At 39.3% G+C, this 576,716-nt stretch overlaps 1 protein-coding gene, 1 non-coding gene and 2 pseudogenes across 2 annotated transcripts; 3 read left to right on the top strand and 1 right to left on the bottom strand.

Moving 5' to 3' along the window:
- The first annotated feature begins 74,542 nt into the window (after positions 1-74,542).
- LOC150041555 (calcyclin-binding protein-like) lies at positions 74,543-85,331 on the top strand (annotated as a pseudogene).
- A 71,177-nt stretch (positions 85,332-156,508) lies between these two features.
- Positions 156,509-562,739, top strand: Gpc3 (glypican 3). The gene is made up of 8 exons (XM_090326767.1): positions 156,509-156,841; positions 190,809-190,970; positions 383,680-384,374; positions 422,871-423,004; positions 432,798-432,923; positions 452,121-452,241; positions 509,950-510,109; positions 562,222-562,739. The coding sequence occupies exons 1-8, from the start codon at positions 156,667-156,669 to the stop codon at positions 562,386-562,388; spliced, it is 1,740 nt and encodes a 579-aa protein (XP_090182893.1). The 5' UTR covers positions 156,509-156,666; the 3' UTR covers positions 562,389-562,739.
- Positions 456,189-456,312, bottom strand: LOC150041554 (small nucleolar RNA SNORA1). The gene has a single exon (XR_016533944.1). It is a non-coding gene; the product is annotated as a small nucleolar RNA SNORA1 (small nucleolar RNA).
- LOC150041553 (U6 spliceosomal RNA) lies at positions 545,925-546,024 on the top strand (annotated as a pseudogene).
- Positions 562,740-576,716: the final 13,977 nt, after the last annotated feature.

The following is a 576,716-nucleotide window of genomic DNA, read 5'->3' as shown; positions in this document are numbered from 1 at the left end:
CCAGCCCAGGCACAAAAGGACCTGAGACTCTTATCTCCAAATAACTCATAGGAAGCAGGAAGTGGGGCTTGGCTCAAGGGTAGGGTGGTAGCCTTGAGCTAAAACGCTTAGGGACAACACCCAGTCCAAGTTCAAGCCCCATGACCCACAAAAAAAAGAAAAAAGAATCCTTTTAGAAACTAGCTGCAGAAACATATAGGAGTGTAGATTTTTAGCCTATTTTTTATGTGACAGAGAAACGATTGTACAGATTGTTCTACATCATGTTTTATTTGTTTCTTTTGCTCAAGGCTAGCACTCTATCACTTGAGCCACAGCACCACTTCTAGCCTTTTCTGTTTATGTGGTAATGAGGAATTGATCCCTGGGCTTCATGCATGCTAGGCAAGCAATCTACCACTAAGCCACATTTTCTGCCCAGAAGTATCTTATGAAGCAGCACTGTCTAATAGAACTTTCCATTACGATACACATGCTCTGTGTCTTCACTATGCAACACAAAGGCCACTAGCTGTATGTGGTTATTGAACACTTGAAATGTGGCCAGCAAGACTGAGCATAATTTAGTTCTTCATGAAATGCTCACTGGGCCTTATGCTTTCAACAAATGCAAGTATATATTGGCTGCATACCACCCTCTAAATCACAGATAAATATGGAAAGTCTTCAATGTCCATAATTTATGGATGAGCACTGTTGCTAGAGTCTGAGTGGGAGTTTCTTTTTTTCAAGTGTCTTCAAGGTGAACCACTCTGATTACGCCACACAGTGGAAATATGCCTTAAATTATTGTTCAAGTTCCTTTTGCAAACTTTTCTTTTGGCCAGTCCTGGGTCTTGAACTCAGGGCCTGAGTGCTGTCCCTAAGCTTCTTTTGTTTAAGGCTAGTGCTTTACCATTTGGTCTACAGTTCTGGCTTTTTGTTTTCTTTTGGTAGGTTGTGGGGCTTGGACTCTAGGCATGGGTGCAGTCCCTGAGCTCTTCATCTCAAGGCTACTTCCCTACCCCAGGGTCTGGACATTGTCCCCGAGCTCTTCAGCTCACAGCTACCACCTTACCCCTTGAGCCACAGCACCACTTTTGTTTTTCTAATGGTTAACTGGAGATAAGAGTCTCATGGTCTTTAGTGCCTGGGATGGCTTTGAACCGTGATCTTCAGATTTCAGTCTCCTGTGTATCTGGGATGGATTACAGGCGAGAGCCACTACACCCAACCTCACTTCTGGCTTTTTTTGGTAGTTTATTGGCGTTAAGAGTCTCACAGACATTTCAGCCTAGGCTGGCTTCGAACTGCAATCCTCAGATCTCAATCCTCAGACCTCTTGAATAGCTACGATTACAAGCATGAGCCATCAGTGCCTGACTTTTGCTGACTTCTTTCAAAAAAGGAAATTTCAGATTCATTATAACAAAAGGATGTACTTTGATTGACCTTGGGGGCTTATAACCATTGGAGATGAAAAGAGTAGGGACACTAAACAAACTATTACCCAGAAAAACAAGCCTTTACAAGTGACACCAGGAATCCACAATAAAATCCTTGTTTCCAAGAAAATCAAGGCATTTCCATTAAAAAAAAAGCCTAGAAAGATAAATAGAATGTCCTTATAAGCCACAGGTTTTTAATAATACAAAACGTCTAAGTCCAGGGTAAACAAACAGCTAAGAAAAACTAACATCTACTAATTTGAGTTTCTCAAGGCTTAGATTGTGACCCAAAGCCTGATGACAAGGAATTTTTTTTCAGAAGAACTGCTTTTCCTGTGCCTGTGATAAGTTTATTGTGTGGAACTTATTTGGCTATGAAGCTCTTAAGACTGTCTAGAATTTTAAGACCAGGTGAAACAGCATAACTGTTTCTTGTCACAATAGTGAGAATTGAGATTTGGAGGATAATTTAAAAAAGGATGTCAGTGTCCTCCATATTACAATCTTAACAAACCAGGCTGATTGGTTGAATTTGAAATGAACATTTATTTCCCTTAATTTATCATCCCAAGACATTTGTTTCTTTCTCACCTAATTTCCCCCTAAATGATAAATGAAGCTTTTCCAAATGGGATGGAGAATGCATCTTGGATGCTTTAGGAATCATCTTTTTACATATTGTTGGTAATTTCACCCCTATAAGAGGCAGAAGTCAACAGATCTCTCTTCCCCTTTTTGCACAAGCTATTTAAATTTGTTGCTGTCTACCATATCCTTTCTCTGACAGGCTGACTTCCAGGAACTAACTTGTGATTCTGAAAACAAAGTATTTTCCATAGCTGGTTGTATTAGTTATTTATTGACATACTCATGTATTCTGTACTTTTGCCTGCAGGCTCTTAGAATCAGCTACGGAAACAAGTCAAAGAGCAATAAACAAAAAAAAATGCACAAGAGTCTCTAGCTAGTACTGGTACTCATGTCTATAATTCTAGCTAAGATTCTAGGCTGGGAATTTGAAAATCACAATTCAAAGCCAGCCCGGGCAGAAAAATCCAAAAGAATCTTATCTCCAATTACCCAACAAAAAGAAGAATCTTATCTCCAATTAACCAACAAAAAGTTGGAAGTGGAGCTGTGGCTCAAGTGGTAGAGCACTAGCCTTGAGCAAAAAAGCTCAGTAGTTAGGCTCTAAGTTCAAGCCCTAAGATCAGCACAAAAATAAAACCAAGACTCTCAACCATCTAAAAGGCATTAACTTGTTTTTTTTTTCTGTTGTTGTTGTTGCCAGACCTGGGGCTTGAACTCAGGGCCTGGACACTGTCCCTCAGCTTCTTTTTGCTCAAGGCTAGCACTTTCACACTTGGGCCACAACACCACTTTTGGCATTTTCTGTCTATGTGATACAGAAGAATTGAACCCAGGGTTTCATGCATGCTAGGCAAGCATCCTATGGCTCAGCTACCTTCCCAGCCCATTTTTTTTTAACCGCACAAACTATTTACTTAGGGAAACTCTGAAAATGTTGAAAGTAAGAACAAAGAGAGTTTCCCATGCTCCCTAAGGTGTTTTCCTCCTGAGTTTATAAATTATTCAAAGATAATCTAATTTTTCCTTGGAAAGTTCTGTGAACAGTTCCTGAGAATTGAGCTGTCAATGAAGACTTACTTTGCTATACTGGGAACAGCTTTGTAAACTTTTCAATTTTTTTTTAATCCAACAAAGGGCAAGACTGTCTTCCTTTAACTTGGGATTTATTTAATATAAACTATTTTGATTTCTTTTAATGACTGAGAATACATTATATAGGCTGGCCAAATATTCTTACAGCAGCCTCTTGTCATGGTTATTAGAACAGTGTTCTGAGCACATTCGAGTAAGTCAGGTTGAGGTTCAGTGTCAGGGTTCAAGTTTCACAGCCATATCCACTTTGAAACATAATATATAAAGCCATGGGTTTCAGAGGACGAGGGGGGAAGAAATAAAGTGTGTTTTGTGCTTAATTGTAAAACATTTTAGCATTTAAACTTTAGTCAAGCTCTCCACTTTGAAATAGAAGGATCCAAAGAAAGAGCGGAAGCTAGTTTGTTGTTGACAGAAAGCATCTCTGTGAAATGCTACATCTGTCCCTGTGCCTGGAATGGCCATTAGCTAATGCTAAAGGTCACAATGATGACCGTACCTTGTTTTTTCATACATTTAAGCTTTATGTGTGTGTGTGTGTGTGTGTGTGTGTGTGTGTGTGTGTGTGTGTGTGTGCGCATGTGCGCATGCATGTTAGGCCTGGGGCTTGAATTCAGGTCCTGAGAGCTGACCCCTGCACTTTTGAGCTCAGGGATAGCAGTTTACCATTTGAGCCTCAGTTCTACTTCCATCTTTTTTTGTGGTAGTTAATTGGAAGAGTCTCAGGGACTTTCTTATGTGTCTACCATCAGACCATGATCTTTAGATGTCAGCCTCTCAAGTAGCTAGGTTTACAGGCATGAGCCATCAGTGACAAGCTCTTTTGAGTTTTCATTTTTGCCTCTCTTCTTCCTTCTTCCTTCTTCCTTCTCCTTCTTCTTCTTCATATTACTATTATGTTTTTTTTTGTTAGTCCTGGGGCTCAAGGCTAACACTCTACCATTTCAGCCACAGTGTCACTTATAGCTTTATCTGAGTAGTTTGTTGGAGATAAGTCTCATGGACTTTCCTACTTGGGCTGGCTTTGAACCACAATCTTCAGATCTCAGCCTTCTTAGTAGCTAGATAGACAGGTGTACGCTACCAGAGTTTGGCTTTTTGAGCATTATTATTATTTTTTTCTTTTTTTCCCCACCAGTCCTAGGCTTGAGCTCAGGGCCTGAGCACTGTCCTTGGACTTTCTCAAGGCTAGAGCTCTACCACTTGAGCCTCAGCACCACTTCCAGCTTTTTCTATGTATATGGTACCAAGGAATCGAACCCAAGTCTTTGTGCATGTTAAGCAAGCACTCTACCACTAGGCCAAACTCCCGGTCCTGAGCATTATTTTTTTTTTTTGCCAATCCTGGGCTTGAGCTCAGGGAATGAACCCTGTCCTTGGACTTTCTCAAGGCTAGAGCTCTACCACTTGAGCCTCAGCACTACTTCCAGCTTTTTCTATGTATGTGGTACTGAGGAATTGAACCCTAGTCTTCGTGCAGGCTAGGCAAGCGCTCTACCACTAGGCCAAACTCCCGGCCCCAATGAGCATTATTTTTAAAAGGCAATCTAGGCTAGGTGCAGTGGCTCACACTTATAATCCTAGTTATTCAGGAGGCTGAGATCTAAGGATCATGGTTCAAAGCCAGCTTGGGCACTAAAGAACCTAAAGAACAAGAGACTCTTTTCTGCAATCAATCACTAGAAAACAGGAAGTGGGGCTGTGACTCCAGGGGTATGGTGGTAGCCTTGAGCTGAAGAGCTGAGGGACAGTGCCCAGCCAGGCCCAGAGTTCAAGCCCTATGATCCACAAAAAAAAAAAACTTGACCTATAAAAAAAGTCAATCTGTGAAAAAGAAGTCCGGAGTGGATTTTAATTGTTTGCTACTGTCTTGACCCCCCAAAGAATTTAATATGGCCTTGGCCTGATGAAGGCAAGAGGAAGACAACATTTAGAAAACAACCTAAATGCCTAACTGAAAGTCATGGACTAGGTAAGGCAGGAGGAAGTCACTTTAACTATGAGTTTCCCAATTTTAAAATTGTAGAAGCCTGAGCCTCTTTGTGCTCAAGGCTAGTGCTCTACTATTTCAGCCACTAGTGCCTGATGACAAACATTTTTTAATAATACAGATACAACAAGAGTTCTTTTAGTAGGGAACATAGACATTTGATAAAGTCTATATTAGTAAGAGGGGCTAGGAATGAGCTCAGCCATAAAACCCTTTCCTAACATGAGCTAAATCACAGGTTCAATCCCTAGTATCCCATTTCAAGTAGGAAGCACAATGAATAAAAAGTATTGGGAGCAGGCATTGGTCGCTCATGCCTGACATCCTACCAAGAATCTGAGATCTGAGGATAAGGGTTCAAAGCCAGCTGAGGCAGGAAAGTCCATGAGAGTTCAATTAATCCTCAGAAATCTGATAGTGGAGCTATGGCTCAAGTCTTAGAGTGCTAGTCTTGCACAGTTGCTCAAAGACAGCACCAGGTGCTGAAAGATAAAAGAAAACAATGAGTTGGAGGCCATCCTGACAAAATGGATATTAATTTACTTGAAAGCAGATTTCAATCAGTTAAACTAATTTTATTTCAACTGTGTAACCTGGTGCAAGTCTCGTGAATAGGTGGCACTGTACTTTTTCTTTGATAAAATGGTCTTTGGCTGGAGGCATGGCTCAAATGGTAGAGTGTTAGTTGAACAAGCAAGCTGAATAAAGAGAGTTCAAAATCCACGTATAACATTCATTGAGGGGGGAGGAACTTTTTTGGCTTTGCAAATCTGTGATTGATGGTTTTCTGAATCATCCTGTAGTTTTTATTATTAATTACCTTTATTGTTATTATAGTGGTGATATATAGAGGAACTACAATTATAAGTAATGACTGCATTTCTTATAATGTTTTCTGTGCCCTCATTCTTTCCCAGTCCCTCCCTCCCATCTCCATTCACAAGTTATATAGTTCATTTTCATCCATGTCCAGTGAAATCCTATAGTTTTTTTTTGTTGTTGTTGTGGGGCTTGAACTCTGGGTCTGGGCACTGTCCCTGAGCTCTTCAGCTCAAGACTACCACCATACCTCTGGGCCTGGGTGTTGTCCCTGAGCCATTCAGCTCAAGGCTACTGAGCTACCATGAAATCTTGTTTTATATATATTGATATAATTTTATAGCTCCATGAGAGGGGCTCATGCCTATAATCCTAGCTACTCAGGAGGCTGAGATGCGAGGATCGAGGTTCAAAGCCAACCCTGGCACTGAAGTCCATGAGACTCCAATTAACCATGAGAAAACCAGAAGTAGTTTAGTTTGGTGCTGGTGGCTCAAGCTACTCAGGAGGCTGAGATCTGAGGATCACATTTCAAAGGCAGAAAGTCTGTGAGAATCTTTTTTAATATTTTTGTTAGTAGTGGGACTTGAACTCAGGGTCTGGGCACTGTCCCTGAGCTCTTCAGATCAAGACTACCACCATACCTCTGGGCCTGGGTGTTGTCCCTGAGCTCTGCAGCTCAAGGTTACAACCCTACCCCTTGGACCACAGCCCCACTTGTAGTCTTCTAGAGGTTAATTGGAGGTAAGAGTCTCATGGACTGACTTTGAACCATGATCCTCAGATCTCAGCCTCCTGAATAGCTAGGATTATAGTCATGAGACAACTGCTGTGAGACTTTTATCTCCAATCAACCACCAGAAAACCAGAGGTGGTGCTATGTTTCAACTGTAGATCATTAGTTTCTAACACAAACATGCTCAAGGACAGTGCCTAGGCCCTGAGTTCAATCCCTACGGCAAACAAAAGAAAAAATGAAAGAGAAAAAAACCCCTTTGCATGTGACTGTGTACTAAGTTTATTTTCCTCCTTTGAACACAATCATAGATGAAGACCTTCTCAGAATCTTTCTATTGACTTCTATGAAAGCAAAAATCTCATTCACGGTCTAGAAGATTTGATACAATGAAACCCAGACCTAGGGCTCCCATGATCCTTTTGGTGGGTTATTCCTCACCAGTTTCTGATTGACTGCACTTGCTTTGATCAAGTGTTAAATAATTATACTCACTAAAGAGCAACATTTCTATCTATTATTGAATGCTTACAGAAGCCCCTTAAATTTAGGAGAAATTCTTGAACTAATCAATTTAAAAAATGCAGGGTAATAAAGAAAAAAGTTTATGGTGCAGATAAACAGCCAAGTCACCATTAATTCTTCACACACCATCTCGATTCTTTCTTGCATTACTCAATTCTTTCTTCATTACTACCATATTGCTAGTTAAAAGGAAGCTGGGGAAGAAGGGGTAGAGGTGAGGGGGGAAGGAGGAACAACGAAAAAGGGAGGGGTGAAAGAGATAAAGAACAAAGATTTATGGAGTGGGAAGAGAGCTTCAAGGCAATCTAGTAAGTGATTAGCTTAAATGTCATTCAGCTAGTTAGTGACAGAGCACAGATTCAAGCTGAGAGCTCAGGATTCCAGGAGGAGAGGAAAAAAATCAGTGGGAAGGGAAAGGCCTAAATTCCCAGCCTTGGTCTTCTTCCATTCCCAACTCCTCCTCCTCCTCTTTGAGATGCAAAAACCTCTTTCTAACAAGCAATTTCAACTGGCTGCACTTAATTCCCCCTCTGGCCCCCCAGATCACCCCAAAAGATCTCCCCCCCCAGAACTCTAAGTCATGACAGAGTTATCTTTATTTACTAGAGGAACTTTGCTTGCTCTCTCAGTTACATAGTTTTAGACAAGGGTTAAAGAATCCCTAATGTTATCTAGTGCTTGCCTCATGGTTCCTGGTCTCTGTTAAACAGTGTTGGAATCAAATTCATAAAGGAGAGATGAGCTGGAATTTCTCATACCTCATATGTGTAACTTAATCAAGGAGTCAATGGGAATGACCACTGAAAGGCCTCTCATAAGACTACAAAGTTGAAGTTCTCTCCATCGTGGCACAATTTACAAGCTAGCTGAGCAAACAGACAAAGCTCAATTCTCCCTAGTGGCCTCAGCAAAGATATATTAATATCTCACCTCATTAGCATGTTGGCATATGCGATAAAGTATGATTATTTGCAACTCAGATGAACGATGTTTATTCTTTTTTTTCTCTATAAAAGGCTGGGGTGGGGGATTCAATTCATGACATTCCCAAATAACAATGAGGACACTGTTTTCACATTTCTCAGTTCAAAAGGCATTTCGGAAAGCTAGCCCGAGATGCCTTTTAGAAAGTAGACCACATTTTCTGGCACAATACTTAATTTATTCTCCTTTGATGACATGCCTAGTGGAATGAAGGAAATGGGGGGGGGTGGGGAGGAGGCATTCCATTCAACCTGACAAGGCAGAATTATAACACAAATGGTTTAATAGTACACACAATATTAGCAGCTTTTTAAAATGTCAAGTTAGTACATATAAAAGCAGGTGACTGAACCATGCCTTCTTTGATTTTTTTTGCTAGTGGTGGGGCTTGAATTCAGAACCTGGACACTGTCCCTAATCTGATTTTTTGCTCAACACTAGAGGTCTATCACTTTGAAGCACAGCTATACTTCCAGTTTTGGGGTGATTGATTGGAGATAAGAATCTCACTGACCATTGAAACAAAAGCCATATAATGAATGATTGTTGTCCTTAATGTACTGTGTTGTCTCTCATCTCCTTTGCTGTCCCTTGGGTATCTCATATTGTTACAGTATCTCACTTTTTTATCTGATATATTGAATTTATTTGTATTTGGTTATTTGAAATTTGATAGGGAAGGGGGGAAAACCAAGACAGGTGGGGGGTGAGGGGGAGGGTAATGGGTACCAAGACATGTGAAAGGATATCAACGTATGTGAATTAATACACCTTCTTTTTTTTTTGCCAGTCATGGGCTTGAGCTCAGGGCCTGAGCACTGTCCTTGGACTTTCTCAAGGTTAGAGCTCTACCACTTGAGCCTCAGCACCACTTCCAGCTTTTTTCTATGTATGTGGTACCGAGGAATCAAACCTGGGTCTTCATGCATGCTAAGCAAGCACTTTAACCACTAGGCCAAACTCCCGGCCCGAATTAATGCACCTTCTACCTGGCAAATATCATGTAACCCTTTTACTAATTACAAAAAAAAAAAAAGAATCTCACTGACCTTCTTCCTAATCAGGCCGGCTTTGGGCCATGATGGTCAGATCTCAGTGTCCTGACTAGATAAGATTACAGGTGGGAGCCACCAGTGTCTGCCACCCTCCCCACTTTTCCTTCTTTTTCTTTTTTTCCAGTACTGTGGTTTGGACTCAAGGACTGGGTACTGTCTCTGAGCTTCTTTTGCTCAAGGCTAGCACTTTATCACTTGAGCCACACAGTACTACTTCTGGCTTTTTTTTTTTCTGTGTATGTGGTACTAAGGAATTGAACCCATGGCTTCATGCATGCTAGGCAAGCACTCTACTATTAAGCAACATTCCCAGCCTGCTTTTCTTTTTGCCAGTCCTGGGTCTTGAACTCAGGGCCTGAGCAGTGAGTGTCTTGGGCTTTTTCCTCAACACTAGTGCTCTACAACTTGAGCCAAAGCACCACTTCTGTATGTGGTACTGAGGAATCGAACCTGGCTCTTGAAGCATGCTAGGCAAGCTGTCTACCATTAGGTCAAACTCCTGGCCCACCCCACCACTTTTCAATGGTGCCAGTCCTGGGGCTTGAATTCAGGTCCTGAATGCTATCTCTCAGCTTTATGTGCTCAATGCTAGTTCTGTACCATTTGAGCCACAGCGCTACTTCAAGCTTTTTGGTTATTTGGAGATAAGACTCTCATAGACTTTTCTGCCCTAGGCTGGCTTTGAACTATGATGCTCAGATCTCAGCCTCCTAAATAGCTAAGATTAACAGATATGAGCCACTGGCTTTCAGCTTGTACCTCCGTTTTTCAACTAGATACTTCAAGAAAAATCTGAGAAACAATTAATAGGTGAGGAAATTCTTCAAGTTGCAGGTTTTGAATTTGAACATGAAATTGTATTCTGATGTTCAAATGTTCACTTTCTGATATGATCTCAGATCCCTATTTAGAGTGGGAATTTGGAGAGTGATAAATTGTACATGTACTGATTTCTCTGTATAGCTACCAGATTTCCCAGAACACTTGAATGGAAAGTAGTTTATGTACCTTTTCAAGCTAGTACAAATGGATGAATTGTACTGAAATTGCAAAGTTGATCAGTTGTTAAAGTTTCTTCCTAACCCCCCTTTGCATGCCATTATTTTCACTACTGAAGCCCTGAAACCTTGGCAGTAAGAAGTTTTGCTTGTAACCCTAGCTACTCAAGAGGATGAGATCTGAGGATAATAGTTCAAAGTCAGCCCGGGGCAGAAAGTTCCATGAGACTATTATCTTCAATTGACCACCAGAAAACCAGAAATGGACCTGTGGCTCCAGTGGTAGAGCATTATCTTTGCGCACAAAGTATCTCAGGGATAGTACCTAAGATCTGAGTTCAAGCCTGGTGATCAGCACACACACACACACACACACACACACACACACACACACACACACACCCCTGCTAAATCATTTGTAACTTTAAAAAAAATTTTTTTTGCCAGTCTTGGGGCTTGAGCTCAGGGCCTGAGCCCTGTCCTTGGGGTTTCTCAAAGCTAGAGCTCTACCACTTGAGCCACAGCGCCATTTCTGATTTTTTCTATGTATGTGGAACCAAGGAATGGAACCTGGGTCTTCATGCATGCTAGGCAGGCACTCTACCACTAGGCCAAACTCCCAGCCCCCATTTCTAAGTTGTATGCCATTAGGTACAATATTACACCACAAAAATAGTGTGAAAAAACATGAGGAGCAGGGCACTGGTGGCTCATACGTGTAATCCTAGCTAATACACAGAAGCTGAGATCTGAGGATTGCTGTTCAAAGTCATCCCCGGTAGCAAAGTTCATGATACGCTTATTTCTGATTAACCATCTGAAACTGTATATGGATGTATAGCTGAAAGTGGTAGAGTGCTAGTCTTGAGCAAAAAAGAGACAGTGCCCCTGAGTTCAAGCCCCACAACTTTTTTTTTATTAAAGAATTTATTAACATTGATTTTTACATCATATTTCAAATGACAAGTTTAACAAACAAGTGTTCAAGAAGGGAATCTCTATATACAATCACTGGGACTTAGTTTTTAGAACTTAATCCAAATTAGGCTAAGGGTTTGTATGTCATAGAAACGTATTAATTTATGAAATAAAATATTATGTCTATAGAGTCATACATTTTTATGTCTATATAATTATGTTTATATTTCCATTACCATGTCCATAAGCCCCACAACTTTTTTTTAAAGATTTCCTTTTCTTTTTTTGTTTTTTTATTTTGTTTTGTTTTTTTGCCAGTCTTGGTTGGGCTTGAGCTCAGGGCCTGAGCACTGTCCTTGGATTTTCTCAAGGCTAGAGCTCTACCACTTCAGCCTCAGCACCACTTCTGGCTTTTTTTTTCTATGTATGTGTTACCAAACAATCGAACCCGGGTCTTCATGCATGCTAGGCAAACACTTTAACCACTAGGCCAAACTCCCGGCCCAAGCCCCAGAACTTTTAACAAAAAAAACATCAAAAGAAAAAACATGAAAGCTTGATCAGGAGTCGGGTAACTTAAAAGTCAAGTTTGAATTTGAAATTTGTTCCATACATTGTGCTGATCTGTCAAATGCTAGAAGTGTAGTTGCTAAAATGTGGTGGCATTAAAAGTCAGCCAAATTAATTTCAGAATTGACTTGTTAAAAGTTTGCAGTCTTAAATTTCAAAACTTTTAGGTATACTTGGCATGGTTACTGGAGTTTACTGGGACTGGGGAGTTTGAATTGTAAATGGAATAGTTGAAATTGCAGAAAACCAAGCAAGTATCCACCAACACGAGGCTAAATAGGACACTTTGTTTTGGAAACAAAATATAAAATGAGTTTTTAATTTTCATATTGAAATGTCTGATATAGAAGTAACAGGCAAGTAAATGTATTACTTCTCATCTCCTAGAAGATTTTAAGCATGTTATAAAATTACTGCTAAGAGTCAGACACCAGTGACTCACTCCTGTAATAATAGGAACTCAGAAGGCACTGATTTGAGCATCATAGTTTGAAGCCAGCCAAGGTAGGAAAAGTCCTTATCTCCAATTAATCACCAACCCCCCCAAACAAACAAACAAACAAGCAAAACAACTGGATCTAGAGTTGTAGCTCAAGTGTTTCAAGTGTTAGAGCTTTAGCCTTGAGCATAAAATCTTCGGGACAGCACCCAGGCCCCAGGACTGGCAAACAATTGAAAGTGTAGAGATGTAACTCAAGTGGTTTGTAGACAGCTCCCTAGGCCTTGAGTTCAAGATTTAAGACCAACAAAAATTAATAGAAAAAAAGAAAGAATAGTCTTTTGAAACTTAATGAAATGGGGCATTAGTTGAATGGATGGGACAATAAAGGCTTCAAATAATACAGCAAATGAAAATTGGTTCTTTTGATAGGTAATTAACCAAGCTGAGTCAATCCTTTTAATTTGCAGATCTTTGATTGTCTTCAGGTATTAAATTTTATTTTTTTGTTTTTAATTGTATTTTATTGTCAGGATAATGTATAGAGGGGTTACAGTTATATTCATAAGGTAATGGATACATAACCTCTGGAACCTTGATACCCCTTCTCCTGTCCCCCTTTTCCTTCCCATACCACCTCCCAAGCATCTTGTTTTCAGGTATTAAATTTTAGAACAGAATCTGCATTGAAAAAAAATGTAAGGTTATATAGATATATTAAATATACCTATCTAGGCATACTAAATAGCTGGGTATACTATCTTTTATTAGTTATTATAGGTATATACCAAACAGTACAATGTCAGAATACCAAGTATTTTTCTAACTGAAAAAAGTTGATTCAAATATACAAATGAAGAAAATAAATTTGATTTCAGGTCAAACTAGAGCCTAAAGTAAAAGTAGTATGATTAGTTTTGAAGGTATAGATCTTAACTCTACAGAAATGTTAGATCAAGATCTAACATATCCATGCTTTTGTTGCAAATTATCTTTGAAGCAAATGAAATAAGGATGAAAGTACTCACAAATGAGTTATGTATGATATCCTCAAAATGTAATTTAACTCTAGATATACACCAGGATTATTTGTCTTGCAAGTTCTCCAAAATCAACAAGTAGACTCTATCTTTAAAATGGCTTTGTTTATTAGCCTTGATATTCTCCAAGGAAATACTGAACTTTGATCTAGTTAATTAATTACAAAAAAGCATAAAAAGATTTAACATGCCATGCAGTATTTTTTTGCAATATATACTAACATATCATGGTTGCTACTTTAACCTTGTGTTTTTGAATACTTACACATAGCCTAGAATAATGTTATTTAATTCAGCCAGTTTATTAATCTGATATCGAAAAATTTTCACAAACATGTAACCCATACTTGAATCATTACAGGCACATTTTCCTGTTGCTTTTATCATGTCGCACATGAACTGCTTTAATTCTTAAAGATGCTTTAATAAGTAACAGCTATAGAAAGGGGGTCACTAAAAGCCGAAAAGGCACCATTTGTCTTAGGGATGTTAATCATTTAAAAAATGTAGCAGTAAAGTTTCAAGTAATAAAATTCATTAGGACTTAAAAAAGTGTGGGATGATATGGAGAGATCACTTCTGAAGGATGAAAAATCCATGCAGGACACCCGATAGGGTTATAAATTACATGCTTTTAAATAATTAAACTGTAGCTTTTTAGCTTTGATTTTTAAATCATTAGTCTTCCTGTTGACTTAGACATTCTTTCAAATTTTTTAGAAGTTAAGCTAGATTATAGATGTTTTAAGAAGTAGAGATTGTCCACAGGCGGTATTTGTTGAAAGATTCTCTTTACAGTAAGTGTTAGGACTGTTATTTAGATTGTTCCAAGCTTTCATTGCAGATATCTGGATAATCCAACACATTTCACTATGCCTTGCTCCTTGGAATGAAGAAGGCCAGAGAATAAGTAGTACTTCCTTTAGCAACCACAAGTCAGGACACAGTTAAAAGAGAATCTTTAAGCTTAGGATAAATACTTCCTCTGAGGTGAGGAAAGCGAAAGGGAGAGAGAAATTTTTATAAATGGCATTGTGTTCCTTTGTATATAGGTAATGGAAGATTCTCATGCTTTATTTCCATTAGATCAGAGAGAATATTAAATAACTTTAGTTCATCTAGAGTTCTTATTGCTTAATTATGACACTCTCAATGAGCAAACTTACTATGGCTAGATTATGAAATAATGATATACTTTTTAAGAGCATGATTTGCTTTCTTTGAAAGAGAAAATGTGATGTGGTTACTAAGTTTTTGGATATTGCATTTTGAATATAAAACTTGTCATTTATGTTCTTCTATACTGTGACTCCCCCCCCCACTTAGTAAATGTATAATGGTACAAAGATGGACAAACTTAATCAAAAAAGTGATTGAAAAAAGTGATGTGTGTACAGTATTTTGGTTTATAGCTTTTTCCTTGATTATAGTATTTCAGTCTGCTAGCAATTTTATGGTTTGTAATACCAGAAGTTTCAGTTCTCAGGTCACATAAACAGAAAAATCAAAGTGATTCAAACAGAGTGTAAAAATACCTTTACCACTATTTAATTTTTAATAGTGAATCACTTTATTATCCATTGAGTCTATTCTCAGAGTAGGAGAATTAATTAGAGCAACAGTTTTCTATGGATGGAAAGCAAATTATTCATGTATTTTTTTCAATATTTGGTGGAGTATTTTGACTTACAACATTCAACCTATAAAAATAGAGCTGCTAGTGCCAGGAATTTCCATTTTGATATACTATTGAAACAAGAAAAAAATCCATATCACAGTAAACTCAAAAGCATTACATTAACAAAATTAGTTCCATGTTATAAGTGCTAACATACCCCATCTGATTGAGATGTTGTTTATGTCTTACAAATTAATTATTCTCATTATTAAAAATAAGATGAATGCATTAATAAAACAAGTAATGCTTGTAAATAATGTAACACTAATTATTCTGAAAACTCAAACAGCACTGACCAGTTTATAAGAATAAAGTTTACTTACATGACATTTAATAAAATGTGTATCTTTAATTATTTTCTATACTTTTAAATCCAATTGTAGTAACTTTGTTTAATTAGCAAAATTGAATGCTTATCAAGATTGTAAATCTTCGATATTTAGAACACTGACACTATTATTTGAAAATGTACTGTTTATTTTATTTACACAATTTATGTTGCTCTGTGCTATTGCAAAGAAATAACATTTTTAATTCATTTTTTGTTTCCTGTGTTTGGGTCAGTCTTCATAAGCAAATGCAGGCATAGTAACCATAGAATTCAAAATACTTTTTCTTGTGGCTTTGCCTTAGTATTCCTGCCATTCAAAATGGGATTGATGCATTTAAAATTATGAAACACTTGTTAAAAGAAAAGGTAATTAAGACATAGTTATTGAAGACCAGTTTGCTAAGATTCAAATGCAATTACAGGTCCTGCTTTGGGATAAAATAGCAAAATAGCTATTTGTAAGATTTTCTCCTAGGGGCTGGCTCTTTCCACTCCTATTTTGTTCAGTGACTGTTCTGATTTGCTGACTTTGTTTTACGCCTCTCACACATGCATTTGAAACAAAACAAACACAGAACTCCACAATGTAGCAAAATAATTTTTAATGCCTACTTATTTCCATAGAACATTGAATTCTCGATCATGGGCAAAAAGAGTGTGAGAGATCTTAACTGCAAATAGAATCCAAAAAGTTAAAGTAGAAAATACACATAGAACAAATGTTGTATTCTAGTTGTGTGAGGAACATAATGCTATTAAATTTCTTTTTGGTTTCCATGGGGACCGTTTTGTTCTAAGATATGTCATTAGGATTAACAGAGCCGCTTAATATTGTTTTAAGTCAAATGAAATGATTTTTCAACAGGGTAAAATGCCAATTACTGATATATTTAAAGGTGTTAAAAATCCAAAACTCTTGACAATACTGCTTTACATGGCATAATTAAGCCTAAAAGTCCATACAGAAGAATTCTCTTTTGTCTTTTCAGAAAAGTAAAAAAAGTCTTTATAATTTGGTAGGAGGCTTTGTTGAGTATCTGTTTTTTTCTTCTTCTGATTAAATCCACCATCACTGAACATAGTGTCAGGAATTTAAAATTGGCATATGAATTGCCAGACTCATGAAAGATTTCTGATTCCTTCTTTTTCCCTTTCAATCATTTTCACACTTTTCTTGCATAGTGTCATAGAATATCTGGGCTTACATGTAGGCATATGTGCTACAGGATAAATACATGTATATACACATAGGTGTATGTGGACACACACGCGCCCCCCCCCACACATATGCACTCATACACACATTTGGCCAACTGAGAGTAAATGACAAGACTCCTAGAAGCTAGGAGTTGAGGCTCTTTCATTGTAGAGAATGCCCAAGTATTGTTTGTCTCACAATACTGGGAGGTAGTTGGAGCCTGGTGGGAGCCTGGAGTCTTAAAGCCCTAGGCTGTGGTCTGGGGGAGGGGTCAGGGTTGAGGGGTCACAAGCTCTTAGCTTTTAGCCTCAGCATGACCACAAGTTTTAAAGCATGTAGGGATCACGTGCTTTACTTTGAGCTGTTAGTTATTCTGACTTTCTGGGGGGAGGGAGGGGACATGTTTGTGAAATGCTTTTTTCTTTTTTTGGTTTTCTAGGTATTTTTGGCTGGTGATTTTCTTTCCCAGGAGAAAAAGACAAAAGTAAATCATGCTGTATATCAACATATCCTAGTTTCTTAACAGCTAGATCCTGTACATAGTTGATTTTGTTGTGCACTTGAGTTAGGCATTCTATACATTGTGAGTACTTACAAAATGAAGAATATGAAAATATCTCAAAATACTTCATTCAGGGTATTGTTCTGGCTTTTAAAGGAAGGAGGGGTGGTAATTTAAAGGAGGGTCTAGGGAGATTTGGGGAGGTTGTCTTGTTTGATGAACTGTTACAACTTTTGGAAAAATTTAAGCTAGTAAAAACTCTCCCCAGGGTAGTTCTATTTGAAAACGTCTACTAAAACATTTCATTGGGGAGGTGTAACTGCACTGTTCTTTTTTCATTGGTTGATTTCATCTTTTCCAACTTTTCTGTCCATCAATACACAAGGAGTCAAAATGACAAATTGAGACTTTTGGATACTAATTTTTTTTGAGAAGAGATTCTAAAATCGGGGTAATGGGTCTTTTTGTTCTAAAGATAAAAGAGGATGAGGATCTATTTACTCATTAACTAGGAGTTCTGGCCAGCAGCTGCAGGACACAATTAATTATGCTAATAGTCAGGAGCGGATGTAACTTCTAATTCCCCCCACCCCTTTTTTTCCGAGGCAAGGAAGTTTGGCAAAAGGGGAAGGAGACGCCCTGGGGGTTGGATCACATGATATTACCTTCGCGCCACTTTTTTTTTTTTTTTTGTTGCTTTTTTAAATGCCAGGATTGCTTGGAGCTCAGAGGTATCGTTGTTATCTTCCTTTAATATGCTATCTGGTAAAAGTTGGGTCTGCGATGTCTTTTGTCCTTGCCTTCTTCTTTCTATTGTTAAGTCATTGCCATGAAACGTCGCAACTGGCTTTGCAGCCCGTGCCAGGTCACGGGAGGGATCTGGTTGAGTATTAAACTTTGGATTACATAGTTTGTAGGTGCCATGAGGCTGTGGCTTTTGAGGGTTGCTTGCAAAGTTTGCTTATGGCAATTTCTGCAAAGGAACAGAAGGCTGTACGGAGTCAGCCATGGGGAGCCGGTCATTCACGTTGACTCCATAACCCGCCACGAGTGCAGGGGAGAGGCTAGTTAGTGGCTTGTAATGTGCTTGCAGTGCACAGTCCCAGTGCACTAGGTTGAGAATCACATGGTGCCCTTGTCTCCTTTTGAATTTTAAGCTTCCCTAGTCAGGCTTGGTAACAAAGAGTCTGCTTTCATTTGACACCCCGTACTCTTCATGATTTACCCCACTTGCCTTCTATTGCTTTTGCAAAGCTCTGACCCCCGCGTACTCAATGCTAAACACATTCATAATCTCCAGTTTGTTTCTTCCCAAAGACCATCCTGCTACTCTGTGTCCCCCATGCAAGCAGAATTGGTGGTATGGGCTGCTAATTTTTAATTTGGCAGTGTTGTGTCAAGATTGCTTCATCCCATGTTGATTATGCATCTTAGAGGAAGGTACGGGTTTATTTAATTTAATTTTTAGAGACTAGTCCGCTTTGGCCTTTACATAACCTATTCAAACTGGTTCTGTTTAGCTGTGGTAAGAGAATAGAAAACAAGCTAAATGAATCTTGCCAGCATTTCTGTATGGACTGCATGGGTTATTATCTTTAATGAAAGCTGGCAAGAAAGTTGGATTTCAGTCACTGAGAGAAGTACTGGACACGTGTGGAACTGTATCCACAGTAGTACTACGTGCCAGAGGTTCAAATTTTCACATGGGGCCATAGAGGAAATAAGCTATATGTATATATTTTTCCCCTCTTGGGCCTTAGGAACACTTTCAGTCTAAGCAACAGGGTGGTGCGCATGCGTGGGTGAGCTGGGTGGTAGGGAACACTCAGGTGTCAGTGCACTTGGTGTGTGGGGGGAGTGTTGCTTATCTCCGGTGGGGGATGGTGCCCGTGCCTCGGGAAGTAGATCAGGCAAAGTGGTAGTTTAATGCAGCTTGCTGGGTCTGGTGCCAGGTGGCAGCAGCTTTACTTATAGGACTTCATTAGAACCGGTGTCCCAGGAGGAGCTTGGATGAAGCATTTCTATTTTGGGGCAGGTAGAGGACTTAGAAGGGAAAAATGCCGCCTGCGTTGGGGATCGTGGGTAGTTGGGGCTCAGTGGGGTTTGCGCCTTGGCGGGGTGGGGGTTCCGTTTCGTAATTCCTGTGCGGGCTGGGTGGGCGGGGGCGGGCTTCTTTCCTGGGCTATTAAAGGCGGAGGGGCGGGCTTTTCCCAGGGACATAGCTATCGAGTCTGGCCCTGGGGACACAGCCCTGCTAAAGCGGTACCCCAGATGGCTCTTGGCCCAGTGTGCTCACCCAGGACCGGACAGGCGCCCTTTGGGTGAGGTGTGTACTTACCACCCAGCTCAATTTCCTGAGTGGTTTTTCTAGCTTTTCTTCTACCTCTTGGGGCTCGCTGCCGGGGCGGGACATCGGAGGATACTACCCTGGCGCATGGTCCCAGGTATGTGGGGGGAGGGGAAGGTGGAGATGTTTGAGGAGTATGTGACAGAAGGGGGGGATCGGTGCCTGATCGTGGTGTGCTCCACCTGTCAGGGGCGGGTCTGAGCTAGGTCCCAGGCTTGATTGTTTAGGTACGGGAATGCAGGAAGAAGCCAACTTGGGTTGGAGTAGTTGTGATCAAACAGGACAGAGTTGACCATTTAATGTGGAAGGGGACGGGGCAGAGTGCACTTGAGAGAAGCTAAGTGCTCAAAGTGCAATTGAGGGGGGAGGATACCCAGACACCCCTGGGAAATAACTTTCCTTTTCTCCACGAGCGCTGCTTTCAAGCGCCTGCAGATCTTTGGGTATGGGAGGGGGGAGGTAGTAGAATGAAGGGGTGCACGTGGAGGTTAAGAGACTCCAGTCTTCCTTGCCTTCTTTTCCACCAACCTAGGAATGGAGGGGGAGGAGGGAGGCGTGGGCTTGGCGCGGGTTTTTTTTTTTGATACTTTGAATGAAGAACTCTGTTTCCCATGATGCTTTGTTTCTGTCTGTTTAATCTCGCCGGTGACTGCTACACCACGAGGATCAGAGCGCGTGGTGTGAGCAGCTCCATTACATTTTCCGTGTCGGCTCCTGGATTTCAGGCAGGCCATAGGTAAGTATGTGAGAAGATTCCCCGCACACACAACCCACCAGCACAGAGGGATCCACACCACAAGGCACAAATACATTTTCCTCTCTCTCTCTCTCCCTCTCCCTCTCCCTCCCTCCCTCCCTCCCTCCCTCCCTCCCTCCCTCCCTCCCTCCCTCCCTCCCTCCCTCCCTCCCTCCCTCCCTCCCTCTCCTCTCTCTCTCTCTCTCTCTCTCTCTCTCTCTCTCTCTCTCTCTCTCTCTCTCTCCTCTCTCCATCTCTCTCCATCTCTCTCCCTCTCCCTTTCCCTCTCTCTCCTTGGAATTTTAATAGGTTGACGACTGAGTGCCCAGAAGAGTTCATTAAAAGTAATAATTACAAGACATACTCTGATGGGGATGGGATTAACTTTTGCTAGAACTACTTGGCAAAACACTGTGCATTTGAGTCCAACTGGGAATATATTTTTTTAGGACAGGTAAAAATCTTTACAGCTGTGGAAGACTAATTTAACAGGAAAAGTAGAATGCATTTCATAGACTAAATCTATTCTTCCATTATACAAAAAACATTACATATTTACATTTTTTTATCAGTTTACTGTTGTAACAGTCGTCACAGGATACCAGCTGAAAATTTGCACCTTTTAAAATTCCCTTACTTTGGGCCGAGAGTTTCGCCTAATGGTTAAAGTGCTTGCCTACCATGCATGAACACCCGGGTTGGATTCCTTGGTACCACATACATAGAAAAAAGCCAGAAGTGGTGCTGAGGCTCAAGTGGTACAGCTTTAGCCTTGAGAAAGCACAAGGACAGTGCTCAGGCCCTGAACTCAAGCCCAGGACTGGCAAAAAAAAAAATTCCCGGGCCGGGAGTTTGGCTTAGTGGTTAAAGTGCTTGCCTACCATGCACGAAGACCCGGGTTCGATTCCTTGGTACCACATACATAGAAAAAAGCTGGAAGTGGTGCTGAGGCTCAAGTGGTAGAGCTCTAGCCTTGAGAAAGTCCAAGGACAGCGCTCAGGCCCTGAGCTCAAACCCAGGAGTGGCAAAAAAAAAATTCCCTTACTTTAATAATACACTAGGAATAACATGACTCTGAATTCGTTTTTTTTATTTTTTATTATAATTAATAAAAGCGTTACATGATATTTGCCAGATAGAAGGTGCATTAATTCACATACATTGATACCCTTCCACATGTCTTGGAACCCTTTACCTTCCCCCCTGAATTAGTTTTTTTAACAAAACTTGGTCCCATGATGTGTGACGTATGTGCCTGTTTCCAATAGTGGCTCACTTGCTGGATGCATGTTCCTACATAAAATAAACTGGAATCGAGGTTTTCTTGTCAAACATAATGACATGAAGGCAGGAAGACTTCATATGCCTGATTTGCGATTAATGGAGAAAATAGGTCCATAAATGTTTAAACAGAAGTACAGCCCTTTGAAATAGATCAAAATGTGACATCTCTAGGCCATCTGTGCATTATGTGACATGAATAACACTCTTTTCTTAAACCAGCTCCAAAATTTCTGTCTTTCTTTATTGATTGGCTAGGGACAGGGAATATACATGTAACCTCATCATTTTCTGATGGAGCTATGGATGAGCTCAAGACCTGAAGATTCACCTTGTGTTTTACAAGCATTTTTTTCTTCATATGTCTTCTTCTAAAATCAAGGTGGATGTAACAGAACTACAAATTTTGTGAGATGCAGATACAAAGATTTCTTAGATGAGGAAGAGTTCCCAAATCCTCTTATACTTAAGAATCAGACTTTGCGAAGTTACCAGTATTATTTATGTCTGCTTTCTTGTAAATGATTCTAATGATTGTCAGGATTTACATGGAGCTATCGTTTACAGCTCTAACCCAATGGAAAGCTTGTAACTAGAAGCTTTGTTTTTTTTTGCCAGTTGGGACTTAGACTCAGGGCCTGAGCACTGTCCTTAGACTTCCTCAAGGCTAGAGCTCTACCACTTCAGCCTAAGCACCACTTCTTCTGTATATGGTACCGAGGAATTGAACCCGGGTCTTCGTGCATGGTAGGCAAGCACTCTACCACTAGGCCAAACTCCTGGCCCAGAAGGTAATTTTTTTAATGTGTTTATTTTCTTTATCCAGGTGAGTCTGCATAGATCGGTGAGAATGGGAAAGAGAGACTTCATAGAAAACTTGAAATGATGCTACAGGACCAGGCTGTGGCCGTGTAAAAGTGCTTACAGTGCAGGTAGCTTTTTAAGATCTACTGCACTGCAAGCACTTCTTACATTACCATGGTGATTTAATCAATGCCTGTTGCGAACTACAGTGTGTGCATAAATTAAGTTATTGATGCTTTTGCTCAACTCCTAATAATGTGTATCTTGTGTTAAGGTGCATCTAGTGCAGTTAGTGAAGCAACTTAGAATCTACTGCCCTAAATGCCCCTTCTGGCACAAGCTGCCCATATACAGCATTTAAAAGCATGCATGGAGTACTTCATTGGAATAAGACATGTTTCAAAGGGTGTGTGTGTGTGTGTGTGTGTGTGTGTGTGTGTGTTTTGTCATTGGTTGTCATGGTGAATAAATATACATATATATATATATTCATTTGTGTACAAAGATAAGACTGGATCCTAGTAGTACCAAAGTGCTCATAGTGCAGGTAGTTTTGACATTCCTCTACTGTAGTATGGACACTTCCAGTACTCTTGGATAACAAATCTCTTATTGACAGACAAAATAACTAACAAGAATATTACTTACGATTAGTTTTGCAGATTTGCATTTCAGCGTATATATGTATATATGGCTGTGCAAATCCATGCAAAACTGATTGTGATAATACATGCTTTCTACATCTTTGTGGACATAATCATACACACACACACACACACAACTTCAACAGTCACACCCATTCATCCATGGGTGGGGATTTGTTGCATTACTTGTGTTCTATATGAAGTATTGCACTTGTCCCGGCCTGTGGAAGAAAGGAGGATTTGATCGTCTTCTTAACTTTGACGTTTGCAAGTCCTGGTTCCGATATGTAGTCATTGTAAAATGACCTGTTTTGCTGTTGTCGGGTGGATCACGATGCAATTTTGATTAATATCTTAGGAGAAAAATTGCACGGTATCCATCTGTAAACCGCAGGACCTTTCTTGGCAACTTTTTTTTAGATCATAATACACTTTTAAATTTTAATTGTTTAATTTAAAGGCAATGTACAGAGATATTACAGTTACACAAGTCAGGTAAAGACTGCATTTCTTTTTGGACAGTGTCATGCCTTCCCTCCCTTTCTCCTAGTTCTCCCTCCCAGTTCTTCCCTCCCATCCCCACCCACAATTGTAGAGTTCATTTTCCACATTGTGTCTAGTGAGTACACTGCTGCATTTGTTCACTCTTTGTTTCTCCAATTCTGTGCCTACCCCCTGCCAAAGAATGAACAAACAAGACAAAAGAAAAAAATCATGTTTCAGTTTTCTGGAATTCATTTTGATAAATGTTACTTTATCCGATCAAGAGCACAGCGGGATTATACATTTCTGTTCCATCCCTGAGACTGTCCTTTAGTTTCACTGTGCATGAATGTCTTGGTGACATCTTTTTTTATCACTACTTAAAGTAAGAGGGTAAATTTTTTTTCACGAGTTACTGCTATTTCAATGTTTTGAAAAGCATTTGATTTGTTTTAATGATGATAAATATTGAGAAATAAAATGTACTTGAAATGATCAACTGTGTGTGTTGGTAAATGATCACGATTGTATTGGATGCAAATGGATCTCCAATTTATACTCTTTCCAAAATAATTAGCAATTCTAAGACAATTTTGAAAAAATTCCTATGGGAGGAGGTCCTAAGGGAAAACTTGAACCTAATAGTTTTTTTTTGCCATTCCTGGGCCTGAATTCAGGGCTTAAGCACTGTCCTTGGACTTTATCAAGGCTAGAGCTCTACCACTTGAACCTCAGCATCATTTCTGGCTTTTTTCTATGTATGTGGTACCTGGGAATCGAACCTAAGTCTTTGTGCATGTTAGGCAAGCATTCTACCACTAGGCCATGCTTCTAGCTCCTGAAACGTGGTTTCTAGATTTCTTGAGAAGATTGTGGAAGGGCTGCTGAGGGCTGGCAGATGGACATTTAGACATGAACTTACTGTGAGGATTTAAGATGTGGGGTGCTCTCGGATGACTCACTGTTGTGAGCATGCGAAGTAATTCACCAATAGGCAGATAACATGATGCAACATAGTTTATTGATTTAACATAGTTTAGGAGAATTGACACATTATATTCTAGTTCCTATCTTGTAATCCTAACTTGCCTAATCCTAATCTGCCTATCCAGCACACCCACTGGACTCACCTCTCCAACATCTCTTAGTCCCGAAGTTGAACAGGGCCTGCCCATCAGATGTTAGACACAGCTCCCAGTCCTGCTGTGGTGTGAGCTCCGGAGCAAGGAGCAGCTTCTGCATGACCAAAGACCCTCGAACCACAGTCTCTGTTAAGGCCAGCAGAGGTACTGTCCATTCTGAGTTCTTGGTTTCTATTGGTCCTTGGCTTGCTCCTCTCCAGCCCAAACTCCTTTGTGCCTGATTCAGATTGGTTATGCCTTGGCCCTTGCTTGGTCTGGTTTGGTTATGCCCTTGGTCAGTGGTGCCCAGAGATGAGCTGGTTACTTACACTAGCTGTTGCTCTATTTTGTCCAGGTGTCTGGGCTCCTATGATACTTCATCTTGTAAGCCGGGCTCCTGACCATTCCTATGGTTACCGTCATATGTTCTTTACATCAGAGTTTATCTCTCATGTCCAGAAGCCATTAGGTATAAGTTTGTATTGGCAATATATTTCTTAGTTTCATTTCATTACTGTCTTTCATTTAATTACTCTACGCTTCATATTATATCACTATTTTATATATTCATTTATATATTCATCATATGCCATTTTCATATGTTTATTATATCCATCATGTTAATATTTTTACCCTATTAAATGCTCACTACACTGCCCTAAAGCAGCAGTTATTCAAACCTTGCTAGGTAATTTGAGAAACCACAAAGTACACAAAGTGAATAATGACTGATGCCAAGTATGAAGATTCTACAGCCACTTTCCATCTAGCTAAAGCAGTTTGGATTCTCTAGTTGGCCTTAAACTTTATTGCCTATTCAAGCAGCTGAATTTATCTCCAGAGATTAGTTTAATAAGTAGGAGCCTGAAGATGTCATCTGATGAGCACTGGGGCTACTGGTCCAGAAACACTTGGTCAAAAACCCACCGGACTGGGGCCGGGAGTTTTACCTAGTTGTAGAATGCTTGCTTAGCATGCACGGAGTCCTGGATTCAATTCCTCTGTATCATATAGATAGAAAAAAAGCCGGAGTGGTGCTGAGGCTCAAGTGGTAGAGCTCTAGCCTTGAGAAAATCCAAGGACAGTGCTCAGGCCCTGAGCTGAAGCCTAGGACTGGCAAAAAAAAAAGCACCAAACTTAGCTTCCAGGACAAAGAATTAAAAAGGAGGTGTGGGCTAGTGGCTCATGCCTGTTATCCTCAGTAGACTGAGATCTGAGGATTACACTTCAAAGCAGCCATGGCAGGAATGTGTGAGACTCTTCGCTCCAATTAACCACCAGAAGTATAGCATCCAGAACCTGTGGCCAAGCCCCACTACTGACAAAAAATTCACTTTTGTGTCCATCCTGTGGCTTGAACTTTGGAATGGGCACTGTCCCTGAGTTTCTTTTGCTCAAGCCTAGTGCTCTGCCACTTAAGCCACACTCTACTTCCAGATTTTTTGGTGGTTTAGTGGCAGTAAGAATCTCACACTTTTCCTTCCTTTGCTGGCTTTGTGTGGTGATCCTCAGACCTCATCCTCCTGAGTAGTGAGACTGATAGGTGTGAGGCACTAGTGCTGTGCTCAAAGTTTGTCATATTTTAAGTTTCACATTCATTAAAAAAGTCACAAGAAGTCTTGGTTCACTTTCACATTGTAGTATCAGTGTTAATACTAACTTGTTTTTGGCAAATGGTGGAAGAACCTTGTATATGGTAATCTAACTGTCTTCAAAATGAGCACTTTAACAAAGAGGTGCTGGCAGACTAAGGATACTATGGGTAGATGCCATTATTTCTGATGCTATAGAATTTCCTAAAATTGGAATCCTTTAAATTTTTCCTCCCACCATAGGTCCAATTTAGTAATAAGAGCTCTTAACTGAATTATACTAACCTTGAGTTAGTTGCCTAAGGCTTCTGTTTCCTCATTAGGGAAACCAAGTGATAATGTTGACTTACTTCAAGGATGTGTGGGTTAGGTGCATTCCTTCATGGTGGTAGTTAGGTACATGACTTCTAATTGTTGGTGATGAAATATAATTTTAATGAAAGGAGACTGAAGGTAGTAAATTTCTGTCTTCCAGTACTAAGTATGTGCTTGTGATTTTTTTAGTGACTAATGCTTCAGGCAATTACACAAACATAAAGAACTCCACACATATTTCCTGTGCTGTCTAGTGCTTCCTATTTTGTTGGTACCTAATCATAGTTAAGTTTGATGTGGCAGCAAAGCAAAGGCTTACCTCCCCTCTAATAAAGTAGCACAGTAAAAGAGGGGGATTAAAGCATATTTGCTATAATCCTTAACACCACCAAACCTCCACTTCAATGCAACTTTATTGTCTCCAGTGGTTCACTGGTATTTTACCTTCAGCAGCTACTATGCAGACACTGATTCCAGTTTACACTTTTAATAGTCATGTGTCGAGGGGTTGTGTTCTTATGTAGTGCCCACTCTGCCCAATTCCCTTTCCTCTACAGAATAGCAAGGTTGAACTTGATCCCATGGCCTGTGCACACACAAAAAATCCGTTTTTCATCTAGGCACCAATGACTCATGCTTGTAACCCTAGCTGCTCAGGAGGCTGAGATCCGAGGATCATGGTTCAGACCTAGCCTAGGCAGGAAAGACTGGGAGACTCTTATCTCCAAAGAATCACCAGAAAACCGGAAGTGAAACAATGGCTCAAAGTGCTAGGAATCTAGCCTTGGGCAAAAGAAGCTCAAGGACAGTGCCCAGGCCTTGAGTTCAAGCCAAGGACCAGCAAAACAAATTCAAACTTTTGCCAGACAGGTGAGGTGCTATACGATTCCATCACATTTTACACGGGTGTGTGTGTGTGTGTGTGTGTGTGTGTGTGTGTGCTGGTTGAAATGGAGTCCCATATTTTTTGTTGTTGTTTAGGCTGGCCTTGAACTGAGATCCTCTCTGTCTTGTAGTAGCTACTATCATTAATACTTAGTTTTACCGTTTTTCTTTTTTCTTAAAGTTGATTGTATCAAGACTGGTGTACGTTCGTTGATAGAGTACTAGCCTAGTGTATGAGAGGCCTGGGATTTCATTTCATATGCCATAAACAAAAGGTTAGTTAGGAAAGGAGTAGACAAATGAAGAAAAATGCAGAGAAAAATCTACTGTATATCCCTATAAAATTAAGAAGAGGCAATAGATGGGTAAAGGAGGGATGTGTGACAACGTAAAAAGGATGACATAGATCAAGATATGTTATATTCATAAACTGCTTTGTTAAATGGAAACTTTTGTATAACTATTTTAAGATTAAACTTTTTTTTTCTTTTTTGCCAGTCCCAGGGCTTGAACTCAGGGCCTGAGCATTGTCCTTGAGCTTTCTCAAGGTTAAAGCTCTACCACTTAAACCACAGGACCCCTTTTGGCTTTTTCTATGTATATGGTACTTAGTCATAATCAATAGAAACCTTGGGCTCTCTTAGCAGAGATTTACAATAGAACAAAACTTAGATACATAAGGCCAGATAGAATGATGCTAAATGGAAGGACCCCCAGGTTATAGAAACAAAAGCCAAATAATAAAAAGTTTTTATAAGTTGGATATATCCAACAGTTCTAAAAGTTGTCTTGCATTTAGGCCATTTGTCTAGAATATTTGGTATTTGGTCATTTAATTACTTAGAGACAAAATTAAGATTACATATTCCCTATATAGATTAATCCTCCAAGAATTAAATGAAGTAGGGGGCTGGTGGCACACACCTGTAATCCTATCTACTAAGGAGGCTGAGATCTGAGGATCATGGTTCTAAGCCAGCCCAGGCTGGAAAGTCCATGCGAGATTTATTTCCGAATAATCACTAAAGAAGTCAGAAGTGGTGCTGTGGCTCAAGTGGTAGAGCACTAGCAAAAAGAAGCAGAAAAGGAATAAAGTAAGCAAGCTGGGTGACACCTAGGGAAACATGGAAAATCTGGTACTAGAATCACAAACTGAGATCTGATTCCAAGTGTGAGATTCCCCCCTCCCCCCCTGCAAGTGGATTGTTTCCTTTTTGTCAATCTTTTATTTTTTTATTTTTTTTTTGTGCCAGTCTTGGGCTTGAGCTCAGGGCCTGAGCACTGTCCTTGGACTTTCTCAAGGTTAGAGCTCTACCACTTGAGCCTCAGCACCACTTCTGGCTTTTTTCTATGTATGTGGTACCGAGGAATCGAACCCGGGTCTTCGTGCATGCTAGGCAAGCACTTTAACCACTAGGCCAAACTCCCGGCCCCTCTTTTATTTTTTTTAAATTAATTTTATTGTCAAGGTGATGTATTGAGGGGTCACAGTTACATTCCTAAGGTAATGAGTACATTACTGTTTTTTAATTGTGGGGCTTGGGCCTGGGCATTGTCCCTGAACTCTTCATGTCAAGGCTCCCGCCCTACCCTTTGAGCCACAGCTCCACTTCTCGTTTTTTTTTCTAGTGATTAGTTGGAGATCAGAGTCTCTAGGTCTTTACTACCCAGGCTGGCTTTGAACTGGGATCCTCTGATCTCAGCCTCCTGAGTAGCTAGGATTACAGGCGTGAGCCACTGTGCCTGGCTCATGAGTATATTACTTCTTGAACTTTTTTTTACCCCTTCCCATGTTTTTCTCCCACTTTTCTTATCCCCATCCCCATCTGTAAATCTTCTGAGAATTGTTTTTTACTGAGTTTCTGCTTTGGCCAGGTGGGGTAGCCCTTGATAATTACATTTTAGTTACAATTATTCTTTTTTAAGTCACCCTGTTAGAAGCTACTTGAAGTTTTAGGTACATCCTGTTCATTAAGCCATATCCTTTTGCAAAGTGTGAACCAGAAATCAACCAATGGGATCAGAGGGGTTGGGTTTGCTTCGTTTGGGATTAAAAGGGAACAGCTTGCCTGTTCTGTGTTGTCTGTTTGATTTTGGGCTGATGAAGCACTTCTCTGCAGAAGTAAGCTTTGCCTTTCTGCCTAAGTTGGTGTCCTTATTCCTACAAGACATCTCAACATCCCGAGCCATTTCTAACATAAGTGATCTTCAAGGCCTTGACAGTAAGAACAGAATACAGAGGAAAGATTGTCATTTGAAGAACTGACTAGTAAAAAATATTCGGCCAAGAATATGACAGAAGAAAAAGCAGAAGAATGTGAAGTCATAGGTCATATATTAACTATCTCAATTTCCATGTCTTTTTCCCGTAAGGAATATCTTCTTGAGTAGGAAGATACCAGCTGTACCTCCTGACTTCTGGTCATGGAATCATGAGTATGTTCAACAACACAAAACGAAACTGCCCAAACTATAGGAACTATGAAATTGTTTCTATTCCTGGTGAGAGAGGAGCACTCCTAGGTTATTCCAGAATTTCTCATCTTTTTTGTTTTTTTGCTAGTCCAGGGAATGAGCACTGTCCTTGGGCTTTCTCAAGGCTAGAGCTCTACCACTTGAGCCACAGCACCACTTCTGCCTTTTTTCTATGTATGTGGTACCAAAGAATGGAATCCAGGTCTCCGTACATGCTAGGCAAGCACGCGGTACTATTAGGCCAAACTCCCAGCCCCAGAATTTCTCTTTTAACCAGTTTTTATGTTCAGTCTTAGATTACTTTGACATATGGCAGGACTTATTTTATCTGCTGAAATAGTAATATTTCATTGTATTTATATCCTGCTATTGTTTTAACAGAAGGAAATTGCTAAACTGCCTCTGTTTCATTGTGACTCCTATTCTTTGCTGTTTTCAGTGTTTTATGAAGATGGTGTATTGGGACAGTCCTGCGTTGTGTGTATTGGAGATCTGGGATGTTTCTCAACTGACTTGTCAAAAGCAATAATTGCTATCTATAATATTGGTTTTGTAAATAGTGTTTTTTTTGTGGGTCATGGGGCTTGAACTCAGCCTGGGTGCTGTCCCTGAGCTCTTCAGCTCAAGGCTACTACCCTAACCCTGGGCTTCAGCATTGCCCCTGAGCTCTTCAGCTCAAGGCTACCACCCTACTCTTGAGCTAAGCCCCATTTCCCCTTTTCTAGAGGTTAATTGGAGATAAGGGTCTCAGGTCCTTTTGTGCCTGGGCTGGCTTTGAGCCTTGATCCTCAGATCTCAGCCTCCTGAGTAGCTAGGATTACAGTCATGAGCAACTAAGCCCAGCTTAATATTGGTTTTTTAAATGAAATGAAATTGATTTTAATACCATCATTTAAGCATCTATAATTCCTGTAATTGCTTTAGCCACTGAAGGAGGGATCTATTGCTGAGAACTGCTCAAAAATGTTAACTTGGAAAATGGCTCTTAAAACTGTTGCTTCTGCCTGGCAAGGAGACTCTCATCTCCAATTAACCTCTAGAAAATGGGATATGGGGGTTGGCTCAAAGGTAGGGTGGTAGCCTTGAATTGAAGAGCTCAGGGACAGTGCCCAGGCTGAGTTCAAGACAAAACTGTTCCTTCTAATTCATTTCAAGCATATTCTGATTTTTTTTGTAAGGGATAGCTTGAAAAATGCTCATAGTTTATTTGAATGTTGACAAAGCACTCAAATTTTAGGGTTAGAACTGATTGTAGTAAATGTAAACAGACATGGATATTCCTGCTTGAGGATAAAACCATCTTTTCGAGCATTTCTTTCTGCCGCTCCTGAGTGCTGTTGCTAAGGAATTTTGCTCAAGACTATGCACTCTACCACTTGAGCCACAGTTCTACTTCCAGATTTTGGATGTTTTGGACTTAAGAATATCACAGGGCTGGGAGTTTAGCCTAGTGCTTGCCTAGCATGCATGAAGACCAGGGTTTGATTCCTTAGTACCACATACATAGAAAAAAGCCGGAAGTGGTGCTGAGGCTCAAGTGGTAGAGCTCTAGCCTTGAGAAAGTCCAAGGACAGTGTTCAAGACCTGAGCTCAAGGCCAGGACTGGCAAAAAAAAAGAATATCACAGATTTTCCTTCCCTGGCTGGCTTTGAACAACAATCCTCAGATCTCAACCTCCTGAATGGCTAGGATTATAGGCACGAGCCATTGGCTCCTGGCATTTTCAAACATTTATATAGTGAAAAACTGTATAAAGGTTTTATGTGCTGATTTATAACTAAGGTCAATTTGGATAATTGTACTAATTTTTAATATTAATACTTAGAGGGATATTTGAATCAGTTGTGGTATTTTTCAAGGGTAGTAAGAGAACTCAGTGCCTTATACATGCTGGGCAAGTGCTCTGTCATTGAGTTACACCCCTAGTCCTGATTCTTCATTATGAAAAACATGTGAAATCCGAGCCGGTGTTGCATGTCTCGAGCTAGGTCATTTGTCTATAACAAGAAAGGTCCAGCACCACCTAATATGTAAATCAGAAGCCAGCACTTGTCTTTTTATGCTCTTTAAAACTAAAGCCATTTACCTTTCATTCGTTATATGGGCAGGGGTATTTCATGGTTTCTTTTTTTCTTGGTGCTAGTCCTGAGGCTAGAATTCAGGGCCTGGATGCTGTCTCTGAGCTGCTTTTCCTCAAGGCTGTGCTCTACCAATTGAACTACTCCACTTCGGATTTTTTTTTTGTAATTCAGTAGAGATAAGTGTCTCACAGCCTTTCCTACCCAGGCTGTCTTTGAACCATTATCTTTAAATCTCAGTTCCTGAGTAGTTGTGATTATAGGCATGAGCCATCAGTGTCCCCCTGGATTTCATTGTTACAGTTCAGTTTTACAATATATTCCAACTACTCTCACATGCTCTATTATTCTCTCTTTTCTCCTAATCCCCTTTCCTAAACTATTTCCACTGATTTCTTTGTTGTGTTTTCATAGTGACAAGCAATCATTTTTTTTTGCCAGTCCTGACCTTGAGCTCATTTCCTGAGCACTGTCCTTGGACTTTCTCAAGGCTAGAGCTCTACCACTTGAGCCACAACACCATTTCTGGCTTTTTTCTATGTATGTGGTACCGAGGAATCGAACCAAGATCTTTGTGCATGCTAGGCAAGCACTGTACCACTAGGCCAAATTCCAGGCCCGAAGCAATCAATTTTTATTTTTGCCAATCCTGGGGCTTGAACTCAGGACCTGGCACTGTCCCTGAACTTCTTTTGCTCAAGGCTAGCACCCTACCACTTGAGCCACAATGCCAATTTGGGCTTTTTCTGTTTATGTGGGACTAAGGAATTGAACCTAGGGCTTTGTGCATGCTAGGCAAGCACTGTACCATTAAGCTACATTCCCAAACCTAGCAATCAATTTCAGTGGTATTCATCTTTTTTCATCTTCCTTGTCAACTGGAACCCACCCACTAGTATCCACTTGATATTGTTACTCTTGCATTAACTGGAGCAGCTTGAATTTCTTTTTTCTTTACTCAACAACATGATCCTCTTTACTGCTGAAAGACAGCTTAAGCTTTTTGTTGTTAACAATAAGCACTAAAACGTTCTCTTAGTTCTGTGTGTGAGTGTGTGTGTGTGTGTGTGTGTGTGTGTGTGTGTGTGTGTGTGTGTGTGTATGTATGTGTGAGAGGGGGGAGGAGAGAGAGTGTGTGTGTGTGAGTGAGTAGGGGTTTTAGTTCTGCTGAGCTGATATTTTTAGTCACCATGGGTAACAACTGATCTAGGAAGTCAGATATTGACAAGCAACTGAATTCTAGTCTGAGCTTACCTTTGCTCTGTTACCTGAAATGTAAAGAGAATCACAGCATCCTTTCCTTGTCAAGAGCCTGTTTCTCTGTTACCCTCAAAGGAAGTATCCAGATGCTGTATCAGTGCAAATACAAGGATCTAGTAGTGGATATTTCCCATGATTCTTTGCTGAAGTTAGTATAATCTAGCTGGCACCAGTTTGGAACATCACAGCACATTCATTTGTTACTTTGAGAGCTGCTTATTTAGGGAAGGCTTAGCCAGATTTAATGACAGAGAAACCCTAGATGAAATGCATCTAGATGAAATGCTAAGTGTAAGTTTATACTATTTTTTTCCTTTGGTAATTTTGCACTGAATGAATATGTCTCTTAAGTTCCTTCCTAACCAAATGAGTTAGATAACTAGCAAACCAGACTGTATAACTATAGCTGTTTGGGGGATAGAGGATATTGACTGCTGGGGCTAAAAGGGGAAAAGGAATGTGTGTTTACAGAGTGCTGATGGTGGGCTGGAATCTCTCAGGTGGGAGCTGGATCCATCGAAACTCAGAGATGTAACCTAAGGTTGCTTTAAGAAATTTACCACAGCAGTGCACTGATGGCTAATACCTGGAATTCTACCTCCTCAGGAAGCTGAGATCTGAGGATTGCAGTTCAAAGCCAGACCAGGCAGGAATGTCTGTGAGACTTTCATCTCTAATTAACCACTATAAAAGCCAGAAGTGGAGTTGTAGTTTTTCCATACACAAATGAATTACTGTAACTTGACTAAATCACAAATCTAATGAAAATAATAAGTTGACTTAAATGAGAAGTTCTTTCATCATCCTAGTCCTAGAAACCCCCATTTCTTATATAATATTCATTATGTGGAATTATCCTAATTTATATCTGTCTGCTTGTCTGCCTCTCATGTGTTCCTTAATCAGAAAGTATGCTTCATAAGGGCAAAATGTACCCCAATATTAGCCTGTGAATCAGTGTCACTAGATAGCAACCAAGTGACTAATAAATAAGATACTACAGAAATGTTCCTTTGGACAATGAATGAATGACGGAACTTATCAAACACAAAATCATTCTTTTTTTCCTAGTCAACAAACAACACTGGCTCACAAAGTCTATAGATGCAAATTTCATGACATAGATACATTCAGGGACTAGCCCAGAAGAAGGCTTGGTATAGATTACATTACAAAGGCTAATTGCAGCATAATGACATGAAAGACTCTCCCAATGAGCCCAACTTGTTTGCACTTTGGTTTACTATAGAAATGTGTAAGCAGCACAAAGGGAAGTGGGATCTAAGATACAGATGGTGGAGTGGATACAGGTCCCAGTGACTCACTACCTCCTCCTAGAGGGCTGGTGCTCAAGGTAAGCCCCAGTGGCAAGAATCCCATTAAGTGGGAGGAACTCTGACTTAGTGTCTTCAATGATACTATGGATAGTGGCCACATACTTGGCAATAAGGTACTCACTTTCGGAAATTCCGTTACTTCAAACTGAGGCCTGCCTGCCTGCCTGCCTGCCTGCCTGCCTGCCTGCCTGCCTGCCTGCCTGCCTCCCTCCCTCCCTCCCTCCCTCCCTCCCTCCCTCCCTCCCTCCCTCCCTCCCTCCCTTCCTTCCTTCCTTCCTTCCTTCCTTCCTTCCTTCCTTCCTTCCTTCCTTGTTGCTTTCTTTGTTTGGTCTCAGGGCTTGAACTCAGAGCCTAGGTGCTGTCCTTGAGCTCTTTTGCTCAAGGCTAGTGCTCTACCACTTTGAGCCCTAGCACCACTTATGGTTTTTGGAGATGAGTCTCACAGACTTTCCTGTCTGGGCTGGCTTTAAACCTTGATCCTCAAATCTCAGCCTTCTTTATAGCTAGGATTATAGGCTTGAGCCACCCAGTGCTCAACCCTATTTTTTTTAGTAGGTTGCCAGGTTCTGCAAATGACCCAGTAGGTTAGTAGGAAAGAAAATTCAGTTTTCATGTCCAGAAGCTAACCTTATTTCACAGTGTGTACTCATCAATTTTGTTATCACTTCCCAACATAGTACGATATGAAGTAGTCATTATTTATACAGTGTTCCTATAAAAGAAAAAAAATAGGCCGGGAGTTTGGCCTAGTGGTTAAAGTGTTTGCCTAGCATGCATGAAGACCCGGGTTCGAATCCTCGGTACCACATATAGAAAAAAGCCGGAAGTGGTGCTGAGGCTCAAGTGGTAGAGTTCTAACCTTGAGAAAGTCCAAGGACAGGGCTCAGGCCCTGAACTCAAGCCCAGGACCGGCAAAAAAAATAAATAAATAAAAATAAATAAATAAAATATTAAAAAAAAAGAAAAAAAATAGAATCACGGTGTGGCAGTGCTGATGACGTTGTGGTACCAAAATGGCTCTCATGTAGGAAAGCATGTGAATGGACAATGTGATTCGCTCCTTATCTGTAAAATGAGAATAAGCAACATTTTTATGAGTATTAAATGAATTGTATCTGTAAAAATATCACTTAACAAAGTGACAAGTAGTAAGTGCCATATTAGGACTAGTTGAGTAATATAAGAAAAAATAAAAGTGTCAGTAAAGGAGTTTTAAATAATACAACATGACCTAGTTTAATGACCTCATCATTTGAAATCCGTCAACATTATTTTTTTTTCTCAGTGGCATCTCTAATGTGATTATTTTTCCCATAAGTCTCCAAAATACAAAACATGCTTTATAGCCAGCTGTATTAAAACAAAGTCTTTCCCCTTACTCTCATCTCAGAAAAGCTCAAAGAGATCCAGGGATCCAAGGGTTAAATACCAGAAGATTTTGACAGAGAGCAGAGGAAAGCTAGAATTATATGCTTCAACAGGTGTTTTATGATGGAAACTCATTAAAACATATGAGCATGTGAAAATAATACCTTGTGTTTGTATGGTAGTTTTCACGTTTCCTTCCAAAGTACTTTTCATGTCTAGTATTTCATTTGTTCTCATAATGTCTGTGTGTGGTAGGGGAAACAGTTATTCTCATTTGACATAGGAAGGAACTGAACCCAGACAGATTGAATTGATTCAACCAACATTTAATGAGCCCTTACAATGTGAAAGGGATTTGTGATACAGGAATGGGTAAAACATAGTACTTGCTTGTCCTGAAGCAATTATTGAACTAGAGTATGTTTAATGAGGAAGGGCTACGGCAGCAGTGTGCCTTGGTTTGGGCAACAAGCAGTGAAGTGCTAGTACAATATTTAATACTTGACTTTCCAGGAGAAATAGCACTGATGGGTGGTGTTTCCCAATTTCTTTGTTTGTTGGTTCATTGGTTGGTTGTGGGGCTTGAACTCAGGGCCTGGGCGCTGTCCCTGTGCTTTGTTGCTCAAAGCTAGTGCTCCATTACTTGAACCATGGCTCTCCTTCTGGCTCTTTTGGTGATTAGTTGGAGTTTAAGAGTCTCACAGACATTCTGGCCTGGCTTGACATTGAACTGCGATTTTCACATCTCAGACTTCTGAGTAGCAAGGAGTATCGTCATGAGCCACCAGTGCCTGACCAGAATTACATTTGTAATGATAGCGTTGAACAACTAGTTCACAGACTTTGTGTTTTAACAATGAGCTTTGCAAAACCTGTGAGCTGATGGTAGCATGTCACTGGCCAAAGCATGAATTACCAGGAGAATACTTTTGGAGGGATATTCTAAGAAGTGACAATTAAGGCAATACAGTATATGAGATAATATAGGTACACCAGGAAACTGCACTGTGATTTGACAAGAGTTTGTAGAAATATTTATAATTCTTAAGAATTTTATGATGCAGAGCTTCTCTCTTGCAGAGTCTCTTCTAGATAGCATCTTACCTAATTTTGTATTTATAATTTCATATTTATTTTTTAATTATTTTTATTTTTTATTTTTTTTTGCCAGTCCTGGGCTTGAGCTCAGGGCCTGAGCACTGTCCCTGGACTTTCTCAAGGCTAGAGCTCTACCACTTGAGCCTCAGCACCACTTCCGGCTTTTTTTTTGTATGTATGTGGTACCGAGGAATCGAACCCGGGTCTTTGTGCATGCTAGGCAAGCACTTTAACCACTAGGCCAAACTCCAGGCCCTATTTTTTAATTATTTTATGAAGGTGTTTTTTTGCCAGTCCTGGGGCTTGAACTCAGAGCCTGAGTACTCTCTTTGAGCTTCTTTTTGCTTAAGGCGAACACTCTACCACCTGAGTCACAGCACCAATTTCAGCTTTTTCTGTGTATGTGGTACTGAGGAACTGAAACCAGGGCTTCATGCATGCTAGGCAAGCACTCCACTACCAGGTCATGCTTCCTGCCCCTATATTGTTATTTTAAAGTTGGTGTATATAGCATTGACAGTTACATAAGTCAGGTAAAGAGTACATTTCTTCTTTTTTGTTGTTGGTTATGAGACTTGAACTCTGTGCCTGGATGTTGTCGCTGAGCTCTCCAGCTCAAGGCTGGCACTTTACCACTGGAGCCACAGTGCCACTTCTGGTTTTCTGGTCGGTTACCTGGAGATAAGCATCTCATAGACTTTTGTGCTCGGCTGGCTTTGAACTGTGATCCACAGATCTCAGCCTTCTGAGTAGTTAGGATTATAAGAGTGAGCCACCAGAGCCTGGCAAAGAGTACATTTCTTTTTTTTTCTTTTTGTGGGTCAGGGGGCTGTCCCTAAGCTCTTCGGCTCAAGGCTACCACCCTACCCCTGTGACAAGCTCCACTTCCCGTTTTCTAGAAATTACTTGAAGATAAGAATCTCTGGTTCTTTTGTGCCCAGGCTGGCTTTGAACCTTGATCCTCAGATCTGAGCCTCCTGAGTAGCTAGGATTACAGGCGTGAGCCACTGCGTTTAAGAGTACCTTTGTTTTTAGACAATGTCATCCCTTCACTCACTCTGTCTCTATAGCTTCCCTTTTTTCTCCTTAAAAAGGCCGCGTTCAATGATTTAAATTTCAGATGCCAAAAATCACTAAATCAATATCAGCATATCCTATTCAAGAAAGAGCATAGTAGAGGATCAGTTTGTTGAGGATAATGGAGAACCTTTCTATCCCACCATGATGCAGACTTTATTCAATAGATGATAAGTGAAGTGCTCTGATCAGATTTGTATTTGGCCAGCATCTCCTCAGGTATATGTGGAGAATGGGTGGTGAGGCTAGGGAAGTGAGATTATTCTGCTAAATTGCCCGGCCCAGATAGTATGAACCAGAGTAATGGTAGAGATGATGAGAAAGGAATGGATTCAAAGGAGAGTCCAAAATTGGGTGTGGTAGTTCATGGCTATAATCACAGTACTTCTTTGGGCAGTCAGTGCAGAAAGATTGTGACAAGTTCAAAGTTAGCCTGAGCTACTTACTGAGATCCTGTTGTTTTTTTTTAAAGGAATAATAAAGCAAGACATTTAGGAGGTAAAATGAGCCAAACTAGATGTTGGATTAAATGCTACTACATATGGAGAGATACCAAGGAAGAAGTGACAAGGCTAAGTGTCATGTTTCTGGCTTAGGTTAAAGGATGGATAGTGGTTTCACAGATGAGAGAGACTTGTGAGTAAAATATATAAAAGCTACAGAACACTTAAAAAGGATCCATGAAGGCCAGTAGCCTTGAGCTGAAGAGCTCAGGGACAATGCCCAGGCCGAGTCCAAGTCCCTGACTGACCAAAAAGAAAGGATCCACGAATGCACTAGGCACTGGTGGCTCATGCCTGTAATCCTAGCTAATCCAGAGGCCGAAGTGTAGAGGACTGTGGTTCAGAGCCAACCCAGGCAGGAAACTCCATGAGACTCTTATCTCCAGTTAACCACCAGAAAACTAGAAGTGGCACTGTGGCTCAAAAGTGGTAAAGTGCTAGTCCTGGGGCTTGATTTGGGGCCTGGATGCTATCTCTGAGATTTTGTGCTCAGGGTTAGCTAGAACTCTACAAATTGAGCTATAGCTCCACTTCCAGCTTTTTGGTGGTTAATTGGAGATAAGTCTTATGGACTTTTCTTTCCAGTCTGGCTTTGAACTATGATCCTCAGATGTTGGCTTCCTGGGTAGCTAAGGTTACAAGTATACAACAAATATTCGTAAGTATATGCAATCATACAACAAGTATTTATTAAATATTTAATATGTTCCAGCTGCTACAAATAGAGATCAACAAATTCCTCACCTCATGGAATTTACATTCTAGCAGAAGGAGACTGAATAAACAAGGAAATAGAGATCTGTTATAATGAATTTTTACTCTTGAGTTAGCATGGAAATAATAATTAGGTTGTGATTTCCTTTATGTTTTGTTCACTGATGTTCTCAAGGCATACTTTGATGATTTGATTATGCTCACTGAATGGAAAAAAATTAAGATTCTTTTTAGCACACTAGTGACACAACTTGATTTATATTTTTGGAAGGATGACTGTGTTGGGAATAGACATTTGGGGTCAACAGTTGAGACAATGACACCATTTATTGCTACCATAAAACTTCAAGAAAGAGTTGGTTGTGGTTTGGTACAGGGTTGCAGGGGTGGATATTTGTAAAACTTGGTCAGATTAGGAGTAAGTAGGAAAGTGGAACCAACAGATTTTGCTCATGCACTGTAGGATGTGAGTTTCTTTTGACTGGGAGAAGTAGGAGGGGAAGTGGAGGTTTTAGAAACCAAATATACAGAGCTGTCTCTGATCAGAAGTTCTATTTTGAACATGTTACAAGCTGAATTGTATTCCCTTAAGTTGTATATACTTGTGTTACAGTTCCCAATGGAACTGCAGTTTTGGAAATGGAGCATGTAAAGAGCTGAAGTTGAATGAAATCATAAGAATAGGCCGTTGTCCAATAGGACTCATATGAGGTAGGGGGAGGAGGAAGTGGGGGAGGAGAGGAGTGAGGAGGAGGCACCAGAAGTTCATTCCACCTTCACAAATGTGCACAGGAAAGATGGTGTTGAAAACCCAACTAGAAGGCAGCGATCTTCAAGCCTGTAAGGGAAGTCTCACCATACACCAATCCCGATGACATTTTGACTTTAGATTTCCACTCTTCTGAAAAATGGGGAAATAAATGTGTTACTGGGCGATAGTGGCTTAGCCTAGCTACTCAGGAGGGTAAGATCTGGGGATTTAGGTTTAAAGCCAGCCTGGGTAGGTAACTCTGTGAGACTAAACTCCACTAAACTACCAAAAGAAACCCAAGAGAGGTAGAGGTGTGACTCAAGTGGTAGAGCACTAACCTTGAGCAAAAGAAGCTCAGGGACAGTGCCTAGACTTTGAGTTTAAGCCCCAGAACTGGCACAAGGAAATAAAAAGTCTTGTTTAAGCAACCCAGGCTATGGAGCTATCTAACAGCAGACAATGAGTGTGGCATTCAAGATACATCTAGGCGGAAGATACATATTTGAGAGTTACAAGCACCTACATAGTAGCTGAAGGTATGCCTCTGAATGCAGTCATCAAAGGAGGAACAGAAAGTAGAGAAGAGAAGCAAGCAGACCTATGAGCTCACCAACATTGATGGCCAAGCACAGTAAGACATGCTTCTAATGCCAGCTATGCTGGAGGCAGAGGTAGGAGGTGGCTATTTGAGGCTTCTCCAAGGCAAAACTTGAGACTGTCTGAAAAATCAAACCAAAGAAGAAAGAGCTAGGGGTGTGGCTCAAGAACTCTTTGCAAGTAAGAACAAAGTTATTTATTTATTTATTTATTTTTACCAGTGCTGGGCTTGGACTCAGGGCCTGAGCACTGTCCTTGGGCTTTCTCAAAGCTAGAGTTCTACCACTTGAGCCACAGCACCATTTCTGCCTTTTTCTATATATGTGCTACCGAGAAATCAAACCCAGGTCTTCGTGTATACTAGGCAAGTACTCTACCACTAGGTCAAACTCTCAGCCCAGAACAAGGTTTTGAGTCCATTCTTCAGTACCAAAACAGGACAATCAATAAAGAACACAAAATAAACTTGGATTGATGATGAAGAACTAAACAATTTTGACTGAAGAACAGAATCTATTAAAAGAAGAGGAGGCCTGGCAGGTATAGCATCTTAGAAGCTGAAGGAAGACAGTGTACCAGGGAGAAGGACTGATTTTATCACATGTTGATAGGTTCATGATTTGATTTTGAGATGCTGGTTATTTTGCATCTGGTTACTTTGACATTTCCTTGTGAAATAGGACACTTGGTCTTCAGGAATGGAGAAGACAGAGTTACAGAGATGGTGTGGTGGGAAACTTAAGGAAAAGAAAGAAAACTTGAGGGGCCAGGAGTTTGGCCTAGTGGTAGAGTGCATGCCTAGCATGCATGAAGATCCGGATTCGATTCTTCTGTACCACAGTCACAGAAAAAGCTATAAGTGGTGCTGTGGCTCAGGTGGCAGAGCTCTAGACTTGAGAGAGCCCCAGGACAGTGCTCAGGCCCTGAGTTCAAGCCCCAAGACTGGCAAAAAAATTTAATTTGTTCAAAAAATGAAAGAAAATTTGAAAGAAAGCTCAGTTGACTAGAGAAAAGAGATCAGATTGCTGAGCAGGACAAAGGCCTGTTTGAAATGTACTGAAAACAGCTGGATTAACATCTATGGGAAGAGAAACAGGACTATGAAGAGATTAGTAAATTCTTTTTTTTAATGAAAATAATAGCTCTCAACTAAGATCTGCTGCATTGGTGACGGCTGATAGCCCAGGCTTGAGCTTGCAATAAAACTCTTGTTAAAAAAAGAAAATAACAGCAGATCCTTGTTTAGACCTTCAAAGACCATTCCAAGATAAAAACAAAACAAAACAAAACAAAACAAAACAGGATGCTGAGAGTCTGACAGTCCAGGAGAGGCCACATAGACCCCAGGGGAATGGCATGTAGTAATGTCCAGCTGTAAGCAATCATATAGCTACAGAATGCTGAACAAACTTCCCTCCTTATGCACAGAGCTTCCCCGGAAGTTGTTTGACACAGGTGACATTTGTTGTCTTGATGTTTCTTCCTGCAACATGGCTTGCCTAAAGGACCATGTACCTATGTGTCTAGGGTATTTCAAGGGAATATGAAATGACATCTAAATGATTATGCACTCACAGGATCACTAATACATTCCTTTTTGGGAGTCTATTGTGGGGTTTGAACTCAGGAGGTTGGCACTGCCCTTGAGCACTTTTGCTCAAAACCAAAGCGCTACCACTTTGAGCCATAGCACCAATTCCCATTTTGTAGACGTGAATTGGAGATAAGAGTCTCATGGACTTTCCTGCCCAGGCTGGCGTTGAATCATGTCCTCAGAGCTTCAAGAAACAGATACACACACACACACACACACACACTCACACAAATGCACATGCGTAGCTAAGGGTAAATAAAATAACTGAAGGAAGGTTCCCAGAGCAGGTGGTAAAACCCAAGAGGTAATGTCTGTAAAGACTTATCTCAAATAGGCTTTATTTATATCCAAGATCATTATGTTTCTGTTAATAACTTTTTTTGGGTGCTGGTCCTAGGGCTTGAACTAACACTCAAGGCACTGTCCCATATATATATATATATATATATATATATATATATATATATATATATATTTTTAAGACTAATGCTCCAACACTTGAACCACAGCTCCATTTGCAGCATTTTGGTGGTTATTTGGAGATATGAGTGTAACAGACATTCCTTCCTGGGCTAGCTTCAACCCTCAATCTTCAGATCTTGGTTTTCTGGATAGCTAGATTTATAAGCAGGAGCCACCAGTGCCCAGTTTTCGAACATTTAAATAGTCGTTTAGTTTATGGTTTATAAAACATGTCTCCGGATAAATATAGTACTGCCTGAATTCTCAGCACAGTATTTTGCTTTATTTTCTGATTAAAATCGTTTGGAAATTGAGATCTTTGCTAGCTTATCCAGTTAGAAATGTGGCTTGAACAATTTGTCAACCCTGTTTTTGTTGTACTCTCTTGATAGCTCACACAGAGAACCTATTCACCTTTTTTGTTCATGCTTCCCCAGCTTCCTACCGAGACAAACAAACTGCTAGCTGGCATCACATCCTTCTTTCCAGATGGCTGGTTTCCTGGAGCCTTTAGCTCCCAGGAACTCCCAAGATCTGAATTATAGCCGCTAGCATAATACTTGGTTCCTACCACATGAGGGCAGGCTTTTTACCAAAAAGGGGGAAACAACTGTTACCTCTATAGAACTGGAAACATAAAATGTTACCTGAAAGCCAGAGCTTGTGTGATTCCTAATTTGTTGATGAATCTACCACTCCCTCTCTGGCTTTCAATTATTCCTGTTCACTGATAGGTGAACTGGCTGTCTTTATTTCTTCTTTTCCTACCTCACTGCCATAAAAGTAGTCATGGAACATTTACTCTTGTGAGTGTTGCCAGGATAACAAGTTATGTAAACTTCATATAAACAACAGTTTTTGAAAGTATAAGTATATCCCATGCATTTTCCTCAGGACATATGTATCCTAAAAACCTAGAATTCAAATTTTATTGAGTATCCTCTGTTTTATTTGTTAAATCTGGTTAGTTTAACCCTGGGTCAAGAGCTGGGCTAGGAACTGGAAAAGTAGGGCTGGTTACAGACTTGCCCGTCTCCCAGCGGAAGTAAGGTTAAATTGTTAGAGCTGGGGACAGAGATGTAAAGCTGCCCCAGCGTGATGATGGTGGTTAAGGAAGTGTGGTTCTGTAGTTATCTCTTCAATGCTGCCTCTCGCCTCTTGGCTTTACCTTACTCATTGCATTCTTTCAGCCTGTGACACTCAAGTGTCTCCCCTAGGAACCCTTCACTGACGTACCCAAGGAGTGTGGTCACTTTGACACTTCTTTTTTTTTGCCAGTCTTGGGGCTTGAACTCAGGGCCTGAACTCTGTTGTTGGGCTTTCTGAAGGCCAGCACCACTTCTGGTTTGTGCTGGCTTAACATAGCTTTTATCATGACTACCTTTTCACTTATCATTCAGTGACTTTCCAGGGTTTTGTCTAGAATATCATCTTCAAATTATTTCATGTTCTTCAGCCTTCTATCTTTTCAGTTCTCTTCCTTTTCTTAAACCAATTGCTACTAGGGTTTGAACTCAGGGACCCACCCTTGCTAGGTTGATATGATTCTGCTGAGGTATGGTCTCAGCTATTTTTCACTAGTTACTTTTTAGGATAGGATCTCACTTCTAGCCAGTAATTACCTCAGTCCACTTAATTTAAACTTGCCATAATTTGGGATGACGAGAGTATACTACTGCATCCAACTTCCTCTTTGCAAATGGAATCTTGCAAACTTTTTTTTTCAGGAAGGCCTGGTACTGTGATCCTCCTATTCTTTGCCTCCACATATAGCTTAGGATAACAGGCTCACACCACTGTGGAAGAAGGGCTGTCATAAGCTTTCTCTGTTCAGTGTGGCCCCAAACTACTGTCCTCCAATTCTCAAACTCCCAAGTGGCATGAGTTACTTCTACCCATCTTCCTCCTCCTTACTAGTTTCCTGCATGACTTTTACCCAATGCGTTTGTCCTCTTTTTCCTAAATATAGGCATACCTTTAAGATCCCGTGCTCAAAAAGCTTCTTCTTCTACATTCTCTCTCTTGGAAAGATTACTTTAGGCTCATTTCCAAATTTCTAAAAGTGTATCCCAGTTTTGCACTCCAGGCCTGATTTTGCACTCAACTAGCCATCTCACCTGGATGTCCCAAAGTTCTCACAGGCCTACTTTCTGTTAATATCATTGCAGGAGGAAAGGAATAACGTGTTCCATCGCATCCATGGCTGAGGTCTTTTTAACAAAAGACCGATTAATAAGAGAAAAACACAAATTGGAAAGAACATTTTACATGACACTGGAACCTTCCTGAGGAAATGAAGATCCAGAACCTGATAAACTTCTGTGTGTGTGTGTGTGTGTGTGTGTGTGTGTGTGTGTGTGTGTGTGTGTGTGTGTATTTTAGATCTGAGACGAGGACTCAAACTCAGTACCTAATGCTTTTGTTCATTGGCTGTTGGCTATCACCCTACCAACTGAGCCACACCTCTAGCCCCAAACCTGTATTTTTGTGCTAGGTTTGATGAAGAAGTTGATGGTGGTGGTGAAATATATAATAAACTATGACGAAGCTAGGGTTGGGAGTTTGGCCTAGTGGTAGAGTGCTTGCCTAGCATGCTCGATGCCCCAGGTTCAATTCTTTAGTACCACATGTACAGAAAAAGCCAGAAGTGGTGCTGTGGCTCAAATGCTAGAGTTCTAGCCATGATGACAATGCTCAGGCCCTGAGTTAAAGCCCCAGAACTGGCAAAAAAACAAAACCAACCCCCCCCCCCAAAATACTAGGAGAAGGGCCAGGAGTTTGGCCTAGTGGTAGAGTGCTTGCCTAGCATGCACAAAGACCCTACCCTGGTTTGATTCCTTGGTACCACATACATAGAAAAAAGCCGGAAGTGGTGCTGAGGCTCAAGTGGTAGAGCTCTAGCCTTGAGAAAGCCCAAGGACAGTTCTCAGACCCTGAGTTCAAACCACAGGACTGGCAAAAAATAAACAACCCCCCCAAAAAAAACTAGGAGGAAGCTAGCAAAGCCTGCTTGTTTAGATTCATCTCTATGTCTCTTCTATGGATCTCCAGCTTTATTTATTTAATGGAGAAAATGTGAAATACATACAGAAGTAGAGAATGATATAATTCACCAACAAAATTACCAATGATGGATATATAGCTAATCATGTTTATTCTCTACCTGTCATATCCCCTTCAGTTTATCAGAAAATAAATCCCAACCTCTTATCATTTCACAGGAAAGAAATGTTTTAGCATTGAATTACTATTAAAACAACATACTAAAATTCAAAAAAATGATAGGAAAATACAACCCAAGTACCATTATCCACTTAAAAATTGAACAAGGAAACCTTAATATCACATAGCCAAGTAATTGTAAAATTTTCTCCAGTGTCTTATACCTTTGATTTGTTTGAATCAGGATCAATAACAAATTTCATGCATATCATTGATGTGTTTCTTGTGTCCCTTTAATTGTTAAGCTTTCCTCTTTCCCTTCCTTTTTTTGTGGGTCATGGGGCTTGAACTCTGGGCCTGGGCGCTGTCCGTGAGCTCTTCAGCTCAAGGCTACTGCCCTACCCTTCAGCCAAGCCCCACTTCCCATTTTCTAGAGGTTAATTGGAGATAAGAGTCTCAGGTCCTTTTGTGCCTGGTCTGGCTTTGAACTTTGATCCTCAGATCTCAGCATCCTGAGTAGCTAGGATTAAAAGTGTGAGCCACCACACCAGCTCCCCCCCCCCTTTTTTAAAAATTTATTCATTTGTTGAAGAAATCCGGTCAGGCAAATCTCTTACATCCTGTATTTCCAAGCTCTTCCCCCCTACCATTTTCTATTCCATGTTTACAGTTTGTAGGGGAAAGAAGATAGATGAGAAAGGATGCTAGGGAGATGGCTGGATGGAGTTGAATCGGCTCCTGTACAGATCTAAGCCCAGGACTCCATACCCTGGACCAGTTACTGGCTTTACTTGTCTGTCTTCCTCCAGTCCTTTTCCTGAGGTATCAAAACTATAGCTTAATTTTACTCTCACTTAGAGCTTTACACATAGGAGGTGCTAATTGAATGAATTAATGATATTGCTCTCTTCATTTGCTTAAGTGTTAGGTCTACAAGGTTATGGGTCATCTGGTAGGAAGATTAAGAACTGATGAAACTTTGATTTCAACTTCCTAGAGTAATGTATTATGCTTCTTTTGGTAATTGTTTCTTATGAGTTTTTATAAATTTCATTGTGAGGACCAATTTATTTATTGTCTTTTCCTTTGTGGCCCATTGCCTGAGTCACAACAGTCTTGATAAGCTTGTGTGAATTTAAAAAGAAATAAAAATCCCTAGCCAGGTGGCTCACACCTGTAATCCTATCTAGTCACGAGGCTGAGATCTGAGGAGCAAGCTTCAAAGCCAGCCCAGGCACAAAAGGACCTGAGACGCTTACCTCCAACTAACCTCTAGAAAATGGGGCCTGGCTCAAGGATAGGAAACCCACAGAAAACTGTGGGTTAAGAAAATGTGTGTATATTGGTAACTGGAAAGATTTTTTTGGCCAGTCCTTGGGCTGTCTCTACCACTTTAGCCACAGCACTAATTCTGACTTTTTCTGTGTATGTGATGCTGAGGAATTGAACCCAGATCTTAGTGCATGCGTGGCAAGCACTCTACCACTAGGTCAAACTCCTGGCCCCTTTTTTTTAAATTAAAACTTTTTATTAACAGTGAGTTTTTATATCATATATCAAATGTCATGTTCTACAAACAAGTATTCAAGAAAAAAATCTCTATATGCAATTATTGGCACATAAATTTAAGAACATAATTAAAATTAAGCTGAGTCTTTGTCATAGATTCATATCAATCTATATAATATATGCCTATAGAATATATATCCCATTATAGATTTATATAGTTGTATTTATATCTCCAAGTTCATGTCAATGACCTTGAGTGCCCTAGTATTGGGTCCTGGCTCTTGTACTGTTTGGATCTAATAGCCACATATTAAGGATACCATGTGGCTTTTGTTCCTTTGGTCTTGACTTATCTCAACATGATTTGCTCTACTTTCACCCACTTCCTGGCGAATCTTGTCTGGTGGCTCTGTAGAATTCCATTGTATATAAGTACCACATTTTTAATATCCTTCATCTGTAGTGAGGCATCTGGGTTGTTTCCATCACTTAGCTATTGTAAACAGCCTTCTTTCAGATTTCCCCCTTCACTGTGTGAAGAAAAATGACATCACTGTGCAAGGTAGAAGCAACTTTCTTCTGTTCACGTACACCAGCATTTCCTCCTGATTCTTCACTGAGAGCCTCTATGTTGCTTCAGTGTACATGACTGAGAGGAAGATATTTCCCCCCTTAGCAATGGATTCTCAGGTTCTTATTGTATGTTTTACTTTGTCATAAACACAGTTACTGAGTTCACCGAATAGAAGGGTTTCCTATAAGCTATTGTATTGGCTCACATTGTACTCTTGTGCTTACCACTAATGTCCTTCAGGATTTTTTTTTTAAAAAAGAAACACTTCCTGTTTTTCTGATTCCAGGAAATGAAACTGACTCATGGGAGCCAAAATATTATTTTCATAGAATTGTTATGAACTGAACTCAAATCACTTAGAATTCAACCAAACTAATCTTGCTGTAACTCTGAATAGTGGCTATTGCTTAGAAAATTTTGTTTGAAATGGCAGGTAAGTCCCTTCCCTTGTTATTTTTTTAATGGAGCAGTTAGATAATAGTGAATTAAGATTTCCCGGAGAGCCAATTTTAAGCTATCAGCTGGTTGTGAAAGATGAACAAAGACTAGATGGAACATTGAAATTCTATGTAGTACATAAACTTATATCAAACACTTCTAATCTGGCAAACAATGCAGTGAGTGACAGCAAATGCAATAAAACAGAAACCCAGATCAATTATCTAAGAAAGATTTCAGTCAGCAGATAAAAATGGCACTGTGGAATCTTCTGAATTAACTAGCACTGAGAACACGAATCAGTCTTTCATCGTTTATTATTCCATCCTTTTCCTTTGAAGTAAGCTTAAAAATAAGCTTTTTTTGCCAGCTCCTCAAATTGAAATATTCACTATATCACGCTTACTCCTTATTAAAATTGAGTATTAGTGTGCGTCAGACATCAAAGAAATGATGAAGAATACTTGTATAAACAGAAGGGAGCTTGAAATATATTGCTTATTCTGTGAAATAAATGCAAAAATTGTGATACTTCATTGTGTATTTATCGACTTTGGCTGGGATTTTCTGAAAGAAATTTCCCTTTCTTTTTAGAGCCTGTCTGTTCTTGTTGACTGGGTGAAAGATATGGAAATTTGACTTGTAGCATTTGGAGATTAGTGGCACTTTTCATCAGTGATAATGCTCATCAAGTAAGCTATTACACAATTTCAGTTTTGCAACGTGTTCGGCTTTTACAGTTTTCCTCCACTGATAAGTATGTCTGTTTTGGTTTGTGTTGTCAGAAATGGGTCTTGAACTCTTGGCCTTTGACACTGTCCCTGAGCTCTTTTGCTCAAGACTAGTGCTCTACCACTTTGAGCCACAGCAACACTTTTAGTTTTTCGGTGGTTAATTGGAGACAAGTGTTTCTTGGTCTTTTTCTTTTTCTTTTTCCCCTTCCTTCCTTCCTTCCTTCCTTCCTTCCTTCCTTCCTTCCTTCCTTCCTTCCTTCCTTCCTTCCTTCTTTCCTTGCTGCTTTCCTTTTTTTTTTTTTTTTGCCAGTTCTGGGGTTTGAATTCATTCAGGGACTGATCACTGTCCTTCGACAGTTTTGCTCAAGGCTAGTCTCTGCCACTTGAGGCAAAGGGCCACTCCTGGCTTTCTCTGTATATATGGTACTGAGGAATCAAACCCAGGGCTTCATGCATGCTAGGCAAGCACACTACCAATAGGCTACGCTCCCAGCCCTCTTGGCGTTTCTTGTCCAGGCTGGGTTTGAACCATGATCCTCAGATTTCAGCTTCCTGAGTAGCTAGGATTACAGGTGTGAGCTGCTGGCGTCTGGCTAAGTAAGTCTGTTTATATAATTGTGAGGGCATATCTGTTTGTTATTATCTATTCATCTGTATTTTACAATGTTGGAACCTTTCTTGCTGTATGTTACTAATATTACTGATTGTAAACCATCATGTCTATTCCATGCTAGTAGAATCCCAATTTGTACTAACTAGTATGAGGTGCCAGGGGTTTTCATGCCTCTCTCAATTACAACCCTTAAAGAATCAAAGGCAGCCAATGCAATGTCATTCCTTCTGTTACTGTCTGGCCTAAGCCTAGCCATGAAAGACAATTGTGGTCAATGACATATGTGGAAAAGTCTCTAGAATCTTTCTCTGAAAGTTTTTTATTTTTTTTCTGAGAAAGGAGCCCTCAGAAGGATGTCACTTTGTAGGTTATTGTTTTCAGACATGGTCCCTTAAGCTGTTGCAGCCATGTTGTCCAATGAAGAGAGTAGCCAACTAACTGAGAACCCTTAGAGATTTCCTTTTAAGATACTGACTCCTTCAACACAGTTGTTGCACCAGTGAACTCCCAAAGCTGTCTATTACAGTGTTCCTCCTCATACCACTGAATAAAGGAACTTCATTGTGGAAGCCAGTGTGGAATAGGTTTTCGATTATTTGCGTCTAGGCCTATTAACTAATGTACTATGTAAAATAATGGCTCCAACAGGGCATTTGATGATTTTTTATTCATCAAAGTTTCCTAATATGACACCCACGTTCGATTCCTTGATAACACATACATAGAAAAAAAGCCAGAAGTGGCGCTGAGGCTCAAGTTGTAGAGCTCTAGCCTTGAGAAAGTCCAAGGACAGTGCTCAGGCCCTGAGCTCAAGCCCAGGATTGGCAAAAATGTAAATGTGTGTCCTTTCTTCAACAAAAGTTTATTTAACTTTTATCTCTCAACCACATATTGACAGCTAGTTAAAAGAAAGAAATCTGAATTTCATCTGATCTTAGCCTGAACTGTGGGTTCTTAGGCAAGTTACTTTATTTCTGTTGGCCTTATTTTTTACTTAATAAAAATAGGACTAATACTAATACATGGTAATTGAAAGAACCAAAATAAGGTAATATATGCGAAAGGCCTGGGGTAGTATTTAGTAGCAATAATTAAAGTTTGTGGGCTGTAGCTTTAAACCAAAGGTAGTAATTGTGTACAACGATTTGCTTTGGTGAAATTTGATCTTTGTATTACATTTTGAAGCATACCAAGAAAGAAAAGAATGAACAGGCAAACGCAAAATGACAATCTCTGGAAACAATATCCTATAATGAATCTTTCAGGAATTGGGCATTTGACCTGAACAGAAAAAGGTTTCATCTATTTTAAAGGCAGTCATATGTTTCAGGTAATAAATTCATTTTATGTTCTTCCGAAGAGAACCTAGAGTAAAGCAAAGAGAAACAGAATTGAGCTCAGTACACTGAAGACTTTTTAACAGTGTTTGCTATACAACAAACTGGTGTAATTGAAAAGGCAGGAACTCACTATCATTGTAACTACCTGTACAGACGTCACATGCACATCAGTTACAAATGATTCGGGGAATTCAGTGAGTATTGCATTTTTCTCTATTGTTATTTATTTGACTTGAGTTACTTTTATCAATAAGGTTCCGATTGAATTATTTTTTTGTCAGTCGTGGGGCTTGAACACAGAGTGTGGGTGCTGTCTCAGAGCTCTTTTTGCTCAAGGCTAATATTCTACCACTTTGGGCCACAGATTCACTTCTGTTTTTCTGGTAGAATTTTTTGGAAGAGCCTTACAGACTTTTGTGCCTGGGCTGGCTTTGAACTGTGATCCTTAGACCTCAGCCTCCTAAGTAGCAAGGATTATCAGCATGAGCCAATAATACCCTGCCTGATTGAATTTTATTTTTTTGGTCTGGCCATGGGGCTTTAAATCTGGCTCTGGGCTCTGTCCTGAGCTCTTCCACAGTACGACTTCCAGTTTTCTAGTGATGAGTGGAGATATGAGTCTCAGTTTGTTAATGCTCTGCTGGCTTTGAACCTCGATCCTCAGATCTCAGCCTCCTGAGTAGCTAGGATTACAGGTATGAGCCACCTCAGCTCTGGTTAAAATTTTAATCCATATTATTTTTCCCTGGAAGTTTTTTTTTAATTATAAGGAATGCTAGAATACAAAGAAGGAAATTCTACTGTTTGTGTTACAGCCAAAAAAAATCAGAATTGAAATGTTCTTTAGATACCAAATGGGTATATATATATATATACCCAAGGACAGGGCCTGAGCCCTTTCCTTGGACTTTCTCAAGGCTACAGCTCTACCACTTGAGCCTGAGCACCATTTCCGGCTTTTTCTATGTATGTGGTACCAAGGAATCTAACCTGGGTCTTCATGCATCATAGGCAAGCACTCTACCACTAGGCCAAACTCCTGGCCCAAATCAGTATATTTCTTAATTACTGCTACATAACTCATTTATAAATAAATTATCTTGTATAGGTATAGATAATGATTTTCCAAATTGAAACCTCAATAATTCAGGAAATAAGAACAAGAGTTGACAAATGGGACTATATCCAGTTGAAAGCTTTTGCATACCAAAGAAATAGTCCAAAGAAACAGCTCACAGAATGTGAGAAATATTTGCCAGATCTAGAATAAACAAAGAACTCAAAACGTTTAACAGCAGAACAAGTAATCCAATCAATAAAAAATAAACAGTCAGATGACCTAAATGGACACTGTTCTTTTGTTTCTGTCTCTCTGTCTGTCTGTCTCTCTCTGTCTCTGTCTGCCTGTCTATCTGTCTGTCTCTCTCTCTCCCCTTCTCTCCCCCTCTCTCCCTCTTCCCCCTCTCTAACGCCCCCCCTCATCTCTCTCAGTATTTAGAAAGCAGAGTAAGAAAGATCAAATGAGAGTTTTAGGCCACCTTGGATGACATAGCAAGATACTGTCTAGTGGTGGAAAAAAAGATAAAGAAGCTTGAGTATTATCCTCCCCCACTTTCTCTCTCCTTTTCCCTCTCTCGTTTTTTGTCAGTTGTGGGGTATGACTCAGGGCCTGGTGCTGTCCCTGAGTTCTTTTGCTCAAGGCTCCAGTGCTGCACTTTAAACCATACTCACTTCCAGTTTTCTGGTGGTTCATTGGAGATAAGAGTCTCACTGGGTCTTTTCTGCCCAGATTGGCTTTTAAACCATGATCTTAAGAGTCTCAGCCTACTAAGTATCTTTAATTATAGCCACGAGTCATCAACACCTTGGTATCATATTTCAACCTAGAATAAAAATTGATTTAGGAAAGAGTCACAAACTAAAAAAAAGGGAGACACAACGCTAACAGAAAGGGGGGAATTTCAATAAGAAGTAAAATATTTGCATTGTTCTTCAACGGTCTCTCCATAGACGGCTTGTACATTTCTAAGAGAAAAAAAAATTAAGTATAAAATAGAAAACAGAGAGCAATTTGATTGGGAAATCAAAAGTTTCATCCAACTATGGAGTCGCAAATAGACATCCTGTGTCACTCAATATCATGCTGTAAGAAGGACACAGCATCAATTATGTCATTGTCTAGCCAGGGATGCATAACATGAATGTCAACGTGAGGTGATAGCAGACAAACTCTCAATGAGGAACAGTCTATTAAAGCAAAAGGAAGGGGTGACAGTATTTTTCATTAATCTCAATGTTACAAAAGAAAGACTACATTGATATTCCAAACTAAAGGACACAGTGGAGACAGGACAAGAATGATACTATCTGGGCTTAGACAGGATGCTTTCCTAAATGGCAAAAAATGTTAGATGCTTGATTAGTCAGTTGATAAAGTTGGTATATAGACTTTAGATTAGATCAAAGCTTTGGATAAATGTGATTTTTTTGGTGCTGCTCCAGGGACCTGAATGCAGAGCCTAGGGTTATCACTGAGCCTTTTTGCTCAAGGCTAGCCCTCTACCACTTAAGCCAAACTTCACTTCTTACATACACTTCCTTGCTCAGAGTTTAGCCTCCTAAAAGGCTAGGATTATAGGCATGAGCTATTAGTTCCTGGATCAATGTAAATTTGAATGAAGTTAGGTACATTATAGTTATAAAGTGAATATTTTGATGGGTGTCAAAGGCTCACACCTATAATCTTAGCTAATCAAGAGGCTGAGATCTGAGGATCACAGTTTAAAGCCAGCCCAGTTAGGAAAGTCCTAGGTCCTAAGACTCCAATGTCCAATATTACTGAAAAAATCCAGAAGTGCTGCTGTGGCTCAAGTAGTAACAAAGAAGCTTAGAGACAATGTCTAGGTATACGAAGTTCAAGCTCTGGGACTGGCAAAAAAAATTCTTTGTCTTAGAAAATGCCCAGTGAGCCAGGAATGGTGGCTCATGCCTGTAATCCTAGCTACTTAGGAGGCTGAGATCTGAAGATCTCACAAAAGGACCTGAGACTCAACAAAAGAAGAACAGGGGCTTGGCTCAAGCGTAGGGTAGTAGCCTTGAGCTGAAGAGCTCAGGGACAGTGCCCAGGTTGAGTTCAAGCCCAATGACCCACAAAAACAGAAAGAAAGAAAAAAGAAAATGCCCAGTGAGGGCCAGGAACGCAGCTTAGTGGTAGAGTGCTCACCTAGCATGCATGAAGCTCTGGGTTTGATTCCTCAAAATCACATACACAGAAAAAGCCAGAAGTGGCACTGTGGTTTAAGTAGCAGAGTGCTAGCCTTGAGCAAAAAGTGTCCCAGGACAGTGGCCAGTCCCTTAGTTCAAGACCCAGGACCGGCAAATAAAATAAGACACGAATTTAAAAAGAGTATGCCCAGTAAAGTATTTGAAGGCATACAACTCTCAAAAAGTTCAGAAAAAATTCTATGAACATTTATTTTTTTGCCAGCCCTGGGCTTGAACTCAGGGCCTGAGCACTGTCCTTGGACTTTCTCAAGGCTAGAACTCTACCACTTGAGCCTCAGCACCACTTCCGGCTTTTTCTAGATATGTGATACCAAGGAATCAAACCCGGATCTACGTGCATGCTAGGCAAGCACTTTAACCACAAGGCCAAACTCCCGGCCCCTCTATGAACATTTGTATAAACATGCACATTTGCAGATACTTCATGTGCACACAAATTATAAAAGAATGAGATAAAATACAAATAATAGGTGGATTTAGCCATGTGAGATGTTTGCATGTCATTGTTGTATTTTTCAGTTTTCCACAATGTTTTTTGCGGGGTCATGATACTTGAACCCAGAGCTTGAGTGTTGTTCCTAAGCTTTTTCACTTAAGGGTAGCATTTTACCACTTTGAGCCACAGGACTACTTCCTACTTCTCAGTTGAATTAAAAGTTGTACCTTATACTCAAAGAAAACAACAAGCTATTTGGGTTTACCTCAACAATGTGTTTCAAGGACTTATTCAGCCATGTGGTCTTTTAGGGGTTATGTGAGCAAAAATTCCATCATCATTGTGAAAGCAATAATTATTATTTCGCATGTGGGGCTAATCTTTAATGCTCAAGGCTTAAGCTCTGCCACTTTGAGCCACAGCTCCTCTTCTGGTTTACTGGTGGTTCATTGGAGATAAGAGTCTCACAGACTTTCCTGCCTGGGCTGGCTTTGAACCATGATCTTTAGATCTTGGATTCCTCAGTAGCTAGGATTACAGACATGAGCCACCAGTACCCGGCTAACACCCAGGTTTTTAGTACATATAAATGCACACATTCCCCCAAGACTTGCAATATGTTAGGTAGTAAGTTTCCTTCCCTATGCACTGAAATATGCTAAGGTTTAATTTTGGTTACAAGTCCAAGAATGAGGGGTGAGGTGTGAAGAAAACTTGAGAAAGGGAATGTTCTTAGGCAAGGAGGAACATTTTATTCTTCTTTTACTTTAATTACAACTTTATAGACAGACACAATGTGTGTGCATGTGCATTGAAGCACACGGCATACCCGTGGTTAAAACCAGACACTCAGATATTGTTCTACATACATCTCTCATTTATCTGGAATCACAGGAACATATAACACACCTGACCAATTTGTTCATTTTGAGGGAGGAATTCTGGCTAATTTTTCCCCAATCTGGTGTCCAACTATTACCTCTAATCTCTGCTTCTTAATCAACCTGAATACTTTTCATAAAATCACTTTGAGCTCATAGTAAACACTGCCTGCTCTAACAGTAAGCTGATTTCTTTACAATCAGGTAATTTCAGCTACTATTTAAATGTTTTTTTTAAGTAAACCTCATTTACCACCCTTTGCGCTTTCTCAACTTCAAAGGTATGTATTAAGTATTGTCCACACTTCAGGTCCAGAGCACTTGGTTTATCCCAAACTCTAATTTGCCCCAGAGAGTAAAAGAGTGGGAGAGAGCCTGTGAGTTTGGTCTAGTGGTAGAGTGCTTGCCTAGCGTAAATGAAGGCCCAGGTTCAATTCCTTGGTACCACATACATAGAAAAAGACATAGTGGTGCTGTGGCTTAAATGGTAGTGTGATAGCCTTGAGAAAGGCCAAGGGCAGTGCTCAGGCCCTGAGTTCAAGCCCAAGGACTGGCAAAAAAAGTGGAGGAAGCAATGAATAGTATTATGATTATCACTAATGTATTCTGCATTTAAAAGTTACTTTCTCTAATCAATGCTTCTTCCCTTGTAAGGCTGATAGGGGAATGCATTGAACATGAGTTTTTCATTAGATAATGTAACTTTTCCATCCAGAATAACAACTGCTTGCTGTGTATGTTTTCACCAGCAAATGAGGGATAAAATTCCTTTGGGTTTTGCTCATCCTGGCCTTGAAAACCGGACTTGAGTGCTATCCCTTAACTTTTATTTTCTTGTTAGGGTGATGCAGTTATATTCATCAGGTAGTGGGTACATTACTTCCCATGTTTTTCTCCCACTTTCTCTTCCTGTTACAATGTGTTTTTATGGGCCAAGCCTTAGACAACTGTTTTAACTTGACTAGTCTGGAATTTCCCTAGAAAACCCCACTTCTAAGGCTATCTTTATTTTAACTGATTTGGAACTTATTCAGTGTGAAAGCCTGTTTTTTTCAGAGATGTTAATGTATACTATTTAACCCTGCAGCAGCAAAAATAGCTAGAGAAAGCCAGGTGCAGTGTCTCACACCTGTAATCCTAGCTGTTCAGGGGGCTGAGATCTGAGGATTACAGTTCAAATCCAGCCTGGGCACTAAAGTCTGTGAGACTCTTTTTTTTGCCAGTACTGGGCTTGAGCTGAGGGCCTGAGCATTGTCCTTAGATTTCTCAAGGATAGAGCTCTACCACTTGAGCCTGAGCACCACTTCTAGCGTTTTCTATGTATGTGGTACCAAGGAATTGAACCCTGGCCTTCATGCATGCTAGGCAAGTACTCTACCACTAGGCCAAACTTTCGACCCAACTCTGTGAGACTCTTATCTCCAATTGACAACCAGAAAACTGGAAGTTGTGCTTTGGCTCCAGGGGTAGGGTGGTAGCCTTGAATTGAAGAGCTCAGGCCTAGAGTTCAAGCCCCAGTACTGACAAAATAATTGCTAGAGAATTCTATCTGGTAAATATAATGTAACCCTTCTATGAATTACAATAAAAATATATGAAAAAATTGCTAGAGAAAATAAGAAGCAAACAACAACAACAAAAAGCTCAAAAGGAAAATAGAAGGAATGAGACACATTATAGTTGTAGATTTTCATTGCTATGAAAAAATGCCTGACACAAACAACTTAAGGGGAAGAAAGGGTCTTTGGTCTTTGCTTGAGAGGGTTTTTGTCCATGGCTACTCAGCCACATGCAATTGGACACAAAATCATAGTTGTGGAAGCATGTGGTGGAGATGCTTCTTCACTTCATAATGGACAGGAAGCAGAAATAAGAAGAGAAGAGGACCAGGGACTACATATGACCTTTAAATGCCCTCCCTTAAGGCTTACTTCCTCCAGCGAGGCCCCACTACTTTCAGAATAGAACCAGCAATTGATGATGAAGCCTTCAACACAGAAGCACCTGGGGTGCATCATAATAATAGCCAGCTTAAAAAAAACATCCAACAGGGGCCAGGAGTTTAGCCTAGTGGTAGAGTGCTTACCTAGCATGCACGAAGACCTGGGCTTGATTCCTCGGTACCACATACAGAGAAAAAGCCAGAAGTGGTGTTGTGGCTCAAATGGTTAGAGCTGTAGCCTTCAGAAAACCCAAGGACAGTGCTCAGGAGTTTAAGCCCTAGGACTGTCCAAAACATCTCCAATAGATTCATGGGTGTCCAAAGGCTATGCACATGCATAGAGCTTTGTGTATAAGTTAGAGCTATATAAATTCTCAAGACAGACAAGAAAAGAAACTAAGCTTTCACCTCAAACTGACCTTGAGGCTACAGTCAGGAAATAAAGTTGAGGTCAAGTTTTCAGTGACCTGAATCCTGAAGACTTGCCAAACACAAACACACAGGCTTTCAGAAAAGCCTGGAAAACTTACTAATACCACGAGTTTGAAGATAACTTTTTTCAGTCCTTAACAGACTACTAGGCTCACTGATCAGAGATTTTAGCAGTCATAAATGACAAAGAAAAAAAGCCACATTTGATGATTTCAAAATTTCCTACCGCACAAGACAATGTGATGCTAGTGACATAGAGACAGAGAAGAATGGAATAGAAAAGAATCTGTAAGTAAACCCATATATTGATGGTCAATTAATTCTCTACAAGACTGCCAAAACCATTGAAGAGGGGGAAAGAATAGTCTTTTCAACAAAAGGGACTGTCCCATCCAGTGGGACGTCAACTAGGGCCAAAAACCTAGAGGGAGGAATGAGAGAGACAGGCGACACGAGGTAGGCAGCAAGACAAGAGTTCTGATCAAGCTGCAAATTTTATTTTTCACACAGGGTTTATATACTTCTTCAGGAGAGGCAAGAGGGGGTAGGGTAAAGGAACTGCTCGGGGTAGGAGGTCAGGTGGTAGGATGTTTGCATATCAATGCAAGCAGGCATGCTTTGCTTAGTAACCTAATCACAAAACATTTCGGCCCTTAGGGCAAGGAACTATGCAGGCACATTCTTAAGCTAAGAATTCAGGGAGGGGGAGAATGTTCCCAAGAAGGGACAACTGGACATCCACATCTAAAAGAATAAAGTTATATTACATTACATGCAAAATTTAATCTGAAAATAAATGTGCAGAAACAAAAGAGGTATATGATGGCTGAACAGAGGTACCCTGACTTTCAACCAAGGATGAATTGCATTTCAAGGACAACCATTGAAGGGCTCTGGGTCTCAGTAAAGGACTAACAGGATAGGGATACAGAATGGCTGGCAATGTAGAGAGAAAAGGAGAAAACATACTACAAGAGCAATTCTACTTTTCTAGCCAACTAGAACTCTGTAGTGCTGGGAAGTGGTAATGAGGAAAGTACCAAGGTCTGGAGAAGAAGTGGAGACAAGGGCGAGATCAGCAAAAAAAAAAAAAAAGAGACCATTATCTTTACACATAAGTAAAACTGGACATGGTAGTGCATGCCTGTGATGCCAACTGCAAGGGAGATGTTAAGTAGGAAGATGACCACCCAAAGCCCTGAACTAAAAACATGAAACTCTACCTGAAAAATAACAAAAGGAAAGAAGGGTGAGAGTATAACTCAAGTGATAGAGCTCCTGTCTAATAAACACTCCTAGGTGTGTGTGTGTGTGTGTGTGTGTGTGTGTGTGTGTGTGTGTGTGTGTATATATATATATATATATATGAATGAATTGAAATTTTCAGTTCCACAAAAATTCATATGCATACATATTTCCTAGAGTTATTTAGGACAGCTAAAAAGTGGAAACAATTCAACATCTTTCAGTGGAAGGATAAATAAGTACAATAAAGTATAGCTATACCATAGAATAATATCTGGCAATGAAAAGTAATGAAGCAATAATCATCATTACAGCGATTCCTTTCATGTTGATAACAGGTAAATCTGTAAGGCAGAAAGTAGGTTGGTGGTTGCCAAAACAGATGGGATTTTTGTGTAATAGAGATATAGCCACAGCCTCACAAATATAGTGAAATATACTAACTTGCATACTTTCAAGTGATGAAATTTGGATTGTGTGAATTATTATCACAACAAAAAATCTCTATAATTTATTTTTTTCCAGTCCTGGGGCTTGAACTAGGGCCTGGGCACTGTCCTTGGGCTTTCTCAAGGCTAGTTTTCTACCACTTGCACCACAGAACCACTTTTGGCCTTTTCTGAGTATGCGGTACCAAGGAATCAAACCCAGGGCTTCATGCATGTTAGGCAAGCACTCTACCACTAGGCCACACTCCTGACCATAATCTGTAATTTTTTTTGTTTGGTCATAGGGTTTGAACTCAGGGCCTGAGTGCTATACTCACTCAAGGCTAGTGCTCTAACACTTTGAGCCACAGTGGTACTTCTGGTTTTCTAGTGGTTAAGTGGTGATAAGAATCTCACAGACTTCCAAACCCAGAGTTGGTTTGTTGGCTTTGAACCTCCATCCTAAGATCTCAGCCTCCTGAGTACCTAGGATCACAGGTGTGAGCCACCAGCATCTAGCTCTGATCTATGATTTTATTTGCTCTTTCTTTCTAAGCAAATTTCAACAAATATTCTAATGACTTCCAATGATTGAGTTTGGGGCTGAGATGTGAATATAAGTCACTTCTTTGGATTTCCAGCAGGAGGCAGAATGATAATATCTCCTAAAATAAATCATCCTTGTTCTTCCCAATAAAATTCAAGTGTTAGAGTACATGGTGATTGTATGTAAAAAATATGCTTCACTGTTGTTTACACGTTTGTTGTTCTTCTCAAGTAAAAAATGTGTTCAACTCTCTTCAAAACAATTGTATATGTTTAAGAAATACAGCATTTTAAAAATAGAAAAATCCACTTTAAACAGTTGCAATTGTTTAAAAATTACCAGTGCCTACATGCTTGTCACTGTGTGTTAAAGGTTGATTATTTGAAACAAGATGGGAACAGAAGAGTAAATCATACAAAAATGAGAGAACAGGAGCTTCCTACATGGAATCATGGTTACCCAGGTAACTGTATCTTATAAAAGCAGTTATATAATCTTACGTAATTGGAGTACATGGAGGACAGTATGAAATATTATCTACCCTTTTTCCCTTCCATGTTGTATCCATTTGGACAATACAATAAATAGAAAAGTAGACTAAAGTTATGGAGAAATGCAAATACCCTCTGGTGAATCTTACCTTTATCTTTTTTTTTTCTCAGTCATGGGGCTTGAACTACCAGCACAATCCAAGTGGCTCATAGGAAGAAGGTGGCAAAACACTATCGGTATTTCTTTTTTTTTCATATATTTTTTATTGTAATTAATGGAAGGGTTACATGATATTTGCCAGATAGATGGTGCATTAATTCCCATACATTGATACCCTTTCACATGTCTTGGTCCCCATTTCCCTCTCCCACTATCGGTATTTCTACACTGAGGGAAGGTCAGCAGTACACTGAGAACCACAGAAATGTCTATCAGGTAAGCCATTCCAATTATTTCCCTTCTGTTTACACAAAGCCAAAGCAAATATACCCCCAGAGCACCATTACAAGTTCTCATTTCTTCACTGTAAGAAGGACAGAATCAGAGCCGGGAGTGTGGTCTATTGCTAGAGTAGCTGCCTAGTATGCATAAAGCTCTGGGTTCGATTCCTCGGTACCACATACATAGAAAAAGTCAGAATTGGTGCTGTGGCACAAGTGGTAGAGCACTAGTCTTGAGAAAACTCAAGGATATTGCCCAAGCCCTGAGATCAAGCTCTAGGATTGACAAAAAAAAAAGACTTAAAAAGAGACTTCTCCGAAGAGGAAATAAAAAAATAAAAATGGCCTATAGACATATAAAGAAATGCTCAACATCTCTGGCCATAAAAGAAATGCAAATCAAAACAACTCTGGGATTCCACCTCACTCCAGTTAGAATGGCCAGGATCAAGAAAACTAATAACAGATGCTGGAGGGGATGTGGCCAGGAGGGATCACTACTACACTGTTGGTGGGAGTGCAAACTCCTTCAACCACTATGGAAAGCAGTATGGCAGTTCCTCAAAAGACTAATCATAGAGCTCACCTATGACCCAGCAATTCCACTACTTGGCATTTACCCAACCATCCAGAATCTAGGGCATACTAAATCTACCAGCACAACAATGTTCATTGCAGCACTATTTACTATAGCAAAGATATGGAACCAACCTAGATGTCCCTCAGTAGATTAGTGGATCAACAAGATGTGGTATTTATACACAATGGAATTCTATGCTGCTGTCAGAAAGAATGACATCGCCCCATTTGTTAGGAAATGGAAAGACTTAGAAAAAATCATATTAAGTGAAGTAAGCCAGACTCAAAGGAACTTAGGCTCAATGGTTTCCTTCATTTGTCCTAATCATTAGAAACCTTGGGCTCTCCTAGCAGAGATTTACAATAGAGCAAAACCTAGATACATAAGGCCATATAGGATGATGCCAAATGAAAGGACCTCCAGGATATAGAAAGAAAAGCTATATAATGAGTAATTGTTGTCCTTAATGTATTGTTATCTCTCATCTGTTTTGCTGTCTTTTGGTTATCTCATATTGTTACAGCATTTTACCTTGTTATCTGATGTATTGTATATATGTTAATCTGGTAATTTGAAATAGGATAGAGAAGGGGAGAAAACAAGATGAGGGGAGGGGGTAGGGGGAAGGAAATGGGGACCAAAACATGAGAAAGGGTATCAATGTTTGTAAAGTAATGCACCTTCTATCTGGCGAATACATTGTAGCCCTTCTATTAATTACAATAACAAATAGCTGAAAAAAGAAACCCAAATTTTATTCTATGTAGGTGAAGTTTATAATATGTGAACTATTATATTCAATAAAGGCATTTACAAAGGAAAAAGATACAAGAAAAAAGACATTCTATGTTCATGTGCAGGAAAACTTAATATTATTAAGATACTACCCACACTAATCTACTGAGATAATTCATGGTCAAATTCTCAATGGGAGTTTTTTTGGGGGGCCAGTCCTTGGGCTTGAGCTCAGGGCCTGAGCACTATCTTTGGCCTTTTTCCTTAAGGCTGGCACTCTGCCACTTGAGCCACAGCACCAATTCTGTTTCTTTTTCTATGTATATGGTAATGAGGAATTGAACCCGGATCTTGTTGCATGCTAGTCAAGCACTCTACCACTAGGCCAAACTCCCAGCCCCTCAATGGGAGTTTTTTTCCTGTAGAAAAAAATCCATCCTAAAAAAATCCATCTTAAAATTAATATGCGACCTCATAGTACTCTGAGTAGCCAAGATGATCTTGAAAAAGAAGAACCAAGCCAATGGTCTTGCACTTCCTGATTGCAAAATGTATCACAAAGCCAGAGTAATCAAATTAGTGTTATAATGGCATCAAATCAGGTATATAAACCAATGGAAAAGAATAGAAATCCCAGGGCCGCGAGTTTGGCCTAGTGGTTAAAGTGCTTGCCTAGCATGCACGAAGACCCGGGTTCGATTCCTTGGTACCACATACATACAAAAAAAAGCCAGAAGTGGTGCTGAGGCTCAAGTGGTAGAGCTCTAGCCTTGAGAAAGTCCAAGAACAGTGTTCAGGCCCTGAGCTCAAGCCCAGGACTGGCAAAAAAAAAAAAGGAATAGAAATCCCAGAAATAAATCCTGACATATGAGATCAAAGAATTTTCAACAAGGATGTCAAACTCATCCAATGGAGAATGGATATGCTTTTCAATGCTTTTCAATGATGTTGAAACTTTGGGTAATGACATACAAAAGAATGAAGTTAGCTATGCATGTTACACCTTATAGAAACGGTTACTCAAAATTGGTCAAGGACCTATATGTATGACTTACATATGAGAGTTTTAAAATTCTCACAAGAAAATAAAGAGGGATACCTTCCTGACATTGATTTTGGCAGTAATTTACTAGATATGACATCAAAAATGCAGATAATTAAAAAAAACAGATAAATTGGATCTCATCAGAATGACAGCCTTTTGTGTAAGAAAGGACAGGAAAAGAAATCAGCTCATGTAATGTGGGAAAATATTCTTTTGTTGTCGTTGGTTGTGGGACTTGAACTTGGAATCTGAGTGCTGTCTTTGAGCTCTTTTTTTGCTCATGGTTAGTGTTCTACCAGTTTGAACCATAATGCTACTTCCAGATATCTAATGGTTCATTGGAGATAAGAATCTCATTGACTTTTTTACCTGGGCTGGCTTTGATCCTCAGATCTCAGCTTCCAGAATAGATTGGACTATAGGCATTAGCCAGCAATACCCAGCTGGGAAAATTTTCCAAAAAGAGATCAATATCCACAAAATGTCACTTCTGCAGCCCAACAGCACTAAAAACAACCCAGGTATTTATTAGGCAGAAAATTGATATCTAGGATATATAAAGAACTCAAGAAATTAGCCATGAACAGAATTGGTAAGTTGTCAAATGATTTAAACATACATCTTCTCAAAACAAGTACAAATAATAAATACAATGAAGCCACACTGAGATTTCCATCACACTGAAATCAGAATGACCATTATCAAGAAAACAACAAATACTGGGGAGGATGTGAGAGAAAGGGAACCCTTAGAAATTGTCCTTGGGCTTTCTCAAGGCTAGTCCTTCTACCACTTGAACCATAGCACCACTTCCAGGTCTTTTTTATTAGTTCTGGGCTTGGGCTCAGGGCCTGAGCATTGTCCTTGGGCTTTCTTAAGGCTAGAGCTCTATCACTTGAGCTACAGCACCACTTCTGGCTTTCTTCTAAATGTATGTGGTACCAAGGAATTATACCCAGGTCTTCATCCATGCTAGACAAGCACTCTACCAGTAGGCCAAACTCCCAGCCCCAACCAGCATTTTTCTTTTTGTTGGTTGTGGGACTCGAACTCTGTGGTTGCGCTCTTCTCAAGGCTATTGCTCTACCACTTGCTTCACAGCACTGCCACTTCTGGTTTTCTGGTGGTTAATTGGAGATAAGAGTCTTATGAACTTGAGTGCCCAGGCCGGCTTTGAGCTGGAATCCTCAGATCTCAACTTTCTGAGTAGCTAGGATTACAGACGTGAGCCAATGAGCCCGGCTCTGGCTTTTTCTGTGTATATGATACAGAGTAATTGAACCCAGAGCTTTGTGCATGCTACGGAAAAGCTCTGCCATTAGGCCATGTACCTAGCCTTAGATGAAGACAATTTTATACATACAATTCTGTCTTAAAGGAGGATAACATTGTGTCAACTGCAAGAAAATGGATGGAACTAGAAATCATCAAGTTGAGCAAGAAAAGCCAAACTCGGAAATATCACTAGTTTTAACTGATATGTAGAATCTAGACCTAAAAATATTAACAACAAAAATAATATGATATTAAGGTAAAAGGGGACTGTTTAGGTAAGAACAAATGGGAGAGGGGATGTAAAAAGAAAGGTCAAGAAGGGAGGGGTAAATATGGTGAAAGTAGGCTAGGAGTTTGGCCTAGTGGTAGTGTGCACACCTCGCATGCACGAAGGCCCAGGTTTGATTCTTTGGCACCACATACACACAAAAAAGCCAGAAGTGGTACTGTGACAGAAGTGGTAGAGCTCTAGCCTTCAGAAAGCCCAAGGACAGTGCCCAGGCCCTGAGTTCAAGCCCCAGGGCTGGCAAAAAAATATGATGATGAAAGTACATTTCATACTTATGTATGAAAATAGCACAATGAAACCCACTAAAACCGTATAAAAATAGGGGAAGGATGGAGGAGAGATAAAAAAGTCATAGAAGCTTAGCTTGGTGGCTCATGCCTATAATCCTAGCTACACAGGAGGCTGACATTTGAGGATTGTGGTTCAAAGCCAGCCTGGGCACTAAAGTCCATGAGACTCTTATCTCCAATTAACCACTAGTAAACAGGAAGTGGCACTGTGGCTCAAGGGGTATGGTGGTAGCTTTGAGCTGAAGATTTTAGGGACAATACCCAGGACCAGAGTTCAAGTACCACAACTGACTAAAAAAAAAAAAAGAAAAAAACCAAAGTAATAGAGAAGTGAATATGATCAAACTGCACTAGATATTTAGAAATATCACTGTTAAATCCTTTTTACAATTAATATATACTAATAAGAGTAGACCAAAACTTTAATACCCATTTCTCCAAATGAAATACACCAATGACCAGTAAGCACATGAACAGATGTTCAACATCATTAATCATTAAGGAAACACAAATCAAAACCACAGTGATATGGGGTGCTAGTGGCTGATGCCTGTAATCATAGCTAGTCAGGAGGCTGAGATCTGAGGATTATAGTTCAAAGCCTGCCTGGACAGCAAAATCCGTGACTTTTTTTTGAAAAAAAATTATTTTCTATTTTGATTTTATTGTAAAAGGTGTTGTATAGAATGGTTACTGTTAAGTTAGTAAGGCAACAAGTACATGTCTTGTCAAACGTTGTTACCCCCTCTCTCATTTTTCTCCAATTTTCCCTCCCTCTTCCCCCATTTCCTGCCCCCCTCCCCACCAGTTGTAATGTTCATTTCCAACATAGTGTCCTGTGAGAGTCATTGTTGCATTGGTTTCCCCTTTGTCCTTTGTTTCACCATTTTGTTATTCCCTCTTCCCTTCCCCAAATCAGATAAACATATATACAAGACATGAGGTACCAAAATAAAAAAAAATAACATCAGTGGATAAACCAAAGGAAAAGGAAAAAAAATGAAAGAAAAAAGAAAAAGCTCTTGTTTTCATATCTTGGAGTTCATTTCAGTTAACATGATTTTATAAGTTCATTTGTACATTGTTATTGAGGTATTGTGATCCTCTACTATGACTGTCCTCAACATGTACTCTTATCTCCAATTAATCACTTAAAATTGTCAGGAATGGAGCTGCGGCTTAAGTAGTACAGCACTAGCCTTGAGCAAAAGAGCTCAGGGACAGTGGGCAGATCCTAACTTCAAGCCCCAGGAATGGCAAACAGACCACACACACACATCTACAATGATTATCATTCCACATTCATGGGCATGGAAATTGTTTCAAAAATACTCAGGAGATGGATATTAGTGGCTCACACTCTCCATGAGAGTCTCATTCTTAATTAACTACTAAAAAGTTGCAAGTGGAGCACTAGCATAAGTGGTAGAGTGCTAGCCTTGAACACAAATGCTTAGGGACAGTACCCAGGCCCTAAGTTCAAGCCCTAGGATTGGCACAAAGAAATACTCTGAAAAGTATACGTTTCAGTGCACATGTGGAAAACTATGAAACCTCATATACAGTTGGTAAGAATATAAAATAGTGCAGAAATTATACATTCCATGCTCATAGAAACATTCACAAGAGCTGTTCAGTGATATATGAGTTTATAAACTGCATGTATCTATTCAGTGGAATTCTATTTGATCATAGAATAGAGTGAAATAGTAACAACATGAACCAATCTTAACTTTATACTAATTGAAACAAACCAGCTATCAGACACTTAGATGAAATAATGAAAGCAGTAACATCTTAGAGGTCGCAAGTCGAATGCTAGCTGCCAAGGATGGAGAGAGGAGAAAATGGGGGATTTTTTTTAATGGGTATTAAGTTTCCATTTTGCAAGATGAGGGTCTTGGTACTCAGTTGCCCAACAATGTGAACATAGTTACTGTAGATAAACGGGAACACTTAGAAAGGGTTAGAGTGATAAGTTTGAAGTGTTTTTATAGCACAATAACGTGCTTTTCAGAGAAAGAGAAGCTAAGAGAGTCTATATTACCTATCACAATTCAAGATGTAGTATGGGTTCAAATTGTAAATAAATTCAAGAAAGTTCTCACAGCTATGAGTGACAGCATTGAAATAGATTTTGTAATCACTTCTGAAATATTTTGGTGACGTGTTCTTTGAGATGATCACCTAACAAGGAGAATCATTAGCCGGCAAAGAGACCTGTGGCCTGAAGGATTGCATAAAATTATGTCAAAATGACTATTATTATGTTCCAGTGAAAAGACAAGTCTATAGTATACTTATTTGAATATTTGATTGTCCAAGTAGCATCACTTTAATGGAAGTTTGTTGAAGCAAAGTGATATTTCATAGAGCTTTGTAAAATGACCAATCCTAAACCAATGCTAGATATTCTTTAAAAAAAAACGAGAACTGAAAAGACCCTCAAATCATTATTTTAAAGTTCCATATTTTCATGGCAGATGTTGACATTTTACTATTGTTCCAACATCGAATGTCAAGTTAGTCTTGTTCTGAATTTTCCATTTCCATTTTCAAAGAATTCCATGCGCAGCTGTATTTAGAGCAAACTTTGCTTGCAAAACTCCAGCATTTTTAAGCAGGTTGGTAAATAGGTTTGAAGGAGTACATGTGAGTACGTGGAGACCTGGCTGGGTTAATTAATTCTCTTTTCAGGCATTAGAATCTAAACAAATAGGCCAGCTGGAGGTGAACGTTTTCTTTGAAAGTGATAATTATAAGCTTTTATACCAATTGTTTGCTTTCCCATGTTTTCCTCAGTTATAACTCCCCAGAATTTGTAATCTAAGTATCAGAAGAGGTGTTTTGTTCCTCCTGGAAAAAAGAAAATGTAGATGAGCTGAGTTAATAATGGTGGATACTCCAGATGTTTTGAAGGTCTGGGTGAGGCACTACAAAGAGAAGATTGAGGCTTCTCTTAAATATAAGCATCTGGACCCTGCGATGGCATAATTAATGTGTTACTGTGCTTCAGTTCACATTTTCTTTCTTTTCTTACTTCTAGGATGCCTTGGTTTCACATTATTCTCTTTTCTTTCAGCAATGTAATGCAACAAATAGCTCTCTGTATCACCTGGCATGGGTAAAAGCAAGAGGCCAGTCCATGTGTATTCCAATGGTATGCCCATTGTCCCTGCACCAGTGGGAACAAATGAGACAGAGTGAGGACTAAGTTGGTGTTCAGTACACAATGGCCTTTATCCAATGTAGACCTCATCTAAAGAATGGTTTCCTAGTATAGTACTATTAGAAAGACTGCAGGCTTTCCATCTTCCTTCCTTCCTGGATGTGCAAATGCCTGGCACCCCTCAGAGGAAGTGGTCAGTTCCCAAGGAGGGAGTTGCTGCCTTCTGGGAGCTCAAAGTCTGCTAACCAGACAGTTTATGTGGACTGACAGCCCTCACGTAAGGATGGCTTTGCTGTGGATATGAAGTTAGTATGAAAGATTCCCAAATAAGCCTCTGTTGGTTAATTGAGATGGGCTGAGAAATCAGGACTCATTCCAGTCCTGAATTCATGAAGCACAGTAACAACTTCACAATGCCATGTAGTTTCTACATACTGTATTTTTCCTTTGCAATCATTTGTATTCCTCTCTCAGGCATTCAAACCATCTGTAGTATCCGCAGTTATTAGCTCAGTTCATATACATAATCTATTTTTCTTTTTTCTTTCCAGTATTTGGGTTTTTTTTTCAAGGTTAGGGTTCACCACTTGAGCCACAGCACCACTTCCAGCTTTTTTATGTATGTGGTACCGAGGAATTGAACCCGGGTCTTCGGGCATGTAAGGCAAGCAATCTACCACTAGGCCAAACTTCTGGCCTTCATGATATTTTTTTCATAATATTCTTTATTATTTCTAGTCTTAGTGTGAATGCATTGAAAATATAGTCTCTTAGTTTTCACCTTTCAAACAGACAAAGCCCAATGAATGTATAAACTGAATTGTCCCCATGTTCAATATATGTTTCAAAGGGCCAAGAATATGACTTGGGTTCCTTGGTTGAAAATTAGAAAGCTATAATTCTGTAGATTTATTTCTTTATTTTCCTTGTGTCCTAGATTGTATAACATTATTTCTTAGCTTTTTCTCTTGGTAATGGGATGAACCATTTTGTAGATTTCTCACACGCATGTTGAATGCACATCAGTATGCAGAGTTACATAATCTCAAAGATGAGTCTTTCTAAGATCCTGAAAAGGTTATATCATCACAAGGACCATGAATATGGAAGTGTGGTTGGGATAAAGTTGATAAAACTAGAATAACAAACTGCCAACATAGTTGAGTTAAACACCAGGGCAAGGGTGGCCTGTGAATCATATCCAGTCCATGATTGGTTTTCATATGGCTTGTAAGCTCAGCATGTATGTTTTTATATCCTTGCAAAAAAAAACCCCTGAAAACCAGGAGAGTATTTTACGATAAGTAAAAATGATACACAATTCAAATGCCAGTACTTATAGATGCCGCATTTCTGGAGCCTAGCCATGCTCACTTTTTCACACATTGCTTGTGATTGCTCGTGGCAGAGTTGAATCGCAGCAGCAAAGGTCATACACGGCCCTCTCATTGCTGTGTCCATTGCATAGTCATCTACAACTCCCAGTTGCACAATTAGAGGTTGATAATGTTCGGAGGACAAAGCGTACTTACTGGAATATGACATTTCCCCTGTCATTAGTATATACACATTCTGTCAAGTAAGAGAGTGGATTTGTAAAGTTGTACTTTTTTTGGTGCCTCTCCCCGAGTTTTTATGCTCAGTGCTAGCATTCTATCATTAGAGCCACTTCTGGCTTTTTTTTTTGGTAGTTAATTGGAGATAAGAGTGTCAAAGCGTTCACTGCTTGCGCTAGCATTGAATCATGATCCTCAGGTCTCAGCCTCCCGAGTAACTAGGATTAGAGGTGACAGCTTCATGGTGCACCTTTAAGTCGTAGTGAATTGTAGATTATTACGTTAATAAGCTAGGGACCAAAATGTTGTCTTTATTATACAAACCCATGTGATATCTCATGTTCAAAAGCCTATCACCACTGTCAGACTAAGCACTGGTACCAATATTCTCAACTCACTTGAAAGCAATGGTCAGAAAAATGAGAAAATTTAAAACAGAATATGTCATCCTTGAGGAACTTCCTCACAAATGCAAAGAAAAGTAAAAGAGACTTCAAGCCAAATAAGTTCCCAAGTGGCTCATTTGTTAGCCAAGCAAGGAAAGCTATTTACCAATGGGGAGTTTATTAAATTGTATTTGATTGCAGAAGCTCAAGAAATGGGTCTAGAGAAAATAAACTTGTTTAAGACTATTAGCCTCCTGGCAAGAAGGGTTGCTTGAAGAATTGACGCTATTAGGAACAACATTAATAGTCAGTTGAAAAACAAGGCAAGCAATATTGAGTGGTTTTGCTTGGCTCTGGATGAATTGAAAGATATCATTGATACCCTTCAGTTGTTATTGTTTATTTAAGAAGTCAATCCCTGAGCCAGGCGCAGTGGCTAATGCCTGTAATCCCAGCTACTCAGGAGGCTGAGATCTAAGGATCACCGTTCAAAGCCAGCCTTGGTACAAAAGGACCTCAGACTCTTATCTCCAACCAACCTCTAGAAAACGGGAAGTGGGGCTTGGCTCAAGGGTAGGGTGGTAGCCTTGAGCTGAAGAGCTCAGGGACAATGCCCAGTCCCAGAGTTTAAGTCCCACGACTGACCAAAAAAAAAGTCAATCCCAAATTTTAAGCGACTGTGGAATTAACATATATGAAGTGTCTATATTATATGGAAAGTTAAAGAAGGGAATGTTATCAAGAAGTTTAAAAAAGCATCAGTGCAAAACAACATGAAGTGGAATCAGTTATGATGTATAAAAACTGAGGATGGCAAAAAAATATTTGTGGAAAAAAGCCAGAAATGGTTTCTCTAGCTCAAGTGGTAGAGTTCTAGCCTTGGGAAAGCCCAAGGACAGTGTCCAGGCCCTGAGTTCAAGGGCCAGGACCGGCAAAAAATATTTGTGGAGAAGAGAAAGGGTAAGTTTGAATATTTATGTAACTTGTGAAAATGGGAGATGCTGAAAGACTTTGGTTTGGGTTGGATTATTATTCATCAGTGGATATTTGGAGGAAAATATTTTAATCTTTCACAGGTTATTGAACCAGTTAGGGTCAATGTACACTCTTATAGACTTAAATTTGACATTCCTACTGTCAGTGTGTGAGCGTTGGTGTCTTCACATTATTGTCACTATATGTAAGGGACTGGGCTTTTCTTTTTATAGCATTCATCTTGATGGGTGTGAGGTGATATTTCATTGTGGTTTTGATTTTTCATTCTCTTTTCTTTTCAATTACAGCTTAGGGATTTCTCATTTTGCAAGTGGGAAGTGTATCAACCTGTTTTGATGTCATGCATACATACCTACCCCAATCATGAATAACAACACCTAGCCAAACTTATAGAAACACGTGCCTATAACACATCATTACCACGCACACGTGCTCACTTGCCGGAGTGGACAGAGTGGAATACATGAACTGACATGGGAAGTGTTTTAAGATGACAGGCACTGAAAATAAGCAAGAAGAGCCTGGAGAGTAGAAATCCTTGTAGTGTTGGTTTTCTTCCTCAACCTTTTTTTTTTTTTTTCACATGTGTTTACAAATGATCTATTCAATGTATTTCTCTCTGGCTAGGCCTCCACATCTTGTTTCTTGTGTAGGGAAGTGATCGAGAATGTCCTTTTGTGTCCCTTAGGGGAGTAGGGGGGCTGGAAGAAGATTGTCTGGCAGCTCTCTGATTGGGTCACTGGGGAACCACCAGCTCCTGGGTAAAAGGAGAGTATGACTGCCCCGTTACCACTCATTGCTTCACAGGTCAGCACTGCTCTGGGCTTCTGGCAGAGTAGATGTCCTTTCTCATTTCATTGGCACTGCTGGGTTTGTAACTCTATAGAAACAGGGGGCTCATGGGATGGAAAGTCTATTTGCAGGGTGCCTTTCTTGGTTTTCAAGGAAAAGGGTGTTGTGCTTCATAAAAGAAGTGAAGGAAGGAACCTGGATTGCTTGTTGGGAATAAGAGGCCTGACATTTCTGATGATTTCCTTTGCCCTTTTTTTTTCTGTCCCCCCTTTCTCATGTTATGCACAAAGAAAAATCTATAGAAATGGAAATGGAAGGTGACTGAATCTGAAAAACTCACCGAGAGAGACTTGCTGGAACAGATGCTCAAGAAGGAGCCCTCTCTCTGTTGGTATGAGGCAAATAGGAACTGGGTTGTAAAGCTGTTCACACCAGTATCTGCTTCACAGGTCTAAGACCTTGAATCTGTAGGCTGTGGAGATCTTGGTGTCCTTTGAAAAGATGGAAAAAGAGACGCCATGTTTGCATTTTTTAAGAGAAAATAGGAACTAGAAATAGTGTCATAGTTTCCATTTTCCCAGAGCAGAATATATTTCCAAAAGAAATATTTATGAAGTGACTGCAGAGACCATCGTTCAGGATTGATACATACCTGGCTTCATATGCTGGAAGGTAGCCTGGGAGGAGAATAAGAGAGAGACTCTGATATGTGTCCAGAGAAAAGTGAGTGGTAGAAGAAATATTGCTACTCTGAAGTGTCATTTATGGACCTTTGCCTGTGGCCTTTTTTGGGGGTCAGTCATGGGGGTTGAACTCTGGATCTGGGTGCTGTCCTTGAGCTTTTGTGCTCAATGCTAGCACTCTACCACTTTGAGCCACGGCACCACTTCTGATTTTCTGGTGGTTCACTGGAGATAAGAGTCTCATAGACTTTCTTGTCTGGCCTGGCTTTGAACCACAAGCCTCCAATCTCAGCCTCCTGAATAGATAGGATTATAGGAATGTACCATCAACGCCTAGTTCTATCTTGATTTTTTTTTGGTCATGGGGTTTGAACTCTGGGCCTGGGCAGTGTCCCTGAGCTCTTCAGCTCAAGGCTACCACCCTACCACTTGAGGTACAGTCCCACTTCTAATTTTCTGGTGGTTAACTGGAGATAAGAATCTCATAGTCTTTAGTGCCCAGGCTGGCTTTGAACCACGATCCTCAGAGATCAGCCTCCTGAGTAGCTAGGATTATAGGCATGAGCTACCAGGCCCATTTTCTACCTTGATTTTGAAAAATAACATTGAAGAATTGTTTGGCAAGTACAGAAAGGTTGTGAAGAGAGTACAGAGGATTCTTGTATATGCTTTGTTCATATTTCATTTTTCCCCTGCCTCCATTCCTAGCATGATCCTCCTGTGTTATCCAGACTGCCCCATGTGTTATCTGCTAGCTGTCATAAGAAAATACTACGGACTGACTGTTTTAAACAACAGAACTTAATTTTTATACTTTCCAGGAGGATGGGCTGAAATCAATGTGTTGGGACATTTGCTTTTTCCTTGAAGATTCCTAGGCAAGCAAGTGACTGCTTTGTTTCCTCACATGTCCTTTTCTGTTTCTGTGGTGCTGAGGAATCACTGTGATTCTACCGCGAAGCCACATCCCCAGCCCTCACATGTCCCTTTCTCCACACATTCATTCCAGTAGTTTCTTATTCTGATAAGGATACTAGTCCTAATGGGTGTAGGGGCCTGGAATAATTTTTTCATGAACCTCATCCATGGGTGACACAAAATTTTCAGTATGGGTAAATGGCCACATCTAACAAGAAGCAGAAGAGAAACATGGATGTCTCAAGTCCCAAATGATTTTTCAGGTGTTATAGAAACTGAGTGTCAGTGGCTTACATCTGTAATCCCAGATACTCAGGAAGCTGAGAGCTGAGGATTGTGATTTGAAGCCAGCCCGGCAGAAGCATTTATGAGACTCTTCTCTCTATATTAAATCACACACACACACACAAAGTCTGAAGAGGAGCTGTAGCTCAGGTGGTAGAGAGTTAGTCTTGAGCAAAATAAGCACTCTACCACTTGAGCCACTGTAGCATTTCACACTTTTTCTGTTTGTGTGATAGTGAGGAAATGAAGGCAGGGCTTCATGCATGCTAGGCAAACACTCTACTACTCAGCCACATTCTCAACCCTAGTCCAAGTTTCTTCTAAATATTCTTTAAATCAGGTAAGAATGAGACTTGAGTTATGGTTCATATTAAAACAAAATTTCTTTCTGGTTATAAATCTGTAAAAACAGACAGAGTAGAGCTTCTAAAATACAGTGGTTGGGCAGACCTAAAACAGATTCCCCATTCTAAAAGTGATAAATTAGAGAGGAGAAAGGGGTTACAGGACATAAAGAAGTCCATTTTCTAACAAGGACCATTCCATTAGATGTTGAAGCTCAGGGACACTTCTTTTTGAAGATGTAACGACCTCTCACACTCATGAATTGGCAGGATTAATATAGTAAAAATGGCCACAGAAGAAAAAGCAGTCTACAGAGTCAAAGCAATAGTCATCAAAATCCAATGTCATTTTTCACAGAAATAGATTAATCTAAAAATTCATATGGAAATGTACTCACTACCATACTTCTGTAACTGTAACTTCTCTGTACATCAGCCTGATAATAAAATAAAAATTAAAACAAAATCCATGTGGAAACATGAAAGACCCTGTATAGCAAAAGTGAGCCCAATTTAAAATGCAATACTGAGAGTATTACAGCACTAGATTTCAATTATATTACAAAGTCATAGTAACAAAACCAGCTTGGTATTGGCATACAAAAAACTAAATGGAACAGAATATAAAACCCAGAAATAAATCTACATAGCTTCAGATTTTTGTTTTTCAACAAAGGAGCCAAAATCATATTTTTTATTAAAGATTTTATTAACATTGATTTTTACATCATCTTTCAAATGATGTATTTAACAAACAAGTATTCAAGAAGGGAATCTTTATATACAATCACTGGCACTTGGATTTTAGAACACAATTAAAATTAGGCTGAGAGTTTACATGTCACAGATACATAATCTATGTAATAAAACATTGTGTCTATACAGTCATAGATTTTTATGTCCATAGCATTGGGTACGCAAATATTGAGTCCTTGCTCTTGTACAGTTTGGATCTGATATCCACATATTAAGGATACCATGCGTCTTTTGTTCCTTAGGTCTTGACTTGTCTCACTCAACATGATTTGCTCTAGATTCATCCACCTCCCTGCAAATGCCATTATTTTATCTTTTCTGTTGGCTATGTAGAATTCCATTGTGTATATATACCACATTCTTTTTTGCATCCATCCCTCTGCAGTAGGGCATCTGGATTGTTTCTATCGCCTGGCTATTGTGACTAGTGCAGAGATGTACATAGCTGAGCAGGTGTCCTTATCATCTCCTGGGGTATAACATTCAGGATATTATTTTTTCTTGCCAGTCCTGGGGCATGAACTCAGGGTCTGGGTGCTAGCAACCTCTACTTTCAGTCAAAGTGCCACTTCTGGCATTTTCTGAGTAGTTCTATTGGAGATAAGAATCTCCTAGACTTTCCTGTCTGGGCTGAATTCAAGATGGGATCCTCAGATCTCAGTTTCCTGAGGAGCTAGAATTGTAGGCCTAAGTCAATCATATTCCTTCCTTTTGAAACTGAAGAGGAAATAACTTTGCCACCAAGGCCTGTGGTGGCAATAAGCAGTTTTCCCAGTCTATGGATTACACCCAGCCCCATCTTTCTCCTTCTTACAAAATAAATTATGTTCACAGACAAGTGATTCTATTTGCTGCTCATTTTATAGCATCCCTTACTGTTGTCCTGTTTTCATTCCCTTTAGTCCAAACTGGCAGTACTTTTGTTCTATCATTGGCTTCTGCTGAGATGTCATGAATATGACTCATGAATTTTAATCAGATATTTTTATCAAATGATTTTTCAGCCATATCCTTTGTGTTTTCTCTAGAATATGTTCTTTCCTCTTTCCTCCTCCTCCTCCTTCTCCTCCTCCTCCTCCTCCTCCTTCTTCTTCTTTTTCTCTCTTTTTGCTATGTTGATAAGCTAAAACATTTTTGAAATGTTCAAGTCCTAGTTTCTTCTTTGCCTAACAATTTCTTTCATTTACCTCTTATATGATACTGTAAGCAGTAAGAAATCAGACCACGCCTACAATACTTACAGTATTTCCCCAATAAAATATCTGAGTTCATGACTTTTAACTCCTATTTTCTATAAAACATAGGACTACAATGCAGCCAAGTTTTTTTTTCTTTCCTCTCATTCAAATACTATATTCTTTATTTCTGTGTGAGAACTCAGCATAATCACACTTTAAAGGGAGGAATTATTGCTTTTGGCTCATCAGTTTCATTGCATAGTCTTTGCGTACATTTATTCTGGGGTAAGTTAGCACAGCATAGTGGCAGGAACACGTAGCAGATACTGTTCACCTGGACAAGAAACAGACAGAGAAGAGAGGAGTAAGGGAGGGCAGGTCTAACCTTTGAAAGGCATGTCCCCTGTGACCTCCTTCCTCCAGCTAAGCCCCACACCCTACAGTTTCCATAGCATCATCAGTTGAGGCAACACCAGAGCCTATAGGGGACACTTGATATCTTAACCACAACATTCTGGCCCTAGGCCCCAAAGGCTCTGGCTATCTCATAAAGCAAAATACATTTAGTTCATTTCCCAGAGTTCCCAAAGCCTTAACATTTCCAACATTTGTTCAAAAGTCCAAGTCCAAAGTCCTTTCTGGAACTCAAGGCAAATTTTCAGCTGTCAGGCCCTGGAAAATCAAACAAGTTACATACTTCCAAGATACAAGGGCACAGAGTAAATATTACCATTCCAAAAGGGAGGCATAAGAGGACAGAAAGAAATGATAGGACCAAAACGAGAGTAAAATTAATCAGGGAAAACATTAAATTCTATAGATCCATATCTGTTATTTATGGCATTCTGTGTCATGATACAAGTGTCTCTCCTTACTGTTTTTTTTTTTCGGCCAGTCCTGGGCTTGAGCTCAGGGCCTGAGCACTGTCCTTGGACTTTCTCAGGGCTAGAGCTCTACCACTTGAGCCTCAGCACCACTTCCAGCTTTTTTCTATGTATATGGTACCAAGGAATCGAACCTGGGTCTTCATGCATGCTAGGCAAGTACTTTAACCACTAGGCCAAACTCCTGGCCCTTTTGGTTATTTATTTATTTTGCCAGTCGTGAGACTTGAACTCATGGACTGAGCACTGTCCTTAGACTTCTTTCAAGGGTAGAGCTCTACCACTTGAGCCACAGAACCACTTCTAGCTTCTACCACTAGGCCATCATTCCAGCCCTACCTAGAGCTTTCCTATTTTTACATCTCCAAGTCTTTTCAAATTTCTCCCACAAACCATCTCGAAAGTATTCTAAGCCACATGGTCAGGTGATTACAACAATGACCTCTATTTTTTACAAAATTAATTTCCAGGATTAATTACTTTGATATTACTGTGACCAAATATCCTAGAAAGAAATAATTGAAAGTGGCATTGCCATCCATAGTCTATGTTTCTATAGCATGAGGAGACAGAACACCATGGTAGTAAAAGAATGTGATAGAGGCTATTCACTTCATGATGGATAGGAAATACCATAATGTCTTTTATTATCTGTGTACCTACCCCAAATCTTTTCACAACAATTAATTTAGATTCTGGCTTCTGCAACAAAAAAATACCATAAACTAAGTTACTTAAAAATTTATTTTTATGAGAAATTTATTTCTCATAATTCTAGAAACTAGAAAGTTCAAGATCAGGGCAGATTTGATATTGGTGATGTGATATTTCTTGAGTGCTGGAAGACATTTTCTCATTATTTCCTCACATGGTGGAAGAGGTAAATAAATACTTGGGTTGCTTTCATAAGGGCACTATCTCATTGGGTACTATGGTTTTTTTGTTTGCTTTTTGATGAATCATGGGGCTTATAGATATTTGAATCTGTGGGCCAAATCACAGTACTTTTTTTTTGGTGGGTCTTGGGGCTTGAACTCAGCTTGGGCGCTGTCCCTGAGCTCTTCAGCTCAAGGCTACTGCCATACCCTCTAGCCAAACCCCACTTCCCGGTTTTCTAGACATTAGTTGGAGATAAGAGTCTCAGGTCCTTTTGTGCTTTAAACCTTGATCCTCAGATTTCAGCCTCTTGAGTAGCTAGGATTACAGGCATGAGCCATCATGCCGGCAGGTACTATGTTTTTTATCTCATTTTTTTCTTTTTCCTTTATTTGGTCAGTTGTGTGGCTGGAACTCAGGGCCTAGACATTGTCACTGAGCACTTTTGCTCAAAGCTAGCACTTTATCACTTTGAGATGAGTTTCATGGACTTTCTTGCCCAGGCTGCCTTTCAACTGTGATCCTCAGATCTCAGCCTCTTGATCAGCTCAGATTACAGGCATGAAACACCAGTGCCTTGCTCTCACATCCAATTTTCTTTTTTTTTATTGTCAGGGTAATGTATGGGTTACAGTTACATTTGCCAGGTAGTAAGTGCCTTACTTCTCACATATTGATACCCCTTCTCATGTATTTGTCCCCATTTCTCTCCCCCAACCCCTCCCAATCAACTTGTTTTCCCCCATTCCCTTTCCTATTTCAAACAAACAAATAAACATATATACAATATACTAGGCAACAAAGTTAGATACAGAAACAATATGAGATTAACCAAAGGGCAAGAAAAGAGAAGAGAAATAACATAGTACATTAAGATCAACAATCACACAAGATAAAGCTCTTGGTTCCATATCTTAGAGATCCTTTCATTTAGTCTCATCCTTTATAACCTTATGTACATAGGTTTTGAGCTGTTGTGATCTTCTGCTATGAAGATGTGTACTAATTATTACAAATGAGGGAAACCATTGAGCCTCTGTTCCTTTGGGTCTGGCTTACTTCACTTAATATGATTTTTTCCAAGTCTTTCCATTTCCTTATGAATGGGTCCACGTCATTTTTTTCTGACAGCAGCACAGAATTCCATTGTGTATAAATACCACATCTTGTTGATCCAATCATCTACTGAGGGGCATCTGGTTTGGTTCCATTTCTTTGCTATGGTAAATAGTGCTGCAATGAACATCGTTCTTATCAAATTTTCTATGTGTTTTTATCCTCCAAGTATATTATCCAAATATATTTTACTTTCAGGAAAATTTTATTGGATTAGAATCACACCTTTAGGATTTCACTTAATTTTATCTTTTAAGCCTGTCTGTCGAAAGTACACAATTATTGTTGGAGGTTATTGCTTCAAACACATAATTTGTGTATGAAGGGCACTTCAGTTTGTTATACTACTGGCTTTGTTTTTTTCTTGAAAGGTTGAAACTAAGAAATTATGTTTTTAATAGGTTAAGATTGAGACTGGAAATAATATTTGCATTTGCATTTTTACTAGAACTATTTTTCATGTCTAGAACTACTTTTTCATGTCTAAGGGAAAAAAATGACATCATGGTCAACTTAAATGAGTAGACCATAATACATCATTGCTTTGCTTCCTTCTGGAAGGTTGTTACAGTTCTGTTTGGGGAATAGACCAACGTAGACTTGAGGAAAATGAGTTTTCCTGTTCACACTAGCTATTTCACTGTTATTTCTACTCTGTATCAGCGCTATGTGTGGTAGTACAGTTTTGAGATCATTGCTAGTAACCCATTTATAAAACTAGAGGCCTCAAGTTCATAATGACCAGTGTATGGTATACTGAAGTAAAAGAATGTAGAGAAAGGGTATTTGCAGAATGAGGATCTCCAACATAATGAGAAAACTGTCACATGTGCCAGAATTCACTTTTTTCAGAACCTTGAAATGAGCTACTTGCCTTCAGCCATCTTGAAGGTTTTTATTTGAGACAAATGGCAGATCGGGTAAAAGCAATGACCATTGTGGCCTTCTCACTTGTCATATCCTCCTTCCATTAGACTGATTTCCTCACGGCCAGCAGAGGGAGCAGAGCAAGTCTGGAGTTCCTTCAAAGATTTGTTTTCAAAGAATTTTGTCATCATTGGACTAGCCTAGTATTTCTCTGAAAGAAGCCAGTTGCCAAGTATTATCTGTACTTGATCTAATTCACAGCTCATCCAAGGTGGAAACTTTTTCCCAAGGGACATTTGTCAATTTGGCAAATTCAGGCAATTGTCAAACATCCTGGATTTCTGGAAAGACAATAACATTTTGGGTAAAAAAAATAAAAGCTAATTAAAATACTTGAGGAGGGGGTGGAAAAAGGGAATGAAATGTCCACAGAAGCTTTGAAAAAAATCTCTGACATGTTGCAGGTGCTCCAGAAGGTCACAGACGTGCCCTTGATTGTGACTATGCTTTGGAAAGACTTTAAAAGTCTCCAAGAGTTCACCTCTGGCTGCTTTGAGTCTCTGCAAAGAGACTTGTGATGCAAATAGAGGATAAAAATCAATCCTAGGCCCTGCGCTGGTGGCTCTTGCCTATAATCATAGCTACTCAGGAGGCTGAGATCTGAGGAACATGGTTCAAAGCCAGCCCAGGCATGAAAATCTGTGAGACTCTTATCTCCAGTTAACCACTAGAAAACTGGAAGTGGTGTTATGGATCAAGAGTAGGGTCGTAGCCTTGAGGTGAAGAGCTCAGGGACAGCGCCCAGGCTGAGTTCAAGCTCCATGACCCACAAAAAAATAAAATAATGGAAAAGAAAAAACTCATTGCTAGGACCCAAAGGAATGATGGTTTATAGAAACTGGGTAGAGATACACTTTTCCACAGACTTACTATACATTTATATTTACTTTAATAACATTGTATTGTGTAGTTAACTTTCATTAAGACAGTAGTTCTCAAGTTAAAACTTCTTATAGAAACTTCTACAATGTAATTTTATTGTTCTTACTGTGTTGTACAGAGGAGTTCCCATTTTGTAAGTCAGGTAATGAGTACAATTCTTTTTTGGACAATGTCATCTCCTCCATTGATTTCCCCTAGTTTGCCTCTCTCTCTTGTACAGACTTTAAAGAGAAAGATAACACTTGAAAAACACATGATTTGTCAGATTGTTAGATGCAGAGGAATTTAGTCTTCTGCTGTTTTATTTTTCAGGTAAAATACAGTCAAAATAATTTTAGGTCAATTTCTCTGGTAAACTGGGAATAGTTCAATTTGAGTCAGAAAAATTATCTAATAGAGGGTGTAGGAAAAATCTTTGGGCTATTTTAGGTAGGTAGATATTGAAAAGTATAAAAGTAGGTGTTGTGTCATTTACTCCTTATTCATTTTTCATTGAAATCTATATAAATTTCTATCTCAACGTTTATTTACTAAAGATTCTTGTTATACCATTATAAGTAACTGTACTGCATATATGAAGAAATATGCTTACATACAACATATTGTATGGGTTAACTGATGTATACTTTAAAAATAAAATGATGAAGCTGGGCAGTGCTGCTCTTGGCTACTCAGGAGGCTGAGATCTGAGGGTCATGGTTAAAAGCCAGCCTAGGCAGAAAAGTGTGAGATTCTTTTTTTTTAATTGCCAGGATAATATATAGAGGAGTTACAGTGACATTCATCAGGTAGTAGGTGCATTACTTCTCACACATTGATACCCTTTCTCATGGTTTTGTCCCCACTTCCCTCCCTCCACCCCCTTCTAATCATCTTGTTTTCCCCCTTCCCTTTAAGTCGGTGAGATTCTTATCTTCAATTAGCCACCAGAAAACTGGAAGTGGCACTGTGGTTCAAAGTGGTAGAATGCTAGCCTTGAGCAAGAATTGCTCAGGGACAGTGCCCAGGCCCCAGATTCAAGATCCATGACCCACCAAAATAAAACTAAATAAATAAAAGGGATGATATTTGCAATAGTAGAAAAGAAAAACAATGAACAAATTTTCTCTGAGGAAGCTAGACATTAAACTCAGAAGATTAAAAACTCTAAATCAGGTGTTTTAAATATGTTTAAAGAATAGATTATTTTTTCTGAAAACAAAAGGCAAGAACAATGGTGGTATCTCTCAGCACAGAAAAAATTTATAGAGAGAAATTAGAAAAAGGACCATTTAGAAGTCTGACACTGAAAAGGAAATAATAAAGAAGAATTTTACTGAGATAAAGCTAGGATAAAGCATATACTAAGATAAAGCATGTTTGAACAATGGAGTCCAAAGCATATTTAAACAATGGATTTGTGTAAGGTTTATTGAGATGATCTACTCTGAGGAACAGAAAGAATACAAGAAGAAAAATGATAGCCTTGGAAAGGTGTTGCATGCATATTGCAGTCTGTGGTCTCAAGCACGGCTCAGCATACATAGACTTATAGGAAAGTCAACTTGTATTATGGGATCTATGCTTACTGACAGCTCTCTTTGTACAGTGGTTTCTGTCTCCTCCAATGGAGACCTGCAAGTCTACCTTTCAGCCAAACTTGCCAGACCATGGCTTTCTTTTTGAAGTTTCCACAGAAAGACCTAAAATAGGTAATGATGTTCCAGGAAAAAAGTACTAGGATAAAAGTATATGATGCCATTACAGCTGACAAATTCAAGCCTGAGACTGAGAGGACAAGATGCAGCAAAAATGTCAAAAGAAAACAGAGCTTACCTTAACTGGAGTTCATTCAGGTTTCCATTGAGAATGTGCAGCTGTATGTCATGAAGAGGTCACTGGATCTTTTGGTAAAGCATCTAAATGAGAAGGGTTGACTCCATGCCCTGGAACAATCTCTTAAAACCTATCTCTGTGAAAGGCAGTCCAAAACAGTTCTTTTCTTTCATATATTTTTCTTGTAATTATTAGAAGGGTTACATTACTTCACAAATATTGATACCCTTTCTTATGTCTTGGTCCCCATTTCCCACCCCAACCCCGCCCCTCATCTTGTTTTTCCCCCTTCCCTATCCTATTTCAAATTACCAAATAAGCATATATACAATATATCAGATAGCAAGGCAAAATACTGTAACAATATGAGATAACCAAGGGACAGGAAAAGAGATGAGACATAACATAGTACATTAAGGACAATAATCACTTGTTATATGGCTTTTGTTTCTATATCCTGGAGCTCCTTACATTTAGCGTCATACTATATGGCCTTAAGTATCCAGATTTTGTTCTGTTGTAAATCTCTGCTAGGAGAGCCCAAGGTTTCTACTGATTATAACAAATGAGGGAAACCACTGAGCCTATGTTTCTTTGAGTCTGGCTTACTTCACTTAATATGATTTTTTCTAAGTTTATCTATTTCCTTACAAATGGGGCAATGTCATTCTTTCTGACAGCAGCATCAATGGAGGGGCATCTGAGTTGGTTCCATATCTTCTCTATGGTAAATAGTGCTGCAATGAACATTGTTGTGCTAGTGGATTTAGTATGTCCTTGTTTCTGAACAATTGGGTAAATGCCAAGTAGTGGAATTGCTGGGTCATAGGGGAGCTCTATGTTTAGACTTTTGAGGAACTACCATACTGCTTTCCATAGTGGTTGACGAGTTCACACTCCCACCAACAGTGTAGTAGTGATCCCTCCTGGCCACATCCCCTCCAGCATCTGTTGTTATTTGTTTTCCTGATCCTGGCCATTCTAACTGGATTGAGGTGGAATCTTAAAGTTGTTTTGATTTGCATTTCTTTTATGGCCAGAGATGTCAAGCACTTCTTCATGTGTCTATAGGCTATTCTTATTCCTTCTTCAAATAACACTCTTTTTAAATCTTTGATCCATCTTTTAATGGGATGGTTGTTTCTTTGGAGATTAGTTTTGGAGAGATTCAATTTTTTGAGCTGTTGATATATTTTAGATATGAGGCCTTTGTCTGTCGTATGGTTAGTGAAGATCTTCTCCCACTCTGTAGGCTTTCTAGTTAGTTTACTAGCTATGTCCTTTGCCATACTGAAGCTCTGCAGTTTCATGCAGTCCCACTTATCCAGACTTTCCCTGATTTGTTGTGCTTCTGGGTCCTTATTAAGAAAGTTTTGACCTGTGCCAAGGAGATCTAGTGTATCTCCTATTCTTTCTTGTAAAGTTTTTAGTGTATCTGCTTTTACCTCGAGGTCTTTGATCCATTTGGAGTTAATCCTTGTGCAGTGTGACAAAGAAGGATCCAACTTTAGTTTTCTGAAGATTCTTAACCAGTTCTGCCAGCACCACTTGTTGAAGAGGCTATCTTTCTTCCACTCTATTTTTTTGGCTCCCTTATCAAAGATTAGGTGGCCATAGGTCTGTGGGTTAATATTTGGGTCCTCAGTTCTATTCCATTGGTCTTCAGGCATGTTATTTTGCCAGTACCAAGCTGTTTTGGTAACTATAGCTCTGTAATAGAGTCTAAAGTTTGGTATTGAAATTCCTCCTGCGCTGTTCTTTCTGCTAAGAATTGTTTTTGCTATACAGGGTCTTTTATTATTCCTTATGAAATTTTGGATTGTCTCTTGTATTTCTTTAAAGAATGACATTGGGATATTGATGGGTATTGCGTTGAATTTGTAGATAGCCCTTGGCACGATTGCCGTTATCACGATGTTTAATTCTTCCAATCCAGCAGCATGGGAGGTTTTTCCATTTCCTCAGTTCTTCTTTAATTTCCTTTTTCAGGGTTTCAAAGTTTTCATCAAAAAGGTCCTTTACATTCTTAAGTTAATTCCTAGGTACTTTATTTAATTTGAGGCTATTGCAAAAGGAGTTGCTTTCCTGATTGCTGCCTCATTCCTCTCATTGTTGGCATATAGGAAGGCACTTGATTTTTGAGGGTTAATTTTATACCCTGCTACCTTGCCAAAGTTTTGAATCAGCTCAAGGAGCTTGGGAGTGGAGTCTGTAGGGTTCTTTAAATACAGAATCATGTCATCTGCAAAGAGGGAAAGTTTCACTTCCTCTTTCCCTACTTGGATCCCCTTTATGCTTGCTTCTTGCCTTATTGCTCTGGCTAGGAATTCTAATACTATGTTAAAGAGGAGTGGAGAGAGTGACCATCCTTGTCTCATTCCTGATTCTAGAGGAAATGGCTTTAGCTTTTCGCCATTAAGTATAATGCTAGCTGTGCAAAATAGTTCTTATTGTGCAAAAAAAGAGCATGGAAAACACATGGTAGAACTGCTTGTCTTAAGTTGAAATAGAGTGCAACAAGAAAGAAAAACAGATTCCAGTGAGGGATTAGTGAAAATTTATGAACATGGAAATGATGGTCGCAACTGTTAATAATGCCTGGGTGGAATCAAGAGATAGACAAGCCAAAGGAGACACATAATTTTGAAAGCTGTTTCAGTTCTTTAGGGAACTTTGATGGTGAAATATAGATGTTTCCAAGAAGAGAATGCTGGTGAGCTGTACAGTTAATAACTATTTATACAGACTTTAAAGATTAATATAATTAAACATTTAAATTTTATTACAGATGTGACATATGGAGAGGGCACAGTTTCATAAGTCAGGTAGTAAGTACATATGTTTTGGGCAATATCACCGTCTCCCTCACTTTCTCCCAATTTTTCTCTCCTGTACCCACCCACAAGTTGTATCATTCATTTTCAACAAATGTCCAATATCACTGCTGCATTTGTTCACCTTTGTTCCTCCATTTCTATACAGCCTTTTTTTAAAAAAAAAGACAGTGAATTGTCTATTTAGTACAGAAGGATTTATTTGTATAAATTATCCTTATTAAATATCTCCATCAAGGATGACCTCATTAGTTGCTCTGATCATTTGGTGACATTGATCAAGATACATTGTTTTCAGGGGCCGGGAGTTTGGCCTAATGGTTAAAATGCTTGCCTAGCATGCACGAAGACCCAGGTTCGATTCCTCGGTACCACATATAGAAAAAGCCAGAAGTGGTGATGAGGCTCAAGTGGTAGAGCTCTAGCCCTGAGAAAGTCCAAGGACAGGGCTCAGGCCCTGAGCTCAAGCCCAGGACTGGCAAAAAAAAAAAAAGATACATTGTTTTCATAAACTGCGTTGTTAAATGACAATGCCTTTGTACCACTACTTAAAGATATGTAATAATAATAATAATAATAATAATAAAAATAAAGACATATGCTAGTGGCTCATACTTGTAATCCTAGCTACTCAGGAGCCTGAGATCTAAGGATCATGGTTCAAAGCCAGCCTGGGCAGGAAAGTCCATGAGATTCATATCTCAAATTAACCACCTGAAAATTGGAAGTTGTGCTGTGGCTCAAGGGGGTAGAGTGCTAGCCTTGAGCAAAAGAAATTAGGGACAATGTCCAGGCTCTGAATTCAAGCACCATGACCATAAACTAAAAAGATGTTAAAATTTTTTTCCTCTGGGTTATTGTATAACATTAAAAATTTATTATAGAGGGGTTATGGTTAAATTAATCAGGTAGTGGGTCTATTACTTCTTGCACATTGTTATATCTCCCATATTTTTCTCCCACATCCCCTCGCCCTCCCTGCTCCCAAGTTGTAAAGTTCATTTATTTATTTATTTTTGCCAGTCCTGGGCTTGAGCTCAGGTCCTGAGCACTGTCCTTGGACTTTCTCAAGGCTAGAGCTGTACCTCTTGAGCCTCAGCACTATTTCCGGCTTTTTTCTATGTATGTGGTACCAAGGAATTGAACCCAGGTCTTCATGCATGCTAGGCAAGCACTCTACCACTAGGCCAAACTCCTGGCCAAGTTAATTTATTTTAATTTTTAATTTTTTGCCAGTCCTGGGGACTTGAACTCAGCCTGGGCCCTGTCCTTGGGCTTTCTTAAGGCTATTGCTCTACCACTTGTGCCACAGTACCACTTCCAGCCTTTTCTGTGTATGTGATACTGACAAATCAAATCCAGTGCATGCTAGGCAAGCACTCGACCCCTAGGTCATGCTCACAGCATTAAAATCTGTAAGCTGGGTGTTGGTGTTTAACACCTGTAATCTTAGGTACTCAGGTGGCTGTGATTTGAGGATTGTGGCTCCAAGCAAGCTCAGGCAGAAAAGTCTGCAAGCTCAGGCAGAAAAGTTTATAATACTCTTGTTTCTAATAAACCACTCAGAGAAAGCTGGATTCGGTGGTGTGACTTCAGTGGTACAGCATGAGCCTTGAGCACAAAGAAGCTCAGGGACAGTGCCTAGGCCCTGAGTTCAAGGCCAGGACTGACCAAAACAAATGGTAACTACACTTGAAAGTTGGTAATAATTTAATAAAAATGTATGTCAGAAAATAATTTACCTATAAGTTACTAATACGAGACACCACAAATGTAGAATAAGTCAGAGTAGAACCAGAATTATTTTTTTGGTGTTCTTTGTTTTATTAATCTCTACAGAGTACAACTTAGGGATGAATACAGAATTGTTTACTAATATGTATCCCATAATCTTTCAAATATACGGAGGTTCAACTCACACTTAAGTCGAGGGGTAGATTTGAAACATAATTTTAATGTAATTATATTGCTAACGATAACCTTGAATAACAAGAAGGTAAATTTTGCAAGCAGGTCTTGTGTTTATGTATGTGTATGGGTGTGTATATGAGAATATAAATGTGTAATTCTTGAGGAATGTTTTGGATGATAATATGCTGTCAAGATCTGTATTATTTAATTTAGACCAGAATTTTTGTATAAAATTCTACCCAGGAGCTGATGATTCATGCTAGTAATGCTAGCTACTCAAGAAGCTGATTTGAGAATTGCAGTTCAAAAGCAGCCCACGCAGGAACGTATGTGAGAATCTTATTTCCACTTAACCAGCAAAAATGCTGCAATTGGAGTTGTAGTTCAAGTGGTAAACTGTTAATCTTGAACTGAAAAGCTCAGAGAGAGTGCCCATGTCCTGAGTTCAAGCCCCAGAACTAGCACAAAGCAAAACAAAATTTCAAAATTGTAATTGATAATAATAAATACTTCTCAACAACAGGGTTTGTTGAGTTTCCTTTTTCTCCACATCCTTACAGGCACTTGTCCTTGAGATAATAGACATTTTTAACAAAGCGAGGTAATACCTCATTGCAGTTTTTTTTAAATTTATTTTTTTCATATATTTTTTATTGTAATTAATAGAAGGGTTACATGATATTTGCCAGATAGAAGGTGCATTAATTCACGTACATTGATACCCTTTCTCATGTATTGGTCCCCATTTCCCTCCCCCCACCCCCACCCCTCATCTAGTTTTTCCCCCTTCCCTATCCAATTTCAAATAACCAAATACAAATATATCCAATATATCAGATAACAAAGTGAGATACTATAACAATATGAGATAACCAAGGGACAGCAAAAGAGATGAGAGATAGCATAGTACATTTTTTTTGCCAGCCCTAGGGCTTGAACTCACAGTCTGAACACTGACCTTGGGCTTTCTCAAGGCTAGAGCTCTACCACTTGAGTCACAGCACCACTTCCAGCTTTTTTTTCTATGTATGTATGTATGTGGTACCAAGGAATCGAACCTAGGTCTTCATACATGCTAGGCAAGCACTCTACCAACTAGACCATAATCCTGGCCCTCATGTCATTTCTTTACATTGTTTTAGATTCTTCATATGGCAGAGAACATGAGTCTGGCTATTTGGGTTTTTTTGTTTCTTTGTTGGGTTGGTTGGTTTTGTCAGTGGTGGGACTTGAACTCAGATCCTGGGCACTGTCACTGGGCTCTTTTGCTTAAGGCTAGTGTTCTACTATGTTGGGCCACAGTACCACTTCTGGTTCTTTGGGTTTTTTTTCCTTTTTAAAGATTTACTTTATCATTATTATAGAGGTGGTACATAGAGGGATTACAATGACAGGAGTCAGGTAATGAGTCCATTTCCTGTAGTACGGTGTCATCTCTGTCCTCCTTCTCTCCCAGTCCCTCCCTCCCATCTCCACCCACGAGTTGTATAATTCACTTTCCCTGATGTACCCTGAGCTCCATTGCTGTACTTTTCACTCTTTTTCCTTGGATTCTGTGCCTTTCCTTCAACTCTCCCATAAATATACCATATACAAGGTAAAGAATACAGGAAAAGTAAAAACATCAGCAAAAGTAAAAACAAATAAGACCATTGTTTCCATATCTTTGGAGTGCATTTCAGTATGTATTTTATTTCATGTACATATGATTAGGTACTTAGGCACTGTCTGTAATTCTCAAGAGTATCCTCTTTTGGTCTTACTGTACTTGAGTATCTAGAATCCTGTGTACATTGTCATACTCCAGTGCAGATTTAGAGCTAATTTCTGCATATCAGAGAGAACATGCATCATTTGTCTCTGTGATTTTGGCTTACCCTACTTAACATGATTTGTATTAGTTCCATCCATTTCCCTACAAATGTCATTATTTTTTCTAATGGCTGTGTAAAATTCCGTTGTATATAGGTACCACATTTTCTGGTACTCATCTATTGGAGGGCATCGGGGTTGTTTCCATATTTTGGCTATTGTGAATCATGTGACGGTGAATATGGATGTGCAGGTGTCCTTATCATACCCTGGTTCATGATGCTTTTTTAAAATTTACTTTTTTGCCAGTCTTGGGCTTGAGCTCAGGGCCTGAGCACTATCCTTGAATTTTCTCAAGGCTAGAACCCTATCATTTGAGCCACAGTAACACTTTCACCTTTTACTATGTATGTGGTAGCAAGGAATTGAACCTAGGTTTTTGGGCATGCTAGGCAAGCACTCTACTACTAGGCAAAACTCCCAGCCCTCACGATGCTTTTCATCATGAGTCTTTATCTTGTTAAATTTGATTGATGTAGGTCTGTTGAGATGAAATGTGTGCTGGGATCCTGAATCTCTATTTGGTCAGAGACACCTAGAGAGTTTACCTGTGATGATGCCGTCATCTTTCCCAAAGTCTCCATTTCTGATTATTGAGTGGTGAACTGGAGATAAGAGTGTTTTCTCTCTGGGATAGCTTTGAACTGCGATCTTCAGATCTCAGCTTCCTGAGTAGCTAGGATCACAGGTGTTGGCTACCAGCACCCAGCTTGAGTCAGGCTTATTTTACAGTAAGTAGTTGACATTTGTTGTAAACTATATGATTGTGTTCTTTATGGATGAATCAAATTCGATTGTGACAGATGTTACTTTCTTTTTATTTATTTATATACATTGATATGCAATTTCAAAGTTTGACTCTTGTGAATCAGTGCCATGATAAACAGGGACTTTCAGTACTTTGTGTGTTGAGGTTGACATCTTTGTGTATATATAATGGGATCATACAAAATGTCTGTTTGTAGATGTTTGAAGAACCACCATACTGATTTCCATAGACAATGACCTAATTTATATTCCCTCAAAAAAAGGTGTATAATGGCCCCTTTTCCCACACAAGGTTCCCAGCATTATTATTATTATTTGTATTCTTGCCTTCCTCCCTCCTTCCCTCCCATCATGTAGTTTATATTTACATTGGCTAGGAATGTTGAACATTTTTTTTCTATATGATCGCTGGCTAATTGTATTATTTTGAGAAGTATCTATTCAGTTCATTTGTCCATTTATTCATTGGATTGCTTCCAATTTTTCCAGTTTAATATTTTGAGTTTTTCTTACATATTCTGAATATTAATCTTGTCAAAAGAGTATCAGGCAGGCATAAAGTCCTATTCAGTTGGTTGTGTTTTTACCATGCTGTTTCCTTGGTTGTGTTGAAGATTTTTAATTTGATGCAAACTCCTTCATTGATTTTTGCTATCATTTCCTGGACAATTGGAGTTGTAATCAGAAAGTCATTGCTTATGCCTATATCTTGACGCATTTCTCCTATGTTTTCACATTTTGAATATTTCTTTTTTTTTATCTTGGTTCACTATTTGTTGGCATCCAATTTTCTCAGCACCATTTGTTAAGGACACTCTCATTTTTTTCAGTTTATATTTTTAGTGTTTATTGCATCAGGATTTTTTTTTTTTGATTGTGGGACTTGAACTTTGGGCCTGGGCTCTGTCTCTGTGCTCTTCAGCTCAAGGTTAACGCTCTATCACTTTGAGGCACAAAGCCACTTCCAGTTTTCTGGTTGTTAAAGTCCATGAGACTCATCTCATGGACTTTTGTGACCAGCCTGGCTTTGAACTGCGATCCTCAGATCTCAGACTCCTGAGTAGCTAGGATTACAGGCATGAGCTACTGGCACTGGCAGGATCTTTCTTCTATTCCATTGGTCTACATGTCAGTTTTTTTGCCAGTACTGACCTGATTTTGTGACTATGCCTGTGTAGGATTGTAGTATTTTAGTTTGAAGAAAGATATTGTAGTACTTTTGGCATTGCTATTTTTGTTCAGATGTCTTTGATTATTTGGAGGCTTTTGTGGTTCCATATAAATTTTAGGACTGTGTTTTTATCAGTATTAAATGTGAGATTTATCTATAGTATTGCAGTGTATGTTCTATTTTACTTTTTTGTGAGACTTGAACTCAGGTCCTGGGTGCTGTCTCTGAACACTTTTGCTTGAAGTTAGCACTCTACCACTTTGAGCCACAGCTCTACTTGTGGTTTGCTGGTTGTTAAAGGATTTCAGCCTCCCTCTGAGTAGCCAGGATTACAGGCATTACAGGCCTGAGCCACTATCACCCGGCTACATTTTTTTAAAAATTTATTTAATGAGTAGAATTTCATTGTATGGTATACCAAAGTTTATCTAATTATCTGTTGATTGACACTTCGACCATCCTTAGTTTTTTAGCTATGATCAATAAAACATGTAGAACATTGATATCCAACTCTTTTATGGCCATACATTTTCATTTCTTTTGGTTAAAAATCCCATGGGCAAAATTTGTAGCTGAGGAATAGGAATAAAATAAGGAGGGATCTTGGGGCTGGGAATTTGGCCTAGTGGTTAAAGTGCTTGCCTAGCATGCACGAAGACCCGGGTTCGATTCCTTGGTACCACATATATAGAAAAAAGCCAAAGTGGTGCTGAGGCTCAAGCAGTAGAGCTCTAGCCTTGATAAAGTCCAAGGACAGTGCTCAGGCCCTGAGCTCAAGCCCAGGACTGGCAAAAAAAAATAAGGAGGGATCTTAAAAAAAATCTGTACCCCATGTTAGCAGGCTGAAATTAAATCAGTGCAAGGGTGGATTTTCTGGAGATTATGCTCATAAACCTGTGTGCACTAACATTGAGCCTGTCCCTGGTATTGGATCCATGTCTTGGTTGTTGATAAGGTGATCTTCAGAGATTGGTATTAGACTCTTGTAAATGACAGAGTCAAGGTCAGGAATTGAATCTACTTGTCTTGGATTGTGACTATTCTGTCACTCCTTTCAATTTTAATGACCACTGTATGTAGTCACTGGAGCTCATGTATTTGAGTTTTTTTTTAAAGACTAACAATTTAACTATATGCACATATGCATGACATAAACTCTCTTTCTCGCTATAATATATATATATATATACATACACTCAAGATCCTAAAATAAATCATATTCTGGTTTCCAAATTTTATATTAATGGTACTAGTGTGGCCATGTTCTCAGAGAAGAAAGAAGCAGATGAAATTAAGCAGAATTGGAGAGTCTTATTCTCTTGGAAGCACTTCTTAGTATCATGTAGCCACATTGGAGTTGAGTGAGTGATCCCCTCAGACCATTTTGGATGGCTAGCCATGCAACTGGCTGGGGTCCAGTCATTTGATTGCGGCCAGCACTCGCAACAGACCACGTTTAGCTCATCTCTATGCCTCTGGGTAACATTCCTCTGACTTGATTCCTGGATTGAATCCAACCGGGTATCTCTTCTTCTTAATGAGTTCCAGGGGAGGAGATTCATTCCACAACCTCCTTTGACAGCTTATATTATAGTGTTTTATGATATTATCAAGAAATGCCTTTCTGTTTCGACTATAACTCATTTCCTCTTGTTTTGGAATTAGTGAAAATAGAGATGAAGAAGCCCTCACTGCCTTCTCCCATGATAGCTTCTCTGTCCTGTGAAGATAGTTCAGTGCAGCAGCCCTCAATCTTTCTCAGATCAGACAATGTGTCTTAGGCTTCCAGCCTGACATGCCGCTAAGGGGGAGCCAGTCAACTTTGACAGATTAAGTTATTCTGTTGGGTCCTTGTCCCAGCTGGACTATTAGCACACAAAGACTTCTTTCTTTCCCTGATCTGCATTGAATGTGTTAGGCAGCTAGCACCCTTCCAGGAGGACTAAATGAAGATCATCAATTTGGTACTAACTAGCCTTGCCCTGCTTAACGTGTAGTTCTCTGGTAGCTATGTGTGATTTTTACTTCTGAAACTCTGCCTGCTGTTTTTAACTTGGTCCACTGAATACTTGTGCCCTACATGAACAATGACCATTATCCTAACATTTGTGTGTGTGTGTGTGTGTGTGTGTGTGTGTGTGTGCTGTGCTAGTCCTGGAGCTTGAACTCAGGCCTGAGTCTTGTCGCTAAGCCTTTTTTAAACTTAAGGTTAGCCACCTACCACTCAAGCCACTCTCGTGGATTTTCCTGTGCGGGCTGGTTTCAGATTGCGTCCTCAGATCTCAAACTCCTGAGAAGCTCCTGAACCACTAGCACCCAGCCTAACTTAATTTTTTTTCTTTTTTTTGTGAAAGGATGTTGGTATTTATTTATTTATTCGTCAGTTATAGGGCTTGAAGTCAGGGCCTAGTGTCTGTACTTGAGCTTTTTCGCTCAAGACTAGTAGCACTTGAAGCGCTACCTACTTCTTGCTTTCTGGTGGTTAATTGAAGAAAAGAGTCGCACAAACTTTCCTGCTTGGGCTGTTTTTGAACCTTGATCCTCAGATCTCAGTCTCCTAGGTAGCTATGATTAAGACTGTGAGCCACTGGTGCCAACGTTGAAAGGCTCCTTTACCTTTAGGTTGTTAAGTGAGAAGGACCTCAAACTACTTAAGGACTAGACTATACCCAGAATTAATCATAGGCTCTCTCTGTGTGTGTGTCTGTGTGTGTGTATGTGTGAACACTTGTATATATTGATTAGACATGTGTGTTAGATATATGTTGGAGTTAGCACATATTTGCCAAAGAGTACAGTTAGGTATTATCAGTTTGGCAAACAGTGTAGCATAATGATGAACTCTTGTGTATCAATGTTTTTACTTTCTTGTCCATGATTTCAGAGAAGTAAATTCACTTTTCTCCATACTTCAGTTTCTCTCATTTCTTTTTTTTTTTGCCAGTCCTGGGCTTGAGCTCAGGTCTTGAGCACTGTCCTTGGACTTTCTCAAGGGTAGAGCTCTACCACCTGAGCCTCAGCACCACTTCTGGCTTTTTTCTATATATATGGTACCGAGGAATTGAACCTGGGTCATTGTGCATGCTAGGCAAGCACTCTACCACTAGGCCAAACTCCCAGTCCCAGTTTTTCTCATTTCTAAAATATAGATATATTATTGCATGTCAGAGTGAATAAACAATGTATGGTAGGTAGATCCATATAGTGGAATATGACCCATCAAAATAAGTGGATCAAAATTCTAAATTTCATATTGCATATGTTTTACCACAATTCAAAAATTGTACAGTATGACAATACTCAATATGCCAAAACATGAATTTGTATGTTTTAAATGGTTGGATTGAATGATATGTGAATTATCTCTCAATCAAACTGTTTTTAAAACTTCACTGTTTAAATACATCATTTGAAATATGATGTTTCACTGTTGAAACTCTCTCTCTCTCTCTCCCTCTCTCTCTCTCTCTCTTTCTCTCTCTCTCTCTCTCTCGCTCTTGGATAAATCCCTAAATAATTATATGAGTGAAAGAAACCAGACAACAAAGAGATGAAGATTGTGTGGCATATGATATCATTTATACAAAGCTCTAGGAAATACATACTAATCTTTAGTGATAGAAAGCAGATCCATAGTTGTTTTAGACAGAGTGGAAGGTAAGGGAGGATCAAGAAAAAATGATTATAATGAAGGGCAAGGAAACTTCTAGAGATGGTAGATATATGTTCATTATCTTGATTGTGGTAATAACTTCATAGGTGTATGTATGTCAAAGCTCATCAAATTTACACTTAAATATGGGTACTTCATTATATGTCAATGATGTCTTAAAACAGTTTTAAAAATAGAACCTTCGTAGATGGCTGATAAGAGATAAACATATGACAATGAATGAAAATGATTTGGATTAAGGCGAATGCTCAAGAATTGTTCATTTCAAGCCGGGGCACGGAGGTTCTCACCTGTAATCCAAGCTACTCAGGAGGCTGAGATCTCAAGATCAAAGTTTAAAGCCAGCTCGGGCACAAAAGGACCTGAGACTCATCTCCAATTAACCTCTAGAAAACGGGAAATCGGGCTTATCTCAAGGGGTAGGGCGGTAGCCCTGAGCTGAGGAACTCAGGGACAGCGCCCAGGCTTAGAGTTCAAGCCCCATGACTCCCACACATCAAAAAAAACCCAAAAACCAAACAACAGAATTGTTAATTTCAAAAAAAATCATTGAGGACCACCAGGCACTGATGGCTCAGAAAACTGGAAGTGAAGCTGTGGCTTAAAGTGGTGGAACTAGCCTTGAGCCAAAGAGCTCACACACTGTGCCCTGACCCTGAGTTCAAGCCCCATGACTGACAAAAAAATCAGTGGAAACAAAAGCTGTAGGAAGGAGGGTTCGTGGAAGTCATTAGGTTCTCATCTGGGATGTCTTGCATCATCTATCTTAACACTTGGTTTCCCCATTTCCCAGAGTGAGGATGGATTTTCCCTAATCTCAATTACTAACCAGTAAAAGGATCTTCTTTCTTTCTTTCTTTTTTTTTTTTGGTTGGTCTTGGGGCTTGAACTCTGAGCCTGGGCACTGTCCCTGAGCTCTTCTGCTTAAAGATAATAAAAAAAATAAGGGGCCGGGAGTTTGGCCTAGTGGTAGAGTGCTTGCCTAGCATGCATGAAGACCCTGGTTCAATTCCTCCATACCACATACATAGAAAAAAGCCGGAAGTGGTGCTGTGGCTCAAGTGGTAGAGTTCTAGCCTTGTCCAAGGACAGTGCTCAGGCCCTGAGATCAATCCCAAGACTGGCACAAAAAAATAAAATAAAATAACAACTATCTTCCCAAAGATTGGGCATGGGTTAGTTTTATTCTCTGCTTGCCAGCATTTATTATTGTTTGTATTCTAAGTGGTGGTATTTCTGACAGGAGTGAATTGAAATCTCAGAGTTGCTTTGATTTGCATTTCTTTTATTATGTGGGATATTGTGCCTTTCTTCATGTATTTATTGACTGGTTCTACTTTTTTCAACAATTGTTAGTTGAGTTAATTTGCCTATTTATTAATTGGGATGTTGATTCTATTTTTGGGGGGGGGGCAGTAATGGGGCATGAACTGTGGGCCTGAGCTCTGTCCCTATGCTCTTCAGCTCAAGGCTAATGTTCTACTACTTGAGCCACAGCACCACAGCTGGTTTTCTGGTGGTTAATTGGAAATAAGAGTCTGATAGACTTACTTCCATGCCTGGGCTGGCTTTGAACTGTGATCCTCAGATCTCAATCTCCTGAGTAGCTAGGATTACAGGCTACCAGTGCTCAGCTCTGTTGATTTTTGGGATTTTGAATTTCTTTGAGATTCTTGTAGATTCTGTTTAGTAATCCTTTGTCAGATATATAACTGGCAAGAATTTTCTTCTGTTCCATAGGCATACTTTATGCTGTGCGAAAAGTTTGATGCAATCTCATTTGTTAATCCTTGTTCTTAATTGCTCAGTTCTCTTTCTCGCCTCCCCCCCTCCTTTGCCAGTCCTGGGGCTTGAACTTAGGGATTGGGCAATGTCTTTGAGCTTTCTCAAGGCTAGTACCACTTCTGGCTTTATGGTGTTTATGGTACCAAGGACTCGAACCCAGGGCTTCGAGCATGCTATGCAAACACTCTACCACTAGGCTACACTCCGGGACCCTTATTTACTGATCCTAGCTAATCACGAGGGTGAGATCTGAGGATCGTGGTTCAAAGTCAGGTCTGGCAGGAAAGTCTGTGAGACTCTTATCGCCAATAAACCATCAGAAAACCTGAAGTGGTACTGTGGCTTAAAGTGGTAGAGTATTAACCTTGAGCAAAAAAGCTCAAGAACAGCACCTGGGTCCTGAGTTCAAACCTCGGGAACAACACACACACACACACTGAAAAAAATGAACAAACACAAAAGAATGGAAAAGAATGAGGAAAATAATAACTGCTTCTTTTTTTTTTTAAATCAAAGTAGGGGCCAAGAGTTTGGCCTAGTGGTAGAGTGCTTGCCTAGCATGCATGAAAACCCGGGTTTGATTCCTTGGTACCATATACATAGAAAAAAAAAAGCTGGAAGTGGTTCTCTGGCTCAAGCGGTGGAGCTTTAGCCTTGAGAAGCAGTCCAAGGACAGTGCTCAGGCCCTGAGTTCAAGCCCAGGACTGGCAAAAATAAATCAAAGCAAATGAGTGTCAGTATATTACCCACCCCCAACCAATCAACCAACAAGTGTTTGTTAATGAGCTTCTCTGTATTTGATAAGGGTAGTGCCCTAAAGTCAGTATCTAATAAGTAGTAATTTGAGTAGAGACTATTTCTATGAAAAGGAAATAATTTTAATTTTTATTAAATTACTGGCAGAGTAAAAGAAAGAATAGGCACTAAAGGGATGTTTGCTAGAAAATCGAATGCAGAATATAGCCTGGTAGCTTAACATCTTGCTATTCAAATTGCAGCCCAGCACCCTGAGCACCACCTGGGATTGATGGACGAGCAGAATCCCACAGGTCCAGGGAGACTGACTGAATCAGGAGCTCCATTTTAACAAGATTCCTGGGCGTTTTCTAGGCATGTTACTGTCTGAAAAGCACTAGCCTGCAGGTAAGCGAGGAGACTTCATGACACTTTAATTTGCCCTTTAATCAGTTTGCGAGTAAGGTGATGACAGTATATTTAATATTATGTTCAATATTCTTTATATAGCTTCATCATAGATGTAATTGTAGTCTTAACAAGTGAAATTGAGTCTATTTTAATATAATTTTTACACTTACTTTTAATCTATCATCTTTCATAGCCTTTAAAAAATCCTGTAGACATATCTCTTTTGTTTTAGAATTATTGAATTTTTTATTAGGTATAATTTTTTGTTTCCTTTAAATTTTCTTATTGATATTATAAGGGTGATGTAAAGAGTTTGTAGTTATGTCCTGTGACTAATAATAATATTTTAGAGATCATATGTTGTCTTGTGAATAGCATTTGTGTATTTCAAGAAGAGAATCTTTTTCAGTTTACATTTTTATGTGTACTGATGCTAGTACTTGAACTCAGAGCCTTTTTGCAGAAAAGTCTGTGAGACCCTTATCACCAAGTAACCACAAAGAAAAGGCAGAAATAGAGCTATGTCTCAAATGGTAGAGTGCTACCCTTGAGCATAAATGCTCAGGGACAGTGCGAAGGCTCTGAGTGGCTTTTAAAAAAATCATGTCTGTGTTTTCTACATGATTATTTTCTTCTTCTTGCTTGTGAGGCTTGAACTCTGAGCCTGAATGCTGTCCCCGAGCTCTTCAGCTCAAGGCTATCACTCCACTACTTTGAGCCCCAGTGCCATGAGAGTCTCATGGATTTTCTTCTCAAGCTGGATTTGAACTGTGATTTTCAGATCTCTGCCTGATGAGTAGATAGGATTACAGGCATGGGCCACTGGTACTGGGCTCTGTATGAGTTTTTTTATACCTCTGTCCTTCCAACTCCTTTTCCTTTCCTTTTTTTTTTTTGCCAGTCCTGGTGTTTGAACTGAGGGACTGACCTTTGTCCTTGGCTTTCCTCAAGGTTAATGCTCCACCACTTGAGCCACAGCACCACTTCTGGCTTCTCTATGTGCTGAGGAATTGAACCTGGGTCTTTGTGCATGCTAGGCAAGCACTCTACCACTAGGCCAAGCTCTTGGTCCCTACTTTTTCTTTTTTTTTATGAATAATTTTTTATTGTGATTAATAGAAGGGTTACATTATATTCACTGGATAGAAGGTGCACAACTTCACAAACATTGATACCCTTTCTCATGACATGGTCCCCATTTCCCTGCCACCCTCCCCCCGCTTATTGACTCCCCCCCACTTCCCATTCCAATTTCAAATAACCAATTAAGCACATATAAAATATATCAGATAACAAGGTGAAAAATTATAAAAATATGAGATAACCAAGGGATGGCAAAAGAGATGAGCAATAACATAGTACATTAAGGACAACAGTCACTCATTATATGTTTTTTATTTCCGTATCCTGGAGGTCCTTACATTTAGTGTCGTACTATTTGGCCTAATGTCTCTGGATTTTGTTTTATTGTGAATCTCTGCTAGAAGAGCCCAAGGTTTCAAAAATAATATTTTTATTTTATTAATATCTTTTAGTTATACAAAGGAGTTGCCATTTAACAATGTGTTTTGATCAATGTTACCCCTTTCAACCTTCCCTCCATCCCTTCCCTACCCATCCCTTCTCTCACTCTTCTTAATTTTTCAGGCTATACATTGGATTATGCTGTCCATAGTAAGACCTTCCATGTATACATATAATATACCTTGATCAGGTTTACTCCCTCAATTTCTATTCCCCTCTACTCTCCCTCTTTCCCATCCCTCATCCATTTCCCTAATATTCCCTTTTTACTTTCATGACTTTGTTTTGTTTTTCTCTAGCTTCCACAAATGGAGAAATTTTTTTTAAAAAAAACACATAACATTTTCAGCTGTGTTCTATTCTCTCCCTATCCCCAGGCATATAACATCTATTACATTAGTTTTGTACCTGGTTTACTTATTTCTAGGTTTAGGGTATGAGCTGTGGAAAATAAGTCTGGTGAAGTAGGTTACAGTTAAGTTATTGAAGGCCTTCAGGGTAGATTTCAAGAGACTGGCCTTTATTCTTTTCTTTTCTTTCTTTTTTTAAACTTTACTGTGGTTTGAATTAAGGATTTTATGCATGCTAGACACATATCCTCAGTCCTTTTGGGTTTACTTTTCTTTTTTTTTGCCAGTCCTGGGCTTGGGCTCAGGGCTTGAGCACTGTCCTTGGGCTTTCTCAAGGCTAGAGCTCTACCCCTTGAGCCTCAGCACCACTTCCGGCTTTTTGCTATGTATGTGAGGTACCGAGGAATTGAACCCGGGTCTTCGTGCATGCTAGGCAAGCACTCTACCACTAGGCCAAACTCCCGGCCCCCTGGGTTTACTTTTCAAATAGAGTCTTGGGATTGTGTGAGTGTGTTTGTGTGTGTGTGTGTGTGTGTGTGTGTGTGTGTGTGTGTACATATGTACAAATGTATGCTGGTTCTTGGGGCCTCAATATATGGATGCTCCAAGCCTGGCTCAGCTTGCTTGTTTACAACTCATGCTCTACCATGTGAGCCACACTCACAGCCATATTTTGCTTTAGTTCAAATAAAGTTTCACTTTTTTGCCTAGGACTAGTCTCAGATGATATTCCTCCTACCTACAGCTTCCAAGGAACGCAGAGTTTTTGATCATCAGAGTTGAGTTTATGATAACATTTTGCCTGAGCTAGCCTCAAACCAGAAACATCATGTCCATCTCCTGAGTAGCTTAAGTTACAGATGGAAGCTACTGTATCCAGCTATGTTTTCCTTTTACTTGAGTCTTTTATTTTGTGCTGGTCCTGGGGGCTTGAGCTCAAGGCTGGAACTCTACCACTTGAGCCACAACTCCTGCTCACTCTTTAGGTGCTTAATTAGAGATGAGACTCATGGGTCTTCCCACTCAGGCTGGCTTTGAACCATGATTCTCAGATCTCAGTCCCTGAGTAGCTAAGGATTACAGGCATGAGTCACCACAGATTTTAATTCCTGTTTTTTGCCAGTCCTAGGCTTTTTGTTATGTATGTGGGGTACCGAGGAATTGAACCTGGATCTTCGTGCATGCTAGGCAAGCACTCTACCACTAGGCCAACTCCCGACCCCATGGCTCTTAGATTCTTATTAAGAGCTGATAGATAGTAAGTAAAGAATAAGTCAGTAGTCGGTTTAATGGCATCAAGTAATCTAGTTCAAGAGGAATAACAATGAATTTACATGATTAAACAGTGCAAGGTCAAGAGGATGTTGACGGTGCATGTAGGTTGGTAGAGCTATTTAAACACATGGCTATCTTGGCAAAGGAAAAACCAGACCAGGGCAGGGAGTTTGGCCTAATGGTAGATTGCTTGCCTAGCATGCACGAAGACCAGGTTCAATTCCTCCGTTGCCACATACACAGAAAAAAGCCGGAAGTGGTGCTGTAGCTCAAGTGGTGACCTCTAGCCTTGAGAAAGGCTAAGGACAGACAGTGCTAAGGCCCTGAATTCCAGCCAGGACTGGCAGAGAAAGAGAGGGGGGGGGGAAGGGGGGAAGGGGGAGGAGGAAGGGGAGGGAGAGAGAGAGAAAGAGAGTGAGAGAGAGCGAGAGAGAGCATACCAAAAAGAATAGTAAGTGCAAAAGCCTAGCAACTCCATGTGTACGGTTTGCATGGAAGACCAAGGATGCCAGTGTGTATGGAGCCAGAAGAGAGGAAACCAAGAAGAAATTAGCAATCCAATAAGATAAACACCAGAAAGTGAGTTATTGAAAGGGAGGGAATGAAGAGGAGAAAAGCAAAAATTTCAATGTGTATTCTACAAAATTAAGAAAAGTGTGGGAAGAGGTGAATAAGGGAATGATGGGTGAGAATGTTGAAAGGGATGATATTTATCAAGTAGCATTATAGTCACAAACTGCTTTGCTAAATGGCAACTCCTTTCTACAACTACTTGAAAAAAGTAAAAATTAAAAGAAATTAGCAATGCAGATTACTATCCTAAATATTTCAATTTTATTGTACAGAGCGTCATTAGCTGAAGCAGTGTAATCGGAAGAATTTATAATATCCTTTTTCTTAGTTTGCCTGAGTGATATCTTTCCAAAGATATATAATGCTGTCTTCTAGTTTCTAGTCATTGTTAATTAACTCAATTTTCAACACCTAATATTTTAGTCCATCTAGAATATATCGTACATAATGAAGGTATGTATTCAAATAATTTTCTTCCAAAGTGATTGCAATTTATTCTTTTTTAATTTTAAATTCTTTTTTATTGTAATGAATAGAAGGGTTATGCAATTTATTCTAAAATTATTAAATAAATATTTTTCCTATTTATTTAATGATGGTTGCTTTATATCACATAATAAATTCTTGTACATAAATGATTCCTTCCTAATATTTCACTTTTCCTATCAGTGCTACCATATTTTGATCATTACTGTTTTGTAAGTTTGTTCTAGTATTGGGTAAGGTCGCTACTTTCTTCTTTTCTTTCATGTCATTAACTTGCAAATTTTTCTCAGTGAATTTTAGTCATGGCAAACATCAGAAATTGGGCTATAAATTTATCAAAGTTGATGGATTATAATTGAGTTATCGATTACAATGGAAAATATAACCAGATATATTAATATTTTTCACTGAATTCTTACTTCATCTACAGGATTTATTCAAATGATCTATGTTTTTTTTTTTCAGTCATGGAGCTTGAACTTGGGGCCTGGGTGCTGTCCCTAAGCTCTTCAGCTCAAGGCTAGTGCTCTACCACTTGAGCCACAACACCACTTCTTGATTTTGGTCTATGTGTGAACAAGAAAATATTGCTAAACTTTGCTGAAATTTGAGGCATTAAAGATTTACATTTTGTTATGTTTTTGCACTGGTCCTAGAGCTTGAAGTCACAGGCTTTCCTGCCTGGGCTTGCTTCAAACTGCAATTCTCAGATCTCAGCCTCCTGAGTAGCTACGATTACAGGCATAAGCCTGTACCTGGCTTTAAAATTGTGTTTTTTTTTTTGCCAATCCTGGGCTTGAGCTCAGGGCCTGAGCACTGTCCTTGGACTTTCTCAAGGCTAGAGCTCTACCACTTGAGCCTCAGCACCACTTCCGGCTTTTTTCTATGTATGTGGTACCGAGGAATTGAACCCGGGTCTTCATGCATGCTAGGCAAGCACTTTAACCACTAGGCCAAACTCCCGGCCCTAAAATTGTGTTTTTTTAAACAAGTAATAAATATTTTATCTTATTTTCTGTAGGAGTTAATGTCAGAGGAGAATAGAACACTTTCAAATACAAGAATGAGGATGCAGTCATTCATTCACTGAATAAACATATATAGATTGATTGCTGGGTGTTTCTGGCTCCTGGGAGTATAACTGAGAACAAGACACCTAAAGCTCCTGGTCTAATCAGGGAGTATGAGGTGCACTGCCTCTGCACCTGGGTGGTATCAGGCCCCATGGATTTTCATTCTTACAGGAATGAGTTTCTTGTTTGGCCTTAGGAAAGTTTTGTGAGCCCAGGCTTAGAGACCCAGGTAACATGATGAAAGTTGTATTTGACATACGGAACTTGTTTAACTTGAACTTCTTGGCATATTTTCCCTAACCACTTTTGATATTTGATTTACTTCTTTAGTGTGATCTTCATGATTGGCTGTCTATTATTTATCTGCTTAGGGACTTTATAGGAGTTGAAGACAAAAGACAAGAGGCAAATATTAAAAGTCCTCACGGAAGGAACTGGCAGTACAGATGGCATGAGTATATAATGGTAGCTGTTGCAAAGATATAAAGAAGCTGGGAGAAAATGGCAGAAAAGTATTCCGTAAGGTAAATAAAGGTTTTATAAACCTCTAGGTCACAGATGAAGTTGGAGTTGGCCCGAACTTTAATTACAGCATACTTGGTGGTCTGAATGAATTTATTTTGTCTTGGGTTATTTTGTCTGACCAGTTTGGCTTGCTCAAAAGCAGCAGTTGTGGTAGAACAGCTGTTATTTTACATCTGGGAATCTGGGAACAAAGCCGGTACCCTGGATCTGCCTATTGTTTATTAGCAAGACTGGAGCTCCTAGAAGAGATAGCAATCTTGGGGGTAGAGCATGGAGAAGAGGCCTGAGCATTGCCATGTGGTGGCTCTCACAGCAGCTTGCTAAAAGAGCACTTTGCAGGGACGAGGGCTTGGAAGACATTTCCCAAATAGTAAAGAAGGAAAGGGAAGGCCACTGCCTGTGACAAATAGGAAGTAATTGAATCTGTGTAGAAAAACAGAAGAAACAACCATGGTATTTTTGTAGAGAAGGTTGCATTTCATACATACAACAGAAATATTTGATCTAAAACCACTCAGCTAGAAAGTGGCCGAGCCAGGACTCAAGTTCCAGTGGTCTGAAGTTAAACTTATGCTGTTGGCCACATGGCTGCATGATCTTTCTCTAGCCATGCCCAAGAGATACGATGAAGAATGCAGTCCTCACCAGATGCTGCTGGATCACTCCTGGATACTCAGGAGGCTGAGATCTGGGGATTATGGTTCAAAGCCAGCCCAGGCAGGAAGGTCCATGGGATTCTTACCTCCAGTGAACCATCAGAAAACTGGAACTGGTACTGTGGCTAAAATTGGTAGAGCACAAGCCTTGAGCAAAAGAGCCCAGGGATAGCAGCCAGACTCGGAGTCCAAGCTCCATGACTGGCCAAAAAAAAAAAAAAAGGAATTAGCAGTCCTATTTTCCTTGGTCCAATGCATGGTATTGACATCCTGGAGTGCCTTCTACAAGAATTGAGGAAAATCTGCAACTCTGCACAAAGAATATTTGAAATTTGATAGGGAAGGGGGGAAAACCAAGATGGGTGAGGGGTGTGGGGGGGAGGGAAATGGGTACGAAGACATGTGAAAGGGTATCAATGTATGTGAATTAATGCACCTTCTATCTGGCAAATATTATGTAACCCTTTTACTAATTACAATTAAAAAAAAGAAAAAAAAAGAATATTCCAAAGACTGTGGAATAGCAGAAGACAAATAAGCACAGAGATATTATGAAAGTAGATAGGTGTGCTTTATAACCACTGATTGCTTTTCACAGTCTCATTTCCTGTTCAATTCCCACCTATTTCCACAAGGAGGCCTCCCAGGTGCTAAACAATTTCAGAGTTTTTTTTTTTTTGGTTGGTCACAGGGCTTGAGCTCTAGACCTGGGTGCTGTCCCTGAGCTCTTCAGCTCAAGTCTCGCGTTCCACAATGGATGAGCCATAGTGCCACTTCCAATTTCAGAGTTTTTAAATCTCTAAACCCACAGACGTAGATTTGGAGGTAAAACAACCTTGTTTGTTTTCACGCATACCTACAATCTTCCTTGTTTGCTTCACAGCCTATCATCCTAGACAGATGGCTGATAATCTTGAATAACCACTGATTTCTATTCACTTTTTTAAAAATTCCATAACTGTGGCCTCTCTCTACAGCCATAACTTGCCAATAATATTAGAAAATAGCGCAATAGTATCAAGAGTGATGCAAAGTGGGTCTGTTGGAATACAGCTCCAAAAGTTTGGTTGGTTTGTTTTTAGGTCCAAGACTAGAACTTGAACTCAGTACTTTACCCCTTCACTCACTGGCTGGTGCTCTACCAACTGAGCTACACCTCCAGTTTGAAAGGGTTGGATATTTCTTTTCGTTACTTTTTTATTCCCATAGTTTTAAAAGTTTCAGTTAAAAATACAATATACCTATATTCATTTATTATTCTCTCTGTCTCTGTCTCTTATCTCTCTCTCTCTCTCCCTCCCCTCCCTCTCTCTCTCCCTCCCTCCCCTCCCCCTCTCTCTCTCTCTCTCTCTCTCTCTCTCTCTCTCTCTCTCTCTCTCTCTCTCTCTCTCTCTCTCTCTCTCTCTCTCTCTGTTACTATGGCTTGAAGTCAGGGCCTTGTACTTTTACTTCACTTTTCCACTCTTGGCTGTCTCACTACCACCCGAGCCACACCTCCATTCCATTCCAACATTTTGCTGGTTAACTGGAGACAGAGACAAATTTGTTTGCCCAAATTGGCTTCAAACTGAGATTTACTGGTGTCAGCCTCTGGATAGGATTATAAGCATGAGCTACTGGTGCTTAGCTCACATATTTTGTTATCAATTTATTCATATTTTCTACTTGTAGCATGAATATTCTATATTTTGTTAAGTTTTTAACAATATTTTGGTATTTCTATGATAATTTAGCTACTATATGTAGTTCTTCAGTGTCCATACCGTATTAAAATTCTAAAGCAATCTTCAAAATGATAGAAGATTCCTTTTGTTTATATTTTAAGGAATACTTTTATAGTATAATATAGTTTAATATCAAAATTCCTGGAACAGCATGAAAGACATTAAATGTGTGTTCCCAAGAAAGCCAGAATTGGAGCTGTAGCTCAAGTGGTTAGCCTTGAGTACAAAAGTTCAGGGACAGGGGCCGGGAGTTTGGCCTAGTGGTAGAATACCTACCTAGCATGCATGAAGACCTGGGTTCAATTCCTCTGTACCACATACATAGGAAAAAAAAGCTGGTGCCGTAGCTCAAGTGGTAGAGCTCTAGCCTTGAGAAAGTCCAAAGTCCGTGCTCAAGCCCTGAGCTCAAGCCCAGGACTGGCAAAAATAAAAGTTCAGGGACAGCATTCAGCCCCTGTAGTCAAGCTCCATACCTGACACATACATAAAGCAGTTTGTGCTTTTCTGTAGGACACCCCCAAAAGTTCAGTGAATGGACAGAATGAACTGTCTGAATAAAATACTACAAATATCAGTTAGTGGTTCACAACTGTAATCTCAGCTACTTAAGAGGCTGAGGTTTGAGGATCGCAGTTCAAAGCCAGCGTAGGCAGGAAAGTCTGTGAGATTCTAGTCTCCAATAAATCGCTCACAAAAAGGTGGAAGTATTGCTGTGACTCAAGTGGTTGAGGGCTAGACTTGAGCAAAAGAAGCTCAGGAACAGTACCCAGACCCTGACTTCAAGCCCCAATACTAGCAAAAGAAAGACAGAAACAACGAAGAAAGAAAGAAAGAAAAGAAAGGAGGAGAGAGAGAGAAGAGGGAGAAAAGGAGGAAGGTTAGAAAGAAGGAAGGGCAGGAGAAAGAAAGAGGAAAGGAAGAAAGGCAGAAATTTACATTAAAATGCAAATGTTTGTATTGGCCAGAAAAACAGAACAGGCTCATTTATAACAGTTACAAAGTTGAAATGTCAAAAACTGTTCTATGAAATATTTTGATTTCCCTGAATGCTCGTGTCTGTATTTCAATTAAAAATTCACTTGATCTCTAACACAAAAAAATTTACCCACAAACGAAAATGGAAATCCTGCCAATAACTTTCCTTTCCCAGTCATAATGCTTAGATACATTTTGACCTTATGGGATAAAACATGTAAAATCAGAACTCCCAAGAACAGGGAAAGAGAAAACAATGTTAAGATTACAGTGTTTACTGTTAAAGTGTTCTTCAAATGTTTGGCTTGTGAGTTAGATGTCTTTCATCAAAATTATTGTGTAGAAAACTGGTGTTTTTATAAAGGCTGACCACATAGACCTCACTTGCCCACTGCAAAACACCAATAGCTGTATTCTAGAAAAACAATGTGTTGTAAAGTCTTGAGTAATTTGTCACACCAGACACTGGAAGGGAAGTTTACACATAAAAAGTTCAGTAGACTTGTAATAGTGTCCAATTTCCCAGTTCCTTTCAGTACTGGGCCTGGAATGGTGAAATTTCTTTACCCCTCCAGAAAAGGGTGCACTCTTTCCATCCACTTTTGTAACCATTTCATTTCCTCCTTAGGTCATTTCATCTGATCTGGGGCTGGAGTTTACAGAAGAAACCAGTTTACAGTTTACAGTTACAGAAGAAACCAGTGCTATGATAATTTTGCCTTGTGTTTGAAATTGACGTTCATTTTCATTTCTTCTTATTTTCTTGTGTATTCATGTTACATTTATGCTTCCATTACTAATTAAAAAAAATTACTTGACTGTTAAGATGTTGTACAGGGGAGTGCCATTTCACAATTTAGATAACACATACATTTCTCTTTTAGACAATGTCACCCCTTTCTTGACCTAATTTTACAGAATGCATAGTAAACATGGCTTCGAGGTAGGCCATTTAAAATAGTGAAGCATTTCCCCAGCTCACCACTAGTGCCCTAGGCACACAAAGTGCAACTTCATTGATCTAGAAGAGTTCCTAAATGTCTCTTTTCAGGCCTCTGCAGACTCTACCAACTAAGGTGCTAAAACCTGGGACATCAAGGGACTAACTTGATGCAGTGCTACTGCTTTCTTCATTACACATTCTGACTGGTGAACTCCTGTGCTTGTGAATATAGTGTGCTTGGTCATAGATGTGCCAATGCGTACATCACATGATGGGTTGCCACTGTGCTTAGGACTCCCACAATGCCTTTCTCTTTACTTCTAACTAGGATCGGCCTCATTTACACACCTCAGTGGCTCATACAATGGAAAGTGCTCTTCGATCCTATAGTATTATACTAATACGAGGTCTTTGGTTGAACCATTGTTGCTTTCTGAAAACCAGTCCAGATATGATGCTTCTTTGCTCCTTGATGTCAAGCTTTGTTGAATTAAGTTGGGTAGTGTTTTAATGAAATTGTTTGGATCAATAAACTGTTGTGTAGTGTAGTTTATATACATCTCTGCTTTTCCTGTTTTATTGTACCATTATCACATTTTGGAATCAGGATTATATTTGTTTCATGGAATGAAATAGGTATAGCCTAATCTTTCCTGTTTCCTTTTTTTTCGAAGGTTTGAAACTGTTTATTACTAGGTTTAGGAACCTTGGGTGACAAGTTCCTCAATTTATTGCTGTTATTAATGTATTCTGAAGTTATCAATTTATTCATATTTTCTACTTGTAGCATGAATATTCTATATTTTGAAAAATAAAGCATGTCTTGCAATGTAGTGTTAAATTTCTTATATAATTGTACATATCATTCCCTTACAATTAAAAATTATTATTTACACTGGTTGTTATATTTGCTTTCTCATTTTGAATTTTATGTATGTTTTTCTTTTATTGGTTTGCCAGAGTTTCTTCTACTTTATTAGCCCTTTCAAGCAACCAGCTTTTGAATGCACTTATTAATTCCACTGTTTTTACATCCTGTATTTTATTTATTTTTTGGTTTTATCTATTATTTCCTGCTTCTAATTTTCCTGTGCAAGTTGTTGGTCTTATTTGAAAATGCTAAGTTCAATGTGTAGTTTAGTTTATTAGCCTTTAATTTTAATAAGGCAAGGTAAAGATGACACCATTGTATGTCAAAAATTCCTTTCTCTTTCTCTCTCTCTTTTTTTCTTTTTTGCCAGTGCTGGGGCTTGAACTTAGATCCTGAACACTGTTCTTGGGCTTTCTCGAGTCTACCATTTGAGCCACAGCACCACTTCCAGCTTTTTTCTATGGATGTGGTGGCACTGAGGTATTGAACCTAGATCTTTTTGCATGGTAGGCAAAGCACTCTACCAGTAGGCCAGACTCCCCGCCTCAAAAATCCCTTTCTCTGGGCTACTTAGATGCTGGAGTAAATGGAAGTAGAGGACTGCTTATTTGAACATAGCAAAGAATGTTCCTGCACAGGTTTGCAGTGTGCTTCTCCACAGGGGGGCAGTAACGAGTAAGAAGTGGTGGAGCTTGCCTGTGGTAAAGCTACATGGCTGAGCTGTGAAACCCTTGCATGTTGTATTCTGCAAGTTCCTTCTTCATAAGCCTCTCTGCTGTACTGCTTTTGATTCTCCCACCCTGAAGTTGCTTCCCCATTCCCCTCTTGCTTCTTTCTCTGCTCACCATAGTTGAGGAAGTTCAACTTTCCAAACTGCTGTTTTAACTAAGCTAAACTTGCCTGGTTCCTTCTGGAAACCCAGTGAAAGATGACTTTTGAGTTCTGAGCTCAAACAGTGATGTTACTGTTGTCATTGTCACCACTGCTCCCTTCTCTTATCTAACTCAAAAGACTTTGGCATTAGAACCCCAACACATGGCTTGACTATTTCAGGGTACCAGGGGTCCATAGACAGGGTTTGCATGCTTAAACTGTTTTAGTGTTGGCTTGGCAAGGAAGGAGGAAGAGGCGGGAAGGAGGAAATGGAAGAGAGTAAGAGAAGGAAGGAGAAAACAAAGGTACACTTCAAAGGAAGGGAGTCCTCAGGGAATAGGAAGGAAATGGAGAGAGGACCAACCCATGCTTCCCTTCCCAAACCCAAGGCATCCTGCCTCTGAATGTCTCTCTTTAAAAATATATTTCTTGGGGCCGGGAGTTTGGCCTAGTGGTAGAGTGCTAGCCTAGCATGCACGAAGACCCGGGTTCCATTCTTCAGTACCACATACGTAGAAAAAGCCGGAAGAGGTGCTGTGGCTCAAATGGTAAACCTGTAGCCTTGAGAAAACCCAAGGACAGTGCCCAAGCCCTGAGTTCAAGCCCCAGGACTGGCAAAAAAACAAAAACAAAAAAAGTATTTATTCAACCCTGGATCCTGTTCAGAATCAGTAGGGGGCAGTAGTCCTAGTCCTAATGTAGGCACAATGGCTTGTGAGGCCCTACAGGCTCCAACACTTTTCTTTGTTCAGTCTTGGGGATTGAACTCTAGGCCTGGGCACTGTCCCTGAGCTCTTTTGCTCAAGGCTAGAGCTCTACCAGTCTGAGCCACAGCAACACGTCGGGTTTTCTGGGGGTTCATTGGCGATCACCATCTCATGGATTTTCCTGCTCAGGTTGGCTTGGCCCCAGGATCTTCGGATGTCAACCTCTTGAGTAGCTAGGATTACAGGTGTGAGCCACCAGTGCCTGGCTGCCCTAGCGCTTTTCACATTCCTTTTTTGCTCCCTGTGCTCTGGCACTATCTGTCCTTGTGATCTGTAAGCCTGCCAAGCCCTCTCTCACCTTTGTACTTTCCAGTCTGTCAGCCAGGAGGATATCTACTTTCAGATTTTTCCAGGCTTGGCTCTTTCTTGTTGTTTTTCCTTTTTTTTTTTTTGCCAGTCCTGGGCTTGACTTCAGGGCCTGAGCACTGTCCTTGGACTTTTTCAAGGCTAGAGCTCTACCACTTGAGCCTCAGCACCACTTCCAGCTTTTTTCTATGTATGTGGTACCGAGGAATCGAACCCGGGTCTTCGTGCATGCTAGGCAAGCACTTTACCACTAGGCCAAATTCCTGGCCCCATCTTGTTGTTTTTCCTTTTCAGCTTTTTCAACATTCAAGTCTCAGCTCACTGCATTGTTTACAAACACGAAAAGTCTTCCCTGATCACCTAAGCCTCACAAAATCCTGCCTCCAACAACCCCAGCCCCAAAGCTACTTTTTAATCTTTTATTCCCCTGCTTTATCTTTTTCATAGAAACCCCTGTTTGTTTACTTACCTCTCTTTTATTTGAATGTAAGCTATAGTAGACTGTAGATCTTAGTCCTCTGGTATGTCCAGGTGCCTAAAACGAGTGTTTCACACATACCATATATTTAATACATGTCTTCCCAAGAAGAAATAAATCAATATGACTATCATTGCTAGAGGATAAATAAATAAATATTAAATAATGGAAACCAAGTATTTTGTACTATTACAGGCTTTTGCCTCCCTATTTAGAAATGATGGGTTTTATTTTTTATGTTTTATTATTAATTTACTTTATTGTTGGTAAAGAGTTGATGTACAGAAGGATTACAATTATAGGAGTCAGGTAATGAGTCCATTTTCTTTCCTATAATGTTATCTGCTCCTTCATTCTCTCCCATTCCCTCCTGCCCACTACCACCCAGAAGTTGCAGAGTTCGTTTTCATCAGTGTCTGATACGCTCCACTGCTGCGCTTTTGTCACTGACTTTCCCTCCAGTTCTGTGCCCTTCCTCCCACCCTTCTGAAGATGGACACGTCCGTCCACCATGTGTAAGGTGAGAGAGAGAAAAAAAATCCCCCAAAACGAAAAACTAAACAGAGAAAAAGAGATCTCTTGTTTCCACATCTTGGTGCTTGTTTCAGTAGCCACCTGACCATTGTACCTTTGCGTTTCTCTGCTAAGAATATCCTCTTGATATCACTGTGTGTGAGTAAGTAGAATCCTGTATTATATATCCTATGAAAGAAAGGATTGGTTTTAAATCTTGGATTCAACCGTCTACTAGTTGCATGTGTGGCTCATTTTATTCATTTGTAAAAGAGATGATTTGTACTGTATATGAGATGATTTACACTGGGCATCACCAGTGAGAGTCCTTCTGGAATCCCCTCAGTAGTGTATACAGAGTATGAATGATCATGTTGTTTTTGCGCATGCTTGACTCTGCTATAATGGAGAGCCCTGAAGATCTTGGAGTTGCTGCAGTGCTGGTCCCTAACAGGAAGTCTTCTCACAATAGCTAGGATCTGGATGATGGAGCCAGAATGTGCTTCTTCGAGAACAAGTATGGCCTCCTGCTTCCTATTTCATCTTGCAAACCCAGGCTTGTATAGGCAGGTTAATTCGGGCCTCTAAATGCTGATAAGTGCACAGGCACTTACTGGGAATATTTCAATCAAGTATCAAGATAGAATTAATTAAAAGAGGATTCAGAAACTTCTTGTTGATGGAAGTTGTATTCCTTAGCCTTTCCTAATGTAAGGCATAATTTCAATTATTATTTTTTTGTTTATTTGACCCCAGTAAATGCCACCTTACTAATGGGTTAAGAAAAAAAAAGTACTATTTTGTACCATGCCATTTTCTGTTAATTTGAGAGAAATGTATTTTTAATGCATTTGTTATGCTTTTGGCTTGCCTTCATAATTATGGGACTAATTAAACATATACTTGTAAGCAATCAGTGTGAGAGCTGAAAGAAATTGGAGGGATTACTCAGGTGAACCCTTCATTTGGCAGAGAAGAAACAGACGTAGCATTTTACTTAAAGACATACAGCTTGAAGACAGAAGGATTTAGAAACTTTGGCCTTGTAGCACACAGAAAAACTCTGGCCTGCACCCAATTGAGTCTCTGCTTTTTTGCTTTGGACTAGCTCCTGAGTTCACATTTTATTTCTTCAATAAAGTAGTTGAGCACCTACTGGGTGCCATTTACCCATTAGGCTAGGTGGTAAATAAGTGCAGTGTGCAAACACCTGGCTCCAGGTATTGGCCAGGTGGGAGTATAAGAGACAACAGATAATCAATACATAAATAAGCAATAGATCCTAGTGCATGATGGGAAGTCTGAAAGTAGGCAAGCTGTAGGAAGGTAGGAATTGTAATTACTTTGTTTTTACATATGACAAACAGAGGCTAATTTTCTTTCTTTTTTTTTTCTTCTCTCTTTTTTTATTGTAATTAGTAAAAGGGTTACATGATATTTGCCAGATAGAAGGTGCATTAATTCACATACATTGATACCCTTTCACATGTCTTGGTTCCCATTACCCTCCCCCGAGGCTAATTTTCTTAAAGTTACACAGCCACTAATTGGTAAGAACTGGTATTTGAATCCAGCCAGTCTTGCTGGAGTGTAGTTATTACATTGTAATAGGAAAGCAAGATCTGATTCTGAAGGGCTTTGGAAATCATGTTAAGGGTTCTTTTTCTTTCCACTGTGAAGACCTTTTGAAGTATTTTAAGTAGAGGTGATAAGATCAGATCTGTGTTGGGAAAGATCAATTGCATTCTTTTCTGATGTGACCAAATGGATTGGTGGGAGGTAGGGAGATCAGAGGCAGCAAGTGTAGCAAGGAGTTGCTCTCAACCTGGGGACCTGAACTGATAGTGACAGTAGTAACAGGGATAAAGAACAGTGAATGAATTTCAAAACTCTCTGGGAGCCAGGCGCCAATGGCTCATATTTATAATCCTAGTTATTCAAGAGACTGAGATGTGAGCATTGTGGTTCTAAACCATCCCAGGCGGAAAGTCTGTGACACTCTTATCTTCCATTTAACTCACAAAAAGACTGGAGGGAAACTGTGGGTCAAGTGATTCATAGAGTGCCAGCCTTGACCAAAAAAAAAAAAGCTAAGAGACAACTTCCAGGCCCTGAGTTCCACACAAAACTTATCTTGGAGAATTAATTCATTGACAAAATCTGGTGATTAATTAGTTGACAATATCTGGTGATGTAGAGAGAGAAAACAAAAGGAGTTGAGGCAGTTGAGTTAGTAGTGGTGCTGTCTTCTGAGATGAAAACAATAAGGATGAATTCAGCTTCAGGTGTGTTGCGTGATTAAGTGCCCCTTGGGATATTCAAATAGAAAATGTTGAGTAGGAAGTTCAAAAGGACAATGTGCAAATCAAAAGAATTGGCCAGGCTTTATGGACTAGGAGTGAGGCTTAGTGGTAGAGTACATACCCAGCACATGTGAGACCGTAGATTCAAACTCCCAGATGCATAGAAGGCAGGGGGCATGTTATCAATACAAAGTTGGAAGGCTATGGATGACAGGTGAACCTGTGGAAGTAGGTAAGGGGAATCTGGATGTTGCTTCAAGGACACAGACCTGTAGAACATCACCAATTTAAGTTTTGTCAGCTATGAGGCTATTGAGCTGGAGACACCAAAGAGCTAAGAATAAAACCATGGCATTGCAGTGGCAAGTGAAGAATGTGGTCTGGGAAAGGGAGAAGGAGGGGAGGAAGAAGGGAGAAGGAGGGGAGGAAGAAGGGAGAGGGAGAAAGAAAGAAAGGAAAGGGAGGAGAGGAAGAAGGGAGGGGGAAGGGATAGGGAGGGGGAAGGAGAGAGGGAGTGAGAGGGGGAAAGAGGAGGGAGGGGGAGGAGGAGGAAAGGAGACAGGAGGAAGAGGGGGTGGGGAAGAGGCAGAAGGAGAGGAGAGGAAGAGGAGTACAGTGGATTCTTTGAGAGCTAAGGACTGAAAAATGAACATTGGTGCAATGGTGAGTGCAATTTTCCTGAGTGTGGGGAGAAAAGACTGATTATAGTCATTGAGAGAATGATTCAGAAGAAGCTTGCTTTTTCCTTTTCTTTTTTTTTTTTCTTCACTGATACCACTAGCTGATTTTTCTACTTTCTACCCAACCCTAATTTTCGTAGGTTCTATTGGAGACTCAGGCTCTTTTCTCTTTTTCCCTGTAAAGCTCTTCTTTGTTTCAAGGGATTTTTACCAGTGATGACTAGATGGAGACAGGCGGGAGATAATTTGAAGAAACAAAACCAGGGAAGTGATTTAAGGAATCTGATAATGTGAAATGGAGTAACTTTCTCATCATGGTTATTTCATAGACTAGCCTTTACTTAAATATTTTTGTAAGTAAATATGGTAGTTTCCATAATTAAACAGGTTTCTTTATTATTTAATGTTCCAAAGCCCTTTACTGAGCTAACGTACACTGTAAATCTGTGGGTCTAGTGGGTGTGCAGTTAATTATACAGTGTTTTGAAAACTGACGTGACCATGGCATCCTTTTATGTTTTTGTTTAAATTTATATATTTTTTGCCAGTCCTGGGGCTTGAAGGGCCTGACACTGTCCTTGAGTTCTTTTGCTCAAGGCTCGTGCTCAAGCCACAGCAACACTTCCAGCTTTTTCAGTGTGTGTGGTACCAAGGAATTGATCCCAGGGCTTTGTGCATGTTAGGCAGGCACTCTACCACTAGGCCACACTCTTAGCCCCCACAGTATCCTTTTATTGAGCAGAGTGTACCGATTAGCTTTCCATAAAGAAAAGAAAAAGATGGAATAATCTGTCATTTTGTGTTTTGGTGCCCATTCTGGATCTTGAACTCAGGACCTGGGTGTTACCCATGAGCTTCTTTTTCTCAAGGCTAGTGCTCTGCCATTTGAGCCACAGTGCTACTTTGGGCTTTTGCAGTAGTTAATTGAGATAAGAGTCTCAAAGGCTTTCCTGTCATGACTGGCTTTGAACTTTGAGCCTCAGATCTCAGCCTCCTGAATAGCTAGAATTACAGGCACAACCACAGGCACCTGGCTTATCCATGGGTTTTTTTTTGCCAGTCCTGGGCTTGAGCTCAGGGCCTGAGCACTGTCCTTGGACTTTCTCAAGGCTAGAGCTCTACCACTTGAGCCTCAGCACCAATTTCAGCTTTTTTTTTCTATGCATGTGGTACTGAGGAATCGAACCCGGGCCTTCGTGCATGCTAGGCAAGCACTCTACCAAACTCCTGGCCCCTATCCATGTTTATAATTTCCAATACACATTATTAGATGGTTCCAGATATTTTAATCCCTGTCACTCTGACTGTTCTACTCCTGTGAGAGAAGCTCATGCTCCTTTACTACCACTCATGTAAAGAGTGAAATGGAGATGTGTACACGACTGGAGACATGAAAGCCCAGCTAGGAATTTATTACAGATGTTCACTGATTCACTAATTTACTCATCCAGTCATTCATTCCAAGGTTTACTGTGTGCCTACTAGGTGTGTACAAAGTACTTAACTGTAAACACATGTATGGACATATACACACATATACGCATGTGCATGTGTGATTTTAAGGAGGTTTCATTTATAACCAGAATTCCAAACAGTAAATATGTCAACCAAAATATATCAGAGAGTAAATTGATGACTGAAGGGAGGAACTCCTAAGCCAAGCAAGGAAGAGGAAGTAAGAATCAAGTCACTAAATATCAGGGAATAGGAAGAGAAACAGATCTATAAAGCCGAAAGAGGAACCTAGTCCAGATTTCAGCACCTTCAGCTCTTTTTGTTTTTTTCCTTGCAGGCAGGCTTTAAATCCTCAGCGAAGCTTTGCACAGCTGTTTGTCTGCCTACTTAGAGGACGTGTTGAATGTCTTAGAATCTACTGCTGGTAAGGATGTCAGGGAAAGGCATATAACTATAACACTGTGAGGGAATCAAAGAGGTAGTTTCAGACTTCAAGTTGAATAGTCATAATTTGTCTAGTCTTTGTACTTTTCAAAATGCTGTCTCATTCAGGGCCTAATTTAGTTCCTCCATTACACGGGAAAGGATATTGAGGCTCTGGGTCTCACTCGCTAAAGATGGGATTGGTGCTCAGTGATGCGGCTGAGATTTGAATTCTAGTCTTTGGCCAAGGAAACTTCTCCATTGCCATATTATTGATGCTTTTTAAATTCTCTCACTCCCAGGATTATGTGTGTGGGGGGGGAGGGAGAGCACAGAAGAGGAGGTGTGTGGGGGATAATGATTAACTCTCTTTAGGGGGAAAAATGGTACCTGTTAATGTTTTGGGATTAAATAAAAGAGTTTTCAGGGCAAGGGCCAAGTAGTGATTTGATGTCATTCAAGGCTAGGTGAATTGGAATCCTGAAGGAGAGGCACCATGCAGCCACACACTCCTGCCGTCTCTCCAAACTTGTCAGACCCTGAATCCAAGATTTCGGATGGGAAAGTTTGCATTTTCAACATAAAGACACATGTCTGGAAGTTGTGGGATACTGAATGAAGATCATGTAAGGATAAGTAGACTCACTTGCATTCTAAAAAACGAATCCAAGGGGGCTGGGAGTGTGGCCTAGTGTTAGAATGCTTGCCTAGCATACATAAAGACCCAGGTTCCATTCCTCAGTACCACATACATAGAAAAAGCTGGAATCAGTGCTGTGACTCGAGTGGTAGAGTCCTAGCCTTGAGAATGCCCAAGGACAGTGCTCAGACCCTGAGTTCAAGCCCTAGGACTGGTAATACAAAAAAAATCCAAGGAATTGCAGTTGTTCCTTTTGGGACCCCCTTTATCTTGCATTTGGGTTTTTTTTTTTAGCATTTTTTAAACGCTTGTAACATTTTTACATTCCTCTTAACATTCTGAGACATTGCTTACCATCATGCTATCCTCTGTCCTCAGCACACCCAATCCCTACATGCTCATCTGAATTTATTGAGCTCCCACTTGTAGCTAGCACAATGTGAAATATTTTAAAGGTGGTAATTCATTTCATACCCAGTCCTATGCCTCAAATTAGATGTTGTTACCTTCATTTTTTTTAACCTATAAATGAACTGAGACTCTGAGATGTATGTTAACAGGTCCAAGGCTAGTGAAAGTCACCAGTTTTTGAACACAAATAGTCCTTACTGCAGAGCCTAGCTTCTAATACTCATCTAGGTCTTCTGTAATCCTAGCTACTCAAGAGGCAGCTGAGTTCTATAAGAATGTTGTTCAAAACCAGCCTGTACAAAAAAAAAGTTCATAAAATTCGATCTCCAAACTAGCAAAAATTTGGGCTGGAGGTATGGCTCAGGTGGTAGAACACTTGCCAGTGAATGTAAGCCCTAATACTACCAAAAAAGAAGGAAGCAAGGAAGGTAGGAAGGAAATGAGACCAAAGCCAGAGAAAGCTGAGAGAACTATGAGATTGACATATGAACCTGATCCCCCATGGAGAGGAAAAAAAAGGTGGGCTGAGGCTACCCTAAGCTGTCAGCACAGTCTCAGGAAGGTTTGCTAAGGCAACATCCCTGTGCCACTCTGTATACCTTCTTATGGTTGGACTGACTTAGTACTGAGACCTGCTGCTGGGCTGGTTAACCCATAAAAAGTGAATCCTTGCATAAACATGATGAATTTCAGAGCACACTATCTGGGGCTCCTTGGTCAGTGATGGTCCCTGAAGGTAACTGTTTTTCTTTTCTTTTCTTTTTTTTTTTTTGCCAGTCCTGGGCCTTGAACTCAGGGCGTGGGCACTGTCCTTGGGCTTTCTCAAAGCTAAAATCACTTGAACCACAGCACCATTTCTGGCTTTTATTTCTATGTATGTGTCATCGAGGAATCGAACCCAGGTCTTCATGCATGCTAGGCAAGCACTCTACCACAAGGCTAAACTCCGGGCCCCAGTAATTGTTTTTCAACTGCTGATTTGTGTCCATCCCCATGCCCCAGGGAATGTGGTTTACAGTATCCAGAGATGTTTCTTGGTTGTTTACAATAAAGTGCTGAGGTTGAGAGGTTGCTGTAGTTGAAGGCATGCAAGCTACATTGTCATGGCCACTATAGTTTTCCATCTCTCTTCTATTGCCCTTCACTAACTAGTAAGCTTTACCTGTCTTTCTCCATCACACTCATGTCCTCAATTCCTGTCTTCATAGCTCTCTATGTGCATACATTACAACACTTACCAAATGGTGTTACTGTCAGACCCAGTAGCTCACATCTGTAGTCCCAACTACTGAGGAGGTAAACAGGGAGCTTGTGAGGATCATAGTGCAAGTCTATCCCAGGCAAAGAGTTACAGACATTTTATCTCAACAAATAACCTTATAACAAATAACAAATGTGATATATGTGTCTGTTATCCCAGCTGCTGGGGGGTATCGACAGAGGGGAGTACAGACTAAGGTCTGAGGCTGGCTCCAGACAAAATCTGCGAGACCCTTACCTGAAAAATATCTAAAGCAAAAAAATAAATGACTGAGGGTATGGTCTAAGTGGTAGAGTGCCTTGCCTAGCAGTCAGGAGGCCCTGAGTTCAAACCCCAGTACTACCAACCCCCCCCAAACTTCTAAAACCAAAGCTGTATTGCTACTGCATGTCTCCTGCTTGAGGCAAAAGCTTTGTCTTCTGTACTCCTTGCACCTAATCTAGGAGATGGCACCTACTAAATAGTTATTCAGTGAATGCAAGTGAGAGAAGTCTGAGGCAGTTTAGTCAGAAATGTAAAGTATACACAGTCGGTTATCATATGGTTCCTTTCAGGAATCATGTGTGCTAGTGGCTCCCATAATTTTGGTTTAAAACAAGTCTATCCTGGATATTTGCCTTTAACTTTCCATAGTATTTTAAATGACATATCAGTCAATTAATTCAGTCTTCCCCAAATCTGAATGTCTTCCCATTGTCCTTATATCTCTGAGTGCTTTCTATTATTGAAACAAGAAACCTGGAAATCACATGCTTTTTCTCATCTTCCATCAGCATCCTTGAAAAACAAACTCACTCATTTCTAAATATTTGACTTTTCCTAATGTCTCTGAAACCTTCCTGTTCACCCCATTTTCATGGCTATTGCTCTGTTACTAGCTCTCCACTATTCTTCTAGGCCAGAGACTGCAAGTCTCTGCCGCCTTTATCACCCTTCTTCCAGTCTTGTCACACAGTCCCTTCAAATTTATATTCTGCACTGTTGTCAGAACAAAATTCCTAACACTCATCCAAGAATATTATCTTCTTGCTTGAAGTCTTTCAATGGCCCTTGTGATTTTCGGGATAAAGTTCAAACTTCTTATCACGGCATACATGACCTGGGCTTTGCCTGGCTTTCCCATCTCATTTCCAATCACTTACTCACACATACCTTTGACTCTAAAGTATTTCTCAACTGGAGGCAGGCCCCTCACCCCCCACCCTCACCTCTGGAGAACATCTGGTATTGTCTGCAGACATTTATGATTGAGAAAGTAAAGTCTTTGGCATTTAGTGAGTAGAGTTTAGGACTAGTGCTGCAAAACTTACTTCAATGCACAGGATAGGCAGTCACAACAAACAGCTACCCAGCCTAAAATTATTGCTAACAGTAACTGTATCATCTGTCTATCGTTCTTGAAAGCATTGTGCTAGTTTTACCTGTCTGTGGCCAAGACATTTTTCCTCTGGCTGACTCACACTTGCCCTTCAAAACTCCATTTGATTCTCATCTCTTCTGGGAGGCCTCCTCTGACCTCCCTGTCTAAATTACATACCCCCCTCTGTGCCCTCATTGCCTGTAAGGCCTCCCTTCTCCTAGCACTTATTAGATAGCATTGTAATTGTTTTACTGTCTGTTCCCTGGAGAGACTGATCTCCTTGACAGCAGGGATTACAGTTATTCAACCACTGAGTCTCCTGTACTTGGCACATGGTATGTATCTCAGCTAATGTTTATTACATGAATGAATATTCACCTGATCCATACAAATGGACTGATTGGATCCCAAAGAGATTGGATATTGATGCTTATTCTCATCACTGTTCTTTCTTTAGAGAGGTGGCTAAAATATTTATTGTGACATGGGGCCAGTCAATTAATTACAAGTTCATCTAGGAAGAATTTATTCAGCAATATTTTATTGGCTGCTGAATATGCACTATAAAGCAGGTGAGGTATTGCATGAAAGAACTTATGATACTAGCAGATTCTATACATTTGACTAAAATCTAGTTAGTTCAAGTAGATCACCGTCGGGGACTCAGTTAAGAGTCTGGAAAGAAAATCTATTGGAAAGTTAGAATGCTTTCTTGTCTGGTTTGACTTGTTTACAGTAAATTGACCGGCTTGCAAATCCTTGGTATAATAAGCATGTCTTTCCCTGGAGGAATACACTTGCTCTACTTACTCTGTTTCTGGCCCCTTGTCTCTAGCCATAGGAAAGATTGTAACTGCAAGGAAGAAAGGTTACTGATCTGAATAAGCTGCAAAATAAGTGGAGACCACTGAGTTTCTTCATTAACTTTGTATAAGGAAAATGAAAGCTCATTACCCAGCTTGTCAGTTGCTCCACATCTGCAGGACCAGGGCAGCAAGTGAATAATGAAAAGTTTACCAGTGCACAGTCAACATTTACAGACAGTTACCATCAGCTGTGTGCCAAGTGAGCCTGGACCTGTGAGCTCCTCCTTCCTAAAACTCAACTGCTGTACTAAAATATCCAAATGTTAGTGGATAAATCTCTGTATTTTCAAAACTGATCTTATCTTATTAATTCAATGAATCTGAGTAGCTTTAGACTGAATCAGTGCTAGATCACAACTGGAAAAATGCTGTGGGAATGTTAAATTTCTATGTTTCATTATAGGGAGAGAATGGAAGAGAAAAATCCTTCAGATGGCAAGAGAAAGCCCTGTATTTCATCTAGTGAAAGTTTATTCATGTAGTGAATAATATTCATGTAGTGAAAGTTTATTAATGAAGGATGCATATGATAGAGCTATACATGCATGGACTTTATATACATGTATGTAAATGAATTAATTACCCATTTAAAAATATAGCCAAAACACACTTAAAAGATAGTTGGGCACCAGTGGCTTATGCCTATAATCCTAACTACCCAGAGATCTGATGATCATAGTTCAAAACCAGCCTGGGCAGGAAATTCCATAAGACTCTTATCTCCAACTAATTGTCAAAAAACTTGAAAAGGAGATGTGGCTCAAGTAGTAGAGTGCTAACCTTGAACAGAAGGAGCTCAGGGACAATTCCCAGATCCTGGGTTCAAGCCCCAGGACCGACATGCACATGTGCGCATGTGTGGACACAGACATAGTGAGCATGCACACACACACACACACACACACACACACACACACACGAGTGAAAGAAGGAAAAATACCAAGAAAAGTTTCATGAGCACCTGATATGCACCAGTTCTCTGGATGCTAGTGTTAACTAGTGAACTTGGGAGCAGAAGAGAAATTCCCCAACCCAATGGCAATTACATCCTTTTGGACAAATATTTGGTGAAGAAAGGTAAATGGCTTTGCATATGTGTTAGCCTGCCTACTCTGCTTATATTCAGCTCTCTGACGAAGGTTTGGCAAGCATAAATGTTGAATTTCTTTACAGATTCTACAACTTTGGCAGGGGCGAATTAGATGGATATCTGAAATCATTAATGAAACTGCTTGGAACCTTAGGAGCAGTTTGAGATTTCCCCCTAAACACCCATCTTGCCTTTCAGGACTCTGAGACTATAAATAGAATCATTCTAGTTCTCAGGATCCATAATTAAGCTCCTCTGTTTGCGGGTTCCAATCTTGAGGGTGCCCCTTGGGCATTTGGAGAGCATTTAGCCCACTCAGCAGCCTCTGCAACAGAAGCTAAAATGGCATCAGGAGTACATTCCATAAAAGCAGCTCTCTTCCTAGAGCTCATAATTAGAATGTGTTAACTACATCCTCTTTGCATCTGGTACCGAGCAATTCAAGGGTGACGGAGGCAGAGTGGAAATGGGTCTTATAAAAATTTTGTGCTAGGCCTGGGAGTTTAGCCTAGTGGTAGAGTGCTTGCCTACCATGCACAAAGACCTGGGTTCAATTCCTCAGTACGACATACAAAAAAAGCCAAAAGTGGCACTGTGGCTCAAGTGGTAGAGCTCTAGACTTGAGAAAGCCCCAAAGAGAGTGCTCAGGCCCTGAGTTCAAGCCCCAGGACTGGGCAAAAAAATGTTCTGTTGTCTTTAAAGGTAACAAGTAGTGTTACTCTTTTCTTTTTTTCTCTCTTTCTTTCTTTCTTTCTTTCTTTTTTTCTTTCTTTCTTCCTTTTTTTCTTCTACTCGAGTGAGACATTGTATGTAAACATAATTTCTGGTATGACATGAGACTTTAAAAAATAAGAACTCATCTTCATTATCATCATCATTAACATCATCATCATCATCATCATCATCATGTTAGTATTTTATGGTACAGAGTATGAGGATATATAGAAACAAAAACCATATTGCAGAAGAGTTGTCTGTAATGTGATGATAAATGAAAGAGATGGGATGGGGAAAAGGTGGAAGAATCATGAATGGAGTTGAAGTGGGCTAGGAAAGCAAGGATTCTGTCATGTCATGTTCCAGGCTATTCGCATGTACTCTTCTTCCTGCTCGGGGTCACTGGAGGCTGAATGACATGTATTCCATCAATGAGTTCCCTTGCCTCTGGACTTATGGCTGTGTTCAACACCAATTGGACATTGAAGAGTAGGAGGGAAGCAAAATTGGAGTGTCCACTCATTTATTTATTATCTTTAAATAGTTGCACAAAGGGCTTTCAATTCTTTTTTTAAAAATATTTTTATTGTGATTAATGGAAGGGTTACATTATATCCACCAGATAGAAGGTGCAAACATTGATACCCTTTCTCATGACATGGTCCCCATTTCCCTCCCCCCCTCCCCCCCGCGCTTATCTTGATTTCCCCCCTTCCCTATCCAATTTCCAATAACCAATTAAGCACATATAAAATATATCCAATAACAAGGTGAAAATTGTAACAATATGAGATAACCAAGGGATGGCAAAAGAGATGAGAGATAACATAGTACATTAAGGACAACAGTCATTCATTATATGGCTTTTGTTTCCTTATCCTGGAGGTCCTTACATTTAGTGTCATACTATTTGGCCTAATGTCTCTAGATTTTGTTCTATTGTAAATCTCAGCTAGGAGAGCTCAGGGTTTCTACTGAATTTGACAAATGAGGGAGACTATTGGGCCTATGTTCCTTTGAGTCTGGCTTACTTCACTTAATATGATTTTTTTTAAGTCTTTCCATTTCCTTACAAATGGGGCGATGTCATTCTTTCTGACAGCAGCATAGAATTCCATTGTGTACAAATACCACCTCTTGTTGATCCACTCATCTACTGAGGGGCATCTGGGTTGGTTCCATATCTTTTCTGTAAATAGTGCTGCAATGAACATCGTTGTGCTAGTGAAGGGCTTTCAATTCTATTTGTCAGTTTACAAGTCACGATGCATATTGACCAATGTCACTGAAGGCTCTCCCTTAATGACAAGACTGTGCATATCTTATGAAGCTATACCCTAGCCTGGTACTAGTGGCTCATGCCTGTAATTCTAGCTACTCAAGAGTTTCAAAGCCAACTCTGGGCAGGAAAGTCTGTGAGACTCTTATTGCCAATGAACCACTTAAAAACTGGAAGGAGTGCTGTGGCTCAAACTGGTAGACCACTAGCCTTGAGCAAAAAGAACTCAGGGACAGTACCCAGGCCCTGAGTTCAAGCCCCAGTATCAACAACAACAACAACAACAATAACAAGAACAAAAAGACCCTAGCCACTTACTGGGGTTAAAGGTAGGGCCCAAAATATGGATATTTAAGGTCAGAACAAAAAGTAGCAATGCAGGGGCCGGGAGTTTGGCCTAGTGGTAGAGTGCTTGCCTAGCATGCATGAAGGCCCGGGTTCAATTCCTTGGTACCACATACATAGAAAAAAGCTGGAAGTGGTGCTGTGGCTCAAGTGGTAGGGCTCTACCCTTGAGAAAAGTCCAAGGACAGTGCTCAGGCCCGGAGTGCAAGTCCCATGACTGGCAAAAAAAAATTAACAAAAAGTAGCAATGCAGAATTTGTTGTAATCATTGTGAGAATGAGGGAGAAAGAGTATCGTAACCAGTCAAGCTAAAGTTCTGAGATCTACTGAGCAAGTGTGAAACAGACTAATTCTCTGGGCTAGCATAGTTTGAGTATTTTTAAGGCTTTGCCCATGTCTAGTTTTATTTATTTTTTGTTCTGATTTGACTACAAAATTTTGCTCAGTTTTCCATCATCTTCCTTCTTGAGGACAAAATTAATAGATTGGCCAAAAGCTCCAGTTTTCACTATAAAACAATGAGTGGCTCAGTATGAAAACCATGGAATTTCAAATCAAGGGATTTTTAGAGAAATCCTGATGTAACCAGCTTAGACAAGTTATAACCTTTCTAAGCATCTGTTTACTTATTTATAAAATAAAGATGGTGATGGTACTTTTCTCATCATGAAGTGTTTAATGACACAGTTTGAGGCAGTTAGGCCATTTTTTTGCATTATAATAAATACATAGTGAATCTAATTTAGTTTATCATTTACATTGGTATTTATCTTTTGGATGCATCATGAGTCAATCCCTTGGTGTCTAATTAGCCCTACAGCAACACATAAAATTAGGTTTCTAAACTTGCAAAATTGAGGAACTGTATACCATGTAAGAATATCTTCATAACACTGCCACAGGCCTGATCTGTCTTACTACTAGCTCATAAGTAGCACTGGAAAAAGGAAAATCATTCTCTCCGCTCTGGGCTCTTGCAATCCTCAGTTTCTGCACATCATTTTTTTTTTACTGGTCCTGAGGCTTGAACTCAGGGCCTGATCACTCTCCCTGATCCTCTTTGTGCTTAAAGCTACCACTTGAAAGCTCTACCACTTGAGCACCATTGTCACTTTTGGTTTTTTTTGAAGTAGTTTGTTGGAGATGAGTCTCACATAGACTTTTCTGCCTGAGCTGGCTTTGAACTGCGATCCTCATATCTCAGCCTCCTGAGTAGCTAGGATTACAGGCTAGAGCCACTGATGCTAGTCCTAGAGCTTCTTGTGCTTAAGGATAATGTTCTATCACTTGAATCACAGCTTCATCTTCAGCCTTTTGATGGTTATTGGAGAAAAGAGTCTAGGACTTTTCTGTCCGGGCTGTCTTAGAACCACAATTCTCAGTTCTCAACCTCCTGAGTAGCTAGATTACAGGAGTGAGCAACTGGTGTCTAGCTTGCACATCATTTCTTACATTTCTGTTTTCTCATGGGATAATACACCATGTTGAAAAGGGCTAGGGAGAAGAATAAGGTCTCAGGGATGCTGATTGAAAAACATTTTTCCCAATAAAATTTCATTTGCACATGTCTTCCTAGGACCTCAGCCTTTTCTGAAGAATAATTTGGGCATTTCATCCAGGAAGTTGAGACACCTGTTTTTTCTCCTCTTTTTCCATTGCCTATTCCTTCTAGTCCTGGGCACCTGCCTTCTTCTTGGAACAAGTGTTGCAAAGTAAATATGGCAGGAATAAATACCATTCAAGCAGTTCCTACACTACAGGGAGCCCGTAAAAGGAGAAGGCCCCTCTAAATTGGAGATCTGTTTATTTTGCAATTAACAAAAGGTCAGGAGGCTTGGCACCGAATTCAAGTATGACTGCTGTGTTAGCAAGAATTGTGAGGTTTGCAAGTTATTGCTTGGGATTTAGAATTTTTTTTAAACTATGACTTCCAGGAAGCCAATATTTTCTGGGTAATATGTGATTCACAGCAAAGTGTTCTGCCATCCTTTGACCCAGAGGTAGTTCCTTTTGGGTGATATAAGAAGGTCATTGGGTCATGGGAGCTCCAGCGGGTTACCTTGAAATGACCCCATTTGAGGATGTAACAGATTATTAATCAGGAGCTATATCAAGGAGCTATGGGTAGGGAGGAGTGAGCTTTCAACCTTTGATTTAGGAGCTGGGAATTTACACTGCTCTTTCTTCTGCAGGGCTCTAAATTGGCTTGACATCTGTTTAGCTGTTGCTTTTTTCACCACAGGGAATTATGGGATAGCCTGTATTCAAAACACCTGATTCGAGTACCTACTGTGTATCAGGTTCTGAGCTAGGATGATGGAGAGCCAAGAACAAGTGAGACTTTGTCCCCGAGGTTCTTAAGGGCTAGTGGCAGACACAGATATGCCAGAAGACAAATGCAATAAACTAGTATGTGGACATAATGGAGCATACACAGGGCACAGAGAGATCTTAAAGGAAGGAGTTAATCACAGTAGCCAGGGAAACAGTAGGGAGCAGCAAAGATTTCATAAAGGAGGTGCCCTGTTGCGACTGTATAAAGATAAACACATTTAAATAAGGAAAAGGCAGTGGTAACATTCATTGATGCTGCATTTTACTTCACATCTCTTAACTTGTATCAACTTGTACTTTCACATTTTGTTTTGAAAGTGTGTGTGTGTGTATGTGTGTGTACGTATGTGTGTATTTAGGGCCTGAGTACTCTCCTTTAGCTTTTATGCTCCTGGCTGGCACTCTACTACTTGGGCCCCAGCTCCACTTCTGTTTTTTTTTTTTTGCCAGTCCTGGGGTTTGGACTCAGGGCCTGAGCACTGTCCTTGGGCATTCCTCAAGGATAGCACTCTACCACTTGAGCCACAGCACCACTTCTGGCTTTTTCTGTGTATCTAGCACTGAGGAATTGAGCCCAGGTCTTCACGCATGCTAGGCATGCACTCTACCACTAGGCCACACAGGCCCCTGGACCCATAACTCCATTTCCGACTTTTTGGTGGTAAGTTGGAGATAAGTGTCTCATGGACTTTTCTACCCAGACCCACTTGAAACCGGGATCCTCAGATCTCAGCCTCCTGAGGAGCTAAGATTACAGGGGTGAGCCGCCAGCATCCGGCCTTGTTTTGGAATCTTAACTGAAAGATTATCTACCTCAGATTACTGAGTTAGCCTTTGAAGCTAAAATCTTTATTGTCTTTGTCCTCAGTTGGTGCATATATTTGGTTGCTTAATGATGCAACATTTCTGTTACTTGTGCTACCTGTGTCATCTCAGAATGGAAACCTTGTGTTGTTATAAATTACACAGTTAAACTGGACACTGGTGGCTCATGCCTATAATCCTACATATTCAGGAAGCCAACATAGTCATTCAAAGCCAGTTTGGGCAGGAAAAGTCCATGAGACCCTCTTATCTCCCATGAACCACCAAGCAAACCAGAAATAGTGCTGTGGCTCAAAGTGATAGAGCAGTAGCCTTGAACGAAAGAGTTCAGGGACAGTGTACAGGCCTTGAGTTGAAGGCCTGTGGCCAACAAAATCAATAAAAAAGTACTTTGTAATCTTTTTGTTGTTGTTGTTGCCAGTGCCTGAGCACTCTCCTTGGGCTTTCTCAAGGCTAGCAGTCTACAACGTGAGCCACAGCACCAGTTCTGGCCTTTGCTATGTATGTGGTACATAGAGGAATTGAATCTGAGACTTTGTGCATGCTAGGTAAGCATACTATCACTAGATCAAACTCCAAGCCCCAATAACTTTTTTTTTCAACTTGGCTGAGTGTTAGGGATGGAATCCAAGACCTTGTACATTCCAAGAAAGTACTCTTCCCCTAAACTACATCCCAGCCTCCTAGCAAGGTTTTGAAATTTACTTCATTGCCAGATGCAGGTAGCTCACACCTACTCAGGAGGCTGAGCTCTAAGGATCATAATAAACTACAAAAAGAGCCAGAAATTGATCTGTGGTAAAGTGCTAGAGCACTAACCTTGAAGGACCCCCCCCAAAGCTCAGAACCGTGTTCATGCCCTGAGTTTAGGCTCCAGGACAGGCACAATAACAACAACAACATGGAAAATTTCTTTCATGAAACTCATCTTAGGACAGGAGGGATGAGAAAGTATTTGGGCTACAAGCTCAGTTCAGAAATATCTTCCTCTCAGTACCGAACGTCCTCAGATCCCCACTCATATTTTCAGCTTGATATGAGTGGAATAAGGTCATACAACCTTGGCATCTGTCTCTATCAATGAGAATCAGAACCATATCATCACTATTCTGTCTCTTCTTCCTGGGGAATCTCAAGATGCTTTCCTAACAGCAAGTCTTATTACCTGCAATGAAGGAAGCAAACACAACTATGATATGTGAATATATATATATATATAGACCTATGTACGTATGTATACTAAGCCAAAGACCTCGTTATAGCTTGCCAACTTGTGATGCTGTCTTCCTGGAAAACTCAGTATTATATAGGGACCCTTGATAGGATTGGATTCCTCAGGCCTTTACAGCTCAAATGCTCTTTATCTGATTAGAGAAAATTAAAATGTTATTTAAACATTCTCAGTCCATTAGTCCCTCAAATAGCTTATAAATAACTTCTTTTGGAGCATATGGATAATAGCTTGACGATCTTGCAAAGTATTCTTCAAAAGGAGCACAGAAAAGGAGCAGGAGAGGTAGCTCAAGTGGTAGACTACCAGCTATAAAACCGAACACCTAAAATACTAGCTGTCACACACACACACACACACACACACACACACACACACACACACACACTCACACACACTGTAGCATATAACAAGCACTGGTAACTGAGAGAGGTTTCAAAGAAAGTGCACCAGGCACTTGTGGCTCACATCTGTAATCCTAGCTACTCAGGAGGCTGAGATTTGAGAATCTAGGTTCAAAACCAGCTTGGCCAAGAAAGACTGTGAGACTCTTATTTCCAGTTAACCACCTGAAAATCAGAAGTAGAGCTGTGGCTAAATGTGGAAAAGTACTAGCCTTGAGTAAGGGCTTCCTCAGGGATTATGTCTAAGGCCCTGAGTTCAAGCCCTAGGACTGACCAAGAAAAATTCTTTTGGGATGTTTCCCCCCCACACTTTTCGTGGGACAGGAATTAGAACTCAGGGCCTCATGTTTGCTGGGCAAGTGCCCTACCAGTTAAGTTATGCTCTAGTCCTTTTTGCTTTATTTATTTCTCTGATAGTCTCAGGCGTTTTGTCCAGTATACTCTCTGACCAAGATTCCTCTACCTATACTTCCTACATAGCTGAGATGACAGGCATATACCACCATGCCAGGCACAGACAGAGTCTTACTACCTTTTTCTGTGGCTGGCCTAGAAATGTAGTCTTTTATCTCTCTCAGTTAACTGGGATTACAACATAAGCACTACATCTAGCCCTTTTATTTTTTGAGAAACTCTTTAACTGAGAAATAAAATGGTATATGTTTTTGCAAATGGCAGGATATTCCTCTTTGTAGTTGAATATATTCCATTGTCTATATAGGCATTATATTTTATTTATCCATTTATAAGCAGTTGTTTCTGTATGTTGGCTGTTGTAATAGTACAATCAACATGGGGTACAGATACCTCTTTGAACACTGATTTGTAAGATACTTCTAAAGTATCCCATTGATGTATATTTGTGTTGCAAGTTTATAAATGAGTTTATAGTAATTAAACTTAACATTAGATTAAAAATGACTTTCATAAAACCAAGGGTCAGTCTATGAAATCCCCCAAATGTGAAATATGAAAGCCTTCCTTCCTTCCTTCCTTCCTTTCTTAATTTTTTTTGCTGATTCTGGGGCTTGACCTCTGGGCCTGGGTGTTGTCCCTGTCTTTTGCTCAAGGCTAAAACTCTACCACCTGAGCCACAGTCCTACTTCTGGCTTCTTCTGAGTGGTTTATTGGAGATAAAGGTCTCACAGAATTTCCTCCCTGCGTTAGCTTCGAACCTTGACCCTCAGATCTTAGCCTCCTGAGTAGCTAGGATTATAGGCCTGAGTCACCTGGCACCCAGCTCACTCTACATTCTTATGATGCAACTTCCTATGGAGAACCAAGTAACCAGATGGGAAAAGTTGTCACATGTTAACTTTAAAAGTATTGAAGAGGAAGTGAGTGAAGAGGAAGGAGTGGAGGGAGAGGGACAGAGGGGTAGAGCCAAAGAGACACAGAAAGAGACAAAGACTAAGAGGGGAATCCTCCCTTTATCTTTTTTATTTTTTTTCAAATTTTGGTGCTGGTTCTGGAGTTTGAACTCAGGGTTAGGGCACTGTCTCTGAGCTTTTGTACCCAAGGTTAGCACTCTACTACTTGAGCCACACTTAGTGTTTTAAGAGTCTCAGGGGCTTTCTTGCCTGGGTTTGTTTAGAACCGTGATCCTCAGATCTCAGCCTCCTGAGTAGCTAGGATTACAGGCATGGGCCACCAGCACCTTGGCCTCTGTCTTCACCCTTAGCAAAGTACTTGACAATCTGAATCAGAAAAATCTCATTTAGTTGGACTCATGGGGGTGGGGGTGGGGAGGGCAGGCAGACAACCAATCTGAATTAGTGACAAGTTGGAATTCTGGAATGTTTTAAAACATGCCCTTTTATTAGTTGAAGTCTATGTGTATCATAACTCAAACTAACTGCTCACAGAAGTTCCCAAGAGAGAGCCTCAGAGACTTGTTTTCATGAATAGATAAGACCCATTTGTTATTAGCAGTATCCATTGAGTCATAAACAATGTGCTGAAGTCCTTAGAAACTGTTTGTTTAACATGAAAATGCATATGTGAGGTGGTTTCAAGGATCCTCCCACGAAAACCATTTTTTCCCATGGAGAAGTCAAAGAGATCTCTCAGAATCTCACAGAAACTAGTTGGTGGTATGTGAGGACTAAGTGTATGGAGGAGCAAGGTAAGGGGCCATCACCCAGTTGTCTGGGTTAACAAGATGCCTAGAATATGGAAATAGGAGAAAATAACTGTCTCCAAGCTGACCTCTGGCAGTAGAAATAGAAAGGCTGGTCAGTGCTGATGTTTAGAAATGGTTGGCTTTGGGGCTGGGAACATAGCCTAGTGGTGGAGTGCTCGCCTCACATGCACAAAGCCCTAGGTTTGATTCTTCCGTACCATGTTTATAGTAAAAGCCTGAAGCATGGCTATGGCTCAAGTGGCAGACTGCTAGCCTTGAGCAAAATGTGTCCAAGCACAGAGGCCAGGCCCTGAGTTCAAGCCCCAGGACTGGCTAAAACAAAAAAGTAAAGAAATGATAGGCTTTTCAGATCCATGTTTTGACGGGTAGGCCTCTTCCTCCCAGCCTGTCTGCGGGTAGAGTTGCTTCTTAATACACTTTGCCTCTCTACGCTTGCTTGACTATCTCTCTCTTTTCCCTATTCCACTTCTCTGTCTTAGAGTCCCATGATGAAAAACATGGAAAAGAGACTGTTAGCCAGCCAGAAAACCATGACCTTGCCTGTTCGTGGATAATTTGTCTGTTCCCAAGGAAATATGGAAGGTCTTAATCCTTAAAGATTCCAAAGTAAACTAAAATTTTGGAATGTATGACAAGCAACAGAGTTGATGTATTTTTTTTTTGAGAAAGAGACCAGGAGCAGCACCCAGTCAAATTACATTCTGTAGACAGACAGCCTGTCTTCTGTCCACCCCAAAATGCACTCACCTTTGCTCTGTTAGGTAATGTAAATATTCAGCTGTCTCTCCATATCTAGGCTGAATGTTTGTGTTCTCTGTCTTTACAGCCTTGACATGCCTGACCACAGCATGAAGGCTCTGTATTACAATGTAAACTCTAGCAAATGGTTTGTGCTTGTTAATCTTTGTATCATTCACACACACACACACACACAAACACACACACACACAAAGAGTACTTTGTAAGCATTTAAAAATTTAATTGTGATGAAGTACAAAGCAAAATGGATCATCATAACCATTTTGAAGTGTATAGCACAGCAGTATTGAGTCTACAGAAACTATTATGCAAGAAATCAAAAACTTTTTCATTTTGCAAAAAAGGAAACTCTCTACCCATTAAATAGTTAATTCCCTATTTCTTCTTTGCCCCAGTACCTGGCAACATCCATTTACTTTCACTATGAATTTGATATGAGATACTAGAAATATCTCATATAAATGGGATTACACAGTATTTGCCTTTTTTTGTGATTGGCTTATTTCATTTAGCCTCATGTCCTCAAGGTTCATCCATACCAGTGAATGTCTCAGAATTTCCTTCCTTTCCTTTCATGCTAGTTCTAGGGCTAGAACTCAACATGGCACTATCCCTGAGCTTCATTTTTTGCGCAAGGCTAGCACTCTACCACATGAGCCACAGCACCTCTTCTGTTTTTTTTTTTTGTGTGTGTATAGGGGTGCGAGTTTATTGGTAATAAGAGTCTCACAAAGCCGGATGCTATTAGCTCATGCTTGTAATCCTACCTACTTAGGAGACAGAGATCTGAGGATTCAGTTCAAAGCCAGCTTGAACAGAAAAGTCTGATAGACTCCTTTGTCCAATTAACACCTAAAAATGGAAGGGGAGCTGTGGCACGAAGTAGTAGAGTGTTAGCCTTAAGCAAAACAGCTCAGAAACAATGCCCAGGCCCTGAGTTCAAGCCCTACAGGAAACCAAAAAATAAAGTCTCATAGAGTTTTCTGCCCAGTCTGGCTTCAAACAGCAATTCTCAGATCTCAGTCTCCTGAGTAGCTAGGATCACACGCATGAGCCACTACTACCTGGCTAGAATTGCTTTCCTTTTAAAGGCTGAATAATATTGCATTGCATATATGTATCACATTTTCTTTATCCAACCCTCTGCCAATAGATACCTAGGTTGCTTATAGTTTTTTGCTACCATGAATCACAGTACAATGAATAAATATTTGAGTTTCTGCTTTAAATTCTCTTGGGCATATTCTTAGTGTGGAATTATTGGGTCATGCTGATTTCAATTTTTTAAAACAATTTGAGTGTTTTCCCAATGAGTCTGAGAAGAAGAAACAGAAAACTAGATGTAGTGTCCTACTAGAACTGCCTGTTTTCCCACATATCTATTGAGTACCTCCACTGTGTTTAGAGAAATGTCTGAAAGGACATGGGACCTTACACATCCTTTTTTTCCTCTTGAAAGAATATGACTACTATGGAGGTGAGGACATTTTTGTGCATCCTTCCTTCCTTCCTTCCTTCCTTCCTTCCTTCCTTCCTTCCTTCCTTCCTTCCTTTCCTTTCCTTTCCCTTTCTTTCTCTCTTTCTTTCTCTCTTTCTTTCTCTCTTTCTTTCTCTCTCTCTTTCTCTCTCTCTTTCTCTCTCCCTCTCTCTCTCTTTCTCTCTCTCTTTCTTTCTCTTTCTCTCTTTCTCTCTTTCTCTCTCTCTCTCTCTTTCTTTCTTTCTTTCTTTCTTTCTTTCTTTCTTTCTTTCTTTCTTTCTTTCTTTCTTTCTTTCTTTCTTTTTCCTGTGGAATGTCCAGGACCTAGGAGACAATCTGGCATTCATCTATTCCTTTGTTCAGCAAATCGTTATCAAGTACCTAGTATGTACCAGCTATACAATGATTATTGAAAGTGATTAAGAAAATCAGGTAGGAAAGTAATGTTTTCTGTCTGCTTGGCTAATGAGCAGACTTGATGAAAGGAGGCCATAGAGGTCTTTTCCAATCACTTTGTGCCCTGGGAGCTAAACACTGGTGACCCCTTTACTTGCAGCGGGGCGGGGGGTGGGGAGGGGGAAGAAGCTGAGGTGAAGTTTGGGCTGGTAGAGATTGGTTTAGCTACAGGAGACGATCAATAGAGGCAGAATTTTTCTTTTCTTTCTTTTTTACCAAGGGTTTCTTGGTGGATAGCTCTCCATTCACTAATAATGAAGCTAGTTTCAATTATGAGGAGGGTAGAAAGGATTGTCTCATTACCCAATTTAACTGCTTAACAGGACACAATCAGATCTTGCCTGAAAAGAATTTTTTTTCCTTTTTTCAATTTTGCCTACAATGTGAGTGAGAAGGTGAAGAGTCACTTATTCTCCAAGCAATAGGGGACTCATAAAAGTAACCTAAATGGGACCTAGTCCATTCCACTGAATTCCACAAAATGACAGGTACACCATATTCTCTGAGCTCTCGGAGGTTCACAGAATTGTGCATTTCTTTCAGAATGCCAATTAAAGTCCCCTCTTTTCGATTAACGTGACTTGTGCTATTGGAGAAATTTCTCAGGTTAAAGGCCTGCGAGGGAATTATCTAGGGTTCCCATTTCCCTCGCCTTCTGGGAATGGAGACATTTCCCCTGTCTGTCTTTTACCTTTAAGATCTGCAGCACCTATCCCATTTCTCCAGATCCCTTTCACCTTCAGCCATTAGCCTGTGTGGTCGGATCTCATGTCTCATGTCTCTTGCTGTCATCCTAAAGTTGCAAACAAAGAAATAACAAAGTCACAAATATGGAGAACGGTTAGACACTGTCACCAAGTTCTTGTAATCAATGTCCTTGCTTCTTTTCCTTGAAGGTACCCAGAAGCCCCAGAGGTTTCCTGTTCTCTTTTATCTGTGAGGGTGGCACTCCTTATTGCTTATAGGATAAGGCTACACTAATTAGCCTAGCATTCAGGGCCCTCTATAAGCAGACTAAGGTCTACCGCTCCATTATTATCTCCCACTCGTTTTCCAGTCTACACAAACTGTCTGCTCCTGTCAAATTGTTCCCCCCCACCCACCCAAACTATTTTCATTCCTGTTTCCTGGTCTTTGTTCCCATTAATTTCCTCAGGCTCTCTGTCCTTTCTTTCTGAGCTTGAAGTCTTACCTTTTGTGACCACCCCTGGGCCCTTGGTGCAGAATTGCTCCCTCCTTGGAATTTCAGTAATCCTTCCATTCTGCAACCACTTCTCTGGGTTTAGCCCATGGGGGCACTCGTATGTGCCTAAAGACAGCCACTCCATCACCCTCTCTAGGGCTCACACAGTGCCATGCACTCAGTAGGTACTCAAGCAAGCATTTCTTTTTAATGATGTCATGTTCTTGAAGCTTCTTCTTTCTTTCCCTAGATATGTTTACTAATGTGAATGAAATGTTGCTGAGACTTGCTCATGGTTTTCAAAAGATGAGGATGGAAGTGACTCAGTGGTAAGATCTTTTGGCATTTTGAAAATACTTGTGCTATCCTAGCAACACACATTTAACAGAGAACAGGGGAAGTCGCCAGAAGAGTCTTAAGATTAAAGCAGGAAAGAATTTAGGGTTTTAGCACACAGGGCTCTATGTTTTTCTTTCTTATGCATTGTCTCTCTCTGTTTCTCTCTCTTCCTCCCTCTCTCCCTCCCTCTCCCTCTCTGTCCCTCCATTTCTCCCAGTCTGTCCTTTTTTTCCTTTTCCCCTGTAAGAGGAAGAATATTGAAGAATTTTTAGAAATGTGGACAATTTATGAATTCATTATGGGGAAAACTGAGAGGGAAAGGAAAGGAAAGGGGGAAGTTTCAGTATGAGAGGGATTTGGCATTTATCCATAGAAAACAGAGAAAGACAGATGAAAAATTGTTTTCATCCTTCTTTTCTTTTTTCCCCTCACTTTGTGGAGTCCTGGTTGTCTATGGCCTCCTGAGCAGGAGGAAGTGCCTGGTGGTGGGTGGGGCTCCTTCACTGTGTTGTAGAGCCATGAGGCAGGCCAATAAAAGAAAAAAAACACCAAGATTGCAAATGTTTTTCTCTGTGAGGAGGGATTGGAACAGTTACTAAGTAACTGTTTATCTGTTAATGTGGATATGTCTTCAGTCACAAAAGTCTTGGTAGACTTCATCCATACAAATGCTGGGGTGAAAGATGAGGAGGGGCCTGCTAGTTGATGGTTGTAGGGAAATGCTAGACTTATGCAAGTAGAAGGACAGAGGGTGAAAGGACAAAAACATAGCTTGAAAGGTCACTGCAGAGAAAACCAATACACAACTCAAAATGTGAGGGAGACACACTGAAAGTAGACATGGACATTTATCTATGATTAGATTCTTAAAGAGAAAATATAGATAATGTGGCATAAAATAATCCAGAGCCAAATCATCTCAGATTGCTCATTTATAAAAATAATTTTAGGAGATGAGGTTGATAGTGTGTGCCTATAGTCCCAGCTACAGAGGAGACTGAGGCAGGAAGATCAATGGATGTCAGCAGTTCAAGAGAAGCATGGACAATAGAGTAAATCCCTATCTCTAAAAAGTGTTCAGTGTTATAAAGAGATTGAAACACTTTTAGACATTTAACACTAAGAAATTGTATTTTTACTAGTGCTTCTTCTGACGTTTTCTATTGTACTAGTATTGCGGTTTAAAGTCAGACGCTGAGCTCTGTCTCTTGGCTTTTACATTTAAGGCTGGGGCTTTATCACTTGAGCTCCATCTCTATTTCTGGCTTTTTGGTGGTTTTAGAGAAGAGTCTCACAGACTTCCTGCCTGGGCTGACTTCAAATTAAGATCCTCACATCTCAGCTGCTTGAGTAGCTAGGATTTATAGGTGTGAGCCACCAGTGTCTGGTCTCAACATAGGTGCAGAAATAGCACCCAATGATTTTGCTTCATGCAAAAGAAGGAAGGAAAATTAAAGATCCAAAATTTGAATTTGAGAAGGAATAATTATATTTACTTTTTGCCCCAAATCATGTAAGGTAGCATACTTTGAAGATGAATGAGTAAAATACAATATCTATTGCCACCTTGGAGTTAAGTTTTTCACTCATTTAACACTGAAAAATCTCTCGAGTTAGGAACTCTGGTGGTTATAACCATTTTACAGATAAAGAAACTGAGACTCATAGTGACTAAGATAAGAAGGTAAAGAGTCAGATCCATGTGTAAGCCTCTGTGCTGGTTTCACTTATGTGTACTGGTTTCCCTGCTTACAAGCAGAGACCAAAACAAAGGAGCAACCTAGAAACAACAACAAAAACAAGGACATACTAAGGAAAGAAGCTTAGATGGTAGAATAATAAAGAAAGGAATGAAGAGGGATTGAGGTCCTGTGCATTGACTAGAAGTGGATCTCACTGCTTGTTTCAGCAACACATATACTAAAATATAAAAGATACAGAAAGGGGCAGGGGGTTTGGCCTAGTGGTTAAAGTGCTTGCCTAGCATGCATGAAGACCCGGGTTCGATTCCTCGGTACCACATACATAGAAAAAAGCTAGAAGTAGTGCTGAGGCTCAAGTGGTAGAGCTCTAGCCTTGAGAAAGTCCATGGACAGTGCTCAAGCCCTGAGCTCAAGCCCAGGACTGGCAAAAAAAAAAAAAAAGATACAGAAAGGACTGTTATGGCCTCTGTACTATGATAACATACAAATTTAGGAAGCATTCCATACTTTTTATTAAGTGAAATCAACTTTATGAATATGTTTTCATATATTCAGGAAGTGGGGGACTGGGACTGTAGCTCAGTATCAGACTCCTTGCCTAGCATGGAGTCTGTGCCTGTATCCCCAAAACTTATAAGAACTTTAACAATGCCTGAGCCATGTATTTGACTGAGCTTTCCAACAGCCAAAGCATAAAAGGAACTGTGTCTGGATTCAGAGTGTCTGTAAGATAGACTCAATCTCCTTTTTAAAAAGAAAAAAATCATAATTTCAGGTAGCATTTCCCTTCTAGATTCTCCTAAAGAGGAGACATTCTTATATGGAAAGGATTTTTTCCCAAAAGTTTAACTGTTTATTCTTTTTCTCTTCAATTAAGTAAAGCAAATGTTTCCAGAAGGAAATAACTGAAATAATGGATTCTAATATTATTTCCCTTGTAAATATGTTTTAGAGTTTTCATGTTTTGTTTTTTGTTATTAACAAGAAAATAACTAGATGTGGAGTTTCTGTCTTTGGGGACTATTAAAAGAGTGGCTATTCCTCTGGCTTGGATGCCTGGAGGCAAGAACCAGCTTAGGGGCCCCTTACAACTCTAGAGTTGCCATTCTATACTTCTGTAGCTGTGCAAACACTACCTGGGCCAGCTTAACTAGTCTTAAATGTAAAGACGCAGCCATAGCCTAAGCCATGAATACTTCCATTGTGGGAATCCTTTCTGATAAAAAAAATTTTGAAAAACACACACATGTACAATAAAACAACCCCCCCCAAAAAACTTGGGATTAAGACACACCCAAGTAAGATATTTGTCAGAAACAAAAGTTGCACTTAGTAAAATGCTTGTCACTGGGGATAGAGTCAGCACTTAGCCACACTCATTTAACTAGGCATCTGTGCTGAAGTCCTTTGTGTCTTAGATGTCAAAGAAATCTTTTCTAAGGGAACCATCATCACCATCTCAGGGGTGATGTTTTAAGCCTAATGTGAAAAAGAGAGCTTCCCTGAAACTTCTTACGTGATTAACATTAATGTGGCTGAATGGCCATTATGACAAAGCTCAGGGAGTGCAAATAAAATTCTCTTTAGAAGGTGATCCCCTGAATCTTTTTTTTTCCCTGAAAGAACTTTCACATTTTAGGGGTGAAACTGGAGGGGTGGGAGAGCTAAGGGAGCCATCGTTGTGCAGTTTCAATGGATCCAACTTGTTATGGATTGGTTCAAGTGGCTAGAGGAGGCTTCTTGGCTGTGTGCTTTAAAAGAAAGCATGAAATGAACTTTGTTGTATGCTGTGTTAGGAAATGTGAGGTGAACACAGTGAATACAGGCATCTTTCTTCCTCTCTCTCTCTCTTTCTCTTGTTTTTTTCTTTCTTTCAAGTTAGAGCTTGAATCTGTGGCCTTTGGGCTGATTTAGCATGTGTGTGTGTGGAGGCGGGGAGGCACATGAGGTTACTCTAAGAAAAGGACGGAGACGTTTGTCTCTTCAAAGCCAGGCATGCTTATGCCCCTGTCAACTGAAAAGCTTCAGCCTTACTACGGAAGTTCTCACACTTGGAGCTCTTGATGGACTGCTGCTCTAACAGGTTTTCCCTTTATAAACAGAGTCCAGCCGCTTTGGCCTTATCTACTTGATTCTAAAATAGCTCGTCAATTTAATAGCATTCAGGTTGTTTATGCACACACAAGGCCCTTTGAAAATAACCCTTTTCATGTCGCCAAACAGGCATTTTGAAATCAACTAATTGGATGGTTGTCTGAATTCAACTCGTTGTTTTAAAAATAACCAGTTGTTCCACTGAATTACATTTTTTTACCCCCAAGCCAATTGGTGTGTGTAGACAGAGTTTGAGTCAATCCAGATGGCTGGCTGCATTTTTGACTTGAACTGACTGGATGTTTTGTGGTCAGATATATACAGCTTTTGATAGCCACTGGGGAAATGGAGTGGAAGGGAAGGAAGGTGTAGGAAAGTTAGGAGAAATTATATCAACAAAAGTTTCCATCTCGAGTGCTGTGAATCCAGACGTTTTTCTGCAATCAAACTTCTCTCTCCCCTCAATACGCGTGCGCACACACACACACACACACACACACACACACACACACACACACGCTGGCACACGCGCACGTGCGCGTGCACACACATGCACACACACACACACACACACACATAGTTAAGAAAACAAAAATAAGTAATAACATCCCTCCCAGCTGGCTCTGCTCACGGCTGTGGGTCTTTCTTTCTTTCTCTCCATGAATTTCTTCACTGCTTGGGTGGCCTGTTGGAGGCATTCTGGCAACTCAGCTTCATCGCTTTAGCTCTCTCTTAGGCTAACTTTTCCTTCCTGTAGGGAGTTCTCCTTTGAGGGGCTCTGTGTTTCTCACAGAGCAAAGCAGGAAGAATAGGGCTTTGGTCAGACCCGTACCCCCTAATTCCAAGCATGAGGCCTGACTCTGACCCATGGACCCACTTTTCCTGAGGGAAGCTGGCAATTTCCTGTAATGAAATTGACCATTTTTCTCTACTGAGGCATTACCAAAGCTAGGTTTTAAGAAATTTGGGTGTTTTCTAGCCTCTGTAGTTCCTATAATTAACTGTCAGATTCCACTCATCTGAGGAACAGCAATTCAGATTCTTTCAAAGGTTATTTCTTACTGACTTATCATTTTGATTTCTTCATTTACCTCACTGATCACAAGAAGAAAATAGAATATAGACTCCCCCATAACACACCCCAAGCTACTTACGCTTAAGATTTTTTTTTTACTTCTGAGCAAGAAAATAAATTTGAAACCAAACAGCAAGGGTGATTTCCAAAATGTCTGCCATGTGTTTCAACTCCCACAATTTCGGAGTGAATTGTAGGACAGAAATCTGTTTCTTCTGTCCATATTTTACCTTCCCTATCTGCAGAGGCCATTGTTTGCAGTGAAAAGGCACAAGGAATCTTCTGAAACGTGGCCCTGTCTGTGTTGTCCCCAACTTTTCCCTCTCATCTAGTAAATTCCAAATTGGCATGTTTTTCATAACATGTCATTTTTCATGCCTGGCTGTTGAAGGTGAGTATTGATTCCCCAGAGCCTTCCAGAGACATCTGGATAACATTGCAAAGTTTTTGTCTATGACATTTAGGATTTAAAGCACTGCCACATGGCTTGTGGGTTTTTTTTTTTTTAGGCTTGAGATATATGTTGTCTTCATTGCTGTCCTACTATGCAAACTTCAGTTTTTTTGAATCTCAGAGGTTTTTTTCCCCATTACTAGGATTGGAGGAAATAATACTTGCTTGCTTAGATCACCATATGGGGTTAGGGAAAAAATTAAGAAGTTTATAAGGAAACTCTTCACGAGGAGTATGAAGCCTTAAACATTTATGAGAGATTCTCAAAGGAGATACTTTTTTTTTGCCAGTTCTGGGCTTGGGCTCAAGGCCTGAGCACTGTCCTTGGACTTTCTCAAGGCTAGAGCTCTACCACTTGAGCCTTAGCACCACTTCAGGCTTTTTCTAAGTATGTGGTACCAAGGAATCAAACCCGGGTCTTCATGCATGCTAGGCAAGCACTGTACCACTAGGCCAAACTCCTGGCCCCTCAAAGGAGATACTTTTAACAGGGATTTTTTTTTAAAGCAACCTTGGAAGCTCAGGTCAGATCTAAAGGTCCTCAAAGTGCACTGTGTATTGCCATTACTTTAATCCCTGGCTGGCTTTTCTTTTTGCTGGTCCTGGGGCTTAGGGTCTACCACTTGAACCACGGCACCACTTCTGGCTTTTTTCTGTGTATGTGGTACTGAGGAATCAAACCCAGGGCTTTGTGCATGCTAGGTGAGCACTCTACCACTAGGCCAAACTCTGAGCGTGGCTGCTTTCTAAAAATGCTCTCAAAGAGTAAATTCTACACAAATGTAGTAAGTGAATATATTGACTCCATTTTGAGAAGCAATCTTAGTACCGTACTAGGACAAGGAAAATAAAAATTTGGGAGGATTGAATTATTTTTAATACCAGGGACGCCATAAATGTGTTAAAGTATACCAATGTTATTTTAAGTTCTCTTGCTAGGAAAACTAAAGTGAGAAACTGAGATCTCAATGCATCTCAGAATCATGACTAGCTCATGGGTGGATCCAATACCTTGCTTGCATACAGTATATTCTGACTTAGGAGAGGGACACAAAGGTGCAATGCCTATGTGCCTCTGATCATATAAAATAATAGTTATTGAAAAAAAAAAGTATATTCCTCTGACCTTGTCATTTCAGGGTCAGGAACTGAACTGTGAAAATATACAAAAGGACAGTAGGCAATTCCATCTTTCATTCTTTGATCTTTCTCTTTAACTGACTCTGAGTTTCCCATCCTTGAGTGGTATAGGGGGTATTTGATAAACCCCAGATGGTTTAGAAGCACAGGGAATCCTGCTTTATGTTATCATCTTGTCTACCTTTCTTGCATCTGATTAAATGATGTTTTGCCATCGGAAGAGTTACACTAAGAAAGATGGACTTTCCCTTCCATATAGGGAATACACGTTTTCTTTACATAGGGTACCAGCTGAGGAACTGGCATTATTTCTAGTTGTGAAGAAGTCATTGGCCTTTTTCCACTGAAGAAGAGTTGCTGTACTGCCTAGCATTGAGGAGCGGCAGAAAAAGAAAGTAAATATGACATGCTATTTCCATAAGGCAATAAATTAGAAATGATATGAGTTTATGTGAATAAGACTGTGAAGTTTGTGACTGCTCAAGTCGGAAAAGTCTTTTTTTTTGTTGTTGTTGTTGTTCAGAAGTGAATTTGAGCTCCTGTAGTTACATCCAGGAAATACGAGCCATTACTAAGACTGGGAATTGAGGGGAAGGCCAAAAATAAGATCTGGAAATGTAATTGTAATTGGGGAGGCCAACCGACAGAATTAAGCCCTGGGAAATGGGAAGGCCAATCGGTGTCTGAGAATTCCTGGGTCTGTGGCAGGTCTTTTACTTGGCCCAGGCAGTCACTGAATATAGTTCAGCTGTCTACATGAGCTGGTTTTAAGGGGAGACTGAATGAAGAATGAGTCCATACCAAGACCCACTAAGTATGGCCCCTTCCAATATAAAATCTGAAAACCCTTGATAATTTGACACTTCCCAAAGCTTCCATCCTGACAGACCTAATGCTGACCCACAACTAAAAATGCAAGGTCTTAGTTGTGCCTGATTCTTGTGGTGGTTAGAAACAAATTTGGTTAAGGAACTGAAGGACAAGAATTTGGCCCTCACCCCTGTAGATGACCAGCACTTATAATACTCTGATTGCTCAAAAATTATGGGTAATGAGCAGATAATAAGTAAATAAGAGAAGAAAATAGTATTTCTTAAAATATACCAAAACAAATCTGGCTTTGATGACCTTAAAATATAGCCTTAGAGGTAACATAATAATGTGAATACATACAATGTGCTTCATACACATCGGTACTCCTCTCAAAAACCTTGGTAAGACTTGATCTCAGGGCCTAGGCACTGTCTCTGAGCATCTTTGCTCTAGGCTAGTGCTCTATCACTTTCAGCCACAGCTCAACTTTCAGTTTTTTGGATGATTAATTGGAGATAGGAGGTTCACAGAGACGTTCTTCCTGGGCTGGCTTTGAACTGGTGATCCACAGATCTCAGCCTCCTGAGTAGCTAGGATTATAGTTGTGAGCCACTGGTGCCTAGTAGGTTATAATTCCATAGCACATAGAGAAGCTAAAAAGACACTTGTATCCATGTCACTTATATTCTATAATTAGGGTTGTGCTCTAGTTGGGTTGTCTTTTAGATTATGATCTTATGGATCTTTTTATGTGTGCATTAATTGAGCAGGGTTAAGTTATAGGGGTGTGTGTGTTGGTCCTGGGGCTAACAGTCTACCACTTTATCCACAGCTTCCCTTCCAGCTTGTGTGTGTGTGTGTGTGTGTGTGTGTGTGTGTGTGTGTGTGTGTGTGTGTATGTGTATGTGTATGTGTGTGTGCTGATTCTGGGGCTTGACCTCAGGGCCTGGATGCTGCCCCTGAGTTTCTTTTGCTTAAGGCTAGTATTTAACACGTTGAGCCATAGTTCCACTTTCAGATTTCTGGTGGTTCATTGGAGATAAGTGTCTCACAGACTTTCTAACCAGGGCTGGCTTCAAACCAAGATCCTTAGATCTCAGCCTCCTTAGTAGCTAGGCTTATAAGCATGGGCCACCAGCACCCACCTTGTTTTTTCCCCATAGTTTTATTAACAAAAAATCTACTATCTTAACAAATTTCCATGCACATTATTGCTGACTATAAGTGCAATGAGGTATAACAAATCTGTATAGTATGCCCCATTTCTTACTCATCCTTGCCCCTGGTGACCACCATCCCTCTCCCTGCTTCTATGTGTGCGACCATTTTAGATGTCCCATGTAAGTAGAACGATGCAGTATTTGCCCTCTTTGTTTGCCTTATTTCACTTACCATAATGTCCTTGTTTTCATAAATGATATTTTCTTTTTTAGGCAAAAATACACATGTTTTATTTATATATATAACATATTTTTAAACACATATATTTGGCTAGTGATATATATATAACTACTCTAATTTGGGATCCCCCTGCTTCAGTCTCCTATGCACCACTTAGAAGTATGTACCACCATAGCCAATTTTTTTTGGATATATTCCCAGATGTGCAATGAAATTCAAATTGTTGTTGGAAGAACCTTTATACTGTTTTGCATAGCTGCTGCACCACTTTATATTTTTATTTCAATATATTTCTATTTGATATTTCTAGCAAGATTGTGCAAGCTTTCCAACTTCTCTATGTCCTGCTATCTTTAAAAGATTAGGGTTTTTTGTCCTTATTTTTCAGTGAAGGCTCAATCAGATGAATTTTTTGCCCAAAGTCATCCAGCTACTAAGTAACAGGGTTAGAATTTGAATCCAGGACTACTGCCTTTGGAATTGAAGCCCATTCCAGAGCATTGTTGATTCTTGTGATCTCTCTATTACACCTTAAATTAAAGCAAGTCAACTTGAGAATGAATTGAAATTAACTGATTAAAACAAAAGGAACTGGGCAAGAGTTTGGCCTACTGGTAGAGGGCTTGCCTAGCATGCATGAAGATCTGGGTTCAATTCTGTGGTAACACATACATACAAAAAGCTGGAAGTGGTGCTGTGGCTCAAGTAGAGCTCTAGCCTTGAGAAAGCCCAAGCACAGTGCTCAGACCCTAAGTTCAAGGCCCAGGATTGGCAAAAAACAAAACAAAACAAAACAAAAACAAAACAAAACAAAAAAACCAAAAAAACCCCTAAAACTAAAGGAACAATCTAGGAACAACTACTTTAGCCTTTGTATCTAGAATTATAATTGTAAAAGACAAATTAATGCATGAATCTATACATTCCACATCATATGTTAAAAAGAAGAGAAAAACATATATTTGTAGGATTTATTGCTGTTTTTAATTAAAGAATTTATTAACATTGATCTTACATCATATTTCAAATGTCATGTTTAACAAAGGGAATCTCTATATACAATCACTGGCACATAGGTTTTAGACCATAATTAAAATTAAGCTGAGGTTTGTACATCATAAATACAAATTAGTATATGTAATAAAACATTATGTCTATAGACTATATACCCCATCATAGATTTTTTTTGGCCAGTCCTGGGCTTCAGCTCAGGGCCTGAGCACTGTCCTTGGACTTTCTCAAGGCTAGAGCTCTACCACTTGAGCCTCAGAACCACTTCTGGCTTTTTTCTATGTATGTGGTACTGAGGAATCGAACTCGGGTCTTCATGCATGCAAGGCAAGCACTTTAACCACTAGGCCAAACTCCCAGCCCCCCATCATAGATTTTTATGTCTATGTAGTTATGTTTATATCTCCAAGACCATGTCCATAACCTTGGGTACACAAATATTGAGTCATCGCCATTGTACTGTTCGGATCTAACAGCCACATATTAAGGATATCATGTGCCTTTTGTTCCTTTGGTCTTGATTGTCTCATCCACTTCCCAGTGAATGCCATTATTTTATCTTGTCTGTTGGCTGTGTAGAATTCCATTGTGTGTGTGTGTGTGTGTGTGTGTGTGTGTGTATCACATTTTCTGTATCCATTCATCTGCAGTAGGGCATCTTGGTTGTTTCCATTGCTTGGCTATTGTGAATAGTGCAGTGATGAACATAGCTGAGCAGGTGTCCTTATCACATCCTAGGTTATGATGCTCAGGGTAGATGCCTAGGAGTGGTATGGTGGGATTGTAGTTAAGATCTATTTTCAGTTCTTTAAGAAATGTCCAAACTGCCTTCCAGAGTGGCTGAACTAGTTTACATTCCCACCAGCAATGCAGCAGGGTTTCTCTTTCTCCACAACCCCACCATATTGCTGTTTCAACTTGTATGATGCATAACAAGCCAGTATTCAATAAAAACAATACATATTCACTCAAATGTTTCCTCTCTATATATTCACAACATAATACAAAAAATGAATATGCTATAACAGACTGTTGTTAGCAGATTATATTAGATTTCATAAATTCAGAAAAATATGTACCACATTTGAGAAAGATTTCCATAGAAAGTACTGACATCAAGTTTTCAACAAGGAAAAATTAATAAACCTTCCTAAGAGTTGAGGATGATCATTTATTTAATTTGTATTTAAATATAGTATTTTTCCTTTAGTATTTTGTACTTTTTTGTGGGTCATGGGGCTTAAACTCTGGGCCCGGGTGCTGATTTTGAGCTCTTCAGCTCAAGGCTACAGTCCTACGCCTTGAGCCACAGCCCCACTTCCTGTTTTCTAGTGATTAATTACAGATAAAGAGTCTCAAGGTCTTTAGTGCCTGGGCTGGCTTTGAACCTCAATCCTTAGATCTCAGCCTTCTGAACAGCAAGGAATACAATTGTGAGCCACCGCGTCTGGCAGTATTTTATACTCTTGAAGAGTAAATATCAAAGTCTCAGTTTTTTCCATTTTTGTGGAAGTGCTAAAGCTTGAATTCAGGGTCTGGGGGCTTTCCCTGGACTTTTTTTTTGCTCAAGGCTAGCACTGCACAATTTGAGTTCCACGTCTTGCTTTTTAGTAGTCAATTGAACATAAGAGTCTCATGAACTTTCCTGCTCTGGCTGCTTTGATCTGTAATCCTCAGGTCTCAGACTCCTGAATAGCTAAGATTATAAGTGTGAGCCACCGGTGCCCAGCATGTTTAAATTTCTTTTTTTTAATGGGTCAAGGGGCTTGAACTCCACCTAGGTGTTGTCCCTGAGCGATTCAGCTCTAGGCTACCGCCCTACCCTTGAGCCAAGCCCCATTTCCTGTTTTCTAGAGGTTAATTGGAGATAAGAGTCTCAAGTCCTTTTTTACCTGGGCTGGCTTTGAACCTTGATCTTCAGATCTCAGCGTCCTGAGTAGCTAGGATTACAGGCGTGAACCACTGCACACAGCACAGTTTAAATTTCTTAATAAACTAAAAATATTTGATATCCTCCAAGCATTTTGCTACATGCATGTAGTGGGATTTACTCCTTAGAGTTAGCGAGGTGGAGGCAGGAGGATTTCTAGTTTGAAGCTAGCTTAAGCAACATAGTTAACTTGGAGGCCAGCTTGAGTTATAGAGTAAGATCTTTTCTAAAAGAAATTTCTTCGATATTTGGCAAGAAAAAATACAGTAGAAGTATAGCTGTTTTTATTTCTGCTCTTGCAAGATTGCTTCCTGTGTATGTTGGTCCTCTGCTCTTAGGAGAAACCTTAGATTTTCTTGTTAATTTTATTTTGTTTTTGAGTTAGCTTACATGAATCATATAAAGGGCCTTTATTGTGATAATTCCATACATGAACACATTCATTTTCACTCCCTCTATTTTATTCCCACAGGAACTTTGATTAAGAAGAGCACTGATCCACCAACAAATATTTTTAAAGACTTCTGATGGAGTCCTAACTGGAATTGTACTGTGAGAGGAGAATTTAGTTATGCATTCAGTGGAGACCTACTCCATTTTGGATAGTTTGGAATGCTGAATACAGTAGATTTCTTTCCTCAAGCATTGGAGGAAATGTATGGAAATTCAGATATTTAGAGGTAAGAGAAATAGCAGTTAGGTCACAATCTATAGCAGTTAAGGAAGATGTGGTTTGGAAGTTTTAAGCCACAATGATCACAGGACCTAAAAATAATGAGCTCTCTTTTGACTATTCTAATTTATTTGGGAAGACAGGATACTTCTCCAAGAAATTACTTCAAAACAACACCAGATAAAAAGCGGCTAGCAAACCATATGGTAGTAACTGTAAGGTTAACAAGAGTTAGAGAAGGACTGGAGACGTCCAACAGAGCATAAATCTTCTGAGTAATGACATACAATTTATTTATGGCAGAAAAGACTTGCTATGTTTCTGACAAATAGTAAGGATGAATGAGACGAAGGCATTCCAAGGAAGCAATACTTCCCTCTGGATCTTATCATCTTGCTCTAAGGAGATACCTTAGGTACACAGGCTAGCATCTGTTTCATTTATAACAGAAAACATGATATAAATTATGGGGGAAATAATTGATAAAATAAAACACAAATGCTATGGATTTCAACTTCTGCTTCTAATTTATACTAAGATCTTCCATAAAGCAAAATCTCATGTAAACCATAGTTAAGGTCTTCTGAATATTTTTTAGTAAGAAAGAACTAAAGAATTCCTACATGTTTTCTGTGATGGTCCTTGATGGTCCTAGGGTTTGGGTGCTCTCTCTGAGCCTTTTTTTTTCTCTCAAGGCTAGTGCTCTAGAACTTGAGCCACATCTCCTCTTGTGGTTTTCTGGTGGTTAATTGGAGGTAATAGTCTCACAAACTTTCTTGTCTGGGCTGGATTTGAACCTCATTCCTCAGGTTTCAGTCTCCTGAGTAGCTAGGATTACAGGTGTGAGCCTACATGCTGTTTTCATATGAAAAATCTTGTAGAAATTAATCTTCAAATAGCTACCTTTATTGGAAATTATTTCTGTGTTTTTAATAGGAACTATCCATAAAAAAGAATGTGATAGGGGCTGGGAGTTTGGCCTAATGGTAAGAGTGCTTGCATTGCATGCACGAAGACCCAGGTTCGATTCCTTGATACAATAAACATAGAAAAAGCTGGAAAGTGGTGCTGTGGCTCAAGTGGTAGGGCTCTAGCCTTGAGAAAAGTCCAAAGACAGTGCTCATGCCCTGAATTCAAGCCCCAGGACTGGCAAAAAAAGAATGTTGTAATTTATATTTGCAAAGAAAAACATCATAGGGCTTCAATGAAAAACATTTACTAAGAAACTGCTATTGACCAAAGTACTGTGCTTATATTAAGGTAACCTTTTTGAACTGTTTGCAGTGAAATATTAATTTGCTTTGTATTATTTTATTTTTCTAATGGATATGAACAAGTACTTTCGAAAATATGAAAAAATGATTTGCTAGGAAAAACTAGAAAAGAAGTATAAAACAAGTCCATTTAAAATCATTTTTAGATTCCGTAGTAGGGTCAAGTTGTTTTATACTCATAAATGGCATACTCATAAATGGCAGCAATATCAGTAAACCAGAAAAGTTTTTTACTGCTTTGATTTTTATACTTAAGTATATGATAGACTGTGCATGAATCAGCACAAATATACCAACTACAATTTGGGTAGCACTACATTAGAGGAAACACAGAGAAGATATGAACCCCTGCTCATCTAACATTCTCATGTTATGGTGCAGAGAAAAAAATTAAGCATGCCGGCACTGGTGGCTCAGACCTATAATTTTAGCTACTCAGAGGGCTGAGATCTGAGGATCCTGGTTCTAAGCTAGTCAGGGGTGCAAGTCCTTGAAATTCTTATCTCCAATTAATCACCAAGAAGCTGGAGTGGTAGAGTGCTAGCTGTGAGAACACAAGCTCAGAGACAGTGCCCAGGCCGTGAGTTAAAGACCCAGGACTGGCACCAAAACACACACACACACACACACACACACACACACACACCCCATATATGTGTTACATGATGTGCCAAATGCAGAACTCCTGTAAATCTTGGTAGCAAATAAAGGATGTGCCTGATTGGGAGATTTATTAATGCTCTCACCTTTTGGCTACAGATCCCTCCCAAACATACTGCCTCTCAAGAACAGGCTTCTGAGCTGAGCCTTAAACAGAGCTATAATAGCAGCATTCAGGAGGCTGAGAGTGGAGGACCATGAGTTCAGAGCCAGTGTAGGGTGCACACTATGAGTCTGTCTCAGAAAGAAACCACAGAAAAGAATAGAAAAGAAAAAGAGGGCTGGGATGTAGTTCAATGGCAAAGTGCTTGTCTAGCAAGTGCATTGTTCTAGGTTCAATCCCAGCACCCAAAAAGAAAATAAAAAAAAATGGAGTCAAATGAGAAGAAAATGAATACAGTTTCAAACACATAGTCTCTACAATAACTAGTTATGGTGGATGGCTTTCCCTTATAATAAACTGCTTTTAAAATTCCCCAGAGGTCAGGGCTGTAGACAAAGCTTGGGAGGTGAGATGGGAGAAGTTACTGAGAATATTTGTTGCCATCTATGGTTGTAGATGTTGATGTCCTTTCTTGTGTTGCAGGAAATAGGAAAGGATCTTTCTGGAAAGTCACCTTCAAAACACTATTGGCTTATTGGATACCCAGAAAAACAAACTTTGTAAAATTACTTATAAATTCTATATACCTTTCATCACAAGTAATATGTTACCTGATTCACTGTGTTCTTTGTCCACAATAATTCTGTGCAAAATAAAATATATGTGAATTCCTATATGGTACTTATCCATGCATTTGAATTCAAAGATACCCTATGCTCAATCAGTAAACTGCAAACAACTTAAATTTTATAGACAACCAAATATCCTATGCAGAAGACACAAAATGTTAGCTATACATACAGTGTATCAGCCTAATCAAAAAAAATCAATAGAGTAAGGGCATGAAAAAATATGTTAGGACTGTAGATCAATATTCTCTTATAAAAAACAAAGACAGAATAGAATATAACCTTTTATTTGTAGTAATCAACATGATGCCACAAATAAAAATTTCAATTGTTTTCTTTGCAAACCTTGGAGTCTGACTTACCAGAACCTCGGTAAATTTTGTGGATTTAGTGAAGGCCAACCATAGAATCCATCCACAACTCACAATGCAAGCATCTCAACCGCGTCTATTAATTTTCCATACATACGGAGCCAAATGCTGCCTGGGATTATTATGCAATTTTCAAAATTGCTTTAAGTCTTTCAACTTACAAAGTTACCATTTACATTGCACTGGCCTGCTGGCTGGGATGAATGAATGAACACTCTTTCCCAAAGGACCATAATTCATTCTCTGATCATAGCTTATACATTTGGGAGAATTGGGATCAGTGTGCCTGGCGCCTCCCCTCCCCTCCAGCCCACAAAGGAGTCATACACAGCAAGAGAAGAGGAGACAAAGTGGCTGTGTGCCATCAAGCTCAGAGGTGTGGTTCGAAAGGTGTTGACTGTCTACATGATGTGATTTCAGGTGCACCGAAAAAGGCCTCATTGCCCCTCAGTTTAAACACTCCCTTCCCACTGGCGGATGCCTGGAATTCCACAGTTTTTAGAGCTCTGTTCCTTTGCTTTAAAGCTTTGATCCCTGTTAAAATACTCATAGCCCTGGGTGGGCAGGCCCATTATACCCTATCAACCATACACCGTGTGAGCAGATGAGTTTTAAAGTTTCTTCTGTGAAAGCAGAGCCAGAGAGTGGGGTTAAGAGCATAAGATAGTGTGTATTTGAGGGGGGATGGAAAGAGGGAAACCTCACCTGGGGGGTAAAGGGAACTGGACCCAAGACAAACAGTGTGTGTGTGTGTGTGTGTGTGTGTGTGTGTGTGTGTGGCCTTGTGGCCATGTGTATCGTTGTGTATGTGTTCCTCTCATGGCGGCAGCTGTTGAACACCCTTTCTTAACCCTCTCCCAGAAAACTTGATTTATGCTGCTTTTGGAGCCATGGAACCAGACTCTCCTCCCAGCTACAGCAAGATAATAGCTGCTGGCTACAGCTGGGAATTCTCGAATTCTTTCGAACTGGAGACTAAGAGCAAAAGGTGAAGAAAAGTTCTTCTGGGCCAGTTGTGCTCTGATAGCCTTCCCTTGGGGGTCCGAAGAGGAAAGTGGGGTCCAGTGCTGTTATCTAAACGATTCCAACTGGGCTTGAAAGCACAGAGTGATGAATTGTCAAAAGTGAACACTGTCTCAATCAGCACATCCTTTTGTATTTCCAGTCTGATTGTTTCCCTTTGTCTCTTCTTGCTGAAGAGTGCCAATGAGTCATTGGCTGAGCTCCCAACTTGAGCAAGGGAGCCTTGAGGTTCAGACTGAAAATAAAAAGCCAGCTCTTTGGGTTGTTGTTTAGTTTGGAGATGGGGGCCCTTTCTATGCTACCCAAGTTGGCTCTGAGCAACTACTTTCAGCCTCAGTCTTCCAAGAAGTTGGGACTCAATAACTGCATAAAACAATTCTAGCTAGGAAACGCGGTCTTAATTTATACTGACCCATCTGGGCAAGTGATTTTGTATTTTTAGTTGAGGATTTCCATCACACCATTTTTTTGTACTAGAAGTGGGGCTTTTTTTTTGTCCAGGGGTGGGGCTTCACTACTTAAGTCATAGCTCCACTTCTAGATTTTTGGTGGTTAATTGAAGGTAAGAGTTTCACAGACCTTCTTACCCAGCCTGGGTTTGAACCACGGTCCTTAGATCTCAATCTGCTGAGTATCAAGTATTATAGATGTGAGCCATCAGTGCTTGGCTCTTTTCCCTTTCTTTTTTAAACTTTCATTTGTTTATTATTTATTGTTTCTTTCTTTATTCTTAGGATTAAGACTGAACCCAGAGTCTGGCACATGCTAGGCAAGTGTTCCACAACTAGGGCAAGGCACATTCTCAGCCCCTGGTTAAGGAGTTTTATTAGTAATATTGTTTATCATTGAGTAAACAAAGGCTACAGCTTTTGTGTTTTGTACCAAAAAACCTGTCCACCAATGCCTATTTCAGCACCTTCTATTCCACAGTGGAAGTCATCACTTGGCCACTGGAAGGTTAGAAATCTTTGAGAGGGCACTTTGAAAAATGGAAGTACTACTTCAGTGCAGCAAGTTTTAATAACTCTTACCTTAGGTTGGCTAAAAGCTCTGAAGTAGCTGCTTGGAGTGGGCACAAAAGCTTCTAGGTTGAAGTATTTTTCACATCCTCAGGACATATTTGTCAATGACTGAGCCTATGTCTTAGGCATTTATACACCAGCACACATTTTGGTGTTATCTTCATCTTCCTAATACTATTTACCCTTTTTCATTAAACCAACATACATTTTTATGGAAATAAATGTGCCCTAGAACTTCTACTTAGCTTTGTCCTGACAAAAACAGAATTTGAGTGTACTAGTTACAGGGGTAGCTTTTGATTTCACCATTAAAATAAGCATGTATTAAGATCCAAATCCAGGGGTGATTTGACCAACATACCTCCTATTCATAAGATGACAGGGTGAAATGAAATCCCTTGGTACAACTACTTAAAGATAATTTAAAAAAATAACAAAAAATAAAAAGATAGTGTAGTCATGAGTAGATATATTCAATTGAAGCTCCTTTGAATAACTGCTTAAGGATAGTAATAAATAAAATAAAGTAAAATAAACAAAACCCATATTAGTCTCCTTTCCATCCAGAGAGCAACACAGTTAGTTCACTGCATAAATTGTGTTCTACTCCATGCAAAATATATTAGATATAGCAGCATAAATTAAAATGAAGTCACCGCCTTTCTTTTTCAGGTACTCAATTCCCAGTAGTTGAAAACAACTGTTGCCTTTGTAGTTAGTTGCATGAGGTCTGGAAGATCATGAATTTATGGGAGGTCATGTCTTCCTCTGCGAGGTCATGAAATTCAATCAATGCTTGCCTTCCAATCTGCCCTTTGGTCACAGGGTTCCACAGGTGGAACATATCAAACTCACCAGCCAAATTATGACTCTTAATTGGTGTTTCTTTTAAAGTGGATATGTCATTTGTCAAATGTTGAATGCTGGCGCAGGCCTAGCCCTGGGCAAAATTATGAAGTAGAAGAATGCCAGATACATAGGCGGCACTCAAATGTTTATTGAAAAAAAAAGAGTGCATGAGCCGTCCGTCCTTGAGTTCTTTTCTCCCATCCCCCATAGATATTGGATCACCATACCTTTTTAATTCTATCTCCTAAATATCTCTGGGACATTTTTCCTCTTTGCAAATCTCCTTTACCACTGGGCTTTGCCATTTCTTGCCTGAATTATTTTTCAGTGTTTTAACTGGTCTTCTGACTTTCCATTGTGTTCTTTCTCCAAAACAGTCTCCGCAATACTGTTAGATCTTCTAATAAGACAAATAAGTTCATCTCACCATTGGCTTAAGTTTTCCTTAAGTGCTTCTCCAGGCTCCTCTGCATGGTTTCCAGACAGCATAATCTGGTTCTTTCTTCCTTCTCCCACCTTAGTTCTTTTAACTCCTCACCCTGAAATCATTATTCACACCTCCCACTCTCCAAATGGGCCATGCCAGGGCCTCTCTTCTTTGTTCACTCTGCTTCCTTCCTTGGTCTGGGCACCCATCCCCCAATCTTTCTCACCTTAACTCTGATGAGTCTTTCAAGTGTGAGTTTAGGGCATTAGGGCATCATCTTTTTAGGGAAGCCTTGCTCTGATCCAGTTCTCACCCGTCAGAAGTCTTTCAGAGCAGTTAACATTTTGGTGGGTTGGTACTGCATGCACATCTTTGTATGGTACTCTGTTCAATGTATATATCCTCTGTTGTGCAGCATATCATAGGAACCAAGTAGTTGTTACTGAGTGAGCAAATGAACTCCTCTGTGATCTTCTTCTTCATCTGCCTCTCAGCTCACAAATCCTTATATACAACCTCCCCTTCATCTAGCCAAAGAAGGTATACCAGTTTACTTCTCCAAAGTAGTTTTCACTTAGGTGGGAAATAACGCAATCAGATGAGCCTCTAGTTTACTTGAGGATGTTTAAGTCATTTCATCCTAGAAATATTTATTGTGTTGCTACCTTTGTAAAGAACTGTGGCAACATGTGTCCTTATGTCCTATGTGTACGTGGACTCACAAAGACTTTCCTATTTAGTCAGTGTATAGGTAGTGGCGCAGTGCATTCGTATTAAGAATAGTGTTTGACTGCAACAACTGAAGTTCTAAGGGAGAAATTTAAGCAGCTGAGATGAGAATTGGGGTATAGAAGATCTTTCTGTCTTTTACTTCAGGTATGTCATTAGTTTTGTCTGCTGGTGTTAAACCCCATGTTATTTCATTGTTACAAGTTAGGCTTAGCTTTCTGGGCATAGGAATTGTGTGCAGGAGATGTGTGTGTGTGTGTGTGTGTGTGTGTGTGTGTGTGTGTTCGTGTGTGCCTGGGTACGCACGTGTGCATGTGTGGGTGGGTATGAGACAGTCCTGGGGAGTTTATTTAGCGTCTGTTTTTTGCTCAAGGTTAGTGCTCTACCACTTGACCCACAGGTGTAGTTATAGCTTTTTCGTGTGTGCTTAACTAGAAATAAGTGTCTCACGAATTTTCCTGTCGGGGTTGGCTTCGAACCAGGAACTCCAGATGTCAGTCTACGGAGTAGGGAGGATGACAGAAATCAGCAGAGCCTGGCAGATAATTTTTTTAACATTGTGGCATCAAGTGGTTTCTGTGAGTTTGTGTATTTTTTTTACTGACTAAAATATTGAAAATCACGGGGGCTTCTAGAATTTTTAGGTATAGTATTCAAAGATAAGGCAGGCAGTGAAAGTCCTAGAGGTCCCCTGATTTGAGGGTTGGGTTTGAGAACCAAGCGAGGAAGGCGTTAGCTTAGGTTCGCGGGAGGCCCAGGAAAAGGCAATAGGGGAGGTGGATTATGTACGTAGAAAGAGCTTATGTCCTTCTGGTAGCTAGAGATGAGGCGGGTCTTCTGAGTGAAATGGCTGAGAATAAGCCTAATGACCAAGCAGAGGGGCAAGGAAGCAAGGGACTCCCCTCCTAGGAAGGACGGAGAGCTTGCAAAATTTCTAAAGAGAAAAGCCCTGCTGGTTGTAGGCCAATAAGCGGCGGGAAGGAGGAGTGAGGCTGGGGAACTTCTCCCAGAACCAGTCAGAGGGCATGGCTGCTGGGAAGCCAATCAGAACGGCCGAGCCTGCAGCCTTTCTGCAGTAGTTCTGCCAGAGCACCCAGTGTAGAGCAGCGGCGTGCGGGCAGCGGGGCTAGGCTGCCAGAAAACGCCGCACCGAGCTCCACACCCTCTTTAACGTGCCTTTGGCGTCAGATCCCCAACGCCTTGTGGTGCCTCAGTCTTCCCCGTCGGCCTCATTCACGCATCGCCCCATATCCTGCAGCCTTGCAGCCTCCACGACCGCCCCGGCCCCTCTAAGCCGCGCTGCTAGTCTCGCCCCGCCCCCGCCCCTCCCAGCCCCGCCCACCCCAGTCAGCCCCGCCTCGTGGCGCCAAGCGGTTCCCGCCCTTGCTCAAGCGCCCAGGTAGCTGCGAGGAAACTTTTGCGGCGGCTGGGTTAGCGGCACGTCTCTCGCTCCTCGTAGCCACTGCTAGGCTTACGGAGTCCCGAGACTGCTCTCGGTCCTACTGCCACTCTCCCTCGCTCTCCTAGCTCCTTGGGAAGCAGGATGGCCGGGACCGTGCGCCCCGCGTGCTTGCTGTTGGTGGCGATGCTGCTCAGCTTGGACTGCCTGGGACAAGCTCAGCCACCGCCGCCTCCAGACGCCACCTGTCATCAAGTTCGTTCTTTCTTCCAGAGACTGCAGCCCGGACTCAAATGGGTTCCCGAAACCCCTGTGCCAGGTGAGTTCAAGTCCCTTGCGGGTTCCCCTCTCCCCACAGAGAGTCAAGGCGTGCGGGGTTGGCGGTGCCCTCAGCGCCCGAGCCACGGCGGGCTACATGATGCCCTGCAGCTGGATTCGTGGGAGTGGTTAGTGTGACCCGGCACCCGGGGGAGTCTCTCAGGGAGAGAAGCAGGTTTTGCGTGGACCTGTCCACACGCCCCAAGGCTTACAGTGTTTTTAGGGAAGGTAGGACGGAAAGGAAACGGCGAGGATCGCCCTTCTGGAGAGCGCCCATTTTTGGGGGGAGGGCGGGAAGGTAGGAAATGATTTGGCGAGGTGTGGGGAGTGGAGAGAAGACGAACTGGCGTTCTTCAGTCGAGCCGGCGCCTAGGGAATTTATCACCCTTGTTCGCATGTATGTGTCAGAATTTCAGGCTCTAGCTGGATCGGCAGCGCCAGTCATCCTTTTCCCTCAACGGGTTCCCTGCGCCCTTCTTGCCCCCCAATCTGGGTTCCTAAGGCTTGCGGGTCCAAGTGCAGGAAACTTGTGGACACATCTCTGAACCTGCAGTGCTGTGTGAAGACACACTGAAGGAAACTTTTCAGGACGAGGGTCCCCAAATTGTGCACAGCCGAGCCATTTCTTTCACAACATCGTCTCTTATCTAGATTGGTTTTTAAAAAAAAATCTCAAAAGAAAATATCACTGGTCCTAGTGCATGGAGCAGGAGTCCAAACAGAATTTAACTCCTTCTTGTCTATCCAATTTATGTGCCTTCTTGACAGGGTGGACGCTGAAGGGGAGAAGATTTTAGGCACAGGAAAGTTTCTGTATGCCTGCCTTTTGTTCTGCACAATCAGATCATGCTGTAAGGGCATATTTTAACCTTAGCTGAGGGCTGCGGCTGTCAACAGATGAATATTAATGGCCTGCGTGATTGACTGTCCAGCGGTTAGGTTCCTAACGCACGCTTTTCAATCCAATTAGGACAAGTTGCTACATCGACAAATGTGGGCCCAGAGCAGTGGGTTTCATAAAGGTTCATTTATCAGAGATGCGCTCAGATGCAACAGCCAGTCCTATTCGCAACCCCATCGGAGATTTGTGGCCTCCAGGCTCTATTTCTGCCTAGCACATTCAACAAGGCACAGGACCCAGGGCGCTCAGGGGAAGAGATGGAGGGGGAGTATCAGCTCTCACCCAAACTTGGCGGGTAGCTCTCCACAAGTCCGGGAGGTGGGCCTGATGCTTAGACCAAGTTATGAATGCGGATGCGCGCCCTGTGGGCGCTGCCAGGGAGTGTTCACTGGCAAGAGGTTACCTAGGCAGCCAGCGCGCCCTCAGCCTTTTCTTTACGTTGCTGAAAAGAGTCCAGCAAGCCTGCTGTTTAGTTGCAAAGGTAATTGGTCACCCTCTTTTGGGGACTGAAATGCATTTGCGCATATGTTAAATATTGCTTTGCAGGATATCCCTCATAGGGAGAGTAAGAACTACCTCTTCCAGTGTTCAGCGTTAATAACATACCACGTGGGTGTGTGCAGGAGCGGTTAGGGGCGACCTATGAATCAGTTCCACGGAGCTGAAACAACAGGCGAATTTCTGTCCCTTTGCAAGTGCCATGGTAATTAGATTGCTAAGGCTAAGGAACATGCTTTTGTTGATAATGTAAAAATTGGTTCATGTAGGCTGAGCCCCCCACAAAATGAGTGGGTCTAGGGAAGTGGTGGAGGTCACATTGGGTTGATTGGAAGCCAGGGAGTGAAGGTGGTGCTTAAAAGAAAAAAAAATGCCAGAGGAAAGCGCAGATATTCATTTAGCAAATCTCCCTATGCACACACACACACACACACTCACACACACATTCACACACACATTCACACTCCTATAGGCTCGCTCCCGGGCTGCTTCCCTCTTTGCTACAGCATCTGTATAAAAGTATAGGGAGGGCCCATACATTTTGTGTGCAGGACAGTTTGCCTGAGCTTGTTCCCTCCCTTCCTTAGCCCCGATGATCACAATTAAGAGTCTTATTTTTACTAGAGTTTTTTTTTTCATTTTCCTCGACTATTTCACAAATGCTAGGAAAAAACACTTTTTCAGGGTTTTTGTCATAGAAATCCAACACAAACCACTTCACTTTTATTTAACACACAGAAATGGTGCTGGGCCCATTTTTCACTGCAAGCAATGGCATTTACATACATTTGAGCCAGGCCAAAATTCAAATGAACTGATGGCCATATAGCTCCCATTGTAGCCTTGATTTTCCCTGGGGCATTACACATTTCAAATACTCTGCCCTGGCAGGAGGCCATGTATCCTGAATTTTAGTTGAGCAAATATGGCCACTGTAAATACAGAAAACATGGTAAAACTCCTAATAACCTTGTGTAGAAGAGCTCATCTGTATTTCAGATGATTATGGCAGACTGAATACAATAGCAAGTGCATAATTTCTAAGCGAATAAATGTGTAATTTGCTGCTGTCGTCCAGGAGTTGGAAAATGAAAGATTCCTGCAAATTATTTGATAGTCAGAAATCATCACAATGACCACTCCATTTTTTTTACCCTTCCCATGTTTCAAGCCGTGTTCAGGTTGCTTGCTGCACTGTATTAACTGTTAAAGCTTTCTTTGTCCCAGATAAAAATGAGATTTGATCACAGTAAGGAGAAATCCTCAAGAATGTCCTGTTTCACTTACGGAGAACAACATTTGGGATTGCCTGCTAACTTTGGCCATTAGTAGAATTGGGTCAAAGTGGATAAGGTACATTTGTTATGCTAATATGGATGTGACTAAATGGCATTGGAAATCAACCAGCCTAAAAAATAAATCAATGGTGCTGAAGGACTTACCTAGACTTGCACACAGCTGATCTAAAGTCTTAACAATCTCAAGTTCTCATTTCTTTTAGAGTTGTACAAAGGCACAGGATAGCATTTCTAAATAGCATGTTCCTGAATTCCATAGATACCCCATTCGTGTGTGCGCTCACCCCCCCTCATTTGTGAAGGATTTGTAACTTGGAAAGCACCACAGATGGAAACCAGGCACACAGAGTTAGCATTTGGCAGAAAAATCCATATAACTGACTTTCAGTGCAGCTCTTTTGCCCTTATTTAATTTAGAAAAATTCAGAAAAAAAGCCAATGAGCTCATAAGTCTAGATGTTTATTTTGTTTTGCTTAACCTACCCACAGGCACAATCAAGAATGGATACAATTTTAGGCAAGGGAAGTGAGCTAGTAATCAGACAATGATGTTTCCAATTGTCTCAAGGGAATGTTACAGAAGTCTGAAAAAAAATCTTCTAAACAAAAATCAAGTGTAATTCACTTTATGAATGCCATACACCACTTTTGGTGGAGGGGGAGCAGTGGAGGGGGACATGACAAAAAAATCAAACAAACCATGCTAGTGTTGCAACTCCCAAAAGAGTGAGGGATCTTGCTTGGATGGCCTTGAAACATGAGAAAACTAATTCAGAAGGCCAAATGCCCCTTTGGGTAAAAAGGTACCGTCCGAAAACCCTACTTGGGGTTTCTTGAAATAGATAAAAACATTAATAAAAACATTTGAGAGAGAGACAGAGAGAGAGAGAGAGAGAGAGAGAGAGAGAGAGAGAGAGAGAGAGAGAGAGAGAGAGAGAGAGAGAGAGTTGTTTTTTTTGTGTGTGTGTGGGGAGAAGTCTGAGAACTAGCCAGCTGTGACTTACCAATTAGCTTGAAACAGTTAGTGTTCTGGTCCTAAAGGGGAGGGGGGAGAGAGAGAGAGAGAGAGAGAGAGAGAGAGAGAGAGAGAGAGAGAGAGAGAGAGAGAGAGAGAGAGAGAGAGAGAGAGGGAGGGAGGGAGGGAGGGAGGGAGGGAGGGAGGGAGGGAGGGAGGGAGGGAAGGAATACAAGTAAAGCATGGGAGGGTTTTCTTTTCTCTGAAGACTGCAACCCAGTGGGGTGTGCACAGGTGGTCTGGTGCAAGTTCAAGAAAGTTGTATTGCTGTGTGTTAACATGGAACAGGAGAATACTTCCACGTGGGGTCTGAGTATATTTATTATGCTAATGCTGATATTGGGCAGGAGATGGGACTGGAGGACCCACCAGTCAGAAGAAACAGACGGCAGACGATTGGTGGTGTACCTTGGCAGTTTCTATGTTAGGTGCTGGGTGTACAGAAAGGAGTGAGACAAAGTACAGTCCTTTTTGTGAAATACCTCACAGTCCAGTGGGGGAGCACACAAGTAAACAGGCTTCCCAGGAAACTTGTAGGATTAAATAGGGTGAAAAGAGCTAGAAAATACCTCCAGGAAATTGGCTCAAATGGTCACAATAGGCAGCCTGGGCAAGGGAAAAGGACTGAAGAGATGAAGTGGGAGATAGGGCGAAGTCTCTAAATAGGGCCGCCATCTTAAAAAGACTTTTCTAATTCTTGGAGCGAATTCCATTTTGTAAGCATCAGGAAATCCAGACAGGTGAAGGTTTGGTTGGATGTTAAGATGATGTAGATTGTGTCAGTTTTGCAATTTTTTTTTCTTTCTCATGTGCTGGTAAGTTGTATCCAACATTTTAATGCCGTATTTTGGAGCATTCTAGTACTTCCATCTTCAGACTTGCAATGTTTGCTGTTCACTCTCGCTTAGAAAAAAATGCTCCTTATCAACATGGGAGAAAACAATTCTTGGATTTGTCTGATTTGAGACATGACAAAGACAGAATATATGTTTTCTCCTTAAATGGCAGCTATCAATGACCATGCCAACTTTAGTGTTTGATGCATATACAAAAGCATGGGTCTTAAGAGGTATCTTATTACTCATTTCTAAGAAAATTGAAGATAATCACTTATAACTTGTGCACACGATACATCATTTGGAAAGAATTTCACTGGGGATCATGTTGCTCAACTGAAAAGTTCTGGCATGCTGAATTTGTACATTTTTGTGAATGCTTCCTTTTACTCTGATCTCTAGCTTTTTGCTACATATGGTTATTTGTATGTTTTAGATTATAAGCTTCTTAAAGGAGAAGCACTTTCTTTGAGATGCATTGAGTACAATGCTAACAGCTATGTATACAATTTACTTAATTATTGACCAAAAGAGAATTCTTGGTGAAGTCCTACATACTTTTTAAAGCAAGGCATCATGTCATTTTGAAATCCTAAGAGAAAATAGTTACAGTACATTATTGAAGAGTGTGGCTAAACTTCTCAGGCTACAGACAGATCTCTGTATTTTTCAGTTAGCTAATGATTTCTTTGATATTGGGTAGGGCTTATTAACATTGAGTATGCAAAGAACAAATTGAAATTAGCAGCACTGTTATGATAGGCTTAATATCATTGAAGATCAACTATTATTATAGTACATAAATTTTGGGACATCTCTTAAATCAAGCCCTCTGATTTAATGTCAGCTAGACCTTTCTGGCTAATGTTGGCATTACCATATTTGGGAGTTCAGTTATAATACAGGCACAGACCTGTTGAAGTACCTCCCAGATTTCTGCAACCTGGGATCACAATTTGTGTACAGGTTCAATTCAAAAGACCATTCCAACAGCTAACATCTATTCAGTCCAAGCCGAGCTTGTAAATGGACTTGATGTTTTTTGGTAATCTCTGGTCTAATGGGAAGTATGGACAGAAAAAAATCCCCTACTCACTTGCACATCTTTAGCAAATTGTCTAGCCTGAAACAAGATCCCCAGACCTCCATTAAGAAATGAACATCAGAAAATAGAACGTAAGTCTTGGGCCCCAGACTGGCTTTAGAAGCAGCATTAAGTAATGGGAAATTACCTCCTGAGATATAATGAGGGAGAATGTAATTCAGAAAGCAAGATGAAGGTGGCCCTATTAGCAGAGAAAATTCTCCATTTTGGCGTTTTGTTTATATATGGTGGAACAGTTACTGGAATAGTATTGTTTCACTTGAATATCTTGTTGAATATACAAAGTAAAGAAAATTTAGTTCTGTGCTGTAAATTAGGCCAATTAAAGAGCCAACAGCTAAGTGCTAATTATTAGAAATACGTGTTTGCAGTTTTTTTTAAACAAACAAGTAAAAACAAATGCAAGCTGATTACCAAGAAAGACATTTTCACTTTTTGTCTCTTTGTGTATAGTTGGAAAAAGCCTTGTTGAGAGTTTAAATTTTTTTCCTTATGAATTAGGAGGGGGAGAGAATATTTTAGGACCAAAAGGGCTAATTACATCTCGTAGCTGAAATTGTATTTATATGCTAGATTAGTAAATCTAAAAAGCTCTTTGAAGCATACTTAATAGATTTGTATTGATAAATAATTGGTAGGAAAGGAGGTTAAAATATAAGTGAAAATAGCTTTAAGAAGGGACAGGCAAGTTACAGCCATTGTAATGCAAACCCCCACCCATTGTATTTCATCCTCATGAAGTGCATTTCTCAACAGAAGTGAGGATTTGAAATATTATTCTATATTTTTTCAAAATTTCCTCCACAATTATAACTCAAGAAGAAAGTAGAGTAAAATTTTAGTAATTTGCTGTGATGTCTTTAAAGTTAGGAGCTGTATCTTAATTCATTTTTGCATCATTAGTGTCCCACATCATATATAGCATTAGTAATAAGTGCTCAATACAGAATTGTAGATTATATGAATGAATAGTTACAAATGCATTATAAGCATAAGATTTCTGGAAAGCCAGTACTTAAGGGTTGATTCATTTTTACTATTTTAATTAAGTTTTCTAAAAAAGTAACCACTTTTTCAGGTGGAAAATCCATTTGTTGTCTATATGTAAATAATAAAAGACATTGGTTGAATTCATTTGGCCCCACTAAAACTCATTGGGTGAAGTAGACTAGCCAAATCATACATGAGGTAAGTATTTTGTGCTTGTTTCTAAGGCATTTGAAATTATACATATATAAATGCATGAGTTTTTCATTCATAGAGCTGTAAAATTAGACATGTGAATATAATGCAATATGATGTCAGTTAAAGAAATATGTATATTTCTGTCAGTGTTTGATCTTTCTTATCTATTGTCCCAAGATCGGTAAATGTGTGTGCATATATATATATATATATATATTTTTTTTTTAACCAGTGTTTGTTCTAGATTTTTCTCAAGTTGAAAGAAATGAATGAAATTTAGGTTTATGAACAAACATCCAAAAGTTGAATACATAAAATTATTGATACATGGATCCATGAAACAGAGTACATAATACTAATACATGATTTTAAGTTAAAAATTCAAACGTATTAATGTGGCCAATAGCTCTTTGGGTTATGAAATATATTGTAATGCTTTACTAACAAAAGATATACAAGCCCATCCACCCCAGGTAAATGCATATTTTAGAGGACGTAATCCAAAGTGGATTTAAAGCCCTGGAATTAAATTTGAATAACATAAAGGACCTCATAAGGTGTCTCCTAATTTCTATATGTATTATTCCAACTTCACAACTAATGGGCTTGGAGGATACATTGGGAAGATTCTAATAGATAGATGCCCAAGTAGAAAAGAGAGTAAAAGAAATGGGACAAGAAATTAATCCATATATCAATTCTTAATTATGACTGTTCCTGCTCTGCCAAATCCTGCATATTTACTATTTATCCTATATGGCATGATGTTCTAAGAATCTCGATTGCCCGTCATCAAAATTTAGTTTGGATGATTGAAGCTGAGGGGTACATGGAAAAGAGAGGAAGGGTTAGAATGATAGTAAAAGGGAGGAGAATTACCTTCCACACTCAGGTATATATCAGGAAGTTAACTGGGATGTAACACATGGGGAAGATTGGAAACATTTGAACATGGGGTTCTGAAAAGATAATACTGAGAGATGCTCAATTAAATTTGATTTCCAGAGGTACTTAGCCTGTACTTCTTCTTAGTGGCCATGAGTTTGGAAGTACATAGTTATTCATTGCTCCCATCAAAATCCAATTCTCACTGCATTCAGGACCATATTTGATTCATCACGATATTTCCCAGAGTGGTGAGTAGAGTACTTTGTACAGTAATTAATTAAGGAGAATGAATGTACAAGAAAACACTTGAAAAGTTAGCCTTGATGACTCAACCACTGTCTGGTGAGATTCCAGAAAGACATAGAACTATGGAATGATTTCCCTAAATGCCTTATCGGCTAAACTGATTTGAAGCAGAGACTGAAGAGGAGATGTTAGAGTTAAAATGTATATGTCTACTCTCTGTGGTCATGGTAGTCACTTTTGTTACCCCGCTTTCAAAAATGGGGATTGAAAGAGAGGTAAAAAGTAGAGATTTTTTTTAACAGTGGCTTTACCACAAAAGAAGTATATGAATAAATTTTATACATTCAGATTACACATACATATGAATGGATCTGTAAATTATTGTTTTGCTTGTGTTAGTTAATTGTGCATGCTATTTAAAGTGACAATTGTTGCTACTCTTTGCAATGGGTGGTCTTCAGCGCTTATATTTTATATTTATGTTGTGAAAATCTTGCTTTTGCAGATTTCATATTCACACAATGCAGCCATTCATAACATAATGAGTTCCATAGGTCTGCCTAACACATACACACGCACACACACACACACGCATATGCACACACATACACACATTTGAATTTCAAGACACATATAATACATCTATATCTATATACTTTTTAAAATAAATTTTTATTTTTTATTGTTATTATAAATAAATATACAGAGAGGTTAGAGTTACATAACTTAGGTAAGGAGTACATTGCTTTTAGGATAATGTCACCCCTTCCTTACATGCTTTTAATAATGTATAGAATAAGCCAAAGTGGGGAAAGCTAGAGGTTATCCAGTCAGACTATTTTCAGTTGGATTGGCAACAAATTATTTCAGAAATAATGATCACTGATATCATATATCTACTGCTTATTGATCAAGTTCCATTATGTTCCCAAGTACAGAGGCACCATCCTTATTAATTATTAACAGTCAACCCATTCTGTGAATTTGGCCCATTTTGGAGCTACTTCTAGCAATGGCTACATTGCATGTTGAACTCCATAGAGTCACTTTCCAAGTTAGATTTTAGAGAATGATTGTATTGGGGACCATATTTATCTGTTTTGGAAAACAGATGGAAATTCACAGAAAAGGAACTCATGATAATGAACTGTGTGTAGTATCTTTATAAATATTTAAGTGCTTTGCATTGGTTCTTTAATTCTAGCAACATTGGTATCAGAGCACTGATTCTGTGCCAGGTACTGAGAGGTAGGAGCTGATGAAGAAGGCAAAGGAACTCCCCTATTAGTGAGGGAGCCATAGATGTGGAGACAGCACAAGGAGGGCTACTGTAGAGATGAGAATCACGTGGAATCTGAAGAATATTGAACCACAGAAGAGAGGTGCCTCATTGCCTTAAAAAGGTCCTGTCATGTAAGTCATGAGAGGTGTACAGTTAAGAAACAAAATAGATTGTAATAGTTTGCATTGGTTGGAACACAGATGTGGAGAGAAGATGAAATAGAAAAGTAAGCAAGGAAATGCTGAGCAGTTTGCTTGTCTTCAATATAATGAGCCATGAAAATATTTTGTTCAGTACAGAGAACAACTGGACAACTGGGGCAGGATTTAGTAACATAGGTGAGAGGGTAGAGGCCAGTAAAAAATAAGGAGAATAAAAACTAAATTGAGAGAAAAGATTAAATAGAACAGACATGACTTGATGATATGAGGACAGAAGGAGGTGTCTAGAAGTTCGGTTGTTTTTCTCTCTATTTCTGTGTTAAAGCCACAGGTCACAGTACGCACTTAGTATTTGTTAAGTAAACACATGAAACTGAGTTTTGGTAGTTATTATGGCCTGCCCCAAATTCCTAGGCTTAAATAATCCTTCCACCTCAACTTCTTCTAGGTTCTACAGGTGTATGATCGTGTCTGGCTCAGAAGAACATACGCATTTTTTTTTTTTTGTGCTCGATGTAGGCTTGAACTGAAGGCCTATGCACTGGGCCTGAGCTTTTATTCCCAAGACTAGTACTGCTGAAGCCTCAGGTCTAAGTCTGGCTTTGTAGTAGTTAATAGGAGGTTAAGAGTCTCATGGGCTTTCCTGTCTGGGTTGACTTTGAGCTTTGACCCTCAGATCTTGGTCTCCTGAGTATCTAGGATTACAGAGGTGAGCTAGTCCTGGGGCTTGAACTCAAGGTCTGAACACTGTCGTTGGATACTTTTTGCTCAAGGCTAGTGCTCTACTTGAGCCACGGCACCACTTCAGGATTTTTTTTCTTATATTTTATTATAATTAATAGAAGGGTTACATTACATTCGCCAGATAGAAGGTGTATTACTTCACATACATTGATACCCTTTCTCATATCTTGGTCCCCATTTCCCTCCCCCCACCCCACCCCTCATCTTGTTTTCCCCCCTTCCCTATCCTATTTCAAATAACCAAATAAGCATATGTACAGTATATCAGATGACAAGGTAAAATACTGTAACAATATGAGATAACCAAGGCACTTCAGGCTTTTTCTGTATAGATGCTACTGAGGAATCAAACTCAGGCTTGCATGCTAGGGGAGCATAGGCTATACTTCCAATCCCAAGGAATATAAATTTTTAAGGGTGATATAGTGCATTTGGTTTTGAACTGGTTGAGTTTGAAGGGTCCTTTAATTACTGAAAATGTCTGTTAAGTAAGTTCAAGTTGTGCCATGGATTACAAAAGAGAGAGGAATCAGGGCTGGAGATACATAATTAGTAATTACCTGAGTATAGATAGTCATTGAATTCTTGGGAATGGATTAGATAACCAGGGAAAAGAATGTAGATATTCTTCTGAAGTTCAGGCAAAGGGTAGTTGGGACTCATCAGTATATAAGTTCAAGTTGGAAGTTATGGGTGTGGATGATATTTTCCAGGCTTTTGAATGTGACATGTCTTTAAATGTATTTTGCCAACATCTGGTGATTTTTAAAAACACTGCCAAAGCCTTCAAGAAGTTTCTTGATTAAGAGAAAATATGAGTATATATTGTCATGGTCAAGGACTTTGCAAATAAGGTTATGTACTACCAAACACACACACACACACACAAACACACACACACACACACACTCATGTGCATGTGCGTGCAAGCACACACACACATCTGTATAGAGAAATGATTTAGAATCCAGGTATAAGGTTTCTGTTTATTTTTTCATAAAGATGCATTTATTTTAACTGAACGTTGTTCAGTGTTACTCATAGCAGTGGGTGGTCTTTCGCAATCATACCTTACATTTATGTTATTTTCACATATCATAGGAGCACACAATACAAGCACTTGTAAAATCTCTGTAGTTTCTAGTTCCATGGACCTGCCTGACTCCAACATATGGCTCTGCACCTTCTTCTTGGGGGGGACATTTTCCCATGTGGAATTTTTGGAGCTCTGGACTCTGTTGCTGGGTAGATTCTGAAGTGTGGTTATAAGGAAAGGAAAGGAATACTTGTGTCATTGGGTTGATCTTGTTAATTGTCTTTGAGGATGTAATATGTGTTGGATCTGGGGTAGGGGAAGGTTGTAAAATGTTCTGATTTCTGGCAGAAGTTGATTCATTCTCCAGTTGTTTAAATGGTTGTTGTCACCAGAGTTCTACTTTCATTCAACAGAAACTTAAAAGTCATTGTTTTTCAGTAGATTTTTGGGGGAGGGTCATTTTCAGTTTGATAGGATATTGGTCCCACAGCGTAAGTTTCATAGAAAAAAATATATTACTGAATTCTTATGGTCTTCCAGTTGCTGTATACTTAATCTCTCATTTGATTTACACAGCAAACCGGAAAGGTAGGTAATGTCATCTCCATTTTACAGATGAAGAAATGGAGGCCCGTAAAGGCTCAATTTCCCAAAGGTTGCATAAGTGGTGGATCCGAATTTACATTCAGGTTTGTGTACCTCCATAGTTTACATTCTTTTCAATGTACTCATTGGACAATTTAGGGGAAATAATATCATCTCAATAAAAATCTTTCACCTAAATTCCTATATTCCTGTATCTTTCATGGTACCATGTGCTGTGAGATCCCCTCCTATTTGCTTCTGTCTTTGCTTGTTTGCCTTCTTCTTCCTAATCTTTTTTAGAAGTAGCTATTCCAGTAGCATTTGTCCTTTGCCCTTTGCATTGGCTCTTGCTCCTTCCCATTGGCTCTTGCTCCTTCCCACACACATCCTCATGGCTGCACTGACTTTATCACGTGAATGGTTTCCACTGCTTCTTTCCATATGTACCGCTTCCTTGTTCTCTACTTCAGAATCTCCCAGTTAACTACTGGATATCTCTATCTGAAAGTCTGGTAGTGCTTCACGTTGTTAAGCTAAACAACACACCATCATTTTCTTTTCCAGTACAGACCTATTGCTCTCCAATGTTATGCATTTGTAGTGGTGGCATCTCTGATACCCACACTTGAAATACTGAAATTGCCATTGACTTCACCTCCATATGACATTCCTCCCTCCCCCCCCAAAAAATGGCCACATCCTGCAAACCTACCTCCACCATGGCCCATGGCATGTGTGTGCACTCTGTTTATTCACACTAGGCTGCTTACTCAGAATTATGTAGTTGTTTATTTCTAAGCCTTTGATCAGTTATGGGGCTTGAACTTGGGGACTGGATGCTATCCCTGAGGTCAAGGGGTCTATCACTTTGAGTCACAGTGCTACTTTCTGGTGGCTCATGGGAGATATAAGTCTTACAGACTTTCTTGCTTTTGCTGGTTATTTACCCATGACCCTCAGATCACAGCCTCCTGAGTATCTAGGAGTACAGATGTGGGCCACCAGCACCCAGCCTTTCTTTAGAGTCCACCTGACAATCTTATCACCATTGATAGTCTTCTCTACCTTTCAAAGTCACAGTACAGTGCTATGTCACTCCGTGATACCCCACAATGTGACTATTTCTCCCTTGAGACCTTCTATCTCTACTTCATCCCTGGCTTTATATCATGTTATAGTATGTCACACGATTCTTACTTGTCCTCTGCTCTGTAAAGTGTTCTCCATGGATCACTAGCATCAGGATCACCTGGTAATTTGCAAGAAATGTAGAATTTCAGGCAGCCTTATCCATACCTACTGAATCAGAATATTTATTTCTGTAAACCTGGGGATCCCAGGTGATTTGCAGTTGGGGAAAGGTTACTTCCATATGTAACTCCAATGAGAGTAAAAAAACTTGGGAGAAGCCTGGCTCATGTCTGTCATCCTTGCAACTTAGGAAGCTGAGATCTGAGGATCACAGTTCAAAGCCAACCTATATAGGAAAGTCTGTGGGCTCTTATCTTCAACTAAACACTAGAAAAGCCAGAGGTGGAGCTGTGGCTCAAGGGACAATGCCAAGGACCTGAGTTCAAGCCCCAGGACAGGCACACACACACACACCCAAAAGCCTTGAAAGAGTGTCATATATAGGGGAGTAAATGTCCTTAAAATTTTTCACATTTGTGAAATGCCCTTAGAGACCTTTAGCCATGGATTGGGGAAGGGAGAAAGAGGAGGGGGAGGGAGTGGAGGAAAAGAGGGAGAGAGACAGAGACAGAGACTGAGACACACACACACACACACACACACACACACACAGAGGAGAGAGAGAGAGAGAGAGAGAGAGAGAGAGAGAGAGAGAGAGAGAGAGAGAGAGAGAGAGAGAGAGAGAGAGAGAGAGAGAGAGAATGAGCTTGTGACAGTGAATGCCAGCAGGATCTTTCTAGTCTGCTCATAACTTTGTGACTAGTTCAGAAAATACTGCTTTGTGCCCCTATATGGGTAAAATGTCTAGTCTTGGCCTTAGCTTATTTTATGTGGCCAGAGACAAATAACTCGTGAGCACAGTTTGCTCCTACTTGAGGAAACTAATGGATTCTCCCTTTGTCTTTTGCTGGTATTCTGGGGAACATCTTTGGCTACCCGGAGAAGATCAAGTAGAACTTTTGAAGGGATTCAAAGAACCATGGAAGGATTGTGATCTGGATCTCTACGAGGTCCTCCTGTGTTCAGAAACATTTTCTGCTTTGTTTTACAACTTCAAAGTTTATTTCTGGAATAAAGGTTTATTTTTCCCCTATGGTCTTCTGAAGGTTTTCTATAAATGTTAATTTCTAAAACCCTAAGTCATTTCTTGCTTTTGAAACTTCACTGCTGTAGGTCAATTTCATCAAATTGCCTGAACTTTTTTTGGGGGGGGAGGGGCCTTCAAGCCGTCAGACTGCCATTTCTTTGTTCTTTGAGAAAGTAAGGTTACCTCATTTCAGAAGCCTGAGGGTGAGGTAGGAACTCACGTGTTTTCAGTCATTCAGCTTTTCCCCCTAACAATATCCAATTTTATTTTGAAATTTGGTTCTAGTAGCTTGGAGAGTTACTACTAACTCTTAACTTATGGGTAAAATTCCTGAAAAGCTCTCAGCATTTCATGGAGTAGTAATAAACTGTGGCCTAAGTTACTGCCTCACACCTCAGAGCGAAAAGAACAGGAATGTTTTTTGCACCCTAGTGGTAGGCCTTCTGGGGCCTTGCACACCTCCAAAGCTTATGGGGGAACCCTCCATCTGCCTGTCAGACAGCTCCCCACATTTCCTCTTTTCCACTTCTTTCCTCCCACCCTCACACACTCCCTCCACTGGGTATAATTTAAAACAGAAGGTGTTTTATGGTTTGTTATATTTATTGAATGGTTTTGTGTTTCTTAAAAAAATGTTTTCTATTTTTTTCTTCATTCTAGTTTGAAATTGTATTTCCTTTTCTTCCAGCTCCTGATTCTCCTCCCTTCTCTTCTCTCTTCCTCCATCTTCCTTTGCCTTATCCACACCATCATGCACCTACTGATTCTGGAGATTACACACACTTCTCATTTCTTTCCCACACATGTGATTTGGGGACCTAGTTTGCTTGGGAATTTGTGAAATTCTCTTCCTTAGTTTGAACATAAAGAGCTCTACTATGTGCACTAATGAATGTAAATTCCACTTTCGAAGAACCCTTGAGTATTTTAAATGCTTTTATTTTTGTGCAGACAAGACAAGGCTAGATATAGCTGGAGTACCTCAAGCCATATTATGTAGTTTACATTCCTTCTCACTTTGTCATAATTCTCAATGAATGCAAATGACATTTTGTTCTTAGGAATCTCTTTTTGAAAAAAAAAAACACATCGAAAACTTTCCTTTCTTTTTTCTTCTAACGACAAGGGAACTCTTTTGAAACAATAATAACATGGGGTAGATCTGACAACCTACCATGTAGGCTAACCAAAATGATATCCTACTTTTCCCTTGATGAAGTTCTCACATTTCAGGGACTTTGTGTCGCTGGTGGGGCTTTATCATCCCAGTTTCAATTTTGATCTCACATTTGAGATTGTATTCCAATTGGACTGTTCCTTGGTATTTTTTTCTTTGTCTTTATACTTCTAAGGATATTTTGTTGGTCCTATATCTACTATTTTTCCCCAAGCTTGGCCAAGATTGTCAAGTTATACACTAAAGCATAAATATTTTACAAGATAAGTAGATAGAATGTGCTTGAAGACATTTCAAACACTTCCCCCTCCCTCTAGCTCATTGAGTGTGTGTGTGTGTGTGTGTGTGTGTGTGTGTGTGTGTGTGTGTGTGTTTGTAGTTGCAGATGGTTGCTTTATCTCAGATGTTTAGATCGGGAGAACATTCCTTTACATGCACTTTACTTGATGGACACAATGAAATGGAAGTTTTGGAGTCAATCTTGCCTACCCAAATGGTACTACCATATAATAGAAAACATTAGTCTCCTCTTCTTAATTTTTGTCTGACTAGTTATCCAACTTCCTTTAAGTCTGAGAGTCTTAGGTATGAGATTTTGTGTTTTTTAAGAAAATATTATGGATAAAGACTAATGTTCTCAAGTCAGGAATAACAATTAGCACCATTCATTAATCAGGGAGCATGTTTTGACTCCGGGTCCTGGCTAGGAAATATAAACTGTGAAAGTCACACATATATATGAACCTCAGGCAAATTTATGACTTGTCAGCCTTTTAAGGTTAAATTCTTAACCCCAGATCGGGGCTGGCTTTATATGTGGAGTCCTGCACATTCCTCTGGGCCACTGAGCACGCCCCTCCCCAGCCCTTTGCTTAACAGCAGTTAATGGCCTAATGAGCAAGACGGATTTCTGCTTCTTATCAGCTGCCTAAACAGCAACAGGAAGGCTGATATACAGAGTACAGGTTAAAAACCCCAGTTCTTCAACTAAAAAAAAAAGAACTGCACAAGGTCAATTGAAAACTCTAGATTTGTGCTCTCTCTGTAGTAATCAATACCTGTCCATAAAAGAGCTAGACGCTTAGGTTCAAACAAATAGTAATGGTTGTCAAAAGTATGAATGGACAAATTAATTTTCCTAATAGTTCTTTCCTTCTTTGTTTAGTTTTTCTATAAATGGCTTTCATATAGTCTTTAATGAGCTTTGAGTTTGTGCCTAGAGGTTGTTATAGTCATGTGGCAGTATTTGATTGTCAGAAGGTGATGATGATGAAGGCAAGAATATTTATATTCTAGAGCAGATTTTGAAAGGGTCTGCCAAATAAAGGCAAATAGATATATATTACTACTTTTCATTTCTTTTGGAACTGAGTTTTTGGATAGCTATGCATTCAGAGAAGCCTTTATGCTTCCTTATATAGGTGCTGAAATTTTTTCTTTAAAAGGGAAAACCAGTTAGTGTCTTAGATTCACTTGGCATCCATGCTCAGACTCACATAGAATAAATATTTTAGAATATTCAGTACCCATCATAGCGGCAGCCCCTTGACTTTCATCTTCTGTGTTTGCATTTTTTTCAGAGACAATAATGAAAACATTTTTTTGCAGATTCCGTTGTGTTATTGAAAATCCTATTTACATAAAAAGGCATTGTTGTGGCTTTGAGAAGAATGTGGGGTCTCATTCTTTAGCTCTTGTATATCTTTGCTAAGGCTTGTCTAAAATAGAAGTAATGATGCTTTAGTCTAAGCAGCTTTTCTCATTTAGGTAAGCAGGGTGTTTTGAAATTTCAGATTACTAGATAATTGAGTCTCTTCTTCTTAATTATTTCAGGCATGCAGGTTGCTCTCTTTATAGTAAAGACCCTAAAAATCTAGTAATCTCCTTAGGCATCCGTTTGGTAATAAAATCCTGTGCATTTTCAGGGGTTAATTTTCATGACAATTGTGTGCTGCCTACCCACCCCCACCTTGGAGGAAATTCTGCTGTTTTAGCGTCTTGGTTTTCTCTTGGTGCACAAGTACACTTTAAATATATACAAGGATGTTGTCTCTGGAGGAAGTTGAAATGTATTCCGATTCATGCTCATTACACAACGTTCATTTTAGAGTTTTTAATGGCCTTGTCATATCTCTTGGAAAATCATGGGTCTGACTTTGTCAAACTTGGTTTCCTGCCCTGAATGAAAAACTGAATATTACCAAAAATGAAGCTTAAGATTCACCTTTATTTTATCCTTTTTTTCTCTTTCTGGAAAAAAAATCTGGAAACAAAATCTCAAAGGTCAACTGGTGCAGAGTGAGGTGGGGAAAAAAAACCCTAAAAGAAAAAAAAAAGCCTTCACATCTGCTAGTCATTCACATTGGTGTGACTTCAATTCAGCAAGGTTTTTATTGAGCACCTGCAGTGGGGGTGGTGCTAATAATCATTAACATTTATTGAGCCAAGCGCTGTGCTAAGCCTTTTATGGGCAATATCCCACTTAATCCTCACAACAGCACTACCAGGTGGTAGTATGGATTTCTCCCATTGTACAGATGAGGAGACTGAGGCTTTGAAAGGTTTAGAAACTTGTCCAAAGTTGAACTGCTACAAACGGAATGTAATCCAATTTGTTTGGTTCCAGAGCCAAGTTGTTCACTGACTTTTTTTTATTAAAAGATTTTATTAACACTGTTTTCTTACATCATATTTCACATGTCCAGTTTAATAAACAAGCATTCAAGAATGGAATCTGTATATGCAATCATTGGCACATAAATTTAAGAACAAAATTAAAATTAAGCTGAGTTTGTATGTCATAGATATATATCGATCTACAAAATATATCATTTTATCTATAAAGCATATAACCCATCATAGATTTGTATGTCTATGTAATCATATTTATATCTCCAAGATCATGTCAATGACCTTGAGTACCCAAATATTGAGTCCTCGCTCTTGTACTGTTTGGATCTAATAGCCACATATTAAGGAGACCATGCGCCTTTTGTTCCTTAGGTCTTGACTTGTCTCACTCAACATGATTTGCTCTAGATTCATCCACTTCCCTGTGAATGCCATTATTTTATCTTGTCTGGTGGCTATGTAGAATTCCATTGTATATATGTACCACACTTTTTGATATTCATTTATCTGTAGTAGGGAATTTGGGTTGTTTACATCACTTGGCTATTGTGAATAGTGCAGAGATGAACATGGCTGTACAGGTGGCCTTATCATATCCTGGGTTATGATGCTTCTCACTGACTTTTGGATTTGTGTGTGTTTGTGTGCTGGTCCTGAACTCAGTGCCTAGGTGCTATCTCTGACTGAGCCTTTTTGCTCATGGCTAGTGCTCTACCACTGAGCTATACCTCCAGTTCTGGTTTTTTTTTGGTAGTTAATTGCAGATAACAGTCTCTTGGATGTTCCTTCTGGGTTGGCTTTGAACTACCTTCCTCAGATTTCAGCCTCCTTAGTAGCTGGAATTACAGGTGTGAGCCCACCTGTGCCCAGCTTACTCCCCATTCTTGTGATCAGCTTAACACGCTAAGAAGTGTGTGAATGGTAGGGGTTCAAAAACAAATATTTTCTTCTCTATTCTTGGTTGTAGAAGTAGATATATAGAAAGGAAAAACCCATGAATGGAGAAGTCTCCGTACTCTTTGTGGAGAAGGAATGCAGTGGCTTAAGCCTGTGCCAATGCGGCATCCTGAATCCAGCCCAGTAGCATTTTGACATGCGCATTTCCTTTACTGTTTAACACAGGTCATCTAACTTGAACTGCTTCTGTAAATCTAGCATCCCATTTCCAACCCAAGTGTCAGCTTCCTGTAGTATTAGTTACCTTGGAACTGGCGTTTAGATGTACACAGTCAGAAATTTGGAATAATGGGTTCCATAGTTCTTGTGTCACCATTTCTTCTTATATTGCAATCTCCTTGGTAAAAAATGTGAAAATTAAATGAGGCAAATATTCTTCAGTGAAATAACTGGACCTCCACAAAGGTACCATGGATCTATCTTGATGGTTGGAATTGATCTGGAGCCCTTCAGGCACGGCATGTGCAATCCTGTTTTGGGCTCTGGAGAGCTCTGGTGTCTCCATCACCTACAGTACAATGAAGGAATAGAGTTCCTATTAGCACTTTTGGAGTTTGCTTTTTCTTTTTTGAGTAAAATCATTGAGGACACTGGAAGGAAAAAAATTCCAAACTATCTGTTTGATCATTTATTTTTGTTTTTCATAGTTCCTGAAGAAAACAAAGAGGGAAAAAGTTACTATTCCAGTATTATTGAAAAATCTTTCATATGTTGCATTGATAACTCAGATTTTCCTTACATTGAGAGACTGATTGTTTCAGGGAAAAAGGAACTCACTAGCATGTGTGTGTGCGCGTGTGTGTGTATGTGTGTGTACGCGAGTGTGTGTATGTGTGTATGTGTGTATGTGTATGTGTGTGTGTGTGCTTGTGAAGCAATATCCTTTTAGCTTCAGGTAACTGAACACTCCTTTTGTCTCCTATTTGCTTATGGCTGCTCTGCAATGTTTTGCTTGTCAACTCCTTTCTCTTCTCCTTTCTCCTCCATTAAATCTCTTTGCTTCTACAGAAAGAATTGCCACGCAGTCTAGACTTTAGTCACATTCGGGAGGAAGGTCGTAATTAGTGAGCATTTTGATTCCTATTACAAACTGTGGGAAAGAGGATGACAATCTCTCCTTTCTACTTCCTTCAGAAACTCCAGTTCTAACACAACAGCAAGTTGGAGATGTCGAAAATCACTGGAGCATTTACCCAGCTATTCCCCAAGATGGCATAAATGCCACAGCACTAGAGCATGTCTGGGTATACTGGGCTAAGCTGAAGGATGGGGGGGAGGAAGAGATAAAAACAGCACTCTTAGGGAGGAGGAGTGTTTGATTTTCTTTGCTTGCATTTTGCTTAGGTGCAATGTTGTATGTTATACTAACCAGGCAACTGATTCCCTTTTCCACAGGTTCCTATCATAGGAAAAGATATAATAGAAGGCACAGATTATTTACAGTGGCTGAGAATGTAATTACAAGGTGCAATGGCTTGAAACGGAAATTTAGGTTAGCCATTAGAGCTATAAGAAGCATCTTTAACAGTCAGGGCAATTGGGCATTGGAAAGATTTGCCTGGGAGCTGATTAAACAACATCTCCAGAAATAGTGAGGACCAGGGCAGGGGTAAATGTGAAGAGAAGCCTAAACCTAAGTGTTGGCCTGGAGGTCCAGACTGATAGCCATCTTTCATTATTACCTGGCTTCCTTTGTGATCATTTAATTGCTAATAGCTTGCAATGTTTTTTTTTCATGTATTCAAAGCACGCCTAATCTGTTAAGTCTAAGAAAACAAGTGTCTTTGAGCAGTAAAAATGAAGCATTTGGAATGGTCTGAGCACTCTCTCAATAGACTTTCAAGACTTTGGGTCAACAGCTGAAGCAGGACCTTTTTTTTCTTTTTGGTTCTTTATTATGTGTAACTATTGCTGTTAAAGAACTATGAGGGAACTCAGCTTCAATGGAACATTGTTCGCCTTGCATGTAGAAAACCCTGGGTCCCAGCCCCAGCAAAACAATACCAACCAAAGTACTATTTGGGTTCTTCCAATATTACTTTTTCAGGAATGACCCTAAGTAGAATTTGATTTGGGTTCTGTTCATTCCCTGTGCAAGTCTTCTGGGCTGCTTCCACTTCCTTTCTTTCAAGTCCTCCTTTCCAGTGCTAGAGGACAATCTCAAGTAAACTCTTTAGTCTCAGATGACAAGGCCAATTCCCAAAGGAGTGTTGGACTTTGAGACAGCATTGGATGAATGGCTTAACCTGCCCAAGATGAAACAATTCAGATGACACTAGGAGGGTGTGTTTAGTGAGACAGTGGGGGAAGGGATGACTAGTTTCCTATGGCTGCTAAAACAAGTCACCTCAAATGTGGTGCCTTAAAGCAACAAATATTTGTTCTCACAGTTTGGAATCCAGAAGACCAAGATAAGAGAATCTGCATGGCTGCACCCTTTGCAAAGGAGTTGGGCAAGACTCCTTTCCTTGTCTCTCCCAGATTTTGGTGTCTCCTTTGCTCTGGCTGTATCACGGCAATCTCTGTCTCCATCTTCACATGGCTTATTACTCTTCCTGTGTTGCTTGTTCTTATGTCCCTTAGAAGGACAGCCATCACTGAATTTAGAGTCTAAATGTATAATCCAGGATGATCTTATCTGCAGATCCTTAACTTAATTATGTCTGCAAAGACTGCTTTCCCAAATAAAGTCACATTTACAAGTTCCAGAGATTGAGGACATAAACATTATCTTTTCCAGAACACCATTCAACCTACTCAAGATATGAGCTTTCTGGAGCCTCTTGACTCCCCTTCCTCCATTTATCAGTGCTTTCTACTCTAAGCTGAGTGGTTCCAGGGATTCTTACAATGTTGGTTGTGGTGTTTCTCCTGTAGAGCACCCATACTCTGATAGAGCATGTCTCTGTTTTTTTTTTGCTTTTTGTCTGCTTGTCTACTTACTTACTAAAGCTCTGCCAAGTTTTCTTACCCAAAAAAGTTGGTTTTGAAAGATCTCAGGAACAGCATGTTCAAGCCCAATGACTGACAAAAAAAGTTGCTTGTAAAATGTCAGGGCATTTTCCCATAAGAGTAGAGGTGGAAGTGGAGGAGGCAATTGTTGTCAACCCATTTTTCAAATGCTTAACTTGAAGATTTGAGTAGTAGAAGGAACTCTGGATCACAACAAAGAGAACAGGCCAAGATGATGAACATGATGTCTTCCCTCCTGACTCTTCGTATTTTTTTTTCTTAAAAAAACATTTTTTTCCATCCAGGCACCAGTGATTCACACCTGCCTGGAATCCTAGCTACTGATGAGGCTGAGATGTGAGGATGGTGGTTTGAGGCCAGCTGGTACAAGAGAGCTTGTATGAAAAAGCAGGAAATGGAGAAGTGGTTCAAGTGAGAATGCCAGCTTTGAGTATCTGAGCTTAATCTGAGGGACAATCCCTCAGGTCCTGGGATTTGAACTCACACACAAAATAAACCCCATATTTCCCCCCTAAGTATTTTAGCCACAGGAAAACTGTGATTATTTACTATACATCCGAAAAGAGGTCCTTTTATCTGATATGAAGGATCAAGGTAATGGATCAATTTTCATCCATTTACAGCTTCCCATCTAGTCTTTGTGATATGTGGATATATCAGTGATAGGAAGGTTTGGTGCCAGAAACATCTGTAAAACCAAACACTGCCTTTTAACATCATATTCACTGAATTTTAGGGACAACTTGCATGCCAAGTAGTTAATACATGGTTGTCACAGATGTTGCATTGTCTGAAGAAATGCTATCTTTGTTGATGACAAAAGGACCAATTCTAGCGTTTAGGACCATGTGTCATCTGTCTTTACGATTTCATAATGTGTCACAGGCAACTTGGATGTGTGAAGAGATTGGTGAGTTAGAGTATGACTCCTGAAAGTTGTCTTGAAAGCTACCTGCTTCCACCTCCTACTTAGTGCAGTAGTATCTCTGATGTTGCTTCCTATAATTATTCTAGAATGCCTCAAGAAACAGGTAGCTTGTTATGGCAAAACATCAGGCTCTCTTTGTTGATTGTTCATTCAACAAGCAGTTATTGAGTGTGCATATAACAGGTCATGTCAGTGAGTGCAGAACTGGTTCACAGAAGCTTGCAATCTAACAGTAGAGATAAGACAAGGGTACCAATGGCTACATAAGTGTACTTTGCAACAGCAACAATAAAGGAAGAGGAGAAAGAAAAGGGAGTAGATAGTATGCTAAGGTGATAGCTCATAGGATTTATTTGGACATTGGAGGGAGGAAAATATTTCAGAAAGTGATAGCAGAGAGACTGTATGGATGTAGTTTTAATAGCTGAAGCTAGAGGAAGAGCACTCTAGGGATAGGAATAGTATAAGCAAATCAGGGAAGCAGGAAATGGAAGCTTGTATTTGGGGAACCATTAAATAAGAGTTTAGTTTAATCCTCACATACACTCTGAGGGAGAGATGTGGTCATCCCCATTGTATATATAAGTTGAGGCTCAGAGACAAGTAATTTGCCTAAGATTACATGGCTCTTGAGTAGCCAGTGCCAATGGCTAGTGTTTTACACCAAAGCCTGTCTAATTCTAGATTCCTTCCTTGCTTTCTTACCAGGGCTCTACCCTTAGGCAGCCTCTGGAAATACATGGATACATAGAAGAGTTATTACATAGGCTATGGTACCATATTACAGGTATGGGCTTATTATATGGGCTGCTATAAAGCTTGGTTGTTTCACTTAGCATTCTATGGACAAAGTCTTCCTAAAAGAGCAAGATTTTTGCTGGCTAGTCCTCTACCTGACTTGTGTCCTCCCAGTGACCAGGCTCGATTGTAATTTGCAAATATTGACTGCCCTGAAGTTAGACTATATCACTCTAGCCCAACCTCTCTTTTTTTTTCTTTTAGTCCAAGCTTGGGACTCAAATTTGATACCTGACACTGGCTCATTGACTAGCAATCTACCAACTGAGCCACATGTCCAGCCTCTCTAGGCCAATAAATCTCTGTGAGGAAAAGAGACCCAGATTTGGGAAGGCACTTGATTAAGTCACACAGTTGATTTGGTAGCAGAACCAATAGTAGTAATATTTTAACTTTGACAGGGGAAAGCTCGTTCCCTTCCCTTCATATACAAAGGAGGGGCCTCACTCTCAGATTGTCATCCCTAAGGAGATGACATTCTCAGTTACGCCTCAGCTCTGCATATTTGACAGTTATAGCTGAAAAATAAAAACCATACATCTCCTGAAAAACAGGATTTTTAGCTACTTATCTGAGTGGAATAACAATTAATGAAGGGCTGTTAAGGGAGCTTGAGATACTACTTTAGCTTAGTCTGTCTGGCAAAATTCATAACTGAAGGTCCTGCATTAGAACCCCAGAGTGCCATATGTGGTTCTCCAATCCGATTTTCATTTTCTGGAGGAATTGCCTTCCATCTAAATAGACAAGAAAGTGTGTGGATGTGTGTGTACTTCCATTTATGGAACTTCCTCCTGTAGGATCAATTAATGTCCTCATTTAAAAAAAAATCAATTTAGGCCACTCACAGTTCTAGGTTTCCTACCAATTGAAGTCGAAGGCATCAAGCCCCCTCAGTGAGCCCCTTGAGATACAAAGATGAGTGACTTCCCTGGAGGAACTTGAAATTTAGTTTAGACAAGACATACTATTGAACTACGAGTGGAGTTAGAACGCGAGAAATGTTTTTCTTTTATGAGGACGGAGAGGGTCATAAGAATTCAAAAGATAGAAAGCCTTTTGGAATGCATCTCTTTCTGCTCTCCAAAACATTCTCTCCAGAGAGATTCAAATTCAAAGGCAGCTAGGAATCAGCTTGTAGTGAAGTTCACATAGCTACTCATCTCTTATTTTTCCCCTCATCTTGCCAGACTCTTTGGCAGTATCTGAACATGTCACCCATGTTACACCCCAGGACCTTGGCTCTACTTTCTTGGAGGCTTTTGAAGAAATTGAATGATTTCATTGGAAAATATACTTTCATTAGAAGTATCTCTTTGGGGCTTTGGTGAAGAAGGGTGTAAAGGAAGAACGATCACATTGGAGGTTGTTATCATCCAACTGAAAACGATTGAGAAGAAACCATGATGGAACGAGGGACATAATGAAAACAATTGAAAAGGGCAGAATTAATGGAATTAAGTGGCATTTGGCTATAGCAGAAGAAGATGAGTTAAGGTATCCAAAATAATTTAGAGGTTTCTAGTAGACCCATTAGTGGACTCTAGGGCAGAAACTGTACCTTGTTCATTATTGTATTCCTTGTGATGAGCATAAGCCTTGGCACAAAGTAAGCATTCTAGGCTGGGTGAATGAATCATTCACCAGGTTGGCAGGCTGACTATAACTCGGTGAATTTATATTCCCAGAGGACATGGTGACTGCTGGTTGGGAATGTGGTCCAGAAAAAAAATAAAAACCCTCTTTGTGGAGAGCATAGTGATGTGGAGATTCAACCTTTAATGGGCATGAAATGACATGTAGTAATTGACAGTTGGCAGTCAAAATAAAGACAATTCATTCTTTCATTCTCAAGTTTAGTGAATGGCATATTTGCAGGGTTACTTTCAACTCTCCACACTCCAGTGTAGTAGTGACATTTTGGCCAGTGTTTTTACAGAAGCACAGTTTATGGCAGCCTTACACATGGCATGGTCTTTGATTTAAAGTTTGAGCTCCTGATACCTGGGTGTGGTCTTTGCAAGGTCATCTTCTTTAGGGCTAAATAACAGAAAGATAACCTTGAGCTGGATTCCCTAAGATGATTTCTTCTATCAGCAATCATCACTTTCCCCATTGGTTTCAAATGCAGCCATTTCTTTCATCTGTATTCCTATCTTGATTAGTGAGAAATTAATGAGCGTGTAAGATTTGATTTAGATAATGGTTAATTAGGGGAAAAGGTGCCGTTCTAATAGTGAGTCACTATTATATGCTAAAGAAATTAGTTAATATTTTTGGATGGCAAATTGACTTGTCCTCAATTAAAAATTGCTTTAAAATGCTTGATATATACATATTTTGTTGATTAATAGAGCAACCTGTACTTAATCTTTTGGATAATTTTAATAGGTATGTATTATTTTCCCGACAAGTCATGAAGCTACTGGTTTTCGATACCATTAATTCTTTTGTTTAATGTACCTTAATGATAATATTACATTATTATTTTCAGCAGTGTATACTTTAGTAAGAAAAAATTTGTTCATAAATCATCATACATACATATATTTATATAGAAAGAGAGATTTAAATTTTCATTGTTACTGAACCCTGATGATTCATTCTCTTCTGTTGCTGTTTGAATATGTTTTATCAGTTCTTACAGAAGTGTAAAGATCAAGGTCTACATTAATATTTATTCTGTTCTTTAATGTGCTTTAATGTGAGTTTTGGCAATTTATTGTCATTAGTTAAATTCGGAGTCTAGTAAAATAGCCAACATATAGAACATAATAAAGGCAATTAGAGAATCTGAGGACTGGAAGTGACCTTGAGAGGTTCTTTAGTCCCTTTCCCAATTTCAGGCGGTAGGACTAATCTTCCTATACAGCACTCTTTATCATATTATGTCTCTTCTTGAGAACTCCTGTGGTCTATTATTCCTCTGGGTTCAAACTCACATGCCTCTGCCTGCATTTAAGATTCCTTGCATCTGGGCCTGACTTACCAGATAAGTTATATACTCCAGATTCCAGTCTGACTCCAGGCAGGTTAGCTATCCACATTTCACTCATTGACTTCTCCAAATTCCTTCTATGCTTTAGGGGCTAGCACCTTTAACTCCCTTTATTTAGCAAGTGCTGACTGGATTGCATGTTTATGAAAAATAAATTTTCTTGAGATAATTTGCAAACAAAAAAGCACCCATTATAAGTTTTTTTTCTTAAAAAAAGCCAATGTGTATATCCAGGTCACCACTACCCCAATTAAAATACAGATTAGTGCTATCATCTCAGAAAATGTACTGCATATCTTGTCACATAACTATATACCAACTTTAACTGTTCTATAGCTATTTTGGGGTGTGAAAGTCTGGTCTCTCAGCATGAATTTTTATTTGTTTAATTTAATTAACACATTTTGAAGGTTTAATTTGTACCAAGAAGGCAAAGAGTTTTGCATGCATAATCTTAATTTCTGCAATAAAATCTACAAATAATTGGTAATCCCACTGTGTAAGTAAGGGCCAAAAGGCATATAAAATATTGATATTTAATAGCCTATCCATGCTTGCAATGCTAGCAGATGAATAAGGTAAGAACAAAATTGTGAGCAATTTGATTGGGTATAAAGTGTTTTTGCTTTTTTTTTTTAATCCGTTAGTGTCTGTGATGCTAATAGTCTGCTATTTACTGACTTAGAATAAAATCCAATAGAATGAGAATGGACACATTTAAGCAATCCCATACATAATGCTGACTTTCCTCTTTCAATTCTGGAAAAATCTTAGACATTCAATGAAATCTCCAAGTGAGTTTGGTGAGCCTAAGCTTCAGAGCAAAGAGGAACTTTAGATCTAGTCCTGGTAAAGATGATTAAGGAAAACCAGAATACAAGAATATGGACCAATCAGAAGAGCCTATGATGAGAGGCCAGAATGCCAGGCCATAGACAGCCAACCCTGAAGAGATCCCTTGAGTTAAGAGTATGCATCTGAAGAGAAACTTCTGTGGACCATCTGTGGTTAGTCTCTGAAAGCAAGGCAAGCAGTAAGGTGGTCCAGCTTGGGTACACATGGGAATAAAGTATTCCTATTTGGCTGTAGGAGCCCAAACTGGATTCAATGTGCAAGCAAGACATGGTCTCAAAATAATTACAGATCTGTACTTTATAGTTCCTTCCAAGTGAAACATTTATTTGTACATCTTCAAGATGTTCAGACATTGATTTTATAGTACTTTTCAAAGATGATGTACAGTTTTGGGGGTTATCTGTCTCTATTCCCTCTTTATTTTTAGACACAAACACAACTCAAAGATCTTGTTAGTGTTCTCAGGCTGGTAGTCTCATTAATTCAACAGTAATATGTATCAGGCTAAGTGGAATTGCTGTGGAATCCCAGAGGAGATGGGAGTTGTGTTCAGCTATTGAGGAACAGTCTAGGAGAGGAGATTATAGTATAAAGGTAGTTCTTTTTGTGCCAGCATTAGTGTTTCAAATCCGGAACCCAAGTCTTCACTTGCTTGGCCACTAGCACCTTCATTTCCGGCTTTTTAGTGGTTAGTTGGAGATAACAGTTTCACAGATTTTTCTGCCTCCAGTTGGCTTTGAACCATGATCCTGAAATCTCAGTTTCCTGAGTAGCTAGATGTGAGTCACTGGCATCCAAGCTGAAGGTACTGCTTAATCCTGCAAAGTAAATGGGAACTAGCAGTCCTATAATAACTTCGGTTAATTTTTTGGCACTGGAAAATAGAAATTGTTAAGCGGAATGGTTCAAATAACCTTTATGGATTATTACAATAGTCAATGGCTGGGTCTTTTCCTTTTCTATGTTAAAAACTGTAAGGCTTGTCTTTCTTCCCACTTCTCAGCTGAATTTCTTTTTTAAAAAGCAGTAGGAGAGCACACTTCATTGACAAATATGGTCTCGTTTATCTAATAAAGGGCTATTTCCTTTTAGCCTTTTATTTCTCGAGTACTTAAAGAATGCTTTCTTCTTTACTATGTCTATTGTTGGTCACATCTTATTTGTGAACTTGACCTCTTGGTTTTTATTTATGTAAGTATGTGGTAGTTCTCACTGCACTTTCTTAGTAATTTGTATTCCTTTGAAGTTTTTATTCAATCTATTTGGGATTCAGTTCCCAGGATAAGTCTTCGTTTAGTTGATAAAGATTCCTTCTAAATTCTTTCTCTCTTTCTACTTTTATTTATTTCGAGCAAATGTCTGTGGCACTGAAATGGTTATATTTTACTACTGACATTTTATTTAGACATGTCTAGCTCTCTTATGCTGTCTGGTGAATTTTTTTTAAAAGATTGTGAGTTATATGAAATTTACTTAGAACGAAATGTTTCCCCTTTGGTATAACTTCCTTCCTGGATTGGAAATCTTGAACTCTTATCGTTTTATGGATGTGTTAGTTCCTCAAATCTATAGCCCACTCTTAGCTTCTAGATCATTTTTACTGGTGTTATTGATTAACCAGTCAGTGATAACTGAGAGGGAGGGTAAATATTGCTATTTAGACACTTAGATTTGGAACATATACCTTGATTCATGACATTTGATGTATTTTTTAAAAAAAATCCCATTTGAGGTTTTATTCCTTTCAATATTTTTAGCTGAGCTGGTTTTTGAGGTAGTGGGGATTTTCACATTGATAAGACTTGGTCCATTCAGGGGAAGGGTACAATGTGTAAATCTGAGTAAATCTGAATTATATCACAGGCAAACCAAACTGATGGCATGGTGGTTCAGTCATTATTTATTTAAATATTATTTTATTGTCAGGATAATGTATAGAGGGGTTGTAGTTACATTCTCCAGGTAGTGGGTGCATTACTTCTTTTTTTTTTGCCAGTCCTGGGCTTGGGCTCAGGGCTTGAGCACTGTCCTTGGGCTTTCTCAAGGCTAGAGCTCTACCACTTGAGCCTCAGCACCACTTCCGGCTTTTTGCTATGTATGTGGGGTACCGAGGAATTGAACCCAGGTCTTCGTGCGTGCTAGGCAAGCACTCTACCACTAGGCAAAACTCCCGCCCCCTGTGCATTACTTCTTGAACATTGATGCCCCTTGTCATGTTTTTGTCCCCTTTTCCCTTCCCCCACCCTTAAAGTCATTCTTGGGTTTCTATACGTACATTGAGCAACAATTTTTTTGTCTTAGAAGATTTTAGCAACTTAGTCCAAAGACAAATGATCTGAATGATCTGAGACTTTGTTACCACTTAGCTGGAGCTGGTGGGAGTAGAAAATAGTCCTAACAGCCACCCAGCCAGATAAATTCTACCATTCTTGAAAACTGGAAGCCATCACCAATGGGAATTTAGAAATACACATGGTTTTATCTACAACAATTAATTTTTATGAACTTACGTAAGCTGAGGGATTTTTAAACACACATTCAGCGGGCATTGGTTTACCCAGAAAGTAAATAAGATCTTGCTAAATGAACAGGATCTTGAGCTAAGGAAGGATCTGCTATGTGGGATTTTTCATATCTACACATGTGTCCCAAGCAACCTTGTTTAAATTTAGATTAGCTACTCTTGCCCAAGGGGACTCTTTCCCTTCTCAGCCCAGTAACTGCATCCATTTCTACTGCTAAAATAACACTATATTTTGTAACCTCATGTAGAAAGATCACTGTGAACTAGGAGAAGATCTTTTTCTTTTTCTTTTTCTACAGATAATCATAAAGCTTTTAAGGTTAGACCATATTTAAAATCAGTCCAAGGCCTGTATATGAGATTGACATTTATAGGAGATAAGTCTGAACTTTGTGTCTCCAGACCCCAAATTGTATTTTGACATTAAATATCACCTTTCCATCCACTACTATAAATTGCAGTGCTGGATTAGGTTTGGTTGATACCATATTATCTGCACTTCTTTACTTCCATTCTTGGCAGCTCCCTTAAGAAGAGGGTAGTGGAGAGATTGGAGACAATGCCCTGGATTCCAATACTGATGTCCTATGAGGCATATATTGATGAATTTCCTTCTTAAATTAATCAAAGAAAACATACACTTGTACATTAATGCCACAATCAATGGGAATTCCTAGGGAAATAAAATACTGTAATAAAAAGAACATTTCTAGAAACTTAGGTCTAACTAGTCCTCGCTGTTTATTACAACCTCAATTTTTGAAAAGCCGTCTAAAACATCTGAATATGCTTTCAAAGCCTTACTTCTGTAAGATTTATTAAAACTTACTTCGCTGAGGATCTTTAGGGACTTCCCCAGGATGTTATGTCCTCTCTACACAGTTTATCATTGCTTTATTGAGCTCATTTACTATGACTAGATGTTTATCTCTCTTAATCCCTTTAGGCAGTGAACTCCTTGGGGGACGGCAGCACATCTCTCTTGTCCACTGTTGTAACACAGTACCTGGCATGTTTCATTGGGTCCTTTGCAGAAGTACATGCCCAGTGGCAAACCATGTAATCCAATATGGAGTTAGATGTACAATGAATGTATCGGGGAAAACACTTGGGAAGGAAAATGGAAAGAGGGCAAAAGATAAAAGGAAGGGTTGAGTAGGAAGAACAGTAGACTGTAGAAAGTTTTCCGAAATCAGTGGGGAATCCTTAAACCAAAGTCTCCCTTGGGCAAAGTTCTATGTCTTACAGAGCTTCACATTTTTGCCATGCACGGTCACTAGGGGACACTAGTCCCTAGGACCTATGACCAATTCTATAACATGGTGGTAAAATCAGAGAGCAATAACTGGACCTACTACTGGTCAATTCTTTCCCACAGTAGGATAATGGAAATCACATTGTCATGGTCATCACAGAAAGAGTCCAATTTGCGTAAACCAAGGCATGGACAGTAGAATGTATGCTTAATAGACATGAAGTTCTGAGTTTTATCCTCAGTACTTAACAAGCAACAACCAAAAAAGAAACCCCACAGGAGTTGAAAAAATTAAGGATTTAATAGTCATTGAGCTTTAATGTTTGATAATATGGGTGGGCATTTAAAATCATAGCAGTCCATCATACCTCAAATACTGCTTTATTAGAAAGTAAGGCCTTAGCTGGGAGCTGGTGGCTCATGCCTGTAATCCTAGCTACTTAGGAGGCTGAGACCTGGGCATCACGGTTCAAAGCCAGCTTGGGCACAAAAGTCCACGAAACCCTTATCTCTAATTAACCACCAGAAAACTGGAAGTGGGGCTGTGATTCAAGTAGTAGAGCAGTAGTCTCGAGCTGTAGGGCTCAGGGACAGCATAGGCCCAGAGTTTAAGCCCCATACCAAAGATATATTAGTTCTTGATACCATCATATTTCAAATCTCCCTTATTTTTCTTTTAGAGATGAAAAACATTAGGGCTAGGCCTGTATTCTAGCTACTTAGGAAATGGAGATCAGAAGGACTTTATTTTTGAAGCTAGCCCAGGCAGAAAGTTAGTGAAACCTTACCTCAAACAAGAAGCTATGTGTGTTTTCATATATGTGTAATCTTAGATACCTGGGAAACAGATATAGGAGAGCAGAATAGTCTCATGTCAGCCTTGACAAAAGCATGACACCCTATCTGAAAATAACTATAACCAAATGGGTAGAGAGAGTGGCTTAAGAGAGGCACTTGCTTAGTAAGTATAAGCCTGAATTCAAACCCCAGCACTGCCATTTTTTCTTTCTTGTCCATCCTAGGGGTTTGAACTTAGGGCTTGGGCACAATCTCTGAGCTTCTTTTGCTCAAGGCCACTGTTCTACCACTTGAGCCATAGCTCCAGTTCTGGATTTTTTTTTGATAATTTATTAGAGATAAACATCTTGTTCTTTCCTGCCCTGACTGTCTTTGAACCCAGATCCTAAGATCTCAGCCTCTTGAGTAGTAGGGATTACATGCATGAGTAGCCCAGCTACTGCCATTTTTTCAATCAGTTTTATTGAAATATAATTGATATGTAATTGAAAGTCTATTTTTAAAGGGTACAACTTGATGTTTTTGGCTTGTATATACACATTAGACACAACAAATATAATATATCACTCCCCAAAGTTTCCTTAGCAGCCTCCTTCCCACTCTCCTTCCAACCTTTCATTCCTTTTTAATACCACTGAACTGCTTTTTCCTCACTATAGATTAGTTTCCATTTTTAACTTTCTTATAGGAATGTAATTATATGGTAGGCACTATTTTTGGATCTAGCATCTTTCACTTAGTGTAATGCTTTTAAGGTTTATTCATGTAGTAGCATGTAGCAATGTTTTTTTTTGCCAGTTGTGGGGCTTGAACTCAGGGACTGGGCACTGTTCTTGGGCTATCTCAAGGCTAGCACCCTCCCACTTGAGCCACAGCACCACTTCCAGCTTTGCCTGTGTATATGGCACTGAGGAATAGAACCCAGAGCTTCATTCATGCTGGGTAAGCACTCTACCACTAGGTCCCACTCCTGGAACCCATATCATTCCTTTTTATGAGTAAAAAGAATTCCATGTGTGGATATACCATGCTTTATTCTTCCTTTTTATTATTTTCTCTATATTACTAATCAGCATTGGCATCATGTTTAATATGTTTTAATTCAGTTGTTTCTTGTCTCCAGAATATAAACTCCATGTGGACAGGCTCTGTATTCTTCTGTAACTACTGTGATTAATATGTATTTGTTGAGCGACTTGCATCTTACTCTAGATCTTTCATAAAAACAAACAAACAAACAAACAGCAATGACCGGGAGTTTGGCCTAGTGGTACAGTGCTTGCCTAGCATGCACAAAGACCTGGGTTCAATTCCTCGGTACCACATACATAGAAAAAGCCAGAAGTGGTGCTGTGGCTCAAGTGGTAGAGCTCTAGCCTTGAGAAAGTCCAAGGACATGGTTCATGCCCTGAGCTCAAGCCCAGGACTGGCAAAAAAACAAAAACAAAAACAAAAACCACAAAAAAACAGCAACAAAGCTTTGATATAGTATAAATGCTTTGATAATTGCTTCTGAAAAGCAACCCTAGATTGTCCTGACATTTGAAAATCACTGGAATTTTAAACATTTTTTCTTGGTTGTGTTCTTCATAAATTATAATCAGGAAATGTAAATTATAGGAGTGAAGATTGATCTTTTAACAGACAAATTAAACATCGGTGTTCAATGACATGTATTTGGTAGCAGTATAAATTAGTTTATGCAGAATTTATGAGTCAAACTGAGGCAATTAATTCTGATGGTTATTCAAAAAGAACAAGTTGTAAGGACAATTGGTTAAAAAGTAAGGATTAATGGATAGTATTTTTGAAAAATAAAAATTTGTATTTTAAAAGAAATGTTTTGTGCCATTTGCTTGTGTGTGTATGTGTGTGTGTGTGTGTGTGTGTGTGAGAGAGAGAGAGAGAGAGAGAGAGAGAGAGAGAGAGAGAGAGAGAGAGAGAGAGAGAGAGAGAAATAGGGGAGAAAGGAGAGATATTGTGCTTACTGAAACATGAAAACCTTGTTTGTTTCAGGATCAGATTTGCAAGTATGTCTCCCCAAGGGCCCAACATGCTGTTCAAGAAAGATGGAAGAAAAATACCAACTAACAGCTCGATTGAACATGGAACAACTGCTTCAGTCTGCCAGTATGGAGCTCAAGTTCTTAATTATTCAGAATGCTGCGGTTTTCCAAGGTGAGCTGTGGGAGTCACTGTCCATGTATTGCTCAATGGCATTATTCTTTGGGCTCTCAAATGCTAATTAATTTATAAATTACCATGTTAGCATTAATACTTAATATTTAAAAAATTCACCCAGTAAGACAGCAAAATGAAGCCTCGTTTTCATCTTTGCGAAAGAGTGATTGTCAAAAATCATTATCCCAAGACATTCTATTTCCCTGTGTGCCTAGGTTGTCAATCTCTGCCTAGGGAGTAAATGATACTTTCAGTTAGTCCCTAAGACTTCGTTCAAAACCACAAAACAAACTGTTTCCTTAAATTGCAAGGTCAGTTTTCTTCAGGAGTTTAGATTCCTGTGGAGCACACATGAACTTCTTCAGACCACTAGGCCCATGTCTGTTTAAGAAGGACAAGCTGGCTCATTGGCCACACATTCTCCATTTGCGTGAGTGGTTACTACTTTCCTTGAGAGTCTTGGTTCTTAATCTGCCTCTGTTATGACTATGAAAGAAGCTGTTGTGGCCTTGTTGGACTAGGTAGCAAATTATGTTATCCTTGCTAACTTATAAGACCTACCATAACAACATTGGGGAGGGGGATAGGGAGGGGGGTCTCTCTCCTTCAGTTTAAAGATCCAGAGAGAGTCCTTTTTGTTCCTCCCTAATCATGGGACTTGAACCCTGGGCCTGGAAACTGTTCCTGAGCATTTCAGCCCAAGGCTACCACCCTACTCCTTAAACCACAGCACCACTTCTGGTTTTTTGGTGGTTAATTGGAGATAAGAGTCTCATGGGCTTTTTTTGTGCCAGGGCTGGCTTTGAACCATAATCTCCAGATCTTAGCCTCCTGAGTAGCTAGGATTAGAGGCTATCAGTGCCTGGCTCAGGCAGTGTCTTTAATAATGATGATGGTGGTGGGTGGTGGTACAAGAAGTGCTTTAGGTAACACAATATACTTTTAACTGCCTTCCATGTAGCAATCATTCTATCCTCACACCATATTCATGAGTAGGCATAGTATCTTCATTATGTACATGAAGTCAAGGTCTTACACCATTTTACTTGGGCTACCTTTGAGGACTGGAGAGATTAATTATGGAGTTGGGGGGTTCTCTTTTAACCCTCTTTAAGTATATAGTACCTGCTGTTCATTCTCTTCCTTCCTTCCTTCCTTCCTTCCTTCCTTCCTTCCTTCCTTCCTTCCTTCCTTTCTTCCTTCCTTCCCCTCCCTCCTCTCTCTCTTTCCTCTCTCTCTCTCTTTTTCTTTCTTATCCTGGAACTTGAATTCAGGGTCTGGGCACTGCACTGTCCTTGGGCTTTGTCAAGGCTAGTTCTCAACCACTTGAGCCTCAGCAGCACTTCCAGCTTTTTTCTATATATGTGATACCGAGGAATCAAACCCAGGTCTTTGTCCATTCTAGGCAAGCACTCTACCACTAAGCCACACTCTTGGCTAATCTGCTACTTTTTGTTGGTTCTGCATAGAGAGAATCCATATCAGATACAAAAATAACACTTCTATTTGATGTGATAAAGCTTTAGATTTATAGCACTTTTCTTAGAATTAGCCTCTGAATTTTAAGTTTTTTTTTAATGTGCTGATCCTGGGGTCTTGAGTGCTGTTCCTGTACATTTGTTCTCAAGGATAGTGCTCTGCCACTTGAGCTACAGCTCCGTTTTGCACTTTTTAGTGGTTCCTTGAAGATGAGTCTTATGGAATTCTGGCTTGAAACAGAGATTTTCAGATCTCAGTTTCCAGAGTAGTGAAGATTATAGACATGAACCATCAGCACCTGGCATAAAGTGGGTTGAGCATATTTTTGTGTATTATAATAAAATTCTAAGAATTGGCTAAGAAAATTCTTCAAATTAGCTAATAAAACATACATTCACTACAGTTTCTTGTGTCAAAGCCTTAGAGGGTGTTAGGTTGATGATACAAAATACAATATATGAGCTCAGAGTATTTGTTAACCTATTTAGGCTGTCAACCCTGAAGAGTTTGTTAAGAGTAACAATTTGTCAATAGAATGAATAATTGAGGTTGATTTAAAAAATACCTGTACCATTCATGTACTTCTTAGATTGGCTTTGGAATTGAAAGTGGGATGATAAGAAGGGGAATGATAGGGTTCAAGTGGAGGGCTGAGTCAGTCTTTGGAGCATCAAGGTACTTTTTAAGAATGGAGTGTTAGACATTGAACTCTTATATAAGTAAGCTCCCCAGATGTTACCTTATCACCATCATTTGGTTAGACAGGCACTATAGAGAAATGACAAGGGGATGCAGAACAGCTGTTGTGGCTGTCCATCTGAGGGCTCTGAGTGTCCTCATTTATATCCAGTCCTACGCTTAGCATTGAACTCGATTCCAGATATGGCTGCTGTGGTATAGAGACTGGATACTAAATAAATGAATGAAATGAGAAAAGTAATATATGCTTTTTGTGTCTCCCTCTGTCTCCCCCCACCACTTCCTTCAATTATGAGGGTAACCTTAACAAAAGAGCATGAAGACAGCTAAATAATGCCTGAACTTGTTCTAGTTATTGCTTCCAAACTTATCATCCTATAAACTAATTCTTTATCATGTTTCAGTTCTCTCTCCACACCCTCCCCCATGCTGGGTTTTGAATATGAGACTTTATGCTTGTTCAGGTGGAACTCTAGCACTTGAGCCTCACATCTAACCCTGCATTTTGCTGGTTATTTTAGACATGGACTTTAGTGAACTTTGCTGCCCAACCCTGTCTTGAGCTGTCATCCTCTCCTTTACCTTTTCCTAGCTTATTTCATAAATTGAGCCCCATATGAAAGAGTAAATCATAGTCCCAGCACTTCAGCCATGTTCAGAGAGAGACTACCCTCACATCTTTTCTGTAACAAACAAATATTTGTCTGTGATATATTGCTAAAAAAAGGCAAGACATCAACTACTTTTTTCCCTTTTCATTGATTATTATGACAATTAATTGAGAGTGAGAAGCACACATTTTTCCCTCTAAAATTCACACTCCCTCGAGAAGATTCTGATAGACCAAATTATTAAGAAAATCACCCCACCACTTCGTTCATGTGAAATTGGATATGGCAGCTTTTTTTTTTTTGCCAGTGCTGGGGCTTGAATTCAGGGCCTGAGCACTGTCCTTGGGCTTTCTCAAGGCTAGAGACCTACCACTTGAGCCACAGCACCACTTCTGGCTTTTTTCTAAGTATGTGGTACTGAGGAATTAAACCCAGGTCTTCGTGCCTACTAGGCAAGCACTCTACCACTAAGCCTCACTCCCGGCACATATGACAGCTTTTGAGAGCTATTTTGTTTACCACATGAAGCTGAGGAAAGCTTATCTTGGTCTTGGCCTAGATCCACAGTCCCCTTAGGATTCCTTCACTAGTTCACATTAGGGATGTTGTTGAAGCTGAGTATTTCCTGCAAATATATGCACAGTTCCATGAGCAATTCTTACTGCCTCGGTTTGGTTTTTATGTCTTCGTTCGCAGGACGCCTTTGCCCTCATAAATGAGCCTGGAGCCTTTTGCTACAGTGGTTGGAGTGCTCTACTGCTAATGTTGTTTGGATAATGATTGAAGCATTTAAAAAGTTGTTCTTTATTTTCAATCTTTGCATTGCCTCGTTTCCTAAATTTAATTTACTTAGATGTTCTTAGGAAAATGGGGCAGAGCACAATCGTTTTTTGTTTCTGCTTAATTAATTCTTTTTGAAAAACTCCCACAAAGAGTAGCTTCTCCTTTCTTCCTCTTATTGTTCTTCCCTACCTTATAATGATGATGATGATGATGATGATGATAATAGTGAAGATATGTATTAAGTGACTTCTGTATGATGCTTACTTTTACATAATTATCTCATTTAATTTTCTTAGCAGCCCTATGAGGGCTCTACTGTCATTATCATCATTTTACAGATGAGAAAACTCACTGATGCTACAGCTTCTTGTAAGCCATCCTGTGACATGACTCTCCTTGTTCTTAGTGTGTTTAAAGTGAAATAAAATTACATGGTGGGAAGAGAGCATCAGTGGTTCACACCTACAATCGTAGCTACTCAGGAGGTTGAAATCTGAGGATCACAATTTGAAGCCAGCCCAGGCAGAAAAGTCTTGAGACTCTTAGGCTCCAGTTAACCAGCAAAAGGCCAAAAGTGGAGGTATGTTTCAAGCTTTGAGTAAAACATCCAAGAATAAGCACAAGGCCCTGAGTTCAAGCTCCAGCACCAATAGAACAGGAGGAATATATAGTCCTCTTGAAGAAAAATAGTGTAGATGAACAGCAAGAAGTAACAAGTGAACTGTAAGAGTTGAGGACATAAAATAGACCCACAAATTCACTAAATGAAGCAGTTGAGGCCATTTACAGAGGGATATTTCTCAACATGCCTCAGTAATACCGATAATATAGACCTTATAGCTGATGTTCGTAGTGATGGTTGTGAATCAGTAAGAAAAGATCAGATCACATTATAATCTCTTTCAGAAAATTTCCATTTTTAAAAGACTTTAAATAATTCTTGCCTAAGAATACGGTAGAAGCAATCGACTTAAGGGCAGAAAAATCAGAGTTCAAGTTCTAGATCTGCATTTATGAGCCTTAGGATTTAAGGCTCTAAAAGCCTCAGTTTTTGTTTCTGTAAAACAGGGCTACAAATCCCAGTCCTACTTATAATACAGATAATGTAGGTGAAAAGTGTCTTTTTTGTGGGTCAGGGGCTTGAAGTTGGCCTGGGCACTGTCCCTGAGCTCTTCAGCTCAAGGCTACCACCCGACCCTCGAGCCAAGCCCCATTTCCCATTTTCTAGAGGTTAATAGGAGATAAGAGTCTCAGGTCCTTTTGTGCCTGGGCTGGCTTTGAACCTTGATCCTCAGATCTCAGCTAGGATTACAGGAGTGAGCCACCACACCCGGCTCGAAAAGTGTCTTTTAAGTCCATAATACACATTAGACACACATTGTGTAGGCAGCTCATTTATGTGCGCCACTTATCTGCCGATAGTGCCAACCAAATACGTGTATTGTCCCAGACACATTAACCTAGACAAGGCTAGAGTTCATAAGGTTCTTCAGTAACTTTTGCCACATGGTGATGATTTATCTCTAGACAGCTCCAGTACACTAGTGAGAGTATACATACACAAAGATTCTCTGGGGGATAAAGGGGTTTTCTTTTATGTACTTGTGGATGTGAAGCTGTGTTCTTTAGAATGTCAGTACTGCCAAGAGCAATTTCAGCTTTTTGTAACGCTTTTTTCTGGCTGATATTTAGCATATTTTATACATAAACAGTGGCTAGATGAGGCAAAGTGTGTATTTAAGACACTTTTTTATCTCAGTCCTGGGGTTTGAACTTAGGACCTAGATGCTGTCCCTGAGGTCTTTTGCTCAAGGCTAGCTCTCTATCAGTTAAGCTACAGCTTCACTTTCAGGTTTAATTGGAGATGAGCTTCATGAACTTTCGTGCCCAGGCTGACTTTGAACTGCAACCCTTGAATCTCAGCCTCCTGAGGACCTAGGATTACAGGTGTAAGCCACCAGGTGCCGGGTTTCAGGAAACATTTTATTTCATGGCAGAAACAATGCCAAGGTTGGTGTTAAGCCTAGGGAGCCCCAGTTGATTCTTGCCCAGAGTTGGAAGGCTTGCTTTCTTCGACCTGTTTGGGGGGGAGGGGAAAAGGGAAGGGGTGATGCCTCTGAATGGAGGGGGAACAGTTTTTCTGCTACTGCTTCTGTTTCTATCTACTCCTGCCAGTACCTAAACTTTTTTTTCTGTCAGATTCCTGTCTTTCCCACTCCTCTAAAATAACATAAGTCTTGGTTAGAACACTTTTCAATAAACTCAGAGCAATTTCTCCCGTCACATCTGTTTGGAATAATTGTTTATGTGATATTATTCAAGCACAGTTTTTTCTCCCTTCATAGTTAATATGTGCCTAAATAATTGGTTGAATGTTGCTAAACATGTTTTTGTGATTCTTTTATTTGTTAATTTGAGGGGTTTTTTTGGTAATATGGTGAGGATTTGAAGTGAATACTGAACAATTTTTCTCCATTTCACAATTTTTCCTCCTGACCAGCCTGACAGTTCTGCCCAGGTTTTAATTCTGAGCAGGCTGAGCCCCAACTTGAATTCTCAACTTGAACTACTGGCCACTCTATCAAAGCCTTTTTTCTTCCTTGAAAATAACATTCAGGAGAGAATAATTACATTGATGTCTAATCAGAACTTAATTCATTTGTCGGGGCTAAATATAATCATATACAATGGAATAGAAGAATTTTAAGAACATGAACTATGACCAGGAGAGAGGTTATATGTCCTCAAAAAATGTAAATTATTAATCTGACCACTCATCTGTGTAGCAGAGCTCTAGTAATCCCATTATAAAACGGTGCATTTCTCATCAGAGCACACAAGATGCTGGCTTTAATTAGTGGACTTTTATGGCACTAGCTCAAAGAGCTATTTTGGTTACAAAGTTTTTAAAAATGTAGTTGGTTTAATTATTAGTGCTATGTGGACAAACAACTGGCAACAGAGTGTCTCAAGTCATTTCAGTTTCGAACTAAGAACTTTTGGATTCAATTTGGTTTTTAAAAATTCTGCGACTCCAGTTGAGCCAGTACTGGGGGAATTACAAACTCTTTCCTGTGCCCTCTTATTGATCTAGAAAAGTCAGTCATTAGGCTGAAAACTGTTTAATAAAAAGAGCTTAGGAAAAAATGATTTGGTGTGTAGTTGTGGACTATTCTGGGGCCAAGCGGGAGGTGAAAAGATTATAAAGATTTGTTCTTTTACCACAGCCCATGATTTTGGCTGCATTAGGGCTGTGAACTCACCTCTTCTTGTTCATTATGGCCGCCTACCACTGTCACTATCAGGGCCAAGAAGCAAATTAAAGGATATGCGTGCCCTCTAGAAACTTCCATGAAGAATACTAGTTTGGCCTAGAGTGATTACTTCCCTGGTCTCCCCCAGTGAGGTTTGTTTACTTTCTGAAAACATATGTTCCTCCACCTCTTTCTGTCTCACTGACTTACAGTACCTGATATGGGAGTAATGAGGCATATGTTTGAGAGATTTGAATTCTCCTGTCAGTAGAGTAGAGGTAGAAACAATTTTCCTCTAAGCTGGAAGCAGTAATGTTGAAATTAAAAAAAAAACAAACCTTGCCTTCTGTTGACTGTGAGTTGCTTGCAGAGGTTGAGATACCTTCTCACACCCCTCCTCCATTTAGATTTAAGTTCCACTTAGATTTAAGTTCCATTCAAATTAAGCTTCTATCAGCTCTAGGGACATTTTGGCTGGGTTTTCCAGAGTCTAGGTGGGGTTAAGATGACAATGGGGTGGGGGTGGGAGTGCAGAGAAAGAGAGAGAGAGAATGAGAGCACAAGTGAGAGAGAACAAGCAAGAGAGATGAAAGTTCATATTCTAAAGTATTTTCTTTGTACTATCTCATTTCAACCTCATACCAACCTATGAGGTTGATTCTTTAGATTTGCATTATCTTACTGATGAGGAATAAAGCAGCTTATAGAGATTAGGTATTTGTGCACATCAGTAAATTCACATGCACGTGTTAGTCACATGAATGATGGTCCTTACGGCCAGAGCCTGTAAGCATCCATCCAATTTGATTCATGTTCCCACATAGTCTCCCCAATTCTCTTTTTCTTTCTTACAAGAGAATTCTGTTGCACTTGGTTAGAAAACATTAGTTAAGCAAGTATGTAGCACTACTGAAGGTTAATATTGTGATGGACTCAAAGATGAAATGAGATGTTTATCTCCAATTAACCAGAAATGAGTGCTCAAGTGGTAGACCACTAGCTTTGAGCTGAAGGATCTAGAGACAGCACCCAGACCCAGAGTTCAAGCCCATGGCTGACAAAAAAAGATAATAGAAAACTTAACTCAGCTCTACCTTTAAATAATTCCATATTCAAAACCCAAAGGCATTTATATGTAACTAGCATGAATTCATAGCATCCTAAGAGAAAAGATGTTAGAAAAAGCTTGGGTCATTTTGGGGGGAGAGAATAAGTATGGATGTAGGTCTATGGGAGCCCTGAAGATCATACATTTTGGGGACCCTTTTGAAGATAAAAAGAAGGAAACTCTAAATGCCTGTGAATCTTCAGGAAGTGGCTGTGCCTGCATGCTTTCCTTCGCTTATGGGAATATGGGCTTGGAAAAGGTTACTTCCAACAAGAGGGTAGAGATTTTTTAGAGGACATTGCCTGTAGTAATTCTGCAGACAGATGTGGTTCTTAATCAAAGAAGAGGGCAGATGTGGGAGTTAGGTAAAACCATGTAATTCTTTTACTCAATTACATGAAATTGAAATTATAAGTTGTCTTTTTGGACTCCCTGAGTGGGTTTATCATCTGTCACTCAGACTTCTCTCTTGAATGGACCAAACTTAAGAGGATGTCGAAGGCCATGGCGTGTCTTTAGGCTGGCTGGGGTCTAAGTCCAACTCAGGCTCAGTCCAGTGGAGAACTCAGTCCTGTTATGGCTTATAGGAATCAAACTCATGATAGCCATTATTTTTGTTAGTGACTCTTGTATATCTGTAAACAATTCTATATGAAAAAGCATGGCTTGGCTGATTTAAATTATATTTTTCTGCCATGCATCCCATTGTACTTGTGTTGTATGCTTCGTTATAATTAACATGAACATGTGCTAAAATGTCTACTGATAATCCTATCATTTAAACATAACCTTCTGAGACATTTTTCATGACTTTTCATTTTTCTTCTGCGTGTATGTGGATATTTAAGGCTCTACAGTATACACATTTTTCACTGGTCCCCTCGTGGTCTGAATGAGTTAATGTAGCCTCTGACTGTAACCAGCAAAGGAATACTCTTATTGTGTTCAGATGCTCCCCAGATTTGGATGACATTTTGGAACCAATTAGTATAATCAGTACATAAAACTAGGGTCCATTCTATTCCCTCTCCTGGGAATTCACACTAGCAACCATTCACATAAACTCTCCTTTCCTTAGATTCAGTTTTATATTCAATATTATATTGCAAAATGGTAGAATGGGAGGGCTTTATAATTCAGTCTTGAATTAAAATGCTCCTGTTGCCCACTAGTCACTTTCACAAACTAATGATAATAATTATAACCTTATAGAGTTGTAAAACAAAATTGTAGGAAGGGATCATTAATTAATGCAGAACATTATTCTATAACAAAGATAGATTCATCAGAAAATATTCTTCTCCATTTGTAAGGCAGATTTCTCCAAGGTAATGGGTAGTTTCTTCTTTACTACTGGGAGCCTTTGAAAATATAAGAGGAAATAATTTTAAACATATTTTTGTGTAAGTCTTCATGAACTGAGCTCCTGGTCTCTGCCCCTGACCCTTTTGTTCTCAGGGCTAGTGCTCTCAAATGCTTTAGTGCACTTGAGCCACATCTCCATTTACAGCTTTTTGGTGGTTGATTGGAGATAAGAGTTTCACAAACTTTCCTGCCCAAGCTGGCTTCAAACCATACTCCTCAGATCTCAGCTTCTTGAATAGCTAGGGTTGCAAGCATGAGCTATTGGCACTTGACTAATTTTTAAACGTATGTTTACTATGCAAGTAAGTACTATATTTTGTTAGACAAGGTGAAAAAAAGGCAAAGAAACAAGAAAGTGGGAAATAAAATGACTCAGGTTCTTTCTTCCAGAGGATAACCATTATTCACATTTTGATAACTAATAACATTTAAAATAAAGTTTTATATAAAACACATAGACATATGGTATAAACAAATATGTGCATGTATCTATATATAGTTTATATATTTCAAAATGGAATGCTTGTTCTTTATGAAATATAAAAACAGGCATGTTTCTGTGTCAATGATGTAATTTTTATAATAGAATAGTGGATATCTTCTACTTTGTAGTGTAAATTTCTCATGTTAATATAAGCTCCTTGATTGGCTGAAATTGAGGTTGCTCATAGTGAACAATTGTGAGATAAGTAATGCCCATCTAACTAAATATAAATGCACATCCTTAATTATTATTTGCTCAGTATAAATTCCTGCAACTAGAATTGTTGTATTAGAGGCTACACAGTTTAAAAGGTCTCTCAAATTTGTTTCCTTATTTGTTTTCCATTTAGTTTATACCTATTTATACTTTAATAAGCATTACATATAACATTCATATATATATATATATTTTCTTAACCACTCATTAAATATATTTTATTATAATGTCAGCTTGCTTATAGGAAAACTTGAAGGTTATTTGTATGATTACTTTGTAATTTCTATTTAATGTTGTTTGTTCTTAAAATAAGGTATTAATAGTTCCTTTTTAAGAATGTTTTATTGATTTGTAAGAACTATTTATATATGCCGAATGCTAACCTGTTTTCTGTTATAAGTTGTTTTTACTGATTGGTTAATCTAATTTTCATATTTTTTGTGGGTGTTTCAAAATGCGTCACTATCTTCCTTAGAGTTCCAATATGTTCTTTTTTCAATAATCAACATTACCTTTAGCATGAATCAAATGTATTTTCTATTCCTGTTTAGAAACCAGCTGTATGAAAGAGGTAAGTAGTTTAAAGTGTTTGAGTTTGTTTTCTTATGTGCAAGACAGCAACACCTTGACCTGCTGACCTGTCTGGGCCTTTGAAGATCAAAAGAGGTAATGTATGTGAAAATACTTTGAAAAGTTGAAATGATTATTTATTGTCCTTATTCTTCACTTGTCTCCTGATATTCACTACCAGGATGAATTAGTTCCTGTGTACTGTACTGACATCAACCTTGCTTTTCTTTTCCCTGAATCTGAAACCTCTGTAGCCATTTTACTAGGATGTACTCTTGGTCTATAAGTACAGTGTAGCTTACATCCTGGTAGCTGAAAAGGTGCTTGGAGGGTGGTAAAACATCACTTACCACCAAGCTCTTCCTATGTGGACTCTGGGCATGTTTCCCACCTTCCCTGCTGGGAAATGTGCCTTGGAACAATTCTTTGATGTTGGGTGTATGTTATTCCTTCATGGCCCAGTATTTAATAACAGCTTAAGAAATCCAGTCAGAGAGACCAAAGTACATATTGTTGTTGCCCACTAGCTTAGTAGGTGAGGGGCACCCCCAAAGCCTTTTTTCACATGCCTATTCTTTAGGGACTGGGAAAACTACTTTTTCTAGCAATTAACATTTGAAAGCGATACATGGGTCTATCAGATACATCAGTGGTTTGGCATTGTTTTTGGTACATATTCTGGAAAGAGTTGTTCATTGGGAAAACCGTTTTTTAAAAATATAATGAAATGACCATAATAATTCCCCTTCTCTACATGCCAGATTGAAAAAAATCACAGAGGCAGAAAAAAAAAAAACAATTAAGGTATCACATGCATCAAAATAATCTTTAATAGGAGAACAAAGTAAGTTCTTTCTGGCAATCTCTGCCAGATCACTGTAGGGAAAGAAGAGCATTAAATGATACACATATTATTTCAAATATAACCTTGAAGTTTTTTTTTTAATTTTTGATGGATGAGGAAGATAGTGCATACCTGAAGAAATGAAGCTTTCTGGAAGGTCACAAGTGTCTCAAAGTGGTGAGGCTAGACATTTGAACTCAATTTAAATGAAAAACAAGATGAACTAGGCTTACAAGATATCTCTTACCTATTAGATTTGAATAATCATCATAATATTAATAACCATTGCATAGCATTTCCCTACCCCCCATTTTACAGATGTGGAAAGGGGAGTTATTATACAGCTTGCTCAAGGCTACAGAAACGTTAAGTTTCAAACTTCAATGTCATTGACCTTTTCATTGAGTTACATTTCTCCCTTGGAGCTGGAAGATAAAATCCAGCTTTACAAACTAATTAAAATGATCCTAATGGGTACTGAAAAATAACATATGTCATTAGGAAATTGTACAGTAATAGAGAAATAAACAAAATACCCAAATGATGGTCTCAAACGTTGATTTGGCAGAAGGCTCCAAATTCCATTGATGTGAAGCAGTTCTCTGTAGGGATATATGAGGCTAAGTTTGTGGTACGGTGGATGTTCTATATAGTGTGACCCGTGACTACATTTCCCTGTGCCTTATAAACACACACACACACACACGCACGCACGCACGCACGCACGCACACACAACACCACCCTTCAGAGTTCATTTTGGTACTTTTCAGCCTGACATGTAAAGGGGCTGCTATCCTGACAAACACAATCTGGCCAGATGTTATTATTTTGCACTATATTTAATTTCTTCCTGCCAAAGATTTCGACTTCTTTTTTTCCTGATAAAGATCAGGGGAAATTGTCTGGTATTTACAAAATCCCATCCAGGCGTATCTGTTACAATGTTCACTTAGCAGAGTTTATTAGATTATTAGGGCTCTAAACCCTTGGGCTCTTTTGTTATTGAAATTTTTTCGTAGAAAAGAAAAGCACAAACATCTTCAACAAATTTAAGTGGTATAATTAGGCTCCGGACTTGTCTTACAGGCATTTTAGAATTATGAAGATGATTTAAATAGTATTTGCTTCCTAAGAAACTGGCTGAGTTTGACAGGCTAGGTTCTTTTGCTCTCTTGGTTAATGGGGAAAGTGATATCTGGAATTGAAATAAATTTGCTATAGTTGTGTGGTGGAATTACTCCCCTAAGCACTTAGCCGTACCTCATGGGGCCCCTCTTTCTTGGCCTAGTTAAAATGTAGGCACTTCAATGTTCAGGCAACATGTGGCTCTCTCGTTTCCTTGCTCTTGAAATCTGCTTTGAGGCTCTTAAATGCTATTTTTTTTCCTATACACATTATATTAGACATAGAAAACAGTCAGTAATAGTCATCGTCAATAGTTCCAAGGTATAATCAATTATGATTTATGTACACTACAGTTTTCTTCAACAGATTTCATTGTGTAGTGCATGTAATGATTATAATTGCAAGTATTTCCAGTTGAAAGTGGGTGTCCACATATTGTGCATCTATTGTGAGAATGTCGACAGGGGATGGTTACCTGACTTAACAAAACTAAGGAGCCAGTAGCTGTTCTGGAACAGTTGGAAATTAGATGTACATGGGAGAGAGAAATAAGAACAAAAAATCAGGATAGTTATGCTTGCTTGTTTTGGGGAGTGAGGTGGAATAGTTACTAATTTTGGGCACCCAAATTTTGGCATAGCAAACTTTTCTTTAGAAAGGGATAGGGTGTGTGGGAGTTAAGCCTAATGGTGGAGTGCTTGCCTATCATGCATGAAGACCCAGGTTTGATTCCTTGGTACCACATATGTAGAAAAAGCTGGAAATAGTGCTGTGACTCAAGTGGTAGAGCTCTATCCTTGAGAATGCATAAGGATAGTGTTCAGACCCTGATTTCAAGCCTCAGGACTGGCAAAAAAGGAGAAAGGAATAGGACTAATGAAGGAAATTGAATGACAATGTTTATTAGATATGCCAATATGAGTACTTTCTTCTATTGTACATTTATGTGGTGCCAGACTAGGATTGAGCAAATCATTAATAAAGCGCACTTCTTTTGAAATTATGTTAGAAATGTCTTACAATTAAGCAAGAACATATTTAGGCATTTTCTATTTGTTTTAAAGTTGGTCAGAATAGTTTTATGGGAAAAATGCAACAATGCAAACATATGTTTGTACATTAAATATACAGGCAATAAATATTGAAATGGCAGAAGTGAATTCCAGGCAAGAGGTAAATATTTTGTAAAAATTAATGATCTAGAGTGAACTGTTATTAACTCAGGCTCTGTTCATTTGAATATCGTGATAATTTGACTTGGGCTGAAGTATACTTTCATCACATTTATGAAGAAAGAATGTACTAAACAAATTAATAGTGTATATAGGAAGGCATGTTTAACTTGCTTGAAGGATTTGAGCATGCCTATTAATGTTGGAGCTGCTAATTACAAAGAACTTTGCTTATTAAAGCAAACCTGATAGAACATCTACTTGGAAACACTTTATTAGCAGCAAGTTTGAGTTACTCTAAGTACGGAAAAAATAATAAAAGTCAGTGTAGCATTTAAGAGAAAAGATTCTGGAACAAATTGGACTTAGTCTCAACTCTCATTACATTGAGGAATGTATTTAACCTCTCTACATCTCAATTTCCTCATCTTTAAAATGGGGACAGTAGTCACAACTAGACTTAACTTGGTTGTTTTGAGGAGTGATATGATGTAAATAAAAATTAATGTGTAATAATGCCCAGTGTATAGTAAGTGCTCAGTTGGTATTAGCAATTGTTCATTGTTTTCGGAAAACGTGCACAACTCACTAACATAAACTATCTTTTCTTTCATCAATGCAGACTTAGGATTGTGTTCCAATAAAATGTCCTGTTGGTTTATCTTATTTTTGGGGGGATGGCAGTTCTGGAGTTTGAACTCAGGGCCTCAAATTTGATATGTAAGCACTCAATCATCTGACCCACACCTGCACCCTTTCTGTCTTTCTTCCAGTCTTGGAGCTTGAATTCATGGCCCAGGAACTGTCTCTGAGCACTTGTGCTGCAGTCTAGTGCTCTACCACTTGAACCACAGCTCTCCCTCCTTTCCTCCCTTCCTCCTTCCCTTCTCTTTCCTCCTGTCCCTTCCTCTCCCCCCTCTCCCTCCCTTCCTCTCTCCCTCCCTCCCTCACCTCCTTCCCTCCCTCACCTCGTTCTGTGATGAGGACTGAACCCAGCACTTCATGTGTTCTAGATAAGTGTTCTATCACTGACCCATACCTTTGTCCAAAATCATATTTGTAAAGCTACCCATTCTTAATTGGCTTGGGATACCATCTGGAGAATAAATTTCATGAATTGGCCCATGTGACATATAAAGGCATGATCCCTGGCCTCAGAGTTTTATCAAAGGGCTCATATTGGCTTGTAATTCACTATGTAGTCTCGCCTGATCCCAAACTCTCTTTAAAGTGCTAGGATTACAGGTGTGGGTCACTGTAGTCAGTCCAACAGAGAAGTTCTAATGGAGCAGATTTTATGGTATAAACTTAGTTGACCATAAATTGATACTGTGAAGTTATTATGGAGCCTTGAAATTACCAAAACATTATATACCTATTTCATGAAAATACTTGAATTAGTCTTCTAATGTTGTTCATATAATCATACTCTCCTATATAAGTTAGTTTCAGAAACAAAGTTAATAAATTCTAATAAACATAAAACTCCATGAAAATAACCCAGAGAGTTGGGAATGTGTCGCAGTGACCGAGTGCTTGTCTGGCATGTCCAAGATCCATTTTTTTTTTAGCATTGAAAAAAAAAGAAAAAAACCAAAACACACACACACAAGGACCACTCAGTCCTAACATCTAGTAGTGACCATAGGTAATACAAATCTTTTGGATTTTCTTTCTGTGTTGTGCACATGGCCACACGCACACCACACAGAATTTGATTTCACAAAAGATGAAATCCTTTTATCTACATGAAAAATATATGCTAGTGATGAACCACAGTATGTATGTCTCTTTCAGTTATTTTCAAGTGTGGCTTAAAATAGAATATTAATTTATAGTCAGGCAGTGGACTTGAACATGAAAATTGCACATAATTTTATATCTGAGAGTCCTTCCCAGATCTGTTTCTATTGAAAACAGTAGAGATTCAGCACAAGGAATATGGCTTCAATTATCCTTGTAGGTCTATTATAATTCAGAATGGATGTGTGTGTGCACGTTATGCATTGTGTGCATGCATGCATGCTAGGAGGTTATTTTCCCTGTTTGTGTGGCCTAGTGACAAGAGCAGTAGACTCAGACTAAGAAGATATAGCTTGTGACTCTTGAGTCCATCACAACTCACTGGATGACCTTGGGAAATGAATGTCATTTCTCCAGACCTTAGTTTGTTTTTAATATGTAAAATGTGGATTTAGATTGGATACTTTCTGCAGCACCATACTGTGCAAAGAATGTGAGTTTTTAAAAGTCAAACCTGTCTGTTTGACTGAAAGTTCCTGAGGCTCTGTACATATCATCCTAGACAGAGGACATATGATGAATCTTAGTTTCTTCAGTGCCTGCTAGACCAAAGGCTATAATTTTAAGTCTATCAGGAGTTTGACTTTTGAAAGTGCTAAATTCTCCATTAGGAATAAATGTGGAAGCTCCAGGTTATTTATCGTTATTTACACTTTCCATCCATAACTGCTAGTGTCAAAGACTCTGCTGACATAACTGCGTCAATCAGGTTAACTTTAATCAGTTTAGTGATGGCAAAGTCACAAATTTATCAAATAGCCAATCATAATGCAGGAATCTTCTAAAGCCTGACTGAATTATTTATTTTGTTATGATGAAAATGTCTGGGCTTTATTGGGTTTTCTTTGAAGAACTTGATTCAGCTTGAAGTCTAGAAGATAAAAGATCAGTGATTGTCTCTCAGATTTTTATTCTGTCTTCCTTCAAGGCTTTTCATTTTTCACAAGCCAAGTTGTTAGCACTTTTAAGTCAAGGTGAAAGCGCTGTGATATTTTTTATCCTAGGGGGTTAAACATGTGTGAAAAAATTTTCTCTTTGATTTCTTGTTCTGTTTACTTCGTGTGGAAATGGTGTGACTATGAGCTAATAAATTAATCTTCTGTGAGTCTCATTTCCTTTATCTGTAAAATGGGGAGAATAATCTTAGTCTTCTTTAGATCACAAGTTATGAAATTGAGTGAAACACAAGCAAATGTTTAGTTATGAAACAATTAGAAGGTTTTATGAGTATTGTTCAATTTTATGCTATCACTTCAGCCTTCTCTAGACAGATCTAACTTAACAGCCATGTCTGAATCAGTAGCTGGAATTCAATTCTGTCATTTTGAACTCTCCATTGTTTTGCCTGCTACTTGGATATTGTATCACAGAATACCTTATCCTCCCAAGGTTATAAAAATTAAAGGATTCAATGAAATAGAGACAATCATATTCAATTGAAAAAAAGGACAATTTTCACATACACTGTGAGTACTGAGAATCATTAACTAGATTGCTAAAAATACAGCGCCAGATACTCTGATAAGGGAAATAATTCATATTGCTTTCAAAATGGCTAGGGCAATTTTGGAGGTAGGATAGAGCGGGGGAGTGGGGGAGTGGCAGTGGGAGGTCAGTGAGAATAGGAGACAAAGAAGAAAAATATATTTTAAATACAGCTATCTCGAATGATTCTTTCTGGGTCATTTCCAACCCCTACCACATGCTTATTATTCTTTACCCAGAAATCTATAATATAGATGGTGAAATTACAGTAGAAATGAGCCTTTGTACTTAGAAGAAAGTTGTATGGCCTCTCTAAGCATCACTTTTGTTTGCTTTTTTTTTCTGACTGACTCTTTCAGAGGCTCTGATTACCAGCATAACAGGAAAGAAAAGAGATAAATACCTCGCACCAAAGCAAAACACAAAAGGAAGCCAGATTAGAAAATTGACAAGTATTGGAGGGAAAGAATTTGAGTATAGTAACATGATCACGAGTAGGAAGGAAGGGTTTCCAGTTTACCACAGAGATTCTTTCATGCTTAAGTTATCATGGCTAATTAACTTTCATGTGCTAAAGCAAATTTCCCTGGATTGAACATGCACTATTTGAAAATGACATTTACTGAGAATTGAAGCACTAGGCATGTTGTGTTCCTGATGTGGCAGAAGCTGCGCCCTAAGAAGTGATTATTCAGCCTCTCCTACTTGGAAGTCCCATGGGAAACTTGGTCTTTTAGCCTTGAACTTAGAACCCAGGTGCCAATTCAAATGACATCATTTATTTCCTAGCCCTGGGGCCCATGAACCTCCTAGAAAGTAGTAGGTCAGTTAGGTTAGCACTGCTTGTCACTCAGCTTCTGTCCCATTCCTCCTCTCCCAGCTCTAAGCTTCCTTCAAAATAGAAGGGCAGAGGATGTCCCTGAATGAGACTGAAAGCATCTCCAAGGCCTGTTCTGACTTGATCTCTATGTTTCTTTCACCTTCAAGGTGTTGAGCAGATAAATATAGATCTGCTGTAGATATCTTCAGAACATTGCTTTCTTTCTGTAAACTTTGGAATTTTCATCTCTAAAACTGATCTACTATATGTTTAGTGTATATTGGTTCTAAAAATTAGAAGGCAATATGAAAGCAAATGACACTACAAACACATTTTTAAAATGTGAGGCACTGTCTTCTTACAATGAGTTTGGGCAAAGTAACATTTCTGAGCTACAGTTTATTTGCCTAAAGGGTTGTGTGGACTACCACATTGTTAACTGAAGTAAATGGATGGGTTGCAGTCAGTTCTCTGAGCTCCTGAAATTGTATATGAAATTTCTTATTTTTTCATATATTTTTTATTGTAATTAAAAGAAGGGTTACATTATATTGACCAAATACATGGTGCATTACTTCACATACAGTGATTTACTTTCTCATGTCTTGGTCCCCATTTCCCTCCCCCCAACCCTGCCCCACATCTTGTTTCCCCCCCTTCCCTATCCGATTTCAAATAACCAAATAAACATATATACAATATATCAGATAACAAGATGAAATACTGTAACAATATGAGATAACCAAGGGACAGCAAAAGAGATGAGAGATAACATAGTACATTAAGGACAACAATCACTCATTATATGGCTTCTGTTTCTATATCCTGGAGGTCCTTTCTTTTAGTGTCATACTGTATGGCCTTATGTATCTAGGTTTTGTTCTATTGTAAATCTCTGCTAGTAGAGCCAAAGGATTCTACCGATTATGACAAATGAGAGAAACCATTGAGCCTATGTTCCTTTGAGTCTGGCTTACTTCACTTAATATGATTTTTTCTAAGTCTTTCCATTTCCTTACAAATGGGGCAATATAGTTCTTTCTGACAGCAGCATAGGATTGCATTGTGCATAAATACCACATCTTGTTGATCTACTTATCAACTGAGGGGCATCTGGGTTGGTTCCATATCTTTGCTATGGTAAATAGTGCTGCAATGAACATCATTGTGCTAGTGGATCTAGTGTGTCCTTGTTTCTGGACCATTGTGTAAATGCCAAGTAGTGGAATTGCTGGGTCATAGGGGAACTCTATGTTTAGTCTCTTGAGGAACTGCCATATTGCTTTCCATAGTGGTTGAACCAGTTTGCACTCCCACCAACAGTGTAGTAGTGATCCCTCCTGGCAACATCCCCTCCAGCATCTGTTGTTAGTAGATTTCTTAATCATGGCCATTGTAACTGGAGTGAGGTGGAATCTTAGAGTTGTTTTGATTTGCATTTCTTTTATGGCCAGAGATGTGAAGCATTTCTTCATGTGTCTATAGGCCATTCTTATTTCTTCTTCAGAGAAGACTCTCTTTAAGTCTTTGGCCCATTTTTTATTGGGATGGTTGTATCTTTGGAGATTACTATTGGAGTGATTCGATTTTTTGAGCTGTTGATATATTTTAGGTATGAGGCCTTTGTCTGTTGTATGATTAGTGAAGATCTACTTCTACTCTGTAGGCTTTCTAGTTAGTTTGCTAGCTATGTCCTTTGCCATACAGAAGCTCTGCAGTTTCATGCAGTCCCACTTATCCAGACTTTCCCTGATTTGTTGTGCTTCTTGGTCATTATTAAGAAAGTTTTGACCCGTGCCAAGGAGATCTAGTGTATCTCCTATTCTTTCTTGTAAAGTTTTTAGTGTATCTGCTTTTACCTCGAGGTCTTTGATCCATTTGGAGTTAATACTTGTGCAGGGTGACAAAGAAGGATCCAACTTTTTTTTTCTGCAGGTGCTTAACCAGTTCTGCCAGCACCACTTGTTGAAGAGGTTGTCTTTCTTCCATTCTATTTTTTTGGCTCCCTTATCAAAGATTAGGTGGCCATAGGTCTGTGGATTAATATCTGGTCCTCAGTTCTATTCCATTGGTCTTCAGGCCTGTTCTTGTGCCAGTACCTAGCTGTTTTGGTCACTATAGCTCTGTAATAGAGTCTAAAGTTTAGTATTGAAATTCCTCTTGCCCTGTTCTTTCTATTAAGAATTGTTTTTGCTGTACAGGGTCTTTTATTATTCATATGAAATTTTCGATTTCCTCTTCTATTTTTTTAAAGAATGACATTGGGATATTGATGGGTATTGCGTTGAATTCACTGATAGCCCTTGGCAAGATTGTCATTTTCACGATATTGATTCTTCCAATCCAGGAGCATGGGAGGTTTTTCCATTTCCTCAGTTCTTCTTTAATTTTCTTTTTCAAGGTTTTAAAGTTTTCATCAAAAAGATCCTTTACATTCTTGGTTAAGTTAATTCCTAGGTACTTTATTTTCTTTGAAGCTATTGCAAAAGGAGTTGCTTTCCTGATTATACCCTGCTACCTTGCCAAAGTTTTGAATCAGCTCAAGCAGCTTGGGAGTGGAGTCTATAGGATTCTTTAAATACAGAATCTTGTCATCTGCAAAAAGGGAAAGTTTCACTTCCTCTTTCCCTATTTGGATCCCCTTTATGCTTGCTTCTTGCCTTATTGCTCTGGCTAGGAATTCTAATACTATGCTAAAGAGGAGAGGAGAGAGTGGACATCCTTGTCTCATTCCTGATTTTAGAGGGAATGGCTTTAGCTTTTGCCATTCAGTATAATGCTAGCTGTGGTTTTGTCATACACAGCCTTTATTATACTGAGTAATGTTCTATGGATTCCTAGTTTCTCCAGAGCTTTTAGCATAAAAGGGTGTTGGATTTTTGTATATGAAATTTCTTGTATGAGTAGGTTGCTCTGTTCTATGCTCTGTTCTAGGGAGAAAGTACATGGTCTAAATCAGATTTGTGAAGGGGTCTATGCTTCTTGAACAGTTAATAATCACAGTAATAGCTGATTTCTTAAGTTCCATTTGGCTCTAATTTGATTCTGTGGGAAAAAATCGTAGTCCGAACAAATAGATTTAAATTTATGATTATTTAATGGACTCAAATAAGTAGTCTCGTTTATTTTAACAGCACTCAGTGCAGAATTTCTCAGATTTAATAATATCCGTTTGGGTACTGATTACTGGCGTGTTCTGCTACCACTCAGACTTCTACTTGGCTGGCTGAAGCAAGTATTATGTTGGGTTTTTTTCATCTCCTTTCTCAAGTGCAATTATTTTATCCTTACGTATGTTGCTTTGAGAGAGGCTGGTTAGCTAGTCACCAGTGTCTCATGCCAGTAATCCTACCGATTCAGGAGGCTGAGCTATGAGGACTATGGTTCCAAGCCAGCCTGGGCAGGAATGTCTGTGAGACTGTTATTCCCAGTTAACCTACCAAAAAATCCAGGAGTGAAGCTGTATTTCATGTGGTAGAGCACTAACCTTAAGCAAAACAGAAGTGCCTAAGCTCTGAGTTCAAGTCCCAGGGTCAGCATGAGGGGGGGTAGTAAAGGGAGAGAAAGGGAGGGGGGCTGAGAGAGGGAAGAGAGAGGGAGGGAGGGAAGGAGGTGTGGAGGGAAGGAGAAAGAAAGAGAGAGAGAGAGAGAGAGAGAGAGAGAGAGAGAGAGAGAGAGAGAGAGAGAGAGAGAGAGAGAGAGATATTTTTGGCTTGTACAGTTGGAAGCTTTGTTCATATTTGTCAACTTAGTCTAATAAATACAAAAACCAAACAACAATAGCAAAGCTATAGCCCAGCCAGAGGCATTAGAGGAGTTGCAGAATTTACAAACCCAGCTGTGTTTGTTCAGATCATGGTTAGGCTACTGTGTATATACCATTTGGTTCTCTTGGGGAGTGATACAGTTTAACATCCCAACATCTGTAGAAATAGCACATTTATTCACTCAGTTATGTACACTGAGCATTCTGTTTTAATAAAACGACGTTGCATTCAACAATTAGAGCAGATTTTCCAGTGATTAGAAGGGAGAAGGGAGAAGTCTTCCAGTGTGTTTTAGAGCCCTATTCATTGATGACATTGGAAGGAGAAGATTGCTGAAAGGATGAGTGCACTCACCTTGATCTCTGGGAGGGAAGCCATTCTCTAATCAATCACAGTTTAGTGGGGAAAGTGGGCACTACACAAGAGGACACTTCAGATAGTTTTTCTTCATGGCTCTGCTACAAACCAGTATTGAGCACATCTTTTCCTGATGCTCAGCCTCTTGGGCAAGTCGTCATCTTAAGGCCTTTTTTTCACGGCTGTTGTAATCATTGTTAATGTCATTATCCTAGTGAGGACTTACATTTACTTACTAGGAACCACTATGCTATGTGGACATGTTGGACATGGGTGATTCATGCCTGTGAGCCTAGCTATCCAGGAGCCTGAGATGTGAGGGATGCTCAGGTAGAAAAATCCATGAGCTCTTTATTTCCAGGTAACCAGTAAAAAAGCTAGAACTGGAGCTGTGTCTCAAGTAGCAGAGTACTAGCCTTGAGCAAAATTTCTCAGGGGCAGTGCCCAGGCCCCAAGTTCAAGCTCTAGGACTGGAAAAAAAGAACTTGTATTAAAAAATTTAAATTGTTATTCTAAAGATAATGTACAGAAGGGTTACCATTTCATAAGTCAGATAATTACAAGAGAGTTGATTTAATCCTTTCAATAATCGCATTAAGTAGGTGGTAGTGTCTTTTCTTTATGGGTGAGGCAAGAGGAACCCCAAAGAGTTGAAGTACTTTGGTCAAGTACTACTTGCACTACTACCTGCCAACTCCTTCCTGATTTCCTGTTCCCTCCCTCCTTCCCTCCCTCCCTCCTTTCCTTCCTCCCTGCTTGCCTGCCTTCCTTCCTTCCTTCCTTCCTTCCTTCCTTCCTTCCTTCCTTCCTTCCTTCCTTCCCTTCCCTTCCCTCCATCCACATCTTCCCTTTTTTCTTCCTTCCTTCCTTCCTTCCTTCCTTCCTTCCTTCCTTCCTTCCTTCCTTCCTTCCTTCCTTCCTTCCTCATGATATTGCAATTTGCACCTACCTTCAAGCTTGTCAAGCAGCTATTTCACCATTTAAGCTACACCTCCAGCCATGTGATTTTATTTTCTCTCATAGCTACCAGTCACTGCAACTTCTTCATCATATGCCTTCCCCATCAGTACACTACTGCCCTACTTTCAGCTATCAGTTCTACCAGTTAAGTCACTTCCTGCTGCCAGTGTTATGCCCTCTGTTTTTAACATATAGTCAGCACACCATTGTCTCCAGGACACCTACTCTAGCCACTTCCTCCATTGGGTTGGATTGCCCTCTTCTGTGTTCCATAATAATTTTGTATCTCTGGTCATCTCATTAAAATTTAATAACCGATATTTGATCAAGGCCTACAGTGCTGTTCTAAGTACTGTTTTAAGCTGATTGTATGTTACATCTGAACTGAATGTGTATACTGAATGTATCATTGAATTCTCTCAGCAACCCTATGATGTAGGTACTCTTAGCACCGTGTTTTACAGATGTTCAGAAACTTGACCATGATCACAGAACTATTACATAGCACTGCTTTAAGTGAAATTCTGAACACATACTTGGGAATCTGGCTTCAGTGTCTGCTCTATACTGCCCTTTGCTTTAAATAGTACTTTCTCCAGCAAGTTTCTTAAATTACTTTAAAAATAATTTAGGCTTCTAAAAGTACAAATTTTAAGCTTGAATCTGGGAATGAAGAGTTCTCAGAGATTTTTTTTAACAGACTAAAAGAACTAAAAATGCTTCTGGTGTTATATTATACTACAGTTATATCAAGTTAAATGTCCAGCTATCTACTTCTCTGAGACATAGTTCTTACTTTGCAGATGGGAGAACCAGGGATGGGAAGATGTGGACTTTAGTCTATGAATTGAGGAATATTAGCAATATTTTTGGCATCTACCCTCAGGATTCCAGGAATACCTAAAATGTCACTGGACATTGTCAAACGTCCTCTGGTAGGGCCAGCAAATTTGCCTTCCATTGCCAACTTGTAGCCTGAAGTCTCTGGTTTGCGAATGGCAGCTTGAAAATTTCAATGCTCATGCTAGTTCTCTTCCCATTTCTGAGTTGACTCTCACTATAATTCCAATAAAACTATGATTCATGAAGTACCTTTGTACACTAATCTTCTTTTGTGAAAATGCCCTTTTTGTAGTATAGAAATTGTTTAATAACTAACCAGAGAGGCATTCATAAGTGGTTCACTGGGTGCTTTGTTGATTTAATCTATTTATTCATTGTCTTCTGGTTTTCCCCTTCCTCCCTCCCTCCCTCCCTCCCTCCCTCCCTCTTTCCTTTCTGGGCCTGGATGCTGTCCCTGAGCTTTTTCACTTGAGCTACAACTCACTTCCAGTTCTATGGTGGTTAATTGGACATGAGTCTCATGGACTTTCCTGCCTGGGTGGCTTCAAACTATGACTTCAGATCACAGCCTCATGATGAGCTGGGATTACAGGCATCAGCCACTAGCACCTGACTGATTTTTTCTTTTATAAACAACTTACGTATACATTTTGTCTGGCTGGGTTTGATAGAAAAGTATATTACTGTCAAAGTTCATATTGCCTTTAGGCTTATGTGAATCAACACCTTTCATTTAATTTTCTGTCTCAAGTACCATTGGATCATAAAATAAAATTACTCCTCTATGTCTACAAATGCTCTATCAATACATTCTATTAATTGTGAGTGAAAATATATTAGAATTGCTTCAGAACTGAATGTATATAGACTTTTTGATTATTAGAAATAATATATGTAAATGATTTACATATCATTTATATTATATTAAGTATTATATAGTATGTAGACTACTTAACATATGCAGGAAGATATACATAGGTTATAAAGAAATACATAGTCATTTTATGTAATGGACTATGATTTTGATAGATAACCTAGAGCCAATCCCCTCTGCATGCTGAGGGACAGCTATATTTTGTGAGATATATTACCTAATTTTATTAGTAGGCAATAGTACTGTTTCTTACAAGAAGGGTTCAAACTGGTTCCTTTTCCTAGAGTGTTGAACTTCTTATCTATAAATTGTCCCTGTACTTGGGATAATACACTATCCTGAGAGCTAAGTCTCTTGCTTGCTTCCATCTTTCAAATAAAGAGGATGCCTTGGGTAGAGCAGGAAAGTTAAGCAGGCATAGCAAGACTCCTTCACTGACATCTTTTTTTTTCCACGAACATCTTTTGCTAAATCCCATGAAGCTAGCTGCAAGAGTTATGGAAATTTCCTTTTTCACTGTTGATTTTTTTCTCGAATTACAAAGGTCATTTTTCTAATATGGAAAATGCCTACAGTATTTAGACATGTAGAGAAGTAAGATACTGAGGGCTGGTAGAACATCATAGAGAGCCTTGAAAGAAAACAAAATATATTTAGTGCACTATAAAGATACAATAGGAAAGGGCTGTGCTTTCAATGAGTAATAGAGGGAAAACTGAATTTCCTGTGCAAAAGAACAAAATTAAACCAATACCTTATATATATGAAAGTCAACTAAAGTGAATAAATTGCAAAACTCCAAACTGTAAAATTCTTCATCGAAAACTGCAAAATCTAGTTGACGTTGATTGGCCTTGGCAATGATTTCTTGGCTTTTGTAACCAAAACTGGGGCAATAAAAGAAAAATTAGAGTTTTATCAAATGAATAAGCTTTTGTATAACTAAAGGAAATAATCAGAAAAAATACAAAAGTACCTATGTTTGGGGCCAGGTGGCTCACGCCTATAATCCTAGCTCCTCAGGAAGCTGAGATCTGACATCACAGTTCAATCATAGCCTGTGCAGAAAAGTCTGTAAGAATTGTGTCCCCAATTAACCAGCAAAACGCAAAAATAGATTTGTGGCATTAGTGATTGAGCAATAGCCTTAAGAAAAAAAAAATCTCAGGGATAGTGTCCAGGCCCTGAGACCAAGCCTCAGGACAGGCACAAAGAGAGAAGAAATAACAAGAGAGACAGGGTGTAGATAAATGGGCATCTTTGTACACCATTAATATGAAAGTTTGTTAAGAAATTAAAAATAGAACTCCCATGTGTTAGAATTTTTGTCACCGTGTCAAATACCCATGGACAGTTGGCGCCATTGCTTTTAGGCCTATGGCAAAATCGAAAGATCAAGGCCAATAGAGCATGGTGGAGGAAAGATGTTCACCTCTTGGCAACCAGGAAGAAAGAAGAATGACAGGACCAAAATATAACCTTCAGAGGCACATTCTTATTGACCTAATCCCTCCAACTGAGCTCCACCATCAACTGTTTCATAGTCTCCCAAAGGTCTATTCAAAGTTTGAGGTTTTCCATTTAAACCATTGTTAGGTTAGAGACTTCATGATCCAGTTAACTCTAGAAACTCCCTCAGAAACAAGCCTTTTCAGTGTGTCTTTAAAACCAATCAGGTTGACACATAAGATTAGCCATTACAAGCCATCTGCCCCAGAAATCCCTTTCAAGTTAGGTAGATAGCCAAAGGAAATAAAATCACCACCTCATAATGACATCTGTGCTCTCATGTTCATTGCAACACTCTTTACAATAATCACCATATGGAAACAACCCATGCATCTATAGCCTATGTTCTATTACTATAATGAAATACACAAGGCAGAGTATTTTATAAAGAGGTTTATTTAACTCACAGTTTTGGATGCCAAAAACCAAAGCAGCATAGTGTTAGCTCTGATGAGCTTTTTCCTAAATATTTCATATCCTGTGAGTGGTATCATGGTAGAAGGGTATGTGAAAGGAAGATATCTCATAGTGAGACAGTGAGAATGAGGCTGAGGAGGGACCGGACTTGCTTTTTTATGATAGCTGTCTCATAAAAATTAGTCAAATCTCCTCCAGTAATTTTTGAGGGCAATGGCCTAATTATCTTTCACTACAACCAAAAGTATCCATACTACCTCTTAAAAATGCAACATTGGGAATGAAGCTTCCAACACATGAACCTTTGAGGATACAAACCACATTCGAAAGATAGCTATGTCCATCAGTGGTTATATGGTTAAAGAGAATGGCATGAATGTACAATAGAGTATTAACCTGTAAAAAGAAGATTATCTTGTCACGAGCCACGATGTGGTAGACCCAAAGTGTACTGTGCTAAGTGAAATAATCTTGATGCAGAAAGAAAAATATTACAGTCTCATTTGTAATCAGAAAATGACTGACAAAGAGGACAAATATACAGAAATAAACAGTAGGCACTAATAATAACCAATAACCAATAAACCAATAGGCACTAAGTGGCAGGAAGGGAATGGAGAGATAGATGTATAAATAGCAAATAACTGGGACAAATGAGTCAAATATATAACCTATAAGAAAAAGACTTCGGTTAGTAGCTGTCCATTGCATTGAAGATTTCTGCTATATAGATTCTAGTTGTTTTGCCATGGGTAGGGGGAGTCGGGTAACCAAGTGAGATGATGGAGTCTGTGATAGAGATACAAAAACTCTTCCAAAGGGTCATGTATCGAGTATTTGTCCTCATTAATGGAGTAATGCATCAACGAGCACATAGCTTAATGAGATGCTTGGAGGTGGTGCCTAGGGGAAAGAGTAGATCTTGTCCTGGCCACTTGTTTACCTTCTGTCCTGACCTCCAACACTACCTTAGACCAAAGCGATGAGGTCACTGTACTTGGATGATTGGAATCCCTGAATTGTGAGTCACAGTCATTCCTTTTTTTTCTTGTTTCCATATCCTAGAGTTCATTTCATTCCGTCTCATTTGTAATAATTAGTACGCATCTAGGGCTCTCCTAGCAGAGGATTACAATAGCCTAAAACCTATGTACATAAGGTCATATAGGAGGAGACTACATGAAATCATTCCTTTTTGAAAGTTGTTTTTTCTTAGTTTGTCACTGTGATGGAAAACTAACACAGGAACATGTTTGTCCTATCCTGGTAAGCCATTTTTACTGTATGTACCTTATACCATGTTCTATTTGAGCATGGTGGTACCTGCCTGTAATCTCAGCTTTCAGGAGAAGTATATGAGGAATCCAAGAGTTGACAGATTTTGTCTCAGACAACAACTAAGAATGTTGTCATGTACCTTAAATAGACACAGTTACAATTCATTTATAAAAGATATTTGACATTATAGTGAAAATTCACCTTTTAAAATTTAGGTATCTCCAAACACTAGAAAGTTTGATATATGTATTTTCTCAACCTCTTCTGATGTATATATGTACATACACTTGTACTCACATCTCGCACTAATTTTTTTCTTGCAGAAGAAGAATCATACCATGCAGACTGTTTTGCGATATACCTTATTACTTCATCTATCTTGGCACTTTTCAAATCAAGATTAAAAAATACTTTTACTGAAAACTGCTTCCTTGTATTCCCACTAATCTACCCTCCTCCTATTAGCAGACATTTAGGGTGTGCTTCTCTATTTTCTTCTCTTATATGCAGTGGTGAAGGGAGTAGCTTTATAGATAGTTTTTCATGTATTTGAAAAATGCTCCTTAAAGCAGAACACTGTAGAAGTTGGAATGTAGAAGTTGAAATATTGGGTATAGATTAGGTTGTTTCTAGGAACCACAGGACAGTATAGCTGCTCAAAACTGTATGGAAGGAGCCAATAGTTTCCATAGTTCACTGGGGCACAATGAAATTGAAAGATTCAGAGGGCTGATTCAGAGTGGTAGCCTAGGAAATTGTGTTCTGTTTTGAAGAGTGCTGGAGTCTGAGAAACCAGGTTCCTAACTTAGTTATCTGGTGCAGAAGACATGAATGTAGCTGTGCTATTGTACATTATTTAGTGACCATTTACTTTCTTTTTTTTTCTTTTTTTTATTGTAATTAATAGAAGGATTACAGTTATATTCACCAGATAGAAGGTGCATTATTTCACATACGTTGATACCTCTTGTCATGTTTTTGTCCCCATTTCCCTCCCCCCACTCCTCCCCTCATCAAATAAACAAATAATCATATACACAATATACCAGATAACAAGGTAAGATACTGTAACAATATGAAAATAACCAAGGGACAAGTTAAGAGATGAGAAATAACCTAGTACACTAACAACAAGTCACACATTATATGGCTCTTGTTTCCATAACCTGGAGGTCCTTTCATTTAGTCTCATCCTATATGGCCTTGTGTATCTAGGTTTTGAGTTATTGTAATCCTCTGGTAGGAGAGTCCAAGGTTTGTACTAATTATTACAAATGAGGGAAACCATTGAGCCTATGTTCCTTTGGGTCTGGCTTACTTCACTTAATATGATTTTTTTCCATGTCTTTCCATTTCCTTACAAATTGTGCAATGTCGTTCTTTCTGATGGCAGCATAGAACTCCATTGTGTAGTGATCATTTACTTTCTGTCCCAGAAACTGATGGAATCTTGTAGATATGCACATGGTAATAACAACCGTATTCTTTAAAACGGAGGTCAGTCTCTATACACATGATCTCTGTGGGTTATTTTTATGTCTTAATTAAGGGCTTATAGAGGAACTGCTTTACTTTGCTTTAGATTCTCTTTGAATTATATTTCATAAATAATCCTCTTAAAGTATGTTAGTTCATTGGGTTTCTTTTTGTTCCTATCCATAACAAATCACTCTCTATAGAAAAACATGAAATTCTGTTTTCACAGAAGACAGTGCACCATTTGACTTCCTTCACCCCGTCCTCATTACAAACATCTCAGCCACCCAGGTGAAGTTTGTTTAAACTCCCAAACCAGTCCTGCAAACCAGGACCCCTACAGGGAAGGAGTTTGGAGGCAGTAAGAACTGGGGTTGTCTGCTACTTCCCTGTTCTCTCTATGGGGTTCAGAATATTTCTTTTCATGTGTTAATTCACTACCCGAAGGTTTAGCTTCAGTTTTGTGTCCTTTTTGGTTTTATAAATTAGGAACTTGGCTTCATAATGTCACAGCATCTTAATGTTGACAGGGAGCTTTAGTGGGATAGCACCCCCATTACCCTCTGTGTGACTCTGCTGTAAAGCATATTCAAACAAAACGGAGGATTATATGCTTTTCAAACCAAAGCCTCTTCTGATCAAGAATCTATTCCTTAGGTAGCTGTTTAATTTTTTGCTCAGCTTCAGTTGCTATTTCTTACATTTGTTGGGCCCCAATCCATCTCTATGTAAGTCATTCAGCATACCTATTGCTGTCATGTGGATGGTGAAAGCAAGAATTGCCCAGCGCGTAGCCATCCCAGCTTGTGATCTGACAAGCACTGGCTATTGAGTTTTGTTGCTGTGTTTAACTTCTATTCAAGCTAAAATCTCCAAGCTCTTGTCATTGGCCTTCCATTCATACTTGTGGATTTGATATATTAGTACTGAGAGCTTATTAAATTCAAGGCCAAATGCTAGGACTTCAAACTGGGTTAACTGTTTCTTCCAACTTCATGTAGTTTATAGAACTGATCAGTATAGCATTGATGCTCTCTAGCTAGTACTCACTGATAATAGTGTCTAGCTGAGGGAATCCCCTCGATTCCTCACTCAGATGCTTCCTGTTAGAAACCTCCACTAATCAATAAACTCATACCATTACATCAGTGTAGGAATCAGCGAATGGTATTCTCTGTAATCCATACGAGTTTGTCTTAGGCATGACTACTCACATTGTCCTAGGCCTTGTGTGTGCATGTACATGCATACATGCATGTGCATTATTGCTGGAGCTTGAAATTAGGTCCTTGCACTCTACCTTAGCTTTTCTATTCAAGACTGGCATTCTACCACTTGGGCTACAAACTCACTTTCAGCTTTTTTTTTCTTTTGGTTAATTGAAGATATGAGTGTCATGGACTTCTTTGCCCACGCTGGCTTTGAACTGTGATCCTTAGGTCTCAGCCTGCTGAGTAGCTGGGAATACTTGTGTAAGCTACAGGTGTCCTGATCGTCTTAGGCCTTCTTGAAACTCAGACTTAGTTTGTTCACATAGCTCTCTGGTTTTCAGGCTGATATTCCTCTCATAAAAAGGAAATGAGGTTAGTCTGGCATGACTTGTTTGCTTCTTTGTTTCTTTTAAAAATGATCACAAAATTCCTGCTTGATGATGTGTTCTGAAATGTTGCTTGGGATTGATGTTAGATGGCAGAGATGATTGTGACAGCCAACTTCTTTTCTTTCCTCTTATAGGAACAAGAAAACTAGATGTCCCCCCCACTCCAAATTCCCTCACATCTTGGTTTCCCCACATATACCTGTCTTTGTCAGCTTCCTTTTGCTGCTCTGATACTCCTTCTAGCTCACTTCGTATCTTGCCCCTAGTTTTTCTACATGAGTTGTTCATGGGGCTAGTGCATGCTAATAATGGACTAACATGATTTTGATCATAAGTAGTCCTCCTTGCATTTTGAGTAATGCCAGAATAGTGGGGTTTGGGGGTACCATGGCAAGTTATTTATATTAATATATTAATATAATATGATACATAATGGATAATATTATATATATTATGGGTAGCTGTAACCTATTACTTCTTTTCAAATACGTATCTGCCCATTTAAATTCCATGCATGGCTTTCTGCCAATTGTATTGGGGGTGATTTCAAGCCAAATTGATTAGCTAATTACTTGTGGTCATCTGGCTTTGCAGTTGCCTGTGTAGCATCCCTGGAGGTAATTGGCACTTCTAGGATTGGTGGTGAATTGATATTATTCATGGTCATGGCTTTTGGAGTGGGAGCAGGGCCTGTACTAGCTTCTAGTTATGAGTGAATCATTTTTACTTTAAAATGATTACTGAGGATTGATGAGGTTTTTTTTTTTACCATTAAAAAAATCCATTATGGAGGAGTTTGATATACAATTGCTTTCTAGAGTCATTTAAAGTGGCCAGTTGGGTTCTATATATTGTGTGATAAACTCTTTGGTAGGAAATAGCTTCAGAAAGTATTGAGCATTTCCTAAAGGCGACTGGAATTTCAATTGCAGTATACATAGGGAAATAATTTGCAGCCAAGTATTACACTGAAAAGTGTGGGATACTTTTGTTTTTAATTAAAAATGGCCCATGTAGGGGCCAGGAGTTTGGCCTAGTAGTAGAGTGCTTGCCTAGCATGAATGAAGACCCGGGTTCAATTCCTCGGTATCATATACATAGAAAAAAGCCTGAAATGGTGCTGTGGCACAAGTAGTAGAGCTCTAGCCTTGAGAAAACCCAAGAACAGTGCTCAGGCCCTGAGTTCAAGGTGCAGGACTGCCAAAAAATGGCCCATGTAAATACCACTGGCAACCTGACAGTGATTTTCAAATTTAGAATCATCAAAACATCCAGATGATTTCTCCATTAGAAAAAACTGTGTGGGCATGAATTATAGAACAGAGAAGGACAGCATCTCAGGATTCTGCCATTTCTGCACAGACCTGCCATTTGTCAGTGTCAGTCAGAATTCAAATTCTACCCGTGGCATTAAAAAGGGAGGTCCTGAACATCTGCAGATTTGACTATTCCTTTTTCACTATTAAATGGGAACTGATGTTATAGGTTGTAGATGGTTCTGTTTGAGACCGATAGCCTTTTGCAAATGCAAATAAACAGTAAATTTGGATCACTTCACAGCCTAGGGCTGAGAAGTCTTGGCCTAACCCACTGTTGTATTCAGTTATTTTCATGTTGTTCAAAGATGGTCTTCCAATTCTTTGACCTGCTGTCTGGAATATACAGATTTTCTCTTAAGGATTCTTCCAATTTCCACTTTCTGCCTTAGGTTAGCCTTGACTAATGCTGGAATTCGGGGAAGGCTAGAGGGAAACTGCAATCATTTTACTCCATTGTCCTCCCACAGATGAGATAAGGCCTATCTTCAATTCTGAGGTGGAGATGGAGTGGCTTTCAAGAGAGGACAGGTTTTTGGTGATTTACTCTTCTTGCTTTAGAGAATATAAAAAATGAGGGAGCAGTACTTGAGGTCTGTCTTGACCCCTCTGGTCTCTGATCAGAACTTTCAGCTTGCCAACACCACTTACTGTTTTCACCAGGTTCAGTTTTACTTTCACTTACTTTTCTATTCCCAGCCTGTCTCTTTTCCCCCAGTGAGCCAGGCAGATTCTGTTTCCTGAAAAGCGATTAAGTTACTCTGGAAAAGAGAAACAATCCTTTCACTTTCTTTCTCTCTTTTTCTCTCTCAGTGGAGGAAAGGGTGTTGGGTGGGGAATGTAAGCTTTCTATTCTGAAGCATGGTTTTAAAAATTTTCAATATTTCTCTTGGTTCTAAAACTGGTTTTAAATTCTGGCTCCATCTCCGTGGTTCCTTGGGCAAGAGATTTATCTACTTAGAACTTGTTCCCAATTTTATTTAGTTTATTTTAATTTTAAAAGGTCTAGCAAGAGCTTTCTTTTAGTATAAAACTCAATGGAGGAAGAAAGAGGGGGAAATGTTTTCTGCTCCCCAAGCAGAAAATTGGAAGACTCAAAACGGTACCTATTATTTGCTGCCTTTATTCTTTTTCAGTTGGAGGAATATGCAGGGGTGTCCTTGCTGAGAAAAAAATAATTTTATTTTTATTTTGTATTTTTAGAAAGAATTTTACACTCTCTCCCTCCCCCTTCCCTCTTCCACCTTCCCCCCTCTCCCTTCTCTGACTGGCCTTGAACTCACTAAGGTAGTCCAGGCTGACATCAATGTCTTGATCCTTCCACTTCAGTCTCTAGAGTGCTTGGAATTACAGCTGTGAATCACCATGTGTGGCTTCACTTTTAATGAGAGAATAAATAGAGGAATTTATCCTATGGAGTTATAGTTTGGATTAAATAAATAAGCGGAGAAATGTGGGAAGAAATAGTGGCAGTGGTACCTTTGTAGTCACCTCCTTTGTCTCCCAGGTACCAACAACACTGAGCAGAATTGATTCTTTCTTCTTTGAAAGATTCAGTGTTTGACCCTGAGGAAATTGCACAACCTTTCTAACCCCAAACTGTTTCTGTCCCCAGAGAACAAGTTAGATCTTCTGAGGGGAGGGATCAATCAAAGAGCTGTCTTCAGCAGTGGGAAGTGTCATGAGAATAAACAGCTGCTGCTGCCACCCCACACCCCCCTCCTGCTGCTAAATGACTCTAGGGAAGAGGAAACCAGCCATCAAAGACTTCTGCCACCTGTGCACAGCTGGTAGTTCCTGAGGTCACCCTTATAGTGACCAGAGGAGTTTAGAAAGCATGTATTGGGCCAAGCCATTGATACATCCATTATGCTAAGGCCAATGGACCTGCTGCTGCTTTCATTCTCCATTCTCAAAGCTCCTTTGTAAGCTGGGCCACAACCAGTGGGAACACATTTTGTAAGTGGGACACACTAGATCTTCCACAGTGCTATTTTGGGAACATCATCCCTTGAGAGATTCTCAGTGGGAGGAAAAGGCACAGGACCAAGCATTCTTCCTCCTTTTCTTCCAGCCTTCTCTTGAAGAAGGAAGAAGAGAAAGCCATTTCCTTTGACCTACTTGCTGCCAAGTGCCATTTTCCCAAGGGATCCAGATTCTTTTTTTCAGCCAGATTTAAGGTTACTCAGCCCATTGGAAGTATATAGGGTAAGAAATGAAGTTGGTCTTGTATTCCAGATGGGGCTGGAGCACGTACTAGAATTGCTTAATGATGGAATGATAGCCAGATGGGTGAATAGAGCCTAATACCGCAGAGGCTCTTTGTTGTAGGACAAGGGATAAAATGGCTCCCAACCAGGGGAAGGAGACATGGCCAGCAAATTATGGCTCAAGTAGAACCTGGTTGAGGCATAGTACACAGTGGTCAGTTGGTTGGAATGTACTATAACAAATCTGGGTAGCTAGAAGCAATGTTCAGTAAGAGGGGAAAGGAATTCATTGCTAGAAGAGGAATGATTCAGCTCAGCTCACTTATTGAATGTCTTTCAAGAACATTATAGTAATATGTAGTTAAAGTCATGGACTTTGAAGTTACAAAGGAACTGAGGGTGGAATCGCTGTTGTTCTATGTGTTAGTGAAGTGCCTGCCAAGTTACTTAGCCTTTCTGCTCCTACTCTGAAACCACGTGTGCAGAGGTTGAATATTGGTTGAACAAATCAGTGTATTCACAAGTTGTTTCTCACAAGAATCGGTTACTGAGAGTAGTGTCTCACTTCAAACTTCTTCTTTTATCTTTTTTGACCAGTCCTGGGGCTTGAACCCAGGGCCTGAGCATTGTCCTTGGCTTTCCTCAAGGCTAGTGCTCTACCAATTGAGCCATATCACCACTTCTGTTTTTTTTTTTTTCTATGTATGTGATACCAAGGAATCGAACCCGGGTTTTTATGCATGCTAAGTACTCTACCACTAGGCCAGACTCTCCACCTCACTTTAAACTTCTATTGTGTTTGGTTGGTTTAGATCTTAGCTTTGTCTAACATGACTGGAATAGCTACCTGCTGGGCTTTGCTTCTTAGCCATCAAGGAGCTGATTGCTTAGGAGACCATTCATTCAACTAGAAGGGCTCAGGACCAAAGGACAAGGATGCTAGAGTTGTCTCTGGAAAGAATTCTGAGATAAATGAATTCTAGTGAAAATCAGGGAAAGAGAATATTGTGACCTATTATTAAAAAATGGGATCAACCTTATATTTTCATGACCCTAGAAATAGCTAAGTAAAAAGAAAATACAATTAAATAAAAGGCTTTTTAAAATTTGAGTGAATCAAAAGTAAATACTAAAAACATCTAAGGTAAAAGAAAATATGATTAAAGAAAAGGCTTTTTTTGTGTGTTGAGTGAAGCAAATTTAGAATGATCTTATAAAACTAAAGGAACCAAGAAAATGCAATGTGGAATCCTGAACTAGAGTGTGTGACAGATAAAGAACATTAGAGAGAAAGCCAAGGAAATAAAAATGGTAGTTAACAGTATTATACCATTGTTAATTTTTTTTAATTTTGACAAATGATCTATGGTTATATAAAGTATTAATAATCCCAAACACATGTGGATTATGCACATAATCCAAGCTACTCAGGAGAATTGTGGTTCAGAGCCACTCTAGGAAGACAAATTGGGAGGATCCTTATCTCCAGTTAACCAGCAAAAAGCCAGAAGTGTAGCTGTAGCTCAAGTGGTAGAACACTAACCTTTAGTGAAAAAGTTCCCTGAGATTGCAAAGCTGTGAGTTCAAGCCCCAGTATTGGCATATACAGAAATTGATATTAAGAGAAGCCTGGTGAAAGTAATTCTGTAGCTGTTCTATAAATCTAAAAATAATTTTTTTTACTAGTTTTCCTTTTATTTATTTATTTTGCATTTTTTATTGTAATTAGTAAAAGGGTTACATGATATTTGCCAGATAGAAGGTGCATTAATTCACATACATTGATACCCTTTCACATGTCTTGGTACCCATTTCCCTCCCCCCCACCCGTCTTGGTTTTCCCCCTTCCCTATCTAAAAATAATTTGAATTAGTTTTTAAGTGGCTAAACTCATTTTTCCAACCATTTTTTAAAATGTCATTGCATTGTAGGAAGGTGTTTTGGAAAATGCTTAAGTTTGTGATTAGGACACTTTATTTTTTTAACTGCTTTTTAAATTTCTTTTGTAGGTAGACAACATAAGGTAAGAATATATGTACTTATACATACCAATAATCAACACATAGTATTAAATATAAAAAGCATCACGATCTCTCCATATGAAAAACATGTCATTAAATTTTAAAACTTTTCCAGGGATTATTCTATGAGCATGGGTAGAGTGGTTTATTTTTCTGGTTTCATTTTTATTGTCGGGGTAATGTATAGAGGCGTTACTCTTACATTCATCAGGTAGTAGGTGCATTACTTCTCATACATTGTTACTCATTCTCATGTTTTTGTCCCCACTTCCCTCCCCCAACCCTCCAAATTATCTTATTTTAGGATACTTTATGCCATGCATATCTTTTGAATTCTTTCCCTTATTATATATGTTCATGTGCCATCAGAAATTCACATATATGTGACTGTTAATATGCACATATCTTTGTGCTCATTTTTTTGATGTTCTCTTGGCGGTCAAGACTAAAAGTGAAATAACTATGTCAAGGAATATAAACTTCTAAAGGGTCCTTGATGTGTAATGCCATATTGTTAAGGCTGAATTTATATAGCCATGATCAGTGCCTGAGTGACTGTCTCATTGTGTCATAATCAACCTTGGGCCCTTCTATTAGGGAAAACATCTTGCTGCTTTATGCACTTGCTTTAACTTTTTTTTTCCCTGCTAAGAATCTTTCAGACCTTTAATTTTAAAATGGTAAGTCTTAGTTCCCTTCCATTTTACTCTTCTATCATTTGTGTCATTCTTTAATGGGTAGCTAGCTGGAAAATTATCTCTTTTTTTGTTTCAATACTGAAGCCTGAGCCCTGTCCCTGAGCTTCTTTGCTGAAGGCTAATGCTGGACCATCTTAGCCACAACTCCACTTCTTGCTTTTTGGTGATTAGAGATGAGTCTTGCAGACTATTCTGCCCCAGCTGACTTAAAACTGCAACCTTTACATCTCATCCTCTTGAATAGCTAATATTACAGACATGAGCTACTAGTGCCTGGCTGAAAAGTCATCTTTTTTGAAATAAATATCTTACTGATAAAATAACTCGAGATATTCTCCCGTTCTCTGTCTCTCTGTTACTCTCCTTCCTCCTTCCTTCTTTTTATTCTTTCTTCCCTCTTCCCTCTTCCCTCTTCTCTCTCTCTCTCTCTCTCTCTCTCTCTCTCTCTCTCTCTCTCTCTCTCTCTCTCTCTCTCTCTTACACACACACACACACACACACACACACACACACACTCACATACACACACTTGATCTTGCTAGCTATATGTAACCAGGCTAGCCTTAAACTTGTCATTTTCCTGCCTTAGCTTTTCAAGTGTTAGAATTATAGGTATGTACCACCACATAATCTTTCAGATTCTTTAACTTTATTTCATAGAAAATTGTGAAATTTATACACACATATTCTTGAATTTTGGTCTTTACTATTTACATGGACACACACTTCAATAGTCCTGAAGGCTGGGAGTTGTGAAAGCAAGTGAAACTTGAAATATATGAAATTACCAAGTATAGTGGTTTGGAGAGAACTAATGTGGCCTATTCTGGATTTCCTAAAGTGAGCCATCTCCTAGTATGATGTGCTCCTTACATACAGTAAGTAGCTTCTCAATAAATTAGGACTGACAGTTTAATCTGTAGTATTGCAATGGAGGGCCAAGAGCCTAGAATGTTCTTGTCTGTTGGAGTATCATTTCTGGTCCTAGCTTGGTTTTTGGTTTGAATTTGAACTCAGCATCCTCCATTGGTATCAGTGGTTCTGGAGAAGGGGTATCCTAGCAGTTTGCTCATCTTTTGTCAGAAAACAAGCTCCCATGTCTGGGGAGGTGGTTCTTTCTGGTTTTGTTGCCTTTCTCAGCCTCTGCTTCTCTTGTATTTATAAGTCTGTTTTAATAGTCTTGTCTTGTAATTATATCTGGAGACAGGAGACAGCATCTTTTGATAGTTCAAGTCCTAACACATTTAAATTGCCCTCCTAATGCTGTAAAAGAGTCAAATTATATATTCTGCTTTGCCCTAGACAGCAATAAATGTCAAAGTGCCATCCACTGTGGTATTTAACTCGTTAATGCCATCTGTTTTGGGGTTCGTCACATGGATCCTCCAGTAGTGCTTTCGTATCTCCTGAAAGGATCGAGTTAGATAATACATTTCACTATTAAAAATATATTAGTAAAACAGCAGTTTGTAAACATTGCTTTGGAAATCTAGACATAGCAATAAAATCAAGGACAGGAACCAGATTTTTTTATTGCAATTAGTAAAAGGGTTACATGATATTTGCCAGATAGAAGGTGCATTAATTCACATACATTGATACCCTTTCACATGTCTTGGTACCCATTACCCTCCCCCCCACACCCCCCACCCGTCTTGGTTTTCCCCCCTTCCCTATCAAATTTCAAATAACCAAATACAAATAAATTCAATATATCAGATAACAAAGTGAGATACTATACCAATATGAGATAACCAAGGGACAGCAAAGGAGATGAGAGACAACATAGTACATTAAGGACAACAATCATTCGTTATATGGCTTTTGTTTCAATATCCTGGTGGTCCTTTCAATTAGCTTCATACTATATGGCCTTATGTATCAAGATTTTGCTCTATTGCAGATCTCTGCTAGTAGAGCCCAAGGTTTCTACTGATTATGACAAATGAGGGAAACCATTGAGCCTAAGTTCCTTTGAGTCTGGCTTACTTCACTTAATATGATTTTTTCTAAGTCTTTCCATTTCCTAACAAATGGGGCGATGTCATTCTTTCTGACAGCAGCATAGAATTCCATTGTGTACAAATACCACAACTTGTTGATCCACTCATCAACTGAGGGACATCTAGGTTAGGAACCAGATTTTGTAAAGGAAACATTTCACTATATTGTCATCTACTTTATTTTTAAAGCTGCAATAAGATGGAACGATAAAAAGGCCAATGATACATTTCAGCCAAGTGATATGAACTCTTGCTAAACAAATTAAACTGTCAGTATACCTTGCTTTCACATTTTCTACAACATACCAGGTCACCTTAGGGTACCTACTCACTTATAACTTTTTACCACTGATGCAAAATCAATTTGGCAATTTATAATCTCACATTTCATTATGAAAGTATATGATTCTACAAGAAAGGGGCTGGTTAAAAAATAAGATTTTTTAAGTCCATTTAGTTATTTCCTGATCAAGTAGTCATAAAGGACTAAAACTAATCATGTTCTCTGATGTTTCAAGACTTCTGAGTAGTTTCTCATTTATGTGACTTTTTCGAGGGGGATCATGGGGCTTGAACTCTGGGCCTGGGTGCTGTCTCTGAGCTATTCAGCTTAAGGCTACGGTCCTAACCCAGGGTATGGACTTGTCTCTTGAGCTCTTCTGCTCAAGTATGCCACCTTACCATTGAGTCTCAGTCCCATTTCCTGTTTTCTAGTGACTAATTGGAGATAAGAGTCTCAAGGCTTTATAGTGGCTGAGCTGGCTTTGAACTGAGGTTCTCAGATCTCAGCCTCTTTAGTAGCCAGGATTATAGGTGTGAGCCACCATGCCCCCTTTATGTGATTTATTTTTAAAGGAAAGATGTACTGAGTACATGCACGTAGGGTTAGAAATTATATTTCGATTGTATTTAATCTTGGATATCGCATGAAACTATGGGAATAAAAAAGTGATATTTCTGTCTGAAGAACTCATCTTCTCTTTTTGCTTTTCTTTCCTTTTTTTTGTTTGCTTGAACTCAGGGTCTGGGCATTGTTTCTTAGCTTTTTTGCCCCAGTCTAGCTCTCTACCACTTGAGCCACAGCTCCACTTCTGTTTTTTTTTTTTTTTTTGTAGGTCATAGGGCTTGAACTCAGCCTGAGTGCTGTACCTGAACTCTTCAGGTCAAGGCTACTGCCCTACTCTTGAGTCAAGCTCCACTTCCCATTTTTCTACAGATTAATTGAAGATAAGATTTTCAGGTCCTTTTATGCCCTGGCTGGCTTTGAACCTTGATCCTCAGATCTCAGCTTCCTGAATACTTTGCATTACAGGTATGAGTCACCAGTGCCCAGCAGAGCTCACTTCAAAAAACAACAACACGCAAACAAAACAATTTAGAATGTATGAATAGAACTAGGACTTTGCCTAAGTATGCCAGAGGGTGGGCTTTTTTTAGTGTCCTGTAATTGGGGTATGGAGCTCTAGTTCTTCTCAAAGGCATAGAGCAGATGGTTATCCATATTTCATACCATAACATTTTTTTCAGCTTGATTTTTTGAAGTCGCACTACAGTATGATAAATCAGCAGTATTTGGGAGTTGGGTGGAGATCATTTTTGCTGTTATTATGTTTTCTTCGGAAATGCCTTTTCTCTCTAGAACAAATATGACACTGCTTTTGGAAAAAAATGGCAGTAATAAAATGCACATGACAGATCCTTAGTTTTAGGTGCTCATTAGCACAGTAGAAGGCGACCTTTTTTTTAAAATAAACCCATATAGCAAATAAGAACATAATTAACATTAACCGTGTAGCTCTTTTCTTCTGTTATGAACTCAAGGGGGATTCCTTTAATCCTCCCTTATGACTATTAATCATACTTGTAAATACATTTCCCCCAAAGTTTAAATCAGATGTGTGCCTTTGGCAACTCTGGCTGCATTAACTCTGGGACGTTTAAACTTGATGTTTAAACTTGAAGTTCTCTTCTGGTTTTGATTTCAGTTATGGTTACAGGGTTAGTGGGCCAATTTCTGTATTCATTTTTGTTCGGTTTATGTTCTAACATCTCTAATTTGCACGTAATACAAGGACTGTATGCCATTCAGGTATTTTTCTACCTCCATTATCTCTTGTATTCTCACTCTGATTGGCATCTTATCTATTTGTGAATTATATTTTAGACATCCATGTGGACTTGTATAAGATACAGTGAAGGAAAAGAAAATTACAGAGTGAGAACTGAATAATTAAAATGATAGTCACTCCACACTTCCTGTCTTGTTCAGAAAGGTTTTAGAACTAACTTTGTCTGACTTTTCTTGCATTAAAAATGGCTACAGGTATTTGTCCTGTACTTAGCCGAATAAACTAAGAAGAACCCAGAAATGATGTAGATATCCATCCCCCTAATTTACAGATGAAAACTGAGGTTCAGAGAGATTAATTTGCAAAAGACATGGGGCTAGGAAGTAGTAGAGTTCAGTTTCCAGTTAAGGACTTATTTTTGACTGTTCCATTGTATCCATCAGGACTATTTATTATGTTTGATTTAATGAAGTCTTGATACCCTAAAATACTTAGGGAATGTTAACCTAAACTACACCAAGCACTTGGAAGATGGAAAAATGAAAAATTTTGACTGCTTTCCTAAAAAAATAAAAATAATTTATTGATATAATATCTACTCACTTTAGAAAATTAAAAAATATGGATACAAAAACAACTAGACTACAGTATTAATCCAAATACTAGTGATTGAACCCATGGCCTTGCACAGGATTTTCAACACATAACCTAAGGGGAGGAATAAATGAGAATGTTGAAAGGGATTACACTGATATCAAGATGCATTGTATTTATATGCCTGGGGCTTGAACTTGGGGTCTGGGCACTGTCCTTGGGCTTTCTCAAGGCTAGCGCTCTACCACTGGAGACACCGCCCCACTCTCAAGTTTTTCTGTGTATTTGGTACCAAAGAATGGAACGCAGGGCTTTGTGCATGCTTAGGCAAACAGCCCTCTACCACTAAGCCACACTTCCAACCTAATACTTCTTTGTTAAATGCAACTTGTACAGCTACTTAAAGATAGTAAAAATAAATAAATAAGCTCAAAACAATCATCACATGACCTATCATTTATATCATACTTTTAAAATAGCCCAATGATTACTGAGAATACTTCCCCATTTTATTACATAGATGTCAACGTCAGTTTAATAGCCATGTAGTATTCTGCTATTTGATTGTTCAATAATGTGTTTAACCATTCAACCTTAATAACAACTATTGTTTTGATAGTCCTTCTGGTAATACAAAATGTCTATTTAGTATGTTCAGACTATGCATCCTATCATTAGATTGAATGTTTGTATTACAAGGTAGATGTTTCCTTGAATATGACAAAAAAAACCCTCAATTTATAAAGGGTCTTCTTAGGCATGTGACAGCTAAAGCCAGGAACCTCTGACATATGGAATGGAAAGTGTAGTAGTCAGCTAAGTGTAGTGTTATATACTTCTAAGCCCAGTACTTGGTAGGCTGAGAAAAGAGAATTTGAGAATTTCAAGTTTGAGGGCAGCCTGGACTACACAGTGAGTTTCTGAATAGCCTGGCTACCTAGTGAGACTCTGTCTCAAAAACAACAACAAAAAACTCATTAATTTTCTTAAAAAGGAAAGAAAACATTGCAATCAAACCCAAGGTATAGTTTAAGTTTATATCATTTTTTTTTCTCTTAAGCTATCATTGGAACTGCTTTCTGGGTTGCACTATGAAGCCTTATGTTATAAGGCAATTGCTTTTATTAGTGTTATATCTAATTATTTGTGGAACATTCATCAATGGAATATTATGAATCTGTAATAATTACATTTTCAAATAATATATTGTAGTATGAAAAAATTAGTTGTGACTATCAAATTTTATAAAGAATAAGATATAACATTATATATGCATATATATTTATATAAACAGCCCAATGATAACTGTGACTACTTCCCCATTTTATTACATGACTGTCAATAGCAGTTTAATAGCTATGCAGTTTTCTGTTATTTAATTGTGAATATTTAATTCAATCTTAATAAGAACTGGACTATTATTTTGATTATGTCCTTCTGGTAATACAAAATGTCTAGTTACTATATATATATATATATATGTAGAGAGAGAGAGAGACAGTTTCACAAAAAAAATCCATTTATGCTACTGGTTGTGGTAATTTTTTGGTGTGGAGGACTCAAACTTGGTATATAACATTTGCTTTCTTTTGCTCATTGGATGGTGCTCTAGACATCCTGAGCTATACCTCTAACCTATTTGTGTTAATTTTTATTTCTTTTTTCTCTGAGTTTTTTTCAATTATAGTATCATATGCTCATATATTATTAAAACAGAAATAATCTTACTTGAGTGAGGAAGATCTCAAATCATTGTGTCATGCTCACATTTTCCAACTAAATATTTTTGATTCATCACATATTACTGTATCAGGTCCTGACAAAAATACTTGTGGGACAGTGACCTGTTGTCCATTTGAAGAAGTCATTTACATCCAAGACCACACAGATTCGACAGAGAAGAGACAGAATTTGAACTTGAGTGTTTATTTCCAAAGTCTGTGTGAGATTAAATAGAGGGGTCAGAATACAGGGAGGTTTATTTTTATATATATATTTTTTTCCTCTGAACTGCTTGAAAACTTAATCAAAGCAGTACAGGAACAAGGAAAGAACAAATGGAGGGCAGGGTGTAGGTAGAAGAGTTGTTCTGCTGGTGAAACAGGGAGGTCCTTTGGCGCCAGGGGTTAGCTAGCCCAGGGGTTCTCGATCCTTGGGGTTAATAATATCTAACCTCATAGTGCTATTGTGCAGATTCAATGAGACAATTCATGTAAAGGGCACACAGGACAGCCTTGCTCAGTAAATGGTAGCTAGTATAATGTTTAGGACATTGCTTGTTACAGGGATTAGAGGTTTCTAGAAGCCTGAGGCAGGTCATGTTTACTCTAGTGAATCCTGTCACATCTTAATAGTCTTCAAACATTCCTGACTATTCAAATGCCTTTTATTTGAACCTTTCAAATAAACAAGCCCTAATCAGCTTTGTGGACCCAACCAGCTTTTTCAGTAAACCTCTATGCATTTTTGTGGGGGGAGGTGGGATTATTTATTTACTCACTAAAAATAGGGATCTTGTGTAATACACCAGAACCTAGAGGTGATTGGTTTAGAGTTAACAGGCAGTTTCTCCCCTCCTCTCTCTTTCTCTCTTTTTAACCTGAGAAAAGAGTAGGCTCTCCACCAATCTTTGTATATTCTTACAATTTTTCATTCTTTTTTCCCCCTGATCTCTTTCTCTCAGTCCCTAGAATAGAGTGGCATTATCTTAAAGCCATGGAGATTTAAGAAACAACCCAAAGTTGGCCTTTCTTTGTTGAGCTTATGAAAGCCATATTTAGTGTTTTAGGAGGAATGTGTTTTTCCCTTGGGAAACCCCTGGATACCTGCAGCCATCAGAAATTCCATATTAAAATCCCACATTTAAGTCTTTACGGCTAAAGTCTGTTCTTGCATGTCTGGACCAGGTCCAGCTGTCAAAGCGAAATATTATTGACTTTCTCTTCTCAAGTGAGTTGCTTTACATCTGTTGGCTCCATTTCTTTACCTCAAATTCTACAACACCTTGTAATCTGCCTTTCTACTAAAATGGCACCCTTGAAGGTTTCCAACAACGAATTCTTTGCTACATTAGAGGCTTAGTTTGCTTCATTTCTTTCTTCTAAGTTTTCCTATTCCCCTTCCTTTGGTGATGATACTACATAGATTTAACTTTAGTCCTATTTCTCTGAGCATTCCTTTTTCTCTTTTGTCATGGCAGATGTTCAGTCTTTACCATGCAAATGTGACTTTTTTCCAAAGGAGTGTGTTTACTGCTCTCTAAACTCTCCTGGCTTCAACTACATAATTGAACATGTCCTTTATGAGCTAGACATGGTGCTGTTTTACACACACACACACACACACACACAAATATATTTATACAAATTATAATCTTCACAATACTCTTAACAACAAATAGTCCTTAAGTCCATTTTACAGATGAAACAATTAGTTCAATTAATTTTTCTTTTTCAAATTGCATATTTCTATTTGGATCTTTTACGACTATCTCAAACTCACCAACTCCAAAGAGTACTCTTGTTTTTCCTCTCTAATCCCAGAACTAGTTCTCATTTTAGTTTTAAGGCAGTAGCATCTTCAGTGATGTCATCTGCAGATTGAGAGAATTGAAAATCAGACCTATAGCAGCTTTGGAATAATTGATCTTCCCTTCTCTGAAGAAAACAATTCCTGCAAAATACCCCACATTCAATCCATTGCCAAAGCTTCCAAATCAAAGTTCAAGCTATCATAGAGATGAATAGTTCTTAACAATTGTGAGTGCTAAGTCTGATAGCTTTACACAATGCATGCTCTGGATTGACCAGAGTTTGGCATAATTCTCAGGAACTCTCTTCCCATTCAGGAACGGCCCACAGGCAGGGGCTTCCCCTATGATCTGCCTAGTTCGCAGGGCATCAGTGACGATCCTGTGCTTTTTTCACTGTAGGACTAGAAAGCCTATTGGAATACAACTAATTTAGCAATGGTATGTTTTAAGGTATAGAAGGAAATTTCAATTTCTTATTTAAAAATAGTTATAAAAGTTAGTAGTTTAGCATTCATAATAGCTGACTCAAATGCATTCATAGCTGATGTAGACATAGCAATGTGTTGATAGTAATTTCAAATCCCACTTCAACAGTAAATTAGAGAAGGACTAAATGCCCATTGGGTGTGTATTATTTTTCATATGGCTCATTTTCCTACATCTACAAAATTGGATACCTGATATGACTTAAGAATCAGAAAAATGGAAACATTTTCTATCTTTTTGCAACTCTTAACAGAATCACCAGGCCACATTACTGCTTCACTGCAGATCCCCCACATGCCAAACCAAATGGTTTCCTTGGGCTGTTTTTATCCTGCTTGCATCTCCGTGACCATTCCATTTTTTAAAAAGCAGAAATGTGCCATAGCTGCCATCATTTTCCACAGGAGCAGTACAAAAGGTCAAAAGGTCAATTTTCTACTCTTCCTGTGAAGTCAGCCTAAAAAAATGTATAGACCCATTGAAAAATTTTGGTGTGTCAGTGTCTTCTATTAGTTAAATATGGGTTCCCTGAATTGTTATGAGCAGGATGTCAGCAGAGAGTGAGTGAGAGAGAGAGAGAGAGAGGTTCCCAGTGACAATTCTTGTTTGATTGTGGTGCTGAGAATGGAACCCAGGGTCTTGTGCATGCTAGGCAAGCAGTCTACCATTGAGCTCCACCCCCAGTCCTGGTGGCAGGGAGCAGGGGACAAGGGTAGAATGGATGCTATGGATGGGAAGAATCTCCCAGAAGAGATGAAGGGTGGTGTGGGGGATCAGACACCATCTGGCATGCAAAGCACACACATTGCCAGGAGTCATATGTTTCCCACACTTGCTTGTCCTTGAAAGGCCATTAATCATGTGGGCCATAGTATCTGTATATTCTCTCAGAATTCTCTTATTTCTTTAAGAGTCTGTTTCTTGAGATTTTGGATTGTAAACCTTCAAGGATCAGGAGTGGATCAAGGCAGAATATATGGGTTGCAGAATAGTCTCATAGTCCCAGGTTCAAACTTCACTAGGAATCATGGCGTCAGCTTCTATCAATGCTTGCATTAGCATTCCCTGTATAATCCTTTGGAAAAGTATTAGGCATCTGGTATTTTCAAAAATTGTCCAACAGTTAGGAATGCAGAGATGGTAGGACCTCTCTACGGATTTGTCTTATTTCCAAACTAAATTAAAAACGACACCTATTATTTTTTCTGGTTTTTAAAATTCTGAATTTTTTTTAATTTTCCCCATTCAGTTTTCAACATAAAAATAGTCTTTCCATGTCACTCCTGAAATGTAAAGAATCTAAAGACAAAGGAAACGTTTAGTTTTTAAATGTTTCAATTGAAGAAAGCAGGAAGTACAAGTGTCCCATCATTTCAATAAGTGTCAGGGAGGTAAATTGTAAGTAAGCTTGTTTTTGTCTTGGCTGCATTCAGATGATTACATCAGGTCAACCATGCCAGAATGTCAACTGTAAGTATAGGACGTCTTGATTTTAGCAAAACATTTGGGAGTCTTCTGTAATATCTTTGTGCACGAGATTGTGAAATTTGACTGCATAGTTAGCAATTAGGCAAATTCACAGCTGGTTGAACAACCAATTCAATGTCAACCTGGAGGAAGATGTTTTTAGTAAATGGGCCACTAGTCTGTTTTGAGTTCTGGCCAGACATTGACTCATACAGCAATTCTTACACACTTTCCATATACAAGAGGCCTACTAAGCACTCTAAAGAAGAAAAAGTGTCTACATTGAGGTGATGTCTGTTATAAAATAGCAAAGCAGTTTTGTTATTCACAATTGATCACAAACACAGGCTTTTCACATTGTAGATAACAAAGCTGGGTGGTGTAGTTTAACATATAGGATGACAGAATCCAGATTTAAAATGATCTCAACCTGTAGGAACTCTAGGTCAAAACCTACAAGATGAAATTTAACAGTGATAGATGTAAAGTCTTGAAGTTAGGTTAAAAAAATCGCATATGTACAGGATATGAGAGATGTGACTTGGCAGGATTTTATGTAAAAAGTTCTTGGGGATTTAGTTGATCACAAGTTTAATATGAGCCAACAATGTGGTGTAGCTTATTTTTTTTAAGCAAAAACAATTTTAGGCTGTATTAGAAGCATGTGTGCTGCTCAGTCCACATCTGGAGTATTATGTTCAAGTATCGCCACCACATTTTATGAACATTGACAAAGCTGAGTGTATCCAGAAAACAGTGCCCTGAATGGGTCAGAACCTCATACAAGTGAAAAATCATTTTTTAAAAAGCAAGGATAATTTAGTTTTTGTCTTAGGACTTTTTCTTCAGGTCTTCGTTAGGTTAGAGTGTCATGTATTTCAGTTTCCTCAACAAGCCTCTTCTGACACTCTGTGTTAACTGTTAACCAGTGGGACCTAATATGGCACCAGACACAGAGTGGCTCCTCACTCTACCGTGCGAATGAATAAGTGAATTTTCCAGTTGTCAGAGCTTTAAATACAGCTGTGGACACTAATAAGTAACTATATAATCTGGCATCTGTAGTCATTAGTGAACAACAACAAAAGGAACTAATTCCTAAAAGTTTTTTTTTGTCAGTCCTGGGGCTTGAACACAGGGCCTGAGCACTGCCCTTGGGCTTTCCTCAAGGCTAGAGCTCTACCACTTGAACCACAGAACCACTTCTGGCCTTTTCTGTGCATGTGGTACTGAGGAATCGAATCCATGTATTCATGTATGCTAGATAAGCACTCTACCTCTAGGCCAAAATCCTGGCCCTTCCTAAAATTTTTTGTTTTTTTTTTTCTTTTCCAAATTTGTAATTTTATTATCTTTAGCTATACAAAGGGGTGATCATTCAACAAATCTGTTTATAAGTAAAATTCATCGTGACCAATATCACTCTTTTATCATTCTCCCCTTTCCCTCCCAATTCTATCCTTCTTTTTGTCCTTAAATTCCTTTATGATGTGATGTGATGAGTAATATAAAATAATAGTTTGTATTCTAGAAATACAGGTTTCTGTAAGGAGTAATTTTCTTGCAGGTAGTCATTCTTAATTTTTGTGACATCATAAATTCTTTGTCAGTAAGCCATCATAGGTTGTTTTTTTTTAAATAGGCCTTTCCATCTAATTTTTGTTCTCTGAGAGGACTTGATATTAGAATTGCATGTCTGCCTTGAGCAGGAATCTTGAAAAATCTGCTCTCCAAAAAGAAAAAATTTTAACAATGAGAAGGTTAGGCACTAGGATCAAGGACATGCAACTGCAGTATATGAGATATAACTTTTTATTAGCAAATTAGGAAAATATTATGTTTTGAAAAACAATATTCATTGCCAGTGAGGATTTAGTCAAATGGACACACACATACATTTCTGGTACAACCTGTTTAAAACAGCAATTTGGCAATATTTATTATCAGGGGCTAGAAAAATATCCATTGCTTCATCCAATAATTCTACTTTTTGGATTTTCTTCTAAAAAGAATTATCCTATATAAAGAAAATATATAATGAACAAAAGTATTTTATGATGACAAAATTGGAAATAAAAATGTTGACTAATAGAGATGTCAATGCTGTTATAAATGGTGGTATGTCAATTTGATAGAATGTTACAAAGCATTATCTTTTGTATACGCTCCAAAGCTGTGAGCATACATACACACATATATTATGTAGAATATGTATATATATATGCTATGATACAATAATGTAAAAGCAAACACTAACAGGTACATGGAAAAAATTCCTGGAAAGTCTTATACTACAATAATAGCTGCTGTTAAATAATAATGGAACCACTAATTTGAAGGGGATGAATGGGGTTAAGACAGATGAAAGGGATGACATTTATCAGGATGTATTGTACTCATAAACTGATATGTCAAATTGAAATCTCTTTGTACAACTATTTGAAAATATTGAAAATAGTGAGTGATACTTTTGCAGTGGTATGGTTGCCAATGATTTTGCCTTTTCTGTAACTTTCTCCTTAATATCATCAATTTTAAGGTGTGCATTATTGCATCTAGAAATAGACCAGTAAAACTTTGCACTTTGAATTTAGGTTTCCACTATTCCTGTGTATCTTTAGAGCTATGAAAAATATGAAAAGGTAAGGAAGAAAAATCTAAGCATCTTCTGAGGAAAAATCAATTTTAATTCAAGATTTAATTAAAATTAATTTTAATTCACTTTTACTCAAAGTATCAGTGTAAGTGTACATCAGGAATACTTTTAGATTAAGGGTATCTTAGGAATCTCAAACTAAGAATGATCTAATTGAGGAAAAATGATGAGTGTGCCAGATTCAACAGGGATTCAACATCTTTTGTAGATGGGAATGAAAAAGTGCCTTGTGGTTAGTAAGCACTTAATACAGTTTTGAATGGCTAGCTCCTTTCTGCAGGTGAAGATGGAAGGAGATTGATTGTAAATGGACAAGACTGAATTGCTTGATGTATGCTGGAAGGATCTGGAAATCAGGTGTTATCTTGTTAAATCAAATATGTTTAAATGGGTATTTATATATTGCTCAGATATATCAAAGCTCTTGCTGTCAGAACTCTGCATATTGCAAAAATGTATCCATTACAAGTAATTTGCACTAGCCCATCACTCTGGACATTCAATCCAGTCCAATTTTCCACTTCTATCAAAATTACTAGTAGCATTCCCAATATCCATTGTTTAATTTAATACATGATTGACCTCTTGCAAAGTAGAAGGCATGTACACGGGACCATTTGATGCAAGCTTCATTTCTTTTGTTTTAAAGTCACTTTCTGGCTGTGTATTAATGAAACCTATCCGCTCTTTGGTCTCTGATGACAAAAGTATCTTAGTTCACAATTATATAATTTTTGCCTTCTTTTCTACTACAAGAAAAAGGAATACTGCAGACCTAAAAAATGTGTTAAATTTTGTTGATGATGTTGAAGGTAACAGTTTTGTGAAAAGATCATAAGAGATTTGGTTTTGCACATATAGATGGAAGTAAGTATAGATTTAAAAAAACTGCGTATTTTAAACATATTCACATTTTATAGTTCAATTCACTGTAGATCGTGGTTCTGCTTAGCATATGTGTGTGTGTCTGTCTGTCTGTCTGTCCGTCCATCCGTCAGTGTGTCTGTCTGTTATCTGTCTGTCCGTAAGTGATCTCTATTAATATCTGTCTGGCTCTCTCTTTCTGTCTCTTTATTTCTGTTTATCTAAGAAGTAAATTGTCTTTTCTCAATATCTCCTGCATTTTAAGGATACTATGAACAATAGTATTAAATAGATGTTGCAATAACAATTCTTTTCTTTACCTGATTTTGCCTTTATTCTTGCTTCACTGACTTTATTTCACATATTTCTTACATCTTTGCTTGTATCACCTTTCCTGTATCTCAATGACAAGCAAATGATTTTTCCAAATTGTTCTGTTCTTTTACTTTACCCCTAGTTTCGGTAAATGAAAATTTTCATGTAGTTTTGAAACAGCATTTTTGCAAAGCCAAAGAATGGAAAGTCTTTGGAAACACATTGGATATCTACTTTCTTTTAAGATGTTTGAAGCTGATTGATTACTACCACTAAATTCAGCTAACCAAAAGACTATCCAAGTGAAAGATAACTTGAAGGTGTAATCTCCCAAGATGTGTGTTCTCAAGTATGGGATCCAGTTAAGCACTTGAAAGAAAGTTATGTACTTCAAAGCTCCTTTCACCTCAACTGCAGTTAACTTTACAATGACTCTGATCTGGCAAGTGTTAATAGCTTGATCATTTACCTGAAGATAATTCCATTGGAAACTGAAGACCATTTCAGTGGAGAATAGCCAATGAGTCCTTGATGTCCATATAGATAGAACTAGAGTATTCCCGAAGTATTCTATTGGAGAGATTTATGGCAGAGACAGCATAATTTTAAGAATATTTCAAGTATATTCACAATATGTTTGTTGGCAAGTACCCATAGAAGATGTGTTCTTTTCTTTTATTCCAATTTCCATAGCAAATGGGGTTCTTCTTGACTGCATGGGTTTTCAACCTCTGTTTCTTTTTCTAAGTAAAACAATTTTAAGATTAAGCATCTGCTGATAGTTAAACATGTGAACTGTTGCTACTTGGTGAGGACCATGTGTGTGTATAGGGAACATTTCCTTTGAAAGAATCATGTTGTACGTCATGTGATAGAGATGAAGCAGTACATTTGCTTTATTGCTGTGTTCATAAGGCCCTGTACAAATGGCCAGAAAGCCAATGAAAAGGACTTTGGAGAACTTTTGCACTTAGACATCCACTTTCTTTTTAAGACTGTTTTTCTTTATTTTTGTTTTAATACACATCTAGGCCCCAATGGTATTTGTTTCTCTCTTTTTTATGGCTGTTTATTTAACACTCCTTTATCAAGGGCTTATGTTGCTTTTTGAAGTGTCTGAGTCTTACCTTGGTAGTGCAGTTTCTTCAAGCCTGAAGTGGTAAAGCCAGTAACTCAACAAGCACAATTTACCCAACAACTTCCTGCCTTCTCATCAACGTTTTAACCAATAGAGATGTGTTACAGTGCCAACTGGGGGTGTGGGTATGCATTTTCTTCTCTTTCCTCTTTTTTTCCCCTTGGTCGTGGGACTTGAACTCTGGGCCTGGGTGCTGTCCCAGAGCTTTTCAGCTCAAGTCTACCATCCTGCCCCTAGAGCCACAGCCTCACTTCCCATTTTCTAGTGGTTAATTGGAGATAAAAATCTCTTGGTCTTAAGTGCTTGGGATGGCTTTGAAGCCCAATCCTCAGGTCTCAGTCTCTTGTGTAGCTAGGATTACAGGCTGTGTCTGGTTTCCTCAGTGCCTTTTAGGAATGGGTTTTCTGTCTCTCAGTGACCTTTACGTGATCTCCACAATGAAGTTCCTACTTCTTTTCCATCTCTTACCAGCTTCTTCCCAGTTTCTACCTTTCAGAATATCCCTATTAGCCTTAATAATCAGTTCAAACAATTTTATTATGTTTTAGTGCTTTGTATTTCCCCTTTTCCTTACCAATTGGTTTGCATTGCTAGGAAAGAGGGGACCACATTTCCCAAAGCGATTCTTTTGTTCACAAGATGTAGAGGTTACAGTAACAACTCAGTTGCATAGTTCGTGAGAAGAGAAAGAGATGACACAAGAAATATAAGGAGCCAGAGTTTCAAAGCAACAAGAATGGTGGATGGGAGAAGGGGTTGATACTAAGCTCTCATTACATACCAATTAAAATCATGTCAGATATATTGGAAAACACAAACTGGATATTGATGAGAATGTTAATGTACATTGAGTTATTTGAAACATTTCAGCTCTACTGCTATTTGGTCCTTTAGAGTACAGTGGGGATCTTTATCTCAATACAGGCACAACTCCTGTCCAAGGCCCAGGAGCAACATGGATAGAGATCAACTGATTCTTTTGTTACCTTGAGGCAGGCTGAAAACAAGTGGCCCTGTGGCCTCCGTTGTTGGTACCTGGATGTTTGTCCAGCTATATATAGTCCTATGTGCCTCAGTTTCTCTGTTCAGTCTATGAGGGACATGGAAGATAGTGTGCTCCTGGCAAGTAAGAAGGCAATGGGGTCAGTTATCTCGCACTAGCTTCCTCGAAGCGTTGCTCCTTCCTTCTTTGCCCATGGCTTGCAGCCATAGAGATGCACAGAAAAACTGGAGTTCAGCTGGGCGTGGTGGCTCACACCTGTAATCCTAGCTACTCAGGAGGCTGAGGTCTGAGGATCAAGGTTCAAAGCCAGCCCGGGCACAAAAAGACCTGAGACTCTTATCTCCAATTAACCTGTAGAAAATGGGAAGTGGGGCTTGGCTCAAGGGTAGGGCTGTAGCCTTAAACTGAGGAGCTCAGGGACAAAGCCCAGGCGCATACTGAATATCCAGAAAGCCCTTGCCTGGTTCAGCCCTCAGTATTCTCTAAAAATGGTATTTTCCAATACTTAATGACTGGATAGAATCTCACACATATGAGAAAGAAAACATCATGCAGTATTTCTGATCTCAGTTGACTATTGGACACAGAATGCAAATATTATAAGGAAGTATTCAGAATAGTAAGTAATGTAGCCTTTGAGAGGGTAGTAGACTCATAGTTTCTTCTTTGATTTCTATATTCTTACACTTCTGTAATGTAGATTTATGACTTTTATAACCAGAAAACAATGAAAAGAAAATGATTTTTGTCACCGTCTTCAGCCTTCAAACTGACATGTCAAGATAGAGACAATTTTTTTTTCTCTGAGGACAAAAATAATATATTTGCTTTATGGAAAAATGTAAACTACAAAAACTGCAAAGAAAAAAATAGTGGTGAAGATTTCTCTTTAAATGAAACAAACTCCCTTTTCAGAAAGGTTTATTTGAATTATTACTGTAATTTCTATTATCTAACAACACCCTTTTGCTTTATTTTTCATATAGGATCTTTTTATAATCATTGCCTAGACAGGCCTTAGATAGACCTCAATTGTCTCATTAGCAGCTTTCCCTAGTAGTAAGGATGAAAAGCACATGCTAGAATGTCTGATTTGTTAGTTGAGATGATGGTCTTGCCAACTTTTTTCTGAACTGACCTAGAATTGTGATCCTCCAAACACTCACCACCTGAGGAGCTGGGATTAGAGGTGTGAGTGACAATACTTAGCTTGTGGTGGTCTTTATGAGCAATTTACTGGACAAACTCTTCCAAGTAAAGACAGACCATACAGGGCAATTTTCTTTTAAAACTGTTGTTTCATTGTGAAACTTCTCTCTGGGACGTGATTGGTACTACTGTTGCTATTGGTAGCATGGTATTTTTCCAAGCGCCAATTTCATGGTGGATAGATGGCCAGTGACTTTTTAGAAAAACAGTATGTGGAGTTATCATAAAGTTCTTGCTATCTTCACTTGATTGTGCTTCTTTATTGAAAACACATCCATTTTCTCATGAACTTTTTTGCACAGAATCCTCTGTGCCAGGCAATCAATAAATATTTGATTGATTGTTATCTTCTAAATGCAAATTCAACATTTAACATTTAAATATTGAAATTTTCTTGTGCCAAAAAACCAAAGGGCTCTTTGCTAGGAGTGTGCCTGCTTGAATACTTGAAAGCAGCTCCTCCGAGCCAAGTAGCATGTGTTCTCTGCTTCTGAACTTTACTTGATGTGGAATTAAATGACCATTGGTCCTAGAGAGTCAGGACCTTCCAGTAACTTGGTGGACAAACTAGAATTCTAGAATGAGATTGAGCTGTTTATGGAGTGTTTCTTGAGCTAGGCTTTGGCTTGAGTGGTAGTAGAGGGTGAATTTATTTTTGATAATGTTTCAGACTTGTTCACTAAGTCCTAATTGTCTAGAAAACTGGAAATCACTGAAGATGGAGGATTACAGTCTGAAGTTTGGGGAAGACATACACTGACAAGTACAAGCAATGTATGCTGGAATACGTTGATCATGGCTGTGTATACTAGGCTTCTAAAGTGCTGGAACCAAGGGAGACAAGTAGGAGATGTGTACCTGCAGAGAATGGCAATATACAGTATGGAGGAAGGAGCAAGGGGTGGCTGGGGGAAGGTTGATGGGGCCTCAGAAAAAGAAGCAGGATTAATTTCACTCATACATGCCAAGATTGCTCAGGGATATCATGAGTTTAATACACAACCATGTCAGACAGAGGCTCATTTATAATGAACCAGTGCCATTAGCTAGTTTATGTTTCATATACAGTATTCCATTCACAGACACAAATGTAAGAAATGCCCATACAGCAATGTGAAAGTATTTAACAAGTTACTTTTTTATCCCAAAGACGTTAATGTGTAAATACTTAACAAGGTCAGACATCATGGAGAATGCAAAAAACCATATGTGTGTCTTTGAGCACTTTCCTTAGACATATACAAATGAAAAGCTGACTTAGTACCAGAAGGTCTAAGCCAGTTGTTCATAGACAGCTGTGAGATTTTATAAGATGGCCAACTCCCTGGAGTCTTGGGTGTTTAGTAAAGTTTCCATGATCTTGAGCTGCCCTAGGTGCTTGGACAGACATGTAGAAATGTCCTTTGCCCTCTGGGAAACTGCAGTGTGCTGTGCTCCACTAACCCCCTCCCCCCAACTGGCTTGTACACTTAGCAGTAATCGATTGGCTCATCATCTCCTTAGAGCACACCTGGTTGATAATTAGCTCAATCACATTGTGTTTCAGTCATTACCCTTGGATTTCCCAAGGATGAGTTTAATTCATCTCCCACATTAAAGTGAGTGCCTGCATGACCAACACTCTACTGAATAGAATTTCTGTCTCTATTATGTCAATGTAATGCAGTGGTGATTTTATTGCAAAAGGAAAGTGTCAGGTTACAATTTGCCACTCAAAGATCTGCACAGAAACGTTTAGTGTATGTTGTAAAGAGATCTCTGGTGGCCAAAGGCTCTCCTTGTTCCTAAGGCATGCTTTATCTGAAGGAAGAAAAAAGAGGAAATGAGCTGAACCTCAGATTTGAGGGATGGAGAGTTGATAAGATCAACTTTTGTGTATTTACAGACTCCTTATCCTAGTTTTATAGCTTATAAAAGTATTGATGATGGATAGAGGCCTTTGCTTCTAAGGTTTTACAGAGCTTAGTTTGTGTTGTAACCACACCACCATCGCCTGTGACCTGCTGCTGGATTTGAAGGGGCAAAGTGATGGGGCAGATGCTGTACCACCAGAGTGGGAAGGGAGAGGGGCCCTTCATTATATCTGATTACTGCCAGATGCCTGCAATACTCAAATCCACTCACTGGTTGCTATTTTAAAATGGTTGGAGAGTGTGTATGTGTGGGGATACAGATCTAACAATTTCTAGGAAAGATGCCAGGTGTCTGTTCTAAAGAAACCCAATTCCAGAAGGCTATAAAACTAGCCCCCAAGTAGTAGGTTCTGATTTCCCACTGAGCTGACCAATAAATCTAACAACCAGTTAATTAAAAATGCTGGGAGGGGCTGTTCATCCTCTATTACCCACCTGTCTTTGCGAATACTCACCAGATACAAATGGGAGGCTCCCACTCAGTGTCCTGATGTCTAGATTAGGAAACTCTTCTTTCACAGCCACCTGGAGGTGTAAATGGATCATGTGGTTGCTAGATCTCCCTGCTTGGATGTCAAGGTTTATTGGATGCTAAAGTGATTGGAGTTTTTCAAAGAAACATTCAGTTACTTTGCTTGCCTTAGGCCTTCCTGGAACTATCTGCAAGAACATGTGTGATGAGAGTGTACCTGTGTCTCCTTTGTTTGGAGTATGAGCTTTCTTCTAGCCTGCCAAAAATCTTTCTAGGAAACCTTGCTCCCCTGATTCTTGCTATAGGTTGTAACCTGATATACAACAGGGGTGCTCAAAGTTGGGCCTTTGGGTTCTTTAAAAAATTATATATATATATATAATTTTATGGTTATTATTAAGGTATTGTACAGAAGGGTTACCATTTCGTAAGTCAGGTAATGAATACATTTCTTTTTGGTCAATGGCAACCCTTCGTCCCTTCCCCCTCCCAGATCTTTTGGTTCTTAGAAGAAGTAATTGCAACTTGATAACTTTTAAAACCTAGTAATATTTCATTGTTAAAAGCCTTTAGAAAGTGCATACATACAAAATTGTAGTAGGGCCAGGTACAATGGCACATGCCTATAATCTCAGCTACTTGGAAGTTGGAAATAGGGTTTTAGCTCAAAGCTATCCTGGCCAAATAGTTAGTGATAACTTATCTCAAAGAACAAGCCAGGCATTGTGGTTGACATCTGTAATTCCAGGTAACAGGAGAGGAGGAAGTAGGAGGATAACACAGAGGAAGCACATGAAACTCTTTCTGAAAAATAATTAAAAACAAAAAGACATGGCTTATGTGATAGAGTGACTGCCTGGAGCATGTTAGGTGCTCAGTTCAAAGCTCAGTACTATCCTTGTCCCATGAAAAATAAGAATAGAGAAACCACATATGGTGGTGTACATGTATAAACCTAGTACTAGGAAGGCAGGCAGGAGGATGGTGAGTTGAGGCCAGCCTTGACTACATGGTGAAAACAAAAAAATGAAACAACAAATGAAATATATTAGTGGGAAAATAGTAGTACAAGAGTATTGAGCTTGGCAGTAAAGGTGACCCCGTGAGTCGAGCTCCAGAGGCTCATTGGGAGAAAAAGTACTAGAATCTGTGTCAGGCAGGTTGAGGTTATGATTAAATGAGATCATGTGTAGGGAAATGCCTAGCATTTAGAAGATGTTCAATAAATTGTGTGGGAGTATGATTTACTTTATTAATTGAATGGCCTGTATTGCATTAGATATGTACAGAAGGTTATTTATGGAGGGCTAAAAGGAGGGAAAGATGACGGTGGTGGAGGGCAGAGGGTATCCAAACTATCAAATAAGACTTTGATGACATTGAACTTTAGCTCAAGATTCCACTGTGAATGACTTACATTTCTCTCCATGCTCTTGGGCAACTTAAAGAACTTAGTGGTATCTGTATGAACTTAGTGGTATCTGTATGTTTGTGCTGGTCGTAGGGCATGAACTCAAGGCCTGGTTATTGCCCCTGAGTCTTTGTGCTTAAGGCTAGTTCTTTACTATTGTGAGACACAGCTCTATTTATAGCTTTTTCATAGGTAAATAGAGATAAGAGTCTCATGGGGGACTCACTTCACCAGAATGTTTTTGAAGCATAATCTTCAGATCTCATCCTCCTGAGTAGCTAGGATTAACAGACATGAGCCATCAGCGTACTTAGTGGTATTTTAGTGGAAATGAATGGCAAAGGTGGGCATGTAGTTTAAGGATACACCACCTGCCTAGCATATGTATAAAGTTATGGGTTCTATCTAGGTAGGACAGGGAGAGTGGGGGCAAGAAGAAGAAGATAGAAGAAGGTGATGAAGTGAAAAGAAGGGTAAAGTGGAGGGGAGAGGATGAGCTGGGGAATGAGCAGACCTCTAAACCTTGTACACATTCCTTATGATTATTTTGCTTGAATCCTAAATTTATGGGGATAATTGATTTTTGTGTCTTCATGAATTGAGAGTGAAATTACTTTTTTTTGTAGGTCCTCTTGCTTGAACTCAGGGCTTGGGCACTGTCCCTGAGCCTCTTTGTGCTTAAAATTAGCACTCTACTACCTTAGCCACAGCACCACTTCCAGCTTTTTCTATGTAGTTTATTGGAGAGAAGAATGGAATTTCCTGCCTTGGCTGGTTTTTTTTGCCAGTCCTGGGGCTTGAACTCAGAGCCTGAGCACTGTCCTTGGGCTTTCCCAAGACTAGCATGGTATCACTTGAGGCACAGCACCAATTCTGGCTTTTTCTGTGGATGTTAGTACCAAGGAATCGAACCCAGGATTTCATGCATGCACTCTACCACTAGGCCACAATCCCGGCCCTTTAGCACTCAGTCTTCTGAGTAGCTAGAATTACAGGCATCAGCCATAATTGTCCAGCTAAGGGAGGGAAATATTTTTTTTCTGTACAGTAGAAAGCTATATACAGAAGACTGAAGATAGAAAAGCTTGGTAAAGACAGAAATTTCTCTTACAAGTGGGAGAATTATAATCAGGAAAACTAATTGATTGAGATGGAGGTACATTACTTTTATTCATGATTTTGAGCCTATGCACATTCTGTGTGTGTGTGTGTGTGTGTGTGTGTGTACGTGTGTGTGTACGTGTGTGTACATTCCATTTAAAATTTTGTTAACCTGAGGCTCTTGTGCTATTTTCCATGTATTAACAGGATATACATCATTAATTCTGCTAAATTTGATCATGAAGACTCCAAGTTGAGGCCCTGTTATATGAGGTCCTAATGCATTCTACTTTCATTTAATGGAAATAAGTTTGTGAACTGTCTGTCATCAGAGCATACCAACAGCTGCCTAAAGAACATCTCTTCTGCTGTTGCCTGCAAGTCCTTTTTGTTTGGAAGAGTAGAGATTTAGAGGGCCATACTGACAAGTACCAAGAACATGAAAGGCTACTGATCCAAGTAACATTAAACTAGATGTTTGGTAGGGAGAGGTGTTAAGGAGAGAGAAGGCAAAGTAAAATTGATGCACAAGACCTAGCAGGAGACAAGTTATTTCAATCTAGGCAGTAACTCCAGCAATTGAAGCTGTCCAAAGAGGGAATAGGCAACCCTAGCCAGCTAGCAACATCCTCTCCATTGCTCCACATTTATAGTCCTAGCTTAAGTACAAAATGAGTACAAGTCGAACTGCTTCTGGAATATAATTATACAGGTACACAGATCATATAACTAGTTACTATACTGTATGAAAACTTCCAGGGCCCCGCAACTGTTTCTTCCACAGAGTATGATCATAGTTGCATGGTGGAAATGGTTGATTGAGATATTGACTGCAAAATGCACTTGAAAGTAAACACTAGAAATGTTTGATGCTAGTTCCAAATTCATTAAATTGGTTTTCATTGGCTAGGGATATAGTTCAATGGTGAAATGCTTGCCTAGTATGTGTGAGGGCCTAAGCTCATTTCCTACCACTGCAAAAATAAACTAATAACATGACATAAATAATTAAAATGTATTTATAGTGTCCTTTTTTCTTCAGGCATTACTTTTCTATCATAACAACTCACCCATTAACAGTTTATCATTGTTAGAGAACTGAAATAGTTTGTCAAAAAATATCCTTCTGAAGCTTGTACACTAGTGGCTTGGGCCTGTTATCAGAGCTATGTAGGAGGCTAAGATTGGAAGGATTGTAGTTGGAGGTTAGCCTGGGCCAAAAATAAGACACTATTTGAGAAATAATGAAAGTAGAAGGGGCTCTGGGCTTTCAAGTGTTTTAAGAGTGCCTGTCTAGTAAGCATGACGCCCTGAGTTCTCAGCTTTGCCCAGACATACACACCAACATAGAAGAGAGAGCACATGGACTTCGTATTGGGTAAATATTAGAGACATATAAGACGTAACACAAAACCTACTCAAAAAATCTAGAAAGAAGTTAGCCTAAGTTGTATACCAAAAATAAAAAAAAAGAAATGGAAAACTCTTCTTGAGAGACAGGAGATTCACATTGTAACTGTTTAATGTATACCTTGTGAGAGACCCCTGAAAAAATTCCAGAGATAAGTATTTGCAGTTCCCTAGGTCAAAGGCTAGTGAACTTGCATTGTAAAATCAAAAGATCAAGACCTTTGATAGGCCTATTAGTTCTGAAGCCATCCTAAAGAAGGGAGGGTGATGGGTAGGCAGGAACTTCCACCAAACCATCCAAGATGAATGGATGACAGGTATTTATGAGATTGTGAAGCTTCCTGAGGGCAAACTCCTCTATGTCCTATAAATGTCTTATCTTCAAGCATGCTTCCACATGACTGACTCCTCACTGTATCGACTGATTATCTAATTGCTATTTTTTCCATATACTTTTTATGGTAATTAATAAAAGGGTTACATTATATTCACAGATAGAAGGTGCATTACTTCACAAACATTGATACTCTTTCTCATGTCTTGGTCCCTATTTCCCTTCCCCCACCCCTGCCCCTCATCTTGTTTCCCCCCTTTCCCTATCCTTTTTCAAATAACCAAATACACACACACACACACACACACACACACACACACACACACACACACTATATCATATAACAAGGTAAAATACTGTAACCATATGAGATAACCAAGGGACAGCAAAACTGATGAGAGATAACATAGTACATTAAGGACAACTATCACTCATTATATGACTTTTGTTTCTATATCCCAGAGGTCCTTTCGTTTAGCATCATACTATATGGCCTTACGTATCTAGATTTTGTTCTATTGTAAATCTCTGCTAGTAGAGACCAAGGTTTCCACTGATTATGACAAATGAGGGAAACCATTGAGCCTAAGTTCCTTTGAGTCTGGCTTACTTCACTTAATATGATTTTTTTCTAAGTCTTTCACTAATTACTATTTTAAAAGTATCATTGTAAATGAGCCTGGTAGAGTGAAGATATATCCAAGGACTAAATAAGTTAAACCTAGTGGGAAATGTGATCCCCTTAAATATGCAAATATTTGCTCCCTAAGCAGGTGTCACATTGGCTTTAGAAACCATAGAGAAATGACAGATCATTTGGGCGAAAAATACAACTTTCACGGGAACTCCAAAACAGGCTCATGTCCCTTTTAAAGCCTGGACTCCTAAAAAGTATTCAATGTTATCTAGATCTGTAGGCTTTGTTGGCTTGTCTCACAACTATGGGTTTTAAGGACCCTCAAGGTAGGCCCTCCTGGTAAAATTTTTTTCTGATTGGCTGCATGTTCAGCCCTATCAGTTCACTTTTAAAGAAATATTATTAGAAAGGTGATATACACAGGTGTTGTAGTTCTATAAGTCAGATAACATTTCTTTTTGGACAATGTTCCCCCTTCCCTCACTATCTCCCACTTTTTCTTCTGTCCCTGCCTACAGGTTATATAGTACATTTTCCACAAAATGTCTAGGTAGTCCCACTGCCGGTTCACTTAAGTCCTCTCTGGGAAGTGTTTCTCCCCAGAGATTCACAGAAGCAGTCCTTGAGCTTGGTTTGTTAGCTCATATATGTCTTCCCTCCTTCCAACTTGGCATTCCTTTCCTTGGTATTGTTTTTGAGCCACCCTGATCACTATTTCCAAAAAAAGTCCTAGCTTCCTGTTTGGACAGGTTGTAAGCTGTGACATTAGACCTTCCTGGTATGCAGAATGGCTTTCATCACTCTCTCACCCAATTCTGCAAGGTTAAAGGTCCTAGGAAGGTATTTGACTTGTGGCTTTAACTTGCCCTGAGTGCTGAGCAATGATGGGTGTTTTGCATGAACCACTTAAGAGGCGCCCATGGGAGAAGAATACCAGAGAAAAATAGCAGAGGAACAACTGAAAAAAAAAATGAGTTCATTACAGCATTTGAGATGAAGTGGGCACCCGGAGGGCAGTAGGGTGCACACTGAAGGCTTTGTTTGTCTGTAGTTCTGTATTTTGTAAGCTTTGTTCAGGAAGGAAAATGGTGTTTGGTGTTTTGTTCAGAGATACTAGAGAGAAGCTGAACAAGCAGTGTGATTCGTCTTAGCTGATAAGACTAAGTGTGCTGCAATACTTAGGGAAGAACTTTGTACATACAGGTACTGTATCAGCAAATAGCCTCCATGTATTTATTCATTTAACACTTGTGCGGTTCCCAGGGGTCAGGCCCCATCACATTTAGTTCTCACAATAGCTTATTCTGTACATGAGATAGAATTATGGTTCCAGTACTTGTGCTGATCTACTAGCTAAAGGAAGAGCTTGGATCCCAGTGGGATCTCCTCTTTACCACAGCCACTTAACACTACATGCTTTCTAAGGAGCTGGTGCTAAAGTGTCTGTGGAAATACTCAACTCTCAATGTTTCTCCATGGAATCACAGAGGTATTACTAGACTGTCTCAGTCTTGATGCTGCAAAATGGAGCTATACACTATCTGGGATATACTTGATACCTAAAAATATGTTGGTTGAAGCAGCAACTGGTGGCTCACATCTGTAATTCTAGCTACTTGGGAGGCTGAGATCTGAGGATTGTATTTCACAGCCAGCCTGGGCAGGAAATGCCATGAGACTCTTACCTCCAATGAACCACCAGAAAACCAGAAGTGGTGCTGTGGCTCAAAATGGTAGATTGCTAGCCTTGAGCAAGAAAGCTCAAGGGCAGCACTGAGGCCCTGATTTCAAGCTCTCTGAGGCCCTGAGTTCAAGCCATATGACCAACAAAAAAAAACAAATAAACACAAATAACATGAAAAATGTTGATTGAATTAAATCTAATCCTCTTATTCCTTCTGTAATGTCTCTCCTGATGCAGAATCTGATGTTTTGTGTGATGATATTACAGGTAACCATTCTGACTATTGAAAATGGTTATATGCTCCTACATTTAAATTAATACTTGTTTTTACAGTAGTATACTTCATAATGACATTGTAGTCAACAACTGACCATATAAATGTTGGTAGTCCTATAAGATTTTATTGCCTAGTGTGACATTGTAATGATCGAAGTTTGTGTAAGAACAGTCTTAGGATGTTGCAGAACCATGGGACTGACTGAAAGTACATAGCTCTGTACATTCATTGTCAATGTACAACTGCATGGGTTAAATGTGTGTGTATGTAGGTGTCTATATATGTATGCACACACAAATTCTCCCAAAGAAAGCATTATTTTTCTTTAGAATTTTTGTAATTTATGCACATTTTAATCCTAAGGTTGCAAAGCATCCTTCTATGTGATCTTACACTTACTGCACCACTTTTGTCACATACTCCATACAAAAACAGTTCTTTCATAGTAAAGCTTGATTTTTTTTACATAACCTTTGGATAAATATGCCTCTTTTGTAAATGACAACTTTCTTGAGATATAATTCATTCACATACTATGAAATTAATCGTTTTAGAAAGTGTAGAATTTGGAAGTATTCACATAGGTTTGCAACAGACACAGCTCTAGATTTCTAAATCTGTTTATCATCTTGAAAAGAAATCCATATACTTTAGCCATCACCTTCTTTTCCTAGCAATTTTCCCTATTTTGGAGATGCTATATAATAATTAGAGTCAGTGTGTAGCCTTTTGTTTCTGGTTTCTCATTTTGCATAACATCCTCAAGGTTCCACTAGTACTTCATTCCTTTTTTATGGCTGAATACTATTCCACTGGCTATATACACACATGTGTGTCTACATATCTGTCTATATGTGGAGAGATAAATGGAGGTTTTATTCATTTATTCAGTGCTTGATGAACATTTGGTTTGTTTCCATGTTTACATACCCAGGATTTAGCCTAAGGAAGTATCCAAGGTGATGCATGAAGAATGGATTATTAAAGAAGAATGCATTATATTCATTGTGTTCTTAAAATTAGACATAACTCCAATCTCCAATAGCAAGGCATGTGTCCACTTATGAGACATCTATCTAGTGGAATACTGTATAACCTTTCAAATGGCAGTGTAAGACATTTCATAACAATATAGAAACATGCTGATAACTTGTTGAGTGACAAAACAATATATAGAGTGTAATGCTATGTTTATTAAAATGTATTCTATGTGTGTAGAAAGATATCTGGAATCATAGGTAACAGAAAACAGTGGTTCTATAGATTTGAGGAGTTGTTTTCTCCTTTTCAAATTCATTTTTTCTAAAGTAATTTGCAAGGCATTGTGCCGTGTGTGTGTGTGTGTGTGTGTGTGTGTGTGTGTGTGTGTGTAGAGAGAAAGAGAGAGAGAGAGAGAGAGAGAGAGAGAGAGAGAGAGAGAGAGAGAGAGAGAGAGAGAGAGAGAGGCTATTTTTTAAATCAAAACAATAACTAGGGCTATGTGTTATTGTATATCACACATACAGATGTACTAACTCCTGAAGATGTGACAGGATCTTACAAGCAGCAATAGGGTGTTACATTTGAACATCAAAGATTAGGATTTATGACATATTTATCAGATAAGAAAGAGAAAGACATGCATTAAAAAATATATCTATGTATCCCCGCCTTCTCAGTGGACTGTCTTGTTGTTATTTTTCTACAGGAAGTGATTTGACATGGAATGTAGAGTTTATTTCCACTTAACATGGTGTGACATGTTGACATTTCCTGAACTGCAGGCTGTTTGAGAGCAAACAACATGGCTTTTACTGAAAAAATTAATTAGACTGCCACTTTCACATAGTGATGGGCCTTTGTGAGAGGACAAAGCTATTCAAGTTGGGAAAAATGAGATGGCTAACTAGATGACAGTAACATAAAAGTCTTTGAGTCTGGAAAAAAGGACCTCCTTAAGCATTGATTATCAGCATGGTATAAACTCTTTCAGAAAGTGGTACTACCATCCATGCCATTGTGATGTGGAGGAAATTTAAATCTGTGGTTCATCTACATCATAAATGAGATTTGTGTATTCTAATAATAGACTAGTGTTGCCTTAGGCAGCATCAGTACTACAAACTCAGTTTACTATTTGGGGTTAAAGTTACAAATTCTATTTGGAGAGAGGCTATGTAACAATGGTCAAGCTATATATATATATATATATATCACATATATACACACTATACACATACTATATGTATGTGTGTGAGTGTGTGTGTGTGTATATATATATATATATATAGTGTATTTGACTCCAAAAGTTTAGGCAACAAAACAAAAAAATGGACAACTAGGATTGTAGTCGTCTTCATTTTTCACAGGGTATATGTTCCAGGCCTTCTAGTGGATGTATGAAACCACAGATTACAACAAACTCTGTAGGTACTATTTTTTTCTATATGTACATACATTGGGATAAAGTTCAATTTGTAAATTATGCACATGAAAAGATTAACAATAGTAACCATAACTAAAAACAATGAAGATAAATTGCAATAGAAACTATGTGAGTGTAGAGTCTGTTTATTTCTATATTCATTTAAAATTTTTGAACCATAGTCTTATTGATAAAAAATGATACGGTGTATCATTGAGAAGCTCCCCATCACACAGAAAAGCTTTTGCAGAGGAATGGAAGCAGAAGAGTGATAAGACACCCTTCATAAGGGGAGAAAATATTTACAAGTGACATATCTGACAATAGGTTAATATCCAAAAAGTGTAAAGGACCTCATACAAGTTAATAGCTACAAAATAAATAGCCCAATGACAAAAATGGAGCTAAGGATCTAAATAGATGTTTCTGAAAAGGAGCTAGACAAATGACCAACAGATAGATGAATACATTTCATAATACATACTGGTAAGGATTCCAAGAAAAGGGAACTTTCATACACTATTAGTGGAAGTGTGAATTAGTGCAGTATGGGGGGAGTGGAAATTCCTCTAAAAATTAAAAAATAAGCATATACCTAAGGATTTAAAATGATAAGTAGTCCCATTATCATTTTGGCATCACTGACAAGTGTAAGATGTGGAATTTACCCAAGTGTCTCTCAACAAGTGACCAGATACAGTAAATATGTTAGATGTACTCAATGGAATGCTGTAGAGCTTATAAAGGAGGAGAATTACATCATTTGTGCCAACATGGATAAACCTAGTGGTCATTATATCCAGTGAAAAATAATGTGGAATGTTAAACAATTGAACTCCTAGACACATAGATCAAAATGATGCTCTATAGGGCTTGGAATGTGGCTTAGTGCTTGCTTAGCATGCATGAAACCCTAGGTTCGATTCCTCAGTACCACACACACAGAAAAAACTGGAAATGGCACTGTGGCTAAAGTGGTAGTGTTAACTTTGAGCAAAAGGAAGCTCAGGGACAGTGCCCAGATCTGAGTTCAAGCTCCCAGACTGGCAAAAAATTACATGGTCTGTAGAGACTGGAGACTGGGGCAAATGGAGATATGTTGGTAAAAAAAATATGTTTTCAGTTAGACTGGAGGAATGAATGGATGGAAAGCATTCGCAATCCTATGTATGCTAACTAGTTCAATCATTCTACACTGTATACAGATGTGATAGCATCCTTCTGTACTTCGTAAGTATATATAATCATAAGTATTTTCAATACCTATTACATTAAAAATAATTCTGCCTGGAGTTGGACAAATGTAGATTTGGATCTCTGATTAGATTTAGTCTCTTGAGTTGCAATTGTCTCTTCCTGAAAATGGGTATGATATCACAGAGTTGATGCATACATTAAATGAAGTAGTCACTGCAACATGCTCAGCATATTTACTGATGTTTTAAGAGCTCAATAAATTCTGGCACTTTTAATGAATGTGTAAGGAAATTGGAATAGGAAAAGGCACAAAATTTCTAGCATTTTCCTTTTGTTTACTTTCTATTATTTTTCTAAATTATCTTTAAGTAATTGTATGGATTTTAATTTGGTATAGCAATTTCTGATTACAATACATCTTGATCAATTTCATCCCTTCGAATTTTCTTCTTTATCTGTATATTTCAAATGCTCATTTGCATAATTTTTGTCTAAAATGAAGTGTTAAGATTACTAAAACTTAAAAATATCAATTTAAGCTTTAAGAATATTAGATAGCATAATAATGAAATCCCGACATAGGAGCTATTGTCATATAAGAAACAAAATGTAAAAATACATAGGAAGCCTATGCTTTGCAATGATAAAACTACACCTACATTTTCCTTTTTTTTATTTCCAGGCATTGGTCTTTCATCTTGATCAACATATATATCTTAATAGATTTGGGCTTTATAAATGTAAGAAAATAGAAGGTTTTTGTGTATTTTTTCTGAAATTCTCACCAGAAAAGTATCGTTCTGTTATTGTACTCTCTCTCCAATTTGCTGCTTTTAGTCCTTTGGGAGTTTAACAACTTCAAGATTTTATACTTAAATATAATACTCCATTGTGATCACAATAGCCAAGCCACAGAATTGTTAAATAGGGAATCTATATACAATGGGGTTGAATAAGGTGTGCACCCCTTTTTCTCTGGATATAATCCTTTAGATTAGTATTCTTGGAAACTTTCCTTATTCTGGGATCTCCATAAGCTCTGCAATGTAGACTTAATACACTTCTATGACTGAGATATCATTTTCATTATAATAAGGTTTTTTAATCAGTGGAGAAAGTTGCTGGTTAATTATTACATATAGATTGTATAATGTAATTTCAGGAACTAAATGACTTTACATTTTTGACATGTCTTTGACAAATAGAACAGGAAAGTTGAAGATAGCCTTATTTGAATAGTTTAACATGGATTTTTACAAGTAATGCAACACATTTCTGAAGCACCTACTAATATATTCCACTTGCTGGGTTGAAGACTATTGCTTGTGAACATACGAAATATTCTGCTTGCCATGTAAATATTTCCTGTGAACAAATAGGACTCAGTAATGAAAATCAAAATTATTACAAGTAGGGCTGGGAGTGTGGCCTAGTGGTAGAGTATTTGCCTAGCATGCACAAAGACCCAGGTTTTATTCTTTAGTACCATATACACAGAAAAGGCCAGAAGTGGTGCTGTGGCTGAAGTGGTAGAGCACTAGCTTTGAAAGTCCAAGGACAGTGTCCAGGCCCTGAGTACAAGCCCCAGGATGGGCAAAAAATTATTACAAGTAGATTAGTGGGAAAAGAATATCAGTAATGATTATAGCATAAGAAGACCTGATAGTGTTTAGAATGTCAGTAACTAGATTCTAGAATGTATCCCAATCATCTTTTAATTTTTCCCTTAGTATAGTTACTTGAAAAGGATTCGGCATAATTATCTTCTTTCATTGTCTTCCCCTTCAGTTTTAGTTCCTTATATTCTATGAATCTTTTGTGTGTATGTGTGTGTGGGGGGGTCATGGGGCTTTAACTCTGGGCCTAGTTGCTCTCCCTGAGGGCTTCAGCTCAAGGCTAGCACTCTACCCCTTGAGCCATAGTACCACCTCCCAGTTTCTAGTGATTAATTGGAGATAAGAGTCTCTCATTGTTCTTTAGTACCCAGGGTGGCTTTAAACCACAATGTTCAGGTCTCAGCCTCCTGAATAGTGGGGATTACAGGCTTGAGCCACACACCTGGCTTATTCTATGAATCTTGACTTTAAATTTCCCTATGTCATTTAGGATCCTTTCAGTACATATACAGCCAATATATATTTCATTAAATATAATTGAATCTAATGGAAGAATAGAAAGCAAATGACCACTGCATTAGGAATTTATTTAAATAGATAACTATCACATAGCCTACAGGAGTTTTGATTTGGCTCTGCTAAAGTAGGTGCTGAAAATATTCACAGAAATACAAGTATAGTGAAAATTGTACAAAGGTGACTTTTGTTGAATCTAGAGCAGTGGCATTTCTGAAGATCTGTATATTTCTGAATATCTCTGTAACCTTCTGCTGAAATTGTATTGGAAAGCAATACAAGTGGAATCTGTACGACACAGAATGAAGGTACAATCAGAATGAGTGTCCTTAACTTGTTGAAAAAACATAGGACAAGTCTGTATCCATGCACATTGTAAATTCCACACATTGTAAATTCAGACTATAAGAATTGGCAGATAGAGGGTTGAGTGGGCAAAGCTTAGAAGCTATCATTAAATATCAATTGAAACATTTTGCTGGGTCCTGTGTAGAGGATGGAGTATGATCTGAGGCTATTTGGGAAGGATATTCAGGAGCAGTGGTAGGCTAATCTATTTGGAATTCTCTGGGAGGCACAATGCAAATAAGATCCTCAGGGGATTCAATAATCCTTCCTCTGACATTCCTTTTGCCTCTGAGCAGGACATTTCATTTGGACCCTGTCCTTTTCATTATTCCCCCGTTTCTAGAACTTGCCTAAGGTCTCATGATGATGTCATAGTAAAGCAACATTACCAATGTGTTGTATGCAAAGGCTTTGAATGTAACTTTTCTTGTGATTAGGGGCACTGTTAAGAAGGACATTCACAAGGTTTGCAGGAAATGTCTGCTGATTGGTATTATAAGGGCAGCTCCTTGCTAATTCAAGTGGCAGCCAAACCACAAAGAACTAGAGAAAACATCTGGTGGCTAACTCAATGGAAATTAATCCAAATCATTTCTCTTTCATTCTAGGAATTAAAAAGATGATATATATGAACAGTTGTTTCTAAAAAGTACTTCTAACCTCCCCACCTCCGTGATCCATTGCTTTTTTTTGGTAATTTTTCCCTGAAGTAAAATTAAGCAAATCCAAGCAGCATTTCAAGCTGTTTTATTCCCTGGCACCTAGAAACCATTTGAATCAAGGTCCTAATTTAGATGGTCTTTATCCAGGTCAAGTTAAGATTTTAGGAAAGGTGACAGATGACTCAACTAAGGGTCTAGCACCAGTTACAAGAAGAAACAGGAGATTGGGTTGTATTGATAGAGGAAAGAGAATGGATTTTAAGAGATTGTTATCACTGAAATCTTTGTGGGGGAATGAGAGCCCCTCATTTAAAGCTTTGGCCTCCTACACTGAAAGAGCCCAGAGTACTTTCAGGACTGACTATTAATTGGCCATACATTCCACAGGAAGAAGCCCTGCCTCTGGCTCTCCACCCCCCCCCCCAAAAAAAAAGAAAGGGAAGAGGGACAAGAAAGGAGGGGGGGAAGGAGGGAAGGGAAACGGGGGAAGGATGAAGGGCCCATTTCACATCCTGAGAAGAAACAATCTCCAGATTTTACATCCTTGGTTTTGGGTTAGATATTTAAAAATGACAGATCTGTAGACAAGTCACCTAAGAACTCCCAAATCTCTTTTGCTAGCACAAGAGTAAGTAGAAGCTTCTGGAATTTCTGTTTTTTAGAGTTAAGTGATCTCTTGGTACTTTGAGATACACACACACACACACACACACACACACACACACACACACACACACGTTTTATAGTACTTTAAAAGTTGCAGCCAAAACCAACCCTGACCCTAGCAGTAGGGAGAAATAAAGATTTAAGAAAAAAAAGAAAGGACAGACTCCCAACCAGAAGTCTAGGGGTGTGAGAAATTCACTCTGGTAAAACATACATGATGCTCAACATGAAAAGCAGCAGCGAAGTAGTTTTCATTAGTATCCAATTAGTAGGTGATTTGGTTGTTAAATGTGTTGGCTACTTCATTAACAGTTAGGTAAATTAAATGTAATGGAATGATTTAAATGTGAAAAGAAAATCCTACCCATATTAATTTTAACTTTACAGTTTGAAATCCATTTGCAGCCTCCCCTCTTCCTCTTCTCTCAATGTCTCTCCCCTCTCTCCAATTGTACACAGTCTTCAGGCAATTAGAGCACGCAGGGTAGATTGTTTTTCTCATTTAAAGTATCTCTTCTCTCTGGAAATCGGTCCTCCAGTGGAGCATGTCTGTCACTAGTGACAGCAACAAATGGTGCATGTGCACATAATACTGATGGGAATTGTGTGTGCACCGTGAGAGCAGGAAAAACCTTTTGCAATACTGTGAGGGATTCATAATGGTATTTTAGAATTTGGAGGGGCTTAAGGCTTGATTCCGCTGCCGATATTGAGTTGCAGCATGACCAAATGATTAACAAACTCGCCTTTCTTGAAATATCTCAGGGCACAGAGGTTCTCAAATGATTGCAAATTGGATAATGACTTAAGGAAAAGCATGTTCCTTGCTGTAAACAAGTAACTTCACCGGGTTTTCCTAAACACTTATTTAGAAGATAGTTAATACTGAGCAAGTTGAGATAGAATTCGAAAGCTAATATGACTTCATTTTCTTTTTTTAATCTCAGAATAAGCTTTGCAGTTCACGATGGTATTTTGATGAATACCATTTCACTTTAGTTTAAATGACTTCCGTATTTCCGGTAGCAATTTTAACAGTGGTAGCATATTTCTGTTACATTTGGGGTTGTTTTCATTGTTTTCCTGGTTTTGTTTCTGATCTTTGGCAGACATTTATAATTTCTTAGACCTGGCAAAATCTATTGCCACCATGGAACACATGATAATTTTTCCCTTGTTACCATAAAGAAGATTAAATTAGCAAAGCCAGACATAGAAACAGCAAACATCCTATGGACTGATCTTTTCCTTTTCAAAATTCAGTAACAAAATGTGTAAGGTAACCACATTCAATGTAACCATTGAATATGGGTAGTTGGAAGCAAAGCAGTAAGAGGCTGCCTGCAGGTCTTGGGTTGCTTTTTGTTTTGTTTTGTTTTTGTGCCAGACCCAAAGCATAGGTGCTGTGCCTGAGTTTTTGTGCTCAAGGATAGTACTGTACACTGGATCCATAGCTATACTTTCAGGCTGTTTTGGTTGCTTATTGGAGATGAGTCTCATGGAATTTCCTGTCCAGGCTAGATTTGAACTGTGATTCCCATATCTAAGCCTCCTCAGTAGCTAGGATTATAGATGTGAGCCACTAGCACCTAGAAAGCCATGGATATTTTATAGCAATTTTAAAAATTATCTTCAAGTAGTTGTACAAAGGCGTTACCACTTAACAGGGCTTTGGGTATTACCACCCAATGATGGAAGGCAGTCTGTGGTCCTTTGTGTTTGGTAATGTTTAGGGACAGGTTCCCATTTCTGAGAAAGTGTGATGAGATAGCATCAATGTTTTCCTTTCAGTGAATATTAATAGGTTGTTGAAAGTTCAGGTGAATGCTGTTGAGGTTGAACAAGTGGAAAATTATTTAATAGCATCTGCTAAAGTATGAGATCAGTCACTGCTGGCTTAATCAGGTTCTCTAATTTCTCTAGGAAGATCTGACCTGGTTTCCTGTCACATTAACAGTCTTTCAAACATGTGGCTATAAACATTGGGATAGAAGCATTATTGGTCTTTTTGTACCTCCTTTCTGTTAGTACAGTTTTCTTTTCTTCCTTCCCAGTATATTCAGCTTTAGTGTAGAAAAATCCTGTCATAAGGAAATTATTGATATCCTCTATCTTTTTAAGCAGTTTGAATTATGAGAAAAGAAAAGGACTTTAAAGAAAATGAGGTAGCAATTGCTGAATCAACAACTAATGAAGATACTAATAGACTCTAATAAAGATTGAAACCTTATTTTTAATATCTGTACATATAGATGTATATTTGTAAATCAATATATCTGTCAATAGATAGATACAGCTAGATCTCTTGACTGGGTTCTTCTTAACATTTCTACTTATCAACTTGCTTAGTTGATCTTCTCAATATCAACAATCTTTGAATTTGCATTTAGATGTTACAGAGGTTACTTCTGCATTTGGAATATGTTAGGCCCCACCAAACAACCCAACTGTGCTACAGAAATCTGAAATGACTTGAATGGAAGTTTTGGTGAATTTTCTTATTTCTTAGGATGGGCAAAGTAGTGAGGAGGCAAAAGATTTAACCCTAATAATTGACTATTATTCCTTGGGTTCCTCAGTTTAAAAAAAAATCTCTCACTGTGTACTCTGTTTCTTCCTCTCTGAGGCTGATTTAGTCTAAGAAAACCACAAAAATCCAATAAACATGTTTTGAAATTCTGTCTTTTGTGCCTCTATTTTTTCTAGATTCATAGTGTATATCACCATTTTCCCAGTAGACTGAGACTTGGATAATTTTCTAGATTTGACATGGGTAGTTTTTAGCATTATTATCTTCTCTAGCAGTTTTTAAATTCTGAATTGGCTTTATGGACTGGGAGCTTTGTCAGCAATGAGTGATAAATGTACTACATGTGCACTCATATTTATTAAACAGAAAACTTACTGACTTAACCACATCTTTGTGGTTTACTTTAAGACTTTCTTTGATTCCAAGAGCCAGACATTTTAGCTGTGTGCTTTACTGAGCAGAGTAGTGACGTAGCTTTTCTTACTTTATAAAACCAGTGTGTTGCAGAGCTAAAATGGAACTTTTAATGGACCCACAACATCAGTTTGGAAATGTGTATAAAAAAAAGAAGAAAACATCATATGCACTGTTGTGCATTTTTTGAATAGTCAAGGCCATTACAATTTAGCTTTAGCAAATCAATTTTCAAAAAGAGCCTTTTGGAATCTAGGGTTGAATAATTTCTGTCTATTGATAGTAAGCACATGGACTACTAATAATGAGAATACATTGTTGCTCTGTCCTACCTTAGACATTTGCAGATTCATTTTTTTCCAAATAGCTCATAATTCACAAAATGGAAGTATTGAGAAGAGATACTTTTTTGGACTATAATTTCAATATATGTTTGTTTCTTTGTTTTTGCCATTCCTTAGGCTTGAACTCTGGGCCTGGGCACTGTCCTGAGCTTTTGTGCTCAAAGCTGACACTCTACCACTTGAACCACTGTGCCACTTATGGTTCTTTGTGTACTTTCTTAAAAATAAGAGTCTTATTGACTTTATACCCCATGTTAATATTGAACCACAATCTTCAGATCTCAGCCTCCTGAGTAGCAAGGATTACAAATGTGAGCACTAATATGTGGCTTTAATATAATATTTTTAGAAGAAAATGGAAAATGATGGAGTATAAAAATGTAGTACAAATAACTCATAATTCTACCCAATGATAGCAGTGGTTTAGTGGTTTGTATGATGAAATATTTCCTTGTAGCCTATTGTAAGTATACTTATTATACTTTATGTTATTGCATATACAGCTCTTTGAAATGTACGTTTCTGTGTATTTCTTTATTTGAACATTTGAGCTTATTAAATATTTTTATAAGTCCTCATTTTCTCTGGTGGCAGTCTTTATTGTGTATATATATATATATATATCGTATATAGTCATTTATTTTGCCTTAATCAGCTATTAAGTTGTTTCTGACTTTTGCAATTAGAGCTTATGCTACAATTAACATTCTGGTATGTAAATATTTGAGTTTGTTTCTTATTCTTTGATCAGGATAAATTCTTTGAATTCAGCCTTACTGTACCAAAAATTTGTATAAAGATGTAGCTGTTCTTTGATGTGTTTCCAAATTGCACTTTGAGAAAGTTTCTGTTTATGCCCACCAACAGTTAATGAGTAGAGGACTTGGTATTAATCCTATTTTACAGATGCAAAAGCTCAGGTCTAGAAAGGTTCAAGACTTGCCCAAGGACACAGATACTACTTATCTCTTGGCTTTCTGAATCTGTTTTGTATTCTTTCCAATCGAGCACAGTTGAAGTAAAACATGATGACAGATATATAGTGATTTAGTTGTAAGATAGCCATGGCCTTAAAATAAATTTATTTCTATTATTATTATTATTACAAACTCTAATAACATGGAATTTGATATATAGTGAGCACTCACTTCCCAAAGGCATTCTTTTATATCTTCAATATGTTTTTGAACTTGTCCCTGAAATATTTCTGATAGAGGTTATGTTTAACTGAGAAATAACAGCCTAAAGTAATTTTTGTAGTTTCTCTTTACTCACCTAAAGCTGGTTTCAAGTATTATTGTTTATTAAGAAATAGCCTTTCTAGTTTAGTATCAAGACATTGAAAAGATTACTTTTGGTCAATTCCTCAGTACCACATACACAGAAAAGGCCAGAAGTGGTGATGTGGCTCAAGTGGCAGAGTGCTAGCCTTGAGCAAAAAGTATCCAAGGACAGTGCCCAAGCCCTGAGTTAATGCCCAGGACTGGCAAAAACAAAAAGGCTGAAAGTTACTCAATATGCTTGGGATATAGTCAGTATTAGAACCTAAGTCTTCTGATGACCAAGCAAGCACTATAATAATCATGGTATTAATAAAAAAGATTACTTCTGTTCCAAAAATCATCGTAGGTATCAGTGAAGACCACAATGTGAATTGAAACATTTGTTGACTTTTTCTTAAAGAATGGAGGATAAAAAGCTTTATGTTGTTGGGTGCCAGTGGTTCATGCCTGTAATCTTAGCTGCTCAGGAGGCTGTGATTGGGAAGTATGGTTCAAAGCCAGCCTGAGCAGGAAAGTTTGTGAGACTCTTATCTCCAATTAAACACCACAAGCTGGAAGTAGATCTGTGGCTCAAGTGGTAGAGTGCCAGCCTTTAAAAAAATGAGCCCAGAGGGTCCAGGAGTTTGGCCTAGTGGTAGAGTGCTTGCCTATCATGCATGAAGAACCTGGATCGATTCCTTGGTGCCACATATATAGAAAAAGCTGCAAGTGGCACTATGGCTCAAGTAGTAGAGCTCTAGCCTTGAGAAAGCCCGAGGACAGGGCTGAGGCTCTGAGCTCAAGCCCCATGACTGGCAAAAATATTAACCCAGGAATAGCACCCTGGATGTGAGTTCAAACCCAACTACTGGCATGTGAGCTTGTGCGCACATGCATGCGCATCCATATGTACACACACACACACACACACACACACACACACACACACACACACATATGACTCCAAAGTGAGATAGAACACAGCAATTCAAGATAGTTTCTTTTAGCAAAACCTAACCAATCCAAATGTGGAGAATCACACGAATACCTCCCTCTTTTTCACCAAACAAAAACAATCCTGCCCAAAAGCAAACTCCCATCAGTAATCTCCATTTCTTTCCTATATTGGCTCTTGCAACAGTTAGGCAAGATAGTTTTTGTGTGAGGATAGTTCATTCACAGCTTTCAGGTTACCAGGGAGCTGTGTTTGGATTCTAGCCAAGCCTTTTGCTCTTTGCCTTAGAGAATCAATGTAATAACATTATTTAGCCCTGGATACTCAGGTAGATAGGACATAAATTGAAACTAAAACATTCAGATTTGAAAAAGCAAGATAACACTTAATCTTATTTGGGGCTCTGTTTTCTTTAGTATCACCTTACCATGGGAGCCTCCTTAAGTGATTAATGGGTACCATTGCTCCTGGGGTTAGAAGTGCATTGCTTGAAGCCTTCTCATTGTATCCTGATATACCATTTGGGGAGTTGGGTAGCCCTTTTGTGTTAACAGGGTTCGTATTGTGTTGTGTTTTAGGCCTTAGCCCTTTTTATTGCAAATCACATTATCTTAATGAAATGAAAGTCTGTGTAATATAAATTTTGTGGTATTTGACAAAAGATTAAGGATGTCTAGGAATTATGAACATGTTACTGTAATTGCCTGAAATGTGTTAATTATTCTCACTTCAATTGTGTTGTGTTGATTGAACAATCTTTGGGGTAGAAGGTATGTGCCTACAGCGTTAGTAATAAAGGTCTAAATAGCCTAATAATGGCCTTGGGTATAGCAGTTCTTCTGTATTTTAGGAAATGCCATTTTCTTTAAATCAAAGTGTTTATACTTTATTTGAGTTGTAATAGTAGTGTAGGTTTTTATTTCTTGACTGTTTTCAGACAGTCTGAAAATTATATTTAGAATGAGTGCATTTGTTAGTTGGAGTCTCAAAATTTCTCATGTTATAATAAGCATTTTGACATCGATATTGATAAGTATTCTGGGTTTATTCTATCCAGAAACAAGTATTTATTTGCCACCAAACTACTGTTCTAGGTATTGTTGGGCATGGTATAGGCAACCAAATTTCTACTGTCAAGCAAGTTTATAGTTTGAGTGAGACAGAGGGTTACACACATGCTATCTTTTTAGAGCTGGGCTTGGATGATATAGTGAGGCTCTGGGCTCAATCTCGAGTACTGAGACAGAGAGAGACAAGTGTATGCTGAGATACCAAGACACCCATGAGAAGTAGTTAGACTAGCCTAAGCAAAATCCTAAAGGCAAGAAACATGTGCCCAAAACTTAAAGGAAAATGATACACTAGACGAGAAAGTTGAAAAGGCAGGCAGGGGACAAAATACCCTAATTTACATTTCCAATCTGTTTTCTAGGTCTGAAATTTCACAAATATGAATACAAATTGACAACTTGTCTATTTTAAAACAGCATCCAAAGAACAAAATCTTGGCTTCATGTATAAAATGTGTAGCCTTGTAAAAAGAGAGCCCTCAGGGGATGCTACTTAACCAACTCCCTCTTTAATCTCTCATTGTATCATGTGGGCATCCAAAGAGGCCAACTGGAAAACACTTGGATTAGAAAATTTGGCCAGAGTGATTAAATTCTCACTGGATCAAGCTGACCAGCTGTGTGATTTCAAATCTACTTCTTTGGAATGTTCATTTCGGGATGTTTAGAAGTAGAGGTCATGGATCAAATGATCCCCTGTTATGAGTTCTTCATGAGACACCCTCTAGTCAGAAAGGACACAGACTCCACTTTTGTCACATTACGTATTTTTTCTTGTTCTATCTTGGCCACTGCCTTTATGTGTCTTGTTCTGTTCAAAGCAAGACTGTAGAGGTTTATTTTTTTTAAAAAGTAATTTTTTTGCTGGTCTTGGGGCTTGAACTCAGGGCCTGACGATTGTCCTTGGGCCTCTTTGTGCTCAAGGCTAATGCTCTACCACTTGAGTCCTAGCACCACTTCTGGCTTTTTCTGAGTAGTTTATTAGATATAAGACAGTCATGGACTTTTCTGTCTGGTCAGGCTTCAAACTGTGATGTTCAGATCTCAGTCTCCTGTGTAGGTAGGATTACAGGCATGAGCTGCTGGCGCTTGGCACAGAAGTTTACTTTTTAAATAAATGTTCTTGGGTGAATTTTCTGAAACTTTGATTGAAAAGCAGGTAACCATAGGTATGTGTGAATACAAATGACATATGAAGTTACTTATATATGATTTGAAAAGTCTGGCTATGGGTGAGTCTTGGTATTGAAATTCATTCTCAAACTAAATAATGAAGTCATTCTATAAAAGTCTAACTTGAGTGATTGAGTGGGTACCCTGATTTCCTGCAACCTGCTTTATGCTGGTTACATAGCATTACCTTAAATGCTACTGACATGTCCAACTGAAATATTTTATTCTTGGCTTATAGCTATTTCCTCTTAGTTTGTCTTCTATAAATGCAGAACCATGATCACAGATCTTAAAAAGGTTAAAGAGGTTTTATGTATATTATATGTAATATGTATATTATGTTATATTACATATATGGAATGACTAGCAATACATATATATATATATTTATAAGCATAAAATAGAAGGATTAGGTTCAGTGACATAAATCTTTGTAAGGTTGTATAAAAATAAATTGAAGTAAAAGTAAGGTAGCAGGATATTACTGTTCCAGTGTATGAAAGTACACTATCTGCATGTATTAAAGTGTCATAATGAAGCCTATCATCTTGTAGAATTGATATAGGATAATGAAAGATTTGTTGGTCAAACCAAACAAAAATTCACACAGAATGAGAAAACCTGTTGATCTGCGATGAAAGAAATAGTATATGTATTCCTGAAATGCAATTGCAGAAGATTTGAGGGGCCAGGTACTTAAAGAACCTAGAATGATTCTTGAAAAAGCCAATGATAATAATTTTGTTCTTCAAGTGAAGCTTCAGAATGAAAAGAAAGGAGATGCTGGGATTTGGCATAATCTAGATCCCATATAAATCTCGGGAGTACTTCATAGGAACAGAATTAGAAGTGGGTAATTTCTAGGCTTTTCAAAAGTCTATTCCTGAAGAATCAAGTCTGGTTTGAAATGAATCCTTTCAGTAAATCATTGTGGACCTATATCTCATAAATGTCTCTTAACCCCATGTTGAGGAAAGTGTATTTTCCACTTTGAAGAATATAATGATTTCCATATATTGGAAGCAGATTGCACTAGCTGGTTTAATCTGTCTTAATCTTATCTTTGTTTAGTTTCAAATGTGTTCCTTATCTCTACTGTATTGGGATTTGGTGACTAAGTTCACTTCACCTACTCAATATCCATTATTATTTGACAAAGTGATTACATCCCTTCTCAGCCTTTATCTGTTAGGCTGGGGTACCCAGTTAGTTCTGTAACCTTTCCTTGCATAACACTGCTCCCCTCCCCCTTCCCTGGGAGAGAAACTTTCTCAAGTTTTATTTTGTCTTGTTGCAACCCAGTAGAAAAATCACCTTCTTTGTAACCTTGCAACCATTTTGTTCATTTTAAAGCTTTGTAGATGATTTATATCATGCAGCATTTTTGTAGTTTGTGGGGGAGGGGTAGAGTATTGGGACTGGCTAAGTCCTGTCTGCACTTTTTGTTTGGCTGACCTACCCAGGAGCCTGCAGAGTTGTCTATGACATTTGTTCATCTGCAAAAAGAATACCAAACACTACTGTTTATTCTTGGCACCACTTTGAATTCATTAATCTTATATTTTACTTTTGTAGGAAACTTCTGGGATGGCAGCTGTCCAGGACCCATTAACTAAAGTTTAGGAAAATATATGGTAGGGGGTCCAGCTGTCTGTTACCTGTACAGTTCCTGCCAGTTCGATGACTTTCACTAGGGCTACTTTATGAGGGTATAAAAACTTCTTAGCAAATTCAACCTTTTTATTAGCCACTGCACAGCCCCTATTTCAGGAAAACAGCCTGTACCAGGAAGTATAAGGGAACGGAATGACTTTTAAGCTCTCTCTGTGGGTGACTTTTACACCTGTAAGCCATCTAGTGAGCTAGAACTAAGCAAAGGAGGCAGCCATCTTTCAGAAAGGATGGTTTTGACCCTTGTGATTTGCAGATATACAAAAGGAGGCAGAACAATGGCCAATGGTCTAACCACAATGCATCTAGGGAAAGCACATGTCTTTTAGCATAGGAGTAGCCTCATATTGCAGGAATCAGTGGCACTGGGAATCTTTAATCCCATATGGCACAAGTAAAGCACTAGGGACAAGTACAGTCTGGGTACAAGTAGTTCATGACCATAATCCTAGCTACTCCAGAAGCTGAGATCTGACAATGATGGTTCAAAGCCAGCCTGGGCAAGAAAGTTCATGAGACGCTTATCTCCAATGAATCACCAGAAAAGTGGAAGTGGAGCAGTGGCTCAAAGTGGTAGAACACTAACCAGAGACAAACAATAAAAAATCAGCCACAGCACCCAGGTCCTGAGTTCAAGCTTCATGACTGATTTTTTTAAAAATAGGCTGACTTTGGAAGCTCTTTAACAAAGGGTCTGTTCAGGCTGTTAATCTCACTTAAGTTAACTGAGGAACAACATCTACATCTTTCTTTGTCTTTACCTTTCTTCTTATTTGTATTTTCTCACATCTTTGTTCCTCTCAAGATCCCACCGATATTCCAAAGCAAGATCGTTGGGTGGAAGAGATACTCTTTCTAGTGTTTTAGTATTTTAACTCTTTACTACTCCCACTCCATAGTTTGAAACTCAGTGCAATTTCTTAGAAGAGCAAAATCAAAGTTCAACAAAATAAACAGCAGGAATCAGGCACTTGAAATAGGTGGGGTGGAGGGGGTCACTGTGAAAGGGTACATGAACAAAGAGAAGGGGAGACATGCAGTAAAAAAGTCAATGTATAGCCTACAAAATTAATAAAATTGAGGGAAAGGGTAGGTAGGAGAGGGATGGGTGAGGATGTTGATCAAGGCATATTTTATTCATAAACGGCCATGTTCAATGGCAATTCCTTTGTACAACTACTAAAATATATCAAAATATATCAAAATATAAAAAGAGTAGTTTGAGTAGCAAAAGATTGTGAATTATAATTACAGAATCCCCATAAAAGTGTGTCTTTAAATGATACGAAGTGGTTTAAGGACATTAAGATGTCCAGCTAGGCAGTTACATAAAGATACGTGTAGTTTTGTTCTGCACAAAGTGACATTTGAATCCCTTAATGTTCCTTTGGCATTTATATTCTAAAGGAAATATGGAAATCCCAGAGGGAAAAATACATGGGGTTTACAGGTACTTGAAATCAGAAATTGAATTTATCCTTCCTGTCTTGTTTCTTTTTCTTTTTCTTTTCTTTTTTTTGCCAGTCCTGGGCTTGGGCTCAGGGCCTGAGCACTGTCCTTGGGCTTTCTCAAGGCTTAGCACTCTACCACTTGAGCCTCAGCACCACTTCCAGCTTTTTTTTTTTCAATGTATGTGGTACCGAGGAATCAAACCCGTGTCTTCGTGCATGCTAGGCAAGCACTCTACACTAGGCCAAACTCCCAGCCCCCCTGTCTTGTTTCTTAAAAAATCCTCTAGGAAAATATTGTATGATGTTCCTGGGGACATTTAATGTAAAACTTAACCTGTTATCATTTTCAGCTTCCTTAGGAAATAAATGAGTTTGAAGTTAGTTTATTGTCTTACTTGGCATCCTTTTCCAATTCGTCTGAAAGGGACTAAATTAACTTGTGCCATGTTTGCTCGTCTATGATTTTTCTCAATATGATATAATAAGAATATTTTGTATTGTATAGTTGTACTCAGAGAGGGTGGACTTCATTCGATATGCCACTGACACTTCTAATTTATATGTCATTTAAAGTAGATGATCTCTTGGAATTTATAATCTAGGTTTTTATATTTTCCAAGGGAAATTTCTTTGGGAGTATTGGTTTGTGGTGACAGTTGTTAATATATGTTTGGTACCATCTGTAGGGAAATGATGATGTGCTGGGGAAAAGAACTTGGCCTGTAGCAGCTAGGAGAAGGCTAAGGTGGGTGTGAGGAATACTGATGGAAAGTAAGCTATGAAGATATGGGGACTGGGTAAAGGAGGCTGAGTGAGAGGAAAGAATGAAAGTTTTTTTTTTTCTTTCAAAGATCTTAATTCTTGTTAAGTGATGTCATGTGTAGAGACAGGAATATTGGTTGAAGCACTCCAGAAGAGAAAATGATGAATTTGCTTTTTGCAATGTTCAGTTTTCAATACAATTCACCTATAGAAAGATGTTAAAGAAGTCAGAGCTATAGATATACCACTCTGAAGACAGTTTGAGATATAAAAAGAGAAACTCAAAAATTATTTGCACCACTGAAATAATGAAAGCAGCAAAGTTTGCCAAAGAAGATCGTTCTTTTAAATTTTTACCAAAAAGATAGCCAGCAGAGGAATAGTCAGAGAATCAGAATGAAGACCTTGGGAACAGAGACAGAAGAAACAGCAATATAAAATCTAACAGCTCAGTAGGAAAGAATGGAAGCTAGAGGTGGCTGGCACATGTAGTGAATCTTTGGTGACATGTGAGACCCACATTTCATTTGAAGGATGGACATGAAAATCACAGTGATGAGTTTTGAGGGAGTGTGGAGTCCTTGTTTTTCTTAACATATTTGACATTGAAGGGAAAGGAGGAGATTGTAGCTTGACATGGGAAGGAAGGAAATCACAGGGAAATCATGCCAAATATTATCAGGATTTTTGGTTTGTTTGTTTGTTTGTTTGTTTTGCCAGTCCTGGGCTTGAGCTCAGGGCCTGAGCACTGTCCTTGGACTTTCTCAAGGCTAGAGCTCTACCACTTGAGCCTCAGCACCACTTCTGGCTTTTTTTCTATGTATGTGGTACCAAGGAATCGAACCCGGGTCTTCATGCATGCTAGGCGAGCACTTTAACCACTAGGCCAAACTCCCGGCCCCGGTTTGTTTGTTTTTGCCAGTTCTGGGGCTTGAACTGAAGGCCTGGGCACTGTCCTTGCACACTTTTGCTTAAGAATAGTACTCAGCACTGGAGCCACAGCACCACTTCCAGCTTTTTCTGAGTATGTCGCACCCAGGAATTGAACCCAGAGCTTTGTGCATACTAGATGAACACTCTACCACTAGGCTGTGCTCCTGGCCCATATCTTCAGTTTTATCAGGAAAAAAAGATGATTTGTGGGCTGGGATTATAGTTCAGTAGCAAAGCACTTGCCTACCAGGATTTGATCCTCAGTACTAAAAAAAGAAAAGACATACAGTTTAAAAAACCACTCAAACAGCAATAAAAAAGAGAAGATCATATCCTAAGAATGAGAAGGACACGATAGGATTAGGAACTCAGGAAATTTGGAAAGAGTTGAAAGTAAGAAAGGTTTAAATTGACTGTCCTGAGAAATATCAGGCAATTGGAATAGTATAAATAAAAGCCTTGTTGAATTTCAGCTAGGACTCAGCTAAAGCAAAGCTATATTGTGATCTTCCATGAAGAATGCAAAAATTGTAGAGCTTCCCCAGTAACACTCGGCACTTATTGGAGATGTGGAGCCATGAAATTGGGAATAATTTGGAAATTGGCAGGAGGAGGATAGAGAAAAGTCATTCAGTGAGTACTTTTAGAGTACTTACCAAAAAAACGTTGACTATTTGGAATGAGAATACTGTTTACTTAACTCACACACTTTCCCTCCATTCATTTCCATTGAAGCAAATGAAATTGATTGTTCTTCCAAATGAGACTTGAAAAAAATGCTCCCTCCATCCCCTAACTTACTGCTGTGAGAGTGGTGATGGGTGTATCATCGCTGAAAAATCAGAGCTGGATTTTTCTGTATGGGAGAATTCATTGAATACATATGAAACATAACATGATGATTTCTGTAGTTGCCCAGGATTCTTGGAACTGTAACAGGAGAAGGGAGGAAAGAGAACCACTCTTGGACTAACCCCTTAGAAAGTTCACATTAGAAACCAGGCTGTCTCACTGAAGCTTAAAGTGTGCTTATGTTGTTGTGGTTTGTGTCTGTTGTTTTTATCCTCCATGCTTGCAGTGCTTGTGTTCACTGAACCCAACAGATATGACTTAATGTCAACCCAAAGAAAGATGCATGAAAACATCTGTTAAACTAGACTCTGAGTGATGTTATATGCTTGACATTTGTTATTACTTAGTAGTGTTGCATTGGCAATGTATGCTTTCCAAATGCTTTAGTTCTTCAAGGCACAATGTATCTTCTGACCTAAGATGACTCTGTGTGTGTGTGTGTGTGTGTGTGTGTGTGTGTGTGTGTCTGTGAGTGTGTGTGTGTCTGTGTATCTGTGTGTGAGTGATGCAAGAAGAAATTAAATGTAGCCTATAGCCTGATTTTCTTTTTTTATTTTTCATATATTTTTATTGTAATTAATAGAAGGGTTACATTATATTCACCAGATAGAAGGTACATTACTTCACATATATTGATACCCTTTCTCATGTCATGGTCCCCATTTCCCTCCCACCCCCCTGCCGCTCATGTTGTTTTCCCACTTCCCTATCCTATTTCAAATAACCAGTCAAGCATATATGCAATATATCAGATAACAAGGTGAAATACTATAACAATATGAGATAACCAAGGGACAGCAAAAGAGATGAGAGATAACATAGTACCTTAAGGACAACAATCACTCGTTATATGACTTTTGTTTCTATATCCTGGAGATCCTTTCGTTTAGCGTCATACTATATGGCCTTATGTATCTAGGTTTTGTTCTACTGAAAATCTCTGCTAGGAGAGCCCTAGGTTTCTACCGATTATGACAAATGAGGGAAACCATTGAGCCTATGTTCCTTTGAGTCTGGCTTACTTCACTTAATATGATTTTTTCTAAGTCTTTCCATTTCCTTACAAATGGGGCGATGTCATTCTTTCTGACAGCGGCATAGAATTCCATTGTGTATAAGTACCATATCTTGTTGATCCACTCATCAACTGAGGGGCATCTGGGTTGGTTCCATATCTTCCGTATGGTAAATAGTGGGCTGCAAAGAACATCGCTGTGCTAGTGAATTTAGTATGTCCTTGTTTCTGGACAATTGGGTAAATGCCAAGTAGTGGAATTGAGGTCATACAGGAATTCTATGTTTAGTCTTTTGAGGAACTGCCATACTGCTTTCCATAGTGGTTGAATGAGTTTTCACTCCCACCAACAATGTAGTAGTGATCCCTCCTGGCCACATCCTCTCTAGCATCTGCTGTTATTAGATTTCTTGATCCTGGCCATTGTAACTGGAGTGACGTGGAATATTAGAGTTGCTTTGATTTGTATTTCTTTTATCACCAGAGATGTCGAGCATTTCTTCATGTGGCTATAGGCCACTTTTATTTCTTCTTCAGAGAAGACTCTCTATAAGTCTTTGGCCCATCTTTTATGGTTGTTTCTTTGGAGATTAGTTTGGGAGTGATTCAATTTTTTGAGCTGTTGATATATTTTAGATATGAGGCCTTTGTCTGTTGTATGTTTAGTGAAGATCTACTTGTACTCTGTAGGCCATACAGAAGCTCTGCAGTTTCATGCAGTCCCACTTATCCAAACTTTCTCTGATTTGTTGTGTTTCTGGGTCCTTATTAAGATAGTTTCAACATGTGCCAAGGAGACCTAGTGTATCCCCTATTCCTTCTTGTAAAGTTTTCATTGTATCTGCCCTTAACTCAAGGCCTTTGATCCATTTGGAGTTAATCCTTGTGCAGGATGACAAAGAAGGATCCAACTTTATTTTTCTGCAGGCGCTTAACCAGTTCTGCCAGCACAACTTATTGAAGAGGCTGTCTTTCTTCCATTCTATTTTTTTTTGGCTCCCTTATCAAAGACTAGGTGGTCTGTGGGTTAATATCTGGTCCATTGGTCTTCAGGCCTGTTCTTTTGCCAGTATCAAGCTGTTTTGGTCACTATAGCTCTGTAATAGAGCCTAAACTTTGGTATTGAAATTCCTCCTGCACTATTCTTTTGCTAAGAATTGTTTTTGCTATACGGGGTCTTTTATTATTCCATATGAAATTTTCAATTTCCTCTTCTATTTCTTTAAAGAATGACACTGGGATATTGATCAGTATTGCACTGAATTTGTAGATAGGCCTTGCCAAGATTGCCATTTTCACGATGTTAATGCTTTCAAGCCAGGAGCATGGGAGGTTTTTCCATTTCCTCAGTTCTTCTTTAATTTCCTTTTTCAGGGTTTTAAATTTTTCATCAAAAAGGTCCTTTACATTTTTAAGTTAATTCCTAGGTACTTTATTTTCTTTGAGGCTATTGCAAAAGGAGTTGCTTTCCTGATTGTTGCCTCGTTCCTCTCATTGTTGGCATAGAGGAAGGCAGTTGATTTTTGAGGGTTAATTTTATACCCTGCTATCTTGCCAAAGTTTTGAATCAGCTCAAGCAGCTCGGGAGTGGAGTATATAAGGTTCTTTAAATACAGAGTGATGTCATCTGCAAAGAGGGAAAGTTTCACTTCCTTTTTCCCTATCTGGATCCCTTTATGCTTCCTTCTTGTCTTATTGCTCTGGCTAGGAATTCTAATACTATGTTAGGAATGGAGAGAGTGGGTATCCTTATCTCGTTCCAGATTTTAGAGGGAATCTATAGCCTGTATTTTCTGACATATACAGGACTATCATGTTCACCACCAGGGAATGTAGCTTCCTACCATTATATTTTCTCTTCAGGTTTTAAGTATATGAAAGAAAAAAGGTGGGAAGAAGGACTAAGAAAGATAGGTTGTGCTGAATACTAGAAGAAAACTTGGGCTTAGTGAAACTTACTACCAACATTACCTCTGTTCTGCAGAAGTTGTGTGATTGCTGTTTCCAGAGGCTTTGTAGGTTTCTTACTACATCTCTGTGTGTGTTATTAAACTTCGTCTGTTCCCCCCTTAGTTATTAGCTGTAAAACCCTTTACAAAACCTCAAAAGGGTTTCTGGGCTTAAGTAGATACAGATGGGGCGAAGGGAAAACTATATAATTGTGTTCTGCTTGGCAGCGGTCCAAGAGAAAGCCCAAGTGACAGAGTTTAGTGTTGTCAGCAGCAAAGGGGAGGAAGTAAGTCAGTACCCAGGGCCTGCTGAGGAGAACGTGTGGGTCAACTCGAGGGACTCTGGAAAAGGCCCAGGAAGTTGATGGCCTTTTCAAATGGCATCTTCTAAGGGGCTTTTCTTTTCCTCAACTGGTAAACACTTTCTTTTGCTTAGGACTTTATCTGTACCCCTTTACAGGTGACTATTCTTCGTGTGTGTGTGTGTGTGTGTGTGTGTGTGTGTGTGTGTGTGTGTGTGTGTTTGTTTTCTGGTACTGGACCTTGAACTTACTTCTTGAGCCCTAGCTCTGCTTCTGGCTTTTTGGCAGTTAATTGGAGATCAGAGTTTCATGGATTTACTCTCTGGGCTGGCTGGTTTTAACCATGATTCTCAGATCTCAGCCTCCTGAGTAGCTAGATTACAGGTGTAAGGCACTGGTGCCTGACACGACAAATACACTTGGGTGTTTTATAGTTGTTGTTGTTCTTAATTATATATTAGTGGTTACAGCTGTGGTCCACATAACACTGTTGAGGCTAATGGTGGACCTCATACACTATGATGCTTCTGTAACATTGCATTGCCTAGTGATGTCATTGCCATCTGAATTTATACACACCATGGTATTCCCACAACAACATTGCTTAATGATGCATTTCTCAGAACATAGCCAATTGTTAAGCTATATATAATTAGAGGTGCAAACACACCTACTGATCTTCCCAAGGAGACCGTGAGTTCCTTCAAGGAAGTATGCTACTTGTCTTGAAGTACTTATTCCAGGACCTTTCCCAAGGTGACTACTCATAGCATTTTGACATAAGAGTAAGTGAGTGTAAGCTAGCATGTGCTGTTTCCCTCCCACTAACTCCATAAATATTTTCTTGTGCTGGTCCTAGGGCTTGAACTCTGGGCCTGAGTCCTGTGTCTGAGCTTTTGTGCTCAACCATTCGAACCATAACTCCACTTTGGTTTTTTGGTAGTTAATTGAAAATAAGAGTCTCATGAACTTCCTGACTTGCTGGCTTTGAGATATGATCTTCTGATCTCAGCCTTCTGGGTAGCTAGGATTACAGGCATGATCCACCAGTTCCCGGCTCAATGGAATAAAGGTGATCTGGGAGATGAATCTACTTTCTATTAAGGCCCCCAAAGAATGTACTTCTTGTGTAGGCCTCATCTAGTTCTTTGCTAATTTATGATTTGCTCATATGTCTTTCTTACATTTCCCCAAGTTGCAACTTTAGCTACTATTTCCTTTGCTTTGGAACTTCTTATCAATTCTCATTCAGCCATTTCTTTCCTGGGCATAGTCATCTAATAATTCAATCTTTGCTTTAGTGAAGACTCATTGCCCAACCTGACAGTGAAAGTAACAAAATTCTTTCCAAGGAGCTAATCAGGTATTGTATTGTAAGCCACAAGGGAATCTTAGAGAAAATGATCTCATTCGGGCACTAAATGGTGACTAGAAATGTGAGAGTATGTTCATCCCCCAAGGGCCATTTCAATGTCTTATTTACCTATTCCTTTGTCTTGTTCTGATGATTAATGGGAGAGCTTTAGGGGTCATAGCTTGATCTCTAGAAAAGTACATAGTTCTTTAAAAATGGTTTCAGGTGCGCTTTTTAAAAAAAAATCAAGAATAATACAGGACTAGGGATATATACCTCCAGTGCCAAATTGCTTGCCTAGCATATACAAGACCCTGATTTCAAGCTGAAGTAACACACACACACACACACAACAATAGAAGGTTACTTTGCATTTTTTAAGGCAGGAAAGTTTTATTTCTTATATTCGCAGAGAATCTTTTGAATGAGTTGACAGGTTAAGATAATCTAGAAACACATCTGGAAAAATCTATTTCAATTACCTTCTGGGTGCTTTTAGTGAAAATAATAAATTTCAAAGAATTAAGAGACTCATAAAAAGGAGTGTTATGAGGGGAGTATGCCACATTTTTCACCTTCAAAATTAACTATTCACCATGGAATTATGTACTGCCAGGGTCGCAGTGTGGCTTGTGGGCATTAATAGCTGCCATAAGTAACTGTTGAAATAGGTGAAGGAGACCATTTCCCATAACACAGAGATTAAAGCATACAATTTACTGAAAATCCCCTAAATAAATAGGAACCTCATGCTCACTTGTGCACTCAAAGGGATGCTGTGTCATATTTACAATTTGCATATGGCTACACTGTTGAAATTCACATTTGCATATATAAGGTATTGATTTTCGTTAATGGAACATGAGGTCATTTCTTTGGTTTCTCTGTATTGAAGTATTATTTTCCTTCTTTCCTTATTGCTCACATAGAGGCAGGCAGAAAAATAGCCTCAGATAATTGCATTCTAAAATACTACATGGAGTAGTCTATCTTTATTTCCATTCTCATACTTACATTGTCTATCAACCTTAGTAATCTTGGTAGGTGGCTACTGCTTCAATCTAGAAATTTGCATGATAAGCCGTAGTTATGTCTCTGAGCTACTTAAATGGATTTGAATGTGGAAGACATCCTTATAGTATTGTCTACTTAAACCAGTGAGGCCCAGTACTTCTGGCTCCTGTGAAGTGGCTTGGTTGAGCTTGTTGGTCCACAGGCATTCAATTGCTGGACCCTCTTAATTGTGCTTAAGATTCAATGACAAAATGGTGCTAGGGCTTAATTAGCTGTGGGCTGCAGGGTTTTTTTGTAACTATCAGCTTGGTTGCTTACCAATTACCACATGGAAGAAAAGATGAAAAAGCGACTCCTTTTTCCCTGAGACAACAGAATCAACTGATTTACATCTGCCTATACATTTGTAAGTAAGCAAACTTTGTATAGATTTTTGTTGCAGCAACTCAGTTCCAAAGCAATTACCCCCCAACCTCTATCAGTCCATTTTCCTGTGTGAAATGTTTTCCCCATTTTGTTTGATTCAGAAAGGACAAACACAGCTCATTATGGAGAGGGTACCTCATGGAGAGGATTGTATGTCAGTTTGCAATATAGAATCACAATATATATATATATATATATATATTTGCTTCATATGAAATTGCAGACATAATTTATTTCACAAGATATTATCTTATTAGTACATGTTCATTAAATTGTTGGTTTTATGTAAAAAAAAGAAGAATGGTTCTTATTACTTCCTACTACTAAAACTATACAGAATGAAATGTTATCCCTATGAAGTTATGGTTTCCATAATGGACTTGAACTTTATAGAAGGAAAAATGTTACTATTAAAATATCTTTTAATCTCAGGAGAGATACAAATAAAACAGACATCCTATAGCTGCCTTACAATTTATCGAAGGCAGTGGTTGGACATATTACATTTTAAACACTGAAAACAATATTACATTTAAGGTGTTAGACTCTTAAGTGAAAGTTTATAGTACATATATCACAGTTTCAATTCAGGAAGAAGAGAGACATTCTTTGCAAGTTGTAATCTGTGGGGAAAAAACAGGTATGGTACATAAACAATTAAAATTCAAGCAATATACAGAATGGAAGAAAAGGCAAGATGAACACTTGTCATTTTCATTTTATTTCATTCATCAGTCAAGTTGTGTTTCACATTCATCACTAAATAAGAAATTTTCTTGGTTCATCAATAAGAAAGTGAAAGTAAATGTTGGTAAATTGTAACATTTTTCCCCTAAAACTTCAGAATTGTATTCTTAAGGGGAAAAATTTTTTTAAAATCAGGAAAACAGCTGATCTTTCAGGTTACACTTGAGTTCTGGACTGACAAGACTGTCAGGGATGTGAACATTGACTGTTTACAGAGATTAGGGATGGAGCTTACCTAGGGATGGGGCGAGGTGGAGAGGAGAGGCAATGGGGTTGCAGCTGTTTATATGTGCCCACCATCAACATATGCCAACAGCTGGAGAACAAATTTGGTATAAATTCCCAGAAGCTACCGTTAGTTAATGTGAGCCTTCCAGGAACACATACCAAATAATAGACGGCTTTCCTAATTCTATTATGGGAAATTTTTTCACAGTCAATCCCTGTGAAATGAGATCAGGAACGGTTTGAGTCAAGACCGTGAAGTGAGCACAATTTGGGTTTCATGGCCTTTCACCTTCCCTGCATCTATCATCCCTTCTCCTAAGATGTCCATTATCCTAGGCCTTTAAAATATCGATCCTATTGCCCTTTTTCCTACCACTGCCCCTGATCTCTGTACCACTATCCTTGTTGAATCCTACCTAGACAATAATTTCTTCTCAAGGTATGCAATCTGTTGATGTACTTCACGTTAGCTGGGCATTTCTATACTTTCAGATGCTATCCTTGGGAAGCAAGATTTGCTAATAAAAAGAGGCTTGCAGTGTTCTCTTTCCTAGGGATGTTTATGAGAGGGTGGGAGAGAGGGAGAGAAGGAAGAGAGGTTACACATTTTAATACCCTTTAATACAAGTGGTTGAAATATAAATTGTAGCATTTATTAGTTCTATGGCCTTTTTTAGCATTCTTCAACAAATCTCGTGACTTGGGTGCCTGCTTCTCAGTCTGCAACGACTATCACTGAATAGAAGGCGTTTACGTCAATTTATTTACTGCCTGCCAGAAACACAATTTAAAAGTGTTTCTGTTGCCCAGTGGAGCCAAGAATGAAACTTTCAAGATTATCAAAATGTTAGTTCTCATTTGGAGAGAGATATCATCGTTTTTCAAAATTTCTTCTGTTACTATGCTTAAAGAAAATATTTTTTTCCTTAGAGCATTCATTGGTCAGAGTACTGCAACTTGGATGTCTGACTGGACTATTGAGAAGGGGTTACCGTGCAGATGTTTCATTTGCTGTTTCTAGAGGCTTATCAGAAATAATTGACTAGCTGTCATTTTCTACATGAGTCCAATTACTATCGACTCAGCTTTGCTTATTGTTTTCATTAATGCCTAATAAAGAATGAAAAGGTTGTTGAATGTTCTTAGAATCAACATGAGAAAAGCAGTGCTGAGAAATAAGTGGGCCTCCCTTGTGCTGTCTTAGTGCTGTTAAGCAGAGCCAAAGCTCAATGCCAAGAGCAAAAGCATGTCCAGGATGCAAAATCAGAACCTTGCAGGCAATATGTAGGGGGATTGAGGATATGTAGGCGTAGTAGGCCAATGTGTACAATTGTATATTTGTGCTGTGCATATTCAGTGGTTCCCGTGAAAGGCACCCACAATTCTATGTGGAAGCAACCTGGGAAGCAGTAAGATAACTTCTGTTTCTTTTGATGAATATAGTCAGATTTTTTTAAGCTAGAAAGATATAGCCATGACATGGCTGAAATGAATAACTTGGCACTTTGCACAGGTAAGAGAGGACTGTTTTATCTCAGTTGCCTTGTCCATTTGGTTGGCTATTAATGACACAGTGATGCACCTTTTAAAGTGAGCAGAACCTGGTAAATGATTTTGAGCATCTGCTAATGATACAGGTAATATTAGCACCTGATAATAGACAGGTATAAGTTACTAAATAAGTGGGCAAAACAGGCCCCCATTCCTAAAATACAAAGACTACAGCCAATAAAAAGGAAATGATACAAACCAATAATCATATGTGAGTCTAATTTATGAATTTAAGGAGCTGAAAACTTGTATGAATTTGCATTTTCCAAACTCTTCAGACTTTTTTTAAGCATTTCTAAATATGTTTAGTATCATCCATTAAAAATGCCCATTGAAAAAACACAGGAGATAGTCCCAGACGTTAGCCAATCAAGCTTTGAAAAAACAGGAAACCAAAGCTGAAACTTTACATCGATAGTAGCAAGATTATAGAATTCACAGTCCAAATTTCAATTCTGTCTCTGTCATTTTCTTCCTTCCTTGTGATCAGCAGGTCAGGTGAAGGGAAACCCTTACAAGAATGAGTTTATATACAGGTAAATATTTAAGGCCTTTCCCAATTGAATTAAAATGATATTATAATTAATTTTTTAAAAGATAAGTTACTGCCTGTGCTGGGATTTCATGAAGCATTCCATGCTGTATCCATAGACCTAGACTTCTCTGGAATTAACGTTGTCATTTCTATATTAGTTTACCTGTTACAATCATTATTTGGGTGAAATAATATAATGTGTTTAAAAGAGCAGAGAGGAAGCACTTATTAAATGCTAACTGTGAATCACAATTTGTAAGCATCTCAGCTGTTTCCCACAGTGTTCTTTCACAGTATTCTTTGAAAGTCACGTGATTGCTGGACTCCCTCAATAGGCTGTAGATATTTTGAGGCAAGGAATTTGCCTGTTTCACCATTGTAACTTCCAGAAACCAGCTCAGTAACTGTTGTAAAGTTGGTACCCTGAACCTCAGTTTGAAAATCTGAGAAGAGGAAAAAAAAGAATAATGGCACTTAGCCTCAAAAGGGTTCACGTAGATAGACTTAAAACTATTACTTGTATTATATAGAGGAAAATAGTCTCAGGGATTCACATATCCTAGCTATGTCCTTTGCATTTACTTCTCTTTCTTAATTCACAGAATTGCCAAAGATCCCATAATATTATTCCAGCAGAGCTTTTGCAACTTGAAATCTTTTTGGTTGTTTGAGACAGGGTTTCATTACATACCTCTGGCAGGCCTGGAACTGATTATATAGCTCATGCTTGTCTAAAAATCATGACCCAACTGCCTCATTCTCCCAAGTGGTTGGATTATAAGCACATATCACCATACCTGGCCAAACTAAAAGTCTTGACATAGATGTATGTGAAGGTGGGGAGGGTGTCTATAAATCTCTGTCAAAGTGTTCTCTTTTGCCAGGAACCTTAAACTTGTCCAGACTCGTACCTGCTCTTTTCTTCCAAGCCCTAGAGCTGGTTTTCTGAAGTCATTCACTACCATGGGAAGCATCTGGAACTTTCCCCTTCATAGCTTTCCCCCCTATGCACACCCCAAAGTGGGACCTCAAGAATCACTGGTAGAGTAAAATTCTTTGACAATAGCTTCCTGCCACCTAGATGCACACACCTGGGCCTCCTGAGAGAATTTCCAGGGAAACATGGGCCAGAGAATTTGAGTTTGGAATTTGTGCTCTTCAGGAAGCCTCCCTCAGGCCCCATATTTTGGGTGAGGTTCCCAGGAAGGAAGCCTCAAATGGAGGAATGGAGGGGGTGGTGTCTCAGTAGGGTTTTATGGTGGATCAAACAGAAAGTTAATTCTCTATTATGTGGGGGGGGGGTGCGTGCGCACGCATGTGTGTGTGTGTGTTGGTGGTGAGGCTTCAACTCAGGGCCTGGGTGCTGTCCTTGAGCTTTTTTACTTGAAGCTAGCACTCTATCACTTGAGCCACAGCTCTGCTTCCAGCTTTTTTGCTGGTTAATTTTTGCAAGAGAGAAGGAAGAAGGAAAATGGGAAGACAGGAGGAAGATGAGGGAATGAGACAGAGACAGAGGCAGAAACACACAGAGAGAAATACCAAGATTGGAAAGTAGTACATGCTAAGCCAAGGAGGTGGACCCAGAGCTGACAGCCAGCCAGAGCAACGATCCACAAACTCACTAGTTCAGCACATGAGAAAGTACCTTTTGTAATCCTTTTATTGTTCATCTAACGGAATGGCCTGGAGTGGGGGCACCTTTTTAGCAACAAAGGCTCCCCTGTACTAGCAGTGACCCTCAGGCTAGTTACAGGAGATGGTGGAAATGCAAGACTGTCTATTTGATATTAGAAGTGACGACTGGAGTGCAGCTTTGTGATAGGAAGTTTCTTCAGATCATGATAAGGCATTCCCTCAATAGCTCCGTTTCCTCAAGTGCTCATTGTTCCAACTTATTGAGCTGTACATATAGCTGGCTCTTTCTAGCTAGATAAGTATTCGTCATGAGAACAATCTGCTCTTCCATTTACTATACCATCTCAGAACATCGCCTGGCAGATTAAAGTATCTCCTCTTTTCTGTTAACCCACTCTTAAAGAACACTAGCTTCCCCTCCTCTCTTTGATCCCTTTATCTATAAGTACTTAAAAAAAAACCAAGGGCTGACAGCTTTATTGTTCAGGAATAATTACCAAAAGTTTTAGTAGACTGTACTTGCCAGTAAAAGGTTATTTGCTGGCTTGGGAAGTGGGCTTCTTGCTATACTGTGTCATTCCAATTATTCTGTCACATACTGAGCTTCTGGTTTGTACCCAATGTTCTTTCTAGGTAGTAGTGACCTGTGGTGGCAGCTTACTTGTACTGTGGTGCTTCCTAATTTCTCATTTATTGAAATACTTTTATATCTATCATTTGAGCCTTTCAGGTAATCTACTGTGTTAACATGACTTACCCAAAGGGATTTGACTTACCTGAGATGGCACTGTGGGTTGAATGATGGGACCAAGATAGAACAACCTGGCGTCCTTTATTCTCAGCACTGAAATCCTAGCATTTAGGAGTGATCTCATGGATGCAAAGGGAGAGTGCATTTATATTTGAATATTTTCTAACACATGAAATTTGTGTAGCTGGCTCTAACTAGTAGGAGTCAAAGCATGATAAATGTAAAAGAGTTCTATTACCTTCACATCCAAGTTAATTAAGCCAAATTGTATTGATTTGAGACAAACTGCTTAATCAACTTCATGATTCATTCCTAATCAATTGAACTTGGTATGAAAATATTTGTGGTACAGGCAAGATATGGAGAAAAAAAATGACCCAGAGGGCAAGAAGAAGAGGGCAGAAGGAAGGTGATTTGAGAAAAGAATTGTTACATGTGTGCTACATAGGAATAAATAAAGACCTAGGAGTCCTCAATTCAGAGATGATTGTTGGGGAAATGAGAATCCGTGAAATTGTGGGGAGCAATCTAAACAGAATCTTTACACAGTAGATAATTAACGTCTTCATTACTACTTGCTGCACATCCTTCATTCCTGAGTCTAGAGCATCTCACCAATGCTATTACTCCCAATCACAGTAAAAGCACTCAGTAATTATTGATTCTCTATTGCACACGTACAAGTGAAGTGACCTGCTCCAACCATAATCACTGGAGAAAAAGTCTCAAAATGGTACAAAGCTCTCTGGCAGTGGAATGAACTTATTTCAGTAATATATGTCTCTTCATAATATTTTTTTAAATTCATCTGACAGTCCAGGTTTTCTTAATTGAGTTCTTATATTTTAGTTCTGTGAAGTGATCACATGTACTCTTATAGAATCAGTAAAATCTATGAAAAATACTTACAGACCATAAAACTTATGCCAGTTTCCTACTATCTGAGGAAATGTTTTTTTTTGTGGGTCATGGGGCTTGAACTCTGAGCCTGGGCACTGTCCCTTATCTCTTCAGCTCAAGGCTACTGCCCTACCCTTGCCACAATCCTACTTCCCGTTTTCTAGTGGTTAATTGGAGATGAGTCTCAGCTTCTTTTGTGCAGGACTGGCTTTGAACTGCAATCCTCAGATCTCAGCCTCCTGAGTAGCTAGCATTACAGGGATGAGCCTGGCTATATCTGAGGAATGATTAACAGTTCAGTGATGACTTCCTTTATGTGTATTTTGATGCTTTCTTTTATTAGGACACATAGTATTGTTGCATAAGATTTGGAATATTAAAAATATATTGCAGAGAATAGTGGAAATTTCCTGTAAACACTTCCACAGGTAATGTTAACATTCCAATATATTGTCTTTTAGTTGTTTTTACTGTGTTCCAGAGAAAAATATTTCATGTTATCATCGTGTAATTATGCTGTACATGTGGCTCAAAGCTTGCTCTTTTCTCTTAGCAAGTACCTTCCTATATCATTAAATACATCTGAAAACATTTTGAATGGTTGCATAGCATTTCCTTATGTGGATTGTGGTAACTGATCTACTAGTTCTACGAGCAGTGTACAAGAGGACCATATTACCACATATCCATTGCCACATTATTTCATATTTCTCCATCTTCTCCAATTTGCCAGAAGAATGATGCAACATCATCAGTTGAGCTTTCATGTCTTTGCTAATGGAGTTGAACTTTTTTTAACGACTTAGTTTTTGACATGTGGCTTTCAACGCCTACTGAATACACAACTTCAAGTCAAAACCACATATACATGTTTAAGACTCATGGCTCCAGTTGTGACAGAACAAAGATTGTCTGGCTAATATGTTTTAATATAGCACTGGGCTCAATGCCATGGCCGCCAAATAAATCATTAGCTCCCTTGACAACCAGGGACCATATCTTCATCATTTCTGCCTCCACCATATCCCCTAGCCAAGCACAGAAAACTTTAATATATATTTGTTAACTGGATCTGGAAGTGGAGTTTTGTGAAGGTCAATGTTAAGTTACTAAAATAGTTTTTGAAGTCTTGTCATGTGAAAAGACAAATTCTCAGTCACAATTGAAAACCATTCACTCAGAACTGGACTTACCTGCTTTGACTCTCTCTCTCTCTTTCTCCCTCCCCCTCCTCTCCATATATATATATATATATATATATATATAAAAATATATATATATGTACACACATACATTATAAATGCAGTATGTATGTATGTATGTACATACGTATGTATGTGAAACAAATCTTTCCATACCAGGGAATTTTTTTTGCCAAAGAACTCATCTATGCAGCTATGGTATAAAATCCACAAACCAAACTGTCATGATAGAGTAGAAATCACAAGTAAAACTACTCAAAATGACCAAATGGTTACAAGAGGGAGTCAATGGGTTAAGAAGAAATACAAGGAAAAAGGAAACAGGGAACTTCTCTCATCATCAAATAGGGCCTTAAATTTGAAAAACCTGGAAGATATTGTGGAGTACTATCACTTTTTATCTGATAAGGAAACCAGAATACAACTGATTTGGCCAAGGCAATCCACTTCATTTAAGATCATAGCTAGCAGTGAGATCATTGTCAGTTTTCCCTATGAGATATTTTTGACTACCTCCTGAACATCTGAATGATAAAATAAGATGTTTGAGATATCTCCAGCCTTCTTACTAGTTTAATATTTTTATATATACCTCTATTGTTTCACTTTTTTTGGTAAATTTGATGTACAAAGAGGTTACAATTACATAAGTCAGGTAATGAGTACATTTCTGATTGGACAGTGTCATGCCTCCCTCATTTTCTCTCAGTTTTTTCTCCTCCCAAACCCCATTTCCCCACAAGTTGTATACTTCATTTCCAACATAGTGTCTAATTCACTGCTGTTTCACTTTTTTTTTTTTTGCCAGTCCTGGGCTTGAGCTCAGGACTTGAGCACTGTCCTTGGGCTTTCTCAGCACCACTTCTGCTTTTTTCTATGTATGTGGTACCAAGGAATTGAACCCGGGTATTTGTGCATGCTAGGCAAGCACTCTGCCACTAGGCCAAACTCCCGGCCCAGTGTGTTTCACTTTTTATACTTACTACAGTTTATTCTTTTTGTGTTTGTCTCGTCTCATACTGAATTCTTTTAGTCCAAAGAATCAGTGTTCATCTCTATAGTCTCAATATCTATTATAATAAAGTTCAGTGTATCTAGATGGTTAGAGTTAATTCTTGAAGTACATATTATTCACCAAACTTGTGCTGTTACCTTTTGCCATTCAAACATGACCTAAACAAGTTTTTTGTTTGTTTTTTGTTGGTTGTGGGGCTTGAACTTTGGGCTTGGGCGCTGTCCCTGAGCTCTTCAGCTCAAGGCTACCACCCTACCCCTAAGCCACATCACTACTTCCAGTTTTCTGGTGGTTAATTGGAGATAAAAGTCTCACAGTCTTTTGTACCTGGGCTGGCTTTGAACTTCAGTCCTCAGACCTCAGCCTCCTGAGTTGCTAGGATTACAGACATGAGCCACCAGCACCCGGCTTAAAAAAGTTTTTAGTCATATAAAGTTACCAGATATCTGATAACTCAGAGTAACAATGTCTGGTAATTGTTAGGGTTTAGCTATGAGTAAATCTTCACTTGGAAAGTACAGGAATCACTGTGGTAGACAAATTTTAGTAGGTTGAGAATGTTAAACATGAATGAATCAGAACTGATTATGGAAGACTGATGAGAATAAAGGAAGGAGGTAGGAGTTAACCCTAAAGGAAATGAAGCATGGTTGTTTATCATGTGCTTCTGGGATATATGGTTTTATGTTATACCTATCTCACAGCTGTTCTGCAGATGTGTAGTGTCCCATTCACCTTACAGATGAGATAACTGAGAGATGTTAACTGACTTCTGGGATATACACTTAGGAAATGATAGATCTTGGTGTTGGTAGCTATTGAGGAGGCTCAGATCTAATTAGAGTTTGAAGCCAGCCTGGGCAAAAATGTTCAAGAAGTTATCTCTAATTAACCAGCAAAAGCCCAGAAATAGAACTGTAGCTTGACTGGTAGAGGACTATCATTGAGTGAAAAAGCCAAAGGAGAGTTTGGGACCCCGAGTTCAGGCCCTGGTGGTACTGGCTCATCCACCCACCCTGAATTGATGTCTGTTTGAATTTAAAATCTGTACTCAGCCCTGTGTCTTTTTCTACCCTCCTCTGCATAGAAAGATGTCAATGTTATTTAAAGGAATGAAAGAGGCCAGGTACCAATGGCTCATGCCTGTATTCCTAGCTACATAGGAGGCCGAGATCTGAGGATCACGGTTTGAAGCCAGCCCACACAGGAACGTCCATGGGACTCTTATCTCCAATAAGATACTCAGAAAAAGCTTGAATTGGTGCTGTGTCTCAAGTAATAGAACACTAGCCTGGAGCACAAAGAGGCTCAAGGACAGTGCCTAGGCCCTGAGTTAAAGTCCCAGGATCAGAAAAAAATAAAGGAAGAAAACAGAAGAATGATTTTTATAATTGAAAAAAGTAACATCAAGCACATATTAATTACATGCTGTGCCTTCATTTAAGACTTTCCTCAACATTTCCTGGAGAGTTTGCAATCATTTCAGTGAGCTTAGTTCTATAATGCTCCCTGTGAACTTTTCCACAAGATAGGCCAAAGGAGAACTTCAAAGCCCAATGGTATTATTGAAAGCATTTAATTTTACAGACATTATCTTGTCTCATCATTGATGATGTCAGCCTATGTTGTTAGAAGTGTTGCCACTTTCAGCCTACATCCCATACTTTTGCCTCTTTCTTGGCTCTACCAAACTTCCTACCAGCCCTGTGGTCCTTAGCTCAGCATGCTTCTTCACTGGCAAAGCTTCTGTTTTTAATCTCATGCAAGCAAATAGAAGCTCATTAGAAGTGATTTGTTGCTTTCCAGGATTTTAAAATTTAAGGATGTACTTAGTTCCCAAAGAATGAAGAAATACTGCCTGGATTTTCAAAAATCCCATCTTAGTTATGTGGTCTCAAAATTAAAGTTAATATCCATAGCAATGGATTGTACCTAGTTGGCTAAATAATGTTCCAGACCCAATAAAGATTTTCTAATTATTCCAGTCCTCTTTTCTTGAGGCAGTCTGGCACCGGCTTTAAGGGAACACAGGAAGATGAGTCTGTGTCCCCCCTCCACCCCTCAAAGGACTTATTAAGTTATAAATTCCATCTGCTTCCAAGAGAACTTAGTTTGAATGAAATATTGGGTCATTTGGTAGAAGAGCTTGACTTGGTTTTGTCTTAATGCATTTCATCATCATCCTACAACATTCAAAAGCTTTCTTAGCCAAATTTGAGAAGTATAATTAGGTTGGCTCAATTGTTGGATCTAAAAACTAAAAGTGGCTGGGCACAGTGACTCACGCCTATAGTTGCAACTACTCAGGAGGCAAAGTTTTTAGTTTGAGGCCAGCTAAGGCAGAAAGTTAACCTTCAAAAGCAAACAGTCTGCGCTGGTGTATAATTGTGATTCCAGCTATCTGGGAACCTATGTAAGAAAAATCACAAATCTCAAGCTGGCCTGAGCAAGAAAGGAAATCTTACCTGAAAAATAACTAAGTGGATGAAAGGCCTGGAGGATGGCTCAAGTGGTAGAGGACCTGCTTAGCACAAATATATGAAAGGGGTCAAGAAGTCACTTGATTCATCACTTTGTTTAGTAACTTCAATACCTAATCTTAACTGAGCAATGATCTTTTCATTCTATTTTAAAAAGCTGTTCTGAAGACAGATATTTTTCCCCATAGTCCTTTCCAGTGTAAGTTTCTCTGCAGCCACAAAGTTCACCTCAAACATTTGAATTCTTTCCTAGCTATCCTTTTAAGCCTAAATGATATGAGCAATTGAGAAGTCGTTTGGAGATTCCTGACATTAAAATCTGCTGAAAAGTGTTCAGCGTTGGATTATAGTGGAAACAATGAGGAATGATGGCAGCCCAGGCTGCAGGAATGTAAGCTGCATAGGAAAATATATAGTTGATTTCATCATGGACTTGAATGCAAAATAAGAATGAAGGCGCACATGGGAGGAGAGAAGCAACAGGAAGAGAATAGAGAACATATATTAATGTCATTGAAAATGAGTCAGGAAAGGGAAAAGGTTTTAGAGTAATCATGGGAATGAGTTGAAAGACATAGGGCATTCTGTATTTCAGAGATTTGAAGGAATAGATTTTGAATTGAGACAAGAGGAGTGAGTGTAGAAGATCTGTGCACTGCCCATTGTAACTAGTGTACTGGGCCATAGTGAAGGAAAATAAATACAGAAAACTTCTTTGTGGTTTGCCAGGAGGGTAGGGTAGTGGTACAGTATCCACAAAGCTAAATCATTTAAATCCCAAGTGAAAAGATACTCTGATGATACCAGAAATAGGGTGATGTGTTTTGGAAAGATCTGGCAACATTGAGGAATCACAACTGAGAGTTAGCCATTTGGAATGGCTACTCATGTGGGCCAGCGTGCCAGGTCTTCATAACAGCTGCACTGAAATGAGAAATAGAATAAAAAGTGACTTTCAGCCTAAAGGAAAAGAACATCGTAGGGGGTGATGATTTTCAATCAAACTGCATTGTGGAGACTCTGAGCTGAAGAGATGTCAATTAGGAGGGAGGAGGAACTTACCAAATAGATGTCTAACTCATTTGTGAAATTGCATGATCATCATAGGAATTCTTTCATGGAGGTCACATGATTCTGAGCCCAGGGCCTCAGCTAGTGTTCCTTAGTACTGCTTTCAAAACTTGTTAATTCTCTGTACTAATAACACTACAAGCAAAATAATATATTATATATTTCATTAATATATGTCAATTAAGATTAATATACTAGAAATATAAAAATGTATTAACATATTAAATTGATTATGTATTATATAAAATATAGAATAACTAAAAAATAAAAATAAACTTGTTAACTGAGGTTGGAAGCTGTTGCAGAAAGGCTTACCAACTAAATAGGGCTGCTCTATTTGTTAGAGCTATGTTAGCTATTGATCTTCATTCCCCTCAGAAACGTGATAGCAATAATACCTTCCTATTTTTTTAATGATACTTCTCAGGTGTTGGGAGGCTCTGATAATTGTGTGTGAAATTCTGAACCTTCCCTGTGGAAACCATTTTACAAGTTACTGTAGAAAGAGGGTAATAAGAATCCTGTGAATTTTCTGGGTTAGAATTGGAGAATCTGAACTTTTCTCTCTCTTTTCCATAGTTAGCTTTTAGGAAAAGCTTAGCTAACTTTTAGTGGTTTTTTTCCCCGTAAATCATGGAAGCTAGATTTTAATTATATCGGGGTTGACAGTTCTAATCTAAGGACTTGAAATGAAACTTATTTTTTTTTCTTTGCCAGTCCCAGGGCTTGAACTCAGGGCTTGAACACTGTTCCTGTTCCTGTTCTCTTTTGCTCAACATTAGCACTCTATCACTTGAGCCACAGCTCCGATTGCAAATTTTTATCGATGAATTAGAGATAGGAGTCTTACTAACTCTCTTGCCCACACTGGTTTCGAACTGTAATCCTTTGATCTCAGTTTCCAGAGTAGCTAAGATTACAGGTGTCGGGGTCCTTCATCCCAGTCTTTCTTGAGGAGGGATGGGAAAAACACACCCCAACCAGTCCAAGCTGCGGGAGGAGAGGGCCCACTGTCCTCCCGCACTCAGCCTTGCTTCTCCGGAGCACGAACAGAAACGCCATGCAGCTTCACCAAGGCAGGAATCTCTCTCTAAAACTCCCCTCCTTATATTGGGTGCGGGAGCCTATCAGCACAACAGGTGGGCAGGATAAAGAGGTCCACTTGTTTACCCCTACTACAGGTCTCAGCAGAAAGTTATTAAGACATGGCATTACTCGGCCCCCAACAACAGGTGTGAGCCACCAACTCCTAGCAGAAAGAGTTTGATATTTTAATCTATTATAACACTTTTATACAATAATTCGGATTTTGAAAGAAGTAGAGAATTAGGTAAATTCTGACTAGTGAACTACACATTAGGCAATCATTTTTTAGACCCAAAATAAAACCCAGAAAACTATTACTCACCTCACTAAAGCATTAGTACTTAGTTTCCTGACTCAGGGATGCAGAGGTGAGTAAGCCGTGACCTCTGCCCTCAAGGGACTTCTGGTAGGAAGGAGAAAACACAGTGCAGTCATAATGCTAGTGTAATGAACACAGCTCTCTGAATTTAGGCATGTATAAGATTACAGTGGAGTGGGCTGGGAGTGGTAGATCAGGTGGGGACTGGCCAAAGCATTGGGTGACAGTTAAGTGGGCCTTGTCTCCATCAGGGATCAGGCAGGCTAGGCACCGGAAATGAGATTTTTCTGTTACTTTTTTTTGCCAGGTGGAAAAGATTTAAAAGTGATCGAGGAGAGCTTACCTCCTTTCTCCTCCACTGCCCCAAATGTTGATGAAATAAAAATGGTTACTTCCTCAATTCAATACAGATAGACCTCATGGCCTCTCTACAATTTGTATTTTAGAGTTTTGACTCGAATGCATCAGAAAGTTATCAGACACCTTATGGAATTCATTCAGCATGTTGTTCAGCCTAGTGTATAATGGGTAGGCAAGAATACACTTTATTCTTTCTAATATCTTTGCATTTTCTTGATAATCTGCTTAAGTATTATGAAAGATGTTTATAGGAAAAAAACTTTATATTTAACCTAACTTTTCTAAATGGCATTTCATCTCCTTTTATTTTCTATGTCGATGGTGATCCATCCTGTGTATAACATCCTGGAAAACGAATGAAATGTGTCTTTGGTTTTATCTCAGCTTAAATAGTCCCACTGGCATTGCTTGTACTCTCAAATGTTAATCTCTGTCTCTGTGAAAATAAGTAGATCTTTTTCCCAAGTCCTCATACTCTGCACAGCTGCCCTCTCCACCCTTTCACTCTCCCACAAAAATGTAGAGAAAATATCAGTTATTCTACAACATATCAGCCCTCCTCCCCTCCCCAAACTGATGTGTACCTTGCTGGTTCTATGATTATAAGACCATATGGCCCTTTTAGGGACTATATACCATAAATAAACAAAAGGATGCATTTGAACTTTCCATTTTTAATGACTTGCATGGAAAAAAATGCATCAGTGTCATTGGAAATGCTAGATTGGTCTCTTTCCAATTGATTTCCGTTTCCTTCCTCTGGGAAGGTGAGTAGCATAGTTATTCCTGCAGATGCTCAAGCGCGCATGCTTCAGCTGCCTGTTTGCTATGCGCACTCCAGTTGGTTTATGTGGAGATTGTGTGTCTCCTAGTTCATCTTCCAGTCCATTACCCTTCTCTGTGTGCTCAATAGGAGAAATATCATAGAATCTTTTGGGAAGCAGGACTATGACGGATTTTTTTTTAAAAAAAATAAAAGATAACAAATTCTTCCTCTGTTCCTTGCCCATTCCACTTGGCTCCAACTTCTCTCCATCTCACATTTCTTTACCCCCCACCTCCCAAGCGACCACGAAGTGTCATTAGACTCTGATTTAGATTTGAATCTGAACTAATTTTGAATTCTTGGCTGTCCCGAATGTTTTCCTAATAATTATTGGCAGGCACTCTTTTTCTTTTGTTTTTATTAATATGGACTGTCCTTGTATAAGAAACAGAAACTTTTCCTCCTCTCCTCTTCCCACTTTATGTATTTGAAATGACACTTCTCCCTGCCTTTTGGTGGAATGGTAGCATTGATTTTCTTTTGTTAATTTGTGCTTCCATTTTCAAGGAAAGAAAAAAAAATACCAGACGCATGACTCTGCAAGTAGCTGTTCCTTTTGTCTATTCTGAATTGTATTTTAATACAAACTTCCTTTCTTACAATCAACGTTTGCTATATATTAATAGAAGCAGACAAAATAAGCTGGATAAATAAGCCCAAAATATAAATTCTGATTCTGACTTTCATCCAACATGTCAGGCCTTCTACATTGTGTTTTTCCTCTGTCAATGAGCAAACCTTGAAAAATAACTCTTTCTAATTTAGAAAATAGTTGTTTTTTCTTATTTTTGAGCACTGCTTAGGAAAACCTCTGTTTATAAAAAAGGGGCCTGTGCTCACTGTTGTAAGCGATAGTCCCTTTGGATTTCAAAGTCCCAAATTGGAGGCTATTATAAAAAAACAGGCATCGAAAAAGTCTCCTAAAACCATTCTAATTCAAGCCAACTTGTTCCATTAATATTATATAGGTGGTAGAATTTCTGCATTCAGTGAGTGCATGAGCAGTAGCACTTGAAATTGAGAGTATATGGAATTCACAATTCTTACAAGATATCCTGCCTCCATAATGAAGATAGCAAATGCTGGGAAAAGAAATCTTCAAGCTGTAACCAGCTATCAGACTGTATTTGAACATATATATGTAGCCCTACTTGAAAGTAACAGAGAAGAAAGCACAACTTTTTTAAAATTTTATTTTAATGTATAGGGGTTACAGTTATATTTGCCAGATAGAAGGTGTATTATTTCTCACATATTGATACCCGTTCTCATGTTTTTGTCCCCATTTTCCTCCACCCCCTCCACTAATCGTTTTTCCCCTCCTATTTCAAATAAACAAATAAACACACACACACACACACACACACACACACACACACACACACACACACACACACACATAATATACCAGGAAACTAAGTCAGATACTGTAACAATATGAGATTAACCAAAGGGCAACACAAGAGAAGAGAAAAAAACAGTACATTAAGAACAATAGTCATTCATAATTAATCTCTTGTTTTCATGTCCTGGAGGTCTATTAATTTGGCCTCATCCTATATGGCCTTACATATCCAGGGTTTGAGCTATTGTGCTCCTCAAAGCACAACTTTTTGATGAAAGAAATTAAGATCTTCCTTATTGTACCTGGCAAACGATAGCTAGATGCTTCCTTGCCTTTGTTATCACATGTAATCATATATGGCTTCTGTCTTACTGGATGTCTTTTTTCTTTAGTATAAGCATATGATAAATTATATTAATGTAAGTTTATATGTAGATATATAGAGAGTGTGTGTATGTATTCATATCATTTGATTGAATGAATCCACTTTTATCTATTACTTCTCACAAGAAGCAATTTGGATAATGGGTTATTTTGGGTAAATTGTGAACAAAGCAGGTTTAGACGATGAAGTTTTATTTGATAAATTTTCTCAAAGCTTATGTTGTTAAGTGTTTGAATTCTTCATCTGCAAATCATAAGCACAAAAACAATGTCACATGAATTTTTCAGGCTGATTAAATGCCAGAAACAAAGCATTTTGGTGGCAGTTATCTAGAAGAACAATGTAAAAAAAAATAAAAGGATCTTGTTTTTTCAGAATTTCTAAAAGAAGTTTTGTAGAACGGAGTGAATTCTGTCTTTTTATATTCGATATTGTTCTGGATCTCATCCAAACTGGGTCACAAGTTCAGGATAATAAATTTATGATGACTGTGAAGCCAAACCATCCCTTTAGGTCTTTGGAGAGAAATATGGACAGAATAGTGGAGAAAATAAATATGGACTTTCGTTAGCTCTGTCATGTCTAAAAGAGGTAAATATTAGAGCACTCATCATTCACTTCAGATTGGTGCCATTGGAAAAGGAATCTCTGGCAAGAAGTCTTCGACAGGTCCTAAAAGAAAAATTATGGTTTTGAGGTCTAGGCTATCTTTGGGGGGGTGGTTGAAGAATTATTTCCATATGTGTGAGGGTTAGCTTGTATTTGAAGTTATTTAAAAGGAAAGCAGTTGGAGCTCATTAATTCAGAATTCTGTTAATTTGTAAACAAGATGGCCTGAGGGAGCTTTTAAACTGCTTAAAGAGTAAAGTTTTCAAATACTTTAGAAAGTAGAGCCTGGTATATTAATTTCAAACAGTTATTTGTAAGTTAAAAATCTGTGCTAGGAAATGTTTGGTTCTGTGTAGTAACCCCTCTCAGAGTCTGATTCCTTTAATCAAAATTACAGCACCAATACATACTTGTATCTTTGCACTTTTCCCAGCATCTCAAGAATTTTGGACCAGGATTAATACAAATCTCCACTCACTCCATGTGACAAAGTAGAGGAAGTTGTGTGCAGGCCCCAAATCAAATGCTTGGATGGAGTGTGTTGGATAAAGAAAAAAAGATCTCATGTTTTATTTGTACGATGGAAAATGAATTTATAAGGATCTCATTAAAACATGGAGGCAGGAAGATTCTAGAAAGGATGTACTCAACAGATAATGATAACTGAAAGTTAGTTGTCATTCTTTAATGCTAATTTGATAGGTTTGTTTCTTGCCAGGGCTGGGGCTTGAACTCAGGGCCTGAGCACTATCCTGGGCCTTTCTCAATGCTAAAGCTCTACCACTTGAGCCACAGCACCACTTCCAGCTTTTTCTATGTATGTGGTACTAAGAAATCGAGCCTGGGTCTTCATGTCTGCTAGGCCAGCCCTCTATTAATAGCAAAGAAGGAAGGCCCGTGATAGTTTTATTAATGCACTGTATCTAATTTTTTGAGTGAATATTAACCAATTGTTGTGCCCTGTCTTAGGTTAACTTCTAACTAGCTAGTCTCTCGAACTTAGGGGAATGTGAAATTTTCCAACTCAAGAGAGAATTTTAAGAGTGCAAAGCTCTACAAGTAGTGACACACATGCGTTCCCAAGTATTAAAGTAGATTTTTTTCTTTTTACTTTCATTATTCTTGTGCTTCCCAAGCTCCCTTCATTTTCATTTTTATTGTAATTAATTGTTGGGATAATGTATAGAGGGGTTAAATTAGATTCATCGGGTAGTGAGTGCATTGCTTCTCGAATCTTGATAGTCCTCATTTTTTCACCTTTTCCCTCCCCCCACCCTCCTCGTTTTATTTTGTATGCATGTATGTATGTATGTATGTATGTATGTATGTATGTATGTCAGTATGTCAGTCATTGGGCTTGAATTCTAGGCCTGAGTGCTGTCCCTAAGCTCAAGGCCACTGCCCTACCCCTGGAGCCACAGCCCCATTTCTGGTTTTCTGGTGGTTAATTGGAGATAAGAGTCTCATGGTTTTCAGTGCCCGGGCTGGCTTTGAACCACAGATCTCAGCCTCCTGAGTAGCTAGGATTACAGGTGTGAGCCCCATGCCTGGCTTTCTTGGTTGATTTTTCCTCCCTCTCTCCCTCTCTTTCTTTGTCCTTCCCTTCTTTCCTCTCTCCCTCCCTCCCTCCCTCCCTCCCTCCCTCTCTTCCCTCCCTCCTTCCTTCCTTCCTTCCTTCCTTCCTTCCTTCCTTCCTTCCTTCTTTCTTTCTTTCTTTCCTTCCTTCTTTCTCTCTTTCTTTGGCTAGTCATGGGTCTTTGAACTCAGGGCCTGCATGCGTCCCTGAGCTGTTTTTCTAAAGGCTAGCACTCTACCACTTTGAGCCACAGCTCCACTTCCAGGTTTTGAGTGGTTTCATTGGAAATAAGAATCTCAGGAACTTCTCTGCCTAGGCTGGGTTCGACTTGCAATCCTCAGATGTCAGCCTCCTGAGTAGCTAGTATTACAGGTATGAGCCACTGTCACTTGGCTGCTCCCTTCATTTTCTATGCCTTACATCTAATTCCAATGATACTAAATCATCACACCTAACTCATTTTCACCTATACCTTTCTCAATATTCATTCATTAGTTCATTCATTCCATGCCAGTACTGGTGTTCTACCACTGGGAGCCACACCTCCACTTCTGGATGTTTTTGCAGATTAATTAGAGACAAGGGTCCCTTTGATTTGGCTCTCAACTTTGATTCTAAGATCTCAATTTCCTGAGTAGCTGGGACTATAGGCATGAGCCTCCAGTGCCCTACTCTTCATATTTCATTTTAGACTTGTCATCCTTTAACTCAGTTTTTGCTCATCCCAGGCCTGGCTTTCCCTTTCACTTCATTTGTTAGATGGTTAGGCCTCAGCTTGTGTTTCTCTTGACCTGTTCCAAATGAATATATATAAACAAAGTCATTTGTCTAAAGTTAGTAGGCTGCAAACTACTGCAACTAGTTGGGATGCAAAAAGAATATCAAAAGGTAACTGTATTTCAGCTCCTTTCATTTTGTCAGCCATGTCCCCTTTTCCTGAAGAACATGTACTTGTGTGTGTGTGTGTGTGTGTGTGTGTGTGTGTGTGTGTGTGTGTGTGTGTGTGTATATGTGTGTGTGTTTGCTTTCTTGTGATAACTGTCTTCTAGGACACCTCTTAGTTAGGGCTCATATTTTGCTAAAATAATACATGAACCAAGGAAGATTTCTGGGAATAGCTGTCTTCATCTAATATGAAGATACTAACTGGCATAAACGGTAGGAGAAAAAGTGTAATGAAAAGTAGGAAGAAATTGACTTTGTCTGGTTAATCTTATCACACCAAAACATCCATAGATACCAGAAAAGTGTTTTGGATTTTTAAAAAAATTGATCATCCATGTTTATATGCTAGAAACATACCCATAGTTGTCTAGTGTTATATAACAAATTACCTAAAAGATACATGCTTAAAGCAGCAATGACAATATCATCCTTTTTATGGGGGTCAAGTATTCTGGATGCCTAAATGGGATGATTCTAGCTAGAAGTGTATATTGCAATTGTCTGGAGAAAAGAGCCGGGGCTGTAGTCATCCTAAGGTTTGTCCTGGGATGGAGGATTTGCACATAGCTGTCTTGCTTTTGACTAGCAACTTGGTTGCTGTCTGGAGGTAGAAGCCTCAGACTTTCTCTACATGTTACTGTGTAGTTTAGCTGGAATAGTCTTACAACATGCCAGTTGGCTTTTCCCAAAGCAAGAGATCTTGGAGACCAAGGTAGAAGTCACAATGCCTTCTTTTTGACATTGACTCAGAAATCACACATAATCACTTTTGCTGTATTTTATTGGTCTTGCAGAGCCAGGCCTGATTCATTATGGAAAGAGGCCACCCAAGCGCATGAATACCATGAGGAGTGGATCATAGAGGAGTCCTCTTAGAGGCTGGCTGGCAGGCATCTCATCCCTGTGAATGAGGGAAGAATATTTCTCACTACTAAAAATAGAAATAAGAATAATACTAGCCACTTTTTTCTAATTGATTTCTGTGTAAAAGAAAAAAAAACAGTGCAATTTCTGCACTGGGAGTCTCTTTGTGGTCCTTTCTTTCCACGTTGCCCTGAGTTTTTCTGTCACTGTCATTGATCTCTTCAGTCGACAGTGATGAAGACTTATCCTTGGGGAGTTTTCATTGCTTCGTCTCCATTCTCAATGGACATTCTCAATGGTCTGACCTCAGGCGTTCACTATTGAGGACTCAAGTACATTTCTTCAGCATGAGCTTTGCTCGTGGCAGGTGTTATAAAATCTCCATCCCTAGACATCCTGGTTAGGATAGTGGAATGCTGAGCTGGCAAAAATAAATCTTAAGTCACATATCATAGAAGAATCTTTATTAAAAAGTAATACATGAACGTAAATGGGACTAACATAAATAACATAGACATGATATTTATAGGGAATATTGTATTATTGATGGGAAAAACATATACTGGTTATGAACTAGAGAAGATGCCTGACAGTCATTACTGATGATTCCCCATAGTCTCGGAATCCAGTATACTCAAAGGGGTCCAGAATCTTGAGGCATCATCAGGATGGGAAAGCATTGCATCTTCTCACACTAGACACCCTGCATATATGTTTTTTTGCAGACATGTCAGCTTTCTCCTTTGACACGCTGTGCATATAATTCATGTGTTCTGAAAAGCTTACAGTAAAACCTCTGTCATCAGAGAATGTTAAAACAGACAACGACCAGTGGAAATGATGGCTAGTTAACATACACTGGTTAGTTTTAGGTACACAATAATTTCTGAGTACTACTCTGCATGTATTACATCGTTTGACCCTTATATCAACTCTATGAGCCAAGTGACTCTGTCTTCACACCATTTTAGAGATGAAGAAATTGAGTCTTCCAAGATCACACAGGAAATGTAAGTTGGATTGAGATTAAAGTTTATCTGACACAAATTCCTTCCCCACCTTCATCATTTACCATGTGTTGTTTCTTAGGGGAGATAATGCTGCTCACTGTCACTGAATCAGGAGGGACTCTAAGGTCACATATGTATACTGGCAATCTATCTATCTGTCTATCTATCTATCTATCTATCTATCTATCTATTCATCTATCTGTTAGATAGAAGACTCTAACTTCCGCCTTTGCCTTCTTGCTATAGTTAGAAGCTCAACAACACAGTGAAGTATCTATGAAAGCCATTATGACCAGTTATGAAAAAATTCAGGATTCAAACAGCTAAGCGACTATACAAAAGTAATCCAATAAATTTTTGACATAGCTGAATTAGAATCTAGGTCTCATTGTTTCTCGTCCATCTTTGAGTTCAGTTATGGAAATAGAGCCATACTTCTAATCATTAGCCAGTAAAGACATATGACTGTCTTTAGCTATCTCAAGTAGTAATCAGTTCCTTTGAAATTTTTATTGTATTTCCAATAAACTACTCAAGTGGTGTGACTCAAGTGGCAGAGTACTAGCCTTGAGCACAAAGAGGCTCAGGGACAGTGTCCAGGCCCTGAGTTCAAGCTAAATAAACAGAAAATTATTTTATTGTTAAGGTGATATACAAAGGGGTTACAGTTACATAACTCAGATATTGAGACCATGTCTTTTTTTTTTAACAGTTTCACCTCTTCCCTCCCCACCCTCTCCCACAATTTGTATAGTTGATTTTTTTATGTGTGGTCATGGGGCTTGAACTCTGGCCCTGGGTGTTATTCCTCAGCTCTTCAGTTCAAGGCTACCGCCCTACCCCTGTAGCAACAGCCCAACTTTCCATTTTCTAGAGGCTAATTGGAGGTAAGAGTATCACATTCTTTAGTGCCAGAGCTGACTTTGAACCTTGATCCTCAGATTTCAGCCTCCTGAGTAGCTAGGATTACAGGCATGAGCCAAACGTCTGGTGAATAGTTGATTTTTAACATAATGTCTGTTGAGTATCAGTGCTGGATTTGGTCATATTTTGTCCTACCATTTCTGTGTTCCTCCTTACCCTCCTCAAAACAGAGGAACATACAAGACAAAAGGTATAGAAATAAACAGTGACAAAGGGGAAAATCAGAAAACAACAACCAAAAATACCCCCACAAAAAGTAAAATATAAAACCTCTTGTTTCCATTCCTTGGAGTTTATTTTACTAAGCATCATTTTATATGAACATATAAAAGACATATAAGAATATCTTCCTTTGATCTGTTTCTGAACTCTTTTTACTCTACCACTCTGAGCTGTAGCACCATTTCCAGTAATCAATTTGTGTGTATGTGTGTGTTGGAAGTTTATTGGACATAAGAGTCTTACAGACTTGGGCCAGGAGTTTGGTCTAATAGTAGAGCACTTGCCTAGCATGCACGAAGACCTGGGTTCAAATCCTCCGTACCAAATACATAGGAAAACCTGGAAGTGGTGCTGTAGCACAAGTGTTAGAGCTCTAGCCTTGAGAAAACCCAAAGACAGTGCCCAGGCCCTAAGTTCATGCCCCAGGACTGGCAAAATAAAAGATTCTTAGACTTTCCTGCCCAAGTGGGACATTGAATTGCAATCCTCATATCTCAGCTTCTTAAAGAGTAACATTTACAGGTGTGTGCCACCTGTGCCTGAAGTTTTTAAGATTGAGAAATCAAGGACTGGTAGCAGTCATGTTTGAGAATTAGCCCCAAAGTATTGCTGACTCATTTCCCTTCACCCAGGAGACCCCTTACACCTCTTGGTTTGTTCAGCTTTACTGAGGTATAATTAAAAAATAAAATTATGTATTTGAAGGTATACAACATGATGATTTGATCCATGTATATTATGAAATGATTTTTATAATCCAGCTACTTAACACATCCAACTGTTGAAACTAAGTCGATTATAGCCAGGTGCCAGTGGATACTACCTGTAGTTCTAGCTACTTAGGAGGTTGGTATATGAGGATCAGGGTTAGAAGCCAGCCTGGGCAAGAAAGTCTACAAACCTTCTCTCCAGTCATGAAACAGCCAGGAGTTGAACTGTTACTCAAGTGATAGCTGTGTAGCTTTGAACAGAAAAGCTTAGGGGAGCATCCACACATACACACAGTCAATCATATACCCATGATTCCCTCCTGTTAAAGGTCCCAGGTTCTCTGGACAGTATATTTTAATACCATTTCTCCCCACGAGGGGGAGCCAAAAATACTCTGGGGGCCAGAAATGAAAACTGGGTAGAACCACAGATTCTCCTAAAATCCTATTTTCTTTTTGATTTGACATAGACACAGGATGATACTGAGTGACTTTCAATGTGACCCAGAGAGATGAAGCTCTTCTTAACAGTCACCACTATGTACTCATCACTGCTTTCTTTCTCCTGTGAGTACTCTGTCCTACAAAGTTACTCTTTGTCCACTGTTGTGACAATTGGGTCAGCTATGGGATAAGGACCTGGGTCTCATCAGCCCTTTGGAGCTGCTTAATTCTAAGGGAGTTAAGGAGAACCTGATCAAATGGATTCTACTCCTTTCTTCGCATAGATAGATGTTGTGGCAGCATATCCCTTTAGCACTGCTTTGACTTTAACAAAACCTGTATTTTAGTTAGGCTGCTGTGGCTTTGACAAATAACAACAAACTTCTGCATCGACATTGGCAAAATAAATGTGGCCGCCCACCTGGAATATGTAGAATGAGTAAGGAAATACAAGGCTTTTCTGTTCATAGAAATTAAGGTCTTGTTTTCATACACACCCTGTAGATCTTTTTTTCTGTCAGAAATAGTTAAGAAATTTACTGGTGATAACAACTCTCAAACTACAGTATTTCCAAATGTCAAGTTAATGGGTTCAATGAGCAGAAAGGCTCATGTGCTCCCACAAGCACTTTTGGGGCTCTTTGAGACAAGGTCTGTGGGAACCTTTACTTATTTGCATCCTGAGAACTTTCCCTCTCACCTCCCTTTTTCTTTAACAATAGAGTTGAAGATTTCTCAGAATTGCCTATTATTTCATGAAGAAGAAATTATGGCTCATGTTAATTGTAGAAACAAAAATATTCAGTTATGAAAAATGGGTTGTTTTTTTAGGATTAGAAAAAAGAACATATTATTGTGACATATTTTGAACCATGTAACCTCTTCTCCCAGGTAAGATATAACTGATATTTTAAAACACTGAAGCAATAATTGAGTAGCTCTAAAAAATCCATTCTGCTTTCTATAGGCATTTAAGATTTTCTGTTTTTTTTAACTAGCACAAACAACTTTCCTAGTGTTGAAAGAATGACCAGTCTAGTGCTTTATATTACTTCTATATATTTGTACCGAAGAATGCATCAGTGTACACAGACACACACAGACACACACACACACACACACACACACACACACACACGACTGAAACATGCAAAAAAAGCCCCACAAGCTCCCAACAATGAATTATTTTAAATGCTCCCAGTTTTAATTATGATACTCTATAATATGAAGAAAATGTCCAAAAAGGTTCAGTGGTCTTTAGTTTGAGAGTTGAAGTGAAACTCTGCCAGATACCAAATGGCATAGACATTTTAATTCTTAGAGTTCCTTCAGGTAAGCTTCTGTGTAAATCTGCTTTTGAAAACAATCAAGGTTCTGTCTAAACCTATCCTTAAAGACATGTTGGATTAGTCTAAACCTGTTCTTTTCACACTACCAATCAAATCGGAAACTGATGAGCTTTCATGACCTGGGGCGCTCTACTTGCCACTAACATACTTAATAATAATTGTCCCAAACCTACGTACTTGTTATGTAACAATGATCATCTTGAGCAATAGCGATCCTTTAACCTTTCAGCTCTAACTTCCTTTCTTCCTTCCTAATTCTTTCCATGTACTTTTTAGAGGTCCAGTCACAAAGTCCAGACTGTTAAGTACTATGAAGAGACTGGGACTTTTCTTACCTTCCTTGTAAGCCAGCAACTTAGCCTTGAGACAGTTTCTTGGATACTGGCAGAAGGCTCAAGATCATTAGATAAGAAATGGAGAACCAGAAGCCAGAATATCAGCAGTTTTGCCTTGGTTTTTGAATTCTCCAACCACACAGAATAGTGTGAAGAGTGACATATAGTATCATCAATTAAGGCTTAGATTGCAGGAAAGGAACCTTGAACATAAGGAAGTCATCTCTTTTATAATGGCTAGTAAGTAGGGCCCTGTTTCTCAGAGTGACAGAGAAAACCTGCTCTTTAGTCCTTAGTAAGATCTTGACTCTCTCTTCTGAGGCTGATGGTCATATGAATACCCTTGAAGTGATATTCCAGAAGAAACACACCCACTGCTTCTGCTCACAAGACATATTAAAACACACAATCATCTACTGACAATTGTTTCTCAATGTTGAGTGAGGCTAAGATGCCTCCAAAGAACTGTTGGCCTGATCCATCCTTAGCAGTGACTGTGAACAGAACAAACATTATGCCCATTATTTTCTTTACTATTACTCTTACCTCAAAGAGCTTAGTTCCAAACTAACTTCATCTCTCCGAAAGGCAAAGTCTATACTCATACCTGATTCCATGCTTAAGGAAGTTAGGGGGATATCTTTTAGACTACCATCATTTGGGGATCTAATTTGGCCTAGTGGTAGAGTGCTTGCCTAGCATGCACAAAGACCTGGGTTCGGTTCCTCGGTACCCATATATAGAAAAAAAGCTGGAAGTGGTGATGAGGCGCAAGTGGTGGAGCTCTTAGCCTTGAGAAAGTCCAAAGACAGTGCTGAGGCCCTGAGCTCAAGTCCAGGACTGGCAAAAAGAAAAGTTAACTTGCTAGATTGATTTACCACTATTTACTCATTGAAAAAAAAAACAAACAAAAACAAAAAACACCAAAAAGAAGCCAGATGCTAGTGGTTCCGACCTGTAATCCTAACTGCTCAGGAGGCTGAAATCTATGTATTGTGGTTTGAAACCAGCCTGGGTTGTAAAAATCTGTGAAACTCTTATCTCCAAAAGGCTGGAAGCAGAGCTGTGGCTCAAGTGGTGGAATGCTAGCTGTGAGGGAAGAAAGGCTGAGCATCCAGGCCCTGAAGTTAAGTCTCAGGACTGGAGCACACACACACATCTTGACTAAATTTTTGTATAGCTCCAGGTCAGAGGTTCAAAGCTTTGAAGGGAAAGACTAATCTGTTAGAAGGAAAGATGTAGATTTTGTAAGTATGTGCCAATAGATAGTCCTTGAAGAAAAATGTCAGTCAACTGATAGCCTTTAGTAAGCTTCTGGACTTGAGACCAGGAGACCAGATGAAAGATTTCTACCTGCCACACTCTCTTCATATATTTAGAAACACAATTTTAAAAGAAGTCAGCTGTATACTCTGAAGTTAGCAAAAGTCTTAAAGAGCGGCCATATGTCAGTTTTAAAAGTTCAAAACTGATTTGGCTTTTAAATTGATTTTGCTTTAAAGACACTCTTCCTTTATTCCTTCTTGTTTGATCCTCAGAATCTTCATTTGAGAGCAGTTGTATTCCAAAATTCCACCACATTTCTTTGTGTGTGGGCCAGTTCATGGGGCTTGAACTCAGGGCCTGGGTGCTGTCCCTGAACTTTTCTTTTTGCTCAAGGCTAGTGCTTCACCACTTGTGCAACAGATCTACTTCTTGGTTTTTTGTTTTGTTTTATAGTTTATTGGAGATAAGAATCTTAGGGGGCCAGGAGTGTGTCCTAGAGGTAGAGTGCTTGCCTAGCGTGCATGATGCACTTGGTTCAATTCCTCAGCACCACATACACAGAAAAAGCTGGAAAGGGTGCTGTGGCTCAAATGGTAGAGTGCTATCTTTGAGAAAGCCCAAGGCCCTGATTTCAAACACCAGGACTGGCAAAAAAAAAAGAATCTTAGGGCTTTTCTTGCCTAAGCTGGCGTTGAACCACAGTCCTAAGATCTTGACCTTATGAGTAACTAGAATTATAGGCATGAGCTCATTTGATAAGTTCTTTTTTTTTTTTTGCTGGTCCTGGGGCTTGAACTCAGAGCGTAGGTTCTATCCCTGAGCATCTCTGTGCTAGCACCCACCACTTGAGCCGTAGCACCACTTCTAGCCTTTTCTGAGTGATTTATTGGAGATAAGAATCTTTCGGACTTTCTTGCCAGCCTGGGCTGGCTTCAAAGCATGATCCTGAGAGCTCAGCCTCCTGAGTAGCTATGATTATAGGTGGGAGCCACAGGAACCTGGCTTCATTGACTTTTAAAGTTGCAAGGAATTTTAAAGTTTTCAGGTCAAGCTCAACCTGGGATTAACCCCAAGCAGTTACCCTTTTCCAGAGAGTCATTGTCCTTCCATTTATAGATGTAGCTGGAATGGGTGAAGCTCAGTTCTAGTTCTGCCTGTTCTAGCTCACTTCTGCCACTGATAGGCTGGGAATTTTTGTAAATATCACTGTCTTTTTCCAGCTACGCATCATTTAGTGGTCTACTAGCACTGACATGCATCTAGGTATTCCCTAAATTCTGGAATATGTACATATTTGAGCCTTTTGTTTAAAAAAATCCCCCACCCATAATGGACACTATAAATGTTTATTTTATTTGGGGTAAAGTAAGAAAAATTCAGATTTTTAAAAGAATTATTTCTAATCATATTTCCAATTTTAAGGCACATTTCATTTATTTCTAATACATTTTATTTATTAACATACATTAATAGTATGGGGGATTTCATTTTTATTCATGTATATTTTATTTATGTCTAAATGCATTTTATTTATTATTATACATCAATGGTACAAGAGGATTTCATTTAGATTAATGCATATTTTATTGATGTCTAAGTACATTTTATTTATTAACATGCATTAATAGTATGGGGGAATTTCATTTGGATAATTCCATAGATGTGTACAGTGTACTTTCAATGAGTTCATTCCTTTTGTTATGTTCTTTGAATCCCCTCCCTTCTTTTCCCCTACCACTTTTCTAACAGTATTTGCTAGGTTTCAATTACATACATACATAATATGTACACACATACATACATACTTATATACATGTAATGTACTTTGATACTATTTACCCTCATTACCTTCTCTTTGCCCCCCAATACAGAATCTCCATTATACTTGTGTCCCATCCTCCTCTTTCTCTTTTTCCTTTTCCTCCTCCTCTTCATCTTCTTCCTCCTCCTCCTCTTCCTCTTCCTCCTCCTCCTCCTCCTCCTCTTCATATTAGGTCTATATTTCTCATTTGAATGAAAACATAGGATATTTGGCTTGATGAACTTGGCTTATCTCTTTCAAAGTGATTTCCAGTGACATCGATTTGCCCTCAAATGGCATAATTTCATTCTTCTTTTAATGGCTGAAAAATCCATAGAGTAATAAATGCACTGTGTATATATAGCCTGTTTTCTTTATCCACTTGTCCAGGTTGGGTGCCTATACTGACAACATAGGTTGGCTGTAGGAAACAGTGCTGAGTTACACATGCCTGTGCCTATTTCTGTCTTTCATGTTGATTTCCACTCCTTTGCTTTTGTGTCCAGTTAGTAATATTGTGGGGTCATGAGTTAGTTCTATTTTTAGTTTTTAAGGAACTTCAGGCTGCTTTCTATAGTAATTATACTAGTTTACATTGTTACAGCATTTGTTGTTTTTTGTTTTCTTGAACTGGAGTGAGATGGACTCTCAAGGTCATTCTGATTTGCATTTCCATTATGTGTAAGTATGTGGAATGTTTTCTTCAATTATCTGTTAGCTATTTCTATTTCTTCTTCTGAAAACATTTGGTCAATTTATTTATTTTCTAATTGAATGTTCTTTTGATGCTTAATATCCAGAATATACAAAAAGTCATATGTTATTTGTGTATGTCTATGTGTATAATAGAGATCCTATTTTTCCATAAATTGTCTATTTTATTTATCATGTCTAGCATGCACGTTGGACTTTATCCTGAAGCCAGTACACAACCATTAAGAGAATTTAAATAATTTTCCCTACAAATCATCTCTTTTTCATATCAGAGGTATAATAACAAAGAGAAATACTATTAAAAAAAACATTGAGTTTATCTCATTTCACTTTCTATCATGTTCTGCACAGAAAGAACAATTCTTAGCTGGGGTATGGTAGTACATGCCTATAATTCCAGCTATTTAGGAGACTGAAGCAGTACTGCAAATTCAAAGAGCAGCCAGGATAATGTATTAAGTAATACCATGTGTCAAAATAAACAAGAAAGGAGCAGGGAGTTTGGCCTAGTGGTAGAGTGCTTGCCTAGATTGTAGATGACTCTAGAATAAATGCGAGTGGCTTATTTTGAAATATTGATTATGTGGAGACTAGTTAATATATATTCATAAAAATGATCAGTTATCAATACCAAATCTCATATCCTCTGGGTCATATGTGGACTACCATCAAGTCAATTTTCCATAGCAGGTTGGTTAGGTTTTTTTTTGTTGGGTTTGTGTGTGTGTGTGTGTGTGTGTGTGTGTGTACTGGTCCTGAGGCTTGATCTCAGGTCCTGGATGTTATCTCTGAGCTTCTTTTGCTCGAGGCTAACACTCTACCTAACAAGCCACAGTGCCACTTCCAGCTTTTTGTGGTTAATTAGCTATGAGTCTCACGGATATTCCTTCCCCAGGCTGGCTTTGAACCATGACCCTCAGATCTCACCCTCCTAAGTAGCTAGGATTACAGGCATAAGCCACCAGCACCCAGCGATAAAACCACTGTTCATGCCCAAATACATTTTGAACTATTTCATCTCATAGAAGTTTAAAAGGATCCAGCGTAGTATGCAAGAGGAAACACTGCAAAATATTCAACTTTTAAAATTTATAAAACCAAGAACAGTAAAAGGAAGCAGAAAGGGTAGATGGCATGAAGAATCTAGATAAGCAAATCCAAGTGTGTTTCCTAGCAGCAAAATAAACAGGAAAATACATGGGCTTGCATAGTTTTTATTGTTGCTACAGAAAAATACGTATGCCTCTTTTCCCAAGACAAATTTTTACCATGAAATTTATGATAGGTTCTCTCATGTGAGACCTAATAGGTTACTGTAGACATGTTCAACAACATTTTTTGCAAAGGAAACAACCACCAGGCAATTCCTGTATTGACCTTAGACATATGGTGTGACAATGGAATATTAAGTCATAAGTTAGTTTAGACATTTCTTTGGAGGCTGAGATAACATGGTCTTAGTACTTAGGTTTCTGATTGATCATTCCATATGGAAATAGAACATGGACAGAGAAGGTGATTATGCAGCTGCCAAGCATTTGATTCTTTTTTAAGTGTCAGGGGACTTGAGATAACCACTGATGATGAGAATCACATTGCAACTTTGGCCCAGTAACTGTGGTTCTCAGGATCCATGTTTCTTTTTGTGCATTGAACCTATGGCCTTATGCATAGCAGGCAAATACTCTTGTCACTGAGTGACAGCCCGAACCCTCCACTGGATGGGTAACTTAAGAATTCTTGACTACTTCTTAATACACTGTATTAGGAACTACTATGTGTGAATCAATTTAGTTTTGTCATGAATTGGTTGATTTCACTTATGTATCCACCAATGACTAATTTCATCTTCCCTTTTATTTCCCAAATTCTACTCTTGTGTAGCATACATCCACCATGCTTCAGGACAATAGCTGTCACAGGAATGCAAATTAATTATATCAAAAGTAACTCCTAGGGTATTTATAAAAATCGGAAACAACCTAGAGGCCTATAGTTGTAGCTACTCAGGAAGCTGAGATCTGAGGATTTAGGTTTGAAGCTCGAGAATTCTGTGAGACTCTTCAATACTCCATGAGACTCTTATCTCCAATAATCTACTAAAAAAAGCAAAAAGTGAACCTGTGGCTCAAATGGTAGAGCTCTTGTCATAAGCAAAAGAAGCTCAGGGACAATGCCCAGGCCCTCAGTTCAAGGCTTAGAACTAGCAAAATAACAACAACAACAACAGCAAACACACACACACACAAAAAAAACCCTACATCAGAAACAGGTATTACTAAGGACTGATTAAATTAAGAAACAGCAATATGACAGAATCTTATGCAGCTGTGAATATTATGTAGAAGTTTTAATGACATGAGTAAATGACATCTCCATGATAAAGTTTAAGTGGGAATATTCCTATGTGTATGCACGTACTATCTTGATTGCTTTCATAGGTAGATTCATCTGTCAGTCACAGAAAGAGAGAGATAGAGGCAGACAGGCAGGCAGACAGACAGAGAAGGGGGGAGGGAGAGGGAGAGAATGTGTGTGGGTGTGTGGGTATGGGTGTGTGTATAGTTGTGGTGGTGGAATGATAGGTATTTGTTTTTTGTTTTGCATTTTGTTGTCTTGTAGTTCTAAGTTTTCTACAGTAAACACATTATTTAAACAAAAGGCAAAAGCCTTCAAGCATTTCCTATTCCTTTTGCCTCTGATGGTTCTCTGTGTTTACATTGTAAGTGCCCATCTACAGAGAGTCACCTGCATTTCCCCAAGTACTTTGGGATCTCCTATGCTAGATTAGGGAGGTTCATGTGGCAGGTAGTGAGTGGGTGTAGCACATCTGCACCTTGAAACAAACTCTAAGATACAGATACTTTTTACATTTTTACTCTTCAGTGTTCCTGCCTTTATCTTATGTGTGGTGTATTCACACATGGATACCTTTGGGAAAGTTGAGGAGGACACAAAACTCGAGGAAAAGCGGTGAAAAGTACAGCAGTGGAGCTCACTGGACACTGAAGAAACTGATCTATACAGCTCATGGATGGAGACAGGAGGGAGGGACTGGGAGAGGAGAGAACAGAAGACACCATATGAAAGGAAATGGACTCATGACCTGACTCAAGTAATTGAAATCCTCTGTATATCACCCCTAGAATAACAATAAAGTAAATCCATTTTTTTGTCAGGCCTGGGACTTGAACTCAAGGCCTGAGCAATGCCTTTGGCCTTTCACAAGTCTAGAGCTCTACCACTTGAGCCATAGCACCATTTCTGGTTTGCTCTTTCTCCTTTTCTCTTTCTTTCTTTCTTTTTTTCTTTCTTTCTTTCTTTCTTTCTTTCTTTCTTTCTTTCTTTCTTTCTTTTTCTTTCTCTCTCTCTCTTTTCCTTCCTTCCTTCCTTCCTTCCTTCCTTCCTTCCTTCCTTCCTTCCTTCCTTCCTTCCTTCCTTCCTTCCTTCCTTCGTTGCTTCCTTCCTTCCTTCCTTCCTTTTTGTTGTAGGTCTTGGGGCTTGAACTCTGGGCTCCAGGCTACTGCCCTACCCCTGGAGCCACAGTGCCACTTCCGGTTTTCTAGTGGTTAATTGGAGATAAGAGTCTCACAGACTTTAGTGCCTGGGCTGGCTTTGAATCATGATCCTCAGATCTCAGCCTCTTGAGTAGCTAGGATTACAGGCATGAACCACCAAGCACGGCCCAATTTTTTCTGTATATGTGGTACCAAGGAATCAGACCCAAGTCTTTGTGCATGCTAGGCAAGCACTCTACCACTAAGCCAAACTCCTGGCTCCAGTAAATCAATATTTGTAAAAATGTTAGTCTCTTCCATCTACTTCATGAAAGCATCCCTTCATTTTAGGACTTATCTCATACCATAAAGGCACCACTGGTTCATGTCTGTAATCCTATCTACTCCAGAGGCTTAGATCCAAGGGCTGTGATTCGAAGCCAGACCAGGCAGAAATAGTACATGAGACTCTTTATCTCCAATTAACCACACAATGCCGGAAGTATGATAGAGTGCTAGCCTTGAGGAAAAGAGCTCAGGAACAACACCATGGCCCTGAGTTCAAGCCCCAGTACCTCCCCTACACATACACAGACACAGACACACGCACCCACACATGCACGCACACACACACACACACATGCACACACATACACATATGGAAAAAAATCTAAAGACACTGTAATTTTAAAAAACTGTGAGATCCATTTTCCTCCTAAAATAATTTATATGGAAAAGATCTAAACATCTAAACAGATTTAAACAGCACCACCAAATTAATTTTCCTGGTCAATTTTATTTCCAAAATGGTAATTAAGTGTGATCCCTGTAATGTCTATTCTTTCTTTTCCCAACGAGAGATTTTGTATTGCTTCCTTTTTATCTTTGCTCAGCACTTTGGCACGTGTGAGTTTTCATTAACTATTCTGAATTGCAGGCAAAGGCAATGTGGTAGGAACAAACACAAATCAAGGCCACATAAATTAATAATCTTTTTAGTACCATTGTCCTGCATGCCTTTCGAAATTCATTTTAATACCAGCAAAACAAGTTCAAAGCCTTCTCTTCTTGCTGTTGTTATGGAACTCAAATTTCTTTTGACAATTTTATGAATGAAAAAAGTTCTTTTTTGGGGGCCTGGATTTGAAGTAGCAAATATGGATTTATATGAAAACAACAAAAAGGAGAATGGAGAGGAACCACTCACCTGTGCTTATCAATTATAGCATGTGTAAGAGGGAGGTGTAAATTATGACAGACAGATCTTTCATTCCCCTCTCTTGTTGAAGAGTTAAACATAGGGATTTATCTTAACAAATCATAAATAGCTTCAGAAAATATGAGTTAATAAATACCTCAAATAGGTTTATTATACACTTAGAAGCCTGAGACAGGAGAAATTATAACTTTGAGGCAAGTCTGGGCTACTTTATAGTGTCACTGTATCTCAGATCAACCAATCAATCAAAGCTCAAGTCATTCATATTTGGGTCCGTTATGGATCTTGAACTAGGGGCCTAGGTACTACCCTTGAGGGCTTTTGCTCAAGGCTAGTGCTCTACCACTTTGAACCACAGTACCACTTCCAGTTTTCTAGTGGTTATTTGGAGATAGAAGTCTCAGAACTTTCATGTCTGGACTGGCTTTGAATCAGGATCCTCAGTTCTGAGCTTCCTGAATAGCTGGGGTTACAGATGTGAGCCACCAGTGCCCGACCTCAAGTCATTTTTTTAATTGGATAATAGAATCTTTTAGTGCAATAGTACAGAACACAGTGTCACTTCATGATTAACAACCAACTGGTGTTAATCTGAGTCTTAAAGTTTGGAGCACTAGTCTTGATCTTCCTCTTCTTTCCATTCACCTATTATGTGTGTATGCTGTTTCAGTGCCTAACAGGTCTCTGAGAACCTGTTTTCTTTTCTTCATTTTTTCCTTTCCCACCCAGAAATCTTACTTGACATATTTTCACAGTTGTTGATTCTTTCTTCTGTTCACTGAAATCTGCTCTTGACCTCTTTCAGTAAATTTTTATTTATTTCACTCTTCAACTCCAGAATTTTTGATAAGTTTAAGAGTTCTTGTTGCTCTATTTGTGTTTTCCACAATGAACCACGGTTCCTGTTTTTACCTTTAGATCTTTTTTGCCAGTCCTGGGCTTGAGCTCAGGGCCTGAGCACTGTCCTTGGATTTTTCTCAAGTCTAGAACTATACCACTTGAGCCTCAGCACCATTTCTGGTTTTTTCTAAGTATGTGGTACCAAGGAATTGAACCCGGGTCTTCGTGCATGCTAGGCAAGCACTCTTTATACATTATTACCTTTAACTTTTTTTTGGTGCCAGTCTAGGGGCTTGAAACTCACTTGGCATTTTCTGCTCATGGTCTGATGTTCTAACGCTTGAATCATACATCCACTGTGGGCATTTTGCTGGTTACTTGGAGGTAGTCTTGCGGATTTATTTGCCCAGGTGAGCTTCAAACTGAATCCTCATATCTCAGCTTCCTGAGTATCTAGGATTCTAGGCATGAGATACTGGCATCTAGCTTCCTTCAAAAAGTTGAAGGAAGCTAGATGAGAATATTTAAAATAGTTAATTCAAATTATTTGTCTAATACGTCTCTGCTTTCTTAGGAACAATTTCTATTGATTGCTTTTTTCCTCTTGTGTATATGCTAAGATTCCTTATCTGTTTGCATTTCTTTCTTTCTTTTTTTGGTTAAAATCTGTTTGTTGTTGTTGCTCCTTGTTTAATTGTATTTGTTTTGTAAATTTTCTGAACTAATTACAATGTCTATGTGTAATCAGTGAAGCTTTTGCTTGGTTCGCTTAGCTACTTAATGACTGAACACAGATTTCTTGAAATACCTGAAACTATGGCATTTTCCTTTGGCAAGGAAAGATTCTGTGTAGAATACGTTTGAGCCAGGAAGTTTGTTGACAGCTGTACCTTGGCCTCACATTTTGTTTGCATAGAGTGAAGGTTCAGGTCTTTTCTGAGTATGAATACAGCCCTGTACCTGAGTGAGCTACTATATTTCCAAAAATATGCCTGAGATTTTCAAATTCCCAGTGACTATCTCTTCCAGTTTTTTCTATTATATATATATATATATATATATATATATATATATATATGCCAGTCGTGGGGCATGAACTCAGGGCCTGAGCACTGTCCTTGGATTTTCTCAAGGCTAGAGCTCTACCACTTGAGCCACAGCACCACTTCTGGCTTTTTTCTATGTATGTGGTACCGAGGAATCGAACCCTGGTCTTCGTGCATGCTAGGCAAGCACTTTAACCACTAGGCCAAACTCCCGGTCCCTTTATTAAGTTTTTATACTGTATTTTGCCCTAACCCTTATCAACATTATTCTTCAACAGATGTTTCACAGAGAAGTTGCATGCACAACTGATACCTCCTAACCAATTCCAACATGAAAAGCCTTGTCAATAGAATTTTCCAGAAAATTTCCAGACAGGTCACATAATATAATGGTAATTCTTCAGGAATGAGGCTTTGGGAGGGTGGGGTTTCTATACTGATTCTTTCACATAACTGTCAGGCTAGGTCAGGAATGCTGGCTTTTTTTTTAGGCTACTGCCTTATAAAAAAGAAAAGGTTGGAGAGCAGAAGATAGTTCAAGAGCATGTTAAAATTCCACAATACTGGGCCAGGAGCGTAGCCTAGTGGTAGAGTGTTTGCCTAGCATGCACAAAGCCCTGGGTTTGATTCCTCGGTGCCATATACATAGAAAAAAAGCCAGAAGTGGTGCTGTGGTTGAAGAGATAGAGCTTTAGCCTTCGAAACACCCAAGGACAGTGCTCAGGCCCTGAGTTCAAGCCCCAGGACTGGCAAAAAATATTCACAAAGCTCACTATACTTGCAAAGAGTCCACTATTTCTTCTTGAAAGAAAAATCACATACCCTAGGTTGCACCAAGACTAACTGTTGTAGGATTACAGGCGTAAGCCACTGCACCAGGCTAATTCAGCTCTTTTTACTTCAAAGGCAGCCTGCCAGGAATTTCATTATAGTGATGAATAACTGACTAAGATAGACAATGATAAGAAAGTGAATAAAGAAGACAGCCCACGTATAGACTAGACTGTAATGTGATAGTTATCGTGGTAAGAGTATGTTTGATTCAAGCCATATAGATTATGGCTTGAATCTAGAGTCTACAGTGCTGCATGATCTTCAGCAAATTCATGTACACTCTGTGAACCTTTCTTTTTTCCCTTTTTAAACAAGTGACAGCAACCAGGCACAGATCCCTACAATCCTAGTTACGGAGGATGTCAAGACTTGAGGATCACAAATTGAAGCCAGCAGAAACAGGAAAGTCTCTGAGACTCCTAATCTCCAATTAAGCAGCACAAATCCAGAAGTGGAAGGATAGCACAAGTGATAGAGTGCCAATTTCCAGTGGGACAAAAACAAAAACCACCTAATACTGGCAAGCTCATGCCTGTGTACAGGCACATGCACACACACACACACACACACACACACACACACACACACACACAGCATGATAACAATGTTATAGGTATGTTATAAAGATCAGAGGAGATTTTACTTAGAGCTTACTTACCATGGTACCTGTTCCTTACATACAAAGAGGTGAAGAAACTTGGTCAAGGTCAGGTACACCAATCATATGTAGCAGAGTGATGACTAGAATTCAAATTTTCTCATCCAGCGTCCTGTATTCATTCTGTTCCACAGTTTCTCCCGTTAATAGAGCATCTGGAATTCTAGTGTCATCTATGCTACTAATCAGATATTTAATTTCCCTTCACAACCTATATTTAAAGTTCTGCCAAGATTTCAGAACGCTTCTCTTGAACACCACTTTTCTGTAGTTCACCTAATCACTGGTGAGATTTGTACTCAAAGGCAAAAAAAAGCCCTTTTAATATAGCTAGGCTTATTTGTGTTATGATGGAGAAGATACCAGGGAAAGGAAAGGGGCAATTAGAAAGGTATGGCAGCAGCATGAGGCTGTCATTCAATGAGGACAAGCTGCTTGACTCCTTAACTATTGCTAGTATACTCAAAAAAAAAAAAAATCCGGGCCAGGTGTTTGGCCTAGTGATTCCTCAGTATCATATACACAGAAAAAGCCGGAAGACGTTCTGTGGCTTAGGTGGTAGAGCTCTAGCCTTGAGAAAGCCCACAGACAGCACTCAGGCTCTGAGTTTAAGCCCCGGGACTGGCAAAAAAAAAAGTTTATGCATAGAGAATATCATTCAGAATTCCCTGAGCTCTTTTGCTCAAGGCTAGCACTCTGCCACTTTGAGACACAGCTCCACTTCCAGTTTTTGTGTAGTTCATTGGCGGTAAGTCTCTTGAGGAATTTTCTGCCCAGGTTGGCTTTGAACTGCAATCCTCAGATTTCAGCTTCCTGAGTAGCTAGGATTAAAGGTGTGAGCCACCAGCAGTCAACTTTTCTTTGACTTGTAAAGTTGTTTGAGTCATTTACTTTTCAAGCTTCTGGTAACATGTGTTCTATTATGGGGAGCACCTGGGATATTTCACTCTTCATTTCCTGTTGCTCAATACTACTACTTAAAGAATCCAGAATGTGTGGTGTTGGGGATTGTGGTTTAAATCTTCATTGCTTGACTTGTGCAGCTGAATCTGTAACTCTGACCTGTAGTAGTTTGACCTAGTCTGAAAATATGCAACTGCTTTTGGGCAAAGTTGGGGGGGGTGAGTTAGTCCTCCATTCTTAGCTCATTTCAATTCCATATTTCAGGGAGGATTTGATGCAGTCTTGTTGGATGGCGTAATTTGAAAGCATTTGGAATAATATGCTCCTTTGCTTGAATGTTATACATCCCTGTGCATGTTCTTCAGTAATTGAAAGGGATATCGGGCAAATTTGATCTGTACAGCTTTGACTTATGCTGTCCTTATCTTGGCCTTTGTGTCATTAAGAAAAAAATTGGTATTGATCTTGGACCATACCACTACATTGTGTTGCAATTTTTCTTCCTTGCTAGTGGAATATAAATCGATAAAAGACAGCTGCTTTAGACGAGGGCCAGATATGGTGCTGTCATTTATATATTGTAAATCCAATGATAGCTGATCAAATCAGTGCCTCTCCTGTTCCAAACTTGACATGATTGAATTGTCAATAAAAAAGATTTTACAGTAAAGGAAGGAGAGCTGACAGTGTAAATGTCTGAAAACCCAATGAAGCTCAATATAAAATGAAACAATGAGCTAGGATATCATTTTATAATTTCCAATGGGGGTAAAATACTTAGTGAATCATGGCTGAAATAGGGGATGATCACAGGAGGGGAGGAAGTAGGAATGAAAAGCCAGCTATCTTGCATTATAATTTTTGAGAAATCTGAAATGCAAATTTGCAGATGCAAATTTTTGGAATTATGCATCATACTCACTGAGTTGTTTATTTACAGAAATGGTTCAAACACTCTCCACCTCCTTCCTCTTCCAGGCACATATTTTCTGGTGATAATACCCAGTTGCTGATGGGGAAAAAAATCATACCATTCTCTAGGTGTCCTGCTGACTTTTAATAAGTCACTCAAGAGCGCGTGTGCTAGTACCCACCGTGCATTTTTCAAGCCAATAAGTGGAGCTCACATTTCACTTGATAGATCCCTAAAAAGTAATCAGATTTGGTTTTTTAACTTTAAAAAAATTATCTTTAAGTAGTTATACAAAGGGGTTGACATTTAACCAGGAGTTTATGAATACAATGTATCTTGATTAATGTCACCCCATTCAACATTCTCACCCATCCCTCCTCTCCCCACCCCTTCCCTCACACTTCTAAATTATGTGGGATATACATTGGATTTTGACGGCATTCTTCCCCTCTTCTCTTTTTCTATCTCTTTCTCCTTGATCCCCCCACTCACTCCTTTTGAGTACCCACTTCCTGTTTTATTTTGCTGAACTTTGCTTTTGCCTTTCTCTGTTATACTATTTGAGTTCTCCCTTAAGTTTACCATATTTCAGTTAATATAATTATATCCACGTTTGGTTTTGAAACAAAGAATCTATAAAGAAGAAGCTGTTGAATTTTCTCGGAAACAGTTTCTGAACTTTCTCACAGTTGTCTTGATATCTGCCCCACCCAACTGAGACTGGAAAACAACAACAAAAAGCTGTATTCCTTAAAACTGGAAGACAGCCTGCCAGTGTTTCAAGAGCCCTGATTTGTTTATTTACAAATGTAAGAGCATGGCACTTATTTGTGTGTTGGGAAGCAGATGAAGTCCCATTGGGAGAGACCAGGCTGGGAACTGATAAGAGAATGCTGGTTCATTTAAAAGCTTGCTGGAGCCTCATTTGCAAGAAATTCTTGCTTCAATAGTTGTTCTAAATGCACAGGACCTGATTAGGGGAGAATTAGCTTCTGAGATGTGCTTAGCTTTTGAGTTTTCAGCTTGAAAATTCTATTCTGAACTTGTTAGAACATTTGTAGAGGACTTGTTTTCCAAGTTTCCCAATGTAGAATGGTCAAAATTATAACATAGTAATGTCACTCTACTACCACAGCAAATAGGTGTTTTGTGTCATAAAGTTCCTTATTGGAAAGCAGATTCATCACCATTGTGCATTTTGTATGTGTGTGGGGGGGATGACTGCTTTGATTTTGGTAAAGAGGCATCTACTTTCTCCGAGTGTTTACTTGTGATGTCTCAGAATTTAAATATAATTGAGCAGTATTCTCTTCCTCCTTGTTGAGGCATATTATTCCACCAAATAGCCTTTCATTCCTTCTGTGATACATTCTTTTTCCAGGAAGCTTGGCTAATATTGCTTTCTTTCGACACTTTGCAAAGCATTTTGTCATTTTAGGCTTTTATCTCATGGAACCATCATCTTTGTTCTCTTGTCTTGATGGTGGAGTTCTTCTAAAGTTCAATCTATCACTCATATTAATATCTTAGCTATTAGGTACTAATAGATTTTTGTGAGTCAGTGACTGTGTTGTTCAAATTATAAATACAGCAGCCTACCCATTTCCTTGTGAATGTTGCAAGATCCCCAGTTCGTACTTAAGCCTGTGAGTGTAATGTACTGATGCCTATACATAAATACATTCCTACTCTTATTTTATATATGATCAAATTTAATTTACAAGAGGTAGGATGGTAGATTTACAATAGCAATACTAAGAGAAAGCCTACTATAATGAGAGGTGTGCAAATATATTAGGCCAAGGCATCTGTTATCTCCAATGAAAACTGAAACAGAAAAAGGAGGTGGAAAATTAGTATTGAGGAAAGGAAGGAGGGGATCCAGGAAAGATCAAATCCTGAAAGCCAAAAGAATTTCATATGTTCCACACTATGAATTCTAATCTGTAATCTCCATATTCAATTTCTTGCTCCTACTAAGTTTTCAAAGATTCTGTGGCTAGGTGCCAGTGGTTCATGTCTGTTATCCTAGCTACTCAAAAGGCTGAGATCTGAGGATCACAGTGTGAAGCCAGCCCCTGCTCCAGTGAGACCCTTATCTCCAATTAACTCCTCAAAAATGGGAAGTATCTCTGTGGCACAAGTGGTAGAGCACTAACCTTGAGCACAAAGAGCTCAGGTACAGTGCCCAGGCCCTGAGTTCAAGCCCCACAACCACCACCATCAACAACAAAAAGACTCTGTGAAATGGTTTTTAGGAGATGCTAAACCTCTGAAATGTGATACAAAATTTCATGTGTATACATGTGCATATTTTCTGGAGAATAGATTCACCATTGTGGTTACTTAGAAATAAGAGTCTTATGGGCTTTCATGCTGAGGCTGCCTTTGAACTGCAACTCTCAGTTCTCAGCCTCCTAAGTAGCTAGGATTTCAGACAGGAGCCATTAGCACCTGACCAGTGCATCGTTTTTAATAGGGACTCACGATCAAAGGAAAAGCACATTATATCTTCGCGCTTACAGCTTCCATTTCCCATTAGATATTTTCCATTATCCCTTTAAAGTCACTATATCTAAAACATATATCTCCATCTGTACCATTTCATTGCAAATGGGTTAATCATATCACCACCCACCTCTTGCTCTTCTTCAACCTATCCCTTACTTTCCTTCACACAGCCACTACAACCCCATTAACTTGAGGATTCATCCATCTTCTGTTCTCACTTTTATCACCTTTTCTCCTAATGTCTGGCTCTTTGGATTGTTCTTAGCTAGCACCTTTGCTATCTAGCCATTTTTGTTTTACACAGATGGCCACTTTACTATTTGAAAATTACCTTGATCACTTAGGGGGTGTTGGTAGTTAAGAACATAGCATCTGTGAGCAATGGAGTTCGACACATCTGCATTCTTATCCTGATCTCCTTTTTTATGTGCCATATAACTCTAGGTAAGTTGCTTAATATTTTTCATCCCTGTTTTCCCCATTTGGGTGTCAGGATAATGATAGTACTACGTCACAGGCTTCTTATGAAAATTAAATGTGATAATCCATGTAAGGATCTTAGCACACAGTGCTGGCACACTGTAAGCTGAGAGAGAGCAGAGAGCGGGGGGGGGGAGCTATAGTTTCCTGCTCTAAAGCATGAAAGGTTTATCTAATGCATACCTCATAGCACATATAATTCTCTGTGTGAATTTTCACACCAGCCAGAAACTGCCAGTCTTATTTTGTTCCCAGTAAGGAATATGTACCAAGTCTTTCTGTCCCTCTCCCAAATGTCCTCATGCAATGCCTTCTTCATTCCCAACCTCTGGGATTACTATAACCTCCCTATTCTGAAAGGTCTCCTTCAAGCCCTGAGTGTCTGCATCTCCACTGATAGCATCCTTCCTCCAATTATTTCCTTTTTTTCCCTAATTTCTTTTGTAGTTACTCTCTCTATTGCCCCTTTAGGTACTGTGTAGTCTAGCTGCATGGCTTCCACTTAATAGATGTTGCCAAAAATGAAGCTTTCTTATTTGCTGCTCTTTGGCTTACTGTGCTTCAATCAAAGCACCCTACCAATCAGATCATATCTTATGTTTACTCTCTCTTCGTTGACTTGTAACAGTTTGTGGAATGACACACTTTCTTGATATTACTTGATTAATTTATCTGGCTATCAAAGTCTGGAAACAAGGGGATGTGCTGTTTCAAACCTACTTGTATGAAGTTCCTTCTCTTGAAGTCTCTTCCAGGGCTGGTGTCTTAGCATTTGAAGACTGATCAAAACGAAACTCTTTTCCAGAGCCTTTATTCAAAGTTTGCTATCTGCCTTTGCCCAGGCTTGCTAGGGTTTTGACAGAATATAACATCTCAAACAAAGCTTATATGCTGGCTTTAGTTAAAACTATTTGTCTCTCCTAGTAAGCAGACAAGCCTCACTTTTAGGAAACCACATCAGCAGATTTCATTCTGGGGTGGGGAACTATTTCTGACAATGAGCCCTACAAAGTATGTGTGCTTCAGAGAAAAGGGAAAACTGAGTAAATAAATACTGCCTGAGCTAAAGAAGGATGTGGCTTGAAAATCATATTATGGAAGAGGTATCCTGGAGCGTCCTGGGTAACCAGCCAAAAATCTGATCTGGTTTCTCTTAGCATGGGGTAAACTCACCACGCCAAGTGACATATTTCTCCAGTGACCTCTCATCTGAAAATGTCCCCTAAAAGCACAGCTGTCTGTTCTCTGTGCTCCAAAACTCATAACTTGCATTCACAGCATACAAGATGCCATTCTGCAGATATTTCGTCAGCATTCCTTAATTTTACAAGGCATAGCCATGTCTTTTATGTCTCTGACATGTGTACAGTTGCATCCCTTTTTGAAACTGATGAGTTCCTTTTATATACCACAGTCCATCCCAGCTTGGGAAACTTGGACATTGTAGAGTAGCACCTTAACTATTTTTACCAAGTGCCTCCATTTGGATGGATATTGCAATTTACTCTGTCAGTATACTCAAATGAGCAGACTGGGAGATGAAATGTGGTCCTGGTTTCCAATATTTTTGTATGTGCCCAACCTGGAGCTTGAACTTAGGGCCCAGACATTGTCCATGAGCATTTTTTTTACTCAAGGCTAGTCCTGTAGCATTTGATCTACACATCCAAATCTAGCTGTTTTTTTTTGATAGTTCATTGGACATAAGTGTTTCACGAGATTTCCTACTGCTGCTGGCTTTGAACCACAATCCTCAGAGCTCTGACTCCTGAATAGCTAGGATTATAGGCATGAGCTACAAGTGCCTGATTGTTATCTAGATTTTTAAATGTCTTTCTGCTTGCTCCAAACTCTCTCACTAATGGGTGCCTATGCATTATACTTTCTTCATTCTGAATCCAAATTATTGACATGATATTGACCTTCCTAGGTAGGCCAGTTTTCTAATGCTGGCCTTAAAATCAGGGTTTTTTTTTATTTCCCGACTTTACCTATCCTTTCAGGAGAAAAAAAAAACCTGAGGCATTAATACTTAATGCTGCCTATAGTGTTTCTACCAATAATACTTTCCCAAGTGATTAGTCCTCCGAGTACATAGGACACTGTAATTAGGTCTATTGATCTTTGCTCCAGCCAGTTTCATTGGAATGGTGATCAACTTTATAGGTAAGATGTGGATATTCATTTTAGTCAAAGAGGAGATAGGACAGCTCTTGTTCCTTGAACATTCTTTGCCCTTACAGAGGCATTACTAAGCAGAGATGAGAAGCTGAAATCTCTTTTTTTATATACGCCTGGTATTAGAAGCCAGAAGGAATAGGCACTAGCTGTGCCAGGAATGGGAAAGCCTTAGAGTTAAATAGACTTGGCCCAAGGGGCAAGTTTCATAAAGTCAAAAACTCTGTCAGGGACTACTACTACCTTGTCATTTAAAATTGACATGTGAATTCTTGGAAAGATAGTGTCTCAGGTAAAATGTTTTGTGTAGAATTCTCTCAGCAGACTTTTTCTTCACCTCACTGAGCCTCAGAATAGGGTGATCATAACTAGTAAGTAGCTAGAGTTTTAAACAGGTGGCTTTTTTAATATTTTTATTGTAATTAATAAAAGGGTTACATGATATTTGCCAGATAGAAGGTGCATTAATTCACATACATTGATACCCTTTCACATGTCTTGGTAAAACAGGTGGCTTTGACAATCAACATTGGAATCCTTTGCGAGAGATAGATAAACATCTGTCTAATGACCTAGAGGGTTTGGCACTGGGCTGGATCATTTCCTGGATTGTCTAAGTTGTAATTCTTAGTGTCAAAGAACATGAGCTTGCTGACCTAGAGAGAGACTTATGGTTAGCTAGGACACGTTGTACTTCTTGTATTGCTATGTTAATATCTTTCCTCTTTAGCTTCCCAAAGAAGGATGGTTTTCAGAAAACTTCACCTCACCTATTCAGAAACAATAGGTTTATTATTTGGTTAGCGGTAGTGAAGTAGGATGAACAGATTGGACACTAAATTGCTAGGCATACATACCATGAAGAAGAGAGTCCAGTTGTAAGAGAATATTGTATCTAGTCATACACAAGATCAGGTTGATATCAGGCCAAGGAGCTCAGGACTGATATCTCATTCTAGGTTATCATTTTTACTATTGTCTCTCCTCTGTGCCCATTTCCCTCCTGGTTCCCATGAGTATTGTAGAAGTCATGCCCACTACTTTCCAAACACATTGGTATTTCTATATACATAGCCTGAATCAACTACAGTGAGATCCAAATTCATTTGAATTTAAATATTAACAGTGTTTTGTTTCCTAGATGGCTTTGGAATGAAAAAATAGATACAAGATTTTCCAACTAGAATGACAAATGGTTTTCAGACTACACCTGACTATCATATACATCGTTACCAGACTTTTCTATTTTTATGATAAATTCCAGTAGATATATTCATATTTTAGTAGATGTATACATATATATATAACTGTAGCTTGAAAATGAAAATATTTAACTCAAATTTTAATAAAGCCTCCGTGAGGGGCTGGGAGTATGGCCTATTGGTAGAGTGCTTGCCTAGCATGCACAAAGCCCTGGGTTTGATTCCTCAGTATCACATATGCAGAAAAAGCTGGAAGTGGTACTGTGGCTCAAGTGGTAGGGCAGTCGCCCTGAGCAAAAAGTGCCCAAAGACAGTGCCCAGACTCTGAGTTCAAGCCCTACGACTGCAAAAAAAGAAAAAGAAAATAAAGCCTCAGTGAGATTTTATCCAAATAATGTGAATGTTTGTTGAAGGTTTTTTTTTACTATTTTGTTAACTTAAATGTGGCTTAGGGTTATCACAATAGCTTTCCTGTGGCTCCTTTTAATTCGAGAAGGGAAAAATTACAATCTTTATCACCATTTGAATATAATCTCATTTTCCTATTTGATTTTTTAAACTAAAATATTGACATTTAGGCAACATCTTTTAACTGAGATACTTGGCAAAGATTTTCTTTGAAGTAGCCTCAAAAATAAAGAAGTTATTTAAGCTTACAATTCTCAAGACATGTTTAAACTAGCACCCTAAACTCTGTGGGTCCCTCTATTGGGATTTGTTTGTGGATACCTAGGGGCAGAGTTTGGCCTACTTGAACAGCTGTGTTGACTATTTGACTTTAAAATGGCTAGTTTGCACAATTTGACCTTTTTCTCTCAGTGCATCCTCGGTGGCTTATATGTAAATGATGTTTGATGATAAAAGGGAATGAGTCAAACTTAGGAGGACATTAGTGTCCATTAGGCAGAATATAAATGACTATCTCTATATATGTAAAAACATCCCATAGGAGCTGAATTATAGAGGAATGTTTCCTATGTAATTATTCTGCCCTAAATAGAAAACACTGGGGGAAAACACTAATTTCAATTAAGAAAGACCTTTTTATCTATTTAGCCAGATAGGTGAATGTTTACTTTGTGCTTCTCTTAACTCACTCTTGTGGCTTTTAGCTCATAGATTTGGCCTCTCAATTCCTCTCTTCCTTCCATATATATATATATATATATATATATATATATATATATATATATGAATTGAACCTAGGTCCTGGAAGTTGTCCCTGAGCTTTTTTTGAACAAGGCTTATTGACCCTTGAGCCAAAGCTCCACTTTGGCTTTTTTGGTACTTCATTGGAAATGAGAATCTCATGGACTCCCCTGCCTGGGCTGGCTTTGAACCAGCAATCCTCAGATCTCAGCCTCTGGCGTAGCTAGAATTAGAAGCATGAGCCAGCCACTAGTGCCTAGGCAAAGCTTACATTTTTTGCCAGTCCCAGGGCTTAGGGCCTGAGCACTATCCTTGGGCTTTCTCAAGGCTAGAGATCTATTACTTGAGCCATAGCACCACTTCTGGCTTTTTCTGTGTATGTGGTACCAAGAAGAATTGAACCCGGATCTTTGTGCTTGCTAGGAAAGCATTCTTACCATTAGGCGAAACTCCAGGTCCCAAAAGCTTACATTTTTAAGTGTCTCAGAGAGTGACAATATAAATTATTGTACAAATAAAGTCATTTTTGAAAGTGAGAGGTAGTACAAAAATAATGAAAAGATTTCTTGCTTTGTAAGGTATACACCAGGACCATAGAACATTAATCTAGATGTGTGATTGCCCCAGTTACATACTAGAATGCCTAGGTGAAATATGATTCAGAAGACATCTTGTATACCCCCTTTAGACAACAAAACTGCTGCTCAATATCCATAATATGTTCTGATCCATGTCTTGGAATTTCTATCCCAGGCCTCTTTCAAGCAATCCTGTTAGAGCATTCTGAAACACCGAAGGCCGTAGAGCATAAAGACACTTTTTAGTTTTTGTGCGATTCCTGGGACTTGAACTGAGCTTTTGTGCTCAAGGCTAGTATTCTACCACTTGAACCACAGTGTCACTTCTGGTTTTTTGGTGGTTAATTGGAGATAGGACTCTCGCTGTCTTTCCTGTGTGGGTAAAGACCTTAGTCTCCTGGTTAGCTAGAATTATAAGCATGAGCCACCAGCACCAGACTCATAAAGCCACTTTAACATATGAAACTTTTCAGTAATGAAAACCCCTAGCGTCTCTTTACTTCAAATCAGCGCTTTATATTAAGTAAATGCAATGAGACTGGTTGAACACCCACTGCAAACTTATTTGTGCTTTCTCTTTTATAGTTTAAGAAAGATAAATAATCCACATATGTGAAGCTCTTTAGATGTTATAGGAACAATCAGATAAATTAAATTCAAAAATATTTTTCTTAACCAGGTGCTGGTGGCTCATGCCTCTAATCCTAGCTACTCAGGAGGCTGAGCTCTGAGGAGCACAGTTCAGTGAGCCACCAGGAAACCAGAAGTAGCTCTGTGGCTCAAAGTGGTAGAGCACTAACCTGTTGAAAAGCTCAAGGACAGCATCGATTCCCTGAGTTCAAGCCCCACGAATGACATTTTTCCCCTTTTTAAATTCGAAGCAAGTGAGTCCTTCATTGATTTTTGAAGTACAGTGTTCGACTAGCCATACTTGAGTGCTTATCTGGTAACTAGTTGGGTGAGGCAATAAAATACAGTTTCTCTTGAGATTATGAACTTGGAATTGTGTTTCTGTGTAGAAGGCGAGAATGAGTGAAACTCCCCACTGTAGCTGAGTTATGTTTTGAAACTCAACAGAATGTAGCTGAAAGGAAATGGACCAGAAACTGGGATTAGGTTTATAAAAGTAATGCTTGCTGTCTGCTCTTGCTGTTTTCCTATGTATCAATTTCCATCGCTGTCCATGCACTAGATGCACTTGTCCTAGTTACAAAAAAAAAAAAAAAGGCCTGGTGACTCTTATTAATAGCAAGGATTTGCTGTACCAAAACACATCATTGTTAGAAATTTCATTACCAGTAGTGGAGAAGACAGAGAACACATGCAGATGAGTTTTAGAACACAGGACAACAAGGATTTATAGGGTAAAAATGCTATCAAATACATCATCAAGCTGTGTTCTGGTGGCTTACACCTGTAATTCTAGGTACTCAGGAGGCTGAGAAATAAGGATTGTGGTTCAAAGCCAGCCTGGGCAGAAAAGTCTGTGAGACTCTTATCTCCAATTAACCACAGGAAAAGTAAAAGTGGCACTGTGGCTCAAAGTGGAAGAGTACTAGCCTTGACTAAAAGAGCTCAGGGTCAGTGCCTAGGTTGTGAGTTCAAGCCCCATATCCAACAACAATAATAAAGAACTCATCAAATCCTAATGGAAATATAGGTGTGACTGATACAAATCCTTTTGCATTAAGATAAATATCTTCCTTCTTCTGAATAGTTCAATAATCACTTATCGGCTGAATGGCATTGATAGAGAACAGTATTGATTGTGTAAGCCAGTGGGACTTCTTTCATTTATCTAAAGACTCTGTATGAGTCAAAGAATGTTCTATGACTATCAATGGCAACATTGATGTTTGTTTTACCCAAGCAAGTACATTCAGATCACCAAAGAGAAGCTACAAGCCACCACATGTGTTATCTTCCCTCCCTTTCTTTCCCAGTTAGTAATTTCTACCTAGTAAGGTGCTCACCGTGAGACTTTGCTCTCTCCATCCAAAACAAACTTCCAGTTATCCAAGCAAACCAGTCATACATGTTAACAAATTCCTAAAAAGGAACACCAGCAGAACTAATTTCAGTCAAAGAAAACTCTCTAGGAAGTCTGTGGATCTACGTACATAAAACTGTGTCCATATCCCCTTAGGGTTGCCAGTTACTTCCCTGATTCATTTGTTTTTCTATTTTTCATATTCCTGTTGCACCTTTGAATTTAGCCAGTTTACTTGGCCCTCATTTTTGTTCACTTCCTCTCTGTATTTTTATATGCTTATAGTTTCCAGCTTCTGTCTCTTTCCACACCATTGACTATATAATACCAAAAAAACCCTAGAATTCAAAAACAATCAGTAGAAAGAGAAGGTTTTTCCAAGAATTTTTTCTAAGGTACTAGAGATCCACCATTATGCATGCTCGCAAGTCCTGTGCCACTTAGCTATAACCTCCCACCTGAAACAATGGCTTTTGTAATTTATACAAAATATTTCCTCATTTCCATACAAGTACACAGTTTGTATTTGGGAATACCAGAAGCCAACAACCAACTTCTTTATTTGTGCATGAAGTTTCATAGTGTGCATTATGCATTTGTGGAGGAGGGTATGGATAAAATACAGTTGAAACTGGAGATGGTTGTACTATAAATTTCACAGTTATATTAGGTGCATTGACTGTCTACTTAACCACTTGCAATGTAATATCTCACTTAAACCCACAAAAAGAAAATCCCATGAAAGTAGAGAGTCTGGTCCATAATCTCACAGCTAGTAAGCAGTGGAAGTTAAGTTTGAATGCCCATGTGTCTAGTTATAAAGTGCCAGTGCCTTTCTGTGTCTATACTGCCTGAATTTTACTCTTCATAATATATATATGTAGAAGGGTCAGGTATATTTCCCCACTAGCTTCTATTGAATTTCTTTATACTCCAAAGTCTTAGTCCTTTTTCTTTCTATATGTGATGCAATTGCAGCTGGATTTATAATTAGGGATCAGATTGTTCCCCCTCCCAATTCCTTCCCACGTAATGATGTTTTAAACCAGTCCTGGGGATTGAACTCAGGGCCTGAGCGCTGTCCTTGGGGTTTCTCAGAGCTAGAGCTCTATCACTTGAGCCATAGCACCATTTCCAGCTTTTTTCTATGTATGTATGTATGTATGTGGTACTGAGGAATCGAACTTGGGTCTTAGTGCATGCTAGACTAGCACTCAACCACTAGACAAAACTCCTAGCTCAGGAGTTTTTTTTGAAAGGAAAAAATTCAAATTGTCATTTGAGACTAAAAGGGAAAGACAGAGTATGTTAAGTTTCTTTTTGTCTTGAGGACATGGTTTTCATTAAGCTCTTTTCCTTTCTGGTAGGAGACAACCTTTGGAGCCCTGGCTTATGTATAATGTTTGTGTTTTGCATGCATTGTCTCCTTCCTATTCTTAAGGTCATTTTGTGAATGCTTCATGGTACCATACACAAGTCAGCGTCATTGAAGCACTTGGCGGGTATGGTTAATAGAGTTGCTTTCTGTATGCTTTGTGGTTGCTCTGCAACAGAAGAAATGCTGGTGACAATCCACTCGAACAATGGTTTTTCAACTGGCTTTTGCTTCAGACTCTCCCAGAGGACTTGTTACGACCCAGTTTCTGGGCTCTTTCCCAGATTTTCTGATTCAGTAGATCTGGGCTAGATCCCAAGAATTCACATTTGTAACAGGTTCCCAGGTGACTGTGATAGTCCTGGTCCAGAGACCACAGTTTGAGAATCATACCGTAAGAGAATGAAGGAAAATATACTTCCCTAATTGATATTACTATGTGCAGACTTGTCCATTCTTTGAGTAGAGTGCCTGATTTCCTAGTAAGTAGTCAGTACATGTCAATTGTCTTGCCTTTGGTGTGCCTCTTCCATTACAGAAACAGTCATCTGTAAGAGTACTAAACAGTATTTGCCTGGCTTGGCAAGTTCACCCTCTAGAGACTCTTTTATTTCTTCATTTGTCCTATGCCTGTGATTCAAGCAACTGTTAGATTCAAACCATTTGCTTTCTCTTGGGCTTGTGCAATTGAGAACATGCAGTCAGGTTCTTTTCTTTTCCCACTCTATGCTTTTCCCAAAAATGATCCCCCAGAATTCTATTTAAGTAAGTTATTACAATGTCAACAAATTACCTAGTGCTACATTTTTTTAATTTGCATAATTTATTGATACATAAGCAAAAGAGCATCGATGATGGTGTAAATCAAACAAGAAGTTTCTTCAGGCTTAAATTACTTTCAACTTTAAAAATTGATCTTGATATGACTGAGAGAAACACCTCAAAAAGTGTTAAGCTTTGGTTAGGTGAATTGCAGAAAAGTAGGTGTTCAAGAGAAGCATTCTGATATTTGGCAGAGTTTTTAAAAGTAGGAAAAGAAGAAAGAAGAAAAGAAGTCAGGCACCGGTGGCTCATGCCTGCTACTCAGGAGGCTAAGATCTCAGGATCATAGTTCAAAGCTAGCCAGAGCACCCTTATCTCAAAGTAACCACCAGAAAACTGGGAGTGGTGGTGTGGCTCAAGTGGTAGAGTGTTAGCCTTGATAAAAAGAGCTCATGGACAGCACCCAGCTCCAGAGTTCAAGCTCTATGACCAACAAAATAAATAAATAAATAAATAAATAGTAGGTTGTGAAGGGAAATCAAATATCTTGTGAATAGCATAATAGATGACACTGATACTAGAACTCCTTCCATCTCTGAGCACTTACATTTGTAACTTGTAAGAGTCCAGACGCTCTATTAACAGAGAAAAAATACGGAATAGAAAGAACGTAGGTCTCTGGATGAGCAAATGAATTCTAGTCTTTATTACTTATGATCACTTATGACTGACTGAGCAAGTTTCTTCACCTCTTTGTGTGTAAGTGGCAGGCACCACAGCAAGTATGCTATAAGGAAAACCTCATTTGATCTTTATAACAACCCATAAAGGCTTTATGTTCTCTCAAAAGATAAAACCAAAGACATCCAACTTAGAAAAGAAAGTTTGAGGGATATCTTATCATTCCTGATTAATTCTAACAGTAGGCTTGGTGACTTTTCTATCTTTGTCTTATTGAAGAAGCCGACAAGAAAATCATGTTGCTACGGACATCTTAATTTCAAAGGCTCAGCTTTTGGTTTTGCCATATCAAATCAGGTATTAAATAAACATAGCATCAATGGTAGGATGTCCTATGTGCAATTACTCATATTTGGGTTTTTTAATCAGCAAAAAGTGGTCATTTCATATGATTCAACCTAAAATTTTCAACACCATTAGTTCATAAATAATGTGAACACTATTAATCTCCTCTATCCATGCCTCTCTCCCTTCCTCTTCCACTTAGAACATCTGGTGTTTTTCATCTTTTCATCATAGGTTATCTAGAACACCTTTTTATTAAGAGAACTATAGAAATTTAGGAATCACCATAAACAAATGGTCAAGTTGTGATGTGTCACTTTTCTAGAGTCTCACTTTATGGGGTGTCCAAATGCACTATTCAGGGGCTTTTAATCACATTTTCTACAATGATTCATGGCAAATCTAAGTCCACAGGTTACTTTTTCCATATTTCTCTGTATACACTCCTGCATTCTTCCAGACTTTTTTTATTAAATAAATTATTAACATTGATTTTTACATCATATCAGACTTTTTTTTAATGGTTCTTATCCTATTGTTCATCAAGGTCAGCCCAAAGATGGTATGAGGGGTGGGACTTTCATTTTTCATCAGTGCCATGAGGCAATTATTTGGTAAATTTTTATTACTAGCTCCTAGTTTTCATTACTAATTGCTTCTCTTTTTCACAAATGTTCAGGTAAAAGAACTTTGCTTTACATGTGATTTTTAGTGGTTGGAAAAGGCACTGTGGAAGAAAGTTGATTTCCATTCTGAAGACACTCCCTCCCCTCCCCCCTCGGCCTCTCTCCTCCCCCATCTTATCTAATGGCAGCTCAGAGGAACCAATAAGGAACCTTGACAACTCAATAATATAGTTTCCTCAACCTGGATATTATGGAGATTTTTTTCATTCTATGTTATATGTCTCTTCAACCTCCTCCATCAACTTCATGCTGATTCCCATCTTGGATCAGGCATAGAACTCATTGTCAAAGAACTTAAATAAAGGCTTAAAAATCATTCATATTAATTGACAAAACTAGGATTCCAGCCTAGGGCTTTCTGGTTGCAAAGCTTGGACTTTTCCCCAACTGTCTCATCATTCTTATGTTGTAATTAAGTATAGGGAATTGTGGATTGTGAGATAGAAGGCAGAATTCACTGGCGACCACATTTGAAAATAAGCTGTCTTGTATCCAGCTCTAATTTTGACCTATAACTTGACCTTTTATTGGACTATTCCCAAATCCTAGAGTGCTTCTGCTCCCTTTCATTGATTCAATTCTTTTCTTGAGATATTCTGGGAGAGAGAATTCTAGGGTCGGTCCTTAGCTAAATTTTTATCCTAGTGTGAGATAGGAGTAGAACTAGATGGGGAGAAGGGTGAGGAGTTAAAGAGTGGCCATGATGAAGCTGTGTATACAGCCGGTTTGTGATGCCACCACAAATTTTTTTGTATTTGTTCGGATTTTTCCTTTTTGGATTTCCCTTTGATTTGCAAAACCAGATAATATATTGGATAACTAAGGCTATACTTTAAGTTCTTTTCTTGTGTAATCAACACAACTCTGGGGCCAAGTTTTGACCCAGCTGTGTCTGCTTCTGTATAATCTGGTGAATAAACAGTCTCTCTGAAAACCTGGAATTGCGAAATTTGCCTCTTATAGCATTCCTGTTTTTTTTCAAAGAAGGACCTATACTAATGGATTCCATAAAGTCTCTAATGATAATATTCTCCTTCTACATGTACTTAATATACCTATTAGATTTTTATAAATAGTTGATGGTTGCTAGGGTACATTACAGTTTAAAAATGGAGTGTGAAGAAAATTGGGAAATGCAGAATAGTAAAACGTTTATACCATCATTTGGGGTCAGTTTTTTTTAATGGTTTGTAAAATAGGTTTGAGGCATTTAAGGTTGGGAGAAAAAGTTTGAATTGTAGTTTATACCAATGGAAGGGATTCTTGACACAGATCTATTTTTGAAATACCACATTAAGAAAACAATCTGAAATCAGATTGAAAGAAGGAAAATGTTGGAAAGGAAAAGAGATGGTTTCAGTGTTTTGGCCTTGATATATTTGTGACACCCATTGGACTCATCTAATGCTCAAGAGAAAGGTCAGAGCTGGGAAGAGATTTCAGAATTCTTAGATGAGAACAGAGATGATACCAAAGTTGGAATGAGCTGGAATTGATGATTTGAAGCTATTTTAAAATACAGATTCCTTGGTCATGTCTTTGGAACTTGTGATTCAACACATCTGGAATGGGGCCCAGCAAACCCAACCCCCCAAGTCTATTTAATAAGCTCCCCAGGCCTTTCCGATTTGCAGCCAGGTTAGTTCATTCTCTCATCCATCAATTCAAAACTTGGCTGTTGCTTTGTTGCCTCCAAAGGGGATCATAAAATGTGAAAGATTCTCCCCCTCTCCTTTCAAAAGAACGTAGTTTCCAAAACAAAGCAAGTTAAAAAGATATATTTTAAGGAAATATTTGTGAAAGTTCCAGAAACAGTGGAACCATTTCCATTGTAGGCTTTAGTTTGGTTTGTTTGTCTGTTTCAAGAATAACAAGTCCTTTGCATGGATTTAACCAACCCATGGAATGGGTAATTTTTGCATACTTTTTAAAGTCACATCAAGAATATCTTTTTTTTTCCAAAGAAAATCAGAATGCTTGATTGATCTTACTGTGCTGCATAATTAGAATAAACAATACCAAAATTGTTTGATTTCAAGAATAAGGGCATATGTATTCGTGTGTGTGTGTGTGAAAACCATACTTGACACTTAGATAAGAACTTGTCTGGCAAAATAACAGAACAAATGGTAGTTCTGAAACAAATAATCAGAATGAAGTGCAAGTGCTAAACCATCCTGGAGACTATTTTGTGTATTTTCCCAGAAGGTTATCTCCAGATCTAAGTGTAAGCTCAGGAGAGATCTAAATCAGATCTATGTCTCATTTGTGATAGATGAGGCCATCATGCATGCTTCCCCACTTACTATATCATAGAAGAAGACAGAGCTTTGCCTTTTTGGTACATATAAGTGAACCCAAGTAGTCACATTGAAGTATGGGAGGATAAATAGCTATTGTAGCCTCTCAAGGGTCAGAAAGCTTTGCAATGGCTGGGAATAATATTTGCCTTTTTAGTTTAGCGATAAACCAAGACTAAAACCATGCTAGAGAAATTAGGAAATATCAGTTGATCTAAATTCCTGTTTGCTGCACTAAAGCAAATTCTCTAGGTATTGATTATCACTCGAATCCCTTCTTTTGCTTTGGCTCACCCCTCTAATCATACTTTACTTTTGAAATTTCTTCCATTGAATCGGTGTCATTTCTACATTGCTAACTTATTTTCTCCCTCTAGTGACTTGAAAGAATATTTCTTTTGGGGGAAGGGTTGTACTATTATTTGGACGATGCTAAGGCATGCTTCCAGCTCTTCTTTTGTCTTGGTTCTGTTTGAAGTATAATCTTTTTGCCTAAGCACATGTCTGTATCTCTAGCTGCCTAACCTAGGCTTCCTTTCACAGGCTAAGATGACAAGAACATACCACCACACACACACACACAGGTATTGGTTGAGAAACAGTCATGTAAACTTTTCTAGGTCGGCCTAGAACTAGGATCCTTCCATCTCAGCATCCCAAGTAGCTAGGATTACAGCGATGAGCCACTGGAACCCAGCTAGACAGCTGTTTATTTACTTTTGAATACATTCCTTGTTCTCTGAGCAGATATTTTTATTAAGTTAGAAAACTGGAAAGAGTTAGGAATATTTGATCATTAGTCTGGAGGGCAGTTCGATATGAGTTAGCTATCATATTAGCAATGTGAGGTAGGGAGATGAGAGGAGGATGTGTTTAATATCTTTCTATGGACAAAGAAACTGAATCTTTGAGGGCCTGGGAATGTGGCTTAGTGGTAGAGTGCTTACCTAGCATTCATGAAGCCCTAGGTTCAATTCCTCAGTACCCCCCACACAAGAAAAGCTAGAAATGATGTTGTGGCTCAAGTGGTAGAGTGCTAGCCTCAAGAAAGCCCCAAGGACAGTGCCCGGATCTGAGTGAGTTCAAGCCCCAGGACTGGCAAAAAAAAAGGAAACTGAAATTTCAAATTATCTCAGTACATCCTTGGCATTTAGCATTGATATTGAATTAGGAAACGGAGGAGTGATAACCAAGAGACCATGGGTACAGGCTTCGAGATCATTTTGCAAATCTGTAGGCAGTTGATCATCATCATTATGAGTTCTCTCATAGGGGTATAATTGCTAAGCACAGTCTTAAAAACCACATAGTTCATTCAAGTCTGTTTTCAGGATGGACTGAGTCACATTAGTTGGCTTAGTTCGTTATGCTGTCCCGATGAGGGTCCTCAAGAGGACCTTGAGTTTTCTCTCACTGATAAAGGGATTTTTGCTTTTAAAAAATGTTCTTCCTTTAGGATTCTGCTACGTATTTACGACTAGACTCCCTGAACCCATGGAATGCTGCTTGTTAATTATTCATGGAAATGTGCTGTTTGTGTTGAGACACATGTTGAGGAAAAGAATTCTAAAGCTTGGAATTTATGATCATTAAAGTTTATAATACAGTGTACTTGGAATTACCAACAGAACTGGAGAGGTCACAATAAGTTTTTCTTTCTTTCCCAGGCTCATTTTCTGGTTTTCAGCCTCATTTTCACACTGTAAATACACGGGTATACACATACACATGCATGTATGCACACATAGACAGGAGGGTTAATTCATTCATGTGCAATTAAACATAAAATGCAGACTTCATGGAGACATCACATAAAAAATAAAAGCTTAAGAGTCTTATTAGTGAAGTTCATTTGAGTGTTTGAGGTATAAAGAATCTTTACAGCCTGGACAAAATGTATCTCTATGTATGTTTTGTTGAAAAGAGATGTGCTAATACAGGCTTTGTTGTATTTCACTGTTCCTGACCTTTTAATTAAAATCCCTTGGAATGAAAGTTTCAAGAAATGACATCAATTTTAGTTGACGTTACCACAGATTGGCAATTGTTAAGGGTAATGCCAGTTTTTCTGACAGTTTTGTAAGAACATACTTGGTATTTCTTTGTCTTCAAGTGGGGATTTTTTACCATGCATGATTTTATAAAATCACATTAGACTTCAAGTGGCCTTACTAGGTTCGTAAGCAAAAAGATGAATGTATAAACATGTTAGCAAACATATCCTGATTTAAAAGAAAAGACAGATCCAAAGGAATGACATTGTCCAAAAAGGAATGTACTTATTACCTGACTTATGAAATTGTAATCTCTATCATTTTTATAATAAGAATATATACACAGACAGAAAGACCTGTGAATGTCCACGTAAAGGAAGAAGGAAGAAAGCAAGGAGCAGTTCCATTGCTTAGAATTCTCTCAACTGAACTCAAGTAAGAAACATAAGTAATGGAGCCAAATAAGCAGATTAGAAACCAGGTCTAACAAGGATGGAGAACATTCAGCCCTCTGACCTAGGAAATCATTTGACACAGGACTCATAGGACAGCCATGTCTGTTTCTTAGATGTTTTGTGTTGGCTTTCCTATGACTCTTCTGCTTGTATTGATAATTGAATTATGGGCCAGAATTATGTTCTGAAAATCCAAATGGCTTCACCCCTGAGATCTCAAGAAAAACAATGCCCACTGTGTCATCTTTGTTGTAAAGTTAAGACTAGAAAGTCTCAATATTTATTTATTTTTCTTTTTTCATATTTTTTATTGTAATTAATAGAAGGGTTACATGATATTTGCCAGATAGGAAGTGCATTAATTCACATACATTGATACCCTTTCACATGTCTTGATCCCCATTTCCCTCCCCCCACCCCCTCCCCTCAAGTCTCAATATTTATTGATCAACTCTTCCTTTTCCTCCTAACCTTGATTATGTATGTTTGTTTCTCCTAGTTCATCTACTGGGGATTCTTGTTTAGTCAATGAGTTGTATGTAAAGGAATGTTTCATTCATGAATACACTTCAAATGAAAGTATGATTGGCATCACCACGTCTTAGACTTTTTGAAATGGACTACATATGTTTACCTAGAGGTTAATCTCTCTGCATGACTGTTTCATATTTCTACTTACAAAACACATGTTCTTCATGCAGACATTCATCATCTATTTCCATGATACTTTTTAACTTAGTTTAATTCCCAATGACCTACTGGAACTCATTTCTTTCTAAAATCAAACTCGACTTTTACTTACTTTTCTAATGGCTCTCTCTGGATGGTCTTTACAAAATGGACTCATGAAATTTTTTGCTTTTTTTCAAACCTGTGGTCTGCTCTTATTATCTGCCTGACCATTTGCACATGCTTTTTCAGTGTGTTTCCTTTCAAATGGTCACCAAAACAGATTACAGAGTGCAAGGACTAAAAACATGCACAGTGGATAATATGCCTCAACTTACTGCCCGTCTCCTGATGCCAAAAGAGTCACACATTTAGAGTTATGTATACTAGGTTGTTACAAAATACTGGATGATATGAGATTAGACTGGGGCTTGGAATTCTTTACTTAAGTCCACAGAAGTCTTAGTGCCCTGGTTAATAATCTCTAATATCTATCTGGTCTGGAATTTGTAAAATATTGCCTGTTCTCTAGAGTACATTGAGTAAAGCTCTTTATCTCTGGGGAATGCTTGGATGGGGGAAGAGGTCAAGTGAAGCAAACATAGTCTTCCAACCACAAGAAAAACAATTATTTTTTATTGGAACTTAATGATAAATTTGATCGTTTGGATGGTTCTTTTCCTCTATTCTTTCTATCCTTACTTCTCCCTTCCCTTCCCTTCCCTTCCCTTCCCTTCCCTTCCCTTCCCTTCCCTTCCCTTCCCTTCCCTTCCCTTCCCTTCCCTTCCTTTCCCTTCCTTTCCCTTCCCTTCCTCTACCCTTTCCTTCCCTTTCTCTTCGCTTTCCTTCCCTTCCCTTCCCTTCCCTTCCCCTTCCCCTTCCCCTTCAGCTTCCCCTTCCCTTCCCTTCCCTGATTCAAGTGTATAGAGCACCTGCCTACAAAGAGGGCCAGCTTTAGAGAGATGGAAGTCTAAAGAGGAATTTAAGAAATTATATTAAACAGGGATTCATGTACTTTAGAAACAAAACTAGCAATACACTTTTCCTCTGGTCATGAAGGAGACTCAAGGAAGTTGGGTTAGTAATTAGAGAAAATTCAAGAGACAAATAAACAGATTGCTTCTGTGGCTTCAAGCTCAGATTCAAGCAAGTTCAAGAGCAGATAGTATGAGATAAAGATGAATATAAAATCAACTGAACATGTTCATTATAGTAGCAATTGTTTATTTTAAAAATATAGTTGGTTTTCCATATATGTGGGTTCCACATTTACAGTTTCAACCAACTATGGGTTGAAGAATTTGGGGAAAAAATTCCTCCTGAGCTGGGAGACAGTGGCTGATGCCTGTAATCCTAGTTTACTCAGAAGGCTGAGATCTGAGGATCGCAGTCCAAAACAAGCCTGGATAGGAAAGTCTGTGGGACTCTTATCTATAGTTAATCACAGGAAAAAGTCAAAAGTGGCTCTATGGCTCAAGTGGTGAAATGCAAACCTTGAGTAAAAGAGCTCAGGGACAGTGCCCAGGCCCAGAGTTCAAGCCTCAGGACCAACAAAGCAAATTACTTCTGTACTGAACACATGTCAGTATTCCTTAAACAACAGAGTATAACAACTATTTGCATAGCCTTTACATTATATTAAGCATTATAAATAATGTAGACAAGCTGATGTTCATAGATTATGTGCTAATAGTATGCCATTTTCTATAAGACACTTGAACCAATACATTCAAAGATGACTGTAATGATACCTATAATATTTGAGCTCAAAGTCTTCATAGGGACACAGATGAGTACCCACTTGTCTGAGGACATCTGGTTGTGGTTGAGTACATCTTATGATAGTTCAGAACTTTGATTCCTAATTCACGACTCAAGAGCAGGAACCCCAACAAGCAGCAGTAAGGCCGAGTAGAGGAACTTGAGTTTCTGTGGAAGATACTAACACAAGATCTCAGGAAAGAGGAGCAACATCTGTATGATTGCCACAGCTGAGTCAGATCCATCCATCACAAGGCATGATCAAAGGCCCCAGACTGACTAGAGCATGCACCATGACACTTACTACACCCTTCACAAATTCACAGGTGGCTGAGCTCCTAAAGGGAATGATATGGGAACTCTGTAAACAGCTACTTCGGAAAATAGTAGTGATGATGTTGAGTTAATTTAACTACAAAAACCAACTTAAAAAATGTATTATGATATCCAGAAGGCAAAAAAGGAAAAGGTCTTTTCTGACACTTTATACATTGTGCCACATAAAACTGTTGCATGCTTTGGAACAATGTGTCCTCTAAAGCCCTCATTTCACTGGGGACTCTCTAAGTCATAACTTCATCTCAATAAAACTCATCTGATCTAGGAATAGAGAATGTTCCAGAAGACTGCCTTTTAAAAGTTGCTTCTGTTTCGAGTATCCCATAAGGTATACTCAATTTCTAATCATTGTGCTGTACCGTGAAACAATTTGTATTCTTCAAGCATTGTTTTAATCCCTCTTTCTTGGGATTATTATAATCCAGAGTCTTCACCTGTCAGTAAATTTCTCCTCAGATCCATTTTTGGGGTGTTTAACATTGTAGTAATTTTCATTCTATCAGCTTAGTGTGGATTTTGTACTAAAATATTAATGGTGAAAGTGGATTTTAGAAGCCTCTAATGTTTGAAAGAACAGAGTTAAATTATGGCAATATTAAGTTGTGGAAAATGGCTATAGTACTGCTTGGGAAGGCTTTGGCTCCATGGAATATTCTGGAGTCCATGTAATCTATTGATGATTATTTATCTGCAGACTCTTAGGAAAGGGCTGTCCCCTCATTTTTCATATTTTAACAGTTCTGGAAAATCAAGTAGTCTTCTAGCACATAATGTGCTTTTAAAAGCTTCAAGACAATTTGTATTCCTTGTAATGTAACCTTTTCAAAACAGATTTGAAGTCCATTAGTATTTCGATGCATACACAAGATAGCAAACTTGTGTTATTGTTTTTTTTTATTTCTTTTGAAGGTTTCAATGAAAAATTACAGTTCACTGGGTAGTGTTCCTGACAGTGTATCTTATCGGACCTGAGCCCGGTTATTCAGAATAGAGGCTGGAAAATTTTGCACCCCACAATAACTAGGCATTGCAACATGAATTTGAACTTGGTACCATGTATCATTCTTCTTCATTCTTTGACTATCTAGTCCTATCAAACCATAAGCAGACATTGTGACTTTGTCATTTTTTTCTTCTCTTTTTTTTTTTTTGGTCAGTTACAGGCCTTGAACTCAGGGCCTGGGCATTGTCCCTGAGCCTCTTTTTGTTCAAGGCTAGCCACATAAACCACAATGCCATTTCTACTTTTCTGGTGGTTAATTGGAGATAAGGGTCTTATGGACTTTCCTGCCCAGGCTAGCTTTGAACCATGATCCTCAGATCTCAGCTCCTGAGTAGCTAGAATTACAGGCATGAGCCACCATTGCCAAGCTATTTCCATCACTTTTTATTGCTATGATCACATTTGATGAATTACACACAGAAAAGGATACAGGCAGACAAAGGAAATGGTTCCTGAGGAATATACTGGCTTCTTGATTCTTCCTTGCTTCTTTTAATTCAATCAGGTTTTTCTTTCTGGTTGTAGTAGTCACATGTGTCATAGCTACTAAATTTAAAATGCCATAATCCATATAATAGATTTTGTGCAGTTGGTGAATCTCAGGTTAAAGCTTCTAGTTTACTCATTATTAAGACATAATTTTCTGGCCGGGAGTTTTGCCTAGTGGTTAAAGTGCTTGCCTAGCATGCATGAAGACCCGGGTTCGATTCCTCGGTACCACATACATAGAAAAAAGCCATAAGTGGTGCTGAGGCTCAAGTGGTAGGGCAGTCGCCCTGAGCAAAAAGTGCCCAAAGACAGTGCTCAGGCCCTGAGCTCAAGCCCAGGACTGGCAAAAAAAAAAAAAGACATAATTTTCTTTAGTTGACCAAATACATGTGTGTGTGTGTGTGTGTGTGTGTGTGTGTGTGTGTGTGTGTGTGTGTACATGTTCATGTGCAAAACAGTCCTGGGGCTTGAATTCAGGGCCTGTATATTGTCCCTGAGCTTTTTGTTCAAGTCTAGCACTCTACCATTTGAGCCAGAGCTCCACTTTTGGCTTTGTTTTGGTTGGTTAATTGGAGATTAGAATCTCCAGGACTTTCCCGCCTGGGCTAGCTTTGAACCCCTAGCAATCCCCTCAGATTTCAGATTCCTGAGTAGCTAGGATTTGTTACAAGCATCAGCCACCAGCACCTGGCTAACCTTAGATTTCTTCATGGCAACTTATATCCAAATGTGAACCCCTTTGTGTGTAAAGACATTCTCCAGAACTTGGATTCTCCTCCCTCCCCTACACACACACACACACACACACACACACACACACACACACCTGGAATTCACACACTCTATGTTTTATTGCTTTCAGCTTATTTCCTGTTCTCTTGGTTAAAACCTAAAGCCTCAGCAGAAATGACAAGTCCAAAATGAAACCGACACCAGGCATTGTTGAGTAGTGTCCATGCGCCATGCAGGTGAAATACATCCAGGGCCACTGGGAAAGAGAAGAATGTGCTATGGAATCCAGCTTTGCACATGTTGTTCTAAGTGGAAAGATGTACATTGGAGACTGCTTCTGGCTAAATGCTGAATGAACTTCTTTCACTAAGTGTAGAGCTCTTTATTTTTTTGCTTTCATCCTGCTGTCTCGTGTATGGATGTAGAAGAAACTGCTTTTCTTAGCTCCAAGGGATCCATTTGCCAGCATTATGAGAGTGCCTACTGAAAATAATCACTTCCTACAGCAAAAGGTGGATCAGTTCTTTCTTTTTACTTTCAGGCTGGCGGGGCAGGGAGTGGCTGGTAGGTGCATCGATGTTAAATACTCTATGTTTATGAGCAGAACTTGCAGGGTCAAGCCTGCTAAGCCTATCTCATGCAAAGGAAAATTTGAATTCATCAAAACTTGCATTGAGTCTCTTCAGGGTGATTGAAAGACCACCATTCAAAAGCCTCTCTGAGATGCAATGCCAGTGTGTCTGGTGTACAAACTAGAGAGGGCTGTTTTTGCACACAAGTATAATATAGGCTGTTTTTATTGTGAGCAGCTATGCAGAGGGGTTGAATGCAAGATTAGACTACATAAAATGATGGGGATCAGGGTGCTGACTTGCAATATTTTTGGCTTTGGCGATTTAGGGAAAAATAGAAAGGAAAATAATGTGTGTAGTTTTAAGAGTTGGGAAATATTTACTAATAGTATCAACCCCTTTTTGTTTCACAAGAAGGTATAGTTTCACTTAAATGCATCTGTTACAGTAGCCAAAATTTGACACCATACTCGAAATTCACATATTCAGTGGTTTTAGACTCCTATTTAAGCCTTTATGTTTAACAGAAATGATGGACATATGGCTCTACCTGTTAGGTGTAATTGGGTTCTCTTGAGATATATTCATGTACACGTTTAATACTTGTAGCTAGGCGTTCAATTTTTGAATTTAATTAAACACTGAAAAAAATTCCCAACTTATAATGTGTACCCGGTTTTAATTAAAATGTATTTTCACCAAGTAACAATGATAAATTTTTCAGTGGCAAATAATGAGCTTGTAATGTCAGTTTACTTTGATACAGGAGTTGGCTCTGTGTGTGTGTGTGTGTGTGTGTGTGTGTGTGTGTGTGTGTGTGTGTGTGTTTTAACTCAGACTAATCATAAACCAAAGGATTATCATTATCATTTTGTTACATTACTCTAGTTAAAGAGAATACATCAAAAGGAAAACTGCATCTGACAGCCCTTTGCATAATGGTCTTTTGTTCGAAGGAATAGTAGCTCCCTCCCCTAGTGTGTATACAACAACCCAGGACAATTCTGGCAGCTGGCCACACAGTTCGTCCTTGCTTTGGCAAGAACAGATGGTTTTGGAGTCTGTTGTTCACATTTGATTTCTATGTTACAAATTTTGAATGAAATCTTTACTGATGCCTTTGTCCTGAAGTCTGCAGCTCCTCACATCAGGGGGCACTTAGGCACCGCTCCTGACATGCCAATTTGACACCAGAGTTTCCATTTATTCAGAACTTGGATTCTCCCCCCTCCCCCAGGACCCCCTGTCTCTGCTCTCACCCCTTACCGCATGTGGCCCTCTACTGGATGAAAGCAGTAAATGTGCATATACTGCCCTCTGGTGTTCAGCTCAGATAGGTGCAGAAAACTGGAGTTCACTCTAGGAACTTGAATGGTGAGCCAAAAGCCTCTCTCCAAGGAAGAAGCTTTGTTTGTTTGTTTTGCTTTGTTTTGTTTTTTAAGAATCTGAAGGATGAGAGGAATGAGCTTTTGAAGAACATAGAAGGAATTGAGTCCAGAAAGGTAAAGAAAACTGCCAAAAATCTTGTATTCTTTAGTGGACACACTAGAATGAATATTCCCTAGTTCTGAAGCCAGTGAGTGTTCTTATATCTTAGCTACATCAGGTGGTCAATGAGACTCTGGATCAACAGGAAACATTCACAGTTGAGTTTAATCCAAGTGCTGGTCATACGTGCTTATAATCCCAGCTATGCAGGAGGCTGAGATCTGAGGATCACAGTTCAAAGTCAGCCAGGGCAGGAAAATCCATGAGACTCATATCTCCAACGATCCACCAGAAAATCAGAAGTGTAACATCAAAGTGGCAGAACACTAGTATTGAGCAGAAGAGGTCAGGAACAGAGCCTAGGCCCTGAGTTTAAGCCCTATACCAAGCTACTGCTACCACCGGTGACATAACAGTTGAGTTTGATGGATTAAAATGAATTTTTCTCTTGTTAATGGGCTTCATATTGAAGTGGATGTTCTCTGACAAGTATGTTATGCATAGAGAAATTAGCAGTCACTGCATGTGTTGCATGTAAATCTGTGCACAGTGTAAATGGATCTATCTGGGACTACCCAAATCTTAGAGGATATGGCATCGTATCTGACAGCCTTAAGTATACCACCACTTACATACACCAGTAGGTTATATAGAGATGTGCTGTATACTTGAATGCAACTATATTTGTGTCTGATTATTGTAGTACCAAAGGGGAAAACATTTTTTAATTCAGCTTTCTTGGACTAAGGAAATTTCTTGGAGAAAATAACTTTCTTTGAAAGATAAGTGCCTTTTGTAAACCACAACAGCATATTCTTTTCTATTCCCCTCCTTCAAGAATAACACAAGTGACAATCAAAAAAATGAGACTTGAAGATTGAATGCAATAAATAGGATCCTGAGGTCCACTTTGTATATGGTCTGTAGGAGTGTAATCCATCTCCTGAGCAAATGAGCCCCTTCTCATCCCACAGAAAGAAATGTCTCCTAGGCTCAGAAGGAGGAGGAAGACATTCTTTTATTACCTTTGGTGCCTTCTGATTGCAAAGACTTCTTGGCTACCTGTACTTCTTTCTCAGGCCTTTCTAATTCATTCTTGATCTCTTTCCCATGTTTTGCTCTCTTGCTTTTTGTTCCTCTCTCATAAATCAACCAACATATCTTTTGCGGGGGGGGGGTGGGATGTTTCCACTTCTATTTCATTCAGCCAACTGTCATTTATCAGTTAACAACTAATTGTACACTGATTCCCCTAGCCGTTTCTTGGCCCTGGCTAGGGAGGAACGTGCTCTTATTAACCTCATTTTGCTGTACATCTTACATCAGCACTATTAGGCTAAGAAGCCACAGCCTTGGGGTGGGGGTTGTGGAGGGAGGCTGAGGAAAAATATCTGTAGCCAACAGAAATTTCTCCCAGTATATTTTTAGCTGACTGGGGGTTTTTACCCTTCTGGAAATTCTTCCATGGAGTGCTCTCTGCTCTCTCGCCTTTATTTGGTGGAAGTTGAAGGAGCATAACATGATCCATTTGTATTTATTGCAAAATGATAAGAGGTTGTATTTGCTCAGTACTTTACTTTTGCATTTGTCTCATTTTTGGCTTCTGTGACAACTCAGCGAAGGTATGGGATTGTCCTGTTTAATAGTGTCAGTGGAGTACGTTCAGATCTCAACCAGTAGTGCAAGGAAATGACCAGTGTTCTCTGCAAACCCCGCAAAAACTTTGCTCTCTAATATATAAATGTGATTCAATACATCAAAGCTGGGAGATGTCTCTGGAATTTACTAACAAAGAACTGCTATGTCAGCGGGAAGACTGAGGCAGGATTATGAGTTCAAAGCCAGTCTGGGTAAAATAGTAAGATGCTGTCTTATAAAACAAAGGAAAGGCCAGGCCCTGTGACTCACACGTAAATCCTAGCTATTCAGGAGGTTTAGATCTGGGGATCAGAGTTCAAATCCAGCCTGGGCACAAAACTACATGAGACTCTTAATGCCAATGAATGATCAGAAAACCACAAGTGGTACTGTTGCTCAAAGTAGTAGAGTGCCAGCTTTGAGCTGAAGAGCTCAAGGATAGCTTCAAGCCCCACAAAGAAAAAGGATAATGATGTCCATGAGAGTGGGAGCTAGAGAGAGTAACAGAGGCCATTTTCCAGAACCTGTCCAGTTCTATCTAAGGGCATCGTTACCGCATGTCCAGTGTTCTCCTGTGTAGAAACAAAAAACTTCATTCTTAAAGGAAGTAAAAACCACCCATACTGGTCTGGAAACAAAAAATCTTAAAAGTGAATCTGTGTTTCATAAAGTCATAGACTTTGGTATAGCCATCCCAGAATGTTATTGGAATCTAGAAGTATTTTATTTATGGTTGTTAATAAGTAAAAGAAAGAAAATATGCTTTCCAAGCAGTGTGGCAGTGCCTCAAAAGGCTTAACATAGAACTCCCCTATGACCCAGCAATTCCACTACTTGGCATTTACCCAACCATCCAGAAACAAGGACATACTAAATCCACTAGCACAACAATGTTCATTGCAGCACTATTCACCATAGCAAAGATATGGAACCAACCTAGATGTCCCTCAGTTGATGAGTGGATCAACAAGTTGTGGTATTTGTACACAATGGAATTCTATGCTGCTGTCAGAAAGAATGACATCGCCCCATTTGATAGGAAATGGAAAGACTTAGAAAAAATCATATTTAGTGAAGTAAGCCAGACTCAAAGGAACTTAGGCTCAATGGTTTCCCTCATTTGTCATAATCAGTAGAAACCTTGGGCTCTCCTAGCAGAGATTTGCAATAGAGCAAAACCTTGATACATAAGGCCATATAGTATGAAGCTAATTGAAAGGACCTCCAGGATATTGAAACAAAAGCCATATAACGAATGATTGTTGTCCTTAATGTACTATGTTGTCTCTCATCTCCTTTGCTGTCCCTTGGGTATCTCATATTGTTACAGTATCTCACTTTGTTATCTGATATATTGAATTTATTTGTATTTGGTTATTTGAAATTTGATAGGGAAGGGGGGAAAACCAAGACAGGTGGGGAGGGGTGGGGGGGAGGGAAATGGGTACCAAGACATGTGAAAGGGTATCAATGTATGTGAATTAATTCACCTCCTATCTGACAAATATCATGTAACCCTTTTATTAATTACAATAAAAAATTTAAAAAAAGAAAATATGCTTTCCAGTACCAGATTAGGAATACAGAATAGTGTTAGGCTCTTCATTCTTTTGTTGTTGTTTTGTTTTATGTGGCACCAAGATATCGAACTCAGGGACTCATGCATGCTAGGCAAGCAATCTACCACTAGGCCACATTCCAACTCTTTCTCATTTTTTGGAACTGGTCCAGTTGTTTTTCCTGGGCATAATTTCACAAGGTTCAAGTAACATCAAAAAGACCTAGACTTGAAAACCTACAGAAGAACCTGTAGGAAGAGAAATTCTACTGGATCTTGCTGTTTTGTGCTTATTTTATATTGCTCTATCATGAAGTTATTGTCCATCAAACCAAAAAAAGGAGGTAAATACCCTGTACGGATGTTTGTCAACCTACCAATATTGACTGTGCTATTGTAAAATGCTTGACTTTGAACTTGAATTAGTGAAGACAGCTGTTTGGTTGTGTTTAAAGATCCTCTCAGGTTTTTACACACAGTGTATATGCAATATATTCTTTATTTTGACAGGATTATGTGTAAAGTAGCCTTTTGATGAGAGACATTTCTCTTTCCTAGATCTTTTGTGTAGTGATTTGCTGAAACTTAATAAATCAAAAGGCTTATTGATCTATAGATTTCGTATTATACTGTGTATGAATAGCTCTTGCTGTGTTACTGGAGAGATGGACTGCTAGATCATCAGGGTGAGGCATATTGAATTTTATGGACTATGGTATTCTTTGCTGAAGGAACATGTTGAATTTTAATTTCCTAAGCATGCCAACTTGCTCTGCCTGTCCAGAAATTAATCTGGTGCTAGTGTTTACTGATCTGACATTAGTGACACATATTTGGCGAGACATCTTGTCATTTTATTACATTGGTATCTTTCAGAGTCATTGCCAATCCTTGTCTTCAAACTCTCATCTTTCCTTTTCATGGGGTACACTTAGTGCCAGTAAGTAAGGAACAAGGAAGTGAAAAACTGGTACTTGGCAGGTAATAGACATTTAATACCACTCACTATGTGGTACTATGCCTAACATCCTACAATACTTATATCTCTATTCTACCTAGATATTTTTGCATCTATCCTATTTATCTATCTCAAAATCAGTCTGACTTAGGCACAATTATTTCTGCTTACAAAGGAGAAACTAAGGCTCCATGAGATCATTTACCTTGGCCATAATCACCTACCCCGTAGCCAGTGAAAAAAAGTAATCAATTGCAGTTGGAGGCGTGGCTCTGTTGATAGAGTGTTAGCCAATGAGGGAAAGCTGCCAAGTACCACATTTGAGTCTAGATCTCAGATCTTTAAGAAGAAAAAAGGAAAGGCACAAATAGAGTGAAGGCATGGAAGCTAGCTGTATTACTTCTCACACATGCACACAAAGGCTGAACCTGAATTTCAGATAGTCAGAGCATTCCTGTCTCTGGAACATAGCAAACAAGATGGCAGCCAAACCAGGAAAGAGGGAACCAAACCTGGTGTGAAGGCCCAGGCTTAAATAGTGCTGTCAGCAGCTGTTTATATCTACAAGTAAATATTCCCTCAGGAAAGTTCCTTCTGAAGATGTTACTATACCTCAGAGATGTCCTTTTTTTGTTTAATGAGACCATCTCAACATTTCGTGCTGACTTGTTTCCTTGAGGGGAGAAAAATCCAATGATGACTTTCAAAACTAAATCAAAATCAAAAGTCTTATGAAGAAAGAAACAATTATCCAGAACAAGGGTATCCACAGAGAAAGAGAGTAGACTAGTTGTTGCCTAAGGCTGGGAGAAGAGTGGGAGGAAATGAGATTGACTGCTAATGTATACTGTATATGACTTCTTTAGGGGTGGTGGTGAAATGTTGTATAATCAAACAGTAACAATGGCACATGACTTTGTGAATGTATCAAAACCCAATGAATTGTAAACTTACAAAGAGTGAGTTTTAGGGTACATGGATTGAATCTGATTTTTTAAAATAGCAGGAATAGTGGTGCCTCCCTTCCTTTTTGTTAGCATGTATTAATTACATTAATTGCATTATGATGTTTACATCCATTGGTACAATATACTTTGTCATATTCATAGCCTGTATTTAATTTCCTATTTCTCATCTCTGTGCATTTTTATCCTTTTCAAGGGTTTCATTATTCTATTTTCATAATGCATATAAAGTACTTTAATAATAACCACCTTCTCTTTTTGCCTTCCCTGTTGCAGTAGTAAGCCCCAAATGGGCTTTCCCCTTCATATTCATGCCATCTTTTCAAGTCTAGATTCTACATGTGAGACAAAACATGTCATACTTGTCTGGTTTATTTCACTTACCATGATGCTCTCCAATTCCATCCCATCTCCTCATCCTCTTTTCTGGCAATGGAGTTTCCTTCCACTCTGTGCATTATGAGCAGTCTTTTGTTGGGGGGCGATATAATGGAATGGCTATTTAAAGCACACATGTCCTGGGTGTGGGGGGGTTCACAGTTCTCTGAGACACCATTTGTGACCTATGAGCCTTGGCTGGAAAACAGTGGAGACGTTGAAATCAGCTCTTCCCAGGAGCCAGACAATATGGGATAACACTAGCTTCCAGAGTAAAATTTTCACTCCTTGATTACATCGGTTTCTTATTCAAAAAATGAGAAAGCTGTTTGGGCTCCTTCCCTTTAACAGGGTACTAAAGTTAAGGATTTTTTTTCTTGGTAAGAGATGTGAATATTTGAACATATCCTCCTCCCCCCATAACCTGATTTATCTTGAAGTGCAAGCAATTTGCTACACGTGCATTTTTCCGAAAACACTAATCAATGCCAGGCCAGAATCAGTTCAAGCGGCCCACAAATGGATAGTGAGGTCTTAAAAGGGCTCAGCAGCTTTGGAACGTTAAATTTACTTGCTGTAAATTTGGAATCAGAACATAAAGAATCACTTTCCAGCAGGATGATGGAAATTCATCATGGTCATTATGTGTTTCTTCAGAAGCATAGTCCATTAATTTTCCAGCTCAACTAAGTAGAGGAAGTAAGGTTTCTTGTTACTACAAAGTTGCTCTGATGTTTAGAAAAGTGGTCCAATTCTATTAATGAATCCAATCTGCTCAGACTTGAGATACTGTTTAATGTGCCCTCAACACTCTAATATGGATAACAATCCTATGAACCAATATCAAGGGGTTTTTTCGCTGAAAACAATGGCCAAGAAAGTGTTTATAAAACTTGTTTTTTTTTCTCCAAGGATCCAAAAGTAAGTCGCCCCTTGATTTTTCTGTCCAATAAAGGTAGCACAAGTATGGCGCTTCAGTGTGTGTCCACCCCTGTGAGATGCATTGACACATGTTAGGCTCTTGGAGAGTTCATCCAAATGGAAAATGGAGGATACTCAACAAGTCCTGCTTGGCCTGGCAATGTGGCTTAGTAGTAGAGTGTTTGCCTAGACTGTATGAGGCCCTGGGTTTGATTCTTCAGTACCACATAAATGAAAAAAAAAATCCTGCTGGTCACCCTCTCTTCCTTAAAGCTTCTTGCAGACATCTGTCCCCATCCTGGTCATCTGAGGACCAATCACTTCACTTCTGTCCACCCACAGGGCCTGTTGGTTATCTAACTAGCATGAATAAAGTGTGTTTCTATTTGTATTTGAAGGATAACTTGTTCAGCTGCAGCCAACATAGACAAGCGAAAGGAACAGTGAGGTAGTAAAATGCACAAATGTGAAACACCTACTTTATTTAACTTTGCTAAGAAGAACTTGAACTCCACATCATTCTGAGAATTGCTGGGCAATGCCAGCCTGCCCTTCCACACTCTGGTACAACTTTCTATCACATCTTAAAAAACTCCAAAGAGCTTAGCAAATTGTCTCCTGGCCCAGAGATGCCTGGTGATTTTTAAAAGGGCACCTTGTGCTACGGTAGAAGGTGAAAGCAATGACATGCTGTCTAGAAATCGTACCTGAACATTCAGATCAAGGTAGCTGGCTCAATGGCTCCAGCTTGTAATTCCAGCTACTTCAGAGACAAAGATGAAGGGATAGAGGTTCAAGACCAGCCCGACTTCCCCCAGTCCAAATCTGAGGACACATCAGTTTATTCCAGGACAGCCAGGCATAAACCAAGAACTTATTGCAAAGAAAATAAACACAAAAAAGCTGAAGGCATGGTTCAGTGATCATGCACCTGCCTAGAAAACACATATCTAGATTGAATCTAACAGTATCTCTCCCCCAATAAATTCAAATCAGAAGGAAAGATTGTACCTTGAGTTGCTGTGATTCTAGTACCTTTAGGCATCCATGTTCATGGCTCTCTACTCGGTTCCTTTTCATCAAGCTGAATGCTAAGACATCTGAGACCTGGCTACTTATTTGGGGGCCTAATATTGTTGATGTCTTTGGCCATCTTTGGCCTGACTCATCCCTTGACATCTGTCAAACTCTGCTGACCTGTTGAGTTAGTATCCAGATTCCTCCTTTCCTTCCTTTCCACTTGAGCATATTGTGTCTGGTTTCAGCTACATTGACCTTGTCCAAGGGTTTTCGGAAAATATTCTAGTCCAATATACTACTTTTTGTTTGATTATTTGTTGCTTGAGGAGTTTGAACTCAGGGCCTGACACTGTCCCTCAGCTCTTTTGTTCAAGGCCACTTTGAGCCACAGTGCCACTTCCAGTTTTCTGGTGGTTAATTGAAGATTGTCACAGACTATCATTCCCAGGCTGGCTTTGAACCTCAATCCTCACATTTTAGCACCCTGAGTAGCTACGATTACAGATGTAAGCTACTACACCTGGCTAATGTACCACTTTTGGCAAATAATTAAAAATAAACCTTTGCAAACAGAAGATCTCAGCTCATAAAAATAATATTGCCACCAAATCAGATTGTAGAAAAAGTATTTTACTAGGTTTTCTGTTAGTATGGCCTTAAAGCCATTTCATGAAATCCTGCAGTGTCCTCATGTTTCCCTGTGACACCTCGCCCAGCTCTAGCTTGGCGGGTTAGCCAACCAGTTGTGGGAGTTGCCATCTGACTTGACCTTTCACTCTTCCTGTATCAGGATGGACTAATGAGCAGAAAGATGCTCCATTTCAGTTCTGTGAATGAGGCAGACAAATGAGTTGACATTGGAATGGAAGAAAATGAGTCTGAAAGAAATTTCACTAGAGATTTCTTCATTAGTGACTCAGTGGGAAAGAAAATACAGCACACCTCTGTAGATGGAGAGGATTAATTCCAAAAGAATTTTTTTTTAAAAAAGAGAAAAAGAAACACAATGTAAGGCCATAGTGGATGAAGAAATACTATATCTTATGGAGCAAGAGCATCAATTTTTTGTTGGTCATGGGGCTTGAACTCTGGGCCTGGATGCTGTCCCTGAGCCCTTCAGCTCAAGGCTACCGCCCTACCCCTTGAGTCACAGCCTCACTTCCTGCTTTCTAGTGATTAATTGGAGACAAGAGTCTCACATTCTTTAACACTCGGGCTGGCTTTGAACCATAATCCTCAGATCTCAGCCTCCTCAGTAGCTAGGACTACAGGCGTGAGCCACCAGCACCTACTGCACGCAGCAAGAGTGTCATGTTTTAAAAATTATTTTCAATGAGTCAGGGAGGAGCTGGGCCCCCCTCTAAGAGCTTAAGAAATGAGGAAAATAAGGTAAATATTTGGAACTTAACTGTAATGGAGTTTCTGTCCACTGTGACTATATTCTAGTGATACTGAGACAGAAATCCTTGTAAGGTTTCCTTTTAGAAGATTTGATTGCCATACTAAAGTTTTTGTTCTATTTTCCTCTTGGGTAACAACAGTCCAGGTAGATTTATAGGGTTTAATCCACATGTTGCTCACTGGTTTCCCTCTCCAACACTAGGAATTGAACCTGTGTCATTCCTAAGCTGGAGACCACATTTCTCACAGATGGCTCTCGCTGAGACTTCAGATCTTGCTTCATGAAAGCAACTTGACAGGTAGTTAGATATTTCTTTTTTTTGCCAGTCCTGGGGCTTGAACTCAGGGCCTGAGCACTTCTTCCAGGTTTTCCTATGTATGTGCATGCTAGGAAACACTTCACCACTAAGCCAAAATCCTGGCTTGGTAGTTAGATATTCTTACGGATTGTCCTCTGTTTAGTAATTGCTGTGAAATGAGCCAGCTACATATAACTCACAATTCATACAGGTCTAGGCTTCCTAGGCTGGCAGTACCTACCTGCGATATCTGAGACACAAGTTCCTTAAATGTTATTAAAACAGACAGGCATGAAGGGACATGAGATACCTCCAGGTCCTCTAGGGAAAAAATACCTGAATTTGTTATTTTAAATAACTGTACCATTTGTATAGAAATGGAAAGACCTTGGAAAAAATTATGTTCAGTGAAGAAAGTCAGGCCTAGAGAGACAAAGGATTCATGTTTTCCTTTCTATGGGGAATTCAGATTTAGCTTACAAACTTATAAGTAAATACATTGGGTGGTGTGAGTCTACTGAAAAACAGTAGACTCAAGGGAAAATTCAAATAGTGTAACTTCTTTAAAAGGCAAAGGCAAAGTTCAGTAAAAATAAAAGAGGAGGGCTGGGAGTTTGGCCTAGTGATAGAGGGCTTGCCTAGCATGCAAGCACTGGGTTCCATTCCTCAGTACCACATACATAGAAAAAAGCCAGAAGTGGTGCTGAGGCTTAAGTGGTAGAGCTCTAGCCTTGAGAAAATTCAAGGACAGTGCTCAGGCCCTGAGCTCGAGCCCAGGACTGGCAAAAATAAATAAATAAACAAACAAACAAATATATAAATAAAATAGGAAACATTTGAAAGAAATGGAGTGGGTATAGGGAAAAAGGGTAGATGAATGAAGAGGAAAAGAGAAGAGTGCAGTAAAGAACTAATTAGAAAGAAAATTAAAAACAGTGAGGGAAGCAGTGGGTAGGAGAGGGATAGGGAGAAGGGTGACATTGATGAAGACATAGTGCATTCATAAACTGCTTTGTTAAATGGCAACTCTTTTGTATAACTACTTAAAGATAATGAAAAATGAAATGCAGTTGATAATGGTAAAAAATAAAGTATAGCAGATGAATGTGGTGTCTAAAAGCTTATAATTTTAGCTACTTGGGAGTTAAGAGATTTAGAGGTTACACTTCAAAGCCAACCTGGACATAAAATTTGGGGTGTTGGTGGCTCACACCTGTAATCCTAGCTACTTAGGAGGCTAAGATCTGAAGATCACGGTTCAAAGCCAGCCTAGACACAAAAGTCCATGAGACTCTTATCTCCAATGAACCACCAGAAAACTGGAAGTGACGCTGTGGTTCAAAGTGGTAGAGTGCAAGCCTTGAGCTGAAGAGCTCAGGGACACTGTCCAGGCCCAGAGTTCAAGCTCAATGGATCCAGGGGAAAAAGATTCTAGAGACTCTATGTCCACCAATGTCTTGGAAAGACAGTGCCTGCATGTCACACAGTAGTGTGAGCCTGGTATTCCCTGTAACACAGGGAAGCACGAATGGCAGAATGGTGGCTCTGGGCAGCCCAGTCATAAATTAAGAGTCTACCTCAAAAATAAAGGCAAAATGGGACTAGAAGTGTGTCTCAAAGGGTTAAATATCTTCCCTTATGAGTGGGAGGCCCTGAGATCACTCCCTAGTGCCCCAGTAATAAAAAGTACAAAAGTATGGGCCGGGAGTTTGGCATAGTAGAAGAGAACTTGCTTAGCATGCATGAAGACCCGAGTTCTATGCCTTGGCACCACATACATAGAAAAAGCTGGAAGTGGTGCTGTGGCTAAAGTAGTAGAGCTCTAGCATTGAGAAAGCCCAAGGACAGAGTTCAGGCCCTGAGTTCAGTCCTCAGGACTGGCAAAAATGTACAAAAGTAAATATTGTATCCTTTCAAAAGGTCTCCTCATGGGATAGACAATTAAAAAAAGAGATACTGTGAAACAGTTGTATCATGGGAAGTTTCAAAAATTTAATACAGCTAAAAATATTTCTTGAGGTGAAAGATAAATGAACTCTATTACTGAATAGTTGCAAAGCCATAAACCACTTTCCTTGTGTCCAAATCACTTTCTCTCCAAGGCCACTTTTTAAAAATAGGATTAGAGGGCCGGGAGTTTGGCCTAGTGGTTAAAGTGCTTGCCTAGCATGCATGAAGACCCGGGTTCGATTCCTCGGTACCACATACATAGAAAAAAAAAAGCCGGAAGTGGTGCTGAAGCTCAAGTGGTAGAGCTCTAGCCTTGAGAAAGTCCAAGGACAGTGCTCAGGCCCTGAGCTCAAGCCCAGGACTGGCAAAAAAAAATAGGATTAGAAAATTTAGTGATTCTTCATAGCTTATAACATGAAATCTAAATTCCCTAGCATGGCATCTAGGCCCCCTTCCCAGCCTGGCCCCAGCCTGCTTCTGGACTCCTCTTCCATCTGGTCTCCATAAGCATTTCATTTCATTCATCCATATGGCATTTATAGAAAGACACAATATGTGAGACATTGCTATGTGTGTTATGATCTAACACCACATTACTCTGTTTTGGTGGGGGCTTTATTAGTTCACCACGGTCCTACTTGGACCCCATTAAGAGAAATTATGAGGTGCCAAATGCCTGGCAAGGATTGTGGCAGTGGCCTGAGGGGAAATAGAACCAGGATGTGGTTGAGAGGGGGAGGAAAGGCATTGAATAGCAAAAAAAATGGATACAATCCTTTCCCCTGTTTTGTTTTGTTTTCAATGATTTTTCAAACTCCTAGGAACTTACCTAATTTGTCAGTTTTTTTGCAGAAGGAAACTAAGTAATGTGTTACATTAGCCCAATGAGAGCATCATGGAGTTACACGAAAATGTGTGTATGAAATAATGTTACTAATCAGGATAAACCTTGCTTGAGTGCTTGCTATATGGGAAGTATTATTCTAGGCATGTGATATATATTTTATCATGTTACCCTCATAACAACTCTCGAAGGGTTGGTATGATTATCTCTATTTTACAGAGAGAAAATGCAAAGAGCAAAATCTTTATATGTTTAGGCCAGCATCACACATCTCATATACAAGAGAACCTCAGTTTGAAAGGATATATTCTGTCTCCAGAGTTTAAATTATCTTCACTATACTGGCACAACTGTTTTTGTCCATGAAAAAATGCTCTGAAAGTATGTAAAGATAGCAACATTAGAGTCATAGAGCCATTCTTCTAAAAAGAAGCTTCAATTTACAAGAAGAGGAAAAGAATGAATAGTGTCCTAGAGGTCAAGGGGAAACAATTTAAGAAGGAGAATGTCGACTGAGTCGGGAATTAACTTAATAAACAAGTTATTTTGGCTTCTTAGTAAGTGTTTCCTCATCAGGAAAATTTTCTCTTGCCTTATAGCAATCTCATGAAGATGAACAAAATAATGTTATTACATTCCTTCAGATTGTCTTGGGTGATACTTTTTTAAAACACCAATTAGAAAAAAGTGTCAAAAGTGTTTTATAGGGCCAGGAGTTAGACCTCGTGGTAGAGTGCTTGCTTAGCATGCACTAAGACCTGGGTTCAATTTCTCAATACCACATACAGAGATAAAGCTGGAAGTGGTGCTGAGGCTCAAGTGGTAGAGCTCTAGCCCTGAGAAAGTCCAAGGACAGTGCTTAGGCCATGAGTTCAAGCCCCAGGACTGGGAAAAATGTTTTATGGCCTTTAGTTCTAGTTGGCTGGCAACAGCACTAGAAATACCTTGATTTTTTTTGTGGAAAGATTGAAGAAGCAGATTGCTGTCATGTGAACAATTGGTATCATGTAAACCAGGCAATTGATGGATTAACTAAATGTTTTACTATTAGCATTGACTTGAACATTTTTTTTCTCATGGTGAATCTTAGACTCAAAGTAAAACCTTTCATATAAATACACTCAGCAGGGGCCGGAGTTTGGCCTAGTGGTTAAAGTGCTTGCCTAGCATGCACGAAGACCCGGGTTCGATTCCTCGGTACCACATACATAGAAAAAAGCTGGAAATGGTGCTGAGGCTCAGGTGGTAGAGCTCTAGCCTTGAAAAAGTCCAAGGACAGTGCTCAGGCCCTGAGCCCAAGCCCAGGACTGGCAAAAAAGAAAAAATAAAAAAATAAATACACTCAGCAGTATATGGTCATACACACAATTTACTTGACTAAAGTACAGTGAACATAGGAGTGAAATTCAATGAAATGAATTCTTTGAACAATTAACAGTTGAATAATATGACTATTAAGAAATGGAAACAAAAAATGTAAGGCTAGTGAGTGTTGGGTTGGCTGATTTTTTTAAAAAAGCAACGGGACAAATACACTGGGAATGCTTAATGTCCATATGTGATATAGGAAGTCGGAAATGTGCGATGAGTCTAGGGGGGAGGGAACAGACTGGATGTAGGAGAGTGATGGATGAGGTGACTCTGATTGAGAAACATTAGACACTTACATGAATATATTAAATTGTAGCACTGTTTTACAATCTTTTGAGGTTCTGGGGGAAAGAAGTTAAAACATTTGTTTTGGCACAGTAAGAACAATGTATAAGTACTAGCTTTTGCCTTTTCATTCATTTGTTCATTGATTTCGCAAATAAGTTGACAGCATTCTACATACCTAGACATTCAGGCAAAGGAGGAACTTAGTCCCTGCTCTCAGAGCACATAGAAAGTCCGTGGGGATCTGAATTTCTAAATATACTCTGCCATTATAGTTCAGGGGATACAAGTAAGACTAAAGTCCACCCAGTGCACTGTGGGAGTAAGAGACAAAAATAAGTAGGTGGTTAGATTTTCTTCTCATTCTTAAAGTGAAAGTTTGTGCAATTATTTTCTTTTCATTTTAACAAAATACAGTGGATTGGGAGGTACAGCCAAGGATCAAACTTTCTTAATCCTAGCCACAACACACACAGCATGGGCAAGGAGAGCTTGTGATTGATTTTAGTAAGAATAAGTACATAGACTGTAATTGGAACAGTAATGTCTGCAGCATCGGAGGGACATGACTCTGGTTGGAAAGACATAACAGCTTCTGGGCAGAGACAGAGGTGACTCTGAATGAGCCTGAGTTGCCAAGAGAAAATTACTCAGGAAGAACAGATAACAGTGGCTGGGTGTTGGTGGCTCCCCTCTGTAATCCTCACTACTCATGAGGCTGAGATCTGAGATTCACAGCTTGAAGCCAGCCCAGGCAGGAAAATCTATGAGATTCTGATCTTTAGTGAACCAGCAAAAATCCAGAAATGGAGTTGTGGCTACATGTAGTGGGAGAGCTCCACCTTTGAGTGAAAATCCAAGCCAGCCAGAATATGAGACCCTGAGTTGAAGCATCAGAAACAGCACACACACACACACACACACACACACACACACACACACACACACACACACACACACACTCCTCATTGTAAGAACAGATGAATAATTTGGGAAGTCATCAATAGCTACATTAAATAGCTATTAAATGATTTTCCATATACATCAATGACCTGTATGTGTATTTTGCTTACTGCAGTTGAGAGCCAAGAAGAATATGGACATCTCATGATTGATGGTCCCAAATGCTAGCAGTAGAGCTCATGTTGATTCTGTGCCTAGTAAGCACAGAGAAGTGGGATTTGTAAAGTGCTGAGACTGGAAGATGGTTTTATGTCATTCCAGGGAGTGCCAGGAGGGGGCGTCAGCCATTTGATGGATGCCCTGTAGTCTGTCATGAGTCTTTGAGGAAGTGTTTCCTTCAGAAATAGCAATGAATTTGGTTTACAAGATAGCCTCACTTTTTTTGTTATATATAGCATTAGAAAGATATATATATATATATTTATTTAGAGTAGATAAACTAAAAATAATTCCATAATTACAACCATAAAAGTTTAATGCATCATGGACGGGAAAAAAAAAAAAGGCTTCTTTGATTTCACTGAAAAGATGTCTTTGACCATTGCTTGCTTGTTGATATTTTCCCTGAGCATCACAGTTTTTTCCCCCTTTTAAGATCCCTTTTATTTCCAATTAACTTTGTGGTCTTAGGCTTTTTCACATATAGCATTTTAAAATCATATGGGGTATGTGTCTTTAAAAAAAAAAAGACATAGGGCTGGGATGTAGCTCAGTGGCAAAGCGCTTGCAATGTCCTGGGTTCGATCCTCAGTATCAAAAAAGAAAAGACAAAAACAAACATAAATCAATTTCTCTTTTATCTTTTCATTTTGAGATAAATATATACGAGCTATTGTAGTAACAGATATGAGCCAGTACTCTGACAAATCTAAGAGCTATCCAGAGGCTCTTTATTCATGGGTTATTTGTTCTGCCTGCAAATGATCTCTTTTTCAAAGTGATGCTCTCACTTCTACCAGAGTCACTGATATCATAAATTGTTTATGCTCAATCATGTAATTTCCTTTGTAGGAGAAATAAAGCTCTGACTGACTATCCATCTATCCCTATCCTGGGCTTGAATTCAGGGACTGGCTGCTGTCGCTGAGCTTCATTTTGCTCAAGGCTAGTGCTCTACCACTAAGCCACAGCTTCACTTCCAGCTTTTTCTGAGCAGTCTGTTAAAGATAAGAGTCTCATGGACTTTTGTGTTGGCATTGAACCACAATCCTCAGATCTCAGTCTCCTGAATAGTCAGGATTATAGGCATGAACCACTGGCATCTGCCTTACATTTTTTAAATTGAATTAATAGTAATTATCTGTATTTGTGGGGCAGAGCCCAAATTGAGTTTTCAGTTTCTAAGTCCTGAACATTTAAAAATTGAAAACATTGCCCTTTGTGAGTTGGGTTGCTGTGAATCCACATCTGAGAAAATTCTGTACTCTTCAACTGAGGGCCAAACTCTGAACTTAATGAGCTTTTCTAGCAGTCAATCTGCCAGCATCTTCCAGTTAGTGAATTCCTCTGTTCCTGTCAGAAATTCTGCAGAATAAAGCTCTAGACATGTTCAAGGTTTTCTCCGTGTGTGTGTGTGTGTGTGTGTGTGTGTGTGTGTGTGTGTGTGTGTCCGCTTAACCCCAGTGGGTTTTAGTGTGTGTTTATGAATTTATATAGTGTCCTAGTAATAGAGTAGCCTATACTCTCGTTAGAGCTGAAGCAAGTCTCATGCAATAATCTAGCTATTGAGAAATAGCACACAGTTAAGGAATTGTAGAGTTTGAAGGGATTGTACTACTTAGCCAGTCCTGTCTTCCTGAGGACCAGAGAGAGAAAATTACCCATCAGTGGTGACCAGTGGATTACTTGATATAGAAGACTACGGCAAACTTAGAGATAAGAGCCACATAATTATCATTGCACCACATAGAGAATGCTCCATAGTCAGTGTTCATCCCATGACTGGCTTCTTGTGGTCACCCTTCGGACTTTCCCTTTGTGTTCTGATGTTTTGGGGTTTTTTGTAACACAGAAGGACATATCACTAACATGATAGGGATACCTTCATGAACCAGGTTAAATAAAATGTACAATTCTTCTCATTTCACAAGACTTTTTCTCCAGTAACTGAAATGCTTTCTCTTTCTTCCTTTCCTTTCCTTTCCTTTCCTTTCCTTCCCTTCCCTTCCCTTCCCTTCCCTTCCTTTCCCTTACTTTCTTTTCTTCTCTTTCTTTCTTTCTTTCTTTCTTTCTTTCTTTCTTTCTTTCTTTCTTTCTTTCTTTCTTTCTTCCCCAACCTTCCTTCCTTCCTTTCCTCATTCCTTCCTTCTTTCCTCCTTCCTTTCTTTTATTTTATTTTCTTTCCTCTTTTCTTTTCTTTTCTTTTCTTTTCTTTTCTTTTCTTTTCTTTTCTTTTCTTTTCTTTTGTCTTTCTTGTGTATCAGTCCTGGGGCTTGAACTCTGGGCCTGGACACTGCCCCTGAGCTTTTGTGCTCACAGCTAGTACTCTACCAGTTGAACCACAGCTCCATTTCTGGTTTTGTGGTGGTTCATTGGAGACAGAGTCTCATGGACTTTCCTTCCTGCTGATTTTGAACCACAATCTTCAGATCTCAGACTCATGAGTAGCTAGTATTTACAAGCATAAGCCACCATTGCCTGGCTTGAAATGCTTTCCTTTCTTCTTTTTCCTTAGAAGGGCACTTATTTTTATATCAGGATTCTCTTTTATTTACTAGACTCTCAAGATTAAGTTACTTCAGTTACTTATTAAATGAATCATTTCCTTAATCTGGCTCAGTGCTCCCCTGGAAGTTGATAACTGTGCTCCATATTTGGTCAAACCCACAACTGATTCTGTTTTCCTAACTCCTACAAATTTCTTACCCTGTCTTTTTGTTAGTCAAAATTTCCTTGCTGGTGATTATGCCATTATAAACTACCATCCTATCTCTTTCTTCAAGGAGAATATCTAGCTTGTCTGTCATATCAAACATCAATATTTCCCTTTGAATTCCACTTCTGCATCTTTTAGGAGTCATGAAGCTTTGAGTAAGTTATTTCTTGCTGAGAGTTAGTTTTCTCAGTTACAAAGTGGAAATCATCATAATACCAATATTACAGGATGTGTGTGAGTGTTAAGGTAAATAATAAATATGAGAGATATAAAAGTATGAGAGATACAGTGGTCTCTGGATAGTATACATGATTGTCCCCGTTGTTATTGTTATTGCTATTGTTCATTAACAATAATAACCATTTTGCTATTATTATCTGGTCATCATGATAAATGTTAATGTGCTGCCATCATGTTAATCTAGATACGGAACTTGGAGTATCAATGTTAGCACTGTTCCCTGCAATAGCATGACATTCTTAGAGCAAAAATTAACTTTAATTTTTATCCAATAAGATTATGGGAGTGGGGGATGCAATAACATAAGCTCAAGTGAGACATTTGGAAGAGGTATGATTCCAGCTGTGTTGGGACCAATTGTAGCGAATTTATCAATAGTAACAGATGCTTTCACAGAAATTAACATTCTTTTCTGGTCAGCTTCATTGTTGGGAATCTAGTTTGCAAGCCAATATGTGAGCAGACGCACAGAGCCCCTCTCAAAAAAATTATACTCTATATGAGAAACATCATGTAAACTTTTCTTTTTTATGGAAACATTCATTGAATTCTCTCTGGGGAGGAGGAAGCATTCAATAAAGGAGATGCAAAAGGACAGAGAGAACAGAAACAAGTTAAAAAGAGTTTGATGGCATATGTGAGTATAGGTAACATTCTATAGGAAATGCTTAGATCTGAATGTTCTGAAAAGCTTAAAGACAGTAAGTAAAAAAAAAGGTCAGTTAATTATGGGTGTATTACAGGAGTGATTTGAACATCATTTTCATTAATATTCCAATAGACATTAATGTCATAGTGGGCCAGGAGTCCATGACACCAATAATTTCTTTCCTACCTCTGTGCCCAGGCAATTTATATCCAAAGGAAGACTATAAAAGTTTATTTTTCTCATTTGATTTCAGCATTTTGTACTAGAGATGCTGGTTTTGGTGACTTCCACATGGAAATTTTGGAAAAGGACAAATTTGAATCATCATTCATCTCTTTCCCTCCAACTTGAGCAATAATATTTGGAGCCATTTCTGGTTAGCTTTTCTTCAAATAGAATTTTCAGGAATATAGACTCCAATATTCTGGATTTGATGAACTAGATTTTTTTTAGCTAAGTCGAGCTAGTGAGGTCAACTTAAGATGTGTTTTTTTTCTTAGTTTATGTAGGAGTTGGGAATACCTCCCAATCCTGTACCCATAAGAGCCCTCCCCCCAGGAAGGTTTAAGGAAAGTGTTAAGCAACAGGATTAGAAAACCTCATTAGGGAAAGCGACTGGAGCTTGGATTTTAGTGACTCTGTTTTAAATATCCAGTCTCAAAAGCAGTCTTTCCCAGGCACATTGCCAAATGACAGCAATGGCCATTTTTAAATGTCCCTTTAAAACAAGTCCTCTTGAATGCAGCACTATGGCAAAGGTCCTTCTGGCAGAAAGCCACTTTAGACATCAGGTCACTGCAAGCAGTATTTTTAAATAGTTCCCGAGCCTTTTAGTAATTCAGTCACTGTTTCCTTTGAGTCCAGAGAATGTCAGTGTTCTGAGAGCACAGATAACTTGGTCCAGCCTCGCCAACAGCTGGATTTCCTTTCGCACAGCTGTTCTCATACCATGGATTGAGCCTGCACAGTGTATATTCTCTCTTGTCCATCTGTCTGGATGGAAATATGTTTTCCTGATTCACTTCCCCTGTTCCCTGCGGATTTAAATATTAAATTTGTGTTTGTGGGGCTGAGGACTTAGGGGAAGTAAAAGGAAGGAAATTCACTGTGAGCTTTTGAGGGTAAAACATCTAGAAGCAAATAGAAAAGTAAACATCTAAGAAAATAGAAAAGAAAGATTCTAAGCTCAGTTTTCTTTCTTCCTTTATCTGTAATAGCGATGAAGAAGTAGAGGCAAAGTTGGCCAAAAGGTTGTCAAATAGTTTAGAAATTGTAGACATTGCTCTTATGGAAGAATTACCATTAGAAGTTCGGGACAGATGATGGCAAGACAGTCCCTTGTCTCTGGTTTTGAGATAATACTGGCTGGTTGGTGTAGTATTTCTGGATTGGAAAATGATACGTTCTACAAGATTAGGACACTCCCTGTGGCTGTGTCTAACAGAGCTCAGACAACACCAAATAGGGACACTGAATCGAATAGTACAATTTGTCTTCCTGAAAAATATGTGTAGTCTTTTTGATATCATCCTTTCTTCTTATAAGTTATAATTAACTCTGAGATCTTCTCAATCACTGATTTTCCATTTTCACAACTTCTAACATTTGCTTCCTCATTTTGCTAAAATATTCAACTAAGCTGGGTGCTGGTAGCTCATGCGTGTAATCCTAGCTACTCTGGAGGCTGAGATTTGAGGATCTTGGTTCAAAGCCAGCCTAGGCAGGAAACCACTGTGCATCAGTGTTCTTATCTACAGAATGGAGACCATTGTATATTTAGTTCATTGAGTGATTTGGGGAAGTACATGAATCAACCCATGTAAAATTCTCAAAATATTGTCTGACAGAATATAAAATGTTCCAAGGATGCTAGTTCTTCTTTATATCTAATGCCCATCTTTAATTGCTTTGTAATCTAATGCTATATAAAATTTTCCTTTGAAGGAGATGAATATAGTGTGATGATCAGTGAGTGCACAGATAGTCAAGAATCCTATATTTGTTTGCTGCCACCCACAACTACAGAGCTGTATAACTTGACTTTGACCTTTAGTTTCATAGACCTCATGTGTGAATATGTGGATAATGTTTCTCTCAGATGCTGTTTACACAGATGCAATAACCAGTGCACATACCACACACTCACTTTTGATAATAGAGAAGGAAGAGTTGATCAAATTACAACATATATTTTATTTTTGTTTGTTATTGTCAAATTAATTATGCAAAAGGGGGTCTTCACTGTGACATTTGCACATATGTACAAATGTATTCCAATGTGTTCTGCTTTCCCATCATTCTATCCTATTCCCCTTTTTAAAGACAATTTCAGCAGATTTGATTGTTCTATCATCATATATGCAGAAAAGTCCTTCAACCGTATCCATCCTTATTTACCTCCCCTCTTTAGAATATAGATTTAAAAATCTATGTTTAAAAACATCTGAATGACATGAGGCAGTTAACAGATGGTGACCTCTTTCCAATGTATACTATATAAGTATTAGAGCTAGATGATGTTCTTGGAAAAAAAATGTCCTTTCATATTAACGTAGTAACTTTCAATGAGATAAGTCATCTAGTATTTTATCACAGATGGTGATTACAAGACTTTAGGGCCAGGGGCCTTGTCATCTTCATGTTTTATTCACAGCCAATCAGATAATGTGCATTTACTAAATAGTAAATGAAAAAAAGTATCTTTTATGCAAGTGTAATCTGTCTAATGAGGCAACTAAGATACCCTATAAATGGTCATTAATTTTCTAGCAAGAGGTTAATGTTACTGAGTTTGCATATGGCTAGAGCCTGTGATAAGTTCGGTGGCAAAAAAAAGTTGCGGTTTGAATTGGGATGTGTTTCTTGGGAGACTTCTACTAGCCATGAGGAACAGGAGTCTTCTGCTTTCATACTCACCAAAGCTTTGTGTGGAAAGCACTTGCAGGATACGAAGTGTTCGGGAAATACATAATAAGTTGATATGTTACTAGCAATTCATGCCACTAACAATGGTTGCATTTCTGTGGTTGCCATTCCTGTTCATGCTCGATGTTAGCACAACGCTGTTTTGTCTTAAAGTAGTAGAGACAGCTCCTTTCTCTCCATCTCTTTTACTTCCTTATTTATATCCTACATTGTTCCTAAAACAATGCTAAATATTCTACAAAATATATGTACATATATGAATCTATATGTATATATATAATATATTTCATAAAACTAAGACACAATTCAAGAAAAGTACATATGAACAGTCAGGCAAATGGGAAAAGCTAAGGAAAGTAAGATGGAACCAGGAGGACAGTTATGACAGAAAACACATAACATGAGCTTTATTATCATTGATAGAGGTAGATTGGAAATGTAGCTCTACACTTTCTAGTCATAAATATGAGGATGGGAAAATTATGCTATGTATCACAGAGTCCAGAAGGTGAAAGTAAACTAGTTGTTCAGGAAAACCAGTGGAGGGTAAAGGTTAAGAACTAATTGGGCTAATGGGGCAAAAGTGTGGTCAACTGTTGCAGACTCATAAATTTTCTAGTAGTTAGAGATATGCACTTCTTGTTTCTGAAGACTCCTTGAATGAATCATTTTAATTATCTTCTCTGGTCTGTAATGGCCTGTGGGGGAAATGTGATCATTATCTATCTGTCTGTCTAATGCTATATGTAATAACCCATGAAATTATATTTCCTTCATTCTTTCCCTTGATTGTTGTAGCTTATATTTAAAATCTTGGTATGTGAAACTTAAACCATAAGACTATATCCATTTATAGGCTGGTCCTAGTTCTACACAAATAAATGACATACATATTTCATAGCAAATTTTTTCTAAGCTGGGTTAATTCTAGTTTAATTACTCTGAGATATAAAATGCCAGAAAAGTCCAACAGACATTACATCTATACTTCTAGGGTTTTCTGTATGAAATAGTTTTTTAAATGTGAGGCTTTCTCAGTATCATTCCCCTGATCTCCTCCCCCAAAAGTAAGGCTTGCCATTCAAACTTGCAATTCCTGTGTAGCTGATTTTTTTAAGTTGGTATTCAAAAATAGCATTGAAATGTGTTACTTGTTTGAATTTTTGGTCCATTAATTTTTTCCAGTGGTTTTACCCACTGAAATTATAATCAGCTACCATATGACATGCATTATACTTATAAACTCCCTAACTCACCAAAGAAATGTCTAAATAGACTGAAGGAAAAATAAATAGTAATAATACTCTTCAGTGGTTACTGTCACTAGTTCTATCAAGGATTAATTTCCAAGGTCCAAGTTTTCAGTTTCAAAAATTGGGCCTAACACGCATGAAACCCTGGGTTCTATTCCTCCAGTACTACATACACAGAAAAAGCTGGAAGTGGTGCTGTGGCCTAAGTAATAGAGTGCTAACTTTGAGCTCAGGGAAAATGTTCAAGCCCAAGAACCAGCAAAAAAATGGGGGGCATTATTTGTTTACAATAGCTTCAGACCAAAGACAAATCAAACAGGTAATATAGTGCAAAGCTAACCAGGGCAGGAATCTCTGTGAGACTCTTAGCTCCAATTAACCACCAAAAACATAAACCCAGAATTGGAGCTGTGGCTCAAGTGGTAGAATGTTATCCTTGAGCAAAATAGCTCAGGGACAGCACTCAGGTTCTGAGTTCAAGCCCCATGACCAGCCGAATAAAAAAGGGACAGTGCCCAGGCCCTGAGTTCTAGCCGTAGGACTGACACACACGTGTGTGCACATGTGCGCATGCACACACACACACACACACACACACACACACACACACACACACACACACACAGATCTGTATCCAGGTTAGTTTCTTAGTGAGGGGATATCCAGTTGTTTCAACACTATTTGAAAGGATGTTCTTTCTTCACTGAGTTGTCTTTGTCTTTTTTTGTCAAAAGTGAGTTGATTGTATTTGTATGGATCTATTAATAGATTCCATATTTTAGTTCATTAGTCTTTTCTTTTTACTGAAACCATTCTGTCCCTATTACTATAACTTTACAGGAATCCTCAAGTTGAAGTCATGCAGTCTTCGAACTTTGTAGGATTTTGAAGGGAAGGGCAATAGAAGGTTCTGGGGATAAAACCCAGATGCTCATAAATAGTAGTCAAGTGTATGGTATATACATTTGATTATTTGAAATAGGAAAGGGAAGGGGGGAAAACAAAATGATGGGGGGAGGGAAAAGGGGGAAAAACATGAGAAGGGGTGTCAATGTGTGAGAAGTAATGCCTGATGAATGTAACTATAGCCCCTCTGAACATTACCTCGATAATAAAAAATAAAATGAGAGAAAAAATAAACTCAAATAGTGCTATCTAACATATCAGATTAAAAAAATAGTAGCCAAGTGTTGTATCTCTGAGGCATATACTCCATTTCCAGTTTTGTTCTTATTCACTGCTGTGATGGCTTTTGCCTTTCCATAAAAGCTTTAATATTAATGTATATGAAATACCCTTCAGGGCTTTTGATTAGGAGTCTGTTGAGTGTATAACTCATGTTATGAAAAACTCATCTTTCTTCATACTATCTTCCTGTCTAAATCTTGATCATTCCCATTTGTTGAGATATTCTTTGATTTATTTCATCAGAGTTTTGTAGTTATCCTTATTTGTAAATCTTTTATTTCCTTTTCTTCTATCACATTAATCAGAAGTTCACATGTAACGATGGATAGGAGTGCTGGAAAATGGACTTCTTTGAGTGTTTCTCAGTCTTACAGAGAGGAAGCTGTTTTTCAGTTTGAAATCAGATGTGAGCTGTAAGATTCTTTGTTGATATTAGTTGTCAAATAAAATTTCTCTGGCTTCCTAGTTCACTGAGAGCTTTTCATCATGAATGATGTTGAATTTTAGCAAGTGTTTTCTCCACATCTATTGATACAGTGACATGATTTTTCTTCTGCTGTTGATTGGATGGGTACATCATACCCACTTGAGTTTTGACTGCTGAATCAGTCTTTTCTTCTACAGTAAATCCAACTTGTCCATAGTATATCATTCTTTTATACACTGTTGAGTTTCATTTGCTAATAATTTGTTGTGGTTTTGTATTTATTTTTTGAAATTTTATTATCATGGTGATGTATAGCAGGGTTACAGTTACACTCAAGAGGTAGTGAGTATATTTCTTCTCGGACATTGTGACTGCTTCCCTTGTTTTCCTCCCACTTTCTCTAGTCCCAACCCCTCCCAAGTTATAAAGTTCATTTCCTGCATATTGTCATGTGAACCTCACTGCTACATTGTTTATGACACATATTTACTATAGCTTTCTTTTTTCATATATTTTTATTGCAATTAGTAGAACTGTTACATTATATTCACCAAATTGAAGGTGTATTACTTCACAAACATTGATACCCTTTCTCATGTCTTGGTGCCCATTTCCTTCCCTCCAGCCCTGCCCCTCATCTTGTTTTCTCTCCTTTCCTATCCTATTTCAAATAACCAAGTAGGCATATATACAATATATCAGATAACAAGGTGAAATATTGTAACAATATGAGATAACCAAGGGACAGCAAAAGAGAGGAGAGATAACATAGTATATTAAGGGCAAAAATAACTAATTATATGGCTTTTGTTTCTATATTCTGGAGGTCCTTTCATTTAGCATCATACTATATTGCCTTATTTTACTATAGCTTTCTTATAATAACGTATTCTGATTTTGATATTAGGGTGAAGTTGGTTTCATGAGTTAAGAAGCATTCCCTCTGCTTCCATTTTCCAGAAGAGAGTGTAGAGAATTACATACTTTTCCGTGGGACTCACCAGGGAAACCAGCTAGACTGGGTGTTTCCTTTTTTTGCAAGATAATTAATTATCGATTTAATGCCTTTAATAGATAAAGACCAATTGAGGTTATTTTTCTTTGTGTCTTTTCTTTGTGTCTTTTAACGAATAGGTCCGCTTTTTAAAATCAAGTTTGTAGGCATAAACCTGCTCATTCATATTCACCTAGAAGGTTTTTAATATGCATGGAAGCTGAGCCCTCTTCCATTTCTCATATTAGAATTTTTGTCTTCTATATATTTTCTTGGTTAAATTGACTGGATAATTTTTAATTGAATCAAATTTTTCAAAGAAACAATTTGATTTTCATTAGATTTATCTATTCCTTTTTCGTTTTCAGTTTTTTACATTTGTGTTCTGATTTCTAAATGTGTTTACTTGTGTTTAGTTTAAATTTTACATTGCTCTTCTTTCTGTATTTCCTCTGTTGGAATCTTGGATTACTGATTTGATATCCTTACTACTCTCCTTCTCTCCTCCCTTCCTCCTTAAATCAAGGAATCAAACCCAGGGACTTGTACATGCTAGGCAAGTAGTTTTATTTTTTAATATGTACATTTAATGCTATACATTTTTTGTTTTTTAATGATTTTATTTTATTTTTTCTCATATATTTTTATTGTAATTAGTAGAAGGGGTTATATTATATTTACCAGATAGAAGGTGCATTACTTCACATACATTGATACCCTTTCTCATGTCTTGGTCCCCATTTCCCTCCCCTCACCCCAACCTCTTATCTTGTTTTCTTCCCTTCCCTATCCGATTTCAAATAACCAAATACGCATATATACAATATATCAGATAATCAGGTGAAATATTGTAACAATATGAGATAACCAAGGGACAGCAAAACAGATGAGAGATAACATTGTACATTAAAGACAACAATCACTCATTGTATGGCTTTTGTTTCTATGTCATGGAGGTCCTTTCATTCTATATGGCCTTAAGTATCTGGGTTTTGTTCTATTGCAAAACTCTGCTAGGAGAGCCCAAGGTTTCTACTCATTATGACAAATGAGGGAAACCATTGAGCCTATGTTCCTTTGAGTCTGGCTTACTTCATTTAATATGATTTTTTTCTAAGTCTTTCCATTTTCTTACAAATGGGGTGATGTCATTCTTTCTGACAGCAGCATAGAATTCCATTGTGTATAAATACCACATCTTGTTGATCCAATTATCAACTGAGGGGCAACTGGGTTGGTTCCATATTTTTGCTATGGTAAATGGTGCTGCAATGAATATTGTTGTGCTAGTGGATTTAGTATGTCCTTGTTTCTGGACAATTGGGTAAATGCCAAGTAGTAGAATTGCTGGGTCATAGGGGAGCTCTATGTTTAGTCTTTTAAGGAACTGCCATACTGCTTTCCATAGTGGTTGAACGAGTTTGCACTCCCACCAACAGTGTAGTAGTGATCCCTCCTGGCCACATCCCCGCCAGCATCTGTTGTTATTTGATTGCTTGATCATGGCCATTCTAACTGGAGTAAGGTGGAATATTAAAGTTATTTTGACTTGCATTTCTTTTATGGCCAGAGATGTTGAGCATTTCTTCATGTGTCTATATGCCATTCTTATTTCTTCTTCAGAGAAGACTCTAACTCTGGCCCATCTTTTATTGGGATGGTTGTATCTTTGGAGATTAGTATTGGAGTGATTCGATTTTTTTGAGCTGATGAAATATTTTAGATATGAGGCCTTTGTCTGTGTATGGTTAGTGAAGACCTTCTCCCACTCTGTAGGCTTTCTTGTTAGTTTGCTAGCTATGTCCTTTGCCATATAGAATCTCTACAGTTTAATGCAGTCCCACTTATCCAGACTTTGTCTGATTTGTTGTGTTTCTGGGTCCTTACTAAGAAAGTTTTGACCTGTTCCAAGGATATCTATTGTATCTCCTATTCCTTCTTATAAAGTTTTCAGTGTATCTCCTTTTATCTCCAGGTCTTTGATCCATTTGGAGTTAATCCTGGTACAGGGTGACATTGAAGGGTCCAACTTTAGTTTTCTGCAGGTGCTTAACCAATTCTGCCAGCACCACTCGTTGAAGAAGCTGTCTTTCTTCCATTCTATTTTTTTGGCTCCTTTATCAAAGATTAGGTGGTCTATGGGTTGATTTCTGGGCCTTCAGTCCTATTCCATTGGTCTGCAGGCCTGTTCTTGTGCAAGTACCAAGCTGTTTTGGTTACTATATCTCTGTAATAGAGTCTAAAGTTTGGTATTGAAATTCCTCCACAGCTGTTCTTTCTTCTAAGAATTGTTTTTACTATACAGTATCTTTTATTATTCCATATGAAATTTTGGACTGTCTCTTTTATTTCCTTAAAGAATGACATTGGGATATTGATGAGTATTGCATTGAATTTCTAGATAGGCCTTGCCAAGATTGCCATTTTCACGATGTTAATTCTTCCGGACCATGGGAGGTTTTTCCATTTCCTCAGTTCTGCTTTAATTTCCTTTTTTCAGGATTTTAACGTTTTCATCATAAAGGCCCTTTATATTCTTAGTTAAGTCAATTACTAGGTACTTTATTTTCTTTGAGACCATTGTAAAAGGAGCTGCTTTCCTGATTGCTGCCTCAATCCTCTCATTGTTGGTATATAGAAGGCAGCTAATTTTTGAGATTAATTTTATACCCTGCTACCTTGCCAAAGTTTCAAATCAGTTCTGGCAACTTGTGAGTGGAGTCTATAGGATTCTTTAAATACAGAATCATGTCCTCTGCAAAGAGGGAAAGTTTCAATTCCCCTTTTCCCTATTTGGATCCCCTTTATGCTTGCTTCTTGCCTTATTGCTCTGTTTAGGAATTCTAACACCATGTTAAAGTGGAATGGAGAGAGTGGGCATCCTTGTCTCATTTCTGATTTTAGAGGAAATGGCTTTAGCTTTTCGCCATTAAGTATAATGATAGCTCTGGGTTTGTCATACACAGCCTTTATTATACTGAGGAATGTTCCATGGATTCCTAATTTCTCCAGAGCTTTTAGCATAAATGGGTGTTGGATCTTGTCAAATGCCTTTTCTGCATCTACTGAGACAATAATATGATTCTTTTCTTTACTCCTGTTGATGTGATGAATTATATTAATTGACTTGTGTATACTGAACCAGCTTTGCATCCCTGTGATGAATCCTGTTTGATCATAGTGTATATTTTTGTTGAGTTGCTGAAGAGCATTGGCCAGTATTTTGCTGAGCAGTTTTCCATCAATATTCATCAAAGAAATGGGTCTATAGTTCTCTTTCTTTGATGAATCTCTGTCTGGTTTTGGGATGAGGGTTATAGTGGCTTCATAGAATTAGTTTGGCAAAGATCTTTTGCTTTCAATTTCGTTGACGAGCTTGAGGAGTATTGGTGTGAGCTCTGCTTTGAAGACGTTATAGAATTCAGCTTCGAATCCATCTGGCCCTGGGCTTTTCTTGGATGGGAGTCCTCTTATTGTCATTTCTAGTTCACTGCTTGAAATAGGTCTGTTTAGTTGGGATAGTTCTTCTTGGTTAAGTGTGGGTATGTTAATATTGGCTAGGAATTCATCTATTTCTTCTAGATTCTCAAATTTGTTGGTTCAGTGTGGCTAGAAATTCATCCATCTCTTCCTCACATTCACATATATCCTTCTTTATAGCTTCCTCATGTTCATGTATGGCCTTGTTTATGGCTTCCTCACGTTTACATGTGGCTTCCTCTCGTTCACATATATCTTTCTGTGTATTTTCAAACTTTTCATTAATCATGGTTACCAATTACATTTGTATAGCATTTAGAGAACTACCTTTAGGTTTGCCATTGACTACTCTATTGCCTGTTTATATTGGGTGGGAGATGCTATTCCTTGATTTGTCATTTTTCTTGAGTTTCTTGTTCTGCCCATTTGAAAATGGGAGTAAGACTAATACTACACAAGATTACAATTTTAAGATACAACCAACCTATTGTTCTTTATCTGGCCAGACAGTAGAAGTTCACAATTTTAGACTGGTATTATCAGTTTCTGCCTTTTTTTGTGCACTTACAGACAATTCTAATAACACCACCCAACACAGTTTTATGACCAAAAAACCCACAATCCAATCTCTATATTTAAGTCACTCTGGACCTACTGTATAATTGAACACATACATATACATAAGAACTGACAGATTAAAAAGCAGGGGATTGTATCAATAAAAATATAATTTGTAATAAGTCTGTACACAGTGTTGTCACTATGTTTCTAGGAATGACCACCATGACAGAAGGAAAGCAAAAAAAAGTAGAATAGAAAATATTATTTTAAAAAAGCGGGAAAAAAAGAGGATGGAGGTAAAATGGCAAAAAAAGAACAAGTTAAAATGCAAATGAAAAAAGTATTAAAATTTGAAAAAATGGTTAGAAAAGAAAAAAATAGGTATTCTTCAGGTTTTTTTTCAGGGGAGGGTGGGAAACTTCTCTCTCCACTAAATTTGGGATCCAAACACTTTGACAAGTCTCTTTCTCCTGTGAGTTGGCTTTGTGGTTTTTCTGATCCATTTGCTTGATTGGGCAGAAAAAGTTCTGTCTTCCAGATTTGGTTTGGGGACTCTGTGACAGTTCAACCAGGTTAATTTACTGGCAGGGCAGCGAGCTTTATGAGTCCTGCAGGAGAAATTCGACTATCTTTGGTAGCTTGGGCTTTAGCCAGATCAGCAGAGAGCCTGGGGCGGAGCAGCCTCTGGCTTTGTTACTGGGAGAGCGGCCCCACCCAGGAGGAACTACTTCCGCTAGTGCAGGGAAACGGATATCCGGCTATGTTGACTCTGGGGAAAAAAACAAACAAACAAACAAAAAACCTTTGCTCTTTTGAAAGATGGCACTGCCACCCCCACTTCTCAGGCTCTAGTTGAAATGGCAGGAGCTTTGTCAGTAGTCAAGATGGCACTGCTTTTGGATGGTGGGGGATGGGATTCCTTCCCAATGCAAATCTACGAGCAGAAGTGAAGATGTCTTTTGTGAAGTACTCACAATTTCCTCGGTTGTCTGGGTCCGTGAAGCTGGCAGGTCGGTGCTGCAGGTAGGTGAGGGGCTCGCGGCTCGGTCAGGCTCTGTCTGCAGCCCGCAGGTCTGCACTGCCAAGAAGCACTATCTGCTCCAGAGGAAGGCTTTGTCTCTACAGCGGCTCGTTTGGGGAGCAGCTGGCGCCATGGCCACTGTGCAACTGATGGAGTGGCTCCACACTGTCTTCTTGCACCGGTTTTTTGCCTTTTTCCTCTCTGACTGAGATCTCTGTGGTGCTAAAGCTTACTTAGGATGGATCTTTGGGTATGAACTTTCCCCTACGATGCTAGAACTGGTGTCTTGACGAGAGCTCAGAAAGACTCACAATGAACTGCTGCCATATTCCGCCAATCCTCTTTCTTTCTTCCTTCCTTCCTTCCTTCCTTCCTTCCTTCCTTTCTCCACTTAAAATTTTTCACTTCATTCTTTTTGGCTCACATAATTTTCAATGAGGAAACTGATGTAATTCTTATTTCTGTAAAACGAGTCACCTGTTAACTTTTCTAAGGAGTTTCTCTTATTCTCTGCTCTTGTTCTCTGAGCTCTTTTGGGCCTGTACATGATATCCATCATGAATTTAGGAAAAAATTTGGCCATACTACAAATATTTCTTCAGCTTCATTTTTTTTCTGGAATTACAGGCAGACATATTTTAAACCTTATGAATGTGTCTTGAAATTCACAGGGATCCACTTCTGCTTTTTTTTCTCTTTTCTTTCCTTCCTTCTTTCTTTCCCTACTATTTTCTCTCATCCTTTCTTTTCTCCACGGTTTAGTATGGACAGCTTTCACTAATGTTGCTTCAAACTCAATGAATCTTTCTGTTGTTGGATATAGTATGAGTCTATGAAAGGCATGCATCATTTCTTTCAGTATATTTGATATCTAGCATTTCCTTTCATTAGTTATGGGTTTCCAACTCTGGATTGAAATTGTAGATGTGAGTAATCAGACCTGGCTGTCATTAGACTTTTATGAAGTTTTATGTTGATTTGACTAGGATCTGGTATATTTAATGTGTATTATAGTTCTAGTTATTGGAGGATTCAGTTTCCTCCGATGTCTCTCAAATATATTAGACTTTGGTAACATTCATAGCTCTTATAGTGCAGGTATCTATCATGCAGAATATTCAGTCTTATTTACAAATTATCACTACTGTCTGAAAAGAAAGATCTGCCTTGGATTTTCATTCTAAAATATTTGGGTCATTTATTGAGGCAAAAACTCACAGAAATGTAGCAGATTCATAAGGCTAAGATTTCAGGAGGTTGAACTCTCAAGTTAGTCCATCCTCAACAAAATTACTTAAGTACCCTTCCATTCAAATTAATGCCCTGCCATTGAACTGGAAGTATTACCTTGTGTGTGTCACTTGAGCTCATCATCTTAAGTCTCCTTATCAGAAATTTTTTAAAAATGACTCCAGACAGATATGGTTATTACAGAGTTGAATAACAAGGTGTATGGGAGTAAGTTTACCATAAATTCTGGCATGCCTCTTGTAAGCATAAGTACTAGCATAACATTATAGGATAATTATAAGCATAAGTATTCTTTTTTTCCATTGAGTTACTTATGTTTGAAAATAAGGGCTGTTTTTAAGTTCAGGCCATTGTGAAGCATTTATCCTAAAAGTATAGAAGGTTCTTATTACAAACAATTTGCTATTCTTACAGTGGTGGTAAAATCTGCCCTGGAGGGTGGAGGAGGAGGGGAATGGACGGCTCCTGTAGGGATTGCCTTATTCTGTAGAGCTTGAAAAGGATTCTATGGTTCATTTATTTCCTCTCTTTTTCTAACCTCGGCCTGCTTTTTAAAAATTCTCAACTTTCTACCAAAAAAGGCCCATAAAAGCCTATTTCCTTTTATTGAATCTAATGTAGGTTTACCAGCACTAGATAAGAAGGACAGTGATTTTGTTTCTAATGGTAGACTACATATCCTAAGGGGATCATAGAAAAACTTACTGAACCATTTAAAAAAGGTATGCAAATTTGGTTCCTCTTCTTTTGGGGCATCTTAATTTGAAGAGGACATTGATTGTACTAAGATGTAGTCATATTATGTGACTAAGCAGATGATGGAAGCATCTAGAAACCTTGCTGTGTATCAGCCCTTGTATGTCTCCATTTCATTGCATGATATCCATAGACTAAATCCTTTTCCAGTTCTCCTGGTCCTTGACTTTTCATTTGTGCAGTCTCAAGGTACCAAGAAACGCTGAGCAATCTCTTCTCACCTAGTGTTCATTCTTCTAAGTACCCCCTAGTGCCTTGGTTGTGCATTTGTGTTCTCTTTGGCTATGATTTAGAAAAAAAGGGTCCTAGGTAAAACCCACAGATATGCTAAGTGGTTTTGAGAATATGGATATTGAAAAAGAGCTCCTGAGAATCTGAGTTTTAATCTCAACCTATAGCCCTTTTCCCCTGCAATGAGTGTTATTGCCATTCTTTCTGCAGAAGAGTTCATGAATTTTTTTTATAAGTACACTATATCTTTTTATTTTTTATTTTTCTGGCCATGGGGGTGGAATTCTGGGCTTGAGAATTGTCCTTTTTTATTGTAATTAATAAAAGGGTTACATGATATTTGCCAGATAGAAGGTGCATTAATTCACATACATTGATACCCTTTCACATGTCTTGGTCCCCATTACCCTCCCCTCACCCTCCCATCTTGGTTTTCTCCCCTTCCCTATCCAATTTCAAATAACCAAATACAAATATATCCAATATATCAGATAACAAAGTGAGATACTGTAACAATATGAGATAACCAAGGGACAGCAAAAGGGATGAGAGATAACATAGTACATTAAGGACAACAATCATTCATTATATGGCTTTTGTTTCAATATCCTAGAGGTCCTTTCAATTAGCTTCATACTATATGGCCTTATGTATCAAGGTTTTGCTCTATTGCAAATCTCTGCTATTAGAGCCCAAGGTTTCTACTGATTATGACAAATGAGGGAAACCATTGAGCCTAAATTCCTTTGACTCTGGCTTACTTCACTTAATATGATTTGTTTCTAAGTTTTTCCATTGCCTAACAAATGGGGAGATGTCGGTTTTTTTCTGACAGCAGCATAGAATTTCATTGTGTACGAATACCACATCTTGTTGATCCATTCATCAACTGAGGGACATCTAGGTTGGTTCCATATCTTTGCTATGGTGAATAATGCTGCAATGAACATTAGTGTGCTAGTGGATTTAGTATGCCCTGTGGAATTGCTGGGTCATAGGGGAGTTCTATGTTTAGCCTTTTGAGGCACTGCCACACTGCTTTCCATAGTGGTTGAACGAGTTTGCACTCCCACCAACAGTGTAGTAGTGATCCCTCCTGGCCACATCCCCTCCAGCATCTGTTGTTATTCGTTTTCCTGATCCTGGCAATTCTAACTGGAGTGGGGTGGAATCTTAGCGTTATTTTGACTTGCATTTCTTTTATGACCAGAGGTGTTGAGCATTTCTTCATGTGTCTATAGGCCATTTTTGTTTCTTCTTCAGAGAAGACTCTCTTTAAGTCTTTGGCCCATTTTTAATGGGATGGTTGTTACTTTGGAGATTAGTTTTGGAGTGATTCAATTTTTTGAGTTGTTGATATATTTTAGATATGAGGCCTTTGTCCGTTGTTTGCTTGGTGAAGATCTTCTCCCACTCTGTAGGCTTCCTAATTAATTTACTAGCTATGTCCTTTGCCCTACAAAAGCTCTGCAGTTTAATGCAGTCCCACTTATCCAGCCTTTCTCTGATTTGTTGTGATTCTTGGTCCTTATTAAGAAAGTTTCGACCTGTGCCAAGGAGGCCTAGTGTATCTCCTATTCCTTCCTGTAAAGTTTTCAGTGTGTCAGCTTTTACCTCGAGGTCTTTGATCCATTTGGAGTTAATTCTAGTGCAGGGTGACAAAGAAGGATCCAACTTTAGTTTTTTGCAGGTGTTTAACCAGTTCTGCCAGCACAACTTGTTGAAGAGGCTGTCTTCCTTCCATTCTATTTTTTTTTTGGCTCCCTTGTCAAAGATTAGGTGGCCATAGGTCTGTGGTTTAATATCTGGGTCCTCAGTTCTATTCCATTGGTCTTCAGGCCTGTTCTTATGCCAGTACCAAGCTGTTTTGATAATTATAGCTCTGTAATAGAGTTCATGAATTTTTATAATTTTCTTTCACTATTGATCCATCAGCAGTGCTAGTAACAGAAACTTTGTGAAAGAAAGGTATTGACAGTAGAACTGGTGGAATATCCCTGACATATCTCTTGTACATTTGTGTTTTCAATAAAATTCACTTGGCAGAGAATTCCTTTTACTGTGACTTAGATGATACAAATTCACTGGGATAACATGTCTGTAACAGTTTTCTCCCTTCTCTTATTTCATCTCACCCCCTAAAGCAAAGGGGAAAATGTACATCTGCTTTATTGGTCCTAAGACTGAAATTTCTTCTAGAATATTATATTTACATTCAGAGAGGGGAAAACAACTTAAGCCAGGTACCAGTAGCTCACACCTGTAATCCTAGCGACCCAGGAGACTGAGATCTGAGGATCACAGTTAAAAGCCAGCTGGGACAGGAAAGTCCACGAGAATCTTATCTCCAATTAGTCACCAGAAAAGCAGGGTGGCACTGTAGTCCAAAGCAGTAGAATGCTAGCCTTGAGTGGAAAAGCTCATGGACAGTGCCCAGGCCCTGTGTTCAAGCCTCACAAATAATAATGTCTAACCAATAATAATAATAATAATAATAATAATAATAATAATAACTAATAGAACTTAACTTTCTACAAATATTTTTGAGAATTTACATATTGGTTTTTACACTAAGAACAGTTAGAATATAACTGTTTCTGAGAGATACTAAGTGGTCCATTGCTTGTCTTTCATAGTCATGCTACCTTGGGAAAAATATCTCCACTTTACTGAGTCTCACTTTTAGCATCTGGCAAACCAGGGTTAGTATACCAAATTCACAAACAATAGCGGTCACTATATAGTTGTAAACATATAGCTTGTGACTATTTCTGAGATAAGGATGGTGTAGCACCTATCTCAATTTAGCCAGAACTTATGTACTCTTAGAGCTTAGCACAAAGCCTAGTATTAGGCTCTAATAATGGATTACAAATAAGAGATGATTGATAGCTGCCAATAAAATTTAAGTCTTGGAATTCCGGATGATTTAAAATATTCATTTTCATGTACTGGTGGCTCATGCCTGTTGTCCTAGGAGACTGAGATATGTAGGATCACAGTTCAGAACCATCTTGTGTAGAGAAGTTCATGAGACTCCATCTTCAAAATAGCCTGCAAAAAAGCCAGGATGGTGGTATGGTCTTAGTGTTAGAGCCAAGCAAGTGAACCGACCAAAGTGAAGCTGTAAGTTCAAACCCCAGTACCAACCCAAACAAATTCATATTAGGCTGGAAGATTTCCTGGCCCTATTCAACCTTTTGAATAAAGAATTGAGTATAAAATCTCACATGGAGCTAGAAAGATTGTTATAAGATAGATAATAATCATTCTAGGAATTGCTTAATATACTAAACAAAACAAAACAATAAATGAATACAGTAATTAGTGAAAAGAAAAAATTTTCCCTAGGGTCCCACAGTTGCAAACCCAGTAATGGTTACACGTTAGTTGCCTTCAGCACTATAGACAGGAACACAGCCTCAAAAAATGAACAAAAACAGCAAAAAAAAAATCCTTTTGTGGAAAGTTAAGTTCTCATTGAAACTCATTGTTTTTCTCCTGTGGGCTTGTGCGCTCTGTAGAATTTCACTGGCATCTGTTCAACATGGTTAGGCGTAAGCCTGAGGGAAGAATCCAGGGAGCCTGTTCTACCTTGTGAGGAATCTAAGGCAGATGGTGGTGGCAAAACCTAAAGCTCACTTCCGCCACAGATGACTGAAATGTTGGACTAAATGATCCCAAAGAACTGCTGGAGAACAGTCTCTCCAGTAGTCTGAGAGTAGTAATAATTTGATTTTTCAAGGCTCATGAATTGGCATCATTTGGACCTACATCTGCCATGGGCCTTTGCATTTTGGAAAGAATTGGAAGAAGTTCATTTTAAGCATCTCAGTAGACATGGTCCTTTTTGTTTGTTTTTCCACAAAAAGCTAATGTGGTGATTGTTTTTCCTTTCCTCATCAAAAGGAAGAAATCTGATTAGTTGACATTCTGTGTGTCTAGAACATTTCAGTCTGGAGAAAATGAGATGGTCACATTACTATTTTTCTCTTCTAAGCCAATGCCACTAATTGTGCTTTATGCCATAGGGTTGCAGCAACAGATGTACCCATGAATTCGTGGTCTCAGTAGAACAGGCCAGGCTTCTAAGCCATGAGGATGTTGAACATACGAAGGAAGTGTAACACTTCTTCCTTTTTTTTTAACAGATGTTCAGTTTACAATTATTTGTAATATCAAATGTATAGATAAGTGGATGGATTTTTTTCTCCCATCCAGATATACATATTGAATGGATAAATTCCATTTTCAGTTCTGACAATCTGTCACATAGCTCGGTTTAGCTCGTTTTAAAGTTATCTGGAGAAAAATCTACCAACAATGATTATATTCGTGATAGCTTTTATTCTTGGCTAATAACTTGCCTTTCCTCTGGGGCCACGCAGGCTTAAATTGTTATGTGAGTTTCTACAATATATAGTTTGTTGTCAAATATTTATCTCTGTCTAAAAATGAAGAGTCGTGAAAAACAATTTCTTTTTAATGGGATAAATCAATAAGAGAATGAAAAATGACTTCTCACTTAGCCAATTTTTAATCGATACTTTCATGAAGGGCTGAAATGTTAACTAAATCCTGGCTTTTGTCATTTGAAATATAATTTGTGCGTTTAAGAATTTATATTCATGTCAAAGTTTGGGCTTGATATTCAGAAAGGAAAATTGATTTATAGGCACAAACAACTGCAGGCGTTATCGGTAATGGCAGAAATGAATGTGAGTCAATTATTTAAGGCAAATGAGACCTTTAATCACCAAAGCAATAGAGTCTATCAAATTCAATTATCCCTTGCATTTTCATGCTTTAATTTGTGGCCTTTTTTTTAATCTCCTATTTTACAGAGGCCTTTGAGATTGTCGTTCGTCATGCCAAGAACTATACCAATGCCATGTTCAAGAACAACTACCCAAGCCTGACCCCTCAAGCTTTTGAGTTTGTGGGTGAATTTTTCACAGATGTCTCTCTCTACATCTTGGGTTCTGACATTAATGTGGACGATATGGTTAATGAATTGTTCGACAGCCTATTTCCAGTCATCTATACCCAGATAATGAACCCAGGCCTGCCTGAGTCAGCCTTAGACATTAACGAGTGTCTCCGTGGAGCAAGACGTGACTTGAAAGTATTTGGCAACTTCCCCAAGCTTATTATGACCCAGGTTTCCAAGTCCCTGCAAGTCACTAGAATCTTCCTTCAAGCTCTGAATCTTGGAATTGAAGTGATCAACACCACCGATCACCTGAAATTCAGTAAGGACTGTGGCCGTATGCTCACCCGCATGTGGTATTGCTCTTATTGCCAAGGACTGATGATGGTTAAGCCCTGTGGTGGTTACTGCAATGTGGTCATGCAAGGCTGTATGGCAGGCGTGGTGGAGATTGACAAGTACTGGCGAGAATATATTCTGTCTCTGGAGGAGCTCGTGAATGGCATGTACAGGATCTACGACATGGAGAATGTGCTCCTTGGTCTCTTTTCCACAATTCATGACTCCATCCAGTATGTGCAGAAGAACGGAGGCAAGCTGACCACCACTGTGAGTATTAGGTCTTCAGGTTTTGGAGGAACTGGGCCTTATTGGGTTGGGATGACATAGCAGAAAGATTTTTTTAAAACCCAGGGTGTATAAGGATGGAAGACAGACCAAATGATCTCAGAGCTAGACAGTATATTAAAACCACAGGCTACAAAGCCATAAACCCAGACTTTGTGTCTTAGCTGCATTTACTTTGTTGATGTGGACCATTGGGGAATGATTTTGTTTTTGCCAATCATGGGGCTTGAACTCAGAGCTGCAGCACTGTCCTTGGGATTTCTCAAGGCTATCACTTTACCACTTGAGCCACAGTACTTCAGGCCTTTTCTGTGAATATGCTACCAAGGAATCAAACCCCGGGCTTTGTGCATGCTGGGCAAGCACTCTATCCGTAGGCCAAACTCACTGCCCCTTGGAGAATGATTTTATCTTTATAATCCGAATTTTTTGACTTATAAAATAGAGACAAAAAGAACATCTTCGGGGAATAACATGCATAAGCACTTAGCATCTGTCAGTCACATGGTACGTCTTCAATAAATGTTACCTATTATTAGAAATATTTCAGTTATCATGATTTCCAGGCCAGTCTTTTGGAGTGAGGCTATTTTCTGTTTTCTGAACAAGGAAACTGAGGTTTAATGGAATTGTAACTTTCCTCAGGCCACTCAACTCTGGTTAATGGAATAGCCATGATTCAGAAATTGATTACATCTCCCTTTTATTCAGGTATCACCAGCTCTTCTGATTCTGATTTAATTCTCATTATTAACATATTGAGTAGTGGCTGTATACTGAACATACCCAGCTATTATTCACTAACAAAACCTACGTAAGAACACAGACAAAGTGTACTCTCCTTCTTCCTTGATTATAACCAGTCTAAGACTGTTGAGATAGGTGATGGTAGAAGGAAAGTTCTGTGAGGCAACAGACACTGTAGTATTGTTCATCCCAGCACCACAGGAGATAACCACTTTGGTTGGGGAGCAGAACATCTAGCCCAAAGACACCTGGCAGATCCCCTGTATGGTGATAAGTGATACATGAATGGCTGGCTTTGTGGGGGGCAGTAGAAGAAAAGTCGAGCCCACTACTATTGCGGGATCCTACTACAACTCAGGTGCTCACCAATGTACATAATATGACTTTCTACTAACCCGTGAGATAGGTGCTAAGATTGTTCCCACTCTGTACAGATGAAATAAAGGTCTCAAAGTTAAGTGAGAAGATCTGGGATTCAGTCCCATCTTGGTTGGCCTGCTTGACTCATGGTGTTTGTATGCAGTACAGCTTGTGTGTCCTGTGTCTGACCAGTTCCCTAGCTGTCATGCAGACAGAAGATCTGGCCAGTTAGCTTTGTCTTGACATTCTAGAAGCAGAAAGGCGTAGGGTGGATTGGTTTCTTTTAGTGAGTTAAAGTAGGAACAATGACAGGAATGATACAACCCTGGGCATGGCTACTTATAGGACAACTCTAATTGTCCCATTCCCAATGGTAATAATTTAAAACACCTGAGAAGGCTCTAGGGTGTTTGGTAGATATTTATCAAGCATCTGGTTTGTGCATGGAATTCTGTTTGGTGATAGGTATTGAAAACTACCCAAGACATAGTGCTTAAGTCTTGAAAAAGGTCAATCTAGCCAGGCACTGGTGCTCACACCTGTAATTTTAGCTACTCAGGAGGCTGAGATCTGAGGATCATGGTTCAAAGCTATCCCAGGCAAGACATTCTGTTAGACTCTCATCTGTAATAAACCACCAGAAAACTGAAAGTGGCACTCTGAGTCAAAGTGGTAGAGTGGCCTTAAGCAAAGGGTTCAGTGACAGTGCCAAGGCCCTAAATTCAAGCCCCATTACTGACATTAAATGGTCAATCCAGTTGGTACAGACACATGTAACTAAATGCATTTCTCTAGAATGCATGTGAACGATGTGAATGTTGCAAGTGCTGTGAGAAATTAGCTAGTCTAATTCCATTGATTTACAAATGAACAAATAAAATTCAGGGATGTTTCCCCAATATGATTAAATTCATGAAAAAGCTAGAAGCAGAATCCAAGGTCGTCTGCTTTCTGAAATGTAATATTCTTTCTGCCATAGACTTTGGTCCCCCAATAGACCCTTCAGTTTAAAAGCACCATTAGGGTTTTTTCAAAGACAAAGTGAACTTAAATTGGATAGCTATTTCAGGCTTTACAACCTGCTACATTTTTTTTGGTGTATGCCCAGGTTCGTGTGTGCACATGCCCAGCATACAAGTGGGTTGGAGGAGCACCTTTCATGTCATTATCATGCAGGAGGAAAGGCCTTGGTTGCCAAGAGGTGCTCAGTGATGTAGTCCCTTTCTGCTTTGGCCATTAACGGCCTGATTGCTCCCAGCATCCATCTGGTTATGGGAGCATAAAGTTGGCCATCCACTGGAATGCCTGAATGAAATCAGAAAGCATATGTAAACTCTGCCTTCTTCCTATTTTTATGATTGCCAAGCCTAAGTAATAGGTATCCAATGGTGGAAATGAGGGTGTGGGAGGGGTGGGTATCATTGGCCCAGGTGTGTTCCAGTCCAGAAAGGGCCAGAACCATTTCAGGAAATATGGCAAAGTGAGGGCTGAGTAGATTGCAGAACTCTATTCATGTTAACAAATACACAGAATGCCCCAGAGCAAAAGCTGATTTAGAACTAAAGCATTAATGAGATTCTGCTGGCTGGCACACTGTCACCTTCCTGTTGTGACAAAACAACAGAAAGCCCTGCCAGCCAGCCCCCTCCGAGAGTGCCTTAAAACTATTATTTTCAGGGCTGGAAATGTGACTTAGTGGAGTGCTTGCCTCGCATGCATAAAGCCCTGGGTTCAATTTTTCAGTACCACATATGCAGAAAAAGCCAGAAATGGTGCTATGGCTCAAGTACTAGAGCGCTAGCCTTGAGCAAAAGTAGCACAGGGATAGTGCCCAGAGTTCAAGCCCCAGGACTGGGAATGTGTGTGTGTGTGTGTGTGTGTGTGTGTGTGTGTGTGTGTGTGTGTGTGTGTGTGTGTGTGTCTATCTGTCTGTCTGTCTGTCCTAGGACTGGGATTATATATATATATATATATATATATATATATATGTGTGTGTATATTCTTCCTTTGTAGTGTAATGATGTCCTATTGTAGCTGTAGAGGGATGAGGTCTGCCACACCACGATTTTATTGATTTATTTTGGGGTTCACCATCCACCTCAGTCTACCCCAGATCATGAGGGTCATCTTGATCATCTAAGCAAATGTGGGGTTCTTAGTTCATATATGTGTGCATGTGTAGATGTGTGTGCATGTGCACATGTGCCTGAACAGGTGCATGCCTGTTGGTTCTGGAACTTAAGCTTGGGGCCTGTGCACTGTCCCTCAGCTTTTCTGCTCAATGCTAGATCTCTACCACTTTGAGTCACAGCTCTTTTTGGTGGTTAATTGAAAGTAAGAGTCTCACCAACTTTCTTATCCCAACCAGCTTTGAACCATGATCCTCAGGTCTCAGCCTCTTGAGTAGCTAGAATTACAGCTGTAAGCCACCAGCACCTCGCTTACTTTTTCCTTTTTTTTGACACAAAATCTCCTTATGTGTCACAGGCTAGCCTTGAACTTGACATTGTCCTACCTTAGTCTCCAGAGGAGAAAGATTACAATTGTGCATCAGTGAACCCTTCTTAAGGGTTCATATCTACTATCCCTCTGTCTCTTTCTGTGTCTGTCTCTCATTGGTGGTATGTGAATTTGAAATCAGGATCTTGCACTCTACCATTTGCATTATGCCTCCAGCCTTATTTGCTTTAAGTTGTTTTTCAATTCCAGTCTTTCCCTGACTGACTAGCCTTGCACTGTGGTCTTCTTATCTGTACTTCTCAAGTAACTAGCATCATAAGCACAGGCTGCCACATTTGGCTTGTCTGTTGAGATAGGGGGTCTCACTGACTTTTTGCCTATGCTGGCCTTGTGTGGCGATCCTTCTAATCTCTGTCTCCCAAGAGGTGTGATTACAGATATAATATATTGCACCCAGCTGCCATCATCTCTTAATATTATTTTAGTGTAACGAAATTGATAAAAACTATGAGTAAGTGTAAAAATACTATGTGTGGGGGATGAAAGAAGAAAAAACAATGAGGGAGAAAAATGATATTGAAAAGGTCAAAGAAGTATTGACAAGAAGCTACATTTTGACTCTTCACAGACACAAACTAGGATTCATGTCTTGGCTCCCAATGACTATTAAGTCTTCAATAGTAGTATTTTTGTAAAAATATTCTTATTGGCTGGATGCCAGTGGCTCACATCTCTAATCCTGACTCCTCAGTAGGCTGAGATCTGAGTCTCATCATTCAAAGGCAGTTCAGGCTGGAAACTGTGAGCCTTCCCTCTAATTAGTCACAAAAAGGCCAGAAATGGAGATGTGACTCATGTGGTAAAGCATTAGCCCTGAGCAAGAGTTAAGAGACAGCACCTAGGCCCTGACTATAAGCCCCAAGGACTCACACACATACAAACACACACACACACACACACACACACACACACACACACACACACACACATATATATATATTCCTGTTAATTTTATCAATACATTATTGAATTCCATATTTTACACTTTCAAGGAAGAGATTCATAACCATTTATTTTATGTATATATACTTTCTACATTGTTTTTCCACCCAAGTTGTTGAATGTCACCACTTTTTTTATTTGTCCTGGGCATGGGCTCCAGGACTTGGTCACATCCCCAGACCACCTATGTGGTTTCTTTTAAAAATTCAGCTGTATTTATTCTGAATACCATTTTGATTATCATTACCACCTATCTATGTATGGAGGACATGTGTAGCCAATCATGGATAATTCTTCCATGTGTTAGTTATAAGCAACATGTTAGATGTTTGTCCTCCTAGAAAGTTCTTAACTTTCTATTATTTCATTCCCTTGTCATTTTCAGCCCCCTCCCAAACAGTCATTCACAAGGTCCTGGCTTTGATTTGACCTCAGGGCTTCATGCTTTCCCATGGCTTTTTCACTCAAGGTTAGTACTCTACCACCTGAGCCTTACCCTTATTCAGCTATTTGGTGGTTAATTGGAAATAAAAGTCTTGTGGACTTTCCTAGCTTGGCTGGCTTCAAACTGTTATCCCCAGGTTTTAGCCTCCTGAGTCATTAGGATTATAGGCATGAGCTACTGAGACTGTCTTCATTAACTCATTTTGGCATGTCTCTGTTAGTGCTTTCTCTCCACAGTTTCATTACCTTGGCTTATTATGTAATGCTTCAAAATGCAAGACCACAACCTTTTCAATGACCACTATTTCCCCTTCTATTTCCTCCTTGTGATACTCATTTTCTCATCCTTTGGAAAGGATGCATTTCAGAAGGTATGGAGCATTTAATTGGAGGAGATCTTTAATAGACATTAAGAGGACTAGAGAATGTTCGCAAGGATGATGTCAAATGAGTCTGATACTATGTTCAGGGGTCATCTGGTCAGTGGATGACAGAACTAGGATTTAGAGGTGGATCTGCATGACTTCAAAGCTCTTGTTCTTAATCATTTTTCTATATTGCTCTTTCAAACACTTGCCATCTCTCCTCACTACAATCAGCATTCCCCAAACACAAGCTAAATGGGTTTTTGTTATACTATTTAACATCCTGTATACTCCCTACTGCTTTTCCAGCTGCACAATCAGTTTTTGAATTCATTCTCCCGCCTTGGAGACTCTTGTTCTAGTATTTCCCAATGACATACTAAAAAGCATAAGGGTTTTTTTTTATCTTCTAAACACTTAAAGACACACTAATTTCTACAAGAAGATCAATTGTTTGGGTAGGTAATTGGCTTTGTCTAGAATCTCTGAGCAGTTCCAGTGATGAGGAGTAAGTTACCCTCCAGTTGCAGTGGTAGGAGTGTTTCCATTAGATCCACAGACTTGTTTAATTGGTTTTGCTTTTTGCAATGTAGGAACTGGAACCCAGAGCCTTGTGCATGCTGTGCATTCGCTTTACCACTGACTTCCACCCAGATTTTAAAGCATCTACCCTTGGTTCTGTATGTTGAGAGTACATTGAGATCTCTATTATAGAATTACCTTAGGTAGTAACATTGCCTCCTGAGAAACTAACATTCTGGTATCCAACTACATATATTTCTTTTCGAAGATTTCTAAAGATAGTACCCATGAAGTCAGTATTAATTCATATGTGGTAGAAAGCTTGGGGCAAGATTCTCCTGTTGTTCCTTGATAATAATCCATTCTATCAAATTCTTATAGTTTGCTGTCTATGTGAGTGACTGCAGCTTGTCAGAATTTCCAAGGTTAGCCCTACCTTCCTATCCGCTGGTGAAGGCTGAGGTCAGATTGTTAGTGGTTATTTCCTCATTTAGGGCCATCGTTTTTCAGGGTCAGATTGAAATACCTTGTCTGAATTTATACAAGCTGTTCTCAGTAGCCAGTGATTTGAAAAGAACAAAAATCAGTAATCATATAACTATTATATATAATCGTATAACCTTAAAAATCATGTAACCTTATTAACATCTAAAAGTCAGCATCTAAAATTGTAGGAAGCAACTTTCTTTTACGTGAGTACTATATCTGGAAAAACAGAAATGTTTTTAGGCTGCTGTCTTTTTTTCCATTCACAACAAAAACAGCTTTGACATATTCCACGTTTTTATAAAGGACAGTTTTTAGTCCGGTGCAGTGGCTCACACCTATAATCTTAGCTACTCAGGAGGCTGAGATCTGAGAATCAAGGTTCAAAGCCAGCTGGGCACTAAAGACCTAAAGATAGTGAGACCCTTATCTCTGATTAATCACTAGAAAACAGGAAGTGTGACTGTGGCTCCAGGGGTAGGGCTGTATCTTTGATCTGAAGAGCTCAGGGACAGTGCCCAGGCCAAGTTCAAGCCCCATGACCCCCCACACACACAAACACATAAAGTTTTTTTTAAAACTTAGATGACCTGTTTGTTGAAAGACTACAAAGGAAAGGTTGGTAGCACTTTTTAAAGTACTACCTTATTAATTTCAGAGCAAGTTGGTAAACTAACCACACAAGGAAAGCTTTTCAGTATTTTATCCTGAAATTATATGCACTGCAGATGATATTAGGAAATTAGAGGGGCTTTTCATGGATCTACAATTATTTGCTTTGGCCTTGACAAGAAGAGACAGGATAATTACAAGTTGCTTATGTGTTTCTACTTTGTGTGTGTGTGTGTGTGTGTGTGTGTGTGTGTGTGTGTGTGTGTGTGTGCATGCGCAAGCACGCGAGTGTGCACATGCACCAGTCCTGGGGCTTGAACTCAGGGCCTAGGCACTGTCCCTCAGCTTCTTTTACTCAAAGCTAGCCCTCTACCACTTGAGCCACAGCTTTACTTGTGACTTTTTGGTGATTAATTGGAGAATCTTCCAGACGTTACTGCCTACACTCGCTTCCAACTGTGATCCTCAAATCTCAGCTTCCTGAGTGGCTAGGATTATAGGTGTGAGCCACTGACACCTAGTGAACTCAAACCATTTCTTAGAAGGACCCTGGTTTAAAAATAGAAAGCATTCCAAATATCGTAGGTGCCATTGGTCACAAAATGGCAATGTAGTATAGTCATTGTAGTATAGTCATTCCTAAGGAGAGGAGGGCCATTTGAATATGTGCTGTAATAAAGTCTCACAGAAGGCCAAGATGAGATGGGGTAAATGTCTCCCAGGGAACTATAGCCTTTATTAGATAAGACACAGACTTCATCATTAGCCAAGTACCAAGTGTTGTGCACTCTACGATGTCTTGCATTTCCCATTCTTCTCCTTGTTGGGGGGAATGTCAATGGGGTAAAACAAATAACTTTTGTTTGGGTGAAAGTACAGATTTCTTAATGTCCTTCTAGAATGTCCCTTTGACAAGTACATAATCAGGCAAGGCTGTTTTCCTACTTCATATGTGGTTTGCGGAGGAAGGGCTGATGCATTCTATATTCTGCAATTCAAATCCTTTCTGAAGAAATATTCAGAGAGTGAATTAATTTTTCCTTTTCATTCCACTCAGAATATCTAAAACAGATAAAGTAGGAAATGGAGTTGTTATATTTGGGCCCTGTCTATTATCATTTCCTGACGGAGAGTCTATCTCAGCCTTTCTGCTTTTTGCAGATAATTAATTTTCTTCCTAAATGTAAGAAAGAATGATTGTAATCAGTATGTTTGTACTTTCAGCCACAAATAGAGCCCATTAAAATGTGCAGTACAAATAAACCTCATAAAATATGCAGCCCCTAGCAGTGCTTCAAGTATTATATACAATGGATTCTTCCCCCAAAGAAAAAAATTATATATGATTTTAAAGTCATTCTTGATATTTTCATACAGTTAATAAAGGAATCCCTCTTTTTAACTCAAGGCTACTTTTGTCATGAAATCTCAGATAACAGCTAAGGAAACTGATCTGGTAAAGATATCAACTTGTCAACATGTGTATTTCTCTCAGTTCTAGTATAGGTTTCAACATTTTCTGAATTATTTAATTTCAGTTACAGGTTCTGTTTCATAAGATGAAACCTAAAAGCATAGTCTTTCTGGAAGAATTCTGCTAAGCCCCTTCCCCCCCTTTTTTGTACCACTACTGGAACTTGAACTCAGGGCTTCACATTCTTAATCATTTTTGCTGAATGCTGGTACTCTATTACTTGAGCCACAGCTCCACTTTTGGATTTTTGCTGGTAACTTGGACATAAGAGTCTCTTGGACTTTTCTTCCTGGGCTGGATTGGAACCATGATGCTCAGCTCAGCCTGATGAGTAGATAGGATTATAGGAGCAAGCCACCAGTGCCACTCATTTGCTGTACATTTTTTTTCTTGCCTGGCCTGGGCTTTGAACTCAGGACTTGGGCATTGTGCCTGAGCTGCTTTTGCACTTGTGCCACAGTGCCATTTCTGGCATTTTCTGTGGTACTGAGCAATCAAACCCAGTTCTTCGTGTATGTTAGCAAGTACTCTACAACTAAGCCACATTCCCAGCCCTCTCTGATGTCTTTTGGGAAACATTTACCTGTCCCACACCTGTAACCGTGCCCTCTTCCATCTCCATCTCTTCTCCTTCTCCCTCATAATGTACTGTACTCTGTCTCGTTCATTCAATCCCTGTTCATTTCCAATGATGATGTTTAATGGACATCCTGAATTCACAGGACACTTGTTTCTGCTTCTTATATTTCTCTAATATTTTGTTTCTCTCTTAACAAACTCACATCACTTTGTAAAATTCCTTATTGCCATGGATATACATGAGCTAATGTGACAGTTATAGGGAGAAATATCCACACGTATACTGAACATTATGAGATCCCCTACTCTTCTTCATATTTCTAAGTTTTCTTTTGTCAGTTGTGGGGCTCGAATTCAGGGCCAGGGTGCTTGTCCCTGAGCTCTTTTACTCAAGGCTAGTGCTCTACCACTTGGATCCAAGATTCCACTTCTGGTTTTTGAGTGCTTAACTGGAGGTAAGAGTATCATAAACTTTTTTTGCCTGAGCTTGCCTTGAACCACGATCCTCAGATCTGAGCCTCTTGAGTAGCTAAGATTACAGGCATGAGCTACCAGCACCCGCCTTTCTTCATCATATTTTTAAAGAATATCAATTCAGAAATCAGAATTTTTATTTTTATATAGGACCTCTCCTTCCCAGTATCTGTGTCTTAATATGTACAATGAAGATGATGATGGTACCACTTGTTACGTACTTCGCACACCTTTAAGCTGTTTTTATACAGCTGAATTCATTTTGTGTTTACTAGTATTCCTGGTGAAAGGAGAATTGTCATTAGCGCCATTTTCCTGGTTAAAGAAATGAAGCAGACAGCCTTGAGGTTGGCTGCTTCAGTTGCTATGCATGGCAGGAGCTCCTGAGATGCCTCTCTTGCCCAGGGCCAGAATCGTTCTTAGAGTTAAGGGAAGGGCCTTAACTGATGCAGACTGACTCTGTTGGTAAGAAGGGAAGATGGGGAGCCGGAAATCACTCAGAGTCTGTCATTCTTGCCATCCCTCTCAGGTATTATTCATCCTGTTTTTCAACATATGGCCTGGAAAATTTCATGCTGTCTTCCAGTAGACTTGGTTTTTCTTCCTCGTTCTTGTATTCATTAATCCTAATTAGATTTTTCTAAATCATTTAGAGCTCAGCCATCCCTCTAGATCAGTACCTATTTAATTTACCTTTTTTTCACATGTGTGTGTGTGTATATATATATATATATACATTCTTGATGAGTTTAATTTTGAACGATGCTTTAAGATACATAACACTTGAGGGGTATATACATTTTCTCTTTTTCAAATATCCAAAGAAGAGTGAAATATCCAGTTCTATAGCTTTCATATTTGGCAGAAACCCTAAAATTATCTTTTGCAGAACATGGAAAGTATCCCCTATTAACATTTTCTGATTTATTCAACTGCTCGTTTCCTATGAACATGTTCTAAGTGTAAAGTGAAGGGGTTCTTGACAGGATCAACCTAACAGATATATTTTAAGTTGTGAACACTTTAAATTATCTTATCACCAGCCTCTTTGCAGATTTTCTAGACACTAAACACTTTAAGCAAAAAAAATCAGGAAACTATATCAATATAGTTACTCTGATTAAAATAAAGTAATAAATTTGAAGCAAATTGACATAATCAAACTTGACAGAAATTATAAAATATATTAGGCATCCTACCAGTGTAAGAAGTATATTAACAAACCTCAGATCCACAGAGAGTGAAAGAATGCACAATGGTGGAAACATTTTACTCATGCATCTGTGTTTATCCAGCTTTAAAGTCTGTTTTCTCCCCTACCATGTCTCCTCCTGAATTTGTAATACATCGATTTAAAAAAAAATTGAGCATGACTCAAGCTGTAGTGTTCTAAAAGGTCCCATTCAAAATTGTCTCAGATCTGTTTATTATTGACCAAAGATAAATGAGATACTAAGTATTGTAAATTACAGCAAACATTTATGTTTTGCTTTTTATTTTATTTATTTATTTATTTACTTACTTACTTACTTACTTTTGCCAGTCCTGGGCTTGAGCTCCGGGCCTGAGCACTGTCCTTGGACTTTCCTCAGGACTAGAGCTCTACCACTTGAGCCAGAGCACCACTTCCAGCTTTTTTTCTGTGTATGTGGTATTGAGGAATCAAACCCGGATCTTCATGCATGCTAGGCAAGCGTTCAACCACTATGCCAAACTCCCAGTCCTTGCTTTTTATTTTTTATTGTTATTACAAAGATGGTTATCATTGGTTACAGTTTCATAAATCAAATAATGGGTACATTTCTTTTTGGAAAATGTCACACCTTACCTCACTCTCTCCCAGTTTTTGCCCTCTCATTTCCATTCACAAGTTACATGGTTCATTTTCAACACAGTGTCCTGTGAATACCACTGCTACATTTGTTTGCCTTTTGACCCCCCATTTCTGCAGTCATTTTTAATAGGACCATAGGGACTTTTTGTTTGTTTGTTTACTGGAGACTAAACTTGGTCTTACTCTACCATTTCAGCATCACCCTCTCAACCCATCATAGAAAGTTTTTTTTTTTCCTGTTGGTCATAAGGCTTGAACTCAGGGCCTGTGCACTGACCCTGAGCTTTTTCATTCAATGGAGTGCTCTACCACTTTGGGCTACAGATCCACTTTCCATTTTCTAATGGTTCATTGAAAATAGAGTCTAATGGACTTTACTTCTCGGCTGGCTTTGAACCATGATTCACAGATCTCAGCCTCTGGAGTAACTAGGGTTACAGGCATGAGCCATTGGTGTCCATCCAAAGTGGTCTTTTTTTTGCCCTAGATATTTTCATTTATCTTCAGGGTCCCCTCATTAGCAGTGCCATCAGTAATAACTCCTATGACAAGGTCTCAGCCAGCAACACAAATAGAAGCAAACTGTTTCAATAAATTAAACTAGCTGGGTTGCAGATAGTTTTTCCCTAATGATGGGGTATCTCTTTCTGGTGCCAAAGCTAAGCTCCACACATCTGAGGACTGAAAAGCTCCTACTAAGCTTTGCATTTAGAATCTAATATGTCTTGGAACAGATGTATTTACTCTGCACAAAGGCCTCTTCCTCTGTTTCTCTCGGCCTTGCAAGGAGGATCTATTACATTCCCCTCATATATTCAAGTAAATTGATTCCCAGACAGCCAGAGGCTGAGGTGAACAATCAAGTTTTTTTTTGCCAGTCTTGGGCTTGAGCTCAGGGCCTGAGCACTGTTCTTGGACTTTCCTCAAGGCTGGAGCTCTACCACTTGAGCCTCAGCACCACTTCCGGCTTTTTTCTATGTATGTGGTACCGATGAATCTTCGTGCATGCTAGGCAAGCGCTCTACCACTAGGCCAAACACCCGGCCCCTTTTTTCTTTTAAATTTTATTGTCGGGATAAGGTATAGAGTGGTTACAGTTACATTCATCAGGTAGTAGGTGCATTACTTCTCTCATATTGATACCCCTTCTCATGTTTTTGTCCACGTGTTCCTCCCCCTTCCCCTCCCGATCACCTTGTTTCCCCCCTTTCCTTCTCTATTTCAAATAAACAAATAAACAAATTTACAATATACAAGGTTACAAAGTTAGATACAGTAACAACATGAGATTAACCATAAGGGCAAAAAAAAGAGAAGAGAGGGCCGGGAGTTTGGCCTAGGGGTAGAGTGCTGGCCTTGCATGCACAAAGATCTGGGTTCGATTCCTTGGTACCACATACATAGAAAAGCCAGGAGTGATGCTGTGGCTCAACTGGCAGAGCGCTAGCCTGGAGGAAAAAGACCTAGGACAGTACTCAAGCCCTGAGTTCAAGCCCCAGGACTGGCAAGGGAGAGAGAAAGAGAGAGGGGAAGGGGGGGAGGGAGGGAGAGAGAAAAGAAATAACACAGTACATTAAGAACAACAATCATACAAGATAAAACCTCTTATTTCCATATCCTGGAATTCATTTCATTTAGTCTCATCCTGTATGACCTTAAGTACATAGGTTTTGAGCTATTGTAATATTCTGCTAGGAGAGTCCAAGGTTTGTACTAATTACAAATGAGGGAAACCATTGAGTCTATGTTCGTTTGGGTGTGGAGAGCAATCAAGTTTCTTAGCCGCTCACAGTGGTCTACAAGGAAGACTAGTGAATGAATGAAGGGCAGTACCATATATACTGGATTCCCAATGGGAATTTTTTTTATCATTCATCTTATTTGCTCTGGTTTACTGCTGAAATTCTTGAGAGCACAGGGAGGATTCAAGCTGTGTTTATGGTTCCTTTGTTTTGGAATGTAAATTGTGCACTACAATGCTAAATTGCTTTTGCTGGGTACCACTGTTAAATGATGATTAAGTTTAGGTTGGTGAATGGATGCCTATTTCACATTATTGCGATAATTGGATCATAGCCTCTTGTTTCTGGACATTAACCTTTTATTAGCTATCTAAAATGTCTTATCTGTTTCTATCCTGCCTCTTTAGAATGTTCCATCCTTTATGAGAAATAAGCTCCATTTGTTAAAAAGATACTTTTTCAACATTGAATGCTTCTTAGTAACATTGTCAACACTCAGTGGACCAGTCAGGCATCTGCCAAACAATTTAACTGAAGTAGCAAGACAAGGGGAAAGCTGTAAAAGGACTCAAGGAATCTAGGCCACCCTGGAAGGTGTGGACCTTCCAGGCACTGATTTCTTCCAGTGATATGTGTATTAACTTGACAGCCTCTAGATTTGGTGGTGATAGGATTGGAGCCATTTGTATGTATGAGTCTGCGCCAATCTCTCCCTCTAGGATTATTTTTATCTTATTCCAGGATGTACACGTGTGTGTGTGTGTGTGTGTGTGTGTGTGTGTGTGTGTGTGTGTGTGTGTGTATTCTGTTCTTCCATCTAATTCATTTGGAGGGGGAGGTTGGTTTGGGGACTTGATATCAGGACCTAGGTGCTGCTGTCCCTGAGCTCTTTTTGCTCAAGCCTGCTGATCTACTACTTTGAGCCACAACACTACTTCTGGTTTACAGGTAGTTAATTGAAAATAAGAGTCTCAAGGACTTTCCTGCTAGGCTGGCTTTGAACCATAATACTGACATATCAGCCTCCTGAGTAGCTAAGATGACAGGTGTGAGCAATCAGTGCCGGCCCTTCCATCTAATTCTTACATCTTCTGTCATTCAACTCCATGCCTACCCTATTTGACACTATCCAAATGAACTACTATAGGCCTCTGATGTTATCAGGCCATCCACTCACCTGACTTAAATTTCCACTCATATTCTGACTTTGATAGTGAGTACTGCAGGGGTCAAGTTTCCATGTTTTATTAATTCCATCAACCTGCCATTCACAGCCTGTGCAGAGACTCCTCTCTTCTTGCCCAGATTCTGTGAGTGGATTCCTTGTGGCTTCATAGATCCTTATTTGGATCCTTGAGACTTGAAGTCTGATTCTATAAGCCACCACACTTCTCTGAAAGCCATCACCTCCCTGTTTTACCTTTCACAAACTACTCAACACAGCATCTCTTCTTCCCCAGTTTTGATTAATACCCAGAATCCCTATCTTTACCCACCTCACTCAACTCTCCAGAAGCTGGTCTTGTATTTTGATGGCAAAGTGCAAGAGGGAGAGGAAAAACACGCATTGAGTAGAACTTGCAAAGCAACACAAAGCTTTCAAGACATAGCAAATGAAGATGTCTATTTTCAGGGAACTTTATTCTGCAGAATGAAAGAGGGTATTGGATTTTTTTTAAAAAAAAAAGGAAATAAACCTATCAGCCCCACAGCTAGGAAGGCTCAACATAGACAGGACAGACAGTTCTTTGTTTTATCTTTTTGAGCCAGAGAAAGGAGATTTAGTTGGCCCAGTAGAATGTGGGAGATAAGCCAACAAGATAGAACAGTGAGAGTTAGAACATAGCAAAGTAAGCAAATAGAATAGAGACACTTGCTTATGTGTTATAAAAAGAAATAGGACAAACCAAATACTACATGGGTACTTTTGTGCCATCTGTGAATTCTGGGATCAAAAGAAAAATCTCTTAAATATTTTAACATGTTTGTTTTGTACTATTTGGTGAATTAGCTAGATGAAAATTCAGTGAAACTCTTAGGTGTATAAATATAGAGGAAAAAGTCCATCTTGAAACATACACACATATCCATAGAGAGTGATGCTCATCATATAATCTGAAATTTGGTTCTTGGGATTGACTTCATGATCTGATTTGTAAACTGAGGTTCTACTCTGTCAGAGGTGTGTCAGGAGGTATCCTACCAGATCTCATGATTTTCTTAAGGATCTATTTATGTTTATGCCCTTGGAAAATACTGGTCTTAGGTCAGGATCTTTGTTTTTATTTTTTGTTGTTGGTGGTGGTTGTGGGGCTTAAACTCATGGTAAGGCCACTTCCTCGAGCTCTTTTCTTGCACTTGCAGTTTTCTGATGGTTCATTGGAGTGAAGAGTCTCATGTATGCCTTTTGCCTGGGCTGACATTGAGTCTCAATTCTCAGATCTCACCCTCTTAAGTAACTAGGATTACAGGTGTGAGCCACCGGCACCTAGTTTCTTTCTATTTATCCAAAACTGCGATTTGCATTGTTTTATTCCTTACCTATGTCATATAGACAGTATGAAAGTTTGTTTCAAGTAACTCTTTCATATTATAGTTAGCCCTAAGGCAATGACATTTGAAAAGATTCTTTTTTTGTGTGACTATTTTTTCTCTTTTTTTAATTGTAATTAATAGAAGGGTTACATTATATTCACCAGCTAGAAGGTTACTTCACAAACATTGATACCCTTTGAAAAGATTCTTAAAGATCTAATCTTATCTCTTCACTTTGAAAACCAGAAAACTGAGCCTTGTGATTTTTCCCCAAAGATAAATGTTTATTATTGACATAATTGGGGTATGTTCAAATTATGTCAGTCCTGGACAGTCACTTTTTCATTCCTTTCTCAGATTCGTCAAGGGATTACTGTGTTAATGAAAGAAAATAGGGTGAACACACTGCTCCTGTGTTTGCTGGGAGCCTTGGGGCTGTTGCTGTGGACCTGGGGCACTGAGGTGCCTGCATTGGATTTGAGGCAAAAGGATTGCCCCAGATTAATCAGCTAAGGCCAAAACAGGGCTGAGCTCTCTGCCTTTTGACCTTTAGGCCCATATTTCTTCTGCTCTACTGTCCGTTTATTTTACATGATCTGTGCTCCTGTCTTGTAGAATTACTCTGTCTTCTTCTACCTGAACACATTCAAACTACCATCTAAAGTTGCTTCTTTATTTTATTTGCATTTGATTGTAGGATTCTTAGAAACTATTATCAATGTATTATTAGGATAGATTTCAACACAGAGTTTGTTAGAAACATTTTGTGTGTGTGTGTGTGTGTGTGTGTGTGTGTGTGTGTGTGTGCGTGCCAGTCCTGGGACTTGAACTCAGAGCCTGGACAGTATCCCTGAGCTTTTGTGCTCAAGGCTAGGGCTCTTACCACTGAGCCACAACTCCACTTCCATAATTAGAAGTATTTGTATTTGAAGAAAAGACAGAAAATAGATGAAATTTTATGCGAAGCTATTTTGGATTTGTGTTTTAACAGGTTACCTGAGAAATTCTTTATGAGGAATGAATAAAGTATAAATATACATTTTGTGCAAGGAGAACCTTTGAAATATAGCCAACTGTAGAAATGGTGAATTGCAACTGTCCATCTTGTTTCTCCCTGTTTAGATTCTTATACAAGACTAAACAAATCAATATAAAGGTGCTGTTTGAAATGAGCTCCAGTTATAGCCAATTAGAGGTCAGCATATATAATTTACACAAAATAGATAGGCAAAAACAAAAGGTATCTGTTGGGCCATGAGGAATGATTCTATTTTGTTTGCAGATGAATTCTGTGAAGGTTGTTGAAAATGCATGATGCAAATCATTATTGTTGTATAAACCATTTTTATTCTAGGTTTGGTCCCTCAGCCTGTTTCATTTTCTTGTTTGTATGCAAGCCATATTCATTAGTACAATTGAATTATAGAATGACCTACAGTGTTAGATGGTTAGGCTGCTTGATTGAAATTATCTTTATAATAGAAATCAGAGAACACTTTTAACCTTGTTAGAGCACTACTGTACCATTGATTAATATATAAAGCAAGTCATAAATTTCACTGTGAGCTATTTATTTCGAGACAATCTTGTGAAAGCAGTTTGGGCTATGTTACAGAAACTTTCTTCATACCTTTGTCGGGCTGACACTAATGATCCTGATTATTTCTAGGACTTTCAAAGTGTCAGTGTTAATTAAACGAAGGCTTTAAAATATAGATGGAAAAGAACACTTAAATGTTATTTCTGAAATGTTTGACAATGTGTATGAAGATCCTTTTGTTACTTAGCTAATTTTAGAGAACCGATTTCATTTGAGATGTCTTCCCTTAGCAAAAGCTCGGCTAAAGTAGCACTACGCAAGATTGTCAAGGTCACAGCTTTGTGTGTATAATCAATGGGTGTTTGTTGAGCATTTTGGATACACTATATACTAATTATGGATAGGAATGGAGAGATGAAAAGAGCCACCACTAAAAATCTAATAGAATTTATAATCAAGTGCAGGATACAGGTCAATGAAACAGAGATCAACCTATGTAGGAATTACAAGATCACAATCCCACTTTTTTTCCATATATTTTATTGTACTTAATAGAAGGGTTACATTATATTCACCAGATAGAAGAGGCATTACTTCACATACACTGATACCCTTTCTCATGTCTTGGTCCCCATTTCCCTCCCTTAACCTCCCCATCTTGTTTTCCCCCCTTCCCTATCCTATTTCAAATAACCAAATATGCATATATACAATATATCAAACAACAAGGTGAAATACTGTAACAATATGATATAACCAAGGGACAGCAAAAGAGATGAGGGATAACATAGTACATTAAGGGCAATAATCACTCATTATATGGCTTTTGTTTCTATATCCTGGAGGGCCTTTCTTTTAGCGTCATACTATATAGACTTACGTATCTAGGTTTTGTTCTATTGTAAATCTCTGCTTGGAGAGCCCAAGGTTTCTACTGATTATGACAAATGAGGGAAACCATTGAGCCTAAGTTCCTTTGAGTCTGGCTTACTTCACTTAATATGATTTTTTCTAAGTCTTTCCATTTCCTTACAAATGGGGCTATGTTGTTCTTTCTGACAGCAGCATAGAATTCCATTGTGTATAAATACCACATCTTGTTGATCCATTCACAACTGAGGGGCATCTGGGTTGGTTCCATATCTTTCTGATGGTAAATAGTGCTGCAAAGAAGATCGTTGTGCTAGGGGATTTAGTATGTCCTTGTTTCTGGACAATTGGGTAAATGCCAAGTAGTGGAATTGCTGGGTCATAGGGGAGCTCTATGTTTAGTCTTTTGAGGCACTGCCATACTGCTTTCCATAGTGGTTGTACGAGTTTGCTCTCCCACCAACAGTGTAGTAGTGATCCCTCCTGGCCACATCCCCTCCAGCATCTGTTGTTATTCGATTTCTTGATCATGGCCATTCTAACTGGAGTGAGGTGGAATCTTAGAGTTGTTTTGATTTGCATTTCTTCTATGACCAGAGATGTTGAGCATTTCTTCATGTGTCTATAGGCCATTCTTACTTCTTCTTCAGAGAAGACTCTCTTTATGTGTTTGGCCCATCTTTTAATGGGATGGGTTTTTCTTTGAAGATAATTTTGAAGTGATTCAATTTTTTGAGCTGTTGATATATTTTAGATATGAGGCCTTTGTCCGTTGTATGGTTAGTGAAGATCTTCTCCACTCTGTATGTAGGCTTTCTAGTTAATTTGCTAGCTATATCCTTTGCCACACAGAAGCTCTGCAGTTTCATGCAGTCCCACTTATCCAGACTTTCCCTGATTTGTTGTGCTTCTGGATCCTTATTAAGAAAGTTTTGACCTGTGCCAAGGAGACTTAGTGTATCTCCTATTCCTTCTTGTAACGTTTTCAGTGTATCTGCTTTTACCTCAAGGTCTTTAATCCATTTGGAGTTAATCCTCGTGCAGGGTGACATTGAAGGATCCAACTTTAGTTTTCTGCAGGTGCTTAACCAGTTCTGCAAGCACCACTTGTTGAAGAGGCTGTCTTTCTTCCATTCTATTTTTTGGCTCCCTTATCAAAGATTAATCGGCCATAGGTCTGTGGGTTAATATCTGGGTCCTCTGTTCTATTCCATTGGTCTTTAGGCCTGTTGTTGTGCCAGTACCAAGCTCTTTTGAGAATTATAGCTCTGTAATAGCGTCTAAAGTTTGGAATTGAAATTCTTCCTGTTCTTTCTGTTAAGAATTGTTTTTGCTGTACAGGGTCTTTTATTTTTCCATATGAATTTTTGACAATCCCACTTTTTATTTTTTGGTCAATCATGAGGCTTGAACTCTGGGTCTGGGCACTGTCCCTGAGTGCTTCAGCTCAAGGCTAGCACTCTACCACCTTGCTCCATAGCACCACTTCCAGTTTCCTGGTGGTTAATTGGAGATAAGAGTCTCATGGACTTACCTGCCTAGGCTGGCTTTGAACCAGGTTCCTCAGATCTCAGCCTCTGAGTAGCTAGGATTAGAGGCGTGAGCCACCAGCACCTAGCCACAACCCTACTTGGGAAGATCAGAGAAGATGTTGTAGAGGCATTTTCTCTAATGAAGGCTCTTTTAACTGAAGTAGAGGTGAAGGGAAGGTCCTTGAGGAAACAGGTGGCTGCTCATGAAACAACAGAAGCTTGGGGCTTGGGTGGAGATTGAAGACTAATAGCAGGAAGACAGTCTGGTTTAGGATTTATTCAATGACCCAACTCTTTGTCCCAGGCAAGACAAATCTATCCAAATCCTGATACCTCCCAATGACTTTGGCAAGAAAGGACTCTCTTCCTGCCCCCCTATCCTGGGGCTTGAACTCAGAGCCTGATCACTGTCCTTGGGCTTTCTCAATCTTAGCCCACTACCACTTGAGCCACAGCACCACTTCCAGCTTTTTCTGTATATGTAGTACCAAGGAATTGAACCCAGGACTTCATGCATGCTAGGAAAGCACTCTACCACTAGACCATGCTTCCAGACCTAAGAAAGGGATCTTAATATTGCCTTTCCGTGAACTCCAGTACAGTATAGCTGGCTTTGGCAGTGAGCAGGCATCATAGAAGCCTTGAACTCCCATTTCCTTCATAAAAAGGAAAAAATGCTTCTCTCTTTTTCTATTTTCTTCTTATTCTAACCCTGTTGACTAAAATAAATCTATACTAAAATGCTTTTTAGAAAAAATAGTAAAAGGCAGCACAGTGGCTGGAGGAGTCAGGTCTCACATACTGGGACCCACCACCTGCATATATTGGAAGGAGATCAGGAAACAGAAGCTCGTATATCTTGGAGGGCCTGGACTAGTTCCAGAAAAGGAAAAAAAAAGGCTTTGGGGGTTAGGGAGAGTGGGTCCTGTTTCTGAAGAAACTGCTTTCTATAAAAATTTACCCTTGCTTTTAGACTGCTATTATAGAAGTGGAGAACTAATTAAGAGACCTTCACATCATTAATAATTTTTCTACTTGATTTTTATGACTACTAATTTTATTTAAAGCCTTCATGAAGTCACTGGTAGAAAAGCTAATGCACAGCTTTTCATTATATTGCCTTTCCAGACTCAGGTTAGATTCAATCAAAAATTGTGCACAAATAGCTAATTGCTAGTTTTCACACTAAAATATTGTTAAGCTATAGCCATTTTTTGTTTGGAAAAAACAATGCTAAAGGAGATGCTAAGCCAAAAGATATACATAGGTACTATTCCAAAAGGCAACTAGGTTGGATTGGTGGCCTTTAAATTAGTGGGACTAGAGTTTGGCAAGCTCATTAAGTCAGGGACCATGCGTGTGTCTGTACATGCATTTGCACACGTGTTTGTGTGTGTGTGTGTGTGTGTGTGTGTGTGTGTGTGTGTATGTGTCTGTCTGTCTGTCTCTTTCTCTGTCTCTGTCTCTGTCTCTGTCTGTCTGCCTGTCTGCCTGTCTGTGTGTACTTTGCTGGAGATCAAAATCAGTGGTAGTTACACTACCACTGAGCCACATCCTCACCCTAAGGATAGTTTTAAATAAACTCATTGTAACAACCAAAAGACATATATTGACTTTTGGCTCCTACTCAGGAATAAAATGTCTTAGAAAGTTAATTATGTTTTCTATTTAAATTTTCCTTTTCATTTGTCTCCTCTCCTTTCCTTATATTCCTTTATTCTTTCCCTTCTCTTCCGCTTGCATTTTGCCTCTCCTTCAAGAACAATTGCTATTTTATTTTCAGGGAAAAATCTTACTAGGGGGGCATTTTTGTCCCCTGAGGCAGACCTTTTTAGGTTCTCTAGGAAGTTAAGGCATGAACACTGGCTACTAGCATGAACTATGGCTGTTTGCAGGACACAAAGTCCAAGTTCAATTAAAATTTCAGCAGGAAATATAACCTAGAAGGCACATTTCCCTGGGGATGTCAATTTCCTGTTGTTTGGTTGTTTTTTTTTAACCAAATGATTAAGGTTTCATCTAGAGTACTAAGTATTTGCTTTCCAGAAAATTTCCTTGAAATGACAAATGTCATTTCTTAAACTATTTCTCTTGTGTTACCCCCCTCCTCACCACTAGTGATGAGATAATCATCTTAAATAGAGACAAAAAGAATAACATGATATACATGAAAAAGTGCCTTTTGTTACTTTGTAAAGATTTAGGTAATCTTACTAGGTAAGATTTAGGGGATAGGGTGAGAAGACAAGCATATAGCAAAGAGGAGAGGGACAGGAATTCTGTTTACTCAGTACTTTTGATGTGCCAAGGTTCAGACTAGGTACTTTAAGTATATCCTTTCATTTAACTCTTTCTCTCTCTCTCTCTCTCTCTCTCTCTCTCTCTCTCTCTCTCTCTCTCTCTCTCTCTCTCTCTCTCTCTTTCTCTCTCCCTCTCTCTCTCTTCATGTACAATAGAACTTATTAACTTATTATTTCTCCCATATTTAGGCTTATATGAATGAAGTGGTTTCTTCCTTCCCCTTTTTTTTGTTCATCATAGTGCTTGAACTCTGGACCTGAGCACTGTCCTTGGGCTCTTTTGCTCAAGGTTAATGCTCTACCAAGTTGGCCACAGCTCCACTTCCAGTTCTCTGGGGGTTAATTGGAGATAAAAATCTTATGGACTTTCCTGCCCAGGCTGGCTTCGAACTGCAATCCTCAGATCTCAGCCTACTATGTTTCTAGGATTACAGGTGTGAGCCACAGAACCCAGCATTTTTCCCCTTTTATGCAAAGCAGGAAACTTGAGAGTAAATATCCATCTTCCAAGAGTTCAAGTCAAATGCTTTGATTCTTGGTCCATGTTGTCAAGTCTGTAATCTGAAAGCAAAGTCAATGAGTATATACATGCCAGTAATGGAGACAAATCCAGAACAGGACGAATAAAGAGGAAGGAAAGCTAAGTCAGAAGGGAGTTCTTGATAAAGGAGAATATTTGCAGTACCTCAGTACAAAATGAAGTCACCCACACATAGAAAATCTTCTTTGGATTAATAAGAGCAAGCAGAAAAATAAGCATGGAGGTAAATAGAGAAATGAAGGCATGATATATTTTGAATACATGGGATCAAAGAATAGAAAATGGTAATAGAGACAGGACAGTGAGTATCTGCTGAAAGCGAGCCTGGGAGGAGAGGATGAGAGAGTTGGCAGCTTAAAAGATGAGTAACTATGTAGGTGAATGAGTGGGTAATAACAAAAAGACTTGAGGGGCCTGGCACCAGTGGCTCACGCCTATAATCCTAGCTATCAGGAGGCTAACATCTGAGGATCGAGGTTCAAAGCCAGCCCGTGCAGAAAAGTATGTGAAACTCTTATCTCCAGTTAATCATAGAAAAAGCCAGAAGTGGTGCTATGGCTCAAGTGGGTAGAGTGCTAGCTTTGAGCAAAAGGAGCTCAGGTACAGCACCCAGCCCTAGGACTAACCAAGAAACAAACAAACACAAAACCCCCCAAAACATATGAGAGAATTCCTCGGAGCCTGGTTTGTGCTCTGGATACTGGTATGAGCATATTTCTGTGGAGTGATCTAGATAACTGAATGTCAACTTTATGTATTTGTGGCTTCCTTATATAAGTCCAGTGCTTAATTATTTTCTTTTTTAAATGTTTATGGTGACTCATTCATTCTTCATTCCCTGTGTTGGAGGTGATGTTTGAAGCAGTGTCCTATGGGGACCTCAGCTCGTAGCCTTTTGCAGAGGTGTTGTAGCTGAATATTAGTGTGGGTTTATTTTCCTTTTGGTTACAATGGTGCCGACATTTGAATCAGAACAATCCATTTCTGATTAATGTGTGTTATTAGCTCTGACAGGATGGCAAGACATGAGACAGATGCTGTTTTGTATATCTGAGAAGCCCAGATAAGCAAACAGAGAATGAAGAGTTTGCCTTTATGAGAAAAGCAATCTTTTGTGACATTTCTTGGTACCAAGCAATGAGTTTTTAATAAAACTGATAGGGCACTCATGTGCTCACTCTTGCTCTCCCTTTTTGGCTCCAGATATATATGATTTCATGATGCTAGCAAGAGGCCTGCTGAGTTGTTAGTTCATCAAAAGTTGCTAAAGAAAAGTCAATACAAAGGAAACTCTAATCATCATCATGTCTTTTCCAATAGGGACTGCTGGTGTATCCCAGTTGTCTGTTGTCCATGGCAGTCTTTCTAATGGTCAAATCTGTGCTCCTCCTTTAAAGGGTGACAATCTCATTTTGTTTCTCTTCCTCTTGCTAAAAGACTAGAGGCTGACTCTGTGGAAGAGTTATTAACACCAGCTCCCTTTCTTCTTCAATCATATTATGGTAACTCCTTTCTTTCTCATATTTCCCTCCTCTGGACCTATGTCTTTGAGGCCCTGCTTTCACTCTCTGTGAACTGACTCCAAAAGGAATTAATTTGTTTTCGCTTCCAGTGGAGCGATATGCCTCTGGTATCCCTAGTGCAAATGAGATTGTGCAGCTGCCATTCAAACCATGGAACCATCCTAATTGTGTCTACCAACATTTTCTGGTAGAAGTCATGCATTCGATGCAAGCAATCTGCACACAGGAAGAATATGTTTCAGTGGGAATTTTTTTCGGTGCCAGTCCTAGGGTTCGAACTATGAGCCTAGGCACTGTCCCTGGGCATTTTTGTTTAAGGTTAGCATTCTACCACTTATGCTATAACTCTACTTCTGTTTTTTTTTCTGGTTAATTGAAGATAAGAGTCCCACAATCATTCCTGTTTAGCCTGACTTTGAACCTGGATACTCAGATCTCAGCCTCCTGAGTTGCTAAGGTTACAGGCATGTGTCACCAGTACCTAGCTTTTTGTAGAAATTTCAAGAAAATTTAAAACTTTTATTTATCAATTCATTGAAAATTAATGATAATACTATAACCAGATGCTTACATATTTTTTTCTTCAAAACTGAGGTGTAGTGCTGGGAGTTTGGCGTAGTGGTAGAGTGCTTGCCTACCATGCACAAAGATCCAGGTTCGATTCCTTATACCTAGAAAAGGCCGGAAGTGTTGTTATGGCTCAAGTGGTAGAGCTCTATCCAGGACTGAAGAGAGAAAGAGAGAGAGAGAGAGGGAGAGGGAGAGGGAGAGGGAGAGGGACACAGACCGAGAGAGACAGAGAGAGAGAGAGAGAGAGAGAGAGAGAGAGAGAGAGAGAGAGAGAGAGAGAGAGAGAGAGACAGAGAGACAGAGAGACAGAGAGACAGAGAGACAGAGAGACAGAGAGATAGAGAGGGGGGAGTATTTTTTGGAAAGGAAATAACTTAATGGAAAAAATCATATTGTCACATTTTTGTAAACACCTCTAAATTCTGACTTGATAATAGGCAATTGTATTTTCTTGTCTGTGTATGCATTCAACTTGGTTTGATTTAGGAACATTTAATCGTCCATAGATGTATAATGATTAAGGAACTGTGTTTTAATGTCCTTTCAGTTAAGGATATGTCTGTCTGATAAAATGCAAAAATATGGCAAGTGATCATTTCTTCCTTTGTGTTATCTCTGGTTTTTGGTAATTTCTTAATAGTTACAATAGGGAATAAACTAGCATTTTTGTTAATTGTTCACTTTCTATTACACTAAAATATCTTTCACTCTGCAAGAATTTTTAGCTATTATATACTTTTTGTATTATGATGCAATGGTTATTTGAAAAAATATTGCTTACTGCATTATACTGACCTGTTAGCTATGAACATGCTTCACTATATAATATCAAAATATTATATTTATAAGTATCAGCACTGTTTTAATCTGAAAAACCTGTAAGAATTGGAAAACTGTCAAGCTTCATGTGAAAGACACATGGTTTCTTTCCTTCAATACATTTTGAATCCACACATTTTAACATTGGCATTGAATACTTGTCAGTGTTTGCCTTGAAATAGTAGATTTGCCTGTTTGTGAGAAAAAATGCTTGCCAATATTCAATTCTGAAGACATTTTGTCTATCAGACTTTTAAGTAAAAATGGTATTTCATCAAAATGAGTCTAGTTCATGACATAATTCAATCGCACATGTGCTTTTCCTCACACATGTGACTACCATACATCAGCATGTAGCACAAGCACTTCATGCACACCTTTCATTTCATACTGTTAAAAACACATCTGACTAGCTCAATAGCTATGTTTATATGACCATATGGGATGATGATAAGCAAAACGAACAGCAGGATATGGAAACAGGAGGTTTATCTTTGTGGATTTTTTTAAAACAACATTAAAAATATACTATGTGAAGTTATTTCTTTCTCTTTGTTTTTATTCCCTTAGGGTTTATCCCCTGTTGTTACTGTATCTGACCTTGGTACCTGATATATTGTATATATGTTTATTTGTTTATTTGCATTGGGGAAGGGGAGGGGAAAAACAAGATAATGAGCCAAAGGACAAAGGATGAACCAATGTAACAGAGATATTCACAAAGCAATGTGTTGGAAATAAAGTCTATAACTGGTGGGAGATAAAAGTGAGAGAAAAACATTGGAGGGGGTACCAATGTTTGAGAAGTAATATACTCACCATTTAAGAATGTAACTGTAACCCCTCTATACATCACCCCAATAATGAAATTTTAAAAAAAAAACAAACAAAAAAACCCCACAAAAAACATGTGGTAGAGCCTTGAGAAAAACAAAAAGCAAAACAAAAGCAAGAGCATAAAGCCCTAATACCAGAAAAAACAAAAGGCATGTAGTCAAGGGTCAAGAGTTAACTAACTTAATCTTTACTGTTTCTTCTTGTACATTTTTAAGTGAAATTGGCTTTAAGAAAATTGTGTATGTTTACACTGGCCACTATTGTAATTTGGTGTCACTGTGCTGACTTAGGATAGGGTTTAAATTTTAATAATCCTTAGCTCTCCAATAGAGATTCTGTTCTCTCATTGTAAATACCATCACATTTGCCTGAGGAAAGCCTATTCATTTGAACATTATTCCACACTTTGAGTTGTTTCGCACTATGAGTGGCTCCTCTTTGGCTAGTTTTCACTTGTTTGAGCTCTGATTGGTCCTAATACTAGATAAATGTCAGCAAAATAGCAATCCCTGGCGATGTCTGTAGATCTATCCATCTGTAAAACAAAAACACAATCTATAGAAAACATATAAATTCCATTTTTCTGTTCATTGAATTGGTTTCTCTCTCACTGGAAAGTGGCATGATTCTATCTGCTGACTTTTCATCCAGCAGACAGTCAGCAATGTTAGTCCTAGACTGCTTTAATAGTTTTCCCACTATTGCATGTATTCCCCCAGCTAGTGCAATGCACTGAATTATTCTATAGTACGTGTCAGTGGTTTTTTTCATTTCTATTTGGGAAAGCTGTAACAATTTTGACTTTTAAAGAACTCCTAACATTGACTTTAAATATTGAACTCCATTTTGTTTAAACTCTGAATAATTGATTTCAGGATAACTCTACAACTTAGCTTACACTGTGATATTTTTCAAATGCTCTGTTGTATGAGACACAATGAGATAAATACTTTGTGGTGATAAGATCAAGAGAGAGATAACTTTTGTTTCATTATTGTTGTTGTTGGTGGTGGTGGTGGTGGAGGTTATGGTGCTTGATCTCAGGGCCTGAATGTTGTCCCTGAGTTTTTTTATTCAAGGTTAGTACCCTACAACTTTGAGCCAGAGTGACATGTCTGGTTTTCTGGTGGTTAATTGGAGAAAATTGTTCAAGATTCAAAGTTATTTATAAAGAAAAGAAAACACAACTTAGTGTGTGAATGTTGGAAAGTACTGAAGAAAAATCACCAGCAATGCTTTGTTTTCTTCTGGCTTGGCAAATGAGTAAGCAGGGATTGTTTTTCACTGGGATAGAGCATAGAGATTGGCAGATTTGGAGAAATGGTAACTTTTTAAATTATATTTTATTGTTGGGATGGTGTTTAGAGGAGTTACAGTTACATTCATCAGTTAGTAGGTACATTACTTCTTGAACATTGCTACCCTTTCCCATGTTTTTCTCCCACTTTGCCTTCCCCGAACCCCCATCACTTATGTTTTGTCCTTACCTTCCCATTTTCAAATACACAAATGAACGTAAGAAGTAGTAATTAAATTCAAACTTAAGTTGATCAATTACATGAAGTTCTCTTTTTATACCACCCTACCCGCCACCATTATTTGTCTTATGTGATTAAACAACAGTGTCATCATTGTTAATAGTAGGGATTTGTGTTAGATAAGAATCATCAACAAATATTGCTGTGGCTCAAAGTGGTAGAACGTAAGCCTTGAGCTGAAGAGCTCAGAGACAGTGCCCAGCCTCAGGGTTCAAGCCCCATGTCCAACCAAAAAAAAAAAGTCCAAATTCTTGTCGGGCTCTGATGGCTCACACCTGTAATCCTAACCACTCAGGAGTCTGAGATCTGAGGATCATGGTTCGAAGCCATCCAGGGCAGAAAAGTATGTGAGAGTGTTAGCTCCAATAAATTACTCAGAAAAAGTAGGAAATGCCAGGCTTGGCAGCTCACGCCTGTAACCCTACCTACTCGGGAGGCTGAGATCTGATGATCAAGGTTCAAAGCCAGCCTGGGCACAAAAGGATCCGAGACTCTTATCTCCAATTAAATGGTGCTTGGCTCAAGGGTAGGGTGGTAGCCTTGAGCTGAAGAGCTCAGGGACAGCGCCCAGGCCAAGTTCAAGCCCCATGACCCACAAAATAAAAGAAAGAGAAAAAGAAAAATGTGGGAAGTGGTGCTGTGGCTCATGCGGTAGTGTGCTAGCCATGAGCACAGAAAAGGCTCAGGGACAGCACCCAGGCCCTGAGTTCAAGCCATAGCAACAAAGAAAAAAATCTCAAGCACACAAGTGGAATTGCAGTTTCAGCTCAGATTCCCTTCTGTAATGCCTTTTATAAACTAGGGACTCATGTCATCAAAATCCTTTTACTATCTTCCAAAAGTCTTCACTGAAAGACTTCTTGTCAATACTATTACTTGATAATTACCTATGTACCTAACTGGCAGAGACATGATTCTGACACACTCCTGCAAATAGCAGAAGGTAAATAGTGTGTTTTCAAAACGATTCATTAGATTTCTATATGGTTGGGAATGGCATTTTACGTTGAATCATGATTTTTACTTCATCCTCATATGTCAGTCAGGTTCCATGGGCATTGTTATGTTTATTTTATAGATGAAGAAGTTAAGTTTTAAGGAAATTAAATGTCTTCTCTAAAGTTGTTGAAATATTCTTATATTTTGAGCTATTGCTGAACACTGATGAGTTACGTCTGTTATCCTAGTTACTCAGGACTGAAATATGAGGGTTGTGGTTCAAACTCAGCTTAGATAGTAAAGTCTGTGAAACTCTAAAACTACCTCCCACTAAAACTACCCCTCAAAAGCTGCAATTGGAGAGCTGTGATTCAAGTAGTAGAGTGCTATCCTTGGACAAAAGTAGCTTAAGGGCCAGTGCCTAGACACGGAGTGCAAGTCTCAGGCCTCCCCCGCCTCCAAAAAAAGTGTCTGGGCTGTGACTTGAACCCAGGTCTTCTAATTCCGAACTGAAATCATTTCAATACAACATAGTAAGTAATACACCAGCTCCACAGTAAACTGATCTGTGGAATTTTCATTACTGTTTCAAAGATTCCAATTTCAAAAATTGACTTGGATGAAATGTTTAAATAATGGCATCTGAGTTCTTAAAATAGCTTGATTCATAATACATTACAGATTATTACAGAGCTTTTATTTTAATGGTCAAGTAATTAATAATGAGGCATAGTAGAATGTGGAGTGGGGGCAAAGAGGGATCAGTTACATTGTTCATTAGCCTCTCCAGATCAATCAATAGTTAATTAATAATGATGTGCTTCCTGAAGTACAAGGTTATAAATTAATTTAGTGCTCATATGCATATTTTCTGTAGGAAAAAATGAGTGGAAAATGCCTGCCATGCCCATGTCATTGTAAGAAAATGTATGTAATGATTACAAGCATATAATAAGAGTGGCTTGCTTAGCCAAATGTTTGTTCATTTTTGTTAATCAGTATTCATTTGAGCTTACTTCCATGCAGTTCGAAGAAGCAGTGCAATCAGTTGAGTAGTGTGGCAGATTTAAATCAGTAATAAAAGCCCAGGGGAAATTAACAAGACAAAACATTAACCACAGACTAAACATTAACATATATTAGCATTTTTATTATACCTGTGGAATTGTTAAATGGGCAGAGTGACTACTATTTTAAAAACTTCATGTCGTATATCACATAATTTCAATGTATGTTTTGTTTTAAAACTTTTAAGATTTAATTAAACAAAATTGTACAACAATATAATAGATGATTCAGTAGAGGAAAGCTTGTGTTGTGGATGGGTGGGTGCAGATGGTATACATGCAGCTTGAACTCAGAGCCTCATATTCTTTTTATTTTATTTTTATTTTTTGTCAGCCCTGGGGCTTGAACTCAGGACCTGGGCATTGTCCTTGGACACTTTTTTTTTCTCAAGGCTAGAGCTCTACCACTTGAGCAACAGCAACACTTCTGGCTTTTTCTATGTATGTGGTTCCAGGGAATCAAACCCAGGGCTTCGTGCATGCTAGGGAAGCATGCTACCACTAAGCCACGCTCCCAGCCCCTCATATTCTTTCTTGCCTCTCCAGTTCCCTTTATTTTATTTAAACTGACATTTTGAATTATTACTTTGGACCCAAAGTATCCCCCCCAAAAAAGCCACCGGTAATTCTCATCCCAAAAGGATCATAAGAGAATTCACATTGCAACCACATAACCCAAAGAATATTCTTTAGGGTTTCAATGACTCTGTGATCTAAAACTGACTTTATAGCAACTGTTTAGCAAAATTTCCCTAAAACATTTTTTTGTCGGTCGTAGGGCTTGAACTTGGCCTGGGCACTATCCCTGAGCTCTTAACCTCAAGGCTACCGCCCTACCTCTGGGCCTGGGCGTTGTCCCTGGGCATTTGTCCCTGGGCTGTTAAGCTCAAGGCTAGTGCTCTACCACTTGAGCCATAGCACCACTTCTGGTTTTCTAGTGGTTAATTGGAGATAATAGCCTCATGGACTTTCCTGCGTGGGCTGGCTTTGAACCATGGATTGTCAGATCTAAGCCTTCTGAGTAGCTAGGATTACAGATGTAAGCCACCGGTGCCTGGCTCCTAAAACAGATTTTGAGACCACAATGAATCAGATTAAGGTCTAGCTGGAAAGTTATTCTACAATTAAATTACAAAAGTATTAAGGAGGTCCTAGAGCCTTGACAGTTTGGGATACAACTCCTAAAGAGGGGGAATTGTATTGGTTGCTGTACAGCCATCACCACCCTCCAACACTGTAACATTTCTGAGGGCAGTGCAAGTATCCATGACACAGTCAGTATCATATACTCACACTTGAGAGCTTTTCCATTTCTGCTTCTGCTTCTCCCCTCTCCTTTTCCCTCTCCCACCTCCCTCTTTCTGTTGTGCACCATGTAAGTTGAAGCACATAGACTTGGGTACACCCCCCCACCTCTTACATGAGAAAAACATATCCCTTAGTGCTAGTGAGAGAGAGCTACAGATACATGTTAATGTCATAGCATTCTCTCCTGACCTCCTTTTTTGGTTTTCTAACCTTTTAGGCTAGTATGGCTAAAGACTTTATTCTTCTTGCGTTTTTGTAATCAGAGGAGTAACCTGGTATCTATACTATGGGAGCATCTGCAAAAGATACAATTAAGTCAAGCGTCACACTATACCTGGAAATGGAATTAAATTGCAGTGGACCTAAAAATCTCAATTTCCACAAGTAGCCAGCTGAAGATGGGACTTTAGTGGGACTCTGGTCGCTTGCCCAGCTCATCTTGACCTCCGGGGCTTTATTAGGCTTGGTAATTGTCTCTGATCTGGCAGACCAAGGAATTTAGAGCTTGCCACTATTGGCTTACTGCTGCTTGTAATACTGCTTGAAACCTAGATTTCAAATGAATAGCAGTTTCCTACTTTTCTTGAGTAGTATGTTTTATGGGGTTTTTTTCCTTCATTATCACCATTTTCTGATGACAGGTAAGTTAGTCTCTCTGATTACCAAGAGAAATGCATGGCATAGAGGGAAGAATTGGAAACAAAAGCAGGTTTTGGATTCAGAAAAATCAGTATGGAAGCCAGATATTCATGCCTATAGTCCTAGCTACTCAGGAAGCTGAGATCTGAGGATCAAGGTTTGAAGTCAGCTTAGGGTAGAAAGCTCATGAGACTCGTAGCTCCAATTAATCACCAGAAAGGCAGAAATGGGGCTGTGGCTCAAGTGGTAGAGTGCTAGCCTTAAACAAAACAAAGCTCAGGGACAGCACCCAAGCTCTGAGTTCAAGCACAAACACACACATACACACACACACACACACACACACACACACACACACACACAAAGAAAAAACAGTATTCAGGTCACAGGTCTGCCATTAATTAGCACTCTGGCCTACTTAAATTAATTTAAGTGGGCTTGTTTCTTTCTCTGCGAAATGGAGATTGTAGTAATACCTGAACTATATTCCTTAGAGGGCTAGTATAGAATTCATCAGAATGAATCAAGAACAAATACAGAAGTTATTTGTAAACCACTAGGCTTGAGTAAGATAATGTTTTTCACATATGGGATATTGATATTGTTGAAAAGCATGCAATGTAGACCATCTGCTCAGACACTCAGGGTGATAGATGAAGAGCTAGGGGGTTTTTTTTGTAACTCTTGAGAAGTCCCAGAACTAACAGCCAATGGTTGAGAATTAATATAGTTAGATGTTTAACCAATACAATGTTTGCATTTCTTGACACTATAGTATTTGCTTTTCATATCAATTTTGGGGCACAGGTGTGAGTTACATCACACCAAATGCTTTGCAGGATTCTAAAGCTTTAACGGGGGTCTTCAGTACTCAGTGGCCTAAAACATGCTTAAGTCATATATTGCAAATTAACAAAAGCAAAGTCATTCTCAGATTTCCCTGTCCCTTCTGCCTTTAAACAGTCTATAAAAGCAAGCCGGTGCTCACCTCTCATATGACGTACCTGAGACAGTCACGTGATTTGATGTCTACGAGAGATAATCACATGATATGTGCCTACTACATACCTGAAGAAAAGGAATGTCCTAGTCTTTGAAAATACAGAGATAAAGAGAAGAATCTTAACAGAACTTACTAGATTTGCCCCAATATGTTATCATTAGAGCATAATGCCTTTGTCTAATCATAGCTCTCCACCAGTATGCAAATCATCAAAATTAACATGAACATGTACAAATTAACCTTCATTTCTAAAGGTAGCTCCCATGTCCTATAAAACTTTACATTGAACATATTTGTATGATTTCCTCTTGTTAATTTGTCTTTTATTCGGAGTATTTCAGCCATGAATATAACAGGGGATTAAAAAAATCCTTCCACCGGGCTGGGAATTTGGCCTAGTGGTAGAGTGCTTGCCTGGCATGCATGAAGGTCAGAGGTCGATTCCTTAGTACCACATACACAGAAAAAGCCAGGCGTGGTGCTGTGGCTCAAGTGGTAGAGTGCTAGCCTTGAGAAAAACCAAGGACAGTGCTCAGACCCTGAGTTCAAGCCACAGGAATAGCCAAAAATTGTCCCTCCACAGTGACATATATTCTAGGGAAATAATTTTCACCTTTTCCCCCCAAGGGAACATAGAATACAATCAAGCATTTCATGTTTTCTTTCTTTGTACCAGTAACTAACTACAAGAAAATGAAGCTGTCACATAGGTCAAATCAATGTACTGAGGCAGGCTGTGGTGCTATATAACTGTCATCTCACTTACTTAGGAGGTGGAGTGTTGGGAGCCAGAGTGGAATCAAACTGTACCTTGACTTGCATCAGACGATGGCTTTATTGTCTTATTGTTTTCTGGCCCTATTCTATGTAAATGACCTGAGAATTACCATATGAATGTAACACCTGGAGGTTCCCTGGGTCTGGAGGAGGGAAGAAGCGGGAGTGGAAAATAAACGCAGCAGTCTCGGCAGACTTTACCTGGACTGCGGACATCCCGGACCCGGTGTGTCTGTCTCTCTTCTATTTCTTGCTAGTCCTTGCCCCCGATTTCAGGAACCCCAATCTGCGAACCCTGGTTTGCTGCCGGTTGGCCCCGGCAGTGGAGGTAGAAGCATCATGATCTGAGGATCAAGGTTTGAGGTGGAGGTAGGAAGGTCATGGTCTGAGGACATAAGCAAAAGCATAGGACCCTATCTTAAGAAAATTGTTGAAAAAAGCAAAAATCCACTGGGCACCAGTGGCTCACACCTGTAATCCTAGCTACTCAGAAGGCTGAGATCTTAGAATATCAGTTCAAAGCCAGCCCAGCCAAGCATGGAAGTCCAGGAGACTCTTATATCCAATTAATTACCAGAAAACCAAAAGTGGTGCTGTGGCTCAAGTGGTAGAGCACTAGCCTTGAGCTGAAGAGCTCAGGGACACTGCCCAAGTCCAGAGTTCAAGCCCCAGGACCAAACAACAACAAACAAACAAACAAAAATGCAAAAATCCTGGGTGCATGAGTCAGATAGTAGAGAGTAGAGTATCTGGCTACCAAACACAAGGCCCTGAGTTTAATTCCTAGTACCCTCATAACATAAAAGGGGTATTATCACAATTAAGAAACAGTAGTAGGGCCATACATAGATGAAACTCAACCTGAAGGGTATTTTGTTAAGTAAATAAACAGATATAAAAAAGCAAATGTTACACTGTTTCACACCTAGAAACTAAAGTAGTTGATCTCTCCCATTTGCTGGTTACCCTAGAAGTTGATAAGGATTGAGGAGAGAGGAGGTAGGGAGAGGCTGCCTAACAGGTACAAAAATACAGTTCAGGAGAGTAAGTTTTAGTGTTGAATAGCATACTAGGATGACTGTATAGCTCACAGTAATTTATAATATATTTCAAACTAGAACATCTTAAATGCTTTCAGCACAAACAAATCGTAAGTATTTGAAGTGATGGATATGCTAATGACCATGTTTGTATACCATTGTGTACCTCCATGAATATGTACAAGTACTATGTGTCAATCAAAGAGAAAGGGGTGGGGTTATAGGTCAGGCCCATCCCACCGGTCTCTACAATCTATCTTATTAGCTCCAGCAGAGTAATTGTATCACATTTGCACAAGGACAACATCTGTGGACCCTGATGGAAAGGAAAGGCACAATGAGTTACTGAAGGAGTTACTGTCCTGCCATAAACCCTAGCTTTATTTGTTGTTGTTGTTTCTTTTGTTGCTGTTGTTTTCTTTTTTCTCTTTTTTTTTTGCCAACCCTGGGCTTGAGCTTAGGGCCTGAGCACTATCCTTGGATTTTCTTAAGGCCAAAGCTCTACCACTTGAGCCTCAGCACCACTTGTGGCGTTTTTTTCTATGTATGTGGTACCGAGGAATTGAACCCAGGTCTTTGTGCATGCTAGGCAAGCACTCTACTACTAGGCTAAACTGCTGGCCCTGTTGCTGTTGTTTTCTTTTGCTTGTCCTGGGGCTTGCATTCTGGACCTAGATCCTGTCCTTGAGCTTCTTTGTATTCAAGGCTAGCACTCTACTATTTGAACTATGGTGTCACTTCCAATTTTCTGGTGGTTCACTGGAGAGATAAGAGTCTCATAGAATTTCCTACCTAGGCTGGCTTCAAACAGCAGTCCTCAGATCTCAGCCTCCCAAGTAGCTTGAGATATAGGCATGAGCCACCAGTGCCTACCAAGCTGTAGCTTTTTAAATTTCAGAAGTAGTAACATATCAGAGCATGCTGGCTCTCCATGCCACAGATTCTGGCACACAAATAAATGCACCGTTAAGAATCATGGTTTTTGGAAAACAGAAAAGTTTTATATTCCACATCTCTTGATAGAGGCACTCACCTAGCTAATAAATTCACTCCAACTAACCAAATTTAAAGGTGACAGCATTTTGGACAAGGTTCAATAGTCGATGAAAAGAAATTGGATTGCATTTCTTATTTAAGAGCCTCAAACTCCTGGGAAGAGTACTGATTTCTGAAATGCCACTTGGGAAGCCCGCTGCTTCAGCAGGGGCGGCTCGAGAATGAGACGTGGGTGTCACAGCAGAGTTCTGATGCTTCTCAAGTGGGAAGCAATAAGGACTTCTTTAAGGTAAATGCTACTTCTCTTTGTAAATTATATTTTCTTTTAGTGCCTACTTCTCAAAACAAGCTCATAATAACTCACCTCCAGTTCAGTGTGGAGTTGATAGATGCAGGGGGATATGCACTCCACAAATGCTTTGTACCTGAGGGAGGGGAAATTGCTTCATAATAGATGTGGGGAAGATAATACAGCCTGTCTGATAAGGTGGAGCACATTTCCCATATGTGAGTGAGCTTGATCGTACCATGTTGGGTGAGTTGGACTTGCAGTTTTCTCATTTGTTCTTGCCCTTCCTATTTGTTGCCTCAGCTGTATCCCCTTTTCTCCAGGATGGGGTGCATTGAAGGAGCAGATGGTTTTTAGTTTTTTTTGTCAGTCATGGGACTTGAACTCTTGGCCTGGGCACAGTCCCTGAGCTCTTTTGCTCAAGGCTAGCACTCTACCATTTTGAGCTACAACACCACTTTCAGTTTTCTGGTGGTTCATTAGATATAAGAGTCTCATGGACTTTCCTACCTGGGCTGGATCTGAACCAGGATCTTCAGATCTCAGCCTCCTGAGTAGCTAGGATTACATGTGTGAGCCACTGGTGCATGGCTGAGGGCAGATACTTTAACAGTCTTGCTGTTAAACACCAAATGAGTATTCTGACAGAAAGAACTGACTTTGGATGGATAGGACATTCTTACAGCTATGATTTCTCATAGACAGGTTATTGTGAAAGATTTGATTTTGATGCTTGTGGCACAAGCATAGGTCAAAAGAATATATGTGTGTGCTAAGAACACTTTGATCCTGCTGACATAGATTCTCACATTGCTGTCTGTTCACAGAACAAGAAATGGGTATTGATGGGACAATAAGCCAGCTTTTAGCTTTTGAAATTTCACCTACAGTTTGGCCAAGAAAATATGTGGTTGTGTATAGACATAAAGTTGTTGTGTATAGTTACTCTCTCTGGAGCATTTTGTTGTTCTTTTGTTTTGTTTTGTTTTTGTCAGCTATGGGTCTTGATCTCTTTTGGTCAAGGCTAGTGCCCTACCACTTGAGCCACAGTGTTATTTCTGGTTTTCTGGTGCTTAATTGGAAATAGGAGTCTCGTGGCCCTTCTTGCCTAGGCTGGCTTTGAACTTCCATCCTCAGATCTCAGCCTCCTGAGTAGCTGAGATTACAGGTGTGAGCCACCAGCACTCAGCTTCCTCTGTTATTTGTATATGTATTATATGCTTTGAATGTGATTGGAACTTAGTCCCTTATTCCAGTTGAGGTACCCAGTTAGGGCAGATGGAGACAGTGCTCATTGAAGTTATTATTAGCTTAAGTCAACTAGTACTGCATAAACACTTGTGAAGACTTCAGTATCTCACATGTCAAAGCTAGATAGAATGTGAGGGGGGGATAAAACATTGCTATGTAAGTATTAAAGAACTATCTGCCTGGCACTGGTAGCTCATACCTGTAATCCTAGCTATTCAGGAGGCTGAGATCTGAGGATCATGGCTCAAAACTAGCATGTGCAGAATAGTCCATAAGACTTATCTCCAATACACTCCTCACAAAAAAACAGAAGTGGCACTGTGGCTCAAATGGTAGAGAGCAAGCCTTGAGCCCAAAGAGGCTCAGGGACAGGGCCTTAAGGCCAAGAGTTCAAACCCTATGACAAGCAAAAGAAGAGAGAGAGAGAGAGAGAGAGAGAGAGAGAGAGAGAGAGAGAGAGAGAGAGAGACAGACAGACAGACAGACAGACAGACAGACAGACAGACAGAGACAGAGAGAGAGACAGAGAGAGACAGAGAAATATCAAAGGTATTGAATGATGCATGATGCATGATTCATAGTGGATGACCCTGGCTACTAATTAGTTGATGTGCCTACTTCCTTGAGTATTTAAGGGAAAGACAGGTGAACATCAACCTTGATATTTTTCACGGTACCTTAGGTTGAATCTTACAAAAAAAATGCAAGCATGTAGAATAATTATGTATGAAAGGTTGCTATCCTCTTAATAGACAATTCAACACACCTTTTGCATTACCATCTCTTCCCAGTTTTTCCAAAAATTTCCCATTCCCTTTTATATACATACAAATTCTCACACACACACACACACACACACACACACACAAGCACATACATATATGTACCAAGTACCATTGAAATGTGTCAGTAGCATGTAGCCTATGTAGAGGTTCCATTTACTTCACTATAATAAAATGCATTTTTCATCCTAGGATTTTTTTTTGTCAGTCCTGGGCTTGAACTAAGGGCCTGACGCTTTCCCTGAGCTCTTTTGCTCAAGGTTAGCACTCTACCACTGTGAGCCACAACTCCACTTCCAGTTTTCTGGTGATTAGAGATAAGACTCTCATGCATTTTCTTGCCTGGGCTGGCTTTGAACCATGATCCCCAGATTTCAGCCTCCTGGGTAGTAGTTAGGATTACAGGTGTGAGTCATGGGCATGGGCCAGGAAGATATCTTAATAGCCTGTATTCCAAATGGGATTGTTGACCCCTGGCTCTGCCCATGACCAACCAGTCTTCTGTCTTCTTGTCCTTCAATGGCTATTTGCATTTAAACCATATCATGTTTTTGGACTCTATCAATAGCTTCAGTCTTCTCTTCCGAAAGAAATTAGGGGAGCAAAGTGAAGTGCAATTCCTAATCTGTTTCTGGTGTCATATCTGTGAATATATTAAATGATATTTCTTCTTTTTTTCAGATTGGCAAGTTATGTGCCCATTCTCAACAACGCCAATATAGATCTGCTTATTATCCTGAAGATCTGTTTATTGACAAGAAAGTATTAAAAGTTGCTCATGTAGAACATGAAGAAACCTTATCTAGCCGAAGAAGGTAAGAAGGCTGTTGGGTTTTTTTTCTCCTTCTATTTCAGAGTACAATTAGCTATTGTGTTTTAAGGTTTTAAAAAAAACCACTGGAGAGAAGTTTCTTAAACAAATGTTATTTAGTTCTTCTGAGTATAGTCTATGCGACTCTACATTGTTGTATTAGCTATTTATATATGGAAAGTTTACATTCAAATATGGCTTGGCTATAATTCACTATCTTTTTTCTGTAACAGTGGCAGATGATAGGATTTACTTAGAGTGGCACAGACTCTCCTTTTCAAGGTGTCTCATTTATTGAACAGGATATTTTCTGCTTACATTCAGCCTTACAGCTTAGCATTTTGGCTTGTGGTTTTTCTCATTACTAACAGACAGTTGGGGTTAAAATTTGTCAGATAGGATCTAGAAAGGCATACTTGTGCACATGCACACACACACACACACACACACACACTTTAAAGTGATCAAATAAAGTATCTGGTTCATATTGCTTAAAACAACAGTCAAACAAAATAGATATTCTTACTCCTTTTATTCTCTCTTTCCCCATCCAGGTTTCTTCTAACCCTATTCTAATTTCTGGGTTACAATTTAGGGTTAGAAATCACATGGGAAGCATGACACAATTCTAAGAAAAGTGTGGGACCCACAAGGACTGTCTATATAGCCAGGCTTGACAATGGTGTAAGAATAGCTAAGCATAGCTAGGTGATGGTGGCTTGTGTCTGTAATCTTCCTAGTTACTTAGGAGGCTCAGATCTGAGGAGCAATTCAAAGCTAGCCCCAGGAGGAAAATCCTTAAGACTCCTATTTCCAGTTAACCTCCAAAAATCCAGAAGCAGAGCTGTGGCTCAAGTGGTAAAACACTAGCGTTGGACAAAACAGCTCAGGGAAAGAACCTAAGCCCTCTCAGTTCAAGCTCCAGGACCAGCAGCACACAGACCACAACAACAACAACAAAAACTCTTTTGAGTAGTTCTTAGAGTTAGGAGAGATTGACCTATATGTGAGGAATTAGGAAGTTAAATAAGCAACATCTCAGATTTGGACTCCTTTTTCTCCAGATTTTACTAGAGGTTTTAAAATGGTAATTCTTGGTCTTATGTGGTACAGTTCAGGATGAGAGCTGGTAGTAATGTTGCTAAGAAAAAATGCCCCAAGGAAGCATTTCAAAAAGTACTCTTTTCATTTCTCTTGTTGACTTTCAACATAATGGAATTCAAGTTTTCCTGAAGTAGTCCTTTAAAAGTGTAATTTAAGGATTTTCTGTGACTCATAAAGAGCCTCTGAGGTGAAATGTTCCATTGACTAACAATACATCTGCTTTGTTTGTTCATACATTTTGTTCTTACACTTCAACCAAATCAACACATTTCAATAGATTAAATAGCAATGAAGAACTTGCCTGTTTCCTATTACTTAGAAATTTTTCATAAAAATAGTATTGATAATGTTAGCTTTAAATTCATAATAGATTTTAAATTTGTTCTGCATTTTAATTTCTAGATCAGCAAATACTGAAAGAGAAATGAAAACATTAGGAGATCCTTAGTAATTTTTTCCATATATTTTATTGTAATTAATAGAAGGGTTACATTATATTCACCAGTAATTTTTTTTGTCAGTCCTGGGACTTGAACTCTGGGCCTGGGCATTGTCCCTGAGCTCTTCAGCTCAAGGCTACCACCCTACCCATTGAACCACAATGCCACTTCCGGTTTTCTGGTAGATAATTGGAGATAAGAGTCTCATGGACTTTAGTGCCTGGGCTGGCTTTGAACCATGATCCTCAGTTCTCAGCCTCCTGAGTAGCTAGGAGTATAGGTGTGATCCTTAGTAATTTTTATGAGTATAATTAATGCCTTACATACATCATCCTAATATGAGATCTGGAGGATTTCGATTTAAAACTAGCCTGGTCCATGATACTTTATCTCCAAAATAACTAACAATATGCTGGGCCAGGGGCTGAGAATATGACCAAGTGGTAGAGTACTCGCCTAGGATGCAACAAGACCAGGGTTCAATTCCCTGGTACCATGTACAGAGAAAAGAAAGCTGGAAGTAGTGCTGTGGCTCAAGTGGTAGAGCTCTAGACTTGAGAAAAACCCAAGGGCAGTGCTCAGGCCCTGAGTTCAAGCCTCAGGACTGGCAAAAAATCTGGGCTGAGGGCATGGTTTAAGTGATAGAGGACCCATTGAACCAGAAAGCCAAGTAAACCCCAGGATCCGAGTTCAAACCCTAGAACCCCCAAAAGGAAAATACAGTGTGTAAAGGGGTTGCGATAATTATCTATTGCTAGAAAACAAATAAGTTCAAAAATAGTTATTTAAAATACCCGCCATATCAACAGTTTTTGTTAGTCAGAAATATGTGACTGGCTTAGCCAGGAGGAATCAAAAGTCTGTAAAGGTATTTCAATGAAGATGTTGCCTGTGGCTACAGTGATTTTTGTCTTGTTTTGATTTGTAGTGCAGGGAATTAAACTCAAGACCTCATGAATACTACCACAGAACTGCATCCCCAGCCCAAGGCTGGAGTTTTGTCTGAGGTTGATTAATCCACTCCCAAAATGATTCATTTATAGTTTTACCAAGTCAGGGCTGTTTTGGGAATGGGGATTGAGTCAGTCAACATGAACCCCATCAGCCTCCTCACAACAAGGGAAGCTGTTTTCCCCCAAATAAGTGGTTCATGGAAGACTGCAAAGCAGAAGGTGTAACATCTTACTTTTGGAAGTAAGATGCCATGAATACTGGCATATTTGATTTGTTCATAGTAAAAACTAACTCTAATATGCTCAAAGGGAAGAAATTAAGGGTACCTCTTGAATGGAGGAGTTATCAGTGAATTATAGACATATTTTTCAACCACTGTAGTCCTCCTGACACTAAAATATCTGAGAAGCATTTTAGAATAGCTTTGGAATGCTTTGGCATTCGCATCTCTTCCTGGCAAGGTGCAATCAAGCCATATATCAAGGCCCTCTTTGCTTTTTGCCTGTCCTTTGTCTATGAGTCTTAGCCTGAATCATGGCAGTCATCAAGTTTACTTGATGAGTGTATTACTACTAGAAATCTATTGTTGACTGAGTGTGTGTTTGTATATGTGTGGATGTCTTTTTTTTCAGTTCACCAGTAATTTATTAGTTGTAGTAAGTGTGCTAGGCACAAAAATGGTAAGACACAGTCTTTGCTGTCCACCTTATTCTAATGGAGAAATAGATATAAATATAAATAATACCAAATTATTTGTACGAATACCAAGACAAATAAAAACATGGTGTACAGAGATAACCTACACAGAAAACTTCAGGGAGTTATACCAGAGGCTTCATGGAGCAAGTGGTTTGTGAATTTGTAATGGATCTGTAATGTGCAGCTTTTTCAAAATAGGCATGAAAGTGGGACGCCTATGGCTCACACATATCATCCTACCTACCCATGAGGCTGAGATTTGTGGATCACGTTTGAAGCCATCCCAGGCAGGAAAGTTCATGTGACTCTATTCTTCAATTAACTAGCAAAATCAGAAGTGTAGCTGTGACTTGGGACTTAGAACGCCAGCCTTGAACTGAAAAAATAAAACCAGTGACAACCCCCAGACCCTGAGTTCAAGCCCCAGTACCAACATATAGAAAGAGAAAGAGAGGACGGGGGGAGAGAAGGAAGGAAAAGAAAGAAAAGGAAAGAAAAGAGAAGATAATAAGAAAAGCAGACAAAACCTGTAGCTTTGGCTCCTCTGGTTGTTGGGACAATGCACCTGGCCCCATGGTGTTTTTCACTGGTCTTTGCAAACTAAAGCATCCAAGTCTGAGATGTAGCTTTTCTTTCTGAATCCTCTGGCAGAAGAAGCAAACAACATGAGTTGAATGTCTCAAATAGACACTGTAAACCCTCTTAGGGAGGGAAAGAAGTGGGAATTAAGATAATCATTTGCTAAATGCATTGCATCCCTACAAGCTGGAGTTTGTGGGAAATTTTGTTCTGGTAGCATTAGGGCACCTACAAATTTCTCCCACATTCCTGCCCAAGTTCCATCTTCAATGGTTCAAAATAGGGTCATCGGAAAGGGACCCTATTCTAGTATTGTATCTGTAAATGTGGATAGGGACCCTATTCTAGTATTCTATCTGTAAATGTTGTGAGCCGGCTATCTGAATTTGATAATGAGTTGAAAAACCCTTTGCCTTATTAAAATAACAACACAGAAAGAAAAGCCAGATTCCTTTGGTGGCATTCAGAAATCATCTGCTTGTTTTGTCTGCCCCCAACTGGGTAAATTTGCATCACACAACTAGTCATAGAAATAGCTTAGTTCAATTGAAAAGGAATTTTATACTTAATGAGTGGTCTATATATGGAGTCTGAGTTCCTTGAGGGATAAATATTGAAACGACCTCTCAGCAGATTTAAAACAACAATGAGAGAAGAAGGAAATCCACAGGCAGTCCAATCAAAATAGAAGCAAGCATTCTCCAGTATTTCTAGCACTCTTTTTTTTGTTAGTCCAAAGATCTCCTTCACCACTTCCTCCATAATAGTATTGCCTTTGGCATCTTTATATCTCTAATACTGTTTTTATAGGCTGCAGGAGCCATAGCTTTCTCTTTTCCAAACCCCAAATCAACCGTCTACCATGAGCTTACCTTCAACTGTTAACCAGTGATAAAACTCTAGTCCTTCACCCTTGTGAAATTAAAGCTATGTATTCCTGCGTATCTTTTCCTCTCTTTCCTCTGAGACTTGGTGTAAAGGGGCAATGGGTGAAGTGTCTCTTGGAAATGACCTAAAGAAATGAAAAAAGCCAATCTCAACTTCCTGGTCTCAAATCAATGCTTCCTGCCAGTGTCCCTCAGACTGCAGCTCTAGGTTTGGTAAGATAGCTTTGTAAGTTCAGTAACGCCTTCCTGAACAACTTAACAGGGTTGTGCCAGGCACTGGTAATCCTACAATCCTAGCTATTCAGGAGGCTGAATCTGGGGACTGCAGTTGGAAGCCAGCCTGGGCAAGAAAGTCCATACGACTCTCATTGCCACTGAATCATCAAAAGCTGCATATGGAATTGTGGCTCATATGGTAGAGTGCTAGGCTTGAGATAAAGAGACAGTGCCCAGGCCCTTGAGTTTAAACCCCAGATTCAGCACATACGCATGCACATGTGCACATACACACATGTGAACATGCCTACAGAAAGACATGAGATATCCTGAGTTAACCTGATGGAATTTGGAGTCTGATGAATGTCACTCTTGTCTATACTCTACATTCGTCAATCCCTGCTGTATACTCAGCATTGTTCATAAACGATTGAGCTCTGGTGAATGGAGGCGCTCCTAGGCGAGTACACAAGACAGATACACCAATGAGGAATTTCAGATACTAAAGGTAATTGCTCAGAGCTATGTTCAAAAGATCATTACATCACATCAGCCACATATCAGATGTGAAACTTAGCCACCATCCTGAGAGAGTTACCAAAGGTCACTTGAAAAACTGACTTTTGAACCTAACTTGAAAGAAAATAGAAATTCAACAGATGAAGAAGGGGAGACAAGACTGGTCTAGGGAATGAGATAGGGGAACGTATGTTAGTCTCTGGTACAGCAACAAGTTAGCTTGAGGTCAAACTGTAAAAGGCTTCCTCCACCAGAAGTAGTCCAAAAATATCTTACCTCTTCCTAATGTATGTGCGTGTGTGTGTGTGTGTGCATGTGTGTGTGCACACGTGCTCACATGCATGTAAGCACATGCACATGCCTGTCCTGGGGTTGAACTCAGGACCTGGGTGCTGTTCCCAAATTTTTGTTCAAGGCTAGTGCTCTACCACTTGAGCCACAGCTCTACTTGTGGCTTTTCAGTGGTTAATGGGAGGGAAGATACTCAAAGACCTACATGCCCTGACTGACTTCAAAGTGTAATCCTCAGATCTCAGCCTCCTGGGTAGCTATAATTGCCAGGACATAGTCTCATTCTAATTTTAATCACTAAGTTTATGTACTGATATGCATTTTCAATTTTTAAACATAATAAGCTCCTATTACATTAAGAAAAACAAAAGAACCTTAACATTAAGGGAAAAAAACTTCAGAATTTTATAGTCAAGGATGAAAGGTTGCTTTTGCTTGCAATGGTTTGCAGTTAGCACTTCTTTCATGGCTGCCCAAGCAAATCACTGCAAGAAAGCAAAAGTAACCCCCACCCCCACCTCAAGAAAAGGGGCTGTCTGGTTCCAGCAGCAGTATTACAAAATGGTTCTTACATGCAAAGGAGCCCTACCTAGCCTTTATTTTCACATTTAACACACCGAATGGATGTATCTGTGAAGAGATTTTCCTGAGCAGACTGCCTTAAACAAATGTTGAATGTGTCCTAAGGCTCCACTGTTTCTGTCAATAACATGGTTGGTATGTCCTTGTATGGTACTATGCCAAACACTCCTATATGTTGCCTTTTTTTTTTGCTAGTCCTGGAATTGAACCCAGAGCCTGGGCACTGGCTCAGAGCCTCTTTGTGCTCAAGCCAGCACTCTACCACTTAAACCATAGTTTAACTTTGGGCATTTTCTGATTAGTTTATTGGAGATAAGAGTCTCACAGGGACTGGGAGTTTGGCTTAGTGGTAGATTGTTTGCCTAGCATGCACAAAGACCAGGATTTAATTCCATGGTACCACATACATAGAAAAAAGTTGGATCTGTTACTGAGGCACAAGTACTAGAGCTCTGGCCTTGAGAAAGCCCAAGGACAGTGCTCAGGCCCTGAGCTTAAGCCCAGGACTGGCAAAAAAAAAAGTCTCGCAGACTTTCCTACTTGGATTGGCTTTAAACTGTGATGCTCAGATCTCAGATTCCTGGGTAACTAGAATTACAGGTATTACCCCTTGGGTGCCTGGCATATGCATTGTTTTATTGAATCATCCCAGCAACTTTAGATGACATCAGTATCTTCCTTTTATAAATAAGGAAACTGAGTCTCACAGAAGTTTAAGATTCATCTAATAGTTTACTGCTGAGTAAGTGAACAATTAGCTGGAATTAGAAATTCAACTGGATCTGAGTCCAAAAGCAGTGCCCTGGACTAATACAAGTTTGAAGGGACAGTTCTGAGAGCCTGGACATAATTATAACATGATCACCAGATTAAGCTATATTATAAATTTAAAAATAATGAATTCAGTAGTAAGCTTTAAAAATATGGTGTCCTTCCTGTGGTGTAGAGATAAGGACTAATACTGTGTAAGATGGCTTCATATTTCTCCATCATACTCGTCACAAAAATTCCCTGAGTTCTAGAATGTCATGACCCAGACTGTGTTACATTTACTGTATTCTTCCTGGTTTCCTTATATTGTTCTCTTGGCCCTTCCTTTTCAACTAAAGTTGGAGGTTGTTGGGTTAATGGTAATTCCTCAGCCTTCTGAGGGACTACAATTTAGGTTGCGTCTTTTCTGAATCATCTTTAACCTGTCAATTATCTTTATAATCCACTAAGAAAACTATGAGGGTTGGAAAGTAAGGAGAAATGATTTTCAGCTTCTAGGGAAATCAAATTGGAAGGCACTGCTATAGGTTCCATTTTTCTCACTCTGTGTTATGCTGGAAGCATGGGTATGGAGGCCTAAGGGAAACCCTTTCATTAAAAAGAATACCATCGTTTCATAAAGACAAATGGCCACATATCATTTCCTTATGGAGGGAGTAGGGTGGGGAAAAGTCAGCCTCAGCCTTTAGTCTTTCATTTTCCACTCTTGGAAACTGTATTATTACCTTGTAAAACAGGGCATCTTTCCTATTAGCCATTAATTGAACCCATCTTTTTCCTGAGTGAGAAACTCTAATGGTGACTTTTATTTTCAGAGTTCTGTATGGAAGTGGTTCTCTTTGAAGATTTATGGTGCTCAGACACCAAGATAGGCTATGAAGGGAGGATGGGTTCAATGGGAAGTAACTGTTGGGGTAACAGACTTTATCTATGCCAATAACCTTTCTTGAATTGCTCTGTCCATCCTCTGAGCTTTCCTGTGACCTAAGCTTTTGTGAGCATGCACTAAATCTAGTTTGTTCCCTCTCTTCCCACCCTCCTCTCTTTTCTCTTTTCTTCTTTCTTCTGTCTGTCTGTCTTGTTGAAATAAATCATTTTATGATTATAATATGCAAAATGGCATTAAGGACAAAGAGGTCCCCCCTGTGCAAATAACGTGGAAGCCTCTACCTTGTCCAGAGGCTCATCCATCAGGCCAGTCTGCTCTTAGCCTGGTGATAGTATTTGAAAAATTTCTCATGACCAGAAAATTTCCTGACCAGAGTCTTCAAAACCTTTATGTGCACTTAGGGTACACATAGTTATAAAGAACACTGTAACTTTAAAAGCATTGCTTTGGAAACTGAAATGGTAGGACTGGGAATGTGGCTTGGTGGTAGAGTGCTTGTCTAGCATGTATGAAGCTCTGGGCTCAATTCCTCAATACCACATACACAGAAAAAAAGCCAGAAATGGTGCTGTGGCTAAAGTGGTAGAATGCTAGCCTTGAGCAAAAGAAGCTCAGGGACAGTGTCCAGGCCCTGAGTTCAAGCCCCAGGATTGGCAAAGAGAGAGAGAGAGAGAGAGAGAGAGAGAGAGAGAGAGAGAGAGAGAGAGAGAGAGAGAGAGAGAGAGAGAGAGAGAGAGAGAGAGAGAGAGAGAGAGAGAGAGAGAGAGAGAGAGAGAGAGAGAGAGAGAGAGAGAGAGAGAGAGACAGAGAGAGAGAGAGACAGAGAGAGAGACAGAGAGAGAGACAGAGAGAGAGACAGAGAGAGAGACAGAGAGACAGAGAGAGACAGAGAGACAGAGAGAGAGAGGAAAGAGGAGGAGGAGAAGGTGAAGTGTAATTGTTTTTTGTGTAGGCTCAGACATCTATTACAGAGATAGTTAACTAGTTTTTAAAAAACATGTTCACTTCTTTCCAATCTCTCATATTTTACTTTGTTGCATACCTACAACTGAAAAAAGGTAATAGGCAAGTAATGTTACCAGTATTTATGGGTGTATTTATACACTTACATATACCTTATGATCTCTCTTAAGACACACACACACACACACACACACACACTGATCTCTCTTACACACACACACACACACACACATGCACGTACACACAGATACATACTTAGAAACAGCATAAAAATCAAAGTATGCAAATAATAAGATATACTAGAGCCCTCTCCCTTTTACTTGCCCCCACAATACACAACACAACCAACAACAATGACATTGTCCTCTTTTACCAGGCCTGAGATTCTCCAACCATATTATTGGGATCATTTCATAGAGCGTGTTCTGTTCTGAGCACCCTACGATTCTTATGTGTAACCATTAGCCACAGCCTTTATGGAAAGAGGCCATCTCTCGGGTAATAGCATTGTAAATTACAATCAATGCACTCAATTACATGCAGAAACCAAAATACATGTTGTGCTCCAGTGTGCCTTATAATCAGCATATTTGAAAATGTAAGTAATAGCATTCTGATTTTAAAAAATAACTGAAACATGTTAGAAGATAGACATCAGAATTAAAGCATATAGAACATCTTATATGGTAGACAACTTTCTTCTCCCTCTAATATGATTTTATTGATTTTTAAAGAAAAAATAACTTAAATGGTGGCTTTGTAGCCAAGCATGTATTTAAAAATTATTTATTGCTCTAATCAGCTTGGCAAAGCCTTTTTGTCATGCTGATAAGGAAATTAAACTTTTCTCATACTGGGTTTACGCTTGCCTCTTATGCACAGATGTTTTGTTTTTTCCTGTAGGGAACTCATTCAGAAGCTGAAATCGTTCATCAACTTCTACAATGCTTTGCCTGGCTACGTCTGCAGCCATAGCCCTGTGGCCGAGAATGACACTCTGTGCTGGAATGGACAAGAACTGGTGGAAAGGTAATTGCCTATGAATGTTAACTCATAGCAATGTTTTAGAAATCACCCTACATTCATTGTTCTGAAGGGTCATTAAATGTCCTGCCTTCATGAAGGTCATAGGGAAAAGTCTATTCAACACATACTAAGAAGCAATGATGATGGTCCAGTTACCATGTATAACTTCTTGCTCTCATAAAATTTACAAACTTTAGCCAGGGACTGGTGGCTTACACCTGTATTCCTAGCTATTCAGGAGGCTGAGATCTGACAATCATGGTTCAAAGCCAGCGAGGGCAGGAAAATCCAGAAGACGCTTATCAGAAAAATGGAAGTGGCACTGTGGCTCAAAATGGTAGAGCGCTAGTCTTGAGCAAAAGAGCTCAGAGATAGAGCCCAGTTCAAGCGTTCAAGCCCCATGAACGATTCCCTGCCCCCCTAAAAATATTACAAACTTTGAGGTAGATAGGGAACTATCTAGTGGATGACATTTTAAAATTATAAAGCATAAAACAGACTCTTCTTATGTCTTCAACTTCTTGCATCTTATGTGGGCTCTTATTTCATTTGAAGAAATCATATTAATCATATTTGCCTTTTATTAAGTATTATTACACACCATGCTAAGTAACTCTGTCTTTACAAAAATCCCATGAAACAAATATTGTGATTTTCTCCACTGTACAAGAGTGATGGAAAAAAAGAAAGAGGGAAACACTACTACCATTCAGTGAATTTTGTGTGTGCAAGGGTCTACTAAGGTTTGAACTCAGGGCCTGGGCACAGTCCCTTAGTTTTTTTGATCAAGGCTGGTACGCTACTACGTGACCACAGCTCATCGGCTTTTTGCTAGTTAATTGGAGATAATAATGAAGATTAATTAGCCTGAGCACCACAATTCTCAGTTCTCAGCCTCCTGAGTAGCTAGAGTTACAGGCATGAATCATGAACACCAGGGTGAGTATTTGTTAATACCATGTATGCTAACTGTCAGCAACTTTGAAGAATTTGCTCGTCGGTGACAAGAAAATAATTTACATTCATTTATTTAACAAATAGTTCTTGAACACTTTCTAAGTGTCAGGCATCTTGAGGTGAACAGAACAAACAAGATTTCTCATCCTTAGTTTTTATTCTAGTGATTTTCCTAACCTCGATTGCTTTGCATCTATGAGGAATTGCTTGCAATTAAGACATTAAATCAAGATTGTAGACTGTTTAAGAAACCACCTAGAGTTGCTAAACATACTTTGTACAATGTTTGTACAATGTTTGTAGTATGTTGAAGAGAATACGGAAGACACTTTAAATTGAGTTCTGAGTCTTTCGCTAATTGGTTGTTTAAACTCAGTAAAGTGACTGAATCTCCTTAGGCCTTGAATTTTCCCCATTTAGAAAAAATAACTGAGTGCTGGTGGGTCATGCCTGTACTCCTACCTACTCAAGAGGATGTGATCTGAGGATTGCAGTTCAAGACCAGCTCAAGCAGGAAAGTCTGTAAGACTTTTATCTTCAAGCAACCACCAGAAAACTGGAAGTGGAGCTGTGGTTCAAAGTGGTAGAGCACTAGCCTTGAACAAAAGAACTCAAGGACAGTACCCAAACCCCAAGTTCAAGCCTCAAGATTGATCAAAAAGATTAGATTAGAACCTATCTGACTCTAATATTCTATGTGATTTTCCCTATCTGTTCATTCATTCATTCATTCATTCATCCCTTCAACATGTATTAGATGTATGTTGGGTACAAAGGTAGGTGCTAGAAATAAATGCTACAAACAGCTTAAATTCTAATGGTCCCAAGTTCTACAACTAATCCAAAATATGACAGAAAAAGGCTCTAGAGTCAAATGAATTGAGTTTTTATCTCAATTCTGCTACTTGCTATATGTGACCTTGAGTGAGTCAAGAAACTTACAAAGTCTACAGATCCTCCTCTATAAGTAAAGACATCTAGAAGTGTTATTGTAACTATTTAGTAAAGTTATAAAATGCACTTCGAGGGGCCGGGAGTTTGGCCTAGTGGTAGAGTCCTTGCCTAGCATGCACTAAGATCCGGGTTCGATTCCTCGGCACCACATATATAGAAAAAAAAAGCTGGAAGTGGGGCTGTAGCTCAAGTGGAAGTGCTCTAGCCTTAACAAAAAAGTCCAAGGACAGTGCTCAGACCCTGAGTTCAAGCCCCACAACTGGCAAAAAAAAATGTACTTAGAAGACTAGCACATATTGAAGCCTTAATTCATGTCCCATGTCTTTCCCTCCTTTTAAATATTCCTCTTCCCAACACAAGATGGAGCACATGCCTGAAAACAGTTTGTTTCCTATCTTACTATTGTATTGACACATGAGAACAAGATTACATGACTTTGAGTGTTGCATTGAACATGCCTGAAGATAGTGTTACCTGCAGCAAATATGAATCAAGCCCCATGCGGTCCACTTCACTCAAGACACTGGACATCTTAAAAGCTTACAGGCAAAAGCACTTGAGTGCTATGAAAATAGTTTTCAATTGTAAGAGAAAAGCAGTCGAGATATGATTTTCTAAAATGTAAATGATTGCCTGTGTACTTGTGGTTCATGCCTATAATCCTAGATACTCAGGCAGCTGAGAACTGGAGGATCATAGTTTGAAGCCAGCCTGGATAGAAAAGCCTGAGAAACTCCATCTTCAATTAACTGACAAAAGTTGAGCTAGAGGCATGGCTCAAGTGGTAGAGTGCCAGGCATGAACAAGGAAGCCAAGTGAGCTTAAGGCCCTGAGGCCAAGCCTTTTACTGGAAGAAAAACATGCTTTAAAGTGGAAATAAACACTATATTACTTAGGGAAAATATTTACAGCATTTGCATAAATTTCATAAGAAACCATTCCAATGACTCGTCTACTTTTCTGGTACTATGATTTTTAAAATGAATAATTTGAATACTTCCTTGTTTTAAGTAATGTATCTTGTAACTATAGTTCCTTATTTAAAAGGAAAATTTAATTTATATTTGTTTACTAATATATTCATTTATTTATTTATTCATCTAACAAATATTTGAGCACCTCATGTACCAAAAGCTGATACTAACTTCTTTGTTGTGATTTTTAAAGCACACAAAATCTGGCTTGAGTTCTCTTCAGTTTCTTAAAGAAAATAATCAAAGGAGCTAGCTTTACTTAATTCAAAAGAATATCTTCCCAGGCCTATGTATTTTAAAGTAGTGGAACTTTTGTTGAATTTTGCTCCTATCATTTACTTCATTGCCAGTAAGTATACTTTTATAAAGGATGGTGCTTTGCAAGCAAGAAAGCACAGCCAAATGGTATAATCCAAAGCTTGTTGAAATTGAATGAATCCAAGTGAGCTAAATGACATTTGTACTATTACACCAGCCATGTTAACTGAAGAAAATGGGTGCTACTGGAGCTACAATACAGGGTTCTTTGCACACTAGTCGAGTGTTATATCATTGAGCTGTTCCCCAATTCATGTTCATTAAAATTTTATTTGGTCAGTTGTGGGGCTTGAACTCTGGACCTGGGCACTGTCCCTGAGCTCTTTAGCTCAAGGCTAGTGCTCTAGCCCTTGATCCACAGCACCACTTGTGGTTTTCTGGTGGTTAATTTGAAGATAAGAGTCTGACAACTTTCGTGCTTGTGTTGGCTCTGAACCACAATTCTTGGATCTCAGCCTTCTGAGTAGCTAGGATTACAGGCGTGAGCCACCAGCGCTCAGCTCATTAAAATTTTTAATTGAATTTTCTCTCTTTACCTTGGAGTATTAAACAAAACAATACAATGAATTGGGATATATAGAGAAAAGCTTTTTATTTCAGGCTCTCATTTTTTTTTAATCTATCTAGGAAGAAAGGGATGAAGCAAAGGTAACAAAGAGGAGAAAAGGAGGGAGGGGGAAGGAAGCAAGGAAGAAGGGAGGGAGGGAGGCCATATCTCTATTCAAAATAAGGGGAATATTATCTAAAAAGCAGCAACTCTTTGCTTAGTAACCTTGGGTTCTAATCAATTTATATTACTGACCTAAAGTAATTCCTGAGTCTAGGGAATAGTGAATAGGGAATAGTGTCAAACTAGATTTTTAAAAATGTCTTTAGGAATAAACACTTAATAATATGGTGTTCTCTAGCCTGAAGACATGTCTCTGTGTGTATCATTTATAAAGATTGCCTTTATATTCATATCTCATCTAGTGTGAAAATATCTTTTCAGAGCTTTTCATTGAATTTCTTAATTAACTGTCTTAAGTCATGATTGCCACGTTAGACTGTCAGATGAGTTATCAGTTTATCTTTCTAGATTGGATTGTATGTTCCTTTGAAATTATTTTCCCTCAAGAAAAATTATTAAAAAATCAAAAATCCTACCAAGGAATCAAAGTAATCATTGGAAGTATTTGATCAAATGAAACTGGATTATTTTGTAAATTTATTGAGCTATATCTTTGCCAACTAGGTTTATCAGAGCTGTTTATGACCTCCTATTACATATATACATATTACTCAGGTTTTTGTGTTGTATGCCCTTCCTGGGGCTTGAACTCAAGGCCTGGACTCTGTTCCTAAGCTTCTGTGTTCAAGGCTAGCACTCTATCACTTGAGACATAGCTCCACTTCTGGACTTTTGGTGGTTCATTGAAGAAAGGAGTGAGTCTCTTGGAAACTTTTTTGTCCAGGCTGGCTTTGAACTACAATGCTCAGATCTCAGCCTCCTGAGTAGCTACAATTACAGGTGTGAGCTACCTGTGCCCAACATTACAGAGTGGTTAACAAACCACTGGCAATAAGTTTATATTTCACATCCTTTCCGTTATACATCTCTTGTTAATGCAGTCCATTGCTAGACAAAGAAAGAGAATGTTTTTTACAGATCTGGATTCAGGAATATCAGTTACACTGCTCTTTTGTCTTCACTACCACATCCCCCTCCTTCCACCCATCTTAGCTGGAGATAACATGATTTCCAGGGTCTCACTTCAAAATCTTCAAATCAGTACACCTGGCATCATAACACTCAGGAGGCTGAGGCAGCAAGGTTACAAGTTCAAGGCCATCCTGGACTCTCTCTCTCATATAGATATAGATATAGATATAGATATATAGATATATAGATATATATGAGATTGATTTCTAACTCAGCTTGAACTTCAGAGTTGAGACTGTATCTCAAAAAAATTGGGAGGGAAGGAAGGAGAGAGGGAGGGAGAAAAAGGGAAAAAGAACATTTCAGTAAATACATTTTGAAACACTTTCAGATCTGTTAAGCCACTGTCTAGATAATGAACTGAAAATGTTATTCATTTTCTAGATAGCTTGTACGAGGCAAGCTCAATTTTATTCTTTAATCAAATTTGCCTTTAAATTGCTCTAACAGGGCTGGCGGTGTAGCTTATTGGTATGCATTTGTCTAGCATATGTACTGCCCTGGATTCCATCTCCAGTAATATATAAGTAAATTAATTAACAGAGAAACAATTGCAACTGATGCATATTTGCAAACCTCTAGTTTGAGAGGAAAAGATGCTATTTTGTCTTTCAATTTAATATTTAGTAATTCAACACATTCAGCACCAGTGGAGCACTAGGCCCTATGGTATATCCACTGATAAATGGAAAAGGGAGTTCAAAATCTACCAAAAAGAAGGAAGGAAAAAAATCAACCAGTCTTCTTTCCCAGTAGCAAAGGAAGAATTCCACTTGCAGGAGTGAGGATCCTTTTTTTCTGCAAGGATTGATTGAATATTTGTGTTTTCTTTGTATTAGAGTTTGAACTCAAGGCCTGGGGACTATTTCTGAGCTTTTGTGCTTTCTGTGGCTGCCACTTGAGCCACAATTCCACTACCACGGTTATTTGGAGATAAAAGTGTCATGGACTTTTCTTGCCTAGACTAGCTTCAAACCATGATCCTCTGAGCTCAGTCTCCTGAGTATCTTGGATGACAGGTATGAGCCACCAGTATCCTGCTCATCTGGATATTTGTAACATCATTTCTTGGGCCATACAAGATGAGAAATACAGGTAGATAGCCAGGAGCCTCTGATGAGAAGCCGATGAGACGCATACATGTCTGCCTGACATGAACCAAATAGTTCCATGAGCTTTATATGGCCTATAAGCCAGATGTTCCACACATCTGCAGGGACACAATAGAAGCATCCATTTGTATTTTGTGTGTGTATACATACATATGCACATGTATCTGTAGCTGTTTCCTTGAATAGTTCCATAACATATGATGAATTATATTCAAGCTGCACAAGTCGGTGGCACCGAGTAATTCACAATGCACAACCTCCGTCCTTATCCATGTCTAAGATATTTTCATTACTCCAAAAGGAAACCTCGTGCCTGTCTATAAGTGATTGCCCTTGCTCTCAGCTCCCAGCAGCTAACAATTGACTTTCTGTCTCCATGCATTTACCGATTGTAGATGTGTCATAAAAATGTAGCCACTCACTTAGCATGATATGTTTGAGGTTTATCCAAGTGGTAGTATTGATTAGTACTTTATTACTTTTTATAGCCAAATGATATCTCATTGTATTTGTGTACGTATACATACACACACACACACACACACACACACACACACACATTCAATTCGTGATGTACACAAAATAATTTTTTTTCCAGTCCTGGGCTTGAGCTCAGGGCCTGAGCACTGTCCCTGGACTTTCTCAAGGTTAGAGCTCTACCACTTGAGCCTCAGCACTACTTCTGGCTTTTTTCTATGTATGTGATATCAAGGAATCGAACCCGGGTCTTCGTGCATGCTAGGCAAGCACTCTACCACTAGGCCAAACTCCCGGCCCACAAAATAATTTTTTAAATGAGTGAACAAAATAGTTAGCTTCTTTTTTCCTCTGTGATCCAGGAAATTCAAGGGAAAATACTTGCTTCTGGTGTTTTTTTATGTTTTGGTTTTGGTTTTTGCCTGTCCTGGAAGATGCTAGCACTGTCCCAGATCCTCTTTGTGCTCAAGGCTAGTGCTCTCCCATTTGAGCCATAGCACCACATCCAGCTTTTTCTGAAGAGTTTATTGGAGATAAGAGTCTCATGGAGGGGCCGGGAGTTTGGCCTAGTGGTAGAGTGCTTGCCTAGCATGCACGAAGACCCGGGTTCGATTCTTGGTACCACATACATAGAAAAAAAAAGCTGGAAGTGGTGCTGAGGCTCAAGTGGTAGAGCTCTAGCCTTGAGAAAGTCCAAGGACAGTGCTTAGGCCCTGAGCTCAAGCCCAGGACTGGCAAAAAAAAAGAGTCTCATGGACTCTCCTGCCCCTTCCAACTTTGAACTGTGATCATCAGATCTCAGCCTGTGTACCTAAGATTACAGGTATGAGCCACTGATGCCAAGCTGTAGTTTTATTTTTCAATTGCAGTTATTTTATGTTACTTTATTTTATATCCTTATTGTAAAGGTGGTTAACAAGAGTGTTAGTTACATAAGTAAGATAATTAGTACATTCCTATTTAAATACTGTTACCCTGTTATTCCCCTCCTTTGTTCCACTTACCAGTCCCCACCCCCTTCTCCCCAGGTTGTAGAGTTCATTTCCAACATAGTATCATGTGAATATCATTGTTGCATTAGCTTATCCTTTGTCCTGCTTTCTGTGATTCCCTTTCTCTTCCACAGATAAGATAAGCTTATATATAAGACAAATGGTATAGAATACTAAAACAGAAAGAAAAAAATAGAAATAATTGCATACAAGACATAAAAAGAATCTCTTGTTTCCAATTCTTGGAGGTCATATACACTTCATTATATGTGGGCCTATGCACTTAGCAATTGAGCTATTGAGATCCCCACTAAGAATATCATAGACATACTCTATGTATTACAAATGAGGGAAACTATGCAACTTACTTTTCTTTGGGCCTGGATTACGTCACTTAATATTTTTTTCCAAGTCTTTCCATTTCCTTATGAATGAGGCAATGTCATTCTTTCTGATGGCAGCATAGAATTCCGTTGTGTACCATATCATCTTGATCCATTCATCTACTCAGAGGCATCTGGGTTGGCTGCATATCTTAGCTATGGTAAATAATACTGCAATACATATGGTTGTGCTGGTAGCCTTAGCGTGGTCTTGTTTGTGTAAATGCCCAGGAGTGGGTCATAGGGGAGTGCTATATTTACTTTTTTGAAGAACCGCCAAACTGATTTCCAGAGTAGTTGAACAAGTTTACTGTCCCACCGATAGTGTAGTAGCATCATGTAGTTATTTTAAGTACACTATATTTTGGGGACTTAGGAGTCAGGACATATTTCCAACATTAGTAAATCTTTCATCAGTTTATATAGAAAGAGGAAAAGGCCTTTGGAATCTTTAATCTGGCAGCAAAGTGATTAAATAAAGACCTACATGCCAGCATGCATACATGGTCATACTTGGGCCAGTGGAATGCAAGTAAGATGAAAGGGATTCAGAAAAAAAGGGAAAAAAACTCTTTATATGGTAATAATATTCAATGACCAGAGGTAGATTCTGAAATCATTTGATTCAAAGCTTACTGAAGTACAAGACAGACTAAAATTATGCTAGAGCTGGTAAGTAGCTCTTTTTGGCAGCTCAGTGGTGATTGTCAGTGGGCTAGAAACTGAGGGACAGTCTTCAAGTCCTCTATTTATTTTTGCCAGTCCTAGATCTTGAACTCAGGGCCTGAGCACTGTCTTTGGCACCAAAGCACCACTCCTGACTTTTATCTATGTACGTGGTACCGAGGAATTAAACCCACGTTTCTGTGCATGCTAGGCAAGCATTCTACCACTAGGCCAAACTTGCGGCCCTCCACTTTCTTTTTCTCATGGTAATACAGCTGCTCATGATATGCTGGTAGGAAGTAGAATAGAATAAAGAAGACTAGTTGTCTCCAAGGTTCTTAGTTCCTCCCGGATGTTTTTGGATTTGATTTCCACTTTCATTTTCTTGGAAATAGAAACATGATTACTCCATTCTTTCTAATTTGGGGGACTATTACTGTTGCCTGCCTGAGTGTATGTCTTAAAATGAAAATGTTGCAGAATCAGGCTCTTTGCTGCTATGACAGTTTACCTATTTTCCCGTATCTCAGATAAGTAGAGATTGTTTGCAAAAAGTCTTTAGAAGGAGAAATGGATTACATAGAAAATGACTTAATTTGTTAGAACATGAAACACTGATTGTAGCTGGGATATTTTTAAATCCTGATAAGGTAAGACAGATACGTTTAGGGGGTTGTCCTTATGTAATAATCCATCTAAGGGCTTACATTGATATACTTTCCATAACAGATTTGTCATAAAAATAGTACTTAGTGACAACTATTAATCAGGATGTACTCTAGAGCAATATAATGACATTTATCCCTTCAGATTATCATGTCACAAACAGTTGCTTCAGAATGGAGAAAAATAGAACTTATCCATCTGATGGATGGCTTACTATTGTATGTCACATTCAGAATTGTCTGTACTTGGTCAAATATCATTCTTTTTTTTACTGCTGTTGTTGATAGTGGGGCTTGAACTCAGGGCCTGGGTGCTGCCCCTGACCTCTTTCACTCAAGGCTAGTTAGTGATCTGCCACTGTAAGCCACATTGCCACTTCTGGTTTACTGTGGTTCATTTGGAAATAAGAGGCTCAGGGAACTTTTTGCCTGAGGATCATGGTTCAAAGTCAGCCTGGGCAGGAAAGGACAGTAGTGAGTTCTTCATTTTATCACATAATTAAATCTTAAAAGAAAATAGTCCCCCTGTAGCTCCAATGGGATTTCTGAGCAAACAAAATAGAATTCCATGTCTGTTGCTCCACATAATATTTGACACAACTGTCCAGAATGAAAATTAGAATCCCTTCTCACCACAGCAATGTGCCAATGATGAGAGACACACAATCAGAGATGGGCAGAGGATTAAAGGGCAGAGAAGAGCCTGGGAATTCAAAGAAGCTGAGAAATCCAGAGGGGAGAGACAATTTTCTCTCTTTTCTGAGATCCTCTAGGCTAGCAGGATTTGGTTAGTGGTTTTTTTTTCCATCTTCTTTTTTTTACCTAGTTGTCTTTGTGTATCTCGCTGTGAGCTTTTACTGTTTATGTAGTACTTTAGATTTTTATCAAGTGCTTTACAATCACTTTTATTTGGCTTCATAAAAGTTTTCCTGGAGGGCTGGGAGTTTGGCCTAGTGGTAGAGTGCTTGCCTAGCATGCACGAAGACCCGGGTTCAACTCCTCGGTACCACATACATAGAAAAAAGCTGGAAGTGGTGCTGAGGCTCAAGTGGCAGAGTTCTAGCCTTGAGAAAATCCAAGGACAGTGCTCAGGCCCTGAGCTCAAGCTCAGGACTGGCAAGAAAAAAAAAAAGGTTTCCTGGAATCCCATTTACTTTATCATCGAGGAGAATCATTTCTTGTTTGCTTAGCACCTTCATACAATACACCAGTTGTTCTAGCGGCACAGCCTGTGTTGAAGAGGGTGTGGCTCACACTTTAATTCACCTCTGATTTCCTTCGTTATTCTTAGCTTTTTTTCCTCAAAAGTAGTGTTCTACCACTTGAACCACAGCTCCATGTCTGCCTTTTTTTTGGTAGATACTTGGAAATCAGAGTCTCATAAGTCAGGCAGCAGGTGGCCTACACCTGTAATCTTTGCTACTCAGGGGACTGAGATCTGATGATCATGATTCAAAGCCTACCCAGGCAAGAAAGTCTCATGAGACTTCCACCTCGGGCTAGTTCAGCAGACATTGATTGAGTACCTACTGTGTGCCAAAGAAGGCAGTAGACCAGAGGGAAATACAGATGAAGAAACCAAATTTCAATTCATACAAACCAGAAAGACAAGAAACAGCATTGGGTAAGAGAATGCTTTGCCTGATCACCTGGAGCCCACTCCAAATATGTAAATTGGGCATGGCTTTCGGCTAATCCCAGAGCCTCAGACCTGACAGGTAAGTTAGCTTTACTAAAACCTTTCTGTCTTTGTCACCCTTGGCTCAGGATCTCAGTAAACCTAATCTTGCAGGCGGCAGGTTTGAAGGTTTGTGAGTGACTCTGACTAAAGGAAAAAGAGCCAATAAAAGAAATGTTTAGCATTCCAAATATTTCATCAGTGCCCTCTTGCTATGAAAATATTCTCTACTGTGTTGAGGCTGTCTGGCAGCTCATTGAATGAACTTCCACAATGCATGCAAACAACACTGAGAAACCTATGCTTTGTGCTATTAGAGAACTTGAAATGCAACACAAGAGAAGATTCTACAAGGTATGCCTTTCCCTACCTTAGGCTTACATGTGTCCCAGATGAGGACATCTGAGTTGATTCATTGTACCAACTCATTCTCAAAGCAAAGGAAGTAGTATTATTCCTATTTAAAAATGAAGAAAGTCAAGATGACCAAGCTTTAATGACTGTCAGAAGTAGTTGGGTGCTGGTGGCTCATGCCTGTAATTCTAGCTACTCAGAAGGTAGAGAACTGAAGATCCTAATTCAAAGCCAGCCAAAGCAGGAAAGTCTGGGAGACTATAATGAACACAAGAAAACCAGAAGTGGAGCTGTAGCTCCAAGTGGTAGAGCACTAGCCTTGAACAAAAGAAGCTCTGGGACGCCAGGCGTGGTGGTGGTGGCTCATGCCTGTAATCCTAACTACTGTGCAGGCTGAGATCTGAGGATAAGGTTCAAAGCCAGCCAGGGGCACAAAAGAACTTGAGACTCTTATCTCCAGTTAACCTCTAGAAAACAGAAAGTGGGGATTGGCTCAATTGTAGGGTGGAAGCCTTGAGCTGAAGAGCTCAGGGACAAACACCCAGGCCCAGGGCTAGGGTGGTAGTCTTGAGTTGAAGAGCTCAGGAACAGTGCCCTGGCCCCATGACCCACACACACAAAAAAAAGCTTAGGGACAGTGCCTATGTCCTAGTTTAAACCCCAAGACCAACAACAATACCAAAAATGAAGTCATTCAAGTAACTGGTGGAATGTGCTTTGAATATTGATGTCTGACTCTAAGCTCAATGTTCTTTCTGCCACATACCTCAGCCTCTGAGAAATGTGAGCTAGGACTGTAACTCAAGTGGTACAGGCCCTGAACTCAATCCCCAGTATTGTAAAAAGATGTTATTTATTTGTGTTCTCAGTTGATGTCTTAAGAGAATTCTTGATCACTCTCCTCTCTTTTTTTTTTTGTCAGTCATGGGGTTTGAACTCGGGGCTTGGTGCTATCCCTGAGTTGCTGAGCTGTTTCTGCTCAAGACCAGTGCTTTAGTACTTTGAGCCCTAGTAGTAGTTCCAGTTTTCTGGTGGTTCATTGTAGATAAGAGTCTCATGAACTTTTCTGCCTGGGCTAGCTTTGAACCAAGATCCTCAGCTTCCTGAGGTGTGAGGTAGGATTACAAGCGTGAGCCACCAGTGCCAGTCTTGATCACTCTTTTGAACATGTTACTCCCATAATGCCCACCTATGATATTGAGATATGTAGCCTGAATTCATTGTAACTTTGTTCTTGATTGTTCTATATTCATAGGGAGTTACAGCTCACGTAATGATGCATTAACAGTGGTGCCATATTATTTTGAATGGCTATTGCTTGGCCTCCCTGGGTCCCAGTGAGCCTATCTCTGAGAAGAGAACATGGAACTAAATGACCTCAAAGAACCTTTCTAATTTTCATAGTTTTTATGAATCGAGTTTTAACTTTATAAAAAAAAATAACAACCAGATACCATGTGTCTCATAGTTGTGATCTGTAACTACTTTGGAGGCTGAGAATGGGAGATTTGTGATTTGAAGCTAACCTGACCGAACAATTTGTGAGACCCCTTTCTCAACCGCTGAGTTGGTGTTGTGGCATATGCATGCTATATGGGAAACTGAGATTGGAAAGATTGTGGTGCTAAGACAGCCAGGACAGAGAATTCCAGAAATTTTTGTCTCCATAGAAGTTGGCTAGTATGGTGTACTCCTGTGATCCTATTGCAACATGAAAGGAGATAGATTACTGCTCAGGTGTAGGCCTGGAAAGGAAGTGAGATTGTATCATAAAATAGCCCATGAAAAGTAAAATAGGACTGGAGGCATGGATCAGCATTTTCATACCAGCCTAGAAAACATGAGGCAGCTATAAATCATTTTCTCTTGATTTAATTTCAATGGAACAGGTCATAGACCTTTGGGATCACATTCCTTGCTCCGTTACTTCCTCTGGTATTATTGAGAATTGAATAGCATTTGTATATGTGTGCACATGCACGTGGATGCTTGCATGCACGTTCATGCATTTTCTCGGGCTTGAACTCGGGGCCCAGGCACTGTCCTTGGCTTTCTCAAGGCTACTGTCCTACCACTTGAGCCACAGCACCACTTCCAGCTTTTTCTTTGTATATGATACCAAGGAATTGAACCCAGGGCTTTGTGCACACTAGGCAAGCACTTTACCACTAGGCCACATTCCTGGCCCTATCCGAGTTTTTTGTTTGGTTGATTTTTTTGATTTTGTTTTTTGCTCAAAGCTAGCACTCCCCCACTTTGAGCCACAGCTTTACCTGGATCTTTCCGGTAATTCTTTGGAGATAACAGATTCTTGGACTTTTCTGCCCATGCTGGCTTTGCATTGGAATCCTCAATGGGTTGAATTGTACATTTTTATTTCTCTGTTTCTGGAAGAGTTAAATATAGTCCAAGTCCTCTCCTCATTTGCATGTTCCCCTCAAAGACAGCCATTGATGAGAGCTTTGTGCCAGACCCACTTGCCCTAAACCAGAATTATAGTATCCATTTTCACTAACTAGCCTCAAAATTGGGCTCTGCCTTATCTTACAATTTTTTTTTCAGGTTGTTCTGTAAACTTTGCTTTTCCAGAGTAAGGTCCAAGTGATGTTAACTTGTCACTTTCTCCTTCTTGGCTTCTGAGTTGAAGTGACTTCTTGATTACATTCCAAAACAATCTTTGGCCGGGAGTTTGGTCTAGTGGTTAAAGTGCTTGCCTAGCATGCATGAAGACCTGGGTTCAATTCCTTGGTACCACATACATAGGAAAAAGCTGGAAGTGGTGCTGAGGCTCAAGTGGTAGAGCTCTAGCCTTGAGAAAGTCCAAGGACATTGCTCAGGCCCTGAGATCAAGCCCAGGACTGGCAAAAAACAAAACAAAAAAAAAACAAAAATAAAAACAATCTTTTAGTTCTTCCTCATAGTGATGTTGGAGAGTAGGCTAAAAATGGATTCAAATGTACTTATTCTCTTATATCACTCATTTCTACTAAATGACATTTACATGGACTTGTATTCACCACCCCCTAACCTGTTTTATTTTCTAACTTTTATTTTCTTGCTACTAAAATCTATTGTAATTAAGTAAAGGAAATGCCATTGTTTGAAAAGAAAAGGATGTAAGATGTATTAGCATATGGTGCATCTGTCCATTTCTAGAACTTTCCAGGCTAAAATTTGCTCTGAATTGGCACTGTCATGCCAACAATTCTGAAAAATAATTGTCTTTAAATTTATGCTTAAATAAATAATAAGCAAATTTTTGCCATCCTTATTGAGCATATTTACAAATCTCAGGGGGGGTTTCCACATTTGCATTATTTTCTGTATATTTATATAAATTGAAGCTGCATTTCAGATAAATAAAAAAATGAACATTTTTGTGTAAGAGAGTGTTAAGATGGTTTTCCTACCCTCTGTTCTAGTTTGTTTGTAAAGCTATTTATGTTCTTTAAATTATCCCACAGTTCTTATTGTGGCCAGAATATTCTCCAAGGAAATACCAGCAGTTTATTGGTTAGATAAGGCTAGACCTGCAATGCTGCAGTTTTTCCAGAAGATGGCGATGTGAGAACGTATGATCTGTAATTTATTTTTAGCCATTGATAATCAGGCAGGAATGTCAACTTTTGTGAAATGAAATATTTTTAGTCTGGAGCTACTACTCCTTCTGAGACTCACTCTCAAACCTTTGTTACCATTCTAATACCTACACAAGGGGAAAGAAGCGAATTTCATAGCAACTCCTCTGTCCTGCATCAGTACTAATAGTGTTAAAAGCAGCAAGGTATATGTCAAGTTCCTTTAAAGGAGATTTCTTTTAAATGGTAAACTTATGACACTAACTAGCTAGAAAAACAAAATCCCTTAGTGAGTCTCAGCTTCTTTATGTACATAGTGAGTGGGTTAGAGCAGCTGAGTTGTTAAGGGCACCTCCATTTCCACCGTGCCACATTTGAATTCGTTGCTTTCTTTCCATAACACCCTTGTTGCTTCCGCCAGCACCGAAACAGGAAGAAAAGCTTGCCCATTTTACGCTTGTTTGACTCTATTCCTTTCCTACAAGTGGTCTCTTTGCTTCAACTGTCCCAAGACAAGCATGCCCAGATGTCTCGTTTTAATTAGGTTCCTTTTCTCTTTGTGGCTTTTGCACAGGTTCTCTCCCTCCCTCCCTCCTTCCCACCTCCCAGGCCCTAACCAATCTGTCTGAAAAGGTGGGGGGGGGACATGTCCTCCTTTTCATTGCACAAATAGGCCTTTCTTAGTATTATTGCAGTCGGTTTTGTGCTAAATAGATCTGAACTGGATGGGGAGAAAGTCAGAACATGTAATGATGAAAGTAAATTCTTCCACCATCACACACCATAACGTGTCCACTTAAGAGAACAGTAGATGGTGGATGGAGGCACTTCTGTTCCTTTCTTTTTTTCCTTTTCCATTGGCCCGGATTCATTGTGAGAAACTTGACAAAGCTTCAGAAGAGAGGCAGTATGCAGAGAAGAGGGCAATTAATTAAATCACAGATCAGTATTACTAAGCAGATAAGCCACCGTTCAAAATCTCCCATGGCTAATGAGTGTCCCCATTCCTGCCTCCTTTCTCCCCCTCCCCTTTATTCGTACCCCCCCTCAGGGGTGGGAGGCATAACTGGAAGAGAGGAATTTTGGCTTTGATAGCTCATCCTCATTCAAGGCCTGTCATGAACTGTGTCTCAGTGGCACAGAGGGAGCCTGTGGAAATGAAATGCTAAATGAATTAATTAACTTGAAACTATAGAAATACCCCTTAACCCATTCCTTCTGGACTTGGAGTTCAGAGTATGTATGTGATATGAAATTCCCTGAAGACACATCATCACAATGTTGCTTGGCTGTAGCCATACCAAGTGACAAGGCAGAGGGGCATTTGATATACAATCTTTTCCTGCATTTGTTGTCATTCTGTTGTTTAAGATTTCAAAAATCTTCACATTGCCTTTGGTGCATTGTTTAGGGTATGAGGGATGGTGGTGGTGGTAGATTATTTCACTAACTTCAAAACCTTATACCCTAAGAGCATAATGATACTATTGTATTGCTAAAAGAAGAAAGTTCACACCCAAGGACCTTTAAAGATTAAGTCCAACTACCTGGGCTTGAGTAGGCCACAAGCCTTGTAAACCAGTGTCTCTTTCAATTGAGCAACACAGTAAAGAAATGGCACCGATTCTGCTAGAATCATTTGTCACTAAGGAAAGAGTTTCAGCCTTGTGGTTAAGAACCCAGGCAGTTGGCTAAGAACAAACTGCAACACCTGTCCAGACTAGCTGTGTGTTCTTAGGGAAGTGGCTTCATTTCTCTATGTCTTAAGTTTCCTCATCTGTGTAAAAATGCAGAATACAGGGTTGCTAGGAGAATTTGTGTGATTGCGCAGGTTTTCTTTTTGGATCTGTTTCTGGAACAGAAAAGCCTCAGAAATGGATAGAAGTGCTACCATTAGATATTTTGGCTGAAGTAGCAGAGAACAGAGCTAACCAAACATTTGCCTTTACAGAAGTGTCAGACTGGCAAATGGAACAGATAGAAAAGGAACACTGGCTACAGTACCTTGAGATGCATGGGCAATGAAGTCAGGACAAATGTGATTGGTTCCAGGAAAGCTGCAGTTCCCCTCAGGAGAAAAGATATTGGAGACTATTCAGATACTTGGGGAATGGCAAAAGAACATAGTTTTAAAATAGAGTTAGTAAATTTTAGCAACTAAAACCATCCATTGCAGTGGTACTGTGGGTTACTGTTTTGTAAAGTAAATTAAATAAATGCATGTTTTCAGTCTTAGTCACAGGCCAGCTCTTCCCAACACTTCTGTAACCAGAAACCATACTTAATTTACTAGCATCCTTTGAGGATTTAAATAGCACATGGATAGAGTAGAACAGTGGATGCTATTTCCACTTTCAAAAAGTTTGGCAAGGTTTTTTAAGCCTAACGTTTTAATCGCTTTTTTTTCTTTTTCTTTTCTCTTTTATTAGTATTGTTTTATTTGAATCACCCTGGGATCCAGGGGCATTATTTTGTCTTGGTAATGTGTAGTTCTTATCCATGATTTGAAGATAAAGAAATGGAAGAAAAAATATAAAGGGTGCTTTTCTGAATGTCAGAAACCACTGGAGTAGGATCAGGAGCCATGGAGGTAACTTGATTTAACATAACAGTTTTGGACTAGGGAGTCTGGAACAAAATTGCTAAGTTAGCATGCCTTTATAGTATCCCAATGATGATTGATAATAAGCTTTAAGAAAGTGCTTATTTTGTATGAGTGGACATCAAAAATGGCTGACAAGCCTTGATATAAGTGACTGCAAGGAAATATGTTTAGGACACCTGCGTGAGGTGTATTTTAAAAGATTTGTAATGAGCTATAATCTCCTTATTTGTGTCTCAGGCATCCGTTTAGAGTTAGAAAAAAACAAACTGGAGTCTGGTATTACCTGGATTTGAATAAAATTTGAAAAACATTATTTAAACATTTTTTAAAGTGGTTGATGTATGACTATTCATAATTTTTTTAAACTCTGGGCCTGGGCACTTTTTAGTGTTCTACCAGTTGCTCCACAGTACTATTTCTGGCTTTTTGTATATACGTGACACCAAGGAATTGAACCCGAGTCTTTGTGCCTGCCAGACGAGCACTCTACCACTAGGCCGCACTCTCGACCCCTATTGGTGATCTTTGTATTTAAGACTTACATTCCTTCTCCCTTCGTCCTTGCCTTTCCCCTTGTTGGCTATCAAACCATAGAAAGCTGAAGACGCCGAAAACCTCACCTCCTCTCTCCCAGTGAAAGTTAAACTGAAACAAGGGCAAAGGTATCGCGATATTTTATGGGACTAGAACTGTAGAACTCATCATTTGCTTCCGCAAGCGGGCCAAATAGTACCATATAAGTTGTTCATTATCTAACACCACCAGGCAAGTGGTAACACAGATAATGTTGTTCTAGTGATGGAAAAGTGTTGCAGGTGAGATTTCCGCGGGATGCACTAAATAATCTGGAAACCTTGTGCAAACTGCGCACTCATTTTTTGCATGCCCTAGAATCTAACTGCGTGCTTCGGTAGGGGCGGAGCCATCTGAGGGCTATATAAGTCGATGCCCGAGGAGGCGCAGTCTCTTCTTTTGTCTGTGACTCTGGAAGTCACAGACGAAGGAAGAGCAGCATACACATTGACTATGGGACTTGTGTGTGAGCCAGACTTATTTCCGGAAGTGGTGCGGCGTCTTAAGGGTTAGAATGTTACCTTTGAGCACAAAGGGGCACAGAGACAGCTTCCAGACCCTGAGTTCAAGCCCCACAAACAACGAAAAATAGTCATAGAACTTTTCCCCTTCAAAAGAGTAAGAAAAAAAATACGTCAAAATTTGAGCCGTTTGATGTGGTTCCTTGGCACCTTGAATCTCTCTTAAGATGCTTTTGTTTGTTTGTTTGTTCCTTTTTTGTCAGATGTGGGACTTGAAATCTGTCCCTGAGCTCTTCACCTCAAAGCTAGCACTCTACTCCTTGAGCCACAGCACCACTTCCGGTTTTCTAGTGTTTACTTGGAGATAAGAGTCTCATGGTTTTTCCTACTCAGGCTGGCTACGAACCGCTATATTCAGACGTCAGCCTCCTGAGTAGCTAGGATGATAGGCGCCTCGCCTCCGCGTTATTCTTCTAGATAAACCACTAAACTGAGAGCACAATCAGAGCACAGAACTTGGTCATGAATATATCCTCAAAATGTAGCAGAAAAGGAGATTGGCTATTCATTGACTAGTGGCAAAACATTCACCACTTTAAATGAACTATACCCAGAATGGTTTACTTGTGTACCATGATGTCATCTCATGGTCTAAAAACAGTAATGAAAACTTGTGGTCATCTTGATTATCCTCTTTCCCTTTACTTGGAAACGTCTTTGATGTATGTTCTCTTTACCTTCACCTTCACAGATACAGCCAAAAAGCTGCAAGGAATGGGATGAAGAATCAATTCAACCTCCATGAGCTGAAAATGAAAGGCCCTGAACCAGTGGTTAGCCAAATCATTGACAAACTGAAGCACATTAACCAGGTATGTGTGGTATTCAACAAAAGTGGAAATGGCAATAAATAAATAAATAAATAAATAAATAAAGACAGGTGCACAGTTTTTCACTGCTCAAACTGTAAGCTTTGAGAAAAGCAACTATTACTCATTCTTGTCAGTGTTTCTCTACTAGAAAGGATTTGTGACCCTCATCTTTTGCTCTATTTTTAAATTATTATGGTAAATCACAGTGTGAAAGAGAATTTAGAAAAGACAAGGAAACAATTTCTCACAGTCCCAGTAATCTATTCTAGTTTTACTGAACATGTTCTTTCTTCTGTCCAGAAAAAACACTCATTTTTCATATTTGAAAGTCATGTTTTGCAGATCTTAATAAAATACTAGGTTAACCACTCTTTCTCACTTGCTGCACATCTTCAACTCAATCATTTGCTGTAGCTGCATAATATTCTGCAAACCATTCATTGTAATTAACTAGGCTAGTTTGGTGAACATTTATATCATTTCCAATTTGGTATCATCCTAAAGCTATCTCTTCATATATCATACTTTTTTTCTAATCTTAGGATTTGTTTTATTTTAATCCTGAAAATACTTTTTTTAATTCAGAAAACATTTTACGTGGTTCTCTAACTCACCTACATACTGAAAATACTTGCATTTGGTCAAAGGGAAAGAGAATTATCAGTGCTTGAGCCTAAATTGCTTTCTAGAGAGAATGTATCACTTTTCACTACCACCAGCAAAATAGGAGAAGTTCAATTTCACCACACCCTTGCCCACTTCTGACTCACTGCCATGTATAGACATCCACAGATTCCCTGACCTGAACGCATAGTTTTTCTTCTCCTAAGGAGTTTAGTAACAAGACACAAATAGAAGTTCGTAGTACCATCTGTTTGTGATTGCTTTGTGGCCACAATTTAAAAAAATGTAAAAATAAATAAAGAAAAAAAGAAGGCCACCAGAAAAGCCAGTGTAGATAGTGTTCCTACCCTGTGATTCCTGAATGGGAGTACCCTCACACCAGTGGCTTCTTTCTATTTGGAGCTTACCAAGAACTTAATGATAAGTATAACCCTTATATAAGGATAAAAGTTTCTGTATGAAGACATGTCCACGATTGTGTGTGTGTGTGTGTGTGTGTGTGTGTGTGTGTGTGTGTGTGTGTATAGTGGTTCTGCAGCTTGAACTCCAAGCCTAGCCACTGTCAGTGAGCTTCTTTTGCTCAAAGGTAGTGCTCTACCACTTGTGCCACAGCAGTCACAAGAGAAAAATCAAGGGTTTAGGATATAGCCTGGTGGTAGAGTGCTTGTCTAACATGCATGAAGCCCTGTGTTCGATTCCTCAGTACCACATTCACATAAAAAAACAGAAGTGGTGCTATGGCTTAAGTGGTAGAGCACTAGCCTTGAGAAAGCCCAAGGACAATGTTTAGGCCCTGAGCTCAAGCCCCAGGACTGCGAAAGAAGGAAGGAAGGGAGGAATGGAGGAAGGGAGGGAGGGAGGGAGGGAGAGGGAGACGATTAAAAGCTATGGGTGAATCCAAGTCAAGGTAAAGGGAAAACTAGATCAGACATGGCTTTCTATGATTCAAAAGTCACTAAAAATCATTCCAGAAAGCCTCTTTAGTAAAGAATTCATGTGTAGTAGAAAAAATATGGATACTACCAGATAATCTAACCTTATTAAATCACTTAAATTCTTTGAGCTTTAGTTCTGAGAGAACTACTATTGAGAATAATACTGAAAAATATTATTCAAAATAGTATTACAGAGCTCTCAAAAACTTTCTCCTTCCCCTTTGTTTCACCCTCCCTCCCTCCCTCCCTCCCTCTCTCCCTCCCTCCCTCCCTCTCTCCCTCTCTCCCTCTCTCCCTCCCTCCCTCCCTCCCTCCATCTCTCTCTCTTTAAGTGTGATTGTGTGTGTAAGACACATACACACAGGCCCTTAGTAAGTAGTAGTTATGAGGATTTTCCTAAGGCCTTCCTTAATACACAGGACTTGCTTTTGAGATCTATCATTTTATGCCAGCTAAGTTTGCTTTACCCCATTGTGTGGCTTAGAGACCCCACTGAGGCCTTTCTTTTTCCTTTCCTGTTATTGTTTTCTTCTTTTCCTTTCTGCTAACTTTCAGCCACAAAAGCTAAAACCTGTTAATAGAGTGGGATTTATATATATATATATATATATATATGCATATCACAGTCCAAATTGAGAAAGTTGCCATTGCAATTATTACTTTTTCTGATGATAAATTAGTATGTGAACATTTTTAGTTTCCATAGAAATACCATTGAGCAACCAATTAATTTTCAATGATAGACAAGTTTTACCTGTTAAAGCAGAGCTGTTAAAATTGGTTGGGGTCCAAACACCCACATTGACTTTTAAATTTTTCTCATTTGTGTTGCTTTACGTGGCAAAAACAGTTTTCAGACCTTAAATAAAATTCAGTTTGGACTCTGATTCAATGTGACAGTAAAACACTTTAGAGATGTCATAAAGAAGTGATGATGATGATGATGATGATGATGATGATGATGATGGTCGTAGTGCTAGTGATTATGGTAATGTGCTATATTTGTATACCATTTAGCCATTTCAAAGTGATTGCATTTTTTTTGCCAGTTCTGGGGCTTCAACTCAGGGCCTAGGCATTGTCCTTGGACACTTTTTTCTCGACGCTAGTGCTCTGCCACTTGAGACACAGTACCCCTTCCGGCTTTTTCTGAGTATGTGTTACCAAGGAATAGGACCCAGAGCTTTGTCCATGCTAGATGAGCACTCTAGCACTGGGCTACACTTCCAGCCCAGTTATTGCATGTTTTAAAGAGTAATTACTTAGGAAAAAAGATTCAACCTGGAATGGTATGTAAGATACAGTACTGATATTGAACCTTTCTTTTCAAGAACCCCTTGTTACCCTTGGCCATTATATCTTCCTCAATGTTCCCTGAGACAAAAATGAAAGTAATGTGTGTTGGCTTTTTCTAAGGTAAGGAAGCTGAGGGAGAAAGCCATTAAAGGCTTTGTGAGCCTGCTGCTAAAACATCCGGTGAGTTTAGTTGACAATTCAATCGTCATTCAGATATTGTTTTCTGGGCCCCACCAAACATCTGGCTTCACTGATTGCCTAACTAAATTGGCCAAAAGTTTTGATGATGGGAAGGTAAAAATAAATTAACTTGCCTCAGTTTACATGTAAGTGGGTGGTGCATGTATGGGTATAATGTTATTTTTCTGACCCCTAACTCCTCCAGCTTGTTTTAACCTATAGATCTACAAATATGGACAGACATCTATGCATAGATGTCCATGTGTGCTCATCTCATTGAACTGTAGTGAAACTATTTAAGTACATAACTCAAAATAACTATTTCCTTCTTTGGAACTTCTGAGGTGCCTCCTTTCAGATTGGGGTTTCTGTTGATAGCACTGGAAATAACATATCCACTAAGGGAATAAAGCAACATTATTTCCATGCTGACAATCTCATAGTGTAACCTTGAAGGAAATAGGTTCAGGGTTAGTGCTGGGCTCTTTCCTGTGGGGACTTAGAGGTGTGGGATGCTCTCCTCCTCCTTCTCAGCCAGAGACCATGTGGAACATTCTCACAATTGGAAATGAGAACTTTAAAACAATTCCTTTACAGTTTCTAGTTTGTGTGATTTATTGTATGGTGTTAGGAAAGGAATTGAACTCTTGTAAGTTCTCAATGTCTGTCCTGGAATTTGCATTAAAAAAAACACTTCTGTTTTTGTTAGTATCATTCTATTCTAGGCTTCTTCCTCAAGAGAAGACTATACATAGCAAGAATGATTATAATACATTCTCACCCATATGACGCTATGGGCCATTGATTCTATTAACCTGTTTTTTTCTGAATTAAAAACTTTCAATTTGATTCATTACTGTTATTACTGATTAAACACATATCTCTCATTGTGTCCTTTAATCCAGACTTTTAAAATGTTACATGTCTCATTCTCATACATTCACTATGATGGAAGCATGACCTGTGTCTCAATTTAGCCACATTGCCCAATTTTGGATCTTGATCAACAGTTCCTGTTCTTATTTGGAATGAGATTCTTACCCAGTTTTGTGAATGACATTTTCTGTTTTTAGTGTTCATTTAGCGGTCCCTAAACAACTGAAGACAGCTATTGTTCCTATGGGAAATCGAGCCATTTTTCTTCCCCCACCCTCCCATTCTAGTTCAGGTTCAAATAAAATTCTAGAAATTGCTTTTGTCCCTTGTAACCAATTGAAGGCAAAACAGTCAATACCTGCCCATTTGGTGTCTGTCAGAGCATTTCATTAAAAGTAGGATAAAGTCTCATCTGTTTGGGATGGTTGAAATGTTCTGCTGAATGATGGGGGAGTAGACAAGATGGCCTCTTAGGATTCCTTCCAGTTATGTGATCCTGTGATTTGTGACTCAAGGTCAGGATTTCACCTAGCACCCCCTTGTGAAGAAGTTTTGTGACTTTACTGTCTCTTCTGCTACTCTTTAAAAACAAAAACAAAAAAATGTAGAGTAGTGAGTGAAATGTCTGCACATCTCTCCCCTTCTGTAAGCACTGGTAAAATAATTTTCAGAAGCTGATTAGACTGGGGTAAAATGATGAAATGAAGGCCAGAAGGGGTATTAATGTATGAGAGGTAATGCACCTAATACCTGATGAATATAACTGTAACCCCTCTATACATTATCTGTATAATAAAAAATATGTAAAATCTAAAAGAAAAAAAATAGGGCAGGAGTTTGGCCTAGTGGTAGAGTGCTTGCCTAGCATACATGAAGACCTGGATTCAATTTCTTGGTACCACATACATAGAAGAAGCTGAAAGTGGTCCTGTGGCTCAAGTAGTAGAGCTTTAGCCTTGAGAAAACCCAAGGACAGTGCTCAGGCCCTGAGTTCAAGGCCCAGGATTGGCAAAAAAAAGAAATGAATTTTTAATAACAAGTTAAAGTTTTGATAAGTTATTTAGTGAAGTTGGAAAGTAATAGAGCAGTACACAGGACAGTTCTCAGCATGGTAATAAAAAAATCTTGGGGGGCCGGGAGTTTGGCCTAGTGGTTAAAGTGCTTGCCTAGCATGCATGAAGACCCGGGTTCGATTCCTCGGTACCACATACACAGAAAAAAATCTTGAGGGGCCGGGAGTTTGGCGTAGTAGTAGAGTGCTTGCCTAGCATGCATGAAGACCTGAGTTCGATTCCTCGGTACCACATACATAGAAAAAAGCCAGAAGTGGTGCTGAGGCTCAAGTGGTAGAGCTCTAGCATTGAGAAAGTCCAAGGATAGTGTTCAGGCCCTGAGCTCAAGCCCAGGACTGGCAAAAAAAAATCTTGGAAGTAAATCTCAGACATGATAGTGACCCTCCCACAATTAACCTGTTTTCACTCATAGTGAATGAATGAACCAGTAAGAATCAGAAAACACTGACCTAGTCCAATAGTTGCTAGAAAATAATAACTTACAAATATTAATCTAAAATGTATTTTTTGTAAGTCAAATTTAAATTAAAAGTTGGATACTCATGCCTGGAATCCTTGCTACTCAGGAGAGAGTTCTAAGGAATATAGTTCAAACGCAATCGGGGCCTAAAAAGTTCATGAAACTCTTAGTTCCAATTAAGTACCAAAAAGCTGAAAGTAGAGGTGTGGCTCAACTGGTAGAACACCCCTTGAGCAAAAAAGCTAAGGGACAGAGTCCAACCTCTGATTTCAAGCCCTGGTAGTGGTATACATCTATTCCAAAAAATATTAAAAACCTTCCATGAATGAAATTGTGTTCCAGTGTTTATCATACTTTGTCACATACAATTAGCATGGCAAAACTCTAGCAATATCCATTTCCTTTGTGTGTGTGTGTGTGTGTGTGTGTGTGTGTGTGTGTGTGTGTGTGTGTGTATGAAACAGAGTTGCTATCATGGAATGTTAACAAGAACCAATGAATTATTTTCTGAGTCACTAAAGTACCATGGGAATCCACACACCTAGATTTTATAGAGATAAACCATTGCATGAAGTAAAAGAGAATTAGTATATACATTGCAAAACACATTTATTATTAAAAAATCTACTGTCATTTTGCTTAACAGCCTGAAAAATAATAGAAATGTCTGGTGGCTTTGAGGAACATGTGTTTTAATATCTTAATTACTATTTATGGTTTAATAACATTGTACCAAGAATTCCCAAGTATTTTTTATTAAATTTCTTGAAAATGATTATTTGCTATATTTAAAATATGCAAAACTAAAGGTAACTTAACTTGGGTCATGTATTTTACTTCTTGCATGTTAAATTAAATTACTCCAAATTAGAATATGAGTCTGGATTTTAACCCTGTATGTTATTGTTTGTGGTCATCTTGATTGAACAATAGAGGGAAATATATTAACTTTTTATTATTGTATTATACTCTTTCATAATCTTTTTTCATTAAAGATTGGAAATGTTAACTATGGACAAACAAATACTATGAAAAGGGAATTCTAGCAAAACTATGTAGGTTACCAGATTTACATATAAATACATTTCTAAATTATGTGTTCTTTCCATTGTGCTACATTGCACGGTATTTTTTTAACCAGTCCTAGGACTTGAACTCAGAGCCTAGGTACTCTGCCACTTGAGCCCAGCACCACTTCCAGCTTTTTCTATGTATTTGGTACCAAGGAATTGAACCTAGGGCTTCATGCATGCTAGACAAGCACTCTATCTGTAGGCCAAACTCTTGATCAGCATAGTATTTTAATAGTTTCAAATGGTTCGTCTTTGTCCCCATAAGCCTTTATTATAGATAGCATATTGATGTATGACAGGCATCCACATACATGTGTTCAAATATTTGTTAAGAAATTCAGACATAACGTTTCAGTCTGAAGTATTCCTAAGTATGTATCTGGTATTTGAATTATAAGCTCCTTAAGTGTGATGTCATGTTTACATATTTTTTGTTTCTTATATTTTCTTTTTCTTTTTTTTTTTTTGGCACTCATGGGATTTGAAGTCTGGGCCTGGGCACTAACTCTAAGCTCTTTTGCTCAAGGCTAGCACTCTACCACTTTGAGCCACAGGTTCACTTCACTTTCCAGCCCAGGCTAGCTTTGAACTGCAATCTCAGATCTCAGCCTCCCGCGTAGCTAGGATTATACGTGTGAGCCCCAGGCACCTGGCTATTTTTTTGTTTCTTTTAGCAGCTAATAGTAGCATTGATGTGTCAATGTAAAGGACTCAGTCTTTGCTGCCCTTTATTTATTTCTGAATTCAGATACAATTAAAGGCACTTTTCTCCTCAGTATTGGCCCAGTTCTGTAGTTAAATAAGTTCACAGTCATAGGGTGGAATCTAATTTTATAGATCTGATAAAGCCAAGAGAGAAAGTCATACTACTTAAATGATGATTACTGGGACTGGGCAATAAATTGCTCAATGCTATTGCTCTGCTTCCTCAAACTATTGCTTGCAATCCACAAGTACATTTTCATATGTAGTTCATGCTCAGGATAATTATAAGAAGCCATACATTAATAGTTCATCTTCAGAACGAAATGCTACATGCCAGGAGGCATGAAGTTACTAATTACTTATCTCTTACTAGAGATAGGAGCTAGGTTTGGTAGTAACTACTGGACCTCACTACCCATCATCTCTTTAAAGCCACTGAGCACTTGAATGCTCAGACTGGGATGGTCTCTGATGAGATCACAGAACCAAAAGCAAGCAGGGCCAGCAGGATCCATTGATCCATATGAGTCTCGTGACTCTTGTGTGGGGGTGTGTTCACATTGTGTTAGTCATCCTTTCACTGATGCCCTGGATCTCAATCCTTCCACCTCCATGGATACCTTACAATAATGTATCTGCTGCCTCCTCCCTCCTTCTAGAATGGCAAAATTAGCATCCTATTAGTCAGTGGGCTTCTGTGCCAAAAAGCTCAGTTGTTGAGGGCAATGTATTCTGATTGCATTCTTCAGTGAACGTGGGAGATGTGCTATGGGGGTTGTTCTGAGTCCGTCCTTCCCATTTGAACCAGAACAGTGTGAATTTTCAAACTATTTGGATATTGATAGTTATACGTAAGTTCTTCACTGAATGAGTTCCATCTGCAAAAACGGGGGAAAAAAACTGTCTCAGTCTCCTCTGAAAGCTAACATTAGAGATTTAATCCCATGTAAGCTATATCCTCACATTTGAGTATTCATTGAATGAATCTGCTAAATACTAATGGTACATAACAAAGTCACAAATGTCCTTAAATGTAGCTTCGGCAAAGCTCCTAAAATGAACTGATGGTCAAAATGGAGTCCAAATTGGAGAATGTGAATGGCATGGTGGTAACATTAGCTCTATTGGAGACAGTAGTAGAATGTCCATGATCAGAAAGCCTGAAACGGATGGTCAACAACATTCAAGTTTCCTTGCCTGTGACCTTGGGATTCTGACAAAATCCAGTTGATGAGAAGTATCAAACTCTTTTGTACTGAACTAGATTTTTGATGTGTGTGTGTGTGTGTGTGTGTGTGTGTGTGTGTGTGTGTGTGTGTGTATGCTAATTCTGGGACTTGAACATAGGGCCTGGGTGCTGTGTCTCAGCCTTTGTGTCCACGGCTAGTGCCCTACCAGTTAAGCCACAACTCGATTTCAGGCACTTTTTTTGGGGGGGGGAGGTCATGGGGTTTGAACTCAACCTGGGCGCTCTCCCTGAGCTCTCCAGCTCAAGGCTACCACCCTACCCTTCAGCCAAGCCCCATATCCTGTTTTCTAGAGGTTAATTGGAGATAAGAATCTCAGGGATAGACACATGAAGAAATGCTCAATATCTCTGGTCATAAAAGAAATGCAAATCAAAACAACTCTAAGATTCCACCTCACTCCAGTTAGAATGGCCAGGATCAGGAAAACGAATAACAACAGATGTTGGAGGGGATGTGGCCAGGAGGGATCACTACTACACTGTTGGGGGGAGTGCAAATTCGTTCAACCACTATGGAAAGCAGTATGGCAATGCCTCAAAAGGCTAAACATAGAGCTCCCCTATGACCCAGCAATTCCACTACTTGGCATTTACCCAACCATCCAGAAACTAGGGCATACTAAATCCACTACCACAACAATGTTCATTGCAGCATTATTCACCATAGCAAAAATATGGAACCAACCTAGATGTCCCTCAGTTGATGAGTGGATCAACAAGTTGTAGTATTTGTACACAATGGAATTCTATGCTGCTGTCAGAAAAAAACGACATCTCCCCATTTGTCAGGAAATGGAAAGTCTTAGAAAAAATCATATTAAGTGAAGTAAGCCAGACTCAAAGGAACTTAGGCGCAATGGTTTCCCTCATTCATCATAATCAGTAGAAACCTTGGTCTCTACTAGCAGAGATCTGCAATAGAGCAAAACCTTGATACATAAGGCCATATAGTATGATGCTAAATGAAAGGATCTCTAGGATATAGAAACAAAAGCCATATAATGAATGATTGTTGTCCTTAATGTACTATGTTATCTCTCATCTCTTTTGCTGTCCCTTGGTTATCTCATACTGTTACAGTATCTCACTTTCTTATCTGATATATTGGATTTATTTGTATTTGATTATTTGAAATTGGATAGGGAAGGGGGGAAAACCAAGACGGGGGTGGGGGGGGTGGGGAGGGTTATGGGGACCAAGACATGTGAAAGGGTATCAATATATGTGAATTAATGCACCTTCTATCTGGCAAATATCATGTAACCCTTTTATTAATTACAATAAAAAAAAAGAATCTCAGGGCCTTTTGTGGCTGGGCTGTCTTTGAACCTTGATCCTCAGATCTCAGCCTCCTGAGTAAGATTACAGGCATGAGCCACTGCACCTGGCTTTTTTTTAATATAAGAGTCTCACAGACTTTCTTGCCTGGGCTGACTTTGAACCACAATCCTCAGATCTCAGCCTCCTGTGATGCTTGTATTACACACATGAGCCAGTGTTGCCTGGTAGGGGTTTTGTTTTTAATATACAGAACAGATACTCTTGGCCTTCGATGGCAGCTGTCCCATATTAATCGACCCTGCCAATGTTTGGTTCCTGTCCTGTGTATACTCATAGTTATTTGAGACCTAACCTTTAAGATAAATTCATTTTAATATATTACCAATAATATTTCCACATTCTGTATGGACTTATTGTTGGTACTTAATGGAAACAAAATGACAATAATTGATGTCAATCTTAACTGTGTGTGTTCTTTAGATAGTGAACATAGTAATTTCACATAGCAACAGATAAAAGTATCTCTAGCCAAATTCTATTTAATATCCTAAGTAAAAGCTACACTGTGATTCATATGTAGTGTCATAACGTGTGGTCTTTTTTCTTTTGAATCACTCAATGTCTATATTTTTCCAAATCATTACTTCACAGGATATTCTGTATTATTGATAAGAATCTGACAAGAACACATATAATTACTTTCATGATGTTTCCCTCCTCTGCACCCCCCCCCCCCACCGTCACATACACATGCAAAATCCAGAGCCTTGAGAGGTCTTATGGTTATTTTCATGATGTCCTTGTCAGTAAACTTTGGGACACTAGAATGAATAGAGGAGCCAAAACTGGAGACAGGCCTTACTTTCTATAAGGGGCAGAGTTACAGTGTGGAAGTCACATTTTAGCAAAATTCTAGATATGTGGAGAACAAGGGTTGTCAGCAGCAAGGCACCACGATGGGCTCTCTCACTGCAGACCGGGCCCTTTCCCCCTTTGGTATGTGAATGTGCCCTAGGACCGGAGGAATGGCAGAGACATGGGTAGGTCTACATTTTAGTATGGCTTTTGACAGAGATTCCTGTTATTTTTCTTTCTAAAGAGTACCAAGAAATGTTGGCAGAGTGATCCTCTAGTTTCATAACTATAGAGCTAATTAGTTAATTACTTAGGCCTGAAGAATATTTTCTTAACAAACCGAAATCAGCCTGAAGAAAGGCCTTTCTCTGTTTACTTTGTACTTTGCCCTTGTTGCCTAAGGTTTTGTTTTTTGTTTTTTGTTTTTTTGTCAGTCCTGGGCTTGAGCTCAGGGCCTGAGCTCTGTCCTTGGACTTTCTCAAGGTTAGAGCTCTAACACTTGAGCCTCAGCACCACTTCCGGCTTTTTTTCTATGTATGTGGTACCAAGGAATCAAACCCGGGCCTTCGTGCATGCTAGGCAAGCACTTTAACGACTAGGCCCCTTTGTTTTGTTTTTTAACACTGACTTCAACTGAGAGAAGTTGTATTTTGTTTTTTTGTTGTTGTTGTTGTTTTGTTTTGTTTTGTTTTGTGATGGTCCCAGGGCTTGAACTCAGGGCCTGGGCATTATCCCTGAGCTTCTTTGCTCAAGGCTAGCCCTTCTACCATTGAGCCACAGCACCATATCTAGTTTCTTTTTTTATTGTAGCTTATTAGATGTAAGAGTCTCATGGACTTTCCTGCCCTGCACTGGCTTTGAATTACCATCCTCAGATCTCAGCCTTCTGAGAAGCTAGGATTATAGGCGTGAACCACCAGCATTCTGTGCTGTGTTTCTAATACTCAGTGATGGCTTGCAGGAAAATGGGATTAGCCAAGACACAGATAACACAATCAGGACCCAAAATACTTCAGTAAGCTGCAAGGAGAAATGTCCTGCATATAGCATCACAAACAGCAGCACATGCACATGATAGAGAAAACCCAATTTAGTTGACATATTGCTTAAACTTTTATTGACTCAAGGTATTATCCCCTAAATGTGGCAATCACCTAACAGCTCTTTAAATAGTATAGCTAGTATTGACGGAGGTGAATGATACATTTGTACAAGTACGTTTTCCGATTTGTTTAAAAGAGTTTAAAAGGAATACTTGATTCTTTGGAGATATAAGGTATACTGATCCATTTGAGTTTTCTAAAACTATTAAGCCATTGCTACCTGTTTTGAAAGTCAGAGCACTAATAGATTTACATTAAAGATAAAAAGGCTTTGAGGCCAAATAGATGTGTGGTAATTTGGAATTATTTATTTTTAGAATAACTTATTTCACTTAGTTATCCTAGAGTTTTCTAATATCTGGGAAATGGGCAGACTATTCACGTTGAATGATTACTACAAGTTAATATTAGAGGTAATGTAAGATGTAGTAAATACTTGGTAAATGATAGCCTGTCTTTTTCTTCATATTGTTCCTGTGTGAAGAATCAGCATAACCAAATGACAAGACCTTTGAAGTGATTTCAATCTCTGTGCCTCAGTTTATCAATTTCAGTAACAAAGAGACTTTGCTTTGGAGCATTAAAATGATTTTAAAATCCTAAATAGAATCGAAATTCTAAAGATTCTTGGAAAAATATATCTAGCCAAGCTTCAACAGATTTTTGAACTATTTAAAATGTAGTTTGGCTCAAAGTACCTGAATGGAAAATGAAGTGTGTGGGGGGGGGGTGGAAATCATGTTCTTTAGATTTTCCCAAGTTTGAACTCTTCCCTAAAGGAGTTGCTGTATAATAAGTTAGCTACCCTTGGAGTAAAGCTTAAAGAGTTTACCGTATAAGCTACAATTCCCATTTTGATCCTCAGTGACTCAGGACCTTTCATGAGTGGATAGTATCAAGTAGAGCTATAAAGTTCAAGGCAAGTTAATCTGCATTCCTTTTGCATTTTGTCCTCTGGTTGAAGATGTTGAGAGGTTCCTATATTTAAAACACAGATGACATGATATCCTTATTGGCAGATGTCTTTCAGGAGGTATTTAGAATGATTTTGAGCAGCATGTAATGTGTGTGTGTGTGTGTGTGTGTGTGTGTGTGTGTGTGTGTGTGTGTGTTTCACATGCCAATAGAGCAGCAAGAATTCACAGGCTTTGAGGCTTCTGAACTTATTTGAGATACCATGGCGCTCAGCTGTTGGGGTGATATCACAGTGCCAACAACACTGCTTAAGGGCCAAATTCCCCAAACTCTTACTTTGCATTGGAGGGCCTAGGACAGGGCAGACTTTCCATGGCCTTTACCTTCAAAGAACTATGGAATTTGTTAGCTACAGACAGGCCAGTGACCATTGTTGTCAGGCAAAAGGAAAGCTGCCCCCTGCTGCCTGAGCCTTTGTCCCTGACTGGGATACCATGGAAAATGGGGAAGGAATCCAGACTCATTAATGAGCTAATACAAAAGATTAAACCAAGCTAGAGGCAGTTCGTTATAACTGCATATAGATTCTTGAAGGCAGTAGAAAGAGGAGAGAACTCCAGACCAGAACTCGGGTGGTGCTGTGGCTTTTGTTTTCCACACACAAGTAGAGGATAAGAGTATTATTCACGCGGGAAAGCAACTCACTTAGTGCCAATTTCATGTTTAGTTGTGGCATTCCCCAAGCTATGGATCAATAATTGTAGTGTGATATTCCACAGTACAAATCATGATCAAAGCTATGGATTTTATTGTAAGATGTGGACAGTGGGTTCAGAATTCAGCGTCTCCTGGATAAAGTGGCCTTTGCTTTTTGCCTGTTCTTAGAAGTTACTGCAACTGTTATGCAGGCTAGGACTCCTTTATAAAATGAAGTTTATAAGCTCCCCCTCAAAAGAGTAAAATCTAATTATATAAATAATATATTCAGAGAGATAGCTATAGATATCTTCATGTATAGTTATCACTAAAGATATGTTTGTACATAGGTATCTATAGATGTCCTAAGCATGTATTTGAGTGTTTAATAAGTACTTGTGCTGAATACACATTTGAAGCGCTGTTGTCACGTGTGCACATAGCATCACCGTTCAGATTTATCTATCCACTGTTAAGCACTAGGAGGAGGGGCTGTGGACAGGGACGCTGACATAACTTCAATACAATCCCTCTTTTCAAGGATAAGGATGAGACATAGTGGCCTTATGTCCCCAAAGAAATGGAAACCATGGGCTCTGCTAGCCAAGAGAAGGGAAGGATTAATTCTGACTTAGGGAATGAGATAAGAACTTCAAAATAGGTAAGCATTGAGCCTGGCTTTGAAAGATGTGGAGAATTTTGACAGTTCCAGATTGGAAGGAAGGCAGATGAATTCATGGCAGATGAATGCGCCTTGAGAAGTGCCTTGAAAATATGAAAGTCCATCAATAGCCTCATGTGGCTGGAGCACTGAGACCACAGACAAGAGTAGAAAAGACAAGGGGGACAGAAAGATGAAGCTGAAAAAGGTAATGGGAGAGTTTGGAGTGCGCTGAATAGCAGGAAAAAAAAAGGCATCTGAGCTTTCATTCCTTGGCAGTCAAGAGAGCTTGTTGAAGGCATTAGAGCACAAGAGAGTAAGATCAGTATTTTATGGTGGTAAATTCATTCTGCTAGCAGCCTGCAGGGTGTTTCAAGCGTTAAGCTTGATAAGGTCTACAAGTCAAGGAAATGATTCCTCTTATTCAGATTCATTACGCTTCCTTTCCACTGCCTGATGGAATAGTGTAGGGAATAGAACCTGCTTGGTCCTTTAAAGTTGGGTCTATCAATGTTGGGCTGTGAGCCAGGACACAGGAAAGGACTGGAAGAAGAAGCTAGTACAATGTGAACGTCTCAAAGCACGCCAATCGTTTTCTTCAGATCCCACAGTCCAAAATTAAAAGAAAATTCTAATACCTGCCGAGATTTGTCCCTCATTGAACCTTAAGTAGCAATTCTCACAATGAGGTATTTAGCTCCCCTGATGGATGTGTTAACTCTTACTCTTTAATCAATTTGTTACACACTTTTGAAAAGTCAGGATTCCAATTAAAAGTGGGTTCCTTGGCTGTTGAATACGAAGTGCCATGCATTCACTGAAGTCTCAAAAATGACCAAAAACGGTGAGAAAGATGGGGAGAGATTATCGTGTTTTTCTTCAGCTGCCACTGTGGGTGCTTAGATGTGTGGGAGAGTCTACTGTGTTTTCTGACAGCCTCACAAAGAGGAGGGAGGGGAAATGAGAGTGAAGCAGTGATTGTTTGCTCTCTCCATAACTTTTTAGACCACATTTCCCTAGTTGTTATCCTCTCTTGTGTTTGTCTCCTTCTAGCAGCCTCTCGGTGATTTTTGTGTGGGGGGATCTATTTTCTTTTAATGCTCTCTAAGAACTTTATATACTTCGTAGATAGGACTTTGCTTGTTCTGTTTTTACTGAAACAGATTGCTGACAATGAGCTGACCTGACATCTCACAGGCATTTCTCTTCTCTACACCTTTAGCTCTTGTTTCTTGTTTCCTTACTGAATAGTTCAGATGATCAGAAAGCCAACACAGTGTTTAGACAAACTACAGAAGATTTACAATATGGAAGTTCCGCAAGGGCATGGTCTTGTCTCTCACTCATCACTGTGCCTTCTGATGTTAGAAAAGTGCATGCATATAATAAGTGACCAACATTTATGGATTGTAGGAAATCGTGTGTGTGTGTGTGTGTGTGTGTGTGTGTGTGTGTGTGTGTGTGTGTGTGTGTGCGTGTGCGTGTGCATGCATGTGCACCAATTCTGGGGTGTGAAGGCAGAGCCTAGGCACTGTCCTTGTGCCTTTTTATTTTTCCCTTCAACATTAGCACTCTATCACTTGAGCCATAGTTACACATGAGGCTTTTGTTGCAGTCCCCACTTCTCAGCCTCCTGTGTAGTTAGGATTGCAGAAATGAGCCACTGGTACCTGTCTTAGTCTAATTTTTTACCTGTTGATTTCCCTTCTTTAGGCAAAATATCTATGATTGCTAGCCTATGCCTGCTCCATGATTATATTCTGGAAACAGATGACTTATTTTCTACTTTTGCAGACACACATGCAAGGTATACAATACATGTTGTCTTACTGACACTTGACTTAGGAGGCTGAGACTGAAGACTAATGTCTGTGAACAATATTAATATGAGATTTTGGACTTAGAGTTGATGCTGTCAGTATGGCACACGATAAACCAGTACAGCATAAATTCAGACGTGTGCAGATAGGATGAATGCATTTTGCACATGAGACAGATGGATTTTTTGAGAGAAAGTATAGATGGACATCTAAAGAAAAAGCAAGTAAATAAGGGATCTTAGGGCTGGGAATGTGGCCTAGTAGTAGAGTGCTTTCCTAGCATTCACAAAGGCCTGGGTTCAATTCCTTGGCACCACATACAGAAAAAAAATGCCAGAAGTGGTGCTGTGGCTCAAACCATAGAGCTCTACCTTGAGAAAGCCCAAGGACAGTGCCCGGGCCCTGAGTTCAAGCCCCAGGACTGGTAAAAATAAATAAATAAGGAATATTTAAGATTGTAAAATGCTACATTGAGGTTTTAGATACAGAGCCAGGTGCCAATAGCTCATACCTGTAATTCTGCCTACTTGAGAGGCTGAAATAGGAGGATCATGGTTCGAAGGTAGCCTAGGTGGAAAAGTTGATGAGACTTGTATCTCCAATTAAGCAGGAAAAAAGCCAGAATTGCAGGTGTGGCTCAAGTGGTAGAGTGGTATTCTTGAGCTAAAAAGTTCAGGGACAGTGCCCAGACTCTGACTTTAAGGCCCAGGAACAACACCACAAAATAGATAGATTAGATAGATAGATAGATAGATAGATAGATAACACAGAATATTCGAATTTTTTACAAAAAGTTGTCTAGAATGGTCCCTTTTTAGCCAGGGCGTTAGCTCACACCTGTAATCCTAGGTTCTCAGGAGGCTGAGATCTGAGGATCACGGTTCAAAGCCAGCCCAGGCACTAAAAGACCGTGATACTATTTTGTGTGTGTGTATTGGTCATGGGCTTGAACTAGGTCTGGGCTCTGTCCCTGAGCTCTTCAGCTCAAGGCTACGGCCCTAACCTTGAGCCAAGCCCCACTTTCTGTTTTCTAGAGGTTAACTGGAGATAAGAGCCTCAGGTTCTTCTGTGCCCCGGCTGGCTTTGAACCTTGATCCTCAGATTTCAGCCTCCTGAGTAGCTAGGATTACAGGTGTGAGCTACCAACCTGGGTTGACAGACTCTTATCTCCAGTTAATCACTAGAAGACTGGAAGTGGTGCTGTCACTCCATGGGTAGGGCAGTACTCTTGAGCAGAAGAGCTCAGAGACAGTGCCCAGGCCCAGAGAGTTCAGGCCCCATGACTAACAACAATAATAACAAAATAGTCCCTTCCTCATTTTCTTGAAGTATACAGTGGAATGGTCCCATATCCTCAGCAGAAATCTTTATTTCATTTAGTTTAGAATCTGATCTACTTGATAGAAACTGGAAATTTTTCACAAGAACATTCTCTCCTCTCTCCCTCTCTCTCTCTCTCTCTCTCTCTCTCTCTCTCTCTCTCTCTCTCTCTCTCTCTCTCTCTCTCTCTCTCTCTCTCTCTCTCTCTGTCTTTCTCTCTCTCCCTCCCTCCCTCCCTCCCTCCCTCCCTGCCTTCCCTCCAGGGCTCCATTCTGACTCTTATGCCATGAAACTATTTTAACAGAGACCTAGTCTAGCCTATATTGCCTATTCTGTTCCTTTAAAATATGGCATTGAACTAAGATGGAAAAATGACTTCATCTGTCCAAGCCTGACTAATAGGAACTTTCATTTTCTTGGCTGCCTCCTCTCAACTCCAAGCTTAGCTTGTTGAGGCTTGAACAGCTGCGATGAAACAGGAATGGAGGTGTTCTATTTTATTTCTAGATCCTCATGTTCCTGGGTCCTGAAAGTCCTGTGATGATTCATGCCTCAGGTATTCATAACTGGATATTGAGAAACATTCTTATTGGCAAGTTATGAAAGTGAATAAAGTGATGAACATCTCTGGCCCACCTGCCCTTATTACAACAAATTGCTTATGCTTGCCCCCAGGGAGGAAGGGACAGATGGATCTGTACTTGCAGCATAGTCCTTCAATCTATGATACCACACTTACTATACTTAACAGTTTGTTATAGGTGTAACAATTCCCAAACTCCTTCCTGTAGTCAAGCATCAAGTACTTTCAGGACATCATAGCATTTCTGGTCTAAGATTTTTTTTCCTATTTTCACTTAGTTACCCTAGTCTGGACCTGCCATTTCACCATCAATCTCATTTTGGGCACAGAGGCTAGAAACCCCCAGGACAATCACCACCTTGCCTACTTTTTTTCTTCTATTTTTTGTATATTTTCTTATAGCACTATGTTCTCCACCATGACTTTCATTTATGTTTTGTTTTATATATTTTGTTGATCCTCAAACAACTATTTTTGTGTAGATTTTTTGGCATACCCACTAAAAAATTTATAAATTAAAAAGTTTGCCTTTCATTTACAAACTCCAAATTTCCCGGCACTTTACCTTCTCTTGGGGACAAGTACTACTTTCCCAGCAAATCATTAGTCCTTTCCTTCCTATCCACCCATTCTGATAGTTCACACAGTTTAAGAATTTCTTTTAGGTTGAGTTATTTTCTACAGTCTTACTGACTCTGAGGAAGGTGAGAGGAGAGGAAAAGGATCATGCCAGTTCTGGGGCTTAGATCTCAGGTCCAGAGAATGCTGTCCATGAGCTATTTATTTATTTATTTATTTATTTATTTATTTATTTATTTATTTTGCTCAAGGTTAGTGCTCTACCACAAGAACTGCAGCTCCCCTTCAGCTTTTTGCTGGTTATCTAGAGACAAGATTCTCACAGACGTTCCTGCCTGTGTTAACTTCAAACCACAATCCTCACATCTCAACTGCATGAGACACCAGCACCCAAGACAACTGTATTTTTAATAGAAAATAATTTTGGGGGGGGGTGGGAACTAGAGAAAGACAGCCATTAAAACCCAAAAGCATTTATCTAGAACCTTCCAAGAGTCAATACTTGCCTTGATGCCTTACAACATCTAACAAAGTATATCATGTATTCTTCATCCTCCCTTGTAGATGAAAAAATCATAATCTATAAATGTTTTTGGCTAGCAATGATGAACAGCAGCAGTTTTTATTTTTTTATTTTTCCAAAGCAAAAGCACCAGAAGTTTGGAAAGGAATTGCAAGTTGTGTTGTAATGCAACTGATCTCTTCCTTCCTGAGAAATTTGGTTTCTTGCCAGAGTGTTCAATTCAATCCCACACAATCTGGGTGTATTTATAGAGGGCCCAATGAGGGAGAGAACATGACAAACTTTCTTTCCCAGCACAGAAGACAATGACACACAATCACTAGGTCAGTGCTACGCAGCACAGATTTTAGGGAAGAAACAAATACCACATAGGTATGCCATCTAATCAGCTGGAAAAACCTGGCTGTAGATACTCACAGAAGTGTTATTCTGTGTCAGGCTTTGTGGTGGCTTATGCCTATAATCCTACCAAATTAGGGGACTGAAATCTGAGGATCATGGTTCAAAGCAAGCCCAGGCAAGAAAGTTCATGAAACTCTTATCTCCAATTAAATACTAAAAAAAACCTGAAAGTAAAGCTGTGACACAAAATGGTGGAGCATTAGCCTTGAGCAGGAAGCTCGAGAACAATGACCAGGTTCTGAATTCAAGCCCCACAACTCATAAAAACAAAAAAGTATGATAATAGAGAAAGATGTACAGATGTGTTAGGACGTCTAAGTGGCATGATTTATGAGTAGAAAAATTAAGTAATGTAACTGTCCTTCGATGTGCTGTTTCTATGTAATGGAGTTGTATAGAGATAGTAAAAGATATTTACATTATTGTACATAGAAAGATATCTATTATATGTTGTAAAGTAGCAAAGCATACTATGAGACAATATTTACCCACAATTTGATTTTTAGAACATGCATATAGGAGAAAAATATGTATGAGAATATATCCTAAAATATTAGTATTACCTGGTGTAGTGTATATATATTTATTTGTTCATTTAAAATAGGGAAGGGAAGGGAGGAAAACAAGATGATTGGGAGGGGTGGGGGAAAAGGGGACCAAAACATGAAAATAGGTATCAGTATTCAAGAAGTAATACACCCAGTACCTGACAAATGTAACTGTAACTCCTCTATATACTACCACAATAAAATTTTTTCATATATTTTTATTATAATTAATAGAAGGGTTACATTACATTCACCAGATAGAAGGTGCATTACTTCACAAACATTGATACCCTTTCTCATGTCTTGGTCCCCATTTCCGTCCCTCCCACCCCCACCCCTCATCTTGTTTTCCCCCCTTCCCTATCAGATTTCAAATAACCAAATATGCATATATACAATATATCAGATAACCAGGTAAAATACTGTAACAATTTGAGATCACCAAGGGACAGCAAAAGAGATGAGGGATAACATAGTACATTAAGGGCAACAATCACTCATTATATGGCTTTCTCAGCTCATCAATGAACTAAACTGAGTTGTCTACAAATTACTACTAGCTGTCTTAAAAATAACCTAGCCTCTGAGAGGAGACTGTAAATGATCAAGTGGCCTAGTGGTCTGCTGCCTGGTGGCTTACTGATTTCCGGTTTATGTTGTTCACCAGATTAGAATCCAAACTGCAAACTTAAAGTTTGACTTGGGAAGAATACACCCTCAAGTCAATGAAATAAATGCTGGTTCCCAGTGGACCATGCTGACTCTGAGGAATAAGCCCTAATCTCTCAAAGGCCAAAGAAAAGGCTGTCTGACAGCTTTGCAATGTCAAAATCTTTCAGTCATTCCTTTACACACACATGTAAAACCTTCAGACGTTCTTGAGGAAAAAAAATGTTTTTTGTTTTTTTTTTTTTTTAAAAAGCACACAGCTTTGAAGTCTGAAAATCAAAGTGAACCAGCTGTTTCTCACTACAGAAAGGACTTTTCTTAAACTGCTAGAAAGTTAATAAGGATTTTGAAGGGCAGTGATAACTTTAATGCCCACAGTACAGGGAGTGCCAAGGCTAGGACAAGCCATTTATTGTAATTGACACACGGCCTAGGGAATGTATTTCCCCCTTTAACTGTCTTTCAGTGTCTCTTTTTCTCCTCCCTCTACCCTGTTTCCTTCACATCTACACCTTCTAACTACCTCATTTGCCACACATGTATAACTTTCTTTTATTTATTCATGTCTTTATTTATGTCTATTTATATATGTATTTATTTATGTATGTCTTTATTTATTATGTCTATTGAATATTATTTTCCTTTTTCTTTTCCTCCCCCACCCTCAGCATGTAAGGTGAATATTTTTATTTCTTCCACAAAGCAAACAAAACAAAAACAACAACAACAACAAATCCAACAGCTTCTTACTTGTGTGTGGCCCCAATTGATTCTTCTTTTCCCCTGTGGGTCAGTGGCCCTGGATAGAAGAAAAGGTCTCCTACCCTTGTACCAAGGGTCTTGCCATTTCTTCTTCAGAGAAGGATAAATAACAGTATGGACAATTAGTTCCTGAGGGTAAGAGAAGGAATTTGGCTGCAGCAAATTTTCTTTGGAAAGCGATAGGACCGGCATGAGAGTTTGAAACCAGTCTACTTGTGAAAAATCGAGGGTATGAAATAACTTGGTGGAAAAGTTCAGCTGAGAACAGGAACATCTGTGGCTTATTCATGTTGTTTTTTTTTTTCAGACGTTTTTGAAGCTTTTTTTATTAGCTGGGTTGACCTCAGATTGAAGAGGAGATTTTTCAAATGTTAAACAGTTTTTTCCCCCCTTAGGCATTCCTAAAGTCATATTGTGTTGAGCTTGTTAATATCTGCCCAGGAGGCCAGCAGCCCAGGCTGGCGTATCTGCATGCTTTGGGGAGCATAGCTCTCCATAGCTGGTATTTCCCTTTCTTGTGGAGGATTTGCATGTGTCCCTTTCATCCATGCATACAGCAGATTCCTCCACAAATAATTGCATTTGACATCACATTTGTTAAGAGAAAATGAAGAGTGGAGGAATTGGTGGGGGGCATGGAATCCCCCATCTCCCCGACATGAGCCAGTCAGGAGGAAGCAGGTTAGACAGGGAAATACATAAACATACCTAGAATGTAGCAGCAGGTAATTCTATGTTAGTCATGATCATAACTTTCATGTTAGAATATGAATGATGTAGATTCCAAGGAGTCAGAAACACACATACACACACACACACACACACACACACACACTTCCAAGTTGACAGTGCCTAAGTATATCACTGATTTATTTTGACTGACACAGGAAACTAATATTAGTGCACCATGGTGCTTTCACCAGATTTTGCTACAAAAAGGACATTAGGACATTTATTTGGACTTTTTAATAGCAGATGCAAAAGCATCGTGTAACCTAATACCAAATCTGGCATGCAATAGGCTGGCTGGGGGAAGAGAGTTGTGAAATGGCACCTGGGAAAAATTCCTATTGTGGAGAATCCTCTGAAAGGCAGACTTTCTGGAAAGAAGTGTTTGTCTAGTACATGACAGTGTTGAGAAAGGCAAAAATAATCTTATCCACTAACACTCTCACCACAAATAACTTTCAATACTAGAAATCTCCCAGTGCTGCCTAAACAGAAGCCCTCATTCTAAATGGCTTACAAAATGTTCTATGGCTAAAACTCTTGGAAATAAATCAGTATTTTTTTTTCTTCTTTTAACTGCTAGGCCTACCAAGGTTTTATTCAAAAAAATTCAAACCAATTTCCAAAACTTTTTGACATTTAAATTTTTTTGGAATTACTCTGACACAGATGTTCTATGTTCTGTATTAAATTTGTGATCTGTGCCAACCCCCTTGATTAACAGCAAAAGACATACAGGCAGTCCAATAAATCAACACATAATTCTTGAGCTCTGACTCTGAATGTTTATTGTTATTTGGCCACTGTGTGCCAGGCACTTTTCTAGGCCTTGGGAATCTGGAGAAACACAAAGATGAATCAGACACAGTTCTACCCTCAAAAAGCTCTTGGCCTACAGAGGAGACAGACATAGACTCAAATACTTGTAATGAAAGGAACAATGTGATTGAGAATTTAAGACAGGTCCCAACATAGTGTTTTGGGGGGAGAGATGAAAAAAATGAGATTCAGATGTGGGAACTGAGGAAATGAAAAATGAGATGGTTCCTGCAGGATGAATAGAAATGTCAACAGGGGGGCTCATTCAAGGGTAAGCACAACCTAGGTAAAGCATGGAAGTATGAAACTGTATTGTTCCTTTTCTTTTAACAGTACTGACACTTGAACTTGGTGCCTTGCACTTGCTGGGTGGTTGCTCTACCACATGAATCACACCACAAGCCCTTCTGGCTTTATTATGTTTTTAAAATAAAGTTTTACCTTAAGCTTAGGCCAACTTGTACCATGATCCTTCTATTTATACCTCCTACATAGCTGGGCTATCAAATGCAGGCTGCCATGGCTGTTTGTTGATTGAGATGGGAACTTTGTCAGACTTTTTGTCTGAGCTGGCCTCTAACCAAGATCTGTCCATTCTCTGCCTCCTGAGTAGCTAGGATTACAGGCATGAGCCACTATGCCTGGCTTGGTTTCTTGCTGGTAAGTGAAGGTATGTAGGGGCAGCGGGGATAATGCAATGGCATTGTGCCAAGGGCCTTTAACCAGCTGAGTTAGGAGTCTTAAGAGACCAATCTAGATGACAGAATATTTATTTCAAATCTGGAAGGTGAGAATTCTTTAGGGGACAATATAAGAGCCCAGCATCTATTCTTTGGAAGTCTGCAAATAAATTAGAGGTAAGACATTCAAATAGTTTGCAAAATAGTAAGCATCCTATGATACAATGTACATGCACACCAGCCAAGGGGTGGATTCAGAAAGAAAGCTATGTGTTGGTGATTGATTGTATTGGTGATTTATCCATTTTGAAGCCAACATGAAAATTTGTCATAGCTCACCTCCTTCAAATGTCACATTCTTCCTAAACAAATACTTCCACAATCTAGAGTCAGGCTTTTATTTATCAAGACTAGTGGTTGAGAGCGAGCAAGCTGAGGAGAAAAGGGTGGTAGAACTAGGGAATATACTAGTCACTATTACTCTGGAAACTAAGAAAATTCCAGCCAGTCTGTTTCCTCCTGTTTTGTCAGGATGAAATGACCTGTTCCTGTTCTGAAAGTAGCATCTCGCAGTACAGAATGAACAAGAAGCCAGGCCCAACTCTTTCTTTGCTTTTATAAAGTGGAAAAAGGGAAGTTTTTCTAAGCTGTGCATAGACTCTCTAATTGGACTAAATCTTTCTCATTATGTATGAACATACAGGTACTTGACACCTCTTGCTTCTTTGTAAAGATATTCAATTAAAGTGTTTAGTAAGGATTCCTTTTGTGTGTCCTGTGCTCACACATCATTATGTTGCCTTCAAGAATTTCATACATTAGCCAGGCTCCAGTGGCTCACACCTGTCATCCTAGTTACTCAGGAGGCTGAGATCTGAGGGTCGTGGTTTAAAGCTAGCCCAGGCAGGAAAATTCATGAGACTATTATTTCTAGTTAATAACCAAAACAGCTGGAAGTGGAGTTGTGGCTCAAGTGCTAGAGTGCTAGCCTTGATCACTGAAGCTCAGGCACAGTACCCATATCGTGAGTTCAAGGCCCAGGACCAACTCCAAAAGGAATTTCATACATTTATTTTTTTTAAAGACAATCCTCGCATAAAGCACTGTTGTCCCCTGTAAAGTTCCCTTCTCAATATCATGCAAGTCCCTGTAGATGTTTCTACAAAGGGGAGTCCCAGGAAAAGTGTCTACTACTACTGAACTTCTAGCTCTCACTTTGAATCTGCTTCAGCTAGGCATCTGCTGCCTTTTAAAACATCATTCTTCCAAGTTCCTTCCCATCATCCGGTACTATAAGGACTAGTGCACCTGTCTCCTTTTGGAAAGGAAATAACTGTCAACGTGAGAACAAAATAAGGACAATTGGCTCTTTCCAAGGCTTTGTGGGACTAGGGAACAATCATTCTTCCCAATATGTGAATGCTGTAATGTCGGGGGAAGGGGGCAGGCAGCCTCAAGGGCCAGACTGTTCAATTTTGGCTTGTGTCCATATATCCATTTCAGTTATTAGCACTTTTAATCACCCTCTCCCCAAATAATCTCAAGTTCTTATGTAAAAATAGGTTTTCCAGTGACCCTCCTTTCTACATAGCTAAGGGAGCTCTGTTAGTGAACCCTTAGGAGTCACTCTCCCCCATTTTCAAATTGGATCCAGATCCCTGCAACAGCACACAGGATTCCAGAAGATTCCATTTAGAATAAAATGGGATGCTAAGATTGCAGTGACTTTAGGGGGCATTCAAGATCCTGCAGCACTTTTGGAAGCATTGTTTGCTCTGACCTCATTGGCCAAAGTTCACATCTGGTAATTGCATCTGTTGACTTTGGCTTTCCTTGTTCTTTCAGCCGCGTACAATATTGCCTGTCTCGTATCCTGCCTTCCACTGTTGTGTCATGTTGCTGTGTGCTATTAAACAGCCATCACACTCACGCAGTGGGGGATGCATGTGGAAACCCTTTGGGAGAAGTGAGCTATAGAAACGTTGGGTTGACGGCATTTTTTTCCTTCTGTGAAGCAGGAAGTGTTTTAAGTGTAAGAAACAGATGCAGGCCCAGTTACAGAATAATTGTTCGTGTTGTACACAAGAGTAAACCATGGCCATAAGCCAAGCCAGATATGCTAAGGGTCAAAAAGGCCCATTAGAGATAGGGGAAAATGCAAGCACAATTTGTTTTACAGTCATGTTAGAAGGTAACTTGGCAGAGCAAATCACATCTTAAGGAATTCTTGAGTTTGCTGGAAGTTCCGTAGCTTGGATTTATTATAGAAGTCTTCAGTGTTTATGAAGTGCTTTTTTCCCCCTATAAACAAATTCATTTAATTCCCACAACCTGATGGAGTGATGTAACTGTTATTCTAACAGAAAGTAGGCATTAGTGAGATTCTGAGATATTCACATTGTCTTAGTGGAGCACATGCATTAAACCGAAAGAGATAAGAATCTGGATCTCAGTTGAAATTCTTTGTTGTTGTTGTTATTATTATTATTATTATTATTATTATTATTATTATTATTACTATTTTGCCAGTCCTAGGCCTTAAAATCAGGGCCTGGACACTATCCCTAATTTTCTTTTGTTCAGGGCTACCTTGCTACCACTTGAGCCAGTGCACCACTTCCTACTTTTTCTGTGAATAATTGGAAATAAGAGTCTCTCAGACTTTCCTGCCCAGGCTGGGTTTGAACTATGATGGGTCTCAGTCTCCTGTGTAGCTGGGATCACAGGCCTGAGCCACCACTGCCTGACTTTAAATTCTTTATTGTATAGAATATCACAACTGGATGAATTTGCTGGCTGTGGCTTGATGAATGGAAAAAAAGGAAGGTTCTGGAACATTTACTTGTATATATTTTAAATGGAATGATTAGAATTCTTTTTTTTGTACTTTGTTTTTTATATTTATTTATTTAGTTTGCCAGTCCTGGTCTTGAGCTCAGGGCCTGAGCACTGTCCTTGGACTTTCTCAGGCTAGAGCTCTACCACTTGAGCTTCAGCACCACTTCTAGCTTTTTCTATGTGTGTGGTACCAAGGAATTGAACCCAGGTCTTCGTGCATGCTAGGCAAGCACTCTACCACTAGGCCAAACCCCTGGCCTGCCCTGGGTTTTTTTTTAATGAATATATGATGATTAATGTCACAATTTCAAAAGGTTAAGAGTCTGTAAAAAATAGAAATCTTTGTAAAAAAAAACCTTTCTTCATGTATTATATACTCATACTGTGCTGACTAACTTGTCGTTCTATTTAGATATTTTGGGCTCTGACTCTGTCCCAGGTATGTCCAGACTTCATAGCATGACTCAAAAAACTCCTCTCAGTGTGGTCCATTCTGAGTCTTGTCACTTCTGTGATGTTGGATAAATAATACTATTGCTTTGGAAATGTTGGGAATGATTAATTCTGAAAAGCTAGTCATTTAGTCATCTGCTGAAATCTGTCTATTCCAATAAAGGATGCATTGCTATTAAATATTAATGATAGACCCGAGTATGGAATTAGGTAAGAGGAAAAGATAGTGCATAGTATAAGAAAAAATCTCTTGGCACCCATGTTTCATTCCTGTAACTCTAGCTACTCAGGAGTCTGAGATCTGAAGATAATAGTTTAAAGCCAGCTGGTTAAGGAAAGTCTAAAAGAAACTTATCTCTAATGAATTACCAGGTAACAAGAAGTGGTGCTGTGGCTGAAATTGGTAGAGTACTAGCCTTGAGTGAAAGAGCTCAGGAACAGCACCCATGCCCTGAGTTCAAGCCCCAGGACTGACCAAAAAAAAAAAAAAGGAAGCGTATTTCCAAGAGGACAAGGTAAAACATTTCAAAAAGGGAGAGGCATGAAGATGGAAAAGGGATTTCAGAGGAGTAGTAATTGAATTTTGAAGTGTCAACTTGAACTTGGTGTAGTTATGTGTCTCCAGGCTTATAGTATAATTACAAGTGGTTGAAGGCTAGAATACCGAAGGCTGGTAAGACGTGGTGCCTGCAAGATAACTAGCTTTTTATTGGCTTTGACTCGAAGAGTAGATATTTTCATCCAAAATTGGATTTGTCACTTGTCATTTTGATTACAGTACTCTAATCTTTCCCTCTCAGCAAAGATAATTTTAATTACTTTCTTGAGGTATAATTTGCATTTTTATAAATTTCACCAATTATATAGTCCACAGAGTTTGATTACATTAATACAATTGTGTGACTCCAGTCGAATTTGGAAAATTTCTGCCACTCTAACAAGTTCTTTCATGCTTATTTTCAAATGTTCTATATTCCCACCACAGCCTCAGGCAACCACTAATACATTTTATGTCTCTCTATATAATGGTCTTCTCTGAATATTTCATATAAATTGAATTCTATACCTTATGGTCTTTTGTGTCTGGTTGTTTCCAGTTAGCATGATTTTTTTAGGTTGATCTGTGCATACAATCAGTACTCAGTTCTGTTCTGTCCTTTTCTTTACTGTTGGATTGTTTTTCATAGGCGCTGGGCTTGAACTCAAGGCCTGGGCATTGTCCCTGATCTTTTGCTCAAGGCAAGTGCTCTGTCACTTGAACTGCAGTGCCACTTCCCACATTTTGTGAGTAGTTTATTGGAGATAGAGTCTCATGGACTTTCCAACCCAGGGTAGCTTTGAACCATGATCCTCAGATCTCAGCCTCCTGAGTAGCTAGAATTATAGGTATGTGCCAAAAGTACCTAGCTTGTGGAAATGATTTTGATGTAGGTGCTAGGAATGAAATCCAGGTGCTCTGCTGGTGAGCTATGTCCAGCCCTGCATAACTGAATATTCACACAAGTTTTCCAAATCTCCTGTTCTTTCCATTGTAGCAGCAGTCATAATTTTCAGTTCCATTTTTCTCAGCTCCTCAAAGCCAGGCCAGTACCTTCAGTTAATGAAGCAAGTTTTCAGGAAGTGTTTCCTCATTTACCTTATTCAAATGGCTTTGCTCATTTTTCCCTTGTCCCAGATGTGTGAGTTTCTATGTTAGGGACAACTTGATTGTAATGTGTAAACAATTGAGGACTTAATAACATCTGTTGAGAAAAGGAAACCTAATAGATGAGATGGCCTGTTCTGATTGGAAACTATTTCAGGAACAAAGCAGTTGACAACACTCACCAAACAATGTTTCATTGATAAAATACTAAATGGCAAAATATTTTTTAAAAATTCAATGGAAAATGTTATTAAAGCATTTGTTAACTAGAGAAATGATTTTTAGAACTTGTTACACTTAGTGGCACCAAGGATTTGAAGAAAATTTTATTGGAGGGAATAGATAGGTGACAAACAATTTTGTGTCTTTCAGGGACACATTTTAAACATTTTGCTTCATAAATCTTCAGAATGTGATAGAATTACAGTATTTAATATCTACACAAAAATTCTTTTTTGTTGTTGTTGGTGGTCGTGGGGCTTGATCTCGGGGCCTGGGTACTGTCTCTGAGCTCGTTTGCTCAAGGTTGGTCTACTTCTGGTTTTCTGGTGGTTCATTGGAGATAAGAGTCACATGGCCTGTCCTGCCCAGGCTGGCTTCAAACCACAATCTTCCATCTCAGCCTCTTGAGTGTCTTGGATTACTGTCCTGAACCACTGGCTTCCACCTCCATGAGACTCTTATCTGCAATTAATCACAAAAAAAGAGCCCGAAGTAGAGCTGTGGCTCAACTGGTAGAATGCTAGCCTTGAGCAAAAAGAAGCTCAGGGACAATGCCTAGGCCCTGAGTACAAGCCCCATGACTGGCAACAAAATAAGAAAGAGAAACAAATGCACTTTAGGAAATAGTACTGTAAGGCATTGGTTATTAAAGGCTTACCTGTGTAATAGATGTTTGATTTTAAGGAGATACATAAGGTAACCAGTGTTTATCCCAAAAGAAGATGTCTCTAAAAATAGAATGTCAAACCTTGTAACTGCCTAAGAAAGTCATGATTTAGGCCACAGTGTCACCAATGACTCTCAGATTTCTGCTTGTCAACAGCCAACTCTTCTGTCTGTTTGCCCAGAATTATGGCAATCAAGAGAGGAAGGCCCTTTCAGTTACTCTTAGGAGAGAATGATCTTCACTATCTACTGTTTCATGATTTCATTAAGACATTGAATTGTTCCACTACTGGATGCCTTGGCAGGCCTTTCCAAGCAAGAACTTTAATGCTGGGCTTGAAAATCTAGACGGACAGAATTTAGGTCAAGGGAAAGATCATTTTCTGGGTTAAATAGCTTCATTTATAATTCGAAATGAGAGGTTACCAGTCCGTTTAAATGTACTATAGTTGAGTTAAAGGAAGATGTCATGGTTAAAAGCCAAGAATTTCTTCTAGGAGTAGATGAAAAAACAGCTGATGTTCCCTGTTGTTTTTCTAAATATTTAAAATGACTGTTCCACATCTGAAGCCTGTAAGTATTTCATTAACATCTGATTAGCGATTATTTCTTACTGTGTTGAACCTGAAAATAGTATCAGATTTCCTTTTATTAGCCCCTCTCATGAACCCCAAATAAATGTTCAGGAACAAAAGAAAACTTCGAGGTGATTTCTATTTTCCTATCCATAGCAATGTCTAAGAATCATTAGACTGTCAGAGTTGGAAGAGATATAGAGGCCATGTTACCACTTCCTTTTTTTTTGTGCCAGTCCTGGGGCTCAAATTCAGAGCCTAGGTGCTCCTCTACAAGCTAATGCTTTACCACTGAGCCACAGCTCCACTTCCAGTGCTTTTTGTTTGGTAAATTAATTAGAGATAAGAATTTCACAGACTTTCCTGCCTGGGCTGCCTTGGAAACTTGATCCTCAAATCACAGCCTCCTGAGTAGCTAGGATTATAGGCGTGAGCCACCAGTACTCAGCTCACACACATTTTTGTACATAAGAAAACCCATGGTTTAGACTCCAAGACCCAAAGGCCAGAATAACACTGAGAACACCTGACTGCTTATTCTAGTGCTGTGTGTAGTGTAATATTTGTCTTATTTAGAAGACAATTCTTTTGAGCCCCATAATCTATGGCTCCAGGTCAAATTTGTTAATAATTTATTAAACAAGCAAATAAACAGGAGTTTTATTTGAATGCCACAATATGATCTCTTGTAGGCAATGCAATTTGTAAGCTGAGCATAGAATTTAAAATGTGAGATAAATCAGTGCATATAAGCATGTATATTAAACTGTAATGTAATATTTTGTTTTATGTGTAAACATATAGCAATTAAGTCAAACATATCTACTGGAATTACTTCATGGCTTTGATTTGTGTAGATTTCCCATAGCAGATTCTGAAGGGAATTTTGATGATGAATTACCTACTTTATAGGTACTTTGCATCATTTGTATGGGCTACACAGACTGTGAAACGAAATGAAAACCAGAAACAAATTGACATGATTAGAAAGTGTGGGTAGAGTATTAAAGACATAAAATATATGTTTAAGAAAAGAAAACATTTTGTGATATTTTTTGAATCCCCTGGCTAATTAACCTATTGGTAGATATTTGAGGCCACATGTCATGAAATCCATGAACAATCAACCAGTTAAAATGATAGTTGTGAAGTCAAACAGTTATTCATTTCATACCATATGGTGAAGTTTATAATTGTGATATGTTATTTTTGATAGTCACTTGTAAGGCTATTAACTCCATAGGTAAACAACCCTCCTGGTTTTGAAATGCAAATTTTAAGATTGGTAGAATTTCATAATTTAGAGGGAAAGCTACACAAGGCCTTCAAATAGCTTATAAACAACAACAACCTAAAAGAAATGAGTAATATAGGAAATCTTATTTGTTTATTTTGTACTGGTCCTGGAACTTGAACTCAGGGCCTACATGCTGTCTCTGAGCTTTTGCACTCCAGGCTAATGCTTTACCACTTGAGCCATAGAACCATTCCTGACTTTTTTTTCTAAGCAGTTAATTTGAGATAAGGGTTTCAGGGGATTTCCTGTCCAGGCTGGCTTTGAAACAGGATCCACCAATCTCAGCCTCCTGAGCAGCTAGGATTACAGGCATGAGCCACTGGTGTGTAGCTTGTATTAAAAGGCTTACACCACTGATAACTGAATGTCAAAGTGAACTCTAGGCTCCCTATGTGAACTACTGGTGTCAGAACAAACAAGAAGCCCAGGTGACAACTGTTTGCAAAGAGAACTGATGCCCGAACACATGTAACACATAGAGGAAACATTGCGTTCCTCTCTCCAGAGACCAGTTCCAGCCTCCCCATAAAGAGATAGCTCACAGAATCATGTACTTATGTATTTGGAATGGGTTTATAATTCTCATTTTTTTTGTCAGTCATGGGCTTGAACTCTGGGCCTAAGTGCTGTCTCTGGGCTCTTCAGCTCAAGGCAAATGCTCTACCACTTGGAATGACAGAGCCACTTCATTTTATGGTGGTTAATTGGAGATAAGAGGCTCATGGAGTTTCAAGTCTGAGCTGGCTTTGAACCATGATCCTCAGAACACAGCCTCCTTAGTAGCCTGTATTATAGACATGAGCCATCGGTGGCCCACTGAATTTTTGTTTTTCCTCAGTGTTCTTTTAGGGGCTTTTTTGTTTTTGTTTTTGGCCATTCCAGATATTTAAACTCTGGGCCTGGTCACTGTCCATTGAGCATCTTTTGCTCAAGGTTACTGTACTGTCACTGAGCTACAGGTCCACTTCTGGCTTTCAATAATTGGATATAAGAGTCTCATAGACATCCCAGCCCTGGGTAACAATCTTCAGATCTTGGCCTCCTGAATAGTTAGAATTACAGACTCAAACAGTGTGGTTTGGTGTGGTATGACATGGTTTACTTTTTTGAGACAGGATCTTACAGTGAAGCCCAGGCCACCACACCTAGTTTTATTATTGTTGTTGCTTGTTTATTTGTTCCCTTTATGTAATAAAAAGCCCCAGAACATTTCATCTGATGTCCTAAGATACCTGTGGGATGAAACATAAATGTTTAAATCAGCTTAACCATATTTAAAAGTGGATATAATTGGATTTATACCTGTCTGAACGTCAGCCACATTATACTTATACACAATGGAATTCTATGCTGGCGTCAGAAAGAATGACATCCATTTGTAAGGAAATGGAAAGGCTTGGAAAAAATCATATTAAGTGAAGTAAGCCAGACCCAAAGGAACATAGGCTCAATGGTTTCCCTCACTTGTAATAATTAGTACAAACCTTGGACTCTCCTAGCAGAGGATTACAGTAGCTCAAAACCTAGGCACATAAGGTCAAATAGGATGAGACTAAATGAAAGGAACTCAAGGAAACAAGAGCTTTACCTTGTGTGATTGTTGTTCTTCATGTACTACGTTATTTCTCTTCTCTTTTTTTTTTTGCTGTTTGGTTAATCTCATATTGTTACTGTATCTGACTTTGTTACTTGCTATATTGTATATATGTTTATTTGAAATAGACAAGGGAAGAGAGAAAAACAAGATGATTGGGAGGGAGTGGGAGGAGAGAAATGGGGACAAAACCCTGAGAAGGGGTATCAATGTGTGAGAAGTAATACCCCTACTATCTGGTGAATGTAACTGTAAGCCCTCCATACATTACCCTGACAATAAAAAATAAAAATAATAAATAAACAATTTTTAAAAAAGAAAGGCAGCCACATTAGTTTAGAGGAAGAGGGTAGCATTGAGTGGTAATTCTTCTTTTTTAAGAATGAAGCTGGACACATAATGGAAATTTCCTAAATAGAACAACCTCATATACCAGTTTTCCTGTTCAATATCTACATGGTCATTCATACATTTCCTGTTATTATTAGCAATAGGAGTGAATTTAATCTCTCCCACACACACACACACTAAAACCATACTATTCAATATTTTGTTCATGGTTTGAAAAACATTTTGGTTTTGCACTTATTTTCAGTAGTTCCTCGTTTGTTCAAACTCTGCAGGCCATTGTCAAATCAAATCACTACTAGCTCCATTGCTTCCCCCTTTTTCTTGTTGGTACTTGGATTTGAACTCAGTACTTACTCAGCAAATGCACATCCCCAGTCTTTTGTTGCTTTAGTTCTTTAAACATATTTAAAATAATCTTCATTTAAAGTCAAATTTGGGTTGAGGAATATAGCCTGATGGTAAATTTAGCACTTGCCTAGCATTCATGAGGCCCTGGGTTCAATCTCTAGCACCTTAAGAAAGGAAAAAGGATAAGTTCTGTCTAGTAAATCTAATACCTATTCTTCCTCCAGTCCTTCCATTGATTGCTTCCCTCTTCCCTATATTATGAGACATAATTTTTGTTGGGTTCCCAACATAAAAATATCCATTTGTTCATGAGGAAGTAAAATAGACATTTTTGAAATTATTTTATATTTATGGGACCATTGTACTTGCAAAATCCAACTCTCTTATAGCTTTGAAAATACTTATTTGGGTTTATTACATTTGATCCTTTAGGCAGCTCAGTACTTTTGCCAGAGCAAAAAAAAATATTTTTATTATTCTTTTATAGAAGAAAAAACTGCAGCTCCTTTGCCAAGGGCTCCCTCTCTGATACCATATGTTTAATGTTTTTTCCCTGTCTTTTACATTTAACCTGTTGCCATTGGTAAGTCCCCTGTATTATTTTATGTACAAACTCAGTTTGATTTCTTTCATCCTTTTTGCTTGCTATTGTGCCAGATAGTTATTATAAGAGAGGTTCTAAGTTTTCATAAAAGCTCTTGGAACATTTTTATTAAATTCTTTGGTGAAGTAAATGAAGTAAAAAAAAAACAGTCACATTCACTCAAAGCCATAAATGTGTAGATTTATTTCTGGCCCTTATGAAAAATCTTCATTTGGGAAAAATTCATTTGTAGTCTGGTTTATTTTACATGTTCCTTTACTTCACTTGTTTTTCTTTTGTTATTGTTTTGTTTTAATGTCTTGCTTGATTTTAGGGGGGGGTGCTGGCTTGGGGACTTGGGCACCTACCACTTGAGTCACAGTGCCATTTCTGGCTTTTTGTGATTCGCTGGAGATAAAGAGTTTCGTGGACTCTTATCCTGAGCTTCCTATGGCTGGCTTTGAATTACAATCCTTAGATCTCAGTCTCCTGAGTAGATAGAATGACAGGCATGAGTCACTATCACCTAGCTGTTTAATAGTTTGATTTTTTTTTGTCCATCATGGGACTTGAACTCTGAGCCTGGGTTCTGTCCCTGAACTTTTGTGCTCAAGCCTGGTGCTCTACCACTTGAACCACAGAGCCACTTCCAGTTTTCTGGCAATTAATTGGAGATAAGAGTCTCATGGAGGGCCGGGAGTTTGGCCTAGTGGTTAAAGTGCTTGCCTAGCATGCACGAAGACCCGGGTTCGATTCCTTGGTACCACATACATACAAAAAAAGCCGGAAGTGGTGCTGAGGCTCAAGTGGTAGAGCTCTAGCCTTGAGAAAGTCCAAGGACAGTGCTCAGGACCTGAGCTCAAGCCCAGGACTGGCAAAAAAAAAGAGTCTCATGGACTTTAGTGCCTGGGCTGGCATTGAACTGTGATCTTCAGATCTCAGCCTACCGAATAGCTAGGATTACAGGCGTGAGCCACCACTCCCAGCAAGATTTTGATTTTTAATGTACCAAAACTTTTTTCTCATAACAGAGAATTTGAGTTGAAATGAAAGTCACATGTCAGTTAAAATTCAACTTTAAAGGAGGACATAGACAAGATGTGATGGGAAGTACATTGACAGACATCCTATGCATTCCAGAATAACTTTTCTGCCCATTACTGCAGCTCTACAATCCCTACTGCCAGTCATTCCTTTTGGAACTACTCTTTCTAGAAGGCTCTGTGCAGGTACACAGTTTACTATTTGGGAGTCATTGCTTAAACCACTATTGTTAGTCAGCATCAACAAAAGCATCTGGCGTTTAGTCACTGACTCTTGTGTACCTAGGCATAGTGCCAAATTACCTCTTCATGATAAACTGTCTGAGGTACATGACATGATCTCCATTTGATAAATGTGGAAGCTCATGCCTGGACCTTTTATATCATGAAGAACATGATCCTCTGCAAAATGAAAAGTAGGTTTGAGCAGGGTAAAGAACCTGAGCATGGCAAAGGTACCTTTGTTAGATGAATGAACTGGCACATTTGATGCATGCAAGGGGCTACTTTAAAAAAAGCATGGTGGCTCATACCTGTAATCTTTGCTATGCAAGAGACTGAGATCTGAGGATCATGGTTCAAAGCCAGGCTGGGCAGGAAATCTGTGACACTTTTATCTCCAAAAACCCAGAAGTGGAGCTGAGGCTCAAGTACTAGAGTCCTAGTCCTAACGAAAAGAAGCAGCTCAGAGATAGTGCCCAGGCCCTGAATTGAAGGCCCAGAAGAGGCATTTAAAAAAAAAGAAAGAAAAAGGAAAGATTGTGTCTCTTGCAGTGAAGCTAACAGAGAAGACCCTTCATCTTGTCCAGTTGAAGATATTATATTTTTGATATTTCCCTCTCAAACAAGTAGGGAGAAGTGCTATAAATTATAAGGATGCACATTTGGGGAAAGAGAGGTAGCAAATGAAATTTCTACCTACATATCTAAATTTTATACCTCAATACAGTGTATCAGTATGGTTCTCTGAAAGCAAAGTGACATTTTGTCTAAGTGTACATTACCTAAACAAGATGATGCTTAAATACTCTAAATGTAGAAACCATTTCCCAGTTTAGTTAATTGCGGGGTTTTTTTTTTGTCAGTGGTAGGGTTTGAATTCAAGGCCTGGACACTGTCCCTGAAGTTTTTTGCTCAAGGCTAGTATTCTACCACTTTGAGCTACAGCACCACTCCCATTTTCTGGTAGTTAATTAGAGATGACTCTTACGGACTTTCTTTCCCCCAGCTGGCTTTGAACCGTGATCTTCAGATGTCAGCCTCCTGAGTAGCTAGATCAGATGGGTGACTCACAGCTGGCACTCAACTTGGAATTTTTTTAAAGTCTGGAGTGCCTAGAAATAAGAAACAGATATCAGGCTGGTGTAAGGTGAAGCAAGGATATGTTTTAGACAGATGAAAAACTTGATTAGCAGAAACATTAACCTTCTCCCAAACCTTATGTCCCACCAGGCTTTACATGACTTGTTATAATAGCTAACTATTTATATTCCATTGATTAAGGTGTCTGTAAAATTGTGAATACCTATACATATGAATTTGTTGGGCCCTCTATGTTTTGTTGTGGGTTTACAGTAGCAGGTGCATACTGTCAACTCAGATGGTAATGTTAGAAGCTAGTTAGGGACTGCGATGTGAGTTCAGTGACAAAGTGCTTGCCTAGCAAGTGTGACATCCTGATTTTGATCCCTAGTACCGAAAATAAAAATAATTTTAAAAAAGACAAACTACTTGGAACCTGTACATCACTCTTTATACCCTCACTGATGATTTACTGAATGTACATTCTCCCTTCTCTTTCCAGAAGTATGAATACATATAATGTCAAATATGTGAATTATCGGAGTAGTCCTTAAATATAGTTCCTATTTAAAGGCTATAATCCTCCCACCGAATTTAATCTCTGGGGCAGCAACGTATTTGGTAGGAATTTGTCATTTGTACTCATACAGTTGACCAAATACTTAAAAGTAAGGAAAGTAGGAAACAAATTGAAATTATGCTCAATTGAACACAAATGTAAGGATTTAATTATGATTAAGCCTTGCTGTTACTTCAGAACAGGGAGAAATGAATAGAACAAAACAAAGGAAATATCTGTCTGTCTCTGTCTCTGTCTCTCTCTCTCCCCTGTCTCTGTGTATCACTCTCTATACATTCATATGTATATGTGTTTTTGGGGATGGGGGTCAGTCATGGAACTTGAACTCCAGGCCTGGCCTCTGTCCTTGAGCTCTTTTTCCAAGGCAAATCCTCTACCACTTTGAGCCACAGTGCCTATTCCAGTTTTCTGGTGGTTAATTGGATGTAAGAGTTTCATGGACTTTCCGCAGGCTTAATTCAGACTGATCCTCAGATCTCAGTTTCCTGAGTAACTAGGATATAGGCATGACCCACTGGCTCCCAGGTGGAAATGTATATATATATAATTTGCAGATTGATTTATCTAGCTTAGGATGATTTTTCTATACTGTATTGGTAGTTTTTTTTTCATATATGTGGTTTTTTTTTTATTTCTTTGCCAGTCCCGGGCTTGGGCTCAGGGCCTGAGCACTGTCCTTGGACTTTCTCAAGGGTAGAGCTCTACCACTTGAGCCACAGCAACATTTGCAGCTTTTTCTATGTACGTGATACTGAGGAATTGAAACTGGGTCTTCATACATGTTAGGCAAACACTACCAGTAGGCCAAACTCCTGGCCCCTCATATATGTGTTTTTGAAAGGATTTTAAAACTTAAAAGTTTTTTAGGAGCCTGGCAAAGTGGCTCACACCTGTAATCCTAGCTACTCAGGAGGCTGAGATTTGAGGATCGAGGTTCAAAGCCAGCCCGGGCATTGAAGACCATGAGACTCATATCTCTAATTAACCAACCACCACAAAATTGGAAGTGGGGCTGTGGCTCAAGGAGTATGGCAATAGCCTTGAAGTGAAGAGCTCAGGGACAGTGTCCAGGCCCAGAGTTCAAATCCCACAACCAACAAAAAGAAAAAAAAAGTTTTTAAAAGTTTATTCCACTGCATTCACAATCAGAGTAAAGTAGAAGTTGTTATAATGTATATATTTCATGAAGGTAGGCTCTGTGTTCTATGATTCCTGCTTATCCATGGCTCTGGAATTCAGTGCTTACATGGTGCTGAGCACCATCTTGCTCCCTCCCTAACCTGTGATTTGGTCAAGTTCAGCTTAAGAATTTATAAAGAAGAACCTCACATTCCTCTGCCCAGCCTAACAATCATTTTGCAGATCAAATCCCTCTGCTTCTTTTTCACTATGCCCTTAATAGAGGCTCCTGTTCTGTTTCCAAGGATCAAGTAGATATCTAGCCTTACTCACATTGTTGTATTTGCACTGCTCCTTGTGTTGTCCATGTGGCCTTGCTATCCTCTTCTATCTATAAAATGGCAGCTTAGATCATGTCAATTTTTTTTGATCAGTTGTAGGGCTTGAACTCTGGGCCTGGGCACTGTCTCTGAGCTCTTTACCTCAAGGCTAGTGTTCTACCATGTTGAGTCACAACACCAATTTCGGTTTTCTAGTGGTTAAGTGGATATAAGAGTCTCACGGTCTTTAGTGCCTGGGCTGCCTTTGAACCATGATCCACAGGTCTCAGCCTCCCGAATAACTAGGATTTTAGGCATGAGCCAAGAGCACCTGGCATAGACCATTTTATTTCTCAGTTCCTTTCTAGTTCTTCATTCGCTGTTAATTCCCTTAGTAGGATGTTGAATCTAATGCCAAATACTTGTCGGTGCTTAGTCCATCTCCTTTGTTTTATCATCTTGTGGGAAGAACTCTTTTATCCATTTCCTCTTCTGTTGCATCTAGCTAGGGTACTCGTTATTTCTTTGAAGATGAAAATGATCATACCTGTATCGAGAATCATGTTGAACGGCCACAGTATTTAGAATGTATATTTAGTATGTGGTCTATGGTTAAATGTTATGGGAAAGAGGAAAGGGTATTTCTTTAACAAGAGATTAAGTGAAACCGACCACAAGGGATCTCAAAGTCTAGTAGAGAAAACCGTGTTAGAACTGGTGAAGACATTCCTATATATTGAGCTCAGTATAAAGAAACAAATAAATGTAGAAATATAAATATGTGTTGCTATAGCCTGTTAGAAGCAGTCCTTTTTTCCCTCCCACACTTATACTGTCTGATTCCTGCCATTCTATCACCACTACCATCATCAAATAGTTCTGTGGGATGGGGAAAGAGTCCAGGTAACATAGCTAGCTAAACAATTCAGTTCCAGGAGCAAACAACATGCATATACCCTACCCACTGGTAAGAGCCAACAGACAAAAGAATTCATCATAATCTCTTACCAACAGGATCCAGCAAGCTCTGTCCAATACAGAATAAAATTAGCTGGATGTGATTACATAATGCTGTTCCCAGACCTGACAGTGAAATCCTAAGAAGCTGCTTTAGATAAATACTGCCTAAGACATAATTCCTAGGCAGAGACAATAAGATAAAAAATAGTTGAGGTGTTTTTTGGTTTTGTTTGTTTCTTTGTTTGTGAGTCATGGGCCTTGAACTCGGCCTGGGTGTTGTCCCTGAGCTCTTCAGCTCAAAGCTACTGCCCTACCCTTGAGCAAAGCCTCACTTGCCATTTTCTAGAGATGAATTGGAGATAAGAATCTCAGGTCCTTTTGCACACTGGCTGGCTTTGAACATTGATCCTCAGATCTCAGCCTCCTGAGTAGCTAGGATTACAGGCATGAGCCACCGTGCCCCTGCATAGTTGAGGTTTTGAATTCAAAAGTAAGTAGCTATGATGAAGTAGTCACTGGTGGCTCACGCCTGCAATCCTAGCAACTCAGGAGGCTAAGATATGAGGATCACAGTTAGGAGCCAGCTGGGGCTCAGGAAAGTCCATGAAATTTAACAAAATACTCATAAAATGCCAGAAATGGTTCTGTAACTCAAGTAATAGAGCATTAGCCTTGAGGACAAAGAGGTTTAGTGATAGCACTCATGCCCTGAGGTCAAGCCCCAGGACTGGCACAAAGGAAAGAGAGAGAGAGAGAGAGAGAGAGAGAGAGAGAGAGAGAGAGAGAGAGAGAGAGAGAGAGAGAGAGAGAGAGAGAGAGAGACAGAGAGACAGAGACAGACAGAGAGAGACAGAGAGAGACAGAGAGAGACAGAGAGAGGGAGGGAGGGAGGGAGGGAGGGAGGGAGGGAGGGAGGGGGGGGACGGAGGGAGGGAGGGGGGAGGGAGGGAGGGAGGAAGGAAGGAAGGAAGGAAGGAAGGAAGGAAGGAAGGAAGGAAGGAAGGAAGAAAGGAAGGAAGGAAGGAGACAAAATGAAATGGAAAAGAAATGAAAATATAACTGATTATATCTGTACTTGATTCTATTATAATTTCAGAGAAGAAATCTACTTGACATAGGCTACCTTTCAGCAAGTATAATGAGCTAGTGTTTTGCTGAGGGAATGATGGATGATGAAAAGGTTTAGATAAATGTTAAATAACATTATCAATAAAGGTTAATTTCAGTTAATGTAAAATAGAAATCATTGTATAGCCTTATAAAACCAACCCAGCAGAAATTTTACTACTGAAAACTCTATATAATGAAGTATGTGATTAGAACTGAGTGAGCTGAAGTGCAGAAAATAGATGCCAATATCAATAATCACTACATGTAAAATGACTATGAATTTTTATTTAAAGGTTGGCAGATAGTACAGGTTTCCAACAAGGTAGTAAATATTTTTGATGTGTTAATGGCCAAGCTTGAGATGAACTATTGTGTTAAGTAATAGACTTTAAAACACCTATAATCTTTGCTACTTAGGAGGCTGAGATCAGAGATTGCAGTTCAAAGCCAGCCCAAGTAGGAAAGTCCATGAGACTTTTGTGTCTAATAAACCACCAAAAATTTGGAAGTAGAGCTGTGGCTCAAGTGGTAGAGTACTAGCCTTGAGCACAAAAGTTCAGGGACAGCACCCAGGTTCTGATTTCAAGCCCCAGTACCACACACACACACACACACACACACACACACACACACACACACAGGAAAAAGCAGTTTAGTGGTCAGATGCTTGCTTAGTATGCACAAAGCCCTGCTTTCCTGATTCAGACAGTCACTCATAATATACACACAACCACCATCACTAATACAAAAACAAAAGAAACAACCAATTATCCTAAGTTGTTATCAAAAAGTAGGGCTCAAATTACTTACCTATTGGATAATACCAAAAGTTCCATTTTTATATTCTTCAATCTATACTTTGACCATGTCATTGAAATCTCCCAAAGATTAAAATCAGCACCCACAGTAAAGAAAAACTCAATAATTTGGTAGATGCAATACACAAATACGCTTGTATGAGATCCTTCTAGATAATTTATGCTTTAGTTGTCTTTTGTGACTAAAATTTTCTAAAAGCTGAAGAGTTGAATATTCCAGTAAATAGCTGGTATTTACCAAACAATATCCTATTTTTCAGAGGTATCCCACTTTTCCATGTTAAAAGAATTATCTGAGCATGTTAACTTTGACTTGGGGATTGAGACTTAAGACACAAAAGCATCATTCTTTGCTTCCTTGTTTCAGCCTTTAGAGTTATGTGATCAGATATAAATATTGGAATAATTTTCTGACATTTCTTGTTTTCTATAAAGAGCCCTTCTTCCTTTAACACCCACCCCCCAGGTTTCCCTTAGGACTCAGTAGCCTAAAACCTGGAAAGGGAAAAGTTTACAATCCTCTGACCTCCAAGGAAGTTAAAAATTTAAAATACAATTTTTCATCAAGTCCCAAGTCATTTTTTGCACTTCCGAATATATTTCAAAATTTGTATTTTTTTCAAATTATATACCACAGAAGGAAAACTTTTGTTTTGTTGTTTTTTTTCCCTGAGAACCTATTTATACAGCTTGACCTAGACCTAGTTTTGAAAGAAAACAAAGGAAACCTTGTCAGGGAAACTTAAAGCATGTCACTGATCCATAGAGTGCCAGAAGGGTTTTCTGGAAGAGTAGTGACCCATCTTCGCCCTCATCATTGAGGCTGACTTTTCAAGTGTCAGTTCCTGAGGACATGGCTGCTGTGCTTCGTACCCAGGGGTTATTTTTAGAGGCAAGAATTTTCCCATTTCCCAAAAGTATAACCACAAGATGTCTGTTTGGAATGAATCACATTTACACTCTTGGGCAGTAAGTAGCAGATGCTCAGATCATGTGTGTAAGCCCTCAGTTTCCTGAGATCTGTCATGGCCCATTCTCCCTTGGGAACTCTTGCTCTCTTGTCCATATCCTTCATCTTGCTGAAGACATTCCTCTGAAACCCAACGAGGTATCTAGGGCATAGGTTTGCTTTCCAGGAAAAGAGTTATATCCTTGTGGCTTTTCACAATGGTTTATAACTGTTCAAGGGACACAAAAAATATGTCAGGAATATTCAACAAAGAGCATAAGGCCTTCAGTGAGAAACTTGATTTAGCAACCTGAAAAGGGACCTGGCACATTGCTACCACACCTTTCCCAATTAGCCAGATTTGGCTAGATTCTTGTGGCTCAGTCTATCCTTTTTGGCCTCTAAAACAGAAATATATTCAAATAAGCCTGGAATTCCTCAAGGAGGCCATTACCTAAACCAGAATCAACAGCTAAGCAGACCAAACTAGCTGAGAGTTGAAAGATGCTCAGACGTTGGTTCTGGGGATCTCATTCTACCAATTAGTGCTTTGGTTGACTATCCTTTTGAATCTGTTGCTTCAGTAGTTGCTTAAAAAAGATTAGTCAGATGCAGTGGCTCACTTCTGGATCAGGGTTCCAAGTCACCTGAGACAAAAAAAAAATTACAAGACTCCATTTCAATGGAAAGAAGCTGGGTGTGATAGCATGCACTTGTCATCCCAACTGTGGTGGGAAGCATACAATAGGAGGATCAAGGTCCAGATGTATTCTGGGGCAGAAAGTGAGACCCTAGCTGGGAGCCAGTGGTTTATGGCTGTAATCTGCGGATAGCTGTTCAAAGCCAGCTCAGGGAAGGGAAGGGTAAAATCAAGATGATGAGACAAAGAACAAAGGAGGAACCAGTGTAGCAGTTACTCACAAGATAATATGTCAGAAATAAACTCTACAGTATGGGAGGGATGGAGGAAGGTAAAGTGGAAGAAAAACATGGGAGGGGTAACAGTGTTCAAGCAGTAATGTACCCACTATGAATGTAATTATAAGCCCTCTATACATCACTATTGATAATACAAAAACTTTTAAAAAGCCAGCCCTGGCAGGAAAATCCCTAAGACTCTAATCTTCAGTTAACCACCAGAAAACCAGAACTGACACTATAGGCTCTAAGTAGTAAGAGTGCTAGCCTTGAGCAAAAGAACTCATAGGTAGTGCCCAAGCACTGAGACTATAGATCCCCCCAAAAGTAAGACCCTATCTCAAAATAACCAGTATCAAGAGGATTGGAGTTATGGCTCAACAATAAAGCACCTGGCTTGCAACTATAAGGCTTTGAATGTAAACCCCAGTACCAGTGACCCCCCAAGTTATTTGCCTTCCTCTTTAACTTTGTATCACTTTGCCAGAGGAAGAGACCCCATAAACTAGAAGGGAATGTGGGATTTGAATCAGAGAAGGTAGCCTACTAAAGTAAATAGTGATTTTCATTCAATCTGTCTATGTATTTGTTTAGCTGTCTTGCAACAGCCCTGGCCATATCAGCCCAGGGTCAAAGAGAGAGAAGCTGCGTGAAACCAAGTCAGTGCATAGATTGCATCTTCCATTTGTAAACCCCAAGGTTCCTTCCTTTCTTTCAGTTACCATAATTATCACAAATACCTACTATCTGTCAAGCATTGTACTAGTCCCAGAACTCATCTTTCCAAGTTAATGCTGGTTTCCAGGCGCCACTCCAAACCCTAACAGACGTCATTGGAGTTAGCAGTTGGATTTTTGTTTTTGTTTTGAAGACAGAGTCTCCTCCATAGGTAGCCCAGACTGGCCTCAAATACATGATCCTCCTGCCTCCACTGCCTTAGTGCTGGCATAATAAATGGGCACTGCCATGTCTGGCTTTTTAAAAAATTAAAAGGGGCACATTACCTAATAACTATCCTCTTTCCAATTTCTTCATCTTGTAAAACTAATAATACTGGCCTAGCTGACTCAGAGAAATTCTGGGTAGATCAGTGAAAAAAAACAAAGAGAAGTATTGTTGTTGTTGTTTTGCTTGTGCCAAGCCTGGCACTTGAACTCAAGGCCTCACACTGTTGCTCAGATTTTTTTTTAAATCTATGACTGGTATTCTACCACTTGAGGTATGCCTCCAGCCTGGTTTTCTGCTGATTAATTAGATACAAGTCTTGTGGATTTTCCTTCCCTGGCTGGCCTCAAACTGCAATCCTCCAGTTCTCAGCCTTCTGAGTATATAGGTTTACAGGAATGAGCTACCCATGCCCAGCTAAAAGTGCTATCGATTATTAAAGTGATTTCTTAGTAATAGTAATAAAGATACAATGACAAATATTTAAGAGCTTTTAGAATTTCACAGACATCCCTTTCAAAGCTATAACTGAACATAGTTCTTAATATTAGACATAGACATATATAAATGTGTGAAGAGTTAACTGACTTCATTTAATCTCCATAGGTAAACACTGCGGGAAACAGGTGGAGATATTATTGCGCCCATGTTATCGATGAGAAACATAAAGCTCAGAGTGTTAAATTATACCTTGTTTATAGTAACAAGGCTGATAAGTAAGGGCGCGAGCTTTCTGACTCCAGAGTAAAAATTGTTAACAGCATGTTAGGCCTCCTCATAAAAAATGAAAAACTCTATACAGTTGTAAAATACAGGTTGAATATCTCTAATCTAAAAGTCTGAAATCCAAGATGTTCCTCAATCAGAAACCTTTTGAATATCAATATGATACCACACATAGGAAATTTCATACCATGATACTTTGTTTCATGCACAGAAGTATTAAAAATTCTATGTAGAATTGCTTTTGCGTTATGTGTCTAAGGTGTATAATGACTGATAAATTTTGAATTTTGGACTTGAGTTCTACTCTGAAAATAACTCATGGATATGAGATATTTCAAATAGCCCAAAATATCCAAAATGGAAAGCATTTCTGGTCCTAAGTATTTAAGATGAGGGCTATTCCACTTATGCTGGTAATATCGGAAAATTTCTAGTTTGAGGTAGCGCATAACATCCTAAACCTAGGGAGAATTATGCTTTCACTGAGATAGAAGTCTCCCATAAATAGTTTATTCCATCCTCAGTTTTCTTCCTTCACAGATGTGTGTGTGTGTGTGTGTGTGTGTGTGTGTGTGTGTGTGTGTGTGTGTGTGTGTGTGTGTTGGTCTAGGGGCTTGAACCCAGGGCCTGGGTGTTGTCCCTGAGATTTTCTGCTCAAGGCTAGTGTTCTACCACCTTCAGCCATAGCTCCACTTCCAGTTTTCTGGAGATATGACTCTCACAGTCATAACTCACAGACAGCTCAGGCTAGTTTTGAGCCACGATTCTCAGATCTCAGCCTCCTGAGTAATCAGGGGTACAAGTGTGAGCCACCATCTAGACATTTCTTTAATTAGGAGACTATTTTTATTTAAGTTTCAGTACTAAATTCCCAAGATAAAGCTTGGGAAACAGAAGTAACAGAGAAAGCAGGCACAGCGGATAAGAGGTGGATGTGAAAGTGAGGCCTTGGGGAGAGCATGTGAAGCTACAGGGCAGGCTTGCCATGTGAAAACTCCTCCTTGGTAAACATTTCTGTGTGCATCATGGGTACACAGATCCTTACTTTGCTGAGAACATGCATAAGAGTTTCCCAGACCCTCAAAGAGATCCCACTCAGCATCCTACTTACTCTCAGTGCTGCCTCAAAGTGTTACTTGTTTGTGTGGCCTTTGTGACAAGGTCTTCTGCCCTGCTAGAGGCTGCTCATCCTCATGGCTTCTGCCCTTTGTAAAATTCAGCATCATTTTCCTAAGCATCAGAATTAACATGTCATAGAACTTATTAATTACCCAGGCAATGTTCTAAGCACAATATACACGTGTTACTCTATTTGTTCATTCATCCATTAAATGAATTTCTCACACATTGTTACTTTATTAGCAAACACTATGCTGGATAGTGGTAATCACAACACACCAATACCCTTCTTTAGTTTTGTGGCTAGACAACAGAGAAATATATAATTTATGGCAAAGTTCTATGATCAAAAAAAAAAGGATTCATTGTCTGGGAATTTGACATAGTGGTTGAGTGCTTGCTTAGTATGCATGAGACCTGGGTTCAATTCCTTGGTACCACATAAGCAAAAAAGGAATAAAAAAAAATAAAAGGAGGAAAAAAGCATTAAAAATTAGTAAAATAGGGCCGGGAGATTGGCCTAGCGGTTAAAGTGCTTGCCTAGCATGCATGAAGACCCAGGTTCGATTCCTCTGTACCACATACATAGAAAAAAGCCGGAAGTGGTGCTGAGGCTCAAGTGGTAGAGCTCCAGCCTTGAGAAAGTCCAAGGACAGTGCTCAGGCCCTGAGCTCAAGCCCAGGACTGGAAAAAAAAATTAGTAAAATAATATTATATATTTTTATTTTAAAAAAAGGATTCAAGGAGCCTTACACCTATTTTTAATCCTAGCTACATAGGAGGCTGAGATCTGAGGATCAAGGTTCCAAGCCACCCAGGGCAGGAAAGTTCATGAGACTCATGTCCAATTAAATGCCAGAAAGCCAGAAGTGAATGTGTAGATAAAATGGTAGAACACTAGCTTTGAGAAAAAGAAAGTTTGAGATAGTGCCCATGCCCTAAGTTCAAGCTTCAGGTCTGGCATACATACATATACAAACATATACACACACACATAAGCATCCATGGGACTATGTAAAGTGAATGCGGCTATATAACTATATTGTAGCAACATTTTGAGATTAATAAATGCCCTCAATTTTATAGATGAGGAAACTGTAGGTCAGAGAAGCCAAGTGACTTACTGAAAGTCACCCAGCTTGTAAATAGGCAGAGTAGAGATTCAAATCCATGCACTCATATTCTCAAGGTCACCTCCTTAATGGCTATATATTAATTGCTTTTGCGATGTGTTGAAGCCTTGTACATGTGGGTTCTGGCTTCATGGCAAATGTGTGGCATTGCAATTGTTTCCAATTAGTTGTGGCTGTGGTTTGATGCATTTGTTCAAAGAAAGTGTGCATGCAAAGCAGAGGTCACGTGTTCAGCCTAGTGGATATGCACAACATATAAGTAATAATGGCATTCTGAAAAGGATGGGATTCATTGGCCTTGCCACATTTGTTTCCCAGTAGCTTATGCTACTTAAATACAAACAGTAAAGCATGTGTTTACACTGCTGTGGACACAGAAAGCCAGGCCCCAACGCATTCCTTGCAGGTTGCATAAAGCTGAAATTCCAAATAGTTCCAAATCAGTTTTGTAAGCCCAGCTTAATAGCTTTAAAATGTAACCTGGATTCCACATATTTAAAAAAAATAGAGAGGTTATATGAATAGTCAAGAGAGACAAAAGCAACAAAATCCTCAAAACATGTACCAGGTCTCTTATTTGCAGTATCTAATTTGTTGCTGATCCTTTATTTTTAAAATGCTAATGAGCTTAAAGTCAAGAAAACTCTTAGTTGTGTAGCAGCAGTAATGGAATTTTTCATTCGATCCTAACCAGCTGTCTGAAGCTTTGCAAAACAAATGCATTCGTGATGAGCTTGTTTGGTTAGTTCAGATACAGCAGACTAGGGAAAAGTAGCTAGAAGCATCCGGTATTATTATCATCTCCCCTCCCCCACCTTCCCACCCAAGAGTGAACTGCTTTTCCATCAAGATGCAGTGAAGGCCTAGCAGCTGACAAAATGGCAGTGAACTGGATGTTATCTGAAATAAAGGCAACCACGTTGGCAAAAATATGAAATGAAATCCCTATTAGCTAATGTCTTTACCTAAGTCATATTTTTCCTTGGAATGTTCCAAACTTAAGAACAAAAAAAAAAGCCAAGCTCATAAGACTCATGCCTGTAATCCAAGCTACTTAGGGAGATTGAGATCTGAAGATTACGATTCAAAGCCAAGCCAGGCAGAAAAATCTGTGAGACCCTTATCTTCACTAAAACTACCCCAAAAGCCAGAAGTGGAGCTGTGATTCAAGGGGTAGAATGCTAGCCTTGGGCCAAAAAACAACAACAAAGATCCAGAACAGTGCCTAGGCCCTGAGTTCACACACACACACACACATACACACACACACACACACACACACACACACACACACACGAATGAATGAAATGAGACCTTTCAAATGAGACCTTTATTATTCAGTGACTTAGGCAACTCATGGCTGTTCACTGAGCCCTAATTTCTACCCCTAATGTGGGAAACGGGAATGGCTTACTTCCCTATTACACAAATTGGAGGAGAGGATCTGAGGGCTATGTGAGAAAATGTACATTCAACCCTAGCAGTGTGTGAAGCTGATAAGGTTCATATCTCTTCAATCAGGATAATAACAAGAGCCACATTATTTATATCACAGACAGATCAAGAGTTGCTGTGCTCACTGGCCTAATTTCAGCATATTTGATCCCCTTAGGAACGAGAAGTACCCTTTGATCTTTGTTCTCTTGTTAACCAAGCAGGAAAATAGGCTTTAGCCAAATCATGTTGTCCCATGCTGCAAGCACCCTTTTCTTATCTTGGTTAGGTCTTTAAGAATTGTGAAATGGCTGTACTTTAGAAAGCTCTTTTTTCCTCTTACTTTGGACTTCCAATTTTCTTAAGCTTTTTGTTTCCTTTTAGCACACAATCCTGAGTACCTATTCTCAAAATAACTTTCAGTGTCCCCTTTTCTAATCAAATGAAGTCAATCAAGAGTATTTTAATTAACTACAAAGACAAAAGGTCATGATGCCCATGCATACATGAAAAGGAACTTGCATTGAATTTTAAAACATAGTCTGAAAAGCACTAAATAAGGATTCCAGAATACATGTAGTATTAACATGATTTGACATAAAGATATCTTCACCCAGGCCCTAATGACTCACCTATAATTCTAGCTACCCAGGAGGATATATTGAAGCCAGAACAGGCAGAAGTTCATGAGACTCTCATCTCCAACTAACCACCAAAACACCAGAAGTGGAGCTGTGATGCAAACTCATAGAGTATTAGACTTGAGCAAAAAAGCTGAGGGACAGTGTCCAGGCTCTGAGTTCAAGCTCCAGTATTTGCAGGAAAAAAGAGATGTTTTTAGAGACTTTCTGGGAAGCAGAGTACATGGTGGTCTGAACATGTAATAAATAGTATATTCTACTGCTTCTCAAGAGGCAGAAGTGAAAGGATCACTTTGAAACAAAATGTGACATTATCGCAAATATTTTTTAAAACCCCAGTATAGTCTATGACTCATGTATAGTAAAGTGGTTGACAGGTAGGGTTAAAAATGCAGAACTCACCTTCTATCCCATACTTATTTTTTCAGACCTTACTGCCACAACCTAGGGAACTTTATTGTTTACCCTTCCATTTTAACTAGTACCCTAAGTGATTCTTCTAAAAACTGTAGACTTACTCCATGGTGGCTGAGTCTGGTATGCACAATGTACATGCCCTTTAATAATCTTATTAAAGAAATAATCCAAAATATGAAGTTTTATGAATGTTCCTGATAAGCATATCTTTGTTTATATAAGCAAAAGAACTGTAGCAATGTAAATATTCAGTACTGGAGAAATGGTTATGTAAGTTTTGATAAATCCTTTAGTCACAAGATGCTTTGTCACATTTAAAATATTACACTTAGCACATTTACTCATTAGAAAAATCCCAAGAGGCACATGTTATTTCTCTCATTTTACAGATGTAGATACTGACCTTTTAAGATATTAATCAGCTCATTTGAAAAAAATTGATTTACTAAGCAGAAAAATCAGAATTCCAATCCATGCCCATCTAATTCTGAAATTCAAGGCCAGCTGCATAAAAAATAAGCATTCTTAAACCACATTTACAAACTCAAGAACAACCAGGCACTGGTGGCTGGTAGCTATTCAGGAGGCTGAGATCTGAGGTGCACAGTTTAGAGCCAGCCCAGGCAGGTAAGTCCGTGAGACTCTTATCTCCAATTAACCATCAAAAAAACAGAAATGGTGCCATGGCTCAAACTGGTAGAGCACTAGTCTTGAGCAAAAGAGTTCAGGGACAGCACCCAGGGTATGAGTTCAAGCCTCACAACTGACAAAAAAAACCCCAAACCCCAAAACATTATATGTATATATCATATATATATATATATGTGTGTGTGTGTGTGTGTGTGCGTGCGTGTGTGTGTGTGTGTGTGTGTGTGTGTGTGTATCAGAGAGTGTTTCCTTCTTGATCTCTTTTACTTTTTTATATTACATGCTAGGTTAATATGCTTTTTGTCACTATGACTCATTATATGATAGAACCGACTTAGAAAGAGTTAAGATTTCTTTTAGCTCATGGTCAATTGGTTTCATTACTTCTGGGCCTGTGATTAGGCAGAATATAATCACAGGTAATGTGGCAGAACTACTCACTTCATAACAGTAAAGAAACAGAAAGACAAAGAGGAAGAGGGAAATGAAAGGAAGGGTCTCGATTTTTCTTCCTAGGCCACATCTCCAATGACCTAATTTTCTTCCGCTAGGCCCCACCTCCTAAAATGTCCACCATCACCTGATAAAGCCATATGCCGGGTAAAAGGCCTTCAGTACCTAAGCCTCCGAGTGGACCATGTCTACACTAAGCATGTACCATGGTGCACACATGTAACCCAGCATTAGGGCAACAGATATGAAAGATTTTAATGCTAAGCGCTGGTGGCTCACACCTATAATCGTAGCTATTTCAGGAGGCTGAGATCTGAGGATCATAGTTCAAAGCCAATCCAGGTAGGAAAGTCTATGAGACTCTTATCTCCAATAAACTACTCAGAAAAGCAAGAAGTAGAACTGCAGCTCAAAGTGGTAGGGCACATGCCTTGAGCAAAAGAGCTCAGGAAATACGCCAATGCCCCAAGTGCAAGCCCCATGACTAAGTTAACAAAAAAGAAAGGAAGAAAGAAAGAAAGAAAGAAAGAAAGAAAGAAAGAAAGAAAGAAAGAAAGAAAGAAAGAAAGAAAAGAAAAGAAAGATCTATCTTAAGTTTGAAGTTAACTTGGGCAACATTATGTGACCTGCTTCCAAAAAAATCCAGACCATATCATATGTGACACTTATTTAAAATATTTGATACTAAAATGAAAATAAATTGTATGGTCAACTATTATAGTCTCAGTGGCTAAAACATAGCTAGACAGAGAGTAATGGCTACAGGAAAGGCTGAGTTGTGAAGATCCTTATGCCTTCTACAATATGGAGTAGATGGCAGATGCATCTGATTCAGAGAGTGGCTTTGGGGAGACTAGGATGAAATAATTGGACCCCTTAAGTTACCTGCTTTTGAGTTCAAGGATCTCCTAATTTTGTTTTTATTAAGTGAGTATTCAATCCGGAAGACATTGCAAATAGTGAGAGAGGGAAGAAAAAGGCCAATATTGTCTATTGTAATTAGCTGATGTTGTTTCTGAAGCAAATTCCAGGATGTATAAAATCCACAGCCCTTCTTGGCAATACTTCTTCCTTGACCCATTCCCATTTCAACACTAGCATTTTAGACTCTTCTTTAAGATTAAAAAAATAATAGTCATAGCTCTCTAGGTTTGGATATGTTTTATTAGTATGTGAGGGAATAGATTCATCAGCCACTTTGTGAAATAGCTTAAAAATAAATTATATGCTGGACACAAGTGGCCCACACCTGAAATCCTAGCTACTAAGGAAGCTGAGATCTGAGGATGGTGATTTGAAGCCAGCCCAGGCAGGAAAGTCCTTGAGACTCTTATGTCCAATTAACTACAAAAAATCCAGAAGTGGAGCTGTGGCTCAGGGGGCACTAGCCTTGCGAACAAAATCTCAGGGACCATGTGCAGGCCCTGATTTCAATTCTCAGGATCAACAGCAAAAAAAAAAAAGTAAAGTATAATCCGTCTTTTATTCTGGAATTTTTCTCTAAAATGGGAGTAATTTAACACCTAAGAAAGTAACTTGACTAACAAAGTTATATTTATATTTTTAATTGTACTTTGTTTTAAACTAAACCATCCATGATTACTTTTGGGACATTATATATGAGGTAGAAAAATATACTCAAAGTATGTACTCAGTCTATACTTGTATTTGCTTCATCCAGAATGAATCTCCTTTAGTATGAGGATATGGAACTAGCTTTGAAAGAATTAAAGATGTTATGATGATCAATTCTGTTTCAGTTCACTAAAGCATTGAGTGCCCACTACGTAGCTAGATACTGCCATAAATGCAGTGGAGTTTGAATTTGAGATCCATGCACAGCTCCCACAGTCTGGTGATATGTACAAGTAAATAATGTCAACTACCAAGTCACATGCAGAAAGTGGCATTTAAGGGAGATATAAAAGGAGCAGTAGCCTAAGATGGAAAGAGAGAATTATAATGATTATTTGCCAACAGGACTTGATTAAGGACATAATATTTGAACTTGAAATGAAGAATGGCTCTTCATAGGTTTCTGTTAATATTTACTGAAGGTATTAATAATAAGCTGATATAAGTTGTACTATAAAAGTGGTGAATTGCTGATTGGTATTTAAAAAAAAATCTAGTTCAAGTAGTCCATGACTCACACAAAAGGATACATTCTTGAAAATTCACTTAAAATGTTTAAGTCAAAAATAATTTGCTCATAAGTAATGATGGTGGAGGAATTTTTAGATTCTGGATAGTACAGAAACATACTGTAGGCTAAATGTACAGTTCTCAAAAAATGACTTGTGGACCTTGGGATTAAACTCACCTACACACAATTATAAAGAGTTATTCCATAGTTGGCATAAATACACAAATCAAGGTACTAACACCCACATGCATGTGTCACTATTGCAACCATCCCTGGCAACCACTGGCAGGGAAAAACAGAGGCAGTTTCACTTAAGTGCTTTATTTCTGAAGCAATATTTTATTTAAATTGCTTTTTTAAGTTAAATTACTTTTTTTAAAAATAGGAGTTTACAAAGTGTTTATACACTGAATTGTCAGGAAAAGCACTTGTTTGAGATTAGTTCAGCTGGAAGCTAAGCTAGCCTTTCTTTCTGGTTATACTTGATAAACTATGATTCTAGATAATGGTGCTGTGGCTCAGAATGGTAGAGTGCTAACCTTAAGTGAAAAAGCTCAGGGTGAGTTCAAGTCCCATGACTCACAAAAAAAAAGCTTAATAGAAACTATGGTTCTACAAGCTTGAATATTTACTAGAAATTTTCGTAGGAAGAAAGAGAGCCTGTTAGCTCAAAGAAGTATTTATTGCCAATGCTAAAAGTCTAGTTTCAAAAGAAAACTAAAATATTTGAAAACTGGTATCTGCCATCACAAACTTTGGAGCTTCTCGCTATTTAAAAGTCTAATCTTTCATGAAGTTAGAGCTGATATTAATGAAGACTTTTTTCCCCATAACATATGAAGAAAGGTGTCAAAGTTAGAGGACTTGCATAAATTAGTGAGCCAATATTTTCCACATGATTCTTACATGATGATGCAAAATGACTAAAACACTCACTTGAAGTTCAAAACATACCAATGGATTTTAATGTAACACAGCATGAAATGCTCATTTATATGGTTTGATATTCCACATTACAACCACTTGTTCAGTGTATTTTCTCCCTCCCATTTCCCTTCTTTTCTCTGTCTTCCCCCCATTCACTCTTTCTCTGTATGTGATGGGGCAGGATTTTCTGTGTATTTTTCATGCAAGATAACACATCACATCAATCTGAAAGGACAAAGCTGACATATAATCCAGCTATTTTACCTTAAGCCACACATTAAAGAGATTTATGAAAATATAAACAGATCCTATATCCATTTATTGGCTTATTTTTATTAGCATATATTGTACAAAGGGATTTCTTTGTCATCTATCCATACATGTATGTTATATACTTTAATAGAATTCACCTTCTGTACTAGTCTTTCTTATCTCCCCTTTAACAAATCATTTAACAAGATTCACTATTATTTTCATATATGCATATGAAGTACTTTGATGATATTTACCATCCTCTTCTTTCCTCTCTGTTACCACTGTTTCCTAGTCCCTGAAAGTCCCCCCATTTTACACTTTTTCTGTTATTCTTTCCTTTAAGGTCTAGATTCCACATACGAGAGAGAGCATGTGGTATTTATCTTTCACAGTCTGGTATGTTGACAAATCTCTAGAGTAGCTGCACTAATTTACATTCCCACCAACAAGGTATGAGGATTTTTTTGCCCCCCCCCAACCAACGCAGCCTCATTGACATTTGTTGTGGTCTGTTCTCTTGATTTTCATTCTGAATGTTCTATATGCTTAATGCTTTAACTAAAATATGATTAATTTCTTGTTTGGTCTTTTCTGCAGTACTGAACTCAGCCTGTACTTACATGACCATCACTTTCTCAAGATCGGAGGCATTTTGTGCTATTATTTTATTGAATATATTCTCTATGTTGTTAGTCTTCACCTCTTATTTTTTTTCCTATACCCATGATTTGAAAGTTTGGACTTTTAATGATATCCCAGAAGTGTTGTAGGTTACTTCAACTTGTAGTTCAGGTTTCTTTATTTTCACCTGCATGTTCTAAAACATCTATCTTGTCTTCAAACACTGATATTCTTCCTTTAGTTTAATACCATCTACTAGAGTCAATTTCAACTGAGTTTCTTACATGAGTTATTAAGCCTTTCTTTTCCAGAATTTAAATTTGATTTGTCCTTTATTTATCTTAATGGAGCTGTTCTTTCATGTCTTACACTGTCTACTTTATTTCATACAGCTCATCATTTGAATTTTCTTGATATTTAATCATGTTTATTTGTGTATTTCATTAATCATTTTATTTTTCTTGGAGGTGTCATCAATTTTACAGTTATTCGTGTTTGTTACTATAAGGGGTTTTTTTTAGTTATTAAGGAGTCATGTTGCCTTGGTTTTTTTCATGTTTCTTGTGTTTCTGCACTGAGTCTTACACATGAAAGGTCAAATCATTGATCGAAAGATTTCATCACCTATAATCTTTCCATTGAAATATCCTCCATATGTAGGCAAGATGATGTAGTGGCTGTGTTGAGATGCTGTTTTTCAGTAAGGGACTTGGGATATGGCTCAGACTCCGTCCAGTAGTATACGACACATGTGAGGGGAAGGATTCTGTGTAAGTCTCCTGATACAGAGTGTCTGGACATGGGGCCCGCACTCTCTTCCCATGGTAACACCCACAAACTTGCCATACAGTTCCCAGAGGTAGATCTCAGTGCTTTCACATTTTTCACAGAATTCACTTCTCTGTGAAGGAAGGATACTACAGAAGCCATGTCTCATGGCTGCCTGGCAGCCAACACATGACCAAGATGCAGTTCCAAGTTCCAATTTCTTAGTTATTTCAGGCCCCACTCAAAAATTCACCTCACAATATGGGGGAAGCAAGTGGGAAAATAATGTCATTCAAAAAATCTGGACTATAGGTCTTTAGACCAGCCTAGAAGCAAACACATACTAGGATACAGTTCCCAGAGGTAGTGGATATCAATGATTTTTGAGCCAGTCCTGCAGTTGCCTTCACTTTGGGAGTTAGATGGCTGTGAATATCATGAGATTTAGATGACCGGAGCTTAGCACCTCTAGCTGCTAATACATAACTAGAAGGCAGGCCTCAGAGGCCAAATGCTATACTAGCCACAGACTTGGTGCTTTATTTCAGTTGCAACTCTCAGGCACTAAAACTTGCTCTTTTCCTACAAGGATGAGGATTATAGTCATGGTGCCCTTCATTGCTAGATCTCCCAGCTGTTTCAACTTCTCCGTGAGACCTTGTCTGACCTTTTTTGCCTCTATAATGTATCTACAATGGCTATCTCCTAACCAGACACTGTGGCAGGGCATCTCCAAACTCCCTGAGCCATGATTATTCTTTGTTTTAATAGCCCCAGAGTAATTCAAACAATAGACCCTCCCTCAAGATTGTGCATTGTTGTAGCTATTGTTAGTAACAGAAGTGACAAATTGTCTTTCCTCACCAAGACTAGCTTTCCATACTTTGCAGTCAATGTCTCACCAAATCCCAGACCAAGGCTAACAGCAGATTGTGGAATGCGTTGATTTACAATGGACCTAGAATCCACAGTCTACCACAAGGGCCTTCTACCTTTGTGGATTGCTTCTTTACTTTCCTCTCCAATCCAGGGAATGCATCTTTGAAATGTTTGAAGCTTTTCTTCATTGCTTCTGTTACTCCATGCCTTTCTTTTGTCCTTTTACCCCATTCATGATTCCCAGTACTCTTTCTCTTTTTCTCTCTCTTATATTATTACTTGATTCTTCTCATTCATGGAGACAAAACAATGGATACTTCTGATCTTCCATCTTGCTTCTCCAACACCATTAAGATTGTTATCAAGGAAGCTGGGTAATGATGGGTCCCGTCTGTAATCCTAGTTACTCAGGAGACTGAGATCTGAGAATCACCATTCAAACCAGCCTTGGCAGGAAAATTCCTGAGACACCTATTGCCAATTGAATACCAAAAAGCCAGAAGTGGAGCCATGGCTTAACAGATAGAGTGCTAACCTATCCGTTAAAAACCTCAGGGCCAGTGCCCAGGCCCTGAGTTCAAGCCCCAGTTCTGGCACACACAAACAAAAAAAATAATAATAATGGGTGGGACTGAGAAATAGAAATGGGTGATAGGGCTAGAACAGGACTAGAGAATATGAAAGTGAGGCCTTGGAGATGGTGGGAAAAAAGTACAGTAGTATGAGAACTATCCACAGAAACCATCCATGATGCAGGTTTGGCTCTCTGGTTCAAACAGATGGAGGGGGGAGGAAGCTGCATAATATTCACACATGTGACTGGGAAACCAGGCACTAAAGATCAAAACAAATTTATCTCTTCCTGAGGATATTCTTTATAGTAAAACATTCATCTTAAGCAACCATTTTATATGAGTACAGCTAGTCTTTTCATCCCTTGCAAACTGTTTGTGTTTCAATGTGGCAAATGTAAATATGGTTCTGAGGAGCTTTCATAAAGATCTTTTCTGATCTTGATATCCCCCTAGCCTATAACATGCTTTGCCAATTATGTTTTAAGTTCCCCCATCAGCATGTTCTACCATAGAGATTTCTAGAAACTTAGATAACATGACATGGGAAAGGCTAGTGCAGCATGATATAAGTGGGGGAAGGGAATGAAGGAATTCAATCACGTCAAATGCTATGGGAAAGTCCAAAAGCTGGAAACTCTAAAAAGGAAAACAACATAATCCATTTACACTTATTTAAGTTCAGAAATGACTTTTGCAGCTGGTCTCTTACTGTATTTCCCAAGCTGCTCTCATACTTCTGGGTTCAAGCAATCTTCCTGTCTCATCCTCTCTAGTATCCAGGACTACAGACATATGCTATTATACACAATGAAAATGTCAAAGAAAAACAAGTCACCATTTTCATGATTCCTGTTAGTACTAGATCTACCCTAAAAATAGGAAGAGCTGTTGCATTTCTTATTATTTTCTTTCAGCTCCTGAGAACCATGTCTGTGCCCAAAGGTAGAGTTGTGGATAAAAACCTGGATGAGGAAGGGCTTGAAAGTGGAGACTGTGGTGATGATGAAGATGAGTGCATTGGAGCCTCTGGTGATGGAATGATGAAAGTGAAGAATCAGCTCCACTTCCTTGCAGGTAATTCAAAGCTGCCCAAATGGCATTGTGTAGAAATTAAAACTCAATTGAATCTTCTCTGTGGATTTCTCACATGATCATTACCCTTCAAGGAAAGACTATACTTTCAAAAGGGGAAGATGTCAGGTAATCGTTTTTCATCTCTGGTGCTGGGTACATTAGAAGTGTAACTTCCTTGATTTTCATTGTCTAAAAAAATGAAATGACCTCATTTACTGACTAAGTCTCTCATTGGAGAGTGCCTTGATTCTTCTCAGTTTTAAAAAGAAATATAACCTTAGGTGTCCTATGAAAACCAAAGATGGGACACCTTTCAATAGAAGAGATGTTTGCTAATCCCATTCTTCTTCGCATATCACACCTGTTTTTGTTTTTTGTTTTTTGTTTTTTTTACTCAAAAGCACTTTGACATCAGGCCAGGAGTTTGGCGTAGTGGTAGTTTGCCTAGTATGGATGAAGACCCAGGCTCGATTCCTGGGTACCACATGCATAGAAAAAAGCTAGAAGTAGTGACTGTGGCTCAAGTAGCAGAGTGTTAGCCTTGAGAAAACCCAAGGACAGTGCCCAGGCCCTGAGTTCAAGACCCAGGACTAGGGGAAAAAAAAGCACTTTGACATATGTAGGGCAGAGCTACACTTAAAAACTCAGCAGGGCCAGGTACACCAGTGGTTCACACCTGTAATCCTAGCTACTCAGGAGGCTTAGATCTGAGGAACATGGTTCAAAGCCAGCAGGAAAGTCCATGAGATTCTTATCTTCAGTTAGTCACAAAAAAGCCACAAGTGGAACTGTGGCTCAAGTAGTAGGGCACTAGCCTTGAGCAAGAAAACTCAAGGACAGCACCATGGCTCTAGGCTCAAGCTCAAGGACTGTCACCAGAAATTAAAATTAATTAAATTATAATCAAAATTAGGCTAAGGGTTTGTATATCATAGATATATAGTAATTTATGAAGTAAAACATATCTATAGAGTCATAGGTATTTATGTCTATGTAGTTGTGTTTATATTGCCAATACCATGTTCATAGCATTGGGTATGCAAATATTGAGTCCTCGCTCTTATACTGTTTGGATCTAATAGCCACATATTAAGGATACTATGCACCTTCTGTTCCTTTGTTCTTGACTTGTCTCACTCAACATGATTCGCTCATGTTCTGAAAACTAAGTGCCAGTGATTGCATATAGAGATTCCCTTCTTGAACACTTGCTTGTTAATCATGTCATTTGAATTATGATGTAAAAAATTAATGTTAATAAATTATTTAATAAAAAAATTAAAAATACATCACCATAAAAAATAATTGAATTTAAAAAAAAAACAATGATAGATGCTGAGGTTAAAAATACAAAGTAACAACAAAACCCCCCCTAGATTTGTGGTCCAAACCACAATATATAAAGTTCTTTCAAATAGATATGTGTCTTATATTTCTAGTATAAGAAAACTGGGGCATGCCTAGCATGCACGAATACAGGGTTCAATTCCTCGGTACCACATACATAGAAAAAAACCAGAAACGGTGCTGTGGTAGAGCTCATAACCTTGAGAAAGCCCAAGCACAGTGCTCAGGCCCCTAGCTCAAGGCCCAGGATTGACAAAAAAAAAACTGGGGCATAGAGAAGAAATGAAATTTCTGTAATGGGAGAACTGGAACTCTAACCCGGGACCTGAAAGTTTCATCACCATTCATTTGTCTTTGCAGTGTGCAGATTTCTACCTGAAACCATGCCTTTCTGCTGCTATATGATCCTACTTTTCTTGCAGTTTCTTTCCTAGTTTATCATTCTGATCCTAGCCTGGAAATGACTATCATTCACATCTCTTCTCAAGTCTCCGTATTTTCTTTCTTCTCTGGAAAGAACACACACACACACACACACACACACACACACACACACACCTTATCCGCTTTCCCTCTTTTACCTAATTTTAATAATGTATCTCCTTTTTAAAATGCAAAAGCAACTAATACAAATCTGCCCTCCAAACTAACATTTAGGTGTAAAATAGAGTACTGTTTATTCATTTTATATTGTTTAGCAGCAGATCTCTAGAAATATTTTTTTTACCTTCCATGGCTGAAATTCTATGCCCACTGAAAAACACATCCTTACTTTCTCTTCCTGAGACCTTAGAAACTATATAGTCACTTCTAGTTCAATACAAGTTGCATTGCTTTAGAGACTTCATACGAAGTAGAGTCATGCACTATTTTTCCTTCAGTGATTGACAGCATAGTTTAAAGACCTCCAATTTCCTCCATGCTTAGCACAGAGCAGGATTTCTTTAATTTTTGAAGCTGAATAATATTCCATTGTATGCATTACTACTGTTTCCTTATCTGTTCACCCATCAGTGGGCATTTAGATGATTTCCACTTCTTGACTAGTGTTGGGGTAATGGTGCCATAAACAGTCTTTATTATAGCGCCATGCAGATAACTCACATAATCATTACCACCAATCTCAACTGTATTCCTGTCTCACACCTCCACCTGCTTATGAATCACATCTGTCTGGCTTTCTCTTCACCACTCCAAACTTGATGTGTCACAGGCTGATTTATCAGCCAGCCATCTCAAACTGGTTTGTTCTTTGTCTCCTTGTTTTTTCTAACGCCTCTATACTGTCACTGGGTCCTAAAACTCAAAGGAACAGTCTTGATTTTCATATACAGCTGGGATGCAAATCCCTGTTGATTCCTTCTTTGTCATTTTTCTGCTTCTATCATTGCTCCCTTTCATTTTCCCCCCTCCTACTCTCCTGCATAAGCTATTGCAACCAAATCCTAAGTGTTTTCTAGGCTTCTAGGCTAAGGCCAGAAGTATTGAAAGCCTTAAGCTAGCAGATTAGAGAACAAAGAATCAGGGACCCAGACAGAAGATTCCATCAATTCATCATGCCCAGATGCCAGGTTAATCTTTCTAAAGAATCTCATACCTTGCCTAGCTCAGCCGCCTTCATCCTTTCCTATTGCCTTGAGGATAAAGCTCAGAATTCTGAGAGAGCCTTCTAGTCTAGCCCAAATTACGCTTCCTGGCTTTATTTCCTAGCATTGGCCCCATAGAAACCCTGTACTTTGTTAAGAAACAGCCATGTTTGTACCTGGGATCTTCATAAACACACAGTTCTGGTTTCTATCTTCATGCCTTACTCATGTTTATTTCCATACAGATAAACATCTTTTCTTCTTTCTTAAAGCATACCTGTCCATCAAAGTGCAATTCAAGTATGAGGCACTGAAAACAGGTTTATTAAATAGAGCAAACCTGTATTTGAATTTGATTTTTTTAAATGGTACTGGAGTTTTAACTTGGTCTCACGCCTACTAGGGTGATACTCTACCAATCCCCTTCCCTTCAGCCCCAAACTTTACTTCGTTTGAGCTAGCATGACCTGGGATAAGTTTCTTAGCTTCTTCTCTAAGTCTTCATTCCCTCACCCACCAAATGAGGTCATAATTCCAGCTTCACAGGTATCCTGCATGAGTATTACAGCAAGGAGAAAAGTTTATAAAGCATTTAGCCCAGTATCTAACATATGCTAGCATATAATCATTTTTAGTGATTGTTTACTAAAACAAATTCTGCCAATAGTTTAAAAAAAGAAAAGAAAAGAAAAGAAAAAGTGCAACAGTTCCTAGTTTCCATGAGACGAACTGATCTCCTAGATCCTGGCATTCTATTTGAAGAATGTTGAATACACATCAAAAGCAAACACAATGGACATCTGAAATCCAAATTCCTATGAAACCTAAAACTTCTAACCTGCTTAGATGATATTCAAAAAATTGCATTTTGGACTTGAAATGATTTTAGGTTTTTGAATTCGAGATGCCCAAGCAGGAACGTCTATACAAATATTCAATAATCTGAAAAAAAACTACAATCTGAAGCATTTTTAATACAAGATACTCAACCTATACCTGTAAAAGCTGAAGTTTACCTAGATGATTCATCACAACTTTTAATTACTCCCAGAACTTACCTGAAATATACCATTGTCCATTCTTCAGAAAAGTCTCTACTTCCTCCTACTCACTATTTTCTGCTCTGAGCCACATCCTTCTCCATTTGAAAAATGATTCCACAATTCCATTGTGACTTAACTTTTTAAAAAAAAGTATTGGGTATGGGACCTTGTCAAGAGCCTTTTCCAAATGTAAGTCAATTACTTCCTCGATTTCCCTTTATTTACATACACATCCATCTTTCAAAGAATTCTAGTCAGTGATTTACTGTAAAACACTACACGAAAGGTGATTCATTTATAGGACAAATGATTCATGGCCTCCAATTCACTTGACAAACCAGATCAGTTATCTTGCCAACCAGAAACTCTTTGGGACCCCATTAAAATGCGTCATGAGCCAGGCACTGGTGGCTCATACCTGTAGTCCTACTTACTCAGGTGGCTGAGATATGATGATTGTGGTTCAAGGCCAGCCTAGACAAGAAAGTCCATGAGATTTATGTCTAGTGAACTACCAGAAAACTAGAACTGGTGTTGTGGCTCAAAGTGGTAGAGTGCTGGCCTTGAGCAAAAAAGCCCAGGGATAGCACTCAAGCACCTAGGCCATGAGTTCAAGACATAGACAAAGTGGAGAAGAAGAGACTCACAACTAGTCTTCTAGCTTTGTGGCATAATAGCTATTTGGGATAATAGGCTATACACTTTGGTAAGCTATTACATAATTTTACCCTAAATTTGGGTGCATGCCATCTAATTCTAGTGATTCACCAATATCCATTTATTTAGTCGACATAACTTGGAACATTGTGTGTATTTGCCATTTCGTTTAACACTGCAAATTGTCTCCTCCAAAAGACAATTTGGGAATACAGAGCATGGCTCAGATTATGTATTTTCTCTTGTATCTCCTTTTTGTCTTAGAACAGACCTTTTTACCATTAACAGCAAGTGATCTTATCTGTTGGCTGACTTCCCTGACTCACTTTCTATCTCCTTTTCATAAACTAAAAGTAAGAAACACTCAAGGTCTATTCTTGGGTTTGCTTTACTCTACCATTGGTTCTAAAGAACTTTGTTGTTTTGTTTTGTTGGATCTGGGGCTTGAACTTAGGGCCTGGGGGCTGTCTCTGACCTTTTCTGCTCAAGGCTAATGCTCTACCACTTTGAGGCACAGCTCAGAGTACCAGGCCTAAAAAACTCTTTAGAAGTCATTTTTTCCATCCATAAAATAAAGAAAATGGCCAAACAACTCCTACAAAGCCATTTTAGTGCCAGTAGTCTGTGATTATGCTCATTTCTTCCTTTGGTACCTGAAAAGATACTTACCATTTCTTTGATGGATATCTTCTTTAACATTATCTTCAAATTTTGCAATCTCCTGTTCTCTTCTTCTAAGCTATTTGCATTTGCAAAACATCTCATTTTCAGCCAGTTACCTGTGGCTCACACCTGTAATCCTAGCTATTCAGGAGGGTGATACCTGGGGATCAAAGTTCAAAGCCAGCCCTGGCAGGAAGTGCATGAGACTCTTATCTCCAGTTAACCAACAAAAAACTGGAAGTGGAGCTTTCTGAAAATTGTAGAGTGCCATCCTTGAACAGAAAAGCCAAGGAACAGCACTCAAGTTTAAGCACTAGTGCCAGCACAGAAAAGAAAGAAAAATACCTGTCATTTTATGTATTGTAACCCCTGTGACTTTCATTATAAGGAAAACTAAGCTTGCTTCCAATGGTTGCTCTTACCTAGCCCTGAATGCACTTGTATCCAAATGCTAGTAAGATGTCTTTAGCATTGGGCTGGGAGTGTAGGCTAGTGGTAGAGTGCTTGCCTAGCATGCACAAAGCCCTAAGTTCAATTCCTCAGTACCACATACACAGAAAAATCCAGAAGTAGTGCTGTGGCTCAAGTGGCAGAGCTCTAGCCTTAAGCATAGTGTCCAAGGACAATGCCCAGGGCCTGAGGTCAAGCTCCAAGACTGGCAAAAAAAGTCTTTAGTATTGTTCAAACTTCCTAGAATGTATTCAGTTTTAAAACTCCATATCACCAAGTTGAACCAATTATCTCTTTCTCTATAGTATTTTGTTTTTTAAATTTAAGATAGAATTTGAGGCACAATTTCTAGTATAGTTTGATCTTTGCATAGGATCCAACATTTTTCCAATAAAAAGATATATCACTCCTTCTACATGTTGTTTTTCCTCATTTTATAGCAGGCAACATTTGTTCTAATTCATGTGTATTTTCAGATGTCACCCCTGGTAAGAGGCCTAGTAGCATAAAGTTCCTCCATTGGTTTTAACAGTCTTACCAGGCCAATTGATTAATTAATTAATTATAAATGCTTACCATCTCACATTTATCAGGGTCTGACATGACAGTTTAGAACAGTTAATCACCTCCTAAGTTGGTAGGATTACAGAGGGAGCCACCAGTACCTGGCTTAAACCGCTTTGTTTAATGGCAACTCCATTGTACAATTAGTTACAGATAATAAAAAGGAAGAAAGGAAGGAAGGAGGAAGAAAAAATGGAAATAAGGAGACAGAAATGCTGTGCTTGGTCAAAAAAATCTTAAGTGAAAAAAATAATGGCTTTACGACTATTTTCTAATTGCTATTTCTTTGAAGATCTTTGATACTTGTAATTACAGGTTACTTCTCAGTAATACACTCACTGAATTCTTAGACCCTGTCCTGCAGTGACTCTTTCCCTCAAGCTTGGGGCCTCAGTTACTTACTAGGAAGTAAAATCCATGTGGTAGACAAACAGCATGCTCTCTCCAACTCTTAGGATAGGAGAGCCTGAGACATCATGGGAAGGACATTATACCTACAGTCAGGCAAACTGGGTCTGTTCTGTCTTCCCCATGTTGTAGCCATAGACAGAGTCGCTTGGCTTCTCTGAGCCTCGATTTCTTCATTTCTCAAAATGGTCATAAAATATTCGCAGTTCTGATTACCTTATTAATCGTTGAAACATATGTGATCATGGATAAGAAACAGGCTTACTAAACTACAAAGCAGCATGCCCATTTAGAGTAATACTCTATTGTTCAATACCATTGAATTCTAAATTAATTTTGCTTGCCAAAAACCTTTAGCTAAAATGACAAACGAAGTCCCAAGTGTTCTGTTCAACAATTTGGATTTTACGTATGCTCCCCTTTCATCTCCAAAGATGGCATTTTTCAGTAACTTCTTTTTAGCCCAGGGTGGTCTAAAGTGAGAAAGTATTTAAACAATGACAAATATGTCTGCCAAGTTGTACAAATAACCACATAGTTGCAGCGGTAGGAGGCGCCTACATCTTGAAAGAATCACAGCTCGTTATGTTTTGTTTTCTTTGGTGGTATTGGGGCAGTGAGGGCAGGGGTGGACAAGTAGTAGAGGGGAGTCAAAAAGAGGCCCCTGATTCTTTCCATTCTATCTTGCTCTTAGCCACAAGCAATGTGCTTTCATGTCTTGATCTTTTCTTTTAGAGATCAAATACCATAGGGAAGCTGAAGGAAGCAAGGCTGGCTATAATAGCACTTCGGGCACAGATACAGACCAGGTGGTTTGTGCTCCTAGATTGACAACACAGCCAATCCTGGTTCACCCTAGAGCTTTATTCAGCTCATGGGGCTCACAAAGAACTTCTATGTGAGATTTAGCAGAGATATTATCTGCCAATTGGGATATGTACAAGAAAGGATCCTTACTCTCACCTTAGTGTTGACTAAGGAATTACTATTAGTAAGCTGATGATAGATGAGAGTAAGATAATATAAGATCTTTACCTAGAGTTTCCAAAACCTGACAGACTTTGGAGCCTATATTACTGGGGACAAAATTATTCTTTGGTTTGATTTTCTAAGTCTCCTGTAATACTTTCCCAATGAGCCACTAGAGTATGTGGCTTTGTGCAGGGTACAGCGGTGGACAATGCTATGGAGATTGGACTTGCTAGCTGGGTGATGGTGGTTCATACCTGTAATCCTAGCTAGTCTCAAGAGGTTGACATCTGAGGGTCACAGTTCAAAGCCAACCTGAGCAGGAAAGTCTATGAGACTTTTAACTCCAACTAACCACCAGAAAACTAGAAGTGGTGCTGTGGCTCAAAGTGGTAGAGCACTAGCCTTGAGCACAAAAGCTCAGGACAGCACCTAGATCCTGAGTTCAAGCCCCATGACCACCAAAAAAAAGCTTGAGAGGGAGTGATATGGTGCTCAGCTGGTAGAAAAGCAGAGGAGGAGCCCATAGATAAGTAGCAAGGCCAAACTTGCAGCTGAGCTGCCAAACAGAAGTGAAGTAATCCCCGCAGGGTAACAAAATAATTTTCCCACCCAACCATGTGCATGTGAGATGGTAAGAAGCATGTCATGTTCTACTGTGTATACACTTCTCATCCTGAAAATACTAGTGTACATTTCCCGTGCTCTCATCCACGCTGTTCTCACACACCAGAATCCTAGGTTTGCCTCTACTCCCTCTTATTCTATTGCTGCTTAAATCTACAGATTAGGAGATTCCATAAGCTAAATTAGGAGATTCAGTCTGTGCTGCTGCTTCCCCTCCTCTTTGCATCCACTTACCAGCCTCTCCTTCCCACATTATCCTTGCTCAGTAACTCTCCTTTATTAGGTACCCAATGCGTTTTTCTGTCATTCATTAGATGTCCCATAAATATTTCAAGGCTTGGGGTTTAACTCAGTGGTAGAGTGCTTGCCTGGCATGTAGGAGGTCTTGGGTTCTATCCCCAGCCATGCAAGACATACAGATAGACAGAATAAGATATTTCAGTAATCCATTTGTATTAAGGAGGTAGCTAGGTAGATATTTCAGTAATACACGTGTGTTTGGTAGATACATATATTTCAGTAATCTGTGTGTATTTGCTAGATAAGATATTTCAGTAATCCATATATATTAGATAGGTAGATTAGATAGATAGGTAGATAGATAGAGCATACATACATACACAGATAATACATTTCAGTAATCCATGTGTATCATCATTTAATTTTCTGTTTGGCTTTGTGGTAATGGCATGCAGTCTGCCACCGAGATACAACGTTATGTGTAATTTTCACTTTTCATCTTTCATCTCATAATTGACGGGGTAGCAGTGTGTTTTCCTCTCACCACTTCTGAAACTAACTTCCTCCAAGTATCCTTCACACTCTAGCAGCTGCCATTGTGAGCAATGAAGTAGAAGATCCTTTTTTCAGCCAGCAAAAGAATAGGAGCTTAAGTTATATGTACAAGTAGGGAAAGGCTCTGAGTATCTGCAGCCCCAAGAACATCTTAAGACAGTGAGGAGGATGAGGAATTGAAATGAATGGCAGCAGTTCCGGGAAGAGCAAAAGGGAATAACAGAGGTCAGCTACGCAAGAGAAGAATTTAGGAAATGTGAGTGTTTTCCCTTATCTAGAGGCCTTGTCTATAGAAGGAGAGAGTGAATCTTGAACCAGTGTATGACATTTATAAAAACTCTGTTCGACAGAAAGGCAAACTTTCTCAAATGTTGAACTGTTCTTTAATGGAATGCTCTAGGAAACACTAAGCTTCTTGATTGTGGGGATATTTGCCTAGACATTAAATAAGCATCTATTAGAAAGATGGGCTGGAAGGACATGCCAGTGAATAGTTATCACTTATCAAAGTCATGTATAGCTGTGTACTACTGAGATTTCATGATAGAAACATGAAAATAGAGTAAGAGAAGGATGATGGTAGAACAATAACGCTCAAGCCTGGAAGAAGGAAGGGGAGGAGAAAACAAAATCAGTTCATGCGTATGTGTACGTGTGTGTACATGTGTGTATGTGTGTATGTACATGTCACCAACTATGATTTTCTGTAACTATTTTCCTAAACAAACGGATTTTTCGAGGGAACAATTCTTTTCAACATCTTCTATTACACACGGCCCCTTGATTTGTTTTGCTAGTACAAGGATCCAGTTCTCATTTCTCCCCAATTATTTCCAGGCTTCTGGCCTTCTTGCCCTATTATTAAAAAGCAGACCTGGGATACAGCCCCTCCCCCAGCTACAGGTGATTAGCTCAAATTGCTGTGTGGTCATAATCAAGACTGTCCAGTTAACATTAATCTTCTGTATCATTGTTTCCCTTCCCTCTTCCTGTTATGGCCATATAAAATAGACCAGCACAATCTCAACACTCATCTGAAATCCAGGGCTTTTTCCTTCCCAAAGTAATCATACTTTGTAGACTATAATGAAAACAAATTACTAGAGAAAGGAAGTGACCAAAAGGCCTACAAAATACAAGCCATATTTTTAAATTATGAGATTCCACAGATCTCTGTAAAAATCACTATAAAAGTTTTAAGTGGTGGCTTTCCATTTCTAGACTTACCTAGTTACAAATGAACAACAAATTACAGAACCAACCTGTTTTGAATAGGCAGGGATCTCTGCCTAGCATCACTCCTTAACTTGGTAGAACACACTAGAAGGAAATCTGAATGTAAGGTGGAAATAGTGGTTTACTAGAGTTGGCTGGCTCATGAGAGCCAATTGTGAAGTTTGTAGAATTTCCATGAGCTGATTGTTAAACATAACCATCAATAAAAAGTCAACTATGAATTTAAAATGAAAAAAAATTCTATTAAAACCAAATGTGACTCACAAAGCTCATCACATCCTAATTGTTTAATTACATTTTATAATTATCTTTCTTTTGCAAAATACATGTGTATTGTGTCTGTGCTATTGTTTACTTTTCCAACTTTGTGTATAATTCCATTACCTTGGTAGCTTGAGGTGGCCATGAACTACTACCTAGAAACCAGGGTGGAAACACCCATTAAATCAGAGATTAATTTATTTATTTTCATTAATAATCTAGACTTTATATTTAAGAAAGTAATGGAGGAAATGTTGTTAGTGGAAGTTTACAGTTACAATCAAGTTGTCTTGGAAGTAATCACATTGGGAATAGCACAAAAAATTTGGGAAATATTCTACCACATTTGAAAACTATTATCTGATAGGAAAGAAGTCACTCCTGTCACTGATGGAATGAAGTTCCAACATATGTCTTTATTTTTTTTTGCACTTTTATGGCGCTCCTTAATAGAAACCAGTATATCAACCAATATTCCTCTAGGAACTGTACTTGATCATCAGTCACAACCCTAGTTGCAAATGCAAGAATCTGGCAAAAATCAATGAAAGGATTCTGTGAGCACCAACAGACTAAGTGGAATTTATAATAAAGAGCTCCATATATTCTTATCCATAAGTTGAGTGCTGCATACTAAAATAAAATTTAAAATAAAATGGCTGCATACTAAAATCAAATTTAAATTAAAATGGCATACATCCTTTTTTTTTTTGAGAGCCAGTTGGTAAATGTTTCCCAGCCTACCACTCAGTGCACAGAGACAGTAGATTTATAGATCTATTTCCATGCCTCATCCTTAAAGATTCTGGACTTAGATCAATAGTTCTGTTTGCCATGAATGAGAGAAATGTCCTGCCTTTCCAAGTTGACGCTGACAAATAAAAAAGCCCCTGATTTTTAGTGATTTTGATTTCTAGAAATCTATCCTTGGAAACTTTGTGAATCTGGAAATGTTCAAGCAGTTCCAGACGCTTTCTACCCAGTGGAGTGTGATGGTTTTTTTTCTAAAGCCTTGGCTAATCAGTGCAAAGAAATCTTCATCAGTTCAACCCCAACCTGGTAGATAGATAGTCTGCTAGCCAGCTCACGGGGGCCCAGAGTCAAGGACCACTTTGAAAGTTCATTCCCCTTATAGCAGAGGGCATTAGGACAAATGAATGCCATGTGCTAGTGTTAGGCCTGCTTGCCACAGAATTCGAGTAGAACTCCCAGTATCAGGTTACATTTTGTTGGCTCAGTAATCACTTTCATAGCCACCAACCATATGGGCAGAGGTTAGAAGGAAGGCTAAATTTAGACCACGCTCCCCTTCTCCTGTGCACCATTTCTTTCTTCTTTGTACAAGGAGGGAACCTATTACTCATACACACATGTACTACTAACTGCTAGAGAATGATGAAGAAAGTGTCTTCTAAACTGTGATTGAATTGTGGGTCTATGTAGCTGTATATTAAGAATGGCCACACGTTGCTTCTGCCAATTTCTGAATCTGTGTGTGACACACAGTCCTGGAAGACTACATCAGTAATGAAAAGAAACACAAGGATGTCATGCTATGACTGTTGCATCTTAAGTCCTTCATCATTTTTAGTTCATATCCAGAGACAGTTTTTTTCTGTGCATTAATATCCTTCAGACTCAGGGATTTGGAGAGTCTGGGAAGCCATGAACGTCTCTCTCTACTAAATTTTATTCTGTTCTAGCATTACTTCTGCCCACACACTGCTTCATATGGAATAACAGAAAAAATCAATTGGGCCGGTGGCCAGTGCTGTTGATTTTGAGCAGTGTCTTGGAAATCACCCTATTTCTGTTGTAGGGTTTTCTAAACCTGAACACACAAATTATACTTTAGTTTAAAATAATATGTTTATACTTCAGAGGAGTTTAGAATTCAGTTCCTTTTAAGGAATCAGAGTCTGCCTTCCTACCACTACACAACATGAAATCAGAAGGGCATTCTCCTAGGGAGGCATCTGTGGCTCCCGCCTGTAATCCTAGATGCTCAGGAGGCTGAGATCTGAAGATTGCGATCTGAAGGCAGCCCAAGCAGGAAAGTCCATGAGACTCTCCAATGAACCATCAAAAAAGCTGGAGGTGGAGCTCTGGTACAAGGAGTAGAGTAGAGCACTAGCCTTGAACTAAAAGTCTTAGCCCTGAGTTCAAGCCCCAGGATGAGCAAAAAATAAAAAGGACGTTCTCCTCAATGGTCTTGGGTTGTATGGCATAATGGACAGTGATGGATCCAAATTCTTTGCCTAGATTTTCCTAATCAGCCCCATACTGCTTCTCCAATCTTGCCTAACTGTTCCCTAACACATCCTGTACTCCAGCTAACCTGTAATAGAGCCCAAATTGTTCTTAGGCAATTTCAGGTCCACCCGGGTCTTTGAAAAGTCACATATTTCATAATTTACATGAAGTACTTAGTCTAGGAACCATGTATTCAGTAAACAATGGCTGTTAATATTCTGCACAACCTGGTCACTTAACCAATTTTTGTTTTCTCTCTGTATCTTCAAAACTCACTTCCCACCAGATGCTGGTGGTTCACACCTATAATCTTCACTACTGATGAAGCAAAGATCTGAAGATCACAGTTCCAAAGCAGCCCAGACAGGAAAGTCCATGAGATTTTTACCTCCAATGAACCAGCAAAAAGCTGGCTCAAGTGGTAGAATACTAGCCTTGAGTGCAAAATAAGCTCAGGGACAGTGCCCAGGCCCTGAGTTCAAGCCCCAGGCCTGGCATACAGAAAAAAAAGTACCTTTACTCCAGACACCCTCTCCTAGGCAAAGTACCTTGTTAATACTCATTCTGGCATTTGTCAACTTGGGATCTGGTAACTCCCACAGCTTAACACATAATTAATGCTCAGTTAGTGTTTATTTTTTGGCTCTGACCATATGAAGATGAACAGAACCTGCCCTTGGGTAGAAGAAGAAGGGGAGGCAATGGGAAGGGTACAAACTCCTAATTAGATAATTATGATGGAATTCAGTTAAAACACTGATTGCAGTATGCCCAGTGAGTTATAGAAATACAAAAGAAAAGCTGCCAACCCAGACTGGGATGGTCCCAAACTGAGCTGAATCAGAAACAGCAAGAACAGTTAGAAACAGTGTACAAGTCACGTGGAAAACAGAAAAGATGACAAGCTAATGGGAAAGTATGGGCAAAGACATGGAGGTGAAGAAGTCACAGTGGTTTTAGAAGTGATGTGCATTAGAATGTCACTAGGAGAGTGGCAGAGACATGAGACTAGAAGATTGATTAGGGCCTTTCCATCATGGGGACTTATTCTGCCTTGTTGAGGATCTTGGCCTTGATTCTGTAGCAGGGCTTATAAATTCACAGCATGTGGACCCACCCTTCTTCATGCAGACATTTATAAGTAGTCACAACACCCCATTCTACCGAACCCACTGATCTTCCTATTCCTTCTCGATGTAATACTGCAGAGAAATACCAAGAAATTGTAAGTGAATACACATGTTGCTGGTAGAAGGGATGTGTCTTTGTGTGTGTGTGTGTGTGTGTGTGTGTGTGTGTGTGTGTATGCGTGCATATGTGCGCACATGCAGGGGCAGAAAAGTCAAAGAGAAGGCAAGTGTAGAGACATGTTGAGAATTGCATTTTGAAAGCTCAGCTGTGGAGAGTCGATGAAGCAAAATTAGGAAGGACAGCCAGCATGATATTGTTTCATTGTGGCTAAGTGGAGAATGAAGAATAGTGAAGGTTAAAGTCCATGTTTCTGCCTGAGGCCTGTGTGTAGATGCCAATGTCATTCAGAGAAGAATGTGATAGTCTTTGGTTTGCCATTCATAATAGCAGCTCAGAATTCACTGCCCTGGTTTAAATGTTCAGTGGAGAACCATTCATTTAATCTCTCAACAACCATGTGAAGTGGGTACCATTATTTCTGTCTTTCACATGAAACTACACAAGAGAGGTATGGACTATGGACTATGGAAAAGCCGACACAAGGACACGTAGGGGAGACGGTTAATGTAAGAAAAGCTGAAACTGTATGATTGCATCATTATTGACATGAATATAGACAGAGTCAACCAGGTCACCAGGCATCCGTGTGAGGATTTATCACTTCATCTCTAGTACTTTGCAAAACAAATGATTTGACATTCCCAAGAAGAGACCTACTTTAATGTGTATAACTCCATGCTGCCTTCATCACATCTGTTCTGCTCACAAGGGCAAATGTCAGCAGGAGGAAGAATTAAAATAGGATTATCCAAGTGATGACCCAAATGGCTTCCAAGTGAATCTTCTATGATAAACAACACATAGCATTCTTTCTTTTTTCCATCATAGGGCTTGAATTCAGGGCCTGGGCACTATCCCTGAGCTCTTTTTGCTCAAAGAAGCTAGCACTGTACCCACTTTGAGCCATATTGCCACTTCTGCTTTTCTGGTGGTTAATTTCAAAGAAGAGTCTCGTGGACTTTCCTCTTTGGGCTGGCTTTGAATCCTGATCCTCAGATCTCAGCTTCCTGAGTAACTAGGATTATAAGTAAGACCCACCAGCACTCAGCCGATATGTTATTTTCATCTTATCTTCATATCTGGCTTTCTTGATATGTGGCTATGTCAGTGTTGCAGCTGAAAACACTAAAAAGAATCAACTACCTTAGCCAGGAAGATTTGAATGTTTATGCCCTATAACTTGCATATGTTAGCATTGTGGTCCACGGGTGCTAAGGACTTAGCTGCCTGGGTTTTCTGATTTCTAGACCAGGTTTCCTGTTAACCCCTTAACTCAGTCTGTAGTGGAATTAATGTTGATCCCACAGTGTCTTATGGAACAACTCTATGTGAACTATCCATGTGCAATTGTTGCCACAATATGCCATTTTCATGGCCACCTCTTTACCTTTGCTTAAGCCACTGTATCTGCTTGTAATGTCCCCTTAGTTCTCTTGTATGAAAATGTTGAGTGACTTGCTTCACAAAATTCAATCTTTGTGGCCTCAACCCTCCATAAACACTCCCTCCCTCCCTCTCTCTCTCTCTCTCTCTCTCTCTCTCTCTCTCTCTCTCTCTCTCTCTCTCTCTCTCTCTCTCTCTCTTTCTCTCTCTCTCTCTCTCTACCTCCCTCCCTCCCTCCCTCCCTCCCTCCCCGTCTTTCTCTCCCTCCCTCTCCTAGTACCAGTATTGGAGCTTCCACTCAGACTTCATGTTCACACTTGGTTTTGGTTTTTTCACTCAAAGCTGATGTTCTACCACTTAAGCACAACTCTACTTTTGGGTTTTAGGTGACTAGTTGGAAACAAGAATCTCAGAATCACTGATTTTTCTGTCCAGGCTACCTTTGAACCGTGGTCCTCAGATCTCAGCCTCTGGAGTAGTTATGTTTAGAGGTTTGAGCCAAAAGCTTTGTCTCTCATATTTTGTACATAACAACCAATTATCAGATTGTGATTCACTAATAACTTTCAAATTTATCATCTGATTAAATCTTAATTATAAAACTTAAAGGTAGCCTTTAATATTAGCTCTTGAGGAGAGAAACCAGTTAAGTAATTTGCTCAAGGGCATTGGATAATAGAAGATAGAATTGGAGCCCACATCTTCCTGTTGTCAGAATTCATTTGCATAATGACCATACTCGAGACCTTGGTATGCACAGCTACTATCTATTGATGATGATGACAATAATTCTTATGTGCTTTAGCAAACAGCTCTTGACTTTATCTGTAGAGTTGATGATCAGAATGAGAATGACCACAGCAAGAAAGGTTCAAAGCCTATCCCACCTTTTAAGATTAGATAAAGAAGGAACTGATTTGGCCAGTTTAATTGGCCTATTGTGGATTTTCAGAAAAGAAAACTTGCCTCAACTATCTTCATTCCCTTTATCTTTCCTATGAATCATAGCTCATCTGGATGTCTGCACCTAGGCCCACAGCATGGAGGGAGTAAAGAGAATGTGTTACCCAAGTACATACTTGTTGGTACAGTCTCCTCCTTTGTGCTCTTGTGAAGGCCTGCAATTCTTGATCTGCAGTGTATTCTGACCCTCTGGCCTACATGCATCCTAGGAGACCATTTGCTAGGGCAGATGTTTGTTCAAACAGCTCTTTCTGAAATGTACATCATCTTGCTTTTGGCAGACTGAGCAAGCTACTAGACTAAAAGCCTCCATATTCTGTTGTATAGCCCAATAATACATCAGCTAAAATAACCCATTTAGCAGTATTTATTCTTCCTTCAGCTAAGCAGTAAATCTAATTTATTTAGTTGTTTGTGCCAGTTCTGGGGCATGGACTCAAGGCCTGGGAACTGTCCCTTTTGCTCACAGCTATACTCTACCACTTGAGCTGTAGTTCTACTTCAGGCTTTTTGTTAGTTTAGCACAGATAGTCTCACAGACTCTTCTGCTCAGGCTTGCTTCGAACCATGATTCTCAAATCTCACCCTCTTGAGTATCGAGGATTATAGGCATGAGCCACTAATACCTGGCTTGTAGGTCAGCTCTTGAGTTTTATAACATTTAATTCTCTTAACAAAGAAGGTAAAGATAAGGAGGCCAATAGAGTATAGTAAAGTGTGGTGTGACTAAACTAATTTGTTCTCCTTGGACTTCTGTAAAAATTTAAATAAGTATAATCCAGTTAAATATTCCTTTTTTAAAAATTGAGAATATGGGCCTGGAGTGTGGCCTAGGTAGAGTGCATGCCTAGCATTCATGAAGACCCGGGTTCAATTCCTCGGTATCACATACATAGAAAAAACTGGAAGTGGTGCTGTGGCTTAAGTGATACAGTTCTAGCTTTAAGAAAACCTCAAGGACAGTGCTCAGGTCCTGAGATCAAGCCCAGGACTGGTAAAATATTAAGAGTATTAGGCATATAGACATGGCTCAGCCTATGAACAAATGCATCAGACATTGAATTCAAGTCCCAGTCCCTCCCCCCAACGAAAAAACAAAAAGAACTAAGAGTATAGATTTGGACATTTAAAAAAAAGTGGTTTTTTCATATATTTTTTATTGTAATTAATAGAAGGGTTACATGATATTTGCCAGATAGATGGTGCATTAATAACCATACATTGATACCCTTTCACATGTCTTGGTTCCCATTTCCCTCCCCCCACCCCCACCCCTCATCTTGTTGTCCCCCATTCTCTATCCAATCAAGGGTTAAAGGCAAAAATATTTCTTGGTCTCCATTTAGGAAATTCTAGGTTTTCCACATCTTTTGCTAAATTTATCCCAATACATCTCTTTTATGCTATTGTAAATAGAATAATTTTCAGATTATTAGTATATATAACTATACAGTTGTACTACCTTGCTGAAATCATTTATTAGATCTTATAGTTCTTATATGATTTCTTTAGAACCTTCTATATGCAGGATCATGTTATCTGCAAACAAAGACAGTATTACTTATATTCCAGTCTAGCACTCTGTTATTTTCTTTGTTGGAGGCTATAGCCTCCAGTAAGGTAATCAGTACCCTTAAGTTGATTTAGTTTTGGGGTTTTAGTAGATACCTACTTATTGGTCCAAGGGGCTTCCCTTCAATTACTAGGAAAATATCAAGAAAGAATATTGAATCATGTCCAGTGTTTTCTCTGCATTGATTGAGACAATCATGTTGGGGTTTTCCTTCTTATAGTGTACTATATTTTGCACATTGTGAATACAAACCAATGTTTCATTCCTGAGATAAAATTCCACTTGTTCCTGATGTATGATCTCTTACATAAGTTGCTAGATTTGTTTCATTCATCTCTTGTTGACATTTTACATCTATAATAACAGATAACTGATCTGTAGGTTTCTTTTAATATCTGTGACTGGCTTGAGTACTTAGGTAATATCACTTAATCTTCAATTTTAGCAGTTTGGGATTTGTAATTTTCTTTTCTTGGTCAAGCTAACATCTAGTTCTTAGTCTTTTTTTTTCTTTTTTTCTTTTTGTAGTACTCATGACTGAATTCAGGGCTCCATGCTTGCCAGGCAAGAACTCTTAACACATGAGCCATACTCCTAACGCTTTTGTTCATTTGTTTTTCAGATAGCATCTAGTACTAACTTTGTCCTGGCTGGCCTTGAACCATGATCGAGGCAGGTATGCCTCACCACACTGTACTTGTAAATCTTCTCAAAGAACCAACCTCTATTTTTGTTGGGTTTTCCTTTTATGTGTTCTGTATTTTATTAACTCTACCTTTGATCTTTACTATATCCTTCCTTCTAGTTGCTTTGTATTTAATTTGCTCTTCTTTTCCCTTATCATAAAATACAAGATTGGGCTATTGGTGTGAAATATTTCTTCTTTTTAATGTAGGTGATTATAGCCATAAATCTCCCTCTCAGTACTGTTTTCATTGTGTCCCATAAAATTTTGGTACATTATCTTCATTTTAATTTATCTCAAGGTTATTTTTTAATTTCCCTTGTGATTTTTTTTCTTTAAACTAGGATTTTACTGTACAATTACATGCACTGGTGAATTTCCCAAATAACTTTCTGTTATTGATTCCTTATTTCACTCTATGGTGTTTTGTGAGTTGTATTCTATTGTTTGTTGGCTTGTTTGTTTGTTGTTTGTGGTACTAAAGACTGAACTTAAAGCCTTGTACATGCTAGGCAAACACACTACCACTGAGCTATATCCTCAGTCCTCACTTTGAGACAAAAATCTCACTAAGTTTCCTCAGCAAGCCTTGAACCTGACATTCTCCTACCTTTGCTTCCTGAGAGACAAGCTTACAGGTGTGTGCCACAGCAGCCACACAGCCATGGTGATTAGATAATATACATTATATGTTTTCCCTCTTTCTAAATCTTTGGAGGCCCGTCTTGTTGCTATATGGTCTGTGCTCAAGAAAGTTTCATCTGTACTTAAAAAGGAATGTATATTCTTCTATGAACTAAACCATTTGATTTTTAGGATTAATATGAAGCCTCTCATTTTTTAGCTTTAACTTCATATTTACAAGCAAGATTTGCTCATTAATCCTCCTCCATGTGCTTCAGAAAAGAACATGTGACTTTCAATGACCATTTAAAGTTCAAGACTGAAATGAACCTATAGGAAATTCCTCCCTGGCCTTTTAAACATCTTTCTCTTTAGAGCCATAGAGGCAATACTTAATTATCCACAAGGAGAATTTCCATTTTGTAGATAATCTGAAGTAACCTACACTTCTCAAATCTTTCTAACCCTGATTAGCCCAGGCCACTAATGTATGCTGGCATAGAAGATGGAGGAGGTCAAATATCAGAACTCAGCAGTTGTTAGCTTGTAAATGAAGGTATAGGGACCCAATAAGCTAAGAAAAATCCATCTGGCTAGGGTTTTCAGCCTTTGTTAGTTGATCTAATGTGATGGGCTGTGGAAAAGAGCTATCAGGACACCTGAAAAAAAGTAACCAGTTTACACACATAGAGCATAATTTCTGACTGAAGTTGGATATGATACTTGAACTGTCTATTGATATTATTTATGTCATTTGGAATGCTGGCTATGCCTCAAAAAATACGTTCTGGAACTGATTTACTATTTTAAATGGTATTCAATATTGCCTTTTCTCAGAGAAACTATTTTTACTTGTAGATTTATAAGGTAATAGAAATAAACATCAAAGAAATAAAAATACTATGATCAACTAAGATGTGGGTTTAAAGACATAAAGAAAAAAAAGTTCAATCTCTTTATCCTGCCTCAAAATTCTCATGATACTTATGCCATACACATATGTATAAGTTTATAAAGCCATACAATCATAAAATCACAGACTTCCACAGGAGGTAAATTTAAGATTCAAACACAGCAGAACCATTTCTCCTACAAGATTTTTTTTTACTATAGTAAAGATGGCCAAGGACCAACATGAAATGATGAATCACTTTAAGCATTTCGTCATGGTTCTTAGACCTAGACTATGAATCTAATTCTACTTAGTAAATCAGACTAGCAATAGATAGCAGTGACTTGTCATGCTGAGAAAAGTAAGAAGCCCAGACTCTAAGGTCTAACTCTGCTGGAAATTTGGAGGATGTATGCCTTTAAGAGAATTCATTTGTTCAACTTAGAATGAGTCATGTACAGATATGCCCATTTCATGTCACGATTGGCAAATACCTCTATTCTAAAATACTTTATTTTCAGTACAAATGGGTTAAGGGTGATGTTTCTAGCATAACCAAAATTTGTGTAATCTAGAAATGAATTCCATCTGCTGATCCTCATTATGCAATATGGAAATTGTTCTTAAGAGCTTACTGTCAATATGTATAGGGACCCTACATAGATAAGTGTTTATAGCCATATTTGTCTCACATTGAACCATAAAATAGATTCCAACATCCATTCAGCACAGAATCATTTAAAATATAACATTTAATTCCAAACTGTTAACTTTGTCCCCCCCCCAAAAAAAAAACAGGAAGTCTTTCTGGTTAGAGAAAAATTCAGAGTAATGCTTTCAGCCGATTGTAACTGAAGTTGTGTCTTTAGTCCGCTGAAAATTCCCATGGAAAGTAATGATGATACACAGAGCTCACAGCATTGAATTCTTCTCTGATGAAAGACAACTCTTGGCTCCAGGTTTTGGGGAATGGGTACCATACTTTCTGAAACAGTCCCACAGATACCTCCACCCCACCCCACCCCAGTCTACTGCTACCATCCTATAGTTGGTTCTGAAATCTTTCTGGTGCTCAACTAGAAGTCATAAAGAAGACAGGATGCAGTAGCTTCTGAAGGAATGTGGCTCCAAAGTGGGAAATTCATCTGCCTTAGGCAATTGCTAGAAGCCATAGTCATTCATTTGTGATTCATTTCTTTATGAAATGATTTCTGGCCGTCATCAATTTTATCCTAGTTTCTCTCTTTCATATAATCTCCTGCTTCTTCTTACACACTCTAGCCAAACAATTTCAGGGGTATTTTCTATAGTTTTTTGTTTGTTTGTTTTGTTTTTTTGCCATTCCTTTTCTCTCAAGAATATTCCCTCAGTCTTCACTAATCCAATCCAACCCACACTTTCCAACCCCACTGTTTATTTATTAGTTTGTTTCTGTACAGCTCTGGAGATTGAGTTTACAATGTTATACTTGCTAGGAAAGTACTTTAACTCTGGAACCTCTTCCATATGCCTTTTACATTTTATTTTTATTTTATTTTTAAATTTTTATTGTAAACATGATGTACAAAGGGGTTTACATAACTTGGGGAAGAAAGGATAGGGCACTAAGTGATAAAGAAGATTGAAGTATTTTCTATTATATATTTTTATATTATATATTTTAAAATATTATATATAAAATATGTTTATGTTGTATATTGTATACTTATATGATATATATTTACATGATATATTATGTATAATATACTTTATTTACAATATATAACTTATATAAGCATCAATATATAAAACATGTATTATATGAATGTATATTATATATTTCATATATTGCATGTTGTACATTTATATCGATTTGAATCGGGCCATAATGAAATCTTCCAAATCCTATTTGAAAAAGGAGAGGGGCGAGAAGGAGAGTTAAGGGCATATAATGGAGATATTGAAATTGTTAAAAGGGCACTGTATATTTGTTGATAGAATTTTCACAGTGAAACCCCTTTGTATTATTATGCATGCTAATAAAAAAAAAGTGAGTTAGACCCTGATGGCTCCTTGGGAGGCTAAGATGTAAGAAGCACAGTATTACAATGGAGTCTGGCAAGCCTGTACATAGAGCTCTATTGTGCTTAAACTGGTCCCCCATAATATATCTGATGCGAGACCTGATTGCTTTATTTAGAAAAATTACACAGTCACTGCAAGGGCTTCAAGTTCTATCACTTGTGCACTTTACATGCCTGTCTCATGATTGCCATAAATATTTATTGAGGTATCATGAAATACCAGATGTTATATAAAGAATTTCTCATAGCTGCTCTCATTTAATTTTCTCCAGAAATTGTGATAGGGGTCATCACCTCCACCTCAGAGATGACAAAAATGGGGATTAAAGAAGTAAATGGCAGGGGTTGGGGATTTAGCTCAGCAGAAGAGCCCTTGCCTGGCAAGTGCAAGGCCCTGAGTTCGGTCCTCAGCTCTGGAAAAAAAAAAAAGTAAATGGCAGAAGTAAGCATAGCGGTACATGTCTGCAGTCCCTGCTATTTGGAAGGCAAAGACAAAAGAAAAATCACAATGTAAATCCAGCCCAGGCAAAAAATGAGTGAGGTCAACCATTTCAACACACAAGCTAGCACAATGAATTTTAGTTACTTGAGAGTTGAAAGTAGGAGAACTGCAGTCTATCAAGTAGTAGAGCTCTAGCCTTGAGAAAGCCCAAGGACAGTGCTCAGGCCTTGAGCTTGAGCCCAGGACTGGCATAAAAAAAGACTGGGGATGTGACTCAAGTGAAAGACCACCTGCCTAGCCCCTGAATTCAAGCCCAAGTACTACAATTAAGAGTAAACCCAAATACTACCAATAATAATAACAGTTATTAATAACAATGGTGGAGGGAGAGGAGAAAGAGAAGGAAGGGCAGAAGAGGGGGAAGAGGAGGAAGAGAAGGAGGATTTACCCAAAGTCTCACTGCTAACAAGAGGTCAGAGTTGGCCAGGCACTGGTGGCTCACACCTGTAATCCTAGCTATTCAGGAGTCTGAGATCTGAGGATAGCCTTTCAAAACTAGCCTTGCCAGAAAAGTCCATGAAACTCTTGTCTCCAATTAACCACTAGAAAATCCAAAGTGGCACTGTGGCTCAACATGACAAAGCACTGTCCTTGAGCTGAAGAGCTCAGGGACAGCACCCAGGCCCAGAGTTCAAGCTCCATGTCCACCAACAACATAAAAAAGAGGTAGGGTTTGCATTTGCCTTTAGGTCTGCCTTTTCCTGAGGGTCTTCCTATTTTTCTCCACAGCATCTCCAAAACAAAAGTTTTTTCTTACATCATGTTAGTTCTTTTTCAAAGCATGAATGTCTTAAGAACTCCAGACTTACAAATATCTCTTTTGGGGGTGGGCCCTGGAACCACTGATAGTGAAGAGGTCTGCATTCCTCCATTTCTACTGTTAGTGAAAGTGACCTTATTGAAGGCAGGGATGAAGAGAAGGCAATTTGAGAAAGCAAGTTCAAGAAAGCAAGTTCATTCAGTCCAGCCAGTTAGCTCAGCTCAACTCCCAGATAGTCACTGAGCAATTCCATTGTGCTTAAAGCAGAGGACATCAGGACACTATTTAGGACAGCACCTGCTAGATTGAGTGGAAGGAGGACTCGAGAGCAGCAGCCTGTTTCCATTTAGTTTCTCATGCACAGCAGTTAGGGAGTGGTTGCTAGTGAACAGAATTGTGACAATTTCTCCCCGTGGCTAGTGAAGGAAGTCCAGAGACCCAGGGAGAATACAAAGCAATGGGGATTGAAAAGCCTGACTGGATAGACTGCAATATTAAGATATAACAACCAGGTGCTGGTGGCTCACGCCTGTAATCCTAGCTACTCAGGCGATGTGAGGATCGCAGTTTGAAGCCAGCCCTGGAAGGAAAGTTTTTGAGACTTTTTTTTTCCAGTCAGGCCTGGGCACTGTCCTTGAGCTTTCTCAAGGCTAGCCACTCCACCACTTGAGGCACAGCACTACTTGCAGTTTTTTTGTGTGTATGTGGTACCAAGAAATCAAACCCAGGGGTTTGTGCATGGTAGACAAGCACTCTACCAAGTCATGCTCCCAGCTCTCTGAGACTTTTATCTCCACTAAAAAAAAAGCCAAAAGCAGAGATGTGTCTAAAGTGATAAGAGTGCTACACTTGAGCACAAAGGCAGACAGCACCCAAGCCCTGAGTTCAAGTCCCAGGACTGGCACCAAAAAAGCGGGGGAGGGCAGTTTCTGCATCTTTGCCTAGTACCTCCCGTTCATGTGAAATCTCAGTTTAATGGAAAGGATAGAAGCCATCTGTAGCGACATATTTGTTTAGAAAGGAGGCTCCAGCATGAAGACTTAGCAACTTTCAACCAGTTGAAGCAGAGCATCTGCCTGATATTTTCCTCGTGATTATATTGATTGTTCATCTCCCATTCTTCTTATGCTTTGTATTGATTCTGTCAGACTCTTTGTGAGAAACAGGAACTTGGAAATTGTTCCTTTGGAGAGATTAAAATGCATTAGAAAATTCAAGTTGCTTGATTATTATTTATTTTTATCCTCTGGCACACACAATTAAATTCCTTAAGGTTGTTGACTTTTTTTTCTATCTTGATGATCAAGAGAGGGATTATGAATCTCCCATCCCTGCTCACTTTTTCACAGAATGCTTCCATTTATTTATTGATTCATTGCTTGCTTGATTGATTGAACTCAGGGCCTGGGCAGTGTCCCTGAGCTTTTTTTTTTTTTTTTTGCTTCAAGCTACTGCTCTACCACATGAGCCTCAATTCCATTTCCAGATTTTTGGTAGTTAATCAGAGATAAGAGTCATCGACTTTTGTGCCTGGGCTGGCTTTGAACCTCAATCCTCAGATCTCCGCCTCATGGGTAGCTAGGATTACAGGCATGAGCCACTGGTGTCTGGCTTGCTTCTATGTATTGAGCATCTGCTATATTCCAGACAGCAGGCCAAGTATTTTCTCATAATCTCACAGCAATCTTGTTTCATAGATGAACAAATTATGGTCCAGAAAAGTTATGTAACTTACCCCCAAGTCCGTATCGACATAAAACAGAGCCAGTATTGAGAGCTGTATTTAGTGTCTTCAAGTCTGAGACATTTACCTCCCTAACAGAGGGCCTTAATTTGGTCCATATTTCTAGAGGATATACAGAATAAAGAGAATTAAGATTATGTGACTTGCTAGAGACCACCTGGTCACTTCTGCCAAAACCTGGCCCTGCAGAACTGATATTTGGGCTGAATTTGATGATAGAGAGTATCGTTGAGATAATTGGGTACTGTGTGAGCAGTACCAGCCCAGAACTAGTAACCTGATCAGCTATGAGACAGGAAGAAGTCAATAAAAATGTTTGAATGAGGAGAGACTATAATAGAAATGACGGTAAGCGTACAGCAAAGAAACATTTGTCTTACTTGACATTTTTTGGTCTCAGATAGAGGTGTAGCAATGCCATCTGATTTCTTAGTGGGGACAGCTTTCTATCACTTCTGTGTAGAGCCATCTGTCCTAAAGGGCTGGTTCTGCTTGTGGCAGAGCTCTAGTTTGGTAAATGGGCTCAAGCCAAAATAATATGGTAAGTGATTCCATAGTCTGCCTAAATCCTAGAGATTGTTGTCAGACCCCAGTTAAGTTTCTTACATCCACTCAGTTTACAATTTCATAACATAGAACAACAAGCCTTACCTCTCTAGCCTTCTGTCCAGAGTAATTAAAGATGCAGCCTGGGAAGTGGGAAAGAAAACCTGATGTGAAAATTTGTCCAAAAATGAAGAACCAACTAACTAGATTAAGTTGCTTCAAAAAGACAAAGCAAGCACGGTGCTCACGCCTGCAATCCTAGCTACTTGAGACTGAGCAAAAATTTTACTACATGAAATCAAAGATCTGATATTTCAAATTCATTCATAAAACACAATACAATAACATTTCAAATCTTTAGATTTAGCTATTATCTGTTACCATATCTTTTAAATTATGTAATAGTTTTTATTTGCCATAGTACATTCTGAGACTAATTGACTCATAAATCATTTGTATAAATAAAAATATGCATATATTTTGAATTTTATATATTTGCCCATTTTACATCTTAAGAATTCTAATTTTCTGGATTACCTTTTTAAAGAGTTTTTTTTTCCTTTTATTTATGTGGTGTGGAGGAACTGAACCCAGGGCTTTATGCATGCTAGGCAAGCACTCTCCCACTAAGCCACATTCCCAGCCCCTTTTGTATTGTCTTTAAATACCTATCAATTTAAGATTAACAAAGTTTGGAGGAAAAAAAAAAGCAACCCTCAGTCTTCCTTGTTCTCACATTCTGTAACTGTCCTTTTTATTTTACTTTCAAGTAGAATATTTAGATGTGATTATGTCAACATTTTTAGAATACTGTACCTATACTGTATGCATACTTAGACAGTATAGTTATCTAGATACAAATTTGTTGAACTGATTATCTAAAAGAGAAAGATGAGCTGGGTACTGGTAGCTCAAACAATAATCTTAGCTTTTAGGTAGCTGAGGTGTGAGGATCAAAGTTCAAGGCCATCCAGAGCAGGAAAGTCACTGAGATCCTTATCTCTAATTAACCCTCAAAAGGCAGGGAGTAGAGCTGAGGTTCAAAGTTCTATAACTCAGGGACAGCCCCCAGGTCCCAGGTTTAAGCCCCTAGGATCAGTTTTTAAAAAATTGAGTCCATGTCTTTTTGTCTTATATTCATAACATTAGTTACCTTACATTCTTTCCTTCCCTTTCTCCAGTGTTTTTGGAATATTATAGCACAGCTTCATTCATTAGTTCCTTCACAAAATTACATCTAAATTTAGCTTTGCATAATTCTTCTCTGCCCATATTTTTGGGACAACCATATATTTCGGTTGTCATTCCATCTGCCTATTCCAGACCCTTTTTCCTCTCTTTGAATCATAAACTTGGTCCCCAAGTTAACAGACAATCGCTCAGATGGAAGGACTGTGGTCCCATAGCTAGTATGGGACTTCAGGATAATTAATGATTCCCATGATGGATCTATGATGGGAAGCTCATTTCATTTTTGTTGTTGATGGTGGGGTGATGGTAGTCATGGAGCTTGATCTCAGGGCCTGAGTGCTATCCCTGAGCACTTTTGCTCAAGGCTAATGCTCTACCACTTTGAGCCACAGCTCTACTTCTGGTTTTCTGGTGGTTCATTGGAGATAAGAGTCCCCCAGACTTTCCTGCACAGGCTGGCTTTGGACCTGGATTCTCAGACTCAGCCTCCTGAGAAGTTAAGATAACATGGTGGGAACCACCAGTGGCTAGCTAGGAATCTCATTTCTGCCAAACAGTCTGGCATCTAAACAGAATAATTTTGCCCTAAGCCCTCCTTGTCCTAGATTAAGTACTTCACAAAGAAAGACTGAGTCACAGACATTTGTCTATTCTTTCTTTTTTCATTTATAGTGCTGTCAATTGAACTCAGGAAATCCAGCATTTAGTTTTGATCTTAGGGAAAATCAACAGGGCAATCAGGACAAAAACTTAATACTTCTAAGAGACCTGGCTGCCCCTTGATTTTAATGCTGCTTAGAAAAATATTCGTGACTCCTTTGCCTTTTATATTTTACATATATATTCCAAGATATCCAAATGTTTTTCAGGCACTATTTTTCTTTTTCTTTTATTTCTCTTAAAGTTCACACAGAAAGTCTGTGTTGTATGCACGCACATATTTTAGAACTGTGTCCTTTGTGTACTACGCCTTGAAAGCATTCCATGTTATTTTGATTTAATAAATATTTTCATAATCACCCAAATGGTGCAGCTCATACTTTTCTCATCAAACATAAACTAAATTTCCTAATGGAAAAATGCACTTGCTCTGGAAGAGTGCCAAAGTTTGTCCAAAGAAGATACTTGAAGTTTGCTTCCTAAGAGATCTGTCTTGCTAAATTATCAAGTGTTCAATTAAAACCACAGCTCTGATTTTTTTTAATTCCTATTGAAATCACTGCAAGTGCTCTACACTCTATTATTTGTGCACTTTCTCGTAATTAACATAAAGAAATTAATGTCTTACAGGCTTGAATATTTGATGCCCATACAAGTTCTGAGGATATTTAAAGAAGAAATGTAAATAGGATGAAATTCTTAAGCAAGATTACTGATATGACAGGACTAAAGGGCTTGGGAGTGTGTGAAAGTGCCTCTTTTCTTCCTTATAATAAGTCCATTACTTCTACTTGGGCATATGTTAAGGTCCTTTTCATGCTGAATCTAGAGTTGAGCATGCTTTGCATTTCAAGCTTTGTCTAGGAATCAGGAGAAAGCCAAAGTTATTTCTGCTTTAAAATAACAGGAGCCAGGACCAGCTAATCTCTTTTCATTCTGAGTTCCTTACATTATTTTACTGGACAAAGTTTGTGTTGGCTACAAAACAGGCCATTCACAACATCTATGAGAAAGAATTTAGGTAAGAATGAAGAGAGATTGTAGGATGTATAAAGACTCCCTGTCCTGAGGTCATTAAGAAATTCCAAATTGGCACTGTTTTGAATAGTGACATTGCATTAGCCTTGCTAATGTCAGTCATTCAAGCTGATAGTCTCTGTTTACCAGTCTTTTGATGGAGACATTCCCATCCCTCCTGTGCCTGGTTTCTCAGCTAAGGTGAGCTGATATTTTTAAAAGAGGTGATGGTGGAAGAGGTCTGGTAAGATGGAAGTTAAGAACAGATAGCACAAAGAAATCTCAGATAGGAAGTCTAGAGAACTATATGTCTTGCTTTTTCCTATGATCACAAGAATGAGAATCTGAGACAGAAAAATTTGTTGGCCCCTGATTTCATTGCATCCTAGCCCTTTGATGATTTCTGTCTAACTTTCATTGTGTTCATTGTAATAATTGGGGAAAGCAAAGAAAGCCATGCCAGGTTTTCTTTTCATTTTATATTTGACTTGCTTGGTACCTAATATATTTATACATATATTTATGGGTACAATGTGATGCTGATTTCATTTATATTTATACTAGGGAATGTTTACATTAGGACTTTTTTGTTTTTAGAGTAATGGGAGTGTATTTGCTCTTCAAGACATATTCTCCCCCAAAATTTTTTTTTAAAAAAAGTGGACAGACAGCTAATGGCAACAACTCCTGGGGAAAGGGAATTCCTTTTTAAATGAGTCTGCACTGAAAAGACATTCTCCGAAATCTCTCTTGACTAAATGGCATCTCACATCATGCTAGAAAAATGTGCAGAGGGAAATCTACACAGTCTCCCAAGCTGAGAAAGTAGAAAGATCTGCCGAGTGTTTGAAAGGGTTTAGGGTTTCATTTGAAGAGCAGCTGCACCCGAACACGCCTGTAGTCAGATACACCAAACACCAGCCAGCCCGCCAGGCCCTTGGAATGGCTCTAAGTGCAGGGATAGGGTTAGTGACTTGAGTTTCCTGTTTATCCGTGATTAAAGAGCAAAGCACAAGACCTTGCCTGAATACCTCAATTCACCAAGCAATCACAAATGAGAGAGGATCTAGAGGAAAATGGAGAAAGATGGTTCATGTAAAAACCTTAGGGATTTTCTTAGCTTCCAATCACACTAAAGATGCTTCCCTCCCAATAAAAGAGATCACAAGTGGGGTGCTAGTGACTCACGTCTGTCATCCTAGCTACTATGGAGGCTGTGATCTGAGGATCCACAGTTCAAAGCCATCTTCAGCATGAAAGTCTTTGAACCACCAGAAAATCTGTAGTGATGCTGTAGTTCAAAATGGTAGAGCACTAGCATTGAGCAAAAGAGCTCAGGGATAGCATCTAGGACCTAAGTTCAAGCCCCACAACTGACAAAAAATGATAATAAGAGGGCCGGGAGTTTGGCCTAGGGGTAGTGCACTTGCCTAACATGTATGAAGACCCGGGTTCAATTCCTTGGGACCACATATATAGGAAAAAGCCAGAAGTGGTGCTGAGGCTCAAGTGGTAGAGCTCTACACTTGAGAAGTCCAAGGACAGTGCTCAGGCCCTGAGCTCAAGCCCAGGTTTGGCAAAATAATAATAATAATAATAATAATAATAATAATAATAATAATAATAATAAAATTATAGCCAGGCAGGTGGTTCACGACTGTGATCCTAGCTACTCAGGAGGCTGAGATCTGAGGAGCTCAGTTTAAAGCCAGCCTTGGCACTAAAGACCATGAGACTCTTATCTTCAAATAACCACTAGAAAACCAGAAGTGGGGCTGTGGCTCAAGAGGTAGGGTGGTAGCCTTGTGTTGAAGAACTCAGGGACATCGCCTAGGCCCAGGGATAGGGAGGTAGACTGCTGAAGAGCTCAGGGTCAGCACCCAGGCCCAGAGTTCAAGCCCCATGACCCACAAAAAAAAGATATGACTGCCATGGTGGCACAAATCTGTCATTCCCAGGGAATCATGAACTTGAGGCCAGCCTGTATTATACAGTTTTCCAGATAACAACAATCTTATGTTTGTGAAGCACTTGAGTGTTATAAATAATATTTCCAGCTGTTGTCTCACTTTGATGTGAAATGATAACGCCTTCTCTGTTTATGGGCAGCAGTAGGTCATGAGTCTGTCTTTTCTCATTGCTCTTCTCAGGCCCCTTCCATTGACTATCTAACCATGCTCGAAATTTCTAGAACACTTTGTTCATACCACTCTTTGGTACTCATCACATTCTGACTTGGAGTACAGGATATTTGGGGACTCAAATCATCTACCTGAAAAAGATAGAGAGCTCATAAACACGAAGACTGAGTTTTCCTCAGCTCCAAATCTACCCGTCATCCCGGGTATGGAGGGGCTCCATACTTGCTCATTGCTACCCTGTCTAAACCCCTTGAGGGCGGAGTCCAGAGCTTCTCCTGCATCTTCAGTGCCTGATTGCCTGGTTCCTAACACATGCAGAAATGTTCCCAGTGTTCCATAAATGTTTAATGAATTCATTCATTACATTATAGTCAATAGACTTGGATTGCTACACTTAGTACTCATCCACATCAAGACAGTATTCATGATCACACAGTTAAACTGAAATGCTGTATGTTGGTTTTTATTTGGGATTTTTGCTGGTAACAGGGTTTGAATTCAGGGCTTCGTGCCTCACTCAGTTTGTTTGCTCAAGGCTGGCATTCTACCTCTTGAGCAACGCCTCCAGTCTAGCTATTTGCTGGGGAATGAACGTTGATTATTTGGTTTCGGGGTTTTCTGGTGGTGGTGCTGCTGCTGGTGGTGTTTCTACCCAGGATACACCCAAACCATGGTCCTTCATATGAATTTCAGCCTCCTGAGTAACCAGGATTAAAGGCATGAGCTACTAGTGCCTGGCACCTGGAAGCTTTTATAAGTCCTTAGATGTGCATAATGGTAACAAAGCTGGTGGCAAGCTTTGTACATTTTCAATCCTGTTCTCTTCCAAAAAGGTGTTCCACAAAAGGAAATGGCAAAGATGAAAAGAAGCATTAGAAAAAAAGGAATAGGGTGGGGGTGTGTGGAGGAATAAAAGTAGTGAGATAAAGAAGGCAGGCTGAGAAAGACTGATAAAGACTGCAACCAAGTCTGTTTTGAGAGTTCTGCATTGTCTAAATACTGCTGGCTGGAGCATGAGAAAGGTGAAATCAACAACAACAAAAAGAAAACAAATTGAAAAGATGGCCTCCTAAACTTGGCCTTAGCCTTAGTAGTAAAGAAAAATGATTTGAGGATTACTTATCTTGTTCTTCATCAAAGGAGGTCTTCAGAGTTCTTCCCTAGGTGACATAAGCTGTAATCTCTCTATCTCTTCTGTTAATACTTTTTCCATTTGTAAACAAATTATAGTGACTGGAGATGTTTGGCTTACTTCTTCTAATAACTTGACAGAGACATTCAAAAGACAACCAGAAACTACTGTCCAACAGGAATTTAGCATATACTTAGGGAGAACCAATTGGGACAAATCAGTTGAAGAAAGCAATCTATTTAAAGAGAATGCATCTGTAATAGTAGCAATCCCTTCAGTAAATTGCTTTCTTTACTGATACTGCAAACATAATTGAAGTTTGCTCCTTTTCATTTTCCATTATGCAGTTGTGGGATCTGCAGGCTGAGCAGTGAACTTGCTAGCATTAAACGCTATCAAAGTGTCACACATTTTGCAAATAAATCAAAGGTTACTGGACAGTTGCATGTTCTTTAGCACATCCTCAAAAAAATCTGTGCTGGTGGCTCATTTCTGTTATCATAGCTACTCAGGAGACTGAGACCTGAGGATCATGGTTTCGAAGACAGCAAAGTCTATTAGACTTATCTCCAATGAACCACCAGATAAAAAAAGAAAAAGTGGAGCTATGCTAAAAGAGCAAAAGAGATCAGGGACAACACCCAGCCAGGACTGAGAGAAAGTAAATGATAGGAAGCACATGAAGTTATTAACACTAATCTTTGACCCTCACCCTTGCAATATCAACACCAAGTTTATGTATTCGATTTGCTTTTCATTAAACCATGCCATGTCCTATCCCTGTCTAAATATCTACAAATTGGTATTTGTTTGCATTGTGCTTAGCATATAGTTCCAGAAGTTGAGCTTGAAAGCCCAAGTTTTTGTATTCTCATTGCTGATTATTGCATTTTAATGGTCTTGCTTTTGGCAGAGTTTGAACTCAGGACCTCGCAATTACTAGGGAGGCACTCTACCACTGAATCATGCCTCCTGTCCCCTTTAAGCATGGGTGTTTTTAAAAATTGACTATGTAGTGAGATTGCAGCATGAAATGTTGTCTTTCATATAATGGAAACTCTATAATATTTATATCATCATGGTCCTTTTTATCATAACCTTTCTTATCCCTACTTAGATAATCACAAAATATATCTGACTTCCTTAATGACCATATTGATGTACTCTATAGTTAGGTAACAACAAAATGGAAATGTCCTGTCACTTCTCACTTTTAAGGAACGGGTTGCTAATCGCCACATTGAATTATTCATTTGTTGCCAACTATGTCTTTTTTTTCCTGCCAGTCTGGGAGCTTGAACTCAGGGCTTGAGCACTGTCCTTGAACTTTTCTCAAGGCTGGTGCTCTACCACTTGAGCCACAGCACTACTTCCGGCTTTTTTCTATGTATATAGTACTGAGGAATTGAACCCAGGTTTTCGTGCACTCTACCTCTAGGCCAAACTCCCAGTCCTACATCTTCTTATTTTGGTTCAATGTCTTCCTGCTAATTGTTTTTTAATATTCCTTAGGGAGTTTGCTGCCTCTCCTTCCCCCGTACATCTTTATAGCTGTGGGTTTAGTCCACCTGATATCTTCCTGTCTTTCCTAGCCTCTTTTGGCCCTTGCTTACTTTCTTCTAATGTCCACAGAACTAATTTATTTTTGTCAATGATGGGGCTTGAACTCAGGGAACTGTCCCTGAGCTTTTTCGCTCAAGGCTAATGCTCTACCACTTTGAGCCACAGCACCCACTTCTGGTTTTCAAGTAGTTAATTGGAGGTAGGAATCTCACAGACTTTCCTGCTGGGCCTGGCTTTGAACCACAACCCTTAGATCTCAGCCTGCTGATGAGCTAGGATTATAGGCACCCAGCCTGGAACTATTTATATAAGGATCATCCAGCTTTCCTCCCACCCCCAGTTGCCATCTCATTGGCTCCTTCCAAATGATGTCCTAATTATGTTCCTAAAGTCAATTTTCTGCATGAGGTGCCTGTTCTTGAACGATTTCACTGTGTTCATTTTCTACCACCTGGACATGCTAACCATTCCTATTGGGTTGGAGAAAATTCAGTATAAACTATTCCTCAGTCAGTTACTCTGTCTTTCATTATGTTTTTAGAGGCCCATCTCATAGCACATGTGCTCATTTCACACTGCCTACTATATATTTATATTACTTTGGAGATTTGAGTCTTAGTGGACAACTTACGTATCCTAGGCACGTCTCTGTTTAACTCTGTTAGCATTATGTGTCAGTTGATATCTCTTGACAAACTAGCCCTTTTCTCTATTCCAGTCATGGACTCTATACACCTTTTTTTTGTTGTTTGAACCAGTGTTGGGCCTTGAACTCTGGGCCTGGGCACTGTCCCTGAGCTTTTTTTACACAAAGCTGTTCTGACACTTAAGCCATACCTTGACTTTCAGGTTTTTGGAGGTTCATTGGAAATAGTCTGACAGACTTTCCTGCCCAGGGTAGCTTTGAACCGTGATCCTCCTATCTCGCCTCCTGAATAGCTAGGATTACAGGCATGAGCCAGTAGGCTCACTAGCTTAGTCCCCACTCCCCTTTTATAAGAGAGAACTGCAGGGCAGTCTCTATAGATTCCTTTCTGAACAGTGTCTATGTAACCCTTCATCCCTACGATGAGACCTCTCAAAACCTGAATGATGTTCTGGAATATCAGGATTGGAAGAAGCAGCAGAAGCTATTAACCTTCATATCCCCACCAAGTTCCCTGTTTTAATCCTTTCATCCACATCTCTACTTATTGCCTGTCCAGAGTCTCATGGAACATCTCCAGTGTTGATTGCCTGGAGGAAACTGATGCAGAGCATGGTGGATTCTTGATCTCTGACAGTATAGAAATAATGGCAGGAACAATGATGCCAGAAACAGCCATTATTGTAAGGTAACAAAGAGTTTCTTTAACAAAGTGGAAGTAAAGGCCACTCACAAGAATAAGCAACAGGATCCACAAACTAGTTGTTTGCCGTGTTGTCAAGGACTGGCTATTTAGTATTGTTCCTATCCTCCTTTCTTCTTGTGGTTGGCTAGTTTGTCAGATTGTGATTGGTTTGTTCGAAACAGGCAAGCCCCTCCCCTGGGTGAACCCACAAGATGGTGACATGCAGGAGGGCTGGCTCAAGTAGTCATGACAGGATTCAAGATGCTCCCTGGGGTCTTGGTCACCGGCTAGGGAGGGGATTAGAGAACAGGCAAACTGGCATACTGATGTTTACCTTCAAAACCTACCTAAGTTTCAGATTGTGCTAATTATTTTGAAAGTTTTATTTCTTCTAAGTCTAGTCTTCATTTGTTTTTACACTGCATTAATGATTTGATTTGATTTTTTTTGCCAGTCCTGGGCTTGAGCTGAGGGCCTGAGCCCTGTCGTTAGACTTTCTCAAGGCTAGAGCTCTACCACTTGAGCCTCAGCACCACTTCCAGCTTTTTTCTATGCATGTGGTACCGAGGAATGGAACCCAAGTCTTCGTGCATGGTAGGCAAGCACTCTACCACTAGGCCAAACTCCCGGCCCTGCATTAATGATTTAAAAGTTCTTAATGTTTTTGTAAGTTCAAATCATTTTCCCTGGAAATCTAAGACCATGAAACAGCAGTAACTAAAATGGAGTGTGTATGAAGCAAAATGAATGTGTACCAGGCAAAGAGAAAAAGGAAAGAGCAAAGGTGGAAGGGGCGCAGGTGCTAGGCTAAGGTACATGAGAACAGAGAAACAGATCTAGAAGGGTAAAAGAGGGAACTGAGGTGAGAAAAAAGAATGGCATTGAGGATAAATGATTAGAGGACTGACATATTGAAGATAATAACATCTCTTCCAGTGTTCACTTCGGCAGCACATATACTAAAATTGGAACACAAGATTAGCATGACCCCTGCGCAAGGATGACATGCAAATTCGTGAAGCGTTCCATATTTTTCTCATGTGGTTGCTGTATCTGACTTTGTAACCTGGTGTATTGTATATACGTTTATTTGTTTATTTGAAATAGGGAAGGGAATCGGGGAAACAAGATGATTGGGTGGTGAGAGAAGAGTAAGGGGGACAAGAGCATGAGGAGAGGTATCAATGTTCAAGAAGTAATGCACCCACTACCTAACTATAACCCCTCTATAATTACCCCGACAATAAAAAATAAATAAAAAAATCTCTTCCAGAAGAAATGAAATCCAGCTTAGAGATTTAAACCAAAATAAGGAGGAACAGAAAGAAAGAGAACAGAAAGATTGAAAAGCTATCTGAGGGTGCCAATCTTGCCCCTTGCCTAATGATAGGGAAAAGACAGGAGAGAAATATTTAAGAGAATAATTAGACACAAAAAATTAGTTTATAAAACAATGGCAAGAAAAAAAAGTAAGGAGAGAAATGGAAATGGAGGGGAATAAAACCACACAACTTTCAGGTTAAAGAATTATACTTATTCCTGTGCCAGCACATAGCACATTATTGTATTTTTCTTGCAGCCATCCCACAGCCTACTACAGTTGGAAAAGGAGTGTTACTGGGGGATTGAAGTCCTAGCTTTTGTACTATTACAGCCAAGCAATGGAGGGCTTCACTAATGAAGACTATTTTAATTCCACCTAGACAAATATTGGAAATTCAGTCATCAAGACCATCTCCATTTAGGAGTCAATGATTGATGGAAAGGAGGGGGTGTGGGTCCATTGTGAGACAGGGACAGAGGTGAAAGAGGTAAGGGGGTATAATCAGGAAGATTCTTGAGTATGAAATGAATGTTCCCTAGAAAACTTGTTTCCTGCTTAGCATGTCACATCGAATGCTGGACACGTGTCAGCTGCTCACATAGCAAGGCATCAAGTTCCAGGCAGCAAAAGGGAATTTGTACATCTGCTGCTGAAGATAAGACAGAGGTGAAACCATGAGTGGTTTAAAAAGCAAATGGTAGGGCTCAAACCCTGACCTCTGAATTCCAGCACACCACTGCCATTTGCTTTCTGAACCACTTCTGGCCTCATCTTGTCTTGTCCTTATCACGGATCAGTGGTGGAGCCTTCTGTTAGGGAATACACCATCATAGATCACTGACTCAGTAGGCAGCAGGAAGTGTTCATTCATCCAGGCAGTCAGTCAACAAACATGTGCCACAAGGGTATGTGTGAGAGAGAGAAATCTACAGAGCAAATGATTAAGATTCATTTCTTCCTTCAGTGGAGTCCAATCTACTAGAGGAAAGCACACAATGAAAACAGCTGATTTTACTAGGAGGCATATGGAAGTTAGTGTTATAATAGAAGGGCAATTAGGGACAGGCAGGAGAGGGGAGAGGCAGAAGGAGAGGGAGAGGGCAAGCACCCTCAGCTAAAAGAACAACTTAAAGACAAGTTAAAAGTCCTTGGTTTTTTCAGCCTTGGCATGATTATAATATATGCTGCCTGGGAAAATATATGGGCAGTTGAAACTGAGAAGCAAAAGGAAAGATGAAGCAGAGATGCTCTTGAATTATCTGCTAAGGAATGAAGACATACCACAGGTACATAAGGAGCCATCAAAGGGTTGTGAGGAACAGAGAAATGTGGTTTAACAGGTGCATGAGGAAAAGGGCGCTGACCTATTCCAGTATCTCAGAATAGAACACTCTTTCTTCCTGTACAATAATGGGCCATCAGAAAGAACCAGATATCTTGTGTCAGTCGGACATTGAAGATAGGGCAAGGGCAGGCACAGAAACAAAGAGGAGAAATAACCAGTGTCCAAAGTAAGAAGAGATGCTACTTGGGCAACCTCACTGTGACCAGTCTCAAAGATTTGAAAGTAGGAGCCAGAATACCTGTGCATGCTTCCAAATGGAAAGGAAAAATAGCTATAGCTGGGTACTGGTGGCCCATACCTGTAATCCCTTGCTACTCAGGAGGCTGCGATCTGAGGATCAAAATTCAAATCCAGCCCAAGCAAAAAAGTCCATGATACTCTTATCTCCAATAAACTACCAAAAGCTGGTAATGGAGCCGTGGTTAAAGTGGAAGGACTAGCCGTGAGTAGAGACATCACTCAGGCCCTGAGTTCAAGCCCCAGGACTTGATGAGGGAGGAATTCCCCAGTTGACAAGTGCTCATGGAACACATTAAGATGGAATGGTCTAGAGAGGGGTTTCATTTTCCATTGGTGGAGAAACCTGCCTGTTGTGAATATCTAGCCTAATGTGGTCCCATGCCCAGTGTGAGTGTTATTATGCACTTTGATTTGCCCCATCGGCTGTTGGACAAGTAATTTTCCTTGCAGTTAGGTATGGAATATTTTGATTCTCAGATACACTTTTTTGTAAAGCCTGCCATAGCTAATAAAATAAAAGCTAAGCTGGGCACTAGTGGCTCACGCCTGTAATCCTAATTCAGAAGGCTGAGATCTGAGGATCGCAGATCAAAGCCAGCCAGGGCAGAAAAGTCCAGGAGACTCTTATCTCCAGTGAACCACCAGCGAACCAGAAGTGGTACTGTAGTTCAAATGGTAGAGCTTACACGCAGAGCCCAGGCCCCAAGTTCAAGCCCCACAGAAGTAAAAACTAAATTAAATTTTAAAAATAAACAAAAGCTTATCAGATTTTGCATTTTCCCATCCAAATAAATCCCTCATATAATGGAGTCCTAATATATGTGGGCTTTGAGTGCTACAAAACCAATTCTTTATTCCAGTGAGCTTCAGCAGTAATTGGACTTGGCTATTGTTAGTGGCATGTGGCATTTTGTGTTTTCTACATCTTCAAAGCCCAAATGGTGCATACCTCTGTAGCTATGTCATTCCTGAAATTTAATCCAAGCCCTATTAATCTAAACCATTAAACAATTTTAAAAATTATGAGAACAGAGTGTATTCTTGGATTTATTGTATTTTTAAAAAAACATAATTTGCAGGGGCCTGGGAGCATAGCCTAGTGGTAGAGTGTCTGCCTAGCATGCATGAAGCCCTGGGTTCGATTGCTTAGTACCACATACACAGAAAAAGCCAGAAATGGTGCTGTGGCTCAAGTGGCAGAGCACTAGCCTTGAGCAAAAAGTGTCCAAGGACAATGCCCAGGCCCTGAGTTCAAGCCCCAGGACTGGCAAAATAAAATTTAATACTTGCAGTTTAAGATAATCTGTGTGGATTATAAAAACACATGTAAGGAGCCGGGAGTTTGGCCTAGTGGTAGAGTGCTTGCCTAGCATGCACGAAGACCCAGGTTCGATTCCTTGTTACCACATACTTAGGAAAATCCAGAAGTGGTGATGAGGCTCAAGTGGTAGAGTTCTAGCCTTGAGAAAAATCCAAGGACAGTCCTCTGGCCCTGAGCTTAAGCCCAGGACTGGTAAAAAAAAAAAAAGTAAGATTCCTGAGGTTGTATAAAATGTCACCTAAAAACCGAGCCTCAAACAGGGCACTGGTTGCTCACACTTGTCATCCTAGCTACTCAGGAGGCTGAGATCTGATGATCATGGTTCAAAGCCAGCCTAGCAGGAAAGCCTGTGAGACTTTTGTCTCCAATTAACAAGAAAACCAAAAGTGGAGCTGTGGCTGAAAGTGGTAGAGCTATCCTTGAGCAACAAGAGCTCAGGGATAGCACCTAGGCCCAGAGTACAAGCTCTACAACTGACAGAAATTCTCCTCAAGATGAAATACCTTAGCCATTAAGCAACAACTCCTCCTACTTGCTGTCTCTTTAGATTTGCCTATACTAGGCATCTTCTAAAATCAAAGTGTATATAGGAGGAATCGAACCTGGGTATTCGTGCATGCTAGGCAAGCGCTCTACCACTAGGCCAAACTCCCGGCCGCTGTAGGTGTTATTTTTAACTGATTCACTCAGCATAATTGTTCTTCAAGATTCATCTGTCATAATGTGTATCAGAACTTCATTCTTTCCTAACTAAATAACTTTCCATTGAGTGGACATATCTCATTTTGTATATTCATTTCTCTGTGGATGGACATTTCAATTGTTTCCACTTTTGGACTCTTATGAATTTGGGCTAGAGTTCTAGCTGGGCTAGAAGTGTGTTTCAAATTGTAGAGCACCAGCCATGATCAAGCTAATTGAGCAAGAATGCAGGGCCCCAGTACACATACACATACACACACATACCACCACCACCACCTACAACAACAAAAGTTGTTGAGGTCTTTTGCTCAAAGCTAATGCTCTACCACTTGAGACACAGCACCACTTCTGGCTTTTTCTGAGTAGTCTATTGGAGATAAAAGTCTCATATACTTTCCTGCCCAGGCTGGCACTGAACCACGATCCTCAGTTCTCAGCCTCTTGCCTCGCTAGTATTATAGATATGAGTGTCTGGTGCCTGGCACAAAAATTATTCTAATTAACATAATGATTAATTATTGATATTTAATTAATTGCTCTAATTAACATAATTGATAGCGTCTTTTCTTAATTGCTCCATAACATTTGACCAAGTTAACACCTCCTTTAAAAATGCTCACTTCCAAAATACTAACAATAACAATAATGATAAAAAGTTCAGTGAGAATTCCATGCCTATCACTCTAACTATGCAGGAGGCTGAGATCTGAGATCAGGGTTGAAACCAGCTTAGACAGGAAAGTCCATAAGAGTCTTATCGCAATTAATTACCAACAAGCAAGAAGCTGAGCTGTGGCTCAAGTGATAAAGTGCTAACCTTGCACACAAAAGCTTAGGGACAATGTTCAGGCCCTGAGTTCAAAGGCCCAGGACCAATGCACGCACACACATGCACACACACACACTACAGTAAAGTAAAAAAATCTCTTTTCTCTTGCCTTCTCTAAGCCAATTGGCTCCATCTGTGCCCCTGGGCCTAACCAAATAGTGTTTGTGTCCCCAGCTCACTCTTCTCTTTCTACTAGCCCTTCCACTCAGGTCCATCCTTTCCATGGGAATGAGCTAAGCTGTGTGGTGGGGAGTGAAGGATTTGATGGGCCACTGCTTCTAGAGCTTTCCAGAGCTTTGACTAAGCGGCATGAGACACTCATAAATAGGGTGGCAGAAATGCAGATGAAGGCATTCATACTGTCCAGGCCTTCAGAATGGAGCTGTTCTGTTTCTAGGAATATGACTTGACTTGTAGTATACCCAATCAACTACAGTAAGTGGCCCATGTGATAATAAGATTATACAGTAAAATGATTCATTATTTTCTAAAGTTGGTCATTTTGATTTATTTCATAATTGTTAGACACAATAGGAAAGCATAGTTAGTGGGATGAAAACCCCTGGAAGCAGTTTTATATTAGAAAACAAAGCAGTCTGCGCCCCAATTAGTAACAATGAATATGGTGTTCTTTTCCAGACAAGGAAGCTGAAATGGAAGGCACTGTAGTTAGGAATTTCTGAGTCACACTATCCAGCATTCTAGTTAAAGAAGCCCTGGAAGCTGGGCGCCAGTGGCTCACACCTGTAATCTTACTGAGATCTGAGGCTCATGGTTCAAAGCTAGCCCGAGAAGGAAAGTTCATGAGACTCTATCTCCAATGAATCACCAGAAAACCAAGTGGCTCAAGTGGTAGAGCTCTAGCCTTGAGCTGAAGAGCTCAGAAGCAAGGCCCAGGCCCAGAGTTCAAGCCCAAGCCTGACCCCCCCCCAAAAAAAAGGTGGGGGGGAAGTCCAGGTGACTCAAATTACCTGTCAATGTTCCTAAGATCTTTCTGCCAAAATCTTGTGTGCTTTGAAGACTGAGGGCATCTCCTCTCTCAAGGGTATAAGGTTAACCTGAAGTGCCTGCCACACCAGAAGCTAGGAAGTCTTTGAGGAGTTTACAAGTCGTGCATTCCTACTCTACTTTGTACGGTTTAATATAAAATGGTGTGCTTTTCTGCTGGGTGCTAGTGTCTTATACCTGTAATCCTAGCTACTCAGGTGGCTGAAATCTGAGGATCACAGTTCAAACCCAGTCTGGACAAGAAAGTCTGTGAGAATCTTCAGTGAACCATTAGAAAATCACAAGGGTGCTGTGGGTAGTAGAGTGCTTTCCTTGAGCACAAAAGTTCAAAGACACTGCCCAGGCCCTGTACACACACACACACACACACACACACACACACACACACACACACACACACACACACGTACTTTTCCTCTATATCCCTGGGAAGAAGCAAGGCAAGGCACTATGTTGCCATATTCTCTGTAGTGTAAGATAGAAGATTTAAACACCCCAGACTCAGGCCTGCAATGGTCAAGATGACACCTTATTTATTTATTTATTTATTGTTGTTGTTGTTGTTTATGTGGTACCAAGGAATTAAACCCAGGACTTCATGCATGCTAGGCAAGCACTCTACCACTAGGCCACAACTCCCAGCCCCAAGATGATGCCTTATTTAATGGGGAAAATGTACTGTGCTTCTTCAGTATTTCAATGCTGTAACTGAGGATGTTTGTGGGCTGGAATTAGCCATAAAAATAAAGTGGGCAAACCAGGTGAGGTGGCTCATGCCTGTAATCCTAGCTACTCAGGAGACTGAGATCTGAGTGGTTCAAAGCCAGCCCAGGCCAAGAGACTCTTCTCCAATTAACCACTACAAAACCAGAAGTGGCGCTGTGGCCCAAGGGGTAGGGCAATAGCCTTGAGCTGAAGAGCTCAGGGACAGCGCCCATGCCGAGATTTCAAGCCCCACGACCGACAAAAAAAATAAAGTGGGCATCTCATTTCCCTAATCTTCTTCTGGAAGAGGCCGTTGTGTCATTCCTAGGTTTGAATATCATTATATGGGCAAATTTGGCAGTCTACTTGTTTGGTAATAAGGTATATTGTGAAAGGAGTCCCATTAGATCAATTAAAACTCAAAGGCCTTGTTAGGTGCTAAGTGGTTCATGATTATAATCCTATCTCCTCAGGAGACTGAGATCTGAAGATCACGCATGAAATCAGCATAGGCAGGAAAATCTATGAGACATGAATGTCCCAAAAAGCCAGAAGTGGAACTATGGCTCAAGTAGTATAGCACTAACCATGAACAAAAATGCTAAGGGACAGCACCCACGACTTGAGTTCAATCCCCAGGACTGGCACAAAACATAAACAAAAAAACTAGAGGTCTCAACTATACTTGTTCCCTTATGTCTGATCTCTGTAGGAAAAAAAATGTAGATTCTCAAAGGCCCTAACATCATTTGAAAAGTGACTTTTTTCTGTTTTCAATCCAAGTAGTCATTTCACATGTGACATTCACCAAGGAGGGGGATTAAAAGTGACAGAAAGAAGGCTTAGTATGAGGAGTAGACAAGGAAACCAAGAATGTGTTTGGGATTCAGAAGCAAATAGCAGAGCCCAAGGACTTCTGTGAGAACAGGCAGAAAATGAGCAGTACTGCACTGAACGTTGTTTCCTTAGAGATTTCCCCCATATTTCATCCTCTGAGTTATGTCAAACAGTGCCCTGAGATCTCACATATTCCAGTCTTAAGGGGCCAACTGTACACAGAAAATGCAAAACACAGAGATAGTAGTGTTGCTCCATTGCTATATTAGGGCCAGATTGAAGCCATCTGCTCCTACAAGCGTGGCAGGGAAGAAATTCCCATGCTTGGCTCAGCAGTAGCATTCTCTCCCCTGGTATTTTGATGGCAGCTCTTCTTTCACGCTGCCTTGTGAAGTCTTCCTGTTAGTGTGGAGAAGCTCCTGTAGCAACTCATTGTTTTCCTTGATGCCTCTGCCCTCAGAAGGGTGAGCATTTGCTTACTATTACATGCTCAAGACCCCAATGCCTTTGAAAGGGGCCCAGGGCAGGTCTTCCTGGCTGCCAGATCCTCGTCAGCTGCCTGTTCAATACACCCCAAGTCTACTTCAATACACCCCACGTCTAGCAACTTCTTCCCCAAAACTTTGTGTGTACCAGCTTTAGTGGTTTTCGTGATGCCAGAATTAAACAAAACAGACTAGCATGGATGTGTTTATCACCAGGATGTCTTATCTAAGATTAGAATGGTTCGAGGGAATAAAAGAGAATCCAGGATTTAAGAGAAACATTCCAAGAGAAGGAACTGATGGACCCAACTTGCCTATGGAGGATCTGTTGGGGGCAGCCATCTTGCCGTCTAAAGTAGAGGAATGATTACAACCTGCAGCAGACTATACCCCATACTAGCTGCAGAGCCATGAACCCGGGAGTACTAAAACTAGGGGAAAAGTTTTTAGTTCAGCATTCTGATTTACAAAATGGGGCCACTTGAAGCCCCAAGAAGGAAATGACAGGTCAAAAGTGAACTAGTAGGCAATGGTTGAGCCACACATGGATACAGGGTTTGTAATCCCCACCCTTGCTGTGATCGCCTTAGGGACTTTCCTGGCACACTTGGAGTAACCTTGCTTGGAGGAACCTCCACTCTATACTTTCCTCAATACTTAAACTTGCGAACATATAACACAACAGTGTTGATCCTAATGATTAGCTGGTATTGTAAGTGGATCATCTAATCAGTAACACAAAGGGACATGAAAGCAAATGAGAATCAGGGCTGAGTATATAATTAATTCCGATTATTGAGTCTACCCTCTAAGCATATACTGATTACAAATAGGAACCAATTTTTAGATTTCACATGAACATTTTACTTATCTACAAGCTTCTCACTGATAATCACCTTTAAGATAGTAACAATTTGTGTGTGTGTTATGATATATATCTAATACAACAGGATATTCTAGAAAAAAAATCATTGATTAAGAAAATGATTTTTTTTGTCAGTTGTGGGGTTTGAACTTTGGGCCTGGGTGCTGAACCTGAGCTCTTCAGCTCAAGGCTACAGCCCTACCCCTTGAGCCACAGCACCACTTCTGGTTTTCTAGTGGTTAACTGGAGATGAGTCTCATGGACTTTAGTGCCCCGTTGGCTTTGAAGGGAGACCCTTAGATCTCAGCCTCTTGAGTAGTTCGGATTACAGGTGTGAGCTACCAGCACCTGGCTCAAAAAAGTGATTTTAAAGTGCTTGCCTAGCATGCACGAAGACCCGGGTTTGATTCCTTGGTACCACATACATAGACAAAAGCCGGAAATGGTGCTGAGGCTCAAGTGGTAGAGTGCTAGCCTTGAGAAAGTTCAAGGACAGGGCTCAGGCCCTGAGCTCAAGCCCAGGACTGGCAAAAAAAAAAAAAGAAAAATAGTTTATAGTGATTCTCATAAAAATATATCTCTCATCTCTTTTGCTGTCCCTTGGTTATCTCATATTGTTACAGTATCTCACTTTGTTATCTGATATATTGGATTTATTTGTATTTGGTTATTTGAAATTGGATAGTGAAGGGGGGAAAACCAAGACGGGGGGGGGTGGAGGGGGTGGAGGGGCGGGTAATGGAGTGAAAGGGTATCAATATATGTGAATTAATGCACCTTCTATCTGGCAAATATCATGTAACCCTTTTATTAATTACAATAAAAATATATTTTTAAAAAAAGAATAAAAGATTGTCAAAATATTAGTAAAATTTCCCAAAGGAAAAAATATATATATATCTGGTTTGTAACAAACTGAAGTTTATGATTTGGTCTAGACTTAACTTCATAGTCTTTTCTTTCTTCTTTCCTTCCCCTTCTTTTTTCCCTTTCTTCTTTTCTTGTGCTACAGGCTTAGCCTCACATCCTGTTCCCACAGGCTTCTTGTTTATTCTAAGACAAGATCTCTGTCAAGTCTATTAACAATGATCGTTCCTGGAACACAAATCAAGGTTTCCTGACTTGGCAACCTTCGATGGCTCCTCTTTGCCCACCATGGGGCATTCCTAATGCATCACTCTTTGGTCCTTTTTGCCTTACTGTGCATCACCAGCACGCCCTACTTCCCCTCTCCCCACCATACAGCCCCACAAGAATGTGCATCCATTCTGAAGCCCCTGTCACCAGGACACTGCTTCCTCCTACTGAGTCCACCCTGTCCATTCTCCAAGTCTTGGTGATTTGGCTCACGCTGAGCCATCTGTCTGGAATAACCATGTAATCAGTTCTACCATAGTTCCATTGATACTTCATTATGTATATTGCATCCACGTCCTTCTCCAAGAAATCTGTCAAGAAGCTTCCATTTGCAACTTTGATCTCTTCATCCTCTTCCTGAGATATTTTGCTTACACTCTTATTTGAGCCCAAATACCTCCTAGCTGGTTGGTTTGTTATTCCCACTGAAATGTAGGAATCCTTGAAGTAGAGACAAATTCATTCTCTAGTCTTTTAATCCCATGTTGGAATATCATAGGCTAGTGTTGTTTATTGAATTTGGTGTGATTATATTTCCTCTCTCCAGGAATGTTCATATTTATTTTGGTCCAAAGTCCTGTTTCCTCCGTCTCTCACCATGCCTCTTTGTATTTACACTATCTCCTTCATCTCTAATCTTCATGATGGTGGCCCAGATCCAGAGTGGGTTTTTGTGGGATTAGTGACAATGTATACCAGCAAAAATGTAGCTATGGAATTCAGTGATAAGGCTGAGCCATCCCTAAACTGAGAAACACAGCTTCAGAAGCACAAGCAATATCATTCTGGAATTGTCCTAGGGGCCCTTTGGTGAAGTAAGACTTAACCTAAGGTTTGGGTCTGGTTGAGCCCGGCGTTGTTGGGGGGAGGTAAGTCCTAATGATTGGATCATCATTGTTGGTTTCTTCAGAGAAATAGGATTAATAATACTTCCCATTTCAGACCCCCAGACACAGAGATGTTTTCAACATTTCAAAATTTTTCCACGAGCTTACCTAAATCAAGTACATGGTCAATTTTACATGTAAACAGTGACTTTTCTCAAGCTTTTTGGGAATTCTCCTTATTTTTTATTTTTGTCAGTCCTGAGGCTTGAACTCAGGGCCTGTGCGCTGTCCCTGAGCTTTTGAGCTCAAGACTAGTGCTCTACCTCTTTGAGTCACAGCCTCACTTTCAGTTTTCTGCTGGTTCATTGAAGATAAGTGGCCTTTCCAGCCTGGGCTGGGTTCTAACTGTGTTCCTCAGATCTCAGCCTCTTAAAATAGCTAGGATAACAAGCATGCGCCATCAGCACCTGGCTGCAAGTTCTGTTTAGTGATACATAGCTGACAAATTGAGTTTCTTTCAAGTGAGCATCGTAACTACTAAAAGCTTTGCAGTCTGTTTGGGAATATATAATTTTTCTTTCTTCTTTTTTTCCTGCCAGTCCTGAAGCTTGAACTCAGGGCTGAGCACTGCCCTTGGGCTCTCTCAAGGCTAGAGATCTACCACTTGAACCATAGCACCACTTCTGACTTTTTCTGTGCATGTGGTTTTGACGAACTGAACCTGGGTCTTCACGCATGCTAGGCAAGCACTCTACCACTAGGCCAAACTCCTGGCCTGGGAATATGTAATTTCTTAAGAGACAACATAGCTTCACAGAAGGCCTAAGAGGCCTGGATTCATATGACCTGTCTACTCCATACAAGCTATGTCAATGCAGACAAAATAATTAGCCTGAGCTTGCACATCTTTGCCAGTAAAACAGGAATTCTATAAGCCCTACATCACAATGCAGTGGAGAAGTGAAATTAAATGAGATAATGTAGATGAATCATATAGCACCATGCGAGCATACAATGAGGCATCAGTCATTACAAGTCATCATTATCATTTCCAAGCTAAGATCCAAGAGAGAAAAATAAAATAAAATAAAATTAGAAGGAGTGGGTGATAAAAAGCTGAGAAGCAACTGTATTTAGCAGAACTCCTATACTTGCCTTAACTGCACCAGTAAATGAAGACTATTCCATGAGAAAAGGATTGTTTGAAGAGAGAAAAATAGAGTAGGAGCTGGGGGTAACGTAATAAGATGTTCTTTCATCTCAATGTTAGGCAAAGGGGCACCGTCCAGCAAAGGCATCTGAAAGCAATGCTGAGAACTCTGTCATTCAGGTCAACCCTAAAAATACTCTGCTTAAGTGGAGAAGCTACTGTGACACTCAAGACTGAGCTTTCAACACACCCAGCCATGTGTGTTTTGCACTTCACTGAAACCCGATCGTGACCCAGGATTGTGCTCGCCTTGCTGTCCTCCCACTGCCGGCTGACCCCAGCCGCCTTGTGGACCCTGCATAGTTCACCTTTCAGGGAAAGACATCTGAGTCCAACTAGAGCAGTGCTCTTTGTTCTTTTTCTCTTTTTATGTTGTTAGGAGATATGTTGCAAAGCCTGAGGAGGTGGGGGGAGAAGCTATATTGTGATTTGCTTACTTATGTTTCCCTGGAATCAAAGAAATCCCTGGAAAACTTGAATTACTACCACTACTCAGAAAGGAAACCTTTCTTCATGTTTAGAGAAGTAAAATGTGATCAGATTCATATGTATGAACTTTCATAGTGTATTCAGCAAAGAAAAAGAAGTAGACTTAACTGGATTCTGATGGTGTATGCCTGCCATCCTGGCTACTCAGGAGGCTGAGATGTGAGGATTCAGTTCCAAGTCAGCTTAGCCAAGAAAGTCCATAAAATTCTTTTTTTCCTTTTATTATTATTTTATTTGTTATTATAATTAATAGAAGGGTTATATTATATTCACCAGATAGAAGTTGCATTACTTCACAAACATTGATACCTTTTCTCATGTCTTGGTCCCCATTTCCCTCCCCCCACCCCCACCCCTCATCTTGTTTTCCCCCCTTCCCTTTCCTATTACAAATAACCAAATAAACATATATTCAATATGAGATACCCAATATTGTTACAGTATCTCACTTTGTTATTTGATATATTGAATTTATTTGTATTTGGTTATCTGAAACTTGATAGGGAAGGGGGCAAAACCAATACGGGGAGTGGGTGCTGGGTGGGGGGAGGGTAATGGGTACCAAGACATGTGAAAGGGTATCAATGTATGTGAATTAATGCACCTTCTATCTGGCAAACATCATATAACCCTTTTATTAATTACAATAAAATATATATTTAAAAAAGGGGAAATATCTGCAAGTAGACCTGACTGAAGTGGTGGAGTGCCAGCCTTGAGAGAAATGCGAAAGCAAGAGTGCCAGACCCTGAGCTCAAGTTCAAATATTAGTGTTTTTTAGGTTAAATTTTGTTCATAAGTTGATGTCAAGAGGGGCTACAGTTACATTGTAACATAAATATTTCTCAAAGTGAGTATTCTATGATTGTACTACTAAGAGGAAAGACAACTCTTATCAAAATCAATAGGCAGGGAAAAGTTTACTAAAATTAGACTTTACAGGAATTTCTAAAATTTTGTCTGGAGAGTGGTAAATCTGGAAGGAACATTAGTAAGGCTGAGAAAATTGTGATTCTGAATCAAATTCTTTAAGCTCTTGGTGATATTTATATAGATTTTGTAATTGGGCTACTTCCGGGGAGGAAATATTAATATCTTATCTTAAAATTCCTTGGCTACAAACAATAAAAATGGTCAGTTTTAAAAAAAACATATTCAATATACCAGATAACAAGGTAACATACTGTAACAATGTGAGAATAATCAAGGGACAACAAAAGAGATAAGAAATAACATAGTACATTAAGAACTACAATCACATGTTATAAAGCTCTTGTTTCCATATCCTGGAGGTCCTTTCATTTAGCCTCATCTTATATGGCCTTGTGTATCTAGGTTTTTGCCCTATTATAACCCTCTGTTAAAAGAGTCCAAGGTTTATACTAATTATGACAAATGAGGGAAGAAAGTCCATAAAATTCTTATCTCCAATTAAGTGCCCCCCACACAAACCCGAAAAAAGAGATGAAGTAGAATGGTGGTTCAAGTGGTAGAATGCTAGCTAGCTTTGAGCAAAAAAAAAAAAAAAAAAAAAAAAAAAAAAAAAAAAAAAAACCAAATAAAAACTCTAGGATAGCACTGCGTCCCTGAATTCAAATCCCAGGACCAGAAATAAAAATACATGCAAATTCAACAAAGAAGATGCCACCTTAGGAGCTAAACTTTGTCTGTCTGTCTCTCTCCTTTCAATTGTAGCATGATAAAATTGGCTCTGTCATTGTTGGCAATGCCATTAAAAATCACCCCGTTGAGCCAAGCACTACTGGCTCACTCCTGTAATCCTCATGCCTGTAAAACTCAGAAGGCTGAGATCTGATGATTGCAGTTCAAAGCCATCCCAGGCAGGAAAGTCCATGAGACTCTCATCTTGAATAAACTACTGAGAAAAAGTCACAGTGATGCGGTGGCTCAAGTAGTAGAGTGGTAGCCTTGAGCAAAAGAAACTTGGCGACAGTGCCCAGGCCCTTCCAGCCTCAGGATGAGTACCAAAACAAACAAAGAAAGGCTCTGTAGAAAAGTGGGATCCCAATCTGAGAAATCAGACCTACTGATTTTAATCACCTTCATGTACTTGCTGCGTGCCCTAACCCATGCCAGCTTTAGGTCAGCCTTGGTTCAGGGCCCTATACCACATTCATCCTGGACCAGCTTGTTTTCTACACTTGCTTCCTGTGGCTTACTGAGTATTTCATGCCCTGTAAGAGGAGCTCTTCCATCCTCTTCCTTCCTTCCCTCCGTAGAATCCCACTCATTTCCTCTGGGTCTGTTGCTATGTAGCACAGTGTCCCAGAGGCCACTTTTCGGCCCCCTGGCTCCAGGACAGTTGGCTGGTAAGTGACGTTGAGTAACCTCCTATCACCTTCACAAGCTATTAAAATAGAAACATTGGCCAGAGAGCCTAGAAAAGCCAAGGGGGTAGAATTGATCTCTTAAGTCTGGAGAAGCAAATTTGAAAGAAATCATACCCTCAAGCAATTTTGAATTTTCTGAGAAACCCCTATCTGCCTATTTAGATTTGCCTTTCAGGGGGGACTTTGGTGTTAAGCCACAAAACATCCCATTTAATTTCAAAATCTGGAGTATATCTTATAATCAAAGAATGAAAGATTCTTACCCATCAGCCTCTCACCTTTTCCCATGCTATCAATTTATAAAGTCTGTGCATGGGGGAGACAAACAGACTTTATGGAGAGAGGGGGTGGGGAGAAAGGAAGGAGGAGGGGGAAGAGGAGGAAGAACTGCTGGGTGCTGGGGGCTCACACCTATAATCCTAGCTAGTCTGGAAGCTGAGATCTGAGAATCATGACTCAAAGCTAGCCTCGGCAGGAAAGTCCGAGAGATTCATCTGATTCAACAACTACCAAAAAAGCAGAAAGTGGAGCTGTGGCCCAAGTGGTAGATCACTAGCCTTGGGCAAAAAGAACTCAGGGATAGCACCTAGGCCCTGAGTTCAAGCCCCAGAACGAGTACACACACGCAAAAATCAATAAATATTAGATCTGTTCAAGCTATGGAACATGACTGAGAATCAAAGTTAATTCCAAAGTTGAACTAATAAGGTGCTTTGGTAGGCAAATAGATACAAATATATCATTTTGGTTTTGGTTTTGTCAGTTGAGGGGCTTGAACTCAGGGTCTGAGTACTGTCTGTGAGCTTTTTCTGGTGGTTAACTGAAGATAAGAGTCTCACAGACTTTCCTGCCCAGGTTAACGTTGAACCAGAGTCCTCATATCTCAGCCTCTCAAATAGCTAAGATTACAGGCATGAGCCACCAGCATCCAGCTTTGCAGATTTTTGTTGTTGTTTTGCGGGTCATGGGGCTTGGATTCAGTTCCTGGGCTCTGTCCCTGAGCTCTTTTGCTCAAGGCTAGTGCTCTATACTTTGAGTCACAGCACCACTTCCAGTTTTGTGGTGGTTAATTGGAGATATGAGTGTCATAGGGACTTTTGTGTCCAGGCTGTCTTTGAACCATGAGCCTCATATCTCAGCTTCCTGTGTAGCTAGGATTATAGATGTGAGCCAAGGACACCTGGTTTTACTAATTGGTTTTTATCTGCATTAGAAAAAAAACCACTCAGTACCACATATGTAGAAAAAAGCCAGAATTGGTGCTGAGGCTCAAGTGGTAGAGCTCTAGCCTTGAGAAAGTCCAAGGACAGTGCTCAGGCCCTGAGCTCAAGCCCAGGACTGGGAAAAAAAAAAACACATTGATCAAGACGTACTGCAGTCATCAACTGCTTACAATGACTTCCAAATAATAAAATTGTTTTTCCAATGAAAGAAAAGAAAGAATGGAAGCTGGGTCATCCTGACCATCCACAAGCACTTGAAGCATGCTAGCCTAGGTGTGAGCTCATGCTTCATCCTGCATTTCAAAGCCTTGTCTTTTTTTTTGTCTTTCGGCAGAACTGGCTTATGACCTGGATGTGGATGAAGGTCCTGGGAACAAGCAACATGTGAATGAGGACAATGAGATCGCATCTTCCCAGAACCTTGGGAATGTGGTGACCCCACTGGCGCTCCTAACCAGCCTGGCTATCTCTGTGGTGTGCTTTTCCTTTCTGGTGCACTGACTCCTCAGTGTCCACTGCTGTGCTGCCAACAGCACCCTGTGGTCTTCCCCAAAGGGAACCACTTTCTTTTTTTTCTATTTTTTTACTTACATACTTCCTCCAGCCATTAAGTAGAAGACTAACCAATGTGTTATGTTTTCGAAAATCAAATGGGAGCTTTCTGAGGAAGGTCAATTTTAGTAGTAGTATAGATTGTCTTTTTTGCAAAAAAGGAAAAGGAAAAAAAAATCAAGTTGTGCCAAATTATTTTCTTATGTTTGGCTGCTAAAACATGGTTGCCATGTTTCGCTTTCTCCTTCTTTATTTCTATCTGTGCATGGATTTCTTTGAAAAAAAAAAATAAATGTTCAAATAAAAAGGCATGGTGTCTTTCTTTATTCTTGGGTTTGTTTGGGGTTTTTTGGAATGGGAATGGGTTGTTGTTGTTGTTTAAGACTGTCCAATTCTGGGCTGGGAGTTTGGCTTAGTGGTTAAAGTGCTTGCCTAGCATGCATGAAGACCCGGGTTCGATTCCTCGGTACCACATACATAGAAAAAGCCGGAAGTGGTGCTGAGGCTCAAGTGGTAGAGCTCTAGCCTTGAGAAAGTCCAAGGACAGTGCTCAGGCCCTGAGCTCAAGCCCAGGACTGGCAAAAAAAAAAAGACTGTCTAATTCTTCTCCTCCTTGTCATCTGGCTTTCTTGTCCCTGTAATTCTATCACAACCCCCAAAGGAACTGGGTACCAGAGGCTCATGCCTGAAATCCTAGCTACTCAGGAGGGTGAGCTCTGAGTATTGCAGGCCAAAGCCATCCCAGTCAGAAAAGTTTGTTAGATTTTTTGTTTGTTTGCCAGTCCTAAGATTTGAACTCAGGGCCTGGGCACTATCCTTTGACACTTTTTGCTCAAGGCTAACACTCTGCCTCTTGAGCCACTGCACCACTTTTGGCTTTTTCCCTACACATTTGGTACTAAGTAACCGAGCCCAGGCCTTGTGCATACTACGTGAGCACTCTACCACTAGGCTATGCTTCTTGCTCCAAGTTTATGAGACTCTTATCACCAGTGAACTGCCAAAAACCTGCTAATAGAGCTGTGGCTCAAATAGTAGAGTGTTATCCTTGAGCAAAAAAGCTCAGGAAGCCAGGCATTGTAGCTCATACCTATAATTCTAGTGACTCAGGAGGCTGAGATCTGAGGATCTGCAATTCAAAGCCAGCCCAGGCAGGAAAGTTCATAGACTCTTATCCTTAATAATCTACTCTGAAAACTCCAGAAGTACTGCTGGGACTCAAGAGGTAGAAGGCTAGGCTTGAACACAAAGAGAGTCAGAAACAGTACTCAGGCTCTGAGTTCATGCCCCAAGACCAGTTTTAAAAAATAATCCAGGGAGGCCCCGGAGTTTGGCCTAGCGGTTAAAGTGCTTGCCTAGCATGCACAAAGACCCGGGTTCGATTCCTCGGTATCCCACATACACAACCAAGCCGGAAAAGTGGCAGAGACAAGACTGCGACGGCGACAGAGAGCGAAAGAAGCGAGCTGAGCTGAAGTGAACAGAGCCCAACCGAGTGGTGGCCGGAGCGAGTGGGGCCGGAGCGTGCGGGAGCGAGCCGAGCCAGAGCCAGCGAGGCCGGAGCGAGAGGGGCCAGAGCGAGAAGGGGCCAGAGCGAGAAGGGGCCAGGAGCGTGCGGGAGCTACCTGGGCCGGAGCGAGCGGGGCCAGAGCAAGCCAGGGTCGGGCCGGGCCGGAGCGAGCGGGGCCAAGAGCAAGCTGGAGCGAGCGGGGCCAGAGCGAGCGGGGCCGGAGCGAGCGGGGCCGGAGCTAGAAAGGGGGCCTAGCCGGGCCGGAGCGAGCAGGTCCGGAGCGAGCGGGGCCAAAAAGAGAAAGGGGCCAAAAAAAAAAAAATAATCCAGGGGCTGGGAGTTTGGCCTAGTGGCAGTTTGCCTAGCATGTACGAAGACCGGAGTTCTATTCCTCGGTACCACAGACAAAGAAAAAGCTTGAGGTGGTGCTGAGGCTCAAGTGGTAGAGCTCCAGCCTTGAGAAAGCCCAAGGACAGTGCTCAGGCCCTGAGTTCAAGCCCAGGACTGGTAAAAAAATCCACTTTTGTGGCTTGCTTGTAGCTTTCCATCTTTGAGTATTTATTCTAGAGTTTAAACTTTCTACACCTGAATTGTGTTGACAGTTGTTTATTAGAAGCATGACAGCAGGGAAGTTGCTCCATCTTACTGGAAGTTTGCTGGCCTCTTTCTCAGTAAATGTACACATGAACTTCCACTGGCTCAGCTTTCATAGTTACATAACAGAAGCTGAATCCTTAGACTGCATGGGACTTGATAGCTCATCAAAGTATTTTTTGTTTGTTTGTTGCCAATTTTGTTTGATAATATCCAAAGTCATAGCTCTCTTTAGGTCACAAACATATCCTGTTTGGTTCTTGGACACTGCTAATCTTTTTTCACAAATTAAATTTGTTCAAAGCAAATAAGTTGTGGAAAATAGCTTGGGGAAGGGGTACTGTGGCTTAAAGTGGTAGAACACTAGCCTTGAGCAAAAGAAAAAGTTCAGGGACAGCAACTGGTCCCAAAAATCTGCAAAAAAAAAAAAAGCAAGCCCACACAGAAAGCAGACTTCACCCTTTTTATACCCAACCTAGCAGGCCCCACCCTCTGCTCCCATTAGCTAAGCTCAGGTTCACAGTCTTTGGAAGGATACGGCTTAGTGAAGAAGATGTAACTAAAATTCAAGGAGATCTTACCAGTGTCCTAAAGTGCTCAGGAAAAAGGATGCGTGTAATTAAATGTAATGAAATTGGGCTAGGCCACCGGGACAAAGCAGAAACTTTTCAGAAACAAATTTTCTTAAGATTAACAGAAGGGATGCAAATGACTTTGATAGAAAAGATACTTTGTCTCCCATTATTACAAAAGAAATACATATGAGTAACAACATCGCTAATGATACATCATTATAATTTCATACCACTTTGCTATAGTATGAGCTAAATATGGTATGTGCCTGGGATGGGGGGGGGACGTTGAATCTGTAGGTCATTGGAGACATGGCCTCTACAGGGGATTGTGGGACCTCATGTTCCTCCTTGCTCTCTTTTCTCATTCTGGCCACATAGGTCGACAAGTGGCTTTGCTGCACCACTGACTCCTACCACCAGACGCTGCCTTGCCACAGGCCCAAATAAATGGGACGGAACTTCCAAACCACTGAGCCAAAAACAAACCTCTTCTCATTATCTCAGGGGTTTCACTATTACAATAAAAAAGACAAAACACCCAGGGAGATGAACTATTAATTTTTTTCTGTATTGGGGCTGGTAGTTTGGCCTAGAAGTAGACCCAGGTTTGATTCCTCAGTACCACATACCTAGAAAAGGCTGGAAATTGTGCTATGGCTCAAGAGGTAGAGCACTAGCCTTGAGGAAAGCCTAAGGACAGTGCTCAGGCCCTGAACTCAGTCCCCAGCACTAACAAAAACATTTTAAAAAATTTAAAAAATAAAAACTATTTTTGTGTGGTGGTGAGATAGGAACCCAGGGTCTTGTACACAGTAAGTGAGTTCACTACCACTAAGATATACCCATACAACCCAGCCCCTTTGATTAGATATTTCATCCTTCCAACTGCTTTCCCCCCTTCTTTATTTGAATACTCACACATGTGAGAGTATAGTTACACACCTACATTAAACCAGTTTATCCTTAGATGGGAATGAAACCCACCTTCCTTATTTTACCCTATCTTCCAGCCTCTTTCAGAAAAAGCAACATAAGATTAAGATGAAAGCCAGGTAAGGTGGCTCACGCCTGTAATCCTAGCTACTCAGGAAGCTGAGATCTGAGGATCACAGTTGGAAGCCAGCCAGGACAGGAAAATCCATGAGACTCATCTCCAATGAATCACCAAAAAACTGGAAGTGGAGCTGTAGTTCAAAGCAGTAGAGCAGTAGCCTTCGGCAAAAGAGCTCAGGGACAGTGCCCAGGCCCTAAGTTCAAGCGCCAGGGATGGCACTAAAAAAAATCCAAGGATTAAAATAAAAATCATGTGTCTACCTGCGCAGTCATATTCATCACTGCACTATTCACAATAGCCAAGAGATGGAAACAACCCAGATGCCCCACTACAGGTGAACAGATACAAAAAATGTGGTACATATATACAATGGAATTCTACATAGTCACAAGACAAGATAAAATAATGGCATTTGCTAGGAAGTAGATGAAACTAGAGCAAATCATGTTGAGTGAGACAAGTCAAGACCAAAGGAACAAAAGGCGCATAGTCTCCTTGATATATGGATATTAGATCCACACAGTACAAGAGCGATGACTCAATATGCGGGTACCCAATGTTATTGTCACAGTCTTGGAAATATAAACATAACTACATAGACACAAAAATCTATGATGGGATATATACTCTATAGACCGATATGTATCTATGACATACAAAGTGTCAGCTTAATTTTAATTATGGTCTAAAATCTGTGTGCCAGTAATTACATACAGAGATTCCTTTCTTGAATACTTGTTTGATAAACATGACATTTGAAATATGATGTAAAAATCAGTGTTAATAAAATCTTTTAATAAAAAATCATATGTCTATGTACTGTACCAGACACTATACATTGTGTGTGTACTAGAAAAATATTGTTATTTCTTGCCAAGGTATCAGCATTTTTGGAAGTCCTCTTGCAGAGTTGCTATTGAGCCAGTTTCTATGCCACATAGGCAAATCAGCCTCATTTCTTTATGCTCACAGCTTGTTTGGAAGCAACTGGAATTTTTTTCAGCTTGATCACCCATCTCATTCCTAGCTTTGTTGCCAAGTAGGTTTTTTTTTTGCTTTTTTTTGTTGTTGTTTTTACCAGTCCTGGGCTTGAGCTCAGGGCCCTGAGCACTGTCTTTGGATTTTTCTCAAGGCTAGAACTCTACCACTTGAGCCTCAGCACCACTTCTGGATTTTCCTAAGTATGTGGTACCAAGGAATTGAACCCGGGTCTTCATGCATGCTAGGCAAGCACTCTACCACTAGGCCAAACTCCCAGCCCTGTTGCCAAGTACTTTTAGCCATTTCCAAAAGGCAAGTCTGTTTTCAAAAAATAATCCCCCCTACTCCTAAGAAGATTCCCAAGAATGTTCTAAGGGTTGTAGATATTTTCTCTTTCTTTTTTTTTCCTAAACCAAAGTTCCAGAAAAGTTGAGGACACTTTCCCTAAATGGACACACTGACTTGTTTTGATGACTTCTGGGTTTACCAGAGGGCCAACATAATAAGCTTCATGCTTTTTATTCACTTATATGTATTTAGGACCCTGCACAGGACACATCCATAGGAGAATGGAGTACATGTAAAGGTCAGTGGACCTGGGATATAAATCCTGAAGAAAGTGGAGAGAAAAGAATAAGGAGGAGGAGGAGAAGGAGGAGGAGGAGGAGGAGGAGGAGGAGGAGGAGGAGGAGGAGGAGGAGGAGGAAAGCAACGACAGAGGCACAGTGACTCACATCTGTAATCCCAGCTACTTGGGATAAACTGTTCAAAGTAGGTGGATCACAATCCATGGCCAACCCTGGGTAAAAATATGAGATTCTTATCTCAAAAATAACCTTAAAAAAAGAGCAGAAAGAGCTGGGTACCAGTGGCTCGTGCCTATTGTCCTAGCTATGCAGGAGGCTAAAGCCTGCGAATCATGGATTAACAAAAAAAAAAAGTATAAGGGGCCGGGAGTTTGGCCTAGTGGTAGAGTGCTTGCCTAGCATGCATGAAGACCCGGGTTCGATTCCTCGGTACCACATACATAGAAAAAGGCCGGAAGTGGTGCTGAGGCTCAAGTGGTAGAGCTCTAGCCTTGAGAAAGCCCAAGGACAGTGCTCAGGCCCTGAACTCAAGCCCAGGACTGGCAAAAAAAAAGTATAAAAGGGCAGAAGTATAGCTTAAGTGGTAGAGCACTTATCTAGCATCCAAGGCTACGTAGGTGGTGAGCCTTGAACTTAGGACTTGGGTGCTGTCCCTGAGATTTTTCTGCTCAAGGTGCACTCTACCACTCTGACCCAGAACTCCACTACTGGTTTTCTGGTGGTTTATTGGAGATAAGAAGGGTCTCACAGACACTGGCACTGGTGGCTCATGCCTGTAATCCTATCACATACTCAGGAGACTGAAATGTGAGAATCTCAGTTTGAAGCCAGCCCAAACAGGAGAGTCTATAAGGCTCTTATCTCTAGAAAGCTGGTGCTATGACTCAAAGAGGTAGAACACTAGCTTTGAAGGGAAAGCTCAGGGATAATGCCCAGGCCTCTAGTTCAAACCGCATGAGTGACCAAAAATAAATAACAGTCTCAAAGACTTTCCTGTCTGGGGTGGCTTCAAATCATGATCCTCAGATCTCAACTCCTGAGTAGCAAAGGTGACAGGAATGAGCTACCAGTGCCAAGCTCAGAGGCCCTCATTATTTTTTTTTGCCAGTCCTGGGCTTGAGCTCAGGGCCTGTGCACTGTCCTTGGACTTTCTCAAGGCTAGAGCTCTACCACTTGAGCCTCAGCACCATTTCCGGCTCTTTTTTTTTCTATGTATGTGGTACCGAGGAATCGAACCCGGGTCTTCGTGCATGCTAGGCAAGCACTCTACCATTAGGCCAAACTCCCGACCCAAGAGGCCCTCATTTTTAATCCCAGCTCTGCCCTTCCCAATACCCTATAAAAATTATACACATTATAAAGAAGGTAGAGAGTGTGTGAAGAAAGGAGAGGATTAGATCCAGCAGCCTGGAGAGATATTAACCAACGTAGTGTGGCTGCGCATGGTAGTGCAGACTTGTAGTCTCAGCACTCAGGAAGGTGAGGCAAGCCAGAAGGATTCTGAGTTTGATGACGGCTCTATGAACTGGAGGTGATAAGAACCCCAGATTCCTAGAGAGCTGGGAAAGTTGCCATCGTAGTCCTCTGGGATTAGCCTGGCTGGCTGTAGAATGGAGATCAACAGGGGGTAATTTAGGGCCTAAGAAGCTGCCCATTGGGTCCCATGGTAACTTTTTTTGTTGGTGGTGGTGGTAGGGCTTGAACTCTGGGCCTGGGCATTATCCCTGTGCTCTTCAGCTCAAGGCTATCGACCTACCCCTGGAGCCACAGTGCCACTTCCCATTTTCTAGTGGTTAATTGGAGATCAAAGTCTCACTGGACTTTAGTGCCCTGGTTGGCTTTGAACTGTGATCCTCAGATCTCACCCCTGAGTAGCTAGTAGCTACAGGTGTGAGCCACCAAGCTCAGCTTCCATGGTAACTTCCTATGTTGGCCTCCGTTCTACATGCATCCAGAGTGGTTGCAAGGCACACACTACTAGTTAACGCAGTGGAATATCAGCACCAATGGCCTGGCCCTGCTACAGCTATCCATTGAAAGGCAGTTGGTCCCCTTGTCCAGTATCAAGGACATGGAGGCCATCTGGGGCCAATGGAGATGGACACAGCATCTTACCTCCATGGCTGGAGCACACTGGACGCAGGTGCAGTGGTATGGCACAGCTGGCACTAATGGCTCACACACTCTTTTTTTTCTTTCCTTTTTATCTCTTTTTTCTTTCTCTTTCATTTTCTTTCTTCTGTCTCTTTTTCATTCTGCTTTTTCCTTTCTTTCCTTCCTTGCTTTCCATTTCTTTCTTCTTCCTCTTTTTTCTTCTTTTACTTGTCTTTTCCCTCTTTCCATCTCTTTCTTTTTTCTTCCCATCCTTCCTTTTCTTTCTTTTCTTCTTTCCTTCTCCTTTCTGCCTTTCCTCTTCCTTCTTTCTGTTTCTTATTTTCTTTCTTTTCTTTTCTTTTCTTTTTGCCAGTCCTGGGCTTGAGCTCAGGGCCTGAGCACTGTCCTTGGACTTTCTCAAGGCTAGAACTCTACCACTTGAGCCTCAGCACCACTTCTGGCTTTTTTCTATGTATATGGTACCGAGGAATCGAACCCGGGTCTTCGTGCATGCTAGGCAAGCACTCAACCATTAGGCCAGATTCCCGACCATTAGGCCAGACTCCCGACCCCATTTTCTTTCTTTTCTTTCCTCTCTCTCTCTCTCTCTCTCTCTCTCTCTCTCTCTCTCTCTCTCTCTCTCTCTCTCTCTCTCTCTCTCTCTTTCTATTTTTTTGCTGGTCGTAGAGCTTGAACTCGTATAATACTAGTACTCTACCACTTGAACCAGCTCCTCTTGCAGGCTTTTGGGTGGTTAATTAGAGTCTCACAGACTTTTCTGTCAAGGCTGGCTTTGAACTTCAGTCCTCAGATCTCAGCCTCCTGTGTAGCTATAATTGTAGGCATAGCCACCAGTGCCTACCTACCAAACTCGGTTCTTTTAACCTAGCCTTCTTGTGTGCACCTTCTTATGTGGCCTTCTGTGCGTATATGTCCCACTCTTTCAGCTCAAGACAAGCTAGTGCCTCCTCTTTCTCCAAACAAGGAAATAAAACTAAAAGCCCCCAAAACTCATCATTATGCAGGACAAAACAAAGACCCTTTGATTGGCTAGATGACATTTTCACCATCTGAATGAAAATAACCAAATATATGTAATATATGTATAGACCTTATGCCAGTAGCATATTCCTGTAACACTAGCTATTTAGAAAGCTAAGATCTGAAGGATTGTGGTTCAAAATCAATCCGGGGGAATCTGCAAGACTCTTATCTCCAATTAACCACCAAAATGCTGGACTAGAGATGTGGCTCAAGTGGTAGAACATTATATGTGAGAATATAAGGTCCTGCATTCAAGCCACTGTACAAGTATAATAGATAAATGACACCCACGCAGACAGACAGACAGACAGACAGACAAGACAGATTGACTGATTGATTGATTGAGTCATGCATGCTAGTAAGTATGAGTAGGATTATAGGTATAAGCTACCCATACCAAGCTGCAACATTTTTAGGAGCCACTTCAGACATGGTAATTGCAGCTTTTTTGGGGGGGGAATCTTCAGTTTTCAGCACTCTTGGGTGATGAAATCATTGCATTTATTTTTGCTGTGTTAGGGGCTTCTGTTCATACAGGTCAACTAGCCACTCCTACTCTTGTTTTTTTTCTAAGTAGAAACCACTGAGGCTCGGAGAGGTTCAGAGACTTACTTAGAGTCACACAGCAAGGTGAGTGCAAAGACAGTACTGAATCCGCCAGAACCTTTTCTATCACATTCTCTCCATCTTCTCCCTTGTAAAGAACTCAATTAACAAAGGATGACACTGGTGAGGTAGATAAAGGCTGTTTTCTGAAATCTGTGCTACACAGAGTTGGTTATGCTGATCTTCATTTTGATCCTAGTGGCGGGTTTAAAAAAAAACAAAACAACTCCCTTATCTAACAAAACACATTGCTTTCCAAATGCATGCCTTCAAGCCAGGGCCTGCTTGGAGCCCAGTGCATGTTGGCCTAACAAATTAGAAGCTAGGGTGCGGGAATTCCACCCTCCTGTTGAAGAAACCCTATCACAACAGTGCCATTGTTCTCTAGTCTCAGCAGCTTGCCTTCCTGCCTTTTCTGTAAGATGTTAGGTATTTGTTTTGTTTGCTTGCTGCTTTTAGAATCAGTCTAGACAGGGACCTACACTGAACCATCCAAGAGGCAGTAACTCCCACAGTGGAATTAGGTAACTGGCCTTTACCTCAGAACAGGAGGGGTGGGGGGAAGCTGGGAGACCACGCCCCTCAGCCAAAATGGTGACAAGGATGGACAGAGAATGCCTTACTCATGATTTTTTTTTTAAATTTGTCTTCACCAAGGCTCTTTGAAAAGAAAAACTATCTTTTATGCATGGATCATAGAGCAAAAGTATAGCAGGATTTTAAAAAATAAGGATGGGGCCTAAGGAAGAAGGACAGATTATTTGCATATAGTGATAGTTGCTTTTATTTGTTTGCTGGAGGCAAATTATTTTGGAATTGTTTAATTATTGTGAAATCAATAGAAACATGCTTTAGAATTTATGTGACTGATATTAACTAGGTTTTATTGTTGTGGTGGTTGTTGTTCGGGAAGCTTAATCTTACAAACCTGGGCACTGTCCCTGAGCTCATTGGAGCTAGGAGTCTCACAGACTTTCCTGCCTGAGCTGGCTTTGAACTGCTATCCTCAGATCCCAGCCTCCTGAGTAGCTAGGGTTATAGGCATGAGCCATCAATGTCTGCCTATTAACTAGGTTTTTCTTTTGTTTCGTTTTATTTTTTGCCAGTCCTGGGCTTGAGCTGAGGGCCTGAGCACGGTTCTTGGACTTTCTCAAGGCTAGAGCTCTACCACTTGAGCCTCAGCGCCACTTCCGGCTTTTTTCTATGCATGTGGTACCGAGGAATCGAACCTGGGTCTTCGTGCATACTAGGCAAGCACTCTACCACTAGGCCAATCTCTGGCCCCATTAACTAGGTTTTAATCCTTTGGAAGAGACTAAAAACCCCATGGCCTACTGCAAATCCTTCCCAGCACCATACCTGTGATGAGTGAAATTTCTGGAAAATAGAGAATTTCAAATGAGAAGATGTCCATTGGGCTTCACGTTGATGGGATGAATAGCAATTTGAGAGGCCAAAGCTGTGGTGGATAGCATAGAAATACCTCCCTTTGGCTCAGACAAGCATATAAGAGACCCTCATCTCTAAATACTAATGAGTCACCAATGCCATTGAAACATGAAATTCAATTGAATTCTTCAACTCTGACCTTCTTTCCACTGAACCATTCACTGCAGCGAATATATTATTCTCTGCCATTTTATCAGCAAGAAGGTTTAATTCCCTTGGGATTTTTCTAGCCCCCCCCCCCCGTTCATAGCTATAGTTGCCAAAATATAACAGGGGGGGAAAAAGACCAGGGAACAATAACAAAAATTGTACTGTTTCAACGTGGCTATACTTTCTAAGCTTCTGAGTGAACTTCAGTAAAAGTCCTAAATCATCCAAGGAAAGATTATGTACTTTCCAATATGCTTTCATCCAGTGGAAATTCTTGCCTTGATGAATGAAAATCAATAGATTGTGTGTGCACATATACAGAAAGAAAACAATATATTGATTCTGCCAAATCTGTGCAAACAGGTTCATGTCGTTGTCAATTCTTTCCATCTAAAAGCTTCTCATTATTACACATTGTCTTTCTAGTATCATGACTATTTGAAATACATCCTCAGACTTTCAATGAATTATAGTCTATCCCCAGTGATAGCCACAAATTTATTCCTGAGGTCAATTTTTATATCTTGAGTTCATTACGTTTCTGATAAACTTTAGTATTTTCTCTTAGATCAGACACTTATTCTGGGGCTCAGGGTAGATCACTTGTTAGATATGCAACAGGATCTGACATTTAATACCAGCACCACACACACACCCAAAAAAGTGGTTTTTTGGTTTTTTAGGGTTTTTTTTGCCACTCCTTGCTTTAAACTGAGGGCCTGAGCACTGTCCTTGTGGTTTCTCAAAGCTGAAGGTCTACCACTTGAGCCACAGGACCACTTTTTCTATGTATGTGGTACCAAAGAATCGAACCTGGGTATTCGTGCACACTAGGCAAGCACTCTACCACTAGGCCCAACTCCCAGCCCAAGTTATTTAATTTTTGTGTGCCAGTCCTAGGGCTAGAACTAAGGTCCTGGGTGCTGTCCCTGAGCTATTTTGTTCTAGGCTAGGGCTCTATCACTTGAGCCACAGATCCACTTCCAGCCTTGGGTATTTAATTGGACATGAGAGTTTCATGGTCTTGCCGGACGTGGTGGCTCACGCCTGCAATCCCAGATACTTAGGAGGCTGAGATCTGAGGATCAAGGTTCAAAGCCAGCCCGGACACATAGGGACCTGAAACTCATTCCCAATTAGCCTCTAGAAAACAGGAAGTGGGGCTTGACTCAAGGGTAAAGCTGTAACCTTGAGCTAAAGAGCTCAGGGACAGCATCCAGGTCCAGTCAAAGCTCCATGACCTCCACACACAAAAGAGTTTCATGGTCTTTCCTGCCTGGGCTTTGAACTGGAATCCTCAAATCTCAGATTCCTGAGTTGCTAGAATTATAGGAGTGAGCTACCAGTACCTGGAAAAAAAAGGTTATTTTTTAGAAAAAAAATATGTTCATGGTCTCATCCCCTGTGATGTCAGATTCTCATTTAGCACTAAGGTCTCTGATAATAGGAAATCTCTCAACTTTCAACAGAGCTCCTCCTTAACAGTTTTTGGAAAACCCTAGAAAGCGGGAGAGATTGTAGTTGAGTGTCTAGACTCGCTTGCATTCAATCAGTTGCAGACTAGGAGCACTGGATGTTGACTAGCCACCCTCACGAAGGCACCCACGTTCCGCTGACGGAAGGGAGACAAAGATAGTAAGGGTTTTTATTATTTTTTTCAGATAATTCCTCTGCATTCAGTGCAGGTTGGCCTCAAACTTGCCATCCTCCGGCCTCAGTCTCCTGAACGTTGGATTACAGGCCTACATTTCCACCACCCCAGATCCCTCAGTTTCTAAGAAAATAAGTATCAGCTAGGCCTGTAATCCTAACTACTCAGAAGGCTGAGATCTGAGGATCACAGTTCAAAGCTAATCGGAGCAGGAAAGTCCATGAGACTTTTATCTCCAAAGAAACACCAGAAAACCAAAGTGACACTGTGACTCAAGGGGTAGAGTGCTAGCCTTGAGCTGAGGACAGCTTAGGGACAGCACCCAGGCCCAGATTTCAAGCCCTACAACCAATGAAAACAAGAATCTAGTCTCCTATCTTCTGTATTTGGGACTCAAGCCTCCACCCCAGACACCTCCCAAAGTCTCCTTTATTACTCACTCTGCGGAGAAGATAATGGGATATTCCACCATGACACTCACCACCAACACAGATCCAAATCCAATGGACTCACCAGTCAACTGTTAATCATAATGGAGGTTTTCCAGACTGTGTTCACTGAAATACCATCAACAATTTTGTGGTATCAGTTACAGCTCAACAGGGCACTGAGAACAGAAGAGGCAGTGTGGGGGAGCGGGAAGGGGGGGGTCGCAGAAGGCCATGTTATATATGTAGAACTCAGCCACAAGGAAAGCTGATGCCTCCCCAAACCTGAGCCAAACAGCTGAGGCATGTGCTAGGAGCCAGCCTCACACTGAAGGGAAAAGGTCCTCAAGTTCCCCAGGCTCAGGCCAGGCCCATCCATCCAATCTCCCCTGATGAAGAGCCTCAGTTTACAGAGGGACTTTCTCCAGCAGTGTGCAGGAAGCCCACCCGATTTGGCCAAACCCCTTCCAACAAAAGCCTGAATTTCCCCCCACCCCCACAGCAGCTGTACCCGCTTGTCTTTCCCTTTGCCTGTTAAACACAGCAGCATTGCCTCGTAGCTTCCCTGGTCTAGTTTGCCAGCCCAGTCTAATGGCCTGTTCCTGTTGCTTGAGAAAATACCTTTGGGCCTGCTGTGTGCTGAAGCAGGATGTTTCACAAGTCTTCTCCCATCTCCTGGCCCAGGAACTTCCAGAAGTTTACATTCCCAGGTAGCAGACATGGTTGGCCTAAAGGCCTTCCAAGGGTCCCATTTTGCTTTAGGTCTTTAGTTCTAAAATACTTAATATAGGCTGAGAGTGTGACCTAGTTGTAGAGTGCTCGCCTAGCATGCACGAAGCCCTGGATTCAATTCCTTGTTAATCTCAGACACAGAAAAAGCCAGAAGTGGTGCTGTGGCTCAAGTGGTGGAAAGCTAGCCTTGAGAAAGCTTAGGGATAGTGGCCAGACCCTGAGCTCAAATCCCTGGACTGGCAAAAAAATAAGTGAAATATGATAAAAGATAATACAGCCAAGGGCTCACGCCTATAATCCTAGCTAGTCATGAGGCTGAGATCTGAGAATGACAGTTCAAAGCCAGCTCAGGCAGGAAAGAAAGTCTGTGAGACTCTTATCTCCAATGAGCCACCTGAAAATCAGAAGTGGAGCTGTGGCTCAAAGGGCTAGATTACTAACCTTGAGTAAAACAGCTTGGATATAGTATCCAGGCCCTGAGTTCAAGCCCCAGGACCAGTGTATCCACACATACACACCTACCCACAACCAGAAATATGACAGCCTCTATGAGACCAGAATCTACAGTTTCACCGTCTCAGAGCCCCTGAGTTCTTACCATTAACTTCCCCAGTCACCATTGTTCTTGACAACGTTCAGATTGTAAATTGCCTAGAGGCTGGAAGGCAGATGCTGGAGCACTTGATGGAGAGCTTGTTAGACTAGGCATTTCCTATGAGTCCTAAAAGACATGAATTTCCCTTAGAGAAACAGATGGAGATTCACTTCAAGGGCCATGGAGAAGAAAAAACACATTTGCTCAAACAGCATGGTCTCTTTCTT

The sequence above is a fragment of the Megascapheus bottae genome, chromosome X (assembly GCF_031878675.1).
Source record: "Megascapheus bottae isolate mThoBot1 chromosome X, mThoBot2.hap1, whole genome shotgun sequence".
Classification (NCBI taxonomy): domain Eukaryota; kingdom Metazoa; phylum Chordata; class Mammalia; order Rodentia; family Geomyidae; genus Megascapheus; species Megascapheus bottae.
This window is presented reverse-complemented; position numbering and strand designations above follow the sequence as displayed.

Excerpts from the sequence above, each read along its gene's own strand:
- Gpc3 (XM_090326767.1), top strand. The coding sequence starts at position 156,667 with ATGGCCGGGACCGTGCGCCCCGCGTGCTTGCTGTTGGTGGCGATGCTG. Across the intron at positions 384,375-422,870 it reads GAGGCAAGCTGACCACCACT|ATTGGCAAGTTATGTGCCCA; the intron begins GTGAGTATTAGG and ends TCTTTTTTTCAG. Across the intron at positions 510,110-562,221 it reads TCAGCTCCACTTCCTTGCAG|AACTGGCTTATGACCTGGAT; the intron begins GTAATTCAAAGC and ends GTCTTTCGGCAG.